At 40.2% G+C, this 491512-nt stretch overlaps 4 protein-coding genes, 4 long non-coding RNA genes, 2 other non-coding genes and 5 pseudogenes across 29 annotated transcripts, besides 29 other annotated features; 10 read left to right on the forward strand and 5 right to left on the reverse strand.

The window, feature by feature from the left end:
* Nucleotides 1-38355: 38355 nt before the first annotated feature.
* On the reverse strand, nucleotides 38356-52902 carry LOC124904498 (uncharacterized). 2 transcript variants are annotated; one of them, XR_007066848.1, is made up of 2 exons: nucleotides 52720-52902; nucleotides 38356-38552 (listed from the first exon to the last, which is right to left on the reverse strand). It is a non-coding gene; the product is annotated as an uncharacterized LOC124904498 (long non-coding RNA). The 2 variants fall into 2 exon arrangements; XR_007066847.1 differs by lacking the exon at nucleotides 38356-38552 and adding an exon at nucleotides 52442-52553.
* A 110-nt stretch (nucleotides 52903-53012) lies between these two features.
* LOC105372880 (uncharacterized) lies at nucleotides 53013-61558 on the forward strand. The gene is made up of 3 exons (XR_922484.2): nucleotides 53013-53280; nucleotides 60698-60856; nucleotides 61253-61558. It is a non-coding gene; the product is annotated as an uncharacterized LOC105372880 (long non-coding RNA).
* Nucleotides 61247-61386: an enhancer, noted in NCBI's record as "active region_2446". NCBI's record gives its function as "activates an Ori minimal core promoter by ATAC-STARR-seq in GM12878 lymphoblastoid cells {active_cell/tissue: GM12878}" and the evidence as "EXISTENCE:reporter gene assay evidence [ECO:0000049][PMID:35858748]".
* Nucleotides 90835-91064: a silencer, noted in NCBI's record as "silent region_1771". NCBI's record gives its function as "represses an Ori minimal core promoter by ATAC-STARR-seq in GM12878 lymphoblastoid cells {active_cell/tissue: GM12878}" and the evidence as "EXISTENCE:reporter gene assay evidence [ECO:0000049][PMID:35858748]".
* Nucleotides 90996-126560, forward strand: CR2 (complement C3d receptor 2). Of its 2 annotated transcripts, NM_001006658.3 has the most exons (20): nucleotides 90996-91144; nucleotides 103194-103580; nucleotides 105195-105383; nucleotides 105468-105567; nucleotides 105818-105900; nucleotides 106363-106770; nucleotides 107408-107584; nucleotides 107665-107755; nucleotides 108091-108167; nucleotides 109440-109847; nucleotides 110213-110389; nucleotides 110469-110553; nucleotides 110909-110991; nucleotides 111492-111884; nucleotides 112902-113087; nucleotides 114553-114738; nucleotides 115925-115948; nucleotides 116646-116721; nucleotides 122132-122240; nucleotides 125810-126560. In NM_001006658.3, exons 1-19 carry the CDS (start codon nucleotides 91087-91089, stop codon nucleotides 122220-122222), a joined length of 3279 nt encoding a protein of 1092 aa, NP_001006659.1. In that variant the 5' UTR covers nucleotides 90996-91086; the 3' UTR covers nucleotides 122223-122240; nucleotides 125810-126560. The 2 variants fall into 2 exon arrangements, with proteins under 2 accessions (NP_001006659.1, NP_001868.2); NM_001877.5 differs by lacking the exon at nucleotides 110213-110389.
* Nucleotides 91445-91554: a silencer, noted in NCBI's record as "silent region_1772". NCBI's record gives its function as "represses an Ori minimal core promoter by ATAC-STARR-seq in GM12878 lymphoblastoid cells {active_cell/tissue: GM12878}" and the evidence as "EXISTENCE:reporter gene assay evidence [ECO:0000049][PMID:35858748]".
* Nucleotides 105945-107144: an enhancer, noted in NCBI's record as "BRD4-independent group 4 enhancer chr1:207642622-207643821 (GRCh37/hg19 assembly coordinates)". NCBI's record gives its function as "activates an origin of replication core promoter dependent on BRD2, P300/CBP, MED14 and CDK7 cofactors, and independent of BRD4, by STARR-seq in HCT116 cells {active_cell/tissue: HCT116}" and the evidence as "EXISTENCE:reporter gene assay evidence [ECO:0000049][PMID:35650434]".
* On the forward strand, nucleotides 132825-278433 carry CR1 (complement C3b/C4b receptor 1 (Knops blood group)). Its single transcript, NM_000651.6, has 47 exons — nucleotides 132825-133056; nucleotides 142572-142751; nucleotides 143382-143481; nucleotides 148237-148322; nucleotides 160279-160677; nucleotides 163421-163597; nucleotides 163689-163791; nucleotides 165384-165469; nucleotides 168848-169066; nucleotides 170077-170256; nucleotides 170865-170964; nucleotides 176649-176734; nucleotides 178850-179248; nucleotides 181976-182152; nucleotides 182244-182346; nucleotides 183939-184024; nucleotides 187403-187621; nucleotides 188632-188811; nucleotides 189420-189519; nucleotides 195206-195291; nucleotides 197407-197805; nucleotides 200532-200708; nucleotides 200800-200902; nucleotides 202506-202591; nucleotides 204492-204710; nucleotides 205727-205906; nucleotides 206515-206614; nucleotides 212263-212348; nucleotides 214473-214871; nucleotides 216908-217084; nucleotides 217179-217281; nucleotides 218586-218671; nucleotides 221317-221544; nucleotides 224054-224233; nucleotides 225343-225442; nucleotides 243919-244004; nucleotides 245958-246356; nucleotides 248345-248521; nucleotides 248607-248709; nucleotides 251072-251157; nucleotides 253243-253470; nucleotides 254739-254915; nucleotides 256548-256733; nucleotides 258641-258664; nucleotides 259661-259736; nucleotides 267185-267289; nucleotides 276065-278433. Exons 1-47 carry the CDS (start codon nucleotides 132936-132938, stop codon nucleotides 276075-276077), a joined length of 7470 nt encoding a protein of 2489 aa, NP_000642.3. The 5' UTR covers nucleotides 132825-132935; the 3' UTR covers nucleotides 276078-278433.
* Nucleotides 136228-136287: an enhancer, noted in NCBI's record as "active region_2447". NCBI's record gives its function as "activates an Ori minimal core promoter by ATAC-STARR-seq in GM12878 lymphoblastoid cells {active_cell/tissue: GM12878}" and the evidence as "EXISTENCE:reporter gene assay evidence [ECO:0000049][PMID:35858748]".
* Nucleotides 237076-237634: an enhancer, noted in NCBI's record as "NANOG hESC enhancer chr1:207773753-207774311 (GRCh37/hg19 assembly coordinates)". NCBI's record gives its function as "activates a minimal SCP1, AML or CMV promoter by ChIP-STARR-seq in naive H9 embryonic stem cells {active_cell/tissue: H9 hESC(naive)}" and the evidence as "EXISTENCE:reporter gene assay evidence [ECO:0000049][PMID:30033119]".
* Nucleotides 270144-270815: an enhancer, noted in NCBI's record as "OCT4-NANOG-H3K27ac hESC enhancer chr1:207806821-207807492 (GRCh37/hg19 assembly coordinates)". NCBI's record gives its function as "activates a minimal SCP1, AML or CMV promoter by ChIP-STARR-seq in naive and primed H9 embryonic stem cells {active_cell/tissue: H9 hESC(naive and primed)}" and the evidence as "EXISTENCE:reporter gene assay evidence [ECO:0000049][PMID:30033119]".
* Nucleotides 271486-272157: an enhancer, noted in NCBI's record as "NANOG-H3K27ac-H3K4me1 hESC enhancer chr1:207808163-207808834 (GRCh37/hg19 assembly coordinates)". NCBI's record gives its function as "activates a minimal SCP1, AML or CMV promoter by ChIP-STARR-seq in naive and primed H9 embryonic stem cells {active_cell/tissue: H9 hESC(naive and primed)}" and the evidence as "EXISTENCE:reporter gene assay evidence [ECO:0000049][PMID:30033119]".
* Nucleotides 272158-272829: an enhancer, noted in NCBI's record as "OCT4-NANOG-H3K27ac-H3K4me1 hESC enhancer chr1:207808835-207809506 (GRCh37/hg19 assembly coordinates)". NCBI's record gives its function as "activates a minimal SCP1, AML or CMV promoter by ChIP-STARR-seq in primed H9 embryonic stem cells {active_cell/tissue: H9 hESC(primed)}" and the evidence as "EXISTENCE:reporter gene assay evidence [ECO:0000049][PMID:30033119]".
* Nucleotides 281601-281770: a silencer, noted in NCBI's record as "silent region_1773". NCBI's record gives its function as "represses an Ori minimal core promoter by ATAC-STARR-seq in GM12878 lymphoblastoid cells {active_cell/tissue: GM12878}" and the evidence as "EXISTENCE:reporter gene assay evidence [ECO:0000049][PMID:35858748]".
* On the forward strand, nucleotides 281747-294079 carry CD46P1 (CD46 molecule pseudogene 1; annotated as a pseudogene).
* Nucleotides 281801-360371, forward strand: CR1L (complement C3b/C4b receptor 1 like). The gene is made up of 12 exons (NM_175710.2): nucleotides 281801-281998; nucleotides 314057-314236; nucleotides 314866-314965; nucleotides 320540-320625; nucleotides 331021-331419; nucleotides 334171-334347; nucleotides 334439-334541; nucleotides 335857-335942; nucleotides 338187-338286; nucleotides 344846-344931; nucleotides 354132-354359; nucleotides 360286-360371. The coding sequence occupies exons 1-12, from the start codon at nucleotides 281902-281904 to the stop codon at nucleotides 360351-360353; spliced, it is 1710 nt and encodes a 569-aa protein (NP_783641.1). The 5' UTR covers nucleotides 281801-281901; the 3' UTR covers nucleotides 360354-360371.
* Nucleotides 281831-281910: an enhancer, noted in NCBI's record as "active region_2448". NCBI's record gives its function as "activates an Ori minimal core promoter by ATAC-STARR-seq in GM12878 lymphoblastoid cells {active_cell/tissue: GM12878}" and the evidence as "EXISTENCE:reporter gene assay evidence [ECO:0000049][PMID:35858748]".
* CDCA4P3 (cell division cycle associated 4 pseudogene 3) lies at nucleotides 295118-295807 on the forward strand (annotated as a pseudogene).
* Nucleotides 329032-329326: a silencer, noted in NCBI's record as "tiled region #4693; HepG2 Repressive non-DNase unmatched - State 21:Repr, and K562 Repressive DNase matched - State 5:Enh". NCBI's record gives its function as "represses a minimal TATA promoter and a strong SV40 promoter by Sharpr-MPRA in HepG2 and K562 cells {active_cell/tissue: HepG2 | K562}" and the evidence as "EXISTENCE:reporter gene assay evidence [ECO:0000049][PMID:27701403]".
* RNA5SP534 (RNA, 5S ribosomal pseudogene 534) lies at nucleotides 345466-345749 on the reverse strand (annotated as a pseudogene).
* LOC100422434 (complement C3b/C4b receptor 1 (Knops blood group) pseudogene) lies at nucleotides 347050-349536 on the forward strand (annotated as a pseudogene).
* Nucleotides 366815-367493: an enhancer, noted in NCBI's record as "H3K27ac-H3K4me1 hESC enhancer chr1:207903492-207904170 (GRCh37/hg19 assembly coordinates)". NCBI's record gives its function as "activates a minimal SCP1, AML or CMV promoter by ChIP-STARR-seq in naive H9 embryonic stem cells {active_cell/tissue: H9 hESC(naive)}" and the evidence as "EXISTENCE:reporter gene assay evidence [ECO:0000049][PMID:30033119]".
* Nucleotides 383069-383364: a transcriptional cis regulatory region, noted in NCBI's record as "candidate enhancer chr1.11362 targeted for multiplex CRISPR interference". NCBI's record gives its function as "positively regulates CD46 gene expression with high confidence in K562 cells {active_cell/tissue: K562}" and the evidence as "EXISTENCE:mutant phenotype evidence [ECO:0000015][PMID:30612741]".
* Nucleotides 384792-385086: an enhancer, noted in NCBI's record as "tiled region #12474; K562 Activating DNase matched - State 5:Enh". NCBI's record gives its function as "activates a minimal TATA promoter and a strong SV40 promoter by Sharpr-MPRA in K562 cells {active_cell/tissue: K562}" and the evidence as "EXISTENCE:reporter gene assay evidence [ECO:0000049][PMID:27701403]".
* Nucleotides 388563-388672: a silencer, noted in NCBI's record as "silent region_1774". NCBI's record gives its function as "represses an Ori minimal core promoter by ATAC-STARR-seq in GM12878 lymphoblastoid cells {active_cell/tissue: GM12878}" and the evidence as "EXISTENCE:reporter gene assay evidence [ECO:0000049][PMID:35858748]".
* CD46 (CD46 molecule) lies at nucleotides 388706-432184 on the forward strand. 17 transcript variants are annotated; one of them, NM_002389.4, is made up of 14 exons: nucleotides 388706-388977; nucleotides 393682-393870; nucleotides 394208-394310; nucleotides 396307-396392; nucleotides 397917-398114; nucleotides 403681-403863; nucleotides 404275-404319; nucleotides 404447-404491; nucleotides 406989-407030; nucleotides 419960-419998; nucleotides 421739-421774; nucleotides 422287-422350; nucleotides 426921-427013; nucleotides 430187-432184. In NM_002389.4, exons 1-13 carry the CDS (start codon nucleotides 388881-388883, stop codon nucleotides 426970-426972), a joined length of 1179 nt encoding a protein of 392 aa, NP_002380.3. In that variant the 5' UTR covers nucleotides 388706-388880; the 3' UTR covers nucleotides 426973-427013; nucleotides 430187-432184. The 17 variants fall into 17 exon arrangements, with proteins under 17 accessions (NP_002380.3, XP_047276844.1, XP_011507865.1 ...); XM_047420888.1 differs by lacking the exon at nucleotides 430187-432184 and having other exon boundaries at nucleotides 426921-427029; NM_172359.3 differs by lacking the exon at nucleotides 426921-427013 and having other exon boundaries at nucleotides 388722-388977; nucleotides 430187-432172.
* Nucleotides 388773-388982: an enhancer, noted in NCBI's record as "active region_2449". NCBI's record gives its function as "activates an Ori minimal core promoter by ATAC-STARR-seq in GM12878 lymphoblastoid cells {active_cell/tissue: GM12878}" and the evidence as "EXISTENCE:reporter gene assay evidence [ECO:0000049][PMID:35858748]".
* Nucleotides 389252-389609: a silencer, noted in NCBI's record as "fragment chr1:207925929-207926286 (GRCh37/hg19 assembly coordinates)". NCBI's record gives its function as "represses an EF-1alpha promoter that drives an FKBP-Casp9 reporter gene in an ReSE screen in K562 erythroleukemia cells {active_cell/tissue: K562}" and the evidence as "EXISTENCE:reporter gene assay evidence [ECO:0000049][PMID:32094911]".
* Nucleotides 398877-399677: an enhancer, noted in NCBI's record as "H3K27ac-H3K4me1 hESC enhancer chr1:207935554-207936354 (GRCh37/hg19 assembly coordinates)". NCBI's record gives its function as "activates a minimal SCP1, AML or CMV promoter by ChIP-STARR-seq in naive H9 embryonic stem cells {active_cell/tissue: H9 hESC(naive)}" and the evidence as "EXISTENCE:reporter gene assay evidence [ECO:0000049][PMID:30033119]".
* On the forward strand, nucleotides 399257-401255 carry CDCA4P4 (cell division cycle associated 4 pseudogene 4; annotated as a pseudogene).
* Nucleotides 399678-400476: an enhancer, noted in NCBI's record as "H3K27ac-H3K4me1 hESC enhancer chr1:207936355-207937153 (GRCh37/hg19 assembly coordinates)". NCBI's record gives its function as "activates a minimal SCP1, AML or CMV promoter by ChIP-STARR-seq in primed H9 embryonic stem cells {active_cell/tissue: H9 hESC(primed)}" and the evidence as "EXISTENCE:reporter gene assay evidence [ECO:0000049][PMID:30033119]".
* Nucleotides 435293-435392: an enhancer, noted in NCBI's record as "active region_2450". NCBI's record gives its function as "activates an Ori minimal core promoter by ATAC-STARR-seq in GM12878 lymphoblastoid cells {active_cell/tissue: GM12878}" and the evidence as "EXISTENCE:reporter gene assay evidence [ECO:0000049][PMID:35858748]".
* Nucleotides 435503-435642: an enhancer, noted in NCBI's record as "active region_2451". NCBI's record gives its function as "activates an Ori minimal core promoter by ATAC-STARR-seq in GM12878 lymphoblastoid cells {active_cell/tissue: GM12878}" and the evidence as "EXISTENCE:reporter gene assay evidence [ECO:0000049][PMID:35858748]".
* Nucleotides 435933-436062: an enhancer, noted in NCBI's record as "active region_2452". NCBI's record gives its function as "activates an Ori minimal core promoter by ATAC-STARR-seq in GM12878 lymphoblastoid cells {active_cell/tissue: GM12878}" and the evidence as "EXISTENCE:reporter gene assay evidence [ECO:0000049][PMID:35858748]".
* MIR29B2CHG (MIR29B2 and MIR29C host gene) lies at nucleotides 438186-459371 on the reverse strand. Of its 2 annotated transcripts, NR_135299.1 has the most exons (6): nucleotides 458872-459371; nucleotides 455630-455814; nucleotides 453907-454082; nucleotides 452597-452748; nucleotides 442673-442765; nucleotides 438186-439330 (listed from the first exon to the last, which is right to left on the reverse strand). It is a non-coding gene; the product is annotated as an MIR29B2 and MIR29C host gene (long non-coding RNA). The 2 variants fall into 2 exon arrangements; NR_135298.1 differs by lacking the exon at nucleotides 455630-455814.
* Nucleotides 438520-438607, reverse strand: MIR29C (microRNA 29c). Its single transcript, NR_029832.1, has one exon. It is a non-coding gene; the product is annotated as a microRNA 29c (primary transcript).
* On the reverse strand, nucleotides 439111-439191 carry MIR29B2 (microRNA 29b-2). Its single transcript, NR_029518.1, has one exon. It is a non-coding gene; the product is annotated as a microRNA 29b-2 (primary transcript).
* Nucleotides 442335-443534: an enhancer, noted in NCBI's record as "MED14-independent group 3 enhancer chr1:207979012-207980211 (GRCh37/hg19 assembly coordinates)". NCBI's record gives its function as "activates an origin of replication core promoter dependent on BRD2, BRD4, P300/CBP and CDK7 cofactors, and independent of MED14, by STARR-seq in HCT116 cells {active_cell/tissue: HCT116}" and the evidence as "EXISTENCE:reporter gene assay evidence [ECO:0000049][PMID:35650434]".
* LOC148696 (uncharacterized) lies at nucleotides 455047-459264 on the forward strand. Its single transcript, NR_026817.1, has one exon. It is a non-coding gene; the product is annotated as an uncharacterized LOC148696 (long non-coding RNA).
* Nucleotides 455632-455926: a silencer, noted in NCBI's record as "tiled region #9321; K562 Repressive non-DNase unmatched - State 2:TssF". NCBI's record gives its function as "represses a minimal TATA promoter and a strong SV40 promoter by Sharpr-MPRA in K562 cells {active_cell/tissue: K562}" and the evidence as "EXISTENCE:reporter gene assay evidence [ECO:0000049][PMID:27701403]".
* Nucleotides 459062-459241: an enhancer, noted in NCBI's record as "active region_2453". NCBI's record gives its function as "activates an Ori minimal core promoter by ATAC-STARR-seq in GM12878 lymphoblastoid cells {active_cell/tissue: GM12878}" and the evidence as "EXISTENCE:reporter gene assay evidence [ECO:0000049][PMID:35858748]".
* Nucleotides 459382-459561: a silencer, noted in NCBI's record as "silent region_1775". NCBI's record gives its function as "represses an Ori minimal core promoter by ATAC-STARR-seq in GM12878 lymphoblastoid cells {active_cell/tissue: GM12878}" and the evidence as "EXISTENCE:reporter gene assay evidence [ECO:0000049][PMID:35858748]".
* Nucleotides 461012-461061: an enhancer, noted in NCBI's record as "active region_2454". NCBI's record gives its function as "activates an Ori minimal core promoter by ATAC-STARR-seq in GM12878 lymphoblastoid cells {active_cell/tissue: GM12878}" and the evidence as "EXISTENCE:reporter gene assay evidence [ECO:0000049][PMID:35858748]".
* Nucleotides 462608-462727: an enhancer, noted in NCBI's record as "active region_2455". NCBI's record gives its function as "activates an Ori minimal core promoter by ATAC-STARR-seq in GM12878 lymphoblastoid cells {active_cell/tissue: GM12878}" and the evidence as "EXISTENCE:reporter gene assay evidence [ECO:0000049][PMID:35858748]".

The raw sequence follows: 491512 nt of genomic DNA on the forward strand, positions 1-491512 counted from the left end.
TCCCCATATGTGATCCTCCTTGCCTCCTTCCCTACACTGAGTTGATGAAAGTGACTGTAGTAACCTAGTAAGTCATGTGCTAAAGATAACAGAACCACAGAAAGGAAGGAGCTTGAGTCATTGCTTTGAGGAGAGCTGTCTGCTGATCAAGAACACCCACTTTAGATTTCATGTGAAGAAGAAATAAACTTCTGTAATGTTTGAGTTCTAACATTTTGGGGATTGGTGTGTTACGTTATTGTGGTTGACATTATCTAAACTAACACTGAAGCCTTCTAGATTTTGGTGATACAAGGGTTTAAACAGAACTATGGTTGTGAGAAGTTGAGATAAAATGGTGGACAAAAGTATTGGTGCGGAGGAGGCCATGGAACATCTTAATTGATACTGAAATCACCAAGAAGCATGGGGATTCATGTTAGAGAGTGATACTGAGTCAGGGGCTAAAATCTTCACGAAATGAGTGGTTTGTACATCTGAAGATGATTGCAAACAAGAAGATAGCAGGTGCTATATTCTGATGATACGTGACTCGAAGGAAAGGGTTTTGTGGAAAGGAAGGAGGACTGGTCTGCAAATAGCAATGATGAATAAAATAGGGCACCAACTTCACCTCTATGCCTGGTACTATGTGGAATGAAAGTGCAATGAGATATTTTTGCCTATCAGAGATTTGTTTGCACATTCAAACCCACTGTATGATCCTCTTCCACCCCTTGTTATTGCAATCCCCCTACTTTCTGGTCACCCACCCCTGTCTGTTGAGGGATTTGGAACTGGCTCACTGTCTCCCAACCATCCTACAATCTGGTATTATCCATAATTATTTCACATTGACAAGGATGACTCCTTATAACATCTGTGCCTCTGGTTTTATTGACCTTTTGATTTCTAATGACCTCCTTCACTCTACCTGAGTCACTCATCTCCATGGAACCTTCTTAAATCACTAATTCAGGCATATTTTCTTGCTCAATATAATCTTTTCCGCTTTCTAGTTTAGTTACTGCAGTATGTTCATCAACTCTCCACTTTCTTCCTATTTATAAGTCTCCTACTGTGATGGATATTTTCTGTTTGTTCATCCAGGACCACTCTCTAGCACACTCCAACTTGCTGTGACCTCAGAGGCTGACCTATAATGGAAGCTGTGGAGGGGAGAGCTGCATTCCTTCTAATTTTTGTTTTGTCTCAAAACACTCCACAACTTCTTATTTTATTTCACTTTTTTTTTCTACCATCCTATCACCAAAGGATGGCTCCCCTTCCTTTTGACCTTTTCCTCTTTTAGGAACTACACCTTTCAAAGGCTATCAACTCAGATCACATTATGTTTATGGCCCTTTCCTGAAGGTAGTGCTTGTAGTTAGTGCTCTGGTCTACAAGGACACCTTTTCAGCATTTTCATTTTTACGGCAGACTCTTACTTTCTGGCAATGGTTTTGGAGCAATTTGAGGACTTTGCTAGCTCAGCTTTTTTCACTTTCATTGAAGTCTTTCCACAGACTGCCCTTGCTCACCACAGAGGCTTCTAGGAGCAGTGTGAAGGACTCCTGGGTTGTTTTTGTTTTGTTTGTTTTCTTATAGGCAATTTGAAGTAGGTGCTTTGTCTTCTAGTTATGTTGAGAATGTGGTTTTCATGTGACCAGACTTCCTATTGGTGTGGCTGTGGAAAATCAGATGTTTTTATATATTATTGGTGGGAATGCAAACTGATACGGCCATTTTATAGGGGAATTTTCCAATATCTAAAAAAAACCCCACACATACGCATTTACCCTTTGATCCACCAGTCTCACATCTAGAAATGAACTCTGAAGATATACCTCCAATAATATGAAAATATACAGTACAAGGATATTCACCAAAACATTGTTTGTCATTGCAAAAGACTGGAAACCACCTAAATGCTCATATGTAGGACTTGCTCAATAAGCTATGTTATATCCAAACAGTGGAGCATTATGCAGCTCTGAAAAAAGAATGAGGAATATCTGTATGAACTATTATGAAGTATTTCTAGGATATATTATTAAGTGAAAAAAGTAAATACAAAAGACTGGTATGCTACTTTTCATGTGAAAAAGAAGAAATAAAAAATACACATCCTCGTTTGTACAAAAAGAAACATAGGAAGGATAAACTAGAAACAATGAGATAGTTATATACAAGGTATAGGTGGAAATGATGGAGAAGATGGGAATTCCTTCTAATTTTTGTTTTGTCTCAAAAATTTTAGAATAATTGTCTCACATATTAAAAAGCCAAGTAAATATAAGCAATGAAAATAGGGAGAGAGGGGAGAGAAAAAAACTCAACAGAATACAAACACAACAAATGAACCTTTATATATATATATATATATTTTTTTTTTTTTTTTTGAGATGGAGTCTCACTCTGTCGTCCAGGCTGGAGTGCAGTGGTGCAACCCCCATCTCGGCTCACTGCAACCCCCATCTCCCAGGCTCAAGCAAGTCTTCTGCCTCATCCTCCCAAGTAGCTGGGATTACAGGCATGTGCCACCATGCCCAGGTAATTTTTATATTTTTAGTAGAGATGGGGTTTCGCCATGTTGGCCAGGCTGGTCTTGAACTCCTGACCTCAAGTGTTCGGCCTCTCAAAGTGTTGGGTTTACAGGCGTGAGCCACCACACCCCACCCCTTACTGTATTTCAAATGAATAACGACCACAGTTAAGAGGGAGCTGTGAGGTAGAATTGAATTAACCTCGGAACACAGTATTTTGATTATACAAACAAAGGGCTAAAGACAAGAATATGAACAAATGTTGGATTTTGTCTAGTGGGTTTGTTTTTCATAGTAGTATGGGTTAGCAGTTTCAACACTGCATTCTAAGATGGGGTAGGTAAGCAAATATATTGCAAATAATGAGTCAGGATTCTCACTGTTGAAGGGAATTACAAATAAGGGAACACTAGCATGGAGCCTGTGGTATTTGTAATTTGAGTTATCAGTATAAACTCATGATTTGGAACATAACTGATACACAGAGAAACGTGTATACACACACATGCATGTGCATATCTGTATTAGGTTCTCCAGAGAAACAGAATCATTAAGATATATATAGATATATGAAAAGATTTACTGTGGGAATTTGCTCATGCAATTATAGAAACCTAGAAGTCCCATAATATGCCATCTTCAAGCTGGAATCCCAGGAAAGCAGGTGGTGTAATTCTGAGATTGAAGTCTTGAGAACCGGGGGAGTCAATGGTGTAACTCCCAATCTAGGGCTTAAGGCCCAAGGACCAGGGCTGCTGGTGTGCAGATGCAAATCCTGGAGTTCAAAGGATTGAGAACCAGGAGCTCTGGTGTCTGAGGGCAGTAGAAGATGGATGTTCCAGCTCAAGAAGGGAAAGTAAGAATCCGTCCTTCCTCCACTTTTTTGTTCTATTCAGATGAGCCCTCAATGGACTGAACGATGCTCACCCACACTGTGAGGGCTGGTCTTCTTTATTCAATCCACTGACTTAAGTGCTGATCTCTTCTGGAAACACCTTCACAGACACACCCAGAAATAATGTTCTACCAGCCATGGGCCTGTTACTTAGCCCAGTCAAGTTGACACAGAAAATTAGCTATCACAACATCTGTGTGTGTATATACATATGTATTTGCATGTGTGTGTATATATGTGTATATATATTCATGTGTGTGTATATGTGTGTATGTTGTGACTGGGTGTATACACATCCATATACATAAAATATTTCAATATATTATATTTTGTATATATGTTATATATGTTATATATTATATAGTAATATAAAATATATTTAAGACATTTTTATAATCTATATTGTTATACATTATGTAAATATATGTATATATAAATTATATACTTATAAATGTTATATGTTATGTATATTATATATGCTATATGTATTATATGTTATGTCATATATAATTTATTGAATATATTTATAGTATATGAAACATATATAGTCTGTCTTCTTGGAAAAGCATACAAACAATGAGACTCCAGATCCAGATTTCTTTTTTTTTTTGAGACAGAGTCTTACTCTGTCACCCAGGCAGGAGTGTGGTGGTGTGATCTTCGCTCACTGCAACCTCTGCCTCCTGAGTTCAAGCAATTCTCCTGCCTCAGCCTTCGGAGTAGCTGGGATTACAGGCAAGCACCACTACGCCTGGCTAATTTTTGTATTCAGATCCAGATTTCTAAATGTCTTTCTCCAGTTAAAAAAAAAATAGGGCTCCTGGGAGAAATGGCTGATTTCTGGGCTAGGGTAGGGAAAGTAAAAGATGAACCTGGAAATATCTTGTGGTATCACAAATTAAGTGTTCTGAAAATAAGTGCTGAAAAAATTATTGTGACATGTCAAATGGATTCAGAAGCCAACATGAACAAGCTCCCACTGACCAAATCTGAAACAATTACAGCAAATAAATAAATAAATAACGATGGCAATGGATCATAGCACATAGAATAAAATAAGAATTTGAGTCCATACTGATATAATTGAATAATAAAGAGAAGAAAGACACCTTCTTTATAGCAAGATTCCAATTACCTACATGTAGTAAAAATGATGCAATTAGAAAGTCAGCATTTGGCAACCATCACAGTAATAATTATTTCAGGCAAGAATCAATGAATGCTAAATCAGTAAAAGTCTGATGAGAAATAATTATATACTCTTCAATTTTTTCTCCACAAAATACTTAATTGCAAATAATAACTTTGCGGAAGAAAAACCTGACAGACACTATTTTAGCCAAGTGATCAAAACTAACATCACTGATATTGGGACAAATAACACCTAGTTCCTCCTGATAGGATACATTGAAAAGAACTCTGTCATTTCTGTGTGATTGTTGCCAAAAATCATAATCTGAATCAAAATATGAGGAAGTATCCGAAAAAAGACAACTTGACCGTCATCCTACAAAATACCTCTTCCAGAGTGGAAAGGTAGTGAAAATCAAGTAGAAGAAGGGAAATAGAAATTTAAAAAATTAAGAAATGAAATAATAAAGGTAAGTGTAAAAATTAAAATAGAAAACAAAAATAATAGTGAAAATGAAATCAAAAGCTGGGTCTTTAAAAAAAATAAAATTGATAAACTTCCATTTAGATGGGTAAAGAATAAAGAGATAAGACAGAAATTGCCACCCATGAACTTTTAGTAATGCAACAGAATACATCACTCACTGCAGAGCATAATCATTGGAAGAAAAATATGAGAATATGGCAGGCAACTTTATGCCAATAAATTCAATAAACTGGGGATCACGATTATGATCAACATTCACTTTTGAAAGGGCCATGGAGGAAAATGAACCAGGAAGATCCTCCCTGGGGCAGAGCTACCACTGGATGAAATGAACAATTCATTGAAAGACACAAATTACCAAAACTAACCCAATAAGCAATATAAAACTTGAATTGCCCTATTAATTCAAGAAATTGCATTTTTAATTAAAAATCTTTCCAAAAAGAAAAATTCATGCCTAAATGGCTTCACTTGTAAACTCTAGCATTTAAGGAAGAAATAAAACCAATTGTACACAAACTCTTTGAGAAAATAGAAAATACTTCCAAACTCATTTCATGAGGCCAAATATATTAAAAAACTACAGACAAATATCCCTCATGAATATAGACACAAATATACTTAACAAAATTTTAACAAAACAAATTAGTATATGTAAAAGAATACTTACTATACATCATGATGGAATGAGGTTTATCTGGGGAGTGAAAGGTTGGTTTGACATCCAAAAATTAATCAATGTAATTCACCATATTAGAATAAAGAAGAAAATATAATCATTTCAATAAATGCAGGAAAAGCTTTTTGTAAAGTTCAACACTAATTTGTGATTTCAAAAAATCTATCAGCAAACTAAGAATAAAAGAAACATTTCTCTTAATCTAATTAAGGGCATCTTCAAAAACCTACATCTTTCACTGTACTCAATATTGAAAGCCTCAATGCTTTCTACCTAAGATAAGGAACAAGGCAGGGATATCTATTCTGCCATTTCTGTTCAACATTATACTGGAAGTTTTAGCCAGTGCAGTAAGGCAAGAAAAAGAAATGACAGTCAATAAATTGGAAAGGGAGAAGAAAGTCGTTTTTATTGGTAGATGACATGACCAAGTATTAATACATAGAAAGCTTAAAGAGTCTACTAGAACTAATAAGTGAATTTATTGAGGTCAGAATACAATGTTAATGTATAAAAATTATAATTTTATGTATTAGCAATGAACAATTAGAAAATGAATTTCGAAAACAACTTCATTTCCAACAGCATCCAAAAACATGTTAGAGATAAATTTTACAAAACATGGAAGATAGTTTCTTTTCCTGTGCAGAAGCGCTTTAGTTTAATTAGATCCCATTTTTCATAAAAAAAGAATGAGATCATGTCCTTTGCAGGGACATGAATGAAGCTGGAAGCCAACATTCTCAGCAAACTAACACAGGAACGGAAAACCAAACACCACATGTTTTCACTCATAAGTGGGAGTTCAACAATGAGAACAGATGGACACAGGGAGGGGAACATCACACACCAGGGCCTGTCAGGGAGTGGGGGGCAAGGAGAAGGAGAGCATTAGGACAAATACCTAATACATGCGGGGCTTAAAACCTAGATGACAGGTTGATGGCTGCAGCAAACCACCATGGCACATATATGCCTATGTAACAAACCTGCATGTTCTGCACATGTATCCCAGAACTTAAAGTAACATTTTTTAAAAACGGAAGAATTCTATTTAAAAAAAAAAAACTATAAATTTTGCTGAGAGAAATTACAGACTTAAGTAAATGTTATTAACATCATTTTCGTGGGTTGGAACACTCAATATTGTTAAGATAGCAATTCTCCACACATCAATTTATAACTCCAATAGATATTTTTAAAAAGTGATTCCAAATTTATATTAAAATGAATTGCCTCTCTTAAACCTCCCTTATAATTTTTTTAAAAGATTTCAGAAGACTAAACACTATATTACACAGACTCCATTGAAGCTAGGAGTCTAGGAGAAAATTTGATCTACAACGTAACAAGCAGTTATGTGATATTTATTTGGAGGTCAGAATTAAGGTGTAGGTCAACTTCCTACTGCTGCTTCTATTTCCAGCAAGATAAGATCAGCCACAGGTGATTGTGGTGGTCTTTTTCTACTTTCATTTATCTAGTCATCAACTTTATGGGAATAAAAATCTGCGGTAGTGTGTCTGGAATTGCTGGGTTCTTGGTCTCGCTGACTTCAAGAATGAAGCCGCAGACCCTCACGGTGAGTGTTACAGTTCTTAAAGATGATGTGTCTGGAGTTTCTTCTTACTGGTGGGTTTGTGGTCTCGCTGACTTCAGGATTGAAGCTGCAGACCTTCACAGTGAGTGTTACAGCTCTTAAAGGCGGCGCGTCTGGAGTTGTTTGTTCCCTTCAGTGGGTTCGTGGTCTCGCTGGCCTCAGGAATGAAGCTGCAGACCTTCGTGGTGAGTGTTACAGCTCATAAGGGTGGTGCGGACCCAAAGGGTGAGCAGCAGCAAGATTTATTGTGAAGAGCAAAAGAACAAAGCTACCACACAGTGGAAAAGGACCCAACTGGGTTGCCGCTGCTGGCGGGGGCAGCCTGCTTTTATTCCCTTATCTGGCCCCACCCACATCCTGGCGATTGGTCCATTGTACAGAGAGATGATTGTTCCATTTTACAGAGAGCTGATTGGCCCATTTTACGGAGAGCTGATTGTTCTGTTTTGACAGGGTGCTGATTGGTGCGTTTAGAAACCTGGAGCTAGACAGAGTACTGATTGGTGCATTTACAATCCTTTAGCTAGACACAAAAGTTCTCCAAGTCCCCACTAGAATAGGTAGACACAGAGCACTGATTGGTGTCTTTACACACCTTGAGCTAGACACAGAACGCTGATTGGTGCATTTACAAACCTTTAGCTAGACATTAAAATTCTCCAAATCCCCACCTGACTCAGGAGACCAGCTGGCTTCTCCTAGTGGATCCTGCCCTGGGCAGAGCTGCCCGCCAGTCGCACGCTGCGGCGTGGGCACTCCTCAGCCCTTGGGCAGTCGATGGGACCAGGCGTGGCAGAGCAGGGGGCAGCACCCATCTGGGAGGCTCAGGCCACGCAGGAGCCCACCGGTAGGGGGGCTCAGGCATGGTGGGCTGCAGGTCCCGAGCCCTGCCCCGCAGGGAGGTGGCTGAGGCCTGGGAGAATTTGAGCGCGGCACGGGCGGGCCGGCAGTGCTGAGGGACCTGGCGCACCCTCCACAGCTGCTGGCCCGGGTGCTAAGCCCCTCACTGCCCGGGGCTGGCAGCACCAGCCGGCTGCTCTGAGTGTGGGGCCCGCTGTGCCTTACCCACCCAGAACTGGCGCTGGTCTGCGAGCGCGGCATGCAGCCCCGGTTCCTGCCTGCGCCTCTCCCTCCACACCTCCCGGCAAGCAGAGGGAGCCGGCTCCGGCCCGGCCAGCCCAGAGAGGGGCTCCCACAGTGCAGCGGCGGGCTGAAGGGCTCCTCAAGCATGGCCAGAGCGGACACGGAGGCCGAGGAGGCGCCGAGAGTGAACGAGGGCTGCTAGCACGTTGTCACCTCTCAGTAGGAGAGCGATTGTAGCAGCAGCAGATTCCTGAACTCCATGATTTCGATGGTGTGATCCTGAAGTCAGTTGTTCAGAGGCAGTTCTCTAACATTTCCAGCTTTCTTTCAAAGAAACTAAGAGGGATTTTTGTTTTCTTCACTGAAATTTGGCTAATCCAATATTCCACAACTCTTAACTATTTTTATTTCAGTTTCCTTCCCCTTAGCTAATCAATTAAGTTAATCCACTAAGTTCATCAGTGCCTTCCAGTCCACTGATTCTCTCTCAACATTCACTTTTGAAAGGGCCATGGAGGAAAATGAACCAGGAAGATCCTCCCTGGGGCAGAGCTACCACACTAGAGGCACACAGTATTGAGTATAATGAGACTTACAGAGAAGAATATAGCAATCTGGGGAAGCAGACCACACTTACTGAAAGTAGCACTGCAGAAGTAGTGTTTATTAATTTAGATTGTAATTTGAAATTGCCACATTATTCATTTCTAAGATTTCAAATTGCTTTATATCTGACAGTTTGTACTTCAGACCTGCCTATTTTTGTTTTACAGGTCCTATTTAGTTACTAATGGATATTGATCCTTTATTTCTCAGATTTGTTTTGATATGTTTATCACATTTTTCTATTAAGAGAAATTCCACTTAGAGTCAGTTCCTTTCCAAAGTTGATTTTGTTGGCTCTCTCTCATGGCATTGCATTTCTTCACATTTTACAGTTGTGATTTGCAAGTTTTTTAAGTAGACTTTTTAGTTTGTTTCATTCTTTGGTAGATTGTATTAATGTTTCTAATTCTTTACTCCTTCCCTTTTACAGAATTATAACTGGACATCTTTTGCCAGGTGACTTTTCAGTGCCTTCCACTATAGTAGATGGAATATACTTCCCCACTCCATTGAGTCCATTTTTTGTTGGCTAACCTGTAGTTTTAAGATTGTAATTTTTTTAAATCTAGTTACCTTGATTGCTTTTTAGAGAGCTATTAGTCCCAATAACTTAGACCACCATTATTTAAAAATGGAATTCCTAACCACAATGTGTGCACCTCATCATAGGAAGGAACACAAATGGGGGAGTAGAAGAAAACAGAAATGTATTAATAGGCGACAGTGAGTACTTCAGCTTTATGTGTAATGTTTTATTTCTTGTATTACAAAGTAAAAGATATGAAGCATTTGACTAAAAATGTTAATTTATATAATTTGAATGATGGGTACATGGGCAGTTGTTATATTTATATATACTTTTATGTATTCTAAATTTTTTTCTCAAAATAAAAAAGAGAAACAGTCAAGGGTTAGTATTGTGTCATCAAACTCATTACAGACCTCAATTCATTTTGTTTTATTTATTTCTGAACAACATAATTTGAGGAAGTAAAGCATACTTTAAGGAAATCTGTAGAAGGGCAAAGTAAAAGCATTTGAAAAAGTCTCATCACCTGAAAAAGGCAGAGAAAAAAAGAACAAAAGGAAGAAGTGTTCTAGAGGTCTCATCTAGTTTGTATAGGGAAGAAAGTTGAGGTAATACAGCTGTGTGGGAAAAGGGATAGATTCATATATACTTGTTCTTGAGAGCAGACATGTTGTTAACAATGAATGAAATGGAAACACACAACTAATCTTTGAAAGAATGAGATGAACCTGAAAAAAAAAACAACAAAAATAAGAAAAAAAGGAAATAATGATTTAAAATAGATAATGAAGAAACTAAGATACAGACATTAAATAAAATGTAAATGGATTGTTTTCTTTCACTAAAGCTTAAAGATTAGAAAACAAAAGCTGTGTATGAGGGACATGGTGAAATAGTAAAGAAGGGTGGAAAATAAAAGATAAGCAAAGATAAAATGTAAGGTCAGACCAATTATAAAAGGCAAAGATTTATGAAAAAGGTAACATTCATAAATATGTATATATCAAACTACATGCAACTAGCTAAATACATAAAGCAAAGTCATTAGGAATTTGATAAGCCTAATAAAATATAATTATGACTGAAGATTTCAATACATCTCTACCAAAATCAAACAGATTTTGTAGAGAGAAAGAAACCCAGGACAGGGAAAAACAACCTTATATTATCTAGAGACAATATGTTGGCTTTCCTCTACACTAAGACATTTTGATACTGGTGCTTTCTTGATTTCTTGATCTTACCAGAACATGTCAAGTGAAGGTTTTACACAACTACAATGCCACTCCTATGGGCTGACAGCTGTAAAGAGATGCATCCCAATTCTAGAGATGTTAACACGTGAGAAAAATGTTTCTTAGAATCAAAGATATGAGGGGTTTTTCCATACATCAATGAAACATTTGCTCAAAAACGTCATATACTTGGCCATAAAGTATATTCACTTTTTTAAAAGGCCGTGTTGATAAATATGAAAAAGAGAGAAGGTGATCAACAAAATCTTAACCACTTGAAAATTAAGATGCTCCTAGATCACCCTTATATCAAAGATAAAATTTAAAAAATTAAAAACTATTTAGGAAAGAGTGAAAAGAAGAACACACTAAATTATTTGGAACACAGAGAACTTTTCAGTGGAACTTGCAAGCTTTAAATGCCTTCGTTATTAAGGAAAACATTAAAAATAAAGGAATTTGAACTCATCTGTGGAAACTAAAGAGCAACAAACTAAATAAAAAGTTTTAACATATTAGTCAAGATACATATATAAACATAGAATATCAAATAAAACCTGACACCTCAATCTAAGGTCTGTAAAAAACTTTAAAACAAAGATTGGAATCGTAAGAGTTAAAGAAATATAGACATTTTTGACAATGCAAAAAATGTAAATAATGGTTAGAAAAAGTGGAAATAAATTGCTAAAACACAAAAGAGAGATTAATGGTTTGTGTCTATAATAGACAAAAAGCTCTTACATTGATAGGTAAATGACATAAAACCCAATACAACGTGGACAGGTATACTGATAGGAAATTTTTAGCAAGGTAAATCAGATTGATCAAGAACATATGAAAAGATGTTGACATTCACTAGGAGTCAGAGTAAAGAAAATCAAAATAATTTTCCGAGGTGTGAAGTATTAGAATGAACACAGAATGATGGCATTTCAGGGCTAAGGCTGGAAATGGCCCCTCTAAGTTGCCATGGGAACTGAGTAAACCTGGTCTTAACCATGTATTGGAGAAGGAATCTATCCACAAACCAAGGAGGAGTGTGGGTGCGGGTTGGGACCGGGCTGACCAAAGGCCGCCGGAGAGGAGGAGGCCTGGGGATCACAAAATGCTTGAGGATGGCACTGCGTCCTGGGTCTGTACAGTATGGTTTGCAATAAAACTCAAAATCTTCCAGCCGAGATAAGAAAAAAAATAATTACAAATTACATGAATACCTACCTAGACAATCCAATTAAACTCTAACAAAATATGTTGGATTTAACAATGGACCTAATATTAGGTAAATAGTGACAATAATAAATTGGATATGACAATGCAAAAATAATCCTGTTTATGAGTGATAATCATCTTAAAATATCGAAGAATGTAGGTACCCAGGAAGATTCTTCAAATATGTGAAGGAACTATTCACATTTCTTTAAAAATTGTAAGAACAGCTCTGAAAATTTAAGGTAAGTCATTTCCTTGTTGAAAAATGTGAAAATAACTAGTCATCACAAATTTAAAAATAAAATCAATGCAATTCCAAACAAATTCCAATGAAGTTTTTGTTGAAGTGAGCTGGACAAAAGATAATGAAGGTTTGTATGTGTGAAAGAAATAATTCAATTGTATTATTGATTATATAAGGAAAATTCATTATTTCTGAAAAATTATAATTTACTTTAATCATTAGCTTTTTAATCATAAGTGTTACTACTATATGAACAAAAACAGGTGAGGTTGTTATTCATAAGTCCAAGAAATGACGTTGAATTTTGTTAGTTCTCAAAAAAAAAGTAACTTTTAGGAATGAAGTTCATGCAGTGTTCTAATTTATAAAACAAACATTAGTTTTCAGTCAACCATTGGCATATGATATGGTACCCAGATATTCTAATTGTAGTAATTTTTTAGTGCTACATAATTTGTAATATAGTCTAAGATTGATGAGAAGTAATTTAGAATGACACTGCTTATGTAAATTGTTAATCATTTTAGTTGAGCATATATATTAAATTTACATAAATTCAAATAGTATCATAGATAACATCAAATATTTATGTTTCATTTAATTTAGGCTTTTTTAATGAAAAAAAAAGTTTTGGCACATACTAAAATCAAGACCAGCTACATAATTTGTAGAGCCCAGTTCAAAATGAAAATACAGAATCCCTTGTTCCTAAATCATTAAGAATTTCAAGATGGTGACCACAGGGCTCTAAACCAAGGGCCCTTGTGAGCATGAGTCCCAGTGTGATTATAAGAGTTGCATGCCCATGAAGCCAGCCCTGACTAACATACCATGCATGCATTTATTTTTACACTGAAACAGCTGAGAGAAGACATAGAGCTTTTTAATACCCCAAATACATAAAACGATACAATTTATCCAATGGTTTACCTTGATTAAGGTTATGATGAACTTGGATTATAAATGTAATTATTTAGCATGTAAGAGTAAAGCTTTGTAATTCCTGGTTTAAAATACTTATTTCAGAAGTTTTCAGTCTTTAAAGATACAAATTTAGGTTTAAAATTTATTTACCTTTTTACAGAAAAAATGGATGAGAACTTAAATTTCCATTTTTCTTGTTTAAATACTTTCTGAAGGACAGAAAGAGTTTAAATTTGGGAAAATAAATTTTCAATTAATCATTTAGATGTTTTTATGCATAGACTTATGAGTATTTTTCTTTTTTCTTGCCAAAAATGTGACATCTATTTTTAACTCAATATCATTAACTAAAGGGCTTAAAACTCAATTGAATAATGTCCTTTTAAAATGAATTTGGCAGGAGCTGTTTCCAAGGAGAAAAGACTTTTGAGATACAGTTCTCTAATAAATTAGTCTATTTTATTTATAAAAACTACATTGACCTGGTGACTGTAGAGCCTTTACTTTTTCCCCAGCAGGTGTGTTTTCTTATACCATGACCAAATATGAAGAATTAGAAAGTTTTGCTTTGTTTCTTAATTTTTTGCAAATTTTTAGAGTCATTCTATATTTAGACAACTATTAAGTGATTTTTAATGCCAATTAAAACAGGGATTCCATTATTTAAGGGACTTATCAGAATTATCTAAAAACACACAAACTAGTCTAGATTTTAAAAATCCTCCAATCATAACCTGTACCTACCCTGGAATTATTTCATTTCTGAAGAAGTCTGCAGTAATAGGTGCGTCATCATCAAATGCGAAATCTCTTTTTGGAGTTCTGGGAATTCCCCATTCCTCAGGGAGGATTCCAATTTTGTTGGAACTAAAAATTATACAAATGTTGAGGGGAGGGATAATTTTTAAGAAAAAAAATACAAAACCATGAATTAAAATTTAGTTTCTACTGCCTTGGAAGGAACCATACAAGGAAAGCCCCCTGAAGCATTAACATCAAGGGTAAACCTTCCTCTGGCCACATCCCACCTCTCAATTCAGGTTGGCATTCATAAAGGGGAGGAGGTAATCACCCTTAATCAATGTCTACAATACTTTTCTTCCATGGAAAATAAAGAACTGTACATATTCTGAACAAGTTTAGGTAAGCTGATAGAAGGTTGTCTTTCTGATTGCCTGCTTGGCACAAGGTTCAAGAGGGAAGCACATACTCGGAAGAAAAAAAAAAAATCCTTCCATTCAGCTACCCTGAGCTTCCACTTCTGCTCAACCAGACATTCATCTGCCCTATTCTCCAGATGGTGGCAGTTCCTTGCAATGAGGAACGCCATCGATCTACTAAGGAGAGGGCTCTGCTTTTTACTGAAATGTCATATTGAGGCAGGAGAATAGAGTCTGGAGACAGGGAGCCTAAGGCCAACCCACTGCTGACTTCTTGGAATTGGACCAAAAGGAAAACCCCACCTCTTCATGCCCAAGTGATAAGGGGCCAGAGGCCCCCTTCTTCTACAAAACCCCCTTTCCCCTTTGTCACAAACAACAAATGCCTCTAATTAGTCCCAGGCCGAACCTTCACTTCAGCCTCTGATTAGTCGGGGATCAATCCTTCATTTGCATAGGGTGTAACCAATTGGAGACCTCTAAAGTGTACCTAGTGGTGTTACCAAATTCTTTTAGCTTAATGAAAACCCTAAAGAACATTGCAATTGGGGCTCTTGAGCTGCTTGTTTGAGCCTGCTCCCGCTCTGTGAAGTGTACTTTCTTTTCAATAAATCTGTGCTTTCGTTGATTCCTTCTTTTATTGCTTTGGTTGTGGGTTTTAATTATTTGTTCAGCCAGCCAAGAACCCAACTTGCAGTCAAGGCTTTCCATCCAGTAGCAATATTTTGTTAGCTGGCTTACTTATGTTAAGTGTTGCTCACTTTCAATCCATGAATTTTATTTTACGACATTTTAAGATTCACCAATTTGGCAAATTTTTAAAGTTAATTCCATTTTTAATTTTTGTTAACAAATGTATTTTCACAAAATTCGTCTGATGTTTTTCTCTTAAAATTGATTAATTCTGTTCTAGAGTATATCACATGTATTTCTGTCAATAATAGCTTTTACTTCTCATAATTTTGTTTTATATGTGCATTTTTATTGAATTAATCTTTCATTTTGATAACTATATACTTAATAATAAAGGACTTTTGGACATTGCTTTTAGTGTATCATGTGTTAAAGCTAAATGTCTTATTTATTTATTTTATTATACTTTAAGTTCTAGGGTACATGTGCACAAAGTGCAGGTTTGTTACATATGTATACATGTACCATGTTGGTGTGCTGCACCCATTAACTCATCATTTACATTAGGTATTTCTCCTAATGCTATCCCTCCCCGCTCTCCCCACCCCACAACAGGCCCCCGTGTGTGATGTTCCCCACCCCATGTCCAAGTGTTCTCATTTTTCAATTCCCACCTATGAGTGAGAACATGTGGTGTTAGAATTCGTTTTTTAGATGTTTACTGCTCCTATTGCAAATTAGTATTGACGTGAATTCACAGAGCTTGAAAGACTTCCAAGCTGCATTTTCAGCTTTCGCTCCTCAGCCTGCTCACCAACATCCAAATAATCCTTCAATTTTCATTATTTAGATGTCTGCGTCTTTCTTTTGTCATTATTTTATATAATGTTTATTGGATTGTGAAAATGAATAAATAATTGTTGAGAAATGATTTGTGGTGCTTTGTTTGATTTCAGTTTCCTATTGAATCATTCAGAAACAATTAAATATTTTGGCTTGTAGTGCCAAAGTAAAATATCTGAAATTTTTCTAGAATTTTGGACAAAGTTCCAGACATTTCTACTAGCATGCACTGATGACACCAGTTCTCTCTGTATAGAATTCAGTGACATTTTCAAATAAATATTTCTAATTGACACAACTTTTCGTTTTAGGAATATTTGTGTGTGTGTGTGTGTGTGTGAAGAGACAAGGTATCACTCTGCTATTGGAGTGCAGTGGTGCAATCATGCTCACTGCAGCCTTGAACACCTGGGCTCAAGCAATCCTCCCACCTCAGCCTCCTGAGTAGCAAGGACTATAGGTATGAGCCACCATGCCCCACTGATTTTTTTATTTTTATTTTTGTAGAGACAGGGTCTTGCTGTGTTGCCCAGGCTGGTCTTGAACTCCTGGCCTCAAGCGATCCTCCCACCTCGTCCTCCCAAAGTGCTTGATTACAGGCATAAGCCACCAAGCACAGCTATCAATACTATTTTTATCAATAAATAAGTATAGATTTTGCTTTAATTCAGATGTTACATTAATTACATTAATTCTAGCACTACCAAATCATTAAATTACAAGGAATTTTACATTTAAAGTAAGTAAATAAAATATATATTTATGTCAAATAAAATTTGGAAATAGATTCAGTTCTATAAGAGATTTTAATATATGATGAAGAAATAATAGATTATGGTATGGTTTGTTAAATTAATAGTGCTGCCATAATTGATAATTGATTAAAACAATAATCCCTTGCTTTGTAAGTTTTCATAAAAGTTATTTTCTCATTTTAATAGAATATGTGTTGTGACAAGTGGTCCACAACCCTAGATAACAATGAAAAACATATCATTATTATTTTTTGAAGTGATATTAAGCATTTTACTCTGAAATTGCTTTAGTATTTTTAACTAATCATAGTGTTTAAATTATGATGGTTTATTCTCAGTTTTAAAATTCATTTCATCAATACATTGATAAAAGATTGTTTCAGAAACTTTAAAATATTTAAAGGTAGAACTTATTTAATATGTGCTTTTAATTATGTCTCTTGATGATTATAACTATTCTTTATTTCAGCATGAGTTTTACAAAATTTTAGTCCTGTTTTGGTGAATCTATGAATGTTCCCACTTTTAAAGATACAACATTTAAGTGCCATTTGCATCCATTTTCTTTTTCAGTATTTTTTTCCTCAATATGAAAGGATACTTAAGAGTTTTCTGGCATTTCCTGATGTTTCTCAGTTAAGACTTTTACTGCACTTTTTTTTTTTTTTTTTTTTTTTTGAGATGGAGTCTCACTCTGTCACCCAGGCTGAAGTGCAGTGGTGTGATCTCAGCTTACTGCAACCTCCGCCCCCTGGGTTCAAGTGATTCTCCTGCCTCAGCCTCCCAAGCAGCTGGGACTACAAGCACATGCCACCAAGCCTTGCTAATTTTTTTTTTTTTTCTGTGTTTTTAGTAGAGACGTGGTTTCACCATATTGGTCAGGCTAGTCTTAAACTCCTGACCTCGTGATCTGCCTGCCTCAACAGGCATGAGCCACCGCACCCGGCGACCTTTTCTACTATATCAGGTGATGTTCCAGGCTGTAGCACATTGATATAATCTTATTTTCTCAGAGATTCAGAAGATTCATATTAATAATAGTAAAAAGAGGAACATTAAGAAACATATTCAGAATTTGTTGGATGTTTATTTTCAATATTAATACACCTTATTCACTAAGTATCAAAGTACTACATATTTACTAGTCACATATAAATCTCACTCTAACCATAATATCAAATCAAACTAGTTAGAAACAAGCAGGTATGAGCAAAAGAAGTGTTATGATTTAAATTATCATTAAAAAGATAGTTAATATGCATATTGGATAAATATCCACGTTAAAACAATTTTAAGAGTGAGGCAAATCGAGTTTTAAAATTTTTACAAGCCATTATTTTATTACACAGGAATCTTATTCCTGCACCAAGGAAAAAGGAAGCTCAATTAGCTCATTCAGAACTTTTCTTCCTTAAGTTCATGTGACATTACTTCAATTATATCGTGAATTTAAAGGAGGACATCTCAAAATATTATTCATAGTTAACAAATTCCAGGTCATTGGCATTATTATATGGCTCTGTGTTCAATACAGGTTATTCTATTGATTTAATTTGCTTAAATGTTTTCACTCATTCAAAATAATGACAAATTGAAATTAAATATATCTTATTTGAAAAGAGTTGACATATTTCCACTAAGGATTCTTCTTTTCCAGGAACAGGAATAAGGACAACTTGACACTTTGATCTTCTTTACCAATAACTGATCTGTTAAAAATAACTTGGGTACTATGCTTACTACGTGGGTGACAAAATAACCTGTACAACAAACCCCCATGACATGAATTTACCTATATGACAAACCTGCACATGTACCCCGAACCTAAAATAAAAGTTTAAAAAACAAATAAATACTTTGGAAGGTTGAGGCAGGTGGATTGCCTAAGCTCAGGAGTTCGAGACCAACCTGGGCAACACGGTGAAACCCTGTCTCTACTAAAATACAAAAAATTAGCCGGGAATGGTGGTGTGCCTGTAGTCCCAGCTACTCAGGAGGCTGAGGCAGGAGAATTGCTTGAACCGGGGAGATGGAGCTTGCAGTGAGCCGAGATCACGCCACTGTACTCCAGCTCTGGGTGATGGAGTGGGACTCCATCTCTTAAAAAAATAAAAAAAATAAGTAAATAAATAAAAATAAATGGTCTGGTTACACATTTTTTTTCACTTCTTACGTAAGTTTTGGTAATTTATTTTTCTTAGAAAAATTGCTTTTGAATCCGTTTTTTCATTTATAAGAATAATTTGTGCCTATAATCACAGTACTTTGGGAGGCTGAGGCAGGCAGATCACTTGAGGTCAGGAGTTCAAGACCAGCCCGGCCAATATGCTAAACCTCGTCTCTACTAAAAATACAAAAACTAGCCAGGCATGACGGTGCATGCCTGTAATCCCTGCTACTTGGGAGGCTGAGGCAGGAGAATCACTTGAACTTGGGAGGCGGAGGTTGCAGTGAGCCGAGATCACACCACTGCACTCCAGCTTAGGTGACAGAGAGAGGCTCCACCTCAAAAAAGAAAAAAACAAAAAAGAATAATTTGTTATTTTATAATTATTTCAATTTCCTCCCTTTTTTGCTCATTTGTTTTTTCAATGAAAATCTACTGAGGGCATAGCAAGTTTCTAGGTACTGTTCCAATATTTAGTATATATTGGTGAATAAAATGGATGAAGTTTCTTCTATTTTGGGTCTTCAATGTTAGTGAGGAAAGACATGGGAAAAAGCAGCAAAGTGATTTCAGGTAGAGTAAGTGCCATAAAGGTAATATAGCAGTGTGATAGGAGAGAGAATAAATGGTAGAAGGAATTTTTTTAGAGTGGTCAGAAAAGGATATTTTGAAAAATTGACATTTAAGCTGAGACCTGAAAGATGAGGAGGAACCAGCAACACAGATGTGGGAAGATCTAGGAAAATAATATCTCCGGAAGAAAGAAAATACCAAAAGCTCTGAAAAGAAAATGAGGTTAAATTATATTTATTTCTATATTTTCTTTGCTAATTCACTGTATTTGTGGTTTGCCTCTTTTTTCTCATTGCTTGTGGTTTAATTTTTATTCCTAAGTCAGAGAATTAGCATTGAATTTGTTTCTTCATTCTACTACTTGTTTTCTTTTTCTTTTTTTATTTTAAGGCGTTATTAAAATATGATTGACAAATTGCACTTGTTTAAAATGTACAATCGGATACATTTTTTACCTATTTATACCCCCATGAAATCATCATCTTCTGTTACTATGAAGATACCCTTTGTGCTCTTTTCCTAAGCAGTCCCTCCACTTGGTGCAATCAATGCCATCCACTCTTGCCTACTCCAGGATGTGTTCTTGCAATCATTCCTCCTCTTTATCCTCTGGAATCAGTTTCTTGTTTCTATATTCTCCTCCTCTTGCAGCCCCAAACTTTCCAAAGAAGTTCTCTATTCTCATTATCTCTGATTTCTCACCTGCCTTTCTCTCTTGAATCCAATCTAATTAAGCCCCCTTTCCCATCACCCCACCAAAATGGCTCTTGTCAAAATTACTGATGACTTCCATGTTACCAGACTGGATGGCCAATTCTTGAGATTCAACTCTCAGCAGCTTTTATTATATATAAATTTCTTTATTTGTTAGTTGTTACAACCCATAGAATGTAAGGTCTTTGTTTTGTTCACTGCTATATTCCTAAAATCTATCATAGTTTGTAGCACATAGTAAGGGCAAGTTAACTATTTGCTGAATGAATGGTAATTGAATCTCCTTCATGTGTAGTTTTCTAGTGTATAATCTTCTCTATAATATTTTATGTTCCCTTTCTCCACTGGGAAGGGGAGGCATGTCAATATCATTTCATAGGTCACATGAGTTTTTTTTCCTAGTTACTAATATTCTTAAAAAGATAGGATCTTTAGGGCATATACTGAGTGGGGTGAGTCAAGGAGAGTGCTTCAGTATTGTTGACTCTAATCATCTCAGTAATTTTTCGTTTGTTTGTTTGAGACAGAGTCTGACTCTGTCGCCCAGGCTGGAGTGCAGTGGTGCTATTTCTGCTCACTGCAACCCCTGTCTCCTGGTTCAAGTGATTCTCTTGCCTCCACCTCCCAAGTAGCTGGCATTATAGATGTGGACCACCATCCCCGGCTAATTTTTGTATTTTTAGTAGAGATGGGGTTTCACCTTTTTGGCTAGGCTGGTCTCGAACTCCTGGACTCAAGCATTCCACCCACCTCAGCCTCCCAAAGTGCTGGGATTACAGGCATGAGCCACTGTGCCCAGCCTAATCATCTCAGTAATTGGACTCTAGGCTAACAGGAAGTCTTTCTAAGTCATTAAGTATTGTACAGTATGTTTCCTCATGGAAATTTGTATAACAGCTATTTCAAAGCTGTCTGCTCTTCACTTTTTCTCCTTCACTCTAATGTACTCAAGCCTGATTTTTGCAAAGAAGGCATGACATTGCTTTTTGTTACATTTGTTACTGCTAAGTCCTTCTTCCCTTGACACTCCAAAGTCTCAAATGGGCTATCGATACTCCCTACTCCCAATCTATTCTATTTATTTACCTGAAATATTATATTTTTTGTTTACTTGCTATTTTATGTATCCCCCAACTAGAACACAAGCATCATGAGGAGCTCTGTTTATTTTATTCGTTGCTGAATTCTTTGTGGCTAGAAAAGTGCCAGGCATGTTATTGGCTCAGTAAATGAATGTATGAATCTACTTAAATACCAGGTGTTATATGTGCCTCAGTAAGGGATATGAAAAGGCCACAGGTGCGATCCATCCAAAATTACTTTCTCTCAGCAAAAATTCCATCTTGGCATCCAGAGGTTTATTGGGGTTTGTTACACATGCATTCTATTCAATACTGTTCATTGAAAAGAAAGATTCAGTTAGCCTTTCTACCTTCTTTATTATCTATGAGATTTGTTATAATTCCACCTTGGGGGGAACATGGGTGATTTTTAACGTAATTTGTTACCCATTGTTTTGTTTTCAAAATAATGTTTTATTTCTAGATTTAAAAGGTGTAAATAGGTTGGAGTTTAATAAGAGGAACAATGTATATTTCTTAATGGGGGGAAGAAGAAGACAAAGATACAGGTATGTTTGTGTATTTCATGGTGTGAAAATGAGAGTATTCTTTACTGTTGCCTGCCATTTTCTTAGTGAATTAAAAAGTAAATTATCACCTGGATGTGGAACATCATGGAAAAGAATATGACATATTTTAGAAGAACAATGGCATGATACAGTAATCTAATGAAAACCTTAGGACGCGTTGGAAATGCTGAATACAGTTTAAGGTTTCTAAACATTAATATGTAGTGAAAACAATCAACCCAGATGTGTGGATTTTTTTTCCAGCAATTTTCAGCTGCTAAAGTCCACATACGTAGAAAGAGTAGATGATTGAATTCATCCAGGGTTGGAGCATATGTATGCTAGAGAGAAATTGAGACAACGAATACAAGCAAATTTGCAAGAGTGATTATGATGTACTACACCATCAAAACTGAGAAAGAAGAGTGTGTAGAAGGGACTAATGGATGGTGAGTAAAGTGCTGGAATCAATCTAAAGGTCTTATTTAGATTAAAAAAATTCTGAGGTGGAAAGTGTTTTAATAAATGAACTGGAAGTTTAAGAGGTAGTAGATGTAGGATGTTTCAGATCACAAGAGGTAAAGAGTCAAGAAACTTTAAGGTCAGAATATTCAATGGATTATTAAGTGAATGGTGATAGCATAAAGATATTTCTTTGTCTGTACACAACCTGTCAAATCTTGCATGTTCTGGCCCCATCTCTCACTCAAGATTTATCTTAAGCTGCCTCACTCTTGCTCCATAAGCTTTAGCCACATCAGTCTATTCTCAGTTATTTCCCTCCTAAGCGCCTTCTCACAAGATGCTAGTTGTATTGTACAGGTTTCTATCTTAGAGGCCCTTTATGACCTGCCTCTCTTCCCCACATCTTACCTGTCACATCTCTTCTCTCTGTGTTTCTTAATTTATGCTGTATCAAAAGCAAACTCGCACACCCCACACACACTATTTTCTATTCAATATTTTCTATTCAATTACATATCACTTCTTACTGTTATAATTATATATTTTGCTTCATATAGATATTTGTGATATTTATCCTATTTTGTTGTTGACTGCGTATTGTTAGTTTTACAGCTGAAATTATTAAAGGATCAGTGAAATTCTTATGGTGGTAAGAATTAACTCACTATTTTATAAGCTAGTTTCATGAGTTATGAGTAGATGTTTAACTGTTACTTTATTTTTATGTGAGATGCTGAATTCTGTTGTTGGTTTCCTGATAAATATTTCTTTTTTATTTTTCAGATTATCATATCTTCCTTTACATTAATTTATCAGACTTAGCCTCTTCTTCTGCTGGTAGTATTAATCTCAAGGACAAAGTCAAAAGTATTTATAAGGATTCAAAGAGGTGCTCATAGAGCTATTGAGAAATTTTTTTTAATTTCTTCCTAGCATTTAGAAATATTCTACTTTAAAAGGTAAGATAAATAAAAGAAGAGATGAAAAAGGAGACATTACAACCAATACCACAAAAATTCAAAAGATCATTAGAAGGTATTATGAGCAACTGTATGCAAATGAATTGGAAAACCTGAAAGAAATGGATAAGTTCCTAGACATATATACCTACTGAGATTGAATCATGAAGAGATAGACCACCTAAATAGGCCAATAACAAGTAATAAGATAGACACAGTAATAAAAAGTGTTCCATCAAAGAAAATCCCAGAACCTTATGGCTTTCCTGCTAAATTCCACTAAACACTTCAAGAAGAACTAATATCAATCCTACTCAAACTATTTCAAAAAATTACAGAGAAGAAAATACATCCAAATTCATTTTATAAGGCCAGCATTACCCAGATATCAAAAACAGACAAAGATACACAACAATGAAAAAACAAAACCAAATGCCAATATCTCTGATGAACATAGATGGGAAAACTGTCAATAAAATACTCGCAAACTGAATTCAACAACACATTATAGATTATTCATCATAATCAAGTGGGATTCATTCCAGAAAAGCAAGGATGGTTCAATATGTGCAAATCAGTAAATGTAATACATCACATCAACAGAATGAAGGAAAAAATGATTTCAATAGACACCAAAAAAGTATTCAATAAAATTTAACATTCTTTCATGATAAAAAAATAAAACTCTCAACAAAGTGGGTATAGAAGGCAAATACCTCAACACAAAAAAGGCTGTATGTGACAAACCTGTAACTAGTATTATACTGAATGGGGAAACACTGAAAGCCTTTCCACTAAGGTGTGGAACAAGACAAAGATTTCCACTTTTACCACTTTTATTCAACATTGTAATGTAAGTCTTAGAGCAATTAGGCAAGAAAAAGAAATGGCAGTTAAATAGAAAGAAAGAAATCGACTTATTCTTACTTGGATATTATCTTATAGTTAAAAAAGCCTAAAACCTTCACTAAAAAACTATTTGAACTAATAAACAAATGCAGTAAAGTTACAGGATAGAAAATCAATTCACAAAAAATCAGTAGCATTTCTATATGCCAACAGCAAACAAGCTAAAAAAAGAGAGAAAGCAATTCTATTTACCATAGCTACAAAAAAACCCATAGAAATCTACTTAAAGAAGTGAAAGGTCTTTACAATGAAAACTATAAAACTCTGATTCAAGAAATTGAAAAAGACATAAACATATGAAAACATATTCCATGTTCATGCATTAGAAGAATCAATATTGTTAAAATATCCATACTACACAAAGCAATCTACAGATTCAGTGCCATTCCTATCAAAATATCAATGATATACTTCACAGAAATAGGAAATACAATCCTACAATTTATATGAAATCACAAAAGGCCCAGAATAGACAAAGCTATCCTGAGCAAAAAGAACAAAGCTGGAGGCATCCCATTAGTTGGCTTCAAATTATATTTCAGAGCTATAGTAACCAAAACAGCATAGTATTGGCATAAAATCAGACATGTAGGCCAATGGAACAGAATAGAGAACCCAGAAATAAATCCTTGCATTTACAGTCAATTCATTTTCAAAAAAAGGTGCAAAGAACATACGTCGTGGAAAAGACAGTCTTTTCAGCAAATGATGCTAGAAAAACTGGATATCCATATGCAAAAGAATGAAACTAGATCCCTATCTCTCCACATATACAAAAATCAAATCAAAATAGATTAAAGACTTAAATCTAAGACCTGAAGCCGTAAAACTACTAGAAGAAAGCGTTGAGGAAATTAATTGAGGCAAAGATTTCTTGAGTAAGAGCTCAAAAGCACAGGCAATGAAAGCAGAAGTGGACAAATGGGATCATATACAGCTAAAAAACTACACAGCAAAGGAAACAGTCAACAAAATGAAGAGACAACCCACGGAATGGGAGAAAATATTTGTAAACTATTCCAATGACAAAAGATTAATAACCAGAATATATAAGGATCTCTAATAACTCAATAGCAAGAACCAAATAACTGGATTTAAAAATGGGCAAGAGATCTGAATAGTCACTTCTCAAGGGAAGACATATGAATGGTCAACAGATATCTGAAAAAATGCTCAACATCACTAATTATCATGGAAATGCAATCAAAACCACAATGAGTTACCCCAGTTAAAATGGCTTTCATTGAAAAGACAAAAAACAATGAATGCTGGCGAGGATGCAGAGAAAGGAATGCTGATACACTGTTGGTGAGAATGTAAGTTAGTACAGCCACTATGGAAATCAGTATGGAGTTTCAGCATGGAAAAAAATAAAAAACAGAACTACCATATGATCCAGCAATCCCACTGCTGGGTATATATTCAAAAGAAAGAAAATCAGTATATCAAACAGATACCTGCACTCCTATGTTTATTGCAGCACTATTCACAATAGCCAAGATAAAGAATCAACATAAGTGCCCATCAACAGATGAATGGATGAAGAAAATATGGCACACATACACAATAGAATATTATTCATCCATAAAAATGAATGACATCCTGTCACTTGCAACAACATGGATGGTAATGGAGGTCATTGTGTTAAATAAACCAGGGACAGGAAGAAAAATATTGCATGTTGTTGCTCATATATGGAAGTTAAAAAAGTGATCTAATGGAGGTAGAGAGTAGTCACTGGAGGCTGGGAAGGGTATTGGGGAGGGATGATAAAGAGAGATTGGTTCATGGCTACAAAAATACTGTTAGATAGAAGGAATAAGATACTGAGTTCAGTAGCACAATAGTGAAAATATCGTATATTTAAAAATAACTAGAGAAGTGGATTTGGAATATTCCCAACACAAAGAAATGATAAATGTTTGAGGTGATGGATATACCAATTACCCTGCTTTGATAATTATACATTGTGTTCTTGTATCAAAATATGACATGTACACTATAAATATGTACAACTATTATGTATCTATAAAAATCAAACATTTTTAAAAGGTAAGAAATAGTTCTCATTAAAAATATCACTGAGATTATTTTTCCATTATAAATTATGTTTCAAAGAACCCAACACAATAAGAACATTCAAAACTCATTTGCAACTTCTGTGGAGGTTTTATCTCTAACCCTCTCTCATTTATTTTATCATACTTTTCTAGCTTTAAAACATATTTCCTTTAGATGTCCTGGGATAAAAAAGACAGAGGTCATGTACCCGTTTTGCTTTATATTTAATAAATCTAAATAGAATCAACTGCTAATCATTTCCTTTTACACCTAATGCTTTTATATATACAAAATTATTGGATCAAGGCAAAGGATTCTATAAGGTAGGGAGTGATTCCCTAAGTTGGGCTGTGTATCAGTGTCACTTCTTCAGACATACAGATGCCTGGTATAAAAGTTGGTCACATGAATTGGGTCATTTTTATCATATCCAACTAAAACAGTCAATTGGCCAGGGGGAAAAAGCATTCAGAACACATAACATTGATCAAAGAATGCAATTCTATGCAAGCCTGGTTGCTGAAACTGCCTTCTGTAACCTGAAATTGGTTTTTCTAATTACTGAAACAACCTGCTGTGACTCTAAGACTAGTTTTACCCAAGGCTGTCACTCACCAATCAGAAGTTGCCAGCTCCCCCAAACTTTACTAGTGCCAATAAACTTTCCTACAAAATAATATGCAACATTTCTCGTTTTTGTTTTTGTTTTTTTATAAAACCTCTAACCTCTTTGTTTTACAGACATACCATGGACCACCCAGTCTGTGTGTATGCCCCAAATTATAAGTCTTGCTTCCCAAATAAAACATTTTAAATTTAGAGATTCATCTCTAGTTTTATTTGACTTTGACACTAGTCATAGATCCAGATCACCTGAGTTAGATTTTCCAGTGGTGAAAAATAAAAACTCATGATGTGTCACAGGTGACTCACATATAGCCAAGTGTGAGAGCCACTGTTTTAGACATGAGTATATGCACAGAATGAGTAGCTGCTTACATGTAATGAGTATATAATGAATAGCTGTTTAAATGAGTAGAATGTTTTAATGTCTTCTATTAAAGTCTGAAATATTCTGATAGATTTACCAGAGGTCTACCTACTCTAATTTCTGGATACAAGATGCTGAATTACAATAAATCAGTATTTATGATGTCACTGTAATTGAGTTTGAAATCTAATTAACTTTACATTTTTACATTTTGCCAAATATTGCCAAGTCTATTTTTAACATTAAATGCTCCTGGCTCAGTGATATGGAGAAAAATAACATCTTAAATCATTCAGTAAAACCTAATTATAATTTTAATAAATACATTGTCACTTTTATCAAAGTAGGTTATTCACTAAAATTTTAACCTTTATTAGTTTGCTTAGAATCTTAATGAAATAATAAATCAAATGTAGTATTTTACATCTTAAAATTTTTAGTATTTAAAAAATCTTGGAAGCAATTAATATAAGAAATTTTTATATGTTGACACCAATGGTTTATAATTATTGGATTTTATTTTTCTTGACATGATTATAATAAAAGAAACTTAGTAGTAGTGATCTTCATTGTTGTAGTTGCGGATTTGTTAAAACTCCTTTCTGGTAGGTAAAATAAATCAGCCCATTTTAGCTTTAGGAAAATTCAATGTATATGTATGTGAAGGGTGTTTTATAAGGATATAGGAGTCTCACAGACCCCACTGACAGTACTATAGCTGCCTTCAGATGGGCAGTGGAGCCAGGCCCTGGAAGGCAGTCAGGGTCTTCTCTGCATCTTTCTTCTTTTTTCTCTTTGGGTGCCTGCTTACATTTTTGTTGCTTGTTGTTGTTGGTTTTTTTTTTTTTTTTTTTTTTTGTCGTTCTTTGGACTGTTCTGCTACATTGTCTGTATACAGCAGGAGACATGATAACCAATTGTTTCCAGGTGTTGCATTTCTATTCAGGAGATACATCCAGACAGAAGCTAGAATCTCTTAGACATAGCCAAATTCCAGGAATTTAACTCTAGTACTGGTCAGTGAAGGGCCAAGCAACCCTGAAGTCAGTTTCTATGGCTAGAGTCATAAGGTCATCATGAAAAAAAATTTCAGCCAGAATCCAGTCTGGTAACCTTGTAGATTGCCTAAGTCAGTTTCCAAGGAAGAAGATTACTGGCAGAAAGTTTAGTAGATGTCCACTTGTATTAGTCTGTTCTCACACTGCTATAAAGAACTACCTGAGACTGCATAATTTATGAAGAAAAGAAGTTTAAATGACTCTTAGTTTTGCAGGCTTAACTGGAAGCATGACTGGGAGGCTTCAGGAAGCTTACAATCATGGTGGAGGGTGAAGGGGAAGCAAGCACATTCTCACATGATGGAGCATGAGAAAGAGAGCAGGAGCAAGGGGGGAAGTGCCACACACTTTTAAAACCACCAGATCTCATGAGAGCTCACTCTCTATCATGAGAACAGCATGAGGGAAATCTGCCCCAATGATCCAGACATCTCCCACCAGGTCCCTCCTCCAACACTGGGAATTACAATTCAACATGAGATTTGGGTGGGGACACAACCAAATTATATCACCACTTCCAAGCCTAACTGAACGCATGTGGCTAAAGGGTAACTTTTCTTAATGTTTTGGGTATACTTCATTATTTAATGTACACATTGATGCTGGATTAATATTTAGGGGTAGAACTTCAACAATGTTATTTTTGGAACTTTTAATAAATTGAAGATTTCTCTACTTAAATCTCTTGAACTATCTAGAGAATAAATTTCAGAACTGTATCCTTATTTAATAATTACTAAAATCTGGCTCTAGCCTTCCAATCAAGTACTATTTTGCACTCCTCCTTGTTTCTTCAGCCAAACTGGAGAACTCCTTAATCACAACCCACTCTCCATGCTTTAGCTATCTGTTTAGTTCACTCAAAGGGTCTTCCCACTCATATACTAATATGCCCAAATCTTATACATTTTTCACAGTTGAAATGTCAACCCCTACAATGACCAACTCCTCACACCAAAAGGTGGCATTATTCTATCATTAAACAGTAACTTTCCTACTGTGTACCTTCACGGCTGCACTAAGGAAACAGTACTGAAGATGATATGCTCCTTTCCTCAAGAGGCAAGTGTTAGCCCTATGAGTATGGGTTCAAGAAAAGGAGCAGCACATGCAAAGCCCTGGGGGTCAGAAGAAGCAAGCATAGCAAGATAAAATGTATGAACCAGGCTACAGAGTAGGTCAGACATGTAAGCAGAAACTATTAATACATAAGTCATTTTAGATAGCCTCTACTTTGTCATGAAGACAATGGTATAATCAGTCATAGAATACTTTGATGCAGGAAAGTAAAATGTGCCCTTGCAATGGTTTCCAAGCTATCTACACAAACTAACAATCATGCATATTCTGCAAATTATAGCTTGATCATCACTTTAAAATACTTAATATGAAAATACTTAATATGCATTATCACAATAACCATATTTATTATTGCAAGAAAAAGGAGAGCTGATAGATTAAGTGTGATTTCAAGTGCTATGACTTGTCAATAGCTTAAAACAGGCTAAATTTTGCAAAAAGAGTGTTTCATTGACAGTGACCATCAAGAATATAAGATCTTCATTGAAGGCTCTTGATCAGGAATTATATGGAGCATTTTAAGCACAAAACTCTATATGAAAAGTCACATAGAACTTCCAATTTCTAGTTCTACATATAAGGAGATGGGAAGTTACCACTTTGTCCTAATAACAAGTAAAACATATCTTAATAAATCTAAAAGAATATAAATCATATAATGTCTGCTCTCAGACTGCAGTGGAATTAAACTGCCAATCAGTAACAGAAAGATAGCTAGGAAATCCCAAAATCACGGGAGATTAAACAACACACCTCTAAGTAACACAGCAAAGACAAAAATAAAAGAGCAAAAAAAAAAAAAAAAAGACATCTCAAGGGAAATTTTAAAATATTTTGAACTAAATGAAAATGAGAGCATGACTTACCAAAAACAAGCCAAAGGCCTTACCAAATGCTTTACCAGAGAATAAATACAGATGGCAAATAAGCATGTGAAAAGATGCTCCACATCATATGTCCTTAGGAAAATGCAAAATCACACAAGGAGTTGTCATTGCACACCTATGAGAATGGCCGAAATCCCGAACACTGATAACACCAAATGCTGACGACGATGTGGAGCAACAGAAACTCTCATTTATTGTTGATGGGAATGAAAAGTGGTACAGCCACTTTGGAATATAGTTTGGCAATCTCTTGCAAAACCAAACAATCCAGCAATTGTGTTCATTCGTATTTACCCAAAGGAGTGAAAACTTATATCCACACAAAAACTTGCATACAAATGTTTATAGCAGCAGCTGTTGGAGGCGGAAAGAATGAGGGTTGTGATCAACTCAGTATGCCACTGGAGGCTGTATGAGTAAGCAGCAAACTGTTTCTCATAAATGCAGAATGTTGGCAAACTGACAAACTGCATATGCCACCCAGAAGGAATGCTGAAGGCAGTCACGCCCCTAATCTTGTGATTAAGTACATCTGAAGTCTGTTAGTAATAACATGAACCTGTGATCAATTAAGCAGCTGACCAATCGTTACCTTCTCCTCCCTGCTCTTGCTACCCAATAAATAAGAAGGGCTATAGAAAGCTCAGGGTTGCTGCCTTTGCTCACTAGAAGCTGGGAGCTCTCTTCTTCTTCCTCTGACCCCTGCCTTTAAAACAGTTTTGCTTTTTTTTTTTTTTTTTGAGATGGAGTCTCGCTCTGTCGCCCAGGCTGGAGTGCAGTGGCGCGAACTCGGCTCACTGCAAGCTCCGCCTCCCAGGTTCACGCCATTCTCCTGCCTCAGTCTCCCGAGTAGCTGGGACTATAGGCGCCCACCACCACGCCCATCTAATTTTTTGTATTTTTAGTGGAGACGGGGTTTCACCATGTTAGCCAGAATGCTCTCGATCTCTTGACCTCGTGATCCACTCGCCTGGGCCTCCCAAAGTGCTGGGATTACAGGCATGAGCCACCACGCCCGGCCTAAAACAGTTTCTTTTGTCTTAAGTTTTCATTTCTACGTTCGTCTGTCTTCATTCAGTCTTGACGGTCTCAAGTAATAACAGTAGTAACTGTTGTAGTGACAGTTTCAAGAAGTAATTGTGGCAGTCAGCCACAAGCAGCTTTATTCATAATCATCAAAACTTGGAAGCAACTAAAATGTTTTTCAGTAGGTGAATGGATAAACTTTGGGACATCCAGACAATGAAATATTATTCAGTGCTTAAGAAATGCGCAGCGTGGTAAATGGATCCAAATCTTTGAAATGAAGGGTTTTTTTTCTATCAACTAATGAGCAAAAATGTTGCTTTTCAACCATTTCTGATTTTCACAAACTTCACATGTTCCTTATGCATTAATTCAAGAATGGTTAAAAAAAAAAAAGAAAGAAAAAGAAAAAAAGGAAGGAAGGGAGAAATGAGTTACCAAGCCATGAAAAGACATTGAGGAAACTTCATTAATTTAAAGACGCCAATTTGAAAAGGCTACATGCTTATGATTCCAAGTATATGACATTTTGGAAAAGGCAAAACTATGGAGACAGCAAAAGGGTCAGATGTTGTTCGGAATCAGGAGGTAGAATGAATAGGCAGAGCACAGAGGATTTTTAGGGCAGTGAAACTACTCAATGTGATAGTACTATAACGAAGGGCTTGGGTTTACTATCTGGTTTGCATGGTTTTGTTGGATCATTAGCTGTTGTCATGTAGATAAGAGGCTCACATGTCATTACACATTTGTCCAAATCCATAGACTGTACAACACCAAGAATCAACCCTAATATAAACTGTGGACTTTGAGTAATAATGATACGTCCATGTAGGTTCATTGATTGGAACTAATGTACCACTCTGGTGGAGAATGTTGATAATAAGGAAGGCTATGGATGTATAGGGGCAGGGAATACATGGAAACTCTCTGTAACTTCTGCTCAATTTTGCTGTGTACCTAAAACTACTCTAAAAAGTAAAGCTTATTTTCCTTTTGCTACGCAAAGCAAAGAAAAAGTTATATAAAACTCTACATAAGTGATAACACTGATGCTTCTCATTTAAAATTTTAAAAATCTTTGGAAATTTTATATAATTCAATATATGAGGCCTTTCCTAATTCATGTTTTTTAAAAATAATGGCTATATGATATTTTTAACATAATGAATTCTTTTCATCAAGCCTCAAATAGGGGCGCCAAAATACTTCCCATTTATCCCAGGATGACATAGACATATCACTGTTTTCTATTTGTGCTCAGATTGAAAACAGTTGAAGTATTTGGGGGAAGAAAGAAATCCAGACCCAAAGGAATACACCATTTCATAAATACAGAATTAACTGATTTTGTTAACTGAATAAAGCAAATATGATTCAAGTAGAAATGCATGTAGGTAGCCAGCAAATGGCTACAGATCTACAGAGTATCATCTGTTTTTTTAATATAAAATTTGAGTTATTTTAATGAACTGAACTCTCACTCATACATAAAATGCCTTTCTCAGGATTCGGAACTCTGGGTTTTTACACTCTCTTTCTCCTTGCTAATTCAAATGCAAGAAAGGTACATTCCTCCGACATCTTGCAGAACTCCTTAGGGCATCGGAATCACAGCAGGTCAAATGGCAAATGCAGAAGCCAGAGGCAGAAGGAAGATGGGTGTGTTCAGTGGCCTGTCAGAAGGCAGGTGGCTGATTGTCTCAGGGATTAGCAGGGAGTGAAATGAGCCCACGGAGGTGGTAGGGGCCAGTAATAAGGGTTCTTGAATGTCACCTTAAGAATTCTGAAAGTGATGAGAAGGGCTTCAAAGTCATGCAGGCAGATGAGCCCTCAAAATTGGGGTTTAGCCTAGAAGGGTTCTTGGCTTTGCCCAGGAAAGAATTCAAGGGCAAGCCGGTGGTGTTAGACAGCAACTTGTACTGAAGTGGCAGTGTACAGCAGCAACAGAGGTATTGCTCCTTGCAGAGCAGGTCTACTCCACAGGCAGTGTGCCCAGAATAGCAGCTCAGAGGCAGGGCTGCAGTCATATTTATACCTATTTTTAATTATATGCAAATTAAAGGGTGGTTTATGCAAAATTTCTAGGATAAGGGTAGTAACTTCTGGGTTGTCAGGTCATTGCCATGGAAAAGTTTGGTAGCCGCTGGGCGTTGCCATGGCAATGGTAACTTGATGCACTGGTGGGGTTCTTATGGATAGCTGCTTCCACCTGGGTCCTGTTTTAGCTAGTCCTCCATCTGGTCCAGTGTGTGAGTCCCCACCTCCAGAGTAGATTCCCACCTATTATCTTAAAAGGGATAGTTCCAGGGGGTTACAAGATAACATTTGACTTTTAGATTAAAAACAGGTTGTTCTCCTTCATCATATAGTCCTCAGATGGTGATTTCAGTGTTAGAGGACTGGGTCGCTTGAGGTTGCTATAGTTGATTGTTAGAATACTGGGAGTAAGGAGGTATTTAGTGGGCCAGTGAGGAAAAAGTAAGACCCTAGTAACAGAATATGGCTAGTTGAAGGCTTTTTTTCCTTACAAACACAACTCCCAGCTCTCTTTCTTGTATGTAGGGTGTATCTGTAGATTGGTATCTTGGCCAGTTTCTAGTGCCCGCAGAGAAACATAGCTCTGCCAGCACCTTGATCTTGGACTTCAAGCTTCCAGAATTGTGAGACAGTAACTTTCTGCTGTTTAAGTCCCCAGTTTGTAGGACTTTGTTATGGCAGCCCTAACAGATTAATACAGTGACAGCAAACCACAGTACTATTTGCAGTATCTAGAACTTCATCATCAATATAAATCACGGATATTTTCAAAAAATGTTCCAGGGGTTACAGATATTTCAAAATATCATTTATGAGTATCAGTACTTTGAAATCACAGTTAATAAACCACTGCTAAATCATATTATTTAAGGTGTTAATAAAGGAGTGCATATATTTTATACCAAATACAATTAAGGCTACAGTGCTTACACATCATCCTAGTTTTAGTAAATGGTCTGCAAATACTTACTTTGCATCAGTAGATATCTGAGGCTTACTCTGGCACTCTATTCTTTTGTAATTCTTTATCAGGCTTGCTCTGACATTCTGTTCTTCACAATTCTTTATCAAAATCTCCTATATTTACCCCTGACAGTGTAGCTAGCCCATATGATTAGTCACAACCTTCAACATTCCTCAGTTAGTGAAGGTTAGATTAACCTTCAGTTTCACTACAGAACCACTGTTTGGGGCAGCTGCTCTGAGCCCAACTGCTAGGTGACACAGAAGAACAGGCTCAACTCCCTGACGTGGAGGAGCACCCTTCCCTGGAATGTGTCACAGTTTTTATCCATGGCTTGGTAATTGACACAAACACCGTAGCCTACTGTATACCCTGAATGAGGTGCCAGCAGCTGCCAGCTTTTGTTGATGTTTTGGAAGAGAGGATGCCTGTGGAAGCCTACTAGGAGTGATGCAGACTAGGGGGAGCTGTAGCTCAAACATGCACAGAGACAGTGGTGAGGAGCCACTCTTCCTGGAGGAAACTACAGAGATTCCCATACTAGAGATGGCAGGCAGGGATTAGGGGACTGGGAAATGGAGCAGAAATCAGGCTGATCAATGAAAGGACTCTCCACAGAGGCTTGATGCTGTGGTTCCCCTTCTCTACTCCAGCAAACATTAGTGGGGTAGAGATGCAGCACTGACTTTTCTGTAGACAGGGCCATCCTTAGGGCATGCAAGGCCCCAGCAAACTGGGTATGTGTGTGTGTGTGTGTGTGTGTGTGTGTGTGTGTATATTCTTTGTCTATGAAAACAATTTGATTTAAAAATGCATTACACAACTCATGGTCCCATGTGAGGTATAGTCATTTATGAATAAAAATTTTTTAATGAGTATCAAAAGACACTAATTTGTTCATTGCCTAATCATTCTACATGAAGATTCTTCATCGTGTCCAGGCACCATCTCTTCCTTTTTGGAGTCTAGATCCTCTGTGTTTTTTATTGTCAAATGTGCACAATGTGCTGTTCTTGGTTAATTTTATATCTTCTCCGACCAGACAAAAATGACAACACTGCTATTACAATGCATGGCCCTTTAGAACCTGTTTATACAAGTTGAAAGGATAGAGATTTTCTTGCCCTTCTGTTTTCCTAATACCATGTATTCATTATTAATTATATCATTTCCCACAGTGTTGATCATCTATTGTACCACCCATGAACAATGGCTTCCTTCCAATGACACTCAAAGGTTGCTTCTGTGCTTCATTGATAACCACAATTACAAATATTATCCAAGCGGGAAAAATCTAAATAATATTTCCTCTTCTAGTCTTGTTAAATTTACCATTTGGAATCTATAGTATGTCTTCATCTGAACTCTTTAGGCCATAATCAACACATGGCTAAAATGGGATTTCTTTCCATGGGGCCTGCATCCCTGCTTTCTACCCCTTGTACCCAGTGGGAGGTCAGATCTTATGAGGAGTGATAGAGCAGCTCCATCCCCACGAGAAATGTCCACCCATCTGCTAGCATGGCTTAAGATGAGCCCAGGAGAATGCCCCATTTCTATATGCATTGGAGGCAGGGCATTGAAAGGAGGGGCCCATTGGTGTTTTAGAAATCTCTGGGGAGAGAACAGCCTGATACATGGGCTGGAGCCAGTGGTGGGGGTGGGGTTGGGGGTGGGGGCTGGGAGGCTGAAAGAGGAGGTGACTGGCCTGGGTGCCATAGTAGGAGCACACAGTATAAAGGACATCTGTTACCACCCTCCCCATCCTCATGTGTCATAGTCCACAGGTGCCAGATGTAGCATCACAGTTGGAACACCAGGCAAGGGCTGTCACAAAGGCCCACACATATTTGCAAGCCCCAGAGTTGGGAATGAACAGTTGGTAGCCTAGAGCCCTGAACTGGAAACATGTAATAATCTCTAGTAAATCTAACGGAAAAAATAAAAGAATCTCAGTTGCTTTAATACAGCATAATAAAAAGAAATACCATTTCATAAAAACCATACCCCAAATAATTGGACTTGGTGGATTCAGGAGGAGCTGCCAAATGGAGTAGGGTCATTTCATCATATGTCAAAGTATCACTTGTAAGATGGCTGGGATAGACTGAATCCTGCCCCCCCAAAATTCATATGCTGAATCCTGAATCCTCAGTGTGATAGTATTTGGAGGTGGGGACTTTGTGAGGTGATGAGGCTTAGCTGAGTTCATGAGGGTGAGGTCCTCCTAATGGGATTAATGTCCTTATAAAAACAGACCTAAGAGCTTTCTCTCTCTCTCTCCCCGCTCCATGTGAGCACACAACCAGAAGGTGGCCGTCTGCAAGCCAGGCTGTCTGTCAATAGCTGTAGGATGCTTAGAACAGTTCCTGGCATGTAGTAAGCTATGTGTTTATTAAATTAAATATACACAAATAAAAGTAAAGCACCTTTGAACTGTCTTTTATGTGTATATTATGTTTAAATATTATTTTTTGATGACAGAAAACAGTTTAGATCTAATGCCTCAGGTGTTAGTTTTTCTCCTTTTCCTTTTCTATACTATTACTCGGTTGTTGTTAATTTATATATTATTTTTCTCTGCCTCGTAATTCATCAGTGATACTGAAGCCTTTATGTCATGGTTGGTTTCCCTTTCCTCATCCAAAAACTTACTAAAGAATAGAAAGCATTTATAATAAGAAAGAAAAATATTCATTAATAATTTAGATTTTCCTATACACCTATGTGTGTGTATTTTATTTTCCCTTTTGTCAGAGTGCAATTTTATCTGTAACCAATGATGTTATCACACAATTGAATAAATCAGCATTTTTATTTAGAAGACAACATTTTTCAAGTAGAGAAAAATTGATCCTCTGAATATTCATTTCTTTATCTTAAATAAATAATGGTTATCTTTGCAAACACAGTGATTGCAAGACATGTACTTCTGCTTTCTCTTAACCTAGAGTTTTGTTGTTGTTATTTCATTGGTTTTGTTTTGTTTCATAGATAGCACATTTAGAACATTAGGAATGTTATCTTGATTTTGTCCAAATCTTTGAAGGTCCTCCCAGATTGATATATGCAATTAGTGGTCTTTTTATACTATGCTAATACTATGGAAATTGCATTGCATTTGAGAGATATTATTGCCTTTGTATTTAAGAATTAAATATACAAACTGATCTTCATCAACTTTTTCTCTACGGAAACTGGGTTCTATTCAAAATATATCAGGGTTATTTTCAATATACTCATTTCCTATCTCAGGAAATATGGAGATGCCAAACTGCCTCTATGCCTAAAAAGCTACAGCCCCTGTTTAGGATGCCTGGATTTCACTTGGACTCCCCATTCCCCATCTTTTAATTCATGGGCTTTTATTTAGTGGGGAAGAACTCATTGCCTTTAGTGAAAGAATTTCACTAAAAGTGAAGCTTCAAATGCTTGGTCAAAGTGGAGGTTATAGCTATCGTTTTTTGTACAAGGAAAATAAAGAAAAGAGATAGTGTATTAGCCTGTTCTCACACTGCTATAAAGAAATACCCAAGACTAGGTAATTTATAAATGAAAGAGGTTTAATTGACTCACAGTTCCACATGGCTGGGGAGGCCTCAGGAAACTTACAATCATGGTAGAAGGGGAAGCAAGCACATTTCACATGGCGGCAGGAGAGAGAAGAAAAGTTCAGGTGAAACTGCCATTTATAAAACCATCAGATCTCATGATAACTCCATCGCTATCACAAGAACTGCATGGGGGAAACTGCCCCCATGATCCAATCACCTCCCAACAGGTCTCTCCCTTAACACCTGGAGATTACAATTCAAGATGAAATTTAGGCAGGGACACAAAGTCTAACCATATCAGATAGGAACCTGAACCACAGCAGGTAGAGGCTGGTCTTGGGAACTGTCCCATCCAGAGCTCCCTCACTTCCCTGAGTGAGCTTTGGGGAACCAGAACATGGCTTTGTATTTATCCACCAGAGGGTGGCCATGCCCTGTTACTGATGGAAGAATCTGGGGAGGTCAGAGATTTGCCTACAGAGCTGCAGGGCTCTGCTGCTGGTCACCCACGCTGCAAAACCCAAACCTTCCTCTACTGGGCCCTCAGTTTGCGCACATAAGGAAACCCATTGCCTTCCTTTAATCAGACTAGGGCTCTAACCTAGTGAACTATCAAAACAGAAACGTAGACCACTCTTCCTTAAGTTTGAAGGTGTGCAGTCTTCCTCCTGTCATTAAAAAAGAAAACCTGTGTCCTAAGGATCCAACCTTGGTAACAACCAGCAACAGCCACACATACGTGAAGTTCTCTTTATTTTCATGGCTCTGCAGATCTTCTCAAGCATGGACAGCTCATTGTCAATGATGTTCTGAGCAGGTTAGGGACAGAAGGCAGGGGGCGCTCCTCCTCCTGAACCACAGGTAGAGGTTAACTTTACCTCTGTTTGTCATTGTATATCCCCATCAGAGCTGAATTATATAGTCCCCAGGCAACTATTAATTTAAAAGAGACAAGGAATATTTAATTCTCCGAATAAGAATCCAACAAAGCAGGGCCGGGTGCGGTGGCTCACGCCCGTAATCCCAGCACTTTGGGAGGCTGAGGCGAGTGGATCACGAGGTCAGCAGTTCGAGACCAGCCTGACCAACATGGTGAAACCCTGTCTCTACTAAAAATACAAAAAAATAGCTGGGCGTGGTGGCGGGCACCTGTAATCCCAGCTACTTGGGAGGCTGAGGCAGGAGAATCACTTGAAACCAGAAGGCGGAGGTTGCAGTGAGCCGAGATTGCACCACTGAACTCTAGCCTGGGCAACAAGAGCAAAACTCCGTCTCAGATTAAAAAAAAAAAAAAAAAGAATCCAACAAAGCTATGGATTTTATCTTATCCTTTTTGTTTGTTTTTGTTTTGAGTCAGATTCTCACTCTAACCCAGGCTGGAGTGCGATGTTGCGATTTCGGCTCACTGCAACCTCCACCTCCCAGGTTCAAATGATTCTCTCGCCTCAGCTTCCCGAGTAGCTGGGACTAGAGACGCCTGCCACCATGCCCAGCTAATTTTTGTATTTTTAGTAGAGACGGGGTTTCACCATGTTGGCCAGGCTGGTCTCAAACTCCTGATCCCAAGCGATCCTCCCGCCTTGGCCTCTTAAAGTGCTGGGATTACAGGCATGAGCCACCGCACTGGGCCTTATTTTATCCTTTGAAAATGAGAAAGAAAAATCTAAAGCTTTTCCTTAAATCTAAGACCCGCAAGACTTATATCTTTGATGAAACAGATATGTGAATTTAAATATTTTATCCAGGGCTAAAAGTATTAAAACTACCAATCAGAAACCCATATTTTCAGGAGACAGGTTGCCAACGATGGGATGACTTTTACTCAATAGTGGTTCTGAGTGTTTGTAGGAGGAACCGGGAGAAACACATTTTAACCAGGCTAGCATACAGTTAAGCAGCCACTGCAGGCTTTCCCTTACTGGAAGTCCCACTCAGAGAAAAAGGCCTTTGCGCTAAGTTTAGGTAATTTGCAATGAGACAATATGCCACACTGCTACCAAGGAAACAATGATTTATTGTAGGGAAAAAATTCAAATCAAAACAATAGAACTATTCATTGTGGAAAAATTATTAAAACAAAAACCTCTGTGTTATGTTTAGGTTTCAGGAAAAATAGTAATCTTCTCGATTTATAACTTCTGATGCCTCAGAAAGAGGAACAAGTAATAATTGTTCATCTTTACTATGGGAAGTACAGGAATTTTACTAAATTTGAGAGTTCTGTCATTAATTTTTAAGACTACTTATTGTTTTATATCTTTAATTCCTTAAAACAAGATGTCTCAAACTGTAAAATTCAGCATAAAGGGTACTGATATATATTTCATAATAGATAAGCCAAGAGTGAAATAATACAAAAACAGATACAGTGCTATATGAAAACTTAATCTAGGATGAACATAATATCTCAATTTATTAGAAATTAATGTTGTATTTTAAAAATGAGGCCAGCATAAATGTATACAGTTTTGGAAGAAAGATTGCTGCACACACCATTTGTATAAGGAAAATTCAGGTGGACTATATACTAAAACTTAAATACACATATATGATTTTATTCCCTTTTGTGTGTATCACAGTAAAAATTGGGAATAACAATTGGATAAACTTCAACATAATAAAACTCAGAAAATATAAAGAAAAATAATAATGTAATATTAAAAATTATGTGGCAAAAGTAAATGTAAGCCAGAGAGAAAATATTTGCAACTGATTAATAGTCAATATAAAATGAATTCTACAAACTGAAAAGAAAAAGACTGTCAAATAAAAAATTGGACAAAAATGAAGCAATAGACAATTACAGAGGGAAAATTGCCTATAGCTAACAAATATATGGAAAGAAGTTTAACCTTACAGGCATTTAGAGATATGAAAATAGAAAATTATAAATTAGTCTCTATTAATCAGATTGGCAAAATTTTAAGCATTCAAAGTTGAAAAGATTTTGGTAAAACAAAGGTATACATCAGTGGTAGAGGTATGAATTTCTACAATGGAAAGTAATTGGAAAGTAATCTGGCAGTTTCTGATAACATTTAAGTATATATAATGCTTAACCTATAAATCTCACTTTTATGATACACATTCTATAAAAATATAGATACATATAAGTGTACACATACATATATGCATGATATAGTCTGGATATTTGTCCCCACCCAAATCACGTATTGAATTATAATCTCTGATGTTGGAGATGGGACCTGGAGGGAGGTGACTGAATCATGGAGCCGGATTTCTCAGGCATGGTTTAGCACCATCCACTTGGTAGTGTTCTCATGATAGTGAGTGAGTTTTCATTAGATCTGTCCATTTAAAAGTGCATGGCACCACCCCACCACCACTCTCCCTTTTGCTCCTGCTTTTGCCACGTGACATGTCTTTTCCCCCTTTGCCTTCCACCATGATTGGAAGCTTCCTGAGGCCTCTCCAGAAGCAGATACGCTATGCTTCTTGTACAGCTTGCAGAACCATAAACCAATTAAACCTCTTTTCTTATAAATTACCCAGTCTCAGGTATTTCTTTATAGCAATGAAAGAATGACCTAACATAGTACATATATAAGTACATCATCACATATATAAAACATTTTCATTGTAGACAATAAACATATAAATAATAAAGGAAATTGTCCCTAGTTTGAAGATAACCTTGAATCTATAGAGTGAATAGGGTCACAGACTTTCAGACAGAATTGATAAAGCAAATACATCTACCTAGGATTATTCTGGAAAAAAAAATCTCTGAATTCAGAGGCAGAAAGTTGTACTTTATAGAAGTTTTCGGTTACTAGGTTTATTAGATCTTTTCATGTTCCTTAATAGAAAATACATTCTTCACACTATTCTAAAAACTATATATATACTTTTTTACATTATTTTGCTTTTATAACTTACTGTCTTCTGCTACCCAGTTCCAGAGATTTGAGGTATAAATACGCCATCTAGAAGGCACTTGGAACCTTCACAGCTGACAATAGTTCACATTTCTGAAATACTAAAAATTCAAGCAAGTGTATCAAAATATCAAAGAAAGTTATCACATTGTATTGCTAATGAATATGTACTTTTTCATATATGGTTATTGGAGGGTAAGGTATTTTTTTCTTTTAAACAGCTAAGTGGACTTTGATCAGTTATGGCTATGTCTCCATCTAGTGGTAGGTAAGTACTCTAAGGATTTGCACAGTAAGTGAGGCCATTGTCACACTGAAACAGCTGAGGTGCTGAATACATAGGAATTCTGTGGTTTTTATTGGGTACACATCATCAGGGTCACCACAATTTGTCTTTTTTTTTTCTTTTTGAGACAGAGTTTTGCTCTTGTCACCCAGGCTATAGTAGTGCAATGGTGCAATCTTGGCTCACTGCAACCTCCACCTCCCGGGTTCAAACAATTCTCTTGCTTCAGCCTCCTGAGTAGCTGGGATTACAGGCACCTGCCACCATGTCCAGCTAATTTTTGTATTTTTTTTTTTTTTTTTTTTTTAGTAGAGACGAGGGTTTCACCATGTTGGCCAGGCTGATCTCGAACTCCTGACTTCAGATGATCTGCCCGCCTCGGGCTCCCAAAATGCTGGGATTCGAAGTGCAAGCCACCACACCTGGCCTTGCTTTTAATACAGGATGAAATAATATTTTCTGCTGATGATAACTTGCATTTAAATTCCTACTTGCAAATTTAGTAACATCAAGTTTTTGAGGTATTCACAAAGTCTTTTCAAACATTAACTAAAATTCAAAAGTTTAAATATATATTAAAAAAACTAGTGGCCCTTATTTATGGATTAGTTAGCTACATAGGCCTCTTATCTGTTCTTCCTGAACTTCAGAGCCAAGACTTCTTATCCACACTTATTTATAGCCCTCAGACCTTTTTAAATATGAAGTCCCAGGTATAACATTTATATACCTTTGTGATGACTCTCCATTTACTAACTGAACCTTTTGAGCCTTCATTCTGTCATCTGTAACAATGTCAATAAACACTTCACAAACCTATAATACTTTCTGCATTTATATACATTGTCTCATGTAATCCTTCCCACCACCCCCTGAGGGGGATAGAGAAAGTGTTTACTGTCTCTATCTTATGATGAGGAAGATGTAGTTCAAAGAGATCTTATAACTCATCCAAACTCAATAAACTGACAAATGGCAGAGCTAGAAATTTATATTAGATTTCTTGATTCCAAGTTCAATGTTCTTTGTAAGATTTGCCCCATTTACAACTATGATGATTAAGGGAGCTAATGTTTGTATAAATGCTTAAGTCCAATAGAACCATAATTTATTGTAAAATTACATAATAAAGATAATGAGGTCCCTGAATGTGAGACACTTATGGGGAGATCAGAGAATCCTTCATAAAAGCATATATATCAGGCTGAATTTAGCTGACCCTCAAAATGAAAATTCTCCAGAAATCTGAAGCCTATATAATCTATTAGATATATATTTTTCTATCTTCCCACTCTCTGTGGCCATCTTCTTAAAACATTACTAGGTGAATTATTGCTAAGTTTTCTTACATAAATTAGATGAACAACAAGAAAAAAGCTACATAACTTAACAAACGTATGTCTTAGTAGCAAACAACAACAACAAACCCAAACTAACTGAATGCCTGTATGTGTTGGTTGTGTGTATAAGGCGCTGTACGTAAGAAGTGTGTATGTTGGGGCTGGAGTCTGCTATAAAGAACAGTAATGTCAGATTCTTTCCCTTGAAGTTTTTGTTTCCCCTTCTCCGCCACTTCCCTTTCCCATTTCACTCTATTCCCATCAAAAGGATTCTGACTTGCATAAAACGACAGAACCACAGGAATGGGAAAGGGAAATAAAAACGGAGTCACATTTTTTTGCTCCTGTTTCATGACATCTGCACAAGTCGCCTTCCAGTCTTTAATTTCAGTGGAACCTTTAAGTACTTGTTATATGTCTTTGTAGAAAAACAGATTTCGACCATATGCTCTATGCAGAAGGGAAGCTGAATTGCAACCTCAATTTCTCCTAATTTCTGCCTCCTGACCACCCCCTCCCCACCCAATCCATGAACATCTTTACAAGTATCAGAAGCAGGCCAGGCATAGTGGCTCATGCCTGTAATCCCAGCACTTTGGGAAACCAAGGTGGGAGAATTCCTTGAGGAGGGGAATTCAAGACCAGCCTGGACAACATAGAAAGACCCAACCCCCTCCGCCGCCGCCCCACCACAAGAAGTTTTTTCTTTTTCTTTTTCTTTCTTTCCTTCTTTTTTTTTTTAATTAGCCAGGCATGGTAGTGCGCATATGAGGTCCCAGCTACTGGGGAGGCTTAGGTAGGAGGATTGCTTGAGCCCAGGAGTTTGAGGTTAAAGTGAGTTGTGCCACTGTACTCCAGCCTGGGCAATAGAGTGAGACCCTGTCTCTAGAATAATAATAATAATAATAAGAAGAAGAAGAAGAAGAAGAAGAAGAAGAAGAAGAAGAAGAAGAAGAAGAAGAAGAAGAAGAAGAAGAAGAAAAAGAAAAAAAGAAGAAGCAAAACCCAAAGAGCTAATCTCATACTTGCTCTCTTTCTTTTCTGCCACTACAGAAAACAGAAGAGGACTAGAATTACTTGTGGTCCTAATAATCTAACCAGGCATACTCAAAACTAATCGCAAATGTTTCTTTTAGGATGTATACAAGGCCTAAAATTGACTTTGGAAACATTGAGTATCTTCCCTTCCCATCACAGGCAATAAACAAATGTGGGCTGGTGCACATCTTTTCCTGCCCCTGAAAAGGTTTTATTACCTCTGGACAAGTGATTTCCTAACCTGAGGTCAATATTATCTTAATCATATTTCACAGATAGGCCAATGCTTAGCATATTCTCCAAATCACAAGAAATTTTGAGTTGTACTTAGAAAAGACATTAGGTTGAGTGTCAGGAAATCAGATTCCAGCCCCAGCTGTCATTGGCAGATATGATCCTGGGTGGGTCATTTACCACTCAGGACCTTAATTCCCTCTCTTGAGAATTTAAGAACTTAAAGTAGAGAATCTCAAAGCTGTCTGCTAACATGACTATACTTTAAGCAAGAACTGGAAATGAGTTGCTGACCTTTCCTTCATAGTTCCTGGTAGTGAAATGAATCAATTCTATTGAGCAATCATTGCAGAAGAACCTGCTGTGAAGATAACTGATGCAAGCTTGTTAAAAGCTCTTCCAAGAGTGGATCCCACATTTCCCTTACATTTAACGTGTCATTTAACATAGTTAATCTTTGTTTTCTCAAGAGTGAAATGGATAAACACTCAACTTCAGAGGTGTTTTTTTCTGCCTCTTGAGAATCACAATTATCATTGCTGGTCTTCCTTTTTCTTTTTCTTAGTAAACTTTAATCTAGATTTTAAAGTTTCATGGAAATAGATATTTGGGTTCTTTCAGGTTTTTTTCTGATATACAATTCAAGTTTTTTCCTTTGAGGTACTCTTCTGGGCTCCCTGTCTGAAAGAAGAGTTGCCTATGGATAGAACGTTGCTCTCTGTCCTCAATTAGCCAACAAAGCCCATCAAGGCTGCCCTGCTCAGTGCTAAGGCCATCTCGCTCCCAAAACCTGCCCTCACCCCTTGCTACTTGTCCCTCCAGTGATCCTGGATCCTTTTGGAGAGAGGTTGTCCTAAGAGCCCAATAGAGGAATCAGGCACCCGGATCAGTTGTTTCCCTGCTGTGTTCCCTAAGTTAATGTCATGCTCTCCTACACCCACATTTTTGTCCCTCCACACTTTTACAAAAACTCTCAAAAACAATATCCAGAGTGCCATGGTTTCCAAATGATTTATTCCTTTGCAGAAGACCCCAAGAAGTCCCATCTTCTTCAGGGAAATCTGGGACAATCCAATTGCATAAATTTCCAGCTAGGGGTATCTAGGGATTTTCTTAAAGCAAGGAGTTATGAAGGGCTTCCAACTGCTCCTGAAGTTTCCAACTATGAGGCCAACCAGAGACTCTTTCAGTCCCACACTACATGAGCCCTCTGGGAGATACCCACTCCTTCTGGAGCCATAAGCAAGCAGGAACAGGTTTTAGGGCACTCACCAGCCCCCACCTCCTTCTCACAGAAGGGTCTTCCTGCCCCTGCATCCCACTCTACTGTGGCTTCAGATTCTGATACTGTCCCTGGGTGGTCCCATAACAGCCACCTGAGAGTACCACCATTCATTTCTCCTCCATTCCTACTCCCATTTATAAGGTTTTGTTTATTTTGCTGGTTGTTATATGTTTATTATATCAGTGTCAATACATCTTTGTATATCTGAATTAATTATAACAAATAAAATGGAAAAGGATTGGAACCACTTTATCATTTTCCACACTAGCTAATGAAAGCATTGCTTCTTCGAGGAGATACAACTTCTTACTGAGTTTTTCTAATGCTATATTTCTAATCAGATTAACAGAGAAAATAAAAAATAGCTGCTAGTCAAGAGATCATTTACACACTTGAATATCTAACAATTATCTTGAGGCAAAAAGGTAAAATTTTGTCTTAAGTTTCATTTTAAAGAAATTAAACTGGCCAGGTGCAGTGGCTCATGCCTGTAATCCCAGCACTTTGGGAGGCCGAGGCGGGCAGATCACCTGAGGTCGGGAGTTAAAGACCAGCCTGACCAACATGAAGAAACTCTGTCTCTACTAAAAATACAAAATTAGCTGGGAGTGGTGGCACACGCCTGTAATCCCAGCTACTCGGGAGGCTGAGGCAGGAGAATTGCTTGAACCTGGGTGGCGGAGGTTGCAGTGAGCCAAGATCGCACCATTGCACTCCAGCCTGGGCAACCAGAGTGAAACTCCGTCTCAAAAAAAAAAAAAAGAAAAAAGAAAAAAATTAATATCATTTCTTGTGTTCTTTTCAACAGATATTCATTCATAACTGTATTAGGCTGGGGTTCCATTAGGAGCCCTGGAGCGTACAAATTAAAATAGCATGCTCCATGCCAGTACTTTACAATCAAATAAGGATATAATAAATTGCTATACTAGCACTTGAAATTTACTTGGGAAACAAAGCATAACATAAATAATATATTCATGAAAAGTTAAAGACTAATGGGAGAAAGTACTTACAAACTATGCATCCAACAAAGTTCTAATATCCAGAATCTATAAGGAACTTAAACAGTTAAACAGGCAAAAAACAACCCCATTAAAATATGGACAAAGGACAAGAACAGATACTTCTCAAAAGAAGAAATACAAGGCCGGGTGCGGTGGCTCATGCCTGTAATCCCAGCACTTTGGGAGGCCAAGGCAGGCGGATCACGAGGTCAGGAGATCGAGACCATCCTGGCTAACACGTGAAACCCTGTCTCTACTAAAAATACAAAAAATTAGCCGGGCGTGGTGGCGGGCGCCTGTAGTCCCAGCTACTCGGGAGGCTGAGGCAGGAGAATGGCAGGAACCCGGCAGGCGGAGCTTGCAGTGAGCCGAGATCGCACCACTGCACTCCAGCCTGGGTGACAGAGCGAGACTCTGTCTCAAAAAAAAAAAAAAAAAAAAAAAAAAAAAGACATATAAGTGGCCAAGAAATGTATGAAACAATGCTCAACATCACTAATCAACAGAAAAATGAAAATCAAAACCATGATGAGATACCATCCCATACCTGTCAGAATGGCTATTATGAAAAACTCAAAAAACAACAGATGCTTGCAAGGCTGTGGAGAAAAGGGAAATCTTATACACTGTTGGTGGGAATGTAAATTGTTTCACCCACTGTGGAAAGCAGTTTGAAGAGTTCTCAAAAAACTTAAAACAGAACTACCATCTGACCCAGCAATCCCATTACTAGGTATATATCCAAAAGAAAATGCATAATCTGATCCTGCAACCCCATTACTTAGGTATATATATCCAAAAGAAAATAAATCATTCTACCAAAAGACATATGAACTTGTATATTTATCACCATGCTATTCACAATAGCGAAGACATGGAATCAACCTAAGTGTCCATCAATGGTGGATTGGATAAAGAAAATGTGGTGCATATACACCATGGAATACTACACAGCCATTAAAAAGAATGAAACCATGTTCTTTGCAACAACACAGATGCAGCTGGAAGCCATTATACTAAGCAAATTAATGCAGGAACAGAAAACCAAATACTGCATGTTCTCACATATAAGTGGGAGCTAAACATTGAGTACTCATGGACATAGACACTCGGGACATGGACATAGACACTCGGGACTAATAGAAGGGGGAAGGAGGCAAGGGTTGAAAAACTAACTGTTGAGTATTATGCTCACTATCTGGGTAATGGGATAATTCAAATCTAAGCATTCCATAATATACCCATGCAATAAAACTGCACATCCCTTGAATCTAAAATAAAAGTTAAAATTATTTGTAAAAAAGAAAAAAGAATGTAACCATTAACAATAAAAAAAGAAGTTAAAGACTATTGACACTTCCTGAAAATGTATGACTCGAGAAATACTATGTTGTACTTAACACTACATATAAGTACACATCAAGGCAACATCATGACAAGGCTGACTTTTGAAGCCATCTCATCCCACACAAAATAATTAGAAAAATGGATACAATGAATCCAAATTAATTTTTAAATGTATCACTGAAATATGTAGAATTATGTGTCAATTATAAATTTAAAAATTAATTTAAAAATACATAACTGAGATTGAAATTAAGAAAGAGAAATCCTGGGCCAGTTGTGATGGCTCACGCCTGTAATCCCAGCACTTTGGGAGGCTGAGGCAGGCAGAGTTCGAGACCAACCTGAGCAACTTTACAAAAAAATACAAAAAATTAGCAGGGCATGGTGGCACGTGCCTATAGTTTCAGTTACTTGGGAGGCTGAGGTAGGAGGATTGTTTGAGCCTGAGAGGTTAAGGCTGTGGTAAGCTGAGATCAGGCCACTGCACTCCATCCAGCCTGAGAGACAGGGTGAGACCCTGTCTCAAACACACACACACACACACACACACACACACACACACAGAGAGAGAAGGGGGGGAGAGAGAGAGATAGAGAGAGAGAGAGAGAAATCCTCGGGGAGAGGAAATAAATAGAATATTGAAAATCAATGTAGTGAGTAAGAGCTAAACCCAGTGACTTATGGAGGAGACAGAATGGGGTAAATCCCTAGGGGGAGGGCCATGATTTTAGCACATACCAGGGTTCTGGATTTGAGTCTAAAGTCCCATGCAACACTGGCACCTAGAAATGGGCTCTTTAATAAATCTGACAGCCAGTCCATAAAATGAAAATTAGAATACCCTTACCACTAAGACGATGAAGCAGCAAAGAAGCAAGTCAACTACTCTGTGCTATGGGAGAAAAAAAGACACAGGAAGCACATCTCTGAACCTTGCTAATGCTATTGTGTGAATTTACATTATCCTGTCTATGTGGAAAACCCCAACTGAGAAATTCTTATATAAATTGAAACTACTGGGCCCTTGGTAGAATGAAATGTGCCCCTTGTCACAAGAAACCTCCACAAACCAGTGCACTTGATGCCTGTGGAAAAAACTCCCACTGAAGATGAGTTCTTAGAAAAAATGTACAATCCTCAAGAGGAGACAAAGAACTAGGGAAGAGAGAGCTCTGGGATGCAATGAATTAGAGAAACCACATCTAAAGAAATACAGAGAATAGAAAAATACAAAAATGCTTTAAATTAAGGATATCTACAATATTCAAAGAGAAGAAAGGAGGAGAAATCATAATAGACAGACATATTGCAAAGGATAGGGCATATTTAAGAAAGAACACAACAGAAATTCTAAAAGTGAAAAATAGAGTAATTCACACTTCCACATCCAGACAGCATAATTAGAATCAGACTTTCCCTGCTATCATAAACAATTTAACTGGATAAAATATAAAGTGATTGTTTTCATACATTAATTGCCCCAACAATTGTGCTGCTTTCTTCATAGAGATGAGTTTTGGACCACAACCGAGACAGGGAAGGCCCAAGCAGAGCACAGTGGGCTCCTAGACTTTAAGAGATAGAGATCAAGGTTCAGGGAGTCTGAGGTGGCAGGACTTTCCTGGGGAAAGTACATAATAGAGCCAAAGACAGAAAGAGCTCCAGAAATCTGTCTAAGGGCCACCTCAAGTCATTGTGTAAGAGGGAGCACAGGACTGTGACCTTAGGAGAAGGAAAATAAACAAGGTGAGCTGCATGCATCACAGGAACAACTCGTTACCTACAGACAGTTACCAGGTTACAGCCCAGAGAGCCAGCAGTCTTGAGTTGAGTGGTCAGAGGCTGGGGTTTGGTGGACAAGGGCAGAAGATCAGAGAAGGAGGTGCTGCACAGAGACCTGCAGAGGGGTACTCTCAAGTCTTTGGTTGAGTATATCTACATATGTAGAGGAAGTTACCTGAGGCCAGAGACATAGTCACCAGGAAGACATAGGCAGAAAACTCTTGAAGCTCAACTAGGCTGGGAATATATGGTGTTCTCACTAGCTAGAGTGGAAAGGCCTTATAGCACACGGGGCATCAGGTAGAAAACTAAAGGGGTATTGTCTTAGTACTGAGGCTATGTTCACTCTAGACCAGGGGTGTCCAATCTTTTGGCTTCCCTGGGCCACATTGGAAGAAGAATTGTCTTGAGCCACACATAAAATACACTAACACTAACGATAGCTGATGAGCTATAAAAAAAAATAGCCAAAAAATTTACAAACTTATGTTGAGTTACATTCAAAGCCATCCTGGGCCACATGTGGTCCACGGGCCGTGGGTTGGACAAGCTTGCTCTAGACTAAAGGCTGTTCTGAATCTCTTTAACAAACTTCAGAACAGGGGAAAAAAGCTAACATTTAATATTTTTAAATTGTGGTAAAATATATATCACATAAAATTTAACATTTTAACCATCTTTAAGTATACAATTCTATGGCAATAAGAACATTCACCATGTTGTGAAACCATCACTGCTATCCATTTCCAGAACTTTTCCATTATCCCAAACAGAAATGCTACCCATTAAACAATAAGTCCCTGTTCCCACTGCCTCCATCCCCTGGTAACCTCTACTCTAGGTTCTGTCTCTATGAAGTTTCCTATTCCAGCTACCTCATGTAAGTGGAATCATACAGTATTTGTCTTTTTGTTTCTGGCTTATTTCACTCAGCATGTTTTCAAGGTCCATCCATGCTGTTGCATTTATCAGAATATCATTCTTTTTAAGGCTGAATAATATTCCATGGTACATATGTATCATATTTTAATCCACTATCTGTTTATGGAAATTTGAGTTGTTTCCACTTTTTGGCTATTGTGAAAAATGTTGCTATTAACATTGGTGTCCAAGTATCTGTTAGAGTTCCACTATCAATCCTTTTGAGTATATACCTAGAAGTGGAATTGCTGAATTATATGTTATTTCTGTGTCTAACTTTAACTTTTTGGGGAACTGCCAAACTGTTTTCCACAGCAGGTGCACCATTTCTAATTCCTATCAGCAGCACATAAGGGTTCCAGTTTCTCCACATCCTTTTAAAAAACGCAAGTTAATTTAAGTGTTTAAATTTTTCCTGTTCAGATAGTGAAAAATTCCATTTCATTCCTTCTTCTGCCCTGCACACCCAACCGAAGGCTGTGTGTCAAAGTCCAAGGGACTTATACAAAGTGTTGGGGCTTGAGCCCTTGGGTCCACAAAAGTTATCACTGACATGTTATTTTCTGCTGTCTGACACTTTCCGAGTTGGCAGGTTTCTGTGGCTTCTACACCACACGTGAGACATGAGACATTCTCATAAGGCAGAGGCACCCAGCTCCTGTCAGTTCTACTCTCCAGCTGTAGCATGCTGCCATTTCCCTCTGAGGTCATGCAAGACCTACCACCACCAAAGTCAATCTCAGGTCCCCTCTACTCTGAAATGCACAAGCCTGTCTCTCAACCCCTGGGAATCATTTCGTTCTCTGGAGGGAGTTTCACTGATCCCCTTCTGTTTCTTCCAAACTCCCAATTTCTCTTAAAAATTTTGAAAACATTTATACTCACAAATAAAAGACCGGAAATCTTGCAGATAACTTCTGCTTTTTTACCAACCTTATGCCTTCCCAGAAGTTATGAAGTGCAGTCACAGTGATCAATTGAATGAGGAAGGAAATGGGGGAAATTGGTAGGGCAGGGGTAAGGAGGTCATTGCACTCAAAATATCTAGACAAATAACAAGATTTTAAGCAAATACAAATATAAACACTTAGACATGCTCTGGGAGAAAATTGGAGAAATGTAGCAAGTATAAAGAAACAGAAATTATTCACAATCACACCACCTGAAGTTAACATTTTGATATATAGTCTTTTAATTTTTTCTCTAAGAACAGAGATGTGCCTTGAAACTTGAAGTTCAGGACAGGCGTGGTGATGCACATCTATAATCCTAGCACTCTGAGTGACCAAGGTGGGAGGATGGCTTAAGGCCAGGAGTTTGAGACCAGCCTAGGCAACATAGCAAGACCCTCTCTCCAAAGAAAATTTAAAAATTAGCCAGGTGTACTTGGCACATGCCTGTAGTCTCAGCTACTCAGGAGGATGAGGCAGGAGGATTGCTTGAGCACAGAAGTTTGAATTTGCAGTGAGCTACTGTAGCAGGACGAGCCGTGGACAAAACCTCTCAGACACCAGGTTAAGGAAGGATTTGGCTTTATTTTGCCAGGAGCTTCGGCAGACTCACGTCTCAACGTCCGGGAGCTTCGGCAGACTAGCGCCTCAAGAACCCAGCTCTCTGAAGAATTTATTTGGCCAGGAGCTTCATCAGACTCACGTCTCAAAAACCGAGCTCTCAGACAGTGGGTTAAGGAAGGATTTGGCTTTATTTGGCCGTGTCTGAGAGGTTTTGTCCGTGGCTTGTCCTGCTACACTATGATCATGCCACCACACTCCAGCCTGGGCAACAGAATGAGACCCTATCTCAAAAAAAAAAAAAAAAAAAAAATTCATACAATATATATTGCTTGTCTTTCAGAGTCACCCTTTCTTAAGTAATTAAAGAAAATATTTTATGTGATTTCCAGAAGCCCAGAGCCCTTTCTACTGGTTTTGAGTTTTCTGAATGAAAGAGAACATGCTTACCTTCTTCTGATTCCTCATTTTTTACCCACTGCTTTTGATTTTCTATAGATGTTCTATGCTGTCCAATACCAAGCCATAAGTTACATGTGGCTATTTAAATTTGAGCTAGTTAAGTCTAAATAAAATGGAAACTTCAGCTCCCAGTCACACTAGCCATATTTTAAATATTCAGTAGGCACATATGGCTAGTGGCTATTGTATTAGGTAGTACAGATCTAGAACACTTCATTGTTGTAGAAAGTTCTATTAAACAGTGTGTTCTAGCTGACCTCGACTCAATCTGACTCCTCCTATGCACCTGCTATCATTTCCTTTTATCATCTAGCTCCCATTCCTGTATTTCCCCAAACACCAAAAACACATTGCTGCTGGACATGTTTTTTAAAAAGCATTTTTAAAGGTTTAGCAATAGCAGAAGATTATTGCCAAAAGAAAGCAGAAAAACAAGTTAAAAACAAATAGTAGGTGTCAATGTTGCACAAATTTGCTAACCTGCACTGACCTAGTGTATACATCCAACCAACTAGTTAACCAGTTGGGCCTCAGTTCAGCAACTGATAGGTAAGATAATCATTATTTTTTATCCAACCATTACCTGACTTGGAATAACTATCATGCTCTTTTCTTCTAATTAAAAACATCATATAATATGTAGAATATAAAGGTAAAAATTCAGAGCAGCGAGGCAGGCGGATCACGAGGTCAGGAGTTTGAGACCAGCCTGGCCAATATGGTGAAACCCTGTCTCTACTAAAAACACAAAAATAGCCGGGCGTGGTGGTGGGCGCCTGTAATCCCAGCTACTCAGGAGGCTGAGGTGGGAGAACTGCTTGAACCTGGGAGGCGGAGTTTGTATTGAACCAGAGATCGCGCCATTGCACTCCAACCTGGGCGACCGAGTGAGACTCTGACTCAAAAAAAAAAAAAAAAAAAAATTCCGGAGCAGGTATTCTCATGCAATTAGGAGATGTTTATTGTCACTACAGAAACAACCTTTCACTGCTCCCTGGCCTACTACAACCTTGTTGATCTTTTTGCTGCCTCTCTTTCCTGATCATGTGCTCCAGCATTCTATCTTTCAGGCCATCAACGTAAAAACTAAAAACTCTTGTTATTCTGTCACACTGAATAATTTGGCTCCTGATTTTTTGAAACCTCTCCCTATCTAGACTGGCCTGTGGCCTTGCCTCCCAGAGCAAAAGAACTTCCTTCATCAAGCTTCCCTAAACAAAAGAGCAGTTTTTCCCCAAGAAGAATTTTGCTATTCTGTCATTCTTTTAAAATGCTGAAGTAGCCACTAGAAAATTTGGTTTTATAAATGACTTTTTCTTGTTTCATGCTGCTTTTTTTTTACTTCTCAATGTTTCATAAGTATTTTATTATTTTTGTAAAGGCATGTAATAATATTCCATAGATATACCCTACTTTACTTAACTATCTCTTATGGTTGGGTACGTTTGCAGTGAGCTATGATCGCACCATCACACTCCAGCATGGGCAACAGAGCAAATCCTATTGGCTTTACTGTTGAAACATGGTAGTAATGATCCACATGAAGATACCTAAATAACTTTGTTACAAACCCTACCTACTTAGCATACAGTGGGCAAAGCTGATTAATCTCATATTTAGAAGTTGTATGAACAAGCGCAACATTGCACCTCCTACAACTGTGAGTAAAATAAATGTCGTTCTCATCTTTGCATCTGCCTATAAAGCTTATTTTAATAGAAATGAAGATAACATAAAGACTATATGGTTTACTGACTGATTCTGAATCAGAGAACTTGGAGAAAGAAAATTATATGATCAAGACTTTAAATTCTCAATTCAAGCTTGAATAAAGAACAAGAAATTTTTTGAAGGCCCCCCCAAAATTATCTCACGTAGTCAACGAGTAAACATTTCTTAAAAGAAAAACAAAACAAAAAAAAGAACTAAAGTTATATCCTGTGGGTGACAGACTTACAATGAGAAATGTTTATTTTGAAGAGGCTTTAATGAACTTCCCAAAGAAGTTACCTTGGAGGGGAATGCTGATCCTCATCAAGACCCACCTCCAGCAGCTCTCATTGGTTCTAGATCTATAATTATTTTTAAGTTCTCTCAGCTCCCCAGGCTTGATTTTATGTGTGACCTGGGAGGAAGTATTATATACATGGAAAGAATTTCCAGATTTCTCTTATTTATGTCTGTAGAAATCCAGGGAATATAAATGGGAGTGGATCTTAAACATGTTAGACCAGAGTGAAAGAAATATGTCATATATATATTTTTACCAGGTGAGTGCTAGCATTAGTGCATTTTCAGCATGAGAGCACTAACAAAAGATTCTGGGTTTGATGCATTAGCTTAGACAACTGGGAGTGGCTCTAAAAATCTGCTCCACTGGTTGACTAAAACCTAAACTCAAAGGTGACCTATGCTGAATAGACTGGAGAATGTCAGAGCTTTCTAAGTATATTGTAGAGGAAGGTATCTAACCATAAAGGAAATTTCTGCTTCCAGCAAAGGTGGAAAAGAGGAACTGGGTTTATCCTCCCGCCTACATAACAAAAAAATAGATGACATATAGGAAACAATTATTTGAAAGACATTGGACATCAGATAATGAAGGACTGGGATCCCTGTGAGATGGGAAACAAATGATGTAAGACTTATGATTGCCCTACTTTACTGTCTTGAAAGAATCTCCAGACTGCTGCACAGGGAAGGGGAATGAAAGTGGAGGGCAGTGAACTACCTAAGTTGAGACAATACTGAGAGTATGGGGAGATCAAGGAAGCTAGGAAGGTAAAGTTCACAGGACAGAGACATAGAAGAGAACTGCAGAAAAAGAGAACTTTGGAGATCTGCAAAAGGTGCTCTTGAGTATTTAGCTGAATACCATTCAATGCATTCATGTGAGAAAAATATTCATGGTTAGAGAAAAGGATTACTTGTGACAGTGCTTGCCATTCACAAAAGGGCAGTGGTATGGTTTGAATATGTGTCCCTTCCAAATCTCATGTTGAAATGTAGTCTCTAGCGTTGGAGATGGGGTCTGGTGGGAGGTATTTGGGTCATGGAGGAGTATCCCTCATGTATAGCTTATCCTATTCCCTTGGTGATGAATGAGTTCTTGTGAGATCTGGTTTTGTAAGAGTTTGTGGCAGTCCCCTGTCCCCCACTCTCTTGCTCCTGCTCTGGCCATGTGAGACATCAACTTCTCCCTTTGCCTCAACTTCTCCCTTTGCCTTTCACCATAATTGAAAGCTCCCTGAGGCTTTACCAGAAGCCAAGCAAATGCCAACACTATGCTTCTGTAAACCCTGCATGAGCCAGTTAAGCCTCTTTTTTTTTCCTTTCTTTTCAGACAGGGTCTCACTCCTGTCACTCAGGCTGCAATGCAGTGGTGTGATCACGGCTCATTGCAGCCTCAATTTCCCAGGCTCAGGTGATTCTCCCATCTCAGCCTCCTCAGTAGCTGGGACTACAGGTGCATGCCATCATGCCCAGCTAATTTCTTTTGTATTTTTTATAGATACAGGGTTTCACCATGTTGCCCAGGCTAGTTTTGAACTCCTGCACTCGAACAATTCACGTACCTCACCCTCCCAAAGGCCTGGGATTATAGGCTGAGCCACTGCACCCAGCCTAAACCTCTTTTCTTTATAAGTGATCCACTCTCAGATATTTCTTTATGGCAATGCAAGAACAGCCCCTAACGCAGGCAGAAACTGTGCCTGTTTTCACCAGCTTGACTGAAAATTAACAATTCATGAGGGTTTATGTAGCATGCCAGAAGATTTTGGCTCTGGAATTGGAACAATTATCTCCAGATTGAGCACTGCTCTGGCCTCACCTAAAAAAATATTAAAATCAAGACCCCAAAAGATCACATATTTTAGGTAAACTGCACAAAAGCATGAAGTGCAAGAATGTTTACAGAAGTACAAAAATATTCAGCACCAATAAGGTAAAATTCAGAAAGTCTACTATCCAATAAAAAAATTAGCAGTCATGTGCAGAAGCAAGAAAATACAGTCCACAATGAGGGGATAAATCCATCATTTGAAACCTACTCAGACTGGCACAGATGTTGGAGTGAGCAGATAAGGACATTACACAGTTATGACCATAGGTTGTATGTTCTAAAAGGTAAGTAAAGGCATGGAAAGTACAAAAAAAAGATCTAAGTTGAACTTTTGGAAGTGAAAACTACAACATTCAAAATGAAAAATACACTAGATAGGATTAACAGTGGATTAGACATTTCGGGAAAAAAGATGAGCAAACATGAAGACATAGTAATAGAAAGTATCCAAAATGAAACATAGAAAGAAGAGAAAAAAGGACAGAGCATCAGTGAGCTGTAGGATAATTTCAAGTGGTTGAATATATATATGGAATTGGAGTCCTCAAAGATAAGGAGAGGGAAGGGAAGACAGAAAAAAAAACTATTTAAAGAAATAATGGCCAAATATTTTACTAATTTGTTGTAAACCATAACACACAGACCAAAGAATCTCAACAAATTACAGGCACAAGAAATATGAAAAAAAAATTCACCAAGTCATATTTTAATCAAGTTACTCAGAACCAATTTAAAAAATTATAAAAGTAATCAGAAATAAATATTTATGTACAGACGAAGAATGATATGAGTGAGAACACATTTATTGTCAGAGACAATATGTATTCATCTGTTCTCACACTGCTATGAAGAAATATCTGAGACTGGGTAATTTATAAAGAAAAGAGGCTTAATTGATTCACAGTTCCACATAGCTGAGGAGACCTCAGGAAACTTACAATCATGGCAAAAGGCAAAGGAGAAGCAGGCACCTTTGTCAGATCCGGGGGTCTGGGTCTAGCCCATGCTGAAGTATGAGGGAAGTGGGTGGATGGGCAGAAAGAACACTCAGGGGGCCTTAGGCAGGTGAATATGGTTTTATTCAGCAGCAGCTCTCATTAACAACTTTCTCACACTAGCTCTTTATGCTGTCTTCCCTGTCTCAGCTGCTTGAGCTAGTGGCTCCCACATACAGCTGTACAGCCGGCTCTGCCCTGCCTTTCGGGTCAGCAGCTTAACTCTTTCTGTCTCTGGGCACAAGCCAGTCGAGCTATGTCCTAGCTCCCTCCTGTTCATCTGCAAGATGGATAGCTCTGACTCTCTCTTTCTCTGGGCACAAGTGCACCTGCTATGTTGAGCCAAGCCAAGCCCACGAGCCGCTGTATAGCATTAGCAGGGCAATTATACCTTTCACAGGCAATAGTGGCTCAGAGCAAAGTATGAACTTATACAAACAGGTTATATAACAAGTGGAGGTTTGCACCTGTGCACCAAACTTGCTGATTCCTGCAGGCCTGGATATCCGCCTTGGTCTATTCTTCGACCAAAGCACATCCGTGTACCTTACATTCCATCCCCTAGGCCGAGGGAGACATAGGCCTTGGACACACAGGTTTGATACACAGGTTTGGCACACAGGCCTGATATATAAACTTTGGGCATGCAAACCCAATACATACACATAGGCTTGACACATAAGCCTGACCCATAAGCATTGGGCACGCAGGCCCAATGTATATATACAGATTTGACACATACATAAGCTGTGATAAACTGCCCAGCTATTGGCACAGATTACCATCAGTGTTACCTTCTTGGTGATTACCATTTACATTGCTGTGAGTTTAGCTCATTAGCTACTTTGCGTACACTGGTTTTAAACCATATGGTGTCAGTACTAGGCTGGACTGCAACAACAGTCGAGGCAGCAGTAGCACCTTGGCTAGACCCATCTGTATACCATGCCCTATTAGGAATGGGGGGACGCTCTTCCTAATGGTGAAAGCATAGGGTCTAGGGATGCCTTAGGCCCCACAGTCTTATTTTGCATTAGGACTACAGGTCCCAAGACTTTTTGCAACTTTGCTGCTAAGGGACTTGGCATACTTTGCTGCTCCAAGTAGGCACCCCACTTTGCTAAAGTGGATGTCTGTGCCTTCCCTGTCTGGGGGGTTGTTCCCCATGAACACACCCCTCCCGCTACTAGGTAAGTGGCCCATACGATGACTGTAACCCATCCTGACACACTTTTGTGAGCCTAAAGGGCAGCATATGCAGTTACTGTTTTCCCAGTTGAGGGGGTGGTTACCCATGAACACACCCATCCTGCTGTTACTAACTGCTTCTCTACCAAGAAATACTGGAGCTCAGCTCCCTTCCATAGTTGGGACCAAAAGCCTATTGGCATGCTCAGGCACTCCATGTGCTGCTATAAGCCCTAACTGAAACTCATCTGTGGTGACATGCACATCTAGCTTAAATGGGCACCTCTAGTCGACTACCCATTGGGCTTGTGCCTGCTAAATAACCTATGTGCCAGAAAGACTCTCTCAGCCACATCATCCAATCCCAAGCAAGAGTGGTGTTGCCACTTCTAAATCTGCAAGAGAATCAGAGGTGAGCATAACATCATTAATAAGACCGTGATATATGGTGGGGCTATGCATATAGCCCTGCAGCAACACTGTGAATGTCCATCATCGCCCTCCTATGAAGACAAACTGTTCCTGGCTCTCTGGAGCAATGTTTATTGAGAGGAATGCATTGGTCAAGTCCACCACACAGTGGTACTGTCCCAGTTCTGTTGTCAAGCGATTCATCAAATCTGTGATGGAGGGTACAGTTGCATGCAGTGAGGGTGTTATTCAGTTTCCAATAATCCGCTGTCATCCGCCAAGACCCATCAGGCTTTCTGACCGGCCATACCGAGGAATTGTAGGGGCTATGGGTGCCACGCACTATTTGCACCTCTTCTAACTTCTGAATAGTCTCAGTTATATCGGTATGCCTCCCTGGCAAAAGGTATTGACGAGTGGAGGTAACCCATCGGGGTTGTGGCAGAACTTGGGGCTAATGATGTGTATGTCCCCGCAGTACCAGCTTTGCTACATGAACTGGGAGTCTGAATTCTCCGGCCATGGTGTATAAGTCCAGACCATGCAAAATGTTCACCCCCAGAATATATTCAGGTATGGGAGAGACATACACAGTGTACAGGTGGGGGGCCAAGCAGCCAATGCCAAGATGCAGGAACGCAGGTTTCACCTTCACCGACTGGCCACCATAACCGTGAGTGAAAGCAGCTTTGCCCGGAAACTTATCCGGGTTCCCATAAAGAAGACAGCAGTGTGCACCAGTATCTACCAGTGCTAGGACCCACTGTACATTAGTTGGGGACGAGTGGATTACCAGCTCCACATATAGACTAGGGTCATCAGGCGCCCGCTCGGGCCGGGCACCTGGGCCAGTTCCCTAATCAAACAGGAAAGGCCCTGTATCTCCACCTGTCTGCAAATAGTCCTTGAGTTGCAGTGTCCAGGCGGGAGTAGGTTGAACAACATTGTTTTGTCTCTTCTTGGGCATTCTCTGAAATTGTTGCTCCGGGGACAATTGCCTCCACAGAGCCAACAGCATTCCATTGGGTCGCCTGTCAGTTTTCTCCCAAGCAACCCCAGCTGCAATTAAATCCACATCTGCATGAAAGCCACCCACTGGGGCCCCTTTTTATCTCGTGGGGTGGCTACCGGTGGGGGCGGGGCACCTTCCCCTTCTTTATGGCGCGGACTTTCCGGTTCCACCGACCGCCTTCTGCTCCCCAAGGGCTGCCACAGCAGTAGTCATTTCATGTATGCAGCGCCCCACATATGGAGTGAGAACAGCAGCTACAGAGCCAAAAGCACTGGGGGGCGCTGAGCCCAGCACAAGAACCCTCACCTGAGAGGTAAAGCGTTCATTATTTGGCCCCTGGGTTTGCAGATCAAACACAGCCTGCCGCATCTCCCAGAGTATCTGCACCAAATCAGTACACGATTGCCGTTTACTCACAGTTTTTGGTATCTCTCCGGCATTATTCTAAAAAGTCCGTATGGCTGCCATTAGCCACTCAATTAACGTGTGGTCACCTTGCCTTTGTGACAACCGTAGGCGCAGCTGTAGCCGCTGATGAAGGGAGGAGTGAGTTGTGATAGAAGCCAGATTCTCCTTCCTGGAGGAGGCGCAAGAAATGCCATCAGCTCCTTCGGACACTGCCGGCACTGTTTACCTAACTCCCACAACTCAGCAGGGGTATAAGCACAATAAAAGGTGTGTTCAGGCGGGCGCGCATTGGCTCACGCCTGTAATCCCAGCACTTTTGGGAGGCTGAGGCGGGCAGATCACCTGAAGTAAGGAGTTTGAGACCAGCCTGGCCAACGTGGTGAAACCCTGTCTCTAGTAAAAATACAAAAATTAGCCGGGTGTGGTGGCAGGTGCCTGTAATCCCAGCTACTCGGGAGGCTGAGGCAGGAGAATCTCTTGAACCCGGGAGGCAGAGTTTGCAATGAGCCGAGATTGCGCCACTGCACTCCAGCCTGGGTGACAAGAGCAAAGAAGAGATGTGTTCCACCACTTTGCTGGGGCGGGCGGGGGGCGGGGGTCGTCCCTGGGTTCTCCACTGGGGTCCCATCAGCTGCTTATGTTCTACCTTCTGACGGATTACAGGGTGAGCCCACAGTGGTGGAGGAGCCTTCTCCCTGTCAGCATCAGACGGAACGGGAGTCTCCGGCCAGGAGGACAGGCTCAAGGTCGAGCTGACAGCTGTTTCCAACTCCTGCTTCAGGCTGTTTGTCTGAGCCTCCAAGTGCCCTGTTTGCACCTGAAGGTCCCCCACCCCCAGGTCTTGCTCCAAGCTGTGCACTTGGGGCCCCAGGCGTGGGCTTGTGCCGGAAGGTCCCTTATCTGTGGGACTGGGCATGTACTTCCCTCAGTGCAGTCAGAAACGCCCATCTGACTCTGCCATCGAAGGTGCGTTCCTTCTTGGTGCTGTGTGCTTCCAGCTGCTTTAGTGCTTTCTCCACACTCGGGGAAGACCTATCCACTGCCTTCCTCATTTCTACTGGGGCTCATCCAAGCAGCACCTCCGCCACCGGGTACCACAGCCCCCGCTAGTGCCTCATAGCCGACCCAGGAGTCCTCAGGGACTAAACACCCACTCACCTCATCCTGCTGAAGACTCTAAATGTCAGGTCCACGACTACGCCAAATGTCACGCGGGGGACTGTAGGCAGGTGAATATGGTTTTATTCAGCAATAGCTCTCATTAACAGGTTTCTCACACTAGCTCTTTACACTATCCAGCCTGCCTCGGATGCTTGAGCTCGTGGCTCCCACATACAGCTGTGCTTCTGGCTGTCCCCTGCCTTTAGGGTCAGCAGCTTAACTCTTTCTGTCTCTGGGCACTAGTGGGCCAAGCTGTGTCCTGGCTCCCTCCTGTCCATCTCAAGACAGACAGCTCTGACTCTCTCTTTGTCTGGGTGCAAGTGTGCCTATCATGTCAAGCCATGTTGCACTGAGCCAAACCCCAAGAGCCCCTGTAGAGCGTTAACAGGGCAATTATACCTTTTACAGACAATAGTGGCTCAGAGCCAAGTATGAACTTACACAAACAGGTTATATAACAAGTGGAGGTGTGCGCTTGAGCACCAAACTCACCGAGTCATGCAGGCTTGGATATTCACCTCGGCCTATTCGTTGACCAAAGCACATTCATGTACCTACAACCTTCTTCACAGGGCAGCAGGACAGAGTGAGTGCAAGCAGTTGAAATGTCAGATGCTTGTAAAACCATCAGATCTCGTGAAACTCACTATCACGAGAACAGCATGGGAGAAACTGCCCCCATGATCCAATTACTTCCACCTGGTCCCACCCTTAACACATGGGGATTATGGGGATTACAATGCAAGATGAGATTCTGGGTGGGGATACAACCAAACCATATCACATATTCAAAAACTGAATTAATAACCAGCAGATTTACCTCACAAGATAATAGTAGTTAAAGTTTTTTTAGGAAGAAGGAAAATACCAGATGGAAATATTGACCTATCCAAAGGAATGAAGAGCACCAGAAATGGTAACTACATAGATAAACATATAAGGCTTTTTTCTTATTATTCAAACACTAAGGATATTGGAATTCTGAAATGAAATATGTTCAAGCTATGCACCTGCCACCTAATTTTGCCCCAACCCATGGAATCTGAAGGCTACAACCTTCCCAAGAGTTTGAGGAATACATTGAGAGGAATTTCAGCATTCTTTAAGTCCCCTGTACTAGATTTCCTTTACAGGCCAGAAATTACAGTGGGAAATTCTGTCATCAAAAGGCCTCTTTGGCTGTGTGAGGTGGTTCACACCTGTAATCTCAGCACTTTGGGAGGCCGAGGTGGGCTGATTGCTTGAGCCCAGGAGTTCCAGACTGGCCTGGGCAACATGCCAAAACCTGTCTCTAAAAAAAAAAAAAAAAAAAAAGCCAGTCATAGTGGCACTCACCTGTGGTCCCAGCTACTCAGGGGTCTAAAGCAGGAGAATCACCTGAGCCCAGGAGGTCTAGGCTACAGTGAGCCATGATCATGCCTCTGCACTCCAGCCTGAGTGAAAGCACAAGACCCTGTCTCAAAAAAAAAAAAAAAAAAAAGAAGGGGAGGGGAGGGGAGGGGAGGGGAGAGGAGGGGAAGGAAAGGGAAGGGAAGGGAAGGGAGGGAAAAGACCTCTTTGAATCCAGTGGAGAAATTTGATCCTGAAGGGGTAAAGGCCAAGTGGTAGCACTTACTCAACAGACCAGATGGAGGAGGTTATTGTAATTAACACCCAGGCAAAAAAGCAGTACTCAGAGTGGCTGATCCACAAATATACTTGGCATTGGCTAACTGAGTAAGTTGTCCCTTTGACTGATACAGGTAAATGATGAGTGGGCACATGTGGTCCCTGAACTTTTATGGCTATTTTCCAATTCAGGAATGCATAGTTGGAATACATATGCTCAATAACTTGTAGACTACAAATATTGTTTTCCTACACAGTTTATTTTCCTGGTAGGGAAGGACAATGGAAACCCTTAGAACTTCCTCTACTTACCAAAAGACTAAACCAAAAACAATACTACTTTCCTGGAAAAATTGCACAAATTAATGTAACCATCACTTATGATTTCTGCAACATATTCATTCATCTCACCTGCTTGGCCAATGCAGAAAATGATATTGGCTTAACATTAACTTAATGAAAGCCTGAATCCAATTAGAGCCAATAAGCATGTACCCTTCTACCTGCAATGCAGCTGTTGATTCAAAGTATTTTTCTCTTGACCTGTTAATAAAATACACCAGAAACAGTTTCTTTTCACCTGGCGTGGTTATTAACACATCTTTTCTGTTCTACTTTGGGTTGTATCAATTCTCTGTCTGTCTTAATCTATCTGTAGGGACCTTGTTCACCTCTTCATTCTAAAGAATATTATAGCCCTACGGCATGACTAGGGCAGAGAGAAACCCAGGAGGATAGTATAAGGAGAGCTACAATGATCATCAAGAGCCCGACAATGCAGCTTCTTGGAACCAAGAACTTTGAGGATATTAAGGATGTTGGTCCATAGCTTAAAAACAATGGAAAGCCTTTAACAATTTTGAAAGCTTCAGGGATAGATAAAATTGTGTGTGCAAGGGGAGTGGGGGTGACTTTTTTGTGATTTCAATAACAAGGAGGAATTTATTCTATCAAATAGAACAAAATGAGATTTGCATTTTGAAGATATCACTCTCTGTGTGATGTCAAAAATGAATATGAATGGGAGGCACAAAAATTGAAGGGACATCAATTAAAAGAAAAGTGCATTATTTTAAGATAGAGATGGTAGCTTGGAATATGCTGGCAGAAGATATGGGAAGTATGGATAAAGAGGTATTTTGAACAAAAAATAGATGGATCTCAAAGATGGATTAGATATTGGAGAATGAAAAGCATGAGATATCATGGATGAACCTGAGATTTGTAAATTAGGTGACTGGATGCATGATGGTACTATTCAATGAGATTAGAAACATTGGCAGGAACCAATAACTTTGGAGGGAGTGTAAGAATTAAAGAAAGAGGAAAGATACATGAAAGGTGGCTTGACAGTTAAGGACGGGTTTATTTTAGAGAAAACAAACATGAGAGGGGCTTCTGGCTGAGTTAGGTTAGAGCCTACTTTCTTAGAGACTAAGAGTTTTTAAGGATTCAGGGTGGAAGAGTTTATCAGAGGCTTGTACTCCTTCTGTGTTTCTTTGTTGCACTTATCTGGGAGGGAGAGCTTTGTGTCTGTTCCCATACATCTTCCTGCAGCTGCAGGCATACCCACCCTCCTCCCAAGTCTGCTTTTAGCTTCCCTTAGTGCACTTAAATGGAAAGGAATGTGCTTATTAAGGCCCACTGTTTTACTGGGGCCCATTGTATGAGGGTGAAGTTTGGCAGTTACCCAAGAGACTTCCCCACCACCTCCCTCTGTGCCCCAGCTGTCTTATCTGTATTTTACTGTCTGCTCTTTCTGGGCACTTGTTGTTAGAAGAAAAGTGATTTCCTTGAAATGCATGAGGCTAGAAAAAGAGCTGGAACTTAAAGTGGCAGTGTTTGTCCAAGATGATGGTGCTCCTGCTCTGTCAGGGAGGACTGAGTTTGGTGTTTGACATATTGATACTGAAGTATCCACATGGAGAGGCAAAATAAGGTATACAGGGTCTTAGGCTTAGAAGACAGGTGTGAGCTCAATTTAGAATTTTTCAAGTCATAGACGTAATAGATACATTTGCCTGTGGAGATATAATAGAATGTGAAAAGAGCCCAGGATTCAGCCTCGAGAAACTCCAACATTTAATCACCAGACAGAGGAGGATAAACTGGAAAAAAAGATATATATGTATATAGAGAGGAAGAATGACCAGAGAGCTAAGCAGATAACCAGCAGATAATGATATCTGGGGAAGACAGCAGAACAAATTGTTTCAAGAAGAAAACAGTGGTTAATGTCAAATTCCACCAAGAACTGAAAAATGTTCATTGGCTTTGGCAATATGAAGGTGATCGTTAGTCATAATGAGAGAGACAGAGGCTAAATCAAAGTAGGTTGAACATTAGTAAAAGGTGTTGAAAAGGACAGGCCATCTGTAACTCTTTCAAGACATTAAGAAATTTGGCTGAGGCTGGGCACAGTTGCTCACACCTGTAATCCCAGCACTTTGGGAGGCTGAGGTGGGGAGATCACGAGGTCAGGAGATTGAGACCATCTTGGCCAACATGGTGAAACCCCATCTCTACTAAAATACAAAAAAATTAGCCGGGTGTGGTGGTGCGTGCCTGTAATCTCAGCTACTTGGGAGGCTGAGGCAGGGGAATCACTTGAATCCAGGAGGTGGAGGTTTCAGTGAACTGAGATCAAGCCACTGCACTCCAGCCTGGGTGACAGAGCAAGACTCCGTCTCAAAAAGTTAAAAAAGAAAAAGAAAGAAAGAAAGAAAGAAAGAAAGAAAGAAAGAAAGAAAGAAAGAAAGAAAGAAAGAAAGAGAGAAAGAAGGAAAGAAAGAAAGAAAAAGAAATTTAGCTCTGAAAGTGAGGAGAAAGGGTTAGAAGTTGGGGGAAGAAAGTCTTTTGAGATTTTTTTTAGCTCTTTTAAATGTCACGGGGAATGATCCAATGTTAGAACACAGTTGAAAATACAGGCAAGAGTGGAATTGTTTGATAGTTAAATGTTTCTGAAAAATCAGGAAAGAGTAGAATCCAAGACCTCATGTGAAAGAACTGACCTTCAATAAGAGAAGAGAGAAAATGGAAAAAAGAAAAGATGAATGCAGATGGAGGTTCCTAGAGTTGCTAGCAGGAAATTGGGAGACTAGATCTCCGACGGCTTCTCAGTGAAGAAGGAGGTGAGAAGACAGGCAGAAAAGGGTCAGTTATGGTTGGAAGGGTGAGGAGTATAAAGAAGATACAAAGTAATCATTGATAAAGTGAATTAAAAAGAGGAAAACAATGGTAAGGTTGCCACACAAGGTTGAGTCTATTTGAAATTAGTTATCCTGAATTTATCCACCAGTGCAACCTGCCATGTGGCTCTATCTCAGTGCTTAGGTAAGGAAAGCAGAAAGTAACAATGATTGAGGTTTGGGATTTTCTAAACAGTTGCCATAAGGAAGCAGGCAAAGGAGTTTGTTACTGGCAGGAGTGCTGTTGAACTTGTGGTATAGACTTTTGACTGATTAAGGAAGGAACTGAAGAAAGAGTGGGCAAATAGATTAGAATAAGGGGAAAGGCGACAGAAAGTTCTCATGAAGTCAAACGAAGGTCAAGCAGTTTGACACTGAAATAGGTAAGCTGAATGCAGTGGAGATTGTATGTAGACAGCAGGATGTCTGAATTAGAGATTTTGGAAGTGGTGCCATATTAGGACATGACAAAGTCTAGGGTGTTACCAAGGGGGTATTTTGTTGGAAGTATCTGCTTGAAATCATGTTAAATTTAAACCTCACTCTCCAAAGTCAGTATAATTACACTTATAATTTTTAATCCTGGCATTGGCGTTTATACTGTCAAAAATAAATAAATCCAATAGGGATAAGTTTGCATATTCTGTCTCTAAATCCATTCCCACAAATTGCATTTACATGTCTTCAACTGATAGCAACTGTAACAATTTATATTTAGGCTTGCAGACTTCCTCTTGATGACATTCAAATTTTTTACCCATTTATCAGAATTTCCTAAAACTGTGGTTCACAACCTTCGTTGGTTATCAGAATCACCTGGGGAACTTTTAAATTCATAAATTCTCAGCCTGTTCTGATTCAGTGAACAGTGAACCTGATTCAGTAGTTCCCAGGTGGGGCATGAGAATCTGTACATTTAAAAAAAAAGCTTCCCAGGTGATTCTGACAATTGGTCAGGGATGACAAGCATTGCCCTCAGAGATGAGTAAGTATTCCTCAGTTGACCTGCCACTGACTTCTCAATTCCTCAATACAAATTTCTGGAGCTACACATCCCAAAGGAACCAGCTTGAATGCTGGAAGAAGGAACCACAAACTATAAACTAATGGAGCTAAAATTTACCTTTTTAGGGCTAATTTATGGGTTTTGAATACTTTTAAAATATTAAGACAATTCTGTTATGTTACCACCTGGTTTTTTTTTAAAAGGGGCTACCTATTTCATGATTTCTCTTTTATAAGAGTAACACTTAGATGATAATTTTATTGCAAGACTATTATATTATAATTGTGTGATATACTTTACTGTAAAAATAGTATAATTATTTGTGATGTCAATTGCCAAGTTTTCTTATCTATGCTCCCATATCTGAGTTTTGGAAATTGAAAAAAAGAGAGAGAACTTGGGAAGCTATTGTAGAAGCCTAGGTTAGAGGTGATGATGGTGAAAACTACAAAAATAGCAGAATGGACCCAAAAAAGAGAAAAAAGTTGAAAGAGGTTTATAAGATAGAATAGACAAAGTTGGGATTAGGAATAATATCTTCACATTTCTGTAGGAGTTTGAAAACTAACTTTCTATTAATCATATCTTTAAGTGCCACAAAGTAGAAGTCTTTTTAATTTTGGTTTAAAGACAATATATTTAGTCTTATTTCAAGTTATATGATTATTCCTAATATTAGCTTATATTTTAACCAAAAAATAATCAGAGACTTAAAACCAACTTTCAAATTTGCAGTTGTAACAAACATACTTTAACCTAAAAGAAGAATTGAAAGGCAAGTGCAATGTACCTTGGTTCCTATTTCCTATGGGAACTGTTGTGAGAATTTAAGACAAAACCCATGGGGGAAGGGAGGAAGTGAATTCAATTATGTAACACAGACAAACCAGAGAATAGCAGATTAAAACAGGTGTAAAATTCACCAACTCTAGGTGAAGGAAATTAAACCCTTTTAAAGTCCATATGTTTAGAAATATAGCTCAACTACAACAACGCTACTGGAGCCTATGAGCGATCTATAAGTGTGTGCTTTCATTTTACTTCTAATCTCACAAAATAATTATTCCTAGCAATTGATAGTTTATTCCAAAAAGAAGCCTGACTTTGGCCCTCTCACTGACCTGGAAGAATTTTTGATGACATGTGTGTTAAATGTGTGATTGAGGTGAAGTAGGGATGAATAGCCAGAGCTGGTTAAAAGGATAATCATCCAAAATAATACTGACCTAGGAAAGCTTTAGGTCAAACCTGCCATATAGAAATACTACAAATATAACTATTTGTTAATATAAGTACTGTTGCATTATTAATTTTATAAAAATCTTCAAATGTTCAAATGTGTAAATTCAATATGGATACCAGGATGGCTTATGAACAGCACATGAGAAAACAACTTCATGATGTAATTAACTCAGTGAGTCAATAATGTGATAGAACTGTCTAAATCACTTCTGTCATGTTGGACCACATTAGTACAAGTTTAGTGTGCAGGAAAAAAGAGACGATAATCTCATGCTTTTCTTTGCTGATTACACTGTACAATATTGAGGTCAGCTTTGCCCCCCACATTTTAGAATGAGAGTGATCAAAATATGTTGTATCCACCAGCAAGTGAAGAAACTGGTACAAGAACTTAAATCCATAATATAATTAATAAAAGAAGTAAAATGCTTGGCCTATAGAAGGACATGATAGCTGGTGTCAGATATGGGAATTAGCAAATGACAGGATTCAGTAAGGCCAATGGTTGAAAACAGCAGGTGGGCAAATTTTGTCTCCATGCCAAAACAAGTAAAGAGAGAGGCCGGTGCGGTGGCTCACGCCTGTAATCCTAGCACTTTGGAAGGCCGAGGCGGGTGGATCACGAGGTGAGGAGATCGAGACCATCCTGGCTAACATGGTGAAACCCCGTCTCTACTAAAAATACAAAAAAATACAAAAAATTAGCCGGGCGTGGTGGCAGGCGCCTGTAGTCCCAGCTACTCAGGAGGCTGAGGCAGGAGAATGGCGTGAACCTGGGAGGCGGAGCTTGCAGTGAGCCGAGATGGTGCCACTGCACTCCAGCCTGGGCGACAGAGCAAGACTCTGTCTTAAAAAAAAAAAAAAAGTGAGGAGAGAATGCCTTAACAGATTTCAAGTCAAGAGGGGACTAATAAAGCTCTTTGCAGATAATGTTAAAACAGAGTGTATTGGTTTCAAAAAAATAAAATAAAATAAAAGAGAGTGTATTGCATAAAGCACAGGAAAGAAATGTTCAAAAGCCCCAAACATTTTCAAATATGGGTGCCAAGCTGACTATATTAAAATGACCACCTGGAAAATCATCAAAAACACAGGTTCTAGTTCCTTTATCTGGGAGATTCTGAGTTCTTTAGCCTAGATTCAGACACAGAATCTATCTTTAACATGTTCCCGGGTAATTGTGATGACCAGCCATGTTTAGAAATCACTGAATCATGTTGTATCTAAAATTCTATTCCAATCTAAACCCTGTAATTCCAATGCTTATGAAAGATTATGCTATTGGCCAAATGGCCTAAGAAAATATTCAATGAGGTTAATATTTCATTTATATTTATTTTATCATGCTTAATTTATAAGAATATCCTAAAAATATCACCTGAAAGAGAATTTGGAAGCATGAAGAAACAAGAACAAACTCTAGTTTGTTTATTGTCTAGTTATTCTACTAGATTGACTAAGAACACTGATGTGTGTCAGATGTCATGGAAGTCCCAGGGTCAAATCTAATACCCCTTTACCATCCTGCAGAAAGCACCGGTCTTTCTTGGTTTGATTAGAGGGATTTTCCAAAAAGGAGAAAAGGGTCTTTTGTCCAAATATCCAGCTGTACTGTCTGATGAGCACTTATTTAAAAAACATATTAGAAAGAACATTGCTTACGATGAGAAGTTTTACAAAGCACAAAAGTCCTTCAGTCAGCGTGAACATTAGCCAGTAACGCTCAAGAATTGTTTCTGTGATATTCACTATCTAGTTCTGGATTCTTCTTTCACTGTGTATACTCAAACATGTGGCACTGGATTTTGGAGAGTAATTTGTTTCCTTAGAGCGGGATTGCTGAACTGAAAAAGCAGGACAAAGGCAGAGTTTCTATAGATGAGGCTGTAGGCCCATTTTCAATATATCAGTCTCGAAAGTGCAAAGGAAGACACTTTAAAAAATCATAAGACACAAGAGCTGAAACAGCCCTTAAGGATGTTAGAGTTCAACCCCTCCTTTTATAAATGAGGAAACCAAGTCCAGAGAAAGAATGTGAATTGACCAAAGTCCTACCCTTAGTGATGGAATTGGCACGAGAATGTGAGCCTCCATTCTCAGGCAAGTAGTAGAAGAAATTCCAAGAGTATCGACCTCAGACACCACTCAGGAAAAGGAGCCCCATCAAAGTGAAGGGAGGCAGTGCTGATGGGAGATGTAATTAACAGTTCATTTAGCCTGTGCTGACAGTGAGAACTGGATGGCAATTTGCTCTGCATGTAGAAAACGTGCATAAGATGACAGTGGTAGGGAATCAATGATTGCGGTAATTCATGAGCAAGGCACTGGAGAAAGAAAATGTAAGAAAAGAACTAAAGGCTAAATTCAGGTTATTGGGATAAAAATTAAACCTGGGATCTCTAGATTAGTATTTCCTGAGGTGCTGTTTCTATTATAAATAGAACATAAGAACTAGGAAAAGAACCAGAAACAGCATATAAAGAAGGCAATACTGCTAAGAAAGAGATTTAGATGCATAGAACATGCTGTGGATTTAGGGGAAGCTGCAGAGGGAAAGATAACACCTAGATAGAAAGCAATGGCTTCCCCTCTAACACTACCCTGGGATCACATTATTGGCACGAAAATAACGTAAGGTCAGAAAAATTTTTAAGTTAGGATAAATGTTAGAAGAGTCCTCAAATGAACTCGTGTCCAGGAGGAAATATTATGGCCCATATAAGAAGGGAATTGGGACTTTGGTCTCCCTATCAAATTGGAAAAGAACAAAGTCTTGAAAAATAAGACTTTACGGAAGGGATATAAAGCTAAAATTTAACTAGTTGTGATTCAGTTTTTTCTAATAGGAGTCTGGAATCATAGTTAAGCTGGGTAAATGATTAAGTAAATTTTGTTCAGTAGAATATTATGTGATTATTAAAGTGATACATATGAAGATTTTGGAAATACATTAACGAAAATTTATGACCTAAGATAAGTGAAAAAAACATGTATCATAGGGTTATTTTGATAATTGATATGGAAATAATTTTAAATGATAAAGTGTATTTATACTACACAATATATAGAAAATTTATTTTTTCATTGGGATGAAGATTAAGAATCAAATAATCAAGATTAAGGTCACAGAATACATGTAGCTGTTGTTTTAAGAAGAGTGGCTTATGGGCCTAAATTTTTATAAAGTGGTTCAAATAATGAGCATTAAAAATACGGTGAAATCAGATTCTTGGCTAAAATTGAGAACCCATATATAAGGTAAACTTCAAAGTCTTGGTAGAAGGAACTTAATGAATAAAATATGATTTTACTATACCATAAAATATTTACAAAGAGTGATGGTTTATCAATAGGAAACATATAGGAAAAATATACACTGTAATTGTGTAATGGGCTTATTGAAAGTGAAGGAACTGTGGAAATTTTTTAGTGAAACTTCTTTAAAGTATAGAAAAAAGATCAGAGAGCACTTGACTGGGAAAACAAAGTAGACTCCCAAACTCCAAATTAGTTTGGAAAGGCTGAGAAAAGTGACAAGATGTAGAATATTGGTTTTGTATGAGATAAATGGCAACTTCCAAAATCAGGTGATCAAAATCACAAGGAAAGAAATTCACGCATGTACATGTTCAGTTTTGCTGAGAGAAGTCTTCTTTCCTTGTCTTCTCAGAATCCTATCACAGTAAATGCTCAGATAGAAGTTTTTGAATAAGAAGTCCTTTACCCGCTTGTTTTTGTCAGCTTTGTTAAAGATCAGATAGTTGTAAGTGTGTGGGCTTATTTCTGGTTTCTGTATTATGTTCCATTGGCCTATGTGTCTATTTTTGTGCCAGTGCCATGCTGTTTTTGGTTACTGTGTTCCTGTAGTATAGTTTGAAGTCAGGTAGTATGATGCCTCCAGCTTTGTCATTTTTGCTTAGGGTTGCTTGGTGCTGGGATAACTGGCTACCCATATGCAGAAGAAGATTGAAACTGGACCCCTTCCTTACACCTTATACAAAAATTAACTCAAGGTGGATTAAAGACTTAAGTGTAAAACACAAAACTATAAAAACCCTGGAAGACAATCTGGGCAATACCGTTCTGGACACAGGAATGAGCAAAGATGTCAAGACGAAGATGCCAAAACAATTGCAACAAAAGCAAAAACTGACAAATGGGATTTAATCAAACTAAAGAGCTGCTGCACAGCAAAATAAACTATCAACAAAGTGAACAGACGGAATGGGAGAAAATTTTTGCAAACCGTGCATCTGATAAAGTTATAATATCCAGAATTTATAAGGAACTTAAGCAAATTTACAAGAAGAAAAACAATCCCATTAAAAAGTGGACAAAGGACATGAACAGACACTTTGCAAAAGAAGGCATACATGCAGCTAACAATCATATAAAAAAAGCTCTACATGACTGATGAATAGAGAAATGGAAATCAAAACCTCAATGAGATACCATCTCATGCCAGTCAGAATGGCGAATATTAAAAAGCCAAAAACAACAGATGTTGGCAAGGTGGCAGAGAAAAAAGAACACTTACACACTTTTGGTGGGCATGTAAATTGGTTCAATTATTAAGGAAGACAGTGTGGCAATTCCTCGAAGACCAAAAACAGAACTACTATTTGATCCAGCAATCTCATTACTGGGTATATACCCAAAGGAATATAAATCATTCTGCCATAAAGACACATGCACATGAATGTTCACTGCAGCACTGTTCACAGTAGCAGAGACATGGAATCAACCTAAATGCCCATCAGTGGTAGACTGGATAAAGAAAATGTGGTACATACACACTGTAGAATACTATGCACACATGAAAAAGAACAAGAACTATGCACCCATAAAAAAGAACAAGATCATCCTTTGCAAAAACATGAATGGAGCTGGAGGCCATTGTCCTTAGCAAACTAATGCGGGAACAGAAAACCAAATACCGCATGTTATAACTTGCAAGTCGTGGTGAAACAATGAGAACACATGGACACATAAAGGGCAACAATGCACAGTATTGGACCTATTGGAGGGTGGAGGGTAGGAGGAGGGAGAGGATCAGGAAAAATAACTAATGGGTACTAGGCTTAATACCTGGGTGATAAAATAATCTGTACAACAAACCCCCATGACACAAGTTTACCTATATAACAAACCTGCCATGAACCCATGAACTTAAAATAAAAGTAATATTTAAAAAACACACAGAAGTTTTTGGGTTGTCTTGCTCCTACTACGAAAACCCTATGCAGTTTAAACATGACTAAGGACATTCTCCTTTTTAATAATACTTATCTAAGTCACAGACATCTCAATGTTCCAAGTTTCTAAATTACCCTTACAAGCTTCTTTCATTAGCTCCTATCTCGCTTTGGGCTCTCCCAGAGGCAGATTTGGGTGTAAGTAGTCTATAGGGAACGCGATGCTGGGAAGTACTGGTAGTGGCATGGTGAAAGTGAGACAGGGAAAAGAAGTAAACTGACAAAGTGTGGGTGCTCATACTAGTTACCACTGAACACAACTGCTGGCATTCAGCCTTACTGGGGACCTCTGAGGGATGGTGAAGAATCCACCTCATACTTATCCCAAAGGAGGGGCAGAGAAGTGGGTGTATTTTGCCACCAACTTCCCATTTGCCATTAGTTGAGAACTGCTTATGGGAGCATGACTCTCCAGCAGTTCTGACTTGTCCTGTACTGGCCCAGCATGCTCCCATGGTGAGGCAGAGGGTCCCAGAGTTTGCCATAAACAGCCTTAGGTGGGTGTGTAGAGGAGAACGCCAAGGGGCACTTACAGCTATCTATAGCATCTTCTGCCACAGCTCCTTTCACAGAGACCAAAGGATATGTGCCAAGACACAATCTCTGTGCTTCTGCTTTTCTCTCTTTATGTGCATTTATCAAGAGAAGTCATTGTATTACCCATCACTTCATTTAGCTTCTCTGTGCTGAAAATTTTTTGTCTGTATTTCATATTCTGTTTTCTCCCCGAAACTGTTTTCACATTCCTGGTTGTCAACAGCATAAGTCCACTTGGATATCTCATTGTCAACCTTCAAAATCCCAAATCCTTTCTCATTGTTATAGGAAAATTTCCATCATTCCACATATATTTTTTGAGCCCTAACTAGGATGCCAGGCATTGCCTAGGTAGTAGGGATATGCCAATCAATAAACTAGATTTGCCTTCACAGATTTTAATGTCTGAAGGCACATATAGGAATACAAGCAAATAAGCAGGTAATCCTAGATCAAAAAGCCCTGGGATATGGGGCAGGCTAGAGTGCTATGGGAGACAGTGGAAGGGCCTATGACCTGTGCATAAGGATTCAGGAAAGCTTCTTGAAAGAAGTGAGGCTCACGGTTCACAATTGCAAATATGTGGAACCAACCTAAGTGTCCACTGACTAATGAATGAATAAAGAAAATGTGGGGGCCGGGCACGGTGGCTCATGCCTGTAATCGCAGCACTTTGGGAGGCCGAGGCGGGTGGATCATGAGGTCAGGAGATTGAGACCATCCTGGCTAACATGGTGAAAACCCGTCTCTACTAAAAATACAAAAAATTAGCCGGGCTTGGTGGCGGGCACTTGTAGTCCCAACTACTCGGGAGGCTGAGGCAGGACAATGGCGTGAACCTATGTATACACCATACTACTCATACCAACACTACTCAGCCATTAAAAGGAAAGAAAGACTGTCTTTTGCAGCAACTTGGATGGAGCTGGAGGCCATTATTCTAAGTGAAATAACAGAGGAGGGGAAAACCAAAAACCGTATATTCCTACTTATAAGTGGGATCTAAGCTATGAGTATGCAAAGGTATACAGAGTGATATAATGAACTTTGGAGACTCAGAAGGGGGAAGGTGGAAAGGAGGCCAGGGATGAAAAACTACACATTAAATACAATATATGCTATTTGGGTGACAAGTGCACTAAAATCTCAGAATTCACCACTATATAATTCATCTATGTAACAAAAAACCACTTGTACCCCAAAAGCTATTGAATTTTTTTTTTGTAAAGGCCCAGAGTGAGACCAAAAGCATAAACAGAAAGTAGTGATTGTTATCATGGTTATCTTCCCAAGACTCAGCACAGGGCCCAGAGCAGACTAAGTTCCCAATTAATGTTTGACAAATGCATGAATAAGGAAAAAACATCTTGGACAGAGAAAAAAATAGATGGGAGACTCAAAGTTTTGAAAGGAAGTGCTTTGCATTTTGCCAAATAGAAGGACTATTTGTTTTTGTTTTGTTATTATTTTTTTTTTTTTGAGACAGGCTCCATCTGTTGCCCAGGCTGGAGTGCAGTGGCATGATCTTAGCTCACTGCAACCTCCACCTTCCGGGTTCAAGCAATTCTCCTGCCTCAGCTTCCCAAGTAGCTGGGACCGCAGGTGCCTGCCACCCTGCCCGGCTAATTTTTGTATTTTTAGTAGAGACAGGGTTTCGCCATGTTGGCCAGGCTGGTCTCAAACTCCTGACCTCAAGTGATCCACCCACCTCGGCCTTCCAAAGTGCTGGGAGTACAGGCGTGAGCCACTGCGCCCAGCTTAGAAGCACTCTTGTATGGATAGGAAATTGATTAATCTTCATCTGGGCTGAATAATAGAGTAGAGGAGAAATATTCAGTCCAATAGATAGAAATGTGACTGCAAAGTTGTAGCATCCACTGTGCACTCCCTTCTAGCTCCAATAACATTTTGAGCAGTTAAGTAGTAAAAGCACTAATCTAGTCTTGGGGAGTAGAGAAGGATCCCCAGGAAATGTGAGATTCAAATTGAGACCTGATGGATTCAGAAGATGTCCTAAAGAGCAGTGGTGATGGTAGTGGCAGACAAGGAGGTGGAAGAATATCCCAGGCAAGGAAACAACTCATTCAAGGATGAAAGCTCGGAGACTTGGCAAGTTCAGGTGATAATGCAAGCAATTCAGTACTTCGGCGGGAAAGATGAGGCAAGAGGCTGAAGGATCCTGATATTTAGTCTTACAGTTCATGTTAAGATATTTGGGGTACATGGAATGATGGGATCAGGTAGAAGAAAGGGTAAGATGGTGAGAAAATCAGGCTGGCTAGTCACCCACACAAGATTTCTCAAGGTTAACGTATGTGTCCCCATGTTCCAAGCCTCATCCCTGACTTCACAGTGTTAGAAAGTGGCTTCCATCAGCATAAGGACCAGGGATTGTTTTCTAGTGGAGAGATTCACAGAAACAGAACTCCCAAGCAACCATTTTTATAAATTGTATGACTTTTCCAGTGACCAGTACCTTCATGTCTCCTACATGGATCCTCTCCTCTTTTTTCCTAACCAGCAGCTAGGCATCAGAAGGCTACTTCTCAAGTTGGAATCAAAGAAAAGATACAAGGAAAGTATATTGAGAGAGGTTTCACCCAGTTTCACGCAAGGCTGTGACTCTTAACCCTGACTGTACATTAGAATCACTTGGGGAGCTTTTTAAAGTTACCGATTCCCCTTTGAAACCAATGATCAGGTTGGTGCAAAAGTAATTGCAGTTTTAATTAAAAGCAATTGCACAAACTGCAATTACTTTTGCACCAACTGATGGATCAGAATCTCTGAGAGTGAGCCCCAGTTTATTTTTGTGAGCCTCTTCCATGATTCTAATGCTCAGCCACTGATCTCACCAGCAAAGCTGTCTCATCAGGTTACAGCAGCGTCCAGATCAAAACCACAGTTACTTTTGCACAAACCTGATAATTGGTCTTGGAAGTGAATCAGTAAATTTAAAAAGCTCCCCAAGTGATTCTAATATACTGTCAGGGTTAAGAGTCACAGACTTGCGTGAAATTGGGTGAAACCTCTCTCAATATACTTTCCTTGTATCTTTTCTTGGATTCCAACTTGAGAAGTAGCCTTCTGATGCCTAGCTGCTGGTTAGGAAAAAAGAGGAGAGGATCCATGTAGGAGACATGAAGGTACTGGTCACTGGAAAAGCCATACAATTTATAAAAACGGTTGCTTGGGAGTTCTGTTTCTGTGAATCTCTCCACTAGAAAACAATCCATGGTCCTTATGCTGATGGAAGTCACTTTCTGAGACTGTGAAGTCAGGGATGAGGCTTGGAACATGGGGACACATATGTTAACCTTGAGAAATCTTATGTGGGTGACTAGCCAGCCTGGATACACAATGCCAACTTTCTTGTCTGTGGCCCCAGGTTTTCTAGTTTCTGTTGCAAACCACCTCTGTTTCATTGAAATATTCTTTCTTTTTTATTATAAAATATTTCAAATATACAGGAAAATCAGAAGAACAGTGACCAACTATAAGCCCAATACCAAACTTTGCCATGTCTCATCATTTAGTACATGTGCTTCAGAATTTTTACAATAAAATAACAGCTATAAAGCCCCTTGTCCAATCCAAGTTCCCTCCTTCTACACTTAGAGGTAAGCACTATCCATAAAGTGGCATTCATCCTTTCTATGGATGTTTTATCATTTTACCAAAATTAGATACATTTTAAAACAAATGCATGTTGTTAAAAATGTATGCAAAACAGTACTGTTTCATATAGTCGTGATTTTTATATAAATGGCATCATCCTTCATGTATCCTGCAATTTGCCATCTTTGCTTCAGTATGACTTTGAGTGCCATGCTAATGCATGTAGCTTTAATTCAATCATTTTCACTGATGCATAAATCATTAAAAATTGTATAAATGCTTGAGTTTCTCTTGGGTGTATATAGAGGTGTAATTGTTGGGTCAATACATGTATACATCTTTAATTTTACTAGATATGAATAAATTATTTTCCAAAGTAGTTCTAATTTTATGAAACTCCTTGATAATTCTCAAAATTCTATAACACTTTCCCTTCTACAATATGTGAATGCTGGCAGAAATCATTTATAAAGCAGCATATACAGACACAGAATATTGAGACAAGGAAAGGGACTAAAAGTAAGTTAGCCATTAAAGAAGATGTTATGCTAAGAGAAATAGTGTACTACATTATTGCATGATGAAACTGGAAACTGCCTTCCAACTCAGTGGAAGCATCCTTATTTTTCGAAACAGACTTCAGCAAAGAGAAGTGGAAGAATTATGACAAAATTTACTGACAATTGAATGAATTTTCAACAGTTTAACATTAAACTGAAGTGAGAGAGTGATACAATGTGAGAGTAAACTATAATTAATCCAGTAGAAGAGAGACATAAACAAACAACAACAATAAAACCTTTTACTGAGCCCTGAAGCAGAGCTTCTTTGTGAGATTATGTGCTTTCCCTCTTCTCAAAAGCTAAGGTAGAGGCTGAAGTCCAGTCCAAATTAGGCTTCCCAGCACTGGGCTCTTTCTGCCTGGAGGAAGAGGCCTGTTCTAGAAGTTATTGCAAGGTGCTACAAAGTACATCAACAAATTTTCATAACTGCTATTAAGCTTTCAAAACCACCAGACAAAGAAATAGGAATGGATTGTAAATTCCCTAGAGAAAAACTACATGTCTAACTACTTCGAGCAAATCCATGTTTTATTACTTATGGTACTTCTTATACAAAATGCTTTGGAGAAGTAAAATTGTTAGGATGTATGATGGACAATATACTGGGGAATTATTACCTGTAATTTAGGATGGCTGAAAACATTCACTATGTTAAAGGAGAAATAGTTACTAATAGAAGTAGTAAATATCTTTAGATACAATGGTTTCTTAATATTTTCGTGCATTATTTAACTTTGACATATGAACTATTTTCTAAAACTTATGAAGGAAGAAAGATTTTCTTTCCTTTGATTGGCCATATACTGGCAGTGGAACTTGAAATGACTACTAATTACCACTTTAAATTATACGTTATCTGGCAAGAATTTATAGATTTTCTAGGAGGCTAATAGTTGGGGAATGAAGTCGATTTTACGTATCTTTGCTCCCTGTTAATTGGAATTAAAAGTGATATTGAATGTGTGTAAATGTATTTCAGTATATTGACTAACTATTGTCTTGTGATTATAAGTTACAGACCCTTTCTGAACTTTGACCTTTTCATATATTTGCTATATTTCCAAATATTAGCTGTTATTGTTCTACTTCTATTCTATATATGGTATTTTTATATAAATGGCATACACACACACACACACACACACACATATATATATATATATAGAGAGAGAGAGAGAGAAATCTCAAATTGTTTTGTGTTACCAATGATCTAGAAAGTTTGGAACTGTTTATAAAATAAAGGTTTTATTAGGTATATTGTCGCTGTTGTTTTTATTGCTTTTAAGTTTAGAGGCTTTTTTTTTCGTCTTCAAATCATGTAAGCTAAAGTGAATATACTCATTTGGAGCCTTTCCCAATGTGTTAAACTTGCTTTAATAAGTTTATCAACTTTTAATGTATATTGTTACTCCTGTAACAGAGAAATTCTATTTTTAGCTTGGTTAGTTGTGTTGTCACATATTAATAAGTAACTTTACAGCTTATTAATTCTGAAGAAATTCAAAAGTACTTCACTTGATTACACTGTCGTATTTCCAGTATTGAGAATAAGGCTTTCTAATGCCTCTTAATATTCAAATTGAACTCCAACATATGAAAATCATTTTGCTTCCTATCAGAATACCAAGTACTCTTGCGTTTTAAAAATGCTTCTGCAAGTTCTTACTTTAGGCTGGGCATGATGGCATGAGTTTGAGGCCAGTCTGAACAACATAGCAAGATCCCATTTCTAAAAAAATTAATTTAATTAAAAAAATAAAATTTTACTTTGTAAAATTGTAAAATTTCACTTGGTAAACTTGTATGTATATTTCAATTAACTACCAATTATCTGTATATCTTGGCAGTGTCTTTTCTCAATCTTCAGTGAAAAAGTTTTTAAAAACTTGATTGCTGATAAATTAGGGAAGGGAAAGTAATTTATTTTTAATAAAATACTATTCTAAATGTTTCAGATTTAGTTTTGTGTCATCACTAAATTATATTAAGTTACATCACTAAAGTAAATTAGTTTATTAAAGTTCTTTTTAAACTGAAGTCTCGGTAAAGAAGATCAACTATAGGACTTCTCCACATGTCAGGGAGAAGTAGAAATAAAGATGATGAGACATGACCAATCCTGTGTCTTCTTGAAGCCAAAGATATTTGTTTAAATGAAGATTTGGATAAACTCCAAGGTAAACAAAAGGGCTATTAAGAAAAGGTAGGGAATTCTGGAAGGAGTGTGAAAGGACACCCTCTTCCACTACTTACTGGCCCCTCACTGTTCTTCAGTATCACGGCCACCTCTGGAGGCAGACATAGGATGACCCGATGACAGCAATCCATCTCTGTTCCCAAAGGGTATTCTGCATCCCTTAAAACTGTGAGGGGTCAAGCCTTTGTTTCAGTACCTCATAAACACAAAATCTGAAATAAGTAAAATACAGTAAAATATGATATGCAAATCCATGAGTTTTGCAGGAAGACAGGTCCAAATGGCAGGAAAATCTCTTTCTGCTTTGACTGGAAGGAATGAAAACAGAAATGGTGATGAAATGCCTGCAAAGCATTAGGCAGTTTGGAAAGTCCCTGCAAATGTCCCTGTCCCCCATCCTCCAGACCACCCCACACCATTATCACGACTAGCAACATGACCAGGTCACACAGATGTTTGACCATTTTTGTGGACTGCTCATTGATTAGCATTATGTGACAGAAGTATTCCGAGGCAGCTTACTGCTTACTGTAGAAGGTGCTGGTTTTCAGCGAAGATAGTCAAGTGGTTTGGAAGGGGAAAGAATTATCTTAGCCGGAATCTAGACACTGATTCTACTCATTCTGATACTACATTAATTCTGCTTTGCAAAGGGGAAAGAATATTCCTTCTTATTTGACTCCTAAATGAACTTCTTTCACTATTTTGAGGGCCCAACATCCCACACACCCCAGGCCAGTGCGGAAACCCCCTAAAGGAAGCAGTTCCTCTTCTTTTTGGATAACTGGCCAGATTTTTTTCCAGGAAATCTCTAGGATTCATTTTGTTTTTTTACATATGACTTTTATGTTGTATTCAAGATACCCAAACTCTAAGTAATGTAAGTTTATTAGATTGCAAAACATTGCAACTGTTTTAAAACTCCATATTAGTGTCATGACAGGAAACCATAACTGATTTTTAAAATACTTGAATTGGGAAAAATTAAGTCTCATGGAGAGTGATTCTCTTCTCTTGCAGCCACCTGCATGGTCTCTACCATGCCCCTACACTTGCTATGTGTTCTTGGCAATACCCCAGGAGGTTCAGACAATAGCTCATCAACACTGAGAACCACAACTTGCAGATGTGGTAGCCCCATTTACACAATGGCAATTGCTTTGTGCTGGAGCAAGGATCTCATCCACAACCTATGGTCTAAGGGTAACTTGTGCATAAATAGAATTCTGCTGTAAGGCAGGAGGACTAGAGATGGTTTAGAATGGCTTGATATCAATCTCCTTTATAATTCAGCAGAAGCTAGGAAGTTCCAAAGCTGATCATGGAAACAGATACTATCTTAGGATAAATCATAGATTGGGAAACATTTTGCTAAGGACTTCTGGTTGGTGCATTCTGGTTGCTGTTGACAGCAAACATACCCTCTCTTCTTGATCTATCTGCAGTAATGGCCCCTTATACCTTTCTAATATTCATCATTACTTTTATTTTTGTCCCTCTGTTTATTCTTGATCATTCTCACTGGTCATTTGACAAATTAATTAGATTTTTTAAGAACCCAACTTGGCTCCTGTTTTTGATGTCACTGATTTTTTGTTTTAATTTTACTATCTCCTTTCTTCGGATTTTTTTTTCTGACCTCTTAAGACAATATATCTAATATCTCTTTCTAAAACCCGCATTAGCTGTATCCCATAAATTTTAATGTTTTTTTCTCCTATGGCTCAGTTTGAAAAACACACTAATATATGTTCGTTTCTATTATGATTTTTTTCTGCCCTATGTATAAGTTAGACATGTCTATCTTAATTTTCAAACATACAGTTTTTAAAAAGTATTTATTGATTATTAATTTCTAGCTCAATGGCGTAGAGATCAGAGAACATATTCCACATGATTTCAATCTTTGAAGTTTTTCGAGACTTGCCCTATGATCTAGCTTGCAATCAATTTTTGTACATTAGCTTTCTGTATCTGAAAAAGGATGTCTTCTGCATTTATCAGGCGCAGTGTTCTATAAGTTCCCTATGCCTTGCAAGTTAATCATGTATAAATTTTCAATTTATTTGCTAATTTTATCAACTTATTCTATCAATTATCAACAGATAAAATGTATCTGTGAATTTAAATTTGCATTGTAAATTTGTCTGTTTCTTCTTGTAGTTCTGTTGAATTTGTCTTAAATGTTTTGAAGATACACTATTATATGTAGAAAAACTTAAAATTATTATATCATCTAAGTGAACTGTTCTTAAATTTTCTTTTGTCAACAATTGATATAATTACATATATCTTTTACTACTGTTTACATAACATATCTTTTTCCATTACTGATTTTCAAGTTTTCTTTATCTTTAGGGTTTTTTAAATACAGTTTTATTAAACCATAATTCATATACCATGCAATTCATCCATTTAAAGTATGCAATTCAATGACTTTTAGTATATTTACAAATACATTTAGTCATTACTAGAGTCCATTTTAGAACATTTTCATCACCTGAAGAATACTCTTTTAGTGTCATCCTCTATCCACTCCCTATTATCCATCCTCCCTTTATACTCCCCTCCGCTGCTAAGCAATCACTGATCTATTTCCTGTCTCTATAGATTTTCCTGTTGCAGACTTTCACGTGAATGGAATCATATAATGTGTGGACTTTTGTTATTGGCTTCCTCCAGTTAGCATAATGTTTTCATGCCTCATCCAAGTTGTAACATATCAGTACATCATTCCATCTTATGGTTTTTTCCGTTATGTGGATGTACACACTTTGTTTATCCATCAATCCGTTGATTGACATTTGAGTCATCTCTACCTTTTGACTGTTATGAATAATGCTGCTATGAACATTCATGTACAAGTTTTTGTGTGAACATATGCTTTCATTTCTATTGGGTATTTACCTAGGAGAGGAATTGCTGGGTTTAATCATTTGAGAAACTACCAGATTGCTTTCCAAAGTACCTGCACCATTTGATATTCCTGCCAGCAGTGTACAAGGGTTCCAGTTTCACTACATCCTCATCAGCACTTTTTATTATCTGATTGTTTAATTTCAGCCATCCTGGTGAGCTTTGATTTCTGTTTCTAGTGGCCCGAAATTCTACAAGAATCAAAGCTCAAATTCTCCCACACCCCTAAAATGACCTAGTAGATTTCCACTTTCTCTTTTATGTTGCCCTAATAATTTCTCTTATACATTCTGATTATATATATTTATAGGGATATCTAGATAGATGATAGATAGATAGATATATAGATAGATAGGCAGGATGGATGGACAGATAGGATAGATAGATCGATCTAAACACACACACACACACACATACACACACACACACACACACACGTATTTCAGCACTTAGGGTTGTTTTCAGTGGAATAATTCATCCAGTTAACCTAGGACATAACATTACTGAAAATAGAATTCCATTCTTTTACCCATTTTAATTGGTATATCGTTCCTATGGGTATGTAGCAGTTCTTCACATGTTCTACATAACAGTCTCCTTTTTAGTTATATGTATTGCAGATGACTTATGTCTTATGTAAGTCATGTGGTTGTGCTCTTGTAATAATATATTTTAACAAATGAAGTTTTTAGTGTTAATATACTTGAATCCATCAAACTTTTCCTTTATCATTTGCATTTTCATGTCTATTATAAGAAATATTTCCTTACCCCAAGGTCATAAAAGTACTCTCATATATAGGTTCTTCTACATTTTTTAATGTCTTACCTTTCATGTTTAAGCCATCATCCATTGGGAATAGAATTAATATGTATGAGGTTTGGATTGATTTTATTATTCCATTATATGTAATGAATTGTCCCCAAATTATTTGTTGAATAGTCTCTCTCATCTTTCACCAGCAATCTTCAGCACTACCCATGCCATGAAGCTACTTTCTATATATGAGGTCTTTCTCTTTTTTCTTATTAATCTATTTTTCTACTCATTCATCAATACCACACTATCCTAAATATTAAGAATTTAGGTCTTGATACCTACTAGAACAAGTATCAGGAAGTGTCACTTTTACTGTTTGTGTCCCTTTGCTATGATGTATTTTAGAACGACATTGTCAGGTTCCTTTAAAAATGTTAAATTTTGACAAAAATTGCATTGACTATACATTTGATCAGTTTGTAGAGAGCTCATATATTTTTTAATCAAGTTGTCCTATACATGAATGTGCTTATTTCTTGATTTATTTAGGTCACATTCACTTTACCTGAATAAAATGTTATAATTTTCTCCATAAAGATTCTTCAACTATTCTGTTAGATTTATTCCTATTACGCACTTTTAGTAAGCATCCTCTTCTTAAGATTTAAAATGAGCTCAGTTTAAAACAAAATGCTTCTAATATTTTACCATAAGGAAAGATATTTGCTGCAGGTATTTTTTGCAAATATCTTTATAGGGCTAAGGGAACTCTTTTCTATTTCTCTGTAGTTTAAAGGGCTTTTAAAAATCGGTTAAATTTTATTAAATCTTTTTTTTTTTTTTTTTTTTTTTGAGATGCAGTCTTGCTCTGTCGCCCAGGCTGGAGTGCAGTGGTGCAATCTCGGCTCACTGCAAGCTCCGCCTCCCGGCTTCACGCCATTCTCCTGCCTCAGCCTCCCAAGTAGCTGGGACTACAGGAGCCCGCCACCATGCCCGGCTAATTTTTTGTATTTTTAGTAGAGATGGTATTTCACCGTGTTATCCTGGATGGTCTCGATCTCCTGACCTCATGATCCGCCCGCCTGGGCCTCCCAAAGTGCTGGGATTACAGCCGTGAGCCACTGCACCCGGCCAAATCTTTTATGAGTTTATGTTTGTGGTAGATTTTAATCTGTTGAAAACTATCTTTGTAATCCTAGCACTTTGAGGACATGGCAGGAGGATTGCTTGAGGCCAGGAGTTTGAGACCAGCCTGGGCAACAAGGGAAACCCTGTCTCTACAGAAATCTTTAAAAATAGCCATGCATGGTGGCATGTGCCTGTAGTCCCAGCTACTGTGGTGAGGCAAGAGGATCACTTGAGCCCAGGAGTTCGAGGCTGCAGTGAGCTATGATAGTGATACTGCACTCCAGCCTGGGCAACACAGCAAGATACTGTCTCTAACAAAACAATACAAAAAAACTGAAGGATGGTTCCTCTGAAGAAGAATGTGTTTCCTTCAGTTAGAAGCCAGAGGACCACAACAGCACTCGGCTTAATTCAAGTATCTTAAGTCAAATTGCCTACCTTGTGCAACTCCCTGCATATAAAGCTTAGTCAATTGTAGTAAAAATTAACACAGGACAACCTCCTTTGTGTACACCTACAAATCACTGCTCCAATTTTAGTTCCATTTACCTTTTTTTCAAAATTGTCCCCATTGGCACCAACATGTATGTACTCTGGATTTTGTTTATTATAAACAACTACAAAATCCTTTTGATGTATGTCTAATGTCTTAAGCATATTACAGGATGAAAACTCTGTGCAGAATCCCCATTTTCTCATGAGATTTGTGTATTTATTCATTCAAAAAATTTCTATGAAGTGTCTACCATGGATCAGGCAATATTCATGGAACTAGGGGGCTCGAACATAGAGAAACAGACAGACAAAAAAACAAAATATTTCCTTCATGGATCTTACATTGTAAGAGAGACAAACACAAATGAGGTCATTGTAAAATATATAATGTGTTCAATGGAGCTAAGTAGTAAGAGAAGAAAAATAGACCAAAGAAGGGGATATGAATGGAAAGGGAGGTAAAAGTGTAAGAGGATATCTAGGAAAGATCTCACTGAGAAGGTATCTTCGAGTAAAGACTAGAATGAAATGAGGGAGCTGGCCACTGGGGCTATTCAGGAGAAAAACAATCTGGACAGAGCAAACAAGACCCTCCGAGGGCAAAGGACCCCAGTCAGAGTGCAAAGAATACTAGAGCAGCAAAGGCCATTGTGGCCAGAGGGAGAAAAGAAGGAGAAAAGGGTCAAAGATGAACTCAGAGAAGTTAAAGGAAAGCAGATCACATTGGACTGAATGGATCATAGTTATGACATTGCCTTCTACTTTGAATGAGATAGGAAATTATTGGAGGGTTTGGAGCAGAAGGCAGTGATTTCTTTTTTCCTGACAAACATGTAAACAGGATCACTGCAAGATACTAGACACCAACACACTCATCTACAGAGGAGTTGAGTTTTTGTGTTGCTGAGAAGTGTTTATTAATAAAAATATATTTGGGAAATTTATGAGGGCAGACAAGAATAAGCATGAAAAGAATCATGAATCTAACTGTAAAATAAATGAAACAATACACGTGCAAGAAGAAAACATGGATGAATTATTGTGTAACCTGGAGAATGGTTTTTAAAACCATGGCTCCTAATCCAGATGCAATAAAAGAAAAGATTTATCAACTTGACTGCATTAAAACAGACAATGCTTACAAGGCAAAACGATGCCATAAACAAAGTCAAAAGACAACTGACAAACTGGGAGGAAACATTTGCAAAACACATCCAGAATAACAATCCTAATATATATAAATAAGTCTCAAACATTGAGAGAGGAAAAGGCAAATATACATGATAAAAATATATTTTATAAATGTTCAGCGTTACTCATAGGGAATGCAAATTAAAGCTACACTGAGATAAAATGTCTCATTTATTAGACTGACTAAAATTTAAAACCATGATGACAGCACATTAGATTAATGAGGTGCTCTCACACAGTTTTGTAGGAATATATGTGGTACAACTCTTATTAAGGAAATTTGGCAATATCTAACAAACCTACATATGTGTTTACCATTTGACCCAGCAATCCCACTTCTAGGAATTTGAACTGAAGACATGCTTCTAACAGCAGAAAAATAAATATTCACAAAGTTACTCTTTAGAGCATTAAAAACAACCAAACTGTCCATACATAGGGAGATGGTTGAATAAACTATGGCATATCCACACAGTGAAGTATTGCATGCAACTGTAAAAATGAATGAGGAATATTTGAATTTGTAGGAAATAGTGGATTCCAGCATATTTGTTAAGTTAAAAAAGAAATGTGCAAAAGAATACCTATAGCATGCTTTTAAAATGTAATAAAAAAGGAGAACTAAGAAGACAAATGTGTAGCAGCTCATTTGAGCAAAACTAAGGACAAACCAGAAACTACTGAAATTGAGTACCTATGGTGGAGAGGATAGAGGTGATGGAGAGAAGTGACATTTCCCTTTTATTGTGTCTTTTTATATCAATCTGACATTTGGGACTACGTTAATGTTTTATTTAAGCAAAAAAAAATCAAAAAGATTGAGGGGAAACTAAAATAGAATACAAAGAGAAACAAATTAACAGTATTTTGAATGAATAACAATCACACTGAAGAGGGGGAATAATCTGAGTAACTTTGGAACACAACAATGCTGTTTTTATATTTTCGGGCTATAAACAAAATAAAACTTTAAAAACGAGTAGATTTGATTTCCATCATAGTATAGAAATAGCAATTTTAAACTTCTTTCTGTGTATTCTAGGATTAAGCAAATAAGTAAATATATTGTGGATCTAGGTGTCTCACTGTTGAAGAAGGGAGTTACACATGCAGAAAGAGGGAAGGACAGAATGAACTCTATGCTAACGGACTGAAATTGGAAGAATCACTGTGAATTCATGACATATATAAATATAGATATGGGAATGGATATACATATATATATATAATACATATCCTTGCTCTGTCTGCTGAGAGGGTGCGGAAACAATGATACTCCAATAAAAATGAACACACTTAGCATCCAATTCTGGCATCTAAATGCCATTCTCTGCCAGAAAGAACCAGCATTCCTTGGAGAAACAGCAAATTCCAGTGTCAGGTCTAGAGGTGAGTCTGGAGCATTTTTTTTTGTGTGTGTGCCAGAAAGTAAGGAAGTGCTCAAAGAACAATAAGAACAAGTCAAAATGACATAGGAACTATTTTGAGGGCTCCCACTGGCCCGATCAGGGAGAATTTAAGCATCAAAATAAATAATGGTAGCCATGAATTATGACCCATTGAGTAAATAAATAAAATTCATATTGATATAGTTTATGCTGATATAGATAAATGAATAAATAAATAGAGAAGGGAAAACTTTTATTTACAGTAAAATGCCAACAGATGAATATAGAAGTAATTATTAAATTAGGAAAAAACACCCTTTGACAACCATCATAGTAAAAATTGATTCAAGAAAGGATCATCAATAGACGCTAAAATTTGTGGGTAAAAATTTGATGAAAAAATGAGGAATTTACATAGTTTTAAAGTATCTCCCTATAAAATACTTATTAATTACAAAGGGAAAAATACTGAGTCTACACTAAGAAACATGGCAGGCACCATCTTAACTAAGTGATCAAAGTTACCACCACCAGTAATAGGACAAATAGACAACATATGCCTCCCCGTAAGGATAAGACATCCTTTCTGGTATTCCTGTCAAATAATTAGATTCAATAACCTGAATCTATCATGAAGAAATGATAGACAAATCCAAATTGTGGGGTGTGATCCTGTCTCCTGACATTACCATCCACGTATACTGCCCTCCTACACTGAAAAGGGCTGATCTGTACAATCAATTGGATATTCTGGAGTTAACATATTGTGATTTCTGAGGACAGGTCACAAAGGACATTATGGCTTCTTCTTTCTTGTTCTCAGAGACGCTAGCTGGCATGTCACGAGGACACTCAACACACAAGCAGCGAGCCCTATGGCAAAATCCACGTGGTGAAGAATGAAGCTTCCAGCCAAAGGCTGGTAAGTGAGCCATCTTAGATGTGGATTCGCCTATCCCAGTTAACCCTTCAGATGACTGCACCTCCAGCTGGTGTCTTAACTGCAATCTCCTGAGCGATCCCAAGCCAGAACCACCTGACCGACCCACAGAAACTGTGAGATCATAAATGTTTATTCTTGCTTTACACCACTACCTTCAGGGTAATTTGTTATTATAATAGATAACGGACTTAAAAGTCATTCTCCAAAAATAATTGTGGTGTATTCGTCAAAAATGTAAAGGTCATGCAATACCAAAAATGCTGAGGACATTTTTCCAGAATAAAGAACTGGGGGTGGGGGGAAGGCATAATGATCAAACACAATACATGATCCTGAAATGATTCTGGACCAGGAAAAACAAAGGTTGGTTTCTATTGTTGTTATTGTTTTTACCATAACACAGGTTATTGAGATGATTGTCAAAATTTAAATACAGATGGTAGCTTATAGTCTTGTGTCAATGTTAAGTTCTTATTTTTGATCATTGCACTCTAGTTATGGAACAGAAAGTCCTTAGTGAACCATTTAGAATAGGAATAAATGCTAGATGGTTCCAAAGTAATAATTATATAATTATAATTATATAATCACATATATGTACATATATGTCTATAGAGAAAGAATAGAGAATGGTAAAGAAAATACAGCAAAATGTTAACATGCAGAGAATCTGGGTGACAAGTATATGGGAATTCTCTGCAGTACTCTTGAAACTTTTCTGTAGAGATTACTTCAAAATAAAGAACAGAGCAGAAGTGGCTGCTGTTCCTAAATTCCCTAAGTAAACTTACACTGCTTTTTCAAACTGGGAGATGAATCCACTAATAGGTTTTGAAATGAGTTTGGTGGATTTCTAATAAGAATAGGATAGCCTAGCCTAGTCTAGCATAACACAGCATGGCACAGAGGACGAACATTGTAGATTACTAAGGGTGAGTACTAACTTGTGAAAGTTTTGTTTAAGTTCTAGTAAGAGAAACAAGTGAGTGTAGTGGGTTGCGTGGTCAAAAAAGTGGGGAAGCCACCGCAACGAGGGGTGAGTCTGAGCCAAAGAGTGGCTCAGAGCTCCCCGCCCACCTCGTGCCGGGCCGTCCCTCCCGCTTGTCCCACCCTCACCGGCGCCGCGTCAGCCCCCAGGCCGCCTGCAGGTGTGCGCTCAGAACTAGCACGTGTGCCGGACACTATTTAAGGGCCCGCCTCTCCTGGCTCACAGCTGCTTGCTGCTCCAGCCTTGCCCTCCCAGAGCTGCCGGACGCTCGCGGGTCTCGGAACGCATCCCGCCGCGGGGGCTTCGGCCGTGGCATGGGCGCCGCGGGCCTGCTCGGGGTTTTCTTGGCTCTCGTCGCACCGGGGGTCCTCGGTGAGCTGGGAGGGGGAGCACGGAGGTGGGGACGCGTCCCGGGCAGGGAAAGTTTCTGTGCCGCGATGCAAAGCAGGGGGCCAAAAGCGAGACGGTGGGGGCAGTGCTCGACGCGTGTCCGCCTCCCGCTAGCTTTGAGGGACCACTGCAATAAACCGCCTGGTCCTGATTGTCCCCACTGGCCCCTCCGGGAGCTGGGACCTCCAGAATTGGAGGCTGCGCCACAGAGGGGCGCTGTCTGGTCGGCCCGGTGTGGCTGGCGGCGTGCGGGTGCTCGCGGTCTCCTGCCGGGCTCCCCGCCCCCAGGATTCTGCAGGTGCTCATCGCTCTCTGGCCGGCGGTCAGCGCTACCGCTCGCCACGGGAAACCTACCCACTGCATGAGGCACCAGCTAGCCACGTGAGGCTGTTTCTGTACACCCGAACCGCGCTCTTGCCCAGCAAAAGCGGCAGAACCTCGGCTCCCTTCCCTAAATAAGAGTAAGACCTGGTTCCCAAGCATGGGTCTCAGATTTTCTGAACTCTAATGTGATATTGGTAGAGATCCTAAACATTAACCATCCGTAGTTATTTTTGAGACATGGATTAAAACTATTGTTTTCTTCTTGTTATTAACCTACTGTAATGGTGTGGACGTCCGCAAAGGTCTCATTCACCGTTTATTATATCTTTTTTTCCTCCAGATTGGCTTGATTTTAAAGAAAGATTATAATTAAGATTAGCGTCTCTTGGCTACAGGATGGGTCTAAGTTTCTAATTATCTCCACGGTACCGTGCATTCCTAGTTTATAAGACGTTTACTGTGTGCAGACCTCAATAACTGGGTGACTTTTGGCAAGTCATTTAGCTCCCTGATCTTCAGTTTCTTCATCTGTAAAATGAAACTAGTGATTAACTGGCCTTCCACCTCACTGAGCTGCCCTGAGCACAGATGAAACTAAGCAAAGAAAGTTGGATGTTAGTCGTTACTACTAAATATCAGTAATAAGCCTCCTGTACAGACTTGATTTTATGGAGCCAGCATTTAAGCTAACAAGCTGGGTGTCCAATTGTTTCTATGGACATCCAGCTTATTGAGGTGTCTGGAATACAGCACATATTAGTTTATTACAACTTTTTGCTTTCCTGACATTTTACTGTCTCCTGACCCTTAAACCTTTCTCCAGACCATTATCTTCATCTCTTTTCTTTTTCTGCATATTAACTCCCTTTGAACAAATGTATATTCACACTTTTTCTAAGAGCAGAGTACGTCCCTGACTTCTCACCTATTTCTAAATTTCAAAGAGGATATTATCAACTGAAAATCAAATTCTTCACCAGTCCTGCCAATTCAGGGCCACAGCAGCAGCATCATGTAGGTCACTTAACTGGAGCCCCATGAAATACCAGGTCTACCTATCAGCCATTCAAGCTACTGTGCTTCTGTTGTTTGTCCATTTCTCATTTTTGTACCAGTATTCCCATCCTAAGCATTATAATTACCTGTGTAACAACCTCATCTCTTTTAAGAGATTTTGGTTCTTATGATTGGAAAGGTTAAAGAGTGACCTATAGGTCACTTTCCAATTATGAAAACAAAAAATTAAGAAATATATATATTTTCATTATTTCACTCCATTGTTCAAAAATCTAAAAGGCCTCCAGTGGAAGAAAATCTGGTGTCTTCAGCCTTTCTAGCCCTTTGGAATGGGATCTCACCGAAGCTCACACCCCCTGATTTCTCCAGCTGCCTGTCTTGTATGCGCTGCTCATGGTCTTCCCCACCTGTCTCCCATGGCTCATGCTTTGCCCACTCTCCACTGCTAACTTTTACTGCTACTGCATGCTCTCCACACATCATCTCTTGGCCAGTTCCTGCACTTGAGTGTGCTTAATAAAATACTAAAGTACCTTTATAAAATGTAGGTTCCTGGTTCCACCTCCCCCTCCAGAGGTTCATAGGTTTGGAGTTAGCACAGGAAAGCTGAGGTTTAACAATCACTCTAGAAGATTCTGCAACAAGTATCTATAGGGCACACTGCTATAAGCAAAGTCAATGGAAGCAAATTTCCTTTTTAGTGTTTTCCTATTTTTCCTTTTGTCTATTTGCATAAACAGTTTCAAATTTCCTACACTTCTAGATTTTACTCAAGCCTTCAGTGGCCACCTAACTTTATCCTATGCTGAGAAAACAAAACCATGAAACAAGAATGCTCCCATTTTCTAATCGGCTACAAACCTACCAACTTACAAACTTACCTCCATCTAGAATCAGATTTTGTTCTCCACTGCAGAAAACCTGCTGAGGCCTTCCCGTCACATTAGAATAAAACCCATACCCCTTATTCTCCAGTCTGAGGCCTTCTGCCTCTCCCTGAAATTCTCTGTACCCCACTCACTCTCTCTGCCCCAGCCACACTGGCCTTCTCTTTATTCTTTGAGCACAATTGCACTAGGTATTCTCTCTTTTGAAATGCTCTTCCTACAAATTATTCTTTGCCTGTCTCCTTGACATTCAAGGCTCAGCCCTCTGTTGTGCTTCTCTGACTCTTGTCTGAAGTATCCATATTCCAGGGTACTCTCCAATACAAAACTGTGTTCTATTTTCTACAGACCACCTATCACCATCTAAAACCTTCTTCCTTATTTATGTACCTGTTTGTTGTTTGTTCCCTCACTGGAATACAAGTTCCATGAGTGCAAGACCTTAATCTGCCTTATTTCCTGATTTGAGTTCCTATCAATAGCCTGTAATTTGGAATTCAATAAATATGAATTGAAATCTTGGTATGTTTCCTCCTATAACAATGAAAGAAGTATCCATTCTGCTGACAAATTCAGCTCCTTTTCCTGTATTCATGATCATGTTCCATACCCTCTTGCCTTTGCAAGGACTTTACTTCTGCAGATATCTCCTACCTTGCATCATCAATGTACCTCTTTCTGTATGATCATCCCCACCAGCATTTAAGTATACCCCAGGAAATCCTTTATGGACCTTCTCATGACCCACTGGAACTCCATTTTCCTGTCCCTCTTCTTGTTCTTCTCAGCAAAACTTTTCATTGACTACTTACTCAAATTTCGTTATCTCCTTCTCCACTTCAGACAGGCTTCTTCCCCACAGTCTCCTGAAGCTGTTTCTTGCAATGTCGCTACTGACCCTTATGCTGATAAATCCAATGGTCATTTTTCTATGTTAATCTTTCTCAGTCTTTCAGCAAAAACTGATGACTTCCTTTACCTTGAAACCATTATCATTCTCATCTTCCAAACCAAGACACTCTTACCTGTTTTTTCCATACTTCCCTGTTGTCTCTTAGTCTTTTTTGTTCTATCTCTAAATATTAGAGGGTCTTGGGGCTCAGCCCTGAGCCTCTTCTTTCTTCATTTCTTCTTCCTAAAAAACCTCAACTCATCTTGTCTCATGGCTTTGAATACTATTTATATGTTGATGACTCATATTTATTATCTATAGTTCTGTCCTCTCTCCTGAGCTGCAAACTGCCTACTTGGCATCTTGATGTGGATGCCTAGTGTGTTAGATATACCAAGTCTGAATGGAAATGATTCTGAACACAATTCCCTACCTCAAGGCCACAACACACACACACACACACACACACACACACACACACACACTCCTTTTTCAGGCTTTCCATCCTCAGAACAGGGTAATTCTATCAATTGTGTAGCCCAAGTCAGAAGTCTAGAAGTCAGGAATCCTCCCATTTCCTCAGCCCCACATGTAAAACAACAAAAAATCTTGCCAATTCTATTTCTAAAATATATCCACTGCTCAATCCTTTGCCAAGCTTCATTTTTTTTTTTTTGGCCCTAAACTGTACTCTTTGCTTCTAAAAGTAAGCAGTTCGATCCACTCTCTACCCAATTGCCAGAATATTCCTTTAAAAATGTAAGTCAGGCCTTGTGATTCTCCTGCTTGAACTCTCCAATGACTTCTATTCAGGATAATATTCACATATCTGTGGTCTAAAAAGCCCTTCATGATCCCTCCTGCTGAGTTTTCTGACTTGATCGTGGACCATTCTGCTTTGCTCATTGCATCCCAGCCACACTTGCCTTCTGTCTGTCCCTGGAGCATACCAAATCCATTCCTCCTGTTAGGCCTCTGCCTAAAATACTTGTACCCAGCAATTTGCCTGGCTGCTTCCTTCTTCCTTCTTGTCCTTCAGTCACAACTTAAATGTTGCCTTTTCACAGGCCTTCCTTAACCATCATAACTGAAGTTGCATGCCACCCTGTCCCTTCTCCTTCCAGTGCATTACATTGTGACATATCACTCTATTTCATATTTCATGTTCAGCACCTTCTTATTTATTTCCTGGTATCTATTTACAGTCTGTCTCTTTCTGTTGGATTATAAATTCTATGAGGGTGGGAACCTTGTCTCTGATGTTCACAGATACATCTCCTGTGCTTAGGACTGAACTTTGGTTAATATGCATAACTGTTGTTAAACTAAATAACAAACAGGGAAAGACCCTAAAAAAAAAAGATATTTGTTTGGGAATAGAACATTGCAATGGGAATATGTGTGTGATTATGAATTGTGTGTATATTCAAGGAAGTAAAAGAAGACAAAGGTTTTTAAAGGAAAAATATGAGGATTACATAATTGTTTTAGAATAATTATCCTTGGCTACAAAGACCAATAACAAGGATGATGCCAGTTTGAGGTTATACAGGCAGATGCCGGAAGGATGTTCTTGTAGGGTTGCAGTGGCTTTTGTGCACGGTTGTGGTTTTTCAGTCTTTTATGATAGTTTGGGTTAACAGGTATACAAGCATGAGAACCCTATTTTCATGGCCTTCCCTGGCTTTCTGAAGGTGTTTTTTGTTGTTTTTTTTTTTATTACATTAGTGACTCTATTTTGATTCTGACAACTTTCACATCATCATTCAAAACTTGCTTATCAAATAGGCAGGAAACCCAGTATTAAGGTATTTGATTATATGAATTATCAGTCTCAATAATGATTTTCCCTCCTACCTGCTTTCTGACTAAAATTTCAGTTTTATTTTTATTATCCTATATGTTTGTTTTTCATCCATTTCAAATGGATTTCCAAGCCATTCCAGGTAAAGTCCCTGGGCCCAAGTAATTAAATATATCTCTGTTCATTTAACTCAGAAACTGCTTCGCCTGTTAGTTTTAAACATGGTTGGAAGGATATGTGTCTGAATGTCAAGTCACCATCTTTGATCTTCAATCCAGTCATGATCTCCTCTGAGTTTTACTCCTGGCTACAGAAAGATGTGAAGAGGGTCCAGTGACCCTCAAGAAAATTTGTATTACTTGATGGCCCATGGCTTAACCTTCCCTTTTCTGATATGATCTGCCTTGTGACTTGGGATTCTGGCTTTCGTTACTAATGAGGATTGATGTTCCCAAAGGAAGATAGCCCTTAAGTCTCCTTATTGGAAATGAGACCCTCCCATTTTTTATCATCCAGAAAGTGTGATCCGTATCTCCTTTCATCATGGAAAGTTATGCTGTGAAGCACCCTTCTGCTTTTGCTATTTCTGGATCTTCATTCCATCTTCGTCCATGTCATTGCCACTGATTAAATCGTGTAAATTTAAATTGGTTTTCCAGCTTGTGGAGGATAATTTGATATTGTCCTTATTTACATTTGATAATTACAGATTAAGTCACTTGACTAGAGTCACTAGTACAAGTAGTATCAGGATCATGAAGTTTGTCTTCATTGAGGTCAAACCCTGATATTCCTTATAGAATCTTGCTATTTTGCACAGAGTAAGCACTTGGAGACTTTTGTAGTTGTTAATGGAGAAAACTAAAGAAACTGAGGAAATAAATAGAAGGGGACCTATAGTGATATCTGGCTCCCAATAATGATGCCTATTCTTAGAACCAGTCTTTGTGACTTCTCCAGTAGTAGTTTGGGGTCACAGCTAAGGTCTGGCTGTGTTTTGGGAGCTTTGTGTGTGACCTTGTGTCAGTTCATCCATGTTTATACTTTGACTTTCACCCGTACCTGTCTCAGACCTGTTTGAAAAAGGAGATTATAAATTTGATATTTAAATACACTGCTATTCTAGGAGGGCCTTACAACTGAGTACTTTCTTTTTTTGCCTGGACTACCATCTGATCTGGAAGAAGAGTTAACTTCTTGTTTTCTGCTTGTCAGTTTAGGGCGTTGAAACTTGAGCTCGTTCTCATACATAGAAAAATGACTTTTCCAGCTATATCCCTAAGTGTATCATTGCTATAGTTTCTTACCTATCTCCTAGAATAACTTCTGTTCCATTATTAATAATAATATTGTTACTTTAAGTCACAGGAATCTGTGTTGAAATGACTGTCCCTTTATCTAGTTCCCATCAGAAAGTATTTACTGAGTTCTCTTTGGTGGCATATTACTCTACTAGATTAACAGAATAAAATAATGAAGAATAATCAACATATTTTCTCCTCTCTAGGCATTAACGGTTTAATAGCTAAGATAGTTATGTAAATTCATTAAAGTAATTTTCAGGATCATATGTGTACTGAGCTTTTACAAGATCTCTTATATACTTTAGTTTCTTATGCTATCCTGGGAAAGTTTGTATTTAAAGATTTTTACCTTTTTGTCCCACAAATTCACAAATAGCGTACATTAGTTATGTGCAGTTTTTTTGTGTATAAATAAGACCTCATTGAAGCTGGGAAAAATATTAATATCCGCTCCCCCTACCACCCTTATAAAAAAAAATCAAAACATATGTAATCATCCTTCAAGGCCCTTGCCACATGCCTTTCCTGTTTTCCCCAGACTCTGACCTCACTGTGAAAAAACAAGCAAACAAACTAAAACCACTAATTTTTACTTGTAAGGGTGAAGGAGATGGAACAATTCTGAGGATTTTCTGAAATTTTATGAAAAATTACTTTCTCCATCTCTGAAGTCTACCCTAAAAATTCTCTGAACCTCTGAGCTTATTTCTGTGTATATTCACCCTTACTGCAATGATATGCATTCTTCATTCCATAAAATATTGCCCTATTTTAGACTTTCATTCTAAAGATCAAAGTTTTCAGGATAATTGGTAACAAGGCAGAAGCAGAGAAGAGGTTTTAGCCTCTCTTGGTTTTTATGTTTCTGTAGCCTTTGTCTCAGGTCCTCAGGTCAGGGTAAGTTTCTGCCAAGGTTTCCTTTTGCTAAGCCTAAAATTCAGAGTAACCAATCTTAAGTTTGCTGTTGAGATATCTTGCAAATACAAATGCTTTCTTGGGTATATCAAGAGGCATTCTTTGTCACCTCCCTAGAGATCTTCAAGTGGTCAGATGCTCAGCAGTTCTGTAAAGGTGAGTAATCCTGTAATAGAGGCATATTTGGGTCTGTCGCTGTATCTGGATGAGATAACATGTTATGTTTAAGATAAAAGACCAGTAAATTCACATGTCATCTCAAGTGAAGAGGGCTCCTGAGTGCTCCATGCTTCCTTTTACTCCTAGGGGCACTGGGTATGAGGGTTAAGTCATGATAGCTGGCCAAACCTATTCATCCTGTGATCTTTATGACTTTGATCTATGGTATCCATACTGTGTTAGGGTGAGGTTAGAAGTTAGAGACAAGAGATGTTAATATTACCTCATCCTCATCCCATTCAATTCAAAAAATACTTTTAAGTAACTACTAGATACTAAGCTCTAGACCAGACAGTGGGGCCTGGGAGTGACATAAAAATGAATCTGATAGTCTTTGCCTTTGAGAAACTCCTACACTAGTTGTAAAGGCCAACTCTTAAATATATATTGTACTATGAGGTAGTTCTCTTATTTAAGAAGTGCTATGAGGTCATAGAGAAATAAATCATAAATGCTACCTAGAAGAATTAGAGAACTATAGGCCCTCTGAGCAGAGGAAACAGCATTTGCAAAAGCATAAGTGTGCAAGAACATGATGTCTCTGGAAAAAATCAGTGTTGTTGGAGTATAGGCTACATAGTGAGGAATGGTAGTTGATTAAATGGATTGGAGCTTACTTGTAAAAAAATATATGCATTTTTTCCCTATAAACAGTGGTAAGTCATAGTAAGTTTTTAAATGTGCAGAGTGGCATGACCACATTTGTGTTTTAGAAAGATAAATGTGCAGTAGTATAGAAGGTGTACCAGCCCAAGGGAGAACAATTAGAAAAGTAAATTATGTCATTCAGTGATCCAATGAGAGACTACTGCAATGACAAAATAGTTGGTTTGGAGAGAGATTTCTGGAGTCCAGTCACTAAACTTCAGTAAGTAATTGAATGAAGAGAAGAGAGTAGAGGATGAGTTAGAGGATGAGTTACAAAAAGGAAATGATCACTGTGAGATTTTTAAGGCAGAAGACTTGGTAGATGATATCATAGATTAACAGAATATGTATAAAAATGGAAAATGAAGACTATAAGTTATAACTGACCACAAATAAAGTTGGCATCCATGCACAGAAATGCAGACTGTGTGCATTAAACAAGTAGTGTTCTAGAGTTGACTGATCCGTTGGAAAGTTTTGTAAATGTAAGAATTTCTGTGAGTAAACATAAGCAGGCCTGTCAGCAAGTCCAGTCAGGTTGAGATTTAATATAAAACACAAAAAGTCTCCAAAAAGTCTCCTGAATCCCAGCCTCAAATTCTGTTTGGGTTGATTTGGTTTTCTTTTGTAGATAAATCATGTGTGAGTCATAGAGAACTCCTTTAGGACTCTGTGATTACACACATGGGTATTGCATTTGGGTTGACAATGACATATTCTTGTAATAAAGGGTGAGTTGGCAGGAGACAGTTCCTGGGTACATGGATACCAGAACAGCAGTTCCAACCAGAAACCATCACTCTTCCAAAAGAGATCTGAGTAATTGCCACATACTTTTTAAAATAAATAAGCAAAAAGGAATCACCTCCCTGATCCACTCCAGAGACACTGCTTCAAGATTACCAGCTAGAGAGGATCCCTAGAAGAGAAGGAAGTTTTGGCTGCTCTCTTCCAGTTTTAAGTCTCCAGTGCTACTGACCAGGAGCTTGAATTTCATTTGGCTTTAAATTGTATGAGTCCTTAATCTGTCACCCCTGCTTGTCATAAATGATATTCTATTCTCTGCTATTCTTTCAGTAGAGAAAGAACTAAGTTTTTCTAAAATGTAAGTCTAGCTGGGAGATGATCACTCTTTATTTTTATTTTTATTTTAAGTTCTGGGGTACATGTGCAGGATGTGCAGTTTTGTTACAGGGTAAACGTGTGCCGCGAGATTTCTTATCTCTTTGTCTTTAGATATCTACTCTTTGGTGACTCATCTGCTACATGTATTATCTCAGACAATATTGTAACCTGGGATAATGACATGCCTTTTAATGAATGTAAGTAAAACAATCTCTTTATTGCACCCTATTTAATTCCTCTTGTCCCCTTCCAGAGGGAAATTGAGCATCTGCACACCAAAGTGAGTAGCCAGGAGGGTTTACACTTGGTTTGAGTAGCTCTAGGCACACAGCTATGACTTACCCATCTTCCTCATGGCCCCCAATCCTACCACACGTTCCTTTGTTTACTGTCCTTTGATTATAAGTTATTTCATAGTGAGTAAATGCTTACATCTAAAACATTCCAGGAGATTACACACTGCCAACTTTATTCCATGCAAAAAGTAAGCCACCCTAGGTCCCTTCTATAACAATTTATCTGTGGTCTGGGGCGGGGACTGGTGACCAGCTCATAGCTTTTCGGTTTTTATCAGCCAGTTCCATATATCTTTTGACCTTGCTACTTCCTATTTAGAATCATCTTTGAGATCAGGATACAGAATTTCAACAAAATAGGTAAATTGTAGGCTGAGTTGCAGTTTGGATTGCAAGAATGAAGAGAAAATTCTCAGAAAGTATAATATTCTCTCTTTCCCCACCTACTCCTTAAAAAGGTATTCCTTGTAAGTCACTCCCAGCCATCCCCCATGGGACTTTGACAGCAGCAGCAGGGAGAGGGGTTTGCTATGAAATCATCAGTGCCATATTGGATGTAATAGGGAAAAGCTGTTTGACCTCTTGGATGAGAAGTCAATGCATTGCACCAGCAAAGATAATCAAGTTGATGTCTGGAGCTCTGGAGCAACCCTCCTCTTCAGTGTATTACTCTTACTTGAATGCTCAATTATAGAAGTTGAAAATGGAGTTGTGGAATCTGGATTATGTTCATTTTTTTAAAATGATACATGATATTTAAGTGTAAGCTTGGTTTTACCCTGAAAGGCAGCAATGTAATATGGTGTCAACTAAACAGCAAACAGAATCCTCTACTGCCAAAGTGCTTCAGGGGTGAGTTGGGCTGAAACTTCAGGATCTAGAAATAAAACAAGGTTTTTCTGGGAAATAGATATATGGTACCTATGGAAAGAGCAGAAGGAAGATAGTATATGTGGTTGAGTTTTCTAGTTAAAGAGTTTTTTATTGTTATTGTTTGTTTTGTGTTTCTGTTTTTGTTTTTTTGAGATGGAGTCTCGCTCAGTCGCCCAGGCTGGAGTGCAATGGCGTGATCTTGGCTCACTGCAACCTCCACCTCCTGGGTTCAAGCGATTCTCCTGTCTCAGCCTCCCGAGTAGCTGGGATTACAGGCATCCAACATCATGCCTGGCTAATTTTTGTATTTTTGTAGAGATGGGGTTTCACCATGTTGACCAGGCTGGTCTTGAACTCCTGACCTCAGGTGATCCACCTGCCTCAGCCTCCCAAAGTGCTGGGATTACAGACGTGAACCACCACACCCTGCCTAGTTAAAGAGTTTAAAAGTAAACTTTGAAAGTAATATCTAAATGTTGCAGATGTAGGACTTTTTCTTCTTTTGTATTTTGGGGCAGTGCTAGATCTGTGTTATTGTAGGGGAAATTAAAAGATGCTTTTTTAAAAAAGCAGATAGCACCAAAGTCAATGATTAGAGATTTTTTCATACATATATATATATATAATTATCACATCTTATCCATAGGTGTGCTTTGAACATATATATGCCACTCTTCTCTGTCTTCTGGAATGCAGACCAAAGATGTTAAATTGATTCAGTTGAGTATATATTATACTGCAGATTCTATATGTATAAAGACAACAGTTCTCGAAAGTTACCCTTACTGAAACCAAGTATAGCACTGATGTGATGAAACAGTTTGGCTGTATCTTCTTATGTCAGTTTTCACTGAAGACCTCCTCTTGGAGCCAAAGGGAAGTTAACTGAAAGTTCTAGAGGTTGGCAATTTTCCCTTTATTCTGAGACTCCCTCAGAAAAGGCGTGCATAACAAAGTAAATGTAAACAATATCCTTCATGGTTATTAGGACAAGTAAATGAAGAATATGAGGCCATTATTCAAAACCTCTGTTCACTTCCTGTGGCTTTTTCAAAGTGTTCCAGCCTCAAGTCAGGACAAATCACCTGTACTGAGGCTCTAGCATCTTCAGCAGCAGGACCAAAAGTGGTCATCTCAGCCTGTACCCCCAGTTGTGTGTTTGAAGCAGCCATTGAATAATTAGTATGTTCCAGGTATTGTACTTTCTCTGTTCATGTACTTTTAGCACTGGATTCTCACTATACCTTATGAAGTAGTTTGCGTTATACTATAGACTAAGAAACTGAAGCTTAAAGAGAGTAAGACTTGCCTGAGGTCACACAGCTATTGAATGACCGTGGGGAGTTGAAACTAGGTCCACTGAGCTCAAATTTCCCTAATCCATGGTACCTCCCCACATGTAACTATCATGCCACTAATATGTTATTTTCATGTGCTGAATTTGCCTTTTGTTTCATTATTAAAATTGATTAGACTCAGAACTTTTGGATATATTCTTTTCATTATTATTGTTTGGTCAAGATGATTTATGTTGATCTGTTTGCTGAGGATCAAGAAAAAGGTAAGAATTTAGGAGTTTGGGAGTAAGCAGGGAATAAATAAACTATACATATTTCTAAGTCTGTTTCTGAAAAAGTTATGTGATCTATATTTGGATATTTTACCTACATTTGAATATTTTCTCACCATGATCAGTATGCCTACCAAGTTCCTTTTCTACTTTTCAGGGATTTCTTGTGGCTCTCCTCCGCCTATCCTAAATGGCCGGATTAGTTATTATTCTACCCCCATTGCTGTTGGTACCGTGATAAGGTACAGTTGTTCAGGTACCTTCCGCCTCATTGGAGAAAAAAGTCTATTATGCATAACTAAAGACAAAGTGGATGGAACCTGGGATAAACCTGCTCCTAAATGTGAATATTTCAATAAATATTCTTCTTGCCCTGAGCCCATAGTACCAGGAGGATACAAAATTAGAGGCTCTACACCCTACAGACATGGTGATTCTGTGACATTTGCCTGTAAAACCAACTTCTCCATGAACGGAAACAAGTCTGTTTGGTGTCAAGCAAATAATATGTGGGGGCCGACACGACTACCAACCTGTGTAAGTGGTGAGTATGAAAAGAAAGCTGGGTTGGGAGGTTGGGGTCTTGCCTTTCTGTGCAGACCACGTTTTGTACCCTCCTGAAGGACAAACAGTGTGAACATGTAATGATGAGGGTGGAAGAAGGAAACAAGGGAAAAGGTGAAAGTTATGGCTTCTTCGTGGAGGCATATAACTGCTCGTTCAAAAAACATCAATTGAGCAAAGGAGTTTAAAGTACATGGAAAAATGTAATTAAACACACCTAATAATTGAGTAGGGTAAGTTTTGCAAGGATGGGGTCAGAGTTTGTTGGGGATGTGGGAATGGGGTGGTTTTCAACTGTATATCTGTGTTACTGTTAAAATGAGAAGAACGGTGGGATCTTATAGCAAAAATACACCCAATGGATTTGAAATTAATGTATAAGTAGCTGCTAACACAGTCTAGCACAGGTGATATCCTGCTCTCTGTGGTCTCTGTAAACATGTTTTGAAGTTATCCACTATTTCCCCAAGTCATCTTCTGAGCCATCACATTTCAAATAAATGCCTTTGAAAATAGGGACCTACTGTAAATTATTCATTCCTTCTCTTTTGGTTTGGTTTATGTTGCTGCTGAAATATAAATCTGAATTTGAATTCCACAATTACAAGAAATGGCAATATTTGACAAAAATTATACTATCAAATTAGGTATTTTCTTAATAAAGAACAATATTGACAAATTTTAAGCAGATTAAAGAGCTGACAAAACTGTTAAATTAGTATAAAATGGGATTCTGTTTATTGATTGATTGATTGATAAATAGCCTTGGAGGAAGGAGATCTTAACGATAGTTACAAAGGGCAATGGCTGCTGAAAACAGTTAAGCCTTTGTAACAATTTAGACAGACATATATGTATGGACATGGAAGGATATCGTATACATGTCGCTAAGTAGAGGAAGTAAGGCATAGAATATGTATTAGTTGTACACACACACATAATATAGGTGTATATATGTATCATGCATAGGATCCCAATAAACTATATTGCCAATATCTACCAGGATAGCCCTTGAAATGATAGCATGCTACTTTTGGAACAGAGAATAAGCTTAAGGATAGGGTGAGAATATAGGTGAAAATTGACTTTTTTTGGTAATTGAAATTTTTCACAAGGCAAATGTAATTCATATAGTGTAACTAAAAATGAAAAATAAGGTACTATTTATGGCTATTTGTGGCATAAAATGGATACACTTAAACCACACCTGTTTGATCTTTAAAAGACTAGGTTGAAAGTTAATACCAACTGGCTACCATAGATCATGTGTCATTTATTTAAATCCATATCCTAAGTCAGCATCTCGATCAAGCTTGTCCAACTCGCTACCCGTGGACAGCATGTGGCCCAGGATGGCTTTGAATGTGGCCCAACAGAAATTCATAAACTTTCTTAAACCATTATGAGATTTTTTTTTTGCAATTTTTTTAGCTTATCAGCTATCATTAGTGTTAGCGTATATTATGTGTGGCCCAAGACAATTTTTCTTCTTCCAATGTTGCCCAGGGAAGCCAAAAGATTGGACCCCCTTGATTCTAGATTGTGAAGGATGCATCATCTGACGGCTTTTTTTTCCTGGTATGTGTGTGTAAAGTTTTCCCTCTCGAGTGTCCAGCACTTCCTATGATCCACAATGGACATCACACAAGTGAGAATGTTGGCTCCATTGCTCCAGGATTGTCTGTGACTTACAGCTGTGAATCTGGTTACTTGCTTGTTGGAGAAAAGATCATTAACTGTTTGTCTTCGGGAAAATGGAGTGCTGTCCCCCCCACATGTGAAGGTACCCTAAATTTACAATCTATTTTAAGAATCTGGGCTGTTCTGTTATTTGCCATGCATTTCTCATCTTTGGTTTGTTTTTTAGAGGCACGCTGTAAATCTCTAGGACGATTTCCCAATGGGAAGGTAAAGGAGCCTCCAATTCTCCGGGTTGGTGTAACTGCAAACTTTTTCTGTGATGAAGGGTGAGTGTCAGGATTATTTATGAGATTTAATTCATTTGTCTTGTGTGTGCGTGGTGTGGACTGTGAAACCTGCAGAAGTCTCCTCTGTGAGGATCTCTGGGCAGTCTGGGGTAGGGTTGTGAGAGGTAATGCTGATAAAAGGAACAGATGCACACTGATTGAAATGAACTTGTCTTGAATTGTAAGTAGAGGCTGCTGTTCTTCAGCACAAACTGCCTAATAGTTCTGAATGACAACCTTCTGTCTCCAGGTATCGACTGCAAGGCCCACCTTCTAGTCGGTGTGTAATTGCTGGACAGGGAGTTGCTTGGACCAAAATGCCAGTATGTGAAGGTAGGCTAGGCAACTATGGTCTGACAGCACTGCATTCTCAGCTTAACTAAAAGCTTTTGGTTCAGTCATTACCTTACAGACTCTTACTGAACACAGAACTCCTAGAGATCTTTAAGGATATGTGCTTCACCAAAGCATCCTTATTTTTTGTTTCCTCAAGTAAAATGGGGTTCCTAGGCTTTCCCTCCTCTGAAAGCTATGCAGACCTTCTAAGTAGGTAGACCATATGCATAAAGAAAATAGTGTATTTGGTAAAAGAAATCAAAGGATCAGCAGAGTACATATACTCAGGAATGAAGCTTGAGAATCAATCTTCTAAATTATGTTGCTTTAGCTGCCTTGACTGATTCATTATAGACTCGGATATCACTGTCCTAGGATAGTGGTATCAAGCAGCATCTGGGGCATTCTTTGTTTTCAATACACCTATGATCTTGTCATTTCTTTCTGCAATTCCCCTAGAAATTTTTTGCCCATCACCTCCCCCTATTCTCAATGGAAGACATATAGGCAACTCACTAGCAAATGTCTCATATGGAAGCATAGTCACTTACACTTGTGACCCGGACCCAGAGGAAGGAGTGAACTTCATCCTTATTGGAGAGAGCACTCTCCGTTGTACAGTTGATAGTCAGAAGACTGGGACCTGGAGTGGCCCTGCCCCACGCTGTGAACTTTCTACTTCTGCGGTTCAGTGTCCACATCCCCAGATCCTAAGAGGCCGAATGGTATCTGGGCAGAAAGATCGATATACCTATAACGACACTGTGATATTTGCTTGCATGTTTGGCTTCACCTTGAAGGGCAGCAAGCAAATCCGATGCAATGCCCAAGGCACATGGGAGCCATCTGCACCAGTCTGTGAAAAGGGTGAGTGTTCCGGTACTCAGAAAAGGTGCTTCTGATTCGTTTCTGAAAAATTAGAAGAAGGGGTTGTGGGCTTTAGGTAGGGCCTTGTCCAGTTTATACTTCCCTCAAATCTACTACATCTAATCAATATAAATTTTGTAGAGGGCATTCTTATCACTAGCCCCCCACCATTGTTTTATTTTGTGGGAATATGCTTGGAAAAAATGTTAGGAATCACTAAGTTTCTCATTTCTATAGGGGAAAAAATGAGGAGAAAAATGCTTGTTTGTCTTAATAGTGACTTCTTAAAAGAGAAGTCATTCAAGCCCTCATTCCTAGGGATATATCAGAATCTCCCATAAAAAACATACAAGATGATTCCTTATGAAGGGAAGAGGCAGGAGAGGAGTTGCAGAACCCAGTGGAAAGTGAACAACATCTGCAGCAGCCTCTGTGCAGAAAACAACAACAACAACAACAACAAAAGATTGGGAAACTGTGATCTAAAATTACCCAAAGCTGGTCTGCAACATATGTTCTGTATCATACAGCTGACGCCAGAGTGGAATTATAGCATGAATATCAATTTCTTTGGCTCAGTTTCTTTCTGTGGTTGTTTACTTAAGCAGTTATGTTTTGTTTTTGTCCTTTCATTTAGAATGCCAGGCCCCTCCTAACATCCTCAATGGGCAAAAGGAAGATAGACACATGGTCCGCTTTGACCCTGGAACATCTATAAAATATAGCTGTAACCCTGGCTATGTGCTGGTGGGAGAAGAATCCATACAGTGTACCTCTGAGGGGGTGTGGACACCCCCTGTACCCCAATGCAAAGGTGCCAGGCCTCAAATGTAGACATTTTGTTAACTTTAAGATTGCCTTGAATTAAATTCTCATCCTAGTCTCTTTTCTTAGTGGCAGCGTGTGAAGCTACAGGAAGGCAACTCTTGACAAAACCCCAGCACCAATTTGTTAGACCAGATGTCAACTCTTCTTGTGGTGAAGGGTGAGTGAAGGCTGACTTAGTCTGACCCAATTCCGGTGTATCAGCACACACTGCAGGCTCTATGTAAGAGTTTGTATCAGTACACCCTGCAAGCTCTATGTAAGAGTTTGTCTCATAGGTGCTTGCCTGTCACATGGTCATGGAAGTGTCTATCATACTATTTTTCCATGCATGGAAATTATGCCTGTGCAATGAGAAGTTGGTGCTGATGTTGGCTACATTTTTGTTGCTATTGCTTCTTGGCCTGAAAGTAGTGAGTCTGCTTGGGAGCCATGGCTCTTGCCTAACTTAATGGTCACCTGATGGCAAAATGACATACGTGACTCTGTCTCTAGGTACAAGTTAAGTGGGAGTGTTTATCAGGAGTGTCAAGGCACAATTCCTTGGTTTATGGAGATTCGTCTTTGTAAAGGTGAGTAGCAAAAATGATATAGGAGCTGAAATAATGTGAGATCTATACATTTCCTGGGAGATTTTTGTTTTGGGACATGTTATGAGAATTAGAGTATTAGATTCTGTTCTATTGATTCTGCCAATAGTTATGGTTGCACAGTTTTACCATGTCTTTCTTTTGCTACCTTTTTCTTCATCAATAACTTAAATCTACTTTGTTACTGATTCTATTTTGTGGTTTACGATTATGGGAATAATGACAGCGGTGAGTATATGAGCCACCATCTTAATTTTGGGTATACCACAGTTTAGTGGAGAGAGTAAGGGATAGGTGTCAGATCTGAATTCACATTCTGTCTCTACTGCTTACTAGTGTGAGACCTTGGACCACTTGTACAACTCCTCTGAAACTCTAGCCTTTCTTCTGTAAAGTTGGCATAAGACTACAGACTAGGAGGTCCAGAGAATGTAAATAAAAAGTAAAAAGGACCAGGCACAGTGGCTCACGCCTATAATCCCAGCACTTCAGGAGGCTGAGGGCGGCAGATCACAAGGTCAGGAGATCAAGACCATCCTGGCTAACATGGTAAAACCCCATCTCTACTAAAAATACAAAAAATTAGCTGTGTGTGGTGGCATGCATCTGTGGTCCTAACTACTTGGGAGACTGAGGCAGGAGAATCACTTGAACCCGGGAGGCGGAGATTGCAGTGAGCTGAGATCACACCACTGCACTCCAGCCTAGGCAACAGCGTGAGACTCCATCTCAAAAAAAAAAGTAAAAAGAAACGTAGAAAATTTAAAAAACACTACAGACTTCAAATTATTCAAATTAAATTGTACTATTGCTACTTTCTGGATGAGGAAACTGCCTATCACAAAGTAGGTGCTCATTCAACAATAAGTTTTCTCAGCTAGCCATATAAACCATCATATCACCTCAGCACAGAGTAACCAAGAAAGCATAATTCTATTACCCTGTGTCTTTTATTCTCCTATTGCCTAATTAAAAAGAATTCTTCTTTTAATTAGCAATTTACTACTGGGCCTAACTAACTCCTAATGTGATGTTGATCAACCACATTCACTTTGAATAAAGATTTTCTTTCCTATGAAATGTGTTTAAATTGCATTTTACATACTTAATGAGCTTTCACACAACTCACATCATGAAAATGTACCCATACCGTCCAGGAAACAACAGATTCATAACCAGCTTCATTTGGTGGTTCTTTGTTCTTTGGTGTCTAATACAGGAACTCAATTCTACAGTATCTTTTCATCTCTCTAGAAATCACCTGCCCACCACCCCCTGTTATCTACAATGGGGCACACACCGGGAGTTCCTTAGAAGATTTTCCATATGGAACCACGGTCACTTACACATGTAACCCTGGGCCAGAAAGAGGAGTGGAATTCAGCCTCATTGGAGAGAGCACCATCCGTTGTACAAGCAATGATCAAGAAAGAGGCACCTGGAGTGGCCCTGCTCCCCTGTGTAAACTTTCCCTCCTTGCTGTCCAGTGCTCACATGTCCATATTGCAAATGGATACAAGATATCTGGCAAGGAAGCCCCATATTTCTACAATGACACTGTGACATTCAAGTGTTATAGTGGATTTACTTTGAAGGGCAGTAGTCAGATTCGTTGCAAAGCTGATAACACCTGGGATCCTGAAATACCAGTTTGTGAAAAAGGTAAAAACCCAATAAGGGGGAAAAAAGGAGAGATTTACTTAATTATTCTTGTTTATTATCTCCCACCCAAAACTGCATCATGGAAAGAGGCAAGAGGGGCACAGATTACTTTCTGTTTCTTCCATCCTATAATAGATGTTCTCTGTGTTGTGTGTGTGCATGCAAATGCCCCCTTGGATCTGGGATCTATTCAGGGTAGATAATGAGAGAGCCTTTTTAAAGAGCAAACAGCATTCAGTAGTGAATTTGAGCTTCATGATCTTTGGCATCAGAGTTTCAGACTGTCTGTCCAATGTTGTACACTTAGTGTTCTTGAGTAGAAATTCCTCTGTGTTGGTATTTATGTAGGGAGTTTTTCTCTTCAGGCTGCCAGTCACCTCCTGGGCTCCACCATGGTCGTCATACAGGTGGAAATACGGTCTTCTTTGTCTCTGGGATGACTGTAGACTACACTTGTGACCCTGGCTATTTGCTTGTGGGAAACAAATCCATTCACTGTATGCCTTCAGGAAATTGGAGTCCTTCTGCCCCACGGTGTGAAGGTACTTTAAGTTCCAGAGTTGTCCTTCTCTTTGATATGAGACATCTATAAATACTGTAATTCCATCCTTGCTTCTCCAGAAACATGCCAGCATGTGAGACAGAGTCTTCAAGAACTTCCAGCTGGTTCACGTGTGGAGCTAGTTAATACGTCCTGCCAAGATGGGTGAGTATGAAGTGGTCTATTCTGAGAAAAGGTCTCAACCTTGTTTTGTGGATTAACTTGACCTTCAACTTGTCTTGGTGGCATCCTTTAGAGGCTCCTCATTGTCACAGGCATGGAGAATATGAGGTTCCAATGGCCTAAATAGCAACTCTGACTCTTCAGTCGTCTCTTGACATGGAAAGGGCTTTGCTTAACTCAAAAGTAGTTTTTTTACTTGGAGTAAAAAAAAGTAGTTTTTTACTAGAATTTCAACTCCTCTCTGCCAAAGTTCTTATTTAGAAGTCCCTTTTTGCATGCAGTTTGAAGAGATATGATATTGGGAACAGGAAATGCATTATAATCTGTCTCTCTGTAGGTACCAGTTGACTGGACATGCTTATCAGATGTGTCAAGATGCTGAAAATGGAATTTGGTTCAAAAAGATTCCACTTTGTAAAGGTAAGTTAGAAAAAATAAAAGCCTGACAATGGTAATGGAGGATTAGAGAGGGCAGGCCACTGAAGAATTAGTCTACTGCTGCTTCAGCAGTCTTAGGCGTCTCCCTCATTGGAGGTTAGATAAGAAAAATCTTATGGTGTTGGTCAGTATTGACACTGAGAAACAACATTGTCAAGTAGGAACTGTTTTTCATGCATCTGCTAATTTTGCTAACAATAACAAAATATATAGCCCATATTCCTAGGTCATGGGAACATAGCTGTATTTCTTTCTTCCTTCACACTTTACTCTATTTTCTGAATTTTTATGGAGTATATAGTACTCCTATAATCACATTTAATAAAGCTGTTTTTAAAAAAAGCATAATCCATATTCCAAAATTTAAGTTATTTTCTAGTTATGTGAAATATATGCAGTTGCATATTGTCATTTGTACCTGAATGAAGACCGCTCACCTTGAGGTACTAGCTGAAGTAGAACTCCCTAAATCTCTTCTGCAGTTATTCACTGTCACCCTCCACCAGTGATTGTCAATGGGAAGCACACAGGCATGATGGCAGAAAACTTTCTATATGGAAATGAAGTCTCTTATGAATGTGACCAAGGATTCTATCTCCTGGGAGAGAAAAAATTGCAGTGCAGAAGTGATTCTAAAGGACATGGATCTTGGAGCGGGCCTTCCCCACAGTGCTTACGATCTCCTCCTGTGACTCGCTGCCCTAATCCAGAAGTCAAACATGGGTACAAGCTCAATAAAACACATTCTGCATATTCCCACAATGACATAGTGTATGTTGACTGCAATCCTGGCTTCATCATGAATGGTAGTCGCGTGATTAGGTGTCATACTGATAACACATGGGTGCCAGGTGTGCCAACTTGTATCAAAAAAGGTAAGATACTTGGAAGGGATAAGTTATGGGATGTTGTACAGAATAAAGAAAAGAGGTTTTGAATCTGCACTTGACATTCTGCCTAAAGAAAAGCATCTAAGAGCTAAGGCAGTTATATTGTTTTACAAGATATTTGCCTTTTCCTATCTTCTCACTTGATTGTTTGTTTTCTCTTTCCTTTCTCAGTATATTGAGCAATAAATAGTACATGAAAGGATAATGGCTAACTTCCAAATTGATAGCATCTCCAAAAATTGTTATTGTTATGACTTTAGTGTAAGAAAAATGCACATACATTTTTGGCAAATGTTTGGCAGTAATATTGCTAATTATTTGATATTTAAGGCTATGTTGCCAGCCAGAAAGAGAACTTTGGGTGTTCTGGAGAATTAATTGGCCCTCCAACCCATTGAATTGTCTTTCTTGTAATTGTAGTTATCATTTGGCAGCCTTATTCCTGTCCATGACTATCTACAGCAGAGGCTGTTTGGCAACGGTTGTCTTTGACCAGCACAGTAATCTTAAGTGAAACCCATCTTCAGTTTAAGATAAATAGTGAGCTTGCGAGCCACAAGACCCCCTTTGCTTCCCAGCAAGGCACCAGTAACTTGAGCTGAGCAGTGGCTGCCACTTTTAGAAGGACAGGGGCTCTCTGACTTGTCGTATCTGGTGGCTTCACTTCCTAGCTCTCGTAGACATTTGAAGGTGTAACCATGTCTGCTATTTAAAGGGAAAGGAAAAGAAAACTGTTGGCTGATGGATTACCATTGTGAACTGTATCCATTAATGTTTCATTATCTTATTTTTTAACACTTTTCTTCAAATCATATTGGCTATCAGTAGGAAATGCAGATCTCCATCCAGTGTTGCTGGTCTGGGTGGAATGAATGAATGTTTTTGGATACCAGTTAGTTGGCTTGTTGCTTCTGGCCTTCCTGTATCGCTATCACCCAGAGATAGTGCAGGCTATGTGTTCCTCTGTGCTGAGTTAAAGACCCTTTCTTATTGGTGTCTAAGCCTTCATAGGGTGTCCACCTCCGCCTAAGACCCCTAACGGGAACCATACTGGTGGAAACATAGCTCGATTTTCTCCTGGAATGTCAATCCTGTACAGCTGTGACCAAGGCTACCTGCTGGTGGGAGAGGCACTCCTTCTTTGCACACATGAGGGAACCTGGAGCCAACCTGCCCCTCATTGTAAAGGTGCTTTGTCTATTTTTTATTCTTATTTTTATATCAAATTTGTGCCAAATAGATATATTCAGTTGGGTACTTTCAACTTAAAATAGCCAAAGAAATGAATTAACTGTCTGATTACATTAAAGGCTTTAATTAGATTAATACAATCATTAAATATCTCAAAATAAGAAAAAATGTCTCAGGCTGTAGTCTATCTGGTGAATGACCACTTATGTAGTCATTTACACATAGAAAGTTGGAGTTATGTCTGTAAATTAAACAACCAAAGCACAGATTGTATTTACACACTGTAGTTACAGTTATGTTAAGTGTGTATTTGATAAAGTACCAATAAAAAGCACAGCAATCTTTTGAGAATATTTACTGAGTGTTGGTGGGATTATGGGTACATTTTTAATAAAAGTTTCAGAAAGTCATTTTCATTGTCATAAACAGTGCATATGAAATATGACTAGTAAATTAGTGTCTAGTATTCATTGAACACTTTTTACTCTATGCCAGACACTGTGCACAGCACCTGACATGCATTATTTCATTTAGTCTTCATGAGAGCCACATGAGGTTGGTGCCATGATTATCCCTGTTTTATAGATGAGGTTTCAGTAGCATGGAGAGATTTGGAACTTACCCAAAGTCACACATCTAGGAAGTACTAGAGCCAGGCTTCAAATCCAAGATCTCACTGTGTTAATCCATTCTCACACTGCTAATAAAGACATATCTGAAACTGGGTAATTTATAAAGGAAAGAGATTTAATGGACTCACAGTTTCACATGGCTGGGGAAGCCTCACAATCATGGCAGAAGGTGAAGGAGGAGCAAAGGCACATCTTACATGATGGCAGGCAAGAGAGCGTGTGCAGGAGAACTGTCCTTTATAAACCATCAGATCTCATGAGACTTATTTACTATCACAAAAACAACACAGGAAACCCCACCCCCATGATCCAATGACCTCTCACCAGGTCCCTCCCATGGCGCATGGGGATTATGGGAGCTACAATTCAACATGAGATTTGAGTGGGGACACAGCCAAACCATATCACTCACACTATTGATGACTACACTGAAAAGAAGAAAGAAATGAGAAAGCACGCACATGTATGAAGAATTAGAGAGTAAAACTAGAAGCAGAAAATAACAGTAATTCAGAATACTTCATAATATTACCAATTCGGCCCTCACCATTTCTCCAAGAAGCCATTAAAATTATCCATCACTGTTTGGATAGAAACTGAAGCAAAAAACACAAATATAATCTGGCTTAAATTACCCAGAGGTTATTGAGATAGAGGGCTGACAGTAAAAGATTGTGTCTAGGATATAGTCTTATCCTATTTCAGTGCAGCTTTCCTTACTGAGAGTGAAACAGGTTGGTTTTATAAATCTTTCTATTAAGGGAAATTTCTGCTTTCTTGGTAAAAGGCCAAAATATGACTGTGCTTGAATTAGATTTCTTTAATTTCAGAGGTAAACTGTAGCTCACCAGCAGATATGGATGGAATCCAGAAAGGGCTGGAACCAAGGAAAATGTATCAGTATGGAGCTGTTGTAACTCTGGAGTGTGAAGATGGGTATATGCTGGAAGGCAGTCCCCAGAGCCAGTGCCAATCGGATCACCAATGGAACCCTCCCCTGGCGGTTTGCAGATCCCGTAAGTACCAAGGGCTTCACCGCCGCTTGTAACTGGCTAACGGAGAGAAGAGAGTGAGAGTTTCCCTCAGCGTGGAGAGTCCTGGGTTTTAAATTGACATAGGTTTGTGACCAGTTGTATAATTACAGAGGAACTTGAAGTCAGTGGTCTATTCTAGAAAAAGCACAGCTTGGCCAGGTCCGTGACTTCTGCCTGTGATACCAGAATTTTGAGAGGCTGAGGCAGGAGGATTGCTTGAGCCTAGGAGTTTAAAACCAGTCTGGGCAATGTAGTGAGACCTGGTCTCTACCAAAAAAAAAATAATAATAATAACCAGGCATGGAGGTGTGCACCTGTGGCCCCAGCTACTCGGGTAGCTGAGATAGGAGGATCACTTCAGCCCAGGAGGTTGAAGCTGCAGTGAACCATGATTGCACCACCGCACTCTAGCCTGGGCAACAGAGTAAGACCCTATCAAAAAAAAAAAAAAAAAAAAAAGAAAGAAAGAAATTAAATAAAATAAAAAAGAAAAAGGAAAAGAAAAAACACAACTTTCTTAGGATGGGGAAAGTGAAGAAAAGAAAATAGAAACACTAATTTAAAAGGAACAAAAATGTGAAACAAGCAACCTGAAATTTTGAAAGGAGTTGCTGCATAGACCACCCTACGTGCTGAATCTGAGTTAATAAGTGCTTACAATTTGACAGGGAACTCCAGAAATAGGTTAAATAAATAGTTGTTACAGTTAATATTTGCATTCTAACCTGAGAAATCTCTGATTATAAAGTTGAGTATATTGTTTTTGTCATTGGTGGACTCCCCCAATCTACTTAGAGTGAAAAAAAAAGGCCAGTGAGTTGCTACATAAGAAACAAGTGGATATAACTCAAGGTTCCAATACATCTTTTTTATCTGTTGTTTTTTGTTTTTGTTTTTGTTTTTGTTTTTGTTTTAAATAGACACAAGGTCTCACTATGTTGCCCAGGTTGGTCTCAAACTCCTGAGCTCAAGTGATCTTCCCACCTTGGCCTCTCAAAGTGCTAGGATTACAGGCATGTGCCACTGTGCCTGGCCCCAGTACATCTTTTAAATCGACTTGGAAGGGAGCTAGAGTGTTGATTTCTGGGACATTACCATGAAACGTGGGGCTACATTGAATTATGACACTATACTGATAATCATTTTCATGATTTTGTACTATTTTTAGGTTCACTTGCTCCTGTCCTTTGTGGTAAGTCTTCTTAAATACTTGAAGAAAAGCTCTTATAATATTTTTTAAAAATATGTAATGCTAGAGGTCCTATATCCTATCTGATGATATATTTAACTCATAGGGAATGTTCTCTTTTTGGTGTTTTAAAGATACTTCAATGTACATGTCACATTACAAAATGTCACTTTGGCATAGAGTTGGATAAATTATTTGAACAGCCAGCTCTTTCTTCTTTTTAAATTGATATTTTAGTTTTTATTAACTGTTGGTGTTTGGCTTGATTTGGTCTATTGAAATAGGCAGGCTTCTTCTGCTGTAGCAAAATACATTTCACAGCTGAGAGTTAAATGTTATGCAAAATTATAAGAACCTGGTGTCCTGTGCACCTAATTTCTATTCTTGAGATTTCTCTCTTGTCACCTCAGTGACAAGATTGTTACTAATAAAACTAAAAGGAACAGAAAAACTCAATGAAAAGTTGACTGGAACCTTGTGGTCATGTGCTTGGTGCTTTAGATTAAAGGTGGACTGGATCAAATCAGAAAAACCTTAAGCTCAACTATGATTATTCAGGAATTCAGCATTTATGTCCAAGAAGAGTTAAGTATGAGTCACATAACATTTTCCCCACCACTAGCAATAGGCCCTGCAATCAGTCAGAACAATGTAGGTGATCGTCTTCTGGCATTTGATACTTGCTGGATTTTTCTTCTAGGTATTGCTGCAGGTTTGATACTTCTTACCTTCTTGATTGTCATTACCTTATACGTGATATCAAAACACAGAGCACGGTAAGTTCAAAGGCGAATACTTGATTGACCAACATGCACAAGTGGTTTCGGCTTCTTGTCTGAAACTAAACACAGAAGCACAAGTTATGTGAAATAAATACTGCAATGTGATAACTAAATGAAGTATCTCGTGCTATACAAAAGGAAGCCCTTTCTGTAGGACTTAAGAGATATCAAACACTTAGCTTATTTTATTGAATGATGTTTATTCAGATAGTATATTGTAAACAAATCTAGAGAATAGGAAAAAAATCCCAGTGGGAACGACTGCAAATACTTTGGTGTATTCGTATCTGATCTTTTTCGTATATTTTTTCTCTCTTTAAACTGAAATTTTGTCATTTTCATCTTCTGTCTTGATTTTTTTCATTTAGACTCATGTTTATGTTTTTATGCTTTAAGTCATGTTTTCAGTTACTAAATAGCATATTATTCTATTCTGTGTATTTATATATGTATTTATGTGTTTTAAGTTCCTTCCAAATTTACTTTGATAATATATAAAGATAGGAGTAGCACCTCTGGCTAAACCTTTTTTCATACCCACTTATTTCCTTAGAATAGATTTCTAGAATTACTAAAGATAAGTGCATGAGCATTTAATATACTTGATAACTATTGTCAGATGACTTGCCAGGAAGTTTGTTCTTAGTAATATTTAATGTACTGGGATATGTCGTGTTTCTCAACCCCTTTTCCTGCTTCATTGATTTGCCTGTTCCATTACAAACCACTTTGTGTTTAATTAATACCTTTATGTTATTATATCTGGTAGGGCAAGAATTCACACTACAATTTTATAGGACTTTCCTCTCTATTCTCTTCTGTTTGTTCCTATAGGTGATTTTTAGAATCATTTATAATTTCAAAAAAAAATTGTGATTACATTTAAGTCTATAGATAAATTTGTGAGAAATTGGCATCTTTTCTGTAATGTCTTCTCATTCAGAAATATACTAGGTCTTTCCATTTGATCAAGTAATCTTTTCTCTCCCTTAGTCATTTTCATGATTACTTAATATTAACTATATTACTACGTTTCTATGTTTTGGTATGTTATGTTTTCTTATCCAGAAATTAGATATATTTTTGCATATTATTTTTAATTATTTTTAAACATCTTAATCCATTAGGAATTTATTTTATGGTATGGTAGTTGAAGTAAACCTACTTGTACTTTTTTTCCCTATATATTCAATTTTTTCAAAACCTATTTTGAGTAAACCATCCCTTCACCATTGGTCATAGTTTTCTTTATCAGATAAAGCACGCCTATTCAATTCTTGTGTACACTGGGGCTTATGTCAGAGATATCTGACATAAATATGCAAGATAGATTATATTCCACTGATCGGCCTGTCTCTATGAGCCAGAGCTACTCTATTAATAAATGTAGCTTTTTCCGAGATGTGTTCCCCCTCTTCAAAACTATTTTGAAATTTTCTTCTATTTATTTTTGCAGATAGGCTATAGAATTATTTGCACCACGACTACACCTCCCATACCCTAGAAAAATAAAATAAAATCTTAGATCATTGATAGGAAGTGCCTTAAACCTATATATTTATTTGGGAAGAACTGACCTCTTCATGATATTCACTATTTCCTTCCAGAAATACCAGATGACTAATTATTCAGATGTTTTGTTATATTTTAGTTAAAATTTAATAGATTACCTTATATAAGCTACATAGCCATAAAAGTATCTTATTTTTATTGCTTTATAAATAGAATCATTTTTGGTTATGTCTTATAAGTAATTGCAAATGATATCTAGGAAAGTCTATCTTTATACAGTCATTAATTCTAATAGCTTTTCAGTGAGTTACCCAATCATCTAAGTAGAAAACTATATTTTCTACCAATTATTATTATTGGTAGAAATAATTTCTACCTCATATCTACCGATTATACATTTTCATTTATTTGTTTTTGTCTCATTTTACTGAGAAGAATTTTAAGGAAAATCTTCAGTAATATTAGGGAATATTGGCATATTTTAACCTTTATTTTTAATATAAAGCCTCTAGTGTTTTATCACTAAAAATGATACTGCATCCTTTTTTCTTTTCTATATTACATAAAGTGTATTTATAGTCACAAAAGTTGTTTTTCCCTATTTAAAATCACTGAAAAATCTTGTTTCCCTTCTTTAAGCATATTTTTATATCACTATAAATATTTGCATAAATTTTTAAAATACAAAAGTAAATATGCTTGTTGTAGCAAATTAGTTTATAAAGATACTGAATAGTCTCTTCCACTGAACAACTGCTGGTGCCTTCAAGTCCAACATATTAAGTTGATGGATGTCAGCAATTTGCTGTAGATACTTTCATATGTTGCTCTATCTAGTATATACATGCATGGCTTTTAAAACATTTGAGCAGTAATGTTAGAGAAATAGAAGTCATGCGAAAAGAGGAATGACCACGTCCATCCATTCTTTTCTTATACAACAATGGCTGAGTGCCTACTATGCCTTAGCACTATACTAGGCTAGAATCACAAAGCCTAGTAGCATATGGCCTCTGTCATCAAGGAGGTCACAGCCTGGTAAAGGAGGACAAGCATGTCGCTAAACAAGTACCATAAAATAACGTCGCCATGGTGGATTATATGATATTTGGTGAGGATGCAAAGCAAATGGTCAATATTTGGGAGTTTTAATCAGGAAAAGTTTCAGCGTGGAAGAGATGTTTCAGGTGAGCCTCAAGAGAGTGTAGACAAGAAGAGAAAGGCATTCCAGACAGAAAGAGCAGTTTGAATAAAGGCCCAGAGGCTTGGCTTTCCATCATGTGTTGTGAGAACTACATAACCCATTTGAAATGGCTGGGAAATAGTGTGTGTGTGATGGTGATTGAAGGCGAAAGTGGCATAGCTTTAGGTGGAGACATGCCATTAAAGAAAAAAAAAAAAAACCCTGACACGTAAATCTTGTGGAAGCTACAGAATACTAATATGTGCAAAGGATACATTTTTAACAAAGCATACCGTCAGGTGTTGGCCTCGGATGTTATGTGTGCATAGGTTCGTGAGTCTTTGTACATGCTAGTGTTAGGGCGGATAATCCAATGAAGTCTTACCAACTCTCAGGTAGCTCCGAGTGGGGAGATGACCAAGTCATGCCACCTAAAACATGTCACCAAAAAGCTCCAGCAAAATTTCTTTCACGTGCCAAGTCCCCTGCATCTATCATTTACCCTGCCACCAGTGCCATCTGATGCCATGGCTCAGTTATGTAATTCCTAGAATAGGCTCAGACATGAAGGGGTTGCACTGAAACTATGTACTGAGGGTATCTACGAACCTGGGCAGTTTGTTCTAGGCTGGAGGCGGGAGGGTGAGGGCTGCCTATGGGGTTCTGGCTGTCCTGTACAGTTAGCGTGTACTTAGAGTGTAGAGTTTACCAGAGTGTGTACCACACAACCCTGCTTTCATGAATGACTTCAGAAAAAAAGGGTGTTCTATGGCAAATAAGATTTGGACATACTGCACACTGTTTTTTTTTCTTGTGGAGAATCACAAGGACCATGAGAATATTTAATAAGAGGTTTTTTGCTATCAAGAGGACAGGATTTCCAGGACTTGGTGACATGCTGGATGTGGGGAGAAGGAGGCACATAGAATGGCTCACATGAAGGCGATGAGGTGGACCCCCTGACTCACTAAAAGAGGAGAGGGGCAGGATTTGTGGGGGAAGATGAGGAGTTCGGTTCTGACCTGGTACTTTGAGGTACTCATGATTTAGGGCTTGGGAGAAGGGTCTGGACTCGGGTGGGTGACACTTAAATCACAATGAAAGCTGTGGAACCAAAAAGAACAGAACAGATAAAAATTGGGATGAGAACAGCCCTCAGAAGAACAGTAATGTTCAAAAGGCAGAAAGTGAAGGAAGAGAGGCAGGGGGAAAACTAGCAGAGAGTAGCGTCACAGAATTCAAGGAGAAAAGGGTCTCAAAAAAAATTAGGGATGTCATTTGCAGGGCCTTCCTCATAGGAAGTCACAAGATAATTTCAGCCAAGAGGCATTAGAAATGTAAATACATAGAAAATACAGTCTCTATCTCTTTCCTTCATGCTACTGAGTTTGCTATCAGAGCACTGCATGTGTATAAAAATTTGCAAATTTGGGGAATGCTTACAAGTGCAAATAATTTATAATATTCCAGTCTAATTATTGTTTATTAATATGATTATATCATGTACTATACTTAAGTGCCTCAACTGATATGAAGCAAACATACCTGTTTAACCAGATTCCTAGTTGCCATTCATTTATTTCCATTTGCTAACCCACTTCAATTGATTTTCCAATAATTGATAAAGACACTTGAATGGCCTGAAATGCTTTTTTAAATGAGATGAGTAATCATTTAAAAATGAATGTCTAGTGACAATATTAAATATTTTGAAAAGCCATCTAAACACTTGAAAGACACTATGCTATTCTTTTCTAGTCATCTAAGATATTGTAACAAAGCTTAAATCTCACATTGACCTAAAAATTACTGTTTTATAATCTTCTTAACATATCTCCTGTACACGGAACTCTTCAATATTCTAGTGAGTGACATGCTGTCAGTGTCTTTAGCAGTATTCTTTCTTCCCCAGTAATTTTGTATTATGTTATTTTAGAGCTTTACATGGTAGTATAATCACATTTTATTGTCTTTTAGTAATTCTGGCAAAGTGGTTTTAGAAGCACAATGAAATATGTGTACTTTCAAAGAAGGAAAGTAAAAACATTCTCTTCAAACTCGTTTAAAGCTTTTAAGTCAGACTAGAACATTGAGTCCCAAAAGGGTAAAGTTATGATCTAAAATAAGAACTTATTTTTGCTTCTTTTCTTCAATTTGGAAGTTGTAGTTGTTAGTCATTAAGCGTCCTGGATCCTAGGGTAAAGCTGCTTAGTGTCAGCCTCTGACTTGAACACTTACAAGCCTAGATCATTCATTTTTTATGTGCCTTTCCAAAAAATGGAGTTACAGTGTTTACACTTCATAGGATAAAAACAATAAAAATGAAATCATCACAGAAAACCAAACACCGTATGTTCTCACTTGTAAATGAAAGTTGAACAATGAGAACATGTGGGCACAGGGAGGGAAACATCATACACTGGGACCTTTCACAGGGTTGGGGGTTAGGGGAGGGATAGTATTAGGAGAAATACCTAATGTAGATGACGGGTTGTTGGGTGCAGCAAACCACCGTGGCACATGTATACCTATGTAACAAACCTGCACATTCTGCACATGTATCCCAGAACTTAAAGTATAATTTAAAAAAATGAAATCATCCACAAAAGTACTTACCATGTGTTGGGAATTATGGAAAGCAAACAACTGCTACATTGAAACATGGTCAATGAGTAAAGATATTACATTTTTCTTTCTTCTTCTGTTTAGCAATTATTATACAGATACAAGCCAGAAAGAAGCTTTTCATTTAGAAGCACGAGAAGTATATTCTGTTGATCCATACAACCCAGCCAGCTGATCAGAAGACAAACTGGTGGTATGTAATGAAATGGAATATTATTAATTTACATATAAAATTTCCTTCAACTTGTATTTATCAATAAGCGTAGCATTCACGGTGTATATACATGCTTCTTACTATTGCACAAGTCTTCAGTAATCATGCATAGCAATTGTTCATTTACCTACTTCATTTTGCCAACTAATGTTCCAATTTTTTAATCCATTCATCCATTCAACAAATATTAAACTAAATAGCAAAACAACTAAGAATAAAATCAATAAGATGATAAGCATTATATAGAGACATAATAAAGCAGGCAAGGGGGATAAAGAGAACAGGGTGGTCGCAAGGGAAGCTCTTACTAAGAGAATGTCATTTGAGAAAAAACTCAAGGGAAGTAAAGAGCCAGGGCCGGCCTTGGTGGCTCACGCCTGTAATCCCAGCACTTTGGGAGGCTGAGGCAGGCAGATCATTTGAGGTCAAGAGTTCGAGACCACTCTGTTCAACATGGTAAAACCCTGTCTCTACTAAAAATACAAAAATTAGCCAAGCGTGGTGGTGTGCACCTGTGGTCCCAGCTACTCGGGAGGCTGAGGCAGGAGAATCACTTGAGCCTAGGAGGCGGAGGTTGCAGTGAGCCAAGACTGCGCCACTGTACCCCAGCCTGGACAACAGAGCAAGACTGCATCTCAAAAAAAAAAAAAAAAAAAAAAAAAAGCCAGCCATGTGGCCATATGAGGGAGGAGGATTCCAGAAAGAACAGTAGGTGCAAAGGCCATAAGGCAGTGTGTGCCAGCTGTGTTGGCGGCACAGCAAGGAGGCCAGTGTGGCCTACAGTTGTAGAGATGAAGTCACAGAGATGGGGGTGGGATGTGGGCGAGAGGATGATCGTACAAAGTCTGCTATGTCATTGTAATGGGATGGTGGGCAGGAGAGGATGATTGTATAAAGTGTGCTAGGTCATGGTAAAGAGATTGGTTTTTATTTGGAAGCTTTTAAGGAGAGGAGCAACACATTCACCTTAACTGCTGTGTTAAGAACAGACTGTAGGAAGCCATGGGTGGAAGATGGGAGTCAATGAGGAGGCTGCTGCAATCATCCAGGCAAGAAATTGTCAGTGGCTACCACCAGGTTGTAAGAAGAGGCCAGATTCTGCATGCAATTTTAAGACAGTGACAGTAGGATTCGTGGATAGTTTGTATCAGAATATGAGAGGAAGAGAGCTGTCAATAATGACACGAGGGCTTTTGCCTAAGCAACTGGAAGGATAGAACTGCCATTAATTACATGATTGAGATTGCAAAGAGCAGGACTGGGGAGAAAAATCAGGAGTTCCACTGTGGAGATGTTAAATGTGGATGTCTAATAGACTTGGCAAGAAGACAGCTGATGTACAAGTCTGTATTTTGGGCAATTGGTCCAGGCTGGAGATAAAAATTTGGGCTTTGTCATCATGTGGTTGTACATAACAAGGAGACTGAATAAGATCTCCGAGAAGTGAAAGAGGCTAGCAAAAAGAAAAGGTCCAAGTACTGAGCCCTGGATCCTCCAACATTAGAAGTCATGGAGTGAGAAGGCACCCACTAAGAAGTGAAGGAGCAGCCTCTGATACTATCCAGAGAAGAACCTTAAAGTCAGGCAAAGAAAGAATTTTAGGGAGGAGGGAGTGATCAACTCTGTCCAGTGTTGCTGGTAGGCCAAAAAAATGAGCCCTGAAAACTGACCATTGAAATTCAGTAGCACAATTTTTTTGCTGTTGTTGTTTGAGACAGGGTCTCACTCTGTCGCCCAGGCTGGAGTGCAGTGGTGTGATCTCAGCTCACTGCAGCCTCTACTTCCTAGGTTCAAGTGATTCTCATGCCTCAGTCTCCTGAGTAGCTGGGATTATAGGCAAGCAGCACAAAATTTGCTGCTGAACTTGACAAGACAGTTTTTGAAGAGAGGAAGGAGGCAGGAGCCTGACTGGACGGAGCTTAAGAGAGAATGAAAGGAGAGAAATTGCAGCTATCAAATACAGACAACTCTTTCTAGGTTTTTTTCTATAAAAAGGAGCAAATAAGTAAAGTGCTAGTAAGAGTAAAACATAAAGTCAACAGAAATATTTTTTAAGATTGGAGAAATAGCAGTTATGCCCTATTCCTACATGATGATGGGAATAATTTAGTAGAAAGGGAAAGAGTGATGGCAGAAAGAGAGAGAAGAATTGCTCGAACAAGGTCTGGGTAAGCTAGGAGGAACAGATTAAGCAGAGGAGCTCCTAGCTGCGTGGGCTTAGTAACAGGAGGGAGGGCAGAATCTGCAGGTGCAGATGAAGGCAGGTTGGGAGCTGTGATGGGGAGTGAACGTGTGGAAGTTCTCTTCCGATGATTCAGTCTTCTCAGTGAATAGAAAGCAAATTATTCAGGTGAGAGTGAGGCTCAGAAAGGAGGTATTAGAGAGTTAAGAAGAAAAAGGAAGGCATTAAATCATCAACTAAGAACTGAAGACTGAATTATAGGGAGTACAGAAAGGCCGACAGGCCACATGAGATGTGCACCTGAGTTTCCCATGAGAAAGTGGGGATGAACATTTGAAGGTTTACTCTGTCCGGGGATTATGTGACAGTCTTTCATGCCTTCTCTTACTTAGCCATCAGTACCACTTTGAAAGGTGGGTGTTCTCCCAAGATAATATCAAGATGAAGAAATAATATCCAAGAAAACCTTGGGCAAGGTCTCAGGGTCAATCATTGGCAAAGGTGGAATGCAAGCTCATGCCTGAGTTTAAACTGCTTTCTCCTACATAATCTAGAAAATAAAGATACCAGCCAGGAGTGGTGGCTCACGTCTGTAAACCCAGCACTTTGGGAGGCCAAGGCAGGCAGATCACGAGTTCAGGAGATCGAGAACATCTTGGCCAACATGGTGAAACCCCGTCTCTACTAAAAATACAAAAATTAGCTGGGTTTGATGGCACGTGCCTGTAATCCCAGCTACTCGGGAGGCTGAGGCAGGAGAATTGCTTGAACCAGGGAGTTGGAGGTTGCAGTGAGCTGAGATCACGCCACTGCACTCCAGCCTGCTGACAGAGCGAGACTCCATCTCAAAATAAAATAAAATAAAAAATATACCACCTCTGTCCTCTTGGAACTTATTTTAATAAGATAAATAAGACCCATAAATATCATAGGTAATAATACATACCATAAACAAGGTATAGAAAATCTGTGATGGCAGTTGAGGAAGAAAAGGTAACCTGCTGCTGGTGAGTCCTGACAGGGGGACCATACTAGTGACCTCTAAATCCAAACCAGTTGAGGTACAGAGTACACCTAGCTCATAAATATTTGTTGAATGAGTTTATGAATGAGAAAGATTAGTACTTTCATTTCTCATTTAGTTTAATTCATGTTTATATGAATGTATATAAAATGTAGTTATTTGTTCCAGAGCATGTTATATGAAGAAAGGCCTTTCAATAGAATGATATCTTCTAATAGACTTGATGCTTTGTTGGTTATACCAGCTGTAACTGGTATGTAAAGAGAATGTTAGCATTATTTAAACTTCGAGTTGCACCGCTGCTATTCATGCTGCCTCCTAAACAGAAATGATCTATTTCAGTGTGCCTCATTGCTTGGAATTCAGCGGAATATTGATTAGAAAGAAACTGCTCTAATATCAGCAAGTCTCTTTATATGGCCTCAAGATCAATGAAATGATGTCATAAGCGATCACTTCCTATATGCACTTATTCTCAAGAAGAACATCTTTATGGTAAAGATGGGAGCCCAGTTTCACTGCCATATACTCTTCAAGGACTTTCTGAAGCCTCACTTATGAGATGCCTGAAGCCAGGCCATGGCTATAAACAATTACATGGCTCTAAAAAGTTTTGCCCTTTTTAAGGAAGGCACTAAAAAGAGCTGTCCTGGTATCTAGACCCATCTTCTTTTTGAAATCAGCATACTCAATGTTACTATCTGCTTTTGGTTATAATGTGTTTTTAATTATCTAAAGTATGAAGCATTTTCTGGGGTTATGATGGCTTTACCTTTATTAGGAAGTATGGTTTTATTTTGATAGTAGCTTCCTCCTCTGGTGGTGTTAATCATTTCATTTTTACCCTTACTTGGTTTGAGTTTCTCTCACATTACTGTATATACTTTGCCTTTCCATAATCACTCAGTGATTGCAATTTGCACAAGTTTTTTTAAATTATGGGAATCAAGATTTAATCCTAGAGATTTGGTGTACAATTCAGGCTTTGGATGTTTCTTTAGCAGTTTTGTGATAAGTTCTAGTTGCTTGTAAAATTTCACTTAATAATGTGTACATTAGTCATTCAATAAATTGTAATTGTAAAGAAAACATACAACACTTGCCTTATTTTGTTTTTTTTTGGAGTCAATGAACTCTTCGATAACAGAGAGTCTTAGGGCTTTAAAGTCCACGATTTAACAGTTATTCATTCAGGATCCCATCACTTGGTCGTTTTAGCCAAACTTTTAACCCACAAATTCAATTTCCTCACCCTCAAGACTTTCTCTTATATTTGTCCAGCCAATACCTTCTCCGGCTCACTCATCCTCTCCCACCACACCCTTGATATAGATATAGCTGTTAATTTTCTCTGTTCCAACATTTAAACTATTGAGAAAATAAAACCTTGCTCACTGGTGACCACAAATTTACTCTGTACCTTCCCCTAGACTAGGTATGCTGTTCAGCATCTGTTTTTTTTCTGTTTTTTAAAATTGTGATTAAAAACACATAAAATTTACCATCTTCACCATTTTTAAGGGTACAGTTCGGTAGAGTTAGGTACATTCACATTGTTGTAGAGCAGATCTCCACAACTCTTTTTCTCTTATAAAACCAAGATTCTATATCCATTATATAGTAACTCCACATTCCCCCATCCCTTCAGTCCCTGGCAACCACCATTCTGTTTTCTGTCGCAATGAATTTGACTACTCTCAGTACCTCATATAAGTGGAATCATACAGTACCTGTCCTTTTGTGACTTATTTCACTTAGCATAATGTCCTCAAGGTTCATTAATGTTGTAGCATGTGTCAGAATTTCTTTCCTTTTTAAGGAAAGGAAGAAATTCATTGTGTGTATATGCAATTTTGTTTACATTTTGTTTATCCATTTATCTGTCGATAGACATTAGGTTGTGTATTAGTCTGTTCTTACATTGCAATATAGAAATACCTGAGACTGAGTACTTTATAAAGAAAAGAGTTTTAATTGGCTCATGGTTCCGCAGACTGTATGAGAAGCATGATACTGGCATCTGCTCAGCTTCTGGGGAGGCCCCCAGGAAACTGACAATTATGGCAGAAGATGAAGAGGGAAGCCAGGCATGTTTTACATGGCAGAAGCAGGATCAAGGGAGAGAATGGGGAGGTGCCACACACTAGAACAACACCAAGGGGATGGTGCTAAACCATTCATGAAGGATCCACCCTCATGATCCAATCACCTCCTACCAGGTCCCACCTCCAACAACTGAGGATTACAATTCGACATGAGATTTGGATGGGAACACAGCATTTTTCTGAGCCCTCCATATTTTTCCAACCTCTGCCTGTTACCCAATTCCAAAGTTGCTGCCGCATTTTCAGGTATCTTTATAGCAATGACCCACTCCTGGGTACCAATTTTCTGTATTAGTTTCTTCCCACATTGCTATAAAGAAATACCTGAGACTGGATAATGTATAAACAAAAGAGGTTCAATTGGCTTATGGTTCCAGGGTCTGTACAGGAAGCATGCTGCTGACTTCTTCCTGCCTTCTGGGGAGGCCTTGGGAAACTCACAACCATGGAGGAAGGCAAAGGGGAAGCAAGGCATCTCATACGGTGGGAGCAGGAGGAAGAGAGAGAGGGGGCAGGTGCTACACACTTTTAAACTACTAGATTTGGTGAGAACTCACTCCCTACATGGTACCAAGCTAATCCATTCATGAGAAATCCACCTTCATGATCCAATCACCTCCTAGTAGGCCCCTCTCCAACACTGGAGATTACAATTTGACATAATATTTGGATCCAAACCATATCAGGTTGTTTCCATCTCTTTACTATTGTGAATAGTGCTTCCATGAGCATGGGTGTGCAGATGTCTTTTCAGACATTGCCTCAATTCTTTTGGATCCATACCCAGAAGTGGGATGCTCTTCAGCACCTTTTATTCGTGTACAGTCAGCAACACTTTCATTTCCCCACATTGTCTGTTCACTCACCTCGAGCCATCTACTCTATTCTACATTCATTCATTCTTCCTTCTATTAAGGGATGATGAAAACATCCGAAGGTAATTCTCTTAACTTCCTCTCCCTCCACCTTCCATCCTATCTACATCCACTCACCCTTACCCTCATGTCTGTCTTCCACTTTTCACAGCCTATATCTTTCACTCTTCATCCCTTTCTGTCTTTTCCAGGACATTGTTCCTTCAGTTAGCCCCTCTCTCATCATTGGCTCCTTCGTTCCACCTCCAAAACTCCTGAAGCCAAGACCTGCTGAGCTGCATGTGACAGAAATCCACCTCACACTGGCTTAGACCAAAAATGAATTTTGCTAAATCACATGACAGAAAAGTCCAAGCATGTAGCTGGCTTTTGTCAAAACAGGAATAGTCAAAGGGTGCCTTCAGGAATATCTTCTCCTTCTGCTTTGCCTGGCTGGCTTCATTCTCTGGAAAAAACTCCCTAAAAACTGGCAAAATATTTACTGATGATGCAACATGCACGTCTCATCAGCTTAGCCTTCCAGTACAAAGAGCCTCTCGTCCAATAAGTCTTTCAAAAGTCCCTTCAATAGCTTTCATTCTCCAAATAGGGTTACATGCCCCCAAAGGAAACAATAACTAGGAGCAGGACAGTGAAATAAACACAGGGCAAGGCCTGAGTTGCCTGCCCAGCCTTGGAGATGGGGGTAGGGTTGGTCTACCTCATTGGTTCTCAGGTGGGATGATTTTGCCCTCCCAAGGACATTTGGCAGTGTCTAGAGACATTTTTGGTTACTACAACTGAAGGACGGAAGGGCTTCCAGCCTCTAGTAGGTAGAGGCCAGGGATACTGCCAAACATCCTCCAAGGCAAAAGACAGCCCTCCAGAACAAAGAATTATCTGGTCCACGATGTCAATAATATTGAGGTCGAGAAACCATAGTCTTCCAGAATCACACTGAACTATGGGAAAGAGGGGATTTCCCAGTGGAAAAATCTAGGGGCAAATCCCAGAGGAAGGGACCCATTTAGAGCAACAGATATCCACCTTCACCTCCATCTGAAAAAAATCTTCCCCCAAACCATCTATGTTTCTCGTTTAAACTACCTCTCTTACACCAAATTTTCTGAAAGAGTGGTTGGCCTTAGCTGTCTCAACCACTGTAGTCATTCATTCAAGTGATGATAATTATGGAGCTCCTTCTGTGTGCTAAGCATTATTTTAGGTCATGGGATTTGGCAGTCGTAAACTGACATGTTCTCATGCAGCTTTTATTCTGGTGGGAGAGACACACAATAAGCAGATTTTCAGTTGGTAATAAAATGAAAAAATGATAAGTATAATTTTTTAATCTATATGAAACAGGCAAAAAGGAAAGGAAGTTCTGAATTAATGTGCAATTTTAAATAGTGGCCAAGGAAGGCTCCATTAAGAAGGTCTCATTTGAGCCAAATAACTCAAGGAGATGAGGTAGTAGCCATGCAGAGCGATATCTGGGCAAAGAGCATTCTAAGCAAAAGGAATATTAAATGGGAGGAAAAAACTGAAGAGAAAAATACACCTGCTGCACTTGGAGAAATAATTTGTTTGCAAGCTGATGGTAAAAATCCAGCAGAAAGAGGTGTATGATAGTGCTGGAGGAAGTGAGAATTGCTGGTTTCCTTGAGTGAGTGAGAGCAAATCGAATCTAGGGCACAAGTGGAGAGATCACCCTTAGACTTAGACTGTGAACAGTATAATTATATTAACAGGAGAGACGGAGGTTTCATGGGCCAAATACAAGAATTTGGGTGGAGTGATGGTAGAAAATTGTAGATCTATTTGATTGTTTCTATTTTCTCAATAAAGAAAGAAACAAAGCCATTCACAGAAATTAAGAATGTTGGAGAAGGTGTCAGAAATAAATGTCAAAATAAAAATATGAAATAGTCATTTAGGAGAATGGGAGAATAAATGGATTAGACAAACAATAGTGGGAATGTCAGGCAGAAGTATAATGGTCCATTTGAAATTATTTGTTACTAAAGTAAGGCTAGTCATTGTGGCTATGTGTCTTTTCCAGCCACATTCAGTTTCACAGGTATGAGAGCAAAATAATGGAGAATTGATTCTAACCAGGAATGTTGTTTTGTCTAATGGCTATAATAACCCAAGAGAAGGGTGAGGGAGCTAACAGTGGGTGCAAGATGGTGATTATAATGACAGAGTATGGAATTTAACCTGGTAGTGATGAAAGTGAAGACACAAAGGAGGTGAGAAGCTGAGAGAGATAGCGGTAGGATCAATGGGCTGCAGGCACTGAGACAGACAAAGATTGCTGGATTCAGTTTAACGTTACTAGGGTAAAAGAAAAGAGTTGGATTGGTGGTTAGAGAGTGGGATCATTGAAATCACTGAGAGGTTGAAAGTGACAAGTCTCCGAGCATGCACATGAGCATTAGAGTCAGAGGAGAGTGGAGGACAAGACCACAGGCAGAGAAGAGGTCAAGGCACTGGAAGGCCAGGGATTTGAAAATACTATTGCTGTGAATGTTGAAATCACCAGGAACTGTGGCAGAAGTAACAGTGGAGAAGGTGGCCATGAGCCAGGAGCTCAAACTTTCAAGGAATGAGGGAGAAAGTAGATACTAGGAGATGGATACCAGCAGAAGTGGTAAGGAGTGGCACCTTCTGATAGCATGTGATGTAAAACTGGGGAAATGAGCCTTCTCCTCTTCTCTTTTCCTAAGCCTACTACAATCTGGCTGCTACTCCCATTACTCTGTTGAGAATAACTTGAAATGATGATAGCAAATCCTTAAAAGAATGTCACTGGATGTACTAAAAACTGTGATAAGTGATATGATCAAAGTAGACATTTCTTCCACTAGAATTTTGGGAGGAAGCCTAATGGAAACCAATGCGCACAGAAAGACAAATGCTGTATGTTATTAGTCATATGTGGACTCTAAAAAACTCATCTCATAGAAGTAGAGGGTAGAATACTGGTTACCAGAGGCTGGGGAAGGGAGAGACAATGGGAGATGGAGAGAGATTGGTTAAAGGGCACAGGATCACAGATAGATAGGAGGAATACATTCATCCTTGAATACTTAACCCTCTGCCCTAAATCTGTCAGTCCTACATCCATACTTCTTATTTCAGTAAGTAGCACCACCATTCATTTCTAATCCTGGGGCTAACTCTTTTTTTTTTTTCTTTTCTGAATCATGTCTCCTTTTAATGGTTAAGGAAAACAAGTTTAACATAAAATTAGCAACAACAACAACAACAACAACAAAATCAAGGTTTAAAGTCAAAATTATTTTAAGAGAAAAACCCAGGCAAAATAGCCTACCTACAGGCAGGCAGTACATGTCAGAAGGACAGGCCACCCCCAATAAAAAAGATAAAATATTATTTTTTCTACCTTTTTTAAACTTAATTATTTAATTATTTCTTTCTTTTTTCTTTTTTTTGTTTCTTTTTTTTATTATACTTTAAGTTTTAGGGTACATGTGCACAACGTGCAGGTTTGTTACATATGCATACATGTGCGACGTTGGTGTGCTGCACCCATTAACTCGTCCTTTACATTAGGTATATCTCCTAATGCTATCCCTCCCCCCTCCCCCCACCCCACAACAGGCCCCGGTGTGTGATGTTCCTCTTCCTGTGTCCATGTGTTCTCATTGTGGAAGCTGGAAACCATCATTCTCAGCAAACTACCGCAAGGGGGCTAACTCTTGATTGCTTTCTTCTCACCACCAACCTTAAGAAAGGAAGTAACCAAAATCCAATACATGAGCAACTGTTCATTCCATCTCCAATATCTTTGTTAATTGTCCACTTTATCCACCCAGTCAGGGCCGCCATCAAACCTCACTTGGATGTCGGCAAAAGCTCCCCTGACTGGTCTTCGCAGTCCATTATTGCCCTATTCTAATCTACCTTCCATACTATACACAGATTTACATTTTTTAAATGTGTATCTAATTGTCCCTCCCTTTTAAAAAATCTTACAATGGCATGACGTCTCAATTCAGGGTAAGGAAATTGTTTCTTCACATTCCCTGTACACCGTACACATCGCCTGCAATTGCCCTTCAACACGGAGAGCAGGCATTTCATTAGCTGACCTTCCCACACACATTCTTGCAAAGAGGAAAAGTTAAGCAGGGTGTTTGGAGGCGAGCTGCCATCATCCACCGCCTTTGTCTGGAAGCGCAGGGCCTCACACGCGGGATCCATCGGAAGCCCGAGCATTGTCAAGCTCTGCTGCTGCACCTGGGTCAGCAAGGTGGGCTCTGCCAGCGAAACTCGTTAGAAACAATGCAAATGGGGAGTAAACATGACCTCGCCCATGAAGGGGAAGCTGTGGTCAAAAGCATTTTGTCCCGGAACCCCGCAGCCCTCCCCACACTCTGGGCGCGGAGCACAATGATTGGTCACTCCTATTTTCGCTGAGCTTTTCCTCTTATTTCAGTTTTCTTCGAGATCAAATCTGGTTTGTAGATGTGCTTGGGGAGAATGGGGGCCTCTTCTCCAAGAAGCCCGGAGCCTGTCGGGCCGCCGGCGCCCGGTCTCCCCTTCTGCTGCGGAGGATCCCTGCTGGCGGTTGTGGTGCTGCTTGCGCTGCCGGTGGCCTGGGGTGAGAGGCGGGCGGGCGTGGGGAGGCGCCCGGGCGGACGAGGAACCCGGGGCCCCGCAGAGAACTCGCGTGCAGCGCTGAGCTGCGCTGCTCTGCGCGCCCGGGTCCGAAGGCAGCGCGATGGGTGGGCTGAGCGCGCGACCCGGCAGGGCGGCGGGTGTAGGATCCTTCTGCGCACTGGAGACCCTCGCTGCTTCTGGGTAAGCGTGGAGTTCCCAGGTGCAGGGGCTTAAGTCGTGACGAGCGCAGTGGAAGGCGCAGATGCTGAGCGGGTGCCGCACGAAATTCCTTGCCTTTGTGTATTCACAGCCTCGGCTGGCTATAGCCAAGACGTGGCGTTGATCCTAGTGAAAGGGAACTTGGGGATCCGACAAACCTGAGTTCTGGTCCTAGAAACTTAACTGTGAGGCAACTTAGCACACCTGAGTCTGTTTGCTCTTCTGTAAAATGGGGACACTGGTATCTCTGCATCGTGGAGTTGCTGCCTCAGTGGCATTAAGCCTGTCGAGTATCTAACACAGGGCTATGTGTCCCCGAGTCCATTTCTATCCCCCAACCGTTACCTCTGTACTTTGCTCCCAATGGTGTTTAGACAAGCAGTCCTAGGGATGCAGGTGTTACCTGACAACTGCCCCGCATGGAACTGTCCTCGCCCCCCACACCAAGCCACCACGGCCATCATCACCATGCACTTAATTGACAGCATACTTTAAGACAGATGCATGCCAGGCACTTGCGGATTAGAAGAGCAAGGGAAGCCCCAGAACATGCAATGTAACCGTTGCAGGTAGAAGGGACAGTAGATATGTTTACAGTTCGCATTTTAGTGATGTGTTTAGTACAAAATAACGCCTATTATAATTATTATGGAAATTTTGAGGCCACATCTCTTCCTTTTTCTTAACTTCAAATAGGTAAACATCTTCAGTTAGAACCCTTCTATTATTATTTTTCGGCTCCCCAGAAGTCTTCTTGGTTGCCTAGACTCACTGGCAACATCTCATTTGAAGTGACAGTCTTGGTTGTTTTTGTCCAGCCTATTCCTGACAACTCCGGGTTCGCCCTTCTCTGCCACTAGACATTTTACATTCATTATTTGAGTGTTCCTTCTTCTCTAAAAGAGTAAATAAAATAAAATAAAGTAGAACCAAGTCCCGCAAGAGTTGTTATTAATATTTGATCTCCTTAGGCACCAGAAAGTAACCTGTCAGGTGCAGAGATGTGATAAAACGTACAATCTTATTTTTAGGAGAGAAGCATGCCCAGTAAGTTAAGCAATCTGTTGTCAACGCTTAGGAATTTGTGTCATCTTTGGGAGTACTGGCCCTCTTCTTACTAGAATGTTGTTTTACTTAGCCTATGTTGATTAAGTTACTGTTATAAACAATCCCAGACACTATTAATTGCAAAAAAAAAATTTACTGAGGTTATCACAATAACTTCCAAATGTGAAACAGCCTAAACTAAACTACCTAGAAATTTTGTTGCTGACATAATTTAAATTTTAAAATGCTGATGGATGCTTCCAGTGTGCACGGTCCTTTGGAATTTTAAAGAAGTATAAGAGCTCTGCACCCAAAGTGTATGCATATAGAAGTAGGTGGTGGAGTTTTATGAAATCTACTTATTAGGAAGCCAGCGTTCTGCTTTTTCCAGCCTCTGCTACTTACCAGCTGGTGTCTTGGACCCAGTAAGTTAAGTCACATCACTGACCTTCAGTGTCCACATGTATAAAATGAGCACAACTGACATCCTGATCTCTGAGAGAGACGTTTTGAAAATCAGATGGTGTAATGCATGTGACAGTGTTTTGTAATCTGAAAACCCCCATGCATGTCTGAAAAACCATGACTAAGAAGTCGTGCAAGACTGCAGGATCACCGAAAAGCGAGAAATCTCAACTCCTATGATCAGGAAAGGATGAGTGAAAGGTATATGGCTTTACTAGCACTTAAAGAGTGAATCTAGAAACAGATTGCATACGACAAAAAATAGCAGAGGAGCTAGGATTGTTTTGTTATTATGAGTTACTCACAGTACCCGTAAAGTGGTATAGTGCTATTTGAAAGAGGACTTAGATTAGCTGCAAATAGATATTGCAAATGTAGGACAACCCCTGAAAAATGTGAAAAAAAGAACTATAATTTATATGTTAATAAGTAAGAGAGAATTGCATCATATAAAATGCTCAGTTAAAACAATAAAGATGGCTGGGGACAGTGGCTCATGCCCATAATCCCAGCACTTTGGGAGGCTGAGGTGGGTGGATCACCTCAAGTCAGGAGTTCAAGACCAGCCTGGCCAACATAGTGAAACCCTGTCTCTACAAAAACACAAAAATTACCAGGGCATGATGGTGGGTGCCTGTAGTCCCAGCTACTCGGGAGGCTGAGGCATGAGAATCGCTTGAACCTGGGAGGCGGAGGTTGCAGTGAGTCGAGATCGTGCCATTGCACTCCAGCCTGGGTGACAGAGCGCAACTCCAAATCAAAAAAAAAAAAAAAAGAAACAAACAAACAAAACAAAAAACAATAAAGGGCAGGAAAAGAATGGAAGACAAAAAATAGAAACAGAGAACAAGAGAAAAAAAGCAACAAATAAAAACCAGTAACAAAACTAAAGCAACTATATCAACAATCATTTTGAGTGTCAATGATCGAAATGCACCATTTGAAACAGATCATCAGAGTGGATCAAGAAACAAGACCCAACTATATACTGTGTACAACAAGACCGTTTTAAATATAGACAATATATATGAAAAGTAAATGGATAAAGATATACCATGCTAATGCTAGTCACAGAAAGCAGGAATAGCTGTGTTAATTTCAAACACAGCAGACTTCAGACCAAGAAAAATTATTAGGGATAAAGAGGGGCATCATATAATGATAAAGGGGCCAATTATCCAAGAAGACGTAACAATATCCCATATGTATGCACCTGATGGAGAGACAAAATACGTGAGGCAAAACCCATAGAACTGCAAGGAGAAATAGATGGATTTACTATCATAGTTGGAGACTTCTATGATATCTTTCTGATATCAGAAAAGGTGCTGAAGTCTCCTTATCAGAAATGGGCAGATTCAGCAGGCAGAAAATCCGTAAGGACATACTTGAATTCAACAGCACCATCAATCCACTTGGGTATAATTGACATATATAGATGACTTCATCCACAACAGCAGAGCACATATTCTCCCGCTTACATTCATGGGGATAGACCACATTCTGAGCCATAAAATAGTACACGAATTAAGCTTTACCAGGCAGTGTTTAATATAGGGTGGACTCTGGCGCCCTCACGTGGTCCTCATATAGGATCTGGTTTGGTTATCCCTGCTAGGTAAAGGTGCAAGATAGAAGGGAAGTTCCAATTTGCTTTCTGTGCTTTGTGGTGTATTTTGGTTTACATATGCTCAGATGAGTGGATGTGTGATTTATATTATCTATTTTAATCTAAAATAAGCTTCACATTTGGACAGGTAACATCAAAAGTGTCCTACACAGAAATGCTGGGTGAAGATCCCAGTAATAAAACCAACTCCAGAAAACAAGAAAATGGTAGAGTTGACAATCCCTCTCACCCTCTCCGCAAAGACACATGTATACACATTTTTTGTCAGAGGCATTAAGTAGAAGAAATGCTGTCAGTCTAATCACAACTGATCACAACTCGATGAAACCAAAAAACCTAGAAAGTATCATGAAGACTGTCGAAATAAGCTTTACATTCACTATTGTGAACAGAGAGACTCAATGTGACTGTTTTTTGTCCCGTTAGATGTTAGCTAATGATTGTGCTAAGTCATGATGATTAACAAAGCATTTAAAATATTTATTTTATCTGTGTTACATTTCAAAAATTTATATTGAGGCATATAATTTATGTTCGTGTACATATATAATTTATAAATTTATATATTTGAAAGGGCATGCTCTTTTTTTAAACTGATAGAGGTGCCTAAGCAAAGCAAGTGCAAATCTATTCCTTAAAGGGTAAGTATGCAGAATGGAAAGCAGAGTGTTCTTTGGGTTGACAGCTCATATTGCAACAGACATGAAAGTGATGATGTGTTAATTGTGCATATAGCACAGAATACATCAACTTGCTTTGAATGGAATATCTGAACCAGGAGAATGTGAAAGTGGGCTGAGTCATACAAGACAAAACCCGAAATGAGATAACAATACATACCCACTAGAATGACTAAAATGAAAAAGATTGACCGAGCCAAGTGTTGGCGATAAGGTGGAGTAACTGGAATTATAATATACTGCTATTTGGCAGGTAAAATTATAACATTAACTTTAGAAAATAGTTCAACAGATTCTTAAAACCTTAGACACACACTCAACATTTTACTCTTAGGTTTTTACCCAAGAGAAATGAAATCATATGTCCACACAAAGACTTGTACATGAATTTTCATAGCAGTTTTGTTTGTAATAGCCAACACGTGGAAACAATCCAAATGTCCCTCAACAAGTAAATGGATAAACTAAATTAAGATATATTTATGCAATTGAATATTACCCAGCAACTAAAGGAAACAATTTGTATACATGCAGCAACCTAGATGGATCTCTAATTATGCTGTGTGAAGGCTAAACCATAAAAAAAAACCTGAGTGATTTCCTTTATACAATAGGATATAAATGAAGTGATTTAGGTTATATGAAATTTTAGAAAGTCAAATCAATCTGTAGTAAGAGAAAACCACCTGAGTTATTTCCTTTATATGATAGGATATAAACGAAGTGATTCGGGTTATATGAAATTTTAGAAAGTCAGATCAATCTGTAGTAAGAGAAAACACATTGAAGGTTGCCTAGAGAAGGAAGTGGATGTTTGGATGGATTACAGAAGGGCATGAGGGAACTCTGTGTGGGTGGGATGTATGATGGAAACGTTTATTGTCTTCATTTTGGTGATGGTTTCACAACGCATACATATGTTATAAGTAATCGAATTGTACACTTCAAATACTCATCAATCATTGTATGTAATATATCTTGATAAAGCTATAAAAACTTTTAAAATTATGGTAGGTCTTCAGTTTGTGGATTTTATATTAATATATTTGTCATAGGAACTAGTCACAATTGAGGGATTGGTAATAAAGGAGAGAAAGGAAACTACATCAAGCTTTCTTTGTTGAAGGCTCATATATTCCTTTTTTGAGCTATTATACAACTTTGCTTTTTATAATTACCTATACTATTCATATACTACTATGCAGGTAAGAATATTATGTAATTAAGGGGAAGGAACTTCTTTCCAAGAATGGTTCATTCAATTTGCTTTGTTACTTTAGGTCTCATTCCTTCCTCTCGTTGCAAGCTTTGCTGTGACATTTACCCTCTCTCAATACAGCTTTTGGCGCTAGGCACTTCACATGGAATCTCTTCCTTTGTCCGGCATCAATGGATAAGACAAATATCAAAATTGTATTTCATCCCACATATCAACTAGAGGAAAGGTGAATGCATAACACTGAAAATAACAGCAACTGTTTTACTCAGTGTTTTTTTTTTTTACAGTATCCTCAAAGTGCTGTTATCTATCAAAATCAGCTGTGAAAATTTTTAAAAATAGACTCCTGGGCCCTAACCTAGACCCACTAAATCAGAGATTTGGGGGACATAGCTTGGATTCTTGATTTTTTTGAGTTTTATAAGTAATTCTTCATTTTTTGTTCATTGCAACAAATATGCATTGAGTTCTTATAATTGAGTGTTAAGCACCAGGACTAAGTATTAATTTAGAGGTACAAAAAAACACATCATCTCTTGCCTTTAAATTATGCATATCTAATATCTATTGAGAGAAATAGATACTTCTAAAAGCACACAAAGATAAAAAGCACAAATTGTAATAACAAACAATTATTGATATGAAAGGAAAAGCAAAGTGTCGGACTAGAAATTATTATAGGGTGGGGCAGAGGGAAGTAGTTTAGATTCCAAATCCCTAAGAGGGTCAGGGAAGGCTTCAGATGAGATTGGGTGTGTTCAGGGTGGTATGGCCATAGGCAGGCTGGGGAAGGCTTCTATAAGAAAGTGACATTTTAGCAGATGCCTGAAGGAAGAATTGAAGTCAGAGTGAAGATAAAATTGCGTCACATAGAAGGAATGTCATAGACGGGAAAAATGTGTGTCTTTGGGAAACTGAAAAAGGGGAAAGGGCCACACCTTGGTGAGGGGACCAAGTGGCACAAGATGAGGCAGGGAACATAGACAAGGGCTTCCTTGCTTAACAACTGCTGGCTTAATAAAGCAAATGTGTGATGATGGATACAGGCTGTCTGGGAAAAATAAGTAAGAAATATGAGCTTTCTTGGAGCATCATCCTTTGCTTCAGTAGAAAGCACAGAGTTAGGCTTCCAATTCTGACTAAAGCCATTGACAACAGGGAAAAGGCAACCTTAGGAATTCTCCTCTCTGTCCGGGGTCCCGTGGGCACTATGATGGAGCTCATGAGATGCAGATGAGAAGTCCCAGGCTGAATCCGGGGCACATTCACTCAGGAGAGCTGAGGTCACCAGTCACTGAGGTCATCCAGTGCATTCCCGACAGCATAGGCTCATTCCAAGCTAGTTCTGCAAAGGAGCAGAAAATGAACTCTTGGAAGCAAAGCAAGCACTCCCACTTTAGCGGAATAATCGAATTTAACTCTTAGAAGTCCCCTTACCCTTTTCTAAGGGTAATAATCGTAAGTATAATTTATGAAGTGCCTTCTGTGTATGTGGCAGCATATACTACTTTTGATTCTCCCTGCAAACCTGGTAGGAAAATATTATTCCCTTTATGAAGATGAAACTGAGGCTCAGCAAGATTAAGCGGTTTGCCTAAGACCTCATAGCCACTAAGTAGAAGACATTGGGTTCAAGATTCAATCTATGAACCCAACATTTTTAATACTATATACCATTCTCTTTTTGTATTAATTTCCTATTGCTGCTGTAACAAATTTCCACAAACTTAGTGGCTTAAGACAACAGAAATGTATTCTCTTCCAGTTCTGGAGGCTGACGTCTAAAATAGATCCATAGGGCTGTGTTCCTTGTGGAGGCTCCAGGGGAGCAGGGGTTTTCTTGCTCTTTCCAGCTTCCAGGGGCTGCTTCCGTCCTTTGGCTCTTGGCCTCCTTCCTCTACCTTCCAAACCAGCACCATAGTGTCTCTGAATATCCTTCTTCTGTCTCCTTTCACCCTCTTGCCTCCCTTTTATAAGGACCCTTGTGATCACATTTAAGGTCCACCTAGATAACCCAGGATAATCTGCCCATCTCAAGATTCTTAATCACATCTGCAAAGCCCTTTAACCATTACAGGTAACAATCACAGGCTTCAGGGATCAGAACATGGATATCTCTGAGAGGTCCTTACTTAGCCTACCACACCTTTCCATATAGATTCTCAAAATTTTAGCTGAGCCTAATAAGGGAGTTCATTACCATTAGGGTCCGGTTTAGTAGCAAGTGCTTCCTTTAAGTGAAAAGGTGAAAGTTGTCCACTTAATAAGGAAAGAAAAACATTGTATGTTGAAGTTGCTAAGACCTAAGGTAAGAAGGAATCTTCTATCGATGAAATTGTGAAGAAGGAAAAATAAATTTGTGCTAGTTTTGCTGTCACACTTCAAACTGCAAAAGTTACAACCACAGTGCATGCTAAGTGCTTAGCTAAGAGGGGAAAGGCATTAAATTTGTGGGCGGAAGAGGTGAACAGAAATGTGTTCTAATTGACAGCTGTCAGGTTTGGTACTATCTGAGGTTTTGGGTATCGGCTAATGTCTTGGAACATGTCCCCCAAAGATAAGTGGGTGACTACTGTATATTCAAAATAAGCATTTATATACTGGGGAGTAAATCTCCCATGTTATTTGTGTTTTATTTGTCCCACAAATAAAGTAAACAAAGTAGAATTTTAGGCAAGATTCATTTCTAGAGGCAGAGATATTTTATTATAATAAAGAAGGTTGCTCTACCATAAAATATAGCAATTTAAATTTTTATAATCCTAATAACCTCAAAATATATAAAATAAAAGATGGACAACATTATAAAAAGAAATAGACAAATGTACAATAAATAAAATATTTTAACACAACTCATTATCTAGTAAGACAAGTACTCCCCCCAAAATCAGTAAAGTATCTAGAAGATTTGAATAAATATTAACAGATTGGATTCACTGACCTTGTTACAAGAAAGAATTATACATGATGATAGGAGAGAGGAAGCCACAGCACAGGCACTTACTGATTAACTAAATTTTGAAGCTGTGAAATGCACCTTATCCTTTAGTGAAAGATGATATAAATAGCTTAGTTGCCTTCAAACTGGCAGAGACTTTTTGAATGGATGGATGCTGATTTTTTAAAAAGGAGCCCATTTCTGAGGCATCTTTTAAAGCAGGGGTCCTCAACCCCTGGGCCATAGACTGATACTGTCCAGTGGCCTGTTAGGAAATGGGCAGAACAGTAGGAGGTGAGCAGCCAAGCATTACTGCCTGAGCTCCACCTCCTGTCAGATTAGTGGCAGCATTAGATTCTCATAGGAGCAGAAACCCTATTGTGAACTGTGCATATGAGGGATCTAGGTTGCATGCTCCCTATGAGAATCTAATGACTGATGATCTGAGTGGAACAGTTCCATCTCAAAACCATTTCCCTGCACCCTCCATTCACGGAAAAATTGTCTTCCACAAAACCAGTCCCAGGTGCTAAAAAGGGACTACTGTTGTAAAGGAATAAGTCCCTTTGCTATTATTATTTTTATTAAGATGGAATCTTGCTCTGTCACCCAGGCTGGAGTGCAGTGGCACAGTCTTGGCTCACTGCAACATCTGCCTCCTGGGTTCAAGCAATTCTCCTGCCTCAGCCTCCCAAGTAGCTGTGCACAGGCATGTGTACAGGCAAGTGCAATCATGCTCTGCTAACTTTTTGTATTTTGGGAGAGGCAGTGTTTCACCATGTTGGCCAGCCTGGTCTCAAACTCCTGACCTCAAGTGATCCACCCACCTTGGCCTCTGAAAGTGCTGAAATTACAGGCATGAGCCACCACTCCTGCACCCCTTGGCTATTATTGAAGTGTTCTTTTTCTTTTTTGATCACATCTATGAAGTATATTGGAGAGAAAGAGAAGGTAGAATGGGAATTTCAACAGGGTCACGGTGGCTCACTCCTGTAATCCCAACACTTTGGGAGGCCAAAGTGGGTAGATGACCTGAGGTCAGGAGTCGAGACCAGCCTGGCCAACATGGTAAAACCCCATCTCTACTAAAAATACGAAAATTAGCCAGGTGTGGTGGTGGGCACCTGTAATCCCAGCTACTCAGGAAGCTGAGGTAAGGACAATTGCTTGAACCCAAGAGGCGGAGGTTGCAGTGAGCCAAGATAGCGCCACTGCACTCCAGCCTGGGTGATGGAGCCAGTCTCCGTCTCAAAAAAGAAAAAAAAAAGTATGGTAATTTCTCCATTAACTTTGATGCTTCTATGGTCTTGATCTCCAGGTCAATGCAATGCCCCAGAATGGCTTCCATTTGCCAGGCCTACCAACCTAACTGATGAATTTGAGTTTCCCATTGGGACATATCTGAACTATGAATGCCGCCCTGGTTATTCCGGAAGACCGTTTTCTATCATCTGCCTAAAAAACTCAGTCTGGACTGGTGCTAAGGACAGGTGCAGACGTAAGTAACTCTGGAGTGGGAACCCCCCTGTTAGTCAAACATCTGTAAGATCTGATTCAATTTGTTCAAATTTTGTAACTGAGTTGCATATGACAATTAGTTTGCCAAGGTGCAATACATATGAGAATTATTCTTGTAGATCATACCTTGTTACTGCTTTGAGTTCCTGGCGCCTTCATTAAAAGTTTATTTCATGAGAAACAGTCATTGCAGGACATGATTGAGGGAAAATCCCCATTCACTGGGGGTCTCCCATTTTCATGACTAAAATTAAGTAATGAATGACTTGGGACAAGAAAGAGAAGTGGATTAAATAACTAAAAGATGTGACAATCTTGGGCTTTGAGATCTTTGGATTATACCAGTTGAATTGAATTACAGATAATAACAAAGTTTACATTTTTCTGGGAGGCATAATATGGGGATGAAACAGATCTGAAAGGAAAGTTTTTTTTGAAAGGGAGCTGATCCTGAGGCAGTCTGGTGAGTTTCCTCAAGGTAGCAAAATCTGTGGAACCATCAGAACTGCGTGTGTTCCTCAGTAAGCTACAGGCAGGTTGAGACCTTATGTACTAAAAAAAGTTTTTAGTTTACTCTACTTGGCTCCAAAATTCTGTTTCTTTCCTGTAGGTAAATCATGTCGTAATCCTCCAGATCCTGTGAATGGCATGGTGCATGTGATCAAAGGCATCCAGTTCGGATCCCAAATTAAATATTCTTGTACTAAAGGGTGAGTTGGCATCTCTTGAACCAACATCTCTTGGTTCAAGAGTTCTAACACAGCCTTACTACCTTCTAGTCACATGTCAGAAAGGACAACTAAACTATTACCATCTGCTCTTTAACGGCTTCAACACAGATGTTTAGCTCCTGACTGAAATGAGCAAAGGTATGACAAGATCGGGGGAAAATCATCTGTATCCTTGCTGGAAACCAAGGCAGAGCATATATGAAAAGTGTGGCATTCATTGGGTGGGAAGGAAGAAAATGGGGGAAGAGTATAGTCAAAGCACACAAACAGCCTTAACGCAGAGGGGACATTGCTGGAAGAAAGGGAAGGCCATTGAGTAACTGTGTGAGAGAAATCTTAACGGTCATAGCACAAGTAGTTTGCTAGGGCTGCTGTAACAGAGTACTCCAAAACGGGTGGCTTAACACAAATGAAGTTTTTAAAATTCTGTTCCGGAGGCTGAAAGTGCAAAATCAAGGTGTTGGCAGAGCCATGCTCCCCTCTAAAACCTGTAAGGATGGATCCTTCTTTGCTTCTTCCAGCTTCTGGAGCCCCAGGCCTTCCTTGGCGTGTGGCAGCAGAACTCCCGTTTCTGTCTCTGTCCTCACATGGCCGTCTTCCCTCTGGGTCTGTGTCCTCACATGCTGTTTTCCTGTCTGTGTATGGCTGTGTCGAAAGTGCTCTCTTTTAATAAGGACACCAATCATAATGGATTAGCGCCCACACTAACGACCTCATCTTAACTGGATTGCCTCTCCAAAGACCATATTTCCAAATAAGATCACATTAATAAGCACTGGGGATTAAGACATCAATATATTTCGGGGTAAGGGGGACACAATTCTCATTCATTGCTGGTAGGAATGCAAAATGGTACCATGACTTGGAAAGATAATTTGGCAGTTTTTTATAAAACTAAACATACTCTTACCATGTTATCCAGCAGTTATCCTTCTTGGCATTTATCCAAAGGAATTGAAAACTCATGTTCACACCAAAAAAAAAAGAAATCTGCACACAGATGTTTATAACAGCTTTATTCATAATTGCCAAAACTTGGAAGCAATCAAGATGTCCTTTAGCAAGGGAATGGATAAACTGTGGTACATCCATACAATAGAATATTATTCAATACCAAAAAGAAATGAGCTATCAAGCCATGAAGAGACATAGAGGAACCTTAAATAGTGAACCTTTTTTCACCATCACTAAGTGAAAGAAGCCAATCTGAAAAGGCTACATAACATATGATTCCAACTATATGCCATTCTGGAAAAGGCAAAACTATGGAGACAGTGAAAATATCAGTGGTTGTCAGGGGTTAGGGAAGAAGGGGATGAATCGGAAGAGCACAGAGGATTTTGAGGGTAGTGAAACTACTCTGTATGATGCCATAACAGTAGGTACATGTCATAATAAATTTATCCGAAGTCATATAGTGTACAATACCAAGAGTGGACCCTAACATAAACTATGGACTTGGGGTGGCCATGATGTGTCAGTGTAGGTTCCTCAATTGCGAAAAACGTACCACCCTGGTGAAAGATGTTTATAATAGGGGAGGTTATCCATGTATAGGGGCAGGGAGTACATAGGAAATCTCTGTATCTTCTGTTCATTATTGCTGTGAACCAAAAACTGTGCTAAAACACAAAGTCTATTTTTTAAAACTGCATAGACATAAATACATGGGCATATGTGCATAAACAGACACGCACACAAATAAGTGCAGGTAAAACAGGAAATTTGAACAAAATCTGTGGATTATAACTGTTTCAATATCTTAATGTTGATGTTGCACTATTGTTTTGCAAAATGTTATTATTAGGGGAAAATTGAGTAAATAGTACCTGGGATCTCTCTGTACTATTCCCTGCATGTGAATCTGATTATCTCAAAGTAAAAAGTTTTTTTTTTTTTTAAAGTTCCTACTAAATTTCCAAGGGGATGGGCTTCCCCTCAGATCACTACCCCTTTTCAGGGAGCAATAAAGTAATCTTCCTTGGAATGTAGCAATCTGTAACCAATCAAAATGCTGTAACTATGCATGGTCCCATATGGAAAATATAATCCTGCTAAAATTTCTCTGTCTCTGCCTATGTAAGTGATACCTTATGTCCTCCACTTTGGAGTGCTGACCCCATTCATTTGGAGTTGGTCTCTTCCAGGTGGCTACCCTTAACCTTTGTGCTCAAATAAACTCTATCCTTAAATATATTTTCTGAATCTCATTATTTAAGGTTGAAAATGTGCTAACCTAAATAATTCACAGGATTTGTTTTTTATTCTCATTTTTTCCTAACCTATCCACCTGGTTCAAGGCACATAGATTAAGAAGGAAAATGGAAATGGGACTAATATCCCAGGCTTCACTGTCCCTCTTCGGGGCCCTGGGGAGGAGACTCCCAAAAGTCTAGACATGTTCACCCACATCCTGTATGTGGTTTCTGGAAACGAAATGATCATGGCTTTTCCTGAACCATGGCTTAACTTTGTGAATCCACAACTCTCTCTTCCCCAGGAGATCCAAAAAGGTAGGGTAGGATGTAAAGGCTTCAATCTGTTCAAGTGGATATGAGACTCCCTGGCTCCCCTTACAATAAGTAGCATGGATTTTGTCTCTCTGCCTTACTTCCTCCAAACATTCTGAATGAGAAGTGTTCAAACCACTATTTGTTCAATTGCTTAATCTACTTTGGGACACAAGTTTAATAAATTAAAATATTCTTCTATCTGTTCCCCTTGATCAGTGAACATAAAGTTATCTTTTGACTCATATTTAAAATGTTCAGTATTACAACACTGAACAATAGTATGGAGGAAAAAAAATGCCAACTTAAGTTTGAACTTGCTTCACCATTCCTATCCCAACCCCCATGATTAGAAAATCAAAAAGAACACTTTGAGAAATAACCTCAGTGGGGTCAAAAGCCAGAGGAGCCTCCAGGATCCCTTGTTCCTAAGACAAACAGGCAGGAGGAGGTGCACATATAGGATTGCAGCTGTTCTTCACTTCATTTGTTCACATACTTCATACTTGTGTTTATGTCTGTTGGCAGTGCAATAGAAAATGATTTCATTTTTGGTGGTATACTAGAAGGCATTAAAAAACAAAATAAGGCCGGGTGTGCTGGCTGTAATCCCAGCACTTTGGGAGGCTGAGGTGGGTGGATTACCTGAAGTCAGGAATTCAAGACCAGCCTGGTCAATGTGGTGAAGCCTGTTTCTACTAAAAATGCAAAAATCAGCCGAGTGTGGTGGCAGGCACCTGTAGTCCCAGCAGCTAAGGAGGCTGAGGCAGGAGAATCTCTTGAATCCGGGAGGTGGAGGTTGCAGTGAGCCAAGATCGCACCATTGCACTCCAGCCTTGGCGACAAGAGTGAAAATCTGTCTCAAAAAAAAAGAACAACAACAACAGCAACAACAAAAATCCCAAATGATATTGAAGTCATTAATAATTACATCATAATCACTAGTATAATGTAATAGTGCATCAAGTATCTTCAAAAGCACCCACTGTTCTCTCACTATTTATTTGATCTTCATTTGTCACTGTTTTGTTGTTTGAATAAAGCTTTATGTTGCCAGGTTTTCTTACATACTCATAAAGCAAAGTTCTCAGCTATACCAATAACCATGACTGTTATTTGACATTGCTTCATTCCTTCATGTATAGTACTATCAAGTTTGACCCTACCCTCACTATGACTAGTTTCACCCAACCATCTATCACAACAGAGAGTCTAACGTGAAGTAAAATAAATGTCATAAATTATTCCAAATTTATGGCACACTGTGAACAGTTTGAGACATACTAATTGAGAATTGCTGACTTTAGTATTTTAAGTATAAAATGAGTGTTCAATTCTTTTTGATCAGCCTGGATTTCCTTTGGTTCTAGTTATGTATCCCCTTCCTTCCTTCCTTCCTTCTTTCCTTCCTTCCTTCCTTCCTCCCTCCCTTCCTTCCTTTCCTTCTTTCCTTCTTTGCTTTCTTTCTTTCCTTTTTACTTTCTTTTTTTTTTTTGATACAATGTCTTGCTTTGTTGCCCAGGCTGGAGTGCAGTGGCATGATCAGCACTCACTGCAGCCTCAACCTCCCTGACTCAAGCGATCTTCATGCCTCAGCCTCCTGAGTAGCTAGGACTACAGGAATGTGCCACCACGCCTGGCTTTTTTATAAATTTTTTGTACAGACAGCTTCTCACTATATTGCCCAGGCTGGTCTCGAACTCCTGAGCTCAAGCAATCCTCTTGCCTCAGCCCCCCAAAGTGCTGGAATTACAGGGGTGAGCCACTGTGAAGGGCCTAATTTGGCCTTCTTTAATGAATCTTATTGATAAAAGCCCATCCATGCATCCATGCATCCATACTTTTAAGGCAAAGAAATACATACAACAGGACTGTATACACACATATACATGTATATATATGACAGCTTCCCTGCACTCAAGAACTTTGTGCTATCTTTTAAAAAATGAAATTTATAGGAAAAACTACAATTCATCTTAGATTTGCATAAAAAAGTGTCATAAGGTAATAAAGAAGAGAAAGCTCATCCAATTGAGAATGTATGAAAAAGAAAGTCAAAAAGTCCCAAGAAGAATGTGAAACTTGGGAAAGTGATAGATAGTCCTTTGATGAGTGTAAAAAGTCCCTCTGAATCCTATAAGAGTGTAATCTCTGGAAGTAGTAATTTAATTGGGTAGTTGACCTGTGTCTTTAGAATGTAACATTCCTTATTTTTTGCCTCTAGATACCGACTCATTGGTTCCTCGTCTGCCACATGCATCATCTCAGGTGATACTGTCATTTGGGATAATGAAACACCTATTTGTGACAGTGAGTTGAAATATCCCTTCCTATTTCTTTTACCGACACATTCTAATTTTTCTCTGGAATAATAAAAATCTTAACTGAATTCCTTCTGTGCAATCTGTCCTTCACACGGCTGAAGACTGCGGTAATGTTCTCGAATATTCCTATGGGGTTCCTGGCAACTCTTTCTTTAAGTTCTTCCTTATCCTGGGATGTGTCTTTTCTAATTCCAGAAGTTTAAATACATAAAAGCCTTCAAACTTGATTTTACTTCAATAAACGTGAAATTATGTTGTTTCTACCACCTCCAGTATAATAATCATCTTGCTTGGCAAATCAGTAAAGATTTTTAAAATTGATACTCTTCAAGGTTAGCGAAGCTGTGGAAGAACCTGGACTCTCATGTACCACGAGATCAACACATCCTCTTGAAAGGCCCCATGCACTATAAACCTCAGAAGTGAACATATATTTTAACCTACTTCTTAAAATTTATACTTAGGAAATAATCACACACTTTTTAAAGTAGTTTGGTATAAACTTTTCATTGCAGCATTATTTATATTAGTTAAAATGTTAGAGTAACCTAAATATTTTAAACTATGGTTTGGAAATAATCTACTAGTAGGAAAAAGATGTGTTCAAATGACCATTATAAAGAATTCCCTAAGAAACATAAAACAGCTATGCAGAATGAAAATAAGTATATCCATACACTGGCATGGTATTCAGCCATAAAAAATGACAGCATAAAGAAGCACTTAATGACTAGAAAGAGATGTATTTTATGTGGAAAAAGAATCAGATGAATGGCATATATGGCAAGATCTCACTTTATTAAAAAATAATACACCTATGTAGTGAGGGCCAGGCTGAGGCTGAGAGAAATACAGTGTATAACATCTTTGTCTTACTCTTCTCTTTGGATAACTGGACTCCTTTACTTTTCTTCTTGGTATTTAAAAATGTTACTTTTACTAGAAAGTTTAAGAGCTTCAGAATCTAAGTTTACAAATGACATTGGTCACACATTTATTGCTGTTTATCCACTTTAAGAAACAGTTTTGCTATTTTGTAAAACAAATTGGGAAACCTTCCATCTTATTTGAAATCTGTAATAAACATGGAATTGGAATAGGAATTTTCCTGGAAATATGAAAAAGATTAGTAAAATAGAGAAAACAAAAAATATAATAATACACCTATACCTGTATTTATTTTTTATCTCTGTTTCTACTTCTGTAACCTCTCTGTATCCAAATCCTGGTAAATGGCCTCAAGTCTTCTTGGAAAAGGCTAGGGGAAGATTTACAATACATGCTTTTGATTGTGTAGCATGGTGCTTCCTCAAGAGAATCCAGTCTCCCATCCGTTGGTGCTGCTCTGGGTCTATAAACTATTCAAGTCTAGGAATTGTTGATGAACAATGAACTTCTTTTGCAATAATTCAAGTCAGACTTCTATTCACTTGACCTAAAACTCTTACACTTATACAAATCAAGTAACACTTTAGTCGGCTATCCGTCTACTTTGGTTTTAGAGACTCCATGATCAATTAGCCCAATAACAATGTCCTCTTCAATCAAATCATTCTGATTGCTGTTTCAGCTCAAATATGCATTACAAGAACCCCCATTGTCTCTGGCAATTAAGTGCTGCCACTGGGACTCTGCCACCCTGAGGTCCTTTGGTCCCCAAGTGAATTCAGAGAATCCAGTTCAATGGCAACAGTTCCCATTGTCATTCCTGGCCTACAGAGAATGAACCGTTGCAGAGGATGCTGAAACTCCCCATGTGAATGTATTTCTCAAGCCTCTGGTAAAAGGTCTGTCTTCTGAACCCTCTACTCCTGCACTGTGCCTCACCAGCTCTATCCAAGGATACAACTTTCAGAGTGGAATGGCTGTTGCTTAACTTCTGCCTCTCAAATATCAGGCTAATTTCTCATGCTATAACCCTAGTCCAGAACCGTACAGAGAAAGTAAGTCTGGAAAACTTAATTCCAAATTGGCCTGGTTGACATGGTGCCAAACCACCAAATAATTATAATTTTATTTAACTCTTTGTCTTCTTTTCTTTCTTTCCTTCCCTCCCTCCCTCCTTTCCTCCCTCCCTCCCTCCCTCCCTCCCTCCCTTCCTTCCTTCCTTCCTTCTTTCCTTCCTTCCTTCCTTCCTTCCCTCTTTCCTTATTTTCTTTCTTCTTTACCACGCTGGCTAGGACCACCAGTATAACATTGAACATTGGTAGCAATAGATGTCATCCTTGTCTTGTTCCACATCTCAAAGTTAAAGTTTAAAACATTTCACCATTAAGCTGGTGTTTACTGTAGGCTTTTGGTAGATAACCATTTTTGAAATAAGGAAATTATCTTATATATTCTTCATTGCTAAAAAATTTATGTCTTTGAATCATGTTGAAGTTTATCAAACACTTTAGTTACATATATTGATGTAATCATATCTGTTTCTCTTTTTCTGTTAATGCAACAAATTGTTTTGAGTACATTTTTGAAAGGCAAATGATTTTAAATTTCAATTTTACATTCTTAAAATAAATCAACTCAGTCATAATATTTAATCATTTTTATATATGGCAAATATGCTTTTATGATATATTTTAGATGTTTCTATTAAAATATAATTCATGTATCATAAAAGTTACCTTTTTAAATTATACAATTTAGTGGTGTTTAGTATATTCACAAAGTTGTGTGTTATGGTCTGAACGTTTGAGTCCACCCCAAATCCATATGTTGAAATCCTTACCCCTAAAGTGATGACATTAGGAAGTGAGGCCTTTGAAAGATGATTAGGGCATGAGAGCAGAGCCATCACGAATGGGATTAGCGTCCTAATAAAAGAGGCCCGGAAGAGCTCCTTTGGCCCTCCCACCATGGGAGGAGATGCTGAATCTGCCAGTGTTGGTCTTGAACTCCCCAGCCTCCAAAACTACAAGAAATAAATTTCTGTTGTGTACAAGCTAACCAGTTTATAGTATTTTGTTATAGCAGCCCAAATAGACTAAGACATTGGGCAACCAGCACCGCCAATTAATTCTAGAACACTTTCATCATCCCATTCCTAACATATTTTAGAGATAAGACTATAATTTTCTTTCTTGTAATGTCCTTAATAAGATTTTGATATCAAAGCTATGACAGTCTTATAAAGCCAGCTGGTAGTGTTTCATATATTTGTTTCCTTGTAAGGGTTTATATAAGATTGGCATTATTTCTTCTTTAAAAATAATTCACCAGAAAAGGTATGTGGCCTGGAGTTTACGTTCTTGGGAAGTTTTTTTTTTTCCAACCATTTTCCTGTACCATGTAGACTTTTGGCTGAAGTATAACATATATATATATATACACACACACACACACACACACACACACACACATATATACATATATACTTATATGTATATATGTATATATACGTATATACGTATGCATACGTGTATGTATATGTGTATATATGTACGTATATATACATACGTACGTATATATACGTGTATACGTATATATACATATACATATATAGGTATATACATATATACGTATATATACATATACATATATAGGTATATACATATATATACGTATATATACATATACATATATAGGTATATACGTATACGTATACATATATAGGTATATGTATACATATATACACACTATATATATATACACATATATATAGTGTGTATATATGCACACATCTTAATCATGCAGTTCAATGGAGTTTTACAAAGTAAATGTATCCATGTAAACGTCACTCAGATTAAGATATAGAACATTATCAGCACCCCAGAAGCCTTCCCGATGCCCTTTCCCAGTTATCTTCCCAAAGAAACCACTATTCTGATTTATAACACTAATAGTTTTGTTGCTTCCTAAATTTTATATTAAAGGAATCAAAAAATAGATACTCTTTTGTGTCCAGCTTCATCTCAATGTTATATTTGGAAGAGTCATTTTTGTTTTTGCAGGAAGGATTGTTGGGTCTTCTTTATTATTATGTTGTATTTCATTGATGATCTTGAGTACCTTTTCACGTTTGTGAAGTGCTATTCCAAACTTTTGCCTATTATTTATTAGTTTGTCTATTGTTTTGTAGAAGTTCTTTAAATATTCTCATGTTTTCTAATAAATGTAACACAAATATTGTCTTTCAGGCTGTGGCTTTTCTTTTTTCCTTCTTAATGATGTCTTTTGTTTATGAAAGTTCTACATTTTAATAATATTCAATTTAGGAGTCTTCTTTTTTCCAGTTACTGCTTTTTCTATTCTACTTAAGCAATTGGGCCAAGTGAGGTGGCTCATGTCTATAATCCCAGCATTTTGGAAGGCCAAGGCAGGAGGATTGCTTGAAGCCAGGAGTTCAAGACCAGCCTGGGCAGCAGAGTGAGACCCTGTCTCTACAAAAAAAATAAATATATAAAATTAGCTGGGCTCAGTGGCACATGCCTGTAGTCCCAGCTACTTGGGAGGCTGAGGTGGGAGGATCCCTTGAGCACAGAGGTTCAAGGCTTCAGTGAGTTATGATGGTGCCACTGCACTCCAGCCTAGGTGACAAAGCCCTGTTTCTTATGGATGGGCAATAGATCTAATATCATCTATTAAAAAGACTATTCCTTGCATAGTGCAATGCGACACCACCATGACCATAAGTCAGGTGACCTTATGAGTGGATCTCATTCCAGAGAGGTTCTGTTTCACTGGTTTATTTGCCATACTATAAGCACTACATTAAGATTTTAATTACTATAGCATTACATTAAGATTTGATATCTGGTAGCATATATCTCCTAACTATGTGCATCTTCAAGATTTACTTGGTGATTCTTGGCCCTTTGCATTACCATATAAAATTTAGAATCAGCTTGTCAATTTCCACATAAAGAATCCTACTTGAATTTGTATTAAGTTTCTGTTGACTCAGTAGATCAATTTGTGGACAAGTAACAAATTTACAGTTTTGAAGTTTAAATTTATGAATATGATATATCCTCCCATTTTGAAGTCTTCTTTAATTTCTTTTAATAATATTTGTTAATGTACATTATAGAAGTCATGTACCTATTTCATTATCTTTATTCTGACATATTATTTTTAAAATTTCATTCTTTAATTATTTACTTCTTAGATATGCACCTGTTTCATCTCAGCTCCAGCAAATTTGTTAAATTTACTTATAAATTGAATAGTTTATCTGTAGATTCTTTTGAATTTGCTGTGTAATTATGTCATCTATGAATCTGACAAAGTTTTTACATCTTTTCCTTTCTTATGTCTTTTGTTTATTTCTCTTGCTTTATTGCATTGGCTAGAACCTCCAGTACAATATTGAATAGAAGACATGATACAAGGCTTTTAATAGTCCTCATAAATCATGATGTATGCTGTAGATTTTTGCATGATATCCTTTATTAGATTAAGGAAACTCCCCTTTCTTTCTAATTACTAAAAGATTTATGAATGTTCTTTCTAATTGATCACTGCATGTATTGAGATTATCATGTTTCTTTTTCACTCTGTTAATGTAATATATTACATTGATTGATGTTTAAAAGACAAACGCTGAATTCCTAGAATAAACCTATGTTGCTTGTGATGTGTTATAGATGATTATCCTATGTATGGGGGATATGCGTGTGTGTGTGTGCAGGATTGCTCATATTTTTATTGTAACATTGTAACATTGATTTAATATTTAAAATCAGTCAAGGTAAACCTCACTTTGATCATTGTATCATCCTTTGGAAATATTGCTGGATTCAGTTTCATAATATTTTGTTCAGAAAATTTGCATTTATATTCTCAAGAGATCTTGGGTTATAATTTGCTTTTATTTTAATGTCCTTATCAGGTTTGGGCATCAAGATTATGTTGGCCTGATAAAATGTGTTAAAAATTATTTATTTTTTCTAGTGTCTGGAACAATTTGTGTAACATTATTTTTCCTTATATGTTTGGAAGAATTCAGCAGTGAAGCAATCTGGACCTGAGGGTTTGTTGTTGTTGTTGTCAGGATTTAATATCTTTAATAGCTGTAAAACTATTATTTTATATCTTATTGAATTAGTTTGGGTAAGTTATATTTTTCAAGGAATTTACTCATTTTATTTAGATTTCCTAGGTTATCAGCATAATGCTGTTTATTATAGTCTCATATTAGCCTTTGGATGCCTGTAAGTTCTGTAGTGATACCCTTACACTCATTAATTTCTGATATTGGTAATTTCTTTTGCTTCTTTTTCCTTGATTAGTTTTACCGGGGCTTTATCAATTTTACTAAGCTTTTCAGAAAAACAACTTTTAACTTTCTTGTTTTTTCTTTAGTTTATGACTATTTTCTCTTTTATTGATTTCTGCTTTAAGCTTTGTGTATTCCTCCAGTCCTAAATTCTTGATACTAATTAATTTGTTTCCAACCTTTATTTTTCTAATATGTACATTTAACCTATCAATTTTTCTCTAAAACTGTTTTATTTATTTCCAACAATCTTTATATTTTTATTATCATTGTACATAAAAGCTTTCTAATTTCACTTTTAATATCTCCTCTGACCCATAGGCTGTTTAGAAGGGCATTGCTTAATTTCTAAATATTTAGAGATCTTCTAGTTATCATTCTTTCATTAATTTAATCATTTGAGACATGGTTTATTGCCCAGAATATGGACGATTTTGGTAAAATGTTACATATGCACTTGAATGTACAGTTATTTTGCTTCATTTTCTAGAAATGTCATTTAGGAAAATGTGGTTTAGAACAGTCTTTTTTTCCCCCTCCACTTGTTCTCTCAGTTATGGAGAAGCATGTGTAAAATATCTGTATTAGTTTCCCAGGGCTGCTGTAACAAATTACCACAAACTTAGTGGCTTCAAAGAAGAGAAATTTACTCTCTTAACAGTTTGGAGGCCAGAAATCCAGTTAAGATGTCAATAGGATTGGTTCCATCTGCAAGCTGTTCTGTGCCTCTCTCCAGGCTTCCTTCCAGTGGCTGCTGGCAATCGTTGATGTTCCTTGGCTTGTAGATGCATCATTTCCTTCTCTGTCTCCATCTTCTCATCGCCTTCTCCTCTGTGTGTGTCCTTTGCTCTTCTGTCTCCTATAAAGACACTGGACATGGATTTAGAGGCCACCCTGGCAATCCAGAATGGTCACAGCTCGAGATCATTAACGTGATTGTATCTACAAAGACTCTCCAAACTGGGTCATATTCACAGGTTTCAGAGATCAGGACACAGATATTTTTTAAGGAGGACAGTGGTTATTCAACCCATTACAATCCCCAACTACAACTATGAATTTGTCTGTCTTTCCTCTTTGTTCTAGCAATTTTTACTTTATGTATTTTAAACATGTTATTAAATGCATGAAATTTTTGGTTTATTCTTTCTGCTGAATTGACTATTTTATCATAATGAAATGTCTCTCTTTACCTCTCATAATACTTCTTACCTTAAAATCTACTTTGCATATTAATACAGCTATATAAGCTTTCTTTATTGTTTTTATATTATATGTGTTTTAAATCTTTTACTTTCAGCCCTTCTTTGTCTTATATTTAAAGCTTGTCTCTTATAAACATCATATAGTAAGGTTTTGTTGTTTTATTCAGTCTTAGTTGTTCATTGGTGTGTTTGGAACATTAAAATTTAATAATAAAAATTAAAAATAAATAAATTTAATATAGTTACTGATATAAAGTCTAAGTCTTGGTATTTGTTTCATGTGTTTGTTCCTTTATTCCTCATTTCTCACATTTTTTAATTCATCAAGTATTTTTATTATTCTATTTCCCCAGTAGCTTTTAAGTTATATTCCATTTTTTATTCTTAAATGACTACTCTAGAGATAGACATCCTTGATTTACTATAGTCTGCTAAAATTGTACTTTTACCACTCTCCAAACAACGCAAGTACCGAAACTATTAATAGTTAATTCCATTTATGTCCTCCCCCTCTTTTTGTATTGTTGCCATACGTTTTGCAAAAAGAAAAGCTTCAGCTGAATTAAATTTAAAAGAGTTTAATTGAGCAATGAACGATTCGCAAATCAGGCAGCCTCCCGAGCCAAAGTAAGCGCAGAGACTCCAGCCCAGCTGCAATGGGGGAAGAGGATTTACCGACAGAAAAAGGAAACTGACGTACAGAAAACAGAAGTGAGGTACAGAAACAGCCGATTGGTTATAGCTCAGCGTTTGCCTTATTTGAAAACAGTTCAAACAGTTGGCCACATTTGATTGGCCAAAACTCGGTGATTGGCGTAAGAGTAGTCTGCGGTCTGTTTACATCTTCACTTGTTATAGTTTGCAGTTTACAGAGAAACCTTTAGGCTGAGCTTAAACTACGTAAGGCTTTAGGCTAAACTTGATTTAACGATTTACATATATTCTATATTTCAAAGACACTGTTGTCTTTATAAAAACAGTATTTATTTATATTTACACCTTAGTGAATTCTTAGAATTTTTATGTTGCCTCAGCATCCATTTAGAATATGTTTAGCTTTCTCATGCCAGAAGCAGGGCTTAGTCACCCTTAATGCCCTTTCTAGTTCTGTACCTCCTCCCAATTTTGCAACGTGGTCGAGCCAGATATCTGCCTTATACAACTGCCTCCTGGTGACCACCTCTCTATGGGACAGCTAGATAAAACCTACTTGACTAGCGTCCCTGACCTCTGTGCCCTGCATGGACTTCGCAGATATGCTGCCGTGACCACCTCTCAGTCGCAGCACGACTGCCTGGAACATGTGCCTGCTTTCTTTAAACTCACCAATTAGAACTCCCCATGGGAGATACCTTGGCTTGTAGATGCAAGATGCTGGGTCATACTCTGGTCCCCAATAAAGGCATTGGCTGATGGGTCCCCTTCTCTCTGTCTGTCTCCTCGCGCTGACCAACCTCTGTGTGATCTTCAGGCGTGCCATACCCCCAGCCCGTAATAAAATCTTTACTGCCATCTTGTGTTTCTTGTAATGACTGAAGAGGTTTTCTCTATCATAAAGATCCTAAATGAAAACATACCCGCATATGAGCTCTTTCTGGTGTGTTTCCTTCTTATTGCAATTCTGTCAATTCTATATGAAACTATTTTCCTTCAGCCTGAAAAAGTCTCTTTGGCATTTTTGTATTGTAGAGCTTCTGACAACAAATTCTTTAAACATTTTTCTAAGTGTGGTTCCTCTGAAGGTTATTGTCCATGTTTCCTGGCTGCTTTTAAAATGGATTACACTTTAAAACAGATTTTTTACAATATTATTGTGTTGTGTCTAGGTAAGAATTTCTTTGTATTGCTTGGGTTTGCACATTTTTTTTTTTTTGGTTGTTTTTTTTTTTTTTTTTTTTTTTTTGACAGAATTTCACTCTTATCACCTGGGCTGGAGTGCAGTGGTGGGATATCTCGGCTCACTGCAACCTCCGCCTCCGGGGTTCAAGTTATCCTCCCACTTCAGCCTTCCAAGTAGCTGCAATTACAGGCCTGTGCCTCCATGCCTGGCTAATTTTTACCCTTTTAGTAGAGATGGGTTTTCACCATGTTGACCAGGCTGGTCTCAAACTCCTGACAAGAGGTGATCTGCCCACCTCGGCCTCCCAAACTGCTGGGATTACAGGCATGAGCCACCGTGCCAGGCCTGTATAGCCTTTTGAACCTGTAATTTAATGATGTCTTGCATCAGTCTTGGAAAATTCTCAGTTATTAATTCTTCAAATGTTGTTTATGCTCAGTTCTCTCTCTCTTCTCATCGAGGGACTTCAGTTAAACATGCTAGGCTTTATTCTTCTATGTATTTAGTCTGTATTTTTTAATCTTTTTATATATTGGTGCTTGGTTTTGAGTATTTTCTTCTGTCCTAGCTTCCGGTTCATTGATTTTCTTTCAGAGTCTAACCTGCTATTAATCTCACACAAATTCTTAATTTCAGCAATCATATTTTACTTTTACAATTCTAGACTTTTTATTTTCCAAATCTGCCCTCTTCCTTTTTTTTTTTTTTTTTTTTTTTTTTGAGACAGGGTCTCACTTTGTTGCCCAGGTTGGAGCACAGTAGCATAATCATAGCTCACTGCAGCCTCAACCTTCACAGGCTCAAGCAATTCTCCCACCTCAGCCACCTGAGTAGCTGGGAATGCAGGTGTGCACCACCACACCTACACATCTGGATAATATATATATATATATATATGTATATATACTTTTTTTTTTTTGTCGAGACAGGGTTTCGCCATGTTGCCCAGGCTGGTCTCAAACTCCTGAGCTCAAACGATCCACTCTCCTCAGCCTCCCATAGCGTTAGAATTACAGGCGTGAGCCACCACATCCCACCCTGTTCTTTTTAATAGTTTCTAGTTCTTACAAGTTTCAATTATACCCTTGAACAGGTCTGTAGTTCTAATGGGTCAGTTTCTGTCATCAGTAATTGTGTGTGTTATTTTATCTCTCCAAATATCTGGTTATCTTTGATTGTGTATCAGGAATTCTATTTGAAAACTGTGTCTGTAGAAATAATTTCAAGGCCTTAGATAACCCATCTTCTTCCAGATGGAATTTTTGTCATTGTTTCTGCAGGCATCTGGGGACATTAGCAATCTAGGACCACTCTAATTCAGTCTCAGGAACTGTGATTTTCCAGGGCCACCCACAGTACCAGTACTTGAAGTACTAGTTCCAGTCTCTGAGACAGCAAATTTATTTTCAGTTAACCCTGATTACCAGGGCCTAGTTCTTGTGGCCTCAGAACACATCAGAAGGTATTACCAGGCCTTCCATTTGGGGCAGGCCCTGGACTTCCATTGTTGTCCCTTAACTTCATGAGAAAATCAAAAGTCTGTTCAGCCTCTCAGTTGCCCCGTCCTGATTCAGCTGCCCATTCCCAAACAATAAGCAGCCCAGTTGCCAAGCCCAAATACCCAGCTCTCAACTGGATTCTCATCTTCTCCTAGATCATGGCCCAGGAATGCTTCACTAGTTTGTTAGCTTTCTGATGCTTTAACAGATAAATATTTTTAATTCTCCAGTATTTCTAGCCTTTCTTGAGGGTGGATGGTTGGAGCAATATTTTATTTGAACTGTTGAGATTACTATTAGTAGAAGCAGAGCCTGAAAAATTTTTATTTTTAATTTTAATTCATTCATTTCTAAATTTATCCAATTAAATTCACTCAGTTTTAATTTCAAGTGTTTTGGGATTTGGGTTGAAGAAATTTTGTTCTAGTTTATAGCAACACAGTATACTATGTACTACTGCTATACTTTAAAATGTATTTAGGGGTTTTTGTGGACTAATATATGATCACTTTTACACAGATATCATCTTATGATATCAAACTTAGATTTGATGAAATGAGTTGGTAAGCTTCATATCTTTTATATGTTGTGAAACCTTGAAATTACATTTGGAAGTATATTTTTGAATGAATTTTGGTAATTTGTATTTCCATTTATATCATTTAGATTTTCAAAATATTTAACCCCCTGTAGTCTACAGTTTTATAAATATTCTCATATACATAAAAATATGTTTAAATTCTTTTTCCTACTGTGTATATTTGTGTTTTCTCTCATCCCTTATACTTTATCTTTTAGCAAATGTTTTTGTATTTTATTTTTCTAAAAAAGCTAACCTTGGTTAATAACAAAAATGGAAATTAAGAAAGCAAACGGAAAAGAGTAGGAGAAAACTGTATAAATACTATAACACTATGATCAAAGAGCTATTTAAAATGAAAAGAATGTGGATTGAGTTAATACATGCATGCAAATACTATAGGAAATCATATCAGTAAGAAAGGCAGGACACATCATATTATGCCCATTGAAGCTACAACTTTATAAAAATGTACCTATGTGTTAGCAAAGATTAAAAGCAAATAATGAATGTAAAAATAGCTATAGTTTAGTGACTCATGAGATTTCTGTCATTCATTATTTAAACTGACTGTTATTTATCCTGCTCTTCCTTTTTCCAGGAATTCCTTGTGGGCTACCCCCCACCATCACCAATGGAGATTTCATTAGCACCAACAGAGAGAATTTTCACTATGGATCAGTGGTGACCTACCGCTGCAATCCTGGAAGCGGAGGGAGAAAGGTGTTTGAGCTTGTGGGTGAGCCCTCCATATACTGCACCAGCAATGACGATCAAGTGGGCATCTGGAGCGGCCCCGCCCCTCAGTGCATTATACCTAACAAATGCACGCCTCCAAATGTGGAAAATGGAATATTGGTATCTGACAACAGAAGCTTATTTTCCTTAAATGAAGTTGTGGAGTTTAGGTGTCAGCCTGGCTTTGTCATGAAAGGACCCCGCCGTGTGAAGTGCCAGGCCCTGAACAAATGGGAGCCGGAGCTACCAAGCTGCTCCAGGGGTGAGTCTGACTGAGGCCTAGAAGGGCCCTGCCAGTGACATGCGTTGCTGTTGGATCAGGAGATTAGTATTTGTTCAGGGGGAGGGATGTGTGCTGAGCAGGGTCGAGGAGCAAATTTTCTAGGTAGTGAACATGAAATTCAGAAGGTGTGTGTACATGCACATGTGCTGAAATTGCGAAGCAAAGCTCAACCTGGGCAAGGGATATGATGTTTCTTTGGGGTTCTTATAAACAGATCTATCAATTACCTTTGAGTATAATAATGGTTGATACAAAATGAGTGATTCCTCTGGCCGGGCACTATAATACAGGCTACATGTGAATTTTAATCCTTAAAACAAAGTTATTAGGTAGTTACCAGTTGTTCTATGTTTGTCTGTATTGTTTTGCTTGAGATACTGTCTTGATCTGTCACTCACGTTGAACTGCTGTGGTGCCATCATGACTTACTTCAACCTCCGCCTCTCTGGCTCAAGCAAGTCTCCTGCCTGAGCCTCCCAAGTAGCTGGGAATATAGGTGCATGCCACCATGCCTGGATAAGTTTTTTATATATTTTTTGTAGGGATAGAGTCTCACCATGTTGCCCAGGCTGGTCTCGAACTCCTCAGCTCAAGCAATTCACCCACCTTGGCCTCCCAAAGTGCTGGGATTATAGGCATGAGCCACCGTGCCCGGCCTCTATGTTTTATAGAGAATATGTGCCTTAGACACATCAGATAACATTCTGAGACAGTAACTTGCAGACAAAACTGGATTGCAAGTCCACCTCACTCCAGAGCCTTGGCTTTGCTCATCAGCATTCAGTCATGAAATCAAAACTTACTCTAGATACTTTCAAGGAGGGAGGGATTTCATGCAGGTTGTATTAGTCTGTTCTCACATTCCTATAAAAAACTACTTGAGCCTGGGTAATTTATAAAGAAAAGATGCTTACTTGACTCAGAGTTCTGTAGGCTGTACAGGAGGCATGGCTAGGGACCCCTCAGGAAAGTTACAATCATGGTGGAAGGTAAAGAGGAAGCACGCATATCTTCATATGCTTGGCAGGAGAGAGAGAGAGAGCAAGGCAGAGGTGCTACACACTTTGGAACAAGCAGATCTCGAGAGAACTCTATCACAAGACAGCACTAGGGTGATGGTGCTCAACCATAAGAAACCACCTCCATGATCCAGTCACTTCCCACCAGGCTCCTTCTCCAACACTGGGAATTACCATTTGACATGAGATTTGGGAGGGGACATAGAGCCAAATCATATCGCAGCTAATAGGTCACAAAAATGTTAGAAGGGCAGGAAAAGCAATAGGACAAAGGCAAAGTTACGAGAGATCAGGGAGCTGCTGTGGCTCCCAGTCTACAGCACAGGAGCCTGGAGTGATGGTGAAATGGCCAGCCCCTCCCACTGAGCAGGCAGCTCCCTGTAAGCTGCTAGTGCTGCAGGAGCCACCACTGCTGCCAGAATGCAGCTGATATTGCTGGAGCCAAAGTCATTGGCATCGTTACAATTGAAGCTGTAGCTACTCACTGAAGCCATCTATACTGCCACTGCCTGAGCCACTTCTAGAAGTAGAACAGATTCTGCCATCATCCTGCTTTTTAATTTGGTATATATGCCTCCAATTGGCAGAACCTAACCAGAGCCCAGCTATCAAGGAAGATGAACAATTGTAGTTTTAAGGCTTCCTTTGCTAGCTGTCAAAAGACAGTGCAGAAGTGTGAGGCTGGGGGCCAACAGAAATTTAACCAGCACAGCACCTCAATATTACATCACCAGGCATTGATTAGTCCAGGGAAACACTGGGTGATGAGCCCTGAAAATGGACATTACAGCATCAGAGTATTTACAAACTCCCTAAAGAAGTCATTTTTCTATTCCAATCCCCCATTTGATGCTTGAGAAAGCTGAAGTCCAGAAAAGGGAACTGATCTGCTCAAAGACAAACCGAAATTATTTTTTCCATTTTATAACAGTTTTATGTAATTTAGTTGAGATCCAAATGTGTTCTGATTTCCTGAGTTCCAATCAACTATATTAAGAGAGAGCCAGCGCTGCCCTTACAATATGTTGCGTAAATATACACTCTCATCATGGTGACAGTAGGTCTTTCAGATTTTGTTCGACAGTTTCCCACCTTCTCACTGAAGTGAAATGAATGACTAGGCAGCACCTTGCTACATAGCATGAGGAGAGGAGACCCATAGTTCTTTACCATCCTATGTCAGGTGGCCGCTGAGAGAAGACTTGAAAGGAGATGAGCATAGATGTATGGACGCTCTTTGTTGCACCAGTGTGATAGGTGATGGAGGGACCTATTAGATGAGACATGGGCAGGGGCACTCCTTTATTGCTTAAAATGCAAGACTAAATTGGTGATGCCTTTCTAGAAAGGAAGTATGAAGATACGAAAATCCATCATTCCTCCCAATTTTGTACTGGGTGAACAGTAATTGGAAGCATTCTAGAAGGAACTGTCCATTGTGAAATCTTAGTTGCATACTTTAGATGAAAAACAATGAATTGGAGATACCTCTGTTTTAGTCACAGTTGTGCCACGTGTCAGTTCTATGACTGATGGCAAGACATCTTCCTTGCCCTGTGTATTTAGTTTATCAATGTAATAAGGCTGTTATTCTAACTTTATTATTATATATAGATTTGTAATTATTATTCCCTTGGCCAGTTTAACAGTGAGAAAAAAGTTGTTTTCACACAATTAGCTGTACTTTGTTTCTCTCTCCCCAGTATGTCAGCCACCTCCAGATGTCCTGCATGCTGAGCGTACCCAAAGGGACAAGGACAACTTTTCACCTGGGCAGGAAGTGTTCTACAGCTGTGAGCCCGGCTACGACCTCAGAGGGGCTGCGTCTATGCGCTGCACACCCCAGGGAGACTGGAGCCCTGCAGCCCCCACATGTGAAGGTGACTAGACTCTTATCTGGCTTGATATTTTTAGCTTGCGTCTTTATTCTCCACATGCCAGTGATTTCTGTTCGTTTTTCTTTATCTCCAGTGAAATCCTGTGATGACTTCATGGGCCAACTTCTTAATGGCCGTGTGCTATTTCCAGTAAATCTCCAGCTTGGAGCAAAAGTGGATTTTGTTTGTGATGAAGGGTGAGTATGAGCTTGCCTGACCTGCTGGACATTGAAATTGGGGTTGGGAATCAGTCTAAAAAGGGGAGATTTGGTGTGGCACACACACACACACCTTCAGAGAGATGAACTTTCGAAAGTATACCTAGGAAGAAAGGAAAGAAACATATAGAACTAATAACATGAGATATGAAGAGGAAACTGGAACATATATTAACTGGCAAGTTCAAAGGCAAGTATAACTACTGGTTATGAATATATAAGTAACACATTAAGCAAAAAATATCAGCCAGAAACGGTGGCTCACCCCTGTAATCCTAGCACCTTTGGGAGGTTGAGGCGGGCAGATCACCTGAGGTCAGGAGTTGGAGACCAGCCTGGACAACATGATGAAACCCTGTCTCTACTAAAAATACAAAAGTTAGCTGGGTGTGGTGGCATGTGCCTGTAATCCCAGCTATTCCGGAGGCTGAGGCACCAGAATCACTTGAACCTGGGAGGTGGAGTTTGCAGTGAGCCGAGATGGCACCATTGCACTCCAGCGTGGACAATAAGAGTGAAACTCCATCTCAGGAAAAAAAATCATATTTTACAAGCAAAAAGGAATATGAGTAATTTAGAGAGTCCCAGGAAAAAACTGGAAGTAACAAAAGCTTATTATAAAAAGCTAGGATCATTTGTGAATCATTTCAGTAAATTCTTTAAATCGTCAACAGTGAAATTTGTAATAGGACTGAAAATGTAAAAATCAGCATTTTTTAAAAAAATCCAGCCATATATCATCTGGTTAATCATGGGCTCTGGGCTCTGAGCTGGGGTCCTGATGGCTGCTGTTAATATTTCCAGCAAGCTCATTACCTTGTTTATGTCCACCTAGTGCTCTTCGCAGGGTGCACATCTCTACACGGGAGCTGACCGGCATGGGCAACAAAGCACCTGATCCCAAAATGTAACACAGAATCTTGGCAGCCTCCAAATGCCAGCACCCAGTAAGAGTTAGGAGGGCATCGGGGTCCAGCAGACATTGAGAATTTTCGACAATTGCATGCAAAAAATAAGTCCTCTCTTCTTTCCTTTTTCCCCTAGAATATTCATGCTTACTCTTCAGCAGCCCAAATTGCCCTTTTGAGCCTTCTTCACGCCATCACAGATGTGGAGATGAAAGGACAGTCTGTTCTCTCGCCAGCTATTTCCCACTTTTCCACTCCAAACTGGGAGCTGTTTTACTTGCTGTTCCAGGGTCAGAGTTAGGAAGGCATTACATTAGAAGACTGGGTTTCTAATAACAACAATGAGTGATTTATCAGGTTATCATGGAGTAATCAGTGAAACTCCAAGCCTGGGTCCTGGGTCAAGGGGATGGCGCCTATGTCATGACCACCTTTTTCAGTTCAAGCAGGACTATCATGTGACCAAGCTACTGCATTTTGCCATTCTATATTGTTCCCTTCTGGAGGCTGTGATTTTTCCAGAATAAGGTAGCCTGTGCAACTCTGCCACCTGCTGGCCTAAGGTCCTAATAATCCTGAAATTGGGGCTGGGCCTTAGATTGTGAACTAAGGGTTCTCTTGGCTGAAACAGCTCACACTATTCACTCCTATTTTCTTCTTTAGATTTCAATTAAAAGGCAGCTCTGCTAGTTACTGTGTCTTGGCTGGAATGGAAAGCCTTTGGAATAGCAGTGTTCCAGTGTGTGAACGTGAGTAGCAGGAGTAACATTTCAGGCCAGTCTCTCCCTTCATCTGTTCAGTATTTGACCCATGACCTCCCCTAATGTGGTTCTTCAATTTTCTAGTTTGAATTATTGATTTGAAAATTGCTTATTTTAATAATGTTTGGTTGTGAATCAAATGTATACATCACCTGTCTTTGGAACCATCTGATCTGTCTCTGTCCTTCTGTATTCTGTGTTCTAGTGCGATAAATCCTATGGTAGCATGATTCTAGGTCAGGAGAGATTAGATAATGTGAAGCCTTAACAATTTGCTTTCTTTCTCTCTTTCTTTTGTTTCTTTTTTCTCTTCCTTCCTTTCTTCAGTTCTTTCTTCCCTTCTCTTTCTCTCCCCTTTCTTCCTTCCTTCCTCCTTCTTTCTTTTCCATTTTGTTCTTCCATCAGGTGCAGTCTACAATTTTTGTATATATTTGATAATACACAAATATTAAACATGCCTTTATTTAATCAATATTTATTGATCACATACTTTGTGCCTGATGTTCATCTAGCCACAGGAGTTATATCAGTGAACAAGATGAATGAATTCCCTGTCCCCATGTTGTTTCCACTCAGTTGGGGAAAGGGACAAGAAAAAAAATAAATACGATGCTATGAAGATAGTAGAGCAAAGCATTTAGGCATGAGGGAAAAGTGAGGAGCAACATTAGACAAGGCGAGCAGTTTGAGACTCCTTAAATTCTCAAAACATGTACCTAAATAATTTATGCTGAGAGATTCATAAATAATGTCATTTTTAAAAATTTATTATACTTTTAAGTTCTAGGGTACATGTGCACAACGTGCAGGTTTGTTACATATGTATACATGTGCCATGTTGGTGTGCTGCACCCATTAACTCGTCATTTACATTAGGTATATCTCCTAATGCTATCCCTCCCCGCTTCCCCCACCCCACAACAGGCCCCGGTGTGTGATGTTCCCCTTTTTGTGTCCAAGTGTTCTCACTGTTCAATTCCCACCTATGAGTGAGAACATGTGGTGTTTGGTTTTTTGTCCTTGTGATAGTTTGCTGAGAATGATGGTTTCCAGCTTCATCCATGTCCCTAAAAAGGACATGAACTCATCAATTTTTATGGCTGCATAGTATTCCATGGTGTATATGTGCCACATTTTCTTAATCCAGTCTATCATTGATGGACATTTGGGTTGGTTCCAAGTCTTTGCTATTGTGAATAATGCAGCAATAAACATATGTGTGCATGTGTCTTTATAGCAGCATGATTTATAATCCTTTGGGTATATACCCAGTAATGGGATCGCTGGGTCAAATGGTATTTCTAGTTCTAGATCTTTGAGGAATCACCACACTGTCTTCCACAATGGTTGAACTAGGTTACAGTCCCACCAACAGTGTAAAAATGTTCCTATTTCTCCACATCTTCTCCAGCACCTGTTGTTTCCTGACTTTTTAATGATAGCCATTCTAACTGGTGTGAGATGGTATCTCATTGTGGTTTTGATTTGCATTTCTCTGATGGCCAGTGATGATGAGCATTTTTTCATGTGTCTGTTAGCTGCATAAATGTCTTCTTTTGAGAAGTGTCTGTTCATATCCTTCACCCACTTTTTGATGGGGTTGTTTTTTTCTTTTAAATTTGTTTGAGTTCATTGTAGATTCTGGATATTAGCCCTTTGTCAGATGAGTAGATTGCAAAAATGTTCTCCCATTCTGTAGGTTGTCTGTTCACTCTGATGGTAGTTTCTTTTGCTGTGCAGAAGCTCTTTAGTTTAATTATATCCCCTTTGTCAATTTTGGCTTTTGTTGCCATTGCTTTTGGTGTTTTAGACATGAAGTCCTTGCCCATGCCTGTGTCCTGAATGGTATTGCCTATGTTTTCTTCTAGGATTTTTATGGTTTTAGGTCTAACATTTATGTCTTTAATCCATCTTGAATTAATTTTTGTATACAGTGTAAGGAAGGGATCCAGTTTCAGCTTTCTACATATGGCTAGCCAGTTTTCCCAGTACCATTTATTAAATAGGGAATCCTTTCCCCATTTCTTGTTTTTGTCAGGTTTGTCAAAGATCAGATGGTTGTAGATGTGTAGTATTATTTCTGAGGGCTCTGTTCTGTTGCATTGGTCTATATCTCTGTTTTGGTACCAGTACCATGCTGTTTTGGTTACTGTAGCCTTGTAGTATAGTTTGAAGTCAGGTAGTTTGATGCCTCCAGTTTGTTCTTTTGGCTTAGGATAGACTTGGCAATGCAGGCTTTTTAAATAATGTCATTTTTAAAAAATGAGCCCCATATGTTCAATAATGAGTAGACTACTGATTTCTCCTAGTCTCCCCATTTATAATTTCCCCAATAGAAGATAGAACTTTGCTTCATTTCTTGATTCTAATGATTGGGAAATGTGTTTCTTTAGAAAACCATGAAATTTTACTAAAATGTTTATGTTGTTAGAAATGGACATCTTACAGTGCTTTTTAGAGTAAAATTTTGGAAGAACATAACTTATATAGAGATTCTTGCTGTCTAAGAAATTCAGTGCTCCTTGAAGCAGCATGACAAATTTCTGTTCTACCATCATGAATGAAAGCTCATTGATTGGACTACTCAAGCTTTCTCTTATTTTTCATAACTGTTGCTAGTTAAAGTAGCTTCTTCCAAATTCCAGTTCTAATGAAAAATGCCAATTAGAAATGAGGAAGAAACTGTTCTAAACAAATCAGCAGATGCTAGAAAGGAGAAACAACTTGAAACCTGACCCAGAAAGTTAAAAGAGAAAATAAATCATCAACAGACCTAGACATTTTCAAAAGCAAAGCCATCTGAATCCATTTGGAGTTGTTTTTTATCATGGCCTTACTATGTTTTAATTCACTGTGACAGGGCTATTGTTATCACTGAGATTGATGATCAATATCAAGAAGTAATCAGCGAAAGGTTTCACCTATTTAAGATGATTAGCACACATATGTACATTTGAGAAATATTTCCTAAGAATGCAGGCTCCTTCCTCAGCACTCTGTCCCCAGGATCCTGATGAGTGGCTGACACAGGACAAGTGCTTAATTAATATATATTGACTAAATGAATGAGCAACCCTTCAAAATGGCTATTTTTCTTTTTCAAATGTTTTGCTACTTCATTAAAGTTGTAAAGTTTCCATTGTCCAGGAACCGTTACTATCCGGAAGATTCAGGATAGACAAGTCTCTTTTGTACTTTGCAATACACTTTCATTGATATCTCATTTAATCCAACTCTTCAAAGTCCTAATGTCTACTGTCATCTCCTTAGCATATTTTCAGCAACACCAATCATAGCACCCTGTAATTGCAGAATACCTCTGGTGAAACTCCTGAATGAAACTTAGAGCTTTCATGTTTTTTCTAGAAATCTTTTGTCCAAGTCCTCCAGTTATTCCTAATGGGAGACACACAGGAAAACCTCTGGAAGTCTTTCCCTTTGGGAAAACAGTAAATTACACATGCGACCCCCACCCAGACAGAGGGACGAGCTTCGACCTCATTGGAGAGAGCACCATCCGCTGCACAAGTGACCCTCAAGGGAATGGGGTTTGGAGCAGCCCTGCCCCTCGCTGTGGAATTCTGGGTTAGTGCTCATTTCCCCACATCCCAAATGGGTTCAGAATATCTAACCCAGGCCCTCCATATTTCCGTAATTACAATGTGGTATTTATTTGTGCATTTGCCACAATGGAATGCCAAACCAATGATAGATGGTTCTAAGGTAGGTCAACACATAAGATCCTGATGACCTTTGCAGATGGAGGGACTGATGAAAAAAGAGGGAGGCGGTGAGTGGTGGGAAAGTCCTTCATTAGAATCATATGAATTAAAAACAGATGCCTGTGAATCTCCTTATTGAAATGTTTGGTTTAGAAATCTGACCTAGAAAATCGGTGGCTCCTTCTGCCAGGAAACGTCTTGAGTTCCCGCCCATGCTTGACAGCCTCTCATTGGAGTTTTGATGACTTGAAGTACAAGGAAACCAGACAGGAAAGGTGGAACCTGGGCAGAAAAACTCTTTCTGGCTTCCTAAAAATGTGAAAAATTAAATGGGAGCTATCTTTACATTAAATTATATGAGCATTAGCTGAGCGTGGTGGCAATTGCCTGTGGTCCCAGCTACTCGAGAGGCTGAGATGGGAGTATCCCTTAAGCCTGGGAGGCAGAGGTTGCAGTGAGCCAAGATTGTGCCACTGCACTCCAGCCTGGGTGACAGAGCGAGACCCTATCTCAAAAACAATAAAAATAGGCATTAGGAGGCCAAGGCTGGTGGATCACTAGAGGTCAGGAGTTCCAGACCAGCCCGCAAACACAGTGAAACTCCAACTCTACTAAAAATAGAAAAAAAATTTAAAAACAAAAATAAATTATATGAGTAGAAAGACCAGATAGCAGGCTAGTCTTCCAAATAATATACTTCCTTATAAGCCTATGCTAATGGAACTTTCCTTTCTATTTTACAGGGAAGTTTTTTTTTTTTCATAACTAAAATTTTCTTTTCTTCTGGCATCAAATCTACCAAGGAAGAGAAAAGAGGAAACACACTGGGTATCTTTTTATTAACTCAAATATTCTTGATTTCTTGGTCTCTAGGTCACTGTCAAGCCCCAGATCATTTTCTGTTTGCCAAGTTGAAAACCCAAACCAATGCATCTGACTTTCCCATTGGGACATCTTTAAAGTACGAATGCCGTCCTGAGTACTACGGGAGGCCATTCTCTATCACATGTCTAGATAACCTGGTCTGGTCAAGTCCCAAAGATGTCTGTAAACGTGCGTAAACTTGCGTTGGATCTTTCCCATGTCTGCAAAAGCTTCTTATGGAATTATTTCAAATGTGGGATATGAGAAACCTTTTCTGAAAAGTGTTCGGATAGATGGATGTAAGAGTTTTTCTTGTAGGCATCCTTGATTGTTGCTTGAAATGTTAACTTCATGAGAATGTTTCAAGAAATAGTTGTAGAGAAAATCTTCATTCCCTATGGGAAAGAAAATAATAAATGACTAGATCAGGAAAAAAATGGTGTAGGAAGACAAATTCTGTTTGAATAACTAGGTGGGAAGAAATCCTTTGCAAACTTTGAAATATATTGATAGTAAATAATGCCATAAATGACCTTTACATTTTGATAAGGGATGCAAGGTCTCTACACAGATCTAAATCTAGATCTAGATAGATCTGGAGGGAAGGTCTTTTTGAAAGTGGGGCTTAGTAGGTGGCTGATCCTCAGCGCTCTGATGAGTTTTCTCAAGGTGCCAAAATCTGTGGAACCATCAGAGCCGCGTGTTTTCTTCAGGAAGCTACATGCAGGTTGAGACCTTACGTACTGAAGAGAGTTCAGATTACTCTACCTGGCTCCAAAACATTTTCTTTCCCACAGGTAAATCATGTAAAACTCCTCCAGATCCAGTGAATGGCATGGTGCATGTGATCACAGACATCCAGGTTGGATCCAGAATCAACTATTCTTGTACTACAGGGTGAGTTGGCAGCAACATCTCTTGGTTTAAGAGTTCCAGCACAGCGATAGTACTTTCTAGCCACATCTCAGCAAGGAAACTAGGCTATTGCCACCTGCTCTTAAGAGGCTTGAACACAGGTGTTAACTCCTGATTGAAATGAACAAAGATAGGAGAAGATTAGGGGGAAAATCTGTATCCTTGCTGGAAACCAGGGCAGTGCACATATAAAGAGTATGCTGTTCACTGGATGGGAAGGAAAAAAACTTAGAAGTGTAGTAGTCAAAGCACACAAACAACCCTAACCCAGAGTAGACATTGCTGGAAGAAAGGGAAGACCATGTAGCAGCTGTGTGAGAGAATGAATCTTAATGATAACAGCATGATCCCTTGCTAGGGCTGCCATCAAAAAGTACAGGCCTTCCTCGTTTTATTGTACTTCGCAGATGTTATGCTTTTTACAAATTGAACGCTTGTGGGAACGCTGTGTAAGCATGTTCGTCGGCATCATTTATCCAACAGCGTGTGTTGACTTCGTGTCTCTGTGTAGCATTTTGATTATTCTCACAGTATCCCAGATGTTTTCATTATTATCATGTCTGTGATAGTGATCTGTCATCAGTGATCTTTGATGTTACTATTGTCATTGTTTGGGGTCCCTACGAACTGCACCCATATAAGACAGAAAACTTAATCAATAAATGTGCGTGCTTTGACTGCTCCATGGACTAGACATTCCCCTTCTGTCTCCCTCTCTTCAGGACTCCCTAATCCCTGAGACACAATAATACTAAAATGACTCCAATTAATAACCCTACAATAGCCTTTAAGTGTTGACATGAAGGGAAGAGTCATGCATCTCTTACTTTAAATCAAAAGCTAGAGATGATTAAGCTTACTGAGGAAGATACGTTGAAAACCAAGATAGGCCAAAAGCCATTCCTCATGTGCCAAACAGCTAGAAAGTTGTAAAGGCAAAGTAAAAATACTTGAAGGAAATTTAAAATGCTCTTCCAGTGAACACATGTATGATAAGAAGGTAAAACAGCCTTATTGCTGATATGGAAGAAGTTTTAGTGGTCTAGACATAAGATCAAACTAGAAACATTTCCTGAAGCCAAAGCGTAATCCTGAGCAAGGCCGTAACTCTCTTCAATTCTGTGAAGGCTGACAGAAGCTGGAAGCTAGCAGAATTTGGTTCCTGAGGTTTAAGGAAAGAAGCCCTCTCCATAACATAAAGGTCCAAGGTGAAGCAGCCAGTGCTCATATAGAAGTTGCAGCAAGTTATCTAGAAAATCTAGCTAAGATCACTGACGAAGGTGTTACACTAAATAACAGATTTTCCATGTAGACAAAACAGCCATCTATTGGACTTTCATAGCTAGAGAGGAGAAGCCAATACCTGGGTTCAAAGCTTCAAAGAACAGGCTGACTTTTTAGGAGCTAATGCCGCTGGTGACTTTGAGTTGAAGCCAATGTTCACCGACCATTCTAAAAATCCTAGGGCCCTTAAGCATTAAGTTAAATATACCTTGCCTGTGTCTATAAATGGAAGAACAAAGCCTGATGACAGAGGTATGTTTGCGGCATAGTTTACTGAATATTTTAAGCCCACTGTTGAGATCTAGTGCTCAGAAAAACAGATTCCTTTCAAAATATTACTGCTCATTGACATTGCACCTAAGCAGCCAAGAGCTCTAATGGAGAAGGACATGGAGATGAATGGAGTTTTCCTGCCTGCTAACAACAGCAGCCATTCTGCAGCCCATGGCTGAAGGAGTAATTTTGACTTTCAAGTTTCACTATTTAAGAAATACATTTTGTAAGGTGAGTCCCCACAGACAGTAATTCCTCTGATGGATCTGAACAAAATAAGTTGAAAACTGCTGGAAAGAATTCATCATTCTACATACCATTAAGAACATTCGTGATTCATGGGAAGAGCTTAAAATATCAACATTAATAGGAGTTTGGTAGAAGTTAATTCCAACCCTCATGGCTGACTTTGAGAGGTTCAAGACTTCAGCGGAGGAAATAACTGAAGATGTGGTGAAAATCGCAAGAGAACTACAATTAGAAGTGGAGCCTGAAGACGTGACTGAATTGCGACAAATTCATGATCAAACTTGAACAGATGAGGAGTTGCTTCTCATGAATCAGCAGAGAAAGTGGTTTTTTTGAGGTGGAGTGTCTTCCTGGTGATGATGACATGAGCATTGTGAAAATGACCACAAAGGATACAGAATATTACAAAAACTTAGGTGATAAAGCAGCAGCAGTATCGGGAGGATTAACTCCAATTTTGAAAGCAGTTCAGAGGGTAAAATGTTATCAAACAGCATTGCATGCTAGAAAAATCTTTTGTGAAAGGAAGAGTCCATCAATACAGCAATTTTATTGCTGTCTCAGCTTAAGAAATTGCCACAGCCACCCCAGCCTTCAGCAACCACCACCCTGATCAGTCAGCAGCCATCAACCTTGAGGCAAGACCCTCCACCAACAAAAAGATTACAAATTATTGAAGGTCAGATAATCTTTAGTATTTTCTTATCAATAAACCTTTTTTTAAAGTATGACTTTGTTTAGACATAATGCTATTTCACACTTAATAGACTACCGTATAGTATAAACACAACTTTTAGACTCACTGAGAAATCAAAAAATTCATCTGACTCATTTGTTGTGATATGTGTTTTATTGTGGTGGTCTGGAACTGAACCTGCAATATATTTGAGGAATGTCTGTAACACGAAGTGGGCGGCTTAATACAACAGAAGTTTTTGGAGTTCCATTCTAGAGACTGGAAATCCAAAATCAAGGTTTTGGGAGGGCCACGCTCCCTCTGAATCCTGTAGGGAAGGATCCTTCATTGCATCTTCCAGCTTCTGGAGCCACAGGCCTTCCTTGGCATGTGGCAGCAGAACTCCAATTTCTGTCTCTGTCCTCATATGGCCATCTTCCCTCTGGGTCTGTGTCCTCATATGCTGTTCTCTCTGTGCATGTCTGTTTCCAAAGTTTTCCCTTTTAATAAGGACACCAGTCACACTGGATTAGGGCCTACCTTCATGACCTCACCTTAACTTGATTGCGTCTGCAAAGATCGTATTTCCAAATAAGGTCACATCCACAGGGACTGGAGGTTAAGACTTCAGCATACTCAGGGGAGACACAATTCAACCTATAACAGAGCCCCTTTGAAAATGTCAGGCATCAGGTGCTCACAGCACACGGTCCAGCTGTTGGTGCTCACCCTTGCTCAGCACACGGTGGAGGCTCTGCCTCAATCTCATTCTTCATGGGAACAGCTAAGCCAGGTAGCGAATACGAGTTACGTTTGTGTCACCACAGCAGACACTGAAAGGAAGTTTGTGGTGTCCAGCACATTTGCCAGCATAGGCCTCACAGACCACAACACCTAGAATCTGACAAAAATTAGAATAAATCCGATGTCTCCTTTTCTCTCTTTTTTTAAGCATTTTTAAATACAATTGGTAAATTTCCTGACTGTACCCTACTCATCTTGCATTGCTGAATAAGTGAGGAACCTCTCTATGGCATGAAGCAGAAAACCATTGAGCTTATGAGAAGAAACAGGAAATACATGTAAAAGAGACCAGTCTGAAAAATCAGGAGAAATTTTACAAAAGAGATTTACTGCCAAGAAACCAGGGAAACTTTCAGAACACTCTCCTTTTCATATTTGTAACAAGATTCAATTGTACAAATACTTCTGTGAAACTAGCCATGAAGTGTGTACATGAATGAATATATGTATTCAGTGTGTTTATATATTTCATTTCATACATGTGATCTATATCATATATATATATATATATATATATATATATCACAATGAATATTGCAGAAAATTAAAGCAAAGAGTAAGAAGAGTTAACCAAATGTTCCCTGAATGCAGTGGGAAAAGATGAAAAGGAGAAGACAGGCAAGCACAGTGGCTCACACATGTAATCCCAACATATTGAGAGGCCGGGGCAAGAGGATCACTTGAGCCCAGGAGCTCAAGACCAGCCTGGACAACATGGCAAAAACCCATCTCTACAAAAAAGTATAAAAATTAGCTGGGCATGGCAGCATGTGACTGTAGTCACAGCTAGGCAGGAGAATGAAGTGGGAGGATCACCTGAGCCCAGGAGGCTGAGGCTTCAGTGAGCCTTGATGGCAACCCTGCACTCCAGCCTGGATGACAGAATGAGACCCTGTCTCAAAAAAGGAAAAAGAGAAGACATATGTAACACAGTGTCAGGATTCAAAATACATGTAGCAAAAATTCCAGAAGGGTAAGCAAATAAGCCCATACCTAGCCATCACTAGGGAAACTTCTGTGTTTCAGGGATAGAGAAAAAAACTCTGATTCCAGAAATAAAATGTGAAAATATAATACCCGCAAAAGAAATAAATTTATTGACACCACATTGATTCTATATTGTATAAGATATATTGTATAACACTAAATTGTAGAAGATAGCACTTCTCTTGAGCCAAGCTAATATGCACACCTAGAGGCTCCAGGTACACATTAAAGGATAAGCAAAGACACAAAAATTGTACCATTTAAGTATGTTTCCCAGGCAATTCATAAGCAAATTTTTAAAAAGGAGAATGATGAATTCCAAAGGAAATCTCAATGAGATAGGATGTAGGTAAAAAGAAAAAACAACAATAAAAAAAACATACACACAAAATCTTGGCAATGTAATAATAATTTATTAATAATCTCTCTAAACTCATAGAATATATCAATAAAACTAGAAAATGTGAGACAGCAAGAAAAGATAGGCTAGACTTACATTACAGAAAAGATGAGTAGACTGACTATATAGAGTTTGACTCTAAAATTGAGAAAAGAGGTTTAAATATGTGTCACGTGTATATGTATAATATACATGCACACATATAAAATGAAATTCCTCACTGGAAAAAATATTAAGTTTAATTTCCAAATTATTAGAATGACTAAAACAGTTGAATCTATCTGTTCCATATAGTAATTGAGGGGGAAGGAAAAGGAATAGCAAGGAATCCATTTTTCTCTTCCACCAGAAATAAGCTCCCTCATGTTTGGGTCAGGTCACTTTATTCATTGCTTTCTCCACATCCTCATCATTAGGCATCATGAAATCAATGAAAAGGCAGTGAAAGAATGATGATGAAAGCTAATCAAATGTATCATTTACCTCAATACGTTTGGTTTAATCTTCTTGTTGAAAGACAAATTCTCCTAGACAGGATCAAAAGCAACATATCTTGTATTTATAAAAAACATGTCTCAAGTAAAATGACATAGTATTATACACACACACACACATACACACACACACACACATTAAGGGAAAATGCAGACAAAAAATGGCAGAAATAATATTTAGAGAAAGATAGAATTTAAGAAAAAAAATTGTCAAACAGGTCTGCAAAATAATTGTTTTATTTTGGTGCCAGTTACAGTCCGCAATGAAGCGAAGATATTAAGAAGCAAAGTGGGCCAGGAGAAATTAGAGCAGAAATATCTCTTTCAATAGTGAGAGAATAGGAAAAAGAAGTAGAAAAGCTGGGAACAATAGGTAAAGTTTAGGCTAGGCCTTAGACTTCTCCTGCATTGTAATCCCTCTGGTTTGCCACATATGCATGCTGTCAGGAAGTTGATGAGGTATGTACAGCACAATTTATTTTCCATTTTTTGCCTTTAGGCACCGACTCATTGGTCACTCATCTGCTGAATGTATCCTCTCGGGCAATGCTGCCCATTGGAGCACGAAGCCGCCAATTTGTCAACGTGAGTTGAAATCTCTTTCCCCATTCACCCCACCGTTTAATCCTAGAGTTGTCCTCCTAGAATTACAAAGAATGGATCTCATCCCTCTTGGAAATGGTATCCTTCTCATATTTGAAGAATCCAGTCATATCCTTAAAATGGCTCACAGCATTCCAAACTTCCACCTTCAGCTAGAAATGCTTTTTTATTTTTTCTTATCTCAAGGTCTAATTTTTTTTAAACTAGTCTTTAGCTCACTTAAACAGTCCCCCAATTTCATCCTCTGTTGGGTGAACACCTCCCAGTTTAAAGAGCATTTTATTTAGTGAAGTCAACAAATACAAAGTCAGTGAAAGAAACCCCATATCCTCTCTGCAAGCTCTTAGTATCACATCAGATATTCAAGCCATGCAGCTCTTTCTTCCTTCTTATTCTTTGTCTAAACAGGATCATGCCATCTTCCCTGTGAGTTGTTTGGAAGATGAGCTTTCTACATTTTGGGGAGCAAAGACGAATGAGCAATTGCAAGCTAACAAGGAATATAAAATGTGTATAATCCTGGGTTTAGTGATGGTGTGAGGAAATCAGCAATTTCAAACCCAGTTGGTGGGAGGATAAGTGGGAACAAACTTTGTAGAAGGCCAATAAACTGGCTGGGCACTGCCCTACGGTAGAGTAGGACACAGTATTCAGTTCTTCCAAGATCAGACGAGATTGGGCGCATTTAGGGTGGTATGGTTGTAGATCAGTATCCAGTTCTTTTTATTATTTCTGAATCTGTAAGTATCATGTTTATTATATGTAATATTGTATATTTGTACTTTGTCTTTGTTAGTTCTTCCAGAGCTTTTGTTCTTATTATTTAATAAAGATGTTATACTGAGCCACATGTGGTGACTCAAACGTGTAATCCCAGCACTTTGGGAGGCCTAGGTGAGCAGATGGCTTGAGTCCAGGAGTTTGAGACCAGCCTGTACAACATACTGAAACGCTGTCTCTACAAAAATACAAAAACTATACGGGCATGGTGGCACATGCCTGTAGTCCCAACTACTCAGGAGACTGAGAGGTGGGAGGATTGCTTGAGCCAGAGAGGTCGAGGCTGCAATGAGCCATGATCGTGCCACTGCACTCCAGTCTGGGCAGCAGAGCAAGACCTTGTCTCAAAAAAAATGCTATGCTGTATGCTTTATTATATTAATATCCAATAGAATAAAGACACATGCCTTCTATATAGAGAGAACTAAATTAATAATGGTGAGATAACAGTTAAATTCTCATTTAGCAGGAGAAATAAAAACATAGACTATAGGCTAGGCACAGTGGCTCATACCTGTAATCCCAGCACATTAGGAGGCTGAGGTGGGCAGATCACTTGAGGTCAGTAGTTTGAGACCACCCTGGCCAACATAATGAAACCCCGCCTCTACTAAAAATACAAAAGTTAGCCGAGTTTGGTGGCGCATGCCTGAAATCCCAGCTACTCAGGAGGCTGAGGCAGGAAAATCGCTTGAACCTGGGAGGCAAGGGCTGCAGTGAGCCAAGATCACGCCACTGCACTCCAGCCTGGGGAACAGAGTGAGGATCTGTTAAAAAAAAAAAAAAAAAGTGGACTCTAATAATACATGGACACATTTAGTGAAATAAACTTAACTGAGTAGAGCAGAACTTATAATATTTTAAAACTGTAAGAACATGTCTGTACATTAGCAAATAGTAGATGAGAATAGTATTTTCAATATTTACTTCTGGTAATTTGGAATTAAAAAAAAAACTTTTGGGAAAATTTACAATAAAGTATGATTTTAACAAACCAGGCTAGGCGTGGTGGCTCACGCTTATAATCCCAGCACTTTGAAAAGCAGAGGCATGCAGATTGCTTGAGGCCAGGAGTTCAAGACTAGCCTGCCCAACATGGCCAAACCCCATCTCTACTAAAAATACAAAAATAAACCAGACATGGTAGTGCATGCCTGTGATCCCAGCTACTCGGGAAGTTGAGGTAGGAGGATTGCTTGACCTGGGAAGTGGAGGTTGCAGTGAGCCATGATCGTGCCACTACACTCCAGCCTGGGTGACAGAGCAAGACTCTGTCCCAAGGTTTTGTTTTGGTTAACTTGCTGTCCCTTTTTCCAGGAATTCCTTGTGGGCTACCCCCCACCATCGCCAATGGAGATTTCATTAGCACCAACAGAGAGAATTTTCACTATGGATCAGTGGTGACCTACCGCTGCAATCCTGGAAGCGGAGGGAGAAAGGTGTTTGAGCTTGTGGGTGAGCCCTCCATATACTGCACCAGCAATGACGATCAAGTGGGCATCTGGAGCGGCCCGGCCCCTCAGTGCATTATACCTAACAAATGCACGCCTCCAAATGTGGAAAATGGAATATTGGTATCTGACAACAGAAGCTTATTTTCCTTAAATGAAGTTGTGGAGTTTAGGTGTCAGCCTGGCTTTGTCATGAAAGGACCCCGCCGTGTGAAGTGCCAGGCCCTGAACAAATGGGAGCCGGAGCTACCAAGCTGCTCCAGGGGTGAGTCTGACTGAGGCCTAGTAGGGCCCTGCAAGTGACATGCGTTGCTGTTGGATCAGGAGATTAGTATTTGTTCACGGGGAGGGATGTGTGCTGAGCAGGGTCGAGGAGCAAATTTTCTAAGTAGTGAACATGAAATTCAGGTGTGTAGACATGCACATGTGCTGAAATTGAGAAGCAAAGCTCAACCTGGGCAAGGGATATGATGTTTCTTTGGGGTTCTTATAAACAGATCTATCAATTACCTTTGAGTATAATAATGTTTGATACAAAATGAGTGATTCCTCTGCCCAGGCACTATAATACAGGCTACATGTGAATTTTAATCCTGAAAACAAAGTTATTAGGTAGTTCCCAGTTGTTCTATGTTTGTCTGTTTTGTTTTGCTTGAGATACTGTCTTGATCTGTCACTCAGGTTGGACTGCAGTGGTGCCATCATGGCATACTTCACCCTCCACCTCCCTGACTCAAGCAAGTCTCCTGCCTGAGCCTCCCAAGTAGCTGGGAATGTAGGTGCATGCCACCATGCCTGGCTAAGTTTTTTATATTTTTTTTGTAGGGACAGAGTCTCACCATGCTGCCCAGGCTGGTCTCAAACTCCTCAGCTCAAGCACCCACCCACCTTGGGCTCCCAAAGTGCTGGGATTATAGGCATGAGCCACTGTGCCCGGCCTCTATGTTTTACAGAGAATATGTGCCTTAGACACATCAGATAACATTCTGAGACAGTAACTTGCAGACAAAACTGGATTGCAAGTCCACCTCACTCCAGAGCCTTGGCTTTGCTCATCAGCATTCAGTCATGAAATCAAAACTTACTCTAGATACTTTCAAGGAGGGAGGGATTTCATGCAGGTTGTATTAGTCTGTTCTCACATTCCTATAAAAAACTACTTGAGCCTGGGTAATTTATAAAGAAAAGATGTTTAATTGACTCAGAGTTCTGTAGGCTGTACAGGAGGCATGGCTGGGAAAGTTACAATCATGGTGGAAGGCAAAGAGGAAGCACGCATATCTTCATATGCTTGGCAGGAGAGAGAGAGAGAGCAAGGCAGAGGTGTTACAGACTTTGAAACAAGCAGATCTTGACAGAACTCTATCACAAGACAGCACTAGGGTGATGGTGCTCAACCATTAGAAACCACCTCCATGATCCAGTCACCTCCCACCAGGCTCCTTCTCCAACACTGGGAATTACCATTTGACATGAGATTTGGGAGGGGACATAGAGCCAAACCATATCGCAGCTAATAGGTCACAAAAATGTTAGAAGGGCAGGAAAAGCAATAGGACAAAGGCAAAGTTACGAGAGATCAGGGAGCTGCTGTGGCTCCCAGTCTACAGCACAGGAGCCTGGAGTGATGGTGAAATGGCCAGCCCCTCCCACTGAGCAGGCAGCTCCCTGTAAGCTGCTAATACTGCAGGAGCCACCATTGCTGCCAGAATGCAGCTGATATTGCTGGAGCCAAAGTCATTGGCATCGTTACAATTGAAGCTGTAGCTACTCACTGAAGCCATCTATACTGCCACTGCCTGAGCCACTTCTAGAAGTAGAACAGATTCTGCCATCATCCTGCTTTTTAATTTGGTATATATGCCTCCAATTGGCAGAACCTAACCAGAGCCTAGCTATCAAGGAAGATGAACGATTTATTTTTAAGGCCTCCATTGTTAGCTGTCAAAAGACAGTGCAGAAATGTGAGGCTGGGGGCCAACAGAAATTTAACCAGCACAGCACCTCAATATTACATCACCAGGCATTGATTAGTCCAGGGAAACACTGGGTGATGAGCCCTGAAAATGGACATTACAGCATCAGAGTATTTACAAACTCCTTAAAGAAGTCATTTTTCTATTCCAATCCCCCATTTGATGCTTGAGAAAGCTGAAGTCCAGAAAAGGGAACTGATCTGCTCAAAGACAAACTGAAATTACTTTTTCCATTTTATAACAGTTTTATGTAATTTATTTGAGATCCAAATGTGTTTTGATTTCCCAAGATCAGATCAACTACATTAAGAGAGAGCCTGAGATGCCGTTACAATATGTTGTGTGAAATTACACTCTCATTATGGTGACAGTAGGTCTTTCAGATTTTGTTCGACAGTTTCCCACCTTCTCACTGAAGTGAAATGAATGACTAGGCAGCACCTTGCTACATAGCATGAAGAGAGGAGACCCATAGTTCTTTACCACCCTATGTCAGGTGGCCGCTGAGAGAAGACTTGAAAGGAGATGAGCATAGATGTATGGACGCTCTTTGTTGCACCAGTGTGATAGGTGATGGAGGGACCTATTAGATGGGACATGGGCAGGGGCACTCCTTTATTGCTTAAAATGCAAGACTAAATTGGTGATGCCTTTCTAGAAAGGAAGTATGAAGATACAAAAATCCATCATTCCTCCCAATTTTGTACTGGGTGAACAGTAATTGGAAGCATTCTAGAAGGAACTGTCCATTGTGAAATCTTAGTTGCATACTTTAGATGAAAAACAATGAATTGGAGATACCTCTGTTTTAGTCACAGTTGTGCCATGTGTCAGTTCTATGACTGATGGCAAGACATCTTCCTTGCCCCGTGTATTTAGTTTATCAATGTAATAAGGCTGTTATTCTAACTTTATTATTATATATAGATTCGTAATTATTATTCCCTTGGCCAGTTTAACAGTGAGAAAAAAGTTGTTTTCACACAATTAGCTGTACTTTGTTTCTCTCTCCCCAGTATGTCAGCCACCTCCAGATGTCCTGCATGCTGAGCGTACCCAAAGGGACAAGGACAACTTTTCACCCGGGCAGGAAGTGTTCTACAGCTGTGAGCCCGGCTACGACCTCAGAGGGGCTGCGTCTATGCGCTGCACACCCCAGGGAGACTGGAGCCCTGCAGCCCCCACATGTGAAGGTGACTAGACTCTTATCTGGCTTGATATTTTTAGCTTGCGTCTTTATTCTCCACATGCCAGTGATTTCTGTTCGTTTTTCTTTATCTCCAGTGAAATCCTGTGATGACTTCATGGGCCAACTTCTTAATGGCCGTGTGCTATTTCCAGTAAATCTCCAGCTTGGAGCAAAAGTGGATTTTGTTTGTGATGAAGGGTGAGTATGAGCTTGCCTGACCTGCTGGACATTGAAATTGGGGTTGGGAATCAGTCTAAAAAGGGGAGATTTGGTGTGGCACACACACACACACCTTCAGAGAGATGAACTTTCGAAAGTATACCTAGGAAGAAAGGAAAGAAACATATAGAACTAATAACATGAGATATGAAGAGGAAACTGGAACATATATTAACTGGCAAGTTCAAAGGCAAGTATAACTACTGGTTATGAATATATAAGTAACACATTAAGCAAAAAATATCAGCCAGAAACGGTGGCTCACCCCTGTAATCCTAGCACCTTTGGGAGGTTGAGGCGGGCAGATCACCTGAGGTCAGGAGTTGGAGACCAGCCTGGACAACATGATGAAACCCTGTCTCTACTAAAAATACAAAAGTTAGCTGGGTGTGGTGGCATGTGCCTGTAATCCCAGCTATTCCGGAGGCTGAGGCACCAGAATCACTTGAACCTGGGAGGTGGAGTTTGCAGTGAGCCGAGATGGCACCATTGCACTCCAGCGTGGACAATAAGAGTGAAACTCCATCTCAGGAAAAAAAATCATATTTTACAAGCAAAAAGGAATATGAGTAATTTAGAGAGTCCCAGGAAAAAACTGGAAGTAACAAAAGCTTATTATAAAAAGCTAGGATCATTTGTGAATCATTTCAGTAAATTCTTTAAATCGTCAACAGTGAAATTTGTAATAGGACTGAAAATGTAAAAATCAGCATTTTTTAAAAAAATCCAGCCATATATCATCTGGTTAATCATGGGCTCTGGGCTCTGAGCTGGGGTCCTGATGGCTGCTGTTAATATTTCCAGCAAGCTCATTACCTTGTTTATGTCCACCTAGTGCTCTTCGCAGGGTGCACATCTCTACACGGGAGCTGACCGGCATGGGCAACAAAGCACCTGATCCCAAAATGTAACACAGAATCTTGGCAGCCTCCAAATGCCAGCACCCAGTAAGAGTTAGGAGGGCATCGGGGTCCAGCAGACATTGAGAATTTTCGACAATTGCATGCAAAAAATAAGTCCTCTCTTCTTTCCTTTTTCCCCTAGAATATTCATGCTTACTCTTCAGCAGCCCAAATTGCCCTTTTGAGCCTTCTTCACGCCATCACAGATGTGGAGATGAAAGGACAGTCTGTTCTCTCGCCAGCTATTTCCCACTTTTCCACTCCAAACTGGGAGCTGTTTTACTTGCTGTTCCAGGGTCAGAGTTAGGAAGGCATTACATTAGAAGACTGGGTTTCTAATAACAACAATGAGTGATTTATCAGGTTATCATGGAGTAATCAGTGAAACTCCAAGCCTGGGTCCTGGGTCAAGGGGATGGCGCCTATGTCATGACCACCTTTTTCAGTTCAAGCAGGACTATCATGTGACCAAGCTACTGCATTTTGCCATTCTATATTGTTCCCTTCTGGAGGCTGTGATTTTTCCAGAATAAGGTAGCCTGTGCAACTCTGCCACCTGCTGGCCTAAGGTCCTAATAATCCTGAAATTGGGGCTGGGCCTTAGATTGTGAACTAAGGGTTCTCTTGGCTGAAACAGCTCACACTATTCACTCCTATTTTCTTCTTTAGATTTCAATTAAAAGGCAGCTCTGCTAGTTACTGTGTCTTGGCTGGAATGGAAAGCCTTTGGAATAGCAGTGTTCCAGTGTGTGAACGTGAGTAGCAGGAGTAACATTTCAGGCCAGTCTCTCCCTTCATCTGTTCAGTATTTGACCCATGACCTCCCCTAATGTGGTTCTTCAATTTTCTAGTTTGAATTATTGATTTGAAAATTGCTTATTTTAATAATGTTTGGTTGTGAATCAAATGTATACATCACCTGTCTTTGGAACCATCTGATCTGTCTCTGTCCTTCTGTATTCTGTGTTCTAGTGCGATAAATCCTATGGTAGCATGATTCTAGGTCAGGAGAGATTAGATAATGTGAAGCCTTAACAATTTGCTTTCTTTCTCTCTTTCTTTTGTTTCTTTTTTCTCTTCCTTCCTTTCTTCAGTTCTTTCTTCCCTTCTCTTTCTCTCCCCTTTCTTCCTTCCTTCCTCCTTCTTTCTTTTCCATTTTGTTCTTCCATCAGGTGCAGTCTACAATTTTTGTATATATTTGATAATACACAAATATTAAACATGCCTTTATTTAATCAATATTTATTGATCACATACTTTGTGCCTGATGTTCATCTAGCCACAGGAGTTATATCAGTGAACAAGATGAATGAATTCCCTGTCCCCATGTTGTTTCCACTCAGTTGGGGAAAGGGACAAGAAAAAAAATAAATACGATGCTATGAAGATAGTAGAGCAAAGCATTTAGGCATGAGGGAAAAGTGAGGAGCAACATTAGACAAGGCGAGCAGTTTGAGACTCCTTAAATTCTCAAAACATGTACCTAAATAATTTATGCTGAGAGATTCATAAATAATGTCATTTTTAAAAATTTATTATACTTTTAAGTTCTAGGGTACATGTGCACAACGTGCAGGTTTGTTACATATGTATACATGTGCCATGTTGGTGTGCTGCACCCATTAACTCGTCATTTACATTAGGTATATCTCCTAATGCTATCCCTCCCCGCTTCCCCCACCCCACAACAGGCCCCGGTGTGTGATGTTCCCCTTTTTGTGTCCAAGTGTTCTCACTGTTCAATTCCCACCTATGAGTGAGAACATGTGGTGTTTGGTTTTTTGTCCTTGTGATAGTTTGCTGAGAATGATGGTTTCCAGCTTCATCCATGTCCCTAAAAAGGACATGAACTCATCAATTTTTATGGCTGCATAGTATTCCATGGTGTATATGTGCCACATTTTCTTAATCCAGTCTATCATTGATGGACATTTGGGTTGGTTCCAAGTCTTTGCTATTGTGAATAATGCAGCAATAAACATATGTGTGCATGTGTCTTTATAGCAGCATGATTTATAATCCTTTGGGTATATACCCAGTAATGGGATCGCTGGGTCAAATGGTATTTCTAGTTCTAGATCTTTGAGGAATCACCACACTGTCTTCCACAATGGTTGAACTAGGTTACAGTCCCACCAACAGTGTAAAAATGTTCCTATTTCTCCACATCTTCTCCAGCACCTGTTGTTTCCTGACTTTTTAATGATAGCCATTCTAACTGGTGTGAGATGGTATCTCATTGTGGTTTTGATTTGCATTTCTCTGATGGCCAGTGATGATGAGCATTTTTTCATGTGTCTGTTAGCTGCATAAATGTCTTCTTTTGAGAAGTGTCTGTTCATATCCTTCACCCACTTTTTGATGGGGTTGTTTTTTTCTTTTAAATTTGTTTGAGTTCATTGTAGATTCTGGATATTAGCCCTTTGTCAGATGAGTAGATTGCAAAAATGTTCTCCCATTCTGTAGGTTGTCTGTTCACTCTGATGGTAGTTTCTTTTGCTGTGCAGAAGCTCTTTAGTTTAATTATATCCCCTTTGTCAATTTTGGCTTTTGTTGCCATTGCTTTTGGTGTTTTAGACATGAAGTCCTTGCCCATGCCTGTGTCCTGAATGGTATTGCCTATGTTTTCTTCTAGGATTTTTATGGTTTTAGGTCTAACATTTATGTCTTTAATCCATCTTGAATTAATTTTTGTATACAGTGTAAGGAAGGGATCCAGTTTCAGCTTTCTACATATGGCTAGCCAGTTTTCCCAGTACCATTTATTAAATAGGGAATCCTTTCCCCATTTCTTGTTTTTGTCAGGTTTGTCAAAGATCAGATGGTTGTAGATGTGTAGTATTATTTCTGAGGGCTCTGTTCTGTTGCATTGGTCTATATCTCTGTTTTGGTACCAGTACCATGCTGTTTTGGTTACTGTAGCCTTGTAGTATAGTTTGAAGTCAGGTAGTTTGATGCCTCCAGTTTGTTCTTTTGGCTTAGGATAGACTTGGCAATGCAGGCTTTTTAAATAATGTCATTTTTAAAAAATGAGCCCCATATGTTCAATAATGAGTAGACTACTGATTTCTCCTAGTCTCCCCATTTATAATTTCCCCAATAGAAGATAGAACTTTGCTTCATTTCTTGATTCTAATGATTGGGAAATGTGTTTCTTTAGAAAACCATGAAATTTTACTAAAATGTTTATGTTGTTAGAAATGGACATCTTACAGTGCTTTTTAGAGTAAAATTTTGGAAGAACATAACTTATATAGAGATTCTTGCTGTCTAAGAAATTCAGTGCTCCTTGAAGCAGCATGACAAATTTCTGTTCTACCATCATGAATGAAAGCTCATTGATTGGACTACTCAAGCTTTCTCTTATTTTTCATAACTGTTGCTAGTTAAAGTAGCTTCTTCCAAATTCCAGTTCTAATGAAAAATGCCAATTAGAAATGAGGAAGAAACTGTTCTAAACAAATCAGCAGATGCTAGAAAGGAGAAACAACTTGAAACCTGACCCAGAAAGTTAAAAGAGAAAATAAATCATCAACAGACCTAGACATTTTCAAAAGCAAAGCCATCTGAATCCATTTGGAGTTGTTTTTTATCATGGCCTTACTATGTTTTAATTCACTGTGACAGGGCTATTGTTATCACTGAGATTGATGATCAATATCAAGAAGTAATCAGCGAAAGGTTTCACCTATTTAAGATGATTAGCACACATATGTACATTTGAGAAATATTTCCTAAGAATGCAGGCTCCTTCCTCAGCACTCTGTCCCCAGGATCCTGATGAGTGGCTGACACAGGACAAGTGCTTAATTAATATATATTGACTAAATGAATGAGCAACCCTTCAAAATGGCTATTTTTCTTTTTCAAATGTTTTGCTACTTCATTAAAGTTGTAAAGTTTCCATTGTCCAGGAACCGTTACTATCCGGAAGATTCAGGATAGACAAGTCTCTTTTGTACTTTGCAATACACTTTCATTGATATCTCATTTAATCCAACTCTTCAAAGTCCTAATGTCTACTGTCATCTCCTTAGCATATTTTCAGCAACACCAATCATAGCACCCTGTAATTGCAGAATACCTCTGGTGAAACTCCTGAATGAAACTTAGAGCTTTCATGTTTTTTCTAGAAATCTTTTGTCCAAGTCCTCCAGTTATTCCTAATGGGAGACACACAGGAAAACCTCTGGAAGTCTTTCCCTTTGGGAAAACAGTAAATTACACATGCGACCCCCACCCAGACAGAGGGACGAGCTTCGACCTCATTGGAGAGAGCACCATCCGCTGCACAAGTGACCCTCAAGGGAATGGGGTTTGGAGCAGCCCTGCCCCTCGCTGTGGAATTCTGGGTTAGTGCTCATTTCCCCACATCCCAAATGGGTTCAGAATATCTAACCCAGGCCCTCCATATTTCCGTAATTACAATGTGGTATTTATTTGTGCATTTGCCACAATGGAATGCCAAACCAATGATAGATGGTTCTAAGGTAGGTCAACACATAAGATCCTGATGACCTTTGCAGATGGAGGGACTGATGAAAAAAGAGGGAGGCGGTGAGTGGTGGGAAAGTCCTTCATTAGAATCATATGAATTAAAAACAGATGCCTGTGAATCTCCTTATTGAAATGTTTGGTTTAGAAATCTGACCTAGAAAATCGGTGGCTCCTTCTGCCAGGAAACGTCTTGAGTTCCCGCCCATGCTTGACAGCCTCTCATTGGAGTTTTGATGACTTGAAGTACAAGGAAACCAGACAGGAAAGGTGGAACCTGGGCAGAAAAACTCTTTCTGGCTTCCTAAAAATGTGAAAAATTAAATGGGAGCTATCTTTACATTAAATTATATGAGCATTAGCTGAGCGTGGTGGCAATTGCCTGTGGTCCCAGCTACTCGAGAGGCTGAGATGGGAGTATCCCTTAAGCCTGGGAGGCAGAGGTTGCAGTGAGCCAAGATTGTGCCACTGCACTCCAGCCTGGGTGACAGAGCGAGACCCTATCTCAAAAACAATAAAAATAGGCATTAGGAGGCCAAGGCTGGTGGATCACTAGAGGTCAGGAGTTCCAGACCAGCCCGCAAACACAGTGAAACTCCAACTCTACTAAAAATAGAAAAAAAATTTAAAAACAAAAATAAATTATATGAGTAGAAAGACCAGATAGCAGGCTAGTCTTCCAAATAATATACTTCCTTATAAGCCTATGCTAATGGAACTTTCCTTTCTATTTTACAGGGAAGTTTTTTTTTTTTCATAACTAAAATTTTCTTTTCTTCTGGCATCAAATCTACCAAGGAAGAGAAAAGAGGAAACACACTGGGTATCTTTTTATTAACTCAAATATTCTTGATTTCTTGGTCTCTAGGTCACTGTCAAGCCCCAGATCATTTTCTGTTTGCCAAGTTGAAAACCCAAACCAATGCATCTGACTTTCCCATTGGGACATCTTTAAAGTACGAATGCCGTCCTGAGTACTACGGGAGGCCATTCTCTATCACATGTCTAGATAACCTGGTCTGGTCAAGTCCCAAAGATGTCTGTAAACGTGCGTAAACTTGCGTTGGATCTTTCCCATGTCTGCAAAAGCTTCTTATGGAATTATTTCAAATGTGGGATATGAGAAACCTTTTCTGAAAAGTGTTCGGATAGATGGATGTAAGAGTTTTTCTTGTAGGCATCCTTGATTGTTGCTTGAAATGTTAACTTCATGAGAATGTTTCAAGAAATAGTTGTAGAGAAAATCTTCATTCCCTATGGGAAAGAAAATAATAAATGACTAGATCAGGAAAAAAATGGTGTAGGAAGACAAATTCTGTTTGAATAACTAGGTGGGAAGAAATCCTTTGCAAACTTTGAAATATATTGATAGTAAATAATGCCATAAATGACCTTTACATTTTGATAAGGGATGCAAGGTCTCTACACAGATCTAAATCTAGATCTAGATAGATCTGGAGGGAAGGTCTTTTTGAAAGTGGGGCTTAGTAGGTGGCTGATCCTCAGCGCTCTGATGAGTTTTCTCAAGGTGCCAAAATCTGTGGAACCATCAGAACCGCGTGTTTTCTTCAGGAAGCTACATGCAGGTTGAGACCTTACGTACTGAAGAGAGTTCAGATTACTCTACCTGGCTCCAAAACATTTTCTTTCCCACAGGTAAATCATGTAAAACTCCTCCAGATCCAGTGAATGGCATGGTGCATGTGATCACAGACATCCAGGTTGGATCCAGAATCAACTATTCTTGTACTACAGGGTGAGTTGGCAGCAACATCTCTTGGTTTAAGAGTTCCAGCACAGCGATAGTACTTTCTAGCCACATCTCAGCAAGGAAACTAGGCTATTGCCACCTGCTCTTAAGAGGCTTGAACACAGGTGTTAACTCCTGATTGAAATGAACAAAGATAGGAGAAGATTAGGGGGAAAATCTGTATCCTTGCTGGAAACCAGGGCAGTGCACATATAAAGAGTATGCTGTTCACTGGATGGGAAAGAAAAAAAATTAGAAGTGTAGTAGTCAAAGCACACAAACAACCCTAACCCAGAGTAGACATTGCTGGAAGAAAGGGAAGACCATGTAGCAGCTGTGTGAGAGAATGAATCTTAATGATAACAGCATGATCCCTTGCTAGGGCTGCCATCAAAAAGTACAGGCCTTCCTCGTTTTATTGTACTTCGCAGATGTTATGCTTTTTACAAATTGAACGCTTGTGGGAACGCTGTGTAAGCATGTTCGTCGGCATCATTTATCCAACAGCGTGTGTTGACTTCGTGTCTCTGTGTAGCATTTTGATTATTCTCACAGTATCCCAGATGTTTTCATTATTATCATGTCTGTGATAGTGATCTGTCATCAGTGATCTTTGATGTTACTATTGTCATTGTTTGGGGTCCCTACGAACTGCACCCATATAAGACAGAAAACTTAATCAATAAATGTGCGTGCTTTGACTGCTCCATGGACTAGACATTCCCCTTCTGTCTCCCTCTCTTCAGGACTCCCTAATCCCTGAGACACAATAATACTAAAATGACTCCAATTAATAACCCTACAATAGCCTTTAAGTGTTGACATGAAGGGAAGAGTCATGCATCTCTTACTTTAAATCAAAAGCTAGAGATGATTAAGCTTACTGAGGAAGATACGTTGAAAACCAAGATAGGCCAAAAGCCATTCCTCATGTGCCAAACAGCTAGAAAGTTGTAAAGGCAAAGTAAAAATACTTGAAGGAAATTTAAAATGCTCTTCCAGTGAACACATGTATGATAAGAAGGTAAAACAGCCTTATTGCTGATATGGAAGAAGTTTTAGTGGTCTAGATATAAGATCAAACTAGAAACATTTCCTGAAGCCAAAGCGTAATCCTGAGCAAGGCCGTAACTCTCTTCAATTCTGTGAAGGCTGACAGAAGCTGGAAGCTAGCAGAATTTGGTTCCTGAGGTTTAAGGAAAGAAGCCCTCTCCATAACATAAAGGTCCAAGGTGAAGCAGCCAGTGCTCATATAGAAGTTGCAGCAAGTTATCTAGAAAATCTAGCTAAGATCACTGACGAAGGTGTTACACTAAATAACAGATTTTCCATGTAGACAAAACAGCCATCTATTGGACTTTCATAGCTAGAGAGGAGAAGCCAATACCTGGGTTCAAAGCTTCAAAGAACAGGCTGACTTTTTAGGAGCTAATGCCGCTGGTGACTTTGAGTTGAAGCCAATGTTCACCGACCATTCTAAAAATCCTAGGGCCCTTAAGCATTAAGTTAAATATACCTTGCCTGTGTCTATAAATGGAAGAACAAAGCCTGATGACAGAGGTATGTTTGCGGCATAGTTTACTGAATATTTTAAGCCCACTGTTGAGATCTAGTGCTCAGAAAAACAGATTCCTTTCAAAATATTACTGCTCATTGACATTGCACCTAAGCAGCCAAGAGCTCTAATGGAGATGGACATGGAGATGAATGGAGTTTTCCTGCCTGCTAACAACGGCAGCCATTCTGCAGCCCATGGCTGAAGGAGTAATTTTGACTTTCAAGTTTCACTATTTAAGAAATACATTTTGTAAGGTGAGTCCCCACAGACAGTAATTCCTCTGATGGATCTGAACAAAATAAGTTGAAAACTGCTGGAAAGAATTCATCATTCTACATACCATTAAGAACATTCGTGATTCATGGGAAGAGCTTAAAATATCAACATTAATAGGAGTTTGGTAGAAGTTAATTCCAACCCTCATGGCTGACTTTGAGAGGTTCAAGACTTCAGCGGAGGAAATAACTGAAGATGTGGTGAAAATCGCAAGAGAACTACAATTAGAAGTGGAGCCTGAAGACGTGACTGAATTGCGACAAATTCATGATCAAACTTGAACAGATGAGGAGTTGCTTCTCATGAATCAGCAGAGAAAGTGGTTTTTTTGAGGTGGAGTGTCTTCCTGGTGATGATGACATGAGCATTGTGAAAATGACCACAAAGGATACAGAATATTACAAAAACTTAGGTGATAAAGCAGCAGCAGTATCGGGAGGATTAACTCCAATTTTGAAAGCAGTTCAGAGGGTAAAATGTTATCAAACAGCATTGCATGCTAGAAAAATCTTTTGTGAAAGGAAGAGTCCATCAATACAGCAATTTTATTGCTGTCTCAGCTTAAGAAATTGCCACAGCCACCCCAGCCTTCAGCAACCACCACCCTGATCAGTCAGCAGCCATCAACCTTGAGGCAAGACCCTCCACCAACAAAAAGATTACAAATTATTGAAGGTCAGATAATCTTTAGTATTTTCTTATCAATAAACCTTTTTTTAAAGTATGACTTTGTTTAGACATAATGCTATTTCACACTTAATAGACTACCGTATAGTATAAACACAACTTTTAGACTCACTGAGAAATCAAAAAATTCATCTGACTCATTTGTTGTGATATGTGTTTTATTGTGGTGGTCTGGAACTGAACCTGCAATATATTTGAGGAATGTCTGTAACACGAAGTGGGCGGCTTAATACAACAGAAGTTTTTGGAGTTCCATTCTAGAGACTGGAAATCCAAAATCAAGGTTTTGGGAGGGCCACGCTCCCTCTGAATCCTGTAGGGAAGGATCCTTCATTGCATCTTCCAGCTTCTGGAGCCACAGGCCTTCCTTGGCATGTGGCAGCAGAACTCCAATTTCTGTCTCTGTCCTCATATGGCCATCTTCCCTCTGGGTCTGTGTCCTCATATGCTGTTCTCTCTGTGCATGTCTGTTTCCAAAGTTTTCCCTTTTAATAAGGACACCAGTCACACTGGATTAGGGCCTACCTTCATGACCTCACCTTAACTTGATTGCGTCTGCAAAGATCGTATTTCCAAATAAGGTCACATCCACAGGGACTGGAGGTTAAGACTTCAGCATACTCAGGGGAGACACAATTCAACCTATAACAGAGCCCCTTTGAAAATGTCAGGCATCAGGTGCTCACAGCACACGGTCCAGCTGTTGGTGCTCACCCTTGCTCAGCACACGGTGGAGGCTCTGCCTCAATCTCATTCTTCATGGGAACAGCTAAGCCAGGTAGCGAATACGAGTTACGTTTGTGTCACCACAGCAGACACTGAAAGGAAGTTTGTGGTGTCCAGCACATTTGCCAGCATAGGCCTCACAGACCACAACACCTAGAATCTGACAAAAATTAGAATAAATCCGATGTCTCCTTTTCTCTCTTTTTTTAAGCATTTTTAAATACAATTGGTAAATTTCCTGACTGTACCCTACTCATCTTGCATTGCTGAATAAGTGAGGAACCTCTCTATGGCATGAAGCAGAAAACCATTGAGCTTATGAGAAGAAACAGGAAATACATGTAAAAGAGACCAGTCTGAAAAATCAGGAGAAATTTTACAAAAGAGATTTACTGCCAAGAAACCAGGGAAACTTTCAGAACACTCTCCTTTTCATATTTGTAACAAGATTCAATTGTACAAATACTTCTGTGAAACTAGCCATGAAGTGTGTACATGAATGAATATATGTATTCAGTGTGTTTATATATTTCATTTCATACATGTGATCTATATCATATATATATATATATATATATATATATATATCACAATGAATATTGCAGAAAATTAAAGCAAAGAGTAAGAAGAGTTAACCAAATGTTCCCTGAATGCAGTGGGAAAAGATGAAAAGGAGAAGACAGGCAAGCACAGTGGCTCACACATGTAATCCCAACATATTGAGAGGCCGGGGCAAGAGGATCACTTGAGCCCAGGAGCTCAAGACCAGCCTGGACAACATGGCAAAAACCCATCTCTACAAAAAAGTATAAAAATTAGCTGGGCATGGCAGCATGTGACTGTAGTCACAGCTAGGCAGGAGAATGAAGTGGGAGGATCACCTGAGCCCAGGAGGCTGAGGCTTCAGTGAGCCTTGATGGCAACCCTGCACTCCAGCCTGGATGACAGAATGAGACCCTGTCTCAAAAAAGGAAAAAGAGAAGACATATGTAACACAGTGTCAGGATTCAAAATACATGTAGCAAAAATTCCAGAAGGGTAAGCAAATAAGCCCATACCTAGCCATCACTAGGGAAACTTCTGTGTTTCAGGGATAGAGAAAAAAACTCTGATTCCAGAAATAAAATGTGAAAATATAATACCCGCAAAAGAAATAAATTTATTGACACCACATTGATTCTATATTGTATAAGATATATTGTATAACACTAAATTGTAGAAGATAGCACTTCTCTTGAGCCAAGCTAATATGCACACCTAGAGGCTCCAGGTACACATTAAAGGATAAGCAAAGACACAAAAATTGTACCATTTAAGTATGTTTCCCAGGCAATTCATAAGCAAATTTTTAAAAAGGAGAATGATGAATTCCAAAGGAAATCTCAATGAGATAGGATGTAGGTAAAAAGAAAAAACAACAATAAAAAAAACATACACACAAAATCTTGGCAATGTAATAATAATTTATTAATAATCTCTCTAAACTCATAGAATATATCAATAAAACTAGAAAATGTGAGACAGCAAGAAAAGATAGGCTAGACTTACATTACAGAAAAGATGAGTAGACTGACTATATAGAGTTTGACTCTAAAATTGAGAAAAGAGGTTTAAATATGTGTCACGTGTATATGTATAATATACATGCACACATATAAAATGAAATTCCTCACTGGAAAAAATATTAAGTTTAATTTCCAAATTATTAGAATGACTAAAACAGTTGAATCTATCTGTTCCATATAGTAATTGAGGGGGAAGGAAAAGGAATAGCAAGGAATCCATTTTTCTCTTCCACCAGAAATAAGCTCCCTCATGTTTGGGTCAGGTCACTTTATTCATTGCTTTCTCCACATCCTCATCATTAGGCATCATGAAATCAATGAAAAGGCAGTGAAAGAATGATGATGAAAGCTAATCAAATGTATCATTTACCTCAATACGTTTGGTTTAATCTTCTTGTTGAAAGACAAATTCTCCTAGACAGGATCAAAAGCAACATATCTTGTATTTATAAAAAACATGTCTCAAGTAAAATGACATAGTATTATACACACACACACACATACACACACACACACACATTAAGGGAAAATGCAGACAAAAAATGGCAGAAATAATATTTAGAGAAAGATAGAATTTAAGAAAAAAAATTGTCAAACAGGTCTGCAAAATAATTGTTTTATTTTGGTGCCAGTTACAGTCCGCAATGAAGCGAAGATATTAAGAAGCAAAGTGGGCCAGGAGAAATTAGAGCAGAAATATCTCTTTCAATAGTGAGAGAATAGGAAAAAGAAGTAGAAAAGCTGGGAACAATAGGTAAAGTTTAGGCTAGGCCTTAGACTTCTCCTGCATTGTAATCCCTCTGGTTTGCCACATATGCATGCTGTCAGGAAGTTGATGAGGTATGTACAGCACAATTTATTTTCCATTTTTTGCCTTTAGGCACCGACTCATTGGTCACTCATCTGCTGAATGTATCCTCTCGGGCAATGCTGCCCATTGGAGCACGAAGCCGCCAATTTGTCAACGTGAGTTGAAATCTCTTTCCCCATTCACCCCACCGTTTAATCCTAGAGTTGTCCTCCTAGAATTACAAAGAATGGATCTCATCCCTCTTGGAAATGGTATCCTTCTCATATTTGAAGAATCCAGTCATATCCTTAAAATGGCTCACAGCATTCCAAACTTCCACCTTCAGCTAGAAATGCTTTTTTATTTTTTCTTATCTCAAGGTCTAATTTTTTTTAAACTAGTCTTTAGCTCACTTAAACAGTCCCCCAATTTCATCCTCTGTTGGGTGAACACCTCCCAGTTTAAAGAGCATTTTATTTAGTGAAGTCAACAAATACAAAGTCAGTGAAAGAAACCCCATATCCTCTCTGCAAGCTCTTAGTATCACATCAGATATTCAAGCCATGCAGCTCTTTCTTCCTTCTTATTCTTTGTCTAAACAGGATCATGCCATCTTCCCTGTGAGTTGTTTGGAAGATGAGCTTTCTACATTTTGGGGAGCAAAGACGAATGAGCAATTGCAAGCTAACAAGGAATATAAAATGTGTATAATCCTGGGTTTAGTGATGGTGTGAGGAAATCAGCAATTTCAAACCCAGTTGGTGGGAGGATAAGTGGGAACAAACTTTGTAGAAGGCCAATAAACTGGCTGGGCACTGCCCTACGGTAGAGTAGGACACAGTATTCAGTTCTTCCAAGATCAGACGAGATTGGGCGCATTTAGGGTGGTATGGTTGTAGATCAGTATCCAGTTCTTTTTATTATTTCTGAATCTGTAAGTATCATGTTTATTATATGTAATATTGTATATTTGTACTTTGTCTTTGTTAGTTCTTCCAGAGCTTTTGTTCTTATTATTTAATAAAGATGTTATACTGAGCCACATGTGGTGACTCAAACGTGTAATCCCAGCACTTTGGGAGGCCTAGGTGAGCAGATGGCTTGAGTCCAGGAGTTTGAGACCAGCCTGTACAACATACTGAAACGCTGTCTCTACAAAAATACAAAAACTATACGGGCATGGTGGCACATGCCTGTAGTCCCAACTACTCAGGAGACTGAGAGGTGGGAGGATTGCTTGAGCCAGAGAGGTCGAGGCTGCAATGAGCCATGATCGTGCCACTGCACTCCAGTCTGGGCAGCAGAGCAAGACCTTGTCTCAAAAAAAATGCTATGCTGTATGCTTTATTATATTAATATCCAATAGAATAAAGACACATGCCTTCTATATAGAGAGAACTAAATTAATAATGGTGAGATAACAGTTAAATTCTCATTTAGCAGGAGAAATAAAAACATAGACTATAGGCTAGGCACAGTGGCTCATACCTGTAATCCCAGCACATTAGGAGGCTGAGGTGGGCAGATCACTTGAGGTCAGTAGTTTGAGACCACCCTGGCCAACATAATGAAACCCCGCCTCTACTAAAAATACAAAAGTTAGCCGAGTTTGGTGGCGCATGCCTGAAATCCCAGCTACTCAGGAGGCTGAGGCAGGAAAATCGCTTGAACCTGGGAGGCAAGGGCTGCAGTGAGCCAAGATCACGCCACTGCACTCCAGCCTGGGGAACAGAGTGAGGATCTGTTAAAAAAAAAAAAAAAAAGTGGACTCTAATAATACATGGACACATTTAGTGAAATAAACTTAACTGAGTAGAGCAGAACTTATAATATTTTAAAACTGTAAGAACATGTCTGTACATTAGCAAATAGTAGATGAGAATAGTATTTTCAATATTTACTTCTGGTAATTTGGAATTAAAAAAAAAACTTTTGGGAAAATTTACAATAAAGTATGATTTTAACAAACCAGGCTAGGCGTGGTGGCTCACGCTTATAATCCCAGCACTTTGAAAAGCAGAGGCATGCAGATTGCTTGAGGCCAGGAGTTCAAGACTAGCCTGCCCAACATGGCCAAACCCCATCTCTACTAAAAATACAAAAATAAACCAGACATGGTAGTGCATGCCTGTGATCCCAGCTACTCGGGAAGTTGAGGTAGGAGGATTGCTTGACCTGGGAAGTGGAGGTTGCAGTGAGCCATGATCGTGCCACTACACTCCAGCCTGGGTGACAGAGCAAGACTCTGTCCCAAGGTTTTGTTTTGGTTAACTTGCTGTCCCTTTTTCCAGGAATTCCTTGTGGGCTACCCCCCACCATCGCCAATGGAGATTTCATTAGCACCAACAGAGAGAATTTTCACTATGGATCAGTGGTGACCTACCGCTGCAATCCTGGAAGCGGAGGGAGAAAGGTGTTTGAGCTTGTGGGTGAGCCCTCCATATACTGCACCAGCAATGACGATCAAGTGGGCATCTGGAGCGGCCCGGCCCCTCAGTGCATTATACCTAACAAATGCACGCCTCCAAATGTGGAAAATGGAATATTGGTATCTGACAACAGAAGCTTATTTTCCTTAAATGAAGTTGTGGAGTTTAGGTGTCAGCCTGGCTTTGTCATGAAAGGACCCCGCCGTGTGAAGTGCCAGGCCCTGAACAAATGGGAGCCGGAGCTACCAAGCTGCTCCAGGGGTGAGTCTGACTGAGGCCTAGTAGGGCCCTGCAAGTGACATGCGTTGCTGTTGGATCAGGAGATTAGTATTTGTTCACGGGGAGGGATGTGTGCTGAGCAGGGTCGAGGAGCAAATTTTCTAAGTAGTGAACATGAAATTCAGGTGTGTAGACATGTACATGTGCTGAAATTGAGAAGCAAAGCTCAACCTGGGCAAGGGATATGATGTTTCTTTGGGGTTCTTATAAACAGATCTATCAATTACCTTTGAGTATAATAATGTTTGATACAAAATGAGTGATTCCTCTGCCCAGGCACTATAATACAGGCTACATGTGAATTTTAATCCTGAAAACAAAGTTATTAGGTAGTTCCCAGTTGTTCTATGTTTGTCTGTTTTGTTTTGCTTGAGATACTGTCTTGATCTGTCACTCAGGTTGGACTGCAGTGGTGCCATCATGGCATACTTCACCCTCCACCTCCCTGACTCAAGCAAGTCTCCTGCCTGAGCCTCCCAAGTAGCTGGGAATGTAGGTGCATGCCACCATGCCTGGCTAAGTTTTTTATATTTTTTTTGTAGGGACAGAGTCTCACCATGCTGCCCAGGCTGGTCTCAAACTCCTCAGCTCAAGCACCCACCCACCTTGGGCTCCCAAAGTGCTGGGATTATAGGCATGAGCCACTGTGCCCGGCCTCTATGTTTTACAGAGAATATGTGCCTTAGACACATCAGATAACATTCTGAGACAGTAACTTGCAGACAAAACTGGATTGCAAGTCCACCTCACTCCAGAGCCTTGGCTTTGCTCATCAGCATTCAGTCATGAAATCAAAACTTACTCTAGATACTTTCAAGGAGGGAGGGATTTCATGCAGGTTGTATTAGTCTGTTCTCACATTCCTATAAAAAACTACTTGAGCCTGGGTAATTTATAAAGAAAAGATGTTTAATTGACTCAGAGTTCTGTAGGCTGTACAGGAGGCATGGCTGGGAAAGTTACAATCATGGTGGAAGGCAAAGAGGAAGCACGCATATCTTCATATGCTTGGCAGGAGAGAGAGAGAGAGCAAGGCAGAGGTGTTACAGACTTTGAAACAAGCAGATCTTGACAGAACTCTATCACAAGACAGCACTAGGGTGATGGTGCTCAACCATTAGAAACCACCTCCATGATCCAGTCACCTCCCACCAGGCTCCTTCTCCAACACTGGGAATTACCATTTGACATGAGATTTGGGAGGGGACATAGAGCCAAACCATATCGCAGCTAATAGGTCACAAAAATGTTAGAAGGGCAGGAAAAGCAATAGGACAAAGGCAAAGTTACGAGAGATCAGGGAGCTGCTGTGGCTCCCAGTCTACAGCACAGGAGCCTGGAGTGATGGTGAAATGGCCAGCCCCTCCCACTGAGCAGGCAGCTCCCTGTAAGCTGCTAATACTGCAGGAGCCACCATTGCTGCCAGAATGCAGCTGATATTGCTGGAGCCAAAGTCATTGGCATCGTTACAATTGAAGCTGTAGCTACTCACTGAAGCCATCTATACTGCCACTGCCTGAGCCACTTCTAGAAGTAGAACAGATTCTGCCATCATCCTGCTTTTTAATTTGGTATATATGCCTCCAATTGGCAGAACCTAACCAGAGCCTAGCTATCAAGGAAGATGAACGATTTATTTTTAAGGCCTCCATTGTTAGCTGTCAAAAGACAGTGCAGAAGTGTGAGGCTGGGGGCCAACAGAAATTTAACCAGCACAGCACCTCAATATTACATCACCAGGCATTGATTAGTCCAGGGAAACACTGGGTGATGAGCCCTGAAAATGGACATTACAGCATCAGAGTATTTACAAACTCCTTAAAGAAGTCATTTTTCTATTCCAATCCCCCATTTGATGCTTGAGAAAGCTGAAGTCCAGAAAAGGGAACTGATCTGCTCAAAGACAAACTGAAATTACTTTTTCCATTTTATAACAGTTTTATGTAATTTATTTGAGATCCAAATGTGTTTTGATTTCCCAAGATCAGATCAACTACATTAAGAGAGAGCCTGAGATGCCGTTACAATATGTTGTGTGAAATTACACTCTCATTATGGTGACAGTAGGTCTTTCAGATTTTGTTCGACAGTTTCCCACCTTCTCACTGAAGTGAAATGAATGACTAGGCAGCACCTGCTACATAGCATGAAGAGAGGAGACCCATAGTTCTTTACCACCCTATGTCAGGTGGCCGCTGAGAGAAGACTTGAAAGGAGATGAGCATAGATGTATGGACGCTCTTTGTTGCACCAGTGTGATAGGTGATGGAGGGACCTATTAGATGGGACATGGGCAGGGGCACTCCTTTATTGCTTAAAATGCAAGACTAAATTGGTGATGCCTTTCTAGAAAGGAAGTATGAAGATACAAAAATCCATCATTCCTCCCAATTTTGTACTGGGTGAACAGTAATTGGAAGCATTCTAGAAGGAACTGTCCATTGTGAAATCTTAGTTGCATACTTTAGATGAAAAACAATGAATTGGAGATACCTCTGTTTTAGTCACAGTTGTGCCATGTGTCAGTTCTATGACTGATGGCAAGACATCTTCCTTGCCCCGTGTATTTAGTTTATCAATGTAATAAGGCTGTTATTCTAACTTTATTATTATATATAGATTCGTAATTATTATTCCCTTGGCCAGTTTAACAGTGAGAAAAAAGTTGTTTTCACACAATTAGCTGTACTTTGTTTCTCTCTCCCCAGTATGTCAGCCACCTCCAGATGTCCTGCATGCTGAGCGTACCCAAAGGGACAAGGACAACTTTTCACCCGGGCAGGAAGTGTTCTACAGCTGTGAGCCCGGCTATGACCTCAGAGGGGCTGCGTCTATGCGCTGCACACCCCAGGGAGACTGGAGCCCTGCAGCCCCCACATGTGAAGGTGACTAGACTCTTATCTGGCTTGATATTTTTAGCTTGCGTCTTTATTCTCCACATGCCAGTGATTTCTGTTCGTTTTTCTTTATCTCCAGTGAAATCCTGTGATGACTTCATGGGCCAACTTCTTAATGGCCGTGTGCTATTTCCAGTAAATCTCCAGCTTGGAGCAAAAGTGGATTTTGTTTGTGATGAAGGGTGAGTATGAGCTTGCCTGACCTGCTGGACATTGAAATTGGGGTTGGGAATCAGTCTAAAAAGGGGAGATTTGGTGTGGCTTAAAAGAAAGACACACACACACACACACACCTTCAGAGAGATGAACTTTCGAAAGTATACCTAGGAAGAAAGGAAAGAAACATATAGAACTAATAACATGAGATATGAAGAGGAAACTGGAACATATATTAACTGGCAAGTTCAAAGGCAAGTATAACTAGTGGTTATGAATATATAGGTAACACATTAAGCAAAAAATATCAGCCAGGCACGGTGGCTCACGTGTGTAATCCCAGCACCTTTGGGAGGTTGAGGCAGGCAGATCACCTGAGGTCAGGAGTTGGAGACCAGCCTGGACAACATGGTGAAACCCTGTCTCTACTAAAAATACAAAAGTTAGCTGGGTTTGGTGGCATGTGCCTGTAATCCCAGCTACTCCGGAGGCTGAGGCACCAGAATCACTTGAACCTGGGAGGTGGAGTTTGCAGTGAGCCGAGATGGCACCATTGCACTCCAGCGTGAACAATGAGTGAAACTCCATCTCAGGAAAAAAATCATATTTTACAAGCAAAAGGGAATATGAGTAATTTAGAGAGTCCCAGGAAAAATTGCAAGTAATGAAAAGCTTATTATTAAAAGCTAGGATCCTTTAAGAATCATTTCAGTAAATTCTTTAAACCATCAACAGTGAAATTTGTAATAGGACTGAAAATGTAAAAATCAGCATTTTTTTAAAAATTCAGTCATATATCTTCTGGCTAGTCATGGGCTCTGGGCTCTGAGCTGGGGTCGTGATGGCTGCTGTTAATATTCCCAGCAAGGTCATTACCTTGTTTATGTCCATCTAGTGCTCTTCACAGCGTGCACATCTCTACACAGGAGCTGACCGGCATGGGCAACAAAGCACCTGATCCCATAATGTAACACAGAATCTTGGCAGCCTCCAAATGCCAGCACCCAGTAAGAGTTAGGAGGGCATCAGGGTCCAAAAGACTGAGAATTTTCGACAATTGCATACAAAAATCATGTCCTCTCTTCTTTCCTTTTTCCCCTAGAATATTCATGCTTACTCTTCAGCAGCCCAAACTGCCCTTTTGAGCCTTCTTCACGCCATCACAGATGTGGAGATGAAAGGACAATCTCTGTTCTCTCGCCAGCTATTTCCCACTTTTCCACTCCAAACTGGGAGCTGTTTTACTTGCTGTTCCAGGGTCAGAGTTAGGAAGGCATTACATTAGAAGACTGGGTTTCTAATAACAACAATGAGTGATTTATCAGGTTATCATGGAGTAATCAGTGAAACTCCAAGCCTGGGTCCTGGGTCAAGGGGATGGCGCCTATGTCATGACCACCTTTTTCAATTCAAGCAGGACTATCATGTGACCAAGCTACTACATTTTGCCATTCTATATTGTTCCCTTCTGGAGGCTGTGATTTTTCCAGAATAAGGTAGCCTGTGCAACTCTGCCATCTGCTGGCCTCAGATCCTCAAAATCCTGAAATTGGGGCTGGGCCTTAGATTGTGAACTAAGTGTCCTCTTGGCTGAAACAGCTCACTATTCACTCCTATTTTCTTCTTTAGATTTCAATTAAAAGGCAGCTCTGCTAGTTATTGTGTCTTGGCTGGAATGGAAAGCCTTTGGAATAGCAGTGTTCCAGTGTGTGAACGTGAGTAATAGGAGCAACATTTCAGGCCAATCTCTCCCCTTCATCTGTTCACTATTTGTCCTATGGCCTCCCTCAATGTGATTCTTCAATATTCTAGTCTTAATTATCGATTTAAAAATAGTTTATTTTAATAATGTTTGGTTGTGAATCAATATGTACATCACCTGTCTTTGCAACCATCTGATCTGTCTCTGTCCTTCTGCATTCTCTGTTCTAGTGCGATAAATCCTTTGGTCTTGTGCTCCTAGGTCAGGAGAGATTAGATAATGTGAAGCTTTAACAATTTTCTTTCTTTCTCTAGTTTTTTCTTTCTTTTTTCTCTTCCTTCCATCCTTCAGTTCTTTCTTCCCTTCTTCTCTCCTTCTCCCCTTTCTTCTTTCCTTCCTCCCTTCTTTCTTTTTCATTTTGTTCTCCCATCAAAGTGCAGTCAGTCTACAATTTATATATATATGATAATACACAAATATTGAACATGGCTTTATTTAATCAATATTTATTGATCACATACTTTGTGCCTGATGTTCATCTAGCCACTGGAGTTATATCAATGAACAAGATGGATGAATTCCCTGTCCCCATGTTGTTTCTACTTAGGTGGGGAGAGGGACAAGAAAAAAAATAAATTCAATGCTATGAGACAATAGAGCAAAGCACTGAGGAATGAGGCAAAAATGGGGAGCAACATTAGACAGGGTGAGCAGTTTGAGACTCCTTAAATTCTCAAAACATGTACCTAAATAATTTATGCTGAGAGATTCATAAATAATAAGTCATTTTTTTAAAATGAGCCTCATATGTTCAATAATCAGTAGACTACTGATTTCTCCTAGTCTACCCATGTATAATTTCCCCAATGGAAGATAGAACTTTGCTTCAATTCTTGATTCTAATGATTGGAAAACGTGTTTCTTTAGAAAATCATGAAATTTTACTAAAATGTTTATGTTGTTAGAAATATACTTGGACATCTTACAGTGATTTTTAGAGTAAAATTTTGGAAGAACATAACTTATATAGAGATTCTTGCTGTCTAAGAAATCCAGTGCTCCTTGAAGCAGTATGACAAGTGTCTGTTCTACTATCATGAATGAAAGCTCATTAACTGGACTACTCAAGCTTTCTCTTATTTTTCATAACTCTTGCTAGTTAAAATAGTTTCTTCCAAATGCCAGTTCTAATGAAAAATGCCAATTAGAAATGAGGAAGAGACTGTTCTAAACAAATCATTAGATGCTAGAAAGGAGTAACAACTTGAAACCTGACCCAGAGAGTAAAAAGAGAAAATAAATCATCAACAGACCTAGACATTTTCAAAAGCAAAGCCATCTGAATCCATTTGGAGTTTTTTTTTTTTTTTTATCATGGCCTGACTATGTTTCAATTCACTGTGACAGGGCTATTGTTATCACTGAGATTGATGATCAATATCAATAAGTAATCAGTGAAAGGTTTCACCTATTTAAGATGATTAGCACACATATATACATTTGAGAAATATTTCCTAAGAATGTAGGCTCCTTCCTCAGCGCTGTGTCCCCAGGATCCTGATGAAGGGCTGACACAGGATAAGTGCTCAATTAATATATATTGACTAAATGAATAAATAACCCTTCAAAATGGTTATTTTTCTTCTTCAAATGTTTTGCTACTTCATTAAAGTTGTAAAGTTTCTACTGTCCAGGAACTGTTACTATCCGGAAGATTCAGGATAGACAAATCTCTTTTGTACTTTGCAATACATTTTCATTGACATCTCATTTAATCCAACTCTTCAAAGTCCTAATGTCTACTGTCATCTCCTTAGCATATTTTCAGCAACACCAATCATAGCACCCTGTAATTGCAGAATACCTCTGGTGAAACTCCTGAATGAAACTTAGAGCTTTTGTATGTTTTCTAGAAATCTTTTGTCCAAGTCCTCCAGTTATTCCTAATGGGAGACACACAGGAAAACCTCTGGAAGTCTTTCCCTTTGGAAAAGCAGTAAATTACACATGCGACCCCCACCCAGACAGAGGGACGAGCTTCGACCTCATTGGAGAGAGCACCATCCGCTGCACAAGTGACCCTCAAGGGAATGGGGTTTGGAGCAGCCCTGCCCCTCGCTGTGGAATTCTGGGTTAGTGCTCATTTCCCCACATCCCTAATGGGTTCAGAATATCTAACCCAGCCCCTCCATATTTCCATAATTACAGTGTAGTATTTATTTGTATGTATGCATTTGCCACAATGGAATGCCAAACCAATGATAGATGGTTCTAAGGTAGGTCAACACATAAGATCCTGATGACCTTTGCAGATGGAGGGACTGATGAAAAAAGAGGGAGGCGGTGAGTGGTGGGAAAGTCCTTCATTAGAATCATATGAATTAAAAACAGATGCCTGTGAATCTCCTTATTGAAATGTTTGGTTTAGAAATCTGACCTAGAAAATCGGTGGCTCCTTCTGCCAGGAAACGTCTTGAGTTCCCGCCCATGCTTGACAGCCTCTCATTGGAGTTTTGATGACTTGAAGTACAAGGAAACCAGACAGGAAAGGTGGAACCTGGGCAGAAAAACTCTTTCTGGCTTCCTAAAAATGTGAAAAATTAAATGGGAGCTATCTTTACATTAAATTATATGAGCATTAGCTGAGCGTGGTGGCAATTGCCTGTGGTCCCAGCTACTCGAGAGGCTGAGATGGGAGTATCCCTTAAGCCTGGGAGGCAGAGGTTGCAGTGAGCCAAGATTGTGCCACTGCACTCCAGCCTGGGTGACAGAGCGAGACCCTATCTCAAAAACAATAAAAATAGGCATTAGGAGGCCAAGGCTGGTGGATCACTAGAGGTCAGGAGTTCCAGACCAGCCCGCAAACACAGTGAAACTCCAACTCTACTAAAAATAGAAAAAAAATTTAAAAACAAAAATAAATTATATGAGTAGAAAGACCAGATAGCAGGCTAGTCTTCCAAATAATATACTTCCTTATAAGCCTATGCTAATGGAACTTTCCTTTCTATTTTACAGGGAAGTTTTTTTTTTTTCATAACTAAAATTTTCTTTTCTTCTGGCATCAAATCTACCAAGGAAGAGAAAAGAGGAAACACACTGGGTATCTTTTTATTAACTCAAATATTCTTGATTTCTTGGTCTCTAGGTCACTGTCAAGCCCCAGATCATTTTCTGTTTGCCAAGTTGAAAACCCAAACCAATGCATCTGACTTTCCCATTGGGACATCTTTAAAGTACGAATGCCGTCCTGAGTACTACGGGAGGCCATTCTCTATCACATGTCTAGATAACCTGGTCTGGTCAAGTCCCAAAGATGTCTGTAAACGTGCGTAAACTTGCGTTGGATCTTTCCCATGTCTGCAAAAGCTTCTTATGGAATTATTTCAAATGTGGGATATGAGAAACCTTTTCTGAAAAGTGTTCGGATAGATGGATGTAAGAGTTTTTCTTGTAGGCATCCTTGATTGTTGCTTGAAATGTTAACTTCATGAGAATGTTTCAAGAAATAGTTGTAGAGAAAATCTTCATTCCCTATGGGAAAGAAAATAATAAATGACTAGATCAGGAAAAAAATGGTGTAGGAAGACAAATTCTGTTTGAATAACTAGGTGGGAAGAAATCCTTTGCAAACTTTGAAATATATTGATAGTAAATAATGCCATAAATGACCTTTACATTTTGATAAGGGATGCAAGGTCTCTACACAGATCTAAATCTAGATCTAGATAGATCTGGAGGGAAGGTCTTTTTGAAAGTGGGGCTTAGTAGGTGGCTGATCCTCAGCGCTCTGATGAGTTTTCTCAAGGTGCCAAAATCTGTGGAACCATCAGAGCCGCGTGTTTTCTTCAGGAAGCTACATGCAGGTTGAGACCTTACGTACTGAAGAGAGTTCAGATTACTCTACCTGGCTCCAAAACATTTTCTTTCCCACAGGTAAATCATGTAAAACTCCTCCAGATCCAGTGAATGGCATGGTGCATGTGATCACAGACATCCAGGTTGGATCCAGAATCAACTATTCTTGTACTACAGGGTGAGTTGGCAGCAACATCTCTTGGTTTAAGAGTTCCAGCACAGCGATAGTACTTTCTAGCCACATCTCAGCAAGGAAACTAGGCTATTGCCACCTGCTCTTAAGAGGCTTGAACACAGGTGTTAACTCCTGATTGAAATGAACAAAGATAGGAGAAGATTAGGGGGAAAATCTGTATCCTTGCTGGAAACCAGGGCAGTGCACATATAAAGAGTATGCTGTTCACTGGATGGGAAAGAAAAAAACTTAGAAGTGTAGTAGTCAAAGCACACAAACAACCCTAACCCAGAGTAGACATTGCTGGAAGAAAGGGAAGACCATGTAGCAGCTGTGTGAGAGAATGAATCTTAATGATAACAGCATGATCCCTTGCTAGGGCTGCCATCAAAAAGTACAGGCCTTCCTCGTTTTATTGTACTTCGCAGATGTTATGCTTTTTACAAATTGAACGCTTGTGGGAACGCTGTGTAAGCATGTTCGTCGGCATCATTTATCCAACAGCGTGTGTTGACTTCGTGTCTCTGTGTAGCATTTTGATTATTCTCACAGTATCCCAGATGTTTTCATTATTATCATGTCTGTGATAGTGATCTGTCATCAGTGATCTTTGATGTTACTATTGTCATTGTTTGGGGTCCCTACGAACTGCACCCATATAAGACAGAAAACTTAATCAATAAATGTGCGTGCTTTGACTGCTCCATGGACTAGACATTCCCCTTCTGTCTCCCTCTCTTCAGGACTCCCTAATCCCTGAGACACAATAATACTAAAATGACTCCAATTAATAACCCTACAATAGCCTTTAAGTGTTGACATGAAGGGAAGAGTCATGCATCTCTTACTTTAAATCAAAAGCTAGAGATGATTAAGCTTACTGAGGAAGATACGTTGAAAACCAAGATAGGCCAAAAGCCATTCCTCATGTGCCAAACAGCTAGAAAGTTGTAAAGGCAAAGTAAAAATACTTGAAGGAAATTTAAAATGCTCTTCCAGTGAACACATGTATGATAAGAAGGTAAAACAGCCTTATTGCTGATATGGAAGAAGTTTTAGTGGTCTAGACATAAGATCAAACTAGAAACATTTCCTGAAGCCAAAGCGTAATCCTGAGCAAGGCCGTAACTCTCTTCAATTCTGTGAAGGCTGACAGAAGCTGGAAGCTAGCAGAATTTGGTTCCTGAGGTTTAAGGAAAGAAGCCCTCTCCATAACATAAAGGTCCAAGGTGAAGCAGCCAGTGCTCATATAGAAGTTGCAGCAAGTTATCTAGAAAATCTAGCTAAGATCACTGACGAAGGTGTTACACTAAATAACAGATTTTCCATGTAGACAAAACAGCCATCTATTGGACTTTCATAGCTAGAGAGGAGAAGCCAATACCTGGGTTCAAAGCTTCAAAGAACAGGCTGACTTTTTAGGAGCTAATGCCGCTGGTGACTTTGAGTTGAAGCCAATGTTCACCGACCATTCTAAAAATCCTAGGGCCCTTAAGCATTAAGTTAAATATACCTTGCCTGTGTCTATAAATGGAAGAACAAAGCCTGATGACAGAGGTATGTTTGCGGCATAGTTTACTGAATATTTTAAGCCCACTGTTGAGATCTAGTGCTCAGAAAAACAGATTCCTTTCAAAATATTACTGCTCATTGACATTGCACCTAAGCAGCCAAGAGCTCTAATGGAGAAGGACATGGAGATGAATGGAGTTTTCCTGCCTGCTAACAACAGCAGCCATTCTGCAGCCCATGGCTGAAGGAGTAATTTTGACTTTCAAGTTTCACTATTTAAGAAATACATTTTGTAAGGTGAGTCCCCACAGACAGTAATTCCTCTGATGGATCTGAACAAAATAAGTTGAAAACTGCTGGAAAGAATTCATCATTCTACATACCATTAAGAACATTCGTGATTCATGGGAAGAGCTTAAAATATCAACATTAATAGGAGTTTGGTAGAAGTTAATTCCAACCCTCATGGCTGACTTTGAGAGGTTCAAGACTTCAGCGGAGGAAATAACTGAAGATGTGGTGAAAATCGCAAGAGAACTACAATTAGAAGTGGAGCCTGAAGACGTGACTGAATTGCGACAAATTCATGATCAAACTTGAACAGATGAGGAGTTGCTTCTCATGAATCAGCAGAGAAAGTGGTTTTTTTGAGGTGGAGTGTCTTCCTGGTGATGATGACATGAGCATTGTGAAAATGACCACAAAGGATACAGAATATTACAAAAACTTAGGTGATAAAGCAGCAGCAGTATCGGGAGGATTAACTCCAATTTTGAAAGCAGTTCAGAGGGTAAAATGTTATCAAACAGCATTGCATGCTAGAAAAATCTTTTGTGAAAGGAAGAGTCCATCAATACAGCAATTTTATTGCTGTCTCAGCTTAAGAAATTGCCACAGCCACCCCGGCCTTCAGCAACCACCACCCTGATCAGTCAGCAGCCATCAACCTTGAGGCAAGACCCTCCACCAACAAAAAGATTACAAATTATTGAAGGTCAGATAATCTTTAGTATTTTTTATCAATAAACCTTTTTTTAAAGTATGACTTTGTTTAGACATAATGCTATTTCACACTTAATAGACTACCATATAGTATAAACACAACTTTTAGACTCACTGAGAAATCAAAAAATTCATCTGACTCATTTGTTGTGATATGTGTTTTATTGTGGTGGTCTGGAACTGAACCTGCAATATATTTGAGGAATGTCTGTAACACGAAGTGGGCGGCTTAATACAACAGAAGTTTTTGGAGTTCCATTCTAGAGACTGGAAATCCAAAATCAAGGTTTTGGGAGGGCCACGCTCCCTCTGAATCCTGTAGGGAAGGATCCTTCATTGCATCTTCCAGCTTCTGGAGCCACAGGCCTTCCTTGGCATGTGGCAGCAGAACTCCAATTTCTGTCTCTGTCCTCATATGGCCATCTTCCCTCTGGGTCTGTGTCCTCATATGCTGTTCTCTCTGTGCATGTCTGTTTCCAAAGTTTTCCCTTTTAATAAGGACACCAGTCACACTGGATTAGGGCCTACTTTCATGACCTCACCTTAACTTGATTGCGTCTGCAAAGATTGTATTTCCAAATAAGATCACATCCACAGGGACTGGAGGTTAAGACTTCAGCATACTTGGGGGGAGACACAATTCAACCTATAACAGAGCCCCTTTGAAAATGTCAGGCATCAGGTGCTCACAGCACACGGTCCAGCTGTTGGTGCTCACCCTTGCTCAGCACACGGTGGAGGCTCTGCCTCAATCTCATTCTTCATGGGAACAGCTAAGCCAGGTAGCGAATACGGGTTATGTTTGTGTCACCACAACAGACACTGAAAGGAAGTTTGTGGTGTCCAGCACACTTGCCAGCATAGGCCTCACAGACCACAGCACCTAGAATCTGACAAAAATTAGAATAAATCCGATGTCTCCTTTTCTCTCTTTTTTTTAAGCATTTTTAAATGCAATTGGTAAATTTCCTGACTGTACCCTACTCATCTTGCATTGCTGAATAAGTGAGGAACCTCTCTATGGCATGAAGCAGAAAACCATTGAGCTTATGAGAAGAAACAGGAAATACATGTAAAAGAGACCAGTCTGAAAAATCAGGAGAAATTTTACAAAAGAGATTTACTGCCAAGAAACCAGGGAAACTTTCAGAACACTCTCCTTTTCATATTTGTAACAAGATTCAATTGTACAAATACTTCTGTGAAACTAGCCATGAAGTGTGTACATGAATGAATATATGTATTCAGTGTGTTTATATATTTCATTTCATACATGTGATCTATATCATATATATATATCACAATGAATATTGCAGAAAATTAAAGCAAAGAGTAAGAAGAGTTAACCAAATGTTCCCTGAATGCAGTGAGAAAAGATGAAAAGGAGAAGACAGGCAAGCACAGTGGCTCACATATGTAATCCCAACACACTGAGAGGCTGAGGCAAGAGTATCACTTGAGCCCAGGAGCTCAAGACCAGCCTAGACAACATGACAAAAACCCATCTCTACAAAAAAGTATAAAAATTAGCTGGGCATGGCAGCATATGCCTGTAGTCACAGCTAGGCAGGAGACTAAAGTGGGAGGATCACCTGAGCCCAGGAGGCTGAGGCTTCAGTGAGCCTTGATGGCAACCTGCACTCCAGCCTGGATGACAGAATGAGACCCTGTCTCAAAAAAGGAAAAAGAGAAGACATATGTAACACAGTGTCAGGATTCAAAATACATGTAGCAAAAATTCCAGAAGGGTAAGCAAATAAGCCCATACCTAGCCATCACTAGGGAAACTTCTGTGTTTCAGGGATAGAGAAAAAAACTCTGATTCCAGAAATAAAATGTGAAAATATAATACCCGCAAAAGAAATAAGTTTATTGACACCACATTGATTCTATACAACACTAAATTGTAGAAGATAGCATTTCTCTTGAGCCAAGCTAATATTCACACCTAGAGGCTCCAGATACACATTAAAGGATAAGAAAGACACAAAAATTGTACCATTTAAGTATGTTTCCCAGGTAATTCATAAGCAAATTTTTAAAAAGGAGAATGATGAATTCCAAAGGAAATCTCAATGAGATAGGATATTGGTAAAAAGAAAAAACAACAATAAAAAAATACACACAAAAACTCGGCAATGTAATCATAATTTACTAATAATCTCTCTAAACTCATAGAACATATCAATAAAACTAGAAAATGTGAGACAGCAAGAAAAGGTAGGCTAAACTTACATTACAGAAAAGATGAGTAGACTGACTATATAGAGTTTGACTCTAAAATTGAGAAAATAGGTTTAAATATCTGTTGTGTGCATATCCATGTGTGTAATATACATGCACATATATAAAATGAAATTCCTCATTAGAAAAAATAATAAGTTTAATTTCCAAATTATTAGAATAACTAAAACAGCTGAATCTATCTCTTCCATATAGCAAGTGAGAGGGAAAGAAAAGGAAAGACAAGGAATGCATTTGTCTCTTCCACCAGAAATAAGCCCCCTCATTTTTGGGTCAGGTCATTTTATTCATTGCTTTCTCCACATCCTCATCATTGGGCATCATGAAATCAATGAAAAAGGCAGTGAAAGAATGATGATGAAAGCAAATCAAATGTATCATTTATCTCAATACATTTGGTTTAATCCTCTTGTTGAAAAACAAAGTCTCTTAGACAAGATCAAAAGCAACAAATCTTGTATTTATAAAAAACATGTCTCAAGTAAAATGACATAGTATTATACACACACACACACACACACACACACACACAAATTAAGTGAAAATGCAAACAAAAAAAGGCAAAAATAATATTTAGAGAAAGATAGAATTTAAGAAAAAAATTGTCAAACTGGTCTACAAAATAATTGTTTTATTTTCGTGCCAGTTGCAGTCCACAGTGAAGCCAAGATATTAAGAAGCAATGTGGGCCAGGAGAAGTTAGAGCAGAAATATCTCTTTCAATAATGAAAGAATAAGAAAAAGAAATAGAAGAGCTGGAAACAATAGGTAAAGTTTAGGCTAGGCCTTAGACTTCTCCTGCATTGTAATCCTTCTGGTTTGCCACATATGCATGCTGTCAGGAAGTTGATGAGGTATGTACAGGACAATGATTTTCCATTTTTTGCCTTTAGGCACCGACTCATTGGTCACTCATCTGCTGAATGTATCCTCTCAGGCAATACTGCCCATTGGAGCACGAAGCCGCCAATTTGTCAACGTGAGTTGAAATCTCTTTCCCCATTCACCCCACCATTGAATCCTAGAGTTGTCCTCCTAGAATTACAAAGAATGGATCTCATCCCTCTTGGAAATGGTATCCTTCTGATATTTGAAGAATCTAGTCATATCCTTAAAATGGCTCACAGCATTCCAAACTTCCGCCTTCACCTAGAAATGCTTTTTTTTTTCTTATCTCAGTCTAATGTATTTTAAACTAGTCTTTAGCTCATTTAACCAGCCCCCAATGTCCTCTTCTGTTGGTTGAGCACCTCGCAGTTTGAAGAGCATTTTGTTTAGTGAAGTCAACAAATACAAAGTCAGTGAAAGAAACCCCATATCCTCTCTGCAAGCTCTTAGTATCACATCAGATATTCAAGCCATGCAGCTCTTTCTTCCTTCTTATTCTTTGTCTAAACAGGATCATGCCATCTTCCCTGTGAGTTGTTTGGAAGATGAGCTTTCTACATTTTGGGGAGCAAAGACGAATGAGCAATTGCAAGCTAACAGGGAATATAAAATGTGTATAATCCTGGGTTTAGTGATGGTGTGAGGAAATCAGCAATTTCAAACCCAGTTGGTGGCAGGATAAGTGGGAACAAACTTTGTAGAAGGCCAATAAACTGGCTGGGCACTGCCCTACAGTAGAGTAGGACACAGTATTCAGTTCTTCCAAGATCAGACGAGATTGGGCGCATTCAGGGTGGTATGGCTGTAAATCAGTATCCAGTTCTTTTTATTACTTCTGAATCTGTAAGTATCATGTTTATTATATGTAATATTGTATATTTGTGCTTTGTCTTTATTAGTTCTTCCAGAGCTTTTGTTCTTATTATTTAATAAAGATGTTATACTGAGCCACGTGTGGTGACTCAAACTTGTAATCCCAGCACTTTGGGAGGCCTAGGTGAGCAGATGGCTTTAGCCCAGGAGTTTGAGACCAGCCTGTACAACATGGTGAAATCATGTCTCTACAAAAAATACAAAAACTAAACAGGCACGGTGGCACATGCCTGTAGTCCCAACTACTCGGGAGACTGAGAGGTGGGAGGATTGCTTGAGCCAGAGAGGTCGAGGCTGCAATGAGCCATGATCGTGCCACTGCACTCCAGCCCGGGCAGCAGAGCCAGACCTTGTCTCAAAAAAAAATGCTATGCTGTATGCTTTATTATATTAATATCCAATACCATAAAGGCAAATGCCTTCTATATAGAGAGAACTAGATTAATAATGGTGAGATAACATAGTTAAATTCTCGTTTAGCAGGAGAAATAAAAACATAGACTATAGGCTAGGCACAGTGGCTCATGCCTGTACTCCCAGCACATTAGGAGGCTGAGGTGGGCAGATCACTTGAGGTCAGGAGTTCGAGACCAGCCTGGCCAACATGGTGAAACCCCATCTCTACTAAAAATACAAAAGTTAGCCGAGTTTGGTGGCGCATGCCTGTAATCCCAGCTACTCAGGAGGCTGAGGCAGGAAAATCGCTTGAACCTGGGAGGCGGGGGTTGCAGTGAGCTGAGATCACGCCACTGCACTCCAGTGTGGGGAACAGAGTGAGGATCTGTTAAAACAAACAAACAAACAAAAAAAAAACACATGGACTCTAATAATACATGGATACATTTAGTGAAATAAGGTTAACTGAGTAGAGCAGCACTCATAACATTTTAAAACTATAAGAACATGTCTGTACATTAGCAAATATTAGATGAGAATAATATTGTCAATATTTACTTCTGGTAATTTGAAATTAAAAAACAAAACTGTTAGCAAAATTTACAATAAAGTATAATTATTAGAAACCAGGCTGGGCACGGTGGCTCACGCTTATAATCCCAGCACTTTGAAAGGCCGAGGCAGGCGGATTGTTTGAGGCCAGGAGTTCAAGACTAGCCTGCCCAACATGGCCAAACCCCATCTCTACTAAAAATACAAAAATAAACCAGACATGGTGGTGCATGCCTGTGATCCCAGCTACTCGGGAGGTTGAGGTGGGAGGATTGCTTGACCTGGGAAGTAGAGGTTGCAGTTAGCCATGATTGTGCCACTGCACTCCAGCCTGGGTGACAGCAAGACTCTGTCCCAAGGTTTTGTTTTGGTTAACTTGCTGTCTCTTTTCCAGGAATTCCTTGTGGGCTACCCCCAACCATCGCCAATGGAGATTTCATTAGCACCAACAGAGAGAATTTTCACTATGGATCAGTGGTGACCTACCGCTGCAATCTTGGAAGCAGAGGGAGAAAGGTGTTTGAGCTTGTGGGTGAGCCCTCCATATACTGCACCAGCAATGACGATCAAGTGGGCATCTGGAGCGGCCCCGCCCCTCAGTGCATTATACCTAACAAATGCACGCCTCCAAATGTGGAAAATGGAATATTGGTATCTGACAACAGAAGCTTATTTTCCTTAAATGAAGTTGTGGAGTTTAGGTGTCAGCCTGGCTTTGTCATGAAAGGACCCCGCCGTGTGAAGTGCCAGGCCCTGAACAAATGGGAGCCAGAGTTACCAAGCTGCTCCAGGGGTGAGTCTGACTGATGCCTAGAAGGGCCCTGCCAGTGACATGTGTTGCTGTTGGATCAGGAGATGAGTATTTGTTAAGGGGGAGGTATGTATGGTGAGGAGGGTGGGAAAGTAAGTTTTGGGGGAAGAAGCATGAAATTAAGAATTGGGGGTGTGCATGCACCCATGCATATGTGTCTTCATTTGGAAAGCAAGACCTTAATTAGCCAAGAAAAAAGCTATTTTGGACTCACCTATTATTTGATTCTCAGGGCAAAGTACCAGCTGCAATCTCTCTCAAGTATATTGAAAAATTATATGGACTTTCTCTATGATCAGCTATGTGCTAAGCACTTTATATGCATTTTCTCATTCATTATTTACAACAACACTTTGAAATTGTGCTATTGTATTATCCATTTAATAGTGACATCAGCTTGATCTTTCAGAGGTTAAATAAATTAGCTAAGTCACATGTTCTAAGCGAGACACCCAGGATTTTAAAATGCAAGTGTATCAGACCCCAGAGTCTGAATGTTTTGGCTCTTGCCATACTTTCATCAGTATCCATTGCTGAAAGAAAGAGACTGGCTTACAAAGACAGAAATCATAGCCTCAGAATAGACAAAGACCTTAGAGTTTGTCTATAATGGTCTGCCTCCTACATTTTATTTTGATTTTATTTTATTTAAAAACTATTTATTAGAGTTGATGTCCCACTCTGTTGCCCAGGCTGAAGTACAGTGATACAATCATGGCTCACTGCAGCCTCAGATTCCTAGGCTCAAGCCATCCACGTCCTACATTTTATCCCTAGGAGTCTAAGTCAAGAGTGAAAGTAACTTGTTCAAAGTCAGTTAAATATTTCTAAATTCATGTTTAATGAGGTATAGATTAGGTTGATGTTAAAATGGGTTCTGATGCCCTAAGCATGAACGAACAGGACTATAAATAAAGGCAGATGTTGAGTCAAATACTCTCCAAATAATATGCCCTCTCGTGACAAAGGACTGTCTTATTTAATGGCTTGTGTTTTTGATGGCTCATCTTGTCTACTGATGCCACAATAGCTGGCTTAGCAGCTGTGTAGGAGGTGTTATGGTTGATACATAGGGACAGAGAAGGAGCTTACGATTCTTCTACCAACCCATGTTAGCCTTGTGCAACCACTGAGCTGGGAAGATGAACAGATAAAGGGATATAAAGACGGATGTACTGAGGCAGGAGATGGGCAGGGCTTGTGTTCTGGTCACAATCCTGCTGACCAAAACAGGCTCTGGCCCAGACAGGATGAAGTGAAAAAACAGCAGGAACCAGCAGATGGCGATGAAAGCAATTGCTAGCTGCCCTCATAGTCCCATCAGCACCATGACAGTTTACAAATGCCATGGCAACGACCTAGAAGTTACCGCCCCTTTCCTGGAAAGTTCTAAATAACTCGCCCCTCAATCTGCATTGATCCACTCCTTAATTTACATGTAACTGAAATGGGTTTACAGCAGTATAAACACAGTTGCCTGCCAGGAACCCTTATGTTGCTGACTCTGGGTGTGCTGCCTGTGAGTTAGCCCTGCTCTGCAAGAAGCAGTGCCTTTCACTAACAGATTGCTGTCTAGCACCACTGGCTCATCCTTGAATTCTGTCCTGGATGAGGCAAGAACCCTTCCAGAGTAAGCCCCAATTTAGGGGCATGCCTGTCCCGAAACAGTATGACTGTACTTTAGTCATTGGTGTGCAATCAGAGAAATTGGGGGAAATCTGTAAAACAGATTTGGTCTCAGGTGACAGTCTCATTACCTGAATAACAATGGTACAAATCGGGATTACCTTCCTAGGAAATATGTAGATGGAGAATCCACCAATACTGATAACTTCACATTGGATAGCCAGAGCTAGGAGAAAATACCTCATGCCCTGTAGATTTACAAGTGAATTTGGGGCCTTGTGCTAGGGAGAATTGGGTTCTATTTCTCTACCTCTGACTAGCTATGAGGTCTTCAGGAAGCATAGGAAATTCCCCCATAACTAACAAGTACTCTGGAACTGTCCTTTCCACAGTGTGTCAGCCGCCTCCAGAAATCCTGCATGGTGAGCATACCCCAAGCCATCAGGACAACTTTTCACCTGGGCAGGAAGTGTTCTACAGCTGTGAGCCTGGCTATGACCTCAGAGGGGCTGCGTCTCTGCACTGCACACCCCAGGGAGACTGGAGCCCTGAAGCCCCGAGATGTGCAGGTGCCTCAACTCTCTGGCTTCCAGATTTCTCTCTTTACCCCACACATGGAGGTCTTACTCCTATTTTTTCTTTTTTTTTTTTTTCTTCTTCTAGTGAAATCCTGTGATGACTTCTTGGGTCAACTCCCTCATGGCCGTGTGCTATTTCCACTTAATCTCCAGCTTGGGGCAAAGGTGTCCTTTGTCTGTGATGAAGGGTAAGTGTGACCCAGAATTCAGATCAGGGACTCAGCACTGCAGAGTGACTCTTGAGCTTAAGGATCAATCCAAAAAGAGGGCTGACCTAGGAGAAGAAGAATCCAGGGAGATTAACCTCTGGAAGTGTAGCTTTAAAATAAAGGTAGGGACTAAGTGGCACTACTATCAGGAGATAAAGAGATAAAGAAAAAATGGCGCATATAACTGAGTGTCAAGTACAAACAGAAATACAGTCACCAGTCCAGAAAAGGGGACCAACCTGGTGGAAAAGAAGTACTAGAGGAGACTAATATCTGAAACAATGATTGGAAAGTGTGGTATGAACCAGCTGGATCCATGAACAGAAGTTTAAAAAGCAAAAAGCTCAACTCATTTGATTTCTCACTTATAGAGGCTCAGAAGTAAAATCATTTTGGAAAACGTGCAGCTTCCAGTAAGGCACAAAGGAAAAACAATGGCCGAAATACAAAAGATCTTGAAAAAAAAAGTGTGTATATATATGTATACATACGTATACATATGGACACGTATATGTATACGTATACATGTACATGTGTATACATATGTGTATACATGGACACGTATATGTAGACGTATACATATGGACACGTATATGTAGACGTATACATATGGACACGTATATGTAGACGTATACATATGGACACGTATATGTATACGTATACATATGGACACGTATATGTATACGTATACATGTACATGTGTATATGTATACGTATACATGTCCATATGTATACGTATATGTATACATATGTATATATACATATGTATATACATATATATGGAACATATGTATATATACATATGTATATACATATATACATGGAACATTAGATGTATGAATAAATAATAATTTGCAGACATGAAGAGATAAATAAATATTCTAGGGGTTGTTAAGAAAAGTTTGATATATAAGAGAAAGTTGTATATAAGATAAAATAACATGCAAAGATTATTTCACAAAACTTTTAATCAAATAAATAGTGGAATTTGGAATAGGAACGAAAGAGTAAGTAGAAATATTCTAAATTCCAATTACATGTGATTGACAGCTCTGCCAGCTATTATTGCTTTGTCCTCACTGAAAGCTACACTTTTTCCAAAATGATTTGGCTTCTGAGCCCGTCAATGAGAAACTAAGTGAGTTGAGTGTTTTCACCTGTGCTTTAGCTTGAGCAGTAAAATGTTAATTAACTTAGGAATTCTCAGGGAGGAGGTTGAGATCTGTCACGAAGGGAAGAGAGAAATGGTGCATTCATCCAGCCACTACTGCTTTGTTCTTTAGGTTTCGCTTAAAGGGCAGTTCCGTTAGTCATTGTGTCTTGGTTGGAATGAGAAGCCTTTGGAATAACAGTGTTCCTGTGTGTGAACGTGAGTAGATGGAATACTTGTTCAGTCTGGATCTTTCTGTTTTTTTCTTAATATAGTTTGCCCCATGGGATTATCTATTGTTTGTCCCGCTGTTTGTGCCCGCTTTTGATAGAAATTGTTCTTTGTTGGAATAGATACAAGCAATGTTTTGGGGAAAAATAAACATGAGAATCATGTGTTTTGGGTACCATCCTATAAATATTTATGAGGAGAGTCTGTGCTATAAATAGAGAGAAATGCTTCATAGAAATAAATGTATGGCAAGATGCTAGGCTAAATTTTTCTCTTCTTTCCTGTCAAAAGTAATAGTCATACTTCAACTTTTCAGTTCTTCCCTCAATCATCCATTTAGTCATATACTCATTCTTTCAACAGAAAATTATTTGAGCACCTACTATGTGCCAAGCAATCTTCTGGGAACTGGGGATATACCTATAAACAAGACAGATAAGTCCATGTTTAAGTTTTTGTGCAAGGATAAAGACAAAAATCAAAGACATGAATAGAAATGTTCAAATGATACTAAGTGTTATTAAGAAAATGCTCTTAATTGAGTCAGTGCTGTCAATTGAGAATGTAGCTGAGGACCCAAAAGGCAAGTGTAGCCCAGCAAACCTCTGGGTGTAGCTGAGGGTTCAAAATGGGAGGCTGTTGCAGCAATCTAATCAGAGATGTTGGCCCAGGATAGCAATTGGGAAAGGTGATGATGAGAAGTGATCAAATTCTGGATATATTTTGAAGGTGCAGATGACAGGATTTGGTGATGGTTAGCTTAGATAGAGGGTGTGAAAGAAAGAGAAGAAACATAGCCAGTTTCCAGGTTTTTGGCCAGAGCAACCGCCAGGGTAGAATTTCCCTTAGCTGAAATGCAGGGGACTGCATGAAGTTTGGGAATGGGGGAAATCAAAAGTTAAGCTTGGGACATAACTTTAGTGTTCCTCTTAGATATCCAGATGGATATGTTGGAGAGTCCCAGGCTGCCCATAGATATGTAGAAGCCATCATTGTATCTGCTATGCTTGAAATCAGGACTGAAAGAGATCTTCACCTAGGGAGTGAGTGCTGCTAGAGAACAGATGCATGGACTGAGCCTGGATGTCCAGGATTAAGAGTTGCAAAGGTGAGAAGGAATCAGCAAAGGGGATTATGATGAAGCAGCCACTGCAGTAAGAGAAAACACAGGAGGGTGAGGTGCCCTGGAAGCCAAGTATGGAAATTATTTTAAGGGATTAGACTAATCAACTGTGTCAAATTCTATAGAGAGGTCAAATTAGGTGAGAACAGAAAATTGATCTTTGGGTTTAGCAACTTGGAGGTAACAAGTGGAAGTTTCAGTGGAGTGCTGGCAAACACTGATTGGAATGAATTCTAGGGAGAATGAATGGGAGGAACTGTAACAGATCATAGACAATATTTTAGAGGAGTTTTCATGTAAAGAGAGTAGAAATAGGACTATAGCTGAAGAGGGAAATGACAGCAAGAGGTTTGCTTTTGATTTTTAAGAGGGCAGAAAATAGTGTGTTAAAAACAGAAACACTACTATGTCCCATCTATCCATTTACTTCTTCACTAAATCAATCAGGGTATTGCTTCCCCTTCTGATCATAGCTATTAAAAATACATGTTTACAATAGAATTTTGCTCATATGAATACTTTGCCTTAAATCATTTCAATGTCTTGTATTGATTTATATGATGAAAATGATAATTTCATCTTACATTGTTGGAAGTCAGCTATTTGACAATCTTAACTTCCCTGGAATAGTTAAGAAGTATGAAAGAAAAGAAAAAGAAAATACCCTCATGAACCCAACATATACCTGAAATCGCTTACTAGAGTGTAAACATTGGTTAAGCTATTTTAACCTTTGATTAGTTTATCTATAATTCTTTTAAGCTGTAATATCCTCTTCCCAAATTCAAAGCAAATTAGAAAAGGGAAGGAGTGTCCCCAAATAGAGGCATTCCAAGGAATAAATGTGTTTCTTTAATGAAAAAAATAAATAAATAAACCCTTAAAAACCAATGAGTATCTCAAAAAACCGTAACATTCTTGAGCCTTTTGAAACACATACAGGAGTACATAGCATTTTTTTTTCATTGTGACAGCATTACTGCAATCTTTCATCTGTATTTTGAAAATCATAGCCTGGCATCATCAAGAAAAATTAAATCACTGATATACAAATAATAAATGTATAATATATTTTAGAAAGATGTCTCTAGGATGAAGACTCTTGATGTCAAAGATCATATTTATCCTGTGCTTTAAACAGTACTTGACATACAGCAGATATTCAAAAACATGCTTGTTGAATTAATGGATGATTCCCCTTTAATGTGACTGTGAAGATTTTTATTTACTTTAAAGGAATATACTCTTTATTATTCAGAAATATTAACTATCTGAAAAATTTAGGATGCTTAATTTGGGAAAGGCTTTTGTAATAAACATTGATTTAGTTGTCATTTCATTTAGCTCCATCTTAGCAGAGGCCTAATACATTTATTTTGCAGTTTCTACTTTCCTTAAGAAGAAAAGTACGCTTAATTGGCAACACAGTCACAGTATGACAACTGTAGAATCACCTTGGATTATACTTTAAAATTTTTTATGGAATTGAGAGCTCTTGTTTTCTTTCTAGATATCTTTTGTCCAAATCCTCCAGCTATCCTTAATGGGAGACACACAGGAACTCCCTCTGGAGATATTCCCTATGGAAAAGAAATATCTTACACATGTGACCCCCACCCAGACAGAGGGATGACCTTCAACCTCATTGGGGAGAGCACCATCCGCTGCACAAGTGACCCTCATGGGAATGGGGTTTGGAGCAGCCCTGCCCCTCGCTGTGAACTTTCTGTTCGTGCTGGTCAGTATCCACTTCCACATATCCTAAATGGGTTCAGAATATGTGGACCCAATCCCTCATGTTTCTGTAATAAGACTATGGTATTTGTTTGTGAGCTTAACTTTGTCATAAGTGTAAATGTCAAAATTACATACCATAGCTAAAACAGATGGGTTTCAGCAGCGCCAAGGTATGTTTGAATCTATAAGATGAAAACTCTTCTTGCTGGTGGAGTGGAAGAGGGTGGGAAAAAGGGACTGAGGGAGGGGTGGAGGGAAGGCAGTAAGGCACAGTTATGTAAATCAGGAAGAAAAATGTATTCACTGGAGACGACATGAAAACATCTGCCTCTGAACACTAACCAGTATCTGTATAATTGACAGTCTCCATAAGTTCATGAGGGGTACATGGGCATGCAAAGTTCAAAATTGGAAATGTGGATATTATTTAGCTAAGGTTTTAAACTAGTGTTCTGCTGCATGGGCTAAGTAACCAAAAAGACTCTCTTTGTCTTGACTTAAAGTTTGTCCACTTGTCATCTTGCCTCCAGGCTGTCTTAATCTTTGTACTTGAACTGTTCCACTCAGGGGGTAAGAAGCAAGGAAAGAGTAGCCCAAAGAAAAGAGTAGGAAAAGGAAGAGGCTATTTCTTCCTAAGGAGGGGAAGAAGTTGCCTGGTCCTTCAGGGCAAACATTAGGCCTTTTCCAGAGCAGAAACTGGAGTAGATTAGGGATGTGGCACCAGCCTTGGAATATTCCATTATCCACAGGGAAGCCCTGAGAGACAAGAGCCAGCCAAGGTGAAAAGACTAAACCTGATGAAAGGCATTTAACCTTTCTTTGACCTTTACTCTCCAACTGAGTGGTACCCATCAGAATGCAGTAAATTTTTTTAATGTAAATGCCTAGACCCCAGTGCAGGCTTAATGAACAGATGGAGGAAGCCTTCTCCAAAAAGGAGGTAATGGAGTTCAGACTCTATTTGAAAATATGCAGCACATGGCTGGGCACAGTAGCTCACACCTATAATCCCAGCACTTTGGAGGCCGAGGTGAGAGGATTGTTTGAGGCCAGGAGTTCAAGACCAACCTGGCCAACACAGCAAGCTCCTAACTCTACAAAAAATAAGACTGAAAAATTGTAAAAACTGTAAAACAAAAAAAGTAAAAATATGCAGCACACAATATACTCTCTCAGAAAGAAGACATAGCTTCTTACAGAAGGCTGATGGCTTAGTCTGTTTTGTTCTGGTTCTTTTTTTGTTTTGTTTTGTGTGTGTGTGTGTGTGTGTGCTTTTTTTGAGAGAGAGGGTCTTACTCTTTTGCCCAGGTGGAGTAGAGTGGTGCAATCATAGTTTACTGCAGCCTTGACCTCCCTGGCTCAAGCAAGCCTCCCATCTCAGCCTGCCAAGTAGGTGGGACCACAGGTGCATGCCACCACACCCAGCTAATTCTTGTATTTTATGTAGACCGGTTTTCATCATGTTGCCCAGGCTGGTCTTGAACTCCTGGGCTAAAGCAATCCACCTGCCTTGGCCTCCCAAAGTGCTGGGACTACAAGGCGTGAGCCACCATGCCCAGCCTATTTTGTTCTATCTTTAAATGCCTGGTTTAGCATCAGAAGAAAAACACTGTATTAGTTTCCTAGGGCTGCTGTAACAAATTACCACAAACTAGGTGGCTTAAAACAAAAGAAACTTATTATTTCACAGTTTTGTAGGCTGAAATTGAGATGTTGGCAGAGGTATTTTCCCATCTTCTAAGGCTCTGGAAAATAACCAATTCTTTACTTCTTCCATCTGCTGCTGGTTCCTGGGATTCCTTGGCATTCCTTGGTTTGTGGATGCATCATTCAAATCCCTGCCTCCATCATAGCCTTTTCCCCTGTGTCTCTATATGTCAAATCCCTCCACTTTTTCCCTGATAGGGACACCAGTCATTGGATTTAGGGCCCACTCTAAATAAAAGATGATCTAATCTCAAGAACCTAATCTTAATTCTATCTGAAAAACCATTATTCCAAATAAGTTTCTATTCTGAGGTTTTAGGTAGAGATATCTTTTGGGAGAACATCATTCAACTCACTACAAGGGGTACCTGCTATGAAAGGCCAGAGAGGCAGCTTATGATGGGCACCCTGAGAATGGAGTATGGAGAGAGATGATAAAATATGTCTTGCTACTCATGAGTGAATTAGCACAAACACATGAAGATTTGAGTGGTTAACTGAGGATATAGGCACTCCGATAGGAGGTCAGAATGTGAAACTACAAGCTGAAGTTCTTGCTTTGGTGAAATAAGGGAAGAAAGATCAGAAAGCTGAGTGGTCTTCCAAATAGTAAAAAAAATCCTGCTGAGTAGATGCATTGAAGAGCTTCATCCCAAGGTAACATCAAGGAGAAGAAAATCTTTTGCTATTCTTGTAAGTCTCTTTGTTTCTGTGATCCACCTATCAGCTTAATTGAAGAGAAAGAGGAGGTAGGGTGGAAGTCTCTCTGCTAACTTTGATATTCCTGTGGTTTTTCTCTCCAGGTCACTGTAAAACCCCAGAGCAGTTTCCATTTGCCAGTCCTACGATCCCAATTAATGACTTTGAGTTTCCAGTCGGGACATCTTTGAATTATGAATGCCGTCCTGGGTATTTTGGGAAAATGTTCTCTATCTCCTGCCTAGAAAACTTGGTCTGGTCAAGTGTTGAAGACAACTGTAGACGTGAGTAACCCCTCCCTGGGAACTACTTCATGTCTGTTAAAGCATAGGTGGGACCGGGCTTGGTGGCTCACGCCTGTAATCCCATCACTTTGGGAGGCCAAGGCTGGCAGATAGCTTGAACTCAGGAGTTCGCAACCAGCCTGGGCAACATGGCCAAACCCCACGTCTACAAACAACAACAACAAAAACAACGTAGGTGGGATTTGATTCAATTTGCTCAAATTTTGGAAGCAAGATGTCTATATTTGCCCAAGATATTTTGATAAAGGAAAGGATGGTCTTGTACATCACCCCTTCTTCTTGCTTGTAGTTCCTGAACCTTGACTAGATGCTCATTTCATGAGAATGGCTCTCACAAAAGAATTAGAGAGAAAATTTACATTCACTGTAGATCATCCTTGATGGCTGACACCATTAAATGAATGAAACAGGGGTACAAAAGAAATTTATGTGAGTTGCAGTGAACTGTGCTTGGCTAACTAAAAATAGGGGAGACATCCCAAATTTTGAGGCCTTTGATTTTGGCTGGCGGAATGAGAGTACAACACTTTAGCCATAAATGACTTGTTTTGTTTTTGTTTTGTTTCTGCTGTTGCTGTTGTGTTTTTTGTTTGTTTGTTTGTTTGTTTCTGAGATGGAGCCTTACTCTGTCACCCAGGCCGGAGTGTAGTGGCGCGATCTTGGCTGCAACCTCCTGGGTTCGAGCAAGTCTCCCTGCCTCAGCCTCTCGAGTAACTGGGATTACAGGCACCCACTCCCATGCCCAGCTAATTTTTGTATTTTTTAGTAGAGATGGGGTTTTGCCACGTTGGCCAGGCTGGTCTTGAACTCCTGACCTCAGGTGATCTGCCGGCCTCGGCCTCCCAAAGTGCTAGGATTACAGGCGAGAGCCCATACATAACCTTTATTAGGAGGTGCAAGATAGTCTTTTTCAAAGTTGTGTTCGTAGCTACATGATTCTGAAGTTGTCTGCCAAGTTTCCTCAAAGCAGTCAATTCCATGAAACAATTGGAACTGTATATGCTGTTTAGTATGCCACACTCCAGTCTGAACCTTACAAAGGTAAGTTGAACTCTATATTTAATCCCAAATTCTGCTTCTTCCCCTAGGAAAATCATGTGGACCTCCACCAGAACCCTTCAATGGAATGGTGCATATAAACACAGATACACAGTTTGGATCAACAGTTAATTATTCTTGTAATGAAGGGTGAGTTGAGAATACCATCTCTTGAATATGAGTTCCAGAACAGCAGAGCCAACTTCTGACCCAGTCTCAGATAGACAAACTAAACTATTGCTCCCTTTACTTTAAAAGCAAGCAATAGGACTTATAGATGGAGATGATACGTTGGACATAGCCATATGATCAAAGGAATACAAAAAAGAAGGTACAATATGTATTGTATTGTAAACCAGAGGAGGGCAACATGTTCCTGTCAAAGGTGGTACATGTGAAACCTGGTCAGGCATTCATTGGATGAAAAGGAGCAGCTTACAAATAAGGAAAAGGAAAAAAGGTAGTTGAACCATGTAAACCTCCTTAACTGAGATCAGTAGGTAATACAGTTGAGTTGGAGGACCCTGAAGCAGAGTTTGGGAGGGTAAACATTAATTGTAACAGCAGCTCTGGAAGAGTATGCATCAAAGTGCACACAGAGAGGAGACATTATGGGGTTCTTGCTCTTGACTTCTCCTTGGGACAAGTAGCCACACCAAAAGCCATTGCCTCAACTGAGAAGGGGCTTTTAAAAACTCTGGAGTGGACCTCCATCAAACTCCAGCAGACCTGCAGCAGAGGGGCCTGACTGTTAGAAGATAAACTAACAAACATAAAGGAATAGCATCAACATTAACAAAAAGGACGTCCACATGAAAACCCCATCCAAAGGTCACCAACATCAAAGACCAATGATAGATAAATCCACGAAGATGAGGAAAAACCAGCACAAAAAGGCTGAAAATTCCCGAAACCAGAATGCCTCTTCTCCTCCAAAGGATCACAACTCCTTGCCAGCAAGAGAACAAAACTGGGTGGAGAATGAGTGAGTTGGACAGATTGACAGAAGTAGGCTTCAGAAGGTGGGTAATAACAAACTCCTCTGAGCTAAAGGAGCATGTTCTAACCCAATGCAAGGAAGCGAAGAACCTTGAAAAACAGGTTAGAGGAATTACTAACTAGAATAACCAGTTTAGAAAAGAACATAAATGACCTGATGGAGCTGAAAAACACAGCACAAGAACTTCATGAAGCATACACAAGTATCAATAGCCGAATCGATCAAGTGAAACAAAGGATATCAGAGATTGAAGATCAACTTAATGAAATAAAGCATGAAGACAAAAAAAGAATGAAAAGGAATGAACAAAGCCTCCAAGAAATATGGGACTATGTGAAAAGACCAAACCTACGTTTGATTGGTGTACCTGAAAGTGACGGGGAGAATGGAACCAAGTTGGAAAACACTCTTCAAGATATTATCCAGGAGAACTGCCCCAACCTAGCAAGACAGTCCAGCATTCAAATTCAGGAAATACAGAGAACACCACAAAGATACTCCTTGAGAAGAGCAACCCCAAGACACGTAATTGTCAGATTCACCAAGGTTGAAATGAAGGAAAAAAATGTTAAGGGCAGCCAGAGAGAAAGGTCGGGTTACCTACAAAGGGAAGCCCATCAGACTAACAGTGAATCTCTCTGCAGAAACCCTACAAGCCAGAAGAGAGTGGGGGCCAATATTCAACATTCTTAAAGAAAAGAATTTTCAACCCAGAATTTCATATCTAGCCAAACTAAGCTTCATAAGTGAAGGAGAAATAAAATCCTTTACAGACAAGCAAATGCTGAGGGATTTTGTCACCACCAGACTTGCCTTACAAGGGCTCCTGAAGGAAGCACTAAACATGGAAAGGAATAACTGGTACCAGCCACTGCAAAAACATACCAAATTGTAAAGACCATCAACAATATGAAGAAACCACATCAACTAATGGGCAAAATAACAAATCAGCATCATAATGACAGGATCAAATTTACACATAACAATTCTAACATTAAATGTAAATTGGCTAAATGCCCCCAGTTAAAAGACACTGACTGGCAAATTGGATAAAGAGTCAAGACCCATTGGTGTGCTGTATTCAGGAGACCCATCTCATGTGCAAAGACACACATAGGCGCAAAATAAAGGGATGGAGGAATATTTACCAAGCAAATGGAAAGCAAATAAAAGCAGGGGTTACAGTCCTAGTCTCTGATAAAACATACTTTAAACCAACGAAGATCAAAAGAGACAAGAGCATTACATAATGGCAAAGGATGCAACAAGAAGAGCTAACTATCCTAAATATATATGCACCCAATACAGGAGCACCCAGATTCATAAAGCAAGTTCTGAAAGATCTATAAAGAGACTTAGATTCCCACACAATAATAGTGGGAGACTTTAACACCCCACTGTCAGTATTAGACAGGTCAACGAGACAGAAAATTAACAAGGATATTCAGGACCTGAACTCAGCTCTGGACCAAGCAGACCTAATAGACATCTATAGAACTCTCCACCCCAAATCAGCAGAATATACATTCTTCTCAGCACCACATAGCAATTATTCTAAAATTGACCACATAATTGGAAGTAAAGCACTCCTCAAAATGCAAAAGAATGGAAATCATAACAAACAGTCTCTCAGACCACAGTACAATCAAATTAGAACTCAGGATTAAGAAACTCTCTCAAAACTGCACAACTACATGGAAACTGAACAGCCTGCTCTGAATGACTACTGGGTAAATAACGAAATGAAAGCAGAAATAAGTAAGTTCTTTGAAACCGATGAAAACAAAGACACAATGTACCAGAATCTCTGGGACACAGCCAAAGAGTGTTTAGAGCACTAAATTTATAGCACTAAATGCCCACAGGAGAAAGCAGAAAAGATCTAAAATCGACGCCCTGACATCGCAATTAAAGAACTAGAGAAGCAAGAGCAAACAAATTCAAAAGCTAGCAGAAGAGAAGAAATAACTAAGATCAGAGCAGAACTGAAGGAGATAGAGAAACAAAAAACCCTTCAAAAAATCAATGAATCCAGGAGCTGGTTTTTTGAAAAGATTAACAAAATAGACCACTAGCCAGACTAATAAAGAAAAAGAGAGAAGAATCAAATAGACACAATAAAAAATGATAAAGGGGATATCACCACTGATCCCACAGAAATACAAACTACCATCAGAGAATACTATAAACACCTCTACGCAAATAAACTAGAAAATCTAGAAGAAATGGATAAATTCCTGGATACATACAACCTCCCAAGACTAAAACAGGAAGAAGTCGAATCCCTGAATAGGCCAAAAACAAGTTCTGAAATTGAGGAAGTAATTAATAGCCTACCAACCAAAAAAAGCCCAGGAACAGATGGATTCATAGCTGAATCCTACCAGAGGTACAAAGAGGAGCTGGTACCATTCCTTCTAAACTATTCCAAACAATAGAAAAAGAGGGACTCCTCCCTAACTCATTTTATGAGGCCAGCATCATCCTGATACCAAAACCTGGCAGAGACACAATAAAAAAGGAAAATTTCAGGCCAATATCCCTGATGAACATTGATGCAAAAATCCTCAATAAAATACTGGCAAACAAAATTCAGCAGCACATCAAAAAGCTTATCCACAACGATCAAGCTGGCTTCATCCCTGAGATACAAGGCTGGTTCAACATACGCAAATCAATAAACGTAATCCATCACATTAACAGAACCAATGATAAAAACCACATGATTATCTCAATAGATGCAGACAAGGGCTTCGATAAAATTCAACAGCCCTTCATGCTAAAAACTCTCAATAAACTAGGTATTGATGGAATATGTCCCAAAATAATAGGAGCTATTTATAACAAACCCACCACTAATATCATACTGAATGGGCAAATGCTGGAAGCATGCGCTTTGAAAACCAGCACAAGACAAGGATGCCCTCTCTCACCACTCCTATTCAACATAGTATTGGAAGCTCTGGCCAGGGCAATCAGGCAAGAGAAAGGAATAAAGGGTATTCAAATAGGAAGAGAGGAAGTCAAATTGTCTCTGTTTGCATATGACATGACTGTATATTTAGAAAACCCCATTATCTCAGCTTAAAATATCCGTAATCTGATAAGCAACTTCAGCAAAGTCTCAGGATACAAAATCAATGCAAAAATCACAAGCATTCCTATACACCAATAATAGACAAACAGCGAGCCAAATCATGAGTGAACTCCCATTCTAAATTCCTGCAAAGTGAATAAACTACCTTGGAATACAACTTACAAGGGAAGTGAAGGACATCTTCAAGGAGAACTACAAACCACTGCTCAAGGAAGTAAGCGAGGACACAAACAAATGAAAAAAACATTTCACGATTGTGGATAGGAAGAATCAATATCATGAAAATGGCCATACTGCCCAAGGTAATTTATACAGTCAATGCTATCCCCATCAAATTACCAATGGCTTTCTTCACAGAATTACAAAAAAAAAAAAAAAAAAACTACTTTAAACTTCATATGGAACCAAAAAATAGCCCATATAGCCAAGACAATCCTAAGCAAAAAGAACAAAGCTGGAGGCACCACGCTACATGACTTCAAACTATACTATAAGGCTACAGTAAGCAAAACAGCATCGTACTGGTACCAAAACAGATATATAGACCAATGGAACAGAACAGAGGCCTCAGAAATAATGCCACACATCTACAACCATCTGATCTTTGATGAACCTGACAAAAACAAGCAATGGGGAAAGGATTCCCTATTTAATAAATGGTGTTGGGAAAACTGGCTAGCCAGATGCAGAAAACTGAAGCTGGACCCCTTCCTTTACATCTTATACAAAAACTAACTCAAGATGTATTAAAGACTTAAATGTAAGACCTAAAACTATAAAAACCCTAGAAGAAAACCTAGGCAATACCATTCAGGACATAGGCATGGGCAAAGACTTCATTACTAAAACACCAAAAGCAATGGTAACAAAAACCAAAATTGACAAATGGGATCTAATGAAACTAAAGAGCTTCTGCACAGCAAGAGAAACTATCATCAGAGTGAACAGACAACCTACAGAATGGGAGAAAATTTTTGCAATCCATCCATATGACAAAGGACTAATATCCAGAATCTACAAGGAACTTAAACAAATTTACAAGAAAAAACAACCCTATCGAAAAGAGGGCAAAGGATATGAACAGACATTTCTCAAAAGAAGACATTTATGCAGCCAACAAACATGAAAAAAAGCTCATCATCACTGGTCATTAGAGAAATGCAAATCAAAACCACATTGAGATACCATCTTGGGCCAGTTAGAATGGCAATCACTAAAAAGTCAGGAAACAACAGATGCTGGAGAGGATGTGGAGAAATAGAAATGCTTTTACACTGTTGGTGGGAGTGTAAATTCGTTCAACCATTGTGGATGACAGTGTGGTGATTCCTCAAGGATCTAGAACCAGAAATACCATTTGACCCAGCAATCCCATTACTGAGTATATACCCAAAGGATTATAAATCATCCTTCTATAAAGACACATGCACACGTATGTTTATTGCAGCACTGTTCACAATAGCAAAGACTTGGAACCAACCCAAATGCCCATCAATGATAGACTGGATAAAGAAAATGTGGCACATATACACCATGGAATACTATGCAGCCATAAAAAAGGATGAGTTCATGTCCTTTGCAGGGACATTTATGAAGCTAGAAACCATCATTCTCAGCAAACTAACACAAGAACAGAAAACCAACCACCGCATGTTCTCATTCCTAAGTGGGAGTTGAACAATGAGAACACATGGACACACCGAGGGGAACATCACACAGTGGGGCCCGTCAGAGGGTAGGAGTCCAGGGGAGGGATAGCATTAGGAGAAATAGCCAATGTAGATGATGGGTTGATGGTGCAGCAAACCACCATGACATGTGTATACCTATGTAACAAACCTGCACGTCCTGCACATGTATCCCAGAATTTAAAGTATGATAATAAAAAAAAGACTGTGTACTCATTTTTGGTTGCCATGATAAATTCAGAGAGGAAAAACATGATATATATTAAATTTTACTGCAACAACTAACTGCCCCTTGTCATCAGCCTATTCTGTCACTAGAGTGAGTCAGTATTCCTCTTTTCTGACTGTCTGAGCCTGGACGATTTAAACTGCTTTTCACACAACCTCTTGCCCAACCTTTTCTCACCTCCCATTGTGAATGAACATAGATTTCCCTATGGTAAACAAAACAAAATATCACCAAATCTAAGGCAAGATAAAGAAATTGAAGATAAAAGAAACCAACCCAAGAGATCAGAGAAATATTCATCTGCACAACAGCTTCCTCCAATAAACAGGGGACAATCTTTAAAAATCTCTCATATGTGTTTGTAACATAGAATCGATGGAACTATATGAGGCATTTATAAGATTTAATGATCTGATATCAGAAAAGTTGAGATTTGAATGAAACACATGGGAGTCGGAAAAGGAGTGATGACTGGTAGATTGGAGCCTGCCCCCAACCCCCGGAAAAAAAAAAAAAAAACACCAAAGGGATAATGAAGACAAGATTGAATTCTCCAGAATTCATCAAGGACCAGACTTGAAATGACACATATATACACACAAACACACTACACACAAACACACAGGGATATAATATAGAAATTCCAGAAAAAATAAAAGAAAGCAGAATGAATAGAAGCATTAATTAGCACATAATGGAAGACAATTTCTCAGGCTATAAAGAAAAATACTAAGTTGATCCTTGAAGGCTTACTAGACAAATCAAGATTAACAACAATGGGCCCCGGCCCTACATGGAAGAAAATTATGCCATCCAAATATAAAAAAATACTGCCACTCTCCAGAAATAACAAAAAAGAAGAAATTCATCTTAGCACCAAGCTTCCGTTCTGTAACACTAAGTAGTAGAAGTTAGTGTTTGAGAGGAAATATTGTACAATAAAATTTCTGTACTCGGCCAAGCTGCCATTCATCTGCAAGGCACAGATGCATCGTCTTAAATAAGAAGGAACCCCAAACATACACCAGTTAGATATACTGCCTACAAAAAGAAAAACTCCCACAAAGCTGTGGGAGTTTTTCTTTTTGAAGAAGAAATCAAAATTCCAAATGGTGTTGTATCAAAGAAATATTAATGAGGCACAAAACTAGTTAAATGGGGTCACTAAAACTGTTTTATTTAATATGGAAATAAAATATCAAAGCAGGACTAATTCTTGAAAGATAATTCATGTAATATGAAAAGAAGAAGAAACTTGATATAAAAAATAGATTTTATCACTTCAGCTAGGAAGTTAGAGATGAAGTAAGAAAAACCATCATAAACTTATCATATGTAGGGGACACATATTCTTGACATAAAAAATAAGGAGAAAATGGTACTTCACACCAGTATAAAATCTATATATCTATATCTATATATATCTATATCTATATCTATATATATATATATAATCAAATTTTAAAAGATAATCAGAAGGGCGAAACCACTTGGTCCATAAAACAAAAGAGGGGTGAGAGAAACAAGAGCTAGCAAGCTTTCTGTCTCTCTTTTGGGAAACTAGCATTATTACGTTAAAGTGAATTAATACATGTATTTTAATGCCTCAGTTTTTCTTTCTAATATAATAAATATTAACAGATATAAACTCCATTGGTAAAATCACTTTGAGGTCCTTAATACTTCTTAAAGTGGCCGGGCGCTGTGGCTCATGCCTGTAATCCCAGCACTTTGGGAGGCTGAGGCGGGCAGAACACCTGAGGTCGGGAGTTCAAGACCAGCCTGGCCAACATGGAGAAACCCTGTCTCTACTAAAAAATACAAAATTAGCCAGGTGTGGTGGCGCATGCCTGTAATCCCAGCTACTCGGGAGGCTGAGGCAGGAGAATCACTTGAACCCGGGAGGCGGAGGTTGCAGTGAGCCGAGATGGTGCCACTGCACCCCAGCCTGGGCAACAAGAGCGAAACTCTGTCTCAAAAAATAATAATAATAATAATAACAATAACAATAACAAAAATGTTTAAGAGTGAAAAGAATTCTTGAGACCAAAAAAGTTTAAGAACTAGGGCTTGATGATGTTCAAGCAAAGATAGGAAAAGGCTATTGCAAGTACGGTACAAAGCACAGGGGGAAGGTTTCATAAGTATATATATAATATATATATAATATAACATAAAATTCATATATATTATAAAAATAATAAATATGATATAAATTTGATATAAAATATTATATAAATCTGATTTTTAACATATTTTGATTTTATACTGGTGTAAAGTACTATTTTCTCTTTATTTTTTACATCAAGAATATGTATCCCCTACATAGTATAAGTTTATCATAGTTTTTCTTACTTCATTCCTAACTTCCTAGTTGTAGTGATAAAATCTATTATTTTATATCAATAAAAATATTGATATAAATTTTATTTACATGATATACAATATTTAAATATAACATATTTTATATTACAAAATATACTACTATGTATTACAAAAAAAAAAACAAACTCCATTTAGCAGAGCAAGAATGGAGTTTGTTTTGTACAGTGCTGAGTTCCAACCCATAGAATTGTTAAATAAATAAAAAGGAAAGAACACTATAAGATCAAACTCATCAGTTATAATAGTAAATGTGAATGATTCCAATCCCCCCTTTTGAAAGACAAAGGCTTCTAAATATGGTCAGAATCCTATTTACAGTAGCACCAAAAAGAATAAAATACTTAGGAATCAATTTAATCAAGGAGGCACAAGACCTGTGCACTGAAAACTCAGTAACTGAAAATGAGCAAATGATGTGATAGACATGTCTCCAAGGGAAATATACAAATGCCCAATAAACACATCAAAAGATGTTCAACATCATTAGTCATTAGGGAAGTGCAAGTCAACCTGACTTTGTACTAGGATGTTTTGTATTAGGATGGTTATAATATTTTTAAAAAATAGGAAATAAAAGGTGTTGGCGAGGATGTGGAGAAATTAGAACGCTTATACATTGCTGGTGGAAATGTAAAATGGTGTAGCACTGTGGAAAACAGTTTGATGATTCCTGAAAAAGTTAAACATAGAATTACCATATAACCAGCAATTCTGCTCCTAGGCATATACCTAAAGAAATTGAAAACAAGGACTGAAGCAGATGCTCAAATACCAATGTCCGTAGCAGCTTTGTTCAAAATAGCCAAAAGGTAGAAACAACCCAAGTATCTACGAGCAGATGAATGGATAAATGAAATGGAGCTTATCCATTCCATGGAATATTCTTCAGCTATACAAAGGAATAGAGTTCTGATACATGCTACAAGATGCATAAACTTTAAAAACATTATGCTAAGTGAAATGAGCCAGACACAAAAGGATAAATACTGTATTCCACTTTTATGAGGTGCCAAAAATAAGAAAATTTATTGGACTAAAAATAGATTAGAGATAACCAGTGGAAGGAGAGAATAGGGAGTTACAACTCAATACATCCAGTTTCTCATTGGGATGGTGAAAATTTTTGGAACTAAGCAGTGATAATGGTTGTATAATGTTGTGAATGTCATTGATGCCACTGAATTATACCCTTAAAATGGTTTTAATGGCAAATTTTATGTTGTATCTCTTTTAAAACAATAAGAAAGAAAAAAATTTTTAAATATATCATGTGATATTAGGAAAGAAAAAAACAGATAACAGTATAAGAAAAATAAGAATTTAAAACATATCAAATAAGATTTAAAAATTTTGTTTAAGATATTGATACTTGGTCCAGTGCACAATAAAGACAAGAACTTTTTTTTTTTTCTTTTGAGATGGAGTCTCGCTCTGTCACCAGGCTGGAGTGCAGTGGCACTATCTCGGTTCACTGCAACCTCCGCCTCCAGGGTTCAAGCCATTATCCTGCCTCAGCCTGCCGAGTAGCTGGGACTACAGGCATGCGCCACCACGCTGAGCTCATTTCTGTATTTATAGTAGAGACAGGGTTTCACCATGTTGGCCAGGATGGTCTTGATCTCTTGACCTCGTGATCTGCCTGCCTCGGCCTCCCAAAGTGCTGGGATTACAGGTGGGAGCCACCGCGCCTGGCCTGAAGACAAGAACTTTTGAACAAGAGAGCGCTAACTAACGTATTGAAATACATAAAACAAATACTGATATATAGAAGAGCTCATTCAGCTGTTTCAAAGACAGAGCTCTGTAACACATGTACTCTTACCTAAAGAACTGTCTCCCACCACTGGAAAGGAGGTCTTCTCTGACCAAATACACAGCATCTTGGAGTTGGCCAGCATTAACTTGGATCATCTGGCTGGCCAGGAAAGGAGTGCTCAGGGAGAAAGAGGATGGTCACCATCCCAACCAGATTGGCCATTAGATCTATGTATCAACAGAGTGACATACGGGAGAATTAAAATTCTAGTATGCAAAAATACACCGTATGTTAACAGAAAATAGACTGCAGGGAAATTTGTATTAGGTAAAACCGAGAGAAAGTTAAGAGCATACAACAGTAGATAAGCAATAGACAACCCGATATAAAAATGAGGAAAGAATATGCACAGGCAATTCACAAAAGGAAACATAAAAATGGCCTTAAAAATTGCTAAAATAAATATTTAAGCAAAAAAGCTCAACTTCACTATGGTTTGGGGAAATGCAAATTAAAGCAACAATATGTCATGTTTTCACAGTCACATTAATAAAAGTTTAAAAGACGGAAGTAGAGGTAAATAGGAATTTGAGGAAAAGGAGCCCTCTCATAGTGGTTCATTGGAATGTGAATTGCTGCAGCTTTCAAAAAAAAATCTTACACTATCCACAAACAATGAAAGCATAGATATCTTCTTAGCTACTAATCCCACTCCTAGGAAAAGGAGTATTAATTACAATAGGTTCTTTATTGCAGTATTGTTTATATAAGCAAAAAGAGCAAACAACCTTGACATCCTTCTATTAGCAGTAGGTTGAATAAATCATAAGACGTCTACTATGAACTATTTTGCAGCAATCAAGAAGACTTAATTAGATCTCTGTTTAGTGATTTGAATGGGTGACCATGTTGTGATGTCAACAGAAAAAAATAATTTGCAGAAAAGCATATAGAGTTTGTTCTCAATTTGGAAAAATAATGACAAATTTGGAGGAGATATCCTATACACATATGTGTGTTTGATTGGGTTTGGAAAAATCAGGACCACCTGAGATGGAGGTGGGAGTGACAAAATATACATGGTATACTAAGTGAATATATAGGTTATACAATTACGTTGTTAAATTTCTGAAAACAAGTGCAACTTAAGCATATAACTAAGGAGTAGATGTTAACCTGGACAAATGAAACATAGATTGTTTTGAGCAAGAGACGGCAAAATTTTTTGTCAAGAGCCAGATAGCAAAATTTTCAATTTTGCAGACCATGCAATCTCTATTGCAATTACTCAGTTCTGCCATTGCAGTGGAAAAATAGCCCTAGACAAATGAATGTGTGATTGTATTTTGATAAAACTTCATTTACAAATACGTGCTATAGAACAAATTTGGCCTGTGAGCCATAGGGTGACAATCTCCGGTTAGATGAAGGGATTGAGAGCATTATTTTTCTTCAATTCTTGTCATTATGCAAAGTCAGAGAATTTTCTAAAATAAATAAAAATACAAATTGGCAAAATAATAATAGTTGAAAACTTCAGATTGGGCAAATAAGTGAACAAATAATCACATGTTGAGGAATAAGGCTGCTTTGATTCTTGTGTGTTCAACTTTGAAACCTTTATCACAGTTATAAAAACCATTTATAAAAGTGATATAACTCCACAGAGTATACCTCAATAAATTTGCACATAGAAGAAATCAAAATGGGTATATTTTCTCATCGCAATACACCAAAAACTAGGAATTAATAAGCAAATGATACATTAAAAATTCAAAGTTTTAGAAAACGGAGTACCTTAGATCTTGATCAAAGAGAAATTTAAAAACAGCCATTGCAGATTACCTGGAGAATAACAATCGCTAATGATCCTCAAGTGCATGTGCCTCAAGCATTCTTCTAAGTCCTTTACTTGAATTGATTTACTTAGTCTTTAAAAGACCCTTTGAAATGGATATCATGCATATCCCTCATTGTATAGAAGAGAAAACTGAGACAGACAGGTTAACTAATTTGTCCAAATTCATGTGACAGGTTGAGGTTAGAATTAGAATATCGCCAGTCAGCTTCAACAACCTGTAATGGTAAGCCTTACATTATTTATCTTCTTAATTAGGAATGCTGAAACATATATTACTCATAAAAATTTCTGGGGTGCTGATGCCAAAACTGTCCTCAGAGAAATTTTTCAATCCTTTTTGTTACTTGACAGGAAAAAATTCAAATAAATGAACAAAACATTTCTTAACAATTTTTAAATTATTAAAAACATATATAAAAGGCTGCTGGAGTAAGGAATTAATAAAGTAATGAACAAAGAAAAAATCATAGAAATTATAAAGAAATCTAAAAGCAGATTCTTTAAAGTGACCAATTATAAAACAAACAGACTGGGTCAATTGTCATTTCACAAAATAACAATTCTATAAATATACAAGAATGAGAAAGAAGACATAAGCCTGTTGATATTGAAGAGATTTAATACTTGATAAAAATATTATATCTTCTCTATTCTAATAAAATTAAAACTATCCATGAAATGTACCATGTCAGAAGAAAAATACAATTTACCAGGTGTAGTTTAAAATAGGCAGAATTGCTGATAAACCCATATCTGTTTGAGTCCATATTTTCAATTCTTTTAGGTATATACCCAGAAGTGGAATTCCTGGGGGATATGGTAATTCTGTTTAACTTTTCAAAGAATTGCCAGACTATTTTCCACAGCTGCTGTACCATTTTACATCCCCATCAGCAATGCACAAATGTTCCAATTTCTCTACATCCTCACCAACACTTGTCATTTTTCTGGTTTAAAAAAAATTATTATTATACCACCCTAAAAGGGGCTGAAGTCAGTTTGATTTACATTTTCCTAATGACTAATGATGTGGAGCATCTTTTCTTGTGTTTATTGGCCATTTGTATGTCTTTTTTGGAAAAATGTCTATTCTCATCCTTTGTCCATTTCGTAATTGGGTTGTTTGTTTCATTGTTATTGAGTTACAGGAGTCCTTTATATGTTCTAAGTATTAAATCCTTATCAGATAGGGTTTTCACATATTTTCTATCATTCTGTGGGTTGTCTTTTTAATCTCTTGGTGGTATCTTTTGTTCTTGACTTGGACTGCAGGACACTTCAGTTCCTCACTACATGGGCTTCTCCAAAGGACAGCTGGCCTCTCCCAGAATGAGCATCTCAAAAAGAGAAGAAAACATTGCAGTGCTTTTTGTGGTTAGCCTCTGAAGTTGCACACTATATCATTTCCACTTTATTCTAATCATTAGAATCAAGTCACAAAGCACAGCCCACATTCAAAAAGAGAGGAATTGGGCTCCATCACTTGAAGGGACATGTATAAAATAATTTGTGGACATATTTAAAACCACCACAAAGAAGCACCTTTAAAAAAAGACAATGGCCCAGTTTTGTAACTCTTTTTTAACTTCAAGAAATAGATAATCCAAGTATTAATATTATTTAAACTGTTATGGAACATAGAAATAAAATTATAGCCATAATTAAAGTTTGCCAAAGATTACAAATGAAAATAAAATAAAATATATCTCTGGCTCATTTGCTAATATAAATACTAAAAATCTTAAATTGACTATTAAATAAAACCAATATTAAAAGAATTATGCAAGGGGAACAAGTAAGGTTATTCCAGAAATGGTTCCAAATTAGGAAACCCACAAACTTACAATATTAAAGAGTACAACTTTTCTTAAATGTCATATAAATATACTCTCTAATGCCAAAAAACACAATGAATGGTTAAAATCTAAAAGCATGCTTGAATATAATTAAAGTTCAAAGGAAAAGAACACTCGGCATCCTTCCTATTATTCAAAGTAGTTGTGGAAATTCAAACCAGTAAAATGACAGCCCCCTGTATTTAGAGAGATATACATATAGATATAGATAGAGAGAGAGAGAAGGCAAATTTATTATTAACTGATGGTTGTTTACCTGAAAACCCGAAGGAATTATTTGAAAGGTTATTAGAATAGGAAATGGTAGTGAGATATCGAGTAAAAAATAAATACTTATAAATTAATTACTTTCTTTATGTAGGTAACAACCAAATAGAATATAAGGAGGAAAAATACCATTCACAACAGAAACAAAATCATCTAGAAAGAAATTTAACAGGAAATATATAGGACTTATAAGCAGAAGATTTAAAAGAGGGGGACATAGAAAAATACTTCAAGAAATGGAAGATATAATATTTTATTTAAAAGATTTAATGTTGTGGTGATGTTAATTATCCCTGAATTAGTATGCAAATTTAATGTAATCAGTTTCAATGACATTCTTTTTTTTAATTTGACAAGATGTCTGTAAATGTCATGAGACCCACCAACAGAATATTCTGAGATAATAACAAGAAGGGTGTTTGATACCAGATCAGAGGTGGGTTTGATACCCACCTCTCAGTGTCTGGTAACCACCTTTCTACTCTCTACTTCTACGAGTTCAACTATTTTAGATTTCACATGTAAGAAAGATCATGCGGTATTAGTTCTTCTGTCCCTAGCTTATTTTGGAAGGTATTTTAAGGCACAAATATGTTGTAGTGTAATTATGTTGTAATTTTTCCTGACCTGATGTCCCACGTCTGTAAAATTCTTTTATTGAAGCCTAGGCTCTTTCCCTAGGACTCCCTGTCTGGAATCATAAATATCTTACTTCTGTACTTAACAGAATTGTTCTGTCTGCATATAGTCCCCACTTTTTCTCCAAGTAGTTTCTCAAACAAATGCACTTCCTTTCCTGAAAAGATGAGTAAGATTTTAACAGCTTTAAATCTTTATATATAGATATATTTTAAGCCAAACGACTACACTGTACATGGTTTTATAGCCCTCTTTAATACTTACGAACTATATTGTATAATTATTCTAATTATTATATATTACTCTACAACACCATTTTTAGTGGTTGCATTTTGGTTATTACTTGGATAGTCCATAACCTACCTAACAAAGTCCTTAATGTCTGGAATTAAAGTGGTTTCGCATTTCAACTGTTAGCAAAAACACTACAATGCACGATCCTGCACACGTGAAAAGAAATGAGATGAGGACTTCACTAACTTCAAAGACAGCTTAAGGATTCAGATCTTCACATGTACACAAGAGACAAGATTTGCAGATTTGAGTGAAAGGCTATGCACGATTTTAAGCCTTTCAGTACATATTGCCAAAGTGCCCTCCACTAAACTTTGACCATGACCTACGGAGTGAGTCACAACAGTGACTCTTTCTTTGAGTTTATATTACTGCTAGGTTTTGTCAATTTGCCAATCTAATGGGCAAAAACGGCATTTTATTTGCATTTTAAAGTGTATTTATCATGTTTATAAGGAAGCTAAACTTTTCATATGTTCATTTGACTATTTCCATTTTTCGTTTGTAAATTATTTGTTCATAATTCTTTACCATTTTTCTACTTGGGTGTTTGCCTTTTTATAATTGATGTATAAGAGTTGTTTTTATTATTTTTCCTCTGTGGTTTGTCTTCAAATTTGTATGTAGAAAGGTTTATTTGTAATTATTCAGTTTTATCAGTTTTGTTCATAGTAGAATTTTTCCTCAATGTATGTCTATAGAAGCCTCAAATCAGAAACACGTTTGCCTAAATCACCTAGTTCTTTTATGGTTTTATTTTTGACATTTAATCTTTGATACACACGGATTTTGCTTTGATGAATGTCATGAGGCAGAGATCTAGCTTAGCTTTTCAGATATTTGCCCTATCAATGAATAATTCAGTTTTCCGTGTCTTGAAATGCCATCTTTATCACTGCCAATTTCTTACAAAAACTTGTATCTATTTCTTGGGCTTTCCCCCATTTTGCTCTAGGGATCTGTGTCTCTATTCCTGCATCATTTCAATTATTTTACATTTTAAATGCATTTTAACATCCCTTCTGTTTTTGTGCCTTAAAATACCTTCCAAAATAAGCTAGGCACAGAAAAACTAATGCCACATGATCTTACTTCCATGTGAAATCTAAAACAGTTGAACTCATAGAAGTAGAGAGTAGAAAGGTGGTTACCAGGCACTGAGAGGTGGGGAGCTGAGATTTGGTCAAAGGGCGCAGGGTTTCAGTTAGACAGGAGGAGTAAGTTTCAGAGATCTATTCCACAGCATGGTGACTATAGTTAATAATAATGTGTATTTCCAAATTGCTGGCCGGGCACAGTGTCTCATGCCTATAGCTCTTTGGGAGGCTGAGGCATACGAATTGCTTAAGCCTAGAAGTTAGAAACTAGGCTGGGCAAAATGGCAAAACCCTGTCTCTACCAATAAATACAAAAATTAGCCAGGCATGGCAGCGCATACCTGTAGTCCCAGCTACTCGGGAGGCTAAGGTGGGAGAATGGTTTGAACCTGGGAGGCAGAGGTTGCAGTAAGCCAAGATCACATCACTGCACTCCAGCCTGGGTGATAGATCCAGACCCTGTCAAAAAAAAAAAAAAGAAAGAAAGAAAAGAAAAAGAAAGGGAAAAAAAATTGCTAGAAGAGTAGATTTTAAATATTCTCACCACACACACACACACACACACACACACACACACAAAACAAATATGAGAGGTGACGGACATGTTAATTAGCTTAATTTAATCATTTGCAACAGAAACATATATCAAAACACCACATTTTACCCTATAAATATATACAATTATTGTTTGTTCATAAAAATAAAATCAGATTTTAAAAAATATTCACTGTGTTTTTTTCAGCCATACATAGGCTGGAACCTTCTTCACATTTTGGCTCCAACAATCTAGCTTAGTCACAGCGAGCACATCTAAAACAACCTCTAGGAGGCCAAAAGTCAGAGGACTCCCATGATCCTGTGCTCTTAGACAACTTTTAAATGTATGATAGGAGACAGGCAGAGGAAAACACAGGTAATAATGGGATTATCCTTTTCTTTCCTTTCTCCAGTGGTTCTCAACTTGTTTAATTGCAGCAATTTTTAAGATTTTTTTTCTTGGCACACTTGAAAAGATTGTATACCATAGCCTAAACAGGCTAGCAATAAGTAAAATTCAATCAGTACCTAAAACGTAAAAGAGACTCACTGTGTCTACAAAAACATTGACGGTCATTGCCATAGTCACACAGTTCCCTTTAGCTTTCTGTCACTGTTTCGGGAAGAGCTGGTATATCAGTTAGGATTTCCAGCTGTAAAAGACAGAAGAAATAAAATAACAGGATCTCAAACATAGATAGTAGTTTACTTCTGTCTCAGGTTAAAAATCACGAAAGTAGGCAGTCCAGGGTTTATACGATGACTCCATAATCCACAGAAACCTGGGTTCCTTCCACTTTGCTACTCTGACCTCTTCAAAATGAGAGCCCATCTTATCTCATGGTCTAAACTCCAGCCAGTATAGAGGACACAGGGAAGAAGGGAAGGCCAATTCCTTTAAAGACACTTTCCAGAAGTTGCACAAGACACTCCACTTACATCCTCTGGCCAGAAGTTAGTAACATGGCTATGCCCGGCTGTAAGGAAAGGTGAGAAGTGAAACCTTTATTGCAGGTGGCCAATGGCCCAGTTAAAAATAGAGGGTTCCATTACTAATGAAGGAGAGGAAAGTGGATACTAGGGATGGCACCAGTAGTCTTTGCTACAAATGGTTACTGCCCTGATCACATTTCTTACATAATCAAGAGGAAAAGTTCTTAACTGTTGCAGTTACTGCCTCATCATTATATGGCATTCCATTTTACCCTTTAATTTTTACTTGGTCAAGTTTAGGCCTGCTGTACACCAGAACACATGAATAGCTTTGCTCAGCATTCTTTGTGACGTTGCTCACAGTAACATTATGGATACCTAATAAATTTTTTAAAAGACAAAATGTTCTACGTTTTGTGGCCTACTCTGGATGGCTTTAAGGTAAAGTGGGTGAGTATCCCTACCCTTTACATTTCAAGTGTAGGGGTGTTTAGCTGTCTCTTCTGGCTCTCATTTACTGACTCTTCTGGGTAAATCCATTGTTCTTTCTTTTATACAAGAGACTATCTGAGCACCCAAAACTTGAAAGTCTCTAAGCTAGGTGCTATAGTGTTAAATATTTCAGTAAGATATTTTCCCTGCTTAATCCAGGAGCTTGTCATTTCCTTGCTGGAAGTACACATGGATAAAATAACTGCAAGGTTTCTGAAAGACTTAAGTACAAAAATGTCCTGCAAAGAAAAAGGGAAATATCTCATTCAGTTGTGAGGGATTAGGAATAAAAATGAATTGGAGAGGTCAAAATGTAAGCTTGTCCTCAAAAAGAAAGGACTAATTTGCAGATGGAGATGGGGTTTCTTCCTTCCGAGGTCTGCCATGGTGTAATCTGTCCTGTAATGTCTAATGTCTACCTGCTATTATTTTCTAAATGGTGAGTTAAATGGGAAATATGTGTAGCGTATAACCATTTTCTATCCTTTGCTTTAGGTTTCGACTCATTGGTTCCCCATCTACTACTTGTCTCGTCTCAGGCAATAATGTCACATGGGATAAGAAGGCACCTATTTGTGAGAGTAAGTTGAAATACTTTTCTCCACAAATTCCTCTGTGTGATCCTGACTTGCCCCTGGAGTACAAAGAATAAATTGAATCCTTCTTGCACAAAGTAGTCTCTCAGATATTTGAAAATAGGAGTCAGATGCTTCATGGTCTTCCTGGCTTTTCTTTATCTTAAAAGGTGATTTATCTGAAACTGTGGGCTTGAACCTAGGCAAAATACCCTACTTTCCCATTATAATAGTAAATATTTCCAGTATAGAGAGTGTTGTCCTTAATGAGTACATTTTAAAGGCGTTAGACAAAATTAGATCTGTCTTTGCCAACTCTTACTATCTATCAGGTTACAATTCCACAAAGTAGGCTACTCACTTTCTTGTTATTCTAATCCAAATAATAAAAAGAACTCTTCTTCCAGTTCTTAGCAATTTTCCTAAGCCTCTGATCATTTTGAGTTCTAATCCTCCTTCAATTCTTTTAGGCCCATGTCTTCAGTTGTATTTGTTCTCGATTAGCTGACCCTCCATTTTTCCCATAAGATATTTTTCAATGAATCTCCAAAACTTTAAAACCATGGAAGAATGATTGCAAATTGGCAAAGTGTTATAGCTGTGAAGAAGTCGTCATCGCACACAGAGTTGATGGCAGCAAAAGTAGGCACAGACTTCCAGAAAGCTAATGACCAATATAAACAAAAGTAAAGTAAATACCCTCTGACTGACAATTCCATTTCCCAGAATTTAGCCCAAGAAAATAATCATGAAATAGTCCCATGATTTTGGTCCAGAGATACTCAATGCAATAATATTTGTGATAGTGGAAAATGTTAAACAACCTAAATGTTCAGCATGGTTTGAAAATAGCTAGTAGAAGAAATAAGGCATATTTTAATGGCTATCAGTTTTTCGGAAAGGTAAAAAAGTGCACCAGGAGGAATTAAAGGTTGAGATGCCTCATCCAAGTGGAAAAAGTACATCTATGTAGCTACATGACTGATTATTATTCAGCCACCAAATATGGTAGTATAGAAAATATATCCATCCATACATATGCATGTATCCACATATGTATCTAAGAGGATATAATTAAATTGTTACAAATAGTTATCTTTGAACCATTTTCACTTTCTTCTTTCTCTTTGTCCATATTTTATAAATTTCCTACAATGAATGTGTTCATTGTAGTCACTAATATTCTTCCCCCCCAAATTAACATTGACTTTTAAACATTAAATGAATGAGAATGTATACAAGGTGCCTCCCATATCTGCCAAGAACTTGAAATTCTATGAAATAATTCAAATTATCAAAGAATTATCAGTTTACTATACAAAGTTTTCAAGGCATGGCACCTTTTGTAGGGGGTTATCTTTTATAAAAAAATTTCCACTTCTACATTTATAGGTCAGTGATCATTTAATTGAGTCAATACTGGTTATGTGTGTATATGTGTGTAGTCACTTAGCCAATATGTGAATATTATTATCTTATGATAGAACACAGTATTCATTTATCATTTTATTGCCCTTAAATCTGCCATTATTTCATTTCTCATGCCTTATCTTTTGTGTTTCCTTTTCTCTCTTTTTCTTCATAAATAATGCCAGAAGTGGTATATTTAAACTGCAAAGAGGTTATTTTAATAACCTATAGGAAAAAATAGTCCAGCAATAGATAAGTACCTTAACAATCTGTGATAAAATCACATGTATTATCCACTTAAAATTATAAATATATAAACCCAAAAAAACATGGATTTTTTTTGTGAAATATGAGCAGAACCCATATCATACACACCTAAATTTCAACTAGGTAAAAATGTCTGATTATTAGCAAATATTTTAAGAAAATAACAGTATTGTAATTCCATTTAGAAAATCATTGGATTATTTGCATTTGGTATTTAAATTCATAGTAAAATAATTCATTATTAAAAAATAAGCTGTTTTACCATACTCTTCCTTCTCTCAGTCATATCTTGTGAGCCACCTCCAACCATATCCAATGGAGACTTCTACAGCAACAATAGAACATCTTTTCACAATGGAACGGTGGTAACTTACCAGTGCCACACTGGACCAGATGGAGAACAGCTGTTTGAGCTTGTGGGAGAACGGTCAATATATTGCACCAGCAAAGATGATCAAGTTGGTGTTTGGAGCAGCCCTCCCCCTCGGTGTATTTCTACTAATAAATGCACAGCTCCAGAAGTTGAAAATGCAATTAGAGTACCAGGAAACAGGAGTTTCTTTACCCTCACTGAGATCATCAGATTTAGATGTCAGCCCGGGTTTGTCATGGTAGGGTCCCACACTGTGCAGTGCCAGACCAATGGCAGATGGGGGCCCAAGCTGCCACACTGCTCCAGGGGTGAGTGTGACCCATCAAGACTTTGCTGGGTGTGAGGGTACGTATAGATGATAGGAGTTGTTGAAATTAAGGAAGAAGTGTATAAGGACTATGAAATTGGCATAAACATAATAGTAGCTTCACTGTCTGTTATCTCTGTTAATAATTGTCTCAAAGTAATGGCTTATTCTCTCATCTATAGTAGACATATTTTAGATGCATTTTTGAATTTAACATTTACAGCAAATATATGAAGTAGCTACTATTGGTATCCCCATTTTACTTTGAGAGAACTGAGTCTTAGTGATATTAAAGAACTTTTCCAAGGCTCTGACTCCAGAGCCTAATCATAATGTACAGTGGAATGTATCATGAACAATAATGTGTAATAGTGATGATCGTATCTCTATCCCTGGAGTGGGGCAGTAGGCAAGTGAGCCATGAGGACCAAAATGAGAGCATCAAATCAAAAAGGCCTTGGACTTCAACTTCAACTTTTTCTCATTATAATTGAAAAGACTGAAGCTCAGAAAAAGTGTTTTGCTCAAATCCAAACAAATATATATATATGTATATACACACACACACATATATACTTGATATATAATTATATATTGTTCAGATTGAGGCTCAAATTCATTCTTTGAGGTTTTTTGATTGTTTGTTTGTTTGTATGTTTGTTTGAGAGAAGGTCTCGCTCTGTTGCCCAGGCTGGAGTACAGTTGTACAATCATAGTTCACTGAAGCCTCTAACTCCTGGGCTCAAGTAAGACCTCTGCCTCAGTCTCACAGGTAGCTGGAACTCCAGGTGCTCACTACCACACCTGGCTAATTTTTATTTATTTTTAGAGACAGAGTCTTGCTATGTTGCCCAGGCTGATCTTGAGCTCCCGTCCTCAAGCAATCCTCCTGCCTCAGCCTCCCAAAGTACTGGGATTTCAGGCCTGAGCCACCATGCCTAGTTTCAAATGCATTCTGATGCCCTGAGAACACACCAATTGTCCTGTGGATGGAGGCAGCCAACATTTCGGTTAAAATACGGTCTAAGCAATATGTTCTATCACTAAAAAGTCTGTAGCTTTTTTTTCTTTGAGGGGGGGTTGTTCTTTTTGTTTATTTTTAATTTATTAATCTTTAATTTTTGTGGGTACATAGTAGGTGTATATATTTATGGGTATATGAAATGTTTTGATACAGGCATGCAATGTAAAATAATCATGGAGAATGAGGTATCCATGCCCTTAAGCATTTATCCTTTGTGTTACAAATAATCCAATTACACTCTTTCATTTTTAAATGTACAATTAAGTTATTACTAACTATAGTCACCCTGTCATGCTATCAAATACTACATCTTATTCATTCTTTCTTTTTTTTTTTGTACCCATTAACTGTCCCCACCTCCCCTCCCTACCCTCACCCCCTATCCCCACGATTTTGTTCTTGATGCCTCCTCTTTTCTTAGCTGAAATGACTGGCTTAAAACATGGAGTGGGAAGAATTAGGACTGGTCACAGGGACAGAAAGGAAGCTAACAGTTCAGCCCTGTGCTGACTGAAAGAGGGTCAGGGAGTGTGGAAAATGAAGAATACGTGAAGGTGTCTGTTAGATGAGACCTTGGCAACAGTACTCCTTGCTGTTGCCTTACGCATGAGCTTGAGGGACTGCCTCTGTAGGAAGTGGAAGAGTGGCCAAACCACCCGCACTCACGACTCTGTGCTCCATAACCAGTAGTTGAAAGCAAGAGGAATATGCTGCCTTATAGTCTTTGGAACATGTTTCAGTAGAAAAAACACAGACAAGGTGTTGGAGAGACTTTGATTCTAGTCACAGTTCTGCTTGGTTTCCTTAGCTTCCTTGTTAGTGAGATGTGGCTACTGAACTACCAATCTTCTCTTTTAATAGCTGCACTCTGCAATGACGATTTTTAAGCCCTCTGGTAAGCATAAGATATAACAAAGGAAATTGCCCCATATCTAACAAGTGCTCTGGAACTGTCCTTTCCACAGTGTGTCAGCCGCCTCCAGAAATCCTGCATGGTGAGCATACCCTAAGCCATCAGGACAACTTTTCACCTGGGCAGGAAGTGTTCTACAGCTGTGAGCCCAGCTATGACCTCAGAGGGGCTGCGTCTCTGCACTGCACGCCCCAGGGAGACTGGAGCCCTGAAGCCCCTAGATGTACAGGTGCCTTGACTCTCTGGCTTCCAGATTGCTCTGTTTTCCCCTTCACATGGAGGACTTACTCCTGTTGTTTTATTTTTTCTTCTAGTGAAATCCTGTGATGACTTCCTGGGCCAACTCCCTCATGGCCGTGTGCTACTTCCACTTAATCTCCAGCTTGGGGCAAAGGTGTCCTTTGTTTGCGATGAAGGGTGAGTGTGACCCAGCGTTGAGACCAAGGACTCAGTGTGGAGAATCACTCTCTTGAGATCAGGGGTTAATCCAATTAAGGAGCTGACCTAGTAGATAAGAAGTACCCAGAGAGATTAATTTATGGAAGGGTAGTTTTGAAATAAGGGTAGGGACTAAGTGGCACCACTTTCAGAAGGCAATGAGAAAATGGCACATACAGCTCAATGTCAGGTACAAACCTAAATACAGTCACTGATCTTGAGTACACAGTTGGAACTTGAAATGAATGGGTACGTATTTATTTGGAGGCAAAAGAACATAATTTTATAAGAGGTATGCTAGAAAATAAATGATGAATAAGACAAAAATTGTTTGCCCCATAAGAAGTAAGGTAGAGGTTGTCTTAAGAAACTTAAAACCAATCAATAGTGGAATCTGTAATAGTGCATGGATAAGTGTGTTTTAACCCAATAATATATCTTCAGGTCAGGAATGGCCAGTGTAATTCTTTTAATGCAGGATTTTTCTCAGCCACTTTGCCAGCCAGTGACTTCTGGACAGCAATGCCCCTGCCCAGGCCTTGCTTGGGCCCAGGCTCACCGCAGGAAACACCCCAGATACTTAGCCCACTGGGCGGCGTCTGGCTGGTGCTCTGACTGGGACCCTGGGGCCACCATGACTGCACACTCAGCCCCTGGTGGGAGGGGATGTGTGAGTGAGTGAGTGTGGGGTCCAGCTGGCCACTCCAAGCACCTGCACAGGAATGGGCTCTGAGCAGTGCTGGCGGCTGGACCAGGCATGTCGCACTGAAGGGAACGTGGTGGTGCCCAAACAGGGGTGCCCATGACCCCAAAGCCCAGAGGAGGTGTTACAGCACACTAATGGCTCTTAGCATTTGATAATGCCTGCAGCCCAACAGATGACAGTGTGCTTAACAGCTCTGTCAATCCTGTCGCCCCACATCTCCTGTCGCCCAGCTCTGGCTTGATCCGCTGCTGCTTCCTTTCGCGTGGTACAGCTGCCCTCCCACAGCAGAGGGCGGAGGGCCACAGTGTTACAGGCTTCTTTGTACCTGCGTTTGGTGGGTCCTGAGTTGTTGTCCCGCATCCAAGAAGAACAAGGTTATACTGACAATAGAAGGGTGAGGAGGGTGGAGAAGAGTTTTATTGAGTGACAAAACAGCTTCTCAGCGGAGACGAGACACGAGGGTGGACCCCAGATGAAGTCAGGGGGTCATTCTCTCTCTCAGCGTGGCTGGTTCTGGGGCTTTTATGGACACAGAATGGGGAGCCTGTGCTGATTGGTTTGTGACTATGCAAAAAAGACTAAAACAAAGACACCACTCAAAGGTGGGCACAACAGTGTAAAAAACCAATTAGGGAAGCTCAGGTATATGTAAACTAAATGAACAGTGAGGATCAATCAGAGGAAAGCACACCAAATGGGAAGAGAGGTTCTCAAACCAGTCCATGGATTTACCTGGAACTTGTAGCTAGGCTTTAAACTGTCTTCAGCTTGAAGGTCGGGTTTCACCGGGATCTGCCCCATCTGCCTAGGATTTGTCTGCCTCCTGCTTCTATCAGTTTCAAGTGGTATTATTAGTTGTTTATGTGTATCCATTACTCTTGGTGGTGTGCACTATGAGTCTGGAGGGATAACTAGATTGGGCAATTAAGCAGTTATTTTTAATGATTTCCAAAGAATCTTCGGCATTTACAAAGTCCACCACCTAATAATGATTTCCAATTTCAGAATGATTTCAGATTTCAGAAGGCAAGCAGGATTCAATAAGTTGGGCATTTTGGGGTGCAAAGACTCTTCCCCCCTCCCTTCTTTTTTTCTTAGAGCACGTGGTTCAGCATGCTTCTGTGAGCCTCCTCTGGCCTGTTACAGTTGTAGTAGCAAGAAGAACAGTGCCCGTTCTCTTTCTAGATGTTCCTGGCTTTGCTTACCAAATCGAGAGCTGTTCTGCCTCATGACCCACTAATGAGAATAAGTGGGATGTCAGAGAGCCATCAGTGAAAGATGACACCTGAAGGTTATGGCTCTTGTGCCCATGGAGAAGTATGGTTCTGTGTTCATGCCTTCTGTAGGTGATGCTGGGCTATGAAGTTTATATGGCAATTATGCACATCAGCTCTAATTGCTTTGCCAGTCACAGGGTACCATGGTTCTTTAGAATAAATTGGCCTTTGAGTTTCTGTCAGCTACTGAAGAATTCAGATCCCTAATGAACTAAGACTTTTAGCTGGGCCTGAACCTAAGACCTAAATGATAGTCGAGGAGGAAATGGTAGTGAGGAAGCTGAGCATCTATTAGCGAAGAAATCAAGGGAGAGATGGGAATTGCTCACACATTTGCTACCACTTTTTTTTTCTTTAGGTTCCGATTAAAAGGCAGGTCTGCTAGTCATTGTGTCTTGGCTGGAATGAAAGCCCTTTGGAATAGCAGTGTTCCAGTGTGTGAACGTGAGTAGAAAGAACTATGTAGTTTGGATAGCTCTCCTTATTTTCGTTTTCCAGCATGTTTTTCCGCATGGCATCACCTGTTGTCTAGATCTTTACTTAACTAAATTATGGATAAAAATACTTCTTTGTTGGAAGAATTTCAAGAAGGGTCTTGTAGGTCTTCTCTGACATGTGTTTTTGTTACTAATCTGCAAATCACTTAGTTTAATGACTGTTTAATTTTGTGGGGAATGTGTGGCAAGAAACTAGATGACATAAAGGTGCAGCACGTTTTAGTCAGTCATTTATTTTTAGTTTTCTTATCAAGGAGGAATCTTTCTTAAATTTTTATTTTTATTTTTATTTTCTGAGACACTGTCACCCAGGACAGAGTGGAGTGGTGCAATCACAGCTCACTGCAGCCTCAACCTCCTGGGCTCAAATGACCCTCGCACCTCAGCCTCCCAGTAGTTGGGACTACAGGTGCATGCCACCACACCTGGCTAATTTTTGTACTTTTTGTAGAGATAGAATCTCGCCATATTGCCCCAGCTGGTCTCAAACTCCTGGGCTCAAGCTATCCTCCCACCTTGGCCTCCAAAAGTGTTAGGATTACAAGTGCGAGCCACCATGCCCAGCCAAATTTTTATGTTCTTTTATCCCCTCGCATATCATAAACAATTTAGTCAGCTTGTTTTTTAGCCTGCAGTATTTAATGACATAGGGCTTCCCATGTGCCAGGACTTTCCATGTGTAGAAAAAGCAATGAATAGTGAATGAATAGTGAAGACACCTCCCTACTTTCCTGGGATGTATTTTCTTGTTGGGAAGCAGACTATGAACAAGGAAATAAATAAGTAAACAAAATTCTAAAAATTATAACATATAAAATGGTAGTTAAATAGGGATGTTATGGAGAAAATAAAACAGAGTTATATGATAAATTAGTACGATGGAAGGAGCTGGGATGATGAATCAGTGTCTGAAATGATGAGGTGTCCTAAGTTTCCAAACCATCCGCTTAAATAAAATATGCCAAAATTCAGAAAAAATTCAGAAACTCTTAGATAAAAGTACATGTTTGACATACCAAGACATTACTGATTGATTCTATTCTGTCTACTAAAGCAAGGCAAGAATTTTTTAAACCTTGTTTTCCTGATTATTAGAAAATGTTTATTTTAATTTGTATTGTGTTAAAATAACTTATAGAAATCAATTTGGATACCTTATGGTGAGTATTATGGTGAAGAACATTCAATACCTGAGGAAACTCAAGTATTCAACAAACTCAACCTTACAGAGACACATAGAGCTGAAAATAAATATATAAATAAACTTAGGAAAACACAAACAGGTAAAATTCAAGCATGAGAAGTCAATCATTGTTTGATGTACTAGGTCTTTTATATACACATAATTCTGATAAATTTGGGTATCTCTTCCTAAATTCATATCAAACTAGAAGCATCAATTGCTTTTAGGGAAGGAACTGTTCTAAGCAGACTAAAAGGAGGAAGAAATGGTGGCTAATAATTGGAAGAAATCAAAAAAGGCTCTTTGGCACCATTTAATCTGAGTAAAAACAGCCTTACTGGTGTCTGATGACACCACTGGAAATTTGGTATTGGTCCTGATGGTAATGGTCTTGAATCACCAAGAAACATTTACATTGCTAAAGATGATAGCTCATGTTTATTAAAGTTCATAGATTTCCTTGAAACTTATGGTCTCTGATGACCAAAACTTTGTCTGTCTTGAACCTCATTGTCAACTCAGGAATCTTACTATGCCTGAGTTAAAGTAGACAACCAAATGGGTGTTTTTAAAAAAAATAAAAACAATTACTTTCCAAATTCATTGTGAACATAGGTACCTGAGTGGTCCAGGAACACTGTCTTTGGGCTTTTGCAATAAACTGTAATTTAGGTCTCACTTCAGTTAGTTGCCTCTCAACAAAAGCCTTACAGATTTAAATTCCGTCTACCTTAGTTATATTCTTTCTAAAAGTTATATTCTTTTTAAGCGCACAGTCACAGGTCACTATTGTTTCAGTCATCTTAAGTGAAATTCTAATAGAACTTAAAGCTCTTGTTTTCTTTCTAGAAATCTTTTGTCCAAATCCTCCAGCTATCCTTAATGGGAGACACACAGGAACTCCCTTTGGAGATATTCCCTATGGAAAAGAAATATCTTACGCATGCGACACCCACCCAGACAGAGGGATGACCTTCAACCTCATTGGGGAGAGCTCCATCCGCTGCACAAGTGACCCTCAAGGGAATGGGGTTTGGAGCAGCCCTGCCCCTCGCTGTGAACTTTCTGTTCCTGCTGGTTAGTACCTGCTTCCACATATCCTAAATGGGTTCAGAATATCTAGGTAAGAACCTCCATATTTCTATAGTGACAGTCATTTTTGCTTGTGAAAATGGCTTTGCTGTAACTGTCAGAGACAGAACTACCTCCCAAGTGAATGACAAACGGGTTATAGATAGGCACGCTGTCTCAATTGTTGGTATTCTGATGGTCCTTCCTATGGGGTGAAGAGTGTGGGATGGTAAGGAGAGAAGGGGGTGGACAGTGAAGAGAATTGATGAGGTCCAGATTTAGTAGGGAATGTTTTCAAAGTACTGAAAACAAATGCTAAAGAAAATACTCTTTTATTCCACCTCTACTACTACGAGTTATCTTTATCCTGGAGAGATGGATGTGCTGTGCAAAAAGTACACATTGATGATGTAATTTACTTCAGAACTGATAACGCTATAAAAGTAATTTGAGAAACTCAGATGTAGGGATTTATACTTTTTATGTTGTTTCCAAGGGTTTGTTCAAGCCACTGACTATGTTTGTTTGATCCTTCACCTCAACATTAACAAAGGGAACTCAGGAGGCCCTGGAGAAGCAGAGTTTAAAATTGTACTCTTAGCCTAATGGGTGCAGCAAACCAATATGGCACATGTATACCTATGTATCAAACCTGCACATTGTGCATATGTACCCTAGAACTTAAAGTATATATATATATATATATATATATGTGTGTGTGTGTGTGTGTGTGTGTGTGTGTATGTGTGTATATATATATGTGTATATATATGTGTGTGTGTATATATATATATATATATATATATATATATATATAGAGAGAGAGAGAGAGAGAGAGAGAGAGAGAGAGAGAGAGAGAGAGAGAGATTGTACTCTTAGCCTCCATAGCTCATTCCTTTGATATATTAGTCTGGCTTTAAACGACAGTACCTGACAACTGTAGGCACATGTGTGGCTGTGACTGCCCACACCAGTTCCATCTTCCAGTAAGGACAGAACAGCACTGAATCGGTAGCTTGTCGATCCCTGTGGTACTCCCCCATCTGATCTAGTTTGAAGTTAGAGACTGTAGAGGATAGTGTTTAAATGTCAAGAGGTCTAGGTTTAGAGAACCCGTCTTTCACTGATCAAATAGGAGGGAGTGGCTTATGACCTGGCTGGTTGAGGTCTTCATGTACCTCTAATAGCCAGAGATATTGGATGTGTTCATGTATTCATATGTCTATGTTTAACTGAGTGTCTTTTCTTGTGTTTGTGTGGGAACTTGTTCTTAGCCTGCCCACATCCACCCAAGATCCAAAACGGGCATTACATTGGAGGACACGTATCTCTATATCTTCCTGGGATGACAATCAGCTACATTTGTGACCCCGGCTACCTGTTAGTGGGAAAGGGCTTCATTTTCTGTACAGACCAGGGAATCTGGAGCCAATTGGATCATTATTGCAAAGGTGACTTATTTCTTGGTATTCCTTATTCTTGCTGGGTTGTATGGAATGCATGAGGCTTGTAAGGCTGAGAGACATTGAAATGAGCTTAATGAAAGGGATAATATTTTTTTCTTCTCGGCAACTGCTTTCTTTTCATTTACATAAAATTATTTCATCTTATTAACTGTCCTCTTTGCATGGTCGATAGCAGTGCTTCTCCATCCAGAGCATTAACAAAATCACCTTGTTAAAAAGATTCTCAAACTCCATTCCATGGCCTCTGATTCTGTTTTAAAGTGGGGTCAAAAGTCTATTTTTAACAAACTCATCAGAATGCTCTGATGCAGGAAGACCACAGACCACACTTCAAGAAATACCACTTTGCCTTCTTGGTTTGTATCTAGGAAAAAAATATTGTAGGCTTAATTTTGAGACTATTACAACTGAAAAGAAGTCTGTGCTTGAAGATGAAGGATGTACTGATGGCTGGGCAGAAAAAGAAAGTAAAACAAAGGATAAGTTAAACAAAATAAAGTAGTCTGGGTGCGGTGGCTCACACCTGTAATCCCAGCACTTTGGGAGGCTGAGGCGGGAAGATCATGTCAAGAGATCGAGACCATCCTGGCCAACATGGTGAAACCCCGTTTCTACTAAAAATACAAAAATTAGCTGGGTGGTGGTGCGCGCCTATAGTCCCAGCTACTCGTGAGGCTGAGGCATGAGAATCACTTGAACCCAGAGGCAGAGGTTGCAGTGAGCTGAGATCACGCCACTGCACTCCAGCCTGGCAACAGAGCAAGACTCCGTCTCAAAAAAAAAAAAAAAAAAAGAAAAGAAAAGAAAGTAAATTAATTAGAAAGATGTATTAAATTCAGGCTGGGCACGGTGGCTCAGGCCTGTAATCCCAGCACTTTGGGAGGCCAAGGTGGGCAGATCACCTCAGGTCAGGAGTTCGAGACCAGCCTGGCCAACATGGTGAAACCCCGTCTCTACCAAAAATACAAAAATTAATCAGGCATGGTGGTACATGCCTGTCGTCCCACCTACCCGGGAGGCTGAAGCAGGAGAATTGCTTGAACCCAGGAGGTAGAGGTTGCTGTGAGCCCAGATCGCGCCACTGCACTCCTGCCTGGGTGACACAGTGAGACTCAAAAAAAAAAAAAAAAAAGAAAAAGAAAAAGAAAGAAAGATAAATTTTAAATTCACAATCATGATTTACTAACTTCTTTGTTCTATGTGCAGAAATTGGCCAGAATTATGCATTTAATAAAGAGCAGAGTGCCAGTATTTGTTGTGAAGCCAGACAGAATTAACATGGTACTCCTGTTCCCTCACAGCGTGACCCCAGTGGCTCCAGGGCTAGATCACCGTTAGCCTAATTCCTAATCTTTCCACAGCTTTCCAGTTGCAGAGCTGTTAATCAACAGTGAATGCACAGTACATTCCATATTCTATTACTTTACATTAAGAAATGGGAGTCAGGAAATGTTAAATCATAAGGTTTTTGGAGGAGGAAGATTAGTAACATGTTTAAAAACATGCTTCCTCTTAGCCAAGGGCAAAATAGGTTTTGGCTATTTTCTCCTATTCTCGCAGTTAAAACGGACAATCAACAATAAAATATCAATTTCTTTCTGATTTGTCTAATTTCAGAAGTAAATTGTAGCTTCCCACTGTTTATGAATGGAATCTCGAAGGAGTTAGAAATGAAAAAAGTATATCACTATGGAGATTATGTGACTTTGAAGTGTGAAGATGGGTATACTCTGGAAGGCAGTCCCTGGAGCCAGTGCCAGGCGGATGACAGATGGGACCCTCCTCTGGCCAAATGTACCTCTCGTAAGTGCAAGTGCAAGGAATGTGGGATCTTCCCGGTCATGGTTATTGCTCATTCATTCATCCATATTGGCATCAAGTGTAGTGTGATGTTTATGGCATATGCTATGAGCTATAGAGTACAATATGAGCATCCACCTATTCCAAAACTCCCATAGTGAGAGTAAGGCCAGACTTCCTCTTCTCATACTTCTCACTGCAGCTCTGCACCTTTTTTGTCTATATCACTTTGTGGTTGCATGAGCCACACAGTAATGATTTATTTACAGCCTACGAGCCTTACAAGAAATGTTTTCAGCATGAGTTAGGGAGCACCTTCCAAGCTGCAGAGAGCAGCCGGCCTGTCTCCCTCACTACTGGAGGGGACAGGATTTTAAGCTAGCACAGCTGGATAGAGCAGATTTAGAAATTACGTATCATTGAGCTCTGTAGAAGAGTAGCCCTCTGCTGGCAACTGGAAGGTACTGTAAGATAGAAAACTACCCACATCATGGAGCAGATGAGCAAAGTTAATAATGAACAGCCTTTCTTAATCCAAGTTAGTGCTACACTTTCCCTTCTCCCCATCTCTTATGACTCTTCTAATACATGGTTCTACACCAAGATTGTTCAAGATCCAGTTTTACAATTAATCCTGTAAATATGCTAATATGACTCGCAGATAATATTTCTAAATTATCAGCTTGACACTCCCTTAATATCAAATTATATTTGCTTTTTTGGCAAAAATCTCACTGGATAACTTACTAAATGCTTTTAGAGTATTCTGAAGATCTGGCTGGGACTGACAGAAAATTCAGGTCATTGGAGAACCAACCGTATCAAATATTAGAACAAAATATAAAGCAATAATACAAAAGTCACTTTGCACCAGGATAAGAAGAGACATACAAATAAGTGGAACAAAATTGATATTAATAAAATAAAGGGGCCAGGTATGGTGGCTCATGCCTGTAATCCCAGCACTTTGGGAGGCCGAGGCGGATGGATCACCTGAGGTCAGGAGTTTAAGACCAGCCTGGCCAACATGGTGAAACCCCATCTGTACTAAAAAATAAAAAAATTAGCTGGTCGTGGTGGCAGATGCCTGTAATCCCAGCTACTCAGGAGGCTGAGGCAGGAGAGTCGCTTGAACACGGGAGGTGGAGGTTACAGTGAGCCGAGATCGCTCCATTGCACTCTGGTCTCGGTGACAAGAGCAAAACATTTTTTAAAAATTGTCCATTAAATTAACAATAAAAAGGTTGTTAGGTGAACACCCAATACAAAGCAAGGATGTGATGAAACTGATATTGTTGTGTGTTGAAGGTACTATTGTAAATTTGCAAAAACTCTTATGAAAAACAATTATGAAATGTATGTGGAAAATAATACAACTATTCCTGCCAGTTAGCCCTCCTAGAAATTTAATCTAAGGAAATAATGTAAAATATTAAAATATTCTATGCATTTTATTAAGGGTTTCATGAGACAGAAACCTAGAAACAAGCTAAATGCACAATAGAAGTCATTGAATACACTATGATGCATCTACTAGATTATGTTAGTTTGCCTTTGTTGTAACTTATATTTCTAGTATATAATTATGTGAAAACACACATATAAGGAAATGTACCAGAACAGAATGTATCAAAACATTTTTTGGGTATGAGGATTGGGGTGACTTTTTTCTTTAGTTCTGTATTATAAATTTTCTTCTGTAATTGTATTAATAATAATTTTTAAAAGTCTTCTCTGAGTGCAGAAGGTAAAATGAGAGTATGTGAATGAAACCAATGGCTTTTTGCATTAGAAAAAATATTAGACTGAGTCCTGAAGAAAAATCAGGATGACTTGTCACTGGCTGAGAGGTCCTGTTCAATCATGTTGCATGCCAGAGTGATGTTTTGTGACTTTTGTCTTCCTTTTAGGTACACATGATGCTCTCATAGTTGGTAAGTTTTATGAAAGTTTTGCTGAGGAATTCTGGCATCTATAACAGTAAGTACCTACCTATAATGAATGAAATGTAAAAAGAGAGATCAAAATGTCTTGAGGTGTAAAGAGATCAAAATATCTTCAGTTGTAAGTTCAACTAGAAAGAAAATAATGATAAGTTAGGCCACAATATGGTGAAACTGGCATCGTCATATGCATACTAAATAACCTTCATCAAAGGCTCTTTACTATCTTTGAACCATTACAAATGAATAATCATTCATCAGTGTCAAAAATTCTTTATTTGAATGTGGTGGGAGAATGCAACTTCTTCTTTCAGTTGTAACCTGGAGTATGCTTCCAGATGGTGATCCTGCTCATTTGCACAAATAGAAAGCCATAAGACCAGTCTTCTGAGCCCATATCTGTGATTTGCCTAAATAAGAATAGTTTTGTAATAAAGTTTGCTTCCAAGGGAATACTGTGGCATATTACTCTTACATCCCTTTTTACGCATCTGGACACTGAGACACAGAGAGTTAACGTAACTTGTCCAAGACCACAGAATGGGGTAGCCTGGGTCTACTTATCTGTGGAGACTGTGCACTTTAACAATCAATAAATGGACAAAATGACCTAAATATGTAATTCAACAAGAGAGAGAATTCCAGTATTTTCACAATGAAATGCCTGTGTGTTAAGTCTTAGGCAAGAGACATGGGCAGGGCCATGGAGAGCTGGTGGCCAGCTGCCCCATCACGGTTCTCACTTACTTTTGGAAAAGCTGACATTGGACTAAACGTTACAAAACGGCTCAGCTCACACCTTAACTTTAATAACCCTGTGGGAGTGAGACTAATGCTATAGAAACCCAGAGTAAAGCAGAATGTATAGTTACATCTTTAAAAAAAAAAAAGCATTGGCAATCTGTAGTGGGACTGGATACTAAGATAGAATTTAAAACCTGTAAGTTATATTTTCCATGCATTTAATTACCTTGTTTTACTGCCTAGGCACTTTATCTGGTACGATCTTCTTTATTTTACTCATCATTTTCCTCTCTTGGATAATTCTAAAGCACAGAAAAGGGTAAGTATAGCCATATTATCCCAAGAAATGTAAACTGTACTTACCCCCTCTTGGAAGTCAAAAGAAAGTAAAAGACAAACAAACCCATTGCTACATAAACAGATGTGGTAATTCTTATAAAGAAAGTCCTTGACACACAGTATAGACAAAGAGGTATTCACACTAAAGGAAGTATATAGGATACTAAGAACAATTAAAAAATAATAATAATAACAAAAAAAAAGACCATTTGGCCAGGTATGGTGACTCATGCCTGTAATTTCAGCACTTTGGGAGGCCAAGGTGGGCAGATCACTAGAGGCCAGGGGTTCGAGACCAACTTGGGCAACATGGTAAAACCCTGTCTCTACTAAACATACACAAAATTAGCTGGGCGAGGTGGGACACACAACTGTAATACCAGCTACTCGGGAGGTTGAAGCATGAGAATTGCTTGAACCCAGGAGGCAGAGGTTGTAGTGAGCCAAGACTGTGCCATTGCACACCAGCCTGGGTGACAGAGTGAGACTACATCTCAAAACACACACACACACACACACACACACACACACACACACACACACACACACAGCATTTTAAGAAGGAATTGAGTTTTACAGAAAGAGAAAGTAGGCAGAAGGGGTTTTTAAATAGTTGTTCATGAGGCTGTTTGATATCCTAGTTTTGCTAAGACATTGCAGACACTGACCTCTAAGCCCAGATCCTATCATAGCACTAGAAGTTAGATTGGGTCACTTATGGCACACATATCATATGGCACACATAGGCTGCCAGTGGGGAAGAATTGAAACTTTCCATTGGGTATTTTAATATATAAACAAATATTTTGTAAACACCATTAACTTTTTTTTTTTTTTTTTTTTTTTTTTTTTTTTAAGACCGAGTCTTGCTCTGTCACCCAGGCTGGAGTGCAGTGGCACGATCTTGGCTCACTGCAACCTCTGCCTCCCAGATTCAAGCGATTCTCATGCCTCAGCCTCCTGAGTAGCTGGGACTACAGCCATACGCCACTACACCAGGCTATTTTTTGTATTTTTAGTACAGAAAGGGTTTTGCCATCTTGGCCAGGCTGGTCTTGAATTCCTGACCTCAAGTGATCCACCCGCCTCAGCCTCCCAAAGTGCTGGGATTACAGGTGTGAGCCACTGGGCCCAGCCATCATTAATTTTTTAAATTTGAAAGAAAAAAAACTTGCAAAGACTAAGATCTGAATAAAGAAACGTCTTTGACAGGGAAGAGAACCTACACAGCTTTTGTACTGGTTGATTGAATTATAACAACCTCAATGAGGCCAGAATCAATAATATCAATGTTATATGGTTGATGAGCAAGTTCTATACCCATAGAAAAACTGAATTTGTAACTTTTAAGTGAACGGTTTTCTATAGCAAATATTCTAAACAAGTACAGTTTCCTACAACAAGCTTTACAGAAACTGAAGTTTTGATATTTCACAAAGATGCCAATATACTTTTTAAAAAGTAGTTTGTCATAGTAGATCTTGCTGTAAAGAACCTAGACAGGAACTCAATTTCATGGAAAAATACTGAATTGGTAGATATTTAAATTTAAATATCCATCCTTCCTAACTAATGTTCTCTATATTTTACGGCTTGACATATATTCTTTGCTCTTTTCCATTACAAAAAGAAAAGGTAAGTAGCTGGGCACTTTACCTTAACAAAGTACTTGTGTCAATACATTTTTCCTCTTAAAGTTTCTCATTAAGTACCATATAATTAGTGAGTTAATTTTTTAAAAAATTACTACTACGTCTGAATTAAAGGAGTTGGGGCTTCTAATTTTCTGTATCTATATCAGTCTCTAGTTAAAACCACACAGGGGAAATGATTATCCCTTCTTCTTGGAAGTATTCAAGATACTTTAATATCTTGAAGATATTTGATTATCTCCACCCTTCTAACTATGTCATTCTTCATTACTTATGGTCCATTCCTTGTTAATCAACTAGAGGGTCACACTCCCAAGCCTAACTATTGATTTGTTTCACCTACATAATTTAAGATCATTTCCTCATATTAATCACCTTCAGGCATAAACATGACTCAATAACCATTTCATAAAATTATTTCTTTGGAAATGATTGTCTTGTAAAGTCTAAGCAACCTGAGACCATATACCATTTCTTCATGTTTTCCATCTCGTAAAACCTGCCTCCTATTTTTTTCATATTCTTTAAAGTGTAATGTCCATGGCACAACCATTCTCTCTCTGACCAGTGGCTACCAGAAATGTGGCAGAAAGAAAGATCATGATCCTCGTTAGACTTAAAGGTCAGGGATGTAAACCTCCCAAACATCTATGTAACCCACACTAAAACCTATTCTATATGTGTAATCCAGGAAAGTTTTTAAACATTTTCTAAACTTTTACTTTTGACCTGTTTCACTTCTTGGGATTGTAACTGCCTGATGTGTTCTTCCTGCCTGTCATACAGACAAAACCAGTTCCCTGAGATAATGGCATATTGCAGTAAAGAAAGAGATGAATTAATACAAGGCCAGTCACGTGGAAGAACTGGAGTTATCACTCAACTCAGTCTCCCCAAGAACACAGGGGCTAGGGTTTTTATAGATCATTTGGTAGGAAGGGAGCTAGGGAATGGGTACTACTGATTGGTTGGGGATGGGGGTGTGGGAAATGTTCCTCATGTGCTGTGTCCACCTCTGGTTGGGGGCCACAGGACCAGTTGAGTCATGAGTCACAAGTCCAGGTAGAGTCAGTCAGTTGCCAAATGCAAAAACCTGAAAAACATCTCAGAAGACCAATCTTATATTCTACATAGTGATGTTATCTATAGGAGCAATTAGGGAAGTCACAAATCTCTGAGCAGTAATGGATTATAAAACCTATGCCTATATTTTAGCAGAGTTCAGGTCCCTCTCCTAATCCTAATCTCTTGGCCTTTCATTAGGTTTCAGGTCCTGAGCAAGGAGAGAGCTAGTTTTAGGAAGAGACTGTTATTATCCTTGCTCCAAAGTTACATTATAAACTAAATTCCTTTCATGGTTAGCTTGGCCTACACCCAGGAATGAGCAAAGCCGGCCCACCTGTGAGGCTAGAAGCAAGATGAAGTCAGCCATGTTAGATTTCTTTCACTCTCAGAATCTTTGCAAAGGTGGTTTCAGCATAGTGAGTGCATTTATCTAACAAAACACCACTGATTTTCATGTTAGAAATAACACATAGCTAAAACTGGGAAAAAGAAGTAATAAACTTAAATAATCAGAAGGCAGAGGTCCCTTCTTTCGGAAGGAGTTGGGCTGATTAATCATGCAGTCATACCTCCTTGAGTGGGTGTGGCCAATAAGCTAAGTCATTGTGGCTATGTGAGGAGGGCTGATTATTCCTTATCTGGAGCTCAAGCTTTCCTCACAGAAAGACAAGGGCATAAAGGGCCTCATGGCAAAGAAGAAGGAAGCCATGTGGGAAACACAGAATATGAGTGGAGAGTATCGTAGTGGTCACCAAGTCAGAAGAGCCATTTATCCTGGAGCTAAAAAAGACTGACAGATATAGAATAGTGTAGAACAAGATGGCCTGCTCTATGGGAGAGCCACAGTCACACCAGGCCTAGAGAGGTGCAGGCTGACTTCTACCTCAAACACTGGAGACAATTCAGAAGCTGCATAAGCAGTCTGAAGACTTACTAAGAAACTAAAATGAGGCTGGGTGCGATGGCTCAGGCCTGTAATCCCTGCACTTTGGGAGGCTGAGGCGGGTGGGTCACCTGAGGTCAGGAGTTGGAGATCAGCCTGGCCAAGATGGCAAAACCCTGTCTCTACTAAAAATACAAAAATTAGCCTGGTGTAGTGGCACATGCCTGTAGTCCCAGCTACTCAGGAGGCTGAGGCAGGAGAATTGCTTGAACCCAGGAGGTGGAGGTTGCAGTGAGTTGAGATTGTGCCACTGCACTCCAGCCTGGGCAACAAAGGCAAAACTCCATCTGAAAAACATAAATAAATAAATTAAATAAAATAAAACAAGAAAAGAAACTAAAGTGATAGAGAAATAGAAGGAATACACACACAGAAATGATCTCACCTTCTTTAAAATGCTCCTCAAGGAGGTCTACTTTAACTATCCTAGTAAAGATGACATGACCCCACCCCCACATTCCTAGTCTCTCTTATCCTGCTTTATTTTTTTCATAGCCTTATTCTCTTTTATTATAATTAATTAAATAATTACATTCCATGTTTATTCTCTCTCTCCCTCCATGAAGTCGGGGATTTTTGTCCTATCTTCACCAATGGATACACAACAAATCTAAACTGTCCCTGGGACAAAGAGAGTCTCAATAAATATTTATCAAATGAATGAGTGAGCTACACACCACTAACAGTGTTACCACAAGGGGAAATTTCTGCCGTAATTCTCTACCAAGTTGAACAGTGCGTCTTTAACTTGTCCTAAACTTACTCCAGGTTTCAAGGCTGCTCCTTGTTCTAATATACCAACTGTCTCAGTCTGTTGGTATATATACTTGGGCAGTTATAACAGAAACTCCATAGACTGGGTGGATTCAATAAGCATTTAAGCTGGGTGCAGTGGTACCTGCCTATAGTCCCAGCTATCTGGGAGGCTGAGGCAGGAGTACTGCTTGAGCCAATGAGTTTAAGGCCAGCCTGGGCAATATGGTAAGACCATGTCCCTAAAAAACATTATGTCATTTCTAAAAACCAAGCATTTTTTTCTCATAGTTCTAGTGGGTAGAGAGTCCAAGGTCAAGGCAACTGCAAATTCAGTGTCTGGTGGGGATCGCTTTCTAGTTAATAGACTTCAATCTTTTCTCCGTGTTCTCAAATCAGAGAAAAGGAGTAAAGGAGCTCTCCTGGTCTCTTTTCTAAGGGCACTAGTCCCATTCACAAGGGCTCTGCTCTCATGATCTAATTACTTCTCAAAGGTCTCACCTTTGAGATCCTATAGTAATTAGATCCTATAAATTTTCAACATATAAATTTGGAAAGATACAAACATTCAGTCCATTGTACCAACACTGCATTTGGTAAGCACATATGCTTAAACGATATCACACTTGATTTCATGTGCCTTCTCAATCCTCAGCTTTCCCTGATTAAGAATACCTAATTACTCTGCCCATTTCCTCTGCACCCTCCACCTTGGCCTTTCCACTCACTATTACTACTATCTCCTGCCTTCTTGGTCTCTACTATTCTCCTCACCATCCCTGCTCCCTGGACTATGATCCCCTGTGAGCAGGGACCACCTATATCCACCCAAAGCAATTTTTATTTAATGATTTTTTAATCTCTACTTGTACAGCAGTCAAAATTAATAATAAGAGTAGAAATGGTTAATGTATCTACAAAAAGAGTTAACATGTTTATTTATAGGTTTATTTACCATTTATTATCTTCTTTGGTCCTCAAAGCAACTCTGTGAGGTAGGTAGGCCCAATCATATTGTTATCCCAAAGCATAAAACACTCTAGGTTCAAAGAAATTCAGTGGCTTGTTTAAAGCCAGTAGGAAGTTGTTAGGAATTAGGCCTTTAGTCCAGATTATTTAACTGGAAATCTTGAACTCTTTGTGCTAGTATTTTGACAATGTTAGTTGCCATTTCTGAATCTGACTCTATATTACTGAAATTCAGTATCCAGAACTGTACATAGTACAAACCTAAAGTATTTTCCTTTTTTCTTTCAATATTCTTTTTCTCCCTATATTTTACTGAGTTTGTTTTAGCTACTTTGGTATATTGAACCAGTATCTTTCTAGAGAACCGTATGCAATCTCTACTTTTTTTACTCTTTATTCTGAGTCATTAGGCTATAAAAAATTAAGGTATTTCTTTAAGGGCATCTTTCCATATTGAGATTTCCTGGCGTTTCACACAGACTTGGCAAGTTCTTCCTGTGATTTAATCTCACTGCCTTGTTATTTCACTAGTTAAAAATATGCGCCTGCACGTTTTGATATTTCACTGTGTATTTACAACAATAATTTGTGATAATGTTAAATAAGATAGGTCATAAGATAGGTCATGCACTCATCAGTGAGGAATAATACTGGTTAGACTTCTTCATTCAGAGCCCATTATTGCCTCTTGTTACTGCCTCGTACCCACTCCCATTTCTACACAAAACAGCCTTGTACACAGTCAAAATTTCAAAGTTTCCATTGTTGTGATGTTTAGAATGATAAAATACTTAAGGCCATCCTCTGTGAAGTCTCCCTGAATTTTCCTATGTTCACATTAACCACCAGTAACTAACCAAATAGCTCTTCATTCAACATATACTCACCGAGATCATATTCTCCAAAACCCCATGTACCACTCATCACCCAAGACCACCTTCAGAACACTACTCATCTTACCACTTAACCACCACTCCTTGGAAGGTCATACCACCTGGCTATATACCACTCCACTCTTCCTCATCCATGGATCTCAAGTGTGCCTTCCCTGTCCTGTGAAAACTCTGCCCCCTGAAGCAGTCTGCCTCTTTTTCTCAAATGATGCTGTCATTCTAATTTCCATAAGATGGTAAAGAATAACTGAGTGATGAGGAAACAGTGGTACATGTTGAAGTGAGTTAACTCTTCAAGCTTCCATTCTAAAATCCCTAATACCAACTCATACATAAAATCTCCAGGTACTGGTACTGTTTTATCATTTCATTGATAAAAGATGAAGTGTTTATTAACCCCCAAAGAGGCAGTGTACCATACCAAGTGAGGGTGAGGGCTTTGCAACCGCTAAGGCCTGTGTTCACAGTCACTCACTCTCTATGAGACCCTGAGCAAGATACTTATCCTCAGTAAATTTCATTTTCCTTGCCTGTGAAATGGAGATAATAATAGTTCCTACCTTACTTAACATAGTGCCTCATTTATGATGCATGTCAGAAAATGTTAGCTATTATTTACACATGATTGTTATTACTGATATTAAAAAGTGAGTAAATATTTCTTTTTACTGTTAGTTCTTAAATACCTTCATGACAGCTACTGCTGCTCCCCTAACCGTGGATATTGCTTGTACAGAAAACAGAACACATATCTTCACTATAGGAGAAAAAGGAAGCCTCGTGTAACACTGCAGTGCAAAGTCATTCATGTTGTGCAGCTTAAGTGTCAAAATCTCGATGTAAATCCTATTTACTAATCAAAATTATGTCAGAAATAGTGAAATGTGTTAAGGCATGGACATCTGCCTATAAACAATTTAGAGTACTCTGACAGAAAATATAGGATGATTTTAGTATTATTTTCTAATCTAAGTTTTTGCTTAGTATTAAAAGATGAGATTTGGTTATGATTTTCCTTTCAGACGTCTTGCAAAGATATCAGGAACTTAAGGCAAATAATACCTTAAATTTCAAAATGCAAATTACTAATTTCTTTCAAAACAGATACTTAAATGATTAAGACAGTTTTTCTATTTTTTTCTCTGCCAATTAGCAATAATGCACATGAAAACCCTAAAGAAGTGGCTATCCATTTACATTCTCAAGGAGGCAGCAGCGTTCATCCCCGAACTCTGCAAACAAATGAAGAAAATAGCAGGTACCTATATACATACTGAATTCAAAATGTTTTCAACAACTCAAATATCAAAAATGGAAACAGGACTTGAATATGATATTGCACTAGGTAGGTCATTGATACCAAAGAATTTAGAAAGTACTTCAGGAGTTGGAAACTTCTTTTTTTTTTATTGGATTATTATTGTCATTTCCAATGTTTTGGGGTGATGACTCTATAAGTTAGTACAGTCACAGTCACTACTTTTTCAAAGCATTCCTATAATTTCCTGTATTTATGCTATGAAACTTTGAGAAGTAGTATGCTTTTTTCTTGTGGAACCCAAGAATTTGCTGCCTGCTTGTACCTCCAAGTCTTCCAGCTTCCCTTAAATGCACAGAGTCACTTTAATGTCCTCTAGAGACTTTCACTTTACCTCCCCAGCCACCAACCCCCTTGATTTCTGACTTCCACTGAATTCTCTACTTCATTTGGCCTCTTTGACTGCTCCTTCTTTTGGTCCTCATTCCCTTGGGCTTATTAAATACCTAACCTTTCATTCTACCTATTCAAAGCAGGCTTACTGCAAGCTGTTGTGCAGTACACATTGCTAAAGATTTGGGGTGAAAAGGGAAATTATACCATTATCAAAAGTGGTATGTATCAATATTAGAAATCACTGAACTGAAAAGTAACTAGTACACCAGGGACCTGAAAACTACCACCTGTGAGCCAAATCCAGCTGGCCACTTGTTTTTGTGAATAAAGTTTTACTGGGGCACAGCCACACCCAATCGTTTGTCTACTGTCTCTGGCTCCCTTTTATACTACAACAGCAGAGCTGAGTAGTTGCAACAGAGACCCCAAAAGCCAAAAGTATTTACTATCTGGCCCTTTAGTGGAAGACTTTGCTAACCCCTGAACTATATCATACTATGAGAAATTTCTCACTGGCTAGTTCCCCTTTTAACCTGGGCTTTCCATCCTCTTCCCAGGCCTCTCTCTCTCATTGGATACTCCTCTCTTTTGTTCAAATCTTTACTGCATTCTCAGGGTATGCAGTAAATACAGGCATTCAGACTCTCGGGCTTCTTGCAAATTCAAAACTCCATTTTTCTTTAAAATTCAGAGCAATTTATTTGGCTCTGGCTTACTTTGGCTATGCCCAAGAATCCTAAAATGTCCTACCCATAGGTGTTTGGAACATTTTCAGGAATAAGATCACCATATGCCCTAGAACAGAATTAGGCCAGTCCTGTAGAAAGCAGAAGCAAAAGCACCACAATCATTACTGAATTTCCTTTCTTTATGTCCTACCTCTTTCTCATATACCTGTGCATTAATCTAAATTTGGCATGTTACACCTACATACATCAGAAATCCTAAATTCAACAGAGGACAGTGGAAGGGGCCCCAGGAAAAGTAAAGGAAGTGGAAAAGGTATTTTATAGTTAACCAAAACATAAGTAGAAGCAATTCAAACTTTTCTAAACAAAAAATTACAGATTATGTCCTATTTTCTCCTATAATAGAAATGAATTTGCAATGCCCTGTTTATTATCTGTCTTCCTAGTTGCTTTGCTTCTAGCTTATTTGTCATTACTGTTTATGAAAACAAATGAAATATGCATTGCTTTTTTAAAATTCAGAATTGATATTTTACTTTTTGAAGCTTTAATGTTTATCTGGCCTGATCCTTCTCAAATGGGCATATGTATACACTGGGGGATACATGGCTAATGCTAATATACCAAGGGGATATAAAAATCATAAGATGAAAATGGCATGGTTTCCTAGAGAATATATTTTTCTAATATTACTCCAATAGTTCAAATAAAAATTGTATTATTTCAACATGAACACAAACACATTTATAAGGGAGGAAAAGACAAATAAATAATGCAGGAAGTTTAAGATAAAATAAGACGGCTGGGCGCTGTGGCTCACGCCTGTAATCCCAGCACTTTGGGCGGCCGAGGCGAGTGGATCATGAGTCAGGAGATCGAGGCCATTCTGGCTAACACGGTGAAACCCCTTCTCTACTAAATACACACACACACACACAAAATTTAGCCAGGCGTGGTGGTGGGCGCCTGTAGTCCCAGCTACTCGGGAGGCTGAGGCAGGAGAATGGCGTGAGCCCGGGAGGCGGAGCTTGCAGTGAGCCGAGATCGCGCCACTGTACTCCAGCCTGGGTGACAGAGCAAGACTCCGTCTCAAAAAAAAAAAAAAAAAAAAAAAAAAAAGATAAAATAAGACAGAAAATATTGTGCTTTCAGGGATGCTTTAGACTATGTCTCCAAAGTTCTTGCGTGAGGCATTCATTTTCCTTTACTATCAGAGTGCTATGGGGGAAAAGTCAGGCAGAACTGATTCAGGGCCAGCTGTGTGGCCACTCATTTACAAACAGACGAAATAACAGCAGACTGGAAGAACAACAACCATTTTTACAAGAGTTCATTTTAAAAATATTCCACAATGATAAATTATTTGATTTAGCCTCATTCCTGTCAGATTACCTGCCTAAAACACTTTTCCGCCTTTCTTTCTATCTAAATTCCCTGAACCCAGCTCCAGCTCTGAATTCAATCAACCAAGATGCTCTCCCAAACAACTCTAGTCCAAAATGATATCTCTCTTTGAAACTCACATTTCCTGACTACACCATTTAAAAAATAAACTAATTTATTTTAACAGTAATATCTCATCATTGTTAAAAACAAGAAATAGGGGAAAATATAAAAAATATAAAAATTACCTGCAATAATCTCTATCTAGTAGTATTCTTAAGCTTCTTTGCATATTGTTAGACATTTGCATATACACCTTGAGATTATATTGATTGCACAATATTGAATCCTGCTTTTTTTACCAAATGACAAACATTTCTCCCATCATTATAACAGTACATAACCTATAGTAATTGACATTTCCTGTGTTGTTTTTTGCCTGTTAACTCTATTGCATTCATGTAGTTGCTTATTTATTCTTCAAACATTCTTAGCCACTTACAATGTGCCATACATTGTGCTTATGTGTGTTTTCTTTTCCATGCTAAATTAACTTCTGATGAATAGAGACAATTTTTTAAAGATCTCCCCAATCTCTGAGTATAATCAAATGAGAAATGTTCAGTAATCAACTGAGCACGTTAATCAATTGAGAAATTTTTCATGCACGTCCCTGTGAAGAGATCACCAAACAGGCTTTGTGTGAGCAACATGGCTGTTTATTTCACCTGGGTGCAGGCGGGCTGAGTCTGAAAAGAGTCAGCGAAGGGAGATAGGGGTGGGGCCGTTTTATAAGATTTGGGCAGGTAAAGGAAAATTACAGTCAACGGGGCTTTGTTCTCTGGCGGGCAGAAGTGGGGGTCGCAAGGTGCTCAGTGGGGGAGCTTTTTGAGCCAGGATGAGCCAGGAAAAGGACTTTCACAAGGTAATGTCATCACTTAAGGCAAGGACCGGCCATTTACATTTCTTTTGTGGTGGAATGTCATCAGTAAAGGCGGGGCAGGGCATTTTCACTTCTTTTGTGATTCTTCAGTTACTTCAGGCCATCTGGGTGTATACGTGCAAGTCACAGGGGATGCGATGGCTTGGCTTGGGTTCAGAGGCCTGACAAAATTAATTTATGAAAATTTCATTTATCCTCAACTTTTTGGAAATACTCTTACATCAAAGTACACCTCAAATTGTGTACACTGACTACTGATCACTTTTCGGTAGGTATAAAGTCCTTAAAAATTTTGTTTCAACTTTCCCTTTTAAGATTAGAATTTTGACCACAGTGTTCCATGGGAACAAAGTGAATCATCTGTGGCAAAATATGCTAGTCAAGAAGTGAGTTAGAATCTGTGCCAAGCGTTAAGACCTTGTGCACCCAGGTTCTGGGGCGGAGTAAAGAGGCAGGCTCCAAAGACATAGCTGTGTGTTGGACATGAGAGTATTTGGAGGAATACAGGTAACAGGTGATGCTGGGAAGTCCTGTGAAATGGAAGGAGAACGAAGATGAGGAATCTGGTGGCAGTAATAACCGGGGAACAGATGAGCTGGAGGCCTCATCAGGAGGGGTGTCCCTTGGTGGAAGGACACCATTCCCGGCCTTAAAAGGAGACGCTTCAGCACGGCTGGGGAAGCACGTGGATACCTTGTACTAAATCCACTACTGCAGCTCATTCTTAACTGTAAGTAGAAGAGGAGGACATGCTTTCTGAAGCTGACCCCTCCAAGATGACCAGTTCCTATTTCTGTCCCCTGCTACCACCATGGTGTAGAACAACAGAATCAAAAAAACATTTTTTCTGTTATGGGTGACCTGTACGTTTTCTAGAATGGAAGGAGGCTGTTTAGTAGCTCAACTCTGAGAACACTTTTTCTTTGGACAAAATTAAAAAAGGAAAAGGTCAAGTTAATCATTAATCTCTCTGTTTTCTACTAATGTCTCCATTTTCGCCATACTTTCTATGTCCTACATAGCAGCCATCACAGAGGGCAATAAACACTTCTAATGACCGTGTAATTTATATGGAATGCTGAAGGGGTGGGTTGGCCCTCCACACCTGTGGATGTTTCTCATTAGGTGGAACTAGAGACTTGGAAAAGAAAGAGACACAGAGACAAAGTATAGAGAAAGAAAAAAGGGGGCCCAGGGGACCGGTGTTCAGCATACGGAGGATCCACCGGCCTCTGAGTTCCCTTAGTATTTATTGATCATTAATGGGTGTTTCTCGGAGAGGGGGATGTGGCAGGGTCATAGGATAATAGTGGAGAGAAGTTCAGCAGGTAAACACGTGAACAAAGGTCTCGGCATCATAAACAAGGTAAAGAATTAACTGCTGTGCTTTAGATATGTATACACATAAATATCTCAATGCCTTAAAGAGCAGTATTGCTGCCTGCATGTCCCACCTCCAGCCCTAAGGCGGTTTTCCCCTAACTCAGTAGATGGAATATACAATCGGGTTTTACACCGAGACATTCCATTGCCCAGGGATGAGCAGGAGACAGATGCCTTCCTCTTGTCTCAACAGCAACGAGGCGTTCCTTCCTCTTTTACTAATCTTCCTCAGCGCAGACCCTTTACGGGTGTCAGGCTGGGGGAAGGTCAGGTCTTTCCCTTCCCATGAGGCCATATCTCAGGCTATCACATGGGGAAAAACCTTGGACAATACCTGGATTTCCTAGACAGAGGTCCCTGCTGCCTTCTGCAGTGTTTTGTGTCCCTGGGTACTTGAGATTAGGGAGTGGTGATGACTCTTAACAAGCATGCTGCCTTCAAGCATTTGTTTAACAAAGCACATCTGCACAGCCCTTAATCCATTTAACCCTGAGTTGACACAGCACATGTTTCAGGAAGCACAGGGTTGGGGGTAGGGTTACAGATCAACAGCATCTCAAGGCAGAAGAATTTTTCTTAGTACAGAACAAAATGGAGTCTCCTATGTCTACTTCTTTCTACACAGACACAGTAACAATCTGATCTTTCTTTTCCCCACATTTCCCCCTTTTCGACAAAACCGCCATCATCATCATGGCTGTTTCTCGATGGTTGCTGTCTCTTTGGAGCTGTTGGGTACACCTGCAGACTAACAACAGACAAAACAGGCACACAAGGATTAATATGAAATTTATAATCGTAGTACTTCCGATGGTCTTAACCCAAGTGACAGGGTTAAGATTTGCGAGGCCATCAGCAACTCCTGCGATTGCCTCAGTTCCTGGCACCAAATTTAAATGGGCTTTTGATGTTTCAAAAATTTGTTCCTTTAATTTGGAAATGTCTAAAGTGAGATTATCTTCTGTTCCCTGTAGATGGCATCTGACCATGTCCCAGTGATGCTCAGACTCATTATAAACTTGGGGTGTAATACAAAAATCTGAGATATTCCAGTCACACTGTAACTGGAAACGATGGTCTAAGTTCATAAGCCTGTCTCCCATCCAAATGACAGTTTGTCTAAGATCATTAATTTGGTTTGCCAATTTTTGATCAATACCAGATTGTGAATTCCACAATCTTGTAGAATTTTTTTGCCAATCATTAACAAAGTTTACTGACTGAACAGAAGAGTGCAATGCAACTCCTGCCATAGCAGCCGTAGCTGTGACTGCAATTAATCCCATAATCACTGTAATTAAAGTAAAAATGAATCTTTTGGATCTATTTAAAATGGCTTTTAATACTTCAGTCAAAATATGGACGGATGGCAAGGCCTCCCACGGTTGGTCCATGGACATAGAAATCCACACGGCTTCTCTTGCCCTCACCAGCAGAATACACTGTTGCCAATTAAAAGTTGAATAAATGCAAGTAAACAATCTGCAATTTTCACAGCTTATAGTTTGAGAGTCTGGTTTAATAACTATATTTCCTACAACTAGCATATAAGGGGGCTTTACACAGGTTTGGAAAGGAACTGTTAGACTGGAATTTAGGTTGATAGTATAAAATAGCTTACGATCTCGTTTCTAAAGTTTGATTTCTAGACCAAATTCTAATGCAGTATGAGGCCACAGTAAGCCTCCATAATTCTGGATGTTCAGGACCAGAAACAGGACTTATTATTTTTGGTCTTGGGGTAGAGATTCCTTTTTCTCCCTATTCCCAAGGGTAGAAAGACTGTAATTTTTTAGCTTATGTTTGTCTAAACTTTCTGTTAAGTCGCTATCAACAGCTAGACTCACTTGTGCACTGGGACACGACTGAGTTTGTCCTGTGCAATTGTGGTAGAATTGACCTCGAGGTGCCCAATCTATAATAGTTCCGAATTCACTGTTTTGTAATATCACCGCACTATTGGCCACACATTCTTCCCAAACTAAAACTTCTGTATTTTTTGATCCTTTGGGAATTTCCTTGGGGCAAGGTTTCCCTTTAGGTCTAAATTTTAATGATCTTTGATAAGAAAAGTCTTGTAAATAATTTACCCGTGGCCTGAGTGACATCCCGCTTACCATGTGATAAGTGAATCTACTGATGGGACTGACAGTAGGTACTTCTACCAACCAATTTTGGACTGCAGGCATTAAACATCCTGGTGCTCTCCCTAGGCAGATAGGAGGATAATGATACCCAATGGAAATATTTATCATCATCCCTTCTTCCTCAGGTTTGGCAGGGCAATGATCATCTGTGGGGCCAGGTACCCATACACTATCATTAACATATACTTCAATAGGATTATCCATCCATGTGACTGGTGTTTCCATCTCCGCGGTGGCGCTTTTCTTTGCATCTCCGATGGGTTCATCGTAGATCTTCAAATGTCTAGTGGGTATCCAAACAGGAAGCTGATTTTCTCCTGGTGAAACACAAGCAAAACCTCTCCCCCACGTCACCACCTTCCCTATTTCCCATGTCTTATTTTTATTATCTTTCCACCAAATCAGTTTTCCTTCATGTGGGCTGTTCTTTTTACCAGTAAAATGTTGTTCTGCAGAAGTAGTAGTCTGATTTCTATAAATGTTTAAAAAATTTAAAGTATAGAGTGCTAGATTAAGTTGCATCTGAGGAGTGGTACATTCCTTACTGTCTCCCCCTTCTTTTTGCTTAACTGAGTTTTGAGTGTTCTATTAGTTCTTTCAACTATGGCCTGTCTGTGGGAATTATAGGGAATTCCTGTTGTATGTGAAACTTTCCACTGATGTAAGAATTTTTGGAAAGCTTTACTACAGTATCCTGGTCCATTGTCAGTTTTGATCTTTTTCTGGAACTCCCATTACAGCAAAACAAGATAATAAATGTTTTTTAACATGGGAAGTACTGTCTCGATTATCTGGCCCTAAACAATGTAAAATCACAGTACTTTGATACACTTCTGAGGCTGTGCCTACGCTGACAAGCCCTGTAACAGCCTTTAGTTTAGGCCAATTTTTGGCCACTGATTTAAAGCAATGATAGAGACATCTGCTCCAGTGTCTACTAACCCTTCAAACTGTTTTCCTTGAATAATGGCCTTACACGCAGGTCTGTTCTCTGAGACCCGACTTGCCCAATATGCAGCCTTTCCTGTTGGATCAGTGCTTCCAAACCCTCCTGTTCTTTTTATCTCACTATTTCCAACCTTAATATAAGGCAGGAGTAATAATTGCGCAATCCTGTCTCCTGGACTGGCACTCCAAGGAATTGAAGAGCTAATAACCAATTGAATTTCGCCATTATAGTCTGAATCAACCACATCAGTACGAATTTGAACTCCCTTCAGACTTAGACTTGATCTACCTAAGATTAGTCCTACAGTCCCCTCAGGCAGTGGGCCATATACCCCTGTGGAGATTTTTTGTGGGGGCTCCCCTGGAAGCAGAGAGACTGCCTTTATAGTACATAAATCCACAGCTGCACTGCCGCTTGTGGCGGGGGACAATTGTTGTACTGTGGTAACTGGCTCATTCCCTGAGGCACTTGGGACAGTGGGGGTTGTTGTCCCTGAAAACCCTGAGGAACAAAGGGCTGAATTGGGAATGCCCCAGTTTGTTGCGGGGCCTGAGGCTGGCCCCTTTGCTCATTTTCCCGACAATGGTTGCCCATTTCTATCAAATTTAGAATGACATTGACTAGCCCAGTGTTTTCCTTGTTTACATCTTGGACATAAGTCAGGTGGCTCTTTTTTATTTGAGACTGGGCAATTCTTTTTTAGATGACCAATTTGATCACAATTATAACATTTCCCTCCAAATGTTCTAACTTGTCCTCCTAAAGCAACTCCTGTTATTGTGGAATAAAGTTTAGAAAATATCCAAAGCTTATCAGCCTGTAAATTCTGGGTAGTTCAGTTGTCTACCATGCTGTTAATTAAATGAAAACATCCTGTTATTTCAGGGTCCTTCCTTGACAAAGTACTATACAGCTGAAGAACATCTCGAATACAATTTTGGTGGGAAAGGAGCCAATTGATTTCAACAGAATCAGATCTGAGCTTCATAAAGTCTTTGAAGTGACTTCACAGAGACGCAGACATGTGCACTTGAAGATGCTGCCCCTTCCCTGGTACCTAGCAAAGCTCCTGCCTCTTTGTGTGCGTCACTGTGAAACCCCCACCCTTCTGCCTCGTGCTAAACGCACACAGTATCTAGTCAGGGGAAAAGACTGCATTTAGGAGATAGAAAATAGTTTGGATTACTTAAAGGAATAAGGTGTTGCCTGGAATTTCTGGTTTGTAAGGTGGTCACTGTTCTTTTTTAAAATATTTGTAATATGGAATGGGCTCAGTAAGAAGAGCTTGGAAAATGCAGAAAGTTATGAAAAATAAGTCACTTATAATTATGCTACCTACTGATAACCACTCCTAATATTTTGATTCATTTTCTGCCTATCTTCTTTCACATATGTGTTTTTTTACATACGTACTTTTCCCCCTTAGTTTGTTTCCTTTTATTTTATAGAGCAGAACCCTAGTCTTTTAAACAGTTTAGAGTGAAATATATGCTATATCAGTTTTTACTTTCTCTAGGGAGAAAAATTAATTTACTAGAAAGGCATGAAATGATCATGGGAAGAGTGGTTAAGACTACTGAAGAGAAATATTTGGAAAATAAGATTTCGATATCTTCTTTTTTTTTGAGATGGAGTCTGGCTCTGTCTCCCAGGCTGGAGTGCAGTGGCGTAATCTCGGCTCACTGCAAGCTCCGCCTCCCGGGTTGACACCATTTTCCTGCCTCAGCCTCCTGAGTAGTTGGGATTACCAGTAGATGGGACTACAGGCACCTGCCAACACGCCCGGCTAATTTTTTTGTATTTTTAGTAGAGACGGGGTTTCACCATGTTAGCCAGGATGGTCTGGATCTCCTGACCTCGTGATCCACCTGCCTCGGCCTCCCAAAGTGCTGCGATTACAGGCATGAGCCACCGCGCCTGGCCGCTTTCGATATTTTCTAAACTTTAATTCAAAAGCACTTTGTGCTGTGTTCTATATAAAAAACATAATAAAAATTGAAATGAAAGAATAATTGTTATTATAAAAGTACTAGCTTACTTTTGTATGGATTCAGAATATACTAAATTAACTTTTTAAAACACAACTTTTAAAAAATGTATCAAAATAATAAACGTGTTCTGATATTTTTAAAATAAGTGACCTTGTGTTCTTTAACCAGTCCACATCTTTAGAGAACAAAAATGTGTTATGATATTATGGGCCATGCTAATGACCTCTAGAAAACATCAGAATATTTCTGGATATTTAATAATAGCTTTATATATGACTAATGCTCATTTCTATGTAATTCTGTTTAATAGTTGCTTTAAAGGTGAATTTTGCCACATTTACTTTGACAGCAGTATAAGGAGTGAGATAGACATGAACCTGAATTTCAATTTAAAATCATGGAAGAGAGGGAAAAAAAACCAGCTTAAGAAAAATCAACTGATAAACTGCAAGAAAAAAATGCAACTTACATCACAAAAGCTAATTGCTTTATTATTTAGAGAGTACTTAAAAATTAAAGACCAAACTTCTCTCCACCCAACAAAAATGGGCAAAGGACATACAGCTAGGTCACCAAGAAAGAAGGGCAAATAGGTGGTGAGTATATGTAAAGATACTTGATAGGACTTTTGCTTAGTTGAATCTTTAGCAAATCTCTTTTATTTCTTGGGATTTTGAAGAAGTAATTTTTAAAGGAGGACTAGAAACTAAGTGATTGGGAATTGGCCTTTTTAGAATTAAAATTTCCCATTACAAGAAAAAAAAATCCTGTGTTCTTTTTTTTTTCCAGAATGGAGTAGGTCAGTGAGCAATGTGATTAATAAATATTTCAATGTCTGTGACTTTTGATTTATTTTGGAGACAGGGTCTTGCTCTGTTACCCAGGCTGGAGTGCAGTGGTGCTATCTAGGCTTACTGCAACCTCACCTGTCACTTTTTAATTGCAAGAAAGCTGAAAGGTTTTTTTCTATTATATCAGTTATAATGATAAATACTGTATATACTAACTATGAGTAAAATACTATATTGCCTAACTTGTATTATTAAGCAATTCTGCTAACCTGTGACCTTACATTTTCATCTGAAAAGCAGGGGCTGGACACCAATTGCCCTATGAAGCTATTGCTAGTCCTAACATTCTTTGTTTTGTTTGCTTTTTTGGCACACTTAAGTGTGTACTATGAAGTTTATGATGCTTTAATGAAATTTTCTGTCTCTACCATTGTAATGAGAAAGGAATAAAATACTTTATTTTGCAAATCTACTTATGGAATATAGTTCTGTACCTGATTGTTTTCATAATCCCTGTGTTGATGTGTAATGCCACAGACATGCTCTTGATAGTAACAGGAAAGAAAATCAGACACAGCTAAACATAAAGGTCAGTTGGCTGGCAGGTGCTTAGCAGGTGTAAATAGAGGCCCATTCATGCTGCTCCACTTGCTCCTGAAAAGCATAATGTAAATACAGTATACTAATTAGGAGGCAAAGAACCATCTAACATGGTTCTTTTTTTTTTTTTTTTTTTTTTTTGAGATAAAGTCTTGCTCTGTCACCAGGCTGGAGTGCAGTGGCGCAATCTTGACTCACTGCAACCTCCGCCTCCCAGGTTCAAGCAATTCCCCTGCCTCAGCCTCCTGAGTAGCTGGGACTACAGGTGTGCGCCACCACGCCCAGCTAATTTTTTGTATTTTAGTACAGACGGGGTTTCACCATGTTGGCCAGGATGGTCTAGATCTCCTGACCTCGTGATCTGCCCACCTCGGCCTCCCAAAGTGCTGGGATTACAGGCATGAGCCACCGCGCCCAGCCCTAACATCAAATTTTAAAAGAGTTGGCCACAGTTTAATGACATCCCTGCACACCAGCCTCCACCCATACTGCCCTTCATAAGCCCCTTAAAGGAGATCCCATAGTTCTAAACCGGGTCCACAAACACAGATATCCTCATTCTCTCCTTTTCTTCTCTTTGGCAGTTTGACAAAATCTTTAGGGGGAATTGGAGGAAACATTAATTTCCTAAATCAACTTCATTCAAAGCTTTGGCTTCAAGTTCTACCCGTTAAGGCCTCAGGAAGTTCATTGTCGACATTGAACTCAGTCACTAAAATGACCTCAAGGCTAAGGGATAGACCACAGCTCCACTTCACAAGTAAGCTTGCAACACCTGATTTAGGAAAGTTTGCTGTGCAGACAGTTGTAGCTCATCCATTTTACAGACCGATCTCGATTTGTTTCCTAGGGTCTAAAATTATTTAAATCAAAATCTCTCAGAAATTTCTGGACATTTAATAAATTCATGCTGGAGGAGAACTGGCAGAGATATGTTAAATGCACTTGACCACAAGAACCATTTATTTCATCCAATATTTACCAGCTATTCATTGTACACTTACTACAGATTTTGGCACTGGAGATATTATAAGAAAGCTCTAACCCTGACTTATGGAACTTATCCCAAAAAATAGGAAACAAGGCTCAGAACCATTCAAATGAAGCTTCAGTTAACTCAAATAAAAATTAGTTTTATAAATTTAATGTGAAAGTCTTCGAGTATATTAAGAATGGCTTGATTAACCCCAGGGATGGAAATTTTACTGATTGAAAGAAAGTTTCAATAAAATACCGATCTTTGAATCTAATCTGACACCTGAAACTAGGAAATCAAACACTAGCCATATTTTTTCTTCTATTCTTTATAATAATTTTTCTCATGAGAAAAAGGTATCTTTCTTCCAAGCCTGAAAATAAATGGAGAATTTTTAATATCTATTGATGTGGAGAAAAATAAATAGACTATCTGCTTTCACAAATAAGTGCTGGCATTGAGCCACAGAACATGTCTGTCATATTGCTCTTTCACACCATACATTAACAGGAATAATAATTTCTCCTCATTGAGTTTCCTATTTACTATCCCCTTAATTATACCTCCTTTAATTACTGTCATAGAGTGTCTGAATTTTATAATCCAAGATACTAAGATGTTTATTTGATATACCACCAGACTCAATGTCTTGTATTCTATGCCAAAAATTTGAAAATGTTTGGGAAGAGGAAATTCCGTGGTTTGGTGAACCCAGAAAGTCTTCAGTACATCTCAGTTATAGAACTGTATTAAATACATTTAAACTCTATAATTCCATAAGACCCATTTTAGGTTTATACACTAAGCATCTAATTCCTCACTATCCTCTCATACAAACCCTGTGTAATACAAGTTCTACTCCCATAATTCTATGAACAAAACAACAATTGATACATAGATTTGATTTTTAAAATACATTTTCTTTACCTTATTCTAAATGTAACATAGGGTCAACATAGAAAAAGAAAACTGAAAAGCACAAGGAAAGTGAAATATCTATAATCTTAACCATTGTTAATTTTGTTGTGTTCCAAATTAGTGTATGTATATATATATATATATATATAGCATTTTTGTTTTAATAAAAGGACTGCCAAAATGCACATGCCAATTTGGACTCTGCTTTTTCCACTTACAATGATATCATAGTTTCTCACATTTGGTATTCTTTTGCAATACTTGCTGCATAGAATTCCATCACACAAAGGTAACTGCCTCCTTATTACTTTTGCTAGACACTTAGGGTTTACATTTTTTACAAAAATTATAAATCTTTGATCACAGCTCTGATGATTTCTCTGGGAACTGAGAGCCTAACACAAGTCATTTCCACTTTAAGACTTTTAACATTCTGAAAAGTTATGTTACAAACAGAGTGCTGGTCCCCCTGCAACATGTTCACTCACATTGGCTGACGTTTTAATTCTTTGCCAATCTGAGGGGAAGAGATGTCAACTTTTTTTGTTTGCTCTTTTAATGCCAGTCATGTTCCCTTTTTTTTTCCCCCTTTTACCAGTCATACTGGCTTACTCAGAACCCTACAAATCAATCCTGCTCATTCTTAATTTTCCAACATTGTTCCTGAGATTGTTTCACCAGAAAAGTTCTCCCCCTTATCCACTTCGCCTAACAATTTCTACCCATCCCAATCCTCCTGCATTTATTGCTTCCAGGAATTTGGCACTTAGGACACCCTTGTCCTTACATTGTTCATGCATGTATATTTCGTCTTCAATAAAACATTTAGTTGCTCAAGGGCAAGGGTCCCATAGAGTCTCAATATGCTAACGGCCTGGTGTTGCTTAATAATTTAGATTCTGACGGGTCCTCTCCAGGGAGGGGAGCAAAGGGCAAATTATCTTAGGGGCTGGGAGTGCAGAAGCCAAACCTTTGAGACTGTGAAAAGAAGACGGCGCCGAGACGATTCAGTAGCAGGCATTCAAGCAAGAAAAACTCAAATATTGTTCCCAATAATGCCTGACTAATGCCAAATACCAAGTAAGGGCCCAGGCAGTCCTGACAGCCTGCAGTGCCCCAGGATAAAACTAACCCTGAGGGGTGCTAGCCCACGATAACCCCCTGCCAGGGCTCTGGACACGCCCTGTCTCCTCGAAGGCCAACGGGCTGCCCCTGCGCGCCGAGGCCCCGCCCCGCGGCCCGCCGATTGGCCCCAGCCGCCCCGGCGCTAAGACTCAATTTCACACTACGCGCCCAGGCCACGCCCACCTGTCATGCGGCCCTGGAAACTGTGAGTTTGGGGATTGTTGTGTCCACTAACCGGACTCAGAAGGGACTTCCCTGCTCGGCTGGCTTTCGGTTTCTCTGCTCACCTCCGGATAAATCACGGGGTCTCCCGCGCCGCTCATGGCGCCTCCCGTCCGTCTCGAGCGTCCCTTTCCTTCCCGGCGCTTTCCTGGGTTGCTTCTGGCGGCCCTGGTGTTGCTGCTGTCCTCCTTCTCCGGTAGGACCCCGGGGTGGATTCGCGCGTCCGCGGCGAGGCTAGAGCTCTGCTCAGTCAGTCGGGCAGGAGGCGCGGGGCGAAGCTCACTGCACGTCGTGCCTGCTTGGGATAGAGAGCGAGGCCAGGGTTCTCCGAGGGGTGCCGTGCTCAGATCCCGGGGGTATGTGGCGGGGGATGCGGGAACCACGCAGAAGCTTGTTTGGTGGCATCGTGTGCGCGGCCGACATTTACGCAGGATCTGGCTGCGTTCCCAAAAGAAGCGTGAATCGTGTTTTCGGGATTGAGCCCAGTCAGCAAGGGGAGGGCTTACTGGGCGCCCCAGGTGAGGGCTTGCTCTGGAGTGCACAGGTGCGTGGGATTGTTGCTAGAGCCCGTGCTGTGCCCGTGGTGAGAGTTTGCCCTGTGTTCCCTTGGTGCCTTGGTGAGTAGGGTGTTCATTAGGGCTTGGACAGTACCCGCGGTAAGGGTTGCAGTGCGTCTGCTGTGCCCCATGGGCTGGGCTGGCCTGGGCTGGGCTGGGCGAGCAGGGGCCTGGCCAGGTGTTGCTGGGAGCGTGCTGTGCGCAAGTGGCCTGTGTGCGGAGTTCACTGTGGGCAAGACAGCTCACTGTTTGCTTTGAGTGGAGCGAGCGCGGACTCTGCGGCTAGGGAGGGCATGTTGAGTGAGAGCAGGCTCTCAGTGCCTGGGGTTAGAGAGGTGGTAAGGGCGCACCATGCTTTTAGTGCCTTCTGTGAACAGTGTCCGTGTTGCCTGAGATCGTATTGGTCTTGAATTTTAAGTGGCTGCTTTTTTGGGGGGTGGGTGGGCCATCGAGTCATCTTCCTGTTCCCAACCAATATAGACAGTATCTGATTCCATTGCCTAGTGGCTTTTTGACATTGTTTTCCTTCTTTTCATTAGTTTGAGTCATATTTGAGAGATGTGAAGCAACCTAAAAAACACTGGTAGCCAAACCTAGTGAGAAATTAGTATCCTAACAAAGGAAGGCAGATAATGTTAATCTTGTTTTCCCCTACAGCTCATAAACTGAAGCTTAAGGCCTATCCCACTGTTTTGTATTTCATTGAATGGAATCAATATTTTTAAAAATGCATGCTAGGCCAGGCCCAGTTGCTCACACCTGTGATCCCAGCACTTTGGGAGGCCCAAGTTGGGTGATTGCTTAAGCCCAGGAGTTCAAGATCAGCCTGGACAACATGTCAAAACCCCATGTCTACAAAAAATAAAAAAATTAGATGGGCATGGTGGTGTATGCCCGTGGTCCCAACTACTCCAGAGGCTGAGGTGGGAGGATCGCTTGAGCCCAGGAGGAGAAGACTGCAGTGAGCTGTGATCATGCCACTGCACTCCAGCCTGGATGACAGTGTGAGACCCTGTCTCAAAAAAAAAAAAAAAAAAAAAAAAAGCCAAAAAATACATGCTTAAATACAGGCTTATTGTGCAAAATGAACAAAATAAAAGGACAACTGTTTTTAATATTTTGTTATATTTCCTTCTGACTTTATTGTGTTTCATGTGTATCTATGTCCAAATTATATTTAGGATCTTATTCCATGTACAGATTGTACGTTGCATTTCTTCTCTTAGGAACATTCATTCAACAAATATGGGTCTTGTATGTCTGGTGCTGTTACACTAGTAGGTAATAACAGACAATTCCTATTTTCTTTATCCTTTTTTTACTATTTGTTTACACACACGTACATGCAGGAAGATAAGCAGGGACTTTTTTTGCTCATTGTTAAGTGCTTAATGCCGGGAACACAGTAGGCAATCAACAGATGTTTGCTAAAATGTATTGGGAGTGGCAGACATTAACCAAAACATAATAGTAACAAATATATTAACCAGGGAAGTGTTCTGGAGGAAAGGAGTATAATTTTCTGACAGCATTTAACAAATGACTGGGGGGAGGGAAGGCTTTGCTTCTCATCAAACAGACAAAACTCTGCCACTTTGGGGCATCTGTGCTTTCTGTTCCCTCAGTCCTGGAACGTTCTCCCCATGACCTGCTGCATAAATGGGCTGTTTCTTCTGCAAGCTCAGCTGGAATGTTACCGCTTCAGAGACCTTCTTGGAACCCCCCAACTCAGGTTGAACACATACAACCCAGTTCAAGTACCTCTTGTAATCACCCTTTTAAAGTGATCTTTTCTGTTCTCTGTCTCTCCCCATCAGAATGCAGGAATCTTCTGTCTTCCCCCATTTGTGGTTCCAAAAGCCCCATTTGTTTGCTTCTGTATGAACCCTAACTCAGTATCCATATAGACATCTGTTAAATATCAGAAAATTAAATATACTATTTGGCTGGGGCTTAGAGCCTAGGAAAAAGTCCCTCCTGCCTCCAAGAGGAAGGTTCTTTAAAGAGCTATGCTCAGGATGGTCTTTCTGTTGTACCTAAAAAGCTAGGGCAGCAGCAGCTGAGGGCCAGAAAGGATCTGTCTCCCCTGTTTATGTTGACTCTGCAGGGCTTCCAGTACTTCAGTCTTGCATCTCACTGATCATTAAAACGTTCATTTTGAAGGAGGGTGATGGGATTAGGGAGCAGTGGTGTTAAGAAGAAAACGAAAGGACTTTTTTTTCTTTTTAAAGATTAATGTTTAGAATAGGCTTAGTACTAGAAGTACATACAGCCTGGGCATCATAAGGAGAGCCCACCTCTACAGAATATTAAAAACAAAAAATTAGCCAGGTGTGATGTTGCATGCCTGTGGTCCCAGCTACTTGGGAGGCTGAAGGGCGTGAAGGGGGAGGATCACTGGAGCCCCCATGGTCAAGGCTGCAGTGAGCCCTAATCATACCACTGCACTCCAGCTTGGGTGACAGAGTGAGACCCGGTCTCAAACACACACACACACACACACACACACACACAGACACACACACACACACAGAAAAAAAAAAAAAACCTGGAAGTTGAAGAAGATAATGAAAGCAATTTGAAATAGAGGAACATAGAATTATAAAATGAATAGGGTGCAACATGGAAGATAACAAAACTAAAAATGAAGAGAAGGAAAAATAAGGTTAAGTTTGAGGTTGATAGGGTTAAATCAAGACAGGTATGAAACCTAGAGAAAGTAAAAATGAGAACTCACGATGCTAGGCAGAGAGAATACATGAATTAAAATAAACATTCAATTTTTGGAGCAACTCACTCTCACAAAGATAAGGTTTTGTAAGCAGGTGGTGCTGTGCATGGGAGACCTGCCCTCTCAAAGGTAGTTGCCAAATGGTTCCAGATAGCAGAAGGAAACATGTGTCAAATTTCAGGCCAGTCTCATTCATTCCTCCAGAAGAGGAGCTGCTTTTTTGGACAAAACCCCCGATCTCCTGTTGTGTGTGGTCTCTTCTGCCTATTTCAGGTGTTTTCCTTATTTTCAATGAAAGAAGCCAAGACCAGTAAGTTCTTATTGCTTCTTAGTTTCCTCACTCGGCATACTACAATGCAAAAAGAGCAGTCCATATCTGGTCACCTGCCAGGATACCAGAAGACTGGGAGATAGGCAGCACAAGAAATGGCTAAATCTTCTTTCTCCATTGTTCTGTAGAATGATTATTTTCAATATGAAATTGATTACAATATATTCTTCACATTGTTTTGTGTTTGACAGCAGTGGACTTTGAGTACCAAATTTTTTTCAAATAGCTACTATGAGGGACATATTGTGCTGGGTGTTGTGGCCACATGGATGAATGGAGTCGGCCTTGTTAACTATTAAACTCAAAAACACGTGATAATTACCTGAGAGATCCATGCAGGGGAGAGTCCAGGGGAAGGTGACTGATCACTGCTTCCCAGGGGGAGGCAGAAAATGCTTCTTGGAGGAGATGATGGGTGGATTAAAGAAGACAAGAGCTGAGCAGGAGTTGTAGCTACCGGCCAGGGAGGAAGGGTATTCAGAGCAGAGGAAGCAAGGTGAGCAAAGGCACCAAGATGTGACACTGCTGGACTGCCAAGCTATTCAGTGTGGCAGAGTAGGGTAAAGGAGACAACAAAGAAGGGAGAGGAATAAATCACAGGGTGAGCAGTTCTAAAAAGCAACAGGCTTGTCAGGAATAAACAATCACCATCGTAAACTCAGACTTTGGTATTATTCCCTGTCCTTTTAGGGCAGCTTGAGCCCTTTTGTTTGACTTAGCACAACGTGACTCCAAACTAGGGTTGTTTTAATTTCCCGAGACACAGTAGTAGGCAATTTCTTGAGGACCTAATTGCAGATAGAGTTTGTCGGTCTCAGCATGTGGGAGCTCCAGATGAATGGCAGTAATGGGAAGCAGTTTGGTAGTGGTTCAGCAGTGTGGCCTGGGAACCTAGTTGACTGGCCTGCCTCCTGGGTCTGCCAACCTAACTGGAATGTATTCTTGGGTTCTGATTGTGATGGGATTTAAAAGTCTCTAAGCTATGTTAGGAAGCCTTAGACATTATCCTGAGGTCATTGGAGAGCCATCGAAAGGTATCTGTCTTGGAAAAACCTTGATTACTCTGTCATATAAATACTGCTCTGGTAATGTGAAAAATGAATTGAATGAAAGGTGGCAAGATAGGTATGGAGACCTATTTAGTTATGTCGTGGTAATCCAGATAAGAAATGATAGTGGCTTGAATGAAAAGTAAAGGATACAACTACATAGAATAAACGGGCATTTCAGTTGTGGAAACATAACTTGTTTGGGGGGCGTGTGTGTGTATGTGTATGTGTGTGTAGAGTCAAAAGTGGCTCTTGGGCCTCCCTTTGTTGTTTGAGCTAGAGTGACACATTCCAAGTAGAGCTGTGTGGGGAGGCAATTGAATATGTAGTTTTGGCACCCCAGCTAGAGATCTGGGATGGAGAGATACCCAGCTAGGAGGCAGCTGGTTATCAGTGGTAATGAAGTCACAGAAGTGTATATATTCTCCCAGGGGGACCTGCAGAATGGAATCACAGGAAGTCCTCCTACAGACTCATCAGGGATATTACCTTGGTATGAGCCAGAGGACAAGCTGAAAACCAGAGTGGTTTGCTCTCCTAAAAGCCAAGGAGTGAGAACTCTTCAGGCAGAAGAGAGTGAGGGCAGAGTGATCAGTAGCTCTCACGTTATCAAGAGGGTAATTCAAACTATTAAGGAAGAGACTGTTAGGAGGAGTTTAACAAGGAGGAGGCCCTTTAATGACTCAGAAAGTAGTTGAAGTAATTTTCATAGACCTAAAAATGAGTGGGAAGTGAGAAATAAAATTGAAATATGTAGATGTCAGAGTTTATGTTTTGTGGAAGCAAAAAAGGTTTTAAATAGATTGGATAGTGGGAGAAGGAGCAAGATGGTCAGGTTTCATTGCCATTTCACTTGTAGTCAAATACCATGAATTTCTGGTAATACTAATCTGGGCAGGGCTGTGGGTATGCGTGTACATTAGTTAATTTTTTGCAAGCAGGTGTGAATGTACAGAAGTTGAACAGTTCAGTGGATGCAGTGTAGATTTTTTTTTTTTTTTGAGACAGAGTCTCGCTCTGCTGCCCAGGCTGGAGTGCAGTGGTGCAATCTCAGCTCACTGCAACCTCTGCCACCTGGGTTCAAGCAATTCTTCTGCCTCAGCCTCCCGAGTAGCTGGGACTACAGGCGTGTGCCACTACACCTGGCTAATTTTTTGTATTTTTAGTAGAAATGGGGTTTCACCATGTTAGCCAGGATGGTCTCTATCTCCTGACCTCGTGATCCGCCCGCCTCGGCCTCCCAAACTGCTGGGATTACAGACGTGAGCCACTGCACCCGGCCCAGTGTAGATAATTCACTTTACTAAAACTCACCTGGAACTTTGGGGAAATTTCTGACTGCACCTATCTTATGATATAATGGCACCTACTGTTGAGGTATAGTATTGTAGCTTAATATTAATTATAATATAAAATATCTAGAAAAAATAAGTCAAGATACTGTTTTTCTGGGGGTAGGCATGTTTAGTTTGAAATTTTCCATAGGAAGAAAGTCCTCTGAAAACGTATTGCCAATAAGTGCATTGCAGGACATGATATATAAAGAAAATATTGGACAGTATATATATGGAGAATTTTAGAATTTAGAATATGACATGAAATGAAGGTGAGATTTCACTTGGTTAGAATTTTCTTGACCAGTCTCTCAACCTGAGGCAGGACCATGACCAGGGAGTAAGAAAAGAAATGCTCCTTGGAGATCAAAATAGATCTATCTACTTTGGTCCTTCCACTATAGAAGAGGCCTTTGCATTCTGTTGGCCCTTTAGGCTTTTACTTGATGTCTCCATCATCTTATTTTGCAAGCCCACAGATAATTTGAGGAAGATGAGTTGCCGCAGTAGAAATGATAGGGAGAAAAAAAAAACTACAAAAAACAGAAATAAAAAATTCTAAAACCACAGCAATATAGTAGCTTTATTATAGGACATGCTGGATAAACAATCCAACAGCTACCTCAGGGAGCTTCTGAGAGAATGCATGATGCAATGATCAGTGAGGCAAGATCAAATTGTGTTTGATGTTCAAGAAAGGAAAAACAATTCATGTAAGTCTATCCAAAGTAGTAAATGTTTTATATTTAAGTAGTGTATATTCACTTGTCAGATGCTCAGTTCACTTATCTGAAACCTATGAAATAAAGTCTTATATTTTAGAATATTTGAGTTCATATTTATTTTAATCTATGAAATCCACTACATTTACTTAATAATCACCTCTTACCATAACATTTCTTGAGCACCCACAAGGTGGGTAGAGTGTAGTAGAAAAAGAAGAACATGGTCCTTGACCCCCAGGAACTTGCCTTTTAAGAGAAGACAGCCTGAAGTGACAAGCTGTTATAAGTTAGTGTTTTAAACTATGGAAGAACAATCTGAGCAGAGTGCTCTATACTGTAGATGACTTCTTAGAGGAGAAGTTACTTTTGAAATGAATTTAGAAAAATGTGGAGAAAGATGCATCCATATATATTTTAAGACCAAAGACATTAATGCTGTCTCTTCAGTTTATTGTCGAATGTTTATTCCCAAACAAACCAAAAGCTAATAGGATGTTACTTAAAACATGCAAATCCCATTTCCTCCACTACTACCAGCACTCAGGTAAAAGCATGGAACAGTCATTTAAAATCTTGCCAAGGGCCTTCCTATTTTTTCTGTACTACCTGCTGCCAGACCACAGTCCATGGCTGATGAAAGTGATATCAGTACTTCATCTTCATGTTCCTATTCTCTTATCCCTAGATGCCTATGAGGAGCCACCAACATTTGAAGCTATGGAGCTCATTGGTAAACCAAAACCCTACTATGAGATTGGGGAACAAGTAGATTATAAGTGTAAAAAAGGACACTTCTACGTACCTCCTCTTGCCACCCATACTATTTGTGATCGGAATCACACATGGCTACCTGTCTCAGATGAGCCCTGTTATAGTAAATAAACTAGCCTTTTTTTTTTGTTTTCTGCTTGCTCTAGAGATTTGCACACATTTTAGGGTACATATTCCACTATGGAGATGATGATTTTTTTTTCTTGTGAAATGAGGTTTAAGATAGCAATGCATTTTTGCAGACTTTGAGAAATTGAAATCTCCAAGAAATCTTTTTCTTGGCAATAGATTGCCTGGGTGAACATGAAACTGAAATTTGCCCTTATAATAGGTAAAGAAAGAAAATAATATGCCCATGCATTCAAAACCGCAATGCAGAATTTTGACCTTGATTCCAATCTGTTTAGAAACTGGATTGAAAAAATCTCAAAATTATTTTCTTTTAGGAAAAACATGTCCATGTATAGGTGATCCTTTACATGGCCAAGCAGTCCTTGCAAATGGGACTTATGAGCTAGGTTATCAGATACACTTTATTTGTAATGAGGGGTAAGTAAGTTCCTCCTTAGAGGAAATAAGGAAAATGTTAGTAATTTTATTTTCGTTTTGCTTCTCTTCTTAAGCTTTCATATAAACTTTATTTAATTTTGCTTTCTATGTGACAAGTTATACTTCTAGCCAAACAACTCTTGGATGTTTTATGGAGACAGCAAAGACGTAGAGTAAATAGAAATTGATATTGAAGGAAAGCATAACTACTTGCTATTTCTGACAATAAGTCTGTTGAAAGCATTAAGAGTGTAGTAATCATGAGAATTCATCCTTCACAACTGAGTGTCCCCTATTTAAATCTGCAAACTCTTAGAGTTAAAGTAGGGCTCACAGAAATGAGAAATAGAATTGCCAACTAAAAATATGCTTGTATCCAGATGACTCTGTAAAGTGTGACCTGGTTAGCCTTTACCATCATGTTGAACAAAAGCTCTCAGTTGAAAAACCTTATTTCTGAGACTGCTACAATGTGAAGCATCTCAAGAACAGGCACTGAGCACTCGGTAATAGCCTTTGTTCTGCAGGACTTTTAAAGTCATAGATATTGGGGATACTGGACATTTAAGTGAAATGTGCTTTTAGAGAGTAAATGTAATTTTCATAGATTTTCTATTGCTATAACACAATACGTGAGACTAGATAATTCATAAAGAAAAGAATTTATTTGGCTCATATTTCTGGAGGCTGGGGAATTCAAGGGCATGGCAGTAGTACCTGGCAAGGGCTTTCATGCTGCATCAGAACATGCTGGAAAGTGAAAGGGAAATTCAGCACTTGCAAAAAAGACAAAGCACAAGGGAGGGGCTCTCGCTTTATAACAACCTGCTCTTGTGGTAACGAATCCAAGCCTACAAGAATGAAGATCCACTCCCTCAAGAATTAATGAAGACCCTCTAGAAAGGCATTATCCCTCTTAATGCCCTAATCATTTCTGAAAGGCCCCATCACCTCTCACTGCTGTTACACTGGCAATTAAATTTCAATAAGAGTTTTGGTAGAGACAAACCAGATTCAAACAATAGCAATAATACACTATAATATATAAACAAAGTGAGTCTTGGAGGAAAAGTGCACTGTGACCATGTAAGGCAGTTTCACTAAGAGTTTTTAAAATTTGGTCAAGTAGAAATATTGGAGTATTCAATTAATAGTTACATAGAGCTTGCTAGGCACTATGAGGGATACCAAAAGTTTAAGACATGGACCCTCCTAAAAGAAGTTCTAACCTTATTGAGAAACAATATATACTGAGAGGTATCAAACCAAAATACTAAATGAGAAATACCAAATAATAGAATTAATCATGTTATTACACTAAGAGTCCAGAAGGAGGAGAGATTCCTGTGAATTTAAATCAGGGAAGATTTCACTGAGTATAGGTGTATACTCAATGAAAGTATTCCTATACTCAATGAGCTACTCCTAGAAAGACATTCTGTTCTAAATAATATTAATAGGAGCTAAAACTCGTGTAGCACTCACTATGTGCCAAATGCTAACTTATCTAATCTCCTAAACAACCCCACGAGCTATGTACTGTTATCCCCTTTTAATCAATTAGGTAACTGAGTGAGAGGAACTTTAAGTGATTTACCCAAGCTCAAGAAACTAGTAAGTTGGGAAGCAGAGACTCTAATCCAGGCATTCCAGCTCTAGGGCCTGTTCTCTCTACAGTCTTGTCCTTACTGAGCAAAGTCGTGTGAGAAAACGCACAGAAATGAATGTGTAATGTGATTGCAGGAGGCAGCAAAGAGGCTGGGTGGAACGGCACAGCAGATTTATTTAGATGTTTTTGCTCTCGGCCAATATACGTTCAAATAGAGAAACTCTTTATTTGATTAAATTGCAGATTTATTTAGCACTTTCATTATATAGTATGTTGTTTAAGAAACCACCCCCCTCAAATTACTGCAGCGTAGAAAATAAACCATATAAAAAGTTCCTTCATTATTATGTGTCTTATTAATTGCTATACAAAACAGTAACCCTTTCTTTTCCCATTTAGTTATTACTTAATTGGTAAAGAAATTCTATATTGTGAACTTAAAGGATCAGTAGCAGTTTGGAGCAGTAAGCCCCCAATATGTGAAAGTAAGTAAATTCTTTTTTTTTTTTTTTTAATTCAGACCAGTAGTCCTCAAAGATTTTTTGCCTCAGGGCACCTTTTACATTTTAAGATTAACAAAGATCCCAAAGAGGTTTCTTTTATGTGGGTTATATCTGTTGGTATTTATCATATTGGAATTCAAACTGAGAGATTTTTTAAATAAGTATTGATTCTTTTTGTTTTTGTTTTTGTTTTTCCTAAGAGAGGGTACCAGTATGTTTCCCAGGCTGGAGCACAGTGGCACAATCTCAGGTCACTGCAACCTCAGCCTCCTGAGCAGCTGAGACTACAGGCATGTGCCACCATACCTGGCTTTTTGTAACTTTTGTAGAGACGTGGTTTTGCCATGATGCCCAGGCTGGTCTTGAACTCCCGTGCTCAAGCAATCTGCCCCCGTGGGCCTCCCAAAGTGCTGGGATTACAAATGTGAGCCACCCCACCTGGCCTGATTAATTTGTAAGAATAGATGCAATACAAATTAACATATATAACATTTTTTAATGAAAAATAACAATTTTCCAAAACAAAATAAAATTAGTGAGAATAGTGGCATTGTTCACATTTTTTGCACATCTCTTCAACACCTAACTTAAAGGAAGACTTGGATTTGGGCTGTTGTGTAATCACACAATATGTAGACTTTGGAAAATATCACTATACACTTCTGCCCGGCGCAGTGGCTCAGGCCTGTAATCCCAGCTCTTTGGGAGGCCGACGCGGGTGGATCGCGAGGTCAGGAGATCCAGACCATCCTGTCTAATACCCTGAAACCCCGTCTCTACTAAAAATACAAAAAATTAGCCAGGCGTGGTGGTAGCAGCCTGTAGTCCCAGCTACTCTGGAGGCTGAGGCAGGAGAATGGCGTGAACCCGGGAGGCGGAGCTTGCAGCGAGCCGAGATCGCGCCACTGCACTCCAGCCTGGGCGACAGAGCGAGATTCCGTCTCAAAATCAATCAATCAATCAATCAATCAATCACTATACACTTATAAGGATGAGAGTGAAAAAAGACAATATTTTGGTGGTATTGTGAATCACCAATTTAGAAAATGGATATATTTAAAAATTGCAAAGGATTTCTCAGCTAGCGCTCAGTTAAGCATATTTTCTCATTAAATTGTCAGCATTTCTTGTGATAACTAGAAGAAAACTTAGCATGGCCTTGCAAATAAATATAGGCGTATTAGGCCGTTTTCGTATTGCTATAAAGAAATGCCTGAGACTGGGTAATTTATAAAGAAAAGAGGTTTAATTGGCTCGTGATTCTACAAGCTGTACAGGAAGCATGATGCTGGCATCTGCTGGGGGTTTGGGGAGGCCTCAGGAAACAACAACCATTGGGAAAGGCAAAGGGGGAGCAAGGTGTCTCACATGGCAGGAGCAGGAGCAAGGTGGGGAGGACGGGAGGTGTTGCGCACTTTTAAATAACCAGATCTCCCAAGCACTCAGTATCACGAGAACAGCACCAAGGGGACGGTGCTAAACCATTCATGAGAAATCCACCCCCATGATTCAGACCCCTCCCACCAGGCCCCACCTCCAACATTGTGGACTACAATTTGACATGAGATTTGGTGGGGACACAGATCCAAACCATATCAATAGGTATTTACACTTTAAGAAAATGAGATTTGTTCTGAAAGTTAGTTACTACATTAATGGTTTGAATTTGGGATGATATATTTGCTCATAGAAACCTTCTTTTAAATCCATATTGAATTCACAACCAGCTTGTAGAAACCCTATATTGACAAATTCACTGAAGACACAGAAATTTTACTAATGCTGCCTTAATCTTTTACATTTCTTTCCTCTTTTTCTTCAATTTTAAGAGATTTTGTGCACATGACCTCCAAAAATAAAAAATGGAAAACACACCTTTAGTGAAGTAGAAGTATTTGAGTATCTTAATGCAGTAACTGATAGTTGTGATCCTGCACCTGGACCAGATCCATTTTCACTTATTGGAGAGAGCACGATTTATTGTGGTGACAATTCAGTATGGAATCATGCTGCTCCAGAGTGTAAAAGTCACCTTTCAATTTATTTCCTTCTTCATCTGTAAGTACTCTGGAAATATTTTGTAAATAGTTTTATCTACAAATAAAGCAGGTGTATGTGCTTCCTCCTCCTGTGTAATTGGATCTAATTTATTTTAATACAGGTCAATTCAAGCCAAAAAATAGTTCTAGCTAGAGTTCTCTATTTTTCACCCCCACATGTTCTTGGGATTTCATTTCATACAGTGTGAACTACTGTGTAATCTGCATGAGTTAGAAGTTTTTGTTTGAAAGACCAAAAAAAATAATAAATCAACAAACACTGGCTTAAAAATAAGAAAGGTGGTTCTTGTATTACAAGAAATCTAAGAGTTCTGGCTTTGGTAGTGGTAGACTGTAACAGACTAATGCTCTCACCAATAAAAATGATAAACTCTGGATAAAAAATAATTTTCTTAAAGACCAGAGTGACCAAAAGTATGAAGACTCCACAGGGGACTTGCCCGTTTAAACAAAGAAATCACAGAATAACAGTGATTTAAAAGTATATACTTCCCAAGTATGCATGAAACATTCTCCAAAGTAGACCATATTCTAGACAATAAGACAATTTTCCACAAATCTCAAAAAATTGAAATCATTCAAAATACATTATCTGATCACAACAGAATGAAAGTAGGAATCAACAACAAGGCCAATCCCCAAAGAAATGAAAAGTATACAAGACACTCCTAAATAATCCATGCATAAAAATAGTAGTCAGCCGGGAAATTAGAAAGTGTTTTGAATTGAATCATAACACATCAAAATATCCAAACATGTAGGATACAGCTAAAGCATTGCTTACAGGGGAATGTATAGCATAACATACTTACGTTAGAAAAAAAAGAAAAGCCTCAAATCAATGATTTAATTTTCCACCTTAAGAAACTAAAAAAGAAGAGCAAATTAAATCCCAAACTAGCAGATGTAAGGAAATGATAAAGATAGAGCCAAAATCAATGAAACTGAGAAGAGAAAAAAAAATAGAGAAGATCAATGAAACCAACAGTTGCTACTTGGAGATCAATAAAATGTGTAAACCTACAGCCAGACTGACAAAGAAAAAAAAGACACAAATTAACCAATACTGAGAATGAAAGAAGTGGTGGTCAAGCACGGCACCCCAGCCAGCTTGAAGACCCTGCACTCCTGCAGCTGGCAGGGGCAGTCACTCCTGGACTTGTCCTTTTAGAAGCTCCAGCTTTACCACTTGCTGGTGGAGCCCAACCACTGCCGCAGGGTCCTCATCACCAACACGCCTGGCAGATCCAAGAGGAGATGGCCCAGGATGGGATGTGGTGAACAGCAGCACCCAAGAGTGTGGGGTGCGTGTGGCTCCACTGCCTGGTTTCTGCAGAGATCCTGTGCCAGTGCCCTGTGCCCGCCACACAGGAGCCAGAGGGGGAGCACCATGCCCCCCACTTCGGAGACTGCTGCACGAAGGGGCCAGGTATCAGACCTTTGCTGTCTCACCTCAGCACTGGCACCAGGAGCCCTGCAAAGCAGCATCTGGGAGATGGACAGCCAGGGGGAAAATAAAGGAAGCTTTCAGAAGTGGCTAGATGAGATATTTGAAATACTGAAAACTAAAAATCCCAACTGCATGGAAGAGCTGGCCTCAGATGTGGTCAGTTCTTACGACAACCTGGACACACAGTGCTGACCCGCATGATGGGATGCACCAAGCTGGGCCCCTGCAACGCACTTGGAGGCTTGGCCCTGCCGCCGCCCCACCTCCCAGCTCCAGCTACAATTGCAGTCTGACCTGGGCAAGCAAGAGCACATGGTGGAGATCCTGATGGAGACCTGAGCCACACGTGCCACAGTGCTGGCCAGACATGGAGGATGGGATCCCGCCAAGGGAACTCTGGCCAGCCTGTAGCCCACTGCCCAGCCTTGCCGGCTCCTCTGCTGATTCCTGCATGGTCTGCAGCCCCAGGCCCATTCCCTTCCTTCCCCTCTGCAGAGGGCAAGCCGGAGGCTGGTCTCAGCAGGAGCTAGGGCTCTCCTCAAAGGCTTTCTGACCTTGGGGCAGGCTTGACATCCCCATGGCCCTGCATCCCTCATCCCTTTTCATGTCTACTGGAGGACAGTGAGCCATAGCTGCAGCAATCTTGTTTAAATTTAGGTAGTTGAATTTTTTAGAATTAAGTTTTGTATGTTTTGAGCAATAAATTGTCTTAAGATATATATTTTAGGTTGCTTCAAGATAGCTGAATAGGAACAGCTCTGGTCTACAGCTCCCAGTGAGATCAACGTAGAAGACAGGTGATTTCTGCATTTCCAACTGAAGTACCTGGTTCATCTCACTGGGACTGGTTGGACAGTGGATGCAGCCCATGGAGGGCAAGCTGAAGCAGAGCGGGATGTCACCTCACCAAGGAAGTACAAAGGGTCAGGGGACTTCCCTTTCCTAGCCAGGGAAAGCTGTGAGTGACTGCCTGGAAGAACAGTACACTCCTGCCCAAATACTGTGCTTTTCCCACAGTCTTCACAACCAGCAGACCAGGAGACTCCCTCCTGTGCCTGGCTGGGGAGGTCCCACGCCCACGGAGCCTTGCTCGCTGCTAGTGCAGCAGTGTGAGATCCACCTGGGATGCTGGAACTTGGCTGGGGGAGGAGCGTCCGACATTGCTAAGGCTTGACTGGGCGGTTCTATGCTCACAGTGTAAACAAAGCGCCAGGGAAGCCTGAACTGGGTGGAGCCCACTGCAGCTCAGCAAGGCCTACTGCCTCTCTAGATTCCACCTCTGGGTGCATGGCATATCTGAACAAAAGGCAGCAGACAGCTTCTGCACACTTAAACGTCCCAGCCTGACAGCTCTGAAGAGAGCAGTGGTTCTCCCAGCACAGCATTCGAGCTCCTATAACGGACAGACTGCCTCCCCAAGTGGGTCCCTGACCCCCGTATAGCCTAACTGGGAGACACCTCCCAATAGGGGCTGACAGACACCTCACACAGGTGGGTGCCCCTCTAGGATGAAGCTTCCAGAGGAAGGATCAGGCAGCAATATTGACTGTTCTGCAGCCTCCGCTGGTGATACCCACGCAAACAAGGTCTGGAGTGGACCTCCAGCAAACTCCAACACACCTGCAGCTGAGGGACCTGTCTGTTAGAAGGAAAACAAAGAAACAGAAAGGAATAGCAGGTGGTGATATCCCCTTTATCATTTTTTATTGTGTCTATTTGATTCTTCTCTCTTTTCTTCTTTATTAGTCTTGCTAGCAGTCTATCAATTTTGTTGATCTTTTCAAAAAACCAGCTCCTGGATCCATTGATTTTTTGAAGGGTTTTTTATGTCTCTATTTCCTTCAGTTCTGCTCTGATCTTAGTTATTTCTTGCCTTCTGCTAGCTTTTGAATGTGTTTGCTCTTGCTTCTCTAGTTCTTTTAATTGTGATGTTAGGGTGTCAATTTTAGATCTTTCCTGCTTTCTTTTGTGGGCATTTAGTGCTATAAATTTCCCTTTACACACTGCTTTAAATGTGTCCCAGAGATTCTGGTATGTTGTGTTTTTGTTCTTGTTGGTTTCAAAGAACATCTTTATTTCTGCTTTCATTTCGTTATGTACCCAGTAGTCATTCAGGAGCGGGTTGTTCAGTTTCCATGTAGTTGAGCTGTTTCGAGTGAGTTTCTTAATCCTGAGTTCTAGTTTGATTGCACTGTGGTCTGAGAGACAGTTTGTTATAATTTCTTTTCTTTTACATTTGCTGTGGAGCGCTTTACTTCCAACTATGTGGTCAATTTTGGAATAAGTGTGGTGTGGTGCTGAAAAGAATGTATATTCTGTTGATTTGGGGTGGAGAGTTCTGTAGATGTCTATTAGGTCTGCTTGGTGCAGAGCTGAGTTCAATTCCTGGATATCCTTGTTAACTTTCTGTCTCATTGATCGTCTAATGTTGACAGTGGGGTGTTAAACTCTCCCATTATTATTGTGTGGGAGTCTAAGTCTCTTTGTAGGTCACTAAGGACTTGCTTTATGAATCTGGGTGCTCCTGTATTGGGTGCATATATATTTAGGATAGTTAGCTCTTCTTGTTGAATTGATCCCTTTATCATTATGTAATGGTCTTCTTTGTCTCTTTTGTTCTTTGTTGGTTTAAAGTCTGTTTTATCAGAGACTAGGATTGCAACCCCTGCCTTTTTTTTGTTTTCCATTTGCTTGGTAGATCTTCCTCCATCCCTTTATTTTGAGCCTATGTGTGTCTCTGCACATGAGATGGGTTTCCTGAAAACAGCACACTGATGGGTCTTGACTCTTTATCCTATTTGCCAGTCTGTGTCTTTTAATTGGAGCATTTAGCCCATTTACATTTAAGGTTAATATTGTTATGTGTGAATTTGATCCTGTCATTATGATGTTAGCTGGTTATTTTGCTCGTTAGTTGATGCAGTTTCTTCCTAGCCTTGATGGTCTTTACAATTTGGCATGTTTTTGCAGTGGCTGGTACCGATTGTTCCTTTCCATGTTTAGTGCTTCCTTCAGAAGCTGTTTTAGGGCAGGCCTGGTGGTGACAAAATCTCTCAGCATTTGCTTGTCTGTAAAGTATTTTATTTCTCCTTCACTTATGAAGCTTAGTTTGGCTGGATATGAAATTCTGGGTTGAAAATTCTTTTCTTTAAGAATGTTGAATATTGGCCCTCACTCTCTTCTGGCTTGTAGAGTTTCTGCTGAGAGATCCGCTGTTAGTCTGATGGGCGTCCCTTTGTGGGTAACCCGACCTTTCTCTCTGGCTGCCCTTAACATTTTTTTCCTTCATTTCAACTTTGGTGAATCTGACAATTATGTGTCTTGGAGTTGCTCTTCTTGAGGAGTATCTTTGTGGTGTTCTCTGTATTTCCTGAATTTGAATGTTGGCCTGCCTTGCTAGACTGGGGAAGTTCTCCTGGATAATATCCTGCAGAGTGTTTTCCAACTTGGTTCCATTCTCCCCATCACTTTCAGGTACACCAATCAGACGTAGATTTGGTCTTTCCATATAGTCCCATATTTCTTGGAGGCTTTGTTCATTTCTTTTTATTCTTTTTTCTCTAAACTTCTCTTCTCACTTCATTTGATTCATTTGATCTTCCATCTCTGATACCCTTTCTTCCAGTTGATTGAATCAGCTACTGAGGCTTGTGCATTCGTCACGTAGTTCTCGTGCCATAGTTTTCAGCTCCATCAGGTCCTTTAAGGACTTCTCTGCATTGGTTATTCTAGTTAGACATTCATCTAATTTTTTTTCAAGGTTTTTAATTTCTTTGCCATGGGTTCGAACTTCCTCCTTTAGCTCAGAGTAGTTTGATCGTCTGAAGCCTTCTTCTCTCAACTCATCAAAGTCATTCTCCATCCAGCTTTGTTCCTTTGCTGGTGAGGAGCTGCGTTCCTTTGGAGGAGGAGAAGCGCTCTGATTTTTAGTGTTTCCAGTTTTTCTGCTCTGTTTTTTCCCCATCTTTGTAGTTTTATCTACCTTTGGTCTTTGATGATGGTGACATACAGATAGGTTTTTGGTGTGGATGTCCTTTCTGTTTGTTAGTTTTCCTTCTAACAGTCAGGACCCTCAGCTGCAGGTCTGTTGGAGTTTGCTGGAGGTCCACTCTAGACCCTGTTTGCCTGGATGTCAGCAGCGGTGGCTGCAGAACAGCGGATACTGGTGAACTGCAAATGCTGCTGCCTGATCTTCCTTTGGAAGTTTTGTCTCAGAGGAGTACCCGCTGTGTGAGGTGTCAGTCCGCCCCTACTGGGGGGTGCCTCCCAGTTAGGCTATTTGGGGGTCAGGGACCCACTTGAGGAGGTAGTCTGCCCGTTCTCAGATCTCAAGCTGCGTGCTGGGAGAACCACTACTCTCTTCAAAGCTGTCAGACAGGGACATTTAAGTCTGCAGAGGATTCTGCTACCTTTTGTTTGTCTGTGCCCTGCCCCCAGAGGTGGAGCCTACAGAGGCAGGCAGGCCTCCTTGAGCTGTGATGGGCTCCACCCAGTTCGAGCTTCCCGCAGCTTTGTTTACCTACTCAAGCCTCGGCAATGGTGGGCGCCCCTCCCCCAGCCTCACTGCTGCCTTGCAGTTTGATCTCAGACTGCTGTGCTAGCAATGAGCAAGACTCCGTGGGCGTAGGACCCTCTGAGCCATGTGCGGGATATAATCTCCTGGTGTGCCGTTTGTTAAGCCATTGGAAAAGCACAGTATTAGGGTGGGAGTGACCCAATTTTCCAGGTGCCATCTGTCACCCCTTTCTTTGACTAGGAAAGGGAATTCCCTGACCCCTTGTGATTCCCAGGTGAGGCGATGCCTCGCCCTGCTTCGGCTCATGCACAGTGCGCTGCACCCACTGTCCTGCACTCCCCAGTGAGATGAACCCGGTACCTCAGTTGGAAATGCAGAAATCACCCGTCTTCTGTGTCGCTCACACTGGGAGCTGTAGACTGGAGCTGTTCCTATTCGGCCATCTTGGCTCCTCCCTCCTATTTTATTCTTTTCAGAGTGATCTGTTGACACCTTTACTGAGTTTGTTCCTACTGCAGGACTCTTTGATTTTCTGGAGTGCAACCAGTTTGAGTCTTTTGATGTAACACATTTAAACAGGGAAATTTCTGCTGTCTGCAGAACACGACCTATATTTCTGTCTCTTCCCTGCCTGCAGTCTTCCACACCTCATAATGTTATTCTTTTTTTCTCTTTACTGGGCAGTTTTATCTGGCAATAGCAACTAAATTTATAGCAACTGAAAGGCAGGAAAAGTCCTTATTTACTGAGATGAAATAGAGGACTTTTTGCAGGGACTCCTGATCAGCAGCTGTGCTTATGACTGGAGAGATTATTTTGATATGATGGAAGGGATTATTGTCCTGATTTCAGCACTGCTATCTCTGGTTTCACTTTCCTTGCAGCAGAAGCAAGAGACTAATTGTAGGAAGAGCATTAGCCTGCGTAGACTATGCTTAATTAACATCATTTCTGTGGTCTTCAGTTTCCATTTAGTTTAATGAGATTGTTGAACTCAAATCTCAATCACTGGATTCTAATTTGTTTATATATTTCCTATCTCCCTAATATTTTAAAGGATCTAGGGGAATTATGCACGTTAACATAGTAATTAGAATACCATTTTATAATTCCTATAAAAGCCTGTTAACTGGTAGCCTCCTTAGTTGAGTCCTGTAGGTTTTGAGGGGCAGGAAGAGATGGTTTTTTTAGTGGACTGATATATGAGCAAAACAAGATTGCATATGAATTTAATACTCAATAAGGTATCCAGGCTTACTCACATGCTCCTAGTGGGTATATGTACTAATACTAAGTTTGTTGATACAGTCTTTTGAAAGAGTTAACTATAAGCATTTCATAAAGTGTTTATAAAACACTGATCTAGCTTAGTGTTTGAGAGCAGAGGAGAGAATTGCTTGTGAGAAAAAGTTTATAAAAAAGAGAAACTACAGGGGTATTTTTTGAAAAATGACAAATCAAAATTCCTCATGGGATTGTCAGTCATTTTTTGTCATCAGTAAGAGGAAGAATAAATAGCAAGATAATGATGTTAAGGTAGATCTAAATGTGCTAATGTGAAAAAATGTCCAGGAAGTCCTAAGCGGAAAAGAGGAAGATGTAAATTATGTAGTATAATACCACTTAACAGTTTTTTAAAAAGATACATATGTTTACCCCAAGCACATTACTTTTATGATTTATTACTTGTTATCTTCTAGGATTTCCATTATAAAATATGAAACGTAGTGAGCATTTTTTTGGTTTTTTTTTGAGACGGAGTCTTGCTCTGTTGCCCAGGCTGGAGTGCAGTGGCATGATCTCGGCTCACTGCAAGCTCTGCCTCCCGGGTTCCCGCCATTCTCCTGCCTCAGCCTCCCGAGTAGCTGGGGCTACAGGCACCCGCCACCATGCCAGGCTAATTTTTTTGTATTTTTAGTAGAGACAGAGTTTCACCATGTTAGCCAGGATGATCTTGATCTCCTGACCTTGTGATCCATCTGCCTTGGTATCCCAAAGTGCTGGGATTACAGGCGTGAGCTGTAGTGACCATTCTTGTACATGCATCCTTACATACTTGTGCAAATATATATGTAGATTAAATTATTTTTTTTTCTAGTTGGAGCCTTGCTCTGTCACCCAGGCTGGAGTCCAGTGACATGATCTCGGCTCACTGCAACCTCCATCTCCAGGGTTCAAGCAATTCTCCTGGCTCAGCCTCCCGAGTAGCTGGGATTACAGGTGCGACACCATGCCAGGCTAATTTTTGTATTTTTAATAGAGATGGGGTTTCACCATGTTGGCCAGGCTGGTCTCGAACTCCTGACCTCGTGATCCACCCGCCTCAGCCTCCAAAAATGCTGGGATTACAGGCGTGAGCCACCATGCCTGGCAAAGAATGACACTGGGTGTATTAAAAAGTATGATAAGTGACATGATCACAGTAGACATTTCCTCCAATAGAATATTGGGAGAAAGCCTAATGGAAACCAATGAAAAATAAGAAACACACGTAGCCTTTGGAACATAGCCTTTCTCACCTAGTGGAGGAGGAGCTGAGACTTGAGTAAGACAGTCAGATGAAGTAAGGCAGTATTCGGGAATGTTTGTGTGAGCTAAGACTATACATCCTGAGTGATACACGTGTGTTGGACCATGTATACATGGGTCTCCATTAGTGAAGCCGCACTGAGTAGAGAATAGTTTTCTACCTAAAGCATCTTTACTCCATGATGAATCAGTTATGCATGGAGGAGAAAGAGCTAACACGTGTACTGAAATATCTGCTACATTATCTACTCAACCCTAATTCTACTCACCTTTCTACAGCCTTTGATATTTAGAGTTACTCCGTCCTCACACAACTCTTTCCAACTCCAGCACTGGAAACAATTGACTCCTGTCTCTACCAAACTGTACGTCCCAGATTCTTGTCTTAGGAGCCATAGAACTCCAAAGGTTTATGGCTATAACTGTGTTTTGACATAATTGGCTTTCTTTATAGTCCTACGTGATTTACTTATGCATTACAAAAAACAGCTCTGAGAAGGGATTCATAATTCTGACCAGCCAGGCAAAGGTGTATACATGATACATAAAGATATTAAGAACCCCTCATGACTATTCACAATAGCAAAGACATGGAATCAATTTCAATGCCCATCAGTGATAGACTGGATAAAGAAAATGTGCTACATATCCACCATGGAATACTATGCAGCCATAAAAAAGAATGAGATCATGTCCTCTTCAGGGACATGGATGGATCTAGAGGCCATTATCCATTGCAAACTAACGCAGGAACAGGAAACCAAATACTGCATGTTCTCACTTATAAATGGGAGCTGAATGATGAGAACACATGGACAGATGTGGGGGAACAACACATACTGGGATCTATTGGAGGGTAGAGGATAGGAAGAGGGAGAGGATTAGGAAAAATAACTAATGGTACTAGGCTTAATACTTGGGTGGTGAAATAATCTGTACAACAAACCCCCATGACACAAGTTTACCTATGTAATAAACCTGCACATGTACCCCTAAACGTAAAAGTTAATAAAAGAACCCCTGCATGGATATGGATCATGTATTTCCATTCAGATCTTCCTTTCATTAATTTTACATGCCCCTCTTCAACAGTCTCATTGATTCCTGTGATTTTGACCATCTCCCATCCATTATCTTTTACAAAAGTCCTCTTGTGCCTTTTTTGGAAGTCCATTTTCATAATCAACAAATTACCTATATTCCCAATCTTTTCCTAAACATTCTCACACCTCCTGGCCTTCACTAAACCCCATCTGTCCCATGCCCACATCTTTCTCAGTTTAAAAAACAACAACAATGAAAAACTTTCGCTGCTTAACCTTGATGGCGCTATCCCTTCCCCACCCAATGGTTTCCTATTGCTACTGTAACAAATTATCTTGTGGTTTAAAACAACACAAATCTATTCTTTCACATTTCAGGAGATCGTAAGTCCACAGTGAGTCTTACAGGATGAAAACCAAGGTGTTGAAAAGACTGACTCCTTCTGAAAGCTCCAGTGGAGAACCTGTTTCTTGCTTCTAAGGGGCACTAGCATTCCCTGGCTCATGGCAGCAACACTCTGAGCTCTGTTTTCATCATTGCCTTCTGGTCTATTACCTTCCTCTTATAAGGATCCCTGTGATCATATCAGGTTCACCTAGCTACTCCAAGATACTCTTTCCATCTCAATATCCAACTGCAAAGTCCTAAACTGCAAGGTAACACTCACAGATTCTGGGATGTAGGATGAGGACATTTTGGGGGAACATTATTCAGCCTACCACGCACTCCTCCTTTTCTCTCATTCTTGGATTGTTTTTTATTGTTATTTTTTAAATTGGCTCATAATGATTGTACACATTTATGGGATACAGCAAAGGAAACAACAGAGTGAAGAAAAAAACCTACAGAATGTGAGAAAATGTTTGCAACCTATGCCTTTGACAAGGGGTTAATATCCAGAATATCTGAGGAACTCAAACAACTCAGCAAAATAAAACAAATAATATTATTTAAAAGTGGGCACAAGACCTGAACAGACATCACTCAAAAGAAGACATAGAAATGGCCAACGAATATAAAACAAAATGCTCAACATTCTTAGTCATCAGAGAAATACAAAATAAAACCAGAGAGAGATATCACCTCACCCTAGTTATCAGAGCTCTTATCAAAAAGATAAAAGATAACAAATGCTGCTGAGGATGTGGAAAATAGAGACCTCTTATACACTGTTAGGGAATCCAAATTAATATGGCCATTATGGGAAATAGTATGGAGGTTTCTCAAAAAATTAAAAGCAGAACTACCATATGATCCAGCAATCCCACTACTGGGTATATACCCAAAAGAAAGGAAACCAGTATGATGAAAAGATATCTGCACTCTCACATTCAATGATGCACTATTCACAATAGCCAAGGTATGGAATCAACCCAAGTGTTCACCAATGGACGAATGGATAAATAAAATGTGGTATATATACACAAGGGAATACTATTCAGCCATAAGAAAGAATGAAATCCTATCATTTGCAGCAACATGGATGAATCTAGGGGATATTATATTAAATGAAGTAAATCAGGCACAGAAAGACAAATCCTGTATGATATCAGTCATGTGCAATCTAAAAAAGCTCATCTCATAGAAGTAGAGAGTAGAATACTGGTTACCAGAGGTTGGGGTAGGGAGAGACAATGGGAGATGGAGAGAGATTGGTTAAAGGGCACAGGGTCACAGATACATAAGAATAAATTCATCCTTGAATACTTAACCCTCTGCCCTACATCTGTCACTCCTACATCCATATTCATTGCTAATCCTGGGGCTAACTCTTGATTGCTTTCTTCTCACTACTAACCTTAAGAAAGGAAGTAACCAAAATCCAATACATGAGCAACTGTTCATTCCATCTCCAATATCTTTGTTAATTGTCCACTTTATCCACCCAGTCAGGGCCACCATCAAACCTCACTTGGATGTCAGCAAAAGCTCCCTGGCTGGTCTCCCCTCTCCATTATTGCTTTAATCTAGTCTCCATACTATACACAGATTTACATTTTTTGAATATATATCTAATTGTCCTTCCCTTTTTAAAAATCTTACAATGGCATGACATCTCAATTCACGATAAGGAAATTGGTTCTTCACATTCCCTGTGCACTGTACACATCGCCTGCAATTGCCCTTCAACACAGAGAGCAGGCATTTCATTAGCTGACCTTCCCACACACATTCTTGCAAAGAGGAAAAGTCAAGCAGGGTGTTTGGAGGTGAGTTGCCATCATCCACCGCCTTTGTCTGGAAGGAAGCGCAGGGCCTCACACGCGGGATCCATCGGAAGCCCAAGCATTGTCAAGCTCTGCTGCTGCACCTGGGTCAGCAAGGTGGGCTCTGCCAGCGAAACTCGTTAGAAACAATGCAAATGGGGAGTAAACATGGCCTTGCCCATGAAGGGGAAGCTGGTCAAAAGCATTTTGTCCCGGAACCCCGCAGCCCTCCCCATGCTCTGGGCGCGGAGCACAAGGATTGGTCACTCCTCTTTGCACTGCGCTTTTCCTCTTATTTCAGTTTTCTTCGAGATCAAATCTGGTTTGTAGATGTGCTTCGGGAGGATGGGGGTCTCTTCTCCGAGAAGCCGGGAGCCTGTTGGGCAGCCGGCGCCCGGTCTCCCCTTCTGCTGCGGAGGATCCCTGCTGGCGGTCGTGGTGCTGCTCGCGCTGCCGGTGGCCTGGGGTGAAACGCTGGGGGGCGTGGGGAGGCGCCCGGGCTGACGAGGCACCCAGGGCCCCGCAGAGAACTCGCGTGCCGCGCTGGGCTGCGCTGCTCTGCGCGCCCGGGTCCAAAGGCAGCGCGATGGGTGGGCTGAGCGCGCTACCTGGCAGGGCGGCGGGTCTGGGATCCTTCTGCGCACTGGAGACCCTCGCTGCCTCTAGGTAAGCGTGGAGTTCCCACGTGCAGGGGCTTAAGTCGTGACGAGCGCAGTGGAAGGCGCAGATGCTGAGCGGGTGCCGCACGAAATTCCTTGCCTTTGTGTATTCACAGCCTCGGCTGGCTATAGCCGAGCGTGGCGTCGATCCTAGCGAAACGGGACTTGGGGATCCGACAAACCTGAGTTCTGGTCCTAGAAACTTAACTGTGAGGCAAGTTAGCACACCTAAGTCTGTTTGCTCTTCTGTAAAATGGGGACACTGGTATCTCTGCATTGTGGAGTTGCTGCCTCAGTGGCATAAAGCCTGTCGAGTATCTAACACAGGGCCTGTCCCCGAGTCCATTTCTATCCCCCAACCGTTACCTCTGCACTTTGCTCCCAGTGGTGTTTAGACAAGCAGTCCTAGGGATGTCCTGCATGGAACTGTCCTCGTCCCCTACCCCAAGCCACCACCGCCATCATCATGATGCACTTGATTGACAGCATACTTTAAGACAGATGCATGCCAGGCACTTGGGGATTAGAAGAGCAAGGGAAGCCCCAGAACATGCAATGTAACCGCTGCAGGTAGAAGGGACAGTAGATATGTTTACAATTTGCATTTTAGTGATGTGTTTAGTACAAAATAAAGCCTATTATAACTACTATGGAAATTTTGAGGCCACATCTCTTCCTTTTTTTAACTTCAAGTAGGTAAACATCTTCAGTTAGAACCCTTCTATTATTAGTTTTGGGCTCCCCAGAAGTCTTCTTGGTTGCCTAGACTCACTGGCAACATCTCACTTGAAGTGACAGTTTTGGTTGTTTTGGTCCTGTCTCTTCCTGACAACTCAGGGTTCGTCCTTCTCTGCCACTAGACGTTTTGCATTCATTATTTGAGTGTTCCTTCTTCTCTAAAAGAGTAAGGGGAAAAGAAAACCAAGTTCCCCCAAGAGTTGTTATTAATATTTGATCTCCTTAGGCACCAGAAAGTAACCTGTCTAGTGAAGAGATATGATAAAACTTACAATTTTATTTTTAGGAGAGAAGCATGCCCAGTAAGTTAAGCAATCTGTTGTCAGTGCTTACTGAGGTTCTCACAATAACCTCCAAATGTGAAACAGCCTAAACTAAACTACCTAGAAATTTTGTTGCTGGAGTAATTTCAATTTTAAAATGCTTATGGATGCTTCCGGTGTGCACAGTCCTTTGGAATTTAAAAGAAATGTAAGAGAAAGAGCTATGCTCCCAAGGTGTATGCATATAGAAGTAGGTGGTGGAGTTTTATGAAATCTACTTTTTAGGAAGCCAGTGTTCTGGTTTTTCCAGACTCTGCTACTTACCAACTGGGGCTGTGGACCCAGCAACTTAAGTCACATCACTGACCTTCAGTGTCCACGTGTATAAAATGAGCATGACTGACATCCTGATTTCTGAGAGAGGTATTTTGAAAATCAGGTGGGGTAGTGCATGTGACAGCGTTTTGTAATCTGAAAACCCTCATGCATGTCTGAAAAACCATGACTAAGCAGTCGTGCAAGACTGCAGGATCACTGAAAAGGGAGAAATCTCAACTCCTATGATCAGGAAAGGGTGAGGGAAAAGAGTATGACTTTACTAGCACTTGAAGAGTGAATCCAGAAACAGGTTGCATAGGACAGTTTATGGGAATATTTATATATAAAAAATAACAGAGGAACTAGGATTGTTTTGTCATTAGAGGGTACTCCTACTACCCATGAAGTGGTATGGTGCTATTTGAAAGAGAACTTAGATTAGCTGCAAATAGATATTGCAAACTTAGGGCAACTACTGAAAAAAGTGAAAAAAAGAAGTACAATTGATATGCCAGTAAGGAAGAGTGAATTGCATCATATAAAATGCTCAGTTAAAACAATAAACGGGGCCAGGCGCAGTGGCTCACACCTATAATCCCAGCACTTTAGGAGGCAGGGTAGATAACTTGAGGTCAGGACTTTGAGACCAGCCTGGCCAACATGGTGAATACCCATTTCTACAAAAATCCAAAAATTAGCTGGGCATGATGGTGGGTGCCTGTAATCCCAGCTACTCAGGAGGCTGAGGCAGGAGAATCTCTTGAACCTGGGAGGCAGAGGTTGCAGTGAGCCGAGATCATGCCACTACACTCCAGCCTGGGCGAAAGAGTGAGACTCTGTCTCAAAAATAAAAATAAAATAAAATAAAGGTCAGGAAAAGAATGCAAGACAAAAAATAGAAACAGAGAACAAGAGAAGAAAGACAACAAATAGAAACAAGTAACATATTAAACCAACTATATCAACCATCATTTTGAGTGTCAATGATCTAAAGGCACCAATTGAAACAGATCATCAGAGTCGATCAACAAACAAAACTCAACTATATATTGTGTACTCCCTATAAGACCATTTTAAATATAGACAATATATATTAAAAGTAAATGGGTAAAGATATACCATGCTAATGCTAGTCACAGAAAGCAGGAGTAGCTGTGTTAATTTCAAACACAGCAGACTTCAGACGAAGGAAAATTATTAGGAATAAAGAGGGTCATCATATAATGATAAAGGGGCTAATTCTCCAAGAAGGCATAACAATATCTAATATGTATCCATCTGACAGAGAAACAAAATATGTGGGGCAAAGCTGATAGAACTGCAAGGAGAAATAGATGAATGCACTATCATAGTTGGAGACTTCAGCACCTTTATCTTTTCTGATATCAGAAAAGATAAAGGTGCTGAAGTCTCTTTATCAGAAATGGGCAGATTCAGCAGGCAGAAAATCCATAAGGACATACTTGAACTCAACAGCACCATCAATCCACTTGGATATAATTGACATATACAGACGACTTCATCCAACAACAGCAAAAGACATTCTCTGGCTCACATTCATGGGGATAGACCACATTGTGAGCCATAAAAATAGTATGCTAATTAAGCTTTACCAGGGAGTGTTTAACATAGGGTAGACTCTGGCGCCCTCACATGGTCCTCATGTAGGATCTGATTTGGTTTTCCCTGCTAGGTAAAGGTGCAAGATAGAAAGAAGGGTAATTCCAATTTGCTTTCTGTGCTTTGTGATGTATTCTGGTTTACATATGCTCGGATGAGTAGATGTATGATTTATATTATCTACTGTTATCTAAAATAAACTTCACATTCGGACAGGCAACATCAAAACTGTCCTACACAGAAATACTGGGTGAAGATCACTTAATAAGACGAACTCCAGAAAACAAGAAAATGGCAGAGTTGACAATCCCTCTCACCCTCCCTGCAAAGACACATGTATACAAATTTCTTTTGTCAGAGACATTAAGAGAAACAAATGCTGTCAATCTAATCACAACTGATCACAACTTGATGAAACCAAAAAATCTAGAAAGTATCATGAAGACAGTTGAAATACAGCTTTACATTCACTATTGTGACCAGAGGAACTCACTGTGGCTGTTTTTTGTCCCCTTAGATGTCAACTAATGATTGTGTTAAGTGATCATGATTAACAGAGCATTTAAAATGTTTATTTTATCTGTTTTACATTTCAAAAATTTATATTTAGGCATATAATTTATATTTGTGTACATATATAATTTATTACTTTATATTTTTGAAAGTGCATGCTCTTTTTTTAAGCTGACAGACATGCCTAAGCAAAGCAAGTGCAAGTCTGTTCCTTAAAGGGTAAGTATGCAGAATGGAAAGCAGAGTGTACTTCGGGTTGACAGCTCATATTTGCGCAGACATGAAAGTGATGATGTGTTAATTGTGCGTATAGCACAGAATAAATCAGCTTGCTTTGAATGGAAGATCTGAACCAGGAGTGCATGAAATTGGGCTGAGTCATACAAGAAAAAACCCGAAATGAGATAACAAAATATACCCACTAGAATGGCTAAAATGGAAAAGATTGACCAAACCAAGTGTTGGCAATAAAGTGGAGAAGCTGGAATTATAATATACTGCTATTCGGCAGGTAAAATTACAACATAACTTTAGAAAATAGTTCAACCGTTTCTTAAAACCTTACACACACACCTGTCATATTACTCAGCATTTTACTCTTAGGTTTTTACCCAAGAGAAATGAAATCATATGTCCACAAAAAGACTTGTACATGAATTTTCATAACAGTTTTGTTTGTAATAGCCAACGAGTGGGAACAATCCAAATGTCCCTCAACAAGTGAATGGATAAACTAAATTAACATATATTTATACAATTGAATATTACCCAGCAACAAAAGGAAACAATTTGTATATGTGCAGCAACCTAGATAGAACTCTAATTATGCTGTGTGAAGGCTAAAACATTTAAAACAATCGGAGTGATTTCCTTTATATGATAGGATATAAACGAAGTGATTCGGGTTATATGAAATTTTAGAAAGTCAAATCAATCTGTAGTAAGAGAAAACAGGTCGAAGGTTGCCTAGAGAAGGAAGTGGATGTTTGGATGCATTACAGAAGGACATGAGGGAACTGTGTGGGGTGAAGGGTATGATGGAAATGTTCATTGTCTTCATTTGGTGATGGTTTCACAGGGCATATATATAAGTAATCAAATTGTACACTTTAAATACTCATCAACCATTTTATGTAATACATCTTAATAAAGCTATAAAAACTTTTTAAACTTATGGTAGGTCTTGAGTTTATGGAGTTTATATTAATATATTTATCATAAGAACCAGCCACAAATTGAGGGATTGGTAATAAAGAGGGAAAGGAAACTACATCAAGCATTCTTTGTTGAAGGCTCATATGTTCCTTTTTTGGGCTACTACGCAAATTTATATTATTACCTATACTATGCATATACTACTATAAAGGTAAGAATATTAGGTAATTAAGGGGAAGGAACTTCTTTCTTTCCAAGAATGGTTCATTATATTTGCTTTGTTGCTTTGATCTAGTTCTAACCTCTCATTGCAAGCTTTGTTGTGACGTTTACCCTCTCTTAATACAGCTTTTGGCGCTAGGAGAGCTCCACTTGGAATCTCTTCCTTTGTCTAGCATCAATGCATAAGACACATATCAAAATTGTATTTCATCCCACATATCAACTAGAGGAAAGGTGAATGCATAACACTGAAAGTCACGGAACTGTTTTATTCGTGTTTTTTTTTTTATACAGTGGTTCTCAAAGTGCTGTTATCTATCCAAATCAGCTGTGAAACTTTTAAAAAATATAGACTCCTGGGCTCTAACCCAGACCCACTAAATCAGAGATTCTGGGGACATAGCGTGGACTCTTCATTTTTTTTTAAGTTTTATAAGTAATTCTTCAATTATTTGATCATTGCAACAAATATGCATTGAGTGCTTATAACTGAGTGTTAAGCACAAGGACTAGGTATTAATTTAGAAGTACAAAAAACATGTCATCATTTGCCCTCAAATTATACATATCTAATATCTTTTGAGAGAAATAGATACTTCTAAAAGCACACAAAATTAAAAAGCACAAATTGCAACCACAAACAATTATTGATATGAAAGGAAAAGGAAAGGGCCTGACTAGAAATTATAGGGTGGGGCAGAGGGAAGTAGTTTAGATTCCAAATCCCTGAGAGGGTCAGGGAAGGCATCAGACTAGATTGGGTGCGTTCAGGGTGGTATGGCCATAGACAGGCCAGGGAAGGCTTCGATAAGAAGGTGGTATTTTAGCAAACACCTGGAGGAAGAATTGAAGTCATAGCCAAGATAAAAGTGCATCACACAAAAGGAATGTCATAGACAGGGGAAAAATGTGTGTCTTCAGGAAACTGAAAAAGGGGAAAGGGCCACCACACCTTGGTGAGGGGACCCAGTGGTAAGAGATGAAGCAGGAAACATAGACAAGGGCATCTTTGTACAAAGCCAAAAGTTGGTTCTTTTAAGTCTAATAAAATTGACCTCTGGCCTCAATCTACCCAATTAATTAGTGGAAGGTGTGGGAAGGAACAGAAATGAAAACAAAACAAACAAGATATTTCCAAAACTAGAGTAAGATGCTATTCTTTTTCAACAGATATATCTTCTTGATTACATACTGTTTGACTCTGTGATTTTTGTTGCTTTAAATTAAATCTACAAGGCCTTAAGGGGCCTAGCTGAGTCTACTATATAATATGAAATATCTATGAGAAAATACGTCTTCTTTATGGTAAAGTATAGCTTTAGTTGTTGAGCTTTGTTCACTCTTTGTGCTCAAGATTGACGTGGCGACAGACTTCCAACATTGGTGGCTGCTACTGAGGGCCAAAGAGGAGATGTGTACTCCCACTGAATCTGAGTGTCCACTGAGTGTGAAGGTGGATGGTAAAATGCATGAGTGTATCTTACACTCATACTTTACAAGAAAGTATGATAAATGAGGATGGGAGAGAAGCTACAACACAGGCACTTACTGATTAACTAAAATTTGAAGCTGTGAATTGCAGCTTCCCCTTTAGTGAAAGATGATATAAATAGCTTAGTTTTCTTCAAACTAGCAGAGACTTTTTAAATGGATGGATGCTGATTTTTTTTTTAAAAAAAGAGCCCATTTCTAAGGCATGTTTTAAAGCAGGTGTCCTCAACCCCTGGGGCATAAACCGGTACTGTCCGGTGGCCTGTTAGGAACTGAGCAGAACAGTAGGAGGTGAGCGGCCAAGCATTACTGCCTGAGCTCCACCTCCTGTCAGATCACTGGCAGCATTAGATTCTCATAGGAGCAGAAACCCTATTGTGAACTGTGCATACGAGGGATCTAGGTTGCATGTTCCCTATGAGAATCTAATGCCTGATGATCTGAGTGGAACAGTTCCATCTCAAAACCATTTCCCTGCACCCTCCATTCACGTAAAAATTGTCTTCCACAAAACGAGTCTCAGGTGCCAAAAAGATTGGGGACCAAAGTTCTAAAGGAATCAATCTCTTTGCTATTATTGTTATTATTATTGTTAAGATGGAGTCTTGCTCTGTCACCCAGGCTGGAGTGCAGTGGCACAGTCTTGGCTCACTGCAACCTCTGCCTCCTGGGTTCAAATGATTCTCCTGCCTCAGTCTCCCAAGTAGCTTGGACTACAGGCACATGCCACCATGCTCTGCTAATTTTTTGTATTTTTAGTAGAGACGGGGTTTCACCATGTTGGCCAAACTGGTCTCGAACTCCTGACCTCCAGTGACCCACCCACCTTGGTCTCCCAAAGTGCTGGAATTACAGACATGAGCCACCACACCCAGCTCCCTTGGCTATTAGTGAAGTCTTCTTTTTCTTTTTTGATCACATCTATGCAGTATATTTGAGAGAAAGAGGAAGTAGAGTGGGAATTTCAGCAGGGCATGGTGGCTCACACCTGTAATCCCAGGACTTTGGGAGGCAGAGGTGGGCAGATCACCTGAGGTCAGGAGTTTGAGCCTGGCCAACACGGTGAAACCTTGTTTCTACTAAAAATTCAAAAATTAGCCGGATGTGATGGCAGGCGCCTGTAATCCCATCTACTCAGGAGGCTGAGGCAGGGAGAATTGCTTGAACCTGTGAGGCAGAGGATCGCACCACTGCACTCCAGCCTGGGTGACAGAGGGAGACTCTGTCACAAAAAAAAAAAAAAAAAAAAAAAAAAAAAAGTATGGTAATTTCTCCATTAACTTCGATGCTGCTGTGGTCTTGATCCCCAGATCAATGCAATGTCCCGGAATGGCTTCCATTTGCCAGGCCTACCAACCTAACTGATGACTTTGAGTTTCCCATTGGGACATATCTGAACTATGAATGCCGCCCTGGTTATTCCGGAAGACCGTTTTCTATCATCTGCCTAAAAAACTCAGTCTGGACAAGTGCTAAGGACAAGTGCAAACGTAAGTAACTCTGGAGTGGGAACCCCTCTGTTAGTCAAACATCTGTAAGATCTGATTCAATTTGTTCAAATTTTGTAACTGAGTTGCATACAACAATTAGTTTGCTAAGGTGCAATACATATGAGAATTATTCTTGTAGATCATACCTTGTTACTGCTTTGAGTTCCTGGCACCTTCATTACAAGTTTATTTCATGAGAAACCGTCATTGCAGGACATGATTGAGGGAAAACCCCCATTCACTGGGGGTCTCCCATTTTCATGACTAAAATTAAGTAATGAATGACTTGGGACAAGAAAGAGAAGTGGATTAAATAACTAAAAGATGCGACAATCTTGGGCCTTGAGATCTTTGGATTATATCAGTTGAATTGAATTACAGATAATAACGAAGTTTACATTTTTCTGGGAGGCATAATATGGGGATGAAACAGATCTGAAAGGAAAGCTTTTTTTGAAAGGGAGCTGATCCTGAGGCAGTCTGGTGAGTTTCCTCAAGGTAGCAAAATCTGTGGAACCATCAGAACTGCATGTGTTCCTCAGTAAGCTATAGGCAGGTTGAGACCTTATGTACTAAAAAAAAATTCAGTTTACTCTACTTGGCTTCAAATTTCTGTTTCTTTCCTGTAGGTAAATCATGTCGTAATCCTCCAGATCCTGTGAATGGCATGGCACATGTGATCAAAGACATCCAGTTCAGATCCCAAATTAAATATTCTTGTCCTAAAGGGTGAGTTGGCATCTCTTGAACCAACATCTCTTGGTTCAAGGGTTCTAACACAGCCATACTACCTTCTAGTCACATCTCAGAAAGGACAACTAAACTATTACCATCTGCTCTTTAAAGGCTTCAACACAGGTGCTTAGCTCCTGACTGAAATGGACAAAGGTATGACAAGATCAGGGGGAAAATCATCTGTATCCTTGCTGGAAACCAAGGCAGAGCATATATGAAAAGTGTGGCATTCATTGGGTGGGAAGGAAGAAAATGGGGGAAGAGTATAGTCAAAGCACACAATCAGCCTTAACACAGATTAGACATTGCTCAAAGAAAGGGAAGGCCATTGAGCAGCTGTGTGAGAGAAATCTTAATGGTCATAGCACAAATAGTTTGCTAGGGCTGCTGTAACAGAGTACTCCAAAACAGGCGGCTTAATACAAACAAAGTTTTTGGAGTTCTGTTCCGGAGGCTGGAAGTACAAAATCAAGATATTGGCAGAGCCAGAGCCAGATCCATAGCCATGCTCCCTCCAAAACCTGTAGGGATGGATCCTTCTTTGCTTCTTCCAGTTTCTGAAGCCCCAGGCCTTGGCGTGTGGCAGCAGAACTCCAGTTTCTGTCTCTGTCTGTCCTCACATGGCTGTCTTCCCTCTGGGTCTCTGTCCTCCTATGCTGTTCTCTTATCTGTGCATGTCTGTGTCCAAAGTTCTTTTTTTTTTTTTTTTTTGAGATGGAGTCTGGCTCTGTTGCCCAGGCTGGAGTGCAGTGGCGAGATCTCGGCTCACTGCAAGCTCCACCTCCCGGGTTCCTGCCATTCTCCTGCCTCAGCCTCTTGAGTAGGCTGGGACAACAGGTGCCCACCACCATTTTTTTTTTTTTTTTTTTTTTTGTATTTTTAGTAGAGACAGGATTTCACCATGTTAGCCAGGATGGTCTCGATCTCCTGATCTCATGATCCGCCCACCTCCCGGCCTCCCAAAGTGCTGGGATTACAGGCATGAGCCACCGCACCCAGCCCAAAATTCTCTCTTTCAATAAGGACACCAGTCATATTGGATTGGGGCCCACACTAACAACTTCATCTTAACTTGATTGCCTCTGCAAAGACCGTATTTCCAAATAAGGTCACATTAATAGGAACTGGGGATTAAGACATCCATATATTTCAGGGGTGAGGGGAACATAATTCTCATGCATTGCTGGTAGGAATGCAAAATGGCACCATGACTTTGAAAGACATTTTGGCAGTTTTGTATAAAAATAAACATACTCTTAACATATTATCCAGCAGTTATCCTCCTTGGTATTTATCTAAAGGAATTGAAATCTCAGGTTCACACACAAAAAAATCTGCACACAGATGTTTATAACAGCTTTATTCATAATTGCCAAAACTTGGAAGCAATCAAGATGTCCTTTAGCAAGGGAATGGATAAACTGTGGTACATGCATACAATAGAATATTATTCAATACCAAAAAGAAATGAGCTATCAAGCCATGAAGAGACATAGAGGAACCTTAAATAATGAATCTTCTTTCACTATTACTAAGTGAAAGAAGCCAATCTGAAAAGCCTATATAGTATATGATTCCAACTATACACCATTCTGGAAAAGGCAAAACTATAGAGATGTAAAAAGATCAGCAGTTGCCAGGGGTTAGGGAAGAAGGGGATGAATAGGCAGAGCACAGAGGATTTTGAGGGTAGTGAAACTACTCTGTATGATGCCATAACAGTAGGTACATGTCATAATAAATTTATCCAAAGTCATATGATGTACAATACCAAGAGTGGACCCTAAGATAAACTATGGACTTGGGGTGACCATGATGTGTCAGCGTAGGTTCATCAGTTGCAAAAAATATTTACCACCCTGGTGAAAGATGTTTATAATAGGGGAGGCTATCCATGTATAGGGGCAGGGAGTATATAGGAAATCTCTGTATCTTCTGTTCATTATTGCTGTGAACCAAAAACTTGTGCTAAAACACAAAGTCTATTTTTTTTTAAACTACATAAAAGTAAATACACAGGCACATGTGCATAAACAGACACGCACACAGTCGAGTACAGGTAAAACAGGAAATTTGAACAAAACTGGTGGATCATACCTGTCTCAATATCTTGAGTTTGATGTTGCACTATTGTTTTGCAAAATGTTATTATTAGGGGAAAATTGAGTAAAGTGTACCTGGGATCTTTCTGTGCTATTCCCTACAACTGCATGGGAATCTGATTATCTCAAAATAAAAAAATTTTTTTTTTAAGTTACTACTAAATTTCCAAGGGCATGGGCTTCCTACCAAAGAATTGTATATTGTGAAATTAAATCATTCGAACTTAAAACAATTCAAACTTATAGCTGGGAGAACTTTAAATTATTCTGAGCCATGAGAAGACTGTGGCTATGCAGCCTGAGTCATGCAGCAGGCAGCTGTAACTTCTGCCTTTTTATCCTGTGAATAGTTAAAACCAAATGGCGCCAGAGATAAGACCCACTCAGATCACTACGCCTTTTCAGGGAGCAATAATCTTCCTTGGAATGTAGCAATATGTAACCAATCAAAGTGATGTAACTATGCATGGTCCCATATGGAAAATATAATCCTGCTAAAATTTCTCTGTCTCTGCCTATGTAAGTGATACCTTACGTCCTCCACTTTGGAATGCTGACCCCATTCATTTGGAGTTGGTGTCTTCCAGGTGGCTACCCTTAAGCTGTGTGCTCAAATAAACTCTATCCTTAAATATATTTTCTGAATCTCATTATTTAAGGTTAACAATGTGCTAACCTAAACAATTCACAGGATTTGTTTTTTATTCTCATTTTTTCCTAACCCAACCACCTGGTTCAAGGCACATAGATTAAGAAGGAAAATGGAAATGGGACTAATATCCCAGGCTTCACTGTCCCTCTTCGGGCCCTGGGGAGGAGACTCCCAAAAGTCTAGACATGTTCACCCACATCCTGTATGTGGTTTCTGGAAACGAAATGATCATGGCTTTTCCTGAACCATGGCTTAACTTTGTGAATCCACAACTCTCTCTTCCCCAGGAGATCCAAAAAGGTAGGGTAGGATGTAAAGGCTTCAATCTGTTTAAATGGATATGAGAGTCCCTGGCTCTCCTTAAAATAAGTAGCATGGATTTTGTCTCTCTGCCTTACTTCCTCACAAACATTCTGAATGAGAAAAGTTCAAACCATTATTTGTTCAAGTACTTAATCTACTTTGGGACACAAGTTTAATAAATTAAAATATTCTTCTATCTGTTCCCTTTGATCAGTGAACATAAAGTTATCCTTTGACTCATATTTAAAATGTTCAGTACTACAACACTGAACAATAGTATGGAGGAAAAAAAATGCCAATTTAAGTTTGAACTTGCTTCACCATTCCTATCCCAACCCCCATGATTAGAAAATCAAAAAGAACACTTTGAGAAATAACCTCAGTGGGGTCAAAAGCCAGAGTCTCCAGGATGTCTTGTTCTTAAGACAAATAGAAGGAGGTACAAATATAGGATTGCAGACTTGTTTACTTCATTTGTTCTCTATTTGTGTGCATGTGTGTTGGCAGTGCAATTGAGAATGCTTTCATTTTTGGTGGTGTACTAGAAGGCATTAAAAAACAAAATGAGAAGTGGGAATTGAACAATGTGAATACATGGACACAGGGAGGGGAGCATCACACTCCGGGGCCTGTTGGTGGGTGGGGGGCTAGGGGCGGGATAGCACTAGGAGAAATACCTAATGTAGGTGACCGGTTGACGGGTGCAGCAAACCGCCATGGCACATGTATACCTATGTAACAAAACTGCACATTCTGCACATGTACCCCAGAACTTAAAGTATAATAAAAATTAATTAATTGATTAATTAATTTTAAAAAACAAAATGAGTCCAGGCGCAGTGGCTCATGCGTGTAATCCCAGCACTTTGGGAGGCTGAGGTGGGAGAAATCACCTGAGGTCAGGAATTCAAGACCACCCTAGTCAACATGATGAAACCCCGTCTTTACTAAAAATACAAAAATTAGCCAGGCATAGTGGCGTGCACCTGTAATCCCAGCTACTTGAGAGGCTGAGGCAGGAGAATCACTTGAATCTGGGAGGTGGAGGTTGCAGTGACATTGCACTCCAGCCTGGGCGACAAGAGTGAAACTCTATCTCAAAAATAATAATAATAATAAATAACCAAAATGATATCGAAGTCACTAATAATTACAACATAATAGCTACTATAATGTAACAATGTGTCAAGTGTCTGCAGAAGGACCCACTGTTGTCTCACTATTCATTTGATCTCCATTTGGCACTGTTTCGTTGTTTGAATAAAGCTTTATGCTGCCAGGTTTTCCTACATATTTGTAAAACAAAGTTCTCAGCCATTCCAATAACCATGACTGTTACTTGACATTGCTTCATTCATGTATAGTACTATCAAGTTTGAGCCTACCCTCACTATGACTAGTTTGGCCCAACCATCTATCACAACAGAGGGTCTCAGGTGAAGTAAAATAAATGTTATAAATTCTTCCAAATTTATGGCACACTTTGAACAGTTTGAGACATACTAATTGAGAATTGCTAACTTTAACATTTTAAGTATAAAATAAGTGTTCAGTTCTTTTTGGTCAGCTTGGATTGCCTTTGGTTCTAGTTATAAATCATTTTCTTTCTTTCTTTCTTTCTTTCTTTCTTTTTTTCTTTCTTTCTTTCTTTTTCTTTCTTTCTTTCCTTCCTTCCTTCCTTCCCTCCTTCCTTCCTTCTTTCTTTCTTTCTCTTTCTTTCTTTCTCTCTTTCTCTTTCTCTCTCTCTCTCCCTCTGACTCTCTCTCTCTCTCTACCCCGCCCCTTTCTTTCCTACTGACAAGGTCTTGCTTTATTGCCCAGACTGGAGTGCAGTGGCATGATCAACACTCACTGCAGCCTCAATCTCCCAGGCTCAAGCGATCTTCCTGCCTCAGCCTTCTGAGTAGCTAGGACTACAGGAATGTGCCACCATGCGTGGCTTTTTAATAAAATTTTTGTTGAGACAGGGTCTCACTATGTTGCCCAGGCTTCTCTCGAACTCCTGAGCTCAAGCAGTCCTCCTACCTCAGCCTCCAAACGTGCTGGGATTACAGGCGTGAGCCACTGTGAATGGCCTACTTAGATGAATCTTACTGATAAAAGCCCATCCATGCATCCATATATTAATACTTATAAGGCATAGAAATACATACAACAGGACTACATACACACATACATATGTATATATATGACAGCTTCCCTGCACTCAAGAAGCTTGTGTTGTCTTTTAAAAAAATGAAATTTATAGGAAAAACTGTAACTCATCTTTGATTTATATAAAAATGTGTCATAAGATAATAAAAAAGAGAAATCCCATCCAACTGAGAAGGCATGGAAGAGAAAATGACAAAGTCCCAAGAATGTGAAATTTGGGAAGGTGATAGACAATTCTTTGACAAGTGGAAAATGTCCCTCTGAATTCTATAAGAGTGTAATCTCTGGAAGTAGTAATTTAATTGGGTAGTTGACCTGTGTATTTAGAATGTAACATTCCTTATTTTTTGCCTCTAGATACCGACTCATTGGTTCCTCGTCTGCCACATGCATCATCTCAGGCAACACTGTCATTTGGGATAATAAAACACCTGTTTGTGACAGTGAGTTGAAATATGCATTCCTATTTCTTTTACCGATACATTCTAATTTTTCTCTGGAATAATAAAAATCTTAACCGAATTCCTTCTGTGCAATCTGTACTTCACATGGCTGAAGACAGCCATAATGTTCTCAGATATTCCTATGGGGTTCCTGGCAACTCTTTCTTTAAGTTCTTTCTTATCCTGGGATGTGTCTTTTCTAATTCTAGGGGCCTAAATACGTAAAAGGCTTCAAACTTGATTTTACTTCAATAAACTTGAAATTATGTTGGTTCTACCACCTCCAGTATAATAATCATCCTGCTTGGCAAATCAGTAAAGATTTTAAAAATTGATACTCTTCAAGGTTAGCGAAGCTGTGGAAGAACCTGGACTCTCATGTACCACGAGATCAACACATCCTCTTGAAAGGCCCCATGCACTATAAACCTCAGAAGTGGGCATGTATTTTAACCTACTTCTTAGAATTTATACTTAGGAAATAATCACACACTTTTTAAAGCAGTTTGGTATAAACTTTTCATTGCAGCATTATTTATATTAGTTAAAATGTTAGAGTAACCTAAATATTTTAAACTATGGTTTGGAAATAATCTACTAGTAGGAAAAAGATGTGTTCAAATGACCATTACAAAGAATTCCCTAAGAAACATGAAATAGCTATGCAGAATGAAAATAAGTATATCCATACACTGGCATGGTATTCAGCCATAAAAAATGATAGCATAAAGAAGCACTTAATGACTAGAAAGAGATGTGTTTTATGTGGAAAAAGAATCAGATGAACGGCATATATGGCAAGATCTCATTTTATTAAAAAAAAATACACCTATGTAGTGAGGGCCAGGCTGAGGCTGAGAGAAATGCAGTGTATAACATCTTTGTCTTACTCTTCTCTTTGGATAACTTGGGGACTTCTTTACTTTTCTTCTTGGTATTTAAAAATGTTGTTACTTTTACTAGAAAGTTTACGAGCTTCAGAATCTAAATTTACAAATGACATTGGTCACACATTTATTGCTGTTTATCCACTTTAAGAAACAGTTTTGCTATTTTGTAAAACAAATTGGGAAACCTTCCATCTTATTTGAAATCTGTAATAAGATAACATGGAATTGGAATAGGAATTTTCTTGGAAATATTAAAAAAAATTAGTAAAATAGAAAAAACAAACAATATAATAATACACCTATACCTATATCTATATTTTTATCTCTGTTTCTAGTTCTGTAAACTCTCTATATCCAAATCCTGGTAAATGGCTGTAAGTCTTCTTGGAGAAGGCTAGGGGAAGATTTACAATACATGCTTTTGACTGCGTAGCATGGTGCTTCCTCAAGAGAATCCAGTCTCCCATCCGTTGGTGCTGCTCTGGGTCTATAAACTATTCAAGTCTAGGAATTGTTGATGAACAATGAACTTCTTTTGCAATAATTCAAGTCAGACTTCAATTCACTTGACCTAAATCTCTTATGCTTATACAAATCAAATAACACCTTAGTCGGCTATCCCTCTACTTCGGTTTTAGAGACTCCATGATCAATTAGCCCAATAACAATGTTCTCTTCAGTCAAATCATTCTGATTGCTGTTTCAGTTCTAATAGCCATTACAATTGTCTCTGGCAATTAAGTGCTGCCAATTGGACTCTGTCACCCTGAGCTCCTTTGGTCCCCAAGTGAATTCAGAGAACCCAGTTCAATGGCAACAGTTCCCACTGTCATTCCTGGCCTACAGAGAATGAGCCATCGCAGAGGATGCTGAAACTCCCCGTGTGAATGTTTTTCTCAAGCCTCCAGTAAAAGGTCTGTCTTCTGAACCCTCCACTCCTGCATGTGCCTCACCAGCTCTATCCAAGGATGTGACTTTCAGAGTGGAATGGCTGTTGCTTAACCTCTGCCTCTCAAATATCAGGCTAATTTCTCATGCTGTAACCCTAGTCCAGAACCGTACAGAGAAAGTAAGTCTGGAAAACTTAATTCCAAATTGGCCTGGTTGACACTGTACAAAACCACCAGATAATTATAATTTTATTTAACTCTTTGTCTTCTTTTCTTTCCTTCCCTCCTTCCCTTCTGCCTGCCTGCTTGCCTTCCTTCTTTGCTTGCTTCCTTCCTTTCTCCCTCCCTTCCTCCCTCCTTTCCTTCCTTCCTCCCTCCCTCCCTCCCTTCCTCCCTCCCTTCCTTCCTTCCTTCCTTCCTTCCTTCCTTCCTTCCTTCCTTCCCTCCTTCCCTCCTTCCCTCCTTTCCTTCTCCTTATTTTCTTTCTTCTTTACCACACGGCTAGGACCACCAGTATAACATTGAACATTGGTAGCAATAGATGTCATCCTTGTCTTGTTCCACATCTCAAAGGGAAGGATTAAAACATTTCACCATTAACCTGGTGTTTACAGTAGGCTTTTTGTAGGTAACCATTTTTGAATTAAGGACATTCTCATATACTCTTCATTATTAAAAATTTTTTGTCTTTGAAACATGTTGAAGTTTATCGAGCACTTTAGTTATATGTATCGATGTAATCATATCTGTTTCTCTTTTTTCTGTTAATGTAACAAACTGTTTTGAGTACATTTTTGAAAGGCAAATAATTTTGAATTTCAATTTTACATTCTTAAAATCAACTAAGTCAATACTTAATCATTTTTATATATAACAAATACCCTTTTATAATACATTTTATATGTTTCTATTAAAGTATAATTCATGTATCATAAAAGTTACCTTTTCAAATTACACAATTCAGTGGTATTTAGTATATTCATAAAGTTGTATATTACGGTCTGAATGTTTGAGTCCACCCCAAATCCATATGTTGAAATCTTTACCCCTAAGGTGATGACATTAGGGAGTGAGGCCTTTGGAAGGTGATGAGATCATGAGAGCAGAGCTGTCACGAATGGGATTAGCGTCCTAATAAAAGAGGCCCAGAAGAGCTCCTTTGCCCCTCCTGCCATGGGAAGAAATGCTGAATCTGCCAGAGAGGTTGGTCCTGAACTCCTTAGCCTCCACAACTATGAGAAATAAATTTTTGTTGTGTATGAGCTAACCAGTTTATAGTATTTTGTTATAACAGCCCAAATAGACTAAGACATTGGGCAACCAGCACCGCCAATTAATTCCGGAACACTTTCATCATCCCATTCCTGTTTTAGAGATTAGACTGTAATTTTCTTTCTTGTAATGTCCTCATAAGATTTTGATATCAAACTTATGACAGTCTTATAAAGCCAGCTGGTAGTGTTTCATATATTTGCTTCCTTGTAAGAGTTTATATAAAATTGGTATTATTTCTTCTTTAAATGTTTAAAAGAATTCACTGGAAAAGCCATATAGCCTGGAGTTTACTTTGTTGGGAGGTCTTTTTTTATTCCAACAATTTTCTTGTACCATGTAGACTTTTTGCTGAAGTATAACATATATATGTAGTAAAGTGCACACATCTTAATTATGCAGTTCAGTAGATATTTACAAATTAAATGCACCCATGTAAGTGGCACTCAGATTAAGATATAGAACATTATCAGCACCCCAGAAGCCTTCCTGATGCCCTTTCCCAGTTATCTTCCCAAAGTAACCGCTATTCTGATTTATAACACTAATAGTTTTGCTGCTTCCTAAATTTTATAAAGGAATCAAAAAATAGGTACTCTTCTGTGTCCGGCTTCTGCTCAGTGTTATATTTGGAAGTCACTTTTGTTGCTGCATGAAGGATGGTCAGTTTTTTTATTATTATATTGTATTTCACTGATGATCTTGAGTACCTTTTCATATGTTTGTGAAGGGCCTATTCCAAACTTTTGTCTGTTATTTACTGGTTTGTCTATGATTTTATTGTTTTGTAGAAGTTGTTTAAATATTCTCTTGTTTTCTAATAAATGTAACACAAATGTTGTCTTTCAGGCTATGGCTTTTCTTTTTCTTTTTCCCTTCTTAATGATGTCTTCTGTTGTAGTAAGTTCTACATTTTAATAATATTCAATTTATGGGTCTTTTTTTCCAGTTACTGCTTTTTCTATTCTACTTAGGCAATTGGGCCAGGTGAGGTGGCTCACGTCTATAATCCTAGCACTTTGGGAGGCCAAGGCAGGAGGATTGCTTGAAGCCAGGAGTTCGAGACCAGCCTGGGCAACAAAGCGAGACCCTGTCTCTACAAAAAATAAAATAAAATTAGCTGGGCTCAGTGGCACATGCCTGTAAGTCCCAGCTACTTGGGAGCCTGAGGTGGGAGGATCCCTTGAGCACAGGGGTTCAAGGCTTCAGTGGGTTATGATGGTACCACTGCACTCCAGTCCAGGTGACAGAGTGAGACCCTGTTTCTTATGGATAGGCAATTGATCTAATATCATTTATTAAATGTTGCACCATGGCCATAAGTCAGGTGACCTATATGTGGATGTCATTCCAGGGAGGTTCTGTTCCACTGGTTTATTTGCCATACATTGTGTTTTTGTTTGGTTTAGTTTTTTGCCATACTATAATGGCAAAAAAAACTGTAGCATTACATTAAGATTTTAATTACTATAGCATGACATTAATATTTGATATCTGGTGGCATATATCTTCTAACTATGTGCATCTTCAAGATTTACTTGGTGATTCTTGGCACTTTGCATTACCATATAAAATTTAGAATCAGCTTGTCAATTTCCACAAAAAGAATCCTACTTGAATTTGTATTGAGTTTCTATTGACTTAGTACATCAATTTGTAGACATTAACAAATTTAGTTTTGAAGTTTAAATTTATGAACATGATATATCCTCCCATTTTTGAAGTCTTCTTTAATTTCTTTTAAAAATATTTGTTAATTTACCTTATAGAAGTCATGTACATCTTTCATTATCTTTATTACTACATATTATTTTTAAAATTTTATTCTCTATTTACTTCTTAGATATGCACTGGTTTCACCTCAGCTCCAGCAATTTTATTAAATTTACTTTTAAATTGAATAGTTTTTCTGTATATCTTTTGAAGTTGCTGCATAATTATGTCATCTATGAATCTGACAAAGTTTTTAAATCTTTTCCTTTCTTATGTCTTTTGTTTATTTCATCTGCTTTATTGCATTGGCTAGAACCTCCAGTACAACATTGAATAGAAGAGATGATACAAGCCTTTTAATGGTTATCACAAATCATGATGTATGCTGTAGATTTTTGTATGATATCCTTTATTAGATTAAGGAAACTCCCCTTTACTTCTGATTGCTAAAAGATTTATCATGAATGTTCATTCTAATTGATCACTCTGCATGTATTGAGATTATCATGTTTCTTTTTCACTCTGTTAATGTAATATATTACATTGATTGATCTTTAAAGGGCAAACAAACTCTGAATTCCTAGAATCAACCTATGTTGCTTGTGATGTGTTATAGATGATTATCCTATCTATGAAATGTGTGTGAGTGTGTGTGTGGTGTGTGTGTGCAGGATTGCTCATATTTTTATTGTAACGTTGTAACATTGATTTAATATTTAAAATCAGTCAAGGTAAACCTCACTTTGATCATTGTATCATCCTTTGGAAATATTGCTGGATTCAGTTTCATAATATTTTGTTTAGAAAATTTGCATTTATGTTCTCAAGAGATCTTTGGTTATAATTTGGTTTTATTTTAATGTCCTTATCAGGTTTGGGCATCAAGATTATGTTGGGCTAGTAAAATGTGTTAAAAATTGTTTATTTTTTTCTAGTCTCCGGAATAATTTGTGTAACATTAATATTATTTTTCCTTATATGTTTGGAAGAATTCAGCAATGAAGCAATCTGGACCTGAGGGTTTGTTGTTGTTGTTGTTAGGTTTTAAATTAGTGATTCAATTTCTTTAATAGCTATAAAAGTATTATTTTATATCGTATTGAATTAGTTTGGGTAAGTTATATTTTTCAAGGAATTTACTCATTTTATTTAAATTTTCTAGGTTATTAGCATAATGCTATTTATTATATCCTCAGAAATCCTTTGGATGTCTGTAAATTCTGTAGTGGTACTCCTATGCTAATTAATTTCTGATATTGGTAATATCTTTTTGCTTCTTTTTCCTTAATTAGTTTTACTGGGGCTTTATCAAGTTTACTAAGCTTTTCATATAAACTACTTTTAACTTTCTTGTTTTTTCTTTAAAGTGTGACTATTTTCTCTTTTACTGATTTCTGCTTATTTTCTTCTACTTTCTTTAAGCTTTGTGTACTCCTCCACTCCTAAATTCTTGATATTGATTAGATAATTTGTTTTCAACCTTTATTTTTCTAATATATACATTTAACCTATACATTTTTCTCTAAAACTATTTTACTTCCCACAATCTTTATATTTTTATTATCATTGTACATAAAAGTTTTCTAATTTACCTTTTGATGTCTTCTTTGACCCATAGGCTATTTAGAAGGGCATTGCTTAATTTCTAAATATTTGGAGATCTTCTAGTTATCATTCTTTCATTAATTCAATCATTTGAGACATGGTTTATGGCCCAGAATATGGATGATTTTGGTAAAATGTTACATATGCACTTGAAAAGACTGTACAGTTATTTTGTTTCATTTTCTAGAAATGTCATTTAGGAAAATGTGGTTTAGAACAGACTTTTTTTCTCCCTCCACTTGTTCTCTCAGTTATGGAGAAGCATGTGTAAAATATCTGTATTAGTTTCCCAGGGCTGCTGTAACAAATTACCACAAACTTGGTGGCTTCAAAGAAGAGAAATTTACTCTCTCAACAGTTTGGAGGCCAGAAATCCAGTTAAGATGTCAATAGGATTGGTTCCATCTGCAAGCTGTTCTGTGCCTCTCTTCAGGCTTCCTTCCAGTGGCTGCTGGCAATCGTTGATGTTCCTTGGCTTGTAGATGCATCATTTCGTTTTCCGCCTCCATCTTCAAGTCGCCTTCTCCTCTGTGTGTGTCCTTTGCTCTTCTGGCTCCTGTAAAGACACTGGACATGGATTTAGAAGCCACCCTGGCAATCCAGAATGGTCTCAACTCAAGATCATTAATTTGATTGTATCTACAAAGACTCTCCAAACTGGGTCACATTCACAGGTTTCAGAGATTAGGTTAGGACACAGATATTTTTTAAGGAGGACAGTGGTTATTCAACCCATTACAATCCCCAACTATGACTATGAATTTGCCTGTCTTTCCTCTTTGTTCTAGCAATCTTTAAGCAATCTTTACTTTATGTATTTTAAACATGTTATTAAATGCATGTTTAAATAATTGCATTTGTTAAATTTTTTGTTTATTCTTTCTGCTGAATTGACTGTTTTATCATAATGAAATGTCTCTCTTTACCTCTCATAATACTTCTTGCCTTAAAATCTACTTTGTACATTAATATAGCTATATCAGCTTTCTTTCTTGTATTTATATTATATATATTTCAAATCTTTTACTTTCAGCCCTTCTTTGTCTTATATTTAAAGCTTGTCTGTTATAAACATCATATGGTAAAGTTTTGTTGTTTTATTCAGTCTTTCTTTGTTGTTCATTAGTGTTTGAAACATTTAAATTTAATAATAAAAAGTTAAAATTATAAATAAATAAATTTAATCTAGTTACTGATAAGTCTAACTCTTGGTTATTTGTTTTCTATTTGTTTCATGTGTTTGTGCCTTTATTCCTCATTTCTCACATTTTTGAATTCATCAAGTATTTTTATTATTCTATTTTCCCCAGTAGCTTTTAAGTTATATTTCATTTTTTATTCTTAAATCACTACTCTAGAGACAGACATCCTTGATTTACTATAGTCTACTAAAATTGTGCTTTTACCAGTCTCCAAACAACGCAAGTACCCAAACTATTAATATTTAATTCCATTTGTGTCCTCCTCCTCTTTTTGTATTGTTGCCATACGTTTTGTAAAAAGAAAAGCTTCAGCTGAATTAAATTTAAAAGAGTTTAATTGAGCAATGAACGATTCGCAAATCAGGCAGCCTTCCAAGCCAAAGTAAGCTCAGAGACTCCTGCCCAGCTGCGTGGTGGAAGAGGATTTACGGACAGAAAAAGGAAACTGACGTACAGAAAACAGAAGTGAGGTACAGAAACAGCCCGATTGGTTATAGCTCAGCGTTTGGCTTATTTGAAGACAGTTCAAACAGTTAGCCACATTTGATTGGCCAAAACTCGGTGATTGGCATAAGAGTAACCTACGGTCTGTTTACATCTTCACTCGTTATAATTCGCAGTTTACAGAGAAACCTTTAGGCTGAGCTTAAACTATGTAAGGCTTTAGGCTAAACTTGATTTAACAATTTACATATGTTATATATTTCAAAGACGTAATTGTTGTTGTTGTCTTTATAAAAATAATATCTATTTATATTTACACCGTAGTGAATTCTTAGAATTTTTATGTTGCCTCAGCATCCATTTAGAATATGTTTAGCTTTCTCATGCCAGAAGCAGGGCTTAGTCACCCTTAATGCCCTTTCTAGTTCTGTACCTCCTCCCAATTTTGCAACGTGGTCGAGCCAGATATCTGCTTTATACAACTGCCTCCTGGTGACCACCTCTCCATGGGACAGCTAGATAAAACCTACTTGACTAGCGTCCCTGCCCTCTGTGCCCTGCATGGACTTCGCAGTTATGCTGCCGTGACCACCTCTCAGTCGCAGCATGACTGCCTGGAACATGTGCCTGCTTTCTTTAAACTCACCAATTAGAACTCCCCATGGGAGATACCTTGGCTTGTAGATGCAAGATGCTGGGTCATACTCTGGTCCCCAATAAAGGCATTGGCCGATGGATCCCCTTCTCTCTCTCTCTCTACGTTCCTCGCACTGACCAACCTCTTTGTGATCTTCAGGCGTGCCATACCCCCAGCCCGTAATAAAATCTTTACTTCCATCTTGTGTTTCTTGTAATGACTGAAGAGGTTTTCTCTATCATAAAGATCCTAAATGAAAACATACCCGCATATGAGCTCTTTCTGGTGTGTTTCCTTCTTATTGCAATTCTATCAATCCTATATGAAACTATTTTCCTTCAGCCTGAAAAAGTCTCTTTGGCATTTTTGTATTGTAGATCTTCTGACAACAAATTCTTTAAACATTTTTCTAATTGTGGTTCCTTTGAAGGTTATTGTCTATGTTTCCTGCTGCTTTTATGGATTACACTTTAAAATAGATTTTTTACAATATTACTATGTTGTGTCTAGGTAAGTATTTCTTTGTATTGCTTGGGTTTATCTTGTTGCACAACTGGAGTGCAGTGGCGCGATCTCGGCTGACTGCAATCTCCACCTCCCAGATTCAAGGAATCTTCCCACCTCAGCCACCTCGGTAGCTGGGATTACAGGCCTGTGCCACTATTCCTGGCTAATTTTTGTATTTTTAGTAGAGACAGGGTTTCAACATGTTGGCCAGGCTGGTCTCAAACCCCTGACCTCAGGTGATCTGCCCACCTGGGCCACCCAAAGTGCTAAGATTACAGGCATGAGCCACCACGCCAGGCCTGTATAGCTTTTTGAATCTGTAATCTTGCATCAGTCTTGGAAATTTCTCAGTTATTACTTCTTCAAATGTTGTTTATGTCTATTATCTCCTCTCATGGCAGGACTTCACTTAAACATGCTAGGCTTTATTCTTCTATATCTTGGTCTGTATGTTTAACATGCATTTAAGGAGTTTTTGTGGACTAATATATGACCACTTTTACACAGATATCATGTTATTATATCAAACTTAGATTTGAGTAAATGAGTTGATAAGTTTTATACCTCTTGTGTGTTGTGAAATATTGAAATTACATTTGGAAGCATCTGTTACTTGAAAGTTCAATAGAGCTTATCTTTTTTTTTTTATTCTTACATGTTTGTTGGGTAATTCTAGCTTTCTAAATCTTTTTGAATGAATATTGGCAATTTATGTTTCCATTTATATCATTTAGATTTTCAAAATATTTAACCCCCAGTAGTCTACAGTTTTATAAATATTCTCATATTCATAAAAATGTTTAAATTCCTTTTCCTACTGTGTATATTTGTGTCTTCTCTCTTCCCTTATACTTTATCTTTTGGCAAAGGTTTTTATATTTTATTTTTCTAAAAAGGCTAACCTCAGTTATTAACAAAAATGCAAATTAAGAAAGCAAATGAAAAGAGTAGGAGAACACTGTATAAACTCTATAATACTATAATCAAAGGGCTATTTAAAATGAAAAGAATGTGGATGGAGTTAATAAATGCATGCAAATATTATAGGAAATCATATAAGTAAGAAAGGCAGGACACATCATATTATCCCCACCAAAATTACAACTTTGTAAAAATGTACCTACGTGTTAGCAAAGAATAAAAGCAAATAATGAATGTAAAAATAGTTACAGTTTAGTGACTCGTGAGATTTTTGTCATTCATTATTTAAATTGACTGTGCTCTTCCTTTCCCAGGAATTATTTGTGGGCTACCCCCCACCATCGCCAATGGAGATTTCACTAGCATCAGCAGAGAGTATTTTCACTATGGATCAGTGGTGACCTACCACTGCAATCTTGGAAGCAGAGGGAAAAAGGTGTTTGAGCTTGTGGGTGAGCCCTCCATATACTGCACCAGCAAAGATGATCAAGTGGGCATCTGGAGTGGCCCAGCCCCTCAGTGCATTATACCTAACAAATGCACGCCTCCAAATGTGGAAAATGGAATATTGGTATCTGACAACAGAAGCTTATTTTCCTTAAATGAAGTTGTGGAGTTTAGGTGTCAGCCTGGCTTTGGCATGAAAGGGCCCTCCCATGTGAAGTGCCAGGCCCTGAACAAATGGGAGCCAGAGTTACCAAGCTGCTCCAGGGGTGAGTCTGACTGAGGCCTAGAAGGGCCCTGCCAGTGACATGCATTGCTGTTGGATCAGGAGATTAGTATTTGTTCAGGGGGAGGGATTTGTGCTGAGCAGGGTCGAGAAGCAAATTTTCTAGGTAGTGAACATGAAATTCAGAAGGTGTGTGTACATGCAGATGTGCTGAAATGAAGAAGCAAAGCTAAACCTGGACAAGGAACGTGATGTTTCTTTGGAGTTCTTATAAGCAAATCTATTAATTACCTTTGAGTATAATAACTGCTGATAGAAAATGAGTGATTCTTCCAGCCAGGCACCATAATACAGGCTACATGTGAATTTTAATCCTTAAAACAAAGTTATTAGGTAGTTACCAGTTTTTCTAGGTTTGTCTGTTTTGTTTTGCTTGAGACAGGGTCTTGATCTGTCACTCAAGTTGGACTGCAGAGGTGAGATCATGGCTTACTGCAACCGCCACCTCCCTGGCTCAAGCAATTCTCCTGCCTGAGCCTCCCAAGCAGCTGGGACTACAGGTGCATGCTACCACACCTGGTTAAATTTTTTATATTTTTTTTATAGAGATCGAATCTCACCATGTTTCCCAGGCTTGTCTCGAACACCTGAGCTGAAGCAATCCACCCACCTGGGCCTCCCAAAGTGCTGAGATTATAGGCATGAGCCACTGTGCCTGGCCTCTATGTTTTGCAGAGAAAATGTGCCTTAGAGAAATCGGATAACTTTCTAAGATATTAACTTGCAGACTGAAGACTGAAACGCAAGTCCACCCGACTCCAGAGACTTGGCTTTGCTAGTCAGCATCCAGTCAGGAAATCAAAACTTACTCTAGATACTTTCAAGGAGGGAGGGATTTCATGCAGGCTGTATTAGACTCTTCTCACATTGTATAAAGAACTACCTGAGACTGGGTAATTTATAAAGAAAAGAGGTTTAATTAACTCTCAGTTCTGCAGGCTATACAGGAGGAATGACTGAAGACTCCTCAGGAAACTTACAATCATGGTGGAAGGCAAAGAGGAAGCATGTATATTTTCATATGGCTGGCAGGAGACAGCAACTAGGGAGGTGCTACACATTTTAAACAAGCAGATCTCAAGAGAACTATATCACAATACAGCACTAGGGTGATGGTGATAAACCATTAGAAACCACCCCCATGATCCAGTCACTTCCCACTAGGCTCCTCCTCCAACACTGGGAATTACAATTTGACATGAGATTTGGGTGGGGACACAGAGACAAACCATATCACAGCTAATAGGTCACAAAGATGTTAGAAGGGCAGGAAAATCAGGCAGCCTCCCTAGCAATAGGACGAAGGCAGAGTTACCAGAGATCAGGGAGCTGCTGTGGCTCCCAGTCTACACAGCACAGGAGCCTGGAGGGATGCTCAAGTGGCCAGCCCCTCCCACTGAGCAGGCAGCTCCCTGAAAGCTGCTAATGCTGCAGGAGCCACCACAGCTGCCAGAATGCAGCTGATATTGCTGGAGCCAAAGTCATTGGCATCGCTAGAATTGAAGCTGTAGCTGCTCACTGAAGTCATCTATACTGCCACTGCCTGAGCCACCTCTAGAAGTAGAACAGACTCTGCCATCATCCTGCTTTTTAATTTGGTATATATGCCTCCAACTGGAAGAACCTAACCAGAGCCCAGCTATCAAGGAAGACAAATGATTATAGTTTTAAGGTTTCCATTGCTAGCAGCCAAAAGACAGTGCAGAAGTGTGAGGCTAGGGGCCAACAGAAATTTAACCAGCACAGCACCTCAATATTACATCACCAGGCATTGATTAGTCAAGGGAAACACTGGGTGATGAGCCCTGAAAATGGACATTACAGCATCAGAGTATTTACAAACTCCCTAAAGAAGTCATTTTTCTAGTCCAATCCCCCATTTGATGCTTGAGAAAGCTGAAGTCCAGAAAAGGGAACTGATCTGCTCAAAGACAAACTGAAATTATTTTTTCCATTTTATAACAGTTTTATATAATTTAGTTGAGACCTAAATGTGTTCTGACTTCCTGAGTTCCGATCAACTATATTAAGAGAGAGCCAGCGCTGCCCTTACAATATGTTGTGTGAAATAGACACTCTCATTATGGTGACAGTAGGTCTTTTAGATTTTGTTCGACAGTTGCCCACCTTCTCACTGGAGTGAAATGAATGACTAGGCAGCACCTTGCTGCATAGCATGAAGGGAGGAGACCCATAGTTCTTTACCACCCTATGTCAGGTGGCCGCTGAGAGAAGACTTGAAAGGAGAAGAGAATAGATGTATGTTTGTTGCACCAGTGTGATAGGTGATGGAGGGACCTATTAGATGAGACATGGGCAGGGGCACTCCTTTATGGCCTAAAATGCAAGACGAAATTGGTGATGCCTTTCTAGAAAGGAAGCATGGAGATATAAAAATCCATCATCCCTCCCAATTTTGTACTGGGTGAACAGTAATTGGAAGCATTCTAGAAGGAACTGTCCATTGTGAAATCTTAGTTGCATACTTTAGATGTAAAACAATGAATTGGGGATACCTCTGTTTTAGTCACAGTTGTGCAATGTGTCAGTTCTATGAGTGATGGCAAGACATCTTCCTCGCCCTGTGTATTTAGTTTGTTATCAATGTAATAAGGCTGTTATTCTACCTTTTTTGTTACATATAGATTTGTAATTATTATTCCCTTGGCCAGTTTAACAGTGAGAGAAAAGTTATTTTCACACAATTAGCAGTACTTTGTTTCTCTCTCCCCAGTATGTCAGCCACCTCCAGATGTCCTGCATGCTGAGCGTACCCAAAGGGACAAGGACAACTTTTCACCCGGGCAGGAAGTGTTCTACAGCTGTGAGCCCGGCTACGACCTCAGAGGATCTACGTATTTGCACTGCACACCCCAGGGAGACTGGAGCCCTGCAGCCCCCAGATGTGAAGGTGACTAGACTCTTATCTGGCTTGGTATTTTTAGCTTGCGTCTTTATTCTCCACATGCCAGTTATTTCTGTTCGTTTTTCTTTTTTTCCAGTGAAATCCTGTGATGACTTCCTGGGCCAACTTCCTAATGGCCATGTGCTATTTCCACTTAATCTCCAGCTTGGAGCAAAAGTGGATTTTGTTTGTGATGAAGGGTGAGTATGAGCTTGCCTGACCTGCTGGACATTGAAATTGGGGTTAGGAATTAGTCCAAAAAGGGGAGATTTGATGTGGCTTAAAAAAAGACAGACAGACAGACACACACACACACACACACAATCAGAGAGATGAACTTTTGAAAGTATATATAGGAAGAAAGGAAAGACACATATGGAACTAATAACATGAGATATGAAGAGGACACTGGGCCATATATTAACTGGCAAATTCAAAGACAAGTATAATTACTTGTTATTAATATATAGGTAACACAGTAAGTTTAAAAAATCCTATTTTCAAAATTTTAGAATTTCAAAACAGCAAATAGAATATGAGTAATTTAAGAGTCTCAGAAAAAATTGCAAGTAACAAAAAACTTATTCTAAAGAGCTAGGATCATTTAAGAATCATTTCAGTAAATTCTTTAAACCATCAGTAATGAAATTTGTAATAGGACTGAAAGTGTAAAAATCAGCATTTTAAAAAAATCCAGTCATATATCGTCTGGCTAGTCATGGGCTCTGGGCTCTGAGCTGGGGTTCTGATGGCTGCTGTTAATATTTCCAGCAAGGTCATTACCTTGTTTATGTCCACCTAGTGCTCTTCACAGGGTGCACATCTCTACACGGGAGCTGACCAGCATGGGCAACAAAGCACCTGATCCCAAAATGTAACACAGAATCTTGGCAGGCTCCAAAAGCCAGCACCCAGTAAGAGTTAGGAGGGCATCGGGGCCCAACAGACATTGAGAATTTTCAACAATTGCGTACAAAAATTATGTCCTCTCTTCTTTCCTTTTTCCCCTAGAATATTCGTGCTTACTCTTCAGCAGCCCAAATTGCCCTTTTGAGCCTTCTTCACGCCATCACAGATGTGGAGATGAAAGGACAATCTCTGTTCTCTCGCCAGCTATTTCCCACTTTACCACTCCAAACTGGGAGCTGTTTTACTTGCTGTTCCAGGGTCAGAGTTACGAAGGCATTGCATTAGAAGACTGGGTTTCTAATAATGACAATGAGTAATCAGTGAAACTCCAAGCCTGGGTCCTGGGTCAAGGAGATGGTGGCTATTTTGTGACCACCTTTTTCAATTCAAGCAGGACTATCATGTGACCAAGCTACTGCATTTTGCCACTCTATATTGCTCCCTTCTGGAGGCTGTGATTTTTCCAGAATAACGTAGCCTGTGCAACTCTGCCACCTGCTGGCCTCAGGTCCTCAAAATCCTGAAATTGGGGCTGGGCCTTAGATTGTGAACTAAGTGTCCTCTTGGCTGAAACAGCTCGCTATTCACTCCTATTTTCTTCTTTAGATTTCAATTAAAAGGCAGCTCTGCTAGTTACTGTGTTTTGGCTGGAATGGAAAGCCTTTGGAATAGCAGTGTTCCAGTGTGTGAACGTAAGTAATAGGAGTAACATTTCAGGCCAATCTCTCCCCTTCATCTGTTCAGTATTTGACCCATGACCTCCCCTAATGTGGTTCTTCAATTTTCTAATCTGAATTATTGATTTGAAAATTTCTTATTTTAGTAATGTTTGGTTGTGAATCAATGTGTACATCACCTGTCTTTGGAACTATCTGATCTGTCTCTGTCATTTTGTATTCTATGTTCTATTGCGATAAATCCTATGGTCGTGTGCTTCTAGGTCAGGAGAGATTAGATAATGTGAAGCTTTTACAATTTGCTTTCTTTCTCTACTTCTTTTCTTTCTTCTCTTCTTTCCTTCCTTCAGTTCTTTTTTCCCTTCTTCTCTCCCTCTCTCCTTCCTTCTTTTTCATTTTGTTCTCCAATCAATGTGCAGTCAGTCTACAATTTGTGTATATATTTGATAATACTCAAGTATCAAACATGCCTTTATTTAATCAATTATTTATTGATCACATACTTTGTGCCTCTGTTCATCTAGATACTGGAGTTATAGCAATGAACAAGATGAGTGAAGTCCCTGTCCCCATGTTGTTTTTACTCAGGTAGGGAGAAGGACAAGGAAAAAAATAAGCAAATTAAATGCTACGGATAATAGATCAAAGCAATGAAGAATGAGGGAAAAGTGGGGAGTAACATTAGACAGGGTGAGCAGTTTGAGACTCCATAAATTCTCAAAATATGTACCTAAATAATTTATGCTGAGAGATTCATAAATAATAAGTCATTTTTTTAAAATGAGCCTCATATGTTCAATAATCAGTAGACTACTGATTTCTCCTAGTCTACCCATTTATAATTTCCCCAATAGAAGATAGAACTTTGCTTCATTTCTTGATTCTAATGATTGGAAAACATGTTTCTTTAGAAAACCATGAAATTTTACTAAAATGTTTATGTTCTTAGAAATGTACTTGGACATCTTACAGTGCTTTTTAGAGTAAAATTTTGGAAGAACATAACTTATATAGAGATGCTTGCTGTCTAAGAAATCCAGTGCTCCTTGAGGCAGCATGACAAATGTCTGTTCTACTATCATGCATGAAAGCTCATTGATTGGACTACTCAAGCTTTCTCTTATTTTTCATAACTCTGGTAGTTAAAATAACTTCTTCCAAATGCCAGTTCTAATGAAAAATGCCAATTAGAAATGAGGAAGAGACTATTATAAACAAATCAGTAGATGCTAGAAAGGAGTAACAACTTGAAACCTGACCCAGAAAGTAAAAAAAGAAAATAAATCATCAACAGACCTTGACATTTTCAAAAGCAAAGCAATCTGAATCCATTTGGAGTTTTTTATAATGGCCTGAATATGTTTCAATTCACTGTGGCAGGGCTATTGTTATCACTGAGACTGATGATCAATATCAGTAAGTAATCAGTGAAAGTTTTCACCTATTTAAGATGATTAGCACACATATATACATTTGAGAAATATTTCCCAAGAACGTAGGCCCCTTCCTCAGCACTGTGTCCCCAGGATCCTGATGAGTGGCTGACACAGGATAAGTGCTAAATTAAGAAAGATTGACTAAATGAATGAGTAACCCTTCAAAACGGTTATTTTTCTTCTTCAAATGTTTTGCTACTTCATTAAAGTTGTAAAGTAAGTAAACTTGCACTGGATCTTTCCCATGTCTGCAAAAGCTTCTTATTGAATTTTTTCAATTGTGGGATAAGAGAAACCTTTTTTCAAAAGCGTTCAGATAGGTGGATGTAAGAGTTTTTCTTGCAGGTCGTCTTTGATTATTGCTTGAAATGCTCACTTCATGAGAATGTTTCAAGGAATATTTGTAGAGAAAATCTTCATTCCTTATGGGAAAATAAATAATAAATGACTCTATATCAGGAAATAAAGATTGTGTAGGAAGACAAATTCTGTTTGAATAACTAGGTGGGAAGAAATCCTTTGAAAACTTTATTGGTAGTAAATAATGCCATAAATGACCTTTACATTTTGATAAGGGATGCAAGGTCTCTACACAGATCTAAATCTAGATCTAGATAGATCTGGAGGGAAGGTCTTTTTGAAAGTGGGGCTTAGTAGGTGGCTGATCCTGAGGCTCTCTGATGAGTTTTCTCAAGGTGCCAAAATCTGTGGAACTATCAGAACTGCGTGTTTTCTTCAGGAAGCTACATGCAGGTTGAGACCTTACGTACTGAAGAGAGTTCAGATTACTCTACCTGGCTCCAAAACATTTTCTTTCCCACAGGTAAATCATGTGAAACTCCTCCAGTTCCAGTGAATGGCATGGTGCATGTGATCACAGACATCCATGTTGGATCCAGAATCAACTATTCTTGTACTACAGGGTGAGTTGGCAGCAACATCTCTTGGTTCCAGAGTTCCAGCACAGCAATACTACCTTCTAGCCACATCTCAGGAAGGAAACTAGGCTGTTGCCACCTGCTCTTGAGAGGTTTGAACACAGGTATTAACTCCTGATTGAAATGAACAAAGATAGGAGAAGATTAGGGGAAAAATCTGTGTCCTTGCTGGAAACCAGGGCAGTGCACACATAAAGAGTATGCCGTTCACTGGATGGGAAGGAAAAAAAATTAGGAGTATAGTAGTCAAAGCACACAAACAACCCTAACCCAGAGTAGACATTGCTGGAAGAAAGGGAAGGGCATGTAGCAGCTGTGTGAGAGAACAAATCTTAATGATAACAGCATGATCGCTTGCTAGGGCTGCCATCAAAAAGTACAGGCCTTCCTCATTTTATTGTACTTCACAGATGTTATGCTTTTTACAAATTGAAGGCTTGTGGCAACGCTGCAACAAGCATGTCAGTTGGCATCATTTATCCAACAGTGTGTGTTGACTTCGTGTCTCTGTGTAGCATTTTGGTTATTCTCACAATATCCCAGAGGTTTTCATTATTATCATGTCTGTGATAGTGATCTGTCTTCAGTGATCTTTGATGTTACTATTTTCATTGTTTGGAGTCCCTACGAACTGCACCCATATAAGACAGAAAACTTAATAAATGTGCATGCTTTGACTGCTCCATGGACAAGACATTCCCCTTCTCTCTCCCTCTCTTCAGGACTCCCTAATCCCTGAACACAATAATACTAAAATGAGGCCAATTAATAGCCCTACAATGGCCTTTAAGTGTTGACATGAAGGGAGGAGTCATGCATCTCTTACTTTAAATCAAAAGCTGGAGATGATTAAGCTTAGTGAGGAAGATATGTTGAAAGCCAAGACAGGCCAAAAGTCAGGCCTCATGTGCCAAACAGCTAGCGAGTTGCAAAGGCAAAGCAAAAGTACTTGAAGGAAACTTAAAGTGCTATTCCAGTGAACACATGAATGATAAGAAGGTGAAACAGCCTTATTGCTGATATGGAAGAAGTTTTAGTGGTCTAGATACAAGATCAAACTAGACATATTTCCTTAAGCTAAAGCCTAATCCTGAGCAAGGCCCTAACTCTCTTCAATTCTGTGAAGGCTGACAGAGGTGAGGAAGCTGCAGAAAAAAAGCTGGAAGCAGCTGGGCACTGTGGCTCATGCCTGTAATTCCAGCACTTTGGGAGGCAGAGGCAGGTGGATCACCTGAGGTCAGGTGTTCAAGACCAGCCTGACCAATATGGTGAAACCTCATATCTACTGAAAATGCAAAAATTAACCAGGCGTTGTGGCGGGTTGCCTGTAGTTCCAGCTACTCGGGAGTCTGAGGCATGAGAATAACTTGAACCCGGGAAGCAGAAGTTGCCGAGATTGTGCCACTGCACTCCAGGTTGGGTGATTCCTGAGGTTTAAGGAAAGAAGTCATCTCCATAACATAAAGGTGCAAGGTGAAGCAACAAGTGCTGACATAGAAGCTGCAGCAAGTTGTCCTGATGATCTAACTAAGATCATTGATGAAGGTGTTAAAATAAATAGCAGATTCTCCATGTAGACAAAACAGCCATCTATTGGACCTTCATAGCTAGAGAGGAGAAGCCAATGCCTGGGTTCAAAGCTTCAAAGGATAGGCTGCCTTTTTAGGAGCTAATCTCGTTGGTGAGTTTGAGTTGAAGCCAATGCTCACTGACCATTCTAAAAGCCCTAGGGCCCTTAAGAATTATGCTAAATGTACCTTGCCTGTGTCTATAAATGGAACAACAAAGTCTGATGACAGAGGTATGTTTGCAGCATGGTTTACTGAATATTTTAGGCTCACTGTTGAGATATAGTGCTCAGAAAAACAGATTCCTTTCAAAATGTTACATACAGCTCATTGACTTTGTATCCAATCAGGCAAGAGCTCTGATGGAGATGGACAAGGAGATGCATGTAGTTTTCCTGCCTGCTGACAACAGCAGCCATTCTGCAGCCCATGGCTGAGCAGTAATTTTGACTTTGAAGTTTTAGTATTTAAGAAATATATTTTGTGCCAGGCATGGTGTAATCCCAGCATATTGGGAGACCAAGGTGGGCGGATCATGAGGTCAGGATTTCAAGACCAGCCTGGCCAACATAGTGAAACCCCGTCTCTATTAAAAATACAAAAATTGGCCAGCATGGCAGAATGTGCCTGTAGTCCCAACTACTCAGGAGGCTGAGGCAGGAGAATCACCTGAACCCAGGAGGTGAAAGTTCCAGTGAGCCGAGATTGCGTCACCGCACTCCAGGTTGGGCAATAGAGGGAGACTTCAACTCAAAAAAAAGAAAAAGAAAAGAAAAGGAAAAAAAAATACATTTTGTAAGGCTATAGTTCCCACAGACAGTAATTCCTCTGATGGATCTGAACAAAGTAAGTTGAAAACTGCAGGAAAGAATTAATCATTCTACATACTGTTAAGAACACTCATGATTCATGGGAAGAGGTTAAAATATCAACATTAACAGGAGTTTGGTAGAAGTTGATTCCGACCCTCATGGATGACTTTGAGAGGTTCAAGACTTCAGCGGAGGAAATAATTGCAGATGTGACAGAAGTAGCAAGAACACTACAATTAGAAGCAGAGCCTAAAGGTGTGACTGTATTGCTACAATATCATGATCAAACTTGAACAGAAGAGGAGTTACTTCTTATGGATGAGCAGAGAAAGTAGATTTTTGAGGTGGAGTCTCTTCCTGGTGAAGATGCCATGAGCATTGTTAAAATGACCACAAATTTAGAATATTACATAAACTAAGTTGATAAAGCAGCAGCAGTATCTGGGAGGATTGACTCCAATTTTGAAAGCAGTTCAGAGGGTAAAATGTTATCAAACAGCATTGCATGCTACAGCAAAATCTTTTGTGAAAGGAAGAGTCAATGTGGCCAGTTTTATTGTTGTCTTAGATTAAGAAATAGCCACAGCCACCCCAGCTTTCAGCAACCACCACCCTGATCAGTCAGCAGCCATCAACCTTGAGGCAAGACCCTCCACCAGCAAAAAGATTGTGACTTATTGAAGGTCAGATAATCTTTAGCATTTTTTACCAATAAACCATTTTTTAAAGTATGACCTTTTTTTCACATAATTCTATTTCACACTTAATAGACTATAGTATATTACAAACACAACTTTTAGACTCACTGAAAAATCAAAAAATTCATATGACTTGGTTTGTTGTGATATTTGTTTTATTGTGGTGTTCTGGAACTGAACCTGCAATATCTTTGAGGAATGTCTGTAACACAAAATGGGTGGCTTAATACAACAGAAGTTTTTGGAGTTCTGTTCTATAGACTGGAAGTCCAAAATCAAGGTGTTGGGAAGACCATGCTCCCTCTGAATCCTGTAGGGTAGGATCCTTCATTGCGTCTTCCAGCTTCTGGAGCCCCAGGCCTTCCTTGGAGTGTGGCAGCAGAACTCCAATTTCTTCTGTTGCTGTCCTCAGATGGCCATCTTCCCTCTGGGTCTGTGTCCTCATATGCTGTTCTCCTCTCTGTTCATGTCTGTGTCCAAAGTTTTCTCTTTTTATAAGGACACCGGGCATATTGGATTAGGGCCTACCTTAATGACCTCAGCTTAACTGGATTGCATCTGCAAAGATTGTATTTCCAAATAAGGTCACATCCACAGGGACTGGGGGTTAAGACTTCCCAACATATTTGGGGGAGACACAATTCAACCTATAACAGAGTCCCTTTGAAAATGTCAAGTGTCAGGTGCTCACAGCGCATGGTCCAGCTGTTGGTGCTCACCCTTGCTCAGCACACAGTGGAGGCTCTGCCTCAATCTCACTCTTCACGGGAACAGCTAAGCCAGGTAGTGAGTAGGGGCTATGTTTGTGCCACCGCAACAAACACAGAAAGGAAGCTTGTGGTGTCCAGCATATTTGCCAGCCTAGGCTTCAGAGACCATAGCACCTAGAATCTGACAAAATAAAATTGGAATAAATCCAAAGTCCTCTTTTCTTTTTTGAGCATTTTTAAAAATACAATTGATAAATTTCCTAACTGTTCCTTCCTCATCTTGCATTGTGGAATAAGTGCGAACCTCCCTGCGGCATGAGGCAGAAAACCATTGAGCTTATGACAAAAAACAGGAAATACATGTAAAAGAGACCAATTTTAAAAAATCAGGAGAAATTTTACAAAAGAGATTTACTGCCAGGAAACCAGGAAAACTTTCAGAACACTCTCCTTTTCCTATTTTTAACAAGACTCAGTTGTACAAATAATTCTGTGAAACTAGCCATGAAGTTTGCACACGAATGAATATATGTAGTCAGTGTGTTTATATATTTCATTTCATATATGTGTCATATATATGTGTGTGTGTATGTATATATATATATATATATATATATATATATAAAACACTGAATATTGCAGAAAATTAAAGCAAAGAGTAAGAAGAGTTAACCAAATTTTCCCTCAATGCAGTGGGAAAAGATGAAAAGGAGAAGATAGGTGGGCACAGTGGCTCACACCTGTAATCCCAACACTGAGAGGCCGAAGCAAGAGAATCACTTGACCCCAGGACCTCGAGACCAGCCTGGGCAATAAGGCAAAACCCCATCTCTACAAAAAAGTATAAAAATTAGCTGGGCGTGGTGGCGTGTGCCTGTAGTCACAGCTACACAGGAGACTGAGGTGAAAGGATCACCTCAGCCCGAGAGGCTGAGGCTTCAGTGAGCCGTGATGGCACCCCTGCACTCCAGCCTGGATGACAGAATGACACCTTGTCTAAAAAAAAAGAAAAAGAGAAGACGTATGTAAGACAGTGTCAGGATTCAAATTATGTATTAAAAAAATTCCAGAAGGGTAAGCAAATAAGCCCATACCTAGCCATCACTAGGGAAATTTCTGTGTTTCAGGGATAGAGAAAAAAACTCAGATTCCAGAAATAAAATGTGAAAATGTAATACCCGCAAAAGAAATAAATTTATTGACACCACATTGATTCTACACAACACTAAATTGTAGAAGATAGCACTTCTGTTGAGCCAAGCTAATATTCACATCTAGAGGCTCCAGATACACATTAAAGAATAAGCAAAGACACAAAAATTGTACCATTTAAGTATGTTTCCCAGGCAATTAATAAGCAAATTTTTAAAAAGGAGAATGATGAATTCCTAAAGAAATCTCAATGAGATAGAAAAGTGGTAAAAACAAACAACAACAACAAAAAACCATAAACACAAAAACTGGCAATGTAATCATAATTTAGTAATAATCTCTGTGAAGTCATAGAATATATCAATAGAAGTAGAAAATGTGAGAAAGCAGGAAAAGGTAGGCTAGACTTACAGAAAAGATGAGTAGACTGACTGTACAGAATTTGACTCTGAAATTGAGAAAATAGGTTTAAATATATGTATCAAGTGTATATATCTACAATATACATGCACACATATAAAATTAAATTCCTAATTGGAAAAAATATTAAGTTTAATTTCCAAATTATTAGAATAACTAAAACAGCTGAATCTATCTGTTCCATATAGTAAGGGGAGGGAAGGAAAAAGAATAGCAAGGAATGCATTTGTCTCTGTCATCGGAAATAAGCCCCATCATGTTTGGGTCAGGTCATTTTATTCATTGCTTTCTCCTCATCCTCATCATGGGACATCGTGAAATCATGAAAAAGGTAGTGAAAGAATTATGACAAGGCCGAGCACAGTGGCTCACGCCTGTAGTCCCAGCACTTTGGGAGGCCGAGGTGGGAGGGTCACCTCAGATCAGGAGTTCAAGACCAGTCTGGCCAAAGTGGTGAAACACCATCTCTACTAAAAATACAAAAATTAGCTGGGCATGTTGGTGCATGCCTGTAATCCCAGCCACTCAGGAGGATGAGTCAGGAGAATTGCTTGAACTCGGGAGGCAGAGGTTGCAGTGAGCAGATATTGCACCATTGCACTCCAGCCTGAGCGACAGAGCCAGACTCCGTCTAAAAAAACAAACAAACAAACAAAGCAAATCAAATATATAATTTATTTCAATCCATTTGGTTTAAACTTCTTGTCAAAAAACCAAGTCTACTAGACAGGATCAAAAGCAACAAATCTTGTATTTATAAAAAACATGCCTCAAGTTAAATGGCATAGTATTACACACACACACACACACACACACACACACACACATATTAAGGGAATACGCAAACAAAAAATGGCAGAAATAATATGGGAAAAGACAGAACTTAAGAAAGAAATTGTCAAGCAGGTCTACAAAATGATTGTTTTATTTTGGTGCCAGGTACAGTCCACAATGAAGTCAAGATATTAAGAAGTAAAGTGGACCAGGAGAAGTTAGAGCAGAAATATCTCTTTTCAATAGTGAGAGCAGAAAAAGAAGTAGAAAAGCTGGGAACAATAGGTAAAGTTTAGGCTAGGCCTTAGACTTCTCCTATATTGTAATCCCTCTGGTTTGCCACATATGCATGCTGTCAGGAAGTTGATGAGGTATGTACAGCACAATTATTTTCCATTTTTTGCCTTTAGGCACCGACTCATTGGTCACTCATCTGCTGAATGTATCCTCTCGGGCAATACTGCCCATTGGAGCATGAAGCCACCAATTTGTCAACGTGAGTTGAAATCTCTTTCCCCATTCACCCCACCATTTAACCCTAGAGTTGTCCTCCTAGAATTACAAAGAATGAATCTCATCCCTCTTGGAAATGGTATCCTTCTGATATTTGAAGAATCCAGTCATATCCTTAAAATGGCTCACAGCATTCCAAACTTCCACCTTCACCTAGAAATGCTTTTTTTCTTATCTTAAGGTGTAATTTATTTTAAACTAGTCTTGAGCTAATTTAAATAGCCCCCAATTTCATCCTCTGTTGGGTGAACACCTCCCAGTTTGAAGAGCATTTTCTTTGGTGAAGTCAACAAATACAAAGTCAGTGAAAGAAACCGCATATCCTCTCTGCAAGCTGTTAGTATCACATCAGATATTCAAGCCATGCAGCTCTTTCTTCCTTCTTATTCTTTGTCTAAACAGGATCATGCCATCTTCCCTGTGAGTTGTTTGGAAGATGAGCTTTCTACATTTTGGGGAGCAAAGAGGAATGAGCAATTGCAAGCTAATAAGGAATATAAAATGTGTATAATCCTGGGTTTAGTGATGGTGTGAGGAAATCAGCAATTTCAAACCCATCTGGTGGGAGAATAAGTGGGAACAAACTTTGTAGAAGGGCAATATACTGGCTGGGCACTGCCCTACAGTAGAGTAGGACACAGTATTCAGTTCTTCCAAGATCAGATGAAATTGGGTGCATTCAGGGTGGTATGGCTGTAGATCAGTATCCAGTTATTTGTATTACTTCTGAATCTGTAAGTATCATGTTTATTATATGTAATATTGTATATTTGTGTTTGCTTTGTCTTTATTAGTTCTGCCAGAGCTTTTGTTCTTATTATTTAATAAAGATGTTATACTGGGCCAGGTGTGGTGGCTCACACCTGTAATCCCAGCACTTTGGGAGTCCTAGGTGAGCAGATCGCTTGAGCCCAGGAGGTCGAGACCAGCCTGTACAACATGGTGAAACCCTGTCTCTACAAAAAATACAAAAATTAAATGGGCATACTGGCACACGCCTGTAGTCCCAACTATTCGGGAGACTGAGAGGTGGGAGGATTGCTTGAGCCAGAGAGGTCAAGGCTGCAATGAGCCATGATCGTGCCACTGCACTCCAGCCTGGGCAGCAGAGCAAGACCTTGTCTCAAAAAAAATGCTATGCTGTATGCTTTATTATATTAATATCCAATAGAATAAAGACACATGCCTTCTATATAGAGAGAACTAAATTAATAATGGTGAGATAACATAGTTAAATTCTCATTTAGCAGGAGAAATATAAATGTGTACTATAGGCCAGGCACAGTGGCTCACACCTGTAATTCCAGTACATTGGGAGGCCCAAGGTAGGTGGATCACTTGAGGTCAGGAGTTCAAGACCAGCCTGGCCAACATGGTGCTACCCCATCTCTACTAGAAATACAGAAGTTAGCTGAGCATGGTCGTGCATGTCTGTAATCCCAGCTACTTGGGAGGCTGCAGCAGGAGAATCATTTGAGGCCAGGAAAGGAAGGTTGCAGTGAGCCAAGATCATGATACTGCACTCCAGCCTGGGCAACAGAGACTCTGTCTCAAAAAAAAAAAAAAAGGAAAAAAATGCTCTATAATAATATATGGACACATTTAGCAAAGTAATGTTAACTACGAAGAGCACAACTCACAATATTATAAAATTGTAAGAATATATCTGTACATTAGTAAATATTAGATGAGAATGATATTGTGAATATTTACTTCCGGTAATTTGGGATTTCAGAAAAGCTATTAGCATAATTTACAATAAAGTATAATTTTAAGAAACCATGCCGGGCACGATGGCTCACGCCTGTAATCTCAGCATTTGGAAGGCAGAGGCAGGTGGATTGCTTGAGGCCAGGAGTTCAAGACCAGCATGGCCAACATGACCAAACCCCAACTCCACCAGAAATACAAAAATAAACCAGATACGGTGGTGCGTGCCTGTAATCCCAGCTACTCGGGAGGTTGAGGGGGGAGGATTGCTTGACCTGGGAAGTTGAGATTGCAGTGAGCCATGATCGTGCCACTGCACTCCAGCCTGGGCGACAGAGCAAGACTCTGTCCCAAGGTTTTGTTTTGGTGAACTTGCGGTCTCTTTTCCCAGGAATTCCTTGTGGGCTACCCCCCAACATCACCAATGGATATTTCATTAGCACCGACAGAGAGTATTTTCACTATGGATCAGTGGTGACCTACCACTGCAATCTTGGAAGCAGAGGGAGAAAGGTGTTTGAGCTCGTGGGTGAGCCCTCCATATACTGCACCAGCAAAGATGATCAAGTGGTCGTCTGGAGCGGCCCAGTCCCTCAGTGCATTATACCTAACAAATGCACACCTCCAAATGTGGAAAATGGAATATTGGTGTCTGACAACAGAAGCTTATTTTCCTTAAATGAAGTTGTGGAGTTTAGGTGTCAGCCTGGCTTTGTCATGAAAGGACCCCCCGCACCGTGTGCAATGCCAGGCCCTGAACAAATGGGAGCCGGAGCTACCAAGCTGCTCCAGGGGTGTGTTTGCCTGAGGCCTAGAAGGGCCCTGCAAGTGACATGCATTGCTGTTGGATCAGGAGATGAGTATTTGTTTAGGGGGAGGGATGTATGTTGAGGAGGGTGGGAAAGTAAGTTTTGGGGGAAGAAGCATGAAATTAAGAATCTGGGGTGTGCAAGCACTCATGCATATGTGTCTTCATTTTGAAAAGCAAGACCTTAATTAGCCAAGAAAACTGGTATTTTGGACTCACCTATTAATCAATTGTCAGGGCAAAGTACCAGCTGCAATCTCTCTCAATTATATTGAAAAATTATATGGACTTTATGGTCAGCTGTGCCCTAAGCACTTTGTATACATTATCTCATTTATTATTTAAAACAACACTGTCTTATTTAAGGGCTTGTGTTTTTGATGGCTCATCTTGTCTACTGATGCCACAATAGCTGGCTTAGCAGCGGAGTGGGAGGTGTTATGGCAGATACATAGGGACAGAGAAAGAGCTTACAATTCTTCTACCAACCCATGTTAGCCTTGTGCAACCACTGAGCTGGGAAGACAAACAGATAAAGGGATATAAAGACGGATGTACCGAGGCAGGAGATGGGCAGGGCTTGTGTTCTGGTCACAATCCTGCTGACCAAAACAGAATCTGGCCTAGACAGGATGAAGTGAAAAAACAGCAGCAACAGGCAGATGGCGATGAAAGCAATCACTAGCTGCCCTCATATTCCCATCAGCACTGTGACAGTTTACAAATGCCATGGCAACGATCTGGAAGTTACCACCCCTTTCCAGGAAAGTTCTAAATAACACGCCCCTCAATTTGCATTGATGTGCCCCTTAACTTACCTGTAATTGGCTGGGCATGGTGGCCCATGCCTGTAATCCCAGCACTTTGGGAGGCCAAGATGGGCAGATCACCTGAGGTCAGGAGTTCAAGACCAGCCTGGCCAACATGGTGAAACCCTGTCTTTACTAAAAATACAAAAATTATCTGAGTGAGGTGGCTCGCACCTGAAATCTCATGAGGCTGAGGCAGGAGAATCACTTGAACCTGGGACGCGGAGGTTGCAGTGAGCTAAGATCACACGACTGTGCTCCAGCCTGGATGACAGAGTGAGATATCACCTCAAAAAAAAAAAAACACAAAAAACAAGAAACAAAAATAATTTACATGTAATTGAAGCGGGCTTACAGGAGTATAAATACAGTTGCCTGCCAGGAGCTCATATGTTGCTGACTCTGGGCACATTGCCTGTGAGTTAGCCCTGCTCTGCAAAGGGCAATGCCTTTCTAAAAGATCGCTGTCTAGCACCACTGGCTCATCCGTGAATTCTGTCCTGAGTGAGGCAAGAACCCTTCCAGAGTAAGCCCCAATTTAGGGGCATGCCTGTCCCCAAACAGTATGACTGTACTTTAGTCATTGGTGTGCAATCAGAGAAATATGGGGAAATCTGTAAAACAGACTTGGTCTCAGGTGACAGTCTCATTACCTGAATAATGATGGTACAAATACCTCCCTAGGAAATATGTAGATGGAGAATCCACCAATACTAATAACTCCACACTGGATATCCAGAGCTAGGAGAAAATACTTCATGCCCTGTAGATTTACAGGTGAATTTTGGGCCATGTGCTAGGGAGAATTGTGTTCTATTTCTCTACCTTTTACTAACTATGAGGCCTTCAGCAGGCATAGGATATAGCAAAAGAAATTCCCCCATAACTAACAAGTACTCTGGAACTGTCCTTTCTACAATGTGTCAGCCGCCTCCAGAAATCCTGCATGGTGAGCATACCCTAAGCCATCAGGACAACTTTTTACCTGGGCAGGAAGTGTTCTACAGCTGTGAGCCCAGCTATGACCTCAGAGGGGCTGCGTCTCTGCACTGCATGCCCCAGGGAGACTGGACCCCTGAAGCCCCCAGATGTACAGGTGCCTCTCTTTCCCCCTCACATGGAAGTCTTACTCCTGTTGTTTTATTTTTTCTTCTCGTGAAATCCTGTGATGACTTCCTGGGCCAACTCCCTCATGGCCGTGTGCTGTTTCCACTTAATCTCCAGCTTGGGGCTAAGGTATCCTTTGTTTGTGATGAAGGGTGAGTGTGACCCAGTGTTGAGACCAAGGACTCAGTGTGGAGAATCACTGAGTTAATCCAATTAAGGAGCTGACCTAGTAGATAAGAAGTACCCAGAGAGATTAATTTATGGAAGGGTAGTTTTGAAATAAGCGTTAATCCAATTAAGGAGCTGACCTAGTAGATAAGAAGTACCCAGAGAGATTAATTTATGGAAGGGTAGTTTTGAAATAAGGGTAGGGACTAAGTGGCACCGCCTTCAGAAAACAATGAAAAAATGGCACATACAACTCAATATCAGATACAAACCTAAATACAGTCACTGATCTTGGGTACACAGTTGGAACTTGAAATGAATGGGTACGTATTTATTTGGAGGCAAAAGAACATAATTTTATAAAATGTGTGCTAGAAAAAAAAGATGAATGAGATGGAAATTGTTTGCCTCATAATAAGGCAAAGGTTGTTTTAGGAAACTTAAAACCAGTCAATAATGGAATCTGTAATAGTGTATGAATAACTATGTTTTAACCCAATTACATATCTTCATGTCAAGAATGGCCAGTGTAATTGTTTTGATGCAAGATTTTTCTCAGCCACTTTGCCAGCTGGTGACCTCTGGCCAGAAACATCCCTGTCCAGGCCTTGCTCTACCCAGGATCAATGCAGGAGACACCTCATCTACTTGGCCCACCCAGGCCGTGCCAGGCTTGTGCTCTGATGCAGAGCCCATGGCTGCCGCGACTACATGCTCAGCCTCTGGGAGGGGGTGTGTGAGTGAGCAAGTGGGGGTTCCAGCTGGCCGCGCCAAGCACTGGCACAGGAGCGGGCTCCGTGCAAGGCTTGTGGCTGGACCAGGCATGTCACACTGAAGGGAATGTGTTGGTGCCCAAACAGGGGTCCCCACGACCCCGAAGCCCAGAGGGGGTGTAACAGCATGGTAATAGCTCTTAGCATTTGATAATGCCTGCAGCCCAACAGATGGCGGTGTGTTAACAACTCTGTCAGTTCCATCGCCCCGCTCAGGCCTGCATCTCCAAGGCTGACTTGGCCTGCATCTCCAAGGCTGACTTGGCCTGCATCTCCAGGGCTGACTGGACCTGCTGGTGCTTCCTGTTGCATGGAATAACTTCCCTCCCCTAGGAGACGGCAAAGAGCCACTGTATTACAGCCTTCTTCATACCTGCGTTTGGTGGGTCCTGAGTTCTTGTCCCGCATCCAAGAAGAACAAGCTTATGCTGACAATAGAAGGGTGAGGAGGGTGGAGAAGAGTTTTATTGAGTGACAAAACAGCTTCTCAGCAGAGAAGAGACACAAGGGTGGACCCCAGATGAAGTCAGGGGGTCATTCTCTCAGTGTGGCTGGTTCTGGAGCCTTTATGGACTCAGAATTGGAAGTGTGTGTTAATTGGTTGGTGAGTATGCAAAAAAGGCTAAAACAAAGCCACCACTCAAAGGTGGGCACAACAGTGCAAAAAACCAATTAGGGAAGAGCAGGTATATGTGAAATAGATGAAGAGTGGGGATCAATCAGAGGAAAGCACACCCAACAGGAAGAGAGGTTCTCAAGCCAGTCCATGGATTTACCTGGAACTTGTAGCTAGGCTTTAAACTGTCTTCAGCTTGAAGGTCGGGTTTCACCGGGATCCGCCCCATCTGCCTGTGATTTGTCTGCCTCCTGCTTCTACCACTGTCAAGTGGTATTATTCGTTGCTTATGTGTATCCATTATTCTTGGTGATACAGTATGAGTCTGGGGGATAACTAGATTGAGCAATTAAGGAGTTATTTTTAATAATTTCCAAGGATTCTTTGGCATTTACAAAGTCCACCACCTAATAATGATTTCCAATTTCAGAACGATTTTAGATTTCAGAAGGGAAGCAGTACTCAATAGTAAGTTGAGCATTTCAGGGTGGCAAAGACTCCTCCCCTGACCCTTCTTTTTTTCTTAGAACACATGGTTCAGCATGCTTCTGTGAGCCTCTTTCTGGCCTGTTACATTTGGAGTGGCGAGAAGAACAGATATTCCTGGCTTTGCTTACCAAATCAAAAGCTGTTCTGCCTCATGACCCACTAATGAGAATAAGTGGGATGTCAGAGAGCCATCAATGAAAGATGACACCTGAAGGTTATGGCTCTTGTGCCCATGGAGAAGTCTGGTTCTGTGTTCATGCCTTCTGTAGGTGATGCTGGGCTATGAAGTTTATATGGCACTTCAGCTCTGATTGCTTTGCCAGTCACAGGGTACCATGGTTCTTTAGAATAAATTGGCCTTTGAGTTTCTGTCAGCTACTGAAGAATTCAGATCCCTAATGAACTAAGACTTTTAGCTAGACCTGAACCTAAGACCCAAATGATAGTCAAGGAGGAAATGGTAGTGAGGAAGCTGAGCATCTATTAGTGAAGAAATCAAGGGAGAGATGGGAATTGCTCACACATTTGCTACCACTTTTTTTTTTCTTTAGGTTCTGATTAAAAGGCAGGTCTGCTAGTCATTGTGTCTTGGCTGGAATGAAAGCCCTTTGGAATAGCAGTGTTCCAGTGTGTGAACGTGAGTAGAAAGAACTACGTAGTTTGGATAGCTCTCCTTATTTTTGTTTTCCAGTGTTTTACTGCACGGAATCACTTGTCTGGATCTTTACTTAACTAAATTACTGATTAAAATACTTCTCTGTTGGAAGAATTTCAAGAAGGGTCTTGTAGGACTTTTCTGACATTTGTTACTAATCTGTAAATCACTTAGTTTAATGACTGTTTAATTTTGTGGGGAATGTGTGGCAAGAAACTAAATGACATAAAAGTGCAGCACATTTTAGTCAGTCATTTATTTTTAATTTTCTTATAAGGAGTAATCTTTCTTACATTTTTTTTTTCTTTTTTGAGACAGTTACCCAGGACAGAATGCAGTGGTGCAATCACAGCTCACTGCAGTTTCAATGGCCTGGGCTGTAGTGACCCTCCCACTTCAGCCTCCCAGTAGTTGGGACTACAGGTGCATGCCACCACACCTGGCTAATTTTTTATATTTTGTAGAGATGGAGTCTTGCCATATTGCCCAGGCTGGTCTCAAACTCCTGGGCTCAAGCTATCCTCCCATCTTGGCCTCCAAAAGTGTTAGGATTACAAGTGTGAGCCACCGTACCCAGCCAAATTCTTATGTTCTTTTATCCCCTCACGTATCATAAACAATTTAGTCAGCTTGTTTTTTAGCCTGCAGTATTGAATGACATAGGGCTTCCCATGTGCTAGGACTTTCCATGTGTAGAAAATGCAATGAAGAGTAAAAGAATAGTGAAGCCACCTCCCTACTTTCCTGGAGTATATTTTCTTGTTGGGAAGAAGACTAAAAACAATAAAATAAGAAAACAAAATTCTAAAAATTATAATATATAAAATGGTAGTTAAATAGGGATGTTATGGAGAAAATAAAACAGAGTTATATGATAAATTAGTACAGTGTACAGTGGAAGGAGCCGGGATGACGAATCAGTGTCTGAAATGATGAGGTGTCCTAAATTTCCAAACCATCCGCTTAAATAAAATATCCCAAAATTCAGAAAGAATTCAGAAACTCAGATAAAAGTACATATTTGACATACTAAGACATTACTGATTTACCCTATTCTGTCTATTAAAGCAAGGCATGATTTTTTTAAACCTTTTTTTTCTTATTGGAAAATGTTTACTTTAATTTGCATTGTGTTAAAATAACTTACAGAAATCAATTTGGATATTTTATGGTGAGTATTATGGTGAAGAACATTCAATACCTGAGGAAACTCAAGTATCCAACAAACTCAACCCTTACAGAGACACATAGAGCTGAAAATAAATATATAAATAAACTTAGGAAAAACACAAGTAAAATTCAAGCATGAGAAGTTAATCATTGTTTGATGTACTAAGTCTTTTATGTACACATAATTCCGATAAACTTGGGTATCTCTTCCTAAATTCATATCAAATTAGAAGCATCAAGTGCTTTTAGGGAAGGAACTGTTCTAAACAGAAGAAAAGAAGGAAGAAATGATGGCTAATAATTTGGAAGAAAGAAAAAAAGCCTCTTTGGCACCATTTAATCTGTGTAAAAAGAGCCTTACCAATGTAGTCTGATGACACCACTGGAAATTTGGTATTGGTCCTGATGATAACAGTCTTGAATCACCAAGAAACATTTACATTGCTAAAGATGATAGTTCATGACTATTAAAGTTCATAGATTTCCTTGGAACTTATGGTCTCTGATGGCCAAAATTTTGTCTGTCTTGAACCTCATTGTCAACCCAGGAATCTTACTATGCCTGATTTAAAGTAGACAACCAAATGGGTGTTTGTAAAAAAATTAAAAAAAATTACTTTCCAAATTCATTATGAACGTAGCTACCTGGATGGTCCAAAAACACTGTCTTTGGGCTTTTGCAATAGACTGTAATTTAGGTCTCACAACAGTTAGTTGCCTCTCAACAAAAGCCTTACAGATTTAAATTCCATCCACCTTAGTTATAGTCTTTCTAAAAGAAAAAAAATTATATTCATAGCACTGTCGCAGGTCACTAATATTTCAGTCATCTTAAGTGAAACTCTAATAGAACTTAAAAGCTCTTGTTTTCTTTCTAGAAATCTTTTGTCCAAATCCTCCAGCTATCCTTAATGGGAGACACACAGGAACTCCCCTTGGAGATATTCCCTATGGAAAAGAAGTATCTTACACATGTGACCCCCACCCAGACAGAGGGATGACCTTCAACCTCATTGGGGAGAGCACCATCCGCCGCACAAGTGAACCTCATGGGAATGGGGTTTGGAGCAGCCCTGCCCCTCGCTGTGAACTTCCTGTTGGTGCTGGTCAGTATCCGCTTCCACATATCCTAAATGGGTTCAGAATATGTAGGTGAGAACCTTCATATTTCTATAGTGACAGTCATTTTTGCTTGTGAAAATGGCTTTGCTGTAACTGTCAGAGACAGAACTACCTCCCAAGTGAATGACAAATGGGTTCTAGATAGGCACACTGTCTCAATTATTGGTATTCTGATGGCCTTTGGGGTGAGGAGGGTGGGATGGTAAGGAGAGAAGAGGGTGGACAGTGAAGAGAATTGGTGAGGTCCAGATTTTGTAGAGAAATTTTTGAAAGTACTGAAAACAAATGCTAAAGAATGTACTCTTTTATTCTACCCCTACTATGAGTTGTCTTTATCCTGGAGAGATGGATGTGCTGCGCAAAAAGTACATGATGATGTAATTTACTTCAGAACTGATAACGCTATAAAAGTAATTTAAGAAATTCAGATGTAGGGATTTATACTTTTTATGTTGTTTCCAAGGGTTTGTTCAAGCCGCTGACTATATTTAGTTGGTCCTTCACCTCACCATTAACAAAGGGAACTCGGGAGGCCCTGGAGAAGCAGAGTCTGAGACTGTACTCTTAGCCTTCATAGCTCCTTCCTTTGATATATTACTCTGGCTTTAAACGACAGTACTTGACAACCGTAGATGCATTTGTGGCTGTGACTGCCCACACAAGCTCCATCCTCCAGTAAGGACAGAAGAGCATTGAATTATAAAAGGTGTTGACTTTTTAATGTGTTCTTTTGAGATGGAGTCTTGCACTGTCTCCCAGGCTGGAGTGTAATGGCACAAACTCGGCTCAATGCAACCCCCGCCTCCTGGGTTTGAGCAATTCTCCTGCCTCAGCTTCCCAAGTAGCTAGGATTACAGGCACCCACCACCACACCTGGCTAATTTTTGTATTTTTTAGTAGAGACAGGGATTCACAATGTTGGCCCGGCTGGTCTCTAACTCCTGACCTCAGGTAATCCACCTGCCTCGACTTTCCAAAGGTGTGGGATTACAGGCATGAGCCTGGTGCTGACTTTTTTGACCTGTTGGCTAATTGGACTTAGAACTTCTGTATGTTGAAAAAATGACTATAAATCATGCTGCTATAAAGACACATGCACACGTATGTTTATTGCGGCATTATTCACAATAGCAAAGACTTGGAACCAACCCAAATGTCCAACAATGATAGACTGGATTAAGAAAATGTGGCACATATACACCATGGAATACTATGCAGCCATAAAAAATGATGAGTTCATGTCCTTTGTAGGGACATGGATGAAATTGGAAAACATCATTCTCAGTAAACTATCACAAGAACAAAAAACCAAACACCGCATATTCTCACTCATAGGTGGGAATTGAACAATGAGATCACATGGACACAGGAAGGGGAATATCACACTCTGGGGACTGTGGTGGGGTCGGGGGAGGGGGGAGGGATAGCATCGGGAGATATACCTAATGCTAGATGACACGTTAGTGGGTGCAGCGCACCAGCATGGCACATGTATACATATGTAACTAACCTGCACAATGTGCACATGTACCCTAAAACTTAAAGTATAATTTAAAAAAAAAAAACATTAAAAAAAAAAAGAAAAATAAATAACACAGTAGATAGATGAGAAATATATGGGAAACACAGCAAAGGGTTAATAGTGTTATCTTACAGGTAGCAGTAGTGGTGGTTGTGATACTAGTTGTAAAAGTTAATATATAATGAATACTTAGTACCACTGTTAGATAGGCTGGACATGGTGGCTTATGTCTGTAATACCAGCACTTTGGGAGGCTAAAGTGAGACGATCACTTGAGCCCAGGAGTTCAAGTGCAGCCTGGGCAGTATAGCAAAACTCTGTCTCTACAAAAAATAAAAAAAATTAGCTGGGCGTGGTAGTGCATGCCTGTAGTCACAGCTTCTTGAGAGGCTCAGGTGGGAGAATCCCAAGCCTGGGAGGTCGAGGCTGCAGTGAGCTGAGATCACAACACTGCACCCCAGCCTGGACAACAAACAAGACTCTGTCTCAAACACACACACACACACACGCACACACACAAGATAGCTTCTAATTTAATTACACAACAACCTATGAGGAGGATAGTATTCTTATTGTCTCATTTTATAGGTGTAGAAACTGAGACACAGAGGGTTTAGGTAACTTGCACAAGACCACAGAATGGGGTAGCCTGGGTTCAGCCAAGCAATCTACTTATCTGTAGAGACTGTGCTCTTTAACAATAAATAAATGGTCAACGGACCTAAATATATAATTCAACAAGAGAGAATATTTAAGTACTGTCATAATGAAATGGAAAGCTATCAGGCAAGGTCCCAAACACCAGATAATGGGCAATTCTTAAGTTGGATGAAGGAGATACATACAAAGAATTAGAATGGGCCAAATAACTATTAACCAGCAGGTTCTTGGAACTCAGAGCTTAGTGTAAACTCCTCGTGAATTGGGCTGAACCACATAGGAACTCCTTTTGTCTCTCTGAACTAAGACTCAGACTAAAAGCAGTCCCCTTTGCCTTCTTGTTCCTAGTCTCTTTACCCTATCTAGTCTTGGCCTTTGACATCTTACTGCTTTGTAGTGAGAAGAGACAAAGAAAATTTCATGATCTTAGAGACTATCGAAACAGAAAAAATTAAACCCAGTATTTTTTCCCTAAGACTTGGGATAGATTGCTTAAGATACCAGTCCTAGGCCTTCCTAAAATGGAAGATGAGGAACTAACCTGGGGCGGTGGTCCAGGCTTGGAGTGACATGCCATAGAGGGTTTTGAGACAGAATAGCAATCCAAAGAGAAAAAGGAACCTTTGAGTACTAGCATCAGAGCAGGAAGAATATCTTGGGATACTCAGATCCCCTATCTCCCCATTTCAATGGCCCAGTTACATCAGAGGCCTGATTCATTTCAAAACCTTCCTCAGAGCAAGGGGTAATTGCCAGGTACCCTTTAAAGCCAGAATTAATACATATAACCCATATTTACGCTGTCTCAAGACTAATTAGCATGGTGTTGCATGCTAGACAAATAAGTTCAACTCCAGAAAACATGTAAAAACTAACAGAAGTTTCAACTTGAATATCTTAAGAGAGGCTTAAAGAAAAATTAAACTATGTGACACTCATTAAAATGTCCCCAAATCCTCTTTACCCATTTCCATTACCCAGTGTCCCATTCATTAAAGCAACTGCTTTCCTAGAGCCTAGCTTCTCTCAGTTCCACCCAGACTGTCTCTCAATAGTCTCCCCACCTTCTGGACCTTCTTAGTTCACAAGAAGTCTCCATGCCATTTCTAAGGTAAATGGAGTTTCTTCAGTTCTGCATAGTTCGATGCAACACAGCCTTGAAAGTTTCTGCAGGGAAATGCAGAAACTATCTTAGGATGCAAGATTTAGAGAAAGGGTGTAAATATCTTTCTACTTTGGCACATAAATATACAGAAACTGTTTAACCTCACTAGAACTAAAGAAATGCAAAAATAACAAAGTACCCTTTTTTTTTATTATACTTTAAGTTTTAGGATACATGTGCACATTGTGCAGGTTAGTTACATATGTATACATGTGCCATGCTGGTGTGCTGCAACCACTAACTCGTCATCTAGCATTAGGTATATCTCCCAATTCTATCCCTCCCCCCTCCCCCCACCCCACCACAGTCCCCAGAGTGTGATATTCCCCTTCCGTGTCCATGTGATCTCATTGTTCAATTCCCACCTATGAGTGAGAATATGCGGTGTTTGGTTTTTCGTTCTTGCGATAGTTTACTGAGAATGATGTTTTCCAATTTCATCCATGTCCCTACAAAGGACATGAACTCATCATTTTTTATGGCTGCATAGTATTCCATGGTGTATATGTGCCACATTTTCTTAATCCAGTCTATCATTGTTGGACATTTGGGTTGGTTCCAAGTCTTTGCTATTGTGAATAATGCCACAATAAACATACGTGTGCATGTGTCTTTATAGCAGCATGATTTATAGTCCTTTGGGTATATACCCAGTAATGGGATGGCTGGGTCAAATGGTATTTCCAGTTCTAGATCGCTGAGGAATCGCCACACTGACATCCACAATGGTTGAACTAGTTTACAGTCCCACCAACAGTGTAAAAGTGTTCCTATTTCTCCACATCCTCTCCAGCACCTGTTGTTTCCTGACTTTTTAATGATTGCCATTCTAACTGGTGTGAGATGGTATCTCATTGTGGTTTTGATTTGCATTTCTCTGATGGCCAGTGATGATGAGCATTTTTTCATGTGTTTTTTGGCTGCATAAATGTCTTCTTTTGAGAAGTGTCTGTTCATGTCCTTCACCCACTTTTTGATGGGGTTGTTTGTTTTTTTCTTGTAAATTTGTTTGAGTTCATTGTAGATTCTGGATATTAGCCCTTTGTCAGATGAGTAGGTTGCGAAAATTTTCTCCCATTTTGTAGGTTGCCTGTTCACTCTGATGGTAGTTTCTTTTGCTGTGCAGAAGCTCTTTAGTTTAATTAGATCCCATTTGTCAATTTTGTCTTTTGTTGCCGTTGCTTTTGGTGTTTTAGACATGAAGTCCTTGCCTATGCCTATGTCCTGAATGGTAATGCCTAGGTTTTCTTCTAGGGTTTTTATGGTTTTAGGTCTAATGTTTAAGTCTTTAATCCACCTTGAATTGATTTTTGTATAAGGTGTGAGGAAGGGATCCAGTTTCAGCTTTCTACATATGGCTAGCCAGTTTTCCCAGCACCATTTATTAAATAGGGAATCCTTTCCCCATTGCTTGTTTTTGTCAGGTTTGTCAAAGATCAGATAGTTGTAGATATGCGGCGTTATTTCTGAGGGCTCTGTTCTGTTCCATTGATCTATATCTCTGTTTTGGTACCAGTACCATGCTGTTTTGGTTACTGTAGCCTTGTAGTATAGTTTGAAGTCAGGTAGTGTGATAAAGTACCCTTTTTTTAAATTGTCCATTAAATTAACGACAAACAGGTTTTTATGTGAACACCCAATAAAAAGTAAGGATGTAATGTAACGAATATTGTTGTATATTGAAGGTACTATTGTAAATTGGCAAAATCTCTTATGAAAAACAATTATGCAATGTGTGTGGACAATAATACAAATATTCTGCCAGTTAGCCTCCTAGAACTGCAACCTAAGAAAATAGTGTAAAATATAAAATAGTTTATGCATTTTATTAAGGGTTTCATGAGAAAGAAAACTAGAAATAAATGCACAATAGAAGTCATTGAATATACTATGATGCATCTACTAGATTATATTAGTTTGCCTTTGTTGTAACTTATATTTCTAGTATATAAATATGTGAAAACATACCAGAAGAGAATGTATCAAAACACATTTTGGGTACTAGGATTTGGGGTGATATTTTTCTTTAGTTCTGTATTATAAGTTTTCTTCTGTAATTGTATTACTTTTACGAGAAAAATATTAATTTTTAAAGTCTTCTTGGCAGTGGCTCGCGCCTGTATTCCCAGCACTTTGGGAGGCTGAGGCGGGCAGATCACGAGGTCAGGAGATTGAGACCATCCTGGCCAACATGGTGAAACCCCGTCTCTACTAAAAACACAAAAATTAGCTGGGTGTGGTAGCACGTGCCTGTTTTCCCAGCTACACAGGAGGCTGAGGCACGAGAATCCCTTGAACCCAGGAGGCAGAGGTCGCAGTGAGGTTGCACCACTGCACTCCAGCCTGGCGACAGAGTGAGACTTTGTCAAAAAAAAAAAAAAAAAATCTTCTCTGAGTGCAGAAGGTAAAATGAGAGTATATGAGTGAAATCAATGGCTTTTTATAAAAAATATTAGTCTGAGTCCTGAATAAAAATCAGGATAAATTGTCACTGGCTGAGAAGTCCTGTTCAATCATGTTGCATGCCAGAGTGATGTTTTTGTGACTTTTGTCTTCCTTTTAGGTTCACATGATGCTCTTATAGTTGGTAAGTTTTATGAAGTGTTTGCTGAGGAATTCTGTCATCTTTAACAGTAAGTACCTACTTATAATGAATGCAATGTAGAAAGAGAGATCAAAATATCTTGAGTTATAAATTCAAATAGAAAGAAAATTATGATGAGTTTAGGCCAGGATATGGTGAAACTGGCATCGTCATATGCCAGGTTATTGAGTAACCTTCCTCAAAAGTTCTTTACTATCTTTGAACCACTACAAATGCATAATCGTTCAACAGTGTCAAAAAGTATTTATTTGAATGTGGTGGGAGAATGAAACTTCTTCTTTGGGTTATAACCTGGAGTATGCTTCCAGATGGTGATTGTGCCCATTTGTACAAATAGAAAGCTACAAGACCAGTCTTCCGAGCCCATGTCTGTGATCTGCCTATGTAAGAAGAATAGTTTTGTAATAGAGTTTGCTTCCAAGGGAATCTCTATGGCATAGTATTCTTACATCCCTTTTTATACATCTGGACACTGAGACACGGAGGGTTTAGGTAACTTGCCCAAGACCACAGAATGGGGTAGCCTGGGTCTAAGCAGGCAATCTACCTATCAGTGGAGACTGTGCACTTTAACAATCAATAAATGGACAAAAGGACGTAAATATATAATTCAACAAGAGAGAAAATTCCAGTATTGTCACAGTGAAATGCCTGTGTGTTAAGCCTTAGGCGAGAGACATGGGCAGGGCCATGGAGAGCCAGTGGCCAGCTGTCCCATCGCACTTCTCACTTACTTGTGGAAAGGCTGATGGTGGACTAAAGGTTACAAAAGAGGTCAGCTCACCCCTTAACTATAATAACCCTGTGGGAGTGAGACTAATGCTATAGAAACCCAGAGTAAAGCAGAATGTATAGTTACATCTTTTAAAAAAAAAAGCATTGGCAATCTGTAGTGGGACTGGATACTAAGATAGAATTTAAAACCTGTGAGTTATATTTTCCACGCATTTAATTACCTTGTTTTACTGCCTAGGCACTTTACTTGGTACGATCATCTTTATTTTAATCATCATTTTCCTCTATTGGATAATTTTCAAGCACAGAAAAAGGTAAGTATAGCCATATTATCCCAAGAAATGTAAACTGTACTTACCCCCTCTTGGAAGTCAAAAGAAAGTAAAAGACAAACAAACCCATTGCTACATAAACAGATGTGGTAATTCTTATAAAGAAGGTCCTTGACACACAGTATAGACAAAGAGGTATTCACACTAAAGGAAGTATATAGGATACTAAGAACAATTAAAAAATAATAATAATAACAAAAAACCAGCATTTTGGCCAGGTACAGTGACTCATGCCTGTAAATTCAGCACTTTGGGAGGCCAAGGTGGGCAGATTACTAGAGGCCAGGAGTTCGAGACCAGCCTGGGCAACATGGTAAAACCCCGTCTCTACTAAACATACAAAAAATTAGCCGGGCGAGGTGGCACACGCCTGTAATGTCAGCTGCTTGGGAGGCTGAAGCACAAGAATTGCTTGAACCCAGGAGGCAGAGGTTGTAGTAAGCTGAGATTGAGCTGTTGCACTCCAGCCTGGGCGACAGAGTGAGACTACATCTCAAAACACACACACACACGCACACACACACAAACACATAGCATTTTAAGCAAGAATTGAGTTTTACAGAAAGAGAAAGTAGGCAGAAGGGGTTTTTAAAAAGTTGTTCATGAGGCTGTTTGATATCCTAGTTTTGCTAAGACATTGCAGATACTGACCTCTAAGCCCAGATCCTATCATAGCACTAGAAGTTAGATTGGGTCACTTATGGCACACATAGGCTGCCAGTGGGGAAGAACTGAGACTTTCCATTGGGTATTTTAATATATGAACAAATATTTTGTAATTACAATTAACTTTTTTTTTTTTTGAGACAGAGTCTTGCTCTGTCACCCAGCCTAGAGTGCAGTGGTGCGATCTTGGCTCAATGAAACCTCTGCCTCCCGGGTTCAAGGGATTCTCCTGCCTCAGCCTCCCGAGTAGCTGGGACTACAGGCCTGTGCCACTACGCCAGGTTAATTTTTGTATTTTTAGTAGAGACAGTTTTGCCATGTTGGCCAGGCTGGTCTCAAACTCCTGGCCTCAAGTGATCCACCCGCCTTGGCCTCCCAAAGTGCTGGGATTGCAGGCATGAGCCACCATGCCAGGCTACCATTAACTTTTTACACTTGAAAAAAAATTCCAAAAATTAAGATCTGAGTAAAGAAATGTCTTTGACAGGGAAGAGAACATACGCAGCTTTTGTACTGGTTGACTGAAATATAACAACATCAATGAGGCCAGAATCAATAATATCAATGTTATAAGGTTGATGAGCAAATTCTATATCCATAAAAAACTGAGGGCCAGGCTCGGTGGCTCACGCCTGTAATCCCAGCATTTTGGGAAGCTGAGGTGGGCAGATCATGAGGTCAGAAGTTCGAGACCAGCCTGGCCAACACAGTGAAACCCCCATCTCTACTAAAAATACAAAAAGTTAGCTGGGCATGGTGGCGTGTGCCTGTAGTCCCAGCTACTCGGGAGGCTGAAGCAGGAGAATCGCTTGAACCTAGAAGGCGGAGGTTGTGGTGAGCTGAGATCGCAACACTGCACTCCAGTCTGGGCAACAGAGCAGACTCTGTCTAAAAAATAAAAATAAAAAAACTGAATTTGCAACTTTTAAGTGAACAGTTTTCTACAGGAAATATTCTAAACAAGTACAGTTTCCTACAATGAGCTTTACAGCAATCGAAGTTTTCGTATTTCACAGAGATTTCAATACACTTTTTAAAAAGTAGTTTGTCATAGTAGATCTTGCTGTAAACAACCTAGTCAGGAACTCAATTTCATGGGAAAATAGTGAATTGGTTGACATTTAAATTTAAATCATTATCCTTCCTAACTAATGTTCTCTATATCGTATGGCTTGACATATAGATGTTCTTTGCTCTTTTCTATTACAAAAAGAAAAGATAAGTAGCTGGGCACTTTACCTTAACAAAGTACTTGTGTCAATACATTTTTCTCTTAAAGTTTCTTGTTAGGTACCACTATAATTTGTGAGTTATTTTTATTTTTTTTTTGAGACGAGTCTCGCTCTGTCATCCAGGCTGGAGTGCAGTGGTGCATCTCGGCTCACTGCAAGCTCCGCCTCCCGGGTTCACGCCATTCTCCTGCCTCAGCCTCCCACACAGCTGGGACTACAGGCGCCCGCCACCACACCTGGCTAATTTTTTGTATTTTTTTAGTAGAGACGGGGTTTCACCGTGTTAGCCAGGATGGTCTGATCTCCTGACCTTGTGATCCACCCGCCTCGGCCTCCCAAAGTGCTGGGATTACAGGCGTGAGCCACCGTGCCCAGCCTATGACTTAATTTTTTTTTTTTAATTTACTAAGTCTGAATTAAAGAAGTTGGGGCTTCTAATTTTCTGTATCTATACCAGTCTCTCGTTGAAACTACACAAGGGAAATGATTATCTCTTCCTTTTGAAAATATTCAAGATACTTTAATATGTTGAAGATATTTGAGTATCTCCACCCTTCTAACTATGTCATTCTTCATTCCTTATGGCACATTCCTTGTTAATCAACTAGAGGGTCAGATTCCCAAGCCTAACTATTGATTTGTTTCACCTACATAATTTAAGATCATTTCCTCATATTAATCATCTTCAGGCATAAACATGACTCAATAACCATTTCATAAAATTATTTCTTTAGAAATGATTATCTTGTATAGTTTAAGCAACCTCAGAGCATATACCATTTCTTCACATTTTCCATCTCGTAAAACCTGCCTACTTTTTCATATTCTTTTAAAGTGTAATGTCCATGGCACAACCATTCTCTCTCTGACCAGTGGCTACCAGAAATGTGGCAGAAAGAAAGATCATGATCCTCGTTAGACTTAAAGGTCAGGGAGGTAAACCTCCCAAACATCTATGTAACCCACACTAAAACCTATTCTATATGTGTAATCCAGGAAAATTTTTAAACATTTTCTAAACTTTTATTTTTGACCTGTTTCACTTCTTGGGATTGTAACTGTCTGACGTGTTCTTCCTGCCTGTCATACAGACAAAACCAATTCCCTGAGATCATGGTATATTGCAGTAAAGAAAGAGATGAATTAACACAAGGCCAGTCACGTGGAAGAACTGGAGTTATCACTCAACTCAGTCTCCCCAAGAACACAGGGGCTAGGGTTTTTATAGATCATTTGGTAGGAAGGGAGCTAGGGAATGGGTACTACTGATTGGTTGGGGATGGGGGTGTGGGAAATGTTCCTCATGTGCTGTGTCCACCTCTGGTTGGGGGCCACAGGACCAGTTGAGTCATGAGTCACAGGTCCAGGTAGAGTCAGTCAGTTGCCAAATGCAAAAATCTGAAAAACATCTCAGAAGACCAATCTTACATTCTACAATAGTGATGTTACCTATAGGAGCAATTAGGGAAGTCACAAATCTTGTGACCTCTGGCCACCTGACTCCTGAGCAGTAATGAATTATAAGAACTATGCCTATATTTTAGCAGAGTTCAGGTCCCTCTCCTAATCCTAATCTTTTGGCCTTTCATTAGCTTTCAGGCCCTGAGCAAGGAGGGAGCTAGTTTTAGGAAGAGACTGTTATTATCCTTGCTCCAAAGTTAAATTATAAACTAAATTCCTTTCATGGTTAGCTTGGCCTACACCCAGGAATGAGCAAAGCCGGCCCACCTGTGAGGCTGGAAGCAAGATGAAGTCAGTCACGTTAGATTTCTTTCACTCTCAGAATCTTTGCAAAGGTGGTTTCAGGATAGTGAGTGCATTTCTCTAACAAAACACCATTGATTTTCATGTTAGAAATAACATATAGCTAAAATTGGAAAAAAGAAGTAATAAACTTAAATAATCAGAAGGCAGAGGTCCCTTCTTTTGGAAGGAGTTGGGCTAATTAATCATGCAGTCATACCTCCTTGAGTGGGTGTGGCCAATAAGCTAAGTCATTGTGGCTATGTGAGGAGGGCCAATTATTCCTTATCTGGAGCTCAAGCTTTCCTCACAGAAAGAGAAGGGCATAAAGGGCCTCATGGCAAAGAAGAAGGAAGTCATGTGGGAAACACAGAATATGAGTGGAGAGTATCGTAGTGGTCATCAAGTAAGAAGAGCCGTTTATCCTGGAGCTAAAAAAGACTGACAGATATAGAATAGTGTAGAACAAGATGGCCTGCTCTATGGGAGAGCCGCAATCACACCAGGACTAGACAGTAGCAGGCTGATGTATATCTCAAACACTGGAGACAATTCAGAAACTGCATAAGCAGTCTGAAGACTTACTAAGAAACTAAAATGAGGCTGGGCGCGGTGGCTCAGGCCTGTAATCCCTGCATTTAGGGAGGCCTAGGCGGGTGGACCACCTGAGGTCCGGAGTTGGAGACCAGCCTGGACTACATGATAAAACCCCATCTCTACTAAAAATACAAAAAATTAGCCAGGCATGGTGGCGGGCACATGTAATCCCAGCTCCTCAGGAGGCTGAGGCAGGAGAATCACATGAACCAGGGAGGCGGGGTTGCAGTGAGCCAAGATCGTGCCACTGCATTCCAGCCTGGACAACAAAAGCAAAATTCCCTCTCAAAAAAAAAAAAAAAAAAAAGAAAGAAAGAAAGAAAGAAAAAAGAAACTAAAATAAGACAGAAATAGAAGTAATTCACACACAGAAATCATCTCACCTTCTTTAAAATGCTCCTCAAGGAGGCCTACTTTAACGATCCTAGTAAAGATGGTATGACTCGTATGACCCCCACCCCCACATTCCCAATCTTTCTTATCCTGCTTTATTTTTTTGTATACTTATCGTTTATTATAATTAATTAAATAATTAAGTTTCTTGTTTATTGTCTCTCTCCCTCCATGAAGTCGGGGATTTTTGTCCTGTCTTCACCAATGGATACATAACAAATCTAAACTGTCCCCGGAACAAAGAGAGTCTCAATAAATACTTATCAAATGAATGAGTGAGCTAAACACTACTAAGAGTGTTACCACAAGGGGAAATTTCTGCTCTAATTAATTCTCTACCAAGTTAAACAGTGCATCTTTAACTTGTCCTAAGCTTACTCCAGGTTTCAAGGCTGCTCCTTGTACTAATATACCAACTGTCTCAGTCTGTTGGTATAGATACTTGGGCAGTTATAACAGAAACTCCATAGACTGGGTGGATTCAATAAGCATTTAAGCTGGGTGCAGTGGTACTCACCTATAGTCCCAGCTACTCGGGAGGCTGAGGGAGGAGTACTGCTTGAGCCCATGAGTATAAGGCCAGCCTGGGCAATATGGCAAGACCCCGTCCCTAAAAAACATTATTTCATTTCTAAAAACCAAGCATTTATTTCTCATAGTTCTGGTGGGTAGAGCGTCCAAGATCAAGGCAACTGCAAATTCAGTGTGTGGTGGGACTCACTTTCTAGTTAATAGACTTCAATCTTTTCTTTGTGTCCTCACCTCAGAGAAAAGCAGTGAGGGTGCTCTTGCGGGTCTCTTTTCTAAGGGAACTAGTCCCATTCACAAGGGGTCTTTGAGAAGTAATTAGATACTATAAATTTTCAACATATAAATTTGGAAGGATTCAAACATTCAGTCCATTGTACAAACACTGAATTTGATAAGCACATCTGCTTAAATGATATCACATGTGTTGATTTCATGTGCTTTTCCACCTTTGTTTCTAAATTCCGTTAACCCATCTCTGAATTCATTCAACCAAGACTCTCTCCCAGACAACTCTAGTCCAAAATAATGTCTGTCTTTGAAACTCACATTTCCTGACTATACTATTTTAAAAATAAACTGGGAGGAGCCAAGATGGCCGAATAGGAACAGCTCCAGTCTACAGCTCCCAGCGTGAGCGACGCAGAAGACGGGTGATTTCTGCATTTCCATCTGAGGTACCAGGTTCATCCCACTAGGGAGTGCCAGACAGTGGGCGCAGGTCAGTGGGTGCGCGCACCGTGCACGAGCCGAAGCAGGGTGAGGCATTGCCTCACTCGGGAAGTGCAAGGGGTCAGGGAGTTCCCTTTCCTAGTCAAAGAAAGGGGTGACGGATGGCACCTGGAAAGTCGAGTCACTCCCACCCGAATACTGCGCTTTTCCGACGGGCTTAAAAAACGGCGCACCACGAGATTATATCCCACACCTGGCTCGGAGGGTCCTACGCCCACGGAGTCTCGCTGACTGCTAGCACAGCAGTCTGAGATCAAACTGCAAGGCGGCAGCAAGGCTGGGGGAGGGGCGCCCGCCATTGCCCAGGCTTGCTTAGGTAAACAAAGCAGCCAGGAAGCTCGAACTGGGTGGAGCCCACCACAGCTCAAGGAGGCCTGCATGCCTCTGTAGGCTCCACTTCTGGGGGCAGGGCACAGACAAACAAAAAGACAGCAGTAACCTCTGCAGACTTAAATGTCCCTGTCTGACAGTTTTGAAGAGAGCAGTGGTTCTCCCAGTACGCAGCTGGACATCTGAGAAGGGGCAGACTGCCTCCTCAAGTGGGTGCCTGACCCCTGACCCCCGAGCAGCCTAACTGGGAGGCACCCCCCAACAGGGGCACACTGACACCTCACACTGCAGGGTACTCCAACAGACCTGCAGCTGAGCGTCCTGTCTGTTAGAAGGAAAACTAACAAACAGAAAGGACATCCACACCAAAAACCCATCTGTACATCACCATCATCAAAGACCAAAAGTAGAGAAAACCACAAAGATGGGGAAAAAACAGAACAGAAAAACTGGAAACTCTAAAAAGCAGAGCGCCTCTCCTCCTCCAAAGGAACGCAGTTCCTCACCAGCAATGGAACAAAGCTGGACAGAGAATGACTTTGACGAGCTGAGAGAAGAAGGCTTCAGACGATCAAATTACTCTGAGCTACGGGAGGACATTCAAACCAAAGGCAAAGAAGTTGAAAACTTTGAAAAAAATTTAGAAGAATGTATAACTAGAGTAACCAATACAGAGAAGTGCTTAAAGGAGCTGATGGAGCTGAAAACCAAGGCTCGAGAACTACGTGAAGAATGCAGAAGCCTCAGGAGCCGATGCGATCTACTGGAAGAAAGGGTATCAGCAATGGAAGATGAAATGAATGAAATGAAGCGAGAAGGGAAGTTTAGAGAAAAAAGAATAAAAAGAAACGAACAAAGCCTCCAAGAAATATGGGACTATGTGAAAAGACCAAATCTATGTCTGATTGGTGTACCTGAAAGTGATGGGGAGAATGGAACCAAGTTGGAAAACACTCTGCAGGATATTATCCAGGAGAACATCCCCAACCTAGCAAGGCAGGCCAACGTTCAGATTCAGGAAATACAGAGAACGCCACAAAGATACTCCTCGAGAAGAGCAACTCCAAGACACATAATTGTCAGATTCACCAAAGTTGAAATGAAGGAAAAAATGTTAAGGGCAGCCAGAGAAAAGGTCGGGTTACCCTCAAAGGGAAGCCCATCAGACTAACAGCGGATCTCTCGGCAGAAACCCTACAAGCCAGGAGAGAGTGAGGGCCAATATTCAACATTCTTAAAGAAAAGAATTTTCAACCCAGAATTGCATATCCAGCCAAACTAAGCTTCATAAGTGAAGGAGAAATAAAATACTTTACAGACAAGCAAATGCTGAGAGATTTTGGCACCACCAGGCCTGCCTTAAAAGAGCTCCCGAAGGAAGCGCTAAACATGGAAAGGAACAACCGGTACCAGCCACTGCAAAATCATGCCAAAATGTAAAGACCATCGAGACTAGGAAGAAACTGCATCAACTAACGAGCAAAATAACCAGCTAACATCATAATGACAGGATCAAATTCACACATAACAATATTAACTTTAAATGTAAATGGACTAAATGCTCCAATTAAAAGACACAGACTGGCAAATTGGATAAAGAGTCAAGACCCATCAGTGTGCTGTATTCAGGAAACCCATCTCACATGCAGAGACACACATAGGCTCAAAATAAAAGGATGGAGGAAGATCTACCAAGCAAATGGAAAACAAAAAAAGGCAGGGGTTGCAATCCTAGTCTCTGATAAAACAGACTTTAAACCAACAAAGATCAAAAGTGACAAAGAAGGCCATTACATAATGGTAAAGGGATCAATTCAACAAGAAGAGCTAACTATCCTAAATATATATGCACCCAACACAGGAGCACCCAGATTCATAAAGCAAGTCCTGAGTGACCTACAAAGAGACTTAGACTCCCACACATTAATTATGGGAGACTTTAACACCCCACTGTCAACATTAGACAGATCAACGAGACAGAAAGTCAACAAGGATACCCAGGAATTGAACTCAGCTCTGCACCAAGCAGACCTAATAGACATCTACAGAACTCTCCACCCCAAATCAACAGAATATACATTTTTTTCAGCACCACACCACACCTATTCCAAAATTGACCACATACTTGGAAGTAAAGCTCTCCTCAGCAAATGTAAAAGAACAGAGATTATAACAAACTATCTCTCAGACCACAGTGCAATCAAACTAGAACTCAGGATTAAGAATCTCACTCAAAACCACTCAACTACATGGAAACTGAACAACCTGCTCCTGAATGACTACTGGGTACATAACGAAATGAAGGCAGAAATAAAGATGTTCTTTGAAACCAACGAGAACAAAGACACAACATACCAGAATCTCTGGGACGCATTCAAAGCAGTGTGTAGAGGGAAATTTATAGCACTAAATGCCCACAAGAGAAAGCAGGAAAGATCCAAAATTGACACCCTAACATCACAATTAAAAGAACTAGAAAAGCAAGAGCAAACACATTCAAAAGCTGGCAGAAGGCAAGAAATAACTAAAATCAGAGCAGAACTGAAGGAAATAGAGACACAAAAAACCCTTCAAAAAATTAATGAATCCAGGAGCTGGTTTTTTGAAAGGATCAACAAAATAGATAGACCGCTAGCAAGACTAATAAAGAAAAAAAGAGAATAATCAAATAGATGCAATAAAAAATGATAAAGGGGATATCACCACCAATCCCACAGAAATTCAAACTACCATCAGAGAATACTACAAACACCTCTATGCAAATAAACTAGAAAATCTAGAAGAAATGGATACATTCCTCAACACATACACCCTCCCAAGACTAAACCAGGAAGAAGTTGAATCTCTGAATAGACCAATAACAGGATCTGAAATTGTGGCAATAATCAATAGCTTACCAACCAAAAAGAGTCCAGGACCAGACGGATTCATAGCCGAATTCTACCAGAGGTACAAGGAAGAACTGATACCATTCCTTCTGAAACTATTCCAATCAATAGAAAAAGAGGGAATCCTCCCTAACTCATTTTATGAGGCCAGCATCATTCTGATACCAAAGCCGGGCAGAGTCACAACCAAAAAAGAGAATTTTAGACCAATATCCTTGATGAACATTGATGCAAAAGTCCTCAATAAAATACTGGCAAAACGAATCCAGCAGCACATCAAAAAGCTTATCCACCATGATCAAGTGGGCTTCATCCCTGGGATGCAAGGCTGGTTCAATATACGCAAATCAATAAATGTAATCCAGCATATAAACAGAGCCAAAGACAAAAACCACATGATTATCTCAATAGATGCAGAAAAGGCCTTTGACAAAATTCAACAACCCTTCATGCTAAAAACTCTCAATAAATTAGGTATTGATGGGACGTATTTCAAAATAATAAGAGATATCTATGACAAACCCACAGCCAATATCATACTGAATGGGCAAAAACTGGAAGCATTCCCTGTGAAAACTGGCACAAGACAGGGATGCCCTCTCTCACCACTCCTATTCAACATAGTGTTGGAAGTTCTGGCCAGGGCAATTAGGCAGGAGAGGGAAATAAAGGGTAGTTAATTAGGAAAAGAGGAAGTCAAATTGTCCCTGTTTGAAGATGACATGATTGTATATCTAGAAAACCCCATTTTCTCAGCCCAAAATCTCCTTAAGCTGATAAGCAACTTCAGCAAAATCTCAGGATACAAAATCAATGTACAAAAATCACAAGCATTCTTATACACCAACAACAGACAAACAGAGAGCCAAATCATGAGTGAACTCCCATTCACAATTGCTTCAAAGAGAATAAGATACCTAGGAATCCAACTTACAAGGGATGTGAAGGACCTCTTCAAGGAGAACTACAAACCACTGCTCAAGGAAATAAAAGAGGATACAAACAAATGGAAGAACATTCCATGCTCATGGGTAGGAAGAATCAATATTGTGAAAATGGCCATACTGCCCAAGGTAATTTACAGATTCAATGCCATCCCCATCAAGCTACCAATGCCTTTCTTCACAGAATTGGAAAAAAACTACTTTAAAGTTCATATGGAACCAAAAAAGAGTCCATATAGCCAAGACAATCCTAAGCAAAAAGAACAAAGCTGGAGACATCAAGCTACCTGACTTCAAACTATACTACAAGGCTACAGTAACCAAAACAGCATGGTACTGATACCAAAACAGAGATATAGATCAATGGAACAGAACAGAGCCCTCAGAAATAACGCCGCATATCTACAACTATCTGATCTTTGACAAACCTGACAAAAACAAGCAATGGGGAAAGGATTCCCTATTTAATAAATGGTGCTGGGAAAACTGGCTAGCCATATGTAGAAAGCTGAAACTGGATCCCTTCCTCACACCTTATACAAAAATCAATTCAAGATGGATTAAAGACTTAAACATTAGACCTAAAACCATAAAAACCCTAGAAGAAAACCTAGGCATTACCATTCAGGACATAGGCATGGGCAAGGACTTCATGTCTAAAACACCAAAAGCAACGGCAACAAAAGACAAAATTGACAAATGGGATCTAATTAAACTAAAGAGCTTCTGCACAGCAAAAGAAACTACCATCAGAGTGAACAGGCAACCTACAAAATGGGAGAAAATTTTCACAACCTACTCATCTGACAAAGGGCTAATATCCAGAATCTACAATGAACTCAAACAAATTTACAAGAAAAAAACAAACAACCCCATCAAAAAGTGGGTGAAGGACATGAACAGACACTTCTCAAAAGAAGACATTTATGCAGCCAAAAAACACATGAAAAAATGCTCATCATCACTGGCCATCAGAGAAATGCAAATCAAAACCACAATGAGATACCATCTCACACCAGTTAGAATGGCAATCATTAAAAAGTCAGGAAACAACAGGTGCTGGAGAGGATGTGGAGAAATAGGAACACTTTTACACTGTTGGTGGGACTGTAAACTAGTTCAACCATTGTGGAAGTCAGTGTGGCGATTCCTCAGGGATCTAGAACTAGAAATACCATTTGACCCAGCCATCCCATTACTAGGTATATACCCAAAGGACTATAAATCATGCTGCTATAAAGACACATGCACACGTATGTTTATTGTGGCATTGTTCACAATAGCAAAGACTTGGAACCAACCCAAATGTCCAACAATGATAGACTGGATTAAGAAAATGTGGCACATATACACCATGGAATACTATGCAGCCATAAAAAATGATGAGTTCATGTCCTTTGTAGGGACATGGATGAAATTGGAAAACATCATTCTCAGTAAACTATCGCAAGAAGAAAAAACCAAACACCGCATATTCTCACTCATAGGTGGGAATCGAACAATGAGATCACATGGACACAGGAAGGGGAACATCACACTCTGGGGACTGTGGTGGGGTGGGGGGAAGGGGGAGGGATAGCACTGGGAGATATACCTAATGCTAGATGACGAGTTAGTGGTTGCAGCGCACCAGCATGGCACATGTATACATATGTAACTAACCTGCACAATGTGCACATGTACCCTAAAACTTAAAGTATAATAATAAAAGAAAAAAAACTTAAAAAAAATAAAAAAATAAAAATAAACTAATTTATTTTAAGAGTAATATCTCATCATTATTAAAAATAAGAAATAGGGGAAAATATAAATGAATGTAAAAATTACCTGCAATAATCTCTACCTAGTATTATTCTTAAGCTTCTTTGCATATTATTTTATATTTGCATGTACACTTTGAGATTATATTGATTGTTCAATATTGAATCCTGCTCTTTTTTCACCAAATGACAAACATTTCACCCATCATGATAACAGTATATATCCACTTGACATTTCATGTGTTTTTTTTGTTGCCTGTTAACTGTATTGCATTCATTTCCTTGCTTATTTACTCTTAAAATATTCTTAGCCACTTACAGTGTACCATACATTGTGCTTATGTGTGTTTTCTTTCCCATATTAAATTACCTTCTGATGAGGAGACATTTTTTCAAAAATATATTCTATATCAGTTTTTACTTTCTCTAGGGAGAGAAATTAATTTAAAAAAAAACTCCCCAAATCTCTGAATATAATCAAATGAGAAATATTCAGTAATCAACTGAGCATGTTAAACAGTTGAGAAATGAATTTATGAAAATTTCAGTTATCCTCATCTTTTTGGAAATACTCTTTTATATCAAAGTACACTTGAAGTTGTGTACACTAACTACTGATCACCTTTTACTAGGTATAAAGTCCTTAAAAATTTTGTTTCGGCCGGGCGCGGTGGCTCACGCCTGTAATCCCAGCACTCTGGGAGGCCGAGGCGGGCGGATCACGAGGTCAGGAGATCGAGACCATTCCGGCTAAAACGGTGAAACCCCGTCTCTACTAAAAATACAAAAAATTAGCCGGGCGTAGTGGCGGGCGCCTGTAGTCCCAGCTACTTGGGAGGCTGAGGCAGGAGAATGGCGTGAACCCGGGAGGCGGAGCTTGCAGTGAGCCGAGATCCCGCCACTGCACTCCAGCCTAGGCGACAGAGCGAGACTCCGTCTCAAAAAAAAAAAAAAAAAAAAAAAAAAAAAAAAAAAAAAAAAAAAAATTTGTTTCAACTTTCCCTTTTAAGATTGGAATTTTGACCACAGTGTTCCATGGGAACAAAGTGAATCATCTGTGGCAAAATATGCTAGTCAAGAAGTGAGTTAGAATCTGTGCCAAGCGTTAAGACCTTGTGCACCCAGGTTCTGGGGCAGAGTGAAGAGGCAGGCTCCAAAGACATAGCTGTGTGTTGGACATGAGAGTGTTTGGAGGAATACAGGTAACAGGTGATGCTGGGAAGTCTTGTGAAATGGAAGGAGAACGAAGATGAGGAATCTGGTGGCCGTAATAACCGGGGAACAGATGAGCTGGAGGCCTCATCAGGAGGGGTGTCCCTTGGTGGAAGGACACCATTCCCGGCCTTAAAAGGAGAGGCTCCAGCACGGCTGGGGAAGCATGTGGATACCTTGTAATAAATCCACTGTCGTAGCTCATTCTTGATTGTAATTAAAAGAGGAGGACATGCTTTCTGAAGCTGACTCCCTCCAAGATGACCAGTTCCTATTTCTGTCCCCTGCTACAACTGTGGTTTAGAGCAAGAGACTCAAAAAAATTTCTTCTGTTATGAGTGACCTGTACGTTTTCTAGAATGGAATGAGGCTCTTTATTTAGTAGCTCAACTCTGAGAACACTTTTTCTTTGGACAAAATTAAAAAAGGAAAAGGTCAAGTTAATCATTAATCTCTCTCTTATCTACTGATGTCTCCATTTACGCCATATTTTCTATGTCCTACATAGCAGTCATCACAGAGGGCAATAAACACTTCTAATGACCTTGTAATTTATATGGAATGCTAGCATCATGATTATCAGCTTGTAAATTCTGGGTAATTCAATTGTGGACCATGCTGTTAATTAAATGAAAACATCCTGTTATTTTAGGGACCTTCCTTGACAAAGTACTATACAGCTGAAGAACATCTCGAATACAATTTTGGTTGGAAAGGAGCCAATTGATTTCAACAGAATCAGATCTGAGCTTCATAAAGTCTTTGAAGTGACTTCACAGAGACGCAGACATGTGCACTTGAAGATGCTGCCCCTTCCCCGGTACCTAGCAAAGCTCCTCCCTCTTTGTGTGCGTCACTGTGAAACCCCCACCCTTCTGCCTTGTGCTAAACGTACACAGTATCTAGTCAGGGGAAAAGACTGCATTTAGGAGATAGAAAATAGTTTGGATTACTTAAAGGAATAAGGTGTTGCCTGGAATTTCTGGTTTGTAAGGTGGTCATTGTTCTTTTTTAAAATATTTGTAATATGGAATGGGCTCAGTAAGGAGAGCTTGGAAAATGCAGAAAGTTATGAAAAATAAGTCACTTATAATTATGCTACCACTGATAACCACTCCTAATATTTTGATTCATTTTCTGCCTATCTTCTTTCACATATGTGTTTTTTCACATACGTACTTTTCCCCCCTTAGTTTCCTTTTATTTTATAGAGCAGAACCCTAGTCTTTTAAAGAGTTTAGAGTGAAATATATACTATATCAGTTTTTACTTTCTCTAGGGAGAAAAATTAATTTACTAGAAAGGCATGAAGTGATCATGGGAAGAGCGGTTAAGACTACTCAAGAGAAATATTTGGAAAATAAGCTTTCAATATTTTCTTTCTTTCTTTCTGTTTGAGACGGATTCTTGCTCTGTCGCCCAGGCTGGAGTGCAGTGGCATGATCTCGGCAACCTCCACCTCCCGGGTTCAGGTGATTCTCCTGCCTCAGCCTCCCAAGTAGCTGGAACTACAGGCACCCGCCACCATGCCCAGCTAACTTTTTGCATTTTTAGTAGAGATGGGGTTTCACCATATTAGCCAGTATGGTCTCAATCTCCTGACCTCATGATCCGCCCGCGTCAGCCTCCCAAAGTGCTGGGATTACAGGCGTGAGCCACCGTGCCTGGCCAGCTTTGGATATTTTCTAAGCTTTATTTCAAAAGCTCTCTGTGCTATGTTCTCTATAAAAAACATAATGAAATTTGAAATGATTGTTATTATAAAAGTAAGTAGCTTTTTATGAATTCAGAATATACGAACTTTTAAAAGCACTTTTAAAATATTTATCAAAATAATAAACATGTTCTGACATTTTTAAAATAAGTGACCTTGTGTTCTTTAACCAGTCTACATCTTTAGAGATCAAAAATTTATGTTATTATGGGCTATGCGAATGACCTCTAAAAAACATCAGAATATTTCTGGCTATTTAATAATAGCTTTATATATGACTACTGCTCATTTCTGTGTAATTCTGTTTAATAGTTGCTTTAAAGGTGAATTCGGCTACATTTACTTTGAGAACGATATAAAGAGATAGACATGAACTTGAATTTCAGTTTAAAATCATGCAAGATAGGAAAAAAAAACCATAAGAAAAATCAACTGATAAACTGCAAGAAAAAAAACATGCAACTTATACCACAAAGGGTAATTGCTTTATTATTTAGAGAGTACTTAAAAATTCAAAGACCAAACTTCTCTCCACCCCACAAAAATAGATAAAGGACATACAGGTAGGTCACCAAGAAAGAAGGGCAAGTAGCCAGTGAATATATATAGAGATACTTGATAGGACTTTTGCTTAGCTGGATCTTTAGCAAATCTCTTTTATTTCTTGGGATTTTGAAGAAGTAACTTTTAAAAGAGGACTTAAAACTAAATGCTTGGGAATTGGCCTTTTTTAGAATGAAAATTTCCCAACACAAGAAAAAAAATCCTGGGTTCTTTATTTTCCAGAATGGAGTAGGTCACTGAGCAATATGATTAATAAATATGCAATGCCTCTGACTTCTGTTTTGTTTTGTTTTGGAGACAGGGTCTTGCCCTGGGGCTGGAGTGCAGTGGTGCAATCTAGGCTCACTGCAACCTCACCTGTGACTTTTTAATTGCAAGAAAGCCAAAAGGTTTGTTTTCGATTACATCATTTATAATGGGAAATACTGTATATACTATGAGTAAAATACTATATTGCCTAACTTGTATTATTAAACAATTCTGCTGACCTTTGACCTTACATTTACATCTGAAAAGCAGTGTGATAGGAGTTATTAAGAAATTATTTTAGGCAGATAGAGACGAAAAGGGGTCCTTGGAACGTTTTTGTTTCTTTTAAAGCAGCTCCAGAAATGTTTCTTGTCTAGCAGGAAGGCCCTGGCTCTTAGAGCTGGGCCAGCAACCTTTAACAAGCAAATGCCAGCCATTAGAAACTGGGTCCACCCAACATGGTGATTTCCACCGTTTTCCTCTTGCCTTAGCCCTGACGTGTGCCTGACAACATGGCTGCCCCCACATATCTCACCACGTGTAGAACATCTTGGTGTCCTGCATTTGCATATTAAAAGCTAGGGTGGGAAGGCCAGTTTTTCAGTCTATGTGAATGACATCCCTGGTCAAACCAATCCCCTGAGCCCTATGCAAATCAGACACCACCTCCTCCAGCCTCTACATATATTTGGCTATTTTCCATCCCATGTGGGGGGTCTCCTCTCTTGGCTTTGGAGCCCCCCTCCCTCTGTCTCTGTAAAGGGGAGCTTCTTCCTTCTTTCTTGCCTATTAAACTCTCTGCTCCTTAAAACCACCCCATGTGTGTCCGTGTCATTTTTCCCAATTCAATATGAGACGAAGAACCAACAGGTTCCTCTGTTACTGGGGGTCCTTGCTTCCAGAGCTCCCAAGATGGTGGCGAGCCACTTCCAAAATGGCGGCAAGCTTCGTGTTCTCTGACCTGGGGTTCTTGGCCTCATGGATTCCAATGAATGGAATCTTCGGCCATGTGGTGAGTGTTATACCTCTATTAGAAGCCGTGGGTCCTGGAAGAGAACCGTGGAACCCAGTGACTAGTATTCAGCTCGGTTAGGATGAACCCAGGCACTTAGCCGTGCAGGAACAATGGCAAGCCTTTAGCCCGATTGGAAGTGGCAGTAGGTGCCTCTCTGGATCAGGAGCACAGCGGACACCCTGCCGGATCCGGAGGAATGGAAGTCAGCGGTGGGTCTGCGACGGCGGCAAACAGCAGTGGTGGACGGTGAGCGAAAGCTCAGCTCAAGCCGTAACAAACACAGACCAGAAGAGTGCAGCGGCAAGATTTAATAGAGTGAAATAGAGTGAAAACAGAGCTCCCACACAAAGGGAGGGGACCCAAAGGGGGTTGTCGTTGCCGGCTTGAATGCCTGGGTTTATATCCGATCACTGTCCCTCCTGCTGTGCTCTCAGGCAACAGATGATTGGCTATTTCTTTACCTCCTGTTGTTGCCTAATTAGCATTTTAGTGAGCTCTCCTTACTATCTGATTGGTCAAGCGTGAGCTAAGTTCCAAGCCCGTGTTTAAAGGTGAAAGTGGTCACCTTCCCAGCTAGGCTTAGGGATTCTTAGTTGGCCTAGGAAATCCAGCTAGTCCTGTCTCTCACCTCCACTCCTCAGAGCTGTATCATTTTGGTGCATGGGCCAGCAAAAGAAATTCATTCATCAGACTGGTGAGTATGGAGTGGATCTCAACTTTAAATCTGTCCTTTAATCTCAAGGCTCTCTTCCAGCTACCCTGTCGCCAAACTTTCTCTATCTGCGGTCTCTTACCCTCTCTGTGTGTGTCTAATGTGCAGGAATCTTTACAGTTCAGGGAAACAGTTCTGTTAGAAAAGATCACGAATCATGGCAGGCAGTAATTCAATAAATGTCTCTTACTCTCTACGGTTTCTGTGGCAAGCACATGGTATTTCTAAGCCACCTAGTGAAAATAAAAATCCTCTTTATGAGACACATTGCTGGTTCTCTGTGGTAACTTGCAGCTTCGCAACTTTTTCATTTTGCACTTTTCTACTGATACTTCTGTGGACGGGAAAGCTCTGCTTTTAACAGTTAGGAGTAAGATGTCTTTTGTAGCCAAATTTTAGTCTCGATATTGTCGCACTGGCAGAAAAACGAACATTCAGTTCCTTCATTTCTTTAAGGCATGTATTCTGTCTCCTATTAAGATGGTACTTAATTAGTGAGGGAATTTTAAGTCCAGAAATTAACCGGAACCATTTTTCTATGGGTAAATGCTTTAGCACGGGCTATAATAGCAGGATATAGAGTTCAATCTAGCACACCCCCTCCCTTACAGGGACCTTGCCCAATTATGTGATTTTTCTTGAGATCCATTTAGGAAGGAACACAGGCCACACCAGTCTAGAACGTCAAAGGGAAATAAAAGGTAGAGGACTAAGACTGCTTGGGGACGGCATGCCTAAGGTCCAAAAGTTTAGTTCCTCTAGTGCCATGGCTTGGGGGGTCACGCCTGCAGTCATGGGTGGCACATTTAAACGAGTGCTGGGAATCCAGGAACCCCAGAGGGAATATAGTTGGGGGGACGCCCTCTACTGTTTTTCTCTCCATCCTGGATCACATACCGAAAGGAAGGAGACTAAAAGGATGCTTTTATTCTCACTTCTCTTTCTAGTTGGGTAACAAATCATCTTTTAACATGCACTCCCCTGGAGTGTATTTTAAAGCACTGGGACTCTTTCAACCCAGAAACTTTGAAGTAAAAGTGGCCTATTTTCTTTTGCACAAGGGCATGGCCTTTTTACTTCCCCAAAATTAAAGAAGCAAGTTCCAGGGGAACCATCTGAGGATCCCCCTTATTTGGGGGCCCTTCACGTTCCCTTCTCATTGCAGGGCCTCAGACAAGTAAAAGGAGTCTTAGGCTGATTTTCTGACAACACTGATAGGTAGATAGAAGCTTTCCAAAATTTAACTCAGGTATTTGACCTCTCATGGAGGAATGTTATGCTCCTCCTAAGCCAAACTCTAACTACAGCTAAAACAGGAAGCTCTGCAAGCAGAAGAGAATTTTGGAGATGAGCAATATGTCTCCTGTAGTAGGCCAAAAGGGAAAAGAGAAAACAGGGAAGGCAAAGAAATAGGGGAAACACCATTGGCAACCCTAATTGGAACTCCTTTCTAAAGTGTTTTTACTTCTTTTGTGGTTTAAAATGGATTCTCTCTCTTTTATAATGTTCTTCCAACCTAGGAAAGGTTAATTTTCCAAACCTTAAAATGCTTGGCTTAGAGTTGAGCTAGGGGGAAGGGAACCCAGAAGCCTGATATGTTGGCAAAAGGGTAAAAATTTCTTACTAGTCAGGCTTTTGGCTTCTCTCTCCCTGTGCAAACCAGTAAACGGGATAATAAGGATCATAGTTTATATTCTCTGTGAATTTATAATTAATGAAAAAGGATTTGTGAGGTTGGTCTTAAGCTGTAGACAATCTGATGTGCTTTGCATGTCTTTCTGTATGGTTCTGTCAAAGAAAGGGTACCCTTAGGTTAGGATGCAGGCCCAGGACCCCATAAGCCTGCTGTTCAACCCAGCCCAACAAAACTGTCAGTAACAAACTTGGCTACAGGCCTCCATCTTGTTTCATGTCCTTAGGAGCATAACCTATAACTGCATGGCAATACATTGTTTTAGTTTCTGCCATTTTACAATGGTGGCTGTCTTCTTGTGCTAAGTCAGTTCCTGGGTGAGGGCCACAAAGTCAGATAAGACAGTTTGTCAATCTGGATGGTGCCAGGGTGAGCAGGGTTTACAAAATATCTTAAGCACTCATCTTGAGAGGGTCAAAATCTTGTAGCCTCCAGCTGCATGACCCCTAAGCCACAGTTTCTAATCTTATGGCTAGTTTCTTGGTCTGGTACCCCGGCAAGAGGGAAGTATATCTTAACAAGGGGCGGTTATCATCTTTGTTTTAAACTATACACTGTAAACCAGGCTCCTCACAAAGTTGGTTCAGTCTATGCCCAGGGATGGGCAAGGACAGCTTGGGGGCTGGAAAAAAAAATGGAGTTGCTTCGGTTGGATCTCTTTCACTGTCTCAGTCACAATTTTGCAATGACAGTTTCAAAAGCTGCCTATCTCCCCTTAAATAATACCTTGTACACTTGTGGTTAAATCATAACCTACTTAAGCCTTGTCGGTTTAACCTGTGAGGTGACTTTTTGTAAGGTTAAAAAGCCAAAAATCTTAACTGCTTGGTGTGGCTAAAGTCAAGTAACGAGGAATTTAAAAGAATTTTCTTAAAGAGTGCTCAGCTTAATTAAAAGTGGATATTCAAGTTATAGGTATATTTAAAAGTTTTTCTGGAAAAAGGCTCTTTTCTTCTGTCAGCTGAATTATTTTTCTCCATTTTTTGTCTTACCACTCTTAATGCATGCATGAGAGGCCCTAAGATAACTTCCGGTAGCATGGGACTCCTTGGGAAAACTTCTGATAGCATGAGATTCCTTGGGAAAAACCAAAGGCGCCACTTTGCAAAACAAACAAAAAAAAAAACATGTTTTCCTCACGAGATCCCAGGAGTTAAAAGAAGATAGATCCCTCTCAAAATCAAAGGCTGTGTTCTGTTTTGCATTGTGTTATCTGATGGTTTTGAGTTTTGGGGTATCAAAAATTACTTCCCATTATGAGAGAGCTTTGGTGTGTAGGAACTAGGTAGGAAATATACTTTAAGGGATGGCTAATAGTAGTTATAAATCAGAGAAGCATGCTCTTGGCCACCTGAAAGATATGGAAACATCCCCACCCCACCCCACCCCCAACTAAGAGATGAGACTCCCATGGGGGATGGGCTAATTACAAAATAAGCCGATTGGCTTTGGGGTGCCTTGCAATAAAATACATGATAGAAGCACTACACTGTCTTCCCCCATAGTATCTATATGGTCTTTTCATAAATTGAGCATTGAAATAGAAGTATAGCAAGGAGGTCTTAAAACACTAATCTGCCCTTTAGTAAAAGGGTTATAAAAGGTTTGTAAAGCTTTTACCTCATGGTCAAATTGGTTAAGATTAGATGGAATAATCTATAAGGTTTCATTTAAACAAATTGGGGTTAACATTAACAAACTAATGCAAGGGTAAAATTTGTCTTTGAACAGGATTTCCATGTCACAGTAAAGGCTAATGAAACATTTTTGCCTTTTGAGTCATCATTTTGGCAAAATAATTTATGGCAATCTGGAATTCTATTTCATAACATCAAGTGTTCAAAACCTCTAACATTTAACAGTCATCTCAAAATCAAACTTCAAGTTTCAAAATTTTCCTTCCTGAGGGCTGGCTTTTTGGATCGTTCAGAGGGCCCCTGAAACATTCAGAAAAGAGGTAAACATGATTATTTGACAAGTTTAGTCACATGAGATTGCCAAAATGATGTCCAATCTTATTTTAAGCATATTTTGATGAATATATGTTCCAAAATTATATAGGATTTCCAAAATTCTAATGTCTAAGTATATGCTATCAGTCATAATTAAGGGTAAAATTATTGGTAGCCATTGAGATAAATAAACTTCTTTTTCAGTCGTGTTTTTAACTGTAACTATCATGGAAATTTTGCCATTCACAGACAATTGTTGTCTTGCTTTATTCCTTCTCAAAAAACGGTTCATAACCAAGCTATATTAAGGACTTTAACAGGTGTTCTCAAATGCAGGTTTCTAATAGCTTTTAATAGCTTTGAACACTGTAACACAGGAATAGAGAAAGGACGTACGGGACTCATAAAAAACTGACATATTCGCAGATATCAAGCAAAACAAGAGTTAACTAAAGGGACTGTATTCAGAAAGTTAAAGCAAAATTTTTAACTTTTGCTTGGAATATTGCTGATCCTTGTTTTGTTTTTCAGAGTCAAGGAAACTTATTTTAAGCTATTTATGGCCTTTAATAATTGAGTAAGTTTTACTACTGTGAACAAAATTTGGAGCATGTTTATTTTTCTCTGCCTGGTTCCTCCGGAATTTGGAGACTATCTGTCTGTGAGTACTCTTAACTTATGGCAGTATAGTTGTTTGCATCAGTGCAATAAGAATCCTTTTTTTTTGTTTTTTTTTTTTTGGCAACAGGACACAATTGGGAAAACTGGTTATTTTACCAAGGCTTTGACTGAAAGGATGTGTTCCCCTTTAAGGAATCAAGCTTGACATGCAGAGCCAATGAAAGGCCCTTGGGGAGAACTGGCCTCATACCTTATCTACACACAGTCCCTGCACATGGTTCCTAACCTGTGGTCAGTAAAGAATGTCACTTTCTAACAGGTCTGGGAGCTCTGAGTTTATCTTGGGATCTCAAGAGGTGAGGATCACCCAACTCACAGGTATTTGTGGATACAAACCCATGGTGGACTTGGCTCTGAAAGTCTTATCTGGAAGTCCTTATGGAACAGAGTTTCATCAAAACCAATCCAAAAGGCCTATGTAGAAATAACCATTCTTGCTGCACTTTATGCAAATAATCAGGCCAGGTATAAGACTAAAGTTTATTCTACGAACAACACACACGGTCCTATCATAATTTGTTTTTACCAAAAATGAGAACTGGAGAGAGAAATTGTGCTCCAAAGTTTATCATACATTTGTCATTAAATCCTAGTTTCATTAATTGTCTTTAAGTTTTTTGCCTACATTTTAAACTAACTCTGCTTATTCCTGTAAATCAAGTGATCTCCTGCAGCTTGGAAGAAACAAAAAAGGATGCGTAATGTAAAAATCTGGATCAATATGCTAGTTCTGGGCAATTATCCTGCAAATTCTGCCAGGTAATGAAAGTGAGTAGGGTGCCCATAAACTGGAGGTTTCCTTTTATGGGGAAATAAAACCAATGAACTTCATAAATCCCAAAGGGAAATTGTGTATCTTAGAAAGTAAAATTTTAGATGGAAATTATCTACTACACCACACTTGTGGGAATTGCTATACTCACTCTACTGTTTGTGATAGGGTTATACATGGTAGCACCTTCTAACTGAAATATTGGACAGAAAGTTTCCATTGCTGTATATGTTGCTTAATTATTATCCTTATAGGAGGGATAATAGTTACTGACAAGAAGGAAGCATCAAAGTTTTACTGAGTCTGCTAGGACTTTTTATTGGGATTAGTGATGCACTTCTAAATAAAACATGCTGCTTCTGGATTAACACCTCTACTAAAGTACAGGAAAACCTACAGTTACTTAAAGATCAAATCAAAATCATTAACAAGCTCAGGAAAAATGCAGGCTTTAGCCCTGGGTGGCTACAGTCCCTCTTTAATGAATTCCAGTCTTCTTTATGGAATTGGTTAAACCCTTTATTAAGCCCTCTCTTGCTTATATGTCTTGTATTAATACTTGAACCCTGTATACTCAATACTGTAACTCAAATTGTTTCTTCTCCTCTAGAAGCAACCAAATTCCAAATGGGTGTTATAAACTGGATCACGCGTGGACACGCCCTATTTCCAAGAACCCTTAGACAGACCCCAGGAAGAGCCCTAGCTGCTGTTCCCCATTCAACGTCCATTTTCAGCAGGAAGTAGCCAGAAAAAGTCGTCACCCAATAACCCCCTAACAGCAATTAGGTTGTCTCCATGGGGGGCTGGGGGGAATGTGATAGGAGTTACTAAGAAATTATTTTAGGCAGATAGAGAGGAAAAGCGGTCCTTGGAAAGTTTTCATTTCTTTTAAAGCAGCTCCAGAAAAGTTTCTTGTCAAGAAGGAAAGCCCAGGCCCTTAGAGCCAAGCAGGCAACCTTAGGTATGCAGATACCGGCCATTAGAAATTGGGTCTACCCAACATGATGATTCCCATGGTTGTCCTCTTGCCCTTGCGCTGACATGTGCCTGGCAACATGGCCCCACCTATCCCCACACGGGTAGAACATCATGGTGCCCTGCATTTGCATATTAATAGACTAGGGTGGCAAGGCCAGTTTTTTCCCGGGCTATGTGAATGACATGCCTACTGAAACCAATCCGCTGAGCCCTATGCAAATCAGGCACCGCCTCCTCCAGCCTATGTATACCTGGCTGGTTTCTGCCCCACTTGAGGTCTCCACTCTCAGCTTTGGAGCCCCCGTCTCTGTCTCTGTACAGGGGAGCTTCTTCCTTCTTTCTTCTCCCTTCTTTTTTGCCTACTAAACTCTCCACTCCTTAAAACCACTCCACGTGTGCCCATCTCGTTTTTTTCCAATTCAATGCGAGATGAAGAACCTGGTGTTCCTTCACACATTGGAGCCCTATCAGCAGGGGCTGGACACCAATTGCTCTCTGAAGCTATTCCTAGCCCTAACATTCTTTGTTTTGTTTGCTGTTTTGGCACACTAAGTGTGTAAAGTTTATGAGGCTTAAATGAAATTTTCTGTCTCTACCATTACAATGAGAAAGGAGTAAAATATTTTTATTTTGCAAATCTACTTATGGAATATAGTTTCTAATATACTTATGTTTTAAAAGCCTTCAAAAGCCAAGAGGAAACAAAATACTACCCATTCCTTCTGAGAAATGCACTTCTTTCTGTACCTGATTGTTCTCATAATCCCTGTGTTGATATGTAATGCCACAAAAATGCTCTTGATAGTAACAGGAAAGAGGATCAGACACAGCTAACCGTAAAGGTCAGTTGGCTGGCAGGTGCTTAGTAGATGCAAATAGAGGCCCATTCATGCTACTACACCTGCTCCTGAAAAGCATAATGCAAATACAGTATACTAATTTAGGAGGCAAAGAACCATCTAACATCAAACTTTAAAAGAGTTGGCCACAGTTTAATGACATCCCTGCACACCAGCCTCCACCCACACTGCCCTTCATAAGCCCCTAAAAGGAGATTCCATAGTTCTAAACCTGGTCTACAAACACACATATCCTCATTCTCTCCTTTTCTTCTCTTTGGCAGTTTGGCAAAATCTTTAGGGGGAGTTGGAGGAAACATTAGTGTTTAATCTCCTAAATCCCCTTCATTCAAAGCTTTGGCTTCAAGTTCTACCCCTGTTAAGGCCTCAGGAAGTTCACTGTCGACACCCTCCCTTTGAACTCAGTCACTAAAATGATCTCAAGGCTAAGGGATAGACCACAGCTCCACTTCACAAGTAAGCTTGCAACACCTGATTTAGGAAAGTTTGCTGTGCAGACAGTTGTAGCTCATCCCTTTTACAGACCAATCTTGATTTGTTTCCTAGGGTTAAAATTATTTAAATCAAAATCTCTCAGAACTTTGTGGGCATTTGGTAAATTCATGCTGGGGGAGAACTGGCAGAGACATGTTAAATGCACTTGACCACAAGAACCATTTATTTCATCCAATATTTACCAGTTATTCATTGTACACCTACTATAGATTTTGGCACTGTAGATATGAGAAAATGCTATCCCTGACTCACGAAACTTATCCAAAAAGTAGAGAACAAGGCTCAGCCATTCAAATAAAGCCTCAGTTGAATCAAATAAAAATAAGTTTTAAATATTTAATGTGAAAGTCTTCGAGTATGTTAAGAATGGCTTAACTCAGGGATAGAAATTTTACTGATTGAAAGAAAATTTCAACAAAATACCAATCTTTGAATCTAATTTGACACCCGAAACTAGGCAATCAAACATTAGCACTATTTTTTCTTCTATAGTTTATAATAAAATTTCTCATGAGAAAAAAAGACATTTTTCTTCCAAGCCTGAAAATGGATGGAGAATTTTTAATATTTATTGTTGCTGAGAACAGTAAATAGACTATCCACTTTCACAAATGAAGGCTGGCTTTGAGCCACAGAACATATCTGTTATATCACTCTTTGACACCATATATTAACAGAAATAATAATTTTCCCGCATTGAGTTTCCTATTTACCATCTCTTTAATTATACCCGCTTTAATTGCTGTCATGGAGTGTTGAATTTTATAATCCAAGATACTAAGATGTTTATCTGATATACCACCTCCACACTTAATGTCTTATAATCTCTGCCAAGAATTTAAAAATTTTTGTTGGTCGGACAGGAAGAGGAAATTCCATGGTTTGGTGAACCCAGAAATTGTTCAGTACATCTCGGTTATAAAACTGTGTTAAATACACTTAAACTCTATAATTCTATAAGACCCATTTTAGGTTTATACACTGAGCATCCAGTTCCTCACCGTCCTCTCATAGGTTAACCCTGTGTAATACAAGTTCTGCTCCCATAATTCTATGAACAAAACAGCCCTTGATATATAGGTTTGATTTTTTAAATACATTTTCTTTACTTTATTCTAAATGTAACATAAGGTCAACATAGAAAACTGAAAAGCATAAGGAAAGTGAAATATCTGTAATCTTATCAACCATTGTTAATTTTGCTGTATTCCTAGTTTCTTTTTATACATATCAATATGGTACTTTTGTTTTAATAAAAGGACTGCCAAAAGGCACATGCCAGTTTGGACTCTGCTTTTTCCACTTACAATGATATCATAGTTTCTCATATTTGGTATTCTTTTGCAATATTTGCTGCATAGAATTCCATCACACAAAGGTAACTGCCAGAAATTCTTTATTACTTTTGCTAGACACTTAGGGTTTACATTTTTTCAAAAATTAATCACATCAGAGTTTTGATCACATCAGAGCTTTGATCACAGCTCTGATGATTTCTCTGGGAACTGAGAGCCTAACACAAGTCATGTCCACTTTAAGACTTTTAACATACTGAAAAGTTATGTTACAGAGTGCTGGTCCCCCTGCAACACGTTCACTCACATTGGCTGACGTTTTAATTCTTTGCCAATCTGAGGGGAAGAAATGTCAACTCTTTGTTTGCTCTTTTAATGTCAGTCATGTCCTTTTCCTTTTACCGGTCATTCCGGTTTACTCACAATCCTACAAATCAATCCTGCTCATTCTTAATTTTCCAGTATTGTTCCTCAGATTGTTTCACCAGAAAAGTTCTCCCCCTTATCCACTCTTCACCTAACAATTTCTACCCATCCGAATCCTTCTGCATTTATTGCTTCCAGGAATTTGGCACTTAGGACACCCTTGTCCTTACATTGTTCATGCATGTATATTTCGTCTTCAATAAAAAATTTAGTTGCTCAAGGGCAAGGGCCCCATAGAGTCTCAATATTCTAATTGCCTGGTGTTGCTTAATAAATTAGATTCGGAAGGGTCCCCTCCAGGGAGGGGAGCAAAGGGCAAATTACCTTAGGGGCTGGGAGTGCAGAAGCCAAACCTTTGAGATTGTGAAAACAAGACGGCCCCGAGACGATCCAGTAGCAGGCATTCAAGCAAGAAAAACTCAAATATTGTTCCCAATAATGCCTGACTAATGCCAAATACCAAGTAAGGGCCCAGGCAGTCCTGACAGCCTGCAGTGCCCCAGGATAAAACTAACCCTGAGGGGTGCTAGCCCACGGTGACCCCCTGTCTAGACTCTGGATCTCTATTTTTAGGTCGAAGTGCTTTATTCTTGACTCCCGAATTCCCGGAAACTATTACCAAAGCAGCTTAGTTTTCTCTCCACCCTGCCTGGGTCACAAATATGACGGCGAGCCAGTCCTTTCCCGCAGGACGCCTCAGGCTTCCGGGATGGTAGGCCAAGGGCTTAGCAAGAAAAAAGGCGGCCTCGGGGAACCTGTTCTGTTAGGTTCCGCCAGGGCCTCCCCCTGACCTCTCGAAGGCCAAGGGCTGCCCATGAACGCCGAGGCTCCGCCCCGCGGCCCGCCGATTGGCCCCAGCCGCCCTGGTGACTCGACGCACTTCCGCCCCGGGCGCGGCTCGGGCCACGCCCACCTGTCCTGCAGCACTGGATGCTTTGTGAGTTGGGGATTGTTGCGTCCCATATCTGGACCCAGAAGGGACTTCCCTGCTCGGCTGGCTCTCGGTTTCTCTGCTTTCCTCCGGAGAAATAACAGCGTCTTCCGCGCCGCGCATGGAGCCTCCCGGCCGCCGCGAGTGTCCCTTTCCTTCCTGGCGCTTTCCTGGGTTGCTTCTGGCGGCCATGGTGTTGCTGCTGTACTCCTTCTCCGGTAGGACCCCGGGGCGGGTTCGCGCGTCCGCGGCGAGACTAGAGCTCTCCTCAGTCGGGCAAGAGTCGCGGGGCGGGGCTCACAGCAGGCCGTGCCTGTTTGGGGACAGGGTTCTCTGAGGGGTGCAGTGCTCAGATCCCGGGGGTATGTGGCGGGGAATGCGGGGACCACGCAGAGCCCGAGGTGAAGCTTGTTTGGTGGCGTCGTGTGCGCGGCCAGCATTTACGCAGGATCTGGCTGCGTCCCTAAAAAAAGCGTGAATCGTGTTTTCGGGATTGAGCCAGTCGGCCAGGGGAGCGCGGACTGGGCGCCCTAGGTGAGGGCTTGTTCTGGAGTGCACAGGTGCGTGGGAGTGTTGCTAGGGCCCGTGCTGTGTCCGTGGTGAGAGTTTGCCCTGTGTTCCCTTGGTGCCTTGGTGAGTGGGGTGTTCATTAGGGCTTGGACAGTACCCGCGGTAAGGGTTGCAGTGCGTCTGCTGTGCCCCATGTGCTGGGCTGGGCGAGCAGGGGCCTGGCCAGGTGTTGCTGGGAGCGTGCTGTGCGTAAGTGGCCTGTGTGCAGAGTTCACTGTGGGCAAGACAGCTCAACTGTTTGCTTTGAATGGAGTGAGCGCGGACTCTGGGGCTAGGGAGGGCATGTTGAGTGAGAGCAGGCTCTCGGTGCCTGGGGTTAGAGAGGTGGTAAGGGCGCGCCATGCTTTTTGTGCCTTCTGTGAACAGTCTCCGTGTTACCTGAGCTCCTATTAGTTTGTAAATGGCTGCTTTTTTGGGGGGTGGGTGGGCCATCGAGTCTTCTTCCTGTTCCCAACCAATATAGATAGTATCTGATTCCATTGCCTAATGGCTTTTTGACATTGTTTTCCTTCTTTTCATTACTTTGAGTCATATTTGAGAGATGTGAAACAACCTAAAAAACAATGGTAGCCAAACCTAGTGAGAAATTAGTATCCTAACAAAGGAAGGCAGATAATGTTAATCTTGTTTTCCCCTGCAGCTCATAAGCTAAAGCTTAAGGCCTATCCCACTAAATTTATTTTGTATTTCATTGAATGGAATCAATACTTTTAAAAATGCATGCTAGGCCAGGCGCAGTGGCTCACGCCTGTGATCCCAGCGCTTTGGGAGGCCCAGGCGGGGTGATTGCCTGTGCCCAGGAGTTCAAGATCAACCTGGGCAACATGGCAAAACCTTGTCTCTACAAAAAAATACAAAAATTAGCTGGGCATGGTGGTTTATGCCCGTGGTCCCAGCTACTCTGGGGGCCGAGGTAGGAGATTCACTTGAGCCCAGGAGGTGAAGGCTGCAGTGAGCTGTGATCATGCCACTGCACTCCAGCCTAGATGACAGAGTGAGACCCTGTCAAAACAAAACAAACAAACAAAAAAAAAACCCGCTAAGAAATACATGCTTATTGTGCGATACGAACAGAATCAAAAGACAGCTATTTTTAATATTTTGGCATATTTGTTTCTGCCTTCATGTGCGCGTCATGTGTATCTATGTCCAAATTATATTTAGGATCCAATAACATGTATAGTTTCTACGTTGCATTTTTTTCCTTAGGAGCATTCATTCAACGAATATGGGTCTTGTATGTCTGGTGCTATTACACTGGTAGGCAATAACAAACCATTCCTATTTTCTTGATCCTTTTTTCACTATTTGTTTACACACACATTCATGCAGGAAGATAAGCAGGGACTTTGTTTTGCTCAATGATAAGTGCTCAGTGCCGGGAACACAGTAGATAACCAATAAATTATTTGCTAAAATGTATTGGGATTGGCAGACATTAAAATCCAAAACATAATAGTGACAAATAAATTATGAACCAAGGGAAGTGCTCTGGAGGCAAGCAGTATAATTTTCAGATATAAATCTGACAGCATTTAACAAATGATTGGAGAGAGGGAAGGCTTCTCTGCTCATCAAACAGACTTTGGGGCATCTGTGCTTGCTGTTCCCTCAGCCCAGGAACATTCTCCTCCTGACCTGCTGCAGAAACAGTCTCGCTCTTCTGCAAACTCAGCTGGAATGTTACACCCTCAGAGACCTTCTCTGATCACCCCACCTCGCGACCCCCCCATCTCAGGTTGAACACATACAACCCAGTTCAAGTCCCTCTTCACTTGTAATCACCCTTTTAAAATGACCTTTTCTGTTCTTTGTCTCACCCTGTCAGAATGCAGGGATCCTGTCTGTCTTGTCGCACTTGTGGTTCCAAAAGCCCGATTTGTTTACCTCTGTATCTGTTAAATACCAGAAAATTAAATATACTATTTGGCTGGGGCTTAGAGCCTAGGAAAAAGTTCCTCCTGCCTCCAAGAGGAAGGTTCTTTAAAGAGCTATGCTCAGGATGGTCTTTCTGCGGTACCTAAAAAGCTAGGGCAGTGGCAGCTGAGAGCCAGAAAGGATCTGTCTCCCCTATTTGTTGACTCTGCAGGGCTTCCAGTACTTCAGTCTTGCATCTCACTGATCATTAAAACGTTCATTTTGAAGGAGGGTAATGGGAGTAGGGAGTAGTGGTGATAAGAAGAAAACAAAAGGACTTTTTTTTTTTTCTTTTAAGATTAATGTTTAGAATAGGCTTAGTGCTAGAAGTTCAGCCTGGACAGCATAAGCAGACCTCACCTATACAAAACATGTAAAAAAAAAAAAAAAAAATTAGCCAGGTGTGATGTTGCATGCCTGTGGTCCTAGCTACTTGGGAGACTGAAGGGGGAGGATCACTGGAGCCCCTCATGGTCAAGGCTGCAGTGAGCCCTGATCATACTCCAGCTTGGATAACAGAGCAAGAGACCCTGTCTCAAAACAAAACAAAACACACACACATACACACACAAACAAACAAAAAAAGAAACAAAATAGGAAGCTGAAGAAGATAATGAAAGCGATTTGAAATAGAGGAACATAGAATTATGAAATGAATAGGGTGCAACATGGAAAATAACAAAACTAAGAATGAAGAGAAGGAAAAGCAAGGTTAAGTTTGAGGTTCATAAGGGTAAATCAAGACAGGTATGAAACCTAGAGAAAGTAAAAATGAGAAGTCACGATGCTAGGCAGAGAGAATACGTGAATTAAAATAAACATTCAATTTTTGGAGCAACTCACTCTCACAAGGAGAAGGTTTCGTAAGCAGACAGTGCTGTGCATGGGAGACCTGCCCTCTCAAAGGTAGTTGCCAAATGGTTCCAGATAGTTGAAGGAAACATGTATCAAATTTCAGGCCAGTCTCATTCCTCCAGAAGAGGAGCTGCTTTTTTGGACAAAACCCGCAATCTCCTGTTGTGCGTGGTCTCTTCTGCCTATTTTAGGTGTTTTCCTTATTTCCAGTGAAAGAAGCCAAGATCAGTAAGCACTTACACAGTAGCGTCTCAGTTTCCTTACTGGGCATACTACAATGCAAAGAGAGCAGTCCATATCTGGTCACCTGCCAGGATACCAGAAGACTGGGAGATAGGCAGCACAAGAAATGGCCTAATCTTCTTTCTCCATTGTGCTGTAGAATGATTATTTTCAATATGAAATTGATTACAATATATTCTTCACATTGTTTTGTGTTTGACAGCAGTGGATTTTGAATACCAAATTTTTTTTGAATAGCTACTCTGAGTGACATATTGTGCTGGGTGTTGTGGCCACATGGATGAATGGAGTTGGCCTTGTTAACTATTAAACACAAAAGCATGTGATAGTTACCTGAGAGATCCATGCAGGGGAGAGTCCAGGGGAAGGTGACTGATCACTGCTTCCCAGGGGGAGGCAGAAAATGCTTCCTGGAGGAGATGATGGGTGGATTAAGGAAGATGAGTTGAGCAGGAGTTGTAGCTACCAGCCAGGGAGGAAGGGTATTCAGAGCAGAGGAAGCAAGGTGAGCAAAGGCACCAAGATGTGACACTACTGGACTGCCAAGCTATTCAGTGTGGCAGAGTAGGGCAAAGGAGGCAAGAAAGAAGGAAGAGGATTAAATCACAGGGTGAGTAATTCTGAAAAGCAACAGACTCATCAGGAGTAAACACTCACCATCATAAATTCAGACTTTCACGTTATTACCTGTCCTTTTAGGGCAACTTGAGCCTTTTGTTTGACTTAGCACAACATGAATCCAAACTAGGGTTGTTTTGATTTTCCCAGGCACGGTAGCAGACAATTTCTTGAATACTTATTTGCAGATAGAGTTTGTCAGTGTCAGCATTTCTTGTGCACCCACAAGGTGAGTATAGTAGAAAAAGAAGAACATGGTTCTTGACCCCCAGGAACTTGCCTTTTAAGAGAAGACACCCTGAAGTGACAAGCTGTTATAAGTTAGTGTTTTAAACTATGGAAGAACAATCTGAGCAGAGTACTCTATACTGTAGAAGACTTCTTAGAGGAGAAGTTACTTTTGAAATGAATTTAGAAAAATGTGGGGAAAGATGCATCCATATATATTTTAAGATCAAAGACATTAATGCTGTCTCTTCAGTTTATTGTCGAATGTTTATTCCCAAACAAACCAAAAGCTAATAGGATGTTACTTAAAACATGCAAGTCCCATTTCCTCCACTGCTATGAGCACTCAGGTAAAAGCATGGAACAGTCATTTAAAATCTTGCCAAGGGCCTTTCTGTTTTTTCTGTACTACCTGCTGCCAGACCACAGTCCATGGCTGATGAAAGTGATATCAGTACTTCATCTTCATGTTCCTATTCTCTTATCCCTAGATGCCTGTGAGGAGCCACCAACATTTGAAGCTATGGAGCTCATTGGTAAACCAAAACCCTACTATGAGATTGGTGAACGAGTAGATTATAAGTGTAAAAAAGGATACTTCTATATACCTCCTCTTGCCACCCATACTATTTGTGATCGGAATCATACATGGCTACCTGTCTCAGATGACGCCTGTTATAGTAAGTAAACAAACCTCTTTTTTTTTTCTGCTTGCTCTAGAGATTTGCATACATTTTGGGGTACATATTCCACTACGGTGATGATGATTTTCTTCTTGTAAAATGAGGTTCAAGATAACAATGCATTTTTGCAAGCTTTGAGAAATCAAAATCTCCAAGAAATCATTTTCCTGGCAATAGATTGCCTGGGTGAATATGAATCTTAAGTTTGCCCTTATAATAAGTAAATAATGAAAATTATATTCCCACCCATTCAAAAGAGCACTGCAGAATTTTGATTTTGATTCAGATCTGTTTTATAACTGGATTGAAAACTATCAAAATTATTTTCTTTCAGGAGAAACATGTCCATATATACGGGATCCTTTAAATGGCCAAGCAGTCCCTGCAAATGGGACTTACGAGTTTGGTTATCAGATGCACTTTATTTGTAATGAGGGGTAAGTTGCTCCTTAGAGGAAATAAGGGAAGTGTTAGTAATTTTATTTTTGTTTTGCTTCTCTTCTTAAGCATTCCTGTAAACTTAATTTTGCTTTCTATGTGACAAGTTATACTTCTAGCCAAACAACTCTTGGATGTTTTATGGAGATAGGCAAGATATATAGTAAATAGAAAGTAATTGATATTTAAGGAAAGCAAAACTACTTGCTGTTTCTGACAATAAGTCTGTTGTAAGCATTAAGAATGTAGTAATCATGAGAATTTGTCCTTCACAACTGAGTGTCCCCTATTTAAATCTGCCAACTCTTAGAGTTGAAGTAGGGCTCACAAAAATGAGAAATAGAATTGCCAACTAAAGATACACTTGTATCCAGATGACTCTGTAAAGTGTTATCAGACCAAAACTGACGCGGTTAGCCTTTACCATCATGTTGATCAAAATCTCTCAGTTGAAAAACCTTATTTTTGAGACTGCTACAGTGTGAAGCATCTCAAGAGCAGGTACTGAGCCCTCGGTAATAGCCTTTGTTCTGTAGGGTTTTGAAGTTGTATATATTGGAGATACTAGACATTTAAGATAAATGTGCATTTATAGAGTAAATGTAAGTATTCTGCTATAACAGAATACTTGAGGCTAGGCATTTATAAAGAAAAGAAATGTATTTGGCTCATATTTCTGGAGGCTGGAGAGTTCAAGGGGATGGCAGTAGTGTCTGGCAAGGGCTTTTGTGCTGCATCATAACATGCTGGAAAGTGAAAGGGAAATTTAGCATGTGCAAAAAAGACAAAGCACAAGGGAGGGGGTTCTCGCTTTATAACAACGTGCTCTTATGGTAATGAATCCAAGCCTACAAGAATGAGAACTCATTCCCTGAAGAATTAATGAAGACCCTCTAGAAAGGCATTATACCTCTTAATGACCTAGTCATTTCTTAAAGGCCCCACCACCTCTCAATGCTGTTACACTGGCAATTAAATTTCAATATGAGTTTTGGTAGAGACAAACCAGATTCAAACAATAGCAGTAACACACCATAATATAGAAAAAGTAAGTGAGTCTTGGAGGAAAAATCAGCTGTGACTATGTAAGGCAACTGACAGTTTTTAAAATTTGGTCAAGTAGAAATATTGGAATATTCAGTTGACACATACTGCTTGCTAGGCACACCGAGGGATACCAAAACTTTAAGACAGTGACCTTCCTAAAAGAAGTTCTAACCTTATTGAGAAATAATATATACTGAGAGCAATAAAAGCAAAATACTAAATGAGAAATACCAAATAAGTAGAATTATTCATGATAATTACTCTAAGAGTCCAGAAGGAGGAGAGATTCCTGTGAATTTAAATCAGGGAAGATTTCATTGAGTATAGGGGTATACTTAATGAAAGTATTCTTATACTCAGTGAGCTATTCCTAGAAATACACTCTGTTCTAAATAATATTAATAGAAGCTAAAACTCATGTAGCACTATCTATGTGCCAAATGCTAACTTATCTAATCCCCTAAACAACCCCATGTACTGTTATCCCCTTTTAATCAATTAGGAAGCTGAGTGAAGGAACTTTAAGTGACTTACCCAAGCTCAAGAAACTAGATAAGTTGAGAAGCAGGGACTTGAATCTATCCATTCCAGCTCTAGGGCCTGTTCTCTCTACACAGTCCTTGTCCTTACTGTGCAAAGTGGTGTGAGAAAAGGCACAGAAATGAATGTGTAATGTGATTGCAGGAGGCAGCAAAGAGGCTGGGTGGAAAGGCACAGCAGATTTATTTAGACATCTTTGCTCTTGGCCAATATATATTCAAATGGGGAAACTCTATTTGATTAAATTGCAGATTTATTTAGCACTTTCGTTATATAGTATGTTGTTTAAGAAACCACCCCCTCAAACTACTGTAGTGTAGAAAAGAAACCATATAAAAAATTCCTTCATTATTATGTGTGTCTTATTAATTGCTATACAAAACAGTAACCCTTTCTTTTCTCATTTAGTTATTACTTAATTGGTGAAGAAATTCTATATTGTGAACTTAAAGGATCAGTAGCAATTTGGAGCGGTAAGCCCCCAATATGTGAAAGTAAGTAAATTCTTTTTTTTTAAATTTAGACCAGTAGTCCTCAAAGATTTTTGCCTCCTTTACACCCTTTACACTTTAAGATTAACAAAGATCCCAAAGAGGTTTCTTTTATGTGGGTTATATCTATTGGTATTTATCATATTGGAATTCAAACGGAGAGGTTTTTAAATAATTATTGATTCTTTTTGGTTTTGTTTGTTTTTCCTAAGACACGGTCTCAGGCTATTTCCCAGGCTGGGGTGCAGTGGCACAATCTCAGCTCATTGCAGCCTCAGCCTCTCCAGTAGCTGGGGCTTCAGGCATGTGCCACTATGCCTGGCTTTTTGTAATTTTTGAAGAGACGGGGTTTTGCCATGATGCCCAGGCTGGTCTTGAAATCCCATGCTCAAGCAGTCTGCCCCCGTGGGCCTCCCAAAGTGCTGGGATTACAAATGTGAGCCACCCCACCTGGCCTGATTAATTTGTAAGAATAAATGCAATACAAATTAACATATGTAACATAATTTTTATGAAAAATAATAATTTTCCAAATCAAAATAAAATTAGTGAGAATAGTGGCATTGTTCACATTTTTTGCATATCTCTTCAACATCTGGCTTAAAGCAAGATTGTATTTGGCCTGTTGTGTTATCACACAATATGTAGCCTTTGGAAAAATATCACTATATTCTTATTAGGATCAGAGTGAAAAAAGACAATAATATTTTGGTGGTATTGTGAATCACCAATTTAGAAAATGGATATATTTATAAATTGCAAAGGATTTCTTAACTAGCACCGAGTTAAGCATATTTTCTCATTAATTGTCAGCATTTCTTGTGATGACTAGAACAGAACTTAGCATGGCCTTCCAAATAAATACAGGCGTATTAGGCCGTTTTCGTATTGCTCTAAAGAAATACCTGAGACTGGGTAATTTATAAAGAAAAGAAGTTTAATTGGCTCATGTTTCTACAAGCTGTACAGGAAGCATGGTGCTGGCATCTGCTGGGGGTTTGGGTAGGCCTCGGGAAACTTAACAACCATTGGGAAAGACAGAAGGAGAGCAAGGTGTCTCACATGGCAGGAGCAGGAGGAGCAAGGTGGGGAGGACGGGAGGTGTTGCGCACTTTTAAATAACCAGATCTCCCAAGCACTCAGTATCACGAGAACAGCACCAAGGGGACGGTGCTAAACCATTCATGAGAAATCCACCCCCATGATTCAGACCCCTCCCACCAGGCCCCACCTCCAACATTGTGGACTACAATTTGACATGCGATTTGGTGGGGACACAGATCCAAACCATATCAATAGGTATTTACACTTTAAGAAAATGAGATTTGTTCTGAAAGTTAGTTACTACATTAATGGTTTGAATTTGGGATGATATATTTGCTCATAGAAACCTTCTTTTAAATCCATATTGAATTCACAAACAGCTTGTAGAAACCCTATATTGACAAATTTATTGAAGACACAGAAATTTTACTAATGCTGTCTTAATCTTTTACATTTCCTTTCCTCTTTTTCTTCATTTTTAAGAGGTTTTGTGTACACCACCTCCAAAAATAAAAAATGGAAAACACACCTTTAGTGAAGTAGAAGTATTTGAGTATCTTGATGCAGTAACTTATAGTTGTGATCCTGCACCTGGACCAGATCCATTTTCACTTATTGGAGAGAGCACGATTTATTGTGGTGACAATTCAGTGTGGAGTCGTGCTGCTCCAGAGTGTAAAGGTAGTGTTTCAATTTATTTCCTTCTTCATTTGTAAATACTATGGAAACATTTTGTAAATAGTTTCATCTACAGATAAACAAAGCAGGTGTATGTGCTTCCTCCTCCTGTATAATTGGTTTCTAATTTATTTTAATTCAGGTCAATTCAAGTCAAAAAATAGTTCTAGCTAGAGTTCCCTATTTCTCACCCCTACATGTTCTTGGCATTTCATTTTATACAGTGTGAACTACTGTGTACCTGCATGAGTTAGAAGTTTTTGTTTGAAAGAACCAAAAAAAAAAAATACACACTGGCTTAAAGAAAGTTTCATCTTGTATTACAAGAAATCTAAGAGTTCTGGCTATGGTAGTGGTAAACTGTGACAGACTAATCGTCTCACAAATAAAAATGATAAACTCTGGATAAAAAAAATTTTTTTTTTAAAGACCAAATGTTTAAGGCACTCTGGAGTGACCAAAAGTATGAAGACCATGTAGGGGACTTGCCCATTTAAAGAAAGAAATCACTGAATAACAGTGATTTAAAAGTATATACTCCCCAAGTACACATGAAACATTCTCCAAAGTAGACCATATTCTAGACAATAAGACAACTTTTAACAAACTTCAGAAAATTGAAATCATTCAACATGCATTATCACAATAGAATGAAAGCAGAAATCAATAACAAAGCCAATCCCCAAAGAATTGGAAAGTGTACAGGACACTTCTAAATAACCCATGCATAAAAGAAGTAGTCAGCAGGGAGATTAGAAAGTGTTTTGAATTGAATAAAAACACAACATCTCAAAATATCCAAATATGTAGGATGCAGCTAAAGCATTGCTTACAGGGGAATGTATAGCATAATATACTTGTGTTAGAAAAAAAGAAAAGTCTCAAATCAATGATCTAATTTTCCACCTTAAGAAACTAAAAAAGAGCAAGTTAAATCCCAAACTAGCAGATGTAAGGAAATGATAAAAATAGAGCCAAAATCAATGAAATTGAGAAAAGAAAAAAAAATAGAGGAAATCAGTGAAACCAACAGTTGCTACTTGGAGATCAATAAAGTGTGTAAACCTGTAGCCAGACTGACAAAAAAAGACGCAAATTAACCAATACTGAGAATGAAAGAAGTGGTGGCCAGGCGCGGCACCCCAGCCAGCTTGAAGACCCTGCCCTCCTGCAGCCGGCAGGGGCAGTCACTCCCGGACTTGTCCTTTTAGAAGTTCCAGCTTTACCACTTGCTGGTGGAGCCCAACCACTGCCGCAGGGTCCTCATCGCCAACACGCCTGGCAGATCCAAGAGGAGATGGCCCAGGATGAGACGTGGCACACACAGGCACCCGAGAGTGTGGGGTTGGCGTTGTTCCACTGCCTGGTTTCTGCAGAGATCCTGTGCCTGTGGCCTGTGCCCGCCATGTGGAAGCCAGAGGGGGTGTGCCATGCCCCCCGCTTTGGACACTGCTGCGTGAAGGGGCCAGTTTTCAGACCTTTGCTCTGTCACCTCAGCACTGGCGCCAGGAGCCCTGAAGAGCAGCATCTGGGAGACGGACAGCCCTGGGGAAAATAGAGGAGGCGTTCAGAAGTAGCTAGATGAGATATTTGAAATACTGAAGACCAAAAACCCCAGTTTGCATGGAAGAACTGGCCTCAGATGTGGTCAGTTCCTATGATGACCTGGACACACGGTGCTGACCCACACGATGGGAGGTGGCCCTGCAAAGCATTCAGAGGCTTGGGCCTGCTGCCGTCCGGCCTCCCACCTCCAGCTGCAATTGCATTCTGACCTGGGCAAGTAGGAACACGTAGTGGAGATCCTGATGGAGACCTGAGCCAGGCGTCCCGGAGTGCTGGCCAGGCGTGGAGTACGGGATCCAGCTAAGGGAGACTGGCCAGCCTATAGCCCCCCAGCCTTGCTGGCTCCTCTGCTAATTCCAGCAGGGTCTGCAGCCCCAGACCCATCCCCTTCCTTCCCGTCTGCAGAGGGCAGGCCAGAGGCTGGTCTCAGTGGGAGCTAGGGCTCTCCTCAAGGGCTTTTTGACCTTGGGCCAGTCTTGACATCCCCACAGCCCTGCGCCCCTCATCACTTTTCGTGTCTCTCGGAGACGGCGAGCTGCAACTGCAGCAATCTTGTTTAAATTTAGGTAGGTGAATTTCTTAGAATTAAGTTTCATATGTTTTGAGCAATAAGTTTTCTTAAGATATATATATTTTAATCTTTTTAGTTTTATCTCTGAATATTTTTTATTTTTTTTCAATGTATTTTTTTTCTGGAAACATTCTGTGCTGCTACATTAGAGCCTACACAGTTTAGTTGGTACATTTCATTCTTTTAAGGTTCAAATAAGGGATTTTATTTTCCAGTGAGTTTCCTTGCATTGTTAACAAGTCAACAGCGTTAACGTATGATTTTTTGGTTTTTTTTTTTTGTATACTTTAAATTTGTGTGCAACCCTTCTCATTTATGCCCTGTGTTACAGTGAGAGCTTGGTCAAAGTGGGGAAAACACACACAGCTGCTACACTTTTTTTTTTTTTTTTTGTCATTGGAACATTTGTGCCATGTCTTCCTAGACTTAAGTGTAAATTATGGAGGGTTTTATTTGACAATTTATATGTAAATGTCATTGAAGGCTAAGGTTAAATCTTTGGAAATCACAGGCACCAGTTGATCTTTAGAGACCTCAGATCCCCTCAGGTGGCGCCTTGTGATAGGCGGTGTTCTGGGAGGCTTCCTGTCAGGTTCCACAGCACAGGCACCTGCTCTGGGCACGGACTGAGCTCCTGGGGTGTGCACGGAGCTGCGGTGCGCCAGTCACATGCGCTTGGAAACAGCGTGTGCTGCTGGATTGGAAATGCCTACGTTGCTCTGTTAAATTGGTGCTGGAGCCAAAACCTAAGGTTAAATTTAAGTCTAGAATGAAAGAAATCTGAATCCATGTAATTAATGGCCGCTCGATCTTGAGAGTCCTTGACGGCCCTGCCTCAGGAAGTGAGGTGGGGGTGCCTACACCTTTCACTTTCCTTCCTCACGTCCACCCCGTATGTGTTTCTCATCCTTTTTCTGACTTCCCCCCATCCCTTAGCCAAAAAGCTTTATATTCTTTTGTGCATATGGTCATTCTTTAATATCAGTGATGTAAACTTTACTTGATTACTTTACAAAATTATTCAACAGACAAACAAAAGAATGAAAAAGAGAATATCACTAAATATCCTACAGACATTTAAAGGATGACAAGGGAATATTATAAACAACTTTATGCCTACAAATTTGACAACTGAAATGGACAGATTCCTTGAAAGATACAAAATGTCAAAACTCACTTGAAGATATGGATAACCTGAATACTCCTATATCTACCAAAGAAATAAAATTTGTAGTTAATAACCTACTGAAGGTCCAGATGGCTTCACTGGGGAGTTCTACCAACCATCTAAGGAATAAATCACAGCAATTCTACACAAGCGTTTCAAGAAAGTGCAAGAGGAGGGAACACTTCTCATCCCATTTTATGATGATAGCATTGTCCTTATACGAAAACCAGAAAACAAAAACATTATAAGAAAATTACAAATAATATCCTTGATGAACACAGGACCAAAAATCTTCAACAAAATATTAGCAAACCAAATCCTGTGATACATAAAAAGAAAAGTAAATCATGACCAAGTAGGATTTACCCTATGAATGCAAGATTAGTTCAAATGCAAAAATTAATCAGTGTAATTTGCCACATCAGTAGACTATTAAGGAGAAAAAAAATCATGTGGTTATCTTATTAGATGCAAAAAACAAAGAAAATGTTTGACAGAATTCATCATCTTATTTTTTCATGATAAAACTTCTCAGCAAACTAGGAACAGAAGGGTACTATCTATCTTACCCTGATAACAGACATCTACAAAAATCTCACAGCTAACATTACACTTCATGGTTCAAAAAAATTATACTTAGTGGTAAAAAGTAACATTGTACTTAGTGGTTAAAAAAACCTTACTTACATTTCTGTCTAATTAATAAAGACCTAATTCTGGAAGGAAAACAGTGAGGATGTCCACTCTTACCACTCCATTCAGCATTATATTGGAGATCCCACCCAGTACAGTAAGGCAAGAGAAAGCTATTAGGCACACATGTTGGAAAAGAAGAAATAAAAACTGTCTCTACTCACAATGAGATGCCACTAAATACCTATTGGAAAGGCCGAAATGTAAACACACACACCCCAAACTGACAATACCAGGTATTGACAAGGATATGGAGCAGATGAAACTCTCATATACTGATGGTGAGAATCAAAGTGCAATGACCACTTTGGGACATTTTTGGCATTTCTTATAAAGTTAAACATACTCTTATCATACAACTCGGCAACCCAAATAAACTGAAAACATTTTCACACAGAAACTTATATGAGGATGTTCACAGCAGCCTTATTCATAATCACCCCAAACTGCAAATCGCCACATGTTCTTGAGTTGGTGAATGAATGAACCACCTGTGCTACCTCTAAAAGATGGACTCGTACTCAGCAATAAAAAGGAATGAACTGATTCATGCAGCAACACAAATGAATTTTGAAAGCATCATGCTTAGTGAAATAAGCCATACTAAGAAGACTGTAATTTCATTTATGTGACATTCTGAAAAAGTCCCACTATAGGGATAAAAGCAGATCAATGGTTAGCTGGTTGTGGAAGTGGGGATGAGGGGGAAGAGGGGTAACTCACAAAAGAGCATGAGGAAATTCTGGAGAGTAATGGAACTTTTCTGTATCTTTACTATGGTGGTAGTTACATGATTATTTGCATTTGTCAAAACTGATACAGCTGTACACTTGAAATGGTGAATTTTACTGTATGTAAATTATATCCAATAAACCAACCTTTACAAATAACATTAGGTACAATTAGACACAACAAAAGGTCAGTGAACCTGAAGACAGGTGAATAGAAATTGAACCTTATTTAAGAAGAAATGTTGACTAAAGAAAGAGAGAGGCTTACAGACCTGTGGGAGAGTATCAAGCAGTGAAACATACATGTAATTGGAGTTTCAGAAAGACAGGAGAGAGAATGGTGTAAAATATTATTTGAAAAAATATTGGCCAAAAATTATCCAAATTAGATCCAAAACAACCTCAGATCCAGGAGATTCAGTGAACCTTCAGCAGGATGAATAAATTATTAAAATTTACCACCACCACCACCCCCCTGCAGTAGTTTGGTAAAAACTACCAAACAAAATTTTAAAAAGCAGCCAGTGAGTGGGGAAAACAACAAAAACCCGTATTACATTTAGGAGGGCAGGGACAAGTAAGAATGACAGCCAGCCAAGTTTTCTTAAGAAAATGTGGTTACAATATGGTTATCTCTGTTAGTGCTGAAAGAAAAATAAAACACCCTAGAATTCTGTATGAAGGAGAATATATTAGTTAACATTTAAAGTCTTTTAAAAAATGTTTTTAACATCTTGCATTCCATTCCTTGTCTCTGTTCACACTGGAAATTACTACTTTGTACTACTTTTTCTGCTAAAGCAGATATCCATTAATTCTGAGGTTTCTCTAATTTTCCAGTGGTCAAATGTCGATTTCCAGTAGTCGAAAATGGAAAACAGATATCAGGATTTGGAAAAAAATTTTACTACAAAGCAACAGTTATGTTTGAATGCGATAAGGGTTTTTACCTCGATGGCAGCGACACAATTGTCTGTGACAGTAACAGTACTTGGGATCCCCCAGTTCCAAAGTGTCTTAAAGGTACAAAGGTTATCTTTTTTCTGTCTTGGTTTGTTATTGTTGTTGCTGTTCATTTTAGACTTTATTTCTTTGATATTAACTATCAGTCATACAAAATAACTGAAAAGAAACAATTTTAGTATTTAACTCTGTCTTGTATTCATTTCTATGCCAGATGAATGACACGAAATTCACATAAAATTCTGCTGTTGTGATTTTTTGTGCTTTTCCAGGGTTCTTAGCACGTTATGTACATTGCATGGGTATATGCTTTTAATATTTTTATGTATAAAAAGTGAATTACAACAACTTTTTGGAATTGAAACATGGGCATTTTTATCTAAGTAAGTCAACAATGGCATAATTCATATAAATGAAATGAGAGCAATAACTCCCAAGTGGTTGATCTTCTAACATTATTTTGTTTCCTAGTGCTGCCTCCATCTAGTACAAAACCTCCAGCTTTGAGTCATTCAGGTTTAGTAGCTTCTTCCTTATATGTCTTCTTCCTTATATGTTACAAGATATAAGGAATTCCTGGAGAAATTGCCAGCAATAACTCCCAAGTGTTTGGTCCAATCTACATTATTATTTTGTTTTCCAGTGTCGACTTCTTCCACTACAAAATCTCCAGCGTCCAGTGCCTCAGGTTTAGTAATTTCCTGCTTATAGTTTTTCAAAAATCCTTTAAATTCCTGGTGATTTTTTATAAAATCCTTCAAATTTCTGGTGATGTTCACTTATTTTTAGTAATGAAAGGAGGGAGGACATTTGTATAGCCATTTTAGTTGTTATACATAGTGATTCTAAAATTATTTGCCATAATCTGATATAAACAGGAATATGACCTTGGGAAAGTTGTATAAATTTTGAATGTGTTTATATATATATGTTTACATTATATATAGAGAAATTGATTTAGTACCTTCCTTATTGGGTATTAGTAAGGTATAAGTGGGATGCATTTAAAGCACTTAGCACAGTGCCTGGTGTAGAGAAAGCTCTTAGAGCTAGCCAATATGACTTATCCTACACTTAAATTAATGTTAGGGAAGGGGAAGGTTCATGTATGTTTGTTAGTATGTGTGTGTGTTAATATGTTAATATGTTTGTTTGTTAATATGTATGTTTTGTGTCATCAACTTTGCTATTTTATTCTTTTCAGAAGTGATCTGTTGACACCTTTACTGAGTTTGTTCCTATTGCAGGACTCTTTCATTTCCTGGAATGCAACTAGTTTGAGTCTTCTGATGTAAAACATTTAAACAGGGAAATTTCTGCTGTCCTCAGAACAAGATCTGTATTTCTGCCTCTTCCCTACCCACCCCTCTTCCACACCTCATAATGTTATTTATTTTTTTTCTCTTTAGTGGGCAGTTTTATCTGGCAATAGCAACTCAATTTTATAGCAACTGAAAGGCAGGAAAAGTCCTTATTTACTGAAATAAAATAGAAGACTTTTGCAGGGACTCCTGGTCAACCACTGTGCTTATGACTGGAGAGATTATTTTGATATGATGGAAGGAATTATCCTGATTTCAGCACTACCATCTCTGGTTTCACTTTGCTTCCAGCAGAAGCAAGAGACAATAGTAATTGTGGGTAGCACTTCAGTCTGGGCAGACTGTGCTTAGTTAACATCATTTCTGTGGTCTTCAGTTTCCCTTTAGTATAATGTGAGTGTTGAACTGAAATCTCAATCACTGGCTTCTAATTTGGTTATATATTTCCTATCTCCCTAATATTTTAAAGGATCGAAGAGAATTATGCATGTTAACATAGTAATTAAGATACCTTCTTATAGGCTGGGTGGGGTAGCTCACACCTGTAATACCAGAACTTTGGGAGGCCGAGGTGGGTGGATCACGAGGTCAGAAGTTCAAGACCAGCCTGGCTAAGTTGGTGAAACCCCATCTCTACTAAAAATACAAAAATTAGCGGGGTGCGGTGGCAGGCACTTGTAATCCCAGCTGCTCGGGAGGCCGAGGCAGGAGAATCGCTTGAACCCAGTGGGCAGAGGTTGCAGTGAGCCAAGATCATGCCACTGCACTCCAGCCTGGGTGACAGAGTGAGACTCTGTCTCAAAACAAAAACCTTCTTATAATTCCTGTAAGAGCTTGGTAACTGGTAGCCTCCTGAGTTGAGTGCTGTAGGGTTTGAGGGGCAGGAAGAGATGAGTTTTTTAGTGGACTGATACATGAGCAAAACAAGATTGCATGTGAAATTTATACTCAGTGAGGCATCCGGGCTTAACTCACATGCTCCTAGTGGGTATATGCACTAATACTACGTTTGTTGATACAGTCTTTTGAAAGAGTTGATGATAAGCATTTCATAAAGTATTTATAAAACACTGGTATAGCTTAGTGTTGGAGAGCAGAAGAGAGAATTGCTTGGGATTGTCAATGATTTCTTATCATCTGCTAGAGGAAGACTAAATAACAACATCATGATGTTAAGGTAGATCTAAATGTGTTAACAAGAAGAAAAGTTGAGGAAGTCCTAAGTGGAAAAGAGAAAGATGTAAATTATGTAGTATCATACTACTTACAGTTTTTAAAAAGATACATATGTTTACCCCAAGCACATTCCCTTTTTTTTTTTTTGAGACAGAGTCTTGCTCTGTCACCCAGGATGGCGTGCAGTGGCGCGGTCTTGGCTCACTGCAACCTCCGCCTCCCGGGTTCAAGCGGTTCTCCTGCCACCTCAGACTCCCAAGTAGCTGGTATTACAGGCACCCACCACTATGCCGGCTAATTTTTTGTATTTTTAGTAGAGACGGGGTTTCTCCATGATGGCCTGGCTAGTCTCGAACTCCTGACCTCAAGTGATTCACCTGCCTCGGCCTCCCACAGTGCTGGGATTACAGGCGTGAGCCACCACACCCATCCTCACATTACTTTCATGATGGTTATCTTCTAAGATTTCCATTATAAAATACAGAGTGTGGTGAGCATTCTTGTACATACATCTTACATACTTGTGCAAATATATATGTAGGTTAAATTCTAAGATGTGGAATTGCAAAGTTTGTAAAGTGTGTAGTTTTCATTTGATAAACTTAAAAAATCAATATCAAAATTAAAGTCATAATTTTATATTGATAAGGCCCTGGTGAATTTATAAAATCAAACTTATTTTTCTAGGTCCTAGGCCTACTTACAAGCCTCCAGTCTCAAATTATCCAGGTTGGTTAACTCTTTATCCTACTGATATTGTTAAGAATTTATTTATTTATTTTTATTATACTTTAAGCTCTAGGGTATGTGTGCACAGCGTGCAGGTTTGTTACATAGGTATACGTGTGCCATGTTGGTTTGCTGCACCCATCAACTCATCATTTATATTAGGTATTTCTCCTAATGCTATCCCTCCCCCAGCCCCTAACCCCTGACAGGCCCCAGTGTGTGATGTTCCCCACCCTGTGTCCATGTGTTCTCGTTGTTCAACTCCTACCTATGAGTGAGAACATGCGGTGTTTGGTTTTCTGTCCTTGTGATAGTTTGATTAGAATGATGGTTTCCAGCTTCATCCATGTCCCTGCAAAGGACATGAACTCATCCTTTTTTATGGCTGCATAGTATTCCATGGTGTATATGTGCCACATTTTCTTAATCCAGTCTATCATTGATGGACATTCGGGTTGGTTCCAAGTCTTTGCTATTGTGAATAGTGCCACAATAAACATACGTGTGCATGTGTCTTTATAGTAGCATGATTTATAATCCTTTGGGTATATACCCAGTAAGGGATTACTGGGTCAAATGGTATTTCTAGTTGTAGATCCTTCAGGAATCACCACACTGTCTTCCACAATGGTTGAACTAATTTACAGTCCCACCAACAGTGTAAAAGTGTTCCTGTTTCTCCACATCCTCTCCAGCATCTGTTGTTCCTGACTTTTTAATAATCGCCAATCTAACTGGCGTGAGTGGTATCTCATTGTGGTTTTGATTTGCATTTCTCTGATGACCAGTGATGATGAGCATTTTTTCATATGTCTGTTGGCTGTATAAATGTCTTCTTTTGAGAAGTGTCTGTTCATATCCTTTGCCCACTTTTTGATGGTGGTGTTTTTTTCTTGTAAATTTATTTAAGTTCTTTGTAGATTCTGGATATTAGCCCTTTGTCAGATGGGCAGATTGCAAAGATTTTCTCCCATTCTGTACGTTGCCTGTTCACTCTGATGATAGTTTCTTTTGCTGTGCAGAAGCTCTTTAGTTTCATTAGATCCCATTTGTCTATTTTGGCTTTTGTTGCCATTGCTTTTGGTGTTTTAGTTATGAAGTATTTGCCCGTGCCTATGTCCTGAATGGTATTGCCTAGGTTTTCTTGTTGGGTTTTTATGGTGTTAGGTCTTACATTTAAGTCTTCAATCCATCTTGAGTTAATTTTTGTATAAGGTGTGAGGAAGGGATCCAGTTTCAGCTTTCTACATACGGCTAGTCAGTTTTCCCAGCACCGTTTATTAAATAGGGAATCCCTTCCCCATTTCTTGTTTTTGTCAGGTTTGTCAAAGATCAGATGGTTGTAGATGTGAGTTGTTATTTCTAAGGCCTCTATTCTGTTCCATTGATCTATATATCTGTTTTGGTACCAGTACCATGCTGTTTTGGTCACTGTAGCCTTGTAGTATAGTTTGAAGTCAGGTAGCTTGATGTCTCCAGCTTTGTTCTTTTTGCTTAGGGTTGTCTTGGCTATATGGACTCTTTTTTGGTTCCATATGAACTTTAAAGTAGTTTTTTCCAATTCTGTGAAGAAATTCAGTGGTAGCTTGATGTGGATAGCATTGAATCTATAAATTACCTTGGGTAGTATGGCCATTTTCCCAATATTGATTCTTCCTATCCATGAGCATGGAATGTTCTTCCATTTGTTTGTGTACTCTTTTATTTCGTTGAGCAGTGGTTTGTAGTTGTCTTTGAAGATGTCCTTCACATCCATCCCTTGTAAGTTGGATTCCTAGGTATTTTATTCTCTTTGTAGCAATTGTGAATGGGAATTCACTCATTATTTGGCTCTCTGTTTGTCTATTATTGGTGTATAGGAATGCTTGTGATTTTTGCACATTGATTTTGTATCCTGAGACTTCGCTGAAGTTGTTTATCAGCTTGTGGAGATTTTGGGCTGAGACGATGGGGTTTTCTAAATATGCAATCATGTCATCTGCAAACAGAGACAATTTGACTTCCTCTTTTCCTAATTGAATACCCTTTATTTCTTTTTCTTGCCTGATCACCCTGGCCAGAACTTCCAACACTACGTTGAATAGGAGTGGTGAGAGAGGGCATCCTTGTCTTGTGCCGGTTTCCAAAGGGAATGTCCAGTTTTTGCCCATTCGGTATGATATTGGCTGTGGGTTTGTCTTAAATAGCTCTTATTATTTTGAGATATATTCCATCAATACCTAGTTTATTGAGAGTTTTTAGCATGAAGGGCTGTTGAATTTTGTCAAAGGCCTTTTCTGCATCTATTGAAATAGTCATGTGGTTTTTGTTGTTAGTTCTGTTTTTGTGATGGATTATGTTTATTGATTTGTTAATGTTGAACCAGCCTTGTATCCCAGGGATGAAGCCAACTTGATTGTGGTGGATAAGCTTTTTGATGTGCTGCTGGATTCAGTTTGCCAGTATTTTGTTGAGGATTTTTGCATCGATGTTCATCAGGGATATTGGCCTAAAATTATCTCTTTTTGTTGCACCTCTACCAGGCTTTGGTATCAGGATGATGCTAGCTTCCTAAAATGAATTAGGGAGGATTCCCTCTTTTTCTGTTGATTGAAATAGTTTCAAAGGAATGGTACCAGCTCCTCTTTGTAGATCTGGTTGAATTCGGCTGTGAATCCATCTGGTCCTGGACTTTTTTTGGTTGGTAGGCTATTAATTATTGCCTCAATTTCAGAACCTGTTATTGGTCTATTCAGAGGTTCAACCTTTCCTGGTTTAGTCTTGGGAGGGTGTATGTGTCCAGGAATTTATCCATTGCTTCTAGATTTTCTAGCTTATTTGTGTAGAGGTGTTTATAGTATTCTCTGATGGTAGTTTGTATTTCTGTGGGGTCAGTGGTGATATCCCCTTTATCATTTTTTATTGCGTCTATTTGATTATTCTCTCTTTACTTCTTTATTAGTCTTGCTAGCGGTCATTTTTGTTGATCTTTTCAAAAAACCAGCTCCTGGAATCATTGAGTTTTTGAAGGGTTTTTTATATCTTTACCTCCTTCAGTTCTGCTCTGATCTTAGTTATTTCTTGCCTTCTGCTAGCTTTTGAATTTGTTTGCTCTTGTTTCTCTAGTTCTTTTAATGGTGATGTTAGGGTGTTGATTTTAGATCTTTCCTGCTTTCTCTTGTGGGCATTTAGTGCTATAAATTTCCCTCTACACACTGCTTTAAATGTTTCCCAGAGATTCTGGTACGTTGTATCTTTGTTCTCGTTGGTTTTAAAGAACAACTTTATTTCAGTCTTCATTTCATTATTTACCCAGTAGTCATTCAAGAGCAGGTTGTTCAGTTTCCATGTATTTGTGTGGTTTTGAGTGAATTTATTAATCCTGATTTGCACTGTGGTCTGAGAGACAGTTTGTTGTGATTTCTGTTCTTTTACATTTGCTGAGGAGTGTTTTCTACCAATTATGTGGTCAATTTTAGAATAAGTGCGATGTGGTGCTGAGAAGAATGTATATTCTATTCATTTGGGGTGTAGAGTTCTGTAGATGATTAGTAGGTCTGCTTGGTCCAGAGCTAGTTCAAGTCCTGGATATCCTTGTTAACTTTCTGTCTCATTGATCTGTCCAATATTGACAGTGGGGTGTTAAAGGCTGCCATTATTATTGTGTGGGAGTCTATGTCTCTTTGTAGGTCTCTAAGGCCTTGGCTTTATGAATCTGGGTGCTCCTGTATTGGGTGCATATATATTTAGGATAGTTAGCTCTTCTTGGTGAATTGATCCCTTTACCATTATGTAGTGGCCTTCTTTGTCTCTTTTGATCTTTGTTGGTTTAATGTCTGTTTTATCAGAAACTAGAATTGCAACCCCTTTTTTTTTTGCTTTCCATTTGCTTGGTAGATCTTCCTCTGTCCCTTTATTTTGAGCCTATGTGCATCTTTGCATGTGAGATAGGTCTCCTGAATATAGCACACCGATGGGTCTTGACTCTTTATCCAATTTGCCAGTCTGTGTTTTTTAATTGGGGCATTTAGCCCATTTTCATTTAAGGCTAATAGTGTTATGTTTGAATTTGATCCTGTCATTATGATGTTAGCTGGTTATTTTGCCCGTTAACTGATGCAGTTTCTTCATAGCATCGATGGTCTTTACCATTTGGTATGTTTTTGCAGTGGCTGGTACCGGTTGTTCCTTTCCATGTTTAGTGCTTCCTTCAGGAGCTCTTGTAAGGCAGGCCTGGTGGCGACAAAATCTGTCAGCATTTGCTTGTCTATAAACTATTTTATTTCTTCTTCACTTACAAAGCTTAGTTTGGCTGGATATGAGATTCTGGGTTGAAAATTATTTTCTTTAAGAATGTTGAATATTGGCCCCCATTCTTTTAAGGCTCGTAGGGTTTCTGCTGAGACATCCGCTGATAGTTGGATAGGCTTCCCTTTGTGGGTAACCTGACCTTTCTCTCTGGCTGCCCTTAACATTTTTTTCCTTCGTTTCAACCTTGGTGAATCTGACGATTATGTGTCTTGGGGTTGCACTTTTCAAGGAGTATTTTTGTGGTGTTCTCTGTATTTCCTGAATTTGAATGTTGGCCTGTCTTGCTAGTTTAGGGAAGTCCTCGTGGACAATATCCTGAAGAGTGTTTTCTAACTTGATTCCATTCTCCCCGTCACTTTCAGGTACACCAATCAAACGTAGATTTGGTGTTTTCACATAGTCCCATATTTCTTGGAGGCTTTGTTTGTTTCTTTTCACTTTTTTCTCTAATCTTGTCTTCTTTTTTTCATTAATCTGATCTTCAATCACTGATATAGTTTCTTTCCACTTGATCGAATCAGCTATTGAAGCTTGTGCATGCGTCACGAAGTTCTTGTGCCGTGGTTTTCAGCTCCATCATGTCATTTAAGGTCTTCTCTACACTGTTTATTCTAGTTAGCCATTCATCTAATCTTTTTTCAAGGTTTTTACCTTCCTCGAGATGGGTTAGAACATCTTAGCTTGGAGAAGTTTGTTATTACTGACCTTCTGAAACCTACTTCTGTTAACTCATCAAACTCATTCTCTGTCCAGTTTTGTTCCCTTGCTGGCAAGGAGCTGTGATCCTTTGGAGGAGAAGAGGCAGTCTGTTTTTTGGAATTTTCAGCTTTTCTGCTCTGGTTTCTCCCATCTTTGTGGTTTTATCTACCTTTTGTCTTTGATGGGGTTTTGGTGTGGATGTCCTTTTTGTTGATGTTGATGCTATTCCTTTCTGTTTGTGTGTTTTCCTTCCAACAGTCAGACCCCTCAGCTGCAGGTGTGTTGGAGTTTGCTGGAGGTCCACTCCAGACCCTGTTTTCTTGAGTATCACCAGCAGAGGCTGCAGAACCACAAATATTGCTGCCTGATCCTTCCTCTGGAAGCTTCGTCCCAGGTGGGGCACCCACCACCTGTTTGAGGTGTTTGTCGGCCGCTACTGGGAGGTCTTTCCCAGTCAGGCTACATGGGTGTCAGGGACCCACTTGAGGAGGCAGTCTGTCCAGTGTCGAAGCTCGAATGCCATGTTCAGAGCACCACTGCTCTCTTCAGAGCTGTCAGACAGGGACGTTTAAGTCTGCAGAAGCTGCTGCGTTTTGTTCTACTATGCCCTGCCCCCAGAGGTGGAATCTATAGAGGCAGTAGCCCTTACTGAGCTGCGGTGGGCTCCTCCAGTTTGTGCTTCCAGTTCTCTTTGTTTACACTGTGAGCTACTCAAGCCTCAGCAATGGCAGACATTCCTCCCCTCATCAGGCTGCAGTGTCGCAGGTCAATCTCAGACTGCTGCGCTAGCAGTGAGCAAGGTTCTGTGAGCGTGGGACCTGCCAAGCCATGCACAGGAGGGTATCTCCTGGTCTGCTGGTTGTTAAGACTGTGGGAAAAGTGCAGTATTTGGTCAGGAGTGTACTGTTTCTCCAGGTACAGTCTGTCACGGCTTCCCTTGGCTAGGAAAGGGAAATCCCCCAAGTCCTTGCGCTTCCGGGTGAGGCGATGCCCCGCCCTCCGTGGGCTGCACTCACTGTCCAGCCAGTCCCAGTGAGATGAACCAGGTATCTCAGTTGGAAATGCAGAAATCACCTGTCTTCTGCATCTATCTCGCTGGAGCTGCACACCAGAGCTGTTCCTATTCAGCCATCTTGGACAAGATTTTTTTTTACTTAAAATTTTTTTAAATTAAAAACTTAAGACATATCTAAAAAAATGTTAAGAATTTTTAAATGATGGGTGAAAAATAACATCTTGTTTTAATTTGCATTTCTTGGTTCTTGGTTTTTAGTTGTTTTTGTTTTTGCTTTTTTGAGACCGGGTCTCACTCTGTTGCCCAGGCTGGAGTGCAGTGGTGCAACCACGGCACACTGCAGCCTCAACCTCCTGGGCTCAGGTGATTCTCCCACCTCAGCCTCCCAGGTAGCTGGAACTACAGGCACCTGCCACCACACCCAGCTATTTTTTTGTGTGTGAATTTTTTGTAGAGACAGGGTTTTGCCATGTTGGCAAGTCTTTTCTCCAACTCCTGGGCTTAAGCGATCCTCCTGCCTCAGCTTCCCAAAGTGCTAGGATTACAGGTGTGACCCACCATGCCCGGCCAATTTACATTTCTTTAATTATCAGTGAATCTGAACTTTTTTTGATCTACATTTATTTATTCATGTGCTTTGTCTATTTTTCTGTTAGGTTTCTAAAATATTTTTCTTAGTGATTTTTGAGAGCTCATTATGAATTAAAGCCCTTTTAATATGAAGTGAACAGTTTTTTCCAGGTTCTTTTGTTTTGTCAGTTTTAAGCTTGTTATACTACTGGATATAGATTACTTTTTATAACTTTTAATTACATGAGTAGTGTATGAATATACTTTTGTAGAATTTCAAACATTACAAAAGTATATAGAGTAAAAGATTAGTTTTATTTTTAACTCATTACCCAAGTTAATCACTGTTAATAGTTTAGGGTTTCTTTTTAAATCTATTTTTGTACATCAACATCTTTTTTTAAAAAGTTTTATTTTAGATTTGGGGGTACAGGTGAAGGTTTGTTACATAAGTAAACGTGTCACAGGGATTTGTTGTACATAACTATTTCATCACCCAGGTATTAAGCCTAGTACCCAATAGTTACCTTTTCTGCTCTTCTTCCTACTCCCACCCTCCCCGGTCAAGTATACCCCAGTGTCTGTTGTTTCCTTCTTTGTGTTCATTAGTTCTTACCATTTAGCCCCCACTTATAAGTGAGAACATGCGGTATTTGGGACGTTCCTGCTGAAGACATGCGCTCGTTCTTTTTTATGGCTACGTAGTATTCCACGGTGTATATGTACCACATTTTCTTTATCCAGTCTGTCATTGATGGGCATTTAGGTTGATTCCTTGTCTTTGCTATTGTGAGCAGTGCTGCAGTGAACATTCATGTGCATATATCTTTATGGCAGAATGATTTATATTTCTCTGGGTATATACCCAGTAATGGGATTGCTGGGTTGAATGGTAGTTCTGCTTTTAGGTCTTTGAGGAATCGCCATACTGCTTCCCACAATGGTGGAACTAAATTACACTCCCACGAACAGCATATAAGTGTTCCCTTTTCTCTACAACCTCACCAGCATCTATTATTTTTTGACTTTTTAATAATAGCCATTCTGACTGGTGTGAAATGGTATCTCACTGCCGTTTTGATTTGCATTTCTCTAATGATCAGTGATACTGAGCTTTTCTTCTGTATGTTTTTTGGCCACATATATGTCTTCTTTTGAAAAGTGTCTGTTCACGTGCTTTGCCCACTTTTTAATGGAGTTGTTTTTCTCTTGTAAATTTTTTTAAGTTCCTGTAAATGCTAAATATTAGGCCTTTGTCAGATGCATAGTTTGCAAAAATGTTCTCCCATTCTGTAAGTTGTCTGTTTACTCTGTTGATAGCTTCTTTTGCTGTGCAGAAGCTCTTCAATTTACTTCAATCGTACTTGTCAATTTTTGCTTGTGTTGCGATTGTTTTTGATGTCTTTGTCATGAAATCTTTGTCTGTTATTATGTCCAGAGTGATATTGCCTAGGTTGTCTTCCAGGGTTTTTATAGTTTTGGGTTTTACATGCAAATCTTTAATCCATCTTGAGTTGATTTTTGTGTATGGTGTAAGGAAGGGATCCAGTTTCAATCTTCTGCATATGGCTAGCCAGTTATCCCAGCACCATTTATTTAATAGGGAATCTTTTTCCCATTGCTTGTTTTTGTCAGTTCTGTGGAAGATCAGATGGTCATAGATGTGCAGCCTTATTTCTAGGCTCTCTATTCTGTTCCATTGGTGTATATGCCTGTTTTTGTACCAGTACCATGCTGTTTTGGTTAGCGTAGCCTTGTAGTAGAGTTTGAAGTCAGGTAATGTGATGCCTCCAGCTTTGTTCTTTTTGCGTAAGATTTTCTTGACTATTCAGGCTCTTTTTGGCTCCATATGAATTTTAAAATAGTTTTTTCTAGTTCTGTGAAGAATGTCGTTGGTAGTTTGATAGGAATAGCATTGAATCTGTAAATAGCTTTGGGCAGTATAGCCATTTTAATGATATTGATTCTTCCATCCATGAGCATGGGATGTTTTTCCATTTGTTTGTGTCTTCTCTGATTTCTTTGAGCTGTGTTTTATAATTCTCATTGCAGAGATGTTTCACCTCCCTGGTTAGCTGTATTCCTAGGTATTTTATTCTTTTTGTAGTAATTTTGACTGGGATTGCCTCTCTGATTTGACTCTCAGTTTGGCTGTTGTTGGTGTATAGGAATGCTAGTGATTTTTGTATATTGATTTTGTATCCTGCAACTTTGGTGAAGTTGTTTATCATCTGGAGCAGCTTTTAGGCCAAGACTGTGGGGTTTTCTAAATATAGAATCATGTTGTCTGTGGACAGAGATAGTTTGACTTCCTCTCTTCCTATTTGGATGCCCTCTGTTTCTTTCTCTTATCTGATTGCTTTGCCTAGGACCATCAACATACTTTTATGTGTAATTATACATGTAGTTTGGTGTTTTCTCTTTTCTTAAAAATGATATTATGCTGTACATATTTTTCTGCAACTTTTTCCACTTACACTCTTAGATTGTAGTTGTGTTTAGATTTATTCTCATACTTTCTAATGATGACTTAAGTATATACCATACCTTATTTAACTATTCTCCTATCAGAGGTCATTTATATGTTCAGACGTTTTATATTAATAGGTAGTTGGATGTATTGATCTTTTCCCTAATGGCTATGACTTTGGTGTCTTTCTTACTAAAACTTTAGGTCTTCTGTATGCTGAAATTGTATGAAGATTTCAACCATGTGTTCTGACTTTGGTCTTTGCACTTAAATCATTAGTAAATCTGAAATTTATTCTGGTGTATATAATGAGATATATGGTTCCACCTCGCCCCACCCCAGCAACCACCATCCAATAGCTAAATAGCACCATTTTTTGAATAAGTTGTCTTCTCCCCAACTGATTTGAAATGTCAATTTGTATCATACATTGCATTCATAGGTGTTCCATCCTCTTTTCTCCTTTGAACTTTGTCCATTCTTCTATTCTTGTAGCAAAAGCAAGTCTTTTTTTTTTTTTTTTTTTACTGTAGTACTATATGTTTTAATAACTGCCGGGAACACTTCCTTTTCAGAAATTTCTAAGGAACTCTATGTTATTTTTTCCAAATAAACTTTTTATCTTATCATTTTGACCATTTTAAGTTTACAATTCAGTGGCATTCAGTACACTGACATTGTTATGTAACCATCAGTACCATCCATCTCTAGAATATTATAATCATCCCACACTGAATCTCTACTCATTAAACAGTAACTCTCCATTCCTCCCTATCCCCATCACCTGATGATAACCACTATCTACTTTTTGTCTCATGAATTTGCCTATTCTAGGTAAATTTATATAATTATAATAAGTGGAGTCCACTTATATGGCATCCCACTATTTGTCCTTTTGTGTGTGGCTTATTTTACTTAGCATAATGTTTTTAAGGTTCATCTAGATCTATCTTGTGACATGAATCAGAACTTCATTCCTTTTTATGGCTGAATAATAGTTCGTTATATGTATATACTATATTTCATTTATTCATTCATCTGTTGCTAGACACTTGGGTTGGTTTGTTTTTACCTTTTGGCTATTTTGAGTAATGCTGTTATAAACATAGGTGTACACATATCTGTTTGAGTTCCCGTATTCAGTTCTTTTAGGTATATACCTGGGAGTAGAATTGCTAGATCATAAGGGAATTCTATTTTTAATATTTTGAGGAACTGGCATACTGTATTCCACAGTGGCTGCACCATTTTACATTCCCACCAGCAGTGGGAACCTTTAACAAAGGTTCCAATTTTTCCACATCTCCACCAACACTTATTAAATTGTTTTTTTAGTAATAGCCAAGTGTCTTAGTCTGTTTTGTATGTGATAACAGAATACCACAGACTGAGTAACTTATAATGAACAGAAATTTATTTCTTAGAGTTCTGGAGGCTGAGAAGTCTAATATCAAGGCATGGGCATCTGTGAGGGCCCTCTTGCTTTGTCATAATATGATGGAAGGCATCACATGGTGGAAAGGAAAAGAGACGGTGAGAGAGAGAGTAAGAGGGACAAAACCATGCCCTAAATAACAAACACACCCCTGCAATAACGACATTAGTCCATTCATGAGGACAGAGCCATAATGACCCAAACACCTCTTAAAGGCGCCACCCCAATAACATTACATTGACAATTAAATTTCATCATGAGTTTTGAAGGGGACATTCAAACCATAGACCGTCCTAATAGATATGAAGTAGATATGCATACTAGATATGCATTTCCCTAAAAATTAGAAATGTGTTGAGAATCTTTTCATGTGCTTATTGGTCATTTGTATATCTTCTTTAGAGAAACATCTTTTTAAGTCTTTTGCCCATTTTCAAGTTGGGTTGACATTTGTTACTGAGTTTTAAGAGTTATTTATATGTTCTGGATATTACTTCCTTATCAAATATATGATTTACAAATATTTCCTCTCATTCTGTGGGTTGCCTTTTCACTCTGTTGATAGTGTCATTTGATGCACAAAATTTGCTTTTAATTGATGAAATATAATTTTTTTCTTGTCTTGCCTGGGCTTTTAGAGTCACATCCAATAAATCATAGCCAGATCAAATGTCAAGAAGCATTTCCTCTGTTTTCTTCTGAGAGTTTTATAGTTTTACCTCTTATGTTTAGGTCTCTGATCTATTTTGAGTTTGTGTTTGTATATGATAAGGGTCCAGCTTCACTTTTTTTGCATGTGGATATCCAGTTTTACCAGCACCATTTGTAGAAGAGACTCCCTTTCCCCATTTGACTGTTCCTTGTCACGCTTGTTGAAAACCGTTTGACCATATATGCAGGGGTTTATTTCCGAGGTCTCTGTTCTATTCCATTGGTCTGTATGTCTGCCTTTTTGTCATTACCATTGTTTTGATTATTATAGTTTTGGAATCAGAAAGTGTGAGCCTTCTCAACTTTGCTCTTTGTTTCTAGGATTGTTTTGGCTATTTGTGGTCCCTTGAGATTTCATATGTATTTTGGAATGGATTTTTCTATTTCAGAAAAAAAAAACCAAAAAATACCATCATCAGGATTTTCATAGGGGTTGCACTAAATCTGAAGATTGCTTTGTATAGTATTGACAGTTTAAAAATACTAAATTTTTCCAATCCATAAACACAAGTGTCTTTCCATTTATTTTATATCTTTAATTTTTTTTAGCAGTTTTGTAGTTTTCAGTGTACAAGTCTTTCACCTCCTTAGTTTATTCCTAAGTATTTTATTCTTTTTGATGCTATTACAAATGATATTGTTTTCTTAATTTCCTTTTCAGATTATTCATTGTTAGTGTATAGAAATACAACTGAGTTTTGTATGTTGATTTTGTAACCTGCCACTTAACTGAATTCATTTATTAGTTCTAAGAGATTTTTGCATGTGTGTGTATATGTGGGATCCTTAGGGTTTTCTAAATAAAAGATCATGTCATCTGCAAACAGAGCGAATTTTATTTCTTCCTTTCTAATTTGAATTTCTTTTTCTTACCTAATTGCTCTGATTAGAACTTTCAGTCCTATGTCAGATAGAAGTGGCAAACATGGACACCCTGTCTTGTTCCTGATCTTAGGGAAAAAGCCTTCATTCATTTAACATTGAGTATGATGTTAGCTGTGGGTTTTTAATATATGGCCTTTATTATGTTGAGGAAGTTTCCTTCCATTTCAGGTCAACTCTAAAGCATTTATTTTTATTAATCCCTCTTTTTTTTTTTTTTTTTTTTTTTTTTGAGACAGAGTCTCGCTGTGTTGCCAGACTGGAGTGCAGTGGCTGTGTCTCGGCTCACTGCAACCTCCGCCTCCCGGGTTCAAGCGATTCTCCTGCCTCAGCCTCCCAAGTAGCTGGGATTACAGGCACGCACTACCACACCCAGCTAATTTTTGTTTTTTTTTTTTTTAGTAGAGACGGGGTGTCACCATGTTGGCCAGGATGGTCTCGAACTCCTGACCTCGTGATCCGCCTGCCTCGGCCTCCCAAAGTGCTGGGATTACAGGCGTGAGCCACTGTGCCCGGCTAATCCCTCTATCTTTTAATTTTAATTAGAATCACATTGGATTTATAGACTAATTTTGAGAAAATAGTACAGATAAATTTGCATGTTGAACCACAGAATGTTGTCACAGAAAATGTGAGTGGGGAGGAAGAAGAAAGATTATGACATTAAATGTAAGTTTATAAATTTTTATGATACTACTTTGAGAAACATTAATATAGTTTATAAGGAAAATTATATTTTAAGGGATTTTCTACAAAGGTGAAAAAAAATCACCCTATGAGTTTAAAGGATTTTAAGCTTTATATTTAATTCTTTCCTTCTTTTATTAATTTAATCTATATTTCTTCTTTTTTCCTAGGATATCCTAAACCTGAGGAAGGAATACTTGACAGTTTGGGTTGGTATAGCTATCATGACAAATATAAGTGGTAGTATGTGTAGAAACGTGTAGGTAATTAGTTTTTATGAGGTGCCCAAACATAGGATCCTTGGTAGGGTAAGATAACTTTCTTAAATGCTGTGTTTGTATGTAGGTTAAAATATATAAAACACAATTTTCTTTCCACATTATATTGTTATTTTGTGATGGTAATCTGTCGATAAATTTTCTTTCTATTCATATCTTATATACATGAACCTTAAAGCAATCTAAGTTGGGTTTATTTTTTCTGTAACACGCTGATTTAACACACTTGATGTAGGCTTACGCAGTTTACACAATGCATGTTAAAAAAAAAGATGAAGTGCAGTTGTGATATAGGCCAATGAAAAATAAAGATTTCTTAATAAGTAAAAACAAAAATCTATTACCTTTCATTTCTTAGACTAGTTTGGTAATGGTTAATCATTTTATATAATGCACCTTAGGCTTGTTTTTTAGTATTTGCCTTACCTCCAAAATCTGTGGTCCAAGTAAATCTGTTGCCATCTTAAACTGTTAAACACTTGATAACTGTTTATGAGATGAGAAGAGCAGAGTTGAACATAGCACTTTATGCTTTGACTTATAGCAATTTAATAAAAGTAATGGCAGTTTAGAAGCAAAGGTACTAGGGACAGAAACAGTTCTAAAAATTAAGATTTTATAGGATTATTTTGTGTTCTCTAGATAGTCAAAAATGTATTCTCAAATTTCTCTGTATATTTTTTATCCATGTGCCCTGGTGTTTCATTTATTATGGGAATCCTATTGGTATTTAGGACTATGTCTTAATTTTGGGGCAGGGCAGAGTATGGAAGTAGAGAGGATGGGAAGGGGATTGATAAGATAAAGTATTGTTTGTGAAGACTTTGTAAATACCATCTGGGCAATAGAATAATAGAAATTTATTTATGACTCACTCTACAGATCACTTTTGGAGGAAAAAATACAAATTAAATGTCTACCAAAATAAGAAATGACAGAATGACTGTTGAACTAAACCAACTCTCATGGGATAATACTTTTCAAAAATCATTTTCCTTTACTATAGTGAATTCTAATTACTCTAATAACTTTACCGCTAAATAACCTGATGTGGTAGCTATAGAGAAAAACAGTGAAAAATGAGGTTCCCATTAAGAGTTTCACAAGTGGAACCCTTAACCTGGAAACTGGTTAGAAGGGTTCTATGATCAAAATGACCTGGATGCCCTAGCAGTCATGCTAAAACTATATAAAAAATTTTTTTTTCCTCTGTAGTCTTGTATTAGTCCATTCTCAATGCTGTTGTAAGGAACAGTCTGAGACCGGGTAATTTATAAAGGAAAGAGATTTAACTGACTCAGTTCTGCAGGGCTGAGGAGGCCCCAGGAAACTTATAATCATGGAGGAAGGGGAAGCAAACACATTCTTCTTCACATGATGGCAGGAAGGAGAAGTATGAGAACCAAGTGAAGGAGGAAGCCGCTTATAAAACCATCAGATCTCGTGAGAACTTACTATCATGAGAATAGCATGGGGGAAACTGCCTCCATGATTCAATTACCTCTCATGGGGTCCCTCCCACAACACGTGGGGATTATGGGAATTGCGATTCAAGATGAGATTTGGGTGGGGACACAGCCAAACCATATCAAGTGTTTAGATGATCTGATTGAAATAAATGCTATCTGGAGATCCATGTGTTCAACATCTTGGAACTGTTTTCTTTCTCAGATGTTTGGGTCATTGCTGTGATTGTTATTGCCATAGGTAAGTATCACAAATTTTGACACCACTTAAGTCAAAAAATTATTGTGAAGACATGCATTTTAAAAATAGTTTTTCAGTTTCTATAGTTTTTTCAGCTTGTAAATTGGTTAAACCGATTTAGGAAAACCTGACTTTTTATTTGATATACTTAACTACCTACCTTGTGTTAGTGATTTTATACTCTGTTATATTCTGTATATCTACTTAGTAACAAAGCCTAAGTAATACATATTTTCTCAAGATGATCAGTAATATTAGTTGGCTTCCCAAATGTGCTTTTGATAGTTTTCTAAATTAAGCAAGGACTTTTCTCTGACTTACTATGGACTGTGTAAGTGATTATGGGGAGTTGGATTTAGATAGCAAAGAGTCTGGATGGAATATAAATGTGTAGGTGCTTAAATAACATTTGACCACTGAAATGTAACCAACATTTATTTCTTCTGCTAGATGTTGAATCTTGGTGATTAGTTTTCAGAATTATATGTCATTTGTTTCCTGGTTTCTTATAGTTGTTGGAGTTGCAGTAATTTGTGTTGTCCCGTACAGATATCTTCAAAGGAGGAAGAAGAAAGGGTAAATTAAAGCATGTTTCTTTTAACTTCTTGGTCCTTCTTATACTTAACATGCTTTTGTGCAGCTTCAGTTTGTAATCTGTATTGCATGCTATCTTTTTTTTTTTTTTAAAAAAATGCCTGCATTAGTTTGTCCTACCAATTGCATTTCTTTGCTAAAAATATTTTCAGCTACTTCTAACATCACTGCAACATAAAAACATCTGTGCAGAGTTCCTACAGCTATTATGACTTTAAGAAAAATTTCTTTTGGATTTGAGGTTTAAGTTATTTAGCAAATCATGGACCACTCACTATGAGGCCTTCTCTACCCTATTCCCTATTTCCAAAATTGCACTAATGGCCAAAATTAAATTTAAAGTATTTCACTGTGGAGACTTTGACAGTTGTATTCACTGGAATTTTTATAATGAAAGTTTCCACTTGTCTATATAGCTTAGCTAGTTGCAAGAAGCTATGTAGGCATATCATTTAAATACCCAATTTGGTGTCTTTTCATTTAAAGTTGTTATTTATACATGTTAAACTGGGGGATTCAAAACAACACTATCCGATTTCCCTCTTATGTTCTCTGAATTTACCAGATTGCAGTAAAACTGATAGGGTTAAAGTTAAAATTGCTGAGAGGGGTTAGATCTATAAGGTACCTCAATTAACTGTGTCTTTTAATATATAAAAATGTAAAAAGTGAGTGGGTTTAGAATAGAAGAAAAATGTACAAGTACATATCTTCTAAAGAAAATAGGGTTTTAAAACATCAAACTCAAATTTTAGTTAAAGAGCTTACAGTTTAACAAAAGACTTAGAATGAATCCTGGAACACAGACTAAGATTAGGTGCTTTGAAATTTCTGAAAGATAATATACATTCATTTTTACTGATTTTTAAAAACTGTTTTCCCCTATAGTTTTAGAAATAGCTTTGAAATCAAACCTAATAATTTTAAGACTTTTGGTACTCATGGTTTTATGATATATATTCCTTTTATACTGATCATCAGGTTTGGGCTAAGTCATAAAAGTACAAGCTTTACTCATAAGGAACTCAAACTTTTTTCATATTACTTGGTTATCTTTTGAAATACCCATAATCCCTTCACTTGAATCTTAAATCTTGTATTAATGGAACACGATATGCATATTTGATTTATCTATCAGTTGTATATTCTAAAAGTTACATATCTACAACGTGAGTACAAAATATTATCAATGGAATATTTTTACAAATCCATAAGGTTTGCGTAGAAACAAGTTCTAAAGAAAACAAAACAAAGTCGCATTCTGCTTATTTTCCTTCTTTGTTTAAAATATCACTGCATCAGAATTTTTAAAGGTTCATTAACAAGTATTAATCAAACTCTCTCTAGCTAGCAGTTAATGGTTTTTCTGTTGTTGTTTTTTGCTTTTTTGTGATGGAGTCTTGCTCTGTCACCCAGGCTGGAGTGCAATGGCGCAATCTTGGCTCGCTGCAACCTTGGCCTCCTGGGTTCAAGGGATTCTCTGCCTCAGCCTCACGAGTAGCTGGGATTACAGTCGTGCACCACCACCACCGGCTAATTTGTTGTACCTGTACTAGAGATGGGGTTTCACCATGTTGGTCAGGCTGGTCTTGAACTCCTGACCTCAGGTAATCCGCCCACCTCGGCCTCCCAAGGTGCTAGGATTACAGGCATGAGCCACCGCGCCCGGCCTTAATGGGTCTTTTAAAGCTCAACAGTTATCTGACTGTTACACTCCCAAATGAAAGGTTCAATAGCAGTAGTGAACTGAGATTCCAAAATTAATTTGTCCAGTGATTTTTTTTTAAAGCCCATATTTTACAGCATAGGGTCCAACTGACAGTTGCCATTATTAAAATTTTAAAATATTTTGGGAAGGTATGATATCTTTAGCCAATGCAACATAATTAATCCTGCAAATAGTAGCACAACTTGAGGAAAAATAGTCCAGAAAATGGTGTGAGAGACGAAACTCCTAATTGCCTTTGAACTTTAAAATATAAACTGCGTGGGAATCTTTTAGAATAGATGTTACCCTTTTTATGACAGGAACATACTCGATTGGAAATTCAGCATATGTAATGGCTGAATCCAAAGCTAGGCTCTCTTTATGGATCTATTATTTTGTAGTTCCATGTTATTTTGATAGCTGAACTGAATGTGAGGGTGGTTTATCTTTCTTCTTCAGAGTCTAGAGGAATGTTTCTCTGACTTTAATGTGCACATTAGTCACCTGGAAATCTGTTAAAGTACAGATTCTGATTCATTGGGTTTGGGGTGGAGCCTGAGACCCTGCCTGTCTAGTGAGCTCCCAGTGCTGATGCTGCTGCTGTGCCTGGGCTACACTGACCAGGGTGTTGCCCACTACTGATGTGCCTATATTGTTGAAGTCTGAAGAAACACTATGAAGCTTATTGGCAAATTTTTCTAATATTTAAGATAATTGAAGTTTTTAAGATTCCTCATCCATGTGTATCCTTAAAAAAAGGCTATGGGGTAATAAATAGTACTTGGCTTTTCTTACCTTCTTTAACTCTTAAAAAACAAAGATTTCCAGCCGGGCCTGGTGGCTCACGCCTGTAATCCCAGCACTTTGGGAGGCCGAGGCGGGCAGATCACGAGGTCAGGAGATCAAGACCATCCTGGCTAACACGGTGAAACCCCGTCTCTACTAAAAATACAAAAAAAAAAAAAAAAAAATAGTGGCGGGCGCCTGTAGTCCCAGCTACTCTGGGAGGCTGAGGCAGGAGAATGGCGTGAACCCCGGAGGCGGAGCTTGCAGTGAGCGAGATTGCGCCACTGCACTCCAGCCTGGGTGACGGAGTGAGACTCCATCTCAAAAACAAAAAACACAAAAAAACCCCAAAGATTTCCATTATTTTCTTTGCACTGTTTAATGTCCATAATCTTGTCCCCCCAGATTGGCTGTTGTGGCCTTAGAAACTTCTTATAAAGACTATAAAATGTCTGGAGGCACTTCTCCACTTCCGGGGGTAACTGGAAGCAGGCTAGCAGGCACAAATAATCTCAAATTGTTGTTAAAGCCTGGCACAAAATGTATTTCTTGTAAACTGGTATTTATGGTGATTTGGGAACGTAATTACTCTTCTGCAGCCTTCATCTCAAAATACAAAAATAGTGTAAGGAGTCATTTTAAGATCATCCAACATCATTTACATTACTTGATAAAAAGTGGGCAAAAGGTTAAAGTATTCTGCCACTTTTCTGTTTCATAGCTCTCAGCTGAGAACAGTATAGGATACCAGTGGGTCCGAAACAGGTCCCATCCACATGCTCCCTCCTTTTCCCTTCCCATTTCCTTTCTTTACTAATTCTTCTACCATACTTTTTAGTCTTGGAAGCCACAGCCCTGTCTTTGCTACTGCTTCAGTCCTGTATTGCATGGCATGACTGTGCTTCTGAACAACAGATGCCTTTTGTTTACATAAATATTTAAGTAATGGTTTTTTTTAAATGCATGATTATTTTTTAACTCTAGTTAAGCATCCCTGGATAAGTGACAGTTTGGCTAAGTTAGTGAAAGTTATTTACATAATTTATATATTTATTACCTGTGACAAATAGTTTTTCCTTTTTTCCATTAATGGTATTTATTATTTTGTATAACCTAAACTGACTTTTAATGTTACATTAATATTGACTGACCCAATTACTTTATTAAAAATAGTGGTCAGTTCAGGTAATTGGGGCATATAGTGACATGGGGCAAAAAAAGGATCAAATTAACTTAAATGTTTTTCTAGTTGGCCCTTAAATTCTTGAGCATTTAACCCTTCAAAAATTTTTGAGCAACTACAAAAATGTTTTGTAATTAGTTTAGAAAGCATCCTTACAAAATTAGATCCATCTCAGAAATATGAGACGCCATGTAATACAAAGTTTTGCAACGATGTCTCCTCAGGTTGAAAACAGATGTGCCACAGGAAGACACTTCTTAATGTAAAAGTCCAGAGACATCTGAAAATACATGATGTCATAAAGTTGATTTCTAGATAATATTACATGGATTTGATACATACTCAATGTATTCCCTCAAAATTGAGGGTGTTAGGCCGGGTTTGGTGGCTCACGCCTGTAATCCCAGCAACTTTGTGAGGCCGAGGCAGGCCGATGGCTTGAGCTCAGGAGTTTGAGATCAGCCTGGGCAACATAGTGAGATGCTGTGTCTTGAAAAAAAAAAAAAAAAAAAAAAAAAAAATCAAGAGTGCTAGAGACCGGTACCATTTCTCCCCAACAATCTGTTATTCCTTGAAAACATTTTGACATGAATCACTTCATGCAAAATGGCTTCAAAGATAAACATATTAAACAGGAATTTCCAGTCTGTTTATCTGCTGGATGATCTATATGACTTCAAAGTTCAAGTAGCTTCTAGCACAAAATTCATGTTTCCAGTCCTTCAGTGAGAATGAGAAAGTCTTAAGTTATGAACCTAATTCTCAGCTTTCCTGCTACTCTCTTACACTGGATTTTATCCCACTTGTTATGCTACTCGTTTCTTTTTGGTTTGAAGTCACTATTTTATTCAGCCGTTTTCTCTTCCTCTGTTCAGCACATACCTAACTGATGAGACCCACAGAGAAGTAAAATTTACTTCTCTCTGAGAAGGAGAGATGAGAGAAAGGTTTGCTTTTATCATTAAAAGGTATCTGTTTTCTGTTGTTTATTTTCAGATGTCCTTTCTTTTGAAAAATATTCAGTGGATATATAGATATCAATAACCTGAGCAAAGAGATATTGGCAGTAAATATCAAAGAGGAAATTTACATTCCTGTTCCCTTTGCTAAATTATTGATGTGTTCTTATACCATTCCCTTTGAAAACATAATGTGTACTGACAGGCTTTGACGTAGGCTTTAAATAGAGTTATGTTCCCCTAGTCCTTTTATCAGACGATCTCACTTCTACCTTGTAAAACAGCTGTGAATCCAAAAGTAAGAATTTGTGAGCCAACTGGGAAATAACCACAGAATCAACTCATTTTAAGTGCAAGGAGGAAAAATGCCCTTTTATAGAAACCAAAATATATTTTACTTAGTTTTGTAAATTTATTCAATTCCAACGTATAAATAACTCTGTAAAGACATTTTATCAGTTTCCCTGGGCTGGGATATTTTTAGCATATCAAAGGAAAACAAAAAAGTCCTCAGATTTTGAAAAGTAATGGATTGCATTGCCTTAAACCCTTGGACCCTGTCCACCTTCTGTCTTTGAACTGAACTGGAATTATTCCTCTGTTTGTGCTAGAATGTGTGTCCGCAGAGCTGGGAAGAGATGGAGATACATATCCCACCTCTTATAATGTGAGGCCCTAACCTAGGTTATAATTAAAAGTTTGGGAGCAGGATCTACAAAGGCCAGCTGGAAGGACAATTTCTTAGTAAAAGCAAAGTGATGTCTTTGGTTACAGGAGGAAAGGGAAAGACAAAACATACCAACCAGAATTGGCGGTCTGGGCCTACCCAGTCCTATATACAGTAGTTCCTTCTTATCCACGGGGGATACATTCCAAAACCTCTAGTGGTTGCCTGAAACCTGGGAGAGTACTAAACCTTATATATACTGTTTTCTCTTAAGCATGTATACCTATGATCATTCAATTTATAAATTAGGCACAGTAGGAGATTAACAGCAATAACTAATAACTAATAATATCAATTATAAAAATATGCCAGCATCACTACTCTTGTGCTCTGAGGCCACTAAGTAAAATAAGGGTTACCTAACCACAGGTACTGTGATACCGTGACAGTCAATCTGATAACCAAGACAGCTATTGAGTAACAGGCACATAGTGTCCACAGCATGGGTATGCTGGACGAAGGGATGATTTATATCCCGGGAGGGATGGAGTGGGACAGTGTGAGATTTCATCATGATACTCAGAATGGCACACAATCTAAAACGTAGTTCTGTAATTTTCCATTTAATATTTTTGACCGTATTTGACTATGGGTAACTGAAACCGTGCAAAGTGAAACCGTGGATAAGGGAAGCCTACTATATCTTCTTAGTCTCTTAGGACACTTTTGAGACTAAAGCCAACTAGGAAAATAGTTTTTAGACTCTCTCTGAGCTTCAGGGTATCTGTAAACATTTGAAGATAATTTAATGAATGCTGTAGTTAATATTTTGCCATCTTCAAAATAGCTTCATTGTTATATCCAATAAATGTTTCTTTAAATTTATGTTAATGCCTTTTATCTTTGGCATAGATTGGATTTTTATTTAAAACTTTATTTAAAGAAAGAGATTCTACTACTATGGGAAAAAAATATTTACTTAGAAAAATATAGTGGTGGCCAGTCCTGGTGGCTCACACCTATAATCCCAGCACTTTGGGAGGCCGAGGCGGGCGGATCACTTAAGGTTTGAGACCAGGTTGGCCAAAATGGTGAAACCCTGTTTCTACTAAAAATACAAACATTAGCTGGGCATGGTGGTGCACACCTGTAATCCTAGCTACTCAGGAGGCTGAGGCACAAGAATTGCTTGAACCTGGGAGGAGGAGGTTGCAAGTGAGCCAAGATCACACCACACTGCACTCCAGCCTGGGTGACAGAGCAAGACTCTGTCTCAAAGGAAAAAAAATAAAGAAAAGAAAAGAAAAATATAGTGGTCTTGGAGAATTCAGTGACAGGCCAAACCATTAAGTCTGTCATCACAACAGTCCTTAGGGAACTGCAATATTATAAGTATAGTAATGACGCAGTAGAGAACCATAATGATGGCCTCCCCGGCAAAGAAGAACCAACCCGTTTACGCCTGAGGTTGCAATTTTTTGAATTTTTGCAGTCAGACCCTGGCGATGACCTTGAGCAGTAGGAGATAAATTCCACATGCTTAGCGTTCCAGTAATGGAACACTAGGCATAAATGGGTTATTAAAGTATCCAGAATTAACATGCTTAGCTGTGACATTGGAAAGGCAATGTGTTTGCTGTGGCACACATACTAGTAAATAATGACTGGTCCGAATTTGGTTTTCGTTTGTCTATTAAAGTCAATTTACTAAGGCAGGGAGGGCCCAGAGCTGTGCTGTCCAGTTCAATAGCCATGCGTGACTGCTAAGGACTTCCAAAGTGGCTAGTCCAATGTCAGGTATGCTGCAAGTGTCAAACACACACTGGATTTCAAAGACTAAGCCAAAAAAATGTAAAATACATCTCAATATTTTGGTTATACTCGGTTAAAGAAAATAAAATTATTTTTGCCTTTTTATGTTTTTAAAAGTGGCTTCTGGAAAATTTTAAATTACATGTATGACTGGCATCATCTGTCTTTGGCCAGCACTAGACTAGAATAATAGGTTTTATAAAGATGTCTATTGTTATACTAAAAGTGTGACGTAAACTTTAGTTATTTAGGAGACTCTTAGTGGAATACATGATTTTCTTGACAGTGAGGGGTAGATGAGGCATCACATACTTGAACAGTTAGAACCACTATCTTTTTAAAGGTTCTGTGCCAGAGCTACAGCTTTAAAATGGAGGGATCAGGAAAGCATGCGTTTGTCTCCAGTCTTTCCCATTGGCCCTACATCAAAATGAGGACATAGTTACTAAGTACTTTGTGTGCTACTGCTCTATTTCTTGTTTTGGAGGGGATCAAAAATATAAGACAGGGATAAAGGAAGGTTTTTTTTACAGTGAGACCAGTTGAACATTTGAAATTATTTTAAAAGAATAATTTATTTCCCAGGTTGGTGGCTCATTACTATATTTTTTTAATTGTTCATTTTCTGAATAGGCTTCTGGAATTTAATTTCTGTACTTAATTATATTTATCTTTGACATGATCTTTATACCTTGGTTTGCAGGAAAGCAGATGGTGGAGCTGAATATGCCACTTACCAGACTAAATCAACCACTCCAGCAGAGCAGAGAGGCTGAATAGATTCCACAACCTGGTTTGCCAGTTCATCTTTTGACTCTATTAAAATCTTCAATAGTTGTTATTCTGTAGTTTCACTCTCATGAGTGCAACTGTGGCTTAGCTAATATTGCAATGTGGCTTGAATGTAGGTAGCATCCTTTGATGCTTCTTTGAAACTTGTATGAATTTGGGTATGAACAGATTGCCTGCTTTCCCTTAAATAACACTTAGATTTATTGGACCAGTCAGCACAGCATGCCTGGTTGTATTAAAGCAGGGATATGCTGTATTTTATAAAATTGGCAAAATTAGAGAAATATAGTTCACAATGAAATTATATTTTCTTTGTAAAGAAAGTGGCTTGAAATCTTTTTTGTTCAAAGATTAATGCCAACTCTTAAGATTATTCTTTCACCAACTATAGAATGTATTTTATATATCGTTCATTGTAAAAAGCCCTTAAAAATATGTGTATACTACTTTGGCTCTTGTGCATAAAAACAAGAACACTGAAAATTGGGAATATGCACAAACTTGGCTTCTTTAACCAAGAATATTATTGGAAAATTCTCTAAAAGTTAATAGGGTAAATTCTCTATTTTTTGTAATGTGTTCGGTGATTTCAGAAAGCTAGAAAGTGTATGTGTGGCATTTGTTTTCACTTTTTAAAACATCCCTAACTGATCGAATATATCAGTAATTTCAGAATCAGATGCATCCTTTCATAAGAAGTGAGAGGACTCTGACAGCCATAACAGGAGTGCCACTTCATGGTGCGAAGTGAACACTGTAGTCTTGTTGTTTTCCCAAAGAGAACTCCGTATGTTCTCTTAGGTTGAGTAACCCACTCTGAATTCTGGTTACATGTGTTTTTCTCTCCCTCCTTAAATAAAGAGAGGGGTTAAACATGCCCTCTAAAAGTAGGTGGTTTTGAAGAGAATAAATTCATCAGATAACCTCAAGTCACATGAGAATCTTAGTCCATTTACATTGCCTTGGCTAGTAAAAGCCATCTATGTATATGTCTTACCTCATCTCCTAAAAGGCAGAGTACAAAGTAAGCCATGTATCTCAGGAAGGTAACTTCATTTTGTCTATTTGCTGTTGATTGTACCAAGGGATGGAAGAAGTAAATATAGCTCAGGTAGCACTTTATACTCAGGCAGATCTCAGCCCTCTACTGAGTCCCTTAGCCAAGCAGTTTCTTTCAAAGAAGCCAGCAGGCGAAAAGCAGGGACTGCCACTGCATTTCATATCACACTGTTAAAAGTTGTGTTTTGAAATTTTATGTTTAGTTGCACAAATTGGGCCAAAGAAACATTGCCTTGAGGAAGATATGATTGGAAAATCAAGAGTGTAGAAGAATAAATACTGTTTTACTGTCCAAAGACATGTTTATAGTGCTCTGTAAATGTTCCTTTCCTTTGTAGTCTCTGGCAAGATGCTTTAGGAAGATAAAAGTTTGAGGAGAACAAACAGGAATTCTGAATTAAGCACAGAGTTGAAGTTTATACCCGTTTCACATGCTTTTCAAGAATGTCGCAATTACTAAGAAGCAGATAATGGTGTTTTTTAGAAACCTAATTGAAGTATATTCAACCAAATACTTTAATGTATAAAATAAATATTATACAATATACTTGTATAGCAGTTTCTGCTTCACATTTGATTTTTTCAAATTTAATATTTATATTAGAGATCTATATATGTATAAATATGTATTTTGTCAAATTTGTTACTTAAATATATAGAGACCAGTTTTCTCTGGAAGTTTGTTTAAATGACAGAAGCGTATATGAATTCAAGAAAATTTAAGCTGCAAAAATGTATTTGCTATAAAATGAGAAGTCTCACTGATAGAGGTTCTTTATTGCTCATTTTTTAAAAAATGGACTCTTGAAATCTGTTAAAATAAAATTGTACATTTGGAGATGTTTCATGATGATGTGTTTATTTCTAGTGGGTTTTGTCTCAAATTGAAGTATGTTTCTAATTGGGCCCATCTTCTAACCATTCCACTCCCACAGCCATTCCTCCTGTCCCTCCTAGCTCAGACCCTTAAGTATCCCCAGGCTTCTCCACTCCCAACCCATCACATAGATACTGCACAGATATCCAGTGACATCACATTACCTACTGGATGAAGTCCACATTTCTTAGCCTGATACTTGAAGACCTTTTACAATTAAATCCCAACTTTCTTCCCCAAGCATTTTCTATTGCACTTCTTCAAATAACCTACTCTCAGTCAAGCCTGACCATTTCCCCTGTGCTTTCTGCTGTATTCCTAGTTCATTGTTGCTTGAAACACCTACTGTCCTGTTGAGATCCTATGCATCTTCCAAGGCCCAGCTCAGATATTACCCTTCATGAAACTGTGCCTGATTTCTGCCCAGCTCTTATAGTCTTTATTATTACCTAACCTTGGGATAGCCACATTTAAGCATCTATATATACGTGTCCAGTAGAAGATATATCTTCTGCATCCTATGATCGCATATGTAGAGCTAAATAAAAACCCAAGTCCTAACAAAGTATAAAATTTATGTAACTAGTAGGATTTGGTTGTTTCTGCAAAAATCATTGTTGCTCTCTCTGCAGATTTGAATTAAGTCGGATTGCTAAATTTCTCAGAGCAGGCTTCAGTGTTTCTCAACCATGGCTGCACATTGCAATCACCGGGGGATATTTACAGACACCTGGGTCCCACCCCTAGAGATTTCTAGTGTAATTGATCTGGGATGTGGTTTGGGTGTAGGGATTTCCAAGCGTCCTAAATGATTCCAAAGTGCAGCTAAGGTTGAAAACCCATGCATTAGTAAATCTCAAGCCCCACAGTAAATTTTTCTATATAAACTTGTAAAGATAGAAGTTAAAGGCTTATATTTATAGAAGAAAATTATGGCTTTCTTAATTCAGCCTATTAAATCAGAAAATTTCATTGAAGACTTGAATTAAGGTTTTGTTGTTTGGCTAACTGAACAAGGCTAGCTGTTGTTTAGAAATACAGAAGCATTGTCTCAAATAAACATAAAAATACAGAAGCATTCTGTTTAATAAAACACTAGGTGAAAATTATATATATATGTGTGTGTGTGTATATATATATATATATATATACACACACACACACACACACACACACACACACACACATATTTTGAGATGGAGTTTCGATCTTGTTGCCCAGGCTGGAGTGCAATGGCACTATCTCGGCTCACCACAGCTTCCACCTTCTGGGTTCAAGCGATTCTCCTGACTCAGCCTCCTGAGTAGCTGGGATTACAGGCATGCACCACCGCGTCTGGCTAATTTTGTATTTTTAGTAGAGACGGGGTTTCTCCATGTTGGTCAGGCTGGTCTCGAACTCCCAACCTCAGGTGATCCGCCCACCTTGGCCTCCCAAAGTGCTGGGATTACAGGCATGAGCCACCGCACCCGGCCTGAAAATTATATTGACTATGAATAGAGCATTTTGGAAAATCTTATGTGACCTTGAGACTGTAATGTATTTTTTAAATTGGGATAAAATACATGGGGACAGTTAGTTACTTTGTAAGGTAACTAACAATAAATCTGTAAGAATGCTGAAGGGACTTGGGATTAGAAGGAATATGAATTTGTGGTGTTCAAGTAGATTTTAGGGTTTGTGGGAAATAGTCAACTCTATGGTATTCTAAAACTTAGTAATGTCTTTCAGCTAACATTTTAACCAAGAATGAGCTTTTCTGCATATTTTTAAATTTTGCATACTTGTACTTAAGTAGGATTTAACATGGAGTCTAATAACTTCCAGAAATGATTCAAAATTGAGTGATTGTACATACAGATTTTTTTTTTTTTTTTCCTGGACTACACTGTTTTCATCAGAATTTCTAGGCTCACTCAGAAAAGGTTACACTAGTATGACTAATCCTTTGTAAATCGGAGCACTGCTGCCCTCCTGTGGACTGTCACGGCATTTGACAATCCCTTCCTTACCAGCTCAAACCTAGTCACTATTCAGAAGTTTGAGTCATTGCTGTGATTCCCAGAAGACATTTTCAATTTCATTTGGGATATGGTATAAGACTAGTCCTCTTCTCCTTCCGTGAAATCAAAATTATTTTTTGACACAGGATCTCGCTCTGTCACCCAGGCTGGAGCTCAGTGGCTCAATCACAGCTTACTGCAGCCTCAACCTCCTGGGTTCAAGGGATCCTCCCAACTTAGCTTTCCCCAACAGCTGGGACTACAGGTGTGCACCACCATGCCTGGATAATTTTTGTATTTTTTTTTTTTTTTTGTAGAGACGGGCTCTCGCATGTTGCCCAAGCTAGTCTCGAACTCCTGGCCTCAAGCAATCTGCCTGCCTCAGTGTTCCAAATTACTGGGGATCCAGGCATGAGCCACTGTGCCCAGCCAAGATTAACATTTTTAAAAGAGTTTTAAATGCTGTCCCTTATTGCTTAAGTATAGGAGAAGTATAATATTGTGGATCTGTGGTCAATAAACAATTTTTCCTTCCCTCTCACATACCAGCAGAACGTTTGAACAAATTGCCAAAAGTATAGATAACATTTGAAAAAGCCGCCCTTCCTGATTCCTGATTCGATAGTACATAGCCCAGGGAAACCTGTACAGAGGTGGTAAAACTGGTGTTAGGAGACTCCACCTCCATTTATAAGATTTACCTCTCTCATGTAGCTTTTTACAAAACTAAACTATAATAATATGCTGCAGTGTGGCAAACCCTGTGCTAAACTACTGTAAACAGGAACCCCTGTAAACAGTAATCCTGGTGTTTGGGGCTTGTGGCTTCATTGAGAGAGAATTCAGGAACAAATGCTTAGAGAAGCACTTCAGAATGGTGTTCAGGAAAATTATCTATCGTCTGATTAATCTCCTCCACCTGAAAGCGTTCCTAGGAAAAATACTCTGTAAATTTGTATTTAAGTTGGGACTTGAGAATTCTTTGGTTAGGTTCCCATAGCATCGTGCTTCTCAAGTCTTAGTGTGCTAGTGAGTTACATGGTGATCTTCTTAAATTAGAATCAGAAGATTCAAAAGGTATCGGTTGGGGCCTGAGGTTCTGCATTTCTAATGAGTGCCTAAGGAGCTGTTTGTGGTGGGCTGTATGATGGCCTCTAAAGATATCCAAGTCCTAATACCTGGAACCTGTGAATGTTACTTTATATGGCAAAAGGGTCTTTACAGATGAGATTAAGAAAATTGAAATAGGGAGATTATCCTGGATTATCCAGGTGGGGGCCCTAAATGTAACCACAAGGGTCCTTCTAAGAGGGAGGCAGGGGGAGATGTGACTGTGCCAGAAGACAACATGGCCACTGAAGCAAAAGACTGCCCCGCTGGCTTGGAAGACAGAGGAAGGGGGTGCAAGCCAAAGAACGCAGCTCTAGCAGCTGAAGAAGGCAAGAAAACCTGTTCTCTCCCGGCGCTTCTGAGAGGGCGGGTGGCCCTTGCAGTCCAGTGAGCTGATTGCAGGCTTCTGGAATCTGTAACTGTACAAATGTGTGTTGTTTTAAGACACCATGTTTGTGGTAATTTTTTAGGGCAGCCACAGGAAACTAACACACCAGTGCTGGGGGCCCTCAGACCACAGTGAGTAGTAAAGCGTTTTAGGAACAAGACCACAGAAGAGAGGCTCTCAACTTTAAAACAACAGTGATGTCCAGACCCATTCCCAGACCAGCAAAACCAGAGACTGTAGGGATGGGACCAAGGGAACACTAATTTAAAGGCTCTTTGGGTGAACTGAATAGGAAGATAGGGTAGGGCACCATCATACTAGAATAAACTCAAAAATACAACTTTTGTGTTCAAGGAAAACTCTCAAGCTCCATCGAAGTATGGACACACTAGTCTGCCAGGTACTCTCCTGAAACTACACACCAGCTTCTCAAAGTGAAGGTCTGGGCCAGTATGTTACACAAATAATTGTCCAGTTCTAGACTTATTTCTGTTTCACCTAAATTGGCCAAATATTTGACTTGTCTCATCCATATTTATTAAGGACTCATCAGTGTTTTACTTCCACAGGTGGGATTTTCCAGTCCAACTTGCATGAGTCTTGAAGGTGCTGTCAGTCTAATAAGCCTCCCCACTCAATATTTTTTTCATTATCTATTCACCAAGACCCGCTTATAAATTTACAGCTAATAAAATCTGGTAAAATTTAGATAAGCAGGACCCATGTCCTACAAAGCATTTTCTACCTAGGTTGATAGCATGGCTTCATAAACCCGATTCAAGATGCTGTCTCTGGAAGAAACAGTCTACATAATTACCAATTTATTGTGCAAAACCACCTCAGAATGGCAATTTTAGATAAAGAGCTGTCCGCATCCAAATGAATAAAACAAAATAATCCTGTTTGAGGCACCGCAGTTACATTTTGCTTCTCACGACTTAGCAGTGTGGCACTATTTAAGCATTCAATGAGAGTGCTATAAACTTCTTTTATAGAAAAGACGTCTCAAATCATTGTTTTTGTGCTTTAATGCTGCACTCAATTTCACACTTACTCGTTTGAGGACTGGAATCAGGGCCTCCTGAGAGCAAAAATCTGTCGTCTGTATTTGCAACACCTAGGCTGGAGCTTTGAGCGTGGTGGGCGGATCAAAAACTGTTTAATTGGTAGGTAGTACAACAGACCCCAAAAATGTCTGACCTATAGGTATTTAATACTATTGTAGCCTATCTCAGTGGGAAGTGAACAAAACAATATAACTTAGGGTCTTAACTAACACCACCACTTAGGGTCTTCCCACCACATCCTGGGGATTAGAACATGGGTTCTTCCATCAACAGCCTGAAATAGCACTGCAGCTGCAGTGAGGGGGTGCAACATATGTACTGGCAAGTCTTCCCAGCAAATGCTACTTCCGCCCCCCACTCTCAGCCCACTGGGCAGGGCAGCCATCTAGAGGAAGACTGTGGCAGGGGGTTGGGCTTAGAAATGGCTTCCTAGGTGGCTGATTTGCCATCATTTATTGCAAGCCACTGGCTTAAAAGAGTTCTACTGAGGGTAGTTCATAGTCATGCACCTCCTGTGCAAAAAGCCTGATCAAGGGGCCACAGCCCGCCTTCCTGAAGATCCTACAAGCTTGATCCCCTATCAAATCAAATCTGGCTAATCTCTGAATAGCTTTACAAAACTGGCTCACTGGGCCAGGCGAGGTGGTTCACGCCTGTAATCCCAGCACTTTGGGAGGCTGAGGTGGGTGGATCACGGGGTCAGCAGTTCGAGACAAGCCTGGCCAACATGATGAAACCCCGTCTCTACTACAAAATACAGAAATTAGCTGGGCGTGGAGGTGCCACGCCTGTAATCCCAGCTACTCGGAAGGCTGAGGCAGAATTGCTTGAACCCGGGAGGCGGAGGTTGCAGTGAGCGGGGACAGTGCCATTGCACTCCAGCCTGGGTGACAGGGTGAGACTCCGTCTAAAACAAACAAACAAACAAAAAAAAAAAACAAAAAAAAACTGGCTCATCTTGTTTTGAAGTGTTGACATAAACTAATAGTCAAAAGCACCACTCAATCTTTTATAATGCAAGTGAAATCAGTGCTGTGCCCCTTCAAGGAACCATGTGACAGTATGTTTAGTTGAGCACCAGTTCCTTGCAGGAACAGTTGCTGGCAGAAGGGCTGTGTCTACAGCCCATGTGGAACTAAGGAGTTTTCCCATTCAGTAGGGAGCATCCCTCAGCCTTGATCTTCAACATTTCTTCTCTTCCCTAATCTTTTCTCTCATTTTATTTCTTGGCTCATAGAATTTCATTCTTCTCTTAATGGGCTTCATTTTTAATGTCTGGCTGGCTGTAACCTACTTCAAATTCTTTATGAAGTAGGCAAGATCTGCACAGCCAATTAATTTTTCAGGACCCACTTCTTATCATCACAGAATTATGAATGGGAAATAATAGATGAAAAACACAGACATGATAAACTGAACATAGTATTTATTAAGGTCAGGATGCATGAATAGACTCTTCTCAACAGAAAGATAATTCAACAGCAATCAATTTACAGAATTTAGAACAGCACTACATTTCAGCAAAATGCAACTAGAGAACATCAGATAAATTATAGTAATTTGTTTTTAAAAATCCATTAAACTATCTCTTACCTCTGCAATAATGTATCATACATGCAGTTACAGAAGTTAGTAGGGAAAAGCATGATCTTCCTTCCCTATTCTCTGCCCATCCATCTTCCAGGAAACCACAGGCTGCTGCTGCCCAGAGTTGGCATGAGGCTTCGAGGCTGCTGCTTTTCCCCCTACATCATAACCGATTTCAAATGGTGCTAGACAAAAACAGACTCTGAACACCAGGAGAAATCGGTCAGCCTGTGTAAGAGATGGGCCAGTGGTGCTCCCAGGGTCTGCACCTCGACAGTCCAGGTGGCAAGTCTGATTTCGGGTGCCCCGCAATCAACGCCGAATACTCCAGGGCATCCTCTAAGAGCAGACTGATGGTGTCGATGTGGACAAAATGGTCCTCCAGGTGTACTGCCCTCTCCCCTGCCCCATGACAATCGACACCCAATACATTGTTATCCAACAGAATATGACAATCGCCACACTCAAAGGCCCTACGAACACATTCATGCTGGTGATGGCTGCTAGGAGTCAACAGAAATAGCATCACAACCTCTGCCCCTGCTCAAGCCACTGTGTTTATTTTAAACACAACCCCCTTCTCTACTGTCACCTCTCCCAAAACCCAACAAACTCAAGAGTGTATTTTGCTCTTCAAGTTCTTCCCTGGACTTCTCGAACAGACTCAAGTGGCAAGAGGAGAGGAGCCAGTTCCATGAGCAGCAGTTCCTCTGCAGTCCACCCTTGGCTGTGCTGCAATTCTTACTCCTAAAACACTGATTTCAAATGGTGCTAGATACAAAGATGGAAAAATCTAAGCCACCATGTGAAACCAGCTTCCAGAAGAAGAGGATCTCAATGAAGAAAGAAGGGAGATTCAATCGGAAGACCCAGCCTCTGCCCTGAGGAGAAATATCTTCTTGTAGTTCTACTTGTGATATGACACAGTGCTCCATGGGAAAGGCACAGAGGAGGTTACACAGGGCTGCACAAGGCAACATGAAAGGCACAGCTGATGCTTCAAATAGATGAGAGCAATACAAAACTCATTAATTCTAGGTTAATTCTATTTAACTTCACACCAGTCACTACAAATTATTATATATGATGAAATAAAAGCTAAAATTATTACTAAAATACATTAATATTTACATTTGTACTGCCCTGCATTTGTATAGTATTTCACAGTACACAAAGTGTTTCCAGATATATTCTCTTACTTCATCAGGACACAAGCACCCTATCTGCCTGTGGAATGAAGCTCCAGCTGCTACACAAAGGCGAGTCTCACCTGGGCCAGGACAACTCTTTTATGTGTCTTAACTTGAGAAAAGCATGCATTCCTCCTTCCCACCCCATATGTAAGTATCAGAACATTCAAATATGACCCCATGAACCTGCAATCTTATTTAACCCCGATGTGACTTCAAAAACTGGTACCCTATAATTGTATTAAGCAGATAATCCTCTAACGTAAGAATTGAGTTTTATTTTCAAAGTCTGCTTGAAAATAAGATTTGCACACTGTATTCCAAATTAGATTTCCCATCTCCTTACTGCATCATCTTTTTTGGTGGTTTGAAGCTAAGAAAATATGTGTATTTCCTCTGATACCATAACCAAGAGAAAAGAGACAGAGTAGACACTGTATATTTTAGCTTCCTTTCAGGCCTCTAGATACAGCCTTATAATTTTTATGGTTCCTGGCACTAACAGTATGTGTTGCTAGAAGGAGAAGAAATAGAATTTGAACATCAAAAGTTGCGGTGTTTAATTCTCACAACAGTCGTATGGGGCAGGTATTATTCCAATTTTTGCGAAGAAATTCATCCTTAATGAGGCTAAATAACTTGTCTGCAGTCACACAACCAATCAATGCAGATCCCAGGTCTAACTCCAAAGACTGTGTTTCTGCCCTTGTATCCACTGCAGCCTGCTCCATAACTTGACTATCATCTCATTTTGTTCTTGAACTTCATTAAGAACAAAACAGGGTGGGTGGGGCAGGAAATTCCTAGGCGATACTTCTGCACTGAATGGGATCATACTGACTACATAACACGTTATACTTAGGGGGAGACAGGAGCATCATCTGGGTTCTGCGAAAGCCGGGTGGTCTGGGGCAGCTTGCTTTGTTCTCCTGCTCCTCTAGCGCCTTTGCCGTCTTTCCCCAGCATGTGGCTGTGGGAAAGACACTGAAGATGAACCTGCAACAAGCGATTCTGACACCAGCGCTAGGCTCTACAGCCCACGGGGGACTTGCTAGCCTCAGTCACAGGTGGGAGAGCTGGGGCAGATCTGCACACAAGGGCTCTCAGTGATGACACCTGTAGCCAACACCTGGGGCTTGTTAACCAGGTAACAGCCAGGGTTGTAAGGTCAGGAGTGAGTGTTTAAGGACAGTTACTACTGGGAGTCCAAATCCTGTCAAATGAGGGGATTTGATGAGATTCTCACTTTTCTGCTTTTCATTTTAGCCACTCTTCCTTATCAACTTTTAGTTACCAGTACCCCCTCCCTATGAGCTATCACACAGGTGTCCCGCAGTGATCAGAAAGCACCTTCCTCCATGGCGAGGTCCTGCCTGCCTAAGCTGTTGTCTCTTCTGGAATACTCTCCTTCACCCTCCCTTGGCTACCACCCCTCAGCCCCGCCCCCACCCACCACCACTCCAGGGAACCTGTCATCCTCCCCGCAGCTCAGGAAAGCCTCCCTGAGTCCAGCCCTTGCTAGAAGGTTAAGTGGTCCTCGCCAGCCTCAAGTTCTTTCCTTCAAAAACCACTTATCTCACTTGGTCATCAGTGTGATTATTTAATGTCTCTCCTGCTACCCGTAAGGGACCATTCGGAGTACAGCAGAGGGGCTGTGCATAGCAGGACGCCACTGCCACTGAGGGAGTTAACAGAAGCCACAGTCTGGGTCCCCACTCCTGGATTCTAAAATTTAACTCTTTACTCTCTGGAAGAAGAGATAAGAAGCCATTAACAATGCATCACTTTAATTAAACACTCTAAAAGAAGTGGAGAAAAAAATCATGTTAGTATTGAAATCCTTTGCCTTTCCAATTCCACTGGATAAAAGGGGTCCTTCAGGTCTCAGCCCTCCCAACAGAACCAGTTTTCTCCTCTCAGAATCAGCTGAGCAATGACTCTTCGCTGAAACAAGCTGGTGGCTGTTCCCTACTAGGAAGCAGCCAGTTAGTTTGGTAAGGGCTGGAAGGGGCTTGCTTTCCCTGGCACCATGCCTGAAGGCCACCTAGACCTGTAAGAAGGCAGCCCATGAAAATCCCAGCCTGCTGAGAGCTCTGCCATCCAAGGAGGGTGATGGGTTTTACCCACCTCAGCCTAATGACTCCAAACAAACTGGCTGAAGGTGAAAGGGTTGGCAGGGCTGTCTGGGGAGGAAAACCACCCATCCAGAAGGGTGGGCATGTCAGTCTTACGAGTGCTGCCACGCATGGGAAAGGTGTGGGAGCTATACTCTAGCCTGGTCCACTTCTGTCCCCACATTCTACCTGGAGGCTTCTCGACCTCACACCAGGGCATTAATCTGCTTGGGCACACAGTGAATCAGAACACAATGGTTTTAATACCTGCTTGGCCCCAACTCTGAGAACAGGGACCTGCCACTTGCCCTGAATGGGCCTCAGTGTCTTCATGTGTAAAGAGAGGAGGCTGAGGTAGGCTGCTCACAGCACATTCAAATGCTCGGAGGGCTTGGGCAGGAAACCTGAGACAGAGAAGCAGCAACAGCATGCAGCAGAAATACAGTGAACTGGAGAGGCCATATTTTGTCTAAATGCATGCAAAATCAGATACATTAAAATAACCCTAGCCAGGTGTGGTGGCACCTGTAGTCCCAGCTACTCAGGAGGCTGAGGCATGAGAACTGCTCGAGCCCGGGAGGCAGAGGTTGCAGCAAGCTGATATCGTGCCACTGCACTCCAGCCTGGGCTACAGAGTGAAACCCTGTCTCAAACAAAAACAAAAACCCGTGCAGGCCAAACACACCTGAGGGTTAAATACCATCTATAGGCTGTTGGTTAAAAATAGTTTGGAGACTGCAAAGACAGCTTCTACTTCATTCTATAAATGATGCTTTGTCTTTAAAGCCTAGCATGGTACCTAAAAAATAACATGGGAGGAAAATGGGAAGGTGAGGGAATCCTTCTTTCTGAAATCCATAGGCAAACCCACTGAACAAACAGACACTGGTCCCCAGTTACCTAACCCTGCTTGCTTGTGCTGCGCTACCACAGTGTGTGCAAATCCAGAACGTGGGAAGGTTCTGCCAAGGCAGTGCTGGGTGCTGAGTCACAGCTACTTACGTGACTGATGTGTGTTCCAGCCAGATGGGGGGAGCCGGAAGCCAAGCCCAGATGGCCATCTTCTTTCCTCTGGGAATGCTGATTTCAGGGCTCCTGGCAGCAAGGAAGAGCTCATCTTGGTGAGAGAGGGGCCTGGGGAAGGCTCTTTTGTAAAAGGGGAATGTCTTGCCCTCAAGAGACAGTCCCAGGCCATTGCATGTATAAACTGAAAGGGCAGTCCAGCTTCCTGTCATTCTAGGCAGCAGCCTGGGCATTCTGTCTTTAGCTGTCAGGGTGGGGGCTGTGAATCAGAGGGAAGGGTGATAAAAGGAATGGTATACACATGAGGGGCCAAGGGTGGAGCAGAGGGAGCATGGAGTTACCGGCTGGCCCAAAGTCCCCAGAAACCTCCATCAGGCTCTTCCTTTCTGGCAGGGTGGCCTTCAAAGGAGGACTCAGAACCCAGGGACCACTGCATTTCCCAGGCCCTGAGCCCCAGTGTGGGAATCACATCCTCCAAACCCACAGTGCCCCTCAAATTCCTATTCAGGTAAGAAGGCAAAAAGTAACAGCCTTCCAAGCCTACGTGGACCCAGCATCGGTTTTTCTGGTTTCCCCTGCGTCAGAGGTATGGAGGTCTATGTTCCTAGGCAGCTGCACTCCTAAAAGTTCAGTTTTCCATCCCTCCCTTAACACTACTGACATAAACCCCAGACTCAGTCCAGGCACGGGGGCCCTGGGTCGGGACTGCTGGCTGGATGGGAGGATGCACCAAGGTTACCCTGCCCCTGGGATGAGCTGGGGGGACAGCAGGAGACAGTGGAGGGCAAAGGGAAGGAGGAGGAGTGGAATGAAGACTGGAGCTCGCGTGTCTCCATGTTCCCCCAGTAGAAGGGCTCAGCTCTGGCACAGAAGGATGGGCATGTCCCTGAACTGCTTTCAAGAAAGCTAGTGCTTTCTGCAAGAGGAAAAATGAGCATACCAATGGTCTATTACACAAACACAATGCCCACCACAGAGTTCATGGGTCCAAACCAATGCAGATCCAAAGGCAAACCACCAATGCTGCTCCCTGGTCATTCCTAAATCATCTGCTTGACTCAGTGAAGATGGAGTCAAAAGTGAAACCACAGTCTCAGGTGAAACCTAACTCTGGAGGTAGGGAGGGAGACGCCCCAAAGCCCAGCTCCCCCACCTCCCCCAGGCAGAGCTGGTGACCACTTCCTTCAGCCACTGGGAAGTAACTAACAGATGCAGTATCCTACCAGGCACCACACTCACAAGACGGCATGGCTGCTCTCGCTGGGAGAAGCACGTTCCTGTTCCCAAGAGCTCCTCCAGAGACATGCCCCAGCCTCTTGCAGCACAGCCTCTGCTCCTCCCTGGAGGGAGAGCACAGCATCTCAAAGGAGAGAGCATTTCAACAAGTCAAACACTCTCCCCAGAGCAGAGCACAGCCCAAGGGGGGCACCAGGAAGCCCAGGGTGCTTCCTGAACTAATCTCTGAGTGGCAGTTCTCCCCAGTACCTGGGCACACACCTGGTCCACACACATGGACTGGGCACACCCTGTGGCGTGATGTAGTTCCACTTCCCTAATAGAATGGAGGGAGGCTGGGCCAGACAGAGGGTAGATTTGAATCCAAAGCCAACTGCAAGCCCACTTTCTCTCCTTCCTCTTTGGCTGGCCCAGCTGGTAGCTGCACCTATGGTGCTATTCCAGCCTCATTCTGCTATCAGGACCTCTGTCTGCCAGACTCAAGAACAGTGAGTAGCAGGAGGAGGAAGGAGGAGAAAGGAGGGAGGAGAGAGGAGGAAGGAGGGTAAGAGGGAGGGAGGGACTCGGGAGAAGAGGTGGAGGAGGAAGTTTCACAGTCTAGTGCATTCCCATCAGATCAGAGAGAGGGGAACATGTGCAACTTCCCTTTTCAAGCGTTTCTCTGCCCCCCATTTTGTTTTGGTTCCTTCCCCTCTGGCCTGGGGATGGCGCGGCTAGTGGGCTATGCAGGGGCAGGCGCCCAGGTACCCAGCCAACTGGGCTCTCGCCCGGCTCCATCTCAGGCCTGGCACGCTCCCTCAGGCCGTTACCCAACATGCCCTTCTCCTTGTCAGGGAGGCCGCGCCCTCTTGTTTTCAAAGTTTTATAACAGTATTGTTTGTTGTCCAGCAGATTAAATTCTTTGGAGGCTGGGGAGTGGGGGGAGGGTGAGTGAGAGAGAGGAGGGAAAAGAGAGGAGAGAAAATACAAATAACTTCTATTAGGCCCAAAATATTAAATGAGTTCGCTTAACACAAAGTTCACCTGTCTTGAGAGAGGCTAGTGGCCAGGAGCCTGCGTTCCCTTCTCTGTCTGTGCCTGACCTCTCTGACCCCCTTCTCACCTAGCAAGGGATGTACGGTCTCAAACTTCCAATACCACTCCTCGGGTCAAGCTGAAAAGCAGTACCAGCTAATAAGGCTGGAAGATGCATGTGTGAGCACCACCCTCCAGGCAGGACACATGACATAGCGTTGGGCAGGTCCCTGCAAGAACACCCTTGACTCTCGTCTCAGGCGTCTGGCCGAAACAGTCCAGGGCTATTGGGGGAAGGGCATCTGTAGGCAGCTGCTGGAGCCCTTGTCTCAGAGATGGCTTGTCCCTGCCGTGAACCAGTGGTTTGTTTACACTTGAAATCAAAGTCACATATTCATTGATGCCAATGACACTGGAAGAACTGTACCCCAAGGAAATAACACAACTGCATAAATAAATATTCACGTAGACCTAAGGAATAAGAGTGGGAAATAGTAATGAAAAGAGACAAAAAGTCATTATAAAATAAGCATGATCTTACGGACAGGGCCCATTTCAGCATCCTCAGCCTTTCAGGCCTGTTGATGCTAAATCTGTAGGTGGTGATGACACACAAAAAATATGATTTTCCATATTTAATACAACTCTCATTTAGCCATTAACTGATTTATTTCAGACTGTGGGTTACCGCTAAATAGTAGGCCTATTTGAACACATCCCTTTGCCTTTAGTATAGCAGGCAATGTCTGTGGCTCCCAGAGTTGTGGGCCTGCCCTGGGATGTTCCTCTCCCACCTCCTACCTTCTTCCCAGCAAACCATGTCTGGCCTTGCGTCCTCTACACGGCCCTCCTCCCTCCCCACCATAGGATTAGAGCAGCTCAGCACTCTTTCCTGGAAAAGATGAGGGACAACATGCCTTTCTCTTTTTTTATATGCAAATAACACCAGTTCCTATAAGATCAGTGCCAGAAGTTCTCTCTGCAAAGGGAAACAAGGTCAAAGTTCCAGATTCGATGACCACATTGGTGTACCCTGCCCATGCATCCCCTCAATTGCATCCAGCTTGGGCCTGTCTTGAAGACAGATGGGAAAGATGGAGAGAAATGCCTGCTCTAGATCCTGGCACCCAAACCTCATGCTGTTCCAGGGACTGTCTCAAAGTGCCACAGACTTGGGACTGGGAGGATCCTGTGGAGGACACCGAGTCTCCTACCTCAAATAAAGAGGCTTCATCTTTCCTCAGGAACCCTCAGCAGAGGTGATGCACAGTTCTCCCAGAAGTCTAGCCCAAATCACTCTCCTTGCTGCAAGTTCTGCCCACTCTCTTTTCCATCCTTCAAGTGGACAGAATGAACTGGATCCAACATGACAAATCTTCACACATGAAGCTACAGAAGGCTTTATCCACTAAAACAATTCCGCTGTGGATTCCCCATCACAGGGTTTCAGTATGAGCCAAGGATGCATTCAGGAAATACCAAAGGACAGACATTTAGAGACACATATGCATGCTGCCCCTGTCCAACCTCAACTGTCCTAAAGGAATACCCCCAGAAAAAGCCTAAACCATCATGGCTAAATCCGCTGTAAATAAAGATAAACCATTATTTCCTCCTTCATACAAGTTCTGGGTCTATTTAAACAAAGGTCACTCAAGAGGGCTAACTGGCCAAGAAGTCCTGCTGTCCAATACTCTGCCTTACCAGCCCTTATAAAGAGTGGGGGATTATGCTCTGCCTTTAAGGAAAACTGACACCCACGAGTTCTCTTACCCACCTTTCTCTCTGTGGGTAAGCCCTACTTTTTCAAGTCAATCATGAAGCAGACACTCAGAACTAAAGCCAGTGTTTCTAGTCCCTTACTTTACATTGTACATTAGCCAAGGCTTCCAGCAGGCGCTGTACATTAGCCAGCAAACAGGTAGCATACACACAACATGCATGCTGGGCAAGGCTCAGGGCATCTCTTACAAATGTGTTGGAAAAATTTCAAAAACCCTACACTGGGCCTCATCTCTAAGTGAGCTGCACTCAGCAGAAGCATGCCTGTGTGCATAGGCATGAGGTGCCATACAGATGTGTCACAGTGGTTTGATGCATCACATATTCCAGAAGCTTCCAAATACAGGAAACCTCTCCAAGAACACATGGTGAGTGGCTGGCTTCCCAGCCAAAAAGTGCAAGCCAGTTCTCACAAGAGCTCCAAGAAGTCTGAAGAATCAGAGAGTTGGAGAACCTGGACATGCTGAGGTTCCGTTTCCCATTCAACACATAGAAAAGGCATCTCTAGGCCCTCTAAGGCCTTCAGAAATTAAGGAAACTGCCAAAGACTCCACTCCCCTACTCCTGTCCCTGCCCCACTAGTCAGAACCCAGAGAAATAACAGCTGAAGTCAGAGGACCTAGATGGGAGACCCACGAGAAGCGGCTACAAGCAGTCAGATCTTGGCAGGATTGACTCTCAGGTTCAGTTTTACCAACGACAAGGATAAGACCACCTACCCTCTCAGGGTTGTGTGAGGACCAAATGAGCCAGCAAGTATGAAAAGAACTATGTGAGCTGATACGATGGTTATTACTCCATTCCTCTCCTGCCTGAGTCCTAGCCCAGATCGCTGTTTGCTATTCCATACTGGCAGTGGGGTGGCACTCAGCTATTATTAATCCCAGGTAAACATCCCACAAAGCGGCAAGCAGATAGTGTCTTGGAGAAAGGTAGCTATTTTAAAACTCTACATTCTGCTTAGCAGATTGCACAATGTGCCCCCTCAGCCCCAGGGGCTCCTACCCACACAGCCTTGCAGAAGTGGTGTACGTCTGGGACTAACGCTGCCATGGAGAAGCTAGGCCAGAGTCCCAGCCACTCCTAGCCCCCATCTGGCTGGGCCTGGGACCTTCGGCTTTCCTGCATGTGTTTTATTTTGCTATCTTTTTAAGAGTGACTCAAGACTAAAAAGCCAAAATGGAACCAGTGGCTCTGAGATATTTTTGTTTATTTTTTATTTTTTTCATTGTTATTTTTTAAAATTAAATTTAATTTTTTAGTCGAGGGCCTCAAAAAATACATGAAAAGAGAAGGCTAAATATAAAGGAAAACTTCCTGACAGCAAGGGGCACAGACCCTCCCTCAAACCACAGCTGCATTCTCTCTCCAGGGTTTAGGGCCAGACAGGACGGAGCATCTTTCCTAGAGCAGGGTCCCTTGGGTCAGCCCCTTGCAGGACAGCAGGCACCCCCAGCAGCTCCCACATAAACCCATCTCCAACAAGCCTCCCGGGGGAAGCGCGTAGCCATGTCCCCTACCACCCGGTGGATCCTCATCAACACCTTCACGAAACCTCCAGCCCTCTGCTTCCACTTCTGGGAGGTCTTTAAAAACTACCTCCTCCCACCCACCCACCCTAATTCCAACAGTACCACTTCAGCCGCTCTGAGACAGGTCATCAAGATCCCTCCCCTTCTCTTGTGGAAACCTGGGCCTAGTTTTCCTCATCTTGAATTACTGGCTAAGGAACATCTCCATGAACATTCAGGGAGGCCCCAGGATACAGCTGGAACCTCCAAAGAGATTCTGGTTCCATCCCCTCATTTCATAGATAATGAAACTGGAGCTGAAAGGAGGAAAGTGAGTGAGTTTTTACCAACAAGAGCTAGGACCAGAATCAGGGTCGGCTGACTCAACACAGAGCAACACAAACCCCACTTTCCTGACCCTCCTCCTCCCTGAGCACCCCCAACTACACTACCTCATCCCTGTGCAACTTCAGACCCCTGGCAGCAGATGGCAGTGTGTGCAGTCCGGCGGGTCAGCTGTCCATGATCAGCCAAAGAGCCAACAATCACATGGCCTGACTCCGCAGGTCCGCTGCCTCTTCCACCAAGTAAACAAGTCCCGAGCCCTGGAGCTACATGCGCTGAACACATGACACATGCCTGCCCTGTCCCCAGCACCACCAACCTGCCTCCGCCTCTCAAGACACAGCTCAACCAAGCATCTGGCACAGGTCACTTCTCTATGCCTGGTGCCCATCCCTTCCCTATCGTGAGACGATTAGCTCTGGGAACGGCTCGTTCTGGCAGGACAGGCTGAGTTCAGAACCAGCCTCCTGCAGGAACATTTGACCAATGGCTCGGCAAAGACCTAACCTGCACGTTTCCCTGTGCTGCATGGACAAGTGTGGGGCACAGTGACCAGGCTGAGGAAAGAAGTCAGCTGGTGCCTGGGAGGGTGTGAGGCAGAAGGCCAACAGCAACCATGGCAGACAGGAGAGAACCAGTCTGCCGGAGACCAAAGGCTTGACATCTACTCCACCTTGATCCCTGACTCACGACAAGTTCCTGTAAGCCATGGGGACCTTGGATGGATTTCCCAAGTTATTAGGAAAAAAGAGGGGGTTAGTTTGTGTCAGTCCTAACTCCCTGAAGGAAAGCTCAATTGATGTGGCTTCAGATGGCTGAGGTCCTAAGTCTCTAGAACCCTCTGACCATCATCTGAATTCTCCTCCTTATGTGTGTGGGGGGTCCCCCTTTTCATCCCCACACAATCTCCATATATGTCTACCCTGTACATTTTTAAATTCTTTTTAAAAATCATTATTAGCGGTGTCTCTCCACACTAGAATGTATGCCCCATGAAAGTGGAAAGTTGGCTTTGTCAAGTTCTGTATCTCTAGCGCCTGGCACAGTCCCTGGCACATAGCAGAGGCTCCGTACACAGCAGCAGACGCCATGTACTGGCCTTACTCAGCTCTGCCTGTCCATGGCTACCAAAGGGCATTTGGGTCTGCCCTGCCTCCCCCTAAAGGAATGCGGCACAACCGTCCCCAGTGACTGGAAAGTTCCTTCGGGTGTCTGCCTTTTCACTCTGGTTCACATCAGTCCTCTGAGAATCTTAGTTCACAAAAATGTCTGACTTCAGCCCAAAAGAGTAAAGATAACGTAGAGGCTTTGGAATAAGAAGTGCATGCATTTAAATCTCAACAACCTCACTTACCAAATGCATAACCTTGGGTTAAGTCACTTAATCTGTTTCTTTAACTATAAAAGGGAAGTGATCCCTATGTCATATGGTTGTTCTGAGGATGAAATCAGATAAGGAGAGGAGAGCCCTTTAAAAAGGTCAGTTTCCCTTGGACCAACAACTCTGATGCCCATCTCATACCTTCATGCCTCATTATAGACCCTGATCGGGGCACCATCCTACCTTCAGTACCAGGCACTCAGACGCAAATCCTTCACAGGAGATGCACACATCCATCCTGGGCCATGACAGGCAGCCCTGGCTGAGCACTGGACTTGTCCTCCCACACCCTCCTGGACTTGCTCCTGTGATCTAACCACACATACCACCTCCCCACGTGGCTCTATCTGCCCCCATGTCCCCAGTCCATCCCTGTAGGCTTGACACTATGGTACCAGGCTCCGCACAGGCCATGGGGCCCTGGAGGTGTTCTCTGGCTTTATCAGCCCATGAGCAGCTCTTGTGGAAGGAACCAGCAAGAAAGCAAACTCAGTCCATGCTTTCCTCACAGTCACTCCAAGTCTCAGAAAAGCAAAGCAAAATGAGGGCCTCCCACAGACAGCCGGCTGGTGGGAAAGGGTGGTATCTCTTACATATCTCAGAGGGAGGTAACACGCCCAAAAAAAGTGACCAGCACAAGGTACAGATCCTCTCTAAAGCTGTGGCTGCAGCCTTAGGGACACTCGAGCCAGGGGACAGAGCCAAGATATGCATTAAACAATTCACAGAGCTGACCGGACCAGGATTCAATGGAATAGAGAAGGTACTGACCAATCAGGGCCCCTGGCAGGGCCTCTCCCCCACAACTCCCAGCCAAGCCACACCACCTCAGCTCCAGAGCCACCAACTCTGTTAACCTCTGCTGGATCCCGGATGGAGAGGCCCCATGCTGCCTCCTGACTCCCAGACCTCAGAAATTCAAAGGTCAAGAAAAAAGTGCCAGATATGCTGGCCCCTCTCTCAGGAGATACCAACTGTTCTGCTATCCTCATTGGGAACACACAATGCCCCATGTCATGTGTGTAGAACCCAGGCTGGTGAGCAAGGAGGAAAAGAACCAGATGAGGGACAAAAATAGGAAAATCAGCAGGGAAGCACCAATCCCAATTCTGGAAACATCAGAGGCCAGAGAGATAACTGCATGACCACGAGCAAAACCAACCTCCCCTTTACTTCCCACCCTGGTTTTCCCAATCTAACCAAGGACAGGGCTATTCGTGGGAGTGGGGATCACGAAGAGCCATGCCCAGGGACACACTGCACATATGAGGGCTGAGACTCCCAAGCACAGCCAGCAGCTACGTCTGGCTCCAGCCCTACAGCCAGGGCTGGCCAGACTCTAGCCAACACTTCTTGAGGGACTTGGCTCACTCCTTTTAGTCTCCCCAGCTGCACCCAAGTCGATATCTCTCCACTCCAACACCCCCTGCCATCCCTCACTGCAGTACTGCTGGAGGGCTGAGACCTGTCAGGGTCCTTGAAGGAAGAGACATCAGATTCTTCCAAACAGCCCTGGGTTCCTCAGGCTGTTCACAGCCAACCTAGAGACTCACCTCAAATGGACAGAGGAGAAGAAGAAATAACAGGAAGCAGAATTGGCCAATCTTCCCTGGATAGCAACGGGAGCAGCATGGGGAAGAGGAACCCCCCACCCCCACCGAAACATATGAGCAGAGAGAGGCGACCACTGTGTGGCCAGAGGTAGGATCCCATAGGTACCTCCGAAAATTACCCAACATAATTCCTTTTATCTTTAGAGCCCAGACCAATCTGCTGTTGGCTAATTCCAACTGGCTTTACTGGCCAAGAATGCTGTAGTCATCTACTCGATAGGAGAGAGACTTCCTAGTGATGTGTGGGCACCGAGAGTCTGCTTTGTGAATTGTATCAATGATGCCACTGACCTCCCTGATTCTGCAGGCCGTCATCATTTTTCATTTTTAATCACCATTGCTATTACTGTGATCGGCAGCAAGTGAGGCAGAAGAAAAGCATTTCTTTGTCAACTTCCTAGAGATGCTTTGCAATGGCTTACTGGACCAGGGATTTTGTTTTTTAAGGCAAAGGTAATGAAGGCCTAGAGGAAGAAAGTGGCTCATTCAAAGAAACCCCAAAATTAGGGAGAGTCCCAAAGCTCACTGCTCAGCCCAGTCCAAACTCCAGACCACCAACCTAGACTAAGCCCCCTCAAGGCAAAATGTATCTAGAGTTAAGACAGGCCATCCACTGAGACTACACAGGGGAGAGAATCCCCAGGCACCAGGAAGGCTCCCAGGATTACCGAGGGGTTAAACCCAGAACCTCCTGCTGGATGCTGGAGCCAAAGAGAGTTTCTATTACTGTGGGAGGCCCAAATGCTCTGCCAACTGCCACACCCAGCAACACTACCCAGCTATCTCCCACACGTCCGCACAGCCCGACCACTTCAGCTGCCCATTCTGCCCCCAACCCTGTGCTGGTTACTAACCCCACACAGAAAAGCCAGAAGGAGAAGAATGCAAAAAAGAGAACAATCGTTTGGGAGATTCTGAATGGAGACGTCTGAGGATTCCCCGGCGGAATAAGGAAAATGGTGTTCGTGGGAAGGAAGGAGGATGGGGGAAGGCTGGAGGGAGCAGCCCACACTGGACTTACCTGGGAGGCAGAGAGCGGTTAAATCCTATTTCCTTGCTGCATCCAGTTTCCAGTAAGCAGCCTGGTGATGATTCACTGACAAGACTGGGGTCATGTCGCATCAGTCAGCACTTGTGGTCACAAAACCACAAAAATTGGTGGCTCAACAGCACCTATGAGAGGAAAGAGGGGAATATCCAACCCACCCTGCCCTGAACCAGCCAACACAACATGCTCACCCACCACCAAAACTCCTCCAGAGGACAGCTGAGCCCTCTCTGCCCAACTGGAGCCAGATCTCCAGAAACCCCAAATGGGTAAGGATGAAGAGTAGACACAGACCCAGGATGCCAGTCACTGTGTTTGCCCTCATATATCCTAAAGAAAATCAAAGGGAGGAGGAAGTGGTGGAGGAAGGCAGGGAATGCAAGAGGTCCGAAAGAAGGAAGAGAGAGGTCAAAAGACATCCTTAGGCAAAGCATGGCAAACAGGAAACCAGGAAGAGAAAGCGGAGGCAGGGCTCAACTGTACCCTCAGCCATGTCACATGCCCCTAGCTTCTCTCCCTCTAAGCTCAATATCCATCGCAGAGCTATTAGCCCTTCCTGGCCCTCATCCCACATCAGCACCTTCATCTAGCACGACCTTTCAATCTATCAGCATCTGCAATACAGGAGGAAAGTAAGCAGCCCTGAACCAGACAGACAGACACACACACACACACACACACACACACACACACACACACACACACCCCTTCCCAGAATAAAAGGCCCTTGGAGATGGCTCATGCTCTCTAGGTTCTGGTTCTCTGATAGAAGTGCTCCACTCCCACAGGGGAGGGCAGACACGTCTGATAAGAATTGCTTAGCACAATGCTATATATAGTCTAGGTTCCTACCAGCCTGGAGATGTGGAGCTAGAACTTGGCAGAGAACCATGCTAGGTGCTGGCAAGGACCATCCTCCCACTGCCAGCCAATGGGGAGCCTCACTTCCCGGCTGGGGGCCGTGAGGGCACACAGGGTCCTTCCAGGCAGCCCATTAACACTCCACACTGAGGGACACAGGCTGTTGGCTCCATTTTAGGGAAAATCAACTTCTCCCAAATGTGAGGGGGATGTGTGGGGGCTGAACAGCAAATTCTAGCTTCTCTGCAGCTATCCAGTAGCATGAGAAAATCAATCTAGTCCTCTCTTCTGGAGGACTAAGGGTGGGGTGTGTGGGAGAAGAATGGAGAAGGCATAGCAGGTGGCTGGGCTCAATAAACATCTACCCATTTCTGATGTTCGAAGAAATAAAGGAATGTAAAAGAATGCAGATGAATACTTACTGCAGAGAGCGGGGCTGCCAGGCATCTCCTTTTTTTGTTCCAAATACATGCAAGTGAGCCACTCTATCCGGCAGTATGACGGCTGTCTCCGGCACACTGGCACCATCCTCAGCTGAGCCTGAGTCGCCAAGAGGTTGTCACCCACTCACAGAGCAAGCTGCACTCTCCTGAGTCCTCTATGAGGAAGAAGAGAAAGGAAGATAGGTGGGCTCAGCTCACAGAGCCAACCAAGCAATGAATCCAGCAGATCCCAACCAGGGGCCCATCTGGGTTAGTATGTGGCTCTGGGATGATGACCCTTAGCTGTTGCCCGCCATCCAATGAAAGACGCAAGACAATGTTGGGCAAAATGACATGGGACCTATGTCCTGGAGAAAGGCCAGTAACAGAAGATGCAGGGTCTGATGAAGGAGGGTCTGTTTACCACCTCTTTCAGAAAATGAACCTGAGAGACCACAGAGCTGCCTGAAGCCCGAAATCCAGGCTCTTATCATATACACAGCTTGGGACAAAGAAAATGAGACACGAAAGGTTCCAACGTCCATATACATACAATCTTTTTAGGTCAAGCTGCTCTCTACTCGGGTGCAAAACATGACATGAAGCGGCTGTGTCTGCCTTTGCACTCTGAGTGGGGATGGCTGGCTCCCACCCCCTGCCCTGCTTAACTCTCTCATGTGACCTCGGTCACATCTCCCTGCCCTGCTCTGGCTCCCAAGGCCCAGGAGCCACTCCTACCAGAGATCCCAAATGAGTCACCCTGGGAGGTCCTTGGAGAGAAGAGGAGGTGCTCAGTGACAAATGTCACTGCTAGCATCATCCGCGGGAAAGCATGAGACTGAAAAATAGTACCCAGTGAAAGGAGGGAGGGGGCTGCGGCCAAGTTGTCCCTCATCCTCATAAGCAATTGTTTGTCCCTCTGCCCCACGCTCCAGCAGAGGGGGTAGAGAAGAGAAAGGGGAGGACGGTTTGTCCGCATTCAGTGGCAGTGGAGGTGCATCTTCTCTCTCGGTCGCAAGAAGGTGGGGTGGGGTGGGGCGGGGCGGGGCGGGGCGGGGCGGGGCGGGGCGGGGCGGGGCGGGGCGGGACGGGACGGGACGGGGCGGGACGGGGCGGGGCAGGGCGGGGGGATCACGCGCCTATAGCGCAAAGCTGCGGTATGGAGAAAAGCCTAGAACCCACAGCCGCCATGATGACGCAAACAAAATTAAAAGGGTCAAGAACTCAAGGCCCACTGTTTCACCTAAGAAGAAAAGGAAGAAGATGAAGGGGAGAAGAGAAGCTCTGATTTGGGTCAATATGGAAAGGGGAGGCTGACGCAGGCTGCCCAAGAGCCAGCCTTTAGCTTAGTGACGGTGATGCGGATCCGCCATCTTGAAGCGCCGCCCGGCAGAGGACTCTCAAGACGCCACAGCCCCACCACGGCCACTTCTCCCAAGGTACAGGTGCGCCCGCATTCACTGAGGTCGGCCTGGCCCACCCCTACCCCAAGAAGCGAATCGCCCTTCATTCAAGGCAATGACCAGCAAGACTATCACAAAGAGAACCACGGTGAAAAATCCCAAAGGGCTTTCTGGGCCCTGGGAAGATGTCTGTCATCTGGGACTAGTGGGAAGAACTCAAAAAGTGACCCTATTTGCCAAGCTCATCTAATAACACATACAGCTGTTATTTTCTTTTCAGACTCTAAAATGCAAGGGTTCCCAGAGCCCTGCTGAGTTACCTGGTGTCGCTCCCATCCTGATGCCCGGGCGGTGGCCGCCTTCTCTGTCCAGCCCTCCCTGAAAATGACCCCAGGCTAAGGATCAGCTCAGAGCCCCGAGCTGTTTTTGTAGCTTTCATGTTGACAGAACATCCTGGCCACTCTGCTGAGAGCTCCATCTCCCGGCTCCCGATACACTGAGTCATCTTCCAAAGAGGAAAAAAAACAACAAAGCAGCCGTCACCAGGGTCCCCATTGCCGTCGACTGACGACTCACTGGCTGTCGTCACACTCTGCTCCGCGGCCCCCGAATTGGTAACGAGGGGCTTCAGGGTGCCCAGCTCCCCTCCCGTGGGACTCAGCAGCGTCAGGGAAGCAGGCAGCCACTGCTGAGATTCAGAAAGAAGGGAAACTAACCTGGCATCAAAAGGCTCCCAGGAAAGCTCACTGACCCTCCCTCTGCCGTCACCAGCCCCCACCACTCAGATGCCATGGCATGTTCCTGATGCAGAAGTAAAGGGGTATTTATGGCAGGTGGGGGACAGTACACCTTGCAGGCTTGAAGGGCGTAACGCCTAGGTTACCTCCTCTGCGCCCCTGCTGTGATACCACTTAGGGCACAGGAGCTCCTGTCTCCCCCATTTCTTCTCTAGCCCCCTGCTATGCTCCCATTTTAAGTCCCTGATAAACCACTGGGTAGGGATGGGAACCTATTTGCTGCCAATATATTAGGCATTTCTGTATAACAGTTGTAGTAGCTCCATCTCACTGAAAACTTAAATCATATGACTTGTCTAAAGTCACTCAGCTAAGAAGAAGGATCACAATGAAAACCTAGGTCTGTTCAAGTCCAGTGTCTCTGCTCCCTGCTCTCTAATTCTGGAGCTTATTCTGGCTTTGAAGATGCTGTATCCCACTCCACCTCTCCCTCCTCTTGTACGAGGAAGGCAACCAGGATAACTGAGTCAGTTAATCCATCAATTTCAGCTACAAGAAAAAAGCCATCATCTTGAGTGAACCTGACCACAAAGGAAGAGGAGAAAGTTAATGACAGTGTCAAGGAACAGCTGAGGGACCCAGACCATGGACACAAGATTGACCACCCAAACTCCCTCAGAGCATTAGGGACTTACAAAATTCCTTAAATAGACAAATTTTGGGGATCTACTTCATAACAGCCATCTTGTAAACACCAGTAATTCAGAGAGGAAAAATGTAAAGGCTTTGGAAGACCAGGGCTCTAGTCATGACCAGGCCACTTACTAGACATGGGATGCTCCCCACAGGGCTGTGGAAAGGAGTAAATGAAGTAACTGCAGGGAAAGTGTATAACATGGTATCTGTCAAACAGAAGGCACCAAATAGGTATTTGTTTTCCTTCTCCTTTCTCTAGCCTCCCTCCTGGAGCTCCCAATCTGATAGGTGACATAAGACTTATACACAAATAATCATAACACAACAAAAGTACCATAAAAAGGGACAGACTGTATGGAAGTTTGGCTGAAAGGGCAGGGGTGGTTATGAGAACTGCTTCTTGCCAAGGAAATCAGGAGAGGTCCACGGAGAAAGTGAGACTGCCACAGGTGGATGCAGAGGAGAAGAGGCATGGAAAACATCACTGGTGAAAACAGATAGGAAAAGGAAGTTGCCTGGTTTTGTTGGAACCTATGGTCCACCAAAAGAAACTGAGAGAGGTAAGACTGTACAGGAAACCTAAGGCCAGTTACGGCCAGCATTGAGCATCACGCTAAAGGGAAGGAATTTTACTCTGGGAATTATGAGAAACCATTTTAAGTTTCTGAGCAAGAAAGACAAGATGGCCGCTGCACGCAGAAGGGCCTGGAGAGAGGGGGAACGGGCAGCGGGGAGCCTCACAAGAGGACTACAGCTGGAACCATGGCACTGGCAGGGGGCATGGAGGAGAAAGAGAAGAAAAACAGTAAGCAGGCAGGACCATCCGAACAGATCCTCAAAGCTGCCATGGACCTCACTTCCCTGTCCCCACAGGGAGGCTGCTGGAGACAGAGCCTATTTGGGGAACACAAACCACGGGTCTGACACGTCTGAGATGAGCTGCCGAGCCTCTGCCTCCACTCTCATTCAGACACTCAGCTTTTCCGAACTACTCCAAGCACCAGGCTGATGAGGACATGGGAAACCCACGCTCTGGCAAAGCCGGGCCCAGGTGTTGAACCCCTACCCAGACGCCTTCCACCTGAATCCCCACCCAGGACTGTGTCCAAGGGTGGGACTAGGCGGCTCTGCCCCTAGAGCCACCTTCATTGCGGCAGCCACCACTGTGCCTGCCTCTGCTGTGCTTTTGCCCCCCCTTCCCCTCCTCCGTCATAGCCCCCGCCCCCCGCCCACTCTGCGGAACTGGCACAGCAGGACAGAAAAACCAACGCCACCATGTCGGAGACCAGCAGAAATGGCTCCAAAATGGCAGCTCATCAGAGGAGTCCAGAAAGATCATAAACCCACCCAGGGAAAAGAGGGGAAGCCAGTGACAAGGGGAGTAAACTGTCAAAACTACCTCCCAACCAAGCCCCCGATAATCATCACATCTTTTCCTTCAGAAACATCCTCTCAAAAATCAGATGGGACATGAGTGAAAGAAGGGTGCCACCCCCTCCACCAGAGAGGCCCTAGGGGCCATAGGTGGTATGGGGCACTCAGAAGGATGTTCTGTAGCCTCTTCCCCAAGATGAGGCTAGAAAACCACCACTTTTGTCCTCAAGCTTGGCTCCTGCCAGTAACTAGACAAGAGTTAGCCCTCCCAGGGATTGCAGTCCTTCACTGCTACCCAGTCAGACCCTCCCCAGCTCTATGGGCCCTGGGGAGCAAGAAGGTAGGGTTGCAAGGAAGGGCCGAGAAGGCGCGTGCCATGCCCTCAGTTATGTAATAAGAAGGGCGGTGCTCGTCCTAGGCCAGAGACCCAGGGCGCACTGCGCTTCCAGATGCGCAGTCACGGGTGGGGGCCACTGCGCATGGCGCAGGGCTTGGTAAACCCCCTCCCCACAAACGTGAGACCTGCGACAAAGACAGGTTAGAGAGCCGGGACCCTGATTTTTCGAGGCCTCCCTCCCCCAACCAAAGGCGGACAGCCTGCTGCCCTAGTTTTATTCTGATTCTCCTCATTCCCTAGACTGACAAACCTTTCTAACCCGGGGCCTCCAAACCTCCCGTCTCCCACTGACTTTTCTGGAAATCCCACCAGATGCGGAGTTTCGAGCAATTTCCTGGGGTCAGTCCCCCATCCTCACCTTTCCAAGCACCACGTAGTAGTAGCTTCCAGAAGGTAGATCTTTCCCATACTGGGCTCAGCTCACAACTGGCTCTTGAGGGCCTCTGGACAGCCCCGGACGTCAATGCAAATCTGTTGTCCCCAGGGAGTAGCCCAGAGTCAGCAGGAAGCCCAGGGTGGTGGCAGTATCAGCAGCAGCAGCTCTGCCCTACCTTGCCCATGCGTTTCCAGGGGAGCCAAGAATTATTTTGCCGCAACACTGAGGTGTGGCTGATTGGAAAATTCCCTTTTCCAACACCAAACTACAGAATAAATATTTTCTTCCAATTTGGTCAACCCTCTGCATACCCATCTCCCTAGCATTCTTCCCTCTAAATAAAAAGTTTTGGGAGCCCTGAGCTCTTCCTCCTTATAGTGCGTGAAATTTTAAAAGGCATAGGAAGAGGCTTCAACTGGGCAGTCAAAAGCAGGCATAGACACAGGAGCCTACGCACACCCCTAAAGAGATTTTAGAAAGCTGCTGGGCTTCTCCCCGCTCCCCTTTAAGCAAGTGAAATGCAAATTCAGATTTGATACCCTGCCCTGAGCCAATCAAAAAAAGCTTTTCACCTGCCATTGGCCCACCCACCAATCAGAGGAAGTGTCTGGAGGGAGAGCCCTCCCCTGGCCAATGGAAGGCCAGCTCAGTCACTTAGTTAATGATGCAGCAGTACAGGGAAGGCCATCACATGTGAACTGGAAGGGAGCCAACATGGAGACACAGAGAGCGCAAGGTAAACAACTTTCCAACGCCAAAAGGATGACATTTAATCTCTAAATGCTAGCTTCCCTTCTTAGCTCATCCTTAACCCCTCTCAGCTGGCCACAGAGACCCCAGGAGCCTCACTACCTGTCCCCATAGAGCTCCTAACCAGATGCAACAGTGACTGCGTCACCATTCCCCACTTTTCCCAACTACGCAGTGACAAACCTACCAGCTTTACCCCACTTCTCCCAGCCCACACCCCACCCTGGCCACTCGGCTCCCCACCAGCCTCAGAATCCCAGGGCCAGACCTTTCAATAAGGCAACCCCTGGGAAAAAACTGTCCCTCTGTCTTCCTTTCGGCACTTCTCACTCCCTTACCTTCCACATAAGACCTGCACGGACAGACAGATGGACGCTGACACCCAAACAACTTGGAGAACCAGTCTGTCTGTCCACTAGAAGGAAATAGGGTAAAAGCTGGGAGGTCAGGTGGGAAGCAGGGGATGGTTCACTCCTCTCACCTCTACCCTGGTCAGGCTTGAGCAGCTGACACTAGGGAAAAGAAATTAAAGTGGGAAAAAACCCTCCCTCAGAGAAATAAATAGCAAAAATCGAGAAAGAAGGTGAGAAAGACAGAGCACCCACATACACAGAGACAGCGCCCCTGATCCCAGCAAATACATACGTGGGGGAAGAAGGGGGTTACGCCATCAAGTCCTGAAGCCCGTCGGACCACCCATCGCCGCCTGCGCAGACCCAAATCTTGGTCCCGCCGTAAGGTGCCGCAGTCCCGAATGTTCCAGAATTTGGTCCCATCAAACCCTCCACCGTCGCCCCACAACCTCTTGCTCCCACCCCTGCCCCCCACCACCACCCCACCTCCTCCCCACGGGAACCGCCCGTGCCACCTTGCGTGTCATCTCCTAGCCTAGGCTACCCAGAGGCCTCTGGCCCTGACAGATCTCTGAACGCTCAGCAAGTGAGCTGGCAGAACCTGGTGCCCGGTGTTGCTATGACTTGTTTCTTGATTTCTCTCTCTCTCTCTGCTGCAGCACGGCTGTTGCTAGCAGACCTATCGACGGAGCTTGCTTGCTCGCTCGCTCTCTCACTCTCTCTCTCTCTCTCTCTCTCTCTCTCTCTCTCAGCTCTGTGACGCAGATCTAAATTCTCCAGTCTGCTCCTTGTGTTGCAAGAGCAGAACTGCAGCTTTTCCCCTGGAGAGCCGGAGGGCAGTGCCAAGGCTGGTCAAACAAGGCAAAAAAAGTTGGGCCTACACTCTGCTTCCTTGGCCACACTTTTCAGCTCACACCCTCCCACCTCACCCCTCCTGCACCTCACTGCTCTGGGGCATAGAGGTCCCTGTCCTTTCAGGCTCACTCCTTCCCTGAGGCCTTCTCAGGCATAAGAGTAGCTTAACTCTTTGAGTGGCAGCCCCCAGTGCCCAGACAGGGCTGCCCTGTACTAAATGTTGCAACATGTTTTCTTGAGCCATATGGGCTTCTCCAGCCCTGAGAAAAAATGTTCCTCACCCTGACCACTGTCCCATTAACTCTTTGTGCCACAGACAAGTCCAGGATTACAGTCATAGCTGATTTCTGTTGTTTTTTGCCTTTTTGGCCAAAAACCAGGACCTTTTTCTCCCTGGAATTTCTTAAGGACAAAAAGCGTAATTAAAACATTGCCTGCCTACCCCACACATGAGATCCTTCTATCAGGGCAGGAATTTGAAAAACCAAATTGAACTGCAGCCTGAAGAATCCAGAGTAAAACCAGTCTGGATATCCATCCTTCCTGGGCTCAAAATTTTAGGGCCTAGGTAAATACGTTCAATTACTTTTCAAGTAATTGGCCACACAGTCTCAGAGATTTGGGTTGCTGAGTCATTTGTTCCCAAGAAGATCTGACAACATGAAAAACAGCAAAACAGAGCAACAGCCAAGCCTGGACCTGAAGTGGCCAATGACTGGGTTCTCCTCTCCAGCATGGGCAGTCAAGCAAGATGAGCATCCACGAGCCGACCCCCAACCCCTCCACAATGTTCATGCATGGATGTCCACACTCCTGGAAACTCTTCCAGGAAGGGGTGGTCCACCAATGATCTAGAGATGGAGTGGGGTTGTTTTTGGATACTCACAGGTCTCCACTACAGCAAGCAAAGAGCCCCCAACATTTTCCTGCCCCTCCCCCCAGACGCAAAAATGCTTCCAAGAACAACTGAGATACTAAATCACTAGACCCTACATACCCAGATAGACCAAGGGAGTGTTGGGTTCCCACACTGCTACATCCAAAGAATGCAGAAAGGTTCCCGACAACCAGTTGTACCATATGAGCCTAGACTTGACCAGAAGTGAGTGAGATATTCAGGTCCTGGGTCAGGTAACTTATGAAGTCTATGACATCAAGAACCTTGCAACTTCCAGGAAGATGAATGAGAATGCGAGGCCAGGCAGCTACCTTATCCCATATCTGCTTCCCAGGCAGCCTTCTTCAAGCAACTACTCTGGGCCAAAGTTTCATCCGGCAGAAAGAAGGACCACTTGGAAGACAAGCATGGCACTACACAGTTTTAAAAGAAGACCAGAGTATCTGTGCCAGGCTCCCAGCAGGGGGGAAAGTGCTTCAAATTCACACCTTCTGGGCTCCAAGGTTGAGCATGCCAATAAAGAAGTTACCTACTGGTCTGATGACCAAAGGAACGTGGCCTTGATGGCACTAAAGCAAGTCCCCCAGAAAGGTCCTCTGGTTACTTAAATCCCATTTGCCGTAGTTTCCTTCTCCATGGAAGAAAAACATGCCTAAGTTCATGTCAGGACATTCCTGATTTATCCAAGAGCCCAGGATCAAATAAACAAAGGGCTCTGAGCTCTGCCAGGGAGCCTCCTCCTTCAGGAGGCAGAACTAGAGGGAAGTAGGCTTGGTACAGAGCTGGCCCATCACCCCATGAACTTGGTGAGTGACGTGGCTGCTCACTGCCATGGCGATGGGGATGTTACGGGTGGGTGGAAGTGAGAGAAGAGGCAAATAAGTCATGAGAGACGAAGCGAAAGCGAGGCAGGGTCACAGGAGGAACCTACAAAGCCACAGAATTTGTACAGAGGCCGACTGTAGTCTATGACCGCAGCAAAACTAAGCTGAGTCCCTGCAAAGATAAGTCCCCATCTCAGGGGTGCGGCATGAACCAACTATGACTCGCAAAAACCTATGACAACACTACGTTCAGCAAGGCTTTGTTTCCTTTCATTTTCCCTCTAAATCTTTTCCTTCCCATGACCCCGTTGGTACGGCTTTGATGACTGGAAGAACACTAGGGTTTTCGGTTTTGCTCCGGTTTGAATAAAATGACACAGACATACATGGAGTGGTTTTAAAGAGTGGAGAATTTAATAGGCAAGAAAGAAGGAAGAGGCTTTTCCTGTACAGAGACAGAGGGGGGCTTTAAGCCGAAAGAGGGAACCTTGAGTGCGGTGGAAAACAGCCAGTTATATGAGGAGGCTGGAGGAGGCAGGATTAAAACAGTCATTTTAGGTACCTCTGCCCAATTCTAGGTCTTCCTTCTATTAACCTGATTCTACAAGGCACCAAGAACAAAAAAACCCGAATGGGATGACCAGGAAGCAGAAATGAATTCAGTTCCAAAAACATGGGAGGATGTTTACTTAGCAAGCACGCTCGAGCCTACAAGGAAGCAGTTTTACAGGGTGCTGCATGCAGTGTTTGATTTCAGGGGGTAAAGATAACTTCAGAGTGGGGAAAAGGTGCTGGCTCCTTCTACTCACCCTCAGAGGCTTGGGGAGGCCAGGCCAGCACAAACTTGAAAAGGCAAGGCTTCAGCTCAAGCCCAACAGGTTGCCGGCTCTCTTTGGCTCCTCGGCAGCTACCGGACTCAGGAACTAAACAAACTCTCCAGACTTCATGAGCATTCCGTGGCCTCCGACTGATCTGGGTCAAAACTTCGAAATGCCAAAGACAAAGAATTTTTTTCTTTAAAGGGGAATGAGCTGAACTTTGACCCGCCCTTGTTCAGGGTGTGGAATGCAAGCACTGTGTACCGGCCACAAACTCCAGTTCGGCAGGCAACAGCCAGAAAAGCAGTCTTCATGCCGGCTTCATGCCGGCCTCCCTGTCCTGTTTCCTCTTTAGGGCCAACTCGACGGGGTCTAGGTCTTTACCTCGCTCTCCAGACAGGGAAGCTGTGCAGAGGACACATTCCAATCTCTGTTATCTAGAGCTAGAGTGGATGTTCTAGATAAATCTGGCAGCGATCTGGTCTCAGGTGGAACTGACAGGCCCAGTCCACAGCAAGATGGCATTTCTGTTCACTCCCTGGGAGCTGGTGGACAACAGGCGCTTGGTTACCACCTGAGGTAAATCATTTATTAAGTACCTACTAAGTGCTAAGCCAAGATACAGCACAGGAAAAGCATCAGAAACAGTCCATCATGGAGAACACACACATTCCAGCTGAGGCTAAGTATTCCCAAATTTGCATTGCTGATATTTAAAACATCTGCTTACTTTAAAAGCTGAGATCCACTTTTGCAATGAAATAATATCAAACATACTGCTTGGTTCCCAGGCTAGCTCACAAAAGCCCATTTTATCCACTCCAGGAAGTCATCAACTCCAGTGTCTTCAGGGGCCATGCAGGTAATGAAGGAGTACAGTGGCCTGGGGAGGGGATGTGCCCAGTGGAAGGACCGTGCCACTCCTGATGGGCCACCCTCCTGGCTCTGCCTGCTGGGGACCATCTGGGAACAGAGACCCAAAGAGTCCAGATCATCCAGGTTTTCAGGGCAAGGCGGAAAACTAGCTTTATGTTAAACTCCTGATTTTTTTTTTAACACTGTCCAGATATTTTAATGGTCAGAACATACCTATAGAGCTTCCAGTTTGTTCTCCTGGTTGTAATGTGTCTAAAATACAATACGTTTGTAATAAAAAAAAAAAAAAAAAAGAGCAAGCATTGCCAGAGTGAGGAATTAAATAAAATAAAGAACATACCCAAAGAGGAAAACTTTACCTCACACATCTGCCATTTGAGGAAAATAATAAGCATAGAGGAAAATGAGGAAAATTTAAAACTTCCCTGAGGGCTGCAGGTGGAGAGGTGTATCGAAATGACTTCCAAGTATACGTGATTTAACTGAAGTAGTAATAATATGTGTGCATCCTGACCTGCCAGCTAGGCAGAAAAGTCATGCTGATATACTGGCTCTGTCTCCCAGTTGAGAGCGCTTCTCTGGACATCCACAAAACGTCCATCCAGGGCTTTGGTGATAAGATTGGAAGGGCTTATCATAATCCAGCTGCCCATTCAAGACACAGTACCCTCCACAAACACCACCGTGACCAAGTCATGGTCTAGCCCCAACTTGATTCAATAACTCCCACCACACCTTTGGAGGGTTCAGACAAGTGGAACACAACTGAGATGAAATCTCTCTGCAGGGAAATATTAGCCTTCAGGTCTCCACTCTGCCTCTGGAGCCCCAGAGAACAAGCCTACTCCCCCAAAGACTTGGAGACACTTTAGGATGGTTTTTACAACCAGAAGTTTTTAGGCTAAACAAGAAGGTACAAAAAGGGAAATTAAAAAGGAAGGGCGGGGGGAAGAAGCCAGAGAGAAATATTCTCGAAATAACTGATCAAAAGTTAACAAGCCAAAGGAAAAGAGGAAGAGACACAGGCATTCATGAGACAGGAGCCTCTTGTGGCCAAACCAATAGCAAGTGAAGAAGCACATGGGAAAGGAAGGGCCCACAGTCCATACACAAAAGAAAATGCCAAGAGCCACCAGATCAGACAGTTCCCAAGGCCAGCCACCAGGCTGTGCCAGTGATCCAGGACATACTGGTTAGAACCTTGCACTGGGAGAAGAAAACTGCATACAACTCACAATTGTTCAGTATGGAACTTTTTTCTGTCCAGGGGGAAGGGTTTCTTTTACTGATGGATTTGTTGGAGTTATTTATATATTCTGGATATGAATCCACTTGCCAGGTATAGGTACTGAGTATATCTTCTCCTCTCTGCTTGGCTTCACTCTCTTTTATTGATGTCATTTGATAATCAGAAGCTCCTCATTTTAATGACATCCAACTTATCAGTCTTCTCCCTTAGAGTTAGTGCTTTCTGTGTCTTCTTTAAGAAATGTATGGCTACCCCAAAGTTATAAAGATATTCTATGCTATCTTGTAGATGAAGTTTTGTTTTAATTTTCACATTTAGATTGATGATCGCTTTGGAATTTATTTTTGTATATGATCAAGATTCATTTCTTTCCTGTGGATATCCAGTTGAACCAGCACTGTTTATTAAAATAACCATCCATTCCCCACTGCCCAGCAGTGCCTTCTTCATCATAAATCAGGTGTCCAGATACATATAGGTCTGTTTCTGAGCTCCCTGTTCCATTTCTTTGGTAGAAATAAGACAAACAAATAGGTCTGCTATTACGGTGTAGATCACTAATTGTAAATCTGGTCATTTTAACATGTTTACAAGTAAGGTTTAGGAAAATACACTGAGGGGCCAATTGTGAGAAGCCAGCTTGATGTGGACATGCATAGTCTGAGAAGAGAACTCCAGCCTGGGCTTCTGAGAATGAATAGGATGAGCAAGAACTGGTAAAGAAATAGCATCACTAGCTAAGGAAGGGGACAGCAAGAAGAAAAGCACAGAAAAATAAAAATCAGCCTTATTTTTTTGTGGAGAGCAACATAGTGATTAAGAGTACAGACTCACACAGTTTAGGAGACAGCTTGCATCCAAATCCCCTAATACTATTTAGCTGTGTCACCTTGGGCAAGTTACCTTGGCCTTTCTGGCCTCAGTTTCCTAATCAGCAAAATGGGGGTAATCTTCCTCATTGAGCTATAAGATTAAATGGGTTAACTAATGCATATCTTTTAGTACAGAGCTTACCACTGCAAGCATTCATTCAAAAAATGCTGTGTGCTATCATCATCATTAGTGACACCATGGAGAACAGCTGGACTGTCAGAGCAATCTTGCCATTCAACCAACATTTATAGAGTACTTAACTACCAAACAAAAATATTACATTTAGTGGTTAAAAACTCTAACTCTAAAATGAGATAGATTTGAATCTGAATTCTAGTGCAGCCTCTTGACTAATTATATAAACTTGAACAACTTACTTAACCTTTCTAAGTTTCTAGTTTCAGCTTCATCTATACTTCATTGGGATTTTCTTGGAGAGGATGTGAGATACAGAAGTAATGCAGCACAAGGCCCAACACAGAATAAGTGCTCAATTAATCCCAGCTATCACTATGATGATGAGAATGACAACAATGGTGACATAAAGATTTTGCATTTGGTATAAGAAAAAGCCTACCAACACCTCAAAAGACTTAGAATACCTAGCATTCTCAGATCTTCCATCCAAGTACTAACCAGACACAACCATACCTAGCTTCATATTGACGAGATAAGTAGACAAGATCAAGTGTGTTCAAGTGGTAGGCCCAAGACAGATAAGGAGCTTAGAGAAAAAAAGGTTGCAGAAGCCAAGTAAAAGCTAAATTACTGGGATAGTTCAACACCTGGTAAGGAAGAGATGAATTTCTAACATCAAGCAACTTCAAGAAGAAACAAAAATACAGAAATCTAAGTATATATAATCACAAAAAGTATGAGAATGTGCTCGATGTTGGGGTGGGGACAGAAATGGTACTCATAGAGTAGAAGTCTGATGGCATTCATGGGGAAAAGGCTCCTAAGGAGCAGTGCCATTAATAGTTGCAGACCAACAGCAGTGATCATGGTGTGGTCAGACCTCAGCCATGAAGACCACACTGTGCCAGTCTCCTGGAGGAACTACCCCAGAGCCACTGAGGAGCTTTCCCCCAACCCAAGAGACCATGACACTTCCACCCATGTCACTGAGCTGAAGCGAAACAAGGCCCAGCAGTGACAACGAACACTCCAAGGACACAATGCAGTGCCAGGTGCCAAGTGAAAATCCGAGAGGCAAGGGCTGGGGACAGCCTGTGCTGGAGGGTAGGTTCTGGCAGAGGTGAAATGCAGACACACACTCAGAATGCCGCCACAGACAGGGAGCCGGAGCCAGGCGGCAGAGAGTGAGTGACCTGGCAGACGCTGGCCAAGAACACAGGGCTCCCCGACCCTCAGGGTAAAGGAAGACAAGCAAAGGCCAAGTTGAGTGCTGAATTCACAGCACAAATGGAAGTGAACCCCAGCACCAACAGGGACTCCCGTGTGAAATACGCCCAAGGGCTGCACAGAGAGGGGCATGTTTGCATGGGGGAAGGTCAGGCCTGCAACAGCAGATATTGTGACTAGGATGCTCTGTTTGTAAGTAGATGCTTTTTCCTGGACAGACACAGTCAGTCTGTCTCTCAGGCCAGAAATCCAGGCTCCAAAATGTCCTGCCCAAGCTGGCTCCCATCACCTCTTGGGAAAGTGAAACAGGCCAAAACATCTATCTTGTCTTAGGCCGCTAATCATTAAATCTAAGCTCCCACCCCAGAGGGCTCACAACTCAGCCATAAGCAAAACCCAGACTGGCAATAGCACTGGCACCTGCTATCCTGACTATGGGCTGGGGCTGAGTGAATGTGGCCACTCTGCTAACCACTGGTCACAGCTCCTGCTGCCTAAAATACAGGAGGACAAAGTCTTCTTGGGACTGAGGGAGTAACCCAATGTGCCTCTTGGCTGGCTGCTCAAAATCTTGGCCCTGCCAATGGATGGAAATAATTTCCAGAGAGACAGAGTGTGGTTGGGCCATGTGAGAGGGACTTGAGGAGAACATTACTCCATTCCTCAACAGCGGAACCTGTAGCCTGTGCCAGGCCAGACATGGCCGGGATTGAGGGGTCTTGGCCAGACTCCCTCCAGGCACAGGTTGGTGCCCTCAGACGCTGCTGCTGCTCTTGTGGGCAGGAGGAGATGTCTCTAGGGTAGGAAGAACCTAGGCCTCTGATGATTTATGGGTCTGTGCTGACCTCTGTGTGACCACATGGGTTTAGCACCATGTGACTTAAAAATGGAGTCGCTTTCCTGCCTCACAACAAACTTCTGCTCTACTTAACTGAGTCAGATCTAGACAGCAGGAATCATAAACACAAGTGGGGCAGGGGATTCCCCAAACACTTCTGACTTGAACTTTCATTTCCATACTGCCTTATCCCCCAAGCAGGGGCACGTCCGTACCTGCAGCCTAGGACAGAGGAGAAAAGAGACCAGGGCCATTATGCATGGCCTGGGTGCAGGTCCGAGCTTTCAGCAAAGTGCCAGCTTTGCCAGGAGCAGGGACAAAACTTCCAGGGCCGAGACTCTCATTCAGGGGTGGGAGAGGAGCTGGGGACTGTCTAAAACATAACAGTTAATATTTGGGATACGTTTTCATAATGTGAAACCATACCAAAAGTAAAGTTCCACAAAACCTTTGATGATGTGAATACTTCCTCTGCACTGGGAGGGGATGTTGACCAGAATCTTTGGGGGTGGGAGGCAGTCCTGTGGTTGATTTATTTACTGAAGGTAGGTGTTGGAATTACACTCTTTTAGAGGGTTCAGCTCTCTGAAACCCCCTGGGACCACTGGACAGCCATTATTCTCAGGCTAGGATTTGACATAGGCCTCCGAGGCCAATGTTCTTTCTCCAAAAGCAGCACAGCAACAACAGCTCTGCCTTAAAAGACAGAAGATTACACTTAGAAGATTTCTCCAACGCCACATACTTTGGAGGTGAGAGGAGTACCCCATCACTCTCCCTCTGAAAACTTCAAAACCTTCAGAGGCCAGGGTGAATATTTAGAAAGCAGGCGGGTCCAACAGAAAGAACGGCCATTGATCTATTCCAAAAAAATAATGTGTTTGGGGCCCATGTGTCAGGTACAGCGCGAGGCACTTTTTAAGGAGCTCCACCCTTGGCTGGCAGGAACTCCCTCGGTCAGCAGAGGCTGGTAAACTAAGAAAGCAAGATGCTAGGAGGACAGCTGGCTCCTTAATCCCACCCTGGCCCCCCAAACAAGACAGCTCAAGTCTTGCCGGCCCTGGAGGCCCAGGCACTTGGACATCACTTGCTCTATGCCTTTCTTGGGAGGCAGAGCTTAGTGGGGGTTGAGGAGAGATCTACAGGCTGAGTGCGCTCATGACACAATCAAGAAGTTTCTGGGGCCAGGTGCGGTGGCTCACGCCTGTAATTCCAGCACTTTGGGAGGCCAAAAGAAGCCAAGGCGGGCAAATCACTTGAGGCCAGGAGTTTAAGACCAGCCTGGCTGACATGGTGAAACCCCATCTCTACTAAAATTACAAAAGTTATCTGAGCATGGTGGCACATGCCTGTAATCCCAGCTACTTGGGAGGTTGAGTCATGAGAATCGCTTGAGCCTGGGAGGTGGAGGTTGCAGTGAGCCAAGATTGTGCCATTGTACTCCAGCCTGGGTAACAGAGCGAGACTCTGTCTCAAAAAATATATATATAAGTTTCTGGGTAGGCTGACATGAAAAAATTACCACTGGAGCTTCTGAGAGCCCTAAATCACCATAAGGGTAGAGGAAGGAAGACAGGAGGAACTGAGATGCTGAGATAAGCTGGGATGTCCCAGCCCACTTCCCTAGAGAGGCCCTTTCCTAACAGCCAGCGGGAGAACCCTGTTCACGGAGCCCTATCACTGACCTCGAGGGCAGCACCAGCATCCACAGTCAGGTCATCCCGAGAGTCGTAACCACTGTTCCTGCCCCAAACCCAATGACCCTCTCAACCCCATCCAAATAGCCCAGGATGAGCCACAAGACAGGGCCTTAGAACCCTGGGGGTGTAAGACACCCTGAATGTCATCTGGCCTCACCTTCCACTGAGACAAGAAGATTCCGCCTTGGGTTAGAGTCCAAGGTGTGGGATCTTGGGTGAGTTATTCCATGTCTTGCCTAAATTCTCTCATCTATAAAGTAGGGCTGATAAGCTCATCATACCTCTTCACAGTGTTGCTGTGAAGATTAGAGTCTATTTGAGTAAAGCACTCAGCAACAGTGCCTGGTACCCAACAAGTATTCAGTAAGGAAAGTTATGGCTACTGTTTTCATTATTAGCACCCCTGCATGGTGGACATTCGCTCATGTGTAAACACTACAGGGCCCACGGAAGGAGCTGGAGACCTGACAGGGTCACCCATCTTCTCTCCCTCACATCCTTCACAGCCCATAAAGCAAGACAGGAATCCAGCTCCCAACACCAACGTCTGCCTCCCTGTCACAGCTACCCACTGGCCCCAGGGCTGCCCCCTGAGGTACCACAGGGTAACTCTGACACCCACATCACCTGACAGTGCTTTAAGCACACAATACTGTACCTAGCAAACCCCCTCTCACCAAAATCTCTACCTCTCTGGGCCACGCAGTCTCATGTTTTTAACCACTCTTCACGTGCCAGCAGCTCTGCTCTGTACTTCAACTAGTAGTTTGACATTTTCCCTCCTAATTGAGATCAGGAACTGGAGCGGCCCTCCAAAAGTGGCCTGAGAAGGCCAAAGGGCAGCCGGCTCTGATCTCCCAGAGAACCTTCTTCCTCCCTTAGGAGTCCTCACTCCCTGTCTTGCTTAATCTTCCCCTGCCCCTCAACTCCCAACCCAGCCCTCCCATACACACAATAATTAAAACCTTGCTATGTGCCTTCTTCAGACCCTCTCAGTCTTGAGCTTAGGAATCTGCCAATAAGCCTTTGTTGAATTATTTCTGTATGACACACACTAAGCCATTTCACATATATTATCTCCATTAATCTGCTCAATTTCCCTTAGCTGGGAATCAATCCCAATGCTCACCTGCTCCTTTTTCGAGAGTTAGCTGGATAGATTCTTTCCACGTGGCCAAACTCCAGCAAGGAGAAGGTGCTTTGATACTCTTGATGTTGGACAAGAGTCTGAGACCCATGGACTCTACTAGACTAAGCAATATGTCTACCTGTATCCTTCACTCTTTCCCAGATGAGATAGACAGCAATCCTGCAGGCCCCACGTTTGCCATGATTGTTCTTCCTTCTCCAGATGCCAACAGTTTAACCCCTTGTTACAATTTAGAGCCAAGATAATAGGCTGTCATGTCTCATGTCACACGTGGCTCATCTGTAGCCTCCAATTAGAGTCTGAACTTTTCAAAGAAAGGGTCCAGGCAAGCTTCAAAATTCTTTTTTCATTCTTGCCAAAGCGATACTTCTAGCAGCACTCAATCAATACTTGCTGATTGCCTGATTGGACTAGATTAGGCCTGTCAACATGACAACCCCTAAATCCCCAACAAACACACTGGAAATGGGCTCACTTGATGTGAATCCCTTCCCTGCCCACCCACACAGGTCCTCTGAGGTTTCTCCTACTCTCTCCTTCCTTTGATCTAAATGTATCAAACAAGAATGTGCTCTTCTAACTGCAGCTTCTGGAAAGGGTCCCCAAGCAAATATCAAAGGGACACTCAACCTGTAGTGTCACAAACACCAGCAATCACCTCACCCCTCTGCCTGACGGATGCCAAGGACAGCTGGCTCTGGACTAAAAACAGTGCAACCCCAAATCTGAGCCCTGGGGATCTTTTATGTGTTTTCCTTTTCCCTGTGACCCCATGTGAGGCTGAGAACAAAGGAGACAGAAATCAGCTGTCCTCATCACACAGGTGGGAAGGCCACTGTCAGACCCACCCTCTCCCAGGGAATCAAAGACCAGAGACTCTAATGGTTCCCCATGGCTACCAACTGTAAATTTCAACTAAGAGTAGAAAGTGGCCTTACCTGATACGGTAACAGAAGAAGAAAGGAAAGGAGCAGAGGAGTGCCACCCAGGGCCCTAGGAGGTAGGTGGAGAGGTGGAGCTTTGCATGCCTTCAAGTGCCTCCTGCGGTGGGCTAAAACTCTTACTGTTATTAAGAACATACAGCAACCAAGGAAAAGAGGGGGACAAACCCTCTACTTTATGGCCTAGATCCAGGCATTTCACAGATTCTGATGCGCTCCAGACAGAAGCTCAGGGTCCTTTTGAGACATGAAGAGTCTTGACTGCACAAGAGAAGACCAAAAGTTCTTTGGAGATGGTTCTAGGTCCCCACTTTAGTTAATTAACAAGCTTTTACCAAGTACCTCCTAATTCTTCTAAGTACTTCCAACACCTACGACACAGCCAGGCACACAGTGTGGATGCTGCTACTGAATCCAGGACAGGAGGGAAAAGAGAATCAAAATTAAATATAAGATACGGTTCATAACCAAAGGCGTTCCTGAAATAGCTTCCAGAGCTAACATGATTTGGGAACAGTTATAAAACAGCCTCACTGCTAGGAAGCTTCTCGTGGGCCTGGACTGCGTCTTACAGCCCTTTAAGCCACCACATGGTGCACATCCATGTCCAGTAACCATCCACTGGGCAAACAGGCCGATGAACACAGGAAGGAAACACAGCACAACTTCCGTGAGGCCTACTTCTAAACATTCGAAATACCAAGTTTACCCCTCATTTTTGGAATCATACAATGCTGAGATACAACTGACTGGCCACTTCCTGCCTACCTGTAGGCTATCCCCAGAGTCGTCATGTATCACCTTTGTATAAGAAATGTGTCCCAGCAAGCCAATCTCAACATTTAACCTCCTTCCCACACCCATCCCAACACTTGGCTCCCCCATCTCCTTTTTCTCTCTCATATGCAGAACCAAGTAACAAGTTAAAAAATGGCAGGAACTCTTTCTGAGTAAACTTTGCTCCTTGGCCAAGATGATAAAGCTGAGCTTCACCGTGGAATGCGTCCCTCCTCCCGGTGATTGGTAACCTGCTCAGGCACAGAATGGAAGCTGGCCAGCTGACCTCCAGGACTCAGCCATCTCCCTGGGGCCTGCAGAAGGACCAGGGACAGAGGCTACCTCCCTGCAGCCCTTGTTGGGCCCCACGGCCCTGACCACCACCGACCCCCACTTTGGGAGATGAGGAATAGAACTAGATTCTCCATCTGGCTGAGAGCCCGTTTACAGGGCTCTGGCTTCCTCCCAAGGCTGCCCTCAGTCCCACCAGACCTCTATGTTCTCCTTGTCCCCCTCTGGGAGATCCTTCAAATAAGGCCAAGGCCCCCAATTAGCATGCCCCTTGCCTTTTATCTGCCCAAGCAGCATCCTCCTCATCACGAACATCAACTTCCACATTCCACAAACCTGCCACGTTGTCAGGCCTGGTGGTTGGCCCCGTGCTGCCTCAAAGCTCATTCAGCATTCCACGACAGCGGGACGAAGCTGGCACTGTTATCACCTCTACTCCACGGATAGGAACTGGGGAGCCTATACGAGGAGGCACAGCTGGTAACTAGACTCAGAGCCCTGTCTCTTAACCGCTGTGCTGTACATGTGGATGACATCCCTTCTCCTCTGATGAGACCTCCTCCTAATGCCTGTCCTTGGCAGATGAACTACTCTCTATTGTCATACTTGACCATCTCTGGCATAAAAGGTGGGGCTAACCAGGTTTCCTTAGGGAAAAAAAAAAAGGCCCAATACACGTGACTTTTTTGTACATAAGTATTTTTTAAACAAGTTTTTACTACTGACTCATTGAAATGAGGTGAAATGTATGGTTAACCCCTTCCAGTTTACAAAGTGCTTTTGTAACAAATTAACTTCATTCCCCATCAAAGCCTAGTGAAGTACATGCAATTATTCCCATTTTACGGAGGAGAACATGAGGAAAGCTAGGAGACTCATCCAGGATCACTTAGCCAATAAGCAGCAGAGCAACAAATTGAACCCAGGACTCCCAAAGGCTAAATCCTGACTTTTGGGTACCTAGCCATTGAGAGAAAACACAGCATTGGCATTCAGAGTGGGAGCGTGGGAGTCACAAAGACTCACACTGGCTGTGTGACCTGAGGCAAGTTAATTAACATCATCTTGTATCACTAAAGCAGTGCTACTAACAAGCGTGACACATGGTTACTGTGGGGATTAAATAAGATAATGTATGCAAAGTACTTAGCATGATGCCCAACACATAGTAAACACCCAATAAATGGCCGTGATTTTTATTACTCTCCACTGTCCAGGCAGCGACTATAACATCTCCTTAACTCTCTGTGTGCCTATTATAGTGGACATGAGATACAAAACTGTATGTAGTAGGTACTTAATACAGGTTGACTAGGAGCAACTTCCTGATATCCCAGCCACTGTACCTCACAAACAGCTGTAGGCAAGAATAACAGGACAAAGCCAAGCTCCCAACCACAGCAACTAGAAGGAAGCAGTGTCCACCCCTGAGGAACACATTCCAGGACTCAAAAGAAAGACAGAAGAAGGCTCGGAGCTGCAGTCTCTAGACACGAATAAAATGGCCGCCAGCCCGTGCCCTGTGCCAGCCTGAGCACAGCTGTGGCTCCCAAGGGCAGGGGTCTGTGTTTTCTCCACATCCTGCATCAACCACCACTCCTTCCCAGGGCTCTGGGTCTCTGCTCCCGGGGCTTGGGAACATGCATGTCCTTGGTGAGAAGACCACATAAAAGGGCATGGCCTACTTCCAGGAGCCTCCCTGATTCCCACTTCGAGATAAAAATAATAAACACACACACATACAGAGGGCGGAGAGTGAGGGGGGAATTAAGTGGTGTAGAAGCTAAGGCACAAGGATTTACAAAGCACAGGGCTGCGGTAACCTGGCAACCTACGAAAGGTGTGTCAGAATGAGTAGGATGCAAATAGACAAGCACCAGGGCTGGGAACAGTCAGGGCTGGACGGGGGAAGGTCACAACGTGCTGGCCTGGTTCCTTGTGGCGCTGAGCTGAGGAGGGAGGGGGAGAACAGCAGATAGGACGCTGCTGCCCACGCAGCTTGTGACTCCCAGCTGTGTGTTCCCAACAGGCTCCCAACTGGCCACTCTGCTAGCTTCAGGCTCTCTTCTCCAATCCTGTCTAGATATTGCCATCAGTATCTTCTCTGAAATTCTGAACCATCATATGCCTCCCCTGCTCTAAAGCTGCTCATGGCTCCCCAGCACCTAGCCTCAGCATCCTGTGGCATGTGGTTCCAATCTACCCCTTCAACCTCAGGATTCACTATCCTCCCACGTCCTGTACCTTCTGATCCTGCCTCACTGCCCCTTCCATATGCCTCTTTTCTATGGGCTTCTGCATATGGTGAGTCCTCCCTCTCAGCTCAGTCTAAATCCAGAGGTCACAGCTATTTCAACACATATTTTCTAAATACCTACCATGTACTAGGCACTGGGCTGGGCACTGAGACTACAGAAATACTTAAAATATATCCTGCCCACAATGAGCTTGTGGTCATAGGGCAACTCAAACAAGCCAATGTGAAAGTAATAACAGGAACAGCAGATACAGAGCACTTCCTATCAGCAAGACCCTCTTTTCAGCCTTTTACATGCTCACTTTCATTCTTTAAATAACCCTATCAGGTAAGTATGATTATTATCAGCCCCATTTTATAGATGAGGAAACTGAAGCATAGCAAAGGTCAAGTAAAACTTACTCAGAATCACCCTAAGTAAGTGATAGGCTTCGACGGAGAGTGAGCATCTCTGGGAGTGGGTGCTGCGGTCCAGCAGGGCAGTCAGAGGTGGCCACAGCCATGGATGAAGCCAAATCCAGGATGGCCATGGCCAAGGCACCTTCTCTCTATTTCCCCAAGAGGCCATCCTGGAAGCTAACGCTTCCTAGATGGAAGATGTACTTAAAGCAGGAGGTAAATCCCAGAACTCTGGGAGGCCAAGGTGGGCGGATGACCTGAGGTCAGGAGTTCAAGACCAGCCTGACCAACATGGTGAAACCCTGTCTCTACTAAAAATACAAAAATTAGCTGGGCATGGTGGCGGGCGCCTGTAATCCCAGCTACTTGGGAGGCTGAGGCAGGAGAATCGCTTGAACCCGGGAGGCAGAGGTTGCAGCGAGCCTACATCATGCCACTGTACTCCAGCCTGGGTGACAGAGCGAGACTCTGTCTCAAACAACAACAACAACAACAACAACAAAACATCACCCAAGGCTGCCCTCTCTCCTTCTAAGAAAGAGACAAGCAGAAGGGGAGACGTACATGAGCAACAGCCAAGTGTCACAGTGTGAGGGGATGGAAACTCAAATTCACAGCAGATCCACTCAACATCTATCTTTCCCCCAGGCCACGTAGTCGGAGGACTTAATTCTATATTATTAAGGGCTCAGCAGCTCCACCGTCCTGCCTCTAGCGCAAGCTGAGGAAGGGACCTCTGAGGTGTTTGGAATGGTTTCTTCTTTCTGTCCCTGCATGGCTGTGTCGGCATGGCTAGAAGATTCCATGCATCCCTGACAGCCCAGGATGCCTCTATGTCCGTGCCAGGCAAGTCTTCACTATACCACGGGGGAACAGGAGCAGGATGCTGGCACATTCACATCGCAAGAGGGCACGGGGCACTGTGACCCAGTCTCTAGACAGGGGCATCTCCACCTAGTGCTGTTCCCCCTTCCCACTGTGGGCATCGGGATATTGTACAGCTTCAGGGTCAGGCACAGCAATATGGCTCAGAGGAGCTCACTGTCCCTTCAGTCCGACCCAAGGGCCTTTTCTCTTCATCTCACAGTAGAAATTCTATACTACCCAGGGAGTCCCTGGGCCCCACAGAGGCCACCAGGGGCAGCCTCCAGCCAGGCTGCAGTTCCACCACTGACCAAGCAGAAGGGATTCATTCCTCCTCCTCTTGTTCCAGCAACACTGTGCTGCTCTTCCTGAAAACTGGCTGGAATATAAGCTCCATGAGGACAAGAACTTCTGCCTGTTTTATAAACTACAGAATTCCCAGTACCTAGAATGGTGCCTGGAATATAGCAGGCACCCAATAAATACCTGTGGAATAGATGCATTATCATTTCTACCTTATAAATAAGAAGAATTAAGTATATTTCCTATAGACATAAAGCTAGTATATGGCAGAACTAAAATTCAAATCCAGGACTTCCTGGGAACAAAATAAACCATATTGTACAATCACCTAACACTACTATTTACTGAGTACTGACCTGGCAAAATATGTGGGAGGACAAGGAAGATAATCCCCATGATTAAAAACTTGTATTGTCTGAGCAAGAGCATGTGAGCAAATAAAAATTTTTTTAAAAAAATCTTTATTAGGGATTTATTATGTACCAGGAAATGGGGGACATACAGACATGGTCTCTCTTTAAAGGATGTGTGTGTATGCATGTGTGGCGTATACATACATATACATACATACACATATATGTAAATATATAAGTATATGCTAATTTATACACAATATATGTAAATATTATATGTGTTATAAATTTTTTAAGCCCATCACTAGGCAGTATAGGGGAGCCCAATGATTGAAATAGCTAATAAATATGTATAACAGGAACAGAAAGGGGCAGAAGTCACTGCAGGCAGATGCTCCACGAAGGAGATGGAAGCTGAGGGAGGCTCTGAAGAATGTAAAGCCTTCCATGAGAATGAAGGAGCAAAGGCAACCCAAGGGGCAGGAGTGCATATGCAGCAGAACCCTGCAGGCTCTGGGAGGAATTCATAGAGAAGTCTGACTGCCCTAAGGTTGTTTCCCCTTTTTCCATTTTTTGGAAAATATACACTTCTGCTTTTAACTGTTCCACATTCTGTACCTATCCTTAATACCTTGCTTGAAGAAAGTGTTCCACTGCAATAAAAAAAAAAAAATATATATATATATATATATATATTTATTTATTTATTTATTTATTTGGAAACTACTGCTCAAATTCAAGCTTGTTCTCCTACATATGGGAAACTGGAGTAGCCCAGGGTCCCAGAGCTAGCTCACAGCAGAACTAGGGGAAAGACTGTAGGCCTCCGGGCTTCCCATGAGCAGACTGGGAGACACTATTAAATTTCCCGGGGTGTAGCAGGAGAGCAGAGAAGGCAGGCTGCTGTGGAGACTGGGCATTATGGTGAGCCAGGCCTCAGCATCCTGACTGAAACGAGGGGACCTCAAGGCCCTTCTCAGCAATATATGCCTAAGACCAGGTTGTAACCTGGGACCTTCGGGCCCCTGCAGCTGAGGTCTCCCCTCCTGCTGGAGAGACCGCAGGGTTTTTTCTGCTGCAAGTCATGAGTTGCTTGTTGGTTTTTTTTCCTGCTTGGCTTGTTTTGACACGAGGAAGAGGCTAATAATCCTCCTGGCAAACCTAGGTAAAACAACAGGGCCACAGCCCCCTCTCTGAAGCAGCAGGGGCAGCTGGCTCTGACAGGGAGAAACTGGATCTAGGAGTGTGATTGGTCAGCAGCTGACCTCTCTGCTCTGGCCTCTGGTGGCTCCTACACATCCCACTGGAGCTGTTTCCCTAAGAATGCAGACTCTGGAGCAGGACCGGTGCAATTTCTGTCTCTGCTTATTACTAGCTGAGTGATCTCAGGAAAGATATTATAGCTCTCTGTGACTCAGTTTCCTCATCTGTCAAATATAACAGTTATCTCAGAGTTACTGTGAGGTTTAAATGAGTGAATACATAGAAAACAGAACAGCACCTAGGACACACTAAACACTTAATAAAGTTAGCATCATCACTACATTATTGCTTATACATAAGGCTCCCTGAAACCTTGTCTCTTAGATGCTAAGACCAGACTAAGCTGAATGCTAAGGTAACCTATTGTGGAACATAGGTAAATAGTGGTGTCAGAGATCTGACAGGCACAAGCCCAGAGACTCAAAGCTTCCTTCAGGGTCCCGGATTCCCTTTTAGCACTCAGAGCTGTAGGCTGGTAGGGTGACACCTCACGCTTCCTAGCTCTGGCAGGGACACCCCATTATTCAGAAGCACGTAGGGTCTCTGGCCTCTCCAACCCCATGCTCTCTGCCTTCGTTCTGGCACTGGTGGGTGGCATCCGACTGGTTCCCTGTATAGAATACTCATGCTCCACGTGCTTGCATCCTTCATTTACATCCTGTAGGAATACTCTAGGCAATCCCTAGAAGATAAATAGCTTCTAGGGATCCTGAATTTGGGGGAGTTAGCTGGATATTATCTTTCAAAACCATTTCTGAGGATTTCCTTGAGATCTGGGGCCAACCTTGTGGGTGTACCTAAGAAGTTACCAAGCCGCTTTTTCAGAAGTGCGTATGCATGAGAGTACAGACTTTTGCCTGGCCCCAGAGCAGAGCATTGGGAGCCCAGCAGTTGTGTAGGAAGCTGCAGAGAGTAAGATGGGAGCAGACGAGGCATCCACTTTCTCAGTTTTCAGCCCAATATCTGTGGAAAGGAAGGTCTCTAAAACTCAGGTAAGTCTAGGTACAGCCCAGGCTTAACTCTTACTTCTTAATCTCACCTTTTTGTCTTTCTATCCCAGCATCTAGTGTTAAGCAGGGCTCTCAGCTGCAGCCCAGTGAATACTGGTTAAATTGACTAGAGGCTCTTGATTTTTCAGCATGTGACTGAGAAATCGCCACACTCATATTTGAGCAAGTGCATCTGTCACATGCAACCAGGTCTTTACAACTACCACTGTCCATGTTACAATATTCTACCATACATACAGGGCAATAAGCTTGCCTGGGGATTTTTTGGTGTCCAGTAATTTTAAGTAGGAGTTACATTAGATGTAGTGTTTAGATGTAGATTACTTAAGCTTCCCAACTGCCAACTCTTGATCAACTTTAAAGGGAAAGAAATAAAAGAAGTGCCGACCCTGCCTCCCACGTCCCCCGCAAGTCCACTGCCTCATCATTCTGGTCTCCTTTTGTGCCCTGTACCCTCCCATTCTTTCCACCAAGCTCCTTTTCTCAACGCTTTCTCACTTGTGGTGTCCTTCTCTCTCCTCTTCATAGTGCAGAGTCCAACTGTATTTCAAGTCCACACTCAAGTTCAAGACTTCCACTTCCACGAGGCCTTAGAATGATTTGTGCTGATGAATCTTTACGTCTGCCTCACACGTGTTGCTAGTCCTAGTGCCTTGCCTACTGCCTAGCACTTAATGGCTCTGGCTGTACTGGGTACATTTCCCCTGATCTCGTGTTCTGGCCTGTACCACTGTCCTGAGACCACCTTTCCTGCATCTGTCATGACTCTGGTCCCACCTGTGCTAGCCCCAGGCCCCTGCTCCTATTGTTCAACCCCGTCCCTGGGAGCACCTTCACACCACTGTCTTTACCCCCTACCCATGAAGGCGATTCCAACCTTTAGTCCTGAGACATCCAGGAATACCTGTTGGACAGCCCACTTGGGTGTCCCACTATCACCTCCCGTTCAACATAACTAAAATTCATTCAACTATTACCTGTTGAGTTACTTTTAAAGCCAGGATCTGTTCTAGTCACTGGTGAGCAAGCCATGTAAAAGTCCTCACCCCAAGGGTTCATCAATGGATGAAGCGATGAACAAAATACAGTGGAATACTATTCATCCTTGAGAGGGAGGAAATTCTGACACATGCTACAACACAGATGAACCTTGAGGACATTATGCTAAGTGGAATAAACCAGTCCCAAAAAGACAAATACTATATAATTCCACTTACATGCAGTTTTAAGAGTAGCCAAATTCATAAAGACAGAAAATAGAATGGTGGTTGCCAGGGGCTGTGGGGAGAAGAAAAGGCAGTTGAATGGGCACAGAGTTCAGTTACGTAAGATGAATAGAGTCCTGGAGACAGATGGTGGTGAGGGTTGCACAACACCACGAAGGAACTTAATACAACTGAATTGTACAATTACAAATGGGTAAGATGATGAATTTTATGCTATGTGTTTTTTTAGCACAATAAAAAAATGTTAAGTCCTTGCCTTCTATGCACTTTTCTGTATGTTATGCTTCAATTAAAATGAAAAAGATTTTGTCATCATGGAATTTATATTCTAGAGTCAGTATCTCAGTCATCATCCAAGCAGTTTCCTTCAAATTCCCATCACCTGTACCGCCAGTCTCCAGGCCTGTGCAGTCCTCCTGGAATTCCTCCTTTTGCCCCATATCCAAGTGCTCTCCATCATTCCTCTCTAAGGCTTGCACCTCAGTGCTTCCTCCTTCCGAGAACCACAATTCCCATCACCTCTTCATTTTTGATAGAAAAGACGAGGAAGTGGGAAAAACTCTACAGGGCCTGATTCCAGCGTTGGCTCTACCACTTGCTCAATAACCTCTCATTTAAACTTTGATTTCCTCACTCACCAAATGAAGAGTTTGACAAGACATTCATGAAGGCTCCTTCTGGCTCCGTACCAGGATAAGTCTCCGGTTCACCCTCCCCAGCCTGCCCTGAGGTCTGGTGTATTCCTCTCAGGCACTCTGAGCAGCCTGAGAAGAAAGGCCTCATTCAGGAGGGGAGCCCAGCCCGGGCGACAGCTCCCTCCAGGAGCTCCTTGGCTCTCTCGCCAGCCAGCCTGAACTTTTACTGCTTGTAACCTTGTGACTTTGGATTACCTGACCTTGAATCCTGCCAGCCCTGCACTCCTGCTGGGACCTCTTCTGACCTGACTGCCTGTAACTGGGACAGCCTCGCCTGCTGACACTGGACCCTATTCTGCTACTACAAACTGGGCTGCCTTGTGGCTGTACAACCAGGATGCTGCTAGCCAAACTGTGAATTCTCCCTGGGCCATGACCATGGCCCCGACCATGGCCCTGCCTTGGCCCTGGTTCCTGTAGTGTCCTCTGAGCTCATCCATCTGCTACGACAGGGTCCGCAATCTGCCTGTGATTGATTCATTCACTCCAAAATGTTCACTATGACACTTATTCCAAGACAGGCACTGCTCCAGGTAAGAGATACATGAGGATGAAACACAACTGCTTCCAATGTCAACATATCCCATTGCCAGGGCAAATTTTCCCACTTAATGAAGACCTATGTTAACTTACCACTGTCAAATTCTTTCATGTAACAGGTATTTACCATGTGCAATTACTATGTGCCAGCCACTAATCCAGCACTATAATAAAACAGCAGTTTAGGGAAATGCAACTTTCTATGTGGTACAATGGTTAAGAGTATGGCCTCTGCAACTGGAATCTCAGTTGTGTGACCCTGGGCAATTATAAGATTTCTCTGAGTCTCAGTTTCCTCACTCGAAAATGGGAATAATAATAGCACTTAACTGATAAGCTTATATGAGGAATAAATGAGCTAGGCCATGTGAAGTGCTTAGAACACTATATGGCACACAGTAAACACTTGGATATTAGCAGTTTTTATTTTTATATAACCCCAAAGATGCCAGCACTTAATATGCCAGAAACTTCAAGAGTCCCTGCTCCAGCCTGCATAACCAGTATCCCAAGAGTACCTTTGTAGATGAGTAGTGATAGCATGTAGCCCCAACTTCAACATAGCTAACAAAGAATAATATATTCCTGTGCAAAGCACTATATACAATTCTAATATTTTCACATGGGTTAAACTTAGGAATATCACTAAGGAAATGGATACCCAAAGCTACCGAGGAGTGAAAATCTTCATAATACGTATATCCAACAATATATAAAGTGCTTCCTACAAACCATTAAGACAGGCAACCCAATAGAAAAATAAGCAAATGATCTGAAGAGGCATTTTGCAAAGAGGATACACAAATGGCCACTATCCTCAAAACGCACATTCAGACTACAGTACAATATTACTACATACCCACCAGAATAAGTACAATGAAAAAGGAAGATAATATCAAATATTAGCAAAAATTTGGAGCAACCAGAACTTGCCTACTTTGCTAGTGTGAGTATAACTGGTACGACTGCTTTGGCACTACTATTAAAACTATGATCCAGCAACTCCACTTCTAAGTTTATACCCAGCAGAAATATATATGTATATACACAAGTATGTATATGTATGTATACATACATTCAGGTATGTATATGTATGTATACATACATTCAGGTATGTATATGTATGTATACATACATTCAGGTATGTATATGTATGTATACATACATTCAGGTATGTATATGTATGTATACATACATTCAGGTATGTATATGTGTATATATCCATTCACCAAGACATTCATATTTACAGTAGCACTGTTTGTAATAGCCAAAATCTGCACACAGCCCAAATATCCATCAATGGTATACAAATAATAAACTGTGGTCTATTAATATGGAATACTACACAGTCATGAGAATGGAAAACTACAATGGCACAGAACATGGATGAATGCCACAAGCAAAATGATGAGTGAAAGAAACCAGACTCCAAAAGAGAACATACTGTGTGATTTCATTTATATGAAGTTGAAGAGCAGGTGAAACCAATCTGTGATTGTAGCATTCAAAATAGTGGTTACCCTTGGAAGGGTGGTTTGTAACTAGAAAAAAATGCAAAGTATTTTCTGCGGGGTTTGGTTTGGTAGTGTTCTGTTTCTTTTCCTGATCTGGGCACTGGTGACAGGATATGTACGCTTTGTGCCGAACACTTATGATTCATTCACTTTTGTGCATGCATGTTATACGTCAATAACAATATTAATTTTTTAAAAAAGGGCCAGGTGCAGTGGCTCTCACCTGTAATCCCAGTGCTCTGGGAGGTCGGGGTGGGAGGATTGCTTGAGGCCAGGAGTTCAAGACCAGCCTGGGCAATATAGAGAGATCCCGTCTCTATTTAAAAAAAAAAAAAAAAACTACCCAGGTGCAATGGCGTGTGCCTGTAGTCCCAGCTACTCAGGAGGCTGAAGAAAGAGGATCACTTGAGCCCAGGAGTCGGAGGCTGCAGTGGCACTCCATAACGGCATCATAGCACTCCAGGCTGGGCAGCAGGGCAAGACCCTGTCTCTTAAAAAAAAAAATTAATACGACTAATAAAAAAAAAACGCTAACAAGAAAAAATCTAGGAGAAAATGGACTTTTATCCAATGGGTTGTTTCCCCAACACCAATGAATTTTAGTGTCTACACTCTCTGCTCACAAAATCTGAAGGACACACATATTTCTGAGCATTTTCCTATTGCATTTTAATAAATGGCAGAAATGTTACTCTACAAAGCTTCAATACCATAAAAAATAAACATGTTTTCAAAACTCCAAATTCATTTGTCAAGCTTTATGTTCTGTGAGACCCCGTCTGAAAATGTCTTCGGGTTTTATAAATGCATGCTGAAATATAAAGTAACTTTTATAAGAAACAAGATTTTTAATGAGACAGAAGTGGTTGGGCCAGGGGTGAAGGGAGTGAAAACCAAGAAGATGGAGGAGACGAGACAATTCCCAATCAGCAAAATTCAAGGCTTAAATTTCCAGTGGCTGCCAGAGCCCTGAAGTAACTCTGGGCCTGGAAGCCAGGAAGTCCAAGCTGAAGCTACGGACTCAAAGACAAGCTCAGGATCTGGGGGCAAGATGGCAGCTGAAGTGTGGAGACTCAGACACAGGCAAAAGAATCCAGAATGCTGCTGGATGATGACTATAAGCTACCAGGAGGTTATGAGAGGAGTGATCTGCACTTCCTGACCCGGCTCAGGAAACAGTGGCTGGGCGTGGGCAGCCTTGGGTACATAAGGAAGTGACTTCAGCCGATCATGGAATAAGAGGATGTAACCTTGGGTGTGCTCTGACCTGCAGCAGGGATGAGCAAGCCGGGCTTACCCAGAGGTTCTTTCTCTACTGGGTGTGAGTTTCTAAATATACACACACTCATCTGTTCAATCCATTCAAATATTTACCCTCATTGAACAGGACTTCTGAGGCTTTTGGTTTCGACTGCCCTAGTTGCCAGCTAAGACAGCAGTAATCTAGAACCTGGCTCCTGAGCCCACCAGTACCATCTCAGTCCCTTGCATGAGAAGGGGAGTAGTGAACCCGAACTCCAAGAACAGCAAGCACTTGCCATATCATCCATTCCCCAGTGACTTCCACTAGCAAAGGGAGACTTTTAAAAAGAAAAAAACCCAGGCAACTCCAAAGTCATTTGTAAAATGTTATTTACTCTCCTCCTAAGTAGAATGACCTTCCTAAACTGTCTGGTTTGGGCTTATCAAAAAAAAAAAAAAAATATATATATATATATATATATATGTATGTATTTGCCTCCTCAAAAACAGGGACTTTGAATAAGTTTTGTGGCCAGGGGAACAACACTGAGACGCAAACTGGAGGCAAGGATGTCAAATGCACCCAATGAGAATATCTATCCCTCTCCCTGCCAATCTCCTCTCTCACCACTCCCACCACCTCTTCTTTCCCCAAATCATAAAGTGTCACTCACACCTTCACCCTCTGACATGACGATTAGAGAGTCCAGGTAGTGGGGTCACATGGAGAGAACCTTGAAACTTGTCGTGAATTTTTAAAAGTCAGCACATTCTAGAATTCACACACAGTGACCCTCCCTTCACTATCTAGAGCAAGCAAAGGTCCTCACTTTGGGAGACTTCTCATTTCCCTGTTCTGGCCTTAAAGCAGCCCTGCCAACTGCAGAAGAACGGTGCTGGCAGATGAGAGATGCACCAGGCTGTTCAGGCATCTGGCCACAGGTTGAGTCTTTCACCTGGGAAATAACATCATGTTCTCCACGGCAATGAGTATGTGTTTCCTGAGTTTAAGAGAACTTTAGCAAGCAGAACTCAGTTCTGCAAGGCAGAACAAACTTTAGCTACAGAGAGAAAGAGAAGGAAAACAGCTCCAGGCTAGACTCTGATCATTCCCACATGAAGCCTCCTTGGAATGGCTTCCTGGTTGCCCTTAAAGTTCATCTTAAAGGTACCAACACCTAAATCATAGGCTTATTTAGGTGCACCAGAGACACAGCTGCACAAAGCCACCCGCATGACCTGGGATACGTGTGTGCTTACAGGGGGATTCTATGGGAAACTGGACCACAGGAGCTTTAGCGATGGCTTGGAAACAACTTCCTGAAGGCAATATTGTTAGATGCCGAAGTATTTCACTACCAAGGTTCCCCATAAATACTGAGGAGAGAGGGGAGCAGTGGACGAACGAAGAAGGCAATGACTCAATAGTTCCTGGTTTCAAGTTATTTCCAACAGATGCAGAGAGCTGGATGAAACGACCATTTCATTTCTACATTGGCCATTTCATGGCCATTTCTGCAAAACTGTCCCCCTATACCAAGGTTTCTCAACCCCAGCACGATTGATATTTTGGACCAACAACTCTGTTGTAGGGACAGTTGTTCTGTGCATTGTATAATATTCAGCAGGATACCTGTTTTCTACACACCAGATGCCAGTAACACCCTTCCTGCAGCCCAGTTATGACAACCAAAAAATGTCTCTGGACATTGCCAACTGTCCCCTGGGAGCCAGAGCTAGGGAGTACAGAATTGCCCCTGGTTGAGACCCACTGCCCTACACTAACAAATCATGTTTGATCCTAGTCCTGGGTGAAGGGAGTGAAAACCAAGAAGACCAAGGAGATGACACAGTTCCCAATCAGCAAAATCCAAGGCTTAAATTTCCAGTGGCTGCCAGAGCCCTGAAGCCTTCACTCCCATAGGCATGATCCCAGTCCTGGCCTCTCAGTGTAATCATCCACTTTGTAAAGAGTTGAGTAAATTTAGCCTGGTCATTATCTCCCAGGGCATTAAGAAAACAGAAGCTCCTCCAGACAAGTCACCACCATCAGATCTGAGGAGTGGGAGAGGGAGCCAGCAGGGGAAGATGTCCTGTCACCCACAGACCTCCACTCTTTAATCCCACAAAACCCACCTCTTCCAAGATACATCGACACCAGGGCAGAGACTCAGCCAACCAAAGAGAAACTCCCAACTGTCCAAGAGTCTCACAGCCACTGTGTCCCCATCATAATTCACTTCAGTTGTTGGGTATACAAATACCATCTACGTGGCTAAGTTTCTGGGAGGAGGGAAAGTACATCTCAGTCCCTCAACACTTGTTCGACTAACCATCCCAGCTCCTGGCTTTCCTCCACTTGTCCACCTTGACTGAAAGGTGTCCTTGGTGCCAGATGCCCTAAAGAAAATCTACCAATGCTAGGGTCTTGCCCTCCAGGGCCTTGGGAGTCAAGGTTGGCAGCATTGGCTAAGAGGCATAAAAGAAGGTGAAGGTACTGAAGTGGAAATTCCAGACACACAAGGGAGAGACAGACAGATGGATGGAAGACTAAGTCCAAGGGACAGCATCAGTGGTGGGGGTGGAGCCAAGTCTTCAAGGGACAGAGTCAGGGAGGCCTGTGGGACAGGCTGACAAGCTTCTGGGCTTTGGAAAACGGAAGATCCTGTGTAACCACACACTTTCCCAAGCAGAGATGATGCTGACTGTGTTACTGACTGTAAATCTAGTCCACTCAGGGCTGGGTTTGGCTCACTCTGGGCCGGCCCCCCACCAGCTACAGTTTTGCTAAATTTAGTGCTGTTCCCAGCCACCCAAACGACTCTGCTCTTCGTGTCCATTTCAGGTTCAGTCAGGGACAGACAGAGAGGAATGGGACTTGTCCAGAAGAGATCTGCCCTCATGTGACCCTCTCCCTTCCCCGCTGAAGTCAGGGGCCCCAGGGAGCAGAAGATGTGAGAAACCAGTTGGAGGTCTCCAGGGCTCTGAAGCAGGCTCTGCCCTCTAGGTGGCATGCAGAGTGAGAAGGGCCACTGATCCCAGGAAGATCACCCCACACCACCTAGGTTTCACTCTTTGGGGGTCACAGATGCTGTGGGGTGGCAGGGGTCCTACTCCCTCAGATACTATATGGCATGGTGGGTGGACAGACAGACATCCTCAGGGTAGGACTGGAGGAAGGCCCCTCTGCAGTGCTTTGGAGAATCTTGGAGATAAAAAATGTATTCAGTCAAATATTCAGAGGCTGTAAAACAGAGAAGGTTAAGGGAGTGGTCCTTAAACCTGGGTGCACATTGGAATCACCTGGGAAGCCTCAAAAACTGATGCCTGTGTCCCAGCACCCCAAGAGACTCTGATGTAATCGACCTGGGATTTGGAAATTCTGAAAGATTCCAAGGTGATTCTAATATTCAGACGAGTGGGAAGCAGTGGGTTAACAGCATGCCCTGCTGCTGTCACTGAGTTCCGCCTTTCAGGCTGCCCTGGTAGACTCCTCACCCAACTACTGCCTTGCTATGTCACCCACCAAGGGCAAGTTATTTAACCTCTCTACGCCTCAGCTGCACCAACTGTAAGGTGCACATAATGATACAGAACATCTATCTCTAAGGTTGTTGTGAAGCTGTAATGAGACAATCCATGTAAAGCACACAGAACATGGTATACAAGATGTGTTCCCTGAAAGCTAGGAATCATTATTATTATCTGTTATAATGAGGAGGAAGAGAAGGAAAAAACAGGGAACCCATAGAGCTGGGTCTACATTGCCCAAGGAATAAAAGTCTCTAGCACTAAGCCATGACCATCTCAGGAAGTGGGCAAGAAGAGGCTCCACGGCCATCTCCACAGTCCTTTCAGGAGGACACTCACCCATTCCCCCTGCTGCTGTTCATGCTGTTTCTCCTATCTTCCAAGCCCTCCCCTCTTCCCTTCTTTCTAAATCCCACCACTCAGGGCCCAGCTCTGACCACCCCAGGGCTCTCTCCCTTCTCAGGTGAGAAAACCCTGAGGTCTCTCCAATAATACTTCCCCTCCATACCTATCGGTCTACAGGATGAATGAATGCTTTGATATGGACTAGCCTTGTAGCCTCAAAAGGAGGCTACAAATAAGCAACTTGGGAGGAGGGCCTGATTCTCATGCTTCTGTGTGTTCCCTATGACACCTAGCACCATGCTGGGCACACAACTCTGGATTAATGAATATCTGTGAAATGAAAACACATGTTGAGCCAGCAAAGCTAACTGCACATCAGCAAGAATCCAGGCTCAGTGTCCAAGAGAAGCAGGCCCAGCACCCAAGTTGCTGGCCCAGCTCCCCATTCCATCATTACAAGGACACACCACCACCCAACTCCATCATAAGAGATCCCACCCACCTAGTCCCAGAGCCTGTGGCTCCTGCCAGAAAGCCACTGACCCCCATGATTCCCTAAACCCCAAAAGAGCCAGGAAAAACCCAGCTCTGCCCACAAGGGAGTCCAGAGCAGCTGGCCACCCAACAAGCTGTAAGCCTCTTACAGATTAAAGGTCCTAATTTAAACCTCTATTTGAGGTACGACAAGTGGGTCAACACTCTGCAGGTCGGTCAGTGCAGCTGGTGGAAGGAGAGGCAACTATGACCCAAGAAAGGCTCTTCTTCTTCGGGGGGAAAGATGGAGCCAGAGAATCACAGATCTAAGTGGAATCACTGAGGTGACAGGAAGTTCATTCTGATGCACCACGAATCCTACCCCCACCCTGCCCCCAGATCGCCGGGACTCCACCCTCCCTAGGCAACGAACCTGAGAAACAGAGAATATAAGGACAAAACCACAGTCGGGATGGCCTTCCTCTTCCTGCTATGGCTTTGGTATGTGGGGAAGAAGGAAATTTGCTGCTAAAAGATAAAATTTTTTTAAAGCGAAGAGACAGTTAATAAAGCCAGGAACCAAGAGAAGAGGGAAGGGGCTGGATATGCTGCTGCATTCTAGGGAATCATACCCTGGTGAGAAGACAGGGAAGGTGACCTTTGCTCCTAAACCTGGCTGAGGTTTTCCTGATCTTTCTCCCTAGCTCCTCCGCAGCAGGAAACACCAGGCATGGGTGAACAGCTGCAGACAAGCCTAGGATCATGCTGTCAGAAGCTGACTCTGGCTGCTCTTTAAAAAGAGCCCTCTCACCACATCTGTCTCCATAGAGATGGCCTCTGGGGAAGTGGCTGGAACCCACTGTCTACACTAAGAGCAGAGAAATCCTTCCAGGACAATGTTTCTCAAATTTTCTGGACCCTGATTCATAGTAGGAAATCAATGTTATGCAGTAGCCCAACACAGGCATATATGTGCACTTATCTATATGTATCACTCTCTCTATATATATAACTGAAACAAAGTTTCATGAAATAATACTCATCTTTACTACGTACTACGCAATCTAATATTTTCTATTCTATATATATTTTAAAGGCTGGTCTCAACCCGCTAAATTGATCTCACCCATTATGGCCTCTGGACCTGCAGTTTGAACATTACTCTGCAGGAAATGGAAGAGGCTCTTCTCCTTGAAAGAACTTTTAAAATTCCCTCACAGACTAACCTCCCTACAAAGAAAATTCCTGCTAAGCCAATGAGTGAGGTGAGAAAATTGGAACCTCAGTTGCCCAGTCCTTTCTCTGCAATATGCATAAGCCGTGGCTGCCTCAGAGAGCCCCAGTCTGCCCCACCTCTCTCAAGGTGCAGGAGCTCCCCCCACACCCGCAGTGATGCCTCCTGGTACTGGCCTAGCACCTAAGCACAAGCCAGTGCAGGGCTGATTGTCACCATCATTCACTGGGATCAAGCATTGCCTCACCACCCCTCAACCTCACCCTCCACTAAAGGAATTTACCTATAACACACAAAGGCAGAAATGCCAGCACTGTGCTGCCCACATTGGCTTTTTTCCCCTCCAAACAGCCTATCTATATATCAGATGTGCTACAAAAGCCTGGAGGATGGGAAGTTTTTCATCTTTTTTTTTTTTTTTTTTTTTTTTTGAGATGGAGTCTCGCTCTGTCACCTAGGCTGGAGTGCAGTGGCGCGATCTTGGCTCACTGCAACCTCCGCCTCCCAGGTTCAAGTGATTCTCCTGCCTCAGCCTCCCAAGTAGCTGGGACTACAGGCACGCTCTGCTAATTTTTTTATTTTTATGTTTTTTAGTAGAGACGGGGCTTCACTATGTTGGCCAAGACGGTCTTGATCTCTTGACTTCGTGATCCGTCCGCCTCAGCCTCCCAAAGTGCTGGGATTACAGGCATGAGCCACCATGCCCGGCCTGTTTTTGTTTTTTTAACTGATGGTACAGATACACATTTTATGGGAATCTTTTTAATGTCAGGAAAAAAAAACAATCCAACCTTAAACCTCCCTCAGCCCAGTCT

The sequence above is a fragment of the Homo sapiens genome, chromosome 1, assembly GCF_000001405.40.
Source record: "Homo sapiens chromosome 1, GRCh38.p14 Primary Assembly".
NCBI lineage: Eukaryota > Metazoa > Chordata > Mammalia > Primates > Hominidae > Homo > Homo sapiens.

Bases quoted from the DNA above. Each gene is read 5' to 3' on its own strand.
- CR2 (NM_001006658.3), top strand. From the start codon at position 91,087: ATGGGCGCCGCGGGCCTGCTCGGGGTTTTCTTGGCTCTCGTCGCACCG. The intron at 105,568-105,817 runs GTGAGTGTCAGG...TTCTGTCTCCAG, and splicing joins AACTTTTTCTGTGATGAAGG to GTATCGACTGCAAGGCCCAC. The intron at 110,390-110,468 runs GTACTTTAAGTT...TTGCTTCTCCAG, and splicing joins TTCTGCCCCACGGTGTGAAG to AAACATGCCAGCATGTGAGA.
- CR1 (NM_000651.6), top strand. From the start codon at position 132,936: ATGGGGGCCTCTTCTCCAAGAAGCCCGGAGCCTGTCGGGCCGCCGGCG. The intron at 187,622-188,631 runs GTTAGTGCTCAT...CTTGGTCTCTAG, and splicing joins CCCTCGCTGTGGAATTCTGG to GTCACTGTCAAGCCCCAGAT. The intron at 258,665-259,660 runs GTAAGTTTTATG...TTTACTGCCTAG, and splicing joins ACATGATGCTCTCATAGTTG to GCACTTTATCTGGTACGATC.
- CR1L (NM_175710.2), top strand. From the start codon at position 281,902: ATGGCGCCTCCCGTCCGTCTCGAGCGTCCCTTTCCTTCCCGGCGCTTT. The intron at 334,348-334,438 runs GTGACTAGACTC...CTTTTTTTCCAG, and splicing joins TGCAGCCCCCAGATGTGAAG to TGAAATCCTGTGATGACTTC. The intron at 335,943-338,186 runs GTAAGTAATAGG...TCTTTCCCACAG, and splicing joins CAGTGTTCCAGTGTGTGAAC to GTAAATCATGTGAAACTCCT.
- CD46 (NM_172359.3), top strand. From the start codon at position 388,881: ATGGAGCCTCCCGGCCGCCGCGAGTGTCCCTTTCCTTCCTGGCGCTTT. The intron at 393,871-394,207 runs GTAAGTAAACAA...ATTTTCTTTCAG, and splicing joins CTCAGATGACGCCTGTTATA to GAGAAACATGTCCATATATA. The intron at 407,031-419,959 runs GTTGGTTAACTC...CTTTTTTCCTAG, and splicing joins TCCAGTCTCAAATTATCCAG to GATATCCTAAACCTGAGGAA.